Consider the following 576,716-nt stretch of genomic DNA (forward strand, 5'->3'; position numbering starts at 1 on the left):
GGGTCAGGCAGAAGAGACACCGAGTCCTCCCCTGCACCTGCACCTGAGTCTCCCCGAGCTCCCAGGAGGCCACTTGCCTGCTGAGCCCACCCCAGCCCCTCTTGATCTCTGCCTCTGTCCACAGGTCCGCCTCTACCTCCCAGGCCCCCACCCACGCCACCTCTCAGAGGGGTTAAAGGGTGGGTCTGTGTCACTGTGTTATTGCTCTTCTACATATGATTATGGCCACAGTGTCACAGGACCCATTAAAACCTCTGTCCTCACAGTCCAAGCCACTGCCCTGCCCTCACGAGGCAGTGACACTGTCCCCAGGATTCTGAACGGCGCCATATCCCAGGGGTGTGGTGACTCCTACAGCAGTCCAGCCGGAACCCAAACCCACTGGGGAGACAGGCACAGAAACGGCCCACAATCCCACATGCTTCCCTGACTCGGCAGCGGTCACCACCACAAGGCTCTTGTCCAAGTCCATCAGTCCATGAAACAAAACCGAGCCACCCAAATCTCAGCCAGACCTCCCACCGAGGGGCACCCCTGCTCGGCCTCCCAGACCAGGAGGGCACTAGGCCACCATATGCTGGCATCCGTCCAGCAGCTCAGGATGTTCCCTCCCTCGGGACACGTGGGGACCGCAGCTGGAAGGCACAGCGACCCCACCATGCCAGGAATCTGTGAGCCTCCCTGGGTGAGCAGGGGCAGCATGAATGTGGGGCTGGCCCCGTAAGCTGGCACTACACCTGCCACGCGGCCATTGGGCCACATGAACACACCACCCTTTCCCCACACAACTGTGTGCCCCAGGCCGCTCACACACCCAATACCCAACCCCACCCCACATCCCACACCCCTGTGGGCCCCACACCACCACCACACGAACCCAACACACTCACACCACCCCGTAACTGACCACATCCTACATCCACATCTCCCACATCCCACACCACCTCGTACCCCACACCAAAGACTGCTGAGGTCTATAAATAACCAGATCTGCTGGAAGTGTTTACCTGACTCAGTGAGACCACACTCTAAGGGGGCATTTCTAGGGTTTCTAGACATCTTAAGTGTAAGGAGCTGGAAGACCGGGATGGTTTTATGAATTCAATGAGAGCAGCATTTTGGGAGACACACTGATCCCAGGAATAAGATCTTCAGACATCAGAGCCCAGAACAGGTTCAGGTGGACTCTGTTCCATTCAAAGGTGGGTTCACAATGAGGATCATGTCATGCGGGGGGTTATTCCTCGTTGGGAGGAGCTCTGTCCGCAGAGTTTGGGGACATGGCAGGGGACACATATCCTCACACAGGATTAGGACTTGGGATCCCAGCATCCCACTGAGCATGGTCCCTGTGTCACGGATCTTCTTCTCTCAGGTTAAGACAAGTCTTGACTATGAAATATTTAGCCTCAGGAACATACAAATAAGTGGACGAGTACTAGGTTAAATATGGACGTGTCTGTGCCCTGAGAGATCACTCAGCACCCACCCCCGCCCAACAGAGGCCCCGAGAGCACAGCCCCTCACCATGGACCAGAGCTGGGGAATCCTCCTCTTGGTGGCTGTGGATACAGGTAAGGGGCTTCCCAGTTCCTGGGGTGAGGAGGAGACCAGGAACAGTGAAGGGGGATTCTATCCACTCGCGTCTCCTCTCCTCAGGTGTCCACTCCCAGGTGCAGCTGGTGTAGTCTGGGGCTGAGGTGAGGAAGCCTGGGGCATCAGTCAAAGTCTCCTGCAAGGCATCTGGATACACCTTCACTGACTACTTCACACACCGGGTGCAACACGCCCCTGGACAAGGGCATGACTGGATGGTACGGATCAACCCAAACAGTGGTGGCACAGACTATACACAGAAGCTCCAGGGCAGAGTCACCATGACCAGCAACATGTCCACGAGCACAGCCTACATGGAGCTGAGCAGTTCAAGGTCTGAGGACACAGCCGTGTATTACTGTGGGAGAGACGCAGTGTGATAACCCACATCCTGAGTGTGTCAGAAACCCTGAGGGAGAGGGCAGCTGTGCTGGGCTGAGGAGGTGACAGGGACAGTTAGGTTCAAGGCTTTCTTAGGAAACAGGGCTAAGACATTGAGGAAATGACCAACAGAATCATGTGTACATGTACTTTATGGGGGATTCTCCACTCAATAATCACCCTGTGAACAAAATGTAGTGGGTGAGGAGAATCTCCGTGAATATTGCAGATGGCAGCATTCCCCTGCAGGTTTTTGTATGAAGCTAAATATTTAAATGACTGGGGTGACTACCAAAGATTAGAACTGACCCATCAGGTGAGAAGTCTAGGTGTACCTCCACAGGAAAGTGCTAAAACCCCATCCAGGTGCTTCTGCCATGTTGCACCCCTTCCCCTGGGTGAGAGTTCCTGTTGCTCCACATCCTCTCCAGCATTTGGTGCTGTCAGTGTTTTAGATTCCCACCATCCTAATAGGTGGGTAGTGGTATCTCGTTGTTTTAATTTGCAATTCCCTAGTGACATATGATGTTGAGCATCTTTTCATCGGCTTATTTTCCATCTGTGTAACTTCTTTGATGAAGTTCAGGCATTTGGTCCATTTTTAATTGAGTGGTCTGTTTTCTTCTGATCAGTTGTAAGTATCCTTGTGTATTCACGGTACAAGTCTGCACCAAATATGCTATTTGAGAATGTATCTTTCTGTCTCTGGCTTGCCTTTAGATTCCTATAATTCTGCCTTCCACAGAACAAGCATTTCTGATTCTGATGCATTCTATTTATCAATTTTTTTCAGAGAACATATTTTTGGTCTCATTTGTAAAATCTTGTCCACAAATCCAAGGACATCCAGAAGCTCTCCCAAGTCCCTATGTGAGGCCACCGTTAAGGGCTGGGGCTTCAGCTCCATCCTGAAGGGGGAATTGCATCAGCTACTTCGAATTCTTCTCTGTGGGAGATTGGTCTCCTCCCCTCATGTGTTTCTTTGCTTCATTTTTTAGTATCAGTATGGATACTTTTGTACCCTTTGGGGGCATTTTGTGGTTGGATCCTAGATGCTTTTGAAATTCCCCTGTGATTTGTTTTCTGAACAATTCTTTATTCCCTCAACGACATGATGTTCCAGCCTCATGTTTCATATTCCTTTCCAAGCCCTAGAACTAGCCATTTCTCTAGGTAATTCTGTTTTCTTTTGTTGTGGAATGGTATTAGAAACCAATAGTTTGGTGCTGGTGTGCCCTTTGCTACGGGGGTGTCATTGCATACTTGCCAACAATTGGCAGGGTCAGGTCTGCAGATTTTAGCTATGCTAATGGGCCAGCAGTAGCAGGTTGGGGTGAGGGGAGCTATTGGGGGAGGAGTCTGGCTTTGCTGTGATCCTGATGCTCTTGGAGATGTTGACTCTGCATGTGCCCATCCCTCACTAGAGACAGACCCTCGCTCTCCTGAGAGTCCACTGTTACGTGGCCCTTCACGGAAGGGGAGTGGTCGCACACAGAAGCACAGGCCTTAGTACAAAGATGGGGCTCCAGACCCCCATGTAGAAAATCTGCTCTTTCCCACACACACTAAAGCGAGCCTGAGGACCCGATCCCCAGGGGCCCTGCTGACGCTCACAGGACAAGCTGAATCCTTGTCAGGGGAGATCCCTCTGCCTGTGGCACCTCACAGAGCAGGCGCCCAGACCTGCAGAACTGGCACAGGGCTGGTGTGCAAGGTGAGTGTCTCACACAGACTGTCCTTGTCCCCAGGTGTCCTTCCTGGCTGAGCTGGAGGAGCTCACCCACCATCCTCTGCTGTTCTCAGCCAGCGTCCAGAGAAAGGGCTGGAGGTCAGGGGGCATTGGGGCTGCCCATCTGATCCTGCCAGACGAAAAATCATTCATGTCACTTGTTGAAGGTGGTAAGGCAGACTTTATTCCAAGGGGTCATCATGATAGGTGTAGTGCCCACTGCAATAGGGGTGTTGATTGGGCTCAAACACGAAAGCAGGAGTGGCCAGTGGGATTAACAGCCAAGAGGCAGGTGCGGGCAGTGGATGGAAACTACTAAGAGGAATCATCAGAGCTGGGGCATCCTGGTTTAACACATGTAACGGGATTCTGGCTGAAGGCTGGCCAGGAGGTCAGACATCACTGGGGTGGAGGGGGATGGGGAACCCAATCAGATATGAGGGTGGTCAGATGAGGGTGATCAGGTGAGAGTGATCAGATATGAGGGGGATCAGATATTGTGGGTCATCAGATATGGACGGTGAACAGATGAGGGTGGTAAGGTATTGAGGGTGATCAGATAAAGGTGGTCAGAGGAGGGTGATCAGATGAGGGTGGCCAAGGGTCACTATGTCCATGTCTGTCCTCAGCCCTGTCCCTGGCTCATGCTCCAGATGGTGTTCTCCGTGCCCCAGGAAGCAGCATTCTGAAGCCTGTGCATGGCCATTAATACTGGACAAGAGACACTGAGAGGTAAATGCCCCATGAGTCCAGACAAGACCCTTCCTGCAGGGCAGGGGTTGGACGGCAGGGGTCGCTCAAGACTACCCAGCACAGGGTTCCAGCCTCAGGAACAGGTGCCGAGGGGCTGGGGCTTTCCTCTCAGGTCTGGGTTTCTGTTTTTTAAAAAACAAACAAAAAACATATTTAGGCAAGCATTTTTGAAGTGTCTTAAAATATCTGATTCTATTGGGAGAATTTACTAAACACAATAAGAAAAGGAAAACCACATTAAAAAGGAGGTTTCCAGGACTTCTACATATATATATTTTTTTTTTTTTCTGGTGAGGAAGATTGACTCTGAGCTAACGTCTGTGCCCATCTTCCTCTATTTTGTATGCAGGACGCTGCAACACATGGCTTGATGAGCAATGTGTAGGTCCGCACCCAACCTTTGAAACCCAGGGCACCGAAGCGGAGATGTGAACTTAACCACTATGCCACAGGGCCAGCCCCTAGATATCTTAATAGTGACAATCTGAATGACAAAGATGGTGTTTTTAGTTCAAGGTTTGCAAAATTTTGTCAGATACTCTGATCCCAAGAATAAGACATTCAGATATCAAAGTCCAGAACAGGTTCAGGTGGGTTCACAGAGAGAAGCATGTCCTGTGGGGGCTTGTTCCTTAGGGTCTGCACACAGTTCTGGACACGGCAGGAGACACACATATTAAAACAAAGATTAAGACTAGGACCCTCCTCATCTTGTTGAACATGGTCGCTGTATCATCTGTCTGCTCATTCTCAGATTGGGCCACAAATTCAGCTATGAAGTATGCTGCTTCATGAATATGCAAATGATCAGGGTCTATTGAGGTACATATAGATATGTCTGTTTCCTGAGAGCATCACCCAACAACCGCCCCATCCCCTACAGAAGCACGGAGAGCACAGCCCCTCACCATGGACTGGAGCTGGAAAACACTCTTCCGGGTGGCAGTGGCTACAAGTTAGCGGCTCCCCAGTCCCTGGGTTGAGCAGGGAACCAGGAGCAGTGAAGGAGGGTTCCACACACACATGTCTGCTCTCCACAGGTGTCCACTCCCAGGTGCAGCTGGTGCAGTCTGGGGCTGAGGTGAGGAAGCCTGGAAGGCATCATAGAAGGTCTCCTGCAAGGCATCTGGATACACCTTCACTAGCTACTATATGAAGAGAGTGCGACAGGCCCCTGGACAAGGGCTTGAGTAATGGGATGGATCTACCCAAGCAGGGGTGACACAAGCTATGCACAGACGTTCCAGGGCAGAGTCGCCATGACCAGCGACACGTCCACGAGCACAGCCTACATGGAGCTGAGACGTCTGAGATCTGAGGACACAGCCGTGCATTCCTGCATGAGACACAGTGTGATGACCCACATCCTGAGTGTGTCAGAACCCTGAGGGAGAGGGCAGCTGTGCTGGCTGAGGAGATGCAGGGATGATGATTCTCCTGACTCCTCAGAGCAAAGAGTCAGGAATCTGAGACAGAGGATGATGTTCTCACGTGGACACTACTCTTTTCCACAAAGGTTTTAAGATCCCAAGTGCTTTTTGAGCAAGATTCGGGGAGGACATTTTGCCAAAAGACCCTTGTCATTTATTTAAGTTTTCCAGTGGGGATAAAGTGTTTCTTTGTTCTTTGGAAGTGCCTGTTGTGGGGTCATCTGGGAATATTTGGTTGCTGTCAGATTTGGGATTCCTGGACTGTAGAGCTCTCCCTAAAATTTCTCTTTCACAGTATTTTTGAAACCTGGAATTATGCTTGGGGAAAGTAAGGATATAAAAGTCAAGGATGGATTCTGTTCCCAGTCTCTGGCCCAGCATCACACACATGACATTCTGGTAGGACAATCGTGATCACATGGTGACAAAGTCATGGGTGGACAGGTTTGCCAGGTTGAAGCACAGTCTACATCAGCACCTCATTCTTTCAGTCCTCTCCTTCAGTGGGGATTTCCTAGAAAGGTGCGTCCACACAGACCACAACCCTGAGAGAGTTCCTGTCCCTGGGAAGTGCTGATCGTCCCCACACAACAGGGAGCAGCATGTGGGGATCCTTGGTAACATGAGACTCACATCCCAGCCTGTGTGACTTTCCTATGATCACTGTGTCAAATTACCACAAAATTGAGGCTTAAATAAATCAACACACATTTCTTCTCTCACAGTCTGGAGTCAGAGCCTGAAATCAGTTTCCCTGTTCTGATATCAAGGAAGGGGCAGGGCTATACTTCCTCCAGAGACTATGGGGAGTGCTATTGTCTGGGTATGTGTGTCCCCCCAAAATGCATCTGTTGAATCCTAACCTCCAAATATGATGATTTTAGTAGATGGGATCACTGTGAGGTGCTTAGTTCATGAGAGTGGAGGCCTCATGAGTGGGATTGGTGCCTTTCTAATGACACCCCAGAGAGCTCACTTGTCCCTTCCACCACGCCAGGACACGGCAAGAAGTTGCCAACTACAAACTGGCAAGAGGACCCTCCCCAGAAGCTGAACATGCTGACAATTTGATCTTGGACATCCCAGCCTCCAAAACTGTGACAAATGAATGCTTGTTGTTTATAGGCTCCCTGGGCTGTGGTATTTTGCTATAAGAGCCCAAAAGGATTCAGACAGGGAGGGTCTGGGATTTTTTGCCTCTCCCAGCTTCTAGAGCTGCGTTCTTTGCATCCCCTGACTCATGGACCGTTCCTCCATCTTCACAGCCTGTAGTAAATTACCTTACATCAGTGGTCGCACTGTTTACTTCTTATTCTGTAGTCTTATCTCTCTCTGCCTGCCTCTAACATAAACAGTTGTAACTACATTTCCAAATAATTCAGGAAAGTATTTGGATCTGAGGGTCTCTAAATTAATCAAGCTCGGCAAAGATGCTTTTGCCATAAAAAAGTCTATCCACAGATTCAAAGAATAACTCACACTGCCACAGTCCACCCTCAGCCCTCAAAGAATTACATACAACCCACAGGTCAATTATATTAACACGGTGGATATGTCCCAAAATGTCAATCCTTAAAGCATTAAATCAAGTCCAAAATCTATCCAAGAACCATCATCTCAAAAGTCTTAAATTTAATCATCTAAATCAGATGTGGGTGAGAATTTGACTACAATCCATCCTGGGGTAAATCCTCCCATCTGCCCACCTGTGATACCAGAAAACAACTTATCTTCTTCTAAAACACAACTGTAGGGCGGGCACGTGATAACAGTTATGGACAATCCATTCCAAAAGAGATAAAATGGGAGTTAGAAGGAATCTCCTGCTTGAATCAGCTCTGAAATCCGTGCAGGCAAACTCCCTGAGGTTGCAGTTCTGAGGAGCATCTTCTGTGGCTCAGTCTTCAACCCTGGGCCAGATGTTCTAACCTTGGAGCTGCCCTTCCTCCTCCTTGAAAGGTGCCACGGGGTGAAGCTGAGCCCTTCATCAGCCTGTGATCTGTCAGTGGAGTTTTGAGAACCCAACAACTTTCCTTCATTTTCTGTCTCTGTCTACAAAGAATAAGTCCTTCTGACGCTTGCTAAGATGGTGAGGAAGACTTTATTCAAGACACTTGCAATAGGGGGTTTGCAGTAGGAGAGAGAAACAGGTCGCCCCTCTGAATGAAGCAAAGGCAGCTGGGGATTTACAGCAAGGAGCTGAGTGAGGGGGTCAGTCGATGGGATATAACTGAGAGGAGACATCCTTTGAACAGAAGGCATACAGTGCTTACACTGAAAGTGTCCACCATTGTATGCTGGATGAAGCAGAGGGGCAAAAAACAGTTTCTATTTCTCTCAAGCGGACTTTGGAAACACAAGGTGCACTCAGGTCGAGCAGTAGGTGCTCAGATGACCAAGCATCTCTCAAGACCACCAGGGGCGTTGGGGGAGAAAGATGGTGGTGTAAGCAGACTCTGAACTCACCTCCTCCTGCAGACACAGCCAATTTACAACTACCCGTGGAAAAATTACCCCTAAGACAGAATTGAAAACTGGATAAGAGGAATTCCTTCAACAAACGACAATCCTAATTGGGATAGAAGAGGCAGAAACTCTCCTCTCTCCCTCTGGAGAGAAAAAATGCCGCCTTCACAAGCCGCAGCGCCTCACTACCACCGGGAGCAGCCCACAGGTATGCAGCCCTCCCTGGAGGAGCGGGGCCCTGAGCCGGGAGCGCCCCCACTGTGGGCATTTTGTGGACCCAGCACAATCGAGATGAGTGGTATAATATCTGACTTTGCCTGCTACTAAAACTTTGGGGTGTACTCCCAGAAAAGCTGGTTCACAAAGAAATTCAAACCAGCTCTTAAAGGGCCCACATGCAAACTCACTCGTTTCAGAAAGCAACCCAAAATCACCAGAAAGAAAGGTGCACAGTGCATTGGTGAAAAGAGACTCACCTGATAGGCTCTGAGTGCATTGCTGTGAGACGTTAGACTTCTCCAGGGACTGGGACTTTGGCAGCAGCCATTGTTGTGGACTGGTGTGGGCATGCTGACACAGACGCCATTGGAGTTCTCCCTGGGGCCTGCTAGCCCAGGGTCTGCCCCACCCACTAGAGCACTGATTTAATCCAGCTCAGCCAGGGCAGGCAGCCCACCCTAGAGACTGGCCCCACCCAACAACAAGCCCTCGGGCAACTTGTGGGCCCTCATAGATTGGTGACTAGATTCTCTGCAGCCTGGCAACTGAGCCCACTTCAGTGGGGCAGGGCAAGCACAAGGAGTGGGTGGAGAGTGTAGGGCAATGGTGGAGTGTGTGGGGCTGCCGCCGTGGGGAGACTGGGTACACTTCAGGAGGTCAGGGCCTGCACACAGGGCAGGACTGTGTGGACTGTGTGTATAGACCTGTGGGCATCGGGGCTTGTCAGCTGCAGAAGACTTGTGCTTCTCAAAGACCCACATAGGGGGTTTGCCCCACCTCCCAAAGCCTGAAACAATTGGGTGTTCCCATGCCAGAGGCCAGCCCCACCCAGCTGCAATCCTCAGAGAACTGACAAGAGACATAAAAGCTGGAGGCTTATTGCAATTGTAAGCCCCTGAGCCTAACAACCTGCCTCCCTGGGGGTCCACTCACTTAAAAGAAATACTGAAACAAAAATGTGGTATTAGAACTTGCAGCCAACTGTGCTGGGGCTCCCCAGACATGATAAAGAGACTGAAGGGCCAACAACAACTACAAGCAGCTGAGCATTACAACATCTGACCAGGAGCATAACTCAGCCTCCCTGGATGCCTACAGGGAGAGCAAACACGCCACAACAGAAGGACACACGTAGCCCACATAGGGGTCACCCCTGCAACATTGAGAACTGAGGGAAGCACACTGGAGGCCTCCTAAAGCATCACTTATATAAGGTCACCTATCCAAGAGCAGGAGACGTAGCTGACCTACCTAATACACAGACACAAGCACAAGGAAGGAGGCAAAATGAGGAGGCAAGGAATACATTCCAAGTAAGGGAACAAGACAAAACCCTAGAAAAGGAACTAAGTGAAACAGAAATGAGCAACCTACACAACAGAGAGTTCAAACAAAGAGTGTTAAGGATGCTCACTTATCGGGGGGAAGAATAGATGAACTCAGTGAGAATGTCAACAAAGAAATGGAAGATATAAAAAAGAACCAATCAGAAATGAAGAATACAATACTGGAAAAGAAAAATTCACTAGAGGGACTCAAAAGCAGAGTAGAGGATACAGAAGAACGGATCTGCGAGCTGGACGAAAGACTAGAAGAAATTACCCAAGCTGAACAGGTAAACGAAAAAAGAATTAAAAAGAGTGAGTGAAGACAGTCTAAGGGACCACTGGGACAACATCAAGCACCCTAACAACCATGTTATAGGTGTCCTGGAAGGAGAAGAGCAAGAAAAATGGGCAGAGAAGCTATTTCAAGAAATAATAGATGAAATCTTCCCTAACCTAAGGATGGAAACAGACATCCAGGTACAGGAAGCCCAGAGAGCACCAAACAAGATAAACCCAAAGAGGCCCACACCAAGACACATCATAATCAAAATGTCCAGAATTAAAGATGAAGAGAGAATCCTAAATGCCGCAAGAGAAAGACAATTTACATACAAAGAAAACCCCATAAGGCTATCAGCTGACTTCTCAGCAGAAACCTTACAGGCTAAAAGAGAGTGGCACGATATATTTAAAGTGCTAAATGGAAAAAACTTACAGCCAAGAATACTCTACCCAGCAAGGTTATCATTCAGAATGGAAGGAGAGATCAAAAGTTTCTCAGACAAGCAAAAATTAAAGGAGTTTGTCACCAAGAAACCAGTGCTACAAGAAATGTTAAAGGGACTGATTTAAGGATAAAAGAGAAGACCACAAATAGGAAAAATTATCTATTTCCATGCTAAGAGGCTAATGGATACAAATGCACAAAAAAGAGGTTATATATGCTATCAAAAACATAACATGAGGGAGGAGGGGAGTTAAAGAGTAGAGCTTTCAGACAGAGGTCAAGCTAAAGAGACCATCAATTCTGTATAGAAGGAGAAAGGAACAGAGAAGGACTACTAAAACACTAAGAAAAAAAAAAGTTAATGGCAGTAAGTACATACTTATCAATAGCTACTTTAAATGTCAATGGACTAAATGCTCCAATTAAAAGGCATAGGGTGGCTGATTGGATAAAACAACAAGACCCATATATATATTGCATACAAGAGACACACTTCAGACCTACAGACATTCACAAACTAAAAGTGAAGGGATGGAAAATGATACTCCACGCAAACGGCAATGAAAAGGAAGCTGGGGTAGCAATACTCATATTAGACAAAATACACTTTAAAACAAAAACCGTAAAAAGAGACAAAGAAGGGAATTACATAATGATGAAGGGAACAGTCCAACAAGAGGATATAACACTTGTAAATATCTACACACCCAGTGTAGGAGCACCTAAATATGTGAATCAATTATTAACAGACATAAAAAGAGAAATAGTAACACAATAATAGTAGGGGACTTTAACAGTCCACTTACACCAACGGATAGATCATCCAAACAAAAGATCAATAAGTAAACATTGGCCTTAAATGACACACTAGAACAGATGGAACTAGTAGATATATACAGAGCATTCCATCCAAAAACTGAAGAATACACGTTCTTTTCAAATGCACGTGGAACATTCTCCCGGATTGATCACATATTAGCCATAAAACAAGTCTCCATAAATTTAAGAAGATTGAAAAAATACCAAGCATCTTTTCTGACCACAACTGTATGAAACTAGAAATCAACTATAGGAAGAAAATCAGAAAAGCCACAAATACGTGGAGATTAAGCAAAATGCTACTGAACAACGATTGGGTCAATGAAGAAATCACAGGAGAAATAAAAAATACTTGGAGACAAATGAAAATGAAAATACAACATGCCAGAATTTATGGCACACAGCAAAAGCAGTTCTAAGAGGTAAGTTTATAGCAATACAGGCCTATCTCAACAAACAAGTAAAATCTAAAGCAAAAAATCTAACAATACACCTAAAGAAACTGGAAAAAGAAGAACAAACAAAGCCCAAAATCAGTAGAAGAGAAGTAATAAAAATCAGAGCAGAAATAAATGAAATAGAGACTAAAAAAACAATAGAAAAAATTAATAAAACCAAGAGCTGGTTCTTTGAAAAGATAAACAAAATTGACAAACCTTTAGCTAGACTCAGTAAGAAAAAAGGGAGAAGGTTGAAATAGGTAAAATCAGAAATGAAAGAGGAGAAATTACATCAGACACCTCAGAAATACAAAAGATTATAAGAGAATACTATGAAAAGCTATATGCCAACAAATTCAACAATCGGGAAGAAACGGATAAATTCTCAGAATCATACAACCTTCCAAAACTGGATCAAGAAGAAATAGATAATTTGAATAGACAAATCACCATTAAGGAGATCGAAACAGTAATAAAAAACCTCCCCAAAAATGAAAGTCCAGGACCAGACAGCTTCCCTGGTGAATTCTACCAAACATTCAAAGAAGACTTAACACCTATCCTTCTCAAACTCTTCCAAAAATTTGAGGAGGGGGGGAAGCTCGGTAACTCATTCTACGAAGCCGACACTACCCTGACACCAAAACCAGACAAGGACAATACAAAAAACGAAAATTACAGGCCAATATCACTGATGAACATCGATGCAAAAATCCTCAACAAAATACTAGCAAATCGCATACAACAATACATTAAAAAGATTATACGCAATGATCAAGTGGGATTTATTCCAGCTATGCAGGGATGGTTCAACATTCGCAAATCAATCAACGTCATACACCACATTAATAAAATGAAGAATAAAAATCACATGATCATCTCAATAGATGCAGAGAAAGCATTTGACAAGATACAGCATCCATTTATGATAAAAACTCTGAATAAAATGGGTGTAGAAGGAAAGTACCTCAACATAATAAAGGCCATATATGACAAACCCACAGCTAATATCATCCTCAATGGCGAAAAACTGAAAGCTATCCCTCTAAGAACAGGAACCAGACAAGGATGCCCACTCTCACCACTCCTATTTAATATAGTACTGGAAGTCCTAACCAGAGCAATCAGGCAAGAAAAAGAAATAAAAGGGATCCAAATTGGAAAGGAAGAAGTGAAACTCTCACTATTTGCAGATGACATGATTTTGACATGATTTTATATATAGAAAACCCTAATGAATCCACCAAAAAACTTTTAGAAGTAATAAACGAATACGGTAAAGTTGCAGGATACAAAATCAACATTCAAAAATCACTTGCTTTTCTATACACTAACAACGAAGCAGCAGAAAGAGAAATTAGGAATACAATCCCATTTACAATTGCAACAAAAAGAATAAAATACCTAGGAATAAACTTAACCAAAGAGGTGAAAGATCTGTACACTGAACACTATAAAACATTGCTGAAAGAAATTGAATAAGCCACAAAGAAATGGAAAGATATTCTGTGCTCTTGGATTGGAACAATTAACATAGTTAAGATGTCCATACTTCCTAAGCAATCTATAGATTCAAGGCAATCCCTATCTAAGTTCCAACAACATTTTTCACAGAAATAGAACAAAGAATCCTAAAACTTATATGGAACAACAAAAGTCCCCGAATAGCTAAAGGAATCCTGAGAAAAAAGAACAAAGCTGGAGGTATCACACTCCCTGATTTCAAAATATACTACAAGGCTATAGTAACCAAAACAGCATGGTACTGGAAAAAAAAAACAGACACACAGATCAGTGGAATAGAATCGAAGGCCCAGAAATAAACCCACACATCTATGGGCAGCTAATCTTCGACAAAAGAGCCAAGAATATACAATGGAGAAAAGAAAGTCTCTTCAAAAAATAGTGTTGGTAAAACTGGATAGCCGCATGCAAAAAAAATGAAAGTAGACCCTTACCTTACACCATACACAAAAATTAACTCATAGTGGATTAAAGACTTGAAAGTAAGACCTGAAAATATGAAAATTCTAGAAGAAAACATAGGCAGTAAGTTCTTTGACATCAGTCTTAGCAACATATTTTCAAGCACCATGTCTGACCGGGCAAGAGAAACAATAGAAAAAATAAATAAATGGGACTACATCAAACTAAAAAGCTTCTGCACAGCAAAGGAAACCACCAACAAAACGAAAATACAGCCTAACAATTGGGAGAAGATATTTGCAAACTATACATCTGACAAAGGGGTAATCTCCAAAATATATAAAGAACTGATGCATCTCAACAACAAAAAAACTACCAACCCAATTAAAAAATGGGCAAAAGACCTGAACAGACATTTCTCCACACAAGAGATACAGATGGCCAACAGAAACATGAAAAGATGTTCAACATCATTAACTATCAGGGAAATGCAAATCAAAACTACAATGAGATATCACCTCTCGCCCATCAGAATGGCTATAATTAACAAGACAGGAAACAACATATGTTGGAGAGGATGTGGAGAGAAGGGAACTCTCATACACTGCTAGTGGGAGTGCAAACTGGTGCAGCCACTATGGAAAACAGTATGAAGATTCCTCAAAAAATTAAGTATAGAACTACCATATGATCCAGCTATTCCACTGCTGGGTATTTATCCAAAGAACTTGAAAACACCAATGCGTAAAGATACGTGCACCCCTGTGTTCATTGCAGCCTTATTCACAATAGCCAAGACTTGGAAGCAACCTAAGTGCCCATGAAGGGACAAACAGATAAAGAAGATGTGGTATTTATACACAATGGAATACTCAGCCATAAGAAACGATGATCCAGCCATTTGTGACAACATGGATGGACATTGAGGGTATTGTGCAAAGTGAAATAAGTCAGAGGGAGAAGGTCAAGTACCGTATGATCTCCCTCATTAAGTAGTAGATAATAACAAACAAACACATAGAGACAGAGATTGGATTGGTGGTTACCAGAGGGGAAGGGGGGAGGGAGGAGGGTGAAAGGGATAATTCAGCAGATGTCAGTGGTGAGGGTTTGTAATTGGTATTTGGGTGGTGAACATGATGTAATCTATGCAGAAATATAAGTATAATGATATACACCTGAAATTTATACAATGTTATAAACCGATGTTACTACAATAAACAAAAAATAAAAAAAAAAAAACGTCCACCAGGGGGTGCACAGGACTACCAGGGGGCGCTCTGCACCACCAGGGGATGATGAGGAACTACTGAGCTCATGTCCTCACAGAGGAGGTGGGTTAAGGGCTGGTCTCCTGTCAAGGGTTTTTATCTCCATGCCCTATAAAGCTCTTCCTGACATGCAGACAGTACCTACAGCTTCCTAAAAGCTGTGGAAACACAGACATGTCCTCTCTTTTTGGAATAAACTCTCATATGTAATAACCAAAGTTCCCAAAGACTGGAAACTAGATTAATATTAACTTCTAAAATCATGGCAATAACTTTATTTAGATGTACATTGATCTCCATTTCAAAGATGAGCAAATTAACCTTACGTCAGAGCTTTGCACTGATATCTAGTACTCTGAATTTAACGTATTTGAATAATTATTTTTTTACATTTTCTTTAAAGTTTCCCCTTGATGTCTATGTAGAGAGATTCTTTGTAAATGGCCCTCATGGTTGTTGAAAGTCCTCAGTCTCTCTATCAGCTTTATGTTTCTCACTCAAGCCTTCTCAGTATCTCCAAGTTTCAGTGACAGGAAAGCATTGTCTCAACACTTCAGTCCTTTTGGTCTTCTTGAAGGTCAGGGAGTCATAGCACACTGAGAGGAGAAGGCAACAATGTCAACATTTACACGGGATTCACTCTTACAGGGTCTGCAGCCTGTGGGCCCTTCTCCAGGTGCATCTTTGTCTCAAGACCCTCATGCTCATCCACCCCACGAAGAGGAGAACATCCCTCCTCACTCCACCCAGCTGCTCACATAGCTCAGCATCTGCAGGCTCAGGAAAGGGACACACTGGGATCTGGGACTGAAGGAGATGGAGGTGAGGTCAGGAGTCTTCTCTTAGCATCTCATGATGAAGATGCAGTGGGATAGTTCCACAGGAGTTGACGTGGTGTGGAGATGCTATAGGGCAAGATTAGACAGATCATGCAGTTGTGCTGAACTGACATCTGCTTTAAAATAAATTAGGGGTCTATTTTCGAATAGTGAATGGTTTGATCTTCTTATGGATGGTCAGTTGGTAGGTGACTCAGAGGTGATATGAGAGGTAATTTTAGTTTGTGGATCCTATGTCTATGCCATATGGTCATTATCATTAAATGCAATGTGGCGGACAACATACACTTGCATTTTTCCATTGCTGTGTTCACACACGAATATATTTAGTTATCATTCACTCAATGATGTATTCAGATTTGCACTTGTCCATACGTCAAAATTGAGCAGATCCAAAGATACTCTAGTGGGCTTACAAAGAGTTAAACATATTCTTCCTTCCCCCTTGTAAAATCACAGCCCCATCCTAGTTATACACTCCATTGTCCCAGCCAGGAAGGTGGCTCTTTCCTTCCATGCTCATCTCTTACATGAGGCCCTAAATGAGCTAGGATGCACCACAAGTTCCTCAAGTGGGTCACTGGGCATGATGCCAGTTAGAGGGGAGGTGGGTGGGGCTGTTCCTAATATACTCCTTGACAGCAGGTCCATAAAATACCCATAGATTTAGATAATGCCTGCACACTGTGGTACTGTGAAGTTTAATACACGTCAATTATTCATCACTAAAGTTATTACATGTAAAAATATGGATCATTGCTTGGAAAAACTTATAGGCAGATGGATAACAATGTGAAATTTCGGGAACTTCTGAAAATACATCTCAGTTGCTTCAGGAAACATTCTTAGGTACATAGTAGAATGCATAAAATTCACACATGTTCTCATTAAAGGGAGGATGTTCTCCAAACATCACTAAGCCTGCTGAACTCTGTCCTGGAGAATGTTCGGGGGCAGTCGGGTCCAGTATTGAGGGGCACAGGCCCAGATCATGGGGCTAATTCACACCAGGTATGTGCCCTTGGACACATCACACTCTGGGACTCTGCCTTTTCTGTTGGTGTCCTGCCCCAGACCGTCATATATAGTCTGAGGATATGCAAATAGGGCCCTCCCTCTGCTGATGAAAAACAGCCCAGCCCCGACCCTGCAACACTGGGAGAGGAGACCAGCCCCGGGATACACAGGTGCTCCCATTCGGTGATCAGGACTGAATACAGACGACTCACCATGGAGTTTGGGCTGAACTTGGTTTTCCTTGTCGCTATTTTAAGAGGTAATTTATGGAGAACAGGAGACCTTGACGATGTGAGAGGATGAGAGTGAGAAAAACAGTGGATGTGTGAGAGTTTCCTGACCAGGATGTCTTTCACTTTGCAGGTGTGCAGTGTGAGGAGCGGTCACTGCAGCCTGGTCAGTCGGGGACAGTCGGTTGTGCTTGCGCTAGTGTCTTCAGAAGCTGTGGCATCTTTGGTAGCAATGGCATGTACTGGAACGGCAAGTTGCTTAAGCAGTACTCAGCCACTACTTGCAGCTGGGGTAGCACAAAGTATGCTGACTGCATGAAGGGCTGATTCACCATCTCCAGAGACAACTCCAGGAATGCATTACATCCGCAAACGAACAGTCTGAGAGTTGAGGACACAGCCATGTATTACTGTGTGAAAGACACAGTGAGGGGAAGTCAGCATGAGCCCAGACACAAACCTTCCTGCAGGGAGACAGGAGGGGCTGGGCTGCATGGGGCACCCAGGACCACCAGGGGGCACTCAGGACCACCAGGAGGCGCTCAGCACTCACTGAGCTCAAGAACCAGCCACAGAGGCAGGTGCAGGGACAGGCCTGGAAAGGATTTCCTTTCCAAGTGTGTTTCCTCTTCACAATAATAAATAAAATAACTAATCTCCAGGGTTACTGCTTCCCCAGCTGCCTCTAACACCATTCCTTGGCTCCAAGCATAAAAGACCAGGGTTTTTCACATAGGTGGTGACAAACAGGGGCAGGAGGCCACAGTGTTCATAACAAGCGAACCAAACTGTGGCATCACACCAGTTCTCAGTGTTCCTGCAGTGCATTAAGGAAATCTATCCATTTGTTAATCTTTTCTTTTATTCATTCTTAGTGCCTCCTTCCCACACGTATTGTTGAGTTCCCCCTGACCCCATCCCTATGTGGGCACTGTGAGGGAAAGTGAACAAGTGGTCTAGGCTCTCACAGTTCCCTCTGGAGGAGTTTCCAGAGCCCCGGTGAAGCCTGACATGAGGAGGACACAGCCACACTTGGCTGGGAAGGAGGTGGAGAGGAGCACGATGGAGCACTCTTACTAGGAACTCACTGGTCAGCAGGGAAGTGGAGACCTCCTTTTGGTCACCAGCTCTCAGTGGTTCCTGTGGGGTTCAAGGTCCCCCAGAGACCTCCAGAGAATTTGGAGTTGCCCGTTGCTTCTCATCTCTCCATCAACCTGGTTTCATCATGTGTTAGAGAGACTGTAGAACTGAGCTCAGGGTAGAGATGAGGATGGGTTACATAGATAGCTCACCATGAAATGTGTTTAACCTTAGGATGTTGAGATCTGTTCCCTTTCCTGCTTTGATACCTTATAGCACTAGTAATAGGGGTTATTCATTCGGGAAAACATGGCTTGTCCCTAGAGAGTGAAGAGCAGTGAGTCAATATCACCATCTCCAAATGACATACAAAGATGAGCCTCCAACAATGTAATTAAACAATGATTTGCCCTCCTCCAGGGCACGTACAACAAGTCAGCTACCTTACTGTAAATTAAGACCCTTCACCAAAGCAGTGAAGGGAGGCCCAGGTAAGAATGGGAGACTGGAGGAGAAAGGGGAGCAAATTCTTCCATAAAGTGTACGAAGGACCCAAAGACAGACATTTCTGCCCTTCCATCTCAGGAGATCCACCACAGCCTCTAAAGTGTGACTGAAGGTCATTCCCATCTTCCTTTTGCCTGACCTTTGTTCCTAGAAGTCAGGATAAGAAAGTTCCAAACATACTTCTAGAGGGAATAATATTCTGGAGGGCTTGTCACTGGAGGCTGTTTGGACAAGGCTTTAGATCAGGTCTTGTTACTACACACCCATCAATCGCTGTTGAGGCAAAATGGTGTGGAGGAGGAGTAGTGCAGAAAAGAGTGCCAGTCCTCCGTGCGCAGTACCATGGGTTTTACTACCTGCACACAGCTCCTTGAGGAGAACCCAGGTCAACACTCAGAATAGCACAGAGCCCCCAAAACCCTTTTTGTCCCATCCAGACTCTACTGCAAACAAGTGGCATCTGGATGTCAAATCCATAGGTTAGTTCTGCCCATATTTGACTTTGTGTAACTGAGATCACAAAGATGGGATGCTCGTTTGTATCCACACTAAGTTGGTGCGGTTCACATGAACAGTTACGTGCACCGAAAACATTCTACTGTGAGACGACATGCAGGGGTGTCCAGCTTTTGCCTAATACGAAAGGCTGCTAGGAGCAAAATTGTTCGCATCTGTTAGTGAACACATGTAAGTAATTCTGTTGCGTAAATATATTTCAAAAATAGAGTTATTTGGGGGCCGGCCCAGTGGAGCAAGCAGTTAAGTTCACGTGCTCTGCTGCAGCTGCCCGGGGTCCGCTGGTTTGGATCCCGGGCACACACCAACGCACCACTTCTCAAGCCATGCTTTGGCGGCATCCCATGTAAAATGGACGAATATGCGCATGGATGTTAGCCCAGGGCTTGTCTTCCTCAGCAAAAAGAGGAGGATTGGCAGATGTTAGCTCAGGGCCGATCTTCCTCAAAAAAAAAAAATGGAGTTATTTGCAAATTTTTAAGTCTGCAGGTATTTAACTGTGTTTGACCTACAAAAGGGCAATTTCAATTTTCTACCTCATTCCTAGGAGTGGAACTGCTAGTCACGGAGTACCATTCCTTTCAGCATCAGTGGCTATTGCCAAACAAATTCTCCAAATGTTCACATCAAATTTACTCTCACACCAAAAGTATATGCAAATTCTAACCGCCCTACATCCTCACCAATACCGGATATTGCTCTTTTTGGTTTTTTGGTCTATTTCATTTGGCATGTCGTAGTCATTTGATGGATAAACATATATTGAAGAACTTTCTCCGTCTTATTGTTTGTAAATTCATTTTCATAATGGTGTCATTTGATGAACAGAAGTTTTTAATTTTAAAATCCAATATATCCAACTTTTCCTTTATTTGTATTGTGTTTTAGATCCTGTTTTTAAAAAAATCTCTACCTATTGCATGAAAATTAAAATGTTCTTGGCTCTAAAGCTCTAATTTTTTAGTTTTCACATTTAAGTCTAGAATCCACCTGGAGCTGATTTTTTTTAGTATGATTAGCAGGAGAGACCCAGTTTATATTTCCCCATTCAAACATCCAAATGACCCAGAGCTAACCCCTAAAACGGCAAACTTTCCTTGTGCACTGTGGGAACCATGGTGACAATGCAGCCACTGACCACTGCATCAGCCCAGGCCTCATTCCAGCTTGTCTGTCCAGTACCGTGGGTTCACTCATCTCCCTTTGCACCAAGTACAGGCTGTCCTAATTACTGCAAGTCTGTAATCTCTCCAGATATAAAGTAGGCCAAATCCTACAAATTTGTTTAACATAATCAGACAGCCTTGGCTATTTTTTGGCTACTTTTACTTTCACAAACAGTTGGCATCTAGTTGTAAACCTCAAAAACAACATCAGAGGTTCTGAAGCTTTGATTGGGTTAGAATTGCAACTATAGGTCAATTTGTGGAAATCAAGCTCTTTACAACATTTAGTCTCAAAATACGTTAAGATCTAAGAGAAAAAAAAAATACCATCTTCCAAAAATTCTTTCAGAGAATAGAGAACACTTCCTTACTAGTTGTATGTAAATGTATAATTGTAAAACAAAACCTGTCAATGATATTACAAGAAATAAAATGACAGGCTGTTGTCTCCCATGAACCAAGAGGCAAAAATCCTAAATGACAACTTAGTGAGTTAAATACGACAATATATACAATGCACACTGTGTCTTGACTAGATGATGGATTGGGGAATATGCCAGGAAAAGAAGGTTAGAAGATGGGGGGGGGAGTACGACATGATAAATGCGTTAAATGTTTACTGTAAAATGTCGAATCGAGTGACATCAACACATGGCAACATATGGCATTCCACCTTTTCATCCTCCTTTTTAATCAATGAATGAATCAAAGGAAACTGAGCTCAAAGTTTCGAATATTGTGATGTAACTGATAAAGAATTAAAAATAGCCTTTATGGAGAAACTCAGGTACTTATAAGAAAACTCAGAAAGTAAATTCAATGAAATCAGGAATAAAATGTATGAACAGATGAGTTCTTTACCAAAGAGACTTAAATTACACAAAGAACCAAACAGAAATTCTAGAGCTGATGAGTTCAATGAATGAGATGAAGAATACAACAGAGAGCATCTCTAGCAGAGTAGACCAGATTGGAGAAAGAATAAACGACTTGGAGGATAGGAATTCCGAAATAACACAGTTAGGAGAAAAGGAGGATCAAAGATTTAAAGAGAGCAAAGAGATCCTACATGAGCTATGGGATTCCAACAAAAAGACAAATATCAGAACAGTCCGAATTCCAGAAGAAGAAGAGCGGAAGAAGGGGGCAGAGGGTTTATTTAAAGAAGTAATAGCTGAGAACTTCTCAAACCTGAGGAAAGACTTGGATGTACAAGTACACAAAGTTAATAGATCCCCCTATAACCTCAATGAAAGAGACCTTCTCCAAGACACACTAAAATGAAACGACAAGAGTGAATGACAAAGAAAGAATCTTAAAGGCAGCTGGGGGAAAAAAAGAGAGCAACCTACACAGAAACCTCCATGAGGCTGTCAGCATATTTCTTAGCACAAACTCTACTGACCAGAAAAGAGTGGAATGACAAATTCAAAGTGTTGAAAGATAAAACTGGCAGCCAAGAAAACTTTATCCTGCCAAGTTGTCTTTCAGATATGAAGGAGAAATAAAGGCTTTTCCAGACAAACCAAATCTTAGGGAGTTCACCACTGCTAGACCAGCCTTGTAAGAAAAGCTGAAAGGAGCTCTTCAAGCTGAAATGAAAAAACATTAATCAGGGACATAAAAACATATGTAAATACACAGCATTCTGGTAAAGGTGAAAAATAGTCAGAATTAGAAAAATGTAACTTCATATCAGGAGAGTGTGTTAGCCACTCAACACGGTATAAAGGTAAAAGGAAAAGAGTAGTAAAAATAAGCACAGCTACGACAAATTGTTCACAAATACACACCATAAAAAGAGGTAAGTTATGACATCAACAATATAAACAAGTGGGGACTTTATACGCAATCAAAGACAAGTTGCTATCAGCCTAAAATGGACTGTTTTATCTATAAGGTGTTTTATGTAAGCCCCATGGCAACCACAAAGCCAAAACCTGGAGCAAAGCCACAAAAGATAGAAAAGGGGAAGCAGAGCAGACAAGCTGGGAAAATCACCAATGTACAAGGTAAGGGTAGGCGGACACAGAGGGAAAAAAGCAGTAAGGTACAAGACGGCCAAAAGCAGTAACAAACTGGCAGTAGGAAGTCCTTATGTATCAATAACCAGCTAAATGTAAGTGGATCGAATCCTCCACACTTAAGGCACAGAGCAACTGGATGGTTAAAAAAACAAGATCCAACTGTATGCTGTCTACAAGAGACCCACTGCAGATTTATGGACACACATATACACTCAGAGTGAAGTCATGGAAAAAGGTATTCCACACAAGCGGAATCCAAAAGAAAACAGGAGTAGCTATACTTATATCAGACAAAATAGACTTGAATACAAAAATGGTAATAAGAGAAAAAGAAGGATTAATTCATCAAGAAGATATAACTATTGTAAATCTATACACACCCAACATCAGAGCACCTAAATATATTAAGCAAGTACTAACAGATCTGAAGGGAGAAATACACAACAATGCAATAGTAGGAGAGGACTTCATTACCCCACTTTCAGCAATGGGTAGGTCAGCCATCAGAAAATCAACAAGGAAATATTGGACTTGAACCATATATTAGACCAAATGGACCTAACAAACATTTATAGAACATTCCATCCAACAGTAGCAGAATACACATTCTTCTCAAGTGCACATGGAACATTCTCCAGGATAGATCATATGTGAGGTAACAAAACTTGTCAACAAATTTAAGAAGATTAAAATTATACCAAATGTCTTTTTCTAACCACAGTGGTATGAAACTAGAAATAAACATCTGAGGAAAGCTCGAAAATCCACAAATACATGGAAACCTAACAACATACCCCGGAACAACCAATGGGTCAAAGAAGAAATCAAAATGGAAATCAAAGAATATCTCGAAAAAAATGACAATGGAAACACAAGATATCACAAACTAATGGGACACTGCAAAAGCAATTCTGAGAGAGATGTTGACAGTGATAAATGAATATGTTAAGAAATTAGAAAGATTGCAGATAAACAGCCTAAGTTGACACCTCAAGGAACTAGAAAAAGAAGAATAAATTAAGCCCAAAGTTAGCAGAAGGAAGGAAATAAAAATTAGAGTAGAAATAAATGAACTAGAGACCACAAACAAACATAGAAAAGATGAATAAAACTAATATCTGGTTTTTCAAAAAAAATAAAATGGAACAGCTTTAGTAGGAATAACTAAGAAAAAAAAGGGAAAAGACTCCAATAAAATCAGAAATGAAAGAGTAGAAATAATAACTGACACCACGGAAATACATAGGATCATAAGAGACATTAAGAACAAATATGCACCAAGAAATCATATAATCCAAAAGAAACAGATCAATTTCTAGAGACATAAGACCTACCAAGACTGAACCAGCAACAAATAGAAAGTCTGAATAGACCAAGAAAGAGTAAAGAGACTTAATGAGTAACCAAAGTCTCTCAAAACAGAACACCCCAGGACCAGATGGCGTCACTGGAAAATTTCACCAACCATTTAAAAAAGAATTCATGTCAGGGCCAGCCTGGTGGCATAGTGGTTAAGTTCCCACACTCCGCTTCAGGAGCCCGGGGTTCATGGGTTCGGATCCCGGGCACGGATGTACACATGTTTATCAAGCCATGCTGCAGTAGCATCCCACATACAAAATAGAGGAAGTTGGGCACAGGTCTAGCCCAGGGCCAATCTTCCTCATAAAAGAAAAAAAAAGAATTAATGTCAATCCTTCTCAAAAAGTTCCAAAAGTTGAAGAGAAGGGAATGAAGCCAGCAGTACCCTGATACCAATGCAAGCTAAGGACACTACAAGAAAAGAAAACTACAGGTCAATATCCCTGATGAACATTGATGCAGAAATCCTCAACAAAATATTAGCAAATTGAATTCAAGAACTCATTAAAGTGTTATACAACCTGACCAAGTGGGATTTATCCTTGGGTGCAAGGATGGTTCAACATACACAAATCAATAAATGTGACACAGCACATTAATAGAATGAAAGATGAAAATCATATGAGCATCTCAATAGATGCAGAGAAAGCATTTGACAAAATGTAACATTCTTTCCTGGCAAAAACCCTCGATAGATTGGGTCTAGAAGGAACACACCTCAATATAATAAAGGCCAGGTATGACCAACCCACAACTAACATTATACTCAACAGTTAAAAATTGAGAGATTTTCCTCTAATATCAGGAACAAGATAAGGATGCCTAACTCACCACTGCTCTTCAACATAGTGCTGGAGGTCCTACTGAGAGGAATTAGGCAAGAAAAAGAAACAAAATGTATCCAAATCAGAATGGAATAAGTAAAACAGTCTCTATTTGCAGATAGTATGATCTTATATATTGAAAATCCCAAAGACTCAACCATAAATCGGTTGGATTTAATCAATGAATTTAGTAAAGTTGCAGAAAGTAAAATTAATACACAGAAATCAGTTGCATTTCTATAGACTAACAATGAAACATATTAAAAAGAAATAAAGAAAACTATCCCATTCACAATGGCATCAAAAATAATAAAATATCTAGGAATAAATTTCAGAAAGGAAGTGAAAGATCTGTACACTGAAAACTTCAAGATTTTGTTGAAAGAAATCAAAGAAGACACAAACAAATGGAGGGACATTCTCATGATCATGGATTGGAAGAGATAATATTATCCAAATTTCAGTGCTACTCAAAGCCAGCTATGGATTCAACGCAATCTCTATCAAAATTCCAATAGCATTTTTCACAGAAATAAAAGAACAATCCGAAAATTTTATGGAACCACAAAAGTCCCTGAATAAGCAAAGAAATTATGAGAAAGAAGAACAAAACCAGGCGAATCACACATTCTGATTTCAAACTATGCTACAAAGTTATAGTAATCGAAACAGTTTGGTACTGGCATACAAATTGACACATAGACCAATGGAATAGAATAGAGAGCCCAGAATTAAACCCACACGTAAACAGTCAACTAATATTTGATAAGGGAGCCAAGAACATTCAATGAAGATAGAATAGACTGTTCAACAAACGGTGTTGGGAGAACTGGATAAAGACATGCAAAGCAATGAAATTGGACCTCTATCTTATACAACTCACAAAAATTAACTAGAGATGGATTAAAGACTTACACATAAGACCTGATACCATAAAACTCATAGAAGACAACATAGGGAAGAAGCTCCTTGACATTGGTCTTGGCGATGATCTTTTGGATATAACACAAAAAGCACAAACAAAAGAAAAAATTAACAAGTGGGACTACATCAAACTTAAAAGCTTCCTCACTGCAACAGAAATAATCAATAATATGAAAAGTCAATCTATGGAATGGGAGAAAATATTTGCAAACCATGTATTGGATAAAGGGTTAATATCCAAAATTTATAAAGAAGTCACACAACTCAATGACAACAAAAATCCGATTAAAAATGGACAGAGAAATTGAATAGATATTTTTCCAAAGAAGACATACAAATGGCCAACAGATACATGAGAAGATGCTTACCATTACTAACCATGAGGGAAATGCAAATCAAAACCACAATGAGGTATCACCCCACGCTTGTAAGAATGGCTAGCATCAAGAAGAAAAGAGATAACTAGTGTTGGGCAAGATGTGGAGAAAAGGGAACCCTTGTGCACTGTGTGGGGGATTTTAATTTGATGTGGCCACTATGGAGAACACTATGGAGGTTCCTCAAAAAATTAAAAATAGAAATACCATATGATAAAGCAACCTCACTTCTGAGTATATATCCGAAGGAAACGAAAATAGATTTTTGAAGAGATATATGCACCCCTATGTTCATTGCAGCATTATTCACAATAGCCAAGACATGAAAACAACCTAAATGCCCATCAACATATGAATGGATATAGAAGATGTGCTGTGTATATACATAGAATACCACTCAGCCATGAGAAAGAAAGAAATCCTGCCATTTACGACAACATGGATTGATCATGAGGGCATTATGCTAAACGAGATAAGTCAGAAATAGAAAAACAAATAGTGTAAAATATCACTCATATGTGTAATCTAAAAAAATAGAACTTGAAAAACACAGAGTGGAATGGTAGTTTCCAGGCCCTGCAGTTGGAAGAATGGGAGAGATGTTGTTTAAGGGTAAATACTTGCAGCTAGTAGATGAATAAGTCCTGGACATCTAACACACAGCACACTGATTATAGACAACAAAACTGTATATAAACCATAAACTTGCTAAGAGACTAGATGTTAATTGTTTCCATCACTAGAAGAAACGATAATTATGTGACACCATAGAGATGTTAGCTAACACTACAGTGACAATCGTAGTGAAATATAAATGTATCAATTAAAAAGTTACGTCAAATTGATATGTAGGCATTCTATATCTTAAAGATGACAAGTAACAAGAATATTTAGCTATATTTATCTTGAAAATATCTAATTTAATATTACTTGGATTTCACCTGAATAAAAAACCAATTAGGGCCAGCCCCGTGGCTTAGCGGTTAAATGCACGTGCTCCACTACTGGCGGGTTCGGATCCCGGGCGCGTACCGAGGCACCACTTCTCCGGCCATGCTGAGGCCGCATACCACATACAGCAACTAGAAGGATGTGCAACTATGACGTACAACTATCTCCTGGGGCTTTGGGGGGGTAAAAAAAAGGAAGAGGATTGGCAATAGACGTTAGCTCAGAGCCGATCTTCCTCAGCAAAAAGAGGAGGATTAGCATGGATGTTAGCTCAGGGCTGATCTTCCTCACACACACACAAAAAAAAAACAATTAGTATAATACAACACATTAATAGGATAAAGAAGAAAAAAAATATTACCAGTTCAGTAAATTCAGGGGAAAAAAAGTTTGATCAAGTCGAGTACCACTTTCATGATACCTATCAGATAAATAAATTTGGAAGTTAAATTCCTGTATCTCATAAAGATATGTAAAAATATTATAGCTATCATCATATTAACGTTGGAATATTGAAAGCTGTCCTATAGGCTTAACTGTGTACTGGGGGAACTCGTCTGCCCAGTAGACAAGAAATCAAGAGGCCAGAAAGCTTGGAAAGTAAAAATTAAAAATCTCTTTATTCGCCAATAATATGATTTGCTTGTAGAAAATCCGGAAGGAATCTTTTCTAAAACACTACTAGAACTAATAAATAAACTTAGGAAAGCTTCTTATTGAAATTCAATATGCAAGTATCGTCTCTCTATCTACTAGCAACAAAAATTAGAAAATAAAATTTTAAAAAAACAATTCCAGTTACAATAGCATTAAAAACATAAAATACCAAGAATATCTAACAAAGGTTGAGAAAGACTTCTATACTGAAAACTCTAAAACGTTGTTTAGAGAGATTTGGGAAGACCTGAATAAATGGAGAAATATGTCTTGGACGTGGGTTGGAAGAATCTATATTTTTAAGGTGACAATTTTCTTCAAATTGTTCTATAGAGTCAATGCAGTCAAAATCACAATCCCTACAGAATTTTTACTTTATAGAAATTCAAAAGCGAATTCTAAAACTTACAGGAAAATGAATATATTGAAAAATATACCCGACAATCCTGCACTGCAGCGTTAGAATACTAATACAGACAGATTCCAGAACTTACTGTAGACATATACTATGTAAGAGAGTGTGGTCTTGGCAAAGTGGTAGACATCGAGATCATGGGACAGGAATTGATGGGCTGGAAATTGAACCACACGGATACATCGTGGTCAGTAGGTTTCCTGACATGGGTGCGACAAATTTAAACGACCTGATATGTAAGATCCTGATAAAGATGAGTGACAGCTGACATAACAACAGATTGCACTGAGGGAGTTTTGAAAACACTGCAAAAGGTCTCCAGAGGAGGATGCAACCAGTGGGGCAGGTGCCACCTGCAGCAAACACCTGCAGTCTCTGGAGGTCTCCCCAGGTTTGTTTGTTCAAACATGCTTCACACGGATTTTTAATGAAGCAATAACTACTGAGATTTCAGCCAAGGACACATCTCTCGACAGTCTTTGGAATCTCTCTGCTACTGAATCATACACTTAAATTAGGTGATCATAATCAAAACTGGAGGAAAACTGCCAATAATCTCAAATTCAGAAACCTCAGACTCTAAATAGAAACTAAGGCTGAGGAACATGTCTTCTGGTCTTTTTTTCCCCAAGATAGTATTTTTCCAAGGTGGACATTTTCCCAGGATATGTAAATATGTGTGTTCCAAGGTTGCAATGTACGTTTAGGAATCATAAACAGGTATTTTAAATGCTTTACGATGTCCGTCATATAAAAGTTGCCACGTGTCTGCTAGCTGAGAGCTGCCACTTGGAGTCATGCCACCCCTTTAGGAATATGAGGACATGCTGGTTCCACACAGTGGAACCACACAGTGGCAGCAAAGGGTCCCTGATGTGCAGCAGGTCTAGATTCGCACACAGGTGGGGAACATCAAGTGGCTTTCACGGGACGCACTGTTCTTCACTGGAAGTCATTCCATAGAGAAGATCCCATCATTTTTGTCCCAGTGAAAAAGCATAGTTTATCTTGCAGATCAGGATTGCCCACTGACAAAGGGTGAATGATGCTGTCCGTCACCCTCTCTCCTTGGGTGTTTATATGTCTTTATGTCAATAAGCCTCAACTCGTACACTGTACAACTAAACTGAATTTAACATCTCTCTGAAATTTATTTTCAAATAATATTTTAAATTTGTGGTTTTAATCATGTGAAGGAACTGTCACGACATTTATGAATTTTTATTTTCAAAGCATCTGAGGCCTTTACTTTGAAGTCGGTGGTTCCTCAGAGCCTGGCTGTTGGCCGAGAGGGCCAGGTGGGTGGAGGGTGGATTCAGCCGAGGTCAGGAGAGCAAAGCAATTTGAGTCGGGTCAGAGGATCATAGCTCCTCCATCCGGGTTTATAAACGACCCAGGCTGGCTTAAGGAGACGATTGCCAGACACCCTTCTCACTGTCGTGCCCTGTCTGGGCTCATGGACTACAAGAGAGCCCACCATGGGGGTCTATTCATTCTGCTTGGTGAAGTGAGCGATGGATGCTATCAGATTGTGTAGCAATTCTCATTCGATTGCCCGCCATCTCTGCCACCATGACAACACTGAACCAGGACACCCAGATCCAGCTGGCCTCATCCAAGGAGAGACCCTCTGGGGACACAGCACTGGCCAGACCTTCCATGTCCCTCACTCACTTCCCCTCACCTCCAAGCATCTCTCTTCCCTGGGTGTCCTCCAGGTCACCTGCCTCCATCCCTGGTCTGGCTCTGCCTCCTTGTTTGCAAAGGGGAAGCTGCCCGGAGGTCACCACTAGAGGCAGCTGGAGGTCGTGTGAGCAAGAAGGAGTCCGAGGACAGACAGAAAACACATGTCTGAAAAGAGTTTCCTGCACAAACACGGGGAAGAAATTAATGAACCATTATTAATCGGTGTCCCCACTTCTAGGCCAGGATCTGTGGCATCTTAGAAAGAGGAGAAATAGTAAGAAAGTACACTAGCTGACGTGAAACCACGGAAGAATACGATGCAGATTCCTTAGATGGGAGTTGGGGAGTGAAAGAGTAGCAAAGTAAATAAAACGTCAATGGCATTATTAAAATGTCCCTGGGAAGCAGGAAGGATGCCATGGAAAGTCAATCAGAAGTTAGTAATAATAGGGATGGTACAGTTTGGCTTTCACCAGTTTTGAGGCTGTGTCCTTTGGTGAGTATGTATTTAGGATGATTATGTCTTCCTCCTTGATGGATCCTTCTCTCATTGAGTCATTTGCCTCTTTGTCCCTAGTAATCTTCGCTGCTCTGAAGTCTGCTTTATCAGACATTAATGAGCCACTCGTGACTTTTAATTAATGTTTGAGTGGTCTGCCCTTCCCACCTTGCATCCTCCATCTCCCTGTCACCGAATCGGAAGTGACTTTCTCATAAGCCAGATACAGTCGGGCTGCTTTGTATCTGCTCTGCCAGTCTCTGCCTTAGTTGCCGTATCTGGCCATCATTTAAGGGGATTGTCGATATGTTACTCCTTAAGCCTCGTGACTGAGTTTTCGGTTTGTTTCCTCTGGGTTCGCATTTCCTCCTTTTCTCTCTTCTTGCCTTCCTGGAGGTGCGTGAACATATTTTGGGAATGCTTCTCGATTTACTTGTCTTAGAGTATTTACAGTGTTTCTGAGTGTGTCTTTGGTAGAGTTTTCGCAGTGGCTGTCATCGGCATGACAACAGTCTGCTGACTCAGCCACTTCACAGCACGAGGAAGCCTCACCTCCACGCGGTCTCTTTATCTTCCTCACTTTTAATAAGGTCTTAAGTATTGGTTGGTGCTGTAATTTTTCTTTCAACATCAAATATGACTTATAAAACTCTTGAGGAAAAGAAGAGTCTATTGTGTGCACTTCTGCTCTTTCCACTGTTCCTTCCTCCTTCCTGATGTCCCAAGATCCCTTCCTGTATAATGTCCCCACTATTTGAAGAACGTCCTTCAGCCCGTCTTTACCAGTACCTCTGCTAGCAATCAATTCGTTCCATTTTTGTTCATCTGAGAACGTGTTCCTTACCCTTTCACTCCTGCAGGATAGTCTCTCACTTGATACAGAATTCACAATTGATCGTCTTTCTTTTCAGCACTTGAAAAATACTGGGAAGCATCCTTCTGGCTTTCCTGGTCTTAGATGAGCCACACGGACATTGAATTGATGTCCCTCTCTAGGTAATGCTTCCTTTCTCTCTTATTCCTTTCGATATTTTTTTCTCTGTCTTTGGATTTAAAAGGTTTGATTGTGATGTCTTGCTGTGGATTTCCTTGAGTTTACGCTTCTTTGCTTTCACTCACCTTCTTGGATTTGGAAGTTTGTGTCTTTCACCAAATTTGTTGGGTTTTTGGTCCTTATTTCTCCAAATACCCCTCCCGCCATCTCTCCACTCCTCCTGGGGCTCCGGCGATGCCGATGCTGGATCTTCTGTCATTGTCTCACAGCTCCTGAGGCTGCTGGTTCTTTAAGTCTATTTTCTCTCTGTTGCTGAGAAACACCAGCGCCTCTTCGGCTCAACAACAAGAACACTAATGACGATGTGATGGCACGTGGGGTGCACTGTGTGACAGGTTCCAAATGTTCACTCAAAAAGAGAAGTCATTTTCTTTCCAATTATCTATATCACATTTTGAAAAACTGGTGGGATTTTGTGTTACAAAGATATCTCAGTAAGTCTTGCAAACGGTTTGCCTGCTCTCTCTCTGAGTATTCTGAATATGTTCCCATGCTTTTCCCTTTATGCTCCATCCACGTGAACGTTGCACAGACAGATTTCCCAAAAGCAGACCACTCTGGATTCCTGTGCATAAGGACTTGGAAAAAAGTTGACGGCTCCTCAAGACTTTGTTGTGGATCTATCTTGCCTGAGGTTCTGTGAGCCAGGGCGTTGCTGTCCCTCACTCCTTTCTGATTTAACAGCCATGCAAGAGAATAGCTTTAAATAAAACAAACACCACATCCAGGTTAGCCAGATGGCTGGGCAGTGTGGTGTGAGGGCTCCTTGAAAGTGTGAATCTTGGGGGCAGGGCTGGTGTCATCCTTACAGCTAAGGTGATGAGATGAGCAGCTGAGAACACCCACACATTCCCTGCTACCCCTGGCTGATGAGAGAGAGATCATCAGGAGCCACTGCAAGAGAATCACCCCCTGAGCCTCCATCCTGAAGCCTGAGCACACTGGGGCTCGATGGCCTTCATCTCAGTGTCAGGGACGCACCGTGGGGACTGTCCTTTCTGCACATCCATAAAGATCGGGTTCGTCCCATTTTTTGTAACTTTTTTTTTTTTGCTGGGAAAGATTCACCCTGGGCTAACATCTGTTGCCAATCTTCCCTTTTTTTTCTTCCCTCAACCCCTGAAAGTCTCAGTACATATTCGTGTATAGTTGTAAGTCCTTCTGATACCAGCCCTGATATCAGTTCCCCTACATTAAACCCAGAATATATGGGGTTAAAACCAAAAGCACTCATCCTCTTTCCTGCTTCTCTAAATTACATTCACATGTAAATATCAGTTTTTTGAATTTTCTGTCACTGAACTTCACAAGGCAAATAGAAGTTACAAATCAGTAAAGCCCAGGTGGCCTCAAGCTGGGCTCACACTGAGGTTTGAGCTAAGCACCAGTTCTGGAGGTTTGTTCCAGGGAAACTCGTGTCCAGAAAATGTCAAGAAGCTAAAGTTTCTCAGACCTCAACTCCTTGGCTTCCTGGCACCAGAATCCACCCTCCACCACGGTGACAGTTGAAGGACACCCATCTGCGATTCCCTTATCTTGCCATCCTCCTCCCTGCCAGCAGCCTCTCAAGGCCAAACGCAGGCAGGTGGGAAAGCATCCACCAGCAAGGCCACAGCCCCCCCTCCCTGCAAGCAGCTACATTCCTCGCAACCTTTAAAACCTCTTGCCTCCCATCTTTTGGGGAGACGAGAAAAACTTGAGACCTCTCCTCTCCCAGCTGACTTCACCCAAAATAAAAACCCTTTCCTTGTCATAAGCCTGGCATTCCAGTTTTATTTGGCACCTCTTATGTGGCGGGTAAAGAACCCAAGTATGTATCCAGTAACACCTCTAGTTCTTCTATGTGAGCCACCGCCACAGCATGGCTACTGACAGATGGACAGTGTGGTTTTACTATCGGGAACACAACACAGGCCGCCAAAGTGGAACTTTAACCACTAGGCCATCAGGGCTGGCTAGGGTTTCTCCCATTTTTAGTAGCTGTAATTGAAGAGCATTGGGTGATTGCCCTTGCTAGGTGGGCTCAGGGAAATGACATGGGATGGCCGTGAATGACCCCCCTGGGAACAGTGGGGCTGTGCTGGGTCAGGAGCCTCCCAGCAAGGATGTCCTGGGACTCCTAGCCTCTCAGAAGCAAGAGGGTGTACAGAAGTGTTTTGGGAGGTTTGGTGGATTCGATCAGAGGCATCAAAAGTAACTTTCCAACCCAGACGAATGGACTGAATGTACATTTTATTATATAGGGAAGAGTAAAGGCGAAAGCCTGCAAACAGATCCAAATAGGTCAAATAAAAGGAGGAAACAACAGTAGGTCATACCATTGCTCACAGACAGCAGGACAAAGTGTTTCCTCTGTCCAGTATGGCACCGTCCAGACCCAGGACTCCTGGACCAGGGCAGACCCAAAGTTCCATCGTAAACACTCTGAACCTGAACACACCGTGAACCCCTGCCCGGGATTTCATAAGCCTCTGCCCACTGTCCACGCCCTGTCAGCCAGACACAAGCCCTACTCCATCGCCTCCCAGAGCATGCCCTAAACATCCACCTACCGTGTCGCCTACATATAACAACCTGCCTTCGGGGAAACCTGGCTCTGCCGCCAGCACCGGGTGATCTCATGCTGATTCCTCCACTGCCTATGCCCCAGGATCTCTGTGTGCACAGTGAAATAATAATAATAACGATGACGATGATGATAATGATGGCCACCTGTGGATCAGCAGTGAGGACCAGATGAAATGATACACCTCAGAGTGTGGTTTCCAGCCTGCACCGAGCACTCAGTCCACGCCAGCTGTTCTTGTGCAATTATCGCCACCACATTCCTCCACCCTGAACACCCCTCATGTGCTGCACATGAATGGTCTGCCCCCACCCACAGCTCCGGTTGGAGGATGTGTGCCCACCCCCCAAAGGCGTGGAGCCTTGTGGAGACAAAGCCCAGCCAAGAAATTCACACCAGCACCCCCATCCCTCTAGGCACCAGGAGCAGAATGCAGCACGACATCTTCAAGCTAGAGGTGACATCCCCACCTGTCCCATTCTTGCAGCCCCCCACAAGGCAGTGTTCCCAGGCAAAGACCCTATGGCGGTCTACTGGCAGCACGCCCGTCCACCTCTCTTTGCAGCTCTCTTGCAGTGACTCCGCTTCCTTCCCGGGGCTCTTCGTCCATCCGGCCACGGCTCCTGTGTGGTGGCCCTGATGCCAAGTGCCCTGGACACACTGACTCATTTGTTCACAGCAGGGCTCGTGCTGTGAGGACAGAGCAGTTGTGGGATGTGATTGTTAGCACAAAACAGTGACAACATGTGTGATGTCACCCTGGGAACTTTTCTTTCTAGCACGAAAACAACCAAACTGACTCAAGAAGAAGTCGAAGTCACAACTGGAAGGATCTTCAGGAAAGTGTTAAGATCATCGAGTAATTTACCTGCTCAGACAACTCGGGCCCAAGGGGCTTCAAGGGTGAGTTTTCAGATTCTCACAACACTGATCATCGCCGTGTGAGCTGCTCCAGGACTTGAAGGAGCATTAAATGAATTGCGCTGCAAAGCCTCCGAAAGAGACCCATGGGCTAATTTACATATCAGCAAAGAGCCAAAGTCATAAATGAAATCTAGGAGGCCAAATTCTGTGCAATTCACGGAATGAAGCTTAAATGAGGAATGAAGGACTATTTATAGCTCATCCAGCAGCCAGCAAATGATGGCCTGTTGTTATCTCAATGGGAAGGACGAGACTCCCTCCATTAACCAAAGTCCCAATCCAATCAGATCACCCTGAGCCTCCATGGGTGTCACGGCCTCTCTCTCCACACCCGAGGTGACCCTGAAAAGTCCAGATGACAGCTCTCTGCCCGGCAGCCCCCGCCCCGTCTGTGCAGAGCAGTCATCATCTCACGCTCCAGACAGCGGGCAGAACCCTCACCCGTACCCATGTCTGTGTCTGCAGGGGCGTTCTTCACCACAGTGGTAGGGACCTCCCCACCCAGAGCTCGCAGCAGCGGTGGTGACGGATGCAGCATGTCTTCCATGTCCCAGTACCATCCTCAAGCCACAGGAGAAAGCTGGAGACACTATGCCCACAAAGGAGATCCTTACTAAAGGGTCAGCCTTCTGGGCTATGCTACTCGTCACTTGTCCGCCCTGTGGTCCCCAAGATGCAGTGTAGCAACACAGGAGCCCATATGTATGCCGGGTCCGTGTCCTCCTCACACCCAGGACCTGGCTCCCACATGGACAGCGAGCGGGACACCAGGCTCTCTCAGGCCCCGACATGATGACCCCACTCCCGTGCCCCTCACAGCACAACTAATACACTCACAGAACTCCGTCCTTCCGGAGTACCCATGTGGAGTGGAGGACCATGGCTCACTGACACCCCCGTCTGTCAGTGGTTCCCATGGGACCACAGGCCTGTGGCCACCTGAGGCCTGATGGGTGATGGCACCACTTGTCTCCATCCTCACTGAATCCTTCGCTCACCAGCACATCACCCATGAGCAGCCCCCTTGCTATACAGCCTGGGAACCACCTGCTTGTCCCACAGAAAGGCAGAGCCAGGAATTTCTGAAAAAAGATTCTGGGAACACGTCCAGCTCAAGGCTGGGACACCCAGCTCCCTCGTTCCCTGCAGCAGCTCCTCTCAGCACAATGGGCACAGATGCAAGCCCCACGTGGTCGCAGAGCCTCAGGACAGGGGAGGGCGTGGTTGCTGACACCTGCCTAGAGGGGTCTCCTGGTGCTCCCAGCAGGACACCCGCAGGCTGAGTCCACCCACAGTCTCCCTGGGGCTCTGCTTCCGTCCATAGGTCAGCCTTTCCATCCCAGGTCTCCGCCCACCGGCCACGTGCAGGGGTTTGGGGTGGGTCTGTGTCACTGTGGTTTTACTCTTCCACACGTGACTATGACCACTGCGTCACAGCACCCATCAAACACCCCGTCCCTGCAGCCCAGGCTACAGCCCTGCCCTCACCAGGCAGTGACGCCGTCCCAGGGATTCTGGGCGGCCATATCTCAGGGTGTGGTGACCCACAGCAGTGCAGCCAGAACCCAAACGAACTGGGGACACAGGACAGGGATGACCCACAAACCCTACAATTCCCCAACACGGCAGCTGTCACCACCGCCAGGCTCCTGTCCAAGTCCAGTGGAGAGTGAAACCAACAAGCAAGAACCGCCCAAATCTCATCCAAACACCCCTATGAGTGGCATCCCTGTTGGACCTCTCAGACCAGGAGGGTCCCAGGCCACCGTGCACAGGCATCTATCCAGCAGCTCGGGAAGCTCCCTCCCTCAGAATTGGTGCAGGCCGCAGCTGGAAGGCACAGAGACCCCACTCTGCCAGGACTCTATGAGCATCCCTGGCTGGGCAGGGGCAGCACGAAGGCGGGGCTGGCCTCACGAGCTGGCACTACACCTGCCCTGGGGCCATTGGGCCACCTAGACACACCAATCGTTCCCCACATCACTGTGCGCCCCATACCACCCTCACCACGTGAACCCAATACACTCACACCACCCCGTGCCTGACCACACCCTACAACCCACACCACCCCATACCCTACATCCCACACCACCTCATACCCCACAGCACCCAACCTTCTCAACACCTGACAGCCCACAACCTCCACACTCACAGCACATCATACCCCATGCAATCCCACACCAAAAGACCCAGTACACTACAGCACCCCGCCACCCATACATCCTGTGCCCCATGCAGTGCCCCACGCGAATAGGGGCTCTGCTCTCTGGGTACCAGGAAGGTGGGATGGGCTCCACTTCAGGGGATGCTGATTGAATTTCATTGTGGAAACATTCCTTCCAGGAGAAGGGGTGGAACCATGTGCCCACATCCCTGGGACTCACCGGGCTGGACCGTCTAATGGAGAGTCCAGCAGTCCTGTCGGCCTTGGCAGAACCCGACCTCCCCGGTGGGTCGACTTAGTACCCTCACTGCACACTGGGACCTGAGGAGCTTCCAGGGATGGACACCCTCCCCCAGGCCAGTCCTTGTCGGACCCGGACACAGACCCGAGCCTTCGTGAGACCACTAGCATGAGATGGGGCCGCCCTCTGGGGCAGCTGCCTCTGCCCAGCTCAGCCTGGACCCTAAAAGGACTTGGGGTGCCCCCCAAGCCCTGGGGCCCCTCCCATGGAGGCTTGCATCTCCCGACTCCTTCGGTGGGAGGGTCAACGACACCATTCTTGGGGAGAGAAGGGCTGAGGGTGGCAGCCTGACCACCCCACCTGCTCACGATTGTGAAGGAGACAGATGCACTGGGCACCTGCGTGGACGGGCCCCTCTGGACACATGGGCTAGAAGGCTCCGGCAGAGTGGGGACCCTTCTGCCACACACAGGGCTTTTTGTCAAGATCCTTCCTACTGTGTTACTATAGTAGCTACTATGGTTACTACCACAGTGAAAGACACAGCAGCAAAAGCCTGCTGGGGTCCGTGAGGCCTCAAGGCCAGGAGTGGCTGCTCCCCGGGCTCAGAACCCAGAACCTCAGCCTCCAGGGCCGCTCCCAACCACTCAGCCCATGGGCTCATGTCCAGGCACAGCCTTCACCCCCATGGGGGCTTCAAAGAAGACTTTGGTGACCACACTGACCCACAGCCACACGCACAGAGCCCAGCAAGCTGGCAGAAAGCACCATGGCTCTCAACACCACTGGACAAAGGAATCAGGAAGGACAGAGACTGTGCCAGGCACCCTCAGAGGTCAAGCTCCCAACAGAACCCCAGAGGCCCTCGGGGAGGCTGACAGTAACAGACACTGGAGCTGGGCCTGTACTCAGCTGCAGAGAAGCTCGCATGGTGTGTGGTGGCAGGCAGGGTTCCCAGGGGGCAGGAGCACCTCAAGTCTGCTACTAATCCTGAGGCAGGTGGGTCCCGTTCCCGGCCTGGCCCAAGAGGGCTCCAGGGACCTCTGCCCCAGGCGTCGGTCAAGGGGTGTCACACTGAGGTCTTGGCCAGGAGGCACACCATGCTAGATATCTGCCACAGTGAGTCTCTCCAGGGAGAGCCCCCCAGAGGAGCCGGCCCAGCCTCCTTCTTCCCAACCCCGCACTGAGGACGTGGCCTCTAACTAGGCACCTGCCCCGGAGAACATAGTGGAGGCTGCACCAGCCTCAGAGACCCCAGTGCTGGGATGTGTCCCTCACACTACACCTACATGGCACACCCACACTTGAGCTGTCATCTGTCCCGGTGAAAACTTTTCACCAAAGAGCTTGAGGGTAAGCCCTGCCTGCCTTTGGCCCTGGGAAGCCTCAGCAAACCCCACTGAGGTCCTGACCACAACCCCATCCTGCTGCAACACCCCCTCCCAGAATCCCGGAACCCTGAAGGCTGGAACCAGCGGCCTCTCGTGACAGCCGTGCTGTGCCCATGCTTGCGCACCGAGATCCCAGAGTACAGGCCAGGGGAGTCCATGCAGACCCCTGCACCAAGAGGCAACCGCACTCCAAGCCTGCATCCCCAGGAAGACGCCAGACCCTTTTAAACCTGGACCGAGAAAGCCCAGCACTGCCAGGAGAATCTGCCAATGTTTCAGCCAACAACTGACACAGCCTGGTCTGGTCCTCAGAGCCTCTCCTGGGATCCTGCCGCTCCACTTTGAGGTACGTGTGTCCCCACCACCCAGAAGCATCTCCATCCAGGACTGAGACCCACTCCTCGGAGACGGAATCATCAGGAAACATGGGACTCGGACCCCAGTTTCTGTGAGGACAAGAGCCGACTCTTCATTTCAGCCAGTGGACACTCAGGCCTCGTTGGGTCTACATGGACTAACCTTCCTGATCCCTCACAGGAGCCCCGCTACCCTCTCCTGGCCCCTCACTCTCCCTCTGACGTGCCCTTGTCTTCTGTGCAAACCCGGATGCAGCTCACCCTGTCCCTGGCATCAGTAGTGACTAAAAGAACCTGTTTCCACCATTTAACTCATGTTGAAAGCCCCTGAAGGTCACTGAGTGAATGCCTTACCTGGACAGCAAGGTCTCAGTGAACTCAGAGCTCAAGCTGTTAGGATCCCAGGTGGCAGAGGCCATCTCCAAACCCCTCATGTGTCATCCCTCCCTCAGGCCAAGACCTGACCCCACAGCTGGCTCAAAGCCTGCAGGCCGGGCCCTAGACTCGCTCAAGTATCCACCTCCCTGGGCCTCTGGAGGGGGGACCCAGCCCTCCCGCTCACACTCCGATGGCATCCGGCCATTCAGGGGCCCTGGAATCCTGCCCGAAGGGACAAATGCAGCTGTCTGGCCAGCAGACCTCACTGCAGCCACTCAGGTAATTCCCTTGTCCCTCAGGAGGTCAGCACCGGGGACAGCAGGCAGCCAAGGTTCCAGTTCCCAGACGGAAGGCTGAGGCCATCTGAGCACACCAGGTGCCCACAGCAGGAGGTGCCCTGGGAGTTCAGGGGAACATGAGAGTATCCGAGCAGGAAGTCCACGCTCACCTGGAACAGTGGAATGAAAGTGTCCAAGACGGTGGATCTCAGAGTCACCCAGACCAAGGAAACTCCTGTGTCGTGTGGATGGGGGCCCCGCCGAGGCAGGTGCAGAGGGAAGAGGTGGGGAGTCTCCACGTGCACACTGCTGGGAGCCGGCCTCTAATGATGCAGTCAGCCTTTCCCAGGCCCAGTCCGCCGGAAACCTCACAAGTTACAACACGAGACCCACCGGCAAATTCCAGCAGAGATGAGATCAGTGGCGGGTAGGCAGGCCCTCACTGGCCACGCCAAGGACAGTTTCTGAAAGGGGCCCAGAGAGCAGAACAGAAACAGCTAGAACCCCCTAACCAGTCAAAGTGGACACCACACAGGCCACAGGAGACCCAGGGCTGCCTGTACTGGAGAGCCGGGTGTTCCTCATTCACCACCAAGCCCCATCTACACCAGGGCTGTGCCCCTGGGATTTACCAGCCAGGAAACAAAGGAGGCCCTGTGCAGAGCCGACCCTGGACCCGTGGAGTCTCGTGGGCGTTCGTTCCCCCATTTACCCCGAGTTTCAGAACAGAAACCTTGGAAACAGGCTGTCCCAGCAGAGCCCACCCAGAGCCTGCCTCCTGGGTGGGAGGCTCCTGCTGGCACCAAGGTGACCCATTCACAGTCTGGGGACAATTTATCAACTCAGAGGCCGTCAGAGTGGGGTTGGGCTCCAAAATGGGAACAGATGCCAGCCGGACATGGCCGTGGAGCCTCAGGAAAGGGCTGGGCATGGTTGCCATCACCCTGCCAGGAGGGGTCTCCCAGTGCTCCCAGCAGGACACCTGCATGCTGAGCCCACCCACAGCCTCCCTGGGGCTCTGCTTCCACCTGCAGGTCAGCCTCTACATCCACACCTGGCTCCTGACCAGAAATCTCTCCCCGGGGTCAGAGGGCAGCTCACTGATTATAACAGAAAAGGAGACTCCAGAGAAGCAAAGGGGGACCTCCCGCGGCCCCATAGAGGAGGTGGGACAGCAGGCAGGGGGTAAGGGACTTGGCACAGGGAATCTGGGAGGGACACCTAAGACCATTCGGGGGCCTGAGATTTCTGTGCCGGGGGCCCCGGGGCGTGAGGAGAGCGGTCCCCGCTGTGCTTTGTCTCCTCAAATCGTCACCAAGTGCAGACAATACACTGGCAATGAGTTTTTAAAAATCCAACATAAATCTACTTTAAAAACTTGCTGCCTGTAGGTGCTGGCAAGGGCACCAGGCCCTGGAACGAGGGCTGCCGACCATTGCAAGGCTGGCTCCCCATGGCTCCACAGCACTGCCCGCCACCTCCCACCTGGTACCGCCACCCAGGGAACGTGGGCCAGGGTTCCAGGGGATGCACCACATGCTAAGACTAAAGAGCAAAGACAGCACGTCCGTGAGCAGGGACAAGAGGTAGAGGGGAGACAGACCTCCATGGAAGACTCACTCCCCAAGCCTGAAGACCCTCGAGGACCAGAGCCAGCAGGGCCGGGGTCCCAACAAAGGGCCAGCCCTCCAGCTCCAGGATCTCAGGAGGAACTTGAGAAAAATAAATGCCAATCCTGGGCTGGGCATCCCTGACAGGAACCAACACACTCTGGAAGCTCCACGTGGTTTTGAGGGGGGACTAGCTATGGACCAGCATCTCTGATCCAGAAGGAAAATGCCCCTGAGCAAAGCAGAGCTGGAGGGCCTGACGACAGTCAGTCACCCACCTTCACCATGGAGTCGAGGCCCAGAGGCCACTCAGGGGCCTAAAGAGGCTCAGACTCGGCCGTCCTCCAGGCCTGGAGCTGGGAGGGCTCAGAAGGGCCGGGTATGCTCTGGAGGCAGGGCCCTCTGCTGCCACAGCAAACGTCCCCCTCACGGAGCTCTGGGTGCTCCAGTAGGGACCCCTAGGCAGGTGAAGCAGAGGGGATGTGGGGTCAGGCAGGAGTGACACTGGGGCCTCCCTACACCTGGGCCTTCCCTACACCTGCACCTCCTCCCCTGCACCTTCTTCAGGCCCTGCTGGAGCTGGATAGGCCTGAAGCTGCATCCAGGGATGAGCAGGCCTCACGAGGAATCACTGAGGTCTCCTGTCACCATGGCACTCAATTCCAGGGAGGATTTAGACAGGACAGAGCCACAGGGGGATGGTAAGGGGAGGTGGCCGGTGAGCCTGTGCTTAGCAGGAGGCAGAGCCACAGACCCGTGTCCAGGTGGGGCAAAGCCTGGTGCCGTTCCTTCAGTGGCCCTCACAGGACCTGGAGCACAACTTGGGAGCAGAGCCCCAGGTCAGCAACAGCAAGAATAATGGCTCCTGCCTGCTGCCACCTCTGGCCTCCTGGGTGGGAGGCACCTGCTGGCCCCACGGTGACCCAGCCACAGTCTGGGGACAATTTATGAACCCAGAGGCCATCACAGCGGTGTTGACTCTGAAATGGGTCCTGACTCCAGCCCAATGTGGCCATGGAGCCTCAGGACAGGGATGGGCCTGGTTGCTCTCTACTTGCCAGGAGGGTTCTCCCATGCTCCCAGTGGGACACCTGCATGCTGACACCGCCCCACAGTCTCCCTGGGGCTCTGTCTTCATCCACAGGTCACCTTCTACATCCAGGTTCTCATCAACCCGCCCCTCGCAGGGGTTAGGGGGTGGGTCTGTGTCACTGTGGTATTACCGTGATAGTTACTGATGTTATTATGCCCACAGCCTCACAGCGCACATCAAAAACCCCATCTCTCCAGCCAGAGCCTTGGCCCTGCCTTCCCAAGGCAGTGACACTGTCCCCAGGATTGCGAACGGGGCCACATGCCAGGGGTGTGATGACTCCCACAGCAGCGCAGCCAGAACCGAAACCCACAGGGGCCACAGGACAAGGATGGCCCACAGCCCCATCGCTTCCCCGACATGGTGGCAGTCACCACCACCAGGCTCCTGTCCAAGTCCATTGGACCATGAAACCAACGGGCTGAAGCCGCCAAATTCTCAGCCCAACTGCCCTCCAAGAACACCTCTCAGACCAGGAGGGCCCCAGGCCACTGTCTGCTGGTATTAGACCACAGCTTGGGAAGTCCCCTCTTTGGGACACACGGGGAACACGACTGGAAGGCATAGAGAGCCCACTCTGCCAGGACCCTGTGACTTCCCCTGACTGGGCAGGGACGACAGGAAGGTGGGGCTGGCCCCGTGAGCTGGTACTACACCTGCCCTGTGCCCAGGGGCCAAAATGGCCATACCATCCTGGAACGAACCCCACTGTGTGCCCCACACCACCCACAACACATGAACCCAACACACTCACACCACCCCATACCGAACCACACCCCACACCACACTACCCATTCCCCATGCCCTGCCCCAATGGGCTGGGGCCCTGCTGTCTGGGTACCAGGAAAGTGGGTGGGGCTCCCCTTCACCAGCAGCTGATTGAATTTGACTTTGGAAATATTCCTTCCAGCAGCAGGGGTGGACACACGTGCTCATTTCCCCGGGACTGGTCTGCCTGGACTGTCCACACTACAGCCCACAAGCCCTCTCAGCCTCCTTGGGGGGCCCACCAAGGACCCTCAAGCACGCTCGGACACAAGACGCTTCCAGGAATGGACACCCTCCCTCCAGCCAGTCCTCCGCCAGATCCAGACACAGACCCAGATCCTGTGAGAGACCACCAACAGTGGACGGGACCACCCTCTGGAGCAGTCCGCCCCCAGCTCTACATGGAACCTTAAAGGACCTGGGGTGCCTCACATGTCCCTTTGGCCTGCTCTCATGGAGGCTTGCTTCTGCCCACCCCTTCAGTGCAGAGCCAAGGGCCTCGGACAGGGAGGGGGCCGTCCTTCCACACACAGGGCTTTTTCTCAAGGTCCTTCCTACTGTGTTACGAGGATGACTATGGTGACTACCGCAGTGAGAGACCCGATAGCAAAACCCTGCTGTGATCCACGGGGCCTCGAGGCTGGGGCAGCTCCCAAGGCTCCAAACCCAGATCCTCACCCTCCAAGGCCACCCCCAATGACTCAGCCCATGGGTTTGTGTCCAGTCACAGCACTCACCCGGGGCTGGGGCTTTCAAGGGCTCTCAGACGACCACACTGACGCCACAGTTGCACGCCCAGAGCCTGGCAAGCTCGCAGAAACCACTCTGGCTGTCAACACCACAAACAAAGGAATCAGGAAGGACAGAGGGTGCACAGGAAAAGCGTCAGAGGTCAGCTCCTCACAGGACCCCAGAGTCCCTCAGGGAGGCTGATAGGAGCGGGCGCTGGAGCTGGCCTGTGCTCAGAAGCACAGGAGCTCGCCAGATAACACAGGCTGGGCACAGTTCCCGGGGGTTGGAGGTGTCCCTCACACTACAACCACACAGCACACGCACACGTGAGTTGTCACCCGTCCTGGTGACAAGTTTTCCCCAAAGGGCTTGAGGGTCAGCCCGTCCTGCCCTCGGCCCTGGGAACACTCAGCAAATCCCTCCAAGGGCCCCCCTACAGTCGACCCTCCTGCCACGCCCCCTCCCAGACCCCTGGACCACTGAAGGATGGAACCCAAGGCCTCTTTTGACAGCTGTGCTGTGCCCGTGTCTGTACACTGAGATCCCAGAGCCCAGGGACTGGGGACTCCACCCAGATCCCTGCACCAAGAGACGACCAACACCCAGCACGGCTGCTAGTAGCCCAAGCCTGCATCCCCAGGAAGAACCCAGCCCCCGTAAAAGGCCAGCCTGAGAAAGCCTGATGCTGAGGGAAAATTTGCCATTGGTTCCAGACAACACCTGACAGCCAGCCCTGTCCTCGGAGCACTTCCTGAGATCCTGCCTCAGCCCTTTGATGTGCAGGTGTCCCCACAACCCAGGAGCGTCTCCATTGATGACTGAGACTCGCTCCCCGGAAATGGAATCACCGGGAAGGAAGGGCCTGGGCCTCCAGTATCTGTGAGGACGGGAGCCGACCCCACATTCCGTCTAGCGGACACAGAGTCCTCATAGGGTCTACATGGACCAGTCGTCCTGATCCGCCACGGGAGCCATACTGTCCCCTCCTTGCCCTCACTCTCCCTCTGACACACTCGTGTCCACTGTGCAAACCCGGATGCAGCTCACCCTGTCCCTGCAGGACAGTAGTGACTGAAAGAACCTGTTTCTACCATTTAACTCATGTGGAAGGCCCCTGACGGTCACTGAGTAAATGCCTGACCCGGACAGCAAGGGCCCAGTGAACCCAGAGCCCAGGCTATTAGGATCCTAGGTGTCAGAGGCCATCCCTGAGCCCCTCACAGGCCAAGCACTGTCCCCACAGCTGGGTCCAAGGCTGCAGGCTGAGCACCACACTCACCTGGGCATCCGCCTTTTGGGCCTGGGAAGGTGGCCTCAGCCTGCCTGCTCACCCCTCGTATACACAGGATAAATGGCGACCTCTGGAATCGTGTCTGAAGGGGCAGATGGAGCTGTTTGGCCACCAGACCATACAGCAGCCGCTCTGGGGAACCCCTCGCCACTCGGGAGGGCAGCGCTGTGGACAATGGGCAGCCCCGGCTCTAACTCCTAGGCTGAAGGCTGAGGCCATCTGAACAAAGGAGGTGCCCTCAGCAGGAGATGCCCTGGGGGTATGGGGCGAGGAAGAGAGTCTCTGGGGAGGAAGTGAATGCTCACCCAGAGCCGAGGAATCAAAGTGTCCAAGACGTTTGATCTCAGCGATAACCAGGCCAGGGAAACACCTGTGCCAAGTGGGTAGGAGCCCCTCAAGACAAGCAGGGAGGGAAGAGATGGGAAGTCTCCCCAGCCCACCGCTGGGAGCCGGCCTCTCAGGATGCAGGCATCCATGCCCAGGCCCGAGTAGACAGGAACCTCGCGGGTTGGAATATCAGCTCCATCAGGAAATTCCATGGGATATGAGTCTGGAGTGGACATGGCAGACCACCGCTGGCCATGCCAGGAACGGTTTCTGAGAGGGACCAAGAGAGCAGAACAGAGACAGCCAGAATCCCTGAGCCAGGAAAACCGGCCGACACAGGGGCCCGGGTGCATCTAGGGCCATCTGCACAAGAGAGTGGGTGTTCCTCATCCACCACCACGACCCCTCCTACACCAGGGCTGTGCCCCCTGGGGACTCACGAGACAGTGAATGCAGGAGGCCCAGTGCAGAGCCACCTCTGGACACACACAGGCTCCACGAGGTCATTCCCCACTATCCCCGAGTTTCAGAGAAGAAAGCACTGGAAACGCAGTGTCTCCTGCCAGAGCTGGCTGGTGCCAGCGGTGGTGGAGAGGGCACAGGTTCAGACAGGAAAATTTTGTGGGGGCGTATGTCACCGTGAGAGTACTGTTATAGTAGTTACTGCTACTCCCACAGTGACACAGCCCCCGTCCAAAAGCTCCACCCAACACAGGCTCCCGGGGCCACCGTGTCCATCCCCAAGCAAAACACACCTGGCTCCTGACCAGAAATCTCTCCCCCGGGGTCAGAGGGCAGCTCACTGAAAATAACAGAAAAGGAAACTCCAGAGAAGCAAGGAGGACCTCCCGCTGCCCCATAGAGGAGGTGGGACAGCAGGCAGGGGGTAAGGGACTTTGCGCAGGGAATCCGGGAGGGACACCTAAGACCATGTCGGGCCCTGAGATCTCTGGGGGGTCCAGGGGGCACAGGGCATGAGGAGAGCAGAGAGAAGGAGAGCGGCCTCCCTTGTGCTTTGTCTCCTCATATTGCTACCAAGTGCAGACACATGTTTGTAAACAGATTTTTTAAAATCTGATGGAAATGTATCCTTAAAACTTACGCCCTGACGGTGCTGGGAAGGGCACCAGGTCCTGGACCTGCGGCTTCCCACTACTACGAGGCCGGCCCCCAGCTCCATACCACTATACCCCATCTCCCAACTGCTACCCAGGGCATGTGGGCCGGGGTCCCAGGATCAGGGCCACCACTGAGAGTAAAGAGTAAAGACGCAGCATGGCCCTAGGTAGGGACATCAGGTGAGGAGGAAGCAGAATCCCAGGAAAGACTCACTCCCCAGGCCTGAAGACCCTCGGGGACTCGGGCTGGCAGACACGGGTCCCAGAAAAGGGCCAGATACTCCTGGCTCTCCTGGGGAACTTGAGAAAAGCAAACGCCAACGTTGACCCAAGGAACCCCTTGAAGGTGCCAGCACTCTCTAGAAGGTCATTCTGAGTGGGGACTAGATATGGACCAGAGTCCCTGCCCCAGATGGAAAAGACCCCTGAACAAACCAGAGCTGACGGGCCTAACGATGGTCAGTCACCACATTCACCATGAAGTCGAGGCCCAGAGGCCACTCAGGGGTCTAAAGAGCCTCAGACTCGGCCGTGCTCCAGGCCTGGAGCTGCGAGGGCTCAGGAGGGCCGTGTGTGCTCAGGAGGCAGGGCCCTGTGCTGCCCCAGCAAACGGCCCCCTCACAGGGATCTGGGTGCTCCAGCAGGGACCACCCTCCAGGCCAGCGGGGCAGAGGGGATGTGGGGTCTGGCATGAGAGAGCCTGGGGCCTCCTGTAACCTGGGCATCCCCACACCAGCGCCCCCCTTGCACCTGCTTCAGGCCCTGCTGGACCAGACAGGCCTGAAGCTGCATCCAGCGAAGAGCAGGCCTCCTGGAGAATCACTGATGTCTCCCGTCACCACAGCCGTGAATTCCCCAAAGGCTTTAGACCAGGCAGAGGCACAGATGGACAGTAAAGGAGATGGCCAGGGAGCAGGACACACAGGCCCGTGTCCAGGTGGAGCTAAGGCTCCTGCTGTTCCCTCAGTGGCCCTCACAGGATGTGGGGCAGATTTTGGAGCCAGAGTCCCAGGGTGAGCAGTAGCAAGAATAATGGCTCCTGCTTGCAGCCACCTCTGGCCTCCTGGGATCTGCCTCCGTCCTCAGGTCAGCCCCTCCACCTCCTTTTCCCACCCACCCCGCCCCTCGGAGGGTTTGAGGGTGGGTCTGTGTCCCTGTGGTATGACTATTCTGGTTCTACTTATTACAACCACAGCATCACAGCGCCAATCAAATACCCCACCTCTGCACCCCAGCCTCGGCCCTGTCCTGGCGAGACAGTGACGAAGCCGCCAGGATTCTGAACAGGGCCACATCCCAGGGTTGTGGTGACACCGATGGCGGTGCTGCCAGATCCCAAACCTGCTGGGGCCACAGGACAGGGATGGCCCACAACCCCCGCCCCTTCCCCAACATGGCGGCCGTCGCCACCACCAGGCTCCTGTCCAAGTCCACTGGACCGAGAAACCAACAAGCAAAAGCCGCCCAAATCTCAGTCACACCTCCCTCCGAGAGGCACCCCTGCTGGACCTCTCAGACCAGGCTAGTCCCAGATGACTGTCCACTGGCATCTGTCCAGCTTCTCGGGAAGGTCCCTCCCTTGGGACTGGTAGGGGCCACTGCTGGAAGGCATACAGACCCCACTCTGCCAGAACCTTCTGAGCCCCCTTGCTGGGCAAGGACAACACAAAGAAGGGGCTACCATCATGAACTGGCACTACATTACCCTGTGGACATCTGCCCACACTATGGCACCCCACAACATTGTGTGCCCAACGCCACCCACACCACACGAACGCAACACCACACACCACCTCGTATGCCACAGCCTCCACATCCCACACTACCTCATACCATAAACAAGCCCACACCTAATTACCCAGTATCCCACAGCACCCCACATCCTACACCACCAGTTCCCCATGCATTGCCCCAAACAAACTGGGGTTCTGACCTCTGTGTACCAGAATGGTGGGAGGGCTTCCGCTTCAGGGGCTGCTGATTGAATTTGATTGTAGAACCGTTCCTTCCAGGAGAAGGGATGGACCCATGTGCCCACGTCCCTGAAACTCACCTGGCTGGACCGTCCACTCGCGAGCCCAGCAGCCCTGTCGGCCTGGCCTGAACCTGACCTCCCCAGGGGGCCCACTGAGGACTCTCGCCTCACACTCGGACATGAGGAGCTTCCAGGAATGGACACCCTCCCCCAGGCCAGTACTCGGCCAGATCGAGACACAGACCCCGAGCATGTGTGAGACCACCAGCAAGAGATGGGGCCGCCCTCTGTGGCAGCTTCATCTGCCCAGCTCAGCCTGGACCCTAAAAGGACTTGACATGCCCCACAAGCCCTAGAGAACCTGCCATAGAGGCTTGCTTCTGCCCACCCCTCCAATGAGGGGGTCGCCTAACCCTACATGGGGGAACAGAGATGAGGGCGGCAGCCTGATCACCCCACCTGCTCACGATCGTGGAGGAGACAGATGCACTGGGCACCTGCACAGATGGGCCCCTCGGGACTCCTGGGCCAGGAGGCACCTGCAGGGTGGGGCCCTTCCTGTCACATGCAGGGCTTTTTGTCAAGGTCCTTCCTACTGTGTTACTATAGTAGCTACTATGGTTACTACCACAGTGACAGACACAGCAGCAAAAACCTGCTGGGGTCCGTGGGGCCTCAAGGCCAGGACCGGCTGCTCCCCAGGCTCAGAACCCAGAGCCTCAGCCTCCAGGGCCACTCCCAATCACTCTGCCCATGGGCTCATGTCCAGGCACAGCCTTCACCCCCATGGGGGCTTCAAAGAAATCTGTGGTGACCACACTGACCCACAGCCACACGCACAGAGCCTGGCAAACTGGAAGAAAGCACCGTGGCTCTCAACACCACTGGACAAAGGAATCAGGAATGACAGAGCCTGTGCCAGGCACCCTCAGAGGTCAAGCTCCCAACAGGACCCCAGAGGCCCTAAGGGAGGCTGACAGGAGTGGACACTGGAGATGGGTCTGTGCTCAGCTGTTTAGCAGCATGCCCGATGGGGGGGGGGTGGGCTGGGTTCACAGGGGGTGGGAGCACCTCAAGTCTGCTACCAATCCTGGGGCAGGTGCGTCCCAGACCTGCCTGGCCTGAGAGGGATCCAGGGGCGTCTCCCTGAGGATGAGGGTTATGCAGCCTCTCAGTTGAGGGGTGTGTTGCTGAGGTCATGGCCAGGAGGCACACCGTGCTAGGTATGGGCAACAGAGAGTGGCCTCCAGGGAAAGCCCCTCGGAGCAGCTGGCCCACCCACAATCCTGCTCAACCCCACACTGAGGACCCGGCCTGTAACCAGGCCCCGGCCCCGGATAACGCAGCGGTGACTGCACCAGCCTCAGAGACCCCGGGGCCGGGACATGTCCGTCACACTACAAATACACGGCACACCCAAGAGTGAGCTGTCATCCATCCTGATGACAGCGTTTCCCCTAAGTGCTTGAGGGTCTGCCCTGCCTGCCCTCAGCCCTAGGAGCCCCTCAGCAAACCCCTCTGAGGTCCCTCCACAGCCTGATCCTCCTGCAATGCCCACTCCCAGAGCCCTGGAACCCTGAAGCCTGGAACCCGAGGCCTCTCGTGACAGCCGTGCTGTGCCCGTGAGTGGGCACTGAGATCCCAGAACCCAGGCCAGGGGACTCCGTCCAGACCACTGCACCAAGAGACGACTCCTCCCTAGCATGGCTCCTAGCACTCCAAGACTCCATCACCAGGATGACCCCAGCCCCTATGAATCCCAGCCTGAGAAAGCCCAGCACTTCCAGGAATCTGCCATTGTTCCAGCCAACATCTGACACAGCCTAGCCCCAACCTTGGAGCATTTCCTAAGATCCCACCTCTTCCCTTTGAGGTACATGTGTCCCCACAACCCAGGAGCATCTCCATCCAGGACGGAGACCTGCTCCTCGGAGACGGAATCACCCAGGAGGAGGGGCCTCGGCCCATAATCTCTGTGAGGACAGGAGCCGACTCTTCATTCCAGCGAGAAGACACAGCAGCATTGTGGGGTCTACATGGACCACCCTTCCTGATTCCTCTCAGGAGCCCCTCTCCCCACTCCCTGCCCCTCACTCTCCCTCTGACACGCCCGTGTGCTCTGTGCAAACCCAGATGCAGCTCACCCTGTCCCTGCCGTCAGTACTGACTGAAAGAACCTGTTTCCACCATATAACTCACATGGAAGGCCCCTGAGCGTCACTGAGTGAATGCCTGACCTGAAGGGCAAGGGCCCAGTGACCTCGGAGCCCATGCCGTTAGGATCCCAGGTGTCAGAGGCCATCTCCAAGCCCGACACAGGACGGCCCCCCTCAGGCCAAGACCTAATCCCACAGCCGGCTCGAGAGCTGCAGGCTGAGTCCAGGACTCACCTGAGCATCCACCTCCCTGGGCCTCTTGGAGACACCCAGGCTTCCTGATTGCACCCCAAATGCGCCAGCTCGTCTGCAGCCCTGGAATCCTGTCCGAAGGGGCAGACAGTGAGGCATCCGACCAGTAGACCTCACTGCAGCCACTCTGGGAACCCACCTGATCTTCAGGTGGGCAGCTCTGCGGACAACGGGCAGCCCAGACTCTGACTCCTAGGCGGAAGGCTGAGGCCCTGTGAGCACAGGAGGTGTCTTGGGGGTCGGGAGGCTGCAAGAGTCTCTGGGGAGGAAGTCCATGTTCACCCAAAGCCGGGGAATGAAAGTGTCCTGAAAGGTTGATCTCAGGGACACCCAGATCAGGGAGACACCTGTGCAGTGCACGTACGGGCCTCTCAGAGGCAGGCGCAGAGGGAAGAGGTGGGAAGTCTCCTGGTGCCCACCACTGGGAGCCGGCAGCTCAGGATGCAGTCGTCTGTGCCCAGGTGCCTGACGATGGAAAACCTCACAGGTTGGAACACCAGCCCCATCATTAAATTCCAGCAGAGATGAGACCAGGGTGGGGGAGGCAGACCCTTGCTGGCCACGCCAGGGTCAGTTTCTGAGAGGGGCGCAGAGTGCAGAACAGAAACTGCTAGAAGCCCCCGAGTTGTGGAAACCTGCTGCCAACCAGACTTGGTGGACACCAGGGCCATCTACGGTGGAGAACCTTGTCTTCCTCGTCCACCTCCAAGACCCTCCTACACCAGGACCGTGCCCCCGGGGCTCACCAGCCAGTGAACACAGGAGGCCCTGTGCAGAGCCACCTCAGGACCCACAAAGACTTGGAGGGGGTCATTGCCCACTCATCCCGAGTTTCAGAGCAAAAACCACTGGAAACGCACGCTGTCCCCGCAGACCTCTCCCGAGCCTGCAACGGTGGAGACAGAACAGGGCCAGGCAGGAGGATTGTGTGGGGGCCTGTGTCACCGTGACAGTATTGTAGTGGTGACTGCTATGCCCAGAGTGACACAGCACCCGTCTAAAAGCTCCACCAGACGCAGGCTCCTGGGGCAACTGTGTCCGTCCCAGAGCATAACACCCCAGGGTCCTGACCAGAAATCTCTCCCAAGAGATCAGAGGGGAGCTCACTGATAATAACAGAAAAGGAGACTCCAGAGAAGCAAAGGAGGACCTCCCGCCGCCCCATAGAGGAGGTGGGACAGCAGGCAGGTGGTAAGAGAGTTCGAGCAGTGAACCCAGGAGGGACACCTAAGACCGTGAAGGGGCCTGAGATCTCTGGGGCGGGGCCTGGGGCAAGTAGGAGAGCGGCCTCCCCTGTGCTTTGTCTCCTCTAATTGTCACCAAGTGCAGACACACGTTAGTAAAGAGATTTTTTTAAATCTGGTGGAAATGTATCCTTAAAACATATCCTCTGATGGCGCTGGGAAGGGCACCAGGTCCTGGACCTGTGGATTCCACCTACTGTGGGGCTGGACCAGGCTTCACACAGCCACTGCCACCCGCAACCAAGTGGGGCTGGGCCAGATCGGCTCTGCCACCGCCATTGGCCACCACAACCAAGTGGACAAGGGTCAGCATTCCAGGAGCAGCCCTGCCAGCTGAGACTGATGCCGGCCCTGACATCACTTCCTCTACATTAAACCCAGCATATATGAGGATAAAACCCAGAGCAGCCCTCTCTTCTCCCTGCTCCTCTAAGGTGCATTCATATGTAAACATCGGTCTCTCTAACCTTGGTATCCTTGAAGATTATTACAGGGAAAGTAATATCAAGAAGCTGAATGCTCCCAGCACCCACCTCCCCAGCTACAGGCACCAGCATCCACGGCCCATCACAGACGCACAGCACAAAGGACGTCTACCTGTAGTTCCCGCATCTCGCCGTCCCCCTCCCTGCAAGCAGCCTCCCAAGGCCAAACACAGGCTGAAGGGAAGGTGCCAACCAGCAAGGCCACAGGCTCCCCCTCCCCACAAGCAGCCACCTTCCTGAAAATCTGTAAGAACGTTTATCCCTCATCTGTGGAAGAGACTAATTCGATGCCTTACTCTCCTCTCCCGACTGACGTTATCTGAAATAAAATGATTCCTTGCCACAAGCCTGGCGTTCCAGTTTTTATTTTGGTCTCTCTTGTGTGGTGGGTAAAAACCTATGTTTGTGGCCAGTAAAAAGACAGAAAATCAAATGTGCAGCCTTGCCATGGGATGGACACCGAGGTACGGAGGAGGCAGAATTCTGGAGAAGATCTCTCCCCCGGCCAGAAGACCCTTGGGGACAGGGGCCGGCAGGGTGGGGGTCCCAGCAAAGGGCCAGGATCTCTGTGGAAACTTGAGAAAAACAGATGCCTACACTGACCCGGGCATCCCTGACAGATGCCGGCTCTCTCTAGAAGTTCCAGGTGGTTCTGAGTGGGGACTAGCAATGGACCAGCATCTCTGCTCTAGAAGGAAAAGGCCCCTGAGCAAACCAGAGCTGGCGGGCCTGACGATGGTCAGTAATACACATTCACTGTGGAGTTGAGGCCCAGAGGCCAGTCAGGGGCCTAAAGAGGGTAGGCTCGGCCGTGCTCTGGGCCTGTAGCTACGAGGACTCAGGAGGGCCGAGAGTGCTCAGGAGGCAGGGCCTTGTGCTGCCTCAGCTAAGGTCCCCCTAACAGGGCTCTGGATCCTACAGCAGGGAGCCCCAGGGAGGCGGAGTAGAGTGGATGTGGGATCTGGCAGGAGAGACACCTGGGCCTCCCCATACCTGGGCCTCCCCACACCTGCACCTCCTCCCCTGCACCTGCTTCAGGCCCTGCTGGAGCTGGATAGGCCTGAACCTGCATCCAGGGAAGAGTGGCCTCCTGGAGAATCTCTGAGATCTCCCGTCACCACGGCTGTGAATTCTCCAAATGCTTTAGACAAGACAGAGGTACAGACAGACACTAAAGGGGATCGCCAGGGAGGCCATGCTTGACCTGAGGCAGAATCAGAGGCCTGTGTCTAGGTAGAGCCAAGGCTGCTGCCATTCCCTCAGTGGCCCTCACAGGACACGGAGTACAATTTGGAGCTGGAGCCCCAGGTCAGCAGCAGCAAGAATAATGACTCCTGCCTGCTGCCACCTCTGGCCTCCTGGGCACTGCCCCGTCCACAGATCAGTCTCTCCATCCCCGATTGCCACCTACCCCGCACCTCAGAGGGGGTAGGCAGTGGGACTTTGTCACTGTGGGATAACTGTTATGGTTCTGGTTACTATGGCCACAGTGTTAAAGCGCCCATCAAAAACCCCATCCCTACAGCCGGAGCTTCCGCCCTGCGTTCTGAGGCAGTGACACCATCTCCAGGATTGCAATGGGGCCACATCCCCAGGGTGTGGTGACTCCCACAGCAGTGCAGCCGGAACCAAATCCGCTTGGGCGACAGGACAGGGACGGCCCACAAATCCCCCACTTCCCTGACCCGGCGGCAGTGGCCATGGCCTGGCTCCTGTCCAAGTCCATCAGACCGTGAAACCAATGAGCAAAAGCGACCCAAGTCTCAGCCTGACCTCACTCCGAGGGGCACCCCTGCTGGATCTCTCAGACCAGGAGGGTCCCAGGCCACCGTCCACTGGCATCCGGCCCATTGCTCGGGAAGCTCCCCGCCTCAGGACTGGTGGGGGTCACGGCGGGAAGGCACAGAGACCTCACTGTGCCATGACTCTGTGAGCCCCGCTGGCTGGGCAGGGACAACACAAAGAAGGGGCTGGCCTCACAAGCTGGCACTACACTGCCCTGTGGACATTGGGCCACCTGGACACACCACTGTAACCCACGGCATTGTGCACCCCACACCACCTACACCACGGGAACCCAACACCACACACTACCCCTTGCCCCACATCCCCCACGTCCCACACTAACTCATACCACAAGTAACTCCACACCTAAGGACCCAGTACCCCATAGCACCCCACATCCCACACCACCAGTTCCCCATGTGCTGCCTCAAGCGAATTGGGGTTCTGCCCTCTGTGTATCAGAAACGTGGGAGGGCTTCCGCTTCATGGGCTGCTGATTGAATTTAATTTTGGAAACATTCGTTCCAGGAGAAGGGGTGGACCCATGTGCCCACGTCCCTGGGACTCACCTGGCTGGACCGTCCACCCCAGAGCCCAGCAGCCCTGTGGACCTGGGATGAACCCGACGTCCCCAGGGGGCCCACTGAGGACCCTCACCGCACACTCTGACATGAGGAGCTTCCAGGGATGGACAACCTCCCCCAGGCCAGTCCTCAGCCGGATCCGGACTAGGACCCCAAGCCTGTGTGACAACACCAGCAGGAGATGGGGCCAGCTTCTGGCGCAGCTGCCTCTGCCCAGCTCTGCCTGGACCCTAAAAGGACTTGGGGTGCCCATCAATCCCTGAGGTTCCTCCCATGGAGGCTTGTTTCTGACCACCCCTTCAGTGAGGGGGTCACCCACTCCCTTCTTGGGGAGACCGGGGCTGAGGGTGGCAGCCTGACTACTTCACCTGCTCACAATCCTGGAGGAGAGAGATGCACCGGGCACCTGTGCAGATGGGCCCCTCTGGACACGTGGGCCAGGAGGCTCCTGCAGGGTGGGACCCCTCCTGCCACACACAGGGCTTTTTGTCAAAGACCTTCCTACTGTGTTACTATGATAGCTACTCTGATTACTACCACAGTGACACACCCCTCAGCAAAAACCTGCTGGGGTCTGTGAGGCCTCAAATCCAGGATGCAGTGCTCCCCAGGCTCAGAACCCAGACCCTGAGCCTCCAGGGCCGCCCCCAACCACTCAGCCCATTGGCTTATGTCCAGGCACAGCCTTCACCCTCATGGGGGCTTCAAAGAACTCTGCGGTGACCACACTGACCCACAGCCACACACACAGAGCCCCGCAAGCTTGCAGAAAGCACCATGGCTCTCAACACCACTGGACAAAGGAGTCAGGAAGGACAGAGCCTATGCCAGGCAAACCCTCAGAGGTCAAGCTCCCAACAGGACCCCAGAGGCCCTTGGGGACGCTGACAGGAGCGGACGCTGGAGATGGGCCTGTGCTCAGCTACAGAGAAGCTCTCAAGATGGGTGGCAGAAGGCAGGGTACACGGGTGGCGGGCCCACCTCAAGTCTGCTACCAATCCTGAGGAAGGTGGGTCCCGTTCCTGGCCTGGCCTGAGAGGGCTCCAGGGGCCTCTCCCTGAGTAGCAGGTTTGTGCAGGTTTTCTTTTGCTGGGTGTCTCGCTGAGGTCATTGCCAGGAGGTGCACATTGCTAGGTATCCACAACAGAGAGTGGCCTCCAGGGAAAATCCCTCAGAGGAGCCAGCCCACCAATACCTCCCGCCCCATCCCACACTGCGAACCCAGACTCTAAGCAGGCGCTGGCCCCAGAGAATGCAGTGGTAGCTGCACCAGCCTCAGAGACTCCAGGGCTGACGTCTGTCCATCACACTACAACTACATGGCACACCCACACTTGAGCTGTCATCCCTCCTGGTGATAACTTTTTCTCAAAGGGCTTGAGGTTCAGCCTTGCCTGCCCTTGGCCCTGGGAGCCCCGCAGCAAACCCCTCCAAGGTCACGACCACAGCAGGATCCTCCTGCAATGCCCCCTCCCAGAGTTCCAGAACCCTGAAGGCTAGAACCCCAAGCCTCCCATGACAGCCGTGCTGTGCCTGTGGGTGCATACCGAGATCACAGAGCCCAGGCCAGGGGAGTCCATCGAGACCCCTGCACCAAGAGATGACCGCACCCCAAGCCTGCACCCCCAGGAAGACCCCAGACCCCTGAAAGGCTGGCCTGAGAAAGCCCAGCGCTGCCAGGAGAATCTGCTATGGGCTACCACTAACACCCGACACAGCCCGACCGCATCCTCTGAGCGTTTCCTGAGATCCGGCCTCTTCCCTTTGAGGTGCCTGTGTTCCCACATCCCAGGAACGTCTCCATCCAGGACGGAGACCTGCTCCTCGGAGATGGAATCACCAGGAAGGTTGAGCCTTGGCCTCCAGTCTCTGTGAGGACCAGAGCCGACCCCACATTCCAGCCAGAGGACACAGAGGCCTCGGAGGGTCTACACGGACTGCACGTCCTGATCCGCCATGGGAACCATACTGTCCCCTCCCTGCCCCTCACTCTCCATCTGACACGCCCCTGTGCTCTGTACAAACCCGGATGCAGCTCACCATGTCCCTGCTGTAGGTAGTGACTGAAAGAAACTGTGTCCACCATTTAATGCACGAGGAAGGCCCCTGATGGTCAGTGAGTGAACGCCTGACCTGGACCGCAGGCTCTTGCCCCTCAGGAGGTCAGCATCGCGGACAGTGGGCAGCCAAGGTTCCAGCTCCCAGGCAGAAGGCTGAGGCCATCTGAACACACCTGATGCCCTCGGCAGGAGGTGCTCTGGCGGTGTGGGGGACAATGAGAGCCCCTGGGGAGGAAGTCCCCTCTCACCCCGAACTAGGGAACGAAAGTGTCCAGGAAGGTTGAGCTCAGAGACACCCAGACCAAGGAAACTCCTGTGCCATATGGGTGGGGGTCCCGCTGGGGCAGGTGCAGAGGGAAGAGGTGGGGTGTCTCCTCGTGCACACTGCTGGGATCCGGCCTCTAATGATGCAGTCAGCCTTTCCCAGGCCCAGTCCGCTGGAAACATTACAAGTTACAACATCAGACCCACCAGCAAATTCCAGCAGAGATGAGATCAGAGCGGGTAGGCGGGCCCTCACTGGCCACACCAAGGACAGTTTCTGAGAGGGGCCCAGGGAGCAGAAGAGAAACAGCTAGAACCCCCTAACCAGGCAAAGTGGACAGCACACGGGCCACAGGAGACCCAGAGCTGCCTGTGCTGGAGAGCCAGGTCTTCCTCATAAACCACCAAGCCCGGTCTACACCAGGGCTGTGCCCCCAAGATTCACCAGCCAGGAAACACAGGAGGCCCTGTGCAGAGCCGCCCCTGGACCCATGGAGGCACGGGGGTGTTCGTCCCCCTATCACCCCGAGTTTCGGAGCAGAAGCCCTGGAAACAGGCTGTCCCAGCAGAACCCACCCCGAGTCTGCAAGGATGGAGATGGCACAGAGCTGGGCAAGAGGATTTTGTGGGGGCCTGTGTCACCGTGACAGTGCTGCCCTTTGGGTTCCTGCTACACCCACAGTGACACAGTCCCCGTCCAAAAGCCCCGCCAGACACACCCGCCCAGAGCCACCGTGTCCGTCCCCGAGTAAAACATACCTGGCCCCTGACCAGGAAATCTCTCCCCCTGGGTCAGAGGGCAGCTCACTGATTATAAAAGAAAGGGAGACTCCATAGAAGCAAAGGGGGACTGTCCGCCGGCCCCCCAGAGGAGGTGGGACAGCAGGCAGGGGTTAAAGGGACTTTGCACAGGGAATCCAGGAGGGACACCTATGAGCACAAAGGAGCCTGAGATGTCTGGGAAGTGTTTGGGGGTGCGGGGAGTGTGAGGAGAGTGGAGGGAAGGAGAGCGGCCTCCCCTGTGCTTTGTCTCCTCTAACTGTCACCAAGTGCAGACATTACATTTATAATAACATTTTTTTTATATCTACTCTAAATGTATCTTTAAAACTTTCCCCCTGGTGATACTGGAAAGGGCACCAGGTCCTGGACCTGTGGCTATGGCCCCATGTGGGGCTGGTCCCCAGGCTCCACACAACCACCACTTGGGGGACATGGGCCAGGTTCCCAGGAGCAGCACCCGCTGAGACTGTAGACCAAAGACACAGCCTGGCCCTGGGCAGGGACACGAGGTGCGGAGGAAGCAGAATTCCAGGGAAGACACGCTCCCCAGGCCTGAAGACCGTATGGGACATAGGCCAGCAGGGCGTTGTCTCAGCAAAGGGCCAGCCCTCCAGCTCCGGGATCTCCTGGAAGACTTAAGAATACAAACATCAAGCCCAACCCCAGGCATCCCTGACAGCTGCCAGCACTCTCTGGATGCTCCAGGTGGCTCTGATGGGGGACTAGATAGGGACAAGCGTCCCCGCTCCAGAGGGAAAATGCCCCTTAACAAATGAGAGCTGGCAGACCTGACGTTGGTCAGTCACCCACATTCACCATGGAATCGAGGCCCAGAGGCAACAGAGGGCCCTAAAGAGCCTCAGGCTCAGCCATGCTCCAGGCTCAGGAGGGACGTGTGCTCAGGGAGGCAGGGCCCTATGCAGGCCCAACAAACGATCCCCCTCACAGAGCTCAGGTGCTCCAGCATGGACTCCCATGCACCTGCACCTCCTCCCTTGCACCTGCACCTCCTCCCCTGCACCTGTTTCAGGCTCTGCTAGAACCCAATAGGCCTGAAGCCGCATCCAAGGATGAGCAGGCCTCCTGGGCAATCACTGAGGTCTCCCTTCACCACAGCTGTGAATTCCAGGCAGCCTTTAGACAGAACAGGGCCACCCGGGGACGGGGAGGGAAGGTGGCCAGTGAGGCTGTACTCACTGACGCAGAGCCAGAGACCCATGCCCAAGTGGAACAAAGGCTGGTGCTGTTTCCTCAGTGGCCCTCAAGAGAAAATAGAGCACAATTTGGATGCAGAGCCCCAGGTCAGCAGAAGCAAGAATAATGGCTCCTGCCTGCTGCCGCCTCTGGCCTCCTCGGTGGGACTCACCTGCTGGCCCCAAGGTGACCTATCCACAATCTGGGGATAATTCATCAACACAGAGGCCATCACAGTGGGGTTAACTCCAAAATGGGCACAGACAACAGCCCAACGTGGCCGTGGATCCTCAGGACAGGGAAGAGCATGGTTGCCGTCCACCTGCCAGGAGGGTCTCCCGGGGGTCCCAGCAGGACACCCCCATGCTGAGCCTGCCCCACAGCCTCTCTGGGGCTCTGGCTCCATCCACAGGTCAGCCTCTACACCCCAGGTTCCCACACATCCTGCCCTTTGGAGGGCTTAGGGGCTGGGTCTGTGTCACTGTGGGATTACTATGATGGTTCTAGATACTATGACCACAGTGTCACAGCACCCATCAAAAACCTCGTCCCTGCAGCCCGAGCTTCGGTCCTGCCTTTCAGCAGTTACTCCATCCCCAGGATTCTGAACGGGGCCCTATCCCAGAGGTGTGGTGAATCCCATAGCAGTGCAGCCAGAATCGAAACTCGCTGGGGCCACAGGAGAGGGACGGCCCATAACCCCCCTGCTTCCCCCACACGGCAGCTGTCACCACCGCCTGGCTGCTGTCCAAGTCCGTCAGACCATGAAACCAACGAGCCAAAGTCACCCAAATCTCAGCCAGACCTCCCTCCAAGGGGCACCCCTACTGGACCTCTCAGACCAGGAGGGTCACATGGTCACCGTCCACTGGCATCTGGCCTGCAGCTCAGGAAGCACCCTCCCTCAGGATACATGGGGACCAGGGCTAGAAAGCACAGAGACCCCACTCTGTCAGGCCCCTGTGAGTCTCCCTAGCTGGGCAGGGACAGCACAAACGTGGGGCAGACACTACTCCCACCCTGTGGCCATTGGCTACCTGGACACACCACCCGTTTCCCCATGCCGCTGTGTTCCCCACATCACCCCACACCACCCAAACCCCGCACCACCCCATACCCCACGCCCCCTCGCCGTACAGCACCTCGCACAGCACACCCCACGGCACCCTGCACCGACACACGGTGCAGTCACACATTCCCACACTCCTCACCACCCCACATCCCACAACGCCCTGGACACTATACCACCCTGCACCCACCTGTAGAATCCCACACCCTACACCCCACAGCACTCCACACCCACGCCACCTAGTACCCCAACCACCCAATCCCCATGCGCTGCCTGAACTGGTTTGGGCAAACTGGCTCTGCCGCCAGCACCGGGTGATCTCATGCTGATTCCTCCACTGCCTGTGCCCCAGGCTCTCTGTGTGCACAGTGGAATAATAAAAATAACAATGACGATGATGATGGTGATGGCCCCCCGTGGATCAGCAGTGAGGACCATAAGAAATGATACACCTCAGAGTGTGGTTTCCAGCCCGCACCAAGCACTCAGTCCACGCCAGCTGTTCTTGTGCAATTATCACCACCACATTCCTCCACCCTGAACACCCCTGTCTGCTGCACATGAATGGTCTGCCCCCACCCACAGCTCCAGGTGGAGGATGTGGGCCCGCCCCCCTAAGGCGTGGAGCCTTGTGGAGACAAAGCTCAGCCAAGAAATTCACACCAGCACCCTCGTCCCTCTAGGCGCCAGGAGCAGAATGCAGCACGACATCTTCAAGCTAGAGTTGATGTCCCCTCTGCTCCCATTCTTGCAGCCCCTCACAAGGCAGTGTTCCCGGGGAAAGGCCCCACGGCGGTCCGATGGCATCACACCCGTCCCCCTCTCTTTGCACCTCTCCTGCAGTGACTCCGCTTCCTTCCTGGGGCTCTTTGTCCATCCGGGCACGGCTCCCGCGTGGCGCCCCTGATGCCGAATGATCTGGACACGCTGACTCATTTGTTCACAGCAGGGCTCGTGCTGCGAGGACAGAGCAGTTACAGGATGGGATTGTTAGCACAAAACACAGACGACACGCGTGATGTCACCCCAGCTTTCCTTTCTAGCACGAAAGCAAGCAAACTGACTCAAGAAGAAATAGAAATCACAACTGGAAGGATCCACAACAAAGCGTTAAGATTTTGGAGTAATTTACCTACTCAGACAACTCGGGCCCGAGGGGCCTCAAGGGTGAGTTTTCAGACTCTCACGACACTGATCCTTGCCATGTGAGCTGCTCCAGGACTCGAAGGAACATTAAACGAATTGCGCTGCAAAGCCTCCGAAAGAGACCCATGGGCTAATTTACATATCAGCAAAGAGCCAAAGTCATAAATGAAATCTAGGAGGCCAAATTCTGTGCAAGTCACGGAATGAAGCTTAAACGAGGAATGAGGGACTATTTATAGCTCATCCAGCAGCCAGCAAATGATGGCCTGTGGTTATCTCAATGGGAAGGACGAGACTCCCTCCATTAACCAAAGTCCCAATCCAGTCAGACCACCCTGAGCCCCCAGGGGTGTCACGGCCTCTGTCTCCACACCCGAGGTGACCCTGCAAATTCCAGAGAACAGCTCTCTGCCGGGCAGCCCCGCCCTGTCTGTGCAGAGAAGTCATCATCTCATGCTCAAAACAGCAGGCAGAACCCTCACCTATGCTCATGTCTGCATCTGCAGGGGCGTTCTTCACCACAGTGGTAGGGACCTCCCCACCCAGAGCTCGCAGCGGCGGTGGTGACGGATGCAGCATGTCTTCCATGTCCCAGTACCACCCTCAAGCCACAGGAGAAAGCTGGAGACACTATGCCCCAAAAGGACATCCTTACTAAAGGGTCAGCCTGCTGGGCTAGGCTACTGGACAGTTGTCCACCCTGCGGCCTCCAAGGTGCAGTGCAGCGACACAGGAGCCCACATGTACGCTGGGCCCACGTCCTCCTCACACCCAGGGCCTGGCTCCCACGTGGACAGCAAGCAGGACACCAGGCTCTCTCAGGCCCCGACGTGATGACCCCACTCCCGTGCCCCTCACAGCACAACTAATACACTCACAGAACTCCGTCCTTCCGGAGTACCCATGTGGAGTGGAGGACCATGGCTCACTGACACCCCCGTCTGTCAGTGGTTCCCATGGGACCACAGGCCTGTGGTCACCTGAGGCCTGATGCATGATGGCACCACTTGTCTCCATTCTTGCTGAATCCTTCGCTCACCAGCACATGACCCATGAGCGGCCACCTTGCCTTACAGCCTGAGAACCACCTGCTTGTCCCACAGAAAGGCAGAGGCAGGAATTTCCAAAAGAAGAGCATTGGAACACATCCAGCTCAAAGCTGGGACACCCAGCGCCCACGTTCACCGCAGCAGCTCCGCTCAGCACAATGGGCACAGACGCAAGCCCCACGTGGTCGCAGAGCCTCAGGACAGGGGAGGGCGTGGTTGCTGACACCTGCCTAGAGGGGTCTCCTGGTGCTCCCAGCAGGACACCTGCAGGCTGAGTCCACCCCACAGTCTCCCTGGGGCTCTGATTCTGTCCATAAGTCAGCCTCTCCATGCAAAGTCTCCACTCACCCGCCCCTTGGAGGGGTTTGGGGTCACTGTAATATTACGCTTCCACATATGATTATGACCACAGGGTCACAGCACCCATCAAACACCCTGTCCCTGCACCCCGAGCTACAGCCCTGCCCTCACCAGACAGTGACCTCGTCCCAGGAATTCTGAACGGGTACACATGCCGAGGTGTGGTGACCCACCGCAGTGCAGCCAGAACCAAACCCTTTGGGGACACAGGACAGGGATGACCCACAAACCCTACAATTCCCAAACACGGCAGCAGTCGCCACTGCCAGGCTCCTGTCCATGTCCTGTGGAGAGTGAAACCAATGAGCCAGAACCACCCAAATCTCAGCCCGACACCCCTCTGAGTGGCACCCCTGTTGGACCTCTCAGACAAGAAAGATCCCAGGCCACCGACCACTGGCATCTATCCAACAGCTTGGGAAGCTACCTCCCTCAGGACTGGCGGGGGCCACAGTTGGAAGGCATAGAGACCCGACTCTGCCAGGACTCTGTGAGCCCCCTGGCTGGGCAGGGGCAGCACGAAGGTGGGGCTGGCCTCACGAGCTGGCACTAAACCGGCCCTGTGGCCATTGGGCCACCTGGACACACCAACAGTTCCCACGTCACTGTGCGCCCCATACCACCCTCACCACACGAACCCAACACACTCACACCATCCCATGCGCGACCACACCCTACAACACACAGCACCCCATATCCCACATCCCACACCACCTCTTACCCCACAATAGCCACACCTCTCAAAACCTCACAGCCCACATCCTCTACACTCACAACACATCGTACCCCACGCAATCCCACACCTAAAGACTCAGCACCCCACAGCACCCCACCACCCATACCACCGGTGCCTCATGCAGTGCACCAAGCGAATTGGGGCTCCGCACTCTGGGTACCAGGAAGGTGGGAGGGGCTCCGTTTCAGGGGCTACTGCTTGAATTTGATTGTGGAAACATTCCTTCCAGGAAAAGGGGTGGACCCATGTGCCCATGTCTCTGCGACTCCCCTGTCTGGACCATCCACCACAGAGCCCAGCAGCCCTGTCAGCCTGATCTGAACCCGACCTCTCCAGGGGGCAGACTGAGGACCCTCACTGCACACTGGGACCTGAGGAGCTTCCAGGGATGGACACCCTCCCCCAGGCCAGTCCTTGTCAGAACCGGACACAGACCCCGAGCCTGTGTGAGACCACCAGCACGAGATGGGGCCGCCCTCTGGGGCATCTGCCTCTGCACAGCTCTCCCTGGACCCTAAAGGACTTGGGGTGCCCCCCAAGCCCTGGGGCCCTTCCCATTGAGGCTTGCTTCTGCCCACCCCTTCAGTGAGGGGGTGACCCACTCCCTTCTTGCAGAGACCCGGGCTGAGGGTGGCAGCCTGACCACTCCAACTGCTCACGATCATGGAGGAGACAGATGCACTGGGCACCTGGGCAGATGGGCCCCTTGTGACCCGTGGGCCAGGAGGCTCCCGCAGGATGGGGCCCTTCCTGTTACACGCAGGGCTTTTTGTCAAGGTCCTTCCTGCTGTGTGACTATAGTAGCTACTCTGGTTACTACCACAGTGACAGACACATCAGCAAAAACCTGCTGGGGTCCGTGGGGCCTCAAGGCCAGGAGTGGCCGCTCCCCAGGCTCAGAACCCGGAGCCTCAGCCTCCAGGGCGTCTCCCAACCACTCAGCCCATGGGCTAATGTCCAGACACAGCCTTGACCCCCATGGGGGCTTCAAAGCACTCATCGGAGACCACACTGACCCACAGCCACACGCACAGAGCCCGGCAAGCTGGCAGAAAGCACCATGGCTCTCAACACCACTGGACAAAGGATTCAGGAAGGACAGAGCCTGTGCCAGGCAAACCCTCAGAGATCAAGCTCCCAACAGGACCCCAGAGGCCCTCGAGGAGGCTGACAGGAGCCGACGTTGGAGCTGCGCATGTGCTGCCCCGATAGCAGGGGAGTTGGCAGGGTTCACAGGCAGCGCAAGCACCTCAAGTCTGCTACCGATCCTGGGGCAGGTGGGTCCTCTTCCTGGCCTGGCCTGAGAGGGCTACAGGGGCCTCTCCATGAGAAGCAGGGCTGCACAGGTTCTCAGTTGAGTGGTGTCTCGCTGAGTTCATTGCCAGGAGGCACACCGTGCAAGGTATCCTCCACAGAGAGTGGGCTCCAGGGAAAGCCCCTCCGAGAAGCTGGCCCACCCATACCTCCTGCCCAAACCCACACTGAGGACCCAGCCTCTAACCAGGTGCTGGCCCCAGAGAACACAGTGGCAGCTGCACCAGCCTCTGAGACCCCAGGGCTGCGACACGTCAGTCACACTACAACTTCACGGCACTCCCTCACTTGAGCTGTCACCCGTCCTGGTGAAGACTTTTCCCCAAAGTGCTTGAGGGTCAGCCCTGCCTGCCCTTGGCCCTGGGGACCCCTCAGCAAACCCCTCCAAGGTCACGACCACAGCCCAGTCCTCCTGCAACACCCCCTCCCAGAGTCCCGGAACCCTGAAGGCTGGAACCCGAGGCCTCTCATGACAATTGTGCTATGCCCATGCGTGTGCACCGAGATCCCAGAGCCCAGGCCAGTGGAGTCCATCCAGAGCAGTGCACCAAGAGACAACTACCCCCGTAGCCTACACCACCAGGAAGACCCAAGTCCCCCTAACTGGCCGGCCTAAGGATGCCCAGTGCTGCCGTGAGTCTGCAGTGGGTTGCAGCCCACACCTGAAACAGGCCGGCCCCGTCCTCGGAGCTTTTCCTGAAATCCCGCCTCTGTACTTTGAGGTGCCTGCGTCCCCACAGTCCAGGAGCGTCTCCATCCAGGATTCAGACCCACTCCTCGGAGACGGAATCACCCGCAAGGATGGGCCTCGGCCCATACTCTCTGTGAGGACAGGAGCCAACTCTTCATTCCAGTAAGCAGACAGAGCAGCATCATGAGGACTACATGGACCACCCTTCCTGATCCCCCACGGGAGCCCTGCTCCCCACTCCCTGCCCTTACTCTCCCTCTGACACGCCCATGTCCTCTGCCCAAGCCCGGAGGCAGCTTACCCTGTCCCTGCCGTCAGTACTGACTGAAAGAACCTGTTTCCACCATTTAACTCACGTGGAAGGCCCCTGACGGTCACTGAGTGAATGCCTGACCTGAATGGCAAGGGCCCAGGGAACTCGGAGCCCACGCCATTAGGATCCCAGGTGGCAGAGGCCATCTCCAAGCCCGTCACAGGATGGCCCCCCTCAGGCCAAGACCTAAGCCCACAGCTGGCTCGATAACTACAGGCTGAGTCCAGGGCTCACCTGGGCATCCACCTCCCTGGGCCTCTTGGAGTCACGCAGGCGGTCTGATCGCCACCCAAATGCACCATCTCGTCTGCAGCCCTGGAATCCCGTCTGAAGGGGCAGACAGTGAGGCATCAGACCAGCAGGCCTGACTGCAGCCACTCTGGGAACCCACCTGACCTTCAGGAGAGCAGCTCTGCGGACAATGGGCAGCCCAGGCTCTGACTCACAGGCGGAAGGCTGAGGCCCTGTGGGCACAGGAGGTGCCCTGGGGATTGGGAGGCTGCAAGAGTCTCTGGGGAGGGAGTACATGTTCACCCAAAGCTGGGGAATGAAAGTGTCCCGGAAGCTGGATCTCAGGGACATCCAGATCAGGGAGACACCTGTGTGGTGCGGGTACAGGCCTGCCCGAGGCAGGCGCAGAGGGAAGAGGTGGGGAGTCTCCTCATGCCCACAGCTGGGAGCCGGCCTCTCAGGATGAAGTCGTCCGTGCCCAGGTGCCTGACGATGGAAAACCACATGGGTCAGAACACTGGCCCCATCATTAAATTCCAGCAGAGATGAGACCAGGGTGGGGGAGGCAGACCCTCGCTGGCCACACCAGGGACAGTTTCTGAGAGGGGCGCAGAGTGCAGAACAGAAACAGCTAGAACCCCCGAGCTGTTGAAACCTGCTGCCACCAGACTCGGTGGACACCAGGGCCTTCTATGGTGGAGAACCGTGTCTTCCTCGTCCACCTCCAAGACCCTCCTACACCAGGGCTGTGCCCCCAGGGCTCAGGATCCAGAGAACACAGAAAGCCCTGTGCAGAGCCACCTGTGGTCCCACAAAGGTTCGTGTGGTGTCATCCGCCACTCACTCCGAGTTTCAGAGCAAAAACCACCGGAAGCGCACACTGTTCCCGCAGAGCCCTCCTGAGCCTGCAAGGGTGGAGAGGGAACAGGCCGGGGGGAAGGATTTTGTGGGGGCGTGTCACCGTGACAGTAATTCCTGCTCCGCTCACAGTGACACGGCCCCCGTCCAAAAGCTCCACACGACATAGGCTCCCCAGGCCACCATGTCCGTCCCTGAGCAAAACACACAGGTCCTGACCAGAAGTCACCCCCAGGGTCAGAGGGCATCTCACTGATTATAATAGAAAAAGAGACTCCAAGAGAAGCTAAGGGGGACCTCCCGCCGGGCCCATAGAGGAGGTGCGACAGCAGGCAGGGGGTAAGAGACATTGCATAGGGAATCTAGGCGGGACACCTAAGACCATACAGGGGCCTGAGATTGCTGGGGCGGAGCCAGGGGGGCATGAGGAAGCGGAGAAAAGGAGAGCAGCCTCCGCTGTGCTTTGTCTCCTCAAATTGTCACCAAGTGCACACACACGTTTGTAAAGAGATTTTTTAAAATCTGATGGAAATATATCCTTAAAACTTACCACCTGATGGTGTTGGGAAGGGCACCAGGTCCTGGACATGTGGCTTCCCCCACTGTGGGGCTGGACCAGGCTCCACACAGCCACTGCCAACCACAACCCTGAGGGGCTGGGCCAGATCGGCTCTGCCACCGTCATCGGCCACCACAACCAAGGGGACGTGGGAAAGCATCCCAGAAGCAGCGCTGCCCAGTAAGACTGATGCCGGACCTGACATCACTTCCCCTACATTAAACCCAGCATATATGAGAATAAAACCAGGAGCACCCCTCCCCTCTCCCTGCTTCTCTAATGTGCATTCATATGTAAACATTGGTCTCTCTAAGCTTTGTATCCTTGAAGTTTGTCACAGGGAAACGCATATCCAGAGAATATCAAGAAGCTGAATCCTCCCAGCACCCAGCTCCCCAGCTACTGGCACCAGCATCCACGGCTCATCACAGACTCACAGGGCAAAGGACGTCCACCTGCGGTTCCCGCATCTCGCAGTCCCCCTCCCTGCAAGCAGCCTCCCAAGGCCAAACACAGGCTGAAGGGACAGTGCCAACCAGCAAGGCCACAGGCTCCCCCTCCCCACAAGCAGTCACATACCTGAATACCTTTAAAACACTTACCCCCCATCTTTGGAAAAGAGGAATTTGAGGTCTTACTCTCCTCTCCCGACTGATGTTACCCAAAATACAACGTTTCCTTACCATAAGTCTGGCGTTCCATTTTTTGTTTTGGTCTCTGTCTTGTGTGGCAGGTAAAGAACCTATGTTAGTGGCCAGTAAAAAGACTAAAGAGCAAATGCACAGCCTTGCCATGGGATGGACACTGAGGTACGGAGGAGGCAGAATTCTGGAGAAAATTCGCTCCCCAGGCCTGAAGTCCCTTGGGGACAGGGGCCAGCTGGGTCAGGGTCACAGCAAAGGGCCAGCCCTCTGGCTCCTTGATCTCCTTGGGAACTTGAAAAAACAATGCCAACACTGACAAAGGCATCCCCAACATGTGCCAGCTCTCTCTAGAAGCATCCGGTGGTTCTGAAAGAGGACAAGATGTGGACCAGCATCCCTGCTCCACAGAGATGAGGCCCCCAACAAACCAGAGCTGGCAGTCCTGATGATGGTCAGTCACCCACACTCATCATGGAGTTGAGGCCCAGAGGCCACTCAGGGGCCTAAAGAGGCTCAGACTCGGCCGTGCTCCAGGCCTGGAGCTGCGAGGGATCCGGAGGACCGTTGTGTGCTTGGGAGGCAGCGCCTTGTGCTGCCCCAGCAAACGCCCACCTCACGGAGCTCTGGGTGCTCCAGCAGGGACCCCCAGCCAGGTGGAGCAGAGGGGATGCAGGTTAAGGCAGGAGAGACACCGGGGCCTCCCCACACCTGCACCTCCTCCCCTGCACCTGCTTCAGGCCCTGATGGACCAGACGGGACTGAAGCTGCATCCAGGGAAGAGCAGGCCTCCTGGAGAATCACTGAGGTCTCCCATCACCACAGCCCTGAATCCTCCAAAGGCTTTAGACAAGAGAGAGGCACAGACGGACAGTAAAGGAGATGGCCCAGGAGGCCATGCTTGGCCCGAGGCAGAGCCAGAGGCCTGTGTCCAGGTGGAGCCAAGGATGCTGCCGTTCCCTCAGTGGCCCTCACAGGACCTGGAGCACAATTTGGAGCCGGAGCCCCAGGGTCGTGGGCAAGAAGAATAATGACTCCTGCCTGATGCCACCTCTGGCCTCCTGGCTTCTGCCTCCGTCCACAGGTCAGCCTCGCCATCCCCAATTCGTAGCCACCCTGCCCCTCAGAGAGGTTAGGGGGTGGGTCTGTGACACTGTGGGATAACTATTATGGTTACTATGGCCACAGTGTCACAGCGCCCATCAAAAACCCCGTCCCTACAGCCGGAGTTTCAGCCCTGCCTTCTGAGGCGGTGACACCGTCCCCAGGATTCTGAACAGGGCCACATCCCAGGGGTGTGGTGACTCTCACAGCAGCACAGCCAGAACCCAAACCCACTGGGGCGACAAGACACGCACGGCCCACAACCCCCCACTGTTTCCCGCACACGGAAATGTCACCACCACCAGACTGCTGTCCAAGTCCATCAGACCGTGAAACCAATGAGCAGGAGCCGCTCAAAATTCAGTCAGACCTCCCTCCGAGGTGCACTCCTGCTGGACTTCCCAGACCAGAAGGGTCACAAGGTCACCATCCACAGGCATCTGGCCAGCAGCTCAGGAAGTTGTCTCCTTTGGGACAGGTGGGGGTCAGGGCTGGAAGGCACAGAGACCCCACTATGCCAGGACCCTGTAGCACCCCAGCATGTGCAGCGATAACACAAATATGGGGGCAGCAGTACACCCACCTGGTGGCCATAGGTCACACCACCCATGCCCCACGCCACTGTGTACCCCATACCACACAACCCCCAAGCCACCCCATACCCGACGTCCTGCATACAGTACAGCACCCCATACTGCACAAACCCCACATCCCATTAATCCCATACATCACATCATCAGACACCCCACTCCCCAAATCCACCACATTCCAAAGCACCCTGGACCATACACCACCCTAGACCCTACGAATCCCACACACTACACCGCAGAGCACTCCAAACCCGTGCCCCCTAGTACTCCACAACACTCGTCCCCATGCCCTGCCACCAGTGGGTTGGGGCCCTGCTACCTGCGTACCAGGAAGGTGGGCGGGGCACCCCTTCGGGCACAGCGGATTGAATTTGATTTTGGAAACGTTCCTTCCAGGAGGAGGGGTAGACCAATGTGCCCATGTCCCTGAACTCACCTGGCTGGACCATACACCCCAGAGCCCAGCAGCCCTGTTGGCCTGGCCTGAACCCGACCTCCCCGGGGAGCCCACTGAAGACCCTCGCCGCACACTGGGACATGAGAAGCTTCCAGGGATGGACACCTTCTCCGAGGCCAGACCTCAGCTGGATCCAGACACAGACCCCGAGCCTGTGTGAGACTATCAAGAAAAGATGGTGCCGCCCTCTGGGGAAGCCACCTCTGCGCAGCTCTGCCTGGACCCTAAAAGGACTTGGGGTGCCCCTCAAGTCCTGGGGCCCCTCCCATGGAGGGTTGCTTCTGCCCACACCTTCAGTGGGGCGGTCACCTACAGCCTTCTTGGGGAGACAGGGGCTGAGGGTGGCAGCCTGACCACCCGACCTGCTCACGATCGTGGAGGAGACAGTTGCACGGGGCACCTGTGTGGACAGGCCCCTCTCGACACGTGGGCCATCAGGCTCCTGTGGGGTAGGGCACCTCCTGCCACACACAGGGCTTTTTGTCAAGCTCCTTCCTACTGTGTGACTATAGTAGCTACTCTAGTTACTACCACAGTGACAGACACAGCAGCAAAATCCTGCTGGGGTCCGTGGGGCCTCAAGGCCAGGAGTGGCTGCTGCCCAGGATCAGAACCCAGAGCCTCAGCCTCCAGGGCTGCTCCCAACCACTCAGCCCATGGGCTCATGTCCAGGCACAGCCTTCCCCCTCTCTGGGGGCTGCAAAGAACTCTGTGGTGACCACACTGACCCACAGCCACATGCACAGAGCCCGACAAGATGGCAGAAAGCACCGTGGCTCTCAACACCACTGGACAAAGGAATCAGGAAGGACAGAGCCTGTGCCGGGCAAACCCTCAGAGGTCGAGCTCCCAACAGGACCCACAGAGGCCCTCAGGGAGGCTGACATTAACGCACGCTGGAGCTGGGCCTCTACTCAGCTGCAATGAAGCTTGCCTGGTGTGTGGTGGCAGGCAGGGTTCCCAGGGGGCAGGAGCACCTCAAGTCTGCTACTGATCCTGAGGCAGGTGGGTCCCGTTCCTAGCCTGGCCCAAGAGGGCTCCAGGGGCCTCTCCCCCAGGAGTCGGTCAAGGGGTGTCTCACTGAGGTCATGGCCAGGAGACACACCATGCTAGATATCTACCACAGTGAGTCGCTCCAGGGAGAGCCCCTCAGAGGAGCTGGCCCACTTTCCTCCATCCCAAGTCCACACTGAGCACGCGGCCTCTAACCAGGCGCCTGCCCCGAGAACATAGTGGAGGCTGCACCAGCCTCAGAGACCCCAGTGCTGGGATGTGTCCCTCACACTACAACTACACGGCACACCCACACTTGAGCTGTCATCTGTCCTGGTGACAACTTTTCCCCAAAGGGCTTGCGGGTCAGCCCGGACTGCCTTCGGCCCTGGGAACACTCAGCAAACCCCTCTGAGGTCCCGCCCACAACCCCATCCTGCTGCAACACCCCCTCCCAGAGTCCCAGAACCCTAAAGGCTGGAACCCGAGGCCTCTCATGACAGCCGTGCTGTGCCCATGCGTGAGCACTGAGATCGCAGAGCACAGGTCCGGGGAGTCCATCCAGATCCCTGCACCAAGAGACAACCACACTCCAAGCCTGCATCCCCAGGAAGACCACTGACACCTTTAAACCCGGACTGAGAAGGCCCAGCGCTGCCAGGAGAATCTGCCAGTGTTTCAGCCGACAACTGACACAGCCTGGTCTGGTCCTCAGAGTGTTTCCTGGGATCCCGCCTCTCCACTTTGAGGTGCGTGTGTCCCCACCACCCAGAAGCGTCTCCATCCAGGACTGAGATCCACTCCTCGGAGACGGAATCACCAGGAAACATGGGCCTCGGCCACTAGTTTCTGTGACGACAAGAGCCGAGTCATCATTCCAGCCAGTGGACACACAGGCCTCGTGGGGTCTACATGGACTAATTAATCATCCTGATCCCTCTCGGGAGCCCTGCTCCCCGTTCCCGGCCCCTCACTCACCCTCTGACATGCCCCTGCCCTCTGTGAAAACCCGGATGCATCTCACCCTGTCCCTGCCGTCAGTGGTGACTGAAAGGACCTGTTGCCACCATTACCTCATGTTGAAGGCCCCTGATGGTCGCTGAGTGAATGTATGACCTGGATGGCAAGGTTCCAGTGAACTTGGAGCTCAGGTTATTAGGCTCCCAGGAGGCAGAGGCCATCCCCAAGCCCCTCATGGGTCATCCCTCCCTCAGGTCAAGACCTGACCCCACAGCTGGCTCAAAGCCTGCAGGCCGGGCCCTAGACTCACTCGAGCATCCACCTCCTTCGTCCTGGGTAGGGGGGACCCAGCCCTCCTGCTCACACTCCGATGGCATCCGGCCAGTCAGGAGCCCTGGAATCCTGCCACAAGGGGCAGATGCAGCTGTCTGGCCAGCAAAGCTCACCGCAGCCGCTCAGGTAATCCCCTTGTCCCTTGGGAGGTCAGCACCGGGGACAGCAGGCAGCCAAGGTTCCAGTTCCCAGGCAGAAGGCTGAGACCATCTGAGCACACTAGGTGCCCGCGGCAGGAGGTGCCCTGGGGGTGCGAGGGACCATGAGAGTCTCCAAGGAGGAAGTCCACGCTCATCTGGAACCGTGGAATGAAAGTGTCCAAGACGGTGGATCTCAGAGTCACCCAGACCAAGGAAACTCCTATGCCATGTGGGTAGGGGCCCCGCCGAGGCAGGTGCAGAGGGAAGAGGTGGGGTGTCTCCTCGTGCACACTGCTGGCAGCCGGCCTCTAATGATGCAGTCAGCCTTTCCCAGGCCCGTTCCGCTGGAAACCTCACAAGTTACAACGCCAGACCCACGGGCAAATTCCAGCAGAGATGAGATCAGGGGCGGGTAGGCAGGTCCTCACTGGTCACGCCAAGGACAGTTTCTGAGAAGGGCCTAGACAGCAGAGGAGAAACAGCTATAACCCCCTAACCAGGCAAAGTGGACAGCACACGGGCCACAGGAGACCCAGAGCTGCCTGCGATGGAGAGCCGGGTGTTCCTCATTCACCACCAAGCCCCCTCTACACCAGGGCCGTGCCCCCAAGATTCGCCGGCCAGGAATCACAGGAGGCCCTGTGCAGAGCTGCCCCTGGACCCATGGAGGCTCGGGGGTGTTCGTCCCCCACTCACCCAGAGTTTCATGCAGAAGCCCTGGAAACAGGCTGTCCCAGCAGAGCCCCACCCGAGCCTGCAAGTGTGGAGATGGCACAGAGCGGGGCAAGAGGATTTTGTGCAGGTGTGTGTCACCGTGACAGTACTGCAGTTTGGGTTCCTGCTACACCCACAGTGACACAGTCCCCGTCCAATAGCCCCGCCAAACACACCCGCCCAGAGCCACCGTGTCCGTCCCCAAGTAAAACACACACGGCTCCTAACCAGGAAATCTCTCCCCCGTGGTCAGAGGACAGCTCACTCATTATAACAGAAAAGGAGACTCCAGAGAAGCAAAGGGGGACCGTCTCCTGGCCCCACAGAGGTGGTGGGACAGCAGGCAGTGGTTAAAGGGACTTTGCACAGGGAATCCAGGAGGCACACCTAAGAGCACAAGGGGGACTGATATCTCTGGGGAAGGCAGGGGTTGCAGGGGTGTGAGGAGATCAGAGGGAAGGAGAGCAGCCACCCCTGTGATTTGTCTCCTCTAATTGCCGCCAAATGCAGACATTACATTTGTAATGACATTATTTTTTATAAATGATCTAAATGTATCTTTAGAACTTTTCCCTGGCTGTGCTGGGAAGGGCACCAGGTCCTGGACCTGCAGCTTTGGCCACATGCGGGGCTGGCCCCAGTGCTCCACACAGCCATTAGCACCACCCAGGCGACATGGGCCTGGGTCCCAGGAGCAGCACCTGCTGAGACTGTACAGCAAAGCCACAGCCTGGCCCTGGGCAGGGACACGAGGTGCGGCGGAGGGGGAATTCCAGGGAAGACTCGCTCCCCATAGGGTCCTGAAGACCCTATGGGACGTAGGCCAGCATGGCGGTGTCCCAGCAAAGTGCCAGCCCACAGCTCCAGGATCTCCTGGGGGACTTAAGAATACAAACATCAAGCCCAGCTCGGGCATCCCTGACAGCTGCCAGCACGCTCTGGAGGCTCCAGGTGGCTCTGAAAGGGGACTAGATAGGGCCAGTGTCCCTTCGCCAGAGGGAAAATGCCTCTGAACAAACAAGAGCTGGCAGGCCGAACGATGGAGAGTCACCCACATTCACCATGATGTTGCGGCCCAGAGGCCATGGAGGGCCCTAAAAAGGCTCAGACTTGGCCGTGCTCCAGGCTCAGGAGGGACATGTGCTCAGGGAGGCAAGGCCCTGTGCTGCCCCAACAAAAAGGCCATATAGGGCTCTGTGTGCTCTAGCAGGGACTGCTACGCAGGCGGAGCTGAGAGAGTGGGGTCGGGCAGGAGAGACACTGGGGCATCCCGTGCATCCGGGCCTCCCCTGCACCTGCACCTCCTCCCCTCCACCTGCACCTCCTCCCCTGCACCTGCACCTCCTCCCCTCCACCTGCACCTCTTCACCTGTACCTGCACCTCCTCCCCTCCACCTGTACCTCCTCCCCTGCACCTGTACCTCCTGCCCTGCACCTGCACCTCGTCCACTGCACCTGCTTCACTCCCTGCGAGAACCTGATAGGCCTGACACTGCACCCAGGGAAAAGCAGGCCTCCTGGAGAATCACTGAGGTCTCCCATCACCGCGGATGTGAATTCCAGGCAGCAGTTAGACAGGACATAGCCACAGGGGGATGGCGAGGGGAGATGGCCAGTGAGGCTGTGCTTGGCCAGAGGCAGAGCCAGAGGCCCGAGTGCAAGTGGAGCAAAGGCTGGTGTGGGTCCTTCAGTGGCCCTCATGGGACCAGGAGCACAATTTGTACCCAGAATCCAGGGTCAGCTATAGCAAGAATAATGACTCCTGCCTGCTGCCACCTCTGGCCTCCTGGGTAAGAGACACCTGTTGGCCCCAGGTGACCCATCCACAGTCTGGGAACAATTTGTCATTCCAGAGGCCGTCAGAGTGGGGTTGGGCCCCAAAATTGGTACAGATGCCAGCCCGACATGGCCGTGGAGCCACAGGAAAGCGCTGGGCATGTTTGCCATCACCCAGTCAGGTGGAATCTCCCCGTGCCCCTAGTAGGACACCTGCATGCTGGGCCCACCCACGGCCTCCCTGGGGCTCTGCTACCACCCACAGGTCAGCCTCTACATCCCAGGTTCCCACACACCCCACCCCTTGAAGGGGTTTGGAGGTGGGTCTGTGTCACTGTGGTATGACTAGGATGGGTATACCTGGTACAACCACAGCCTCACAGTGCCCATCAAAAACCCCAACCCCTGCCCTCGTGAGGCACTGATGCCATCCCTAGGATTCTGAACGGGGCCAACTCCCAGGGGTGTGGTGACTCCCACAGCAGTGTCACCGGAACCCAAAACCTCTGGGGCCACAGGACAGGGATGGCCCACAACCCTCCACGCTTTCTGGACATGGCAGCAGTCACCACCGCCCAGCCACTGTCCCAGTCCATCAGATCCTGAAACCGAAGAGCCAAAGCCGCCCAAGTCTCAGCCAGTCCAACCTCGGAGAGGCACTGCTGCTGGCTCTTCCAGACCAGGAGGGGCCCAAGGCCACCGTCTGCTGACGTCCAGCCAGCAGCTCAGGAAGCTTCCACCCCCAGGACAGACAGGGAGCAGGGTTGGAAGGCACAGAGATCCCACTCTGTGAGGACCCTGTGAGCACCCTGGCTTGCCAGGGACAACACAAAGGTGGTTTTGGCACCTGTGTAATGGTAATACCTCCACTCTGTCGCAATCGGGCTACCTGGCCACACCAACATTACCCCTCTCCACTGTGCTCCCCATGCCATCCACACCTCACAGCACCCCACACTTCACATCACCCTGCACCCTACATGTGCCACTGAACCCGACACCACCTACCACACATTACCCGTGTGCAGCCCCAAGTGGGTTGGGCCCTGCCCTGTGGGAACCAGGAAGGTTGGCTGGGCTCCCCTTCTGGGGCAGCTGATTGAATTTGATTTTGGAAATGTTTCTTTCAGGTGGAGGGGTGGACCCATGTCACCACGTCCCTGGGACTCACCTAGCTGGACCGTCCACACCAGAGCCCAGCGGCCCAGTCAGCCTGGTCCTAGCCCCACATCCATGGGGGGCCCACTGAGGACCCTCACTGCACACACAGACACAAGGAGCTTCCAGGAATGGACAGCCTCCCCCAGGCCACTCCTCGGCCCGATCCGGGCACAGACCCCGACACAGGTAAGACCACCCACAGGAGACAGGGCAGCCCTCTGAGGCAGCCCCTCACTGGACCCTAAAAGGACTTGGTGTGCCCCCCATGGCCCCCGTGCCCGCTCCCACAGAGGCTTACAGCTGCCCACTCCTTCAATGGGGTCACCCACGCCCTTACTCGGGAGACAGGTGCTGTGGGTGGCAGCCAGGCCACCCTACCTGCTCACTATCATGGAAGAGACAGAGGCACTGGGCACCTGTGTGGACAGACCCCGCTGGTTGCCTGGGCCTGGGGCCTCTGGCAGGGAGGTGTCCCGCCTGCCAGGAGCAGGGCTTTTTGCGAATGACCTTCCTACTGTGTGACTGTGGTTAATCTGATTACAACCACAGGAACAGAACCAGCAGCAAAAGCCTGCTGGGATCCTCGGGGCCTCAAGGCCAGGAGGGGCTGCTACCAACCACTAAGCCCACGGGCTCATGTCCAGGCACAGACATCACCCATGGCTAGGGGCTTCAAGAGCTCTGAGGTAACCACACTGACCCCACAGCCACATGGCCAGAGCCTGGCAAGCTGGCAAGAGCCGCCCTGGCTCTCAACACCACCAGCCAAAGGAATCAGGAAGGACAGAGCTCACACCAGGCAAACAGTCAGAGGTCAAGCTCCCAACAGGACCCCTAGAGTTGTCCGGGGAGGCTGATAGGAGTGGACACTGGAGCTGGGACTGTGCTCGAATGCATAGGAGCTCATTGGATAACACAGGCTGTGCAGGGTCACAGGATATGGGAGGACCTCCCAGTCGGCTGCCAATCGCAGGGCAGGTGGGTCCCATTGCTGGTCTGGCCTGAGTGGGCTCCAGGGGCCTCTCCGCAAGGAGCGGGGTTGTACAGGCTCTCGGTAAAGCAGTGTCTCACTGAGGTCACTGCCGACAGTCACACTGTGCTAGATATCCACCCACAGTGAGGCCATACAGGGAAAGCCCCTTGAAGGAACCGGCCCACCCACACCTCCTGCCCAACCCCACACTGAGGACCCGGCCTGCCACCACGCGCCCGCCCCAGAGAATGCAGTGGCCGCTGCGCCAGCGTCAGAGTCCCCAGGGCTGGGACGTACCCCTCACGCTGCTACTGCACGGCACACCCACACTTGAGTGTCACCCGTCCTGGTGATGACTTTTCCCCAAGGGGCTTGAGGGTCAGCCCTGCCTGGCATCGGCCCTGGGAGCCCCTCAGCAAAACCCCCCGAGGTCCCGCCCACAGCTCAGTCCTCCTGCCACGCCCCCTCCCAGAGCGCCGGACACCTGAAGGCTGCAACCCAAGGCCTCTCGTGAAAGCTGTGCAGTGACCGGTGTGCACCAAGGTCCAGAGCCCTGGCTGTGGGACTCCTTCCAGGCCCCTGCACCAATAGACAACCACACCCCAGCATGGCTCTGCAGCCCAAGCTTGCATCCCCAGGAAGACCCCGTCCAGGAAGACCCTCTGTGAGGACAGGAGCCAAGTCTTCATTCCGGCCAGTGGACACAGCAGCCTCTGAGTGTCTACATGGACCACCCTTCCTAATCCCTCACCGGAGTCCCCCTCCCCCCTCCCTGCCCCTCACTCTTCCTCTGAGAAGCCCCTTTCCTCTGTGCAAACCCGGATGGAGCTCACCCTGTCCCTGCCATCAGTAGTGACTGAAAGAATCTGTCTCCACCATTTAACTCATATGGAAGGCCCCTGACGGTCAATGAGTGAATGCCTGACCTGGACGGCAAGGACCCAGTGAACTCAGAGCCCAGGTTATTAGGATCCTAGGTGGCAGAGGCCATCCCTGAGCCCCTCATAGGCCAAGCACTGTCCCCACAGCTGGGTCGAAGGCTGCAGGCCAAGCAACACACTCACCTGGGCATCCAACTCTTTGGGCCTCAGAAGGTGGCCCCAGCCCGCCTGTTCACTCCCTGCATACACAGGACAAATGGGGACCTCTGGAATCCTGTCCGAAGGGGTAGATGGAGCTGTTTGGCTAGCAGACCACACTGCAGCCATACTGGGGAGCCGCTTACCCTCGGGAGGACAGCGCTATGGATGATGGGCAGCCCCGGCTCTAACTCCTAGGCTGAAGGCTGAGACCATCTGAGCAAAGGAGGTGCCCTCGGCAGGAGGTGCCTTGGGGTACAGGGCGACCACAAGAGTCTCTGGGGAGGAAGTCCATGCTCACCCAGAGCCGAGGAATGAAAGCTTCCAAGGCGGTTGATCTCAGCAAGACCCAGACCAGGGAAACACCTGTGCCATGTGAGTAGGGGCCCCCCGAGACAGGCAGAGAGCAGCACAGAAACAGCCATAAACGCCTGAGCCAGGAAAACCGGCTGACACAGGGGCCCAGGTGCGTCTAGGGCCGTCTACACAGGAGAGCGGGTGTTCCTCGTCCAGACCAACACCCCTCCTACACCAGGACTGTGCCGCCTGGAGACTCACGAGCCTGTGAACTCAGGGGGCCCTGGGCAGAGCCGCCTCTAGACCCACAGAGGCTCCACCTGCTCATCCTCTACTCACCCCAAGTTTCAGAGCAGAAACCACTGGAATCGCAGGCTGTCTGCCCAGAGCCAGCCCTGAGCCAACAGGAGTGGACAGGGCACAGTGCCAGGAAGGAGGATTTTGTGGGGGCGTGCGTCACCCTGACAGTACTGTAGAGGTGGTTGCTGCTACGCCCACAGTGACACAGCCCCCGTCCAAAAGCTCCAACCAGCACAGGCCCCAGGGCCACCATGTCCGTCCCTGAGCAAACACACCCTGCTCCTGACCAGAAATCTCTGCCCCGGGGTCAGAGGGCAGCTTACTGATTCTAAAGAAAAGGAGACTCCAGAGAAGCAAAGTCGGACCTTCCACGGGCCCCACAGAGGAGGTGGGACAGCAGGCAGGGGGTCTGGGACTTTGCACAGGGAATCCAAGAGGGACACCTAAGACCATATGAGGGCCTGAGTTCTCTGAGGGTGGGGCCTGGAAGGCATGAGGAGAGTGGCCTCCCCTGTGCTTTGTCTCCTCAAATTGTCACCAAGTCCAGACACGGGTTTGTAAAGAGATTTTTAAAAATCTGATGTGAATAGATCTTTAAAATTTATGCCTGGTAGCGCTGGGAAGGGCACCAAGCCCCGGACCTGTGACTTCTGCCCCAGCGGCACTGGGCCCAGGCTCCACAACGCTACCCACCACCTCCCACCCGCCACCCAGGGAACTTGGCCCAGGGTCCCAGGGTCAGGGCCGCCTGCTGAGACTGTAGAGCAAAGACACAGCCTGGCCCTGGGCAGGGACACAAGCTACAGAGGAGGAAGAATCCTTGGGAAAGACTCGCCCCCAGGACTGAAGACCCTTGGGGACACGGACCAGCAGACAGGGGTCCCTGCAAATGGCCAGCCCTCCAGCTCCAAGATCTCCTGTGGAACTTGAGAAAAAGAAATGCCAACACTCACCCAGGCATCCCTCATGGATGCCGGCACTCTCCGGAAGCTCTGGGTGGTTCTGAGGGGGACTAGATATGGAGCATGCTCCCTGCTCCAGAGGGAAGAGGCCCTTGAGCAAATCAGAGCTGACGGGCCTGATGATGGTCAGTCACCCACATTCACCATGGAGTCGAGGCCCAGAGGCCACTCAGGGCCCTAAAGGGGCTCAGACTCGGCCATGCTCCTGGCCTGGAGCTGCTAGGTCTCAGGAGAGCTGTGTGCGCTCTGAAGGCAGGGCCCTGTGCTGCCCCAGCAAACATCCACCTCAGAGGGCTCCGGGTGCTCCAGCAGGGACCTTCAGGCAGGCAGAGCAGAGGGGATGTGGGGTCGGGCAGGAGAGACACAGGGACCTCCCCTGCACCTGCACCTCCTGCCCTGCACCTGCATCTCCACAAGCTCCCAGCAGGACACGCACATGATCTGCTTGCCCACAGCCCACCTGGTGCTCTGCCTCTGTCCACAGGTCTGCCTCTACCTCCCAGGTCCCCACCTGTGTTGCCTGTCGGAGGGGTTAGGGGGTGGGTCTGTGTCACTGTGGTATTACTCTTCTAAATATGATTATAGCCACAGTGTCACAGCGCCCAAGAAAAACCCCGCCCCCGCAGCCCAAGTCACAGCCCGGCCCTCCGGAGGTAGTGACGCCGTCCCCAAGATTCTGACCAGGGTCCTATCCCAGGGGTGTAGTTACTCCCACAGCAGGGCAGCCGGAACTCAAACCCACTGGGGAGACAGGCACAGACATGGCCCAAAACCCCCCACGCTTCCCCAAGTCAGCAGCAGTCACCACCACCAGGCTCCTGTCCAAGTCCATCAGACCATGAAACCAACGAGACAAAGCCGCCCAAATCTCAGCCAGATGCCCTCCGAGGGGCACCCCTGCGGGACCTCCCAGACCAGGAGGGCCCTAGGCCACCATCTGCTGGCATCTGTCCAGCAACTTGCGAAGTTCCTTCCCTCAGGACCCTTGGGGGACATGGCTGGAAGGCACAGCAACCACAATCTACCCGGACTCTGTGAGCCTCTCTGGCTGGGCAGGGGCAGCGCGAAGGTGGGGCTGGCCCCATTAGCAGGCACTACACCTGCCCTATGGCCATTGGGCCACTTGGACACACCACCCGTTCCCCATGCCACTCAGTTCCCCAGGCTGCTCACACACCCTATACCCAACACCACCCCACATCCTACACCACTGTGTGCCCCAAACCACCCACCACATACACCAAGCACACTCACACCACCTCGTACCTAACTACACTCTACACCCCACACCACCCCATACCTCACATCCCCCACGTTCCACACTACCTCATACCCCACACATCACACACCACCTGTTCTCCATGCACTGCCCCAAGCGAATTGGGGCTCTGTGCACTGGGTACCAGGAAGGTGGGAGGGGATCCGCTTCTGGGGCTGCTGATTGAATTTTATTTTGGAAATGTTCTTTCCAGGAGAAGTGGTGGACCCATGTGCCCATGTCCCTGGGAAGCACCTGGCTGGACCGTCCACCCAAGAGCCCAGCAGCCCTGTCAGCCTGGGATGAACCTGATCTCCCAGGGGGCCCACTGAGGACCCTCCCTGCACACTCAGACATGAGGAGCTTCCATGGATGGACACCCTCCCACAAGCCAGTCATCGGTTGGATCCAGACGCGGACCCTGAGCCTGTGTGAAACCACCAGCACGAGATGGGGCTGCCCTCTGTGGCAGCTGCCTCTGCCCAGCTCTGCCTGGACCCTAAAAGGACTTTGGATGTGCCCAAGCCCTGGGGCCCCTCCCATGGAGGCTTGCTTCGGCCCACCACTTCAGTGAGGGAGTCACCTACACCCTTCTTGGTGCAACAGGGGCTGAGGGTGGCAGCCTGACCACCCCACATGCACACGGTCATGGTGGAGACAGATGCACCGGGCACCTGGGCGGACAGGACCCTCTGGACATGTGGGCTAGGAGGCTCCCACAGGGTGGGGCCCGTCCTGCCACACGCAGGGCTTTTTGTCAAGCTGCTTTCTACTGTGTTACTATGGTAGTTATGGCTACTACCACAGTGACAGACCCAGCAGCAAAAACCTGCTGGGGTCCGTGAGGCCTCAAGGCCAGGAGTGGCTGCTCCCCAGGCTCAGAACCCAGACCCTCAGCCTCCAGAGCCTCTACCAACCACTCGGCCCATGGGCTCATGTCCAGGCACAGCCTTCACCCCATGGAGCCTGCAAAGAAATCTGTGGTGACCACACTGACCCAACAGCCTCTCGCCTGAAGCCTGACAAGTTGGCAGAAAACACTCTGGCTGTCAACACCACCAGCCAGAGGAATCAGGAAGGGTAGAGCCTGCCCCTGGCAAAGCATCAGAGGTCAAGCTTCAAACAGGACCCCAGAGGCCCTCAGGAAGGCTGATAGGAGCGGGCGCTGGAGATGTGCCTGTGCTCCCCTGCAAAGGAGCTCACAGGATAACACAGGCTGGGCAAGGTTCCCGGGGGGTGGGAGCACCTCAAATCTGCCTCCGATCTCGGGCAGGTGGGAGCCGTTCCTGGCCTGACTCCAGAGGGCTCTAGGGGCCTCTCCCCCAGGAGCGGGGTTGGGCAGGCTCTCGGTCAAGGGGTGCCTCAGTGAGGTCATTGCCAGGAGGCCCACCATGCTAGATAGCCGCCACAGTGAGTGGCCTCCAGCGAAAGACCCTCGGAGGAGCCTGCCCACCCACACCTCCTGCCAAACCCCACACTCAGGACCCGCCCTCTAACCAGGCATCAGCCCCCAGAAAACCCAGTGGCGGCGGACCAGCCTCAGAGACCCCAGGGCTGGAATGTGTCCATCACACTACGTCTACATGGCATACCCAGTCTTAAGCCGTCACCAATCGTGGTGACAACTTTTCCCGAAAGGGCTTGAGCATCAGCGCTGCCTGCCCTCGGTCTTGAGAGCCCCTCAGTAAACCCCTACAAGGGCCCACCCACAGCTCAGTCTTCCAGCAACACGCCCTTCCAGAGTCCCAGACCTCTGAAGGCTAGAAACCGAGGCCTCTCGTGACAGCCGTGCTGTGCCCGTGCGTGTGCATCGGGATCCCAGACCCAGGCTCCAGGGACTCCATCCACACCCCTGCACCAAGAGATGACTGCCCCCGACATGGCTTCCAGCAGCCCAAGGCTGCAACCCCAGGAAGACCCCAGCCCCCTAAATCCTGGGCTGAAAAAGCCCAGTGCTGCCAAGAGAATCTGCCATTATTCCCAGCTGACTCTTGACACCCTGGCCCCGTCCTCAGAGCGTTACCTGAGAATCCCGCCTCTGCCCTTTGAGGTGAGTGTGTCCGCACAGCCCAGGAACATCTTCATCCACGACTGAGACCTGCTGCTCGGAGACTGAATCACCAGGAAGTATGGGCCTTGACCCCCAGTCTCTGTGAGGACAGGAGCCGACTCTCCATTCCGGCCAACGGACACAGTAGCCTCGTGGGGTCTACATGGACCACCCTTCCTGATACCCCAAGGGAGCCCCACTTCCCCTTACCTGCCCCTCACTCTCCCTCTGACATGCCCCTGTCCTCTGTGCAAACCCAGATGCAGCTCAATCTCTCCCTGCCGTCAGTAGTGACTGAAAGAATCTGTTTCTACCATTTAACTCACGTGGAAGGCCCCTGACGGTCAGTGAGTGAATGACTGACCTGGACGGCAAGGGCCCAGTGAACTCAGAGTCCACGCTATTAGGATCCCAGGTGGCAGAAGCCATCCCAGAGCCCCTCACAGGCTGCCCCCACCTCAGGCCAAGACCTGATCCCACAGCCAGCTCAAAGGCTGCAGGCTGAGTCCAGGACTCACCCAGGCATCCAAATCCCTGGGCCTCTTTGGGAGACCGAGGTCACGTGATCGCCCCCCAAAGGCACCAGCTAGTCCAGAACCCGGGAATCCTGTCCAATGGGACAGACAGAGCCATCCGACCAGCATATCACACTGCAGCTAATCTGGGAACCCACGTGCCCCTCAGGAGGGCATCTCTGTGGACAATGGGCAGCCCAGGCTCTGACTCACAGGCGGAAGGCTGAGGCCTTCTGAGCACAGGAGGTGTCCTGGGGGTTGGGAGCCTGCAAGAGTCTCTGGGGAGGAATTCCTTGTTCACCCAGAGCCAGGGAATGAAAGTGTCCCAGAGGTTGATCTCAGGGACACCCAGATCAGGGAGACACCTGTGTGGTATGGGTACGGGCCTCCCTGAGGCAGGCGCGGAGAGAAGAGGTGGGGAGTCTCCTCGTGCCCACCGCTGGGAGCCGGCCTCTCAGGATGAAGTCGGCCGTGCCCGCGTGCTGGACGATGGAAAACCACGTGGGTCAGAACACTGGCCCCATCATTAAATTCCAGCAGAGATGAGACCGGGGTGGGCGAGGCAGACCCTGGCTGGCCACGCCAGGGACAGTTTCTTAGAGGGGCACAGAGAGCAGAACAGAAACAGCTGGAACCCCTGAGCTGTGGAAACCAGCTGCCAACTGGACTCGGTGGACACCAGGGCCGTCTATGGTGGAGAACCGTGTCTTTCACATCCACCTCCAAGAACCTCCTACACCAGGGCCGTGCCCCCAGGGCTCGCCAGCCAGCAATGCAGGGACCCTGTGCAGAGCCACCTCTGGACTCACAAAGGCTCAGGAAGTAGGGGTCATCCCCCACTCATCCCAAGTTTCAGAGCAAAAACCACTGGAAACGCACGCTGTCCCCTCAGAGCCCTCGAAAGCCTGCCACGGTGGAGACAGAACAGGGCTGGGCAGGAGGATTGTGTGGGGGCCTGTGTCACCGTGACAGTACTGTAGTGGTGACTGCTATGCCCACAGTGACAGAGACCCCATCTAAAAGCTCCACCCAACACAGGCTCCCGGGGCCACCGTGTACATCTGGAAGCAAAACACACCCGGCTCCTCACCAAAATCTCTCCCTCGGAGTCTGAGGGCAGCTCACTGATTATAATAGAAAAAGAGACTCCAGAGAAGCAAAGGGGGACCTCCCGCCGGCCCCCTAGATGAGGTGGGAGAGCAGGAAGGGGGTAAGGGACATTGCAAAGGGAATCCAGGAGGGACACCTAAGACCCTGAGATCTTGGGAGGTGGGCCCTGAGGGGCATGAGGAGAGTGGTCTGCCCTGTGCCTTGTCTCCTCAAAATGTTACCATGTGCATACATGCATTTGTAAAGTAATTTTTTAAAATCTGATGGAAATGTATCCTTAAAACTTACCACCTGACGTTGCTGGGAAGGGCATCAGGTCCTGGACCTGCGGCTTACACCTACGGTGGGGCTGGACCAGGCTCCACACAGCCACTGCCACCCGCAACCCTGCAGGGCTGGGCCACATCGGCTCTGCCACCGCCATCGGCCACCACAACCAAGGGGACAAGGGTCAGCGTCCCAGGAGCAGTGCTGCCCACTGAGACTGATGCCGGCCCTGATATCAGTTCCCCTAGATTAAATCCAGCATATATGAGGATAAAACCCAGAGCAGCCCTCTCCTCTCCCTGCTTCTCTAAGGTGCATTCATATGTAAACATCGGTCTCTCTAACCTTTGTATCCTTGAAGTTTGTTACAGGGAAAGTAATATCCAGAATATCAAGAAGGTGAATCCTCCCAGCACCCAGCTCCCCAGCTACTGGCACCAGCATCCACGGCCCATCACAGACGCACAGGACAAAGGACGTCCACTTGCGGTTCCCTCATCTCGCCGTCCCCCTCCCTGCAAGCAGCCTCCCAAGGCAAAACACAGGCTGAAGGGACGGTGCCAACCAGCAAGGCCACAGGCTCCCCTCCCCACAAGCAGCCACGTTCCTGAAAACCTGTAAAAATGCGCACCCCACATCTTTGGAGGAGACAAATTCGAGGGCTTACTCCCCTGTCCTGACTGACGTTACCCGAAACAAAACAATTCCTTGCCACAAGCCTGGTGTTCCAGTTTTTATTTTGGTCTCTGTCTTGTGTCGCGGGTAAAGAACATATGTTAGTGGCCAGTAAAAAGACTGAAGGGCAAACATACAGCCTTGCCATGGGATGGACACCGAGGTACAGAGGAGGCAGAATTCTGGAGAATATTTGAACCAGGCCTGAAGACCCTGGGGGACAGGGGCCTGAAGGGGGTGGTGCCAGCACAGGGCCAGTCCTCGGGCTCCAGGAACTCCTTGGGAACTTGAGAAAAACAGACGCCAACACTGACCCTGGCATCCCCAACATGCCAGCTCTCTCTAGAAGCTCCGGTGGTTCTGAGGGGGACTAGATATGGACCAGCATCCATGCTCCAGAGGGAAAATGCTCCTGACCAAACCAGAGCTGGCGGGCCTCATGATGGTCAGTCATACACATTCACCATGGAATCGATGCCCAGAGGCCACTGAGGACCCTAAGGAGGCTCAGACTCGGCCGTGCTCCAGGCCTGGAGGTGCAAGGGCTCAGGAGGGACGTGTGTGCTCAGGAGTCAGGGCCCTGTGCTGTCCCAGTAAATGTCCCCCTTGGAGCTGCAGTACCAGGGTCAGCAGCAGCAAGAATAATGACTCCTGCCTGCTGCCCCCTCTGGCCTCCTGGGCTCTGCCTCCGTCCACAGGTCAGCCCCTCCATCCCCAATTCCCACCCACCCCGCCCCTCGGAGGGGTTAGGCGATGGGTCTGTGTCACTGTGGGATAACTGTTATGGTTCCAGTTACTATGGCCTAGGTGTCACAGCACACATCAAAAACCCTGTCCCTACAGCCAGAGCTTCCGCCCTGCCTTCTGAGTCAGTGACCTCATCCCCAGCATTGCGAACGGGGCCACATCCTAGGGGTGTGGTGACTCCCACAGCAGTGCAGCCGGAACCCAAACCCTTGGGGGCGACTGGACAGGGAAAGCCCACAAACCCCCTGTTTCCCCGACATGGCGGCGGTTACCCCGCCTGGCTCCTGTCCAAGTCCATCGGACCATGAAACCAATGAGTGAAAGCCGCCCAAGTCTCAGCCAGACCTCACTCTGAGGTGCAACCCTGCTGGACCTCCCCAACCAGGAGAGTCACAAGGCCACCGTCACTGGCACCTGGCCAGCAGCTCAGGAAGTTCCCTCCCTTGGGATACATAGAGTTCAGGGCGGGAAGGCACAGCGACCCCACTGTACCAGGACCCTGCAGCACACCTTGCTGGGCAGCGATAACACAAACATGGGGCAGGCAGTACTCCCACCCGGTGGCCATTGGCTACACCACACGTTCCCCATGCCACTGTGTACCCCCACACCACCCAGCAAACCCTGAGGGCCCACACACAGTCGGTCCTCCTGCAACGCCCCCTGCCAGAGCCTCAGACCCCTGAAGGCTGGAACCCAAGGCATCTCGGGACAGCCGTGCTGTGCCCGTGCATGCACACCGAGATCCCAGAGCCCAGGACCAGGGGACTCCGTCCAGACCCCTGCACCAGGAGACGACCATCCTGCAGCACGGCTTCTGGCAGCCTAAGCCTGCATCCCCAGGAAGACCCCAGCCCCCCTAAACGGCTGGCCTGAGAAAGCAGGATGCTAAGGGAGAATCTGCCATTGCTTCCAGCCAATACCTGACAGCCTGGCCCCATCCTCAAAGCGTTTCCTGAGTTCCCACCTCTGCCTTTTAAGGTGTGTGTGTGCCTACAACCCATGAGCGTCTCTATCCAGGGCTGAGACCCACTCCTTGGAGACAGAATCACAAGGAAGGATGGTCCTCGGCCCCTAGTCTCTGTGAGGACAGGAGCCGACTCTTCACTCCAGCCAGCGGACACAGCAGACTCATGGGATCTACACAGATCAGCCTTCCTGATCCCTCACGGGAGCCCCGCTGCCCCCTCCCTGCCCCTCACTCTCCCTCTGACATGCCCGTGTGCTCTGTGCAAACCCAAATGCAGCTCACCCTGTCCCTGCCGTCAGTGGTGATTTGTTTCTACCGGTTAACTCACGTTGAAGGCCCCTGACGGTCACTGAGTGAACACCTGACCTGGTCGGCAAGGGCACAGTGAACTTGGAGCCCACGCTATTAGGAGCCCATGTGGCAGAGGCCATCCCCGAGCCCCTCACAGGCCATCCTTCCCTCAGCCCAAGTGCAGTCCCCACAGCCGGCGCAAAGGCTGCAGGCCGAGCACCACACTCACCTGGGCATCCACCTCTTTGGGCCTGGGAAGGGCGGCCCCAGCCCACCTGCTCTCCCCCGAAGACACAGGACAAATGGGGACCTCTGGAATCCTGTCCAAAGTAGCAGATGGAACTGTTTGGCCAGCAGAAAACACTGCAGAGACTCTGAGAATCCCATCGCCCCTCAGGAGGGCAGCGCAGCAGACGATGGGCAGCCCGGGCTCTAGCTCCTAGGCAGAAGGCTGAGGCCATCTGAGCAAAGGAGGTGCCCTCAGCAGAAGGTGCCCTGGGGGTGTAGGGGGATCACGAGAGTCTCTGGGGAGGAAATCCATGCCCACTCAGAGCCAGGGAATGAAAGTGTCCAAGATGGTTGATCTCAGCGACACCCAGTCCAGGGACACACCTGTGCCCTGTGGGTAGGGGCCCCCTGAGACAGGCAGGGAGGGAAGAGGTGGGGAGTCTCCCCAGCCCACCGCTGGGAGCCGGCCCCTCAGGATACAGGCGTCCATGACCAGGCCCCAGTAGACAGGAACCTCATGAGTTGGAACACCAGCCCCATCAGCAAATTCCGTGAGAGATGAGACGGGAGTGGAGAAGGCAGACCCTCGCTGGCCATGACAGGGACAGTTTCTGAGAGGGACCAAGAGAGAAGAATAGAAACAGCAAGAACCCTTGAGCCAGGAAAACCGGCTGCCACAAGGGCCAGGATGCACCTAGGGCTGTCTGCACAGGAGAGTGGGTGTTCCTCATCCACCACCAACCCCACTCCTTCACCAGGGCTGTGCCCCCTGGGGACTCACGAGACAGTGAACGCAGGTGGCCCAGCGCAGAGACGCCTCTTGACCCACAGAGGCTCCACAGGGTCATCCCCCACTCACCCCGAGTTTCAGAGCAGAAACCTCGGGAAACACAGGGTGTCCCCTCAGAGCCAGCTGGAGCCAACAGGGGTGGAGAGGGCACAGCGTCTGGCAGGAGGATTTTGTAGGAGCGTGTGTCACCATGACACTACTGTTATAGTAGTTACTGCTACTCCCACAGTGACACAGCCCCCGTTCACAAGCTCCACCAAACACAGTCTCCAGGGGCCACTGTGTCCATTGCCAAACAAAACACAGCCGGGTTCTGACCAGAAATCTCTACTCTGGGGTCAGAGGGCCGCTCACTGATTATAATAGAAAAGGAGACTCCAGAGAAGCAAAGGGGGACCTCCCGCTGCCCCGTAGAGGAGGTGGGACAGCAGGCAGGGGGTAAGCGACTTTGCAGAGGGACCCAGGAGGGACACCTAAGACCATGAGGGGCCTGAGATCTCTGGGGGCCCCCGGGGCGCACAGGGCATGAGGAGAGCAGAGGGAAGAAGAGTGGGCTCCCTAGTGCTCTGTCTCCTCAAATTGCCACCAAGTGCAGGCGCATGTTTGTAAACAGATTTTTAAAAATCTGATGTACATGTATCTTTAAAATTTATCGCCTGGCAGTGCTGGGAAGGGCACCAGGTCCTGGACCTGTGGCTTCCGCCCATGTGGGGCTGGCCCCAGCTCTCCACCACTATACCCCATCTCCCACCTGCCACACAGGGGATGTGGGCCGGGGTCCCAGGATCAGGGCCACCCCTGAGAGTAAAGAGAAAAGACACAGCATGGCCCTAGGTAGGGGCACCAGGTGCGGAGCAAGCCGAATCCCGGGAAAGACTTGCTCCCCAGGCCTGAAGACCCTCAGGGACACGGGCTGGCAGACAGAGGTCCCAGCAAAGGGCCAGATACCCCCGGCTCTCCTGGGCAACTTGAGAGAAGCAAACGCCAACACGGACCCAGGGAATTCCTGGAAGTTGCCAGCACTCTCTAGAAGGTTGTTCTGAGTGGCGACTAGATATGGACCAGAGTCCCTGCTCCAGAGAGAAGGGGCCACTGAACAAACACGAGCCTGGGGGCCTGATGATGGTCAGTCACCCCACATTCACCACGAAGTCAAGTCCTAGAGGCCCCTCAGGGGCCTAAAGAGGCTCAGACCCGGCCGTGCTCCAGGCCTGGAGCTGTGAGGGCTCAGGAGGGAGGTTTGTGCTCAGGAGGCAGGGCCCTGTGCTGCAGCAAACGCCCCCCTCACAGGGCTCTGGGAGCTCCAGCAGGGAACACCCCTCCAGGCAAGCGGAGAAGAGGGGATATGGGGTCAGGCAGGAAAGACACCTGGGCCTCCCCACACCTGCACCTCCTCCTCTGCACCTGCTTCAGGCCCTGCTGGACCAGACAGGCCTGAAGCTGCATCCAGGGAAGAGCAGGCCTCCTGGAGAATCACTGAGGTCTCCCGTCACCAAAGCCATGAATTCCCCAAAGGCTTTAGACCAGGCGGAGTCACAGACGGACAGTAAAGGAGATGGCCAGGGAGGAGATGGCTTGACCCAAGGCAGAGCCAGAGGCCTGTGTCCAGGTGGAGCTAAGGCTGTTGCCGTTCCCTCAGTGGCCCTCACAGGACCTGGAGCACAATTTGGAGCCGGAGTCCCAGGGTCAGGGCAGCAAGAATAATGACCCCTGCCTGCTGCCACCTCTGGCCTCCTGGCCTCTGCCTTCGTCCACAGGTCAGCCCCTCCATCCCCGGTTAGCACCCACCCCACCCCTCGGAGGGGTTTAGGGGTTGGTCTGTTTCACTGTGAGATTACTATTCTGGTTCTAGTTATTATGGCCACAGTGACACAGCACCCATCAAAAACCCCGTCCCCCAGCCGGAGCCTCAGCCCTGTCCTCCCAAGGCAGTGACGATGCCCCCAGGACTCTGAACGGGGCCTGGGTGTGGTGACTCCCACAGCTGTGCAGCCAGAACCCAAACCCTCTGGGACGACTGGACAGGGACGGCCCACAACCCCCCACGCTTCCCCAGCTCGGAGGCCACCACCAGGCTCCTGTCCAAGTCCATCAGACCGTGAACCCATCGAGCAAAAGCCACCCCAATCTCAGTCACACCTCCCTCTGAGGGGCACCCCTGCTGGACCTCTCAGACCAGGATGGTCCCAGACCACCGTCCACTGGCATCTGTCCAGCAGCTTGGGAAGCTCCCTCCTTTGGGACTGGTGGGGGCCACGGCTGGACGGCACACAGACCCCACTCTGCCAGAACCCTCTGTGCCTCCCTGGCTGGGCAGGGACAACACAAAGAAGGGGCTACCCTCACGAGCTGGCACTACATTGCCCTGTGGACATTGGGCCACCTGGCCACACCATGGCATCCCACACCACTGTGTACCCCACACCACCCACACCACACAAACCCAACACCCCACACCACCCCGTACCCACATCCCCCACATGCTACACTACCTCATACCATAAACAAACCCACACCTAACGACCCAGTACCCCACAGCACCCCACATCCCACACCACCTGTTCCCCATGCGCTGCCCGAGGGAATTGGGGCTCTGCCCTCTGAGTACCAGAAAGGTGGGAGGGCTTCAGCTTCAGGGGAGGAAGATTGAATTTCATTTTGGAAACATTCCTTCCAGGAGCAGGTGTGGACACATGTGCCCATGTCCCTGGGACTCTTGTGGTTAGACCGTCCACCCAAGTGCCCAGCAGCCCTATCGGCCTGGATGAACCCGTCGTCCGCAGGGGTCCACTGAGGACACTCACTGCACACTCAGACACGAGGCACTTCCAGGAATGGACACTCTCCCCCAGGCCAGTCCTTGGCCAGATCCGGACACGGACCCAGAGCCTGTGTGAGACCACCAGCTGAAGATGGGGCCGCCCTCTGGTGCAGCTGCCTCTGACCAACTCTGCCTGGTCACTAAAAGGACTTTGGGTGCCCCCAAGCCCTGGGACCCCTCCCATGGAGGCTTGCTTCTGACCACCCCTTCAGTGGGGGGTCGCCCACGCCCTTCTTGGGAAAACAGGGGCTGAGAGTGGCAGCCTGACCACCCCTCTGCTCACGATCATGGATGAAACAGTAGCACTGGGCACGTGTGCGGACGGGCCCCTCTGGACATGTGGGCCAGGAGGCTCCCAAAGGGTGGGGCCCCTCCTTCCACACGCAGGGCTTTTTGTCAAGCTCCTTCCTACTGTGTTACTACGGTAGCTACTCTGATTAATACCACAGTGACAGACACAGCAGCAAAAACCTGCTGGGGTCCGTGGGGCCTCAAGGCCAGGATGCAGTGCTCCCCAGGCTCAGAACCCAGACCCTGAGCCTCCAGGGCCGCTCCCAACAACTCAGTCATGGGCTCGTGTCCAGGCACAGCCTTCACGCCATCGGGGCTACAAAGAACTCTGCCGTGACCACACTGACCCACAGCCACCAACACAGAGCCCGGCAGAAAGCACCGTGGCTCTCAACACCACTGGACAAAGGAATCAGGAAGGACAGAGCTTGTGCCTGGCAAGTCCTCAGACGTCAAGCTCCCAAAAGGAAACCAGAGGCCCTCAGGGAGGCTGACAGGAGTGGACACTGGAGGTGGGCCTGTGCTTAGCTGTATAGGAGCTCGACCGATGAGGCGGGGAGTCAGGGTTCACGTGGTGGGGGGGTGCACCTCAAGGCTGCTACTGATCCTGGGGTAGGTGGGTCCTGTTCCTGGCCCGGCCTGAGAGGGCTCTAGGGGCGTCTCCCTGAGGAGTGGGGTTATGCAGCCTCTCGGTTGAGGGGTGTCTCGCTGAGGTCATGGCCAGGAGGCGTACCGTGCTAGGTATCCGCCATAGAGAGTGGCCTCCAGGGAAAGCCCGTTCAGAGCAGCCGGCCCACCCACACCTCCTGCCTAACCCCACACTGAGGACCGGGCCTCTAACCAGGCACCAGCCCCGGAGAATGCAGTGGCGGTTGCACCAGCCTCAGAGTCCCCAGGGCTGGGACATGTCCACCACACTACAACTACATGGCACACCCACGGTTGAGCTGTCATCCGTCTTGGTGACAACTTTTCCCCCAAGGGCTTGAGGGTCAGCCCTGCTTGCCCTCAGCCCTGGGAGCCCCTCAGTAAAACCCTTCAAGTTCCCGCCCACGGCCCAATCCTTTTGCAATGCCCCCTCCCAGATTCCCGGAACCCTGAAGGCTGGAACCCGAGGCCTCTCGTGACAGTTGTGCTGTGCCGGTGCGTGTGCACCAAGATCACAGAGCACAGGCCAGGGGAGTCCATCCAGACCCCTGCACCAAGAGACTATCGCACCCAAGCCTGCATCCCCAGGAAGACCCCAGGCCCTCTAAAAGGCCAGCCTGAGAAATCCCAGGGCTGCCTGGAGAATCTGCCTTGGGTTACAGCCAACACCTGACACCCTGGCCCCGTCCTCAGAGCCTTTCCTGAGATCCTGCCTCTTCCCTTGGAGGTCCCTGTGTCCCCACAACCCAGGAACGTCTCCATCCTGGACTGAGACCAGCACCTTGGAGACAGAATCACCAGGAAGGATGAGCCTCGGCCCCGAGTCTCTGTGACGACAGGAGCCGACTCTTCATTCCGGCCAGTGGACACAGCGGCCTCGTGGGGTCTAAAAGGACCACCCTTCCTGATCCCTCACGGGAGCCCCGCTCCCCCCTCCCTGCCCCTCAGTCTCCCTCTGACACGCCGGTGTCCTCTGTGCAAACCCGGATGCAGCTCCCTGTCCCTGCCATCAGTACTGACTTCCACCATTTAACTCACGTGAGAGGACCCTTACAGTCACTGAGTGAACGCCTGACCTAGATGGCAAGGGACCAGTGAACTCGGATCGCCCGCTATGAGGATCCCAGGCGGCAGAGGCCATCCCTGCTCCCCTACAGCTCATGCCTCCCTCAGGCCAAGCGCAGTCTCCACAGCCGGCTCAAAGGCTGCAGGCCGGGCACCACACTCAGCGGGGCATCCACCTCTTTGGGTCTGGGGAGGGAGGCCCTGGCCTGCCTGCTCAACTCCCAAAGACACTGGACAAATGGGGAGCTCTGGAATCCTCTTCAAGCAGAAAACACGGCTGTCTGGCCAGCAGACCTCACTGCAGCCGCTCTGGGATCTCCTTTCCTCTTGAGGGGAAAGCACTGCGGACAGGGCTCCATCTCCCAGGACAAAGGCTGAGGTCTTCCGAGCACAGGAGGTGCCCTGTGCGTGCAGACGCGTCAAGAGTCTCTGGGGAGGTCACCTGGAACTGGGGAATGAAAGTGTTCAGGATTCTTGATCTAGAGACACCCTGACCAGGGAGACACCTGGGCCATGGGAGGTGGGCCCACTGAGGCAGCCGCGGAGGGAAGGGGAGTCTCCTCGTGCCCACTGCTGGGAGCCAGCCTCTCACGATGAAGTCCTCTAGAAGCCTCACCAGTTAGAACACCAGACCCACCTGCAAATTCCAGCAGAGATGAGATCTGAGGTAGGGGAGGAGGACCCTCAATGGCCATGCCAGGGACAGTTTCTGAGAGGAGAGCAGAAGGAAGGACTGAAACAGCGAGACACCGGAGCTGGGAAAACTGGACACTGGGCAGGCCGCGGTGGAGACCAGGGCCGCCTGCGCTGGAGAGCCGGGTGTTCCTCATCCACCACTAAGGCCCTCCTACACCAGGGCCGTGCCCCCAGGGGCTTGCCAGCCAGTGAACGCAGGAGGGCCTGTGCAGAGCCGCCTCTGGACCCACAGAAGCTCCACCACCGGCTCACCCCCACTCACTCGGAGTTTCAGAGCAGAAACCACTGGAAACACAGGCTCTCTGCCCAGAGCCAGCCCCGAGCTGGCAGGAGTGGAGAGGACACAGGGCCAGGCAGGAGGATCTGTGGGGGCGTGTGTCACTGTGAGAATACTGTGATAGTACTTACTGCTACTCCCACGGTGACACAGCCCCATCTAAAAGCTCCACAAGACACAGGATCCCGGGGCCACCGTGTCCCTCCCTGAGAAAAACACACATGGCTCCTGACCAGAAATCTCTCCCCCGGGGTCAGAGGGCACCTCACTGATTATAACAGAAAAGGAGACTCCAGAGAAGCAAAGGGGGACCTCCCGCTGCCCCGTAGAGGAGGTGGGACAGCAGGCAGGGGGTAAGGGACTTTGTACAGGGAATCCGGGAGGGACACCTAAGACCATGAGGGGACCTGTGATCTCTGGGGGCGGGGAGGGGGGGTGGCGGATGCAGGGAGACTGGCCTCCCCTGTGCTTTGTCTCCTCAAATTGTCACCAAGTCCAGACACGGGTTTGTAAAGAGATTTTTAAAAATCTGATGTAAATGGATCTTTAAACCTTATGCCTGGCAGTGCTGGGAAGGGCACCAGGTCCCGGACCTGCGGCTTCTGCCCCTGTGGCACTGGGCCCAGGCTCCACACCGCTACCCGCCACCTCCCACCTGCCACCCAGGGAACGTGGCCCAGGGTCCCAGGGTCAGGGCCGCCTGCTGAGACTGTAGAGCAAAGACACAGCCTGGCCCTGGGCAGGGACACAAACTACAGAGGAGGCAGAATTCTGGGGAAGACTCGCTCTCCAGCCCTGAAGACCCTCAGGGACTTGGGCCGGCAGGGCAGGGCTCCCCGAAAAGGGCCAGCCCTCGAGCTCCAGGATTTCCTGGGGAACTTGAAAAAAAGAAATGCCAATACTAACTCCGGCATGCCTCATGGAAGCCGGCATTCTCTGAAAGCTCCGGGTGGTTCTGAGGGGGACTAGATATGGACCAGCATCCCTGCTCCAGAGGGAAGAGGCCCCTGCACAAACCAGAGCTGGAGGGCATGACGATGGTCAGTCACCCACATTCACCATGGAGTCGAGGCCCAGAGGCCACTCAGGGGCCTAAAGAGCCTCAGACTTGGCCGTGCTCCAGACCTGGAGCTGCAAGGGCTCAGGAGGGCCATGTGTTCTCGGGAGGTGGGCCCTGTGCTGTCCCAGCAAACGCCCCCCTCACAGGGCTCTGGGTGCTCCAGCAGGGTCCCCCAGGCAGGAGGAGCAGAGGGGATGTGGGGTCCGGCAGGAGAGACACCGGGGCCTCCCCTGCACCTGCACCTCCTCCCCTGCTCCTGCGTCTCCCCGTGCTCCCAGCAGGACACCTGAATGATGATCCTGCCCCACAGCCGCTCTGGAGCTCTGCCTCTGTCCACAGGTCTGCCTCTACCTCCCAGGTTGCCACCCACGCCACGTCTTGGAGGGGTTAGTGTGTGGGTCTGTGTCACTGTGGTATTACTCTTCTACCTATGATTACAGCCACAGCGTCACAGCACCCATCAAAAACTCCATCCCCGCAGCCCAAGCCACTGCCATGCCCTCAGGAGGCACTGATGCTGTCCCCAGAATTCTGAACAGGACCACATCACAGAGGTGTAGTGACTCCCACAGCAGTGCATCTGGAACCCAAATGCACTGTGGAGACAGGCACAGGCACGGCACACAACGCACCATGCTTCCCCGACTCAGCAGCGGTCACCAACACCAGCCCCTGTCCAAGTCCATCTGACGGTGAAACCAATGAGCTGAGCTGCAAAAATCTCAGCCAGACCTCGCTCCGAGGGGCAGCCCTGCTGGACCTCCCAGGCAAGGAGGGCACTAGGCCACCATCCGCTGGCATCTGTCCAGCAGCTCAGGAAATTCCCTCCCTCAGGACACATGGGGGTCGTGGCTGGAAGGCACAGCGACCTCACTGTGCCAGGACTCTGTGAGCCTCCCTGGCTGAGCAGGGGCAGCACAAAGGTGGGGCTGGCCACATGAGCTGGCACTACACCTGCCATGCGGCCATTGGGCCACCTGGACACACCACCCGTTCCCCACACCACTGTGTGCCCCAGGCCACTCATACACCATATATCCAACCCCACCCCACATCCCACACCACTCTTTGCCCCACACCACCCACCACACGAACCCAACACACTCATACCACCCGGTACCTGAACACACCCAACACCCTACATCACCCCATACCCCACATCCACCACATCCCATACCACCACGTATCCCACACCAGAGAGCTGAAGACTGTATAAATAAGGAGATATGCTGGAAACATTTACCTAACTCCATAAGTCAGTCAGACTACACTCAAAGTGGGTATTTCTAGGGTTTCTAGATATCTTAAGTGTAAGAAGTTGGAAGACCAGGATGGTTTTACGAATTCAATGAGAGCAGCATTTTGGGAGACACACTGATCCCAGGAACATCTTCAAACATCAGAGCCCAGAACAGGTTCAGGTGGACTCTGTTCCATTCAAAGGTGGGTTCACAATGAGGATCATGTCGTGTGGGGGGTTATTCCTCAGTAGGAGGAGCTCTGTCCGCACAGACTTTGGGGACATGGCAGGGGACACATATCCTCACACAAGGATTAGGACTTGGGCTCCCAGCATCCCACTGAGCATGGTCCCTGTGTCACAGATCTTCTTCTCTCAGGTTAAGACAAGTCTTGACTATGAAATATTTAGCCTCAGGATCATGCAAATAAGTGGATGAGTACTAGGTTAAATATGGACGTGTCTGTGCCCGGAGAGCATCACTCTGCACTCACCCCTGCCTCTACAGAGGCCCCAAGAGCACAGCCCCTCACCGTGGACCAGAGATGGGGAATCCTCCTCTTGGTGGCTGTGGCTACAGGTAAGGGGATCGCCAGTCCCTGGGGTGAGGAGGAGACCAGGGCCAGTGAAGGGGGATTCCATCTACTCGTGTCTCCTCTCCACAGGTGACCACTCCCAATCCAGTTGGTGCATTCTGGGGCTGAGGTGAGGAAGCCTGGGGCATCAGTCAAGGTCTCCTGCAAGGCTTCTGGATACACCTTCACTGAGTACTTCATGCACCGGGTGCAAAAGGCCCCTGGACAAGGGCTTGACTGGATTGGACGGATCCACCGAAACAGTGGTGGCACAGACTATGCACAGAAGCTCCAGGGCAGAGTCACCATGACCAGTGACACGTCCAGGAGCACAGCCTACATGGAACTGAGCAACCTGAGATCTGAGGACACAGCCGTGCATTCCTGCGTGAGACACAGTGTGATAATCCACATCCTGAGTGTGTCAGAACCCTGAGGGAGAGGGCAGCTGTGCTGGCTGAGGAGATGCAGGGATGATGATTCTCCTGACTACTCAGACCAAAGAGTCAGGAATCTGAGACAGAGGATGATGTTCTCATGGGGACACTAGTCTTTTCCACAAAGGTTTTAAGATCCCAAGTGCTCTTTTAGCAAGATCCAGGGAGAGGATTTTGCCAAAAGACCCTTGTTGTTTATTTATGTTTTCCACTGGGGATAAAGAGTTTCTTTGTTCTTTGGAAATGCCTGTTGTGGGGTCATCTGGGAATGTTTGGTTGCTGTCAGATTTGGGATTCTTGGACTATAGGGGTCTCCCTAAAATTCTCTTTCACACTACTTTTGAAACCTGGGATTGTGCTTGGGGAAATAAGGATATAAAAGTTAAGGATGGATTCTGTTCCCAGTCTCTGGCCCAGCATCACACACATGACATTCTGGTAGGACAATCATGATCACATGGTGACAAAGTCTTGGGTGGACAGCTGTGCCAGGTTGAAGCACAATCTACGTCAGCATCTCATTCTTTCAGTCCTCTCCTTCAGTGCTGAGTCCCTGGAGAGGTGTGTCCACACAGACCACAGCCCTGAGAGAGTTCCTGTCCCTGGGCAGTGCTGATGGTCACCACACAACAGGGAGCAGCATGTGGGGACCCTTGATAACGTGAGACTCACATCCCAGCCTGTGTGACTTTCCTATGATCACTGTGTCAAAATTACCACAAAATTGAGGTTTAAATAAATCAACACACATTTCTTCTCTCACAGTCTGGAGTCAGACCCTGAAATCAGTTTCAGGCCTCATGAGTGGGATTGGTGCCTTTCTAATGACACCCCAGAGAGCCCACTTGTCCCTTCCACCACGTCAGGACATGGCAAGAAGTTGCCAACTACGAACTGGGAAGAGGACCCTCCCCAGAAGCAGAACATGCTGACAATTTGATCTTGGACGTCCCAGTCTCCAGAACTGTGACAAATGAATGCTTGTTGTTTATAAACTACCTGGTCTGTGCTATTTTGCTATAAAACCCCAAAAGGATTCAGACAGGGAGGGTCTGGGATTTTTTGCCTCTCCCAGCTTCTAGAGCTGTGTTCCTTGTATCCCCTGGCTCGTGGCCCCTTCCTCCATCTTCACAGCCTGGAGTAAATTACCTTACATCAGTGGCACACTGTTTACTTCTTATTCTGTAGTCTTATATCCGTCTGCCTGCCTCTAACATAAACAACTGTCACTACATTTCCAAATAACTCAGGGAGGTATTTGGATCTGAGGGTCTCTAAATTAATCAAGTTCGGTGAAGATGCTTTTGCCATAAAAAAGTCTATCCACAGATTCAAAGAATAACTCACACTGCTACAGTCCACCCTCAGCCCTCAAAGAAGTACATCCAACCCCCAAGTCAATTATATTAACACTTTGGATATGTCCCAAAATGTCAATCCTTAAAGCATTAAATCAAGTCCAAAATCTATCCAAGAACCATCATCTCAAAAGTCCTAAATTTAACCATCTACATCAGATATGGGGGAGAAATTGACTACAATCCATCCTGGCGTAAATCCTCCATCTGCCCACCTGCAATACCAGAAAACAAGTTATCTTCTTCTAAGACACAACTGCAGGCAGGCACATGAAAACAGTTATGGACATTTCCATTCCAAAAGAGATAAAATGGGAGATAGAAGGAATCACCGGTGTGAATCAACTTTGAAATCCGTGCAGGCAAACGACATGAGGTTTCAAGGTCTGAGGAGAATCTTCTGTGGCTCAGTCTTCAACTTCTGGGCCTGTTGTTCTGACCGTAGATCTTCCCTTCCTTTTTCTTGAATGGTGGAACAGGTTGGAAGCTGAGCCCTTTATCAGCCTGTGATCTGTCAGTGGAGTTTTGAGAATCCAAACACTTTCTTTCATTTTCTGTCTCTGCTTACAAAGAATAAGTCCTTCTGACACTTGCTAAGATGGTGAGGAAGACTTTATTCAAGACACTTGCAGTAGGGGGTTTGCAGTAGGAGAGAGAAACAGGTCTCTCCTCTGAACGCAGCAAAGGTAGCTGGGGATTTACAGCATGGAGCAGAGTGAGGGGGTCATTCGATGGGAAATATCTGAGAGGAGACATCCTTTGAACAGAAGGCATACAGTGCTTATGCTGGAAGTGTCCACCATTGTATGCTGGATAAAGCGGAGGGGCAAAAAACAGTGTCTATTTCTCTCCAGGGGACTTTGGAAACACAAGGTGCACTCAGGTCTAGCAGTAGGTGCTCAGATGACCAAGGGCCTCTCAAGACCACCAGGCAGTGCAAAGGACCACCAGGGGGCGCTCTGCACCACCAGGGGGTGCTCGGGAGCTACTGAGCTCATGTCCTCACAGAGTGGGTGGGTTAAGGGCGGGTCTCCGGTCAAGGGTTTTTATCTCCAGGCTCTGTAAACCTCTTCCTGACATGCAGACAGTAACTACAGCTTCCTGAAAGCTGTGGAAACACAGCCGCGTCCTCTCTTTTTAGAATAAACTCTCATATGTAATAACCAAAGTCCCCAAAGACACGAAAATTTGATAATATTAACTTATAAAATCATGGCAATAACTATATGAATTTAGATGTACATTGATCTCCATTTCAAAGATGATCAAATTAAACTTACATAAGAGCTTTGTACTGATATCAGGTACTCTGAATTTAATGTATTTGAATAATTATTTTATTACTTTTTCTTTAAAGTTTCCCCTTGATGTCTATGTAGAGACATCATGTATAAACGGCCCTTGTGGTTGTTGAAAGCCCACAGTCTCTCCATCAGCTCCATGTCTCTCTCTCAAGGCTTCTCAGTATCTCCAAGTTCCAGTGACAGGAAAGAATGGTCTCAACACTTCAGTCCTGTTGGTCTTCTTGAAGGTCAGGGAGCCAGAGCACACTCAGGGGCGAGGGCACCAATGTCAACGTTTACACGGGATCCACTCTTACAGGGTCTGCAGCCTGTGGGCCCTTTTCCAGGTGCATCTTTGTCTCCAGACCCTCATGCTCATCCACCCCATGAAGGGGAGAGCATCCCCCCTCACTCCACCCAGCTGCTCAGGTAGCTCAGCATCTGCAGGCTCAGGAGAGGGACACACTGGGGTCTGGGACTGAGGAGATGGAGGTGAGGTCAGGTGTCTCCTCCTCAGCATCTCGTGATGAGGATGCAGTGGAATGTTTCCACAGGGGGTGACATGGTGTGGAGATGCTGTAGGGCAAGTACAGACAGACCATTTAGTTGTGCTGAACTGACATATGTTTTAAAACAAATTAGGGGTCTATTTTCGAATACTGAATGGTTTGATCTTCTTATGGATGGTCAGTTGGTAGGTGACAGAGAGGTGAAATAAGAGGTGATTTTAGTTTTTGGATCCTGTGTCCATGGCATATGGTCATTTCATTAAATATAATGTGGCGGACAAGATAGACTTGCACTTTCCCTTTGCTGTGTTCACACACGAATATATTTAGTTATCATTCACTCAGTGATGTATTCAGATTTGCACTTGTCCATAGGTCATCAAAATTGAGCAGATCCAAAGATACTCTAGTGGGCTTACAAAGAGTTAAACCTATTCTTCCTTCCCCCTTGTAAAATCACAGCCCCATCCTAGTTATACACTCCATTGTCCCAGCCAGGGAGGTGGTTCTTTGCATCCCTGCTCCTCTCTTACATGAGACCCTAAATGAGCTGGGCTGCACCACAAGTTCCTCAAGCGAGTCACTGGGCATGAGGCCAGTTAGAGGGGAAGTGGGTGGGGCTGTTCCTACTGTGCTCCTTGCTCCAGGTCCATAAAATACCCACAGATTTAGATAATGCCTGCACACTGTGGTGAAGTTTACTACACGTCAAGTATTCATCACTAAAGTTATTGCATGTAAAAATATGGATCATTGCTTGGAAAAATTTATAGGCAGATGGATAATAAAGTGAAATTTCAGGAACTTCTGAAAATACATCTGAGTTGCTTCACTATAAATTCTTAGGTACATAGTAGAATGCATAAAATTCACACATATTCTCCTTACAGGGAGGGTGTTCTCCAAACATCACTAGGCCTGCTGAACTCTGTCCTGGAGATGGTTCAGGAGGCACTCGGGTCCACTATTGAGGAGCACAGGCCCAGATAATGGGGCCAATTCTCACCAAGTATGTGCCCTTGGACACATCACACTCAGGGACTCTGCCCTTTATGTTGGTGTCCAGCCCCAGACCGTCAAATATAGTCAGAGGATATGCAAATAGGGCCCTCCCTCTGCTGATGAAAACCAGCCCAGCCCCGACCCTGCAGCACTGGGAGAGGAGACCAGCCCTGGGATTCACAGGTGTTCCCATTCGGTGATCAGGACTGAAGACAAACGACTCACCATGGAGTTTGAGCTGATCTGGGTTTTCCTTGTTGCTATTTTAAGAGGTAATTTATGGAGAACAAGAGACCTTGACGATGTGTGAGGATATGAGTGAGAAAAACAGTAGATGTGTGAGAGTTTCCTGAACAGGATGTCTTTCTCTTTGCAGGTGTGCAGGGTGAGAAGCTCACACTGCAGCCTGGTATGTCTACGAGACTCTGCTGTAAATCCGCTGCCATCTTCAGGAGCGCTGGCATGCTCTGGGACTCCCAGAATCCAGGGAATGTGCTGAAGTGGGTGTCACCCACTACCTGCAACTGTGGTAGCGTAAAGTGTGCTTACTGCCTGAAGGGCCGAATCACCATCTCCAGAGACAACTCCCAGAATACATTGCATCTGCAAATGAACAGTGTGAGAGTTGAGGACACAGCCGTGTATTGCTGTGCGAACGACACAGTGAGGGGAAGTCAGCATGAGCCCAGACACAAACCTCCCTGCAGGGAGACAGGAGGGGCTGGGCTGCAGGGGGCAGTCTGGACACCAGGGGGTGCTCAGGACCACCAGGGGACACTCAGGACCATCAGGGGGCCCAGGACACCAGGAGGCACTCAGGACCCCCTGAGCTCAAGAACCAGTCACAGAGGCATGTGCAGGGATAGGCCAGGAAAGGATTTCCTTCCCAAATTGTTTCCTCTTCACAATAAAAAATAAAATAACTATTCTCCAAGAATACTGCTTCCCCAGGTGCCTCTAACACACCATTCCTTGGTTCCAAGCATAAAAGACCAGGGTTTTTCACATAGGTGGTGACAAACATGGGCAGGAGGCCACAGTGTTCATAACAAGCAAACCAAACTGTAGCATCACCCCAGTTAATGTTCCTGCGGTGCATTAAGGAACTCTACTCATTTGTTATCCTTTTCCTTTATTCATTCTCAGTGCCACATTCCCACACTTATTGTTGAGTTCCCTCTGACCCCAGCCCTGTGTGGGCACCAGGAGTGAAAGTGGACAAGTGGTCTGGGCTCTCAAAGTTCCCTCTGGAGTAGTTTCCAGAGCCCCGGTGAAGCCTGACATGAGGAGGACACAGCCACGCTTGGCTGGGCAGGAGGTGGAGAGGAGCACGATGGAGTCCTCTTACTAGGAACTCACTGGTCAGCAGGGAAATGGAGACCTCCTTTTGGTCACCAGCTCTCAGTGGTTCCTGTGGGGCTCAAGGTCATCCAGAGACCTACAGAGAGTTTAGATGAGCCCCTTGCTTCTAATCTCTCCATCAACCTGGCTTCATCACCTGATAGACAGACTGTAGAACTGAGCTCAGGATAGAGATGACGATGGGTTGCATAGATAGTTCACCATGAAAATTGTTTAACCTTAGGATATTGAGATCTGTTCTCTTTCCTGGTTTGATGCCTTATAGCACTAGTAATAGGGATTATTCATTCGGGAAAACATGGCTTGTCCCTAGAAGAATGAAGAGCAGTGAGTCAATATCCACATCTCCAAATGATATACCAAGATGAGCCTCCAACAATGTAATTAGACAATGATTTGCCCTCCTCCAGGGCACGTACAACAAGACAATCTACCTTACTGTAAATTAAGACCCTTCACCAAAGCAGTGAAGGGAAGCCCAGCTCAGAACGGGAGACTGGAGGAGAAAGGGGAGCAAATTCTTCCATAAAGTGTACGAAGGACCCAAAGACAGACATTTCTGCCCTTCGATCTCAGGAGATCCACCAAGCCTCTAAAGTGTGACTGAAGGTCGTTCCCATCTTCCTTTTGCCTGACCTTTGTTCCTAGAAGTCAGGATAAGAAAGTTCCAAACATACTTCTAGAGGGAATAATAAAATTTAAAAAAACAATTCCATTTACAATAGCATTAAAAACATAAAAAACCAAGAATATATAACAAAGGTTGAGAAAGACTTCTATAGTGAAAACTCTAAAACATTGTTTAGAGAGATTTGTGAAGGCCTGAATAAATAGAGAAATGTGTCTTGGACGTGGGTTGGAAGATTCTATATTTTTAACGTGACAATTTTCTTCTAATTGTTCTATAGAGTCAATGCAGTCAAAATCACAATCCCTACAGAATTTTTACTTTATACAAATTCAAAAGCGAATTCTAAAACTTACAGGAAAATGAATATATTGAAAAATATACCTGACAATCCTGCACTGCAGCATTAGAATACTAATACAGACAGATTCCACAACTTACTGTAGACATATAGTATGTAAGAGAGTGTGGTCTTGGCAAAGTGGTAGACATCGAGATCATGGGACAGAAATTGATGGGCTGGAAATGGAAACACACTGATACTTCGTGGGCAGTAAGTTTCCTGAAATGGGTGCGATGAATTTAAATGACCTGATATGTAAGATCCTTATAAAGATGACTGACAGCTGACATAACAACAGATTGCACTGAGAGAGTTTTGAAAACACTGCCAAAGGGCTCCAGAAGAGGATGCAACCAGTGGGGCAGGTGCCATCTGCAGCAAACACCTGCAGTCTTGTGAGGTCTCCCCAGAATTGTTTGTTCAAACATATTTCACATGGATTTTTAATGAAGCAATAGATACTGCGATATCAAACAAGGACACATCTCTTGGCAGTCTTTGGAATTTCTCTGCTACTAAATCATCCACTTAAATTAGCTGATCATCATCAAAATTGGAGGAAAACTGCCAATAATCTCAAATTCAGAAACTTCACACTCTAAATAGAAACTAAGGCTGAGGAATATGTCTTCTGGTCTTTTTTTCCGCAAGATAGTATTTTTCCAAGATGGACATTTTCCCAGGATATGTAAATATGTGTGTTCCAAGGATGCAATGAGCGTTTAGTAATCATAAACAAGTATTGTAAATGCTTTACGATGTCTGTCATATAAAAGCTGCCACGTGTCTACTAGCTGAGAGCTGTCACCCAGAGTCATGCTGCCCCTTTTAGAATACGAGGACATGCTGGTTCCTTTCAGACCTCACAGTGACAGCAAAGGGGCCCTGATGTGCAGAACGTCTGGATTCGCACACAGGTGGGGAACAGCAAGTGGCTTTCCGTAGAGAAGATCCCATCACTTCTATCCCCGTGGAAATGCACAGTTTATCTCACAGATCGTGATTGCCCACTGATGAAGGGTGAATGATGCTCTCTGACTACGTCTCCCCTTTGGGGTTTACATGTCTTTATGTCAATAAGCCTGAACTCATAACACTGTACAACTAAACTGAATGTAACATCTCTCTGAAACTTATTTTCAAAAAATATTTTAAATTTGTGGTTTTAATCATGTGAAGGAACTGTCACGATGTTTATGAATTTTTATTTTCAAAGTGTCTGAGGCCTTTACTTTGAAGTCAGTGGTTCCTAAGAGCCTGTGCTGTAGGCCGTGAGGGCCAGGTGGGCGAGCGGTGGATTCTGCAGAGGTCAGGAGAGCAAAGCACTTTGAATCAGGTCTGAGAGGATCATAGCTCATCTACCCGGGTTTATAAATGACCTAGGCTGGCTTAAGGAGACAATTGCCAGGCGCCCGTCTCATTGTCCCGCCACGTCTGGGCCCATGGCCTACAGGAGAGCCCACCATGGGGGGGTCTATTCATTCTGCTCAGTGAAGTAAGTGACGGATGCTATCAGATTGTGTATAGTTAAAATGGTTTCATTTTTTATTATTAGAATTTAAAAATTTCCTACAAAAAGCGAATCAATTTTATGAATAGAAATAAAAGTATTTGTTCCAAATATATTTCCCTCACGCAGATCATTTTGAGCCACTGCCTCCAGTATCACCCTTCCTCTCTCTGTCACATCACTGTCATGAGCATCCAGGCTGCTTTTGCAAGTCCCTTGTCAGGCAAGTGCACTCCAGGTTCGTTCCACACAGCGCTCTCCAGTCCCACACACACCATCTGCTAGAATTCATCCCCAGGTGCTGTGCACATTTTTGCCCTTCTCATTCGATTACCCGCCATCTCTGCCACCACGACAACACTGAACCAGGACACCCAGCTCCAGCTGGCCTCATCCAAGGAAAGACCCTCTGGGGACACACCGCTGGCCAGGCCTTCCTTCTCCCTCACTCGTTTCACCTCGCCTCAGGGCATCTCTCTTCCGTGGGTGTCCTCCGAGTCACCTGCCTCTGTCCCTGGTCTGGATCTTCCTCCTTGTTTGCAAAGGGGAAGCTGACCGGAGGTCACCACTAGAGGCAGCTGGAGGTCCTGTGAGCAAGAAGGAGCCTGAGGACAGACAGAAAACACATGTCTGAAAAGGGTTTCCTGCACAAACACGGGGAAGAAATTAATGAACCATTAATAATCGGTGTCCAGACTTCTAGGCCAGGATATGTGGCATCTTAGAAAGAGGAGAAATAGTAAGAAAGTACACTAGCTGACGTGACACCACAGAAGAATACGATGCAGATTCCTTAGATGGGAGTTGGGGAGTGAAAGAGTAGCAAAGTAAATACAACGTCAATGGCATTATTAAAATGTCCCTGGGAAGCAGGAAGGATGCCATGGACAGTCAATCAGAAGTTAGTAATAATAGGGGTGGTACAGTTCTGCTTTCACCTATTTTGAGGCTCTGTCCTTCGGTCAGTACGCATTTAGGATGACTATGTCTTCCTCGTCGATGGATCCTTCCCAAGTTGACTCATGTCCCTCTTTGTCCCTAGCAATTTTCACTGCTCTTAAGTCTGCTTTATCAGACATTAATGAGCCACTCGTGACCTTTAATTAATGTTTGCATGGTCTGTCCTTCCCACCTTGCATCCTCCATCTCCCTGTCACCGAATCGGAAGTGAGTTTCTCATAAGCCAGATACGGTCGGGCTGCTCTGTATCCGCTCTGCCGGTCACTGCCTTAGTTACCGTATCTGGCCGTCATTTAAGGGGATTGTCGATATGTTAGCCCTTAAGCCTCGTGATATGCGGTTTTGGTTTGTTTTCTCTGGTTTGCATTCCTCCTTTTCTCTCTTCTTGCCTTCCTGGAGGTGTGTGAACATATTTTGGGACTGCATCTTGATTTACTCGTCTTAGAGTATTTACAGTGTTTCTGAGTGTATCTTTGGTAGAGTTTTCCCAGTGGCTGCCATCGGCATGCCAACAGTCTGCTGACTCAGCCACTTCACAGTATGAGGAAGCCTCACCTCCACGTGGTCTCTTTATCTTCCTCACTTTTAATAATGTCTTAGTTATCAGATGTTGCTGTAATTTTTCTTTCAACATCAAATATGACATAAAACTCTTGAGGAAAAGAAGAGTCTTTTGTGTGCACTTCTGCTCTTTCCACTGTTCCTTCCTCCTTCCTGATGTCCCAAGAACCTTTCATCCATGATGTCCCCACTGTTTGAAGAACGTCCTTCAGCCGGTCTTTACCAGTACCTCTGCTAGCAATCAATTCTTTCCATTTTTGGTCATCTGAGAACGTGTTCCTTACCCTTTCATTCCTGCAGGATAGTCTCTCACTGGATACAGAATTCACAATTGATTGTCTTTCTTTTCAGCACTTGAAAAATACTGGGCAGCATCCTTGTGGTTTCCCTGGGCTTGGATGAGCCACACAGACATTGAATTGATGTCCCTCTCTAGGTGATGTTTCCTTTCTCTCTTGCTCCTTTCAAGATTTTTTTCTCTGTCTTTGGATTCCGAAGGTTTGATTGTGATGTCTTGTTGTGGATATCCTTGAGTTTACGCTTCTTTGTTTTCACTCACCTTCTTGGATTTGGAAGTTTGTGTCTTTCACCAAATTTGTTGGGTTTTCGGTCATTATTTCTCCAAATACCCCTCCCGCCATCTCTCCTCTCCTCCTGGGGCTCCGGCGATGCCGACGCTGGATCTTCTGTCATTGTCTCACAGCTCCTGAGGCTGCTGGTTCTTTAAGTCTATTTTCTCTCTGTTGCTGAGAAACACCTGCACCTCTTCGACTTAACGACAAGAACACTAGTGACAATGTGATGGCACGTGGGGTGCACTGTGTGACAGCTTCCAAATGTTCACTCAACAAGAGAAGTCATTTTCTTTGCAATTATCTATATCACATTTTGAAAAACTGGTCGGATTTTGTGTTACAAAGACATCTCAGCAAGTCTTGCAAACCATTTGCCTGCTCTCTCGCTGAGTATTCTGAATATGTTCCCATGCGTTTCCCTTTATGCTCCATCCACGTGAATGTCGCACAGACAGATTTCCTAAAAGCAGACCACTCTGGAATTCCTGTGCATAAGGACTTGGAAAAAAGTTGACGGCTCCTCAAGACTTTTTTGTGGATCTATCTTGCCTGAGGTTCTGTGAGCCAGGGCGTTGCTGTCCCTCACTCGTTTCTGATTTAACAGCCATGCAAGAGAACAGCTTTAAACAAAACAAACACCACATCCAGTTTAGCCAGATAGCTGGGCTGTGGGGTGTGAGGGCACCTTGAAAGTGTGAATCCTGGGTGCTAGGCTGAGGTCATCCTTACGGATAAGGTGATAGCCGAGCTGCTGAGAACGCCCACGTATTCCCTGCTCCCCTGGGGTTGATGAGAGAGAGAGACCACTGGGAGCCACTGCCAGAGAATTGCCCCCTGAGCCTCCTTAATGAAGCATAAGCACCCTGGGGCTCGATGGCCTTCATCTCAGTGTCAGGGATGGCACTGTGGGGGGCTGTCCTTCCTGCACCTCCATAATGATGAGGTTGATCTCATTTTCTTTTACTTTTTTTTTTTTTTGCTAATAAAGATTCACCCTGGGATAACATCTGTTGCCAATCTTCCTGTTTTTTTCTCACCCCCCCACCCCCGAAAGTCCCAGTACATAGTCGTGTATAGCTGTAACTCCTTCTGATACCAGCCCTGATATCAGTTCCCCTACATTAAGCCCAGAAAATATGGGGTTAAAACCAAAACCACTCATCCTCTTTCCTGCTTCTCTAAATTGCATTCATATGTAATTATCAGTTTTGAATTTTCTGTCACTGAACTTCACAAGGCAAATAGAAGTTACAAATTAGTAAAGCCCAGGTGGCCTCAAGCTGGGCTCACACTGAAGTTTGAGCTAATCACCAATTCTTGAGGTTTGTTACAGGGAAACTCGTGTCCAGAAAATGTCAAGAAGCTAAACCTTCTCAGACCGCAACTCCTTGGCTTCCTGGCACCAGAATCCACCCTCCACCATGGTGACAGTTGTAGGACAACCATCTGCAATTCCCTTACCTTGCCATCGTCCTCCCTGTCAGCAGCCTCACAAGGCCAAACGCAGGCTGGTGGGAAAGCATCGTCCAGCAAGGCCACAGCCCCCTCTCCCTGCAAGCAGCTACATTCCTCTCAATATTTAAAACCTTTTCCTTTGCATCTTTTCGGAGATGAGAAAAATTTGAGACCACTCACATCCTGGCTGACCTCACCCAAAATAAAAACTCTTTTCTTGCCATAAGCCTGGCATTCCAGTTTTATTTGGCCCCTCTTATGTGGCGGCCAAAGAGCCGGGTTATGTATCCAGTAACGCTTCTAGACCTTCTATGTGAGCCACCAACACAGCACGGCTACTGACAGATGGACAGTGTGGTTTCACAATCGGGAACAAACCCAGGCTGCCGAAGTGGAGCTCACTGATCTGTAACCACTAGGCCATCAGAGCTGGCTAGGGCTTCTCCCATTTTTAGTAGCTGGAATTGAAGAGCATTGGGTGATTGTGCCTTGCCTGGTGGGCTCACGGAAGTGACACACGATGGCCACGAATGACACCCCTGGGCACAGTGGGGCCATGCTGCATCAGGAGCCTTCCAGCGAGGATGCCCTGGGACTCCCGGCCTCCCAGAAGCAAGAAGTGTTTTGAGAGGTTCAGTGGATTCGACCAGAGGCGTAAAAAGAAACTTTCCAACCCAGACAAGTGGACTGAATGTACATTTTATTTTATAGGGAAGGGTAAAGGTGAAAGCCTGCAAACAGATCAGAATAGGTCAAATAAAAGGAGGAAACAACATTAGGTCAATCAAAAAGGGAAACGTCAGATCCACCGAACAGAACAGATTCATATAGGTCAAATAACAAGAGGGAAAAACATCAGGTCGATCGAAAAAGGAAACGTCAGACTGACCGAAGGGAAATTACATCAGATCGACCAAAAAGAGAAACGTCAGGTCGACCAAGAGAAAAACATCGGATCAGGTAATTACAACATCCACGCCCTTACACCGTGGAGAGTCCCTTGAGATAACACGGCTAGGTGGGACTGCAGATCGACAGAGGTCCTGGGCAAGGCGTGCCCCCCACAGGTGAGACTCTCACCCAAGCAGAATTTTGAGTTGCTTTTATGCATGTTTCTGCTTAGAGACCATCTCTATGGGAACTTTTGGTATTTTTCCTTCGTGCTGTTATCGCATGAGTACGTGCGCTATAACTCCCGGTACTTATCTCAGACCGACACAGTTGGCTGGTCTGGGCCTGTCCTGGACATCCCAGGAGTTTTCTAATCTAAACAATTGCAGCTAGTATTGTAGGGGAAGGGCCAGTTCCCACCACAAGCAGCTGCTCTGCATTCTTTTAGTGTGGCTGGTTTCCCAGGGTCGCCAAGCGGACAAACATGGCAATACTTATGTTAAGTCAAGAAGATAACCTCAGAGCCCACAGACACAGCGACCTGGTCATTTTGGATGCACGGTGCACCCTTGGGCCTGGGATGCTGCAGACCATCGGGGAGCCCACACCTTGCTTACTGTGTACTGGAGCAACACTCACACTCGTGAGCACACCCACTCGCTCACTCACACACAATCGCTCACACCACTTGCCTCTGTCCTCCCTGAATCCTGCCCTCACCAGCACATCACCCACAAACGGCCACCTTGCTTTACAGCCTGTGAAACCCCCAGCTGGTCCCACAGAAAGGCAGAGGCAGAAATTTCTGAAAGAAGAGTCTGGGAACACTTCCAGCTCAAAGCCGGGACACCCAGCACCCTCATTCCACGCAGCCACTCCGCTCAGCACAATGGGCACAGACGCAAGCCTGATGTGATCGCAGAGCCTCAGGACGGGCCGCACGTGGGTGCCGCCATCTGCCTGGAGGGGTCTCCCTGTGCTCCCAGCAGGACCCCCGCAGGCTGAGTCCACCCCACAGCCTCCCTGGGGCTCTGCCTCCATCCACAGGTCAGGCTCTCCATCCCAGGTCTCCGCCCACCCGCCCCTTGGAGGGGTTTGTGGTGGCCCTGTGTCACTGTGGTAGTACTCTTCCACACGTGACTATGACCACAGCGTCACTGCACCCGTCAAACACCCCGTCCCTACAGCCCAGGCTACAGCCCTGCCCTCACCAGGCAGTGACGCCGTCCCAGGGATTCTGAACGGGGCCACATCCCAGGGTGCGGTGACTCCCACAGCAGCACAGCCGGAACCAAACCCTCTGGGGACACAGGACAGGGACGGCCCACATCACCCCACACATTCCCCGCAATGCAGCTGTCACAACCACCAGTCTCCTGTCCAAGTCCATCAGACCATGAAACCAACGAGCCAAAGCCGCCCAAACCTCAGCCAGATCCCCCTCCAATGGGCACCCCTGCTGGCCCTCCCAGACCAGGAGGGCCCCAAGGCCACCATCCACTGTCATCCGGCCAGCAGCTCCGGAAGTTCCTTCCCTCAGGACACGTGGGGGCCAGGGCTGGAAGGCACAGAGAACCTACTCTGCCAGGATTCTGTGAGCCCCCCTGGCTGGGCAGCGGCAGCACAAAGGTGGGGCTGGCCTCACGAGCTGGCACTACACCTGCCCTGTGGCCATTGGGCCACCTGGACACACCAACTGTGCCCCCCATACCACGCTCACCACAGGAAACCAACACACTCACACCAACCTGTGCCCGACTACACCCTACAACCCACAACCCCCCGCACCCAACATCCCACACCACCTCATACCCCACACCACCCATACCTCTCAATACCTCACAGCCCACATCCTCCACACTCACAGCACCTCGTACCCCATGCAACCCCACACCTAAGGACACGGCACCCCACCACCCATATCACCTGTGCCCCATTTGTGCCCCAAGCAAATTGGGGCCCTCTGCTCTAGGTACCAGGAGGGTGGGAGGGGTTCCGCTTCAGGGGCTGCTGATTGAATTTGATTTTGGAAACGTTCCTTCCAGGAGAAGGGGTAGACCCATGTGTCCACGTCCCTGGGACTCACCTGGCTGCACCGTCCACCACAAAGCCCAGCTGCCCAGTCGTCCTGGCCTGAATCCAACTTCCTGGCGGGGCCCACTGAGGACCCTCACTGTACACTCGGACACGAGGAGCTTCCAGATATGGACACCCTCTCCCAGTGCAGTCCTCAGCAGGATCCGGACATGGACCCCAAACATGTGTGAGACCACCAGCAGGAGATGGGGCTGCCCTCTGGGGCAGCTGCCTCTGCCCAGCTCTGCCTAAACCCTAAAAGGACTTGGGGTTCCCCAAAGCCCTGGGCCCCCTCCCATGGAGGCTTGCTTCTGCCAACCACTTCAGCGGAGGGGTCAGCCACACCCTTCTTGGGGAGACAGGGGCCGAGGTTGGCAGCCTGACCACCCCACCTGCTCACAATCATGGAGGAGACAGATGCAGTGGACAGCTGTGCGGACGGGACCCACAGATCAGCTGGGCCAGGAAGCTCCGGCAGGGGGGCCCCTCCTGCCACATGCAGGGCTTTTTGCCAAGCTCCTTCCTGCTGTGTTACTGTGGTAGCTATAGCTACAGCTACAGCTACGGCTACTACCACAGTGACAGACCCAGCTGCAAAAACCTGCTGGGGTCCGCGGGGCCTCAAGTGCAGGATGCAGTGCTCCCCAGGATCGGAACCCAGACCCTGAGCCTCCAGCGCCACTCCCAACCTCTCAGTCATGGGCTCGTGTCCAGGCACAGCCTTCACCCCATGGGGGCTACAAAGAGCTCTGTGGTGCCCACACTGTCCCCACAGACACACGCCTGAAGGCATGCCAGTTGGAAGAAACCGCCCTGTGCTTAACACCACCAGCCAAAGGAATCCGGAAGGACAGAGCTTGTGCCTGGGAAACCCTCAGAGGTCAAGCTCCTGACAGGATGCCCCGAGGCCCCCGGGGAGGCTGACAGGAGCAGGTGCTGGAGCTGGGCCTGTGCTCAGCTGCAGAGAAGCTCACCCAATAGGTGGGAGGGAAGTGTTCCCTGGGGGTGGGAGCACCTAACAGTCTCCTGCCGACCCTGAGACAGGTAGGTCCCATTCCTGGCCTGACTCAAAAGGGCTCCAGGGGCCTCTCCGCCAGGAAGTGGATTGCTCAGGCTCTTGGTCAAGGGATGTCTCGCTAAGGTCATGGCCAGGATGAACACAGTGCTAGATATCAGCCTACAGTGAGTGGCCTTCAGGGAAAGCCCCTGGGAGGAGCCTACATACCCACACCTCTTGCCAAGCATGCGTTGAGGACCCGTCCTCCAGCCAAGCACCAGCCCCAGAGAACCGAGTGGCGGCTGCAACAGCCTCAGAGACCCCAGTGCTGGGACATGTCCCTCGCACTACAACGGCATGGCACATGCACACTTGAGTGTAATCTGTCCTGGTGACGGCTTTTCCCCAAAGGGCTTGAGGGTCAGCTCTGCCTGCCCTCAGCCCTGGGAACCCTCAGCAAACCCCTCAGAGGGCCAACTCATAGCTCAGTCCTCCTGCAACGCCCCCTCCCAGTGTCCCAGACCACTGAAGGATGGAACCTGAGGCCTCTCGTGACAGCCGTGTTCTGCCCGTGCGTGCACACCAGGATCCCAGGGCACAGGCCGGGGGACTCCGTCCAGACACCTGCACCAAGAGACGACTGCACCACAGCGCGGTTTCTGGCAGCCCAAGGCTGCATACCCAGGAAGATATCACCCCCCTAAACAGCCAGCCAAGAGAGCTCAGTGCTGCTGGGAGAAAGTGCCATTGGTTCCAGCAGACACCTGACACCACAGCCGGACCCTCTGAGCATTTCCTGAGACCCCGCCTCTTCCCTTTGATGTGCAGGTGTCCCCAAAACCCAGGAGCATCTCAATCCAGGACTGAGACCCGCTCCTCGAATACGAAACCAACAGGAAGGACGGGCTTCGGCCCCCAGTCTCTGTGAGGACAGGAGCCAACTCCACATTCTAGCCAGCGGACACAGAGGCCTCGTGTGGTCTACACAGACCACCCTTCCTGATCCCTCTTGGGAGCCCCGCTCCCCCCTTCCTGCCCCTCATTCTCCCTCTGACACGCCCCTGTCCTCTGTGCAAAACCGGATGCAGCTCACCCTGTCCCTGACGTGACTTAAACAACCTGTTTCCACCATTTAACTCACACTGAAGGCCCCTTTTGGTCACTGAGTGAACTCCTGATCTAGAAGGCAAGGGCCCAGGGAACCTGGAGCTCATGCTATTAGGATCCCAGGTGGCAGAGGCCATCTCAAGCCCTTCATAGCCTGCCCCACCTCAGACCAAGCCCTGATCTCCCTGCCGGCTCAAGAGCTGAAGGTTGAGTACAGGACTCACCTGGCATCCACCTCCCCGTGCATCTTGGGGAGACCCAGGTTGACTGATTGCCCCCCAAAGGCAGCAGCTCCTCCGGAACCCTGTAATCCTGTCCGAAGGGGCAGACAGAGTCATCGGACCAGCAGATCTCACTGCAGCCACTCTGGGAACCCACCTGACCCTCAGGAGGTCAGCTCTGTGGACATTGAGCCCAGCCTCTGACTCCCAAGAGGAAGGCTGAGGCCCTGTGAGCAGCGGAGGTGCCCTGGGGGTTGGGAGGCTGCAAGAGTCTCTGGGGAGGAAGTCCATGTTCATCCAGAGCCAGGGAATGAAAGTGCCCCGGAAGCTTGATCTCAGGGACACCCAGACCAGGGAAACACCCGTGCGGTGCGGGTACAGGTCTCCCCAAATTAGTCACAGAGGGCAGAGGTGGGGAGTCTCATTGTGCCCACCACTGGGATCCGGCCTCTCAGGAGGCAGTCAGCCATGCCCAGGTGCCTGTCAATGGAAAACCTTGTGGGTCAGAACACCAGCCCCATCATTAAATTCCAGCAGAAATGAGATGGGCGTGGGAGAGGCAGACTCTCGCTGGCCACGCCAGGGTCAGTTTCTGAGAGGGTCGCAGCGAGCAGAACAGAAACAGCCAAACCCCCGAGCTGTGGAAACCTGTTGCCGACTGGACTCGGTGGACATCAGGGGTGTCTATGGTGGAGGACCATGTCTTCCTCATCCACCTCAAGACCCTCCTACACCAGGACCGTGCCGCGGGGTCTCCCCAGCCAGCGAACGCAGGATGTCCTCTGCAGAGCTACCTCTGGACCCACAAAGGCTCAGGTGGGGTCATCTGCCAGTCACCCTGAGTTTCAGAGCAAAAGCCACTGGAAATGCACGCTGTCCCCGCAGAGCCCTCTCGAGCCTGCAAGGGTGGAGAGGGGACAGGGCAGGGCGGGAGGATTTTGTGGTGGCCTGTTTCACCGTGACTCTACTGTGATAGTATTTCATGCTCCGCTCACAGTGACATAGCCCTCGTCCAAAATCTCCTCCCAACACAGGCTCCCAGGGCCCCCGTGTCTGTCCAAAGCAAAACACACCTGGATCCTGACCAAAATCTGTCCCCCAGAGTCAAGGGCAGCTCACTGATTATAATAGAAAAGGAGACTCCAGAGAAGCAAAGGGGGACCATCCACAGGCCCCAGAGAGGAGGTGGGGCAGCAGGCAGGGGCAAGGGACATTGCACAGGGAACCCAGGAGGGATACCTAAGCCCATGAGGAGGCCTGAGATTTCTGGGGTGGAGCCCAGGGAATGTGAGGAGAGTGGAGAAAAGGAGAGGAGCCTCCCCTGTACTTTGTCTCCTCAAATTGTCACCATATGCTGACATACGTTTATAAAGAGATTTTTTTAAATCTGATAGAAATGTATCCTTAAAACTTACCACCTGGTGGTGCTGGGAAGGGCACCAGGTCCTGGACCTGTGGCTTACACCCACTGAGGGGATGGACCAGGCTCCACACAGCCACTGCCACCCGCAACCCTGCAGGGCTGGGCCAGATCGGCTCTGCCACCGCCATCGGCCACCACAACCCAGGCGACATGGGTCAGCGTCCCAGGAGCAGCGCTGCCCGCTGAGAGTGATGCCGGCCCTGATATCAGTTCCGCCACATTAAACCCAGCATATATGCGGATAAAACCCAGAGCACCCCTCTCCTCTCCCTGCTCCTCTAAGGTGCATTCATATGTAAACATTGGTCTCTCTAACCTTTGTATTCTTGAAGTTTGTTACAGGGAAACTCATATCCAGAGAATATCAAGAAGCTGAATCCTCCCAGCACCCAGCTCCCCAGCTACTGGAACCAGCATCCACGGCCCATCACAGACGCACAGGACAAAGGACGTCCACCTGCGGTTCCCGCATCTCGCCGTCCCCCTCCCTGCAAGCAGCCTCCCAAGGCCAAACACAGGCTGAAGGGAAGGTGCCAACCAGCAAGGCCATAGGCTCCCCTCCCTACAAGCAGCCACGTTCCTGAAAACCTGTAAAAACGCATACCCCACATTTTTGGAGGAGATGACCAAGGGCTTACTCTCCTCTCCCGACTGACGTTACCCGAAATGAAACATTTCCATCCACAAGCTTGGCGTTCCAGTTTCTATTTTGGTCTCTCTCTTGTGTGGTGGGCAAAGAACCTATGTGTGTGGCCAGTAAAAAAACTAAAGAGCAAACGCACAGCCTCGCCATGGGATGGACACCGAGGTACGGAGGAGGCAGAATTCTGGAGGGTATTTGCTCCCCAGGCCTGAAGACCCTTGGGGACAGGGGTCAGCATGGTGGGAGTCCCAGCAAAGGGCCAGCTCTCTGGCTCCAGCATCTCCTCGAGAACTTGAGAAAAACAGACGCCAACACTGACACGGGCTTCCCCAACAGATGGCGAATCTCTCTAGAAGCTCCGGGCGGTTCTGAGGGGTGACTAGATATGGACGAGTGTCCCTGCTCCAGAGGGAAAATGCCCCTGAAAAACCAGAGCTGGCGGGCCTCATGATGGTCAGTCACCCACATTCACCATGGAGTTGAGGCCCAGAGGGCACAGAGGAGCCTAAGGAGGCTCAGACTTAGCTGTGCTCCAGCCCTAGAGCTGCAAGGGATCAGGAGGGCCACGTGTGCTCAGGAAGCAGGGCCCTGTGCTGCCGCAGTAAACATCCCCCTCAGAGGGCTCTGGGTGCTCCAGCAGGGAACACCCATCAAGGCAAGTGGAGGAGAGGGTACGTGGGGTTGGGCAGGAGACACACCAGGGCATCCTCAAACCTCAGCATCCGTATACCTGGGCCTCCCCTGCACCTGCACCTCCTCCCCTGCACCTGCAGCTCCTCCCTGAACATGCTTCAGGACCAGCTGGACCAGATAAGCCGGAAGCTGCATCCAGGGAAGAGCAGGCCTCCTGGAGAATCACTGAGGTCTCCCGTCACCTGGTCCGTGAATTCCCCAACGGCTTTAGACAAGACAGAGGCACAGACGGACAGTAAAGGAGATGCCAGGGAGGGGGAGACACAGGCCCGTGTCTGGGTGGAGCTAAGGCTGGTGCCGTTCCCTCAGTGGCCCTCACAGGACCTGGGGCAGAGTTTGGACCCGGAGAGCCAGGGTCAGCAGCAGCAAGAAAATGACTCCTGCCTGCTGCCCCCTCTGGCCTCCTGGGTTCTGCCTCCAACCACAGGTCAGCCCCTCCACCCCTGGTTCCCACCCACCCAGCCCCACAGAGGGGTTTGGTGTTGGGTCTGTGTCACTGTGGTATGACTATTCTACATATGATTATGACCACAGCGTCATAGCACCCACCAAATACCCTGTTCCTGCTGCCTGAGCTTACGCCCGTCCTTCCGAGGCGGTGACTTCATCCCAGGATTCTGAGCAGGGCCACATCCCATGGGAGTGGTGACTCCCACAGTGGTGCAGCTGGAACCGAAACCCGCTGGGGCCACAGGACAGGGACGGCCCACAATCTCCCCGCTTCCCCAACACGGCGGCCGTCGCCACCACCAGGCTGCTGTCCAAGTCTGTCGGACCGTGAAACCAATGAGCAGGAACCGCCCAGATCTCAGCCAAACCGCCCTCCAAGGGGCACTCCTGCTGGACCTCCTGGGTCAGGATGGGCACAAGGTCACCGTCCACTGGCATCTGGCCAGCAGCTCAGGAGTTCCCACCCTTGGGACAGTGGGGGTCAGGGCTGGAAGGAAGATTGACCCCACTCTGCCAGGACCCTGCAGCCGGCCTGGCTGGGCAGCAATAACACGAATGTGGGGCAGGTACTACTCTCAGCCTGTGGCCATTGGCCACATTAGCTGTTTCCCACGCCACTGCTTACCCCACACCACACAACCCCCACACCACCCCATACCCCACTTCCCCCATACAGTACAGCACCCCATACTGCACAAACCCCACATCCCATTAACCACATATATAACATCACCAGACACCCCATTCCCCGTATCCACCACATCCCACAGCACCCTGGACCATACACCACCCCACACCCTACAAATCCCACGTGCTACATCCCAGAGCACTCCAAATCCACGCCACCTAATACCCCACACAACCAGCCCCCATGCCCTGCCGCCAGTGGTTTGGGGCCCTACTTCCTGTGGACCAGGAAGGTGGGCAAGGCACCCCATCACGGCAGCAGATTGAATTTGATTTTGGAAACGTTCCCTCCAGGAAGAGGGGTAGACACATGTGCCCACGTGCCTGGGACTCACCTGGCTGGACCGTCCACCCCAGATCCCAGCAGCCCTGTTGGAATGGCCTAAAACCGACCTCCCCAGGGAGCCTACTGAGGACCCTCGCTGAACACTCAGACATGAGAAGCTTCCAGGGATGGACACACGCCCCCACGCCCATCCTCGGCCAGGTCTGGACACTGACCCCGAGCCTGTGTGAGACCACCAGCACGAGATGGGGCTGCCCTCTGGGGCATCTGCCTCTGCCCAGCTCTGCTTCGACCATAAAAGGACTGGGGGTGCCCCCCAAGCCCTGGGGCCGCTCCCATGGAGGCTTGCTTCTGCCCACCCCTTCAGTGGGGGGTCACCTACACCCTTCATGGGGAAACAGTGGCTGAGGGTGGCAGCCAGACCACCCAACTTGCTCACAATCATGGAGGAGACAGATGCACTGGGCACATGTGAGGATGGGCCCCTCTGGTCACGTGGAGCAGGAGGCTCCTGCAGTCTGGGGCCCCTCCTGCTCCATGCAGGACTGTTTGTCAAGGACCTTCCTACTATGTTAATATAGAGACTACAGCTACGGCTGATACCACAGTGACAGACCCGGCAGCAAAAACCTGCTAGGATCCGTGGGGCCTCAAGTCTAGGTTGGGCCGTTCCCAGGCTCAGAACCTAGACCCTCAGCCTCCAGGGCCACTACCAACCACTCAGCCCATGGGCTCATGTCCAGGCACAGCCTTCACCCCCATGGGGGCTTCAAAGAACTCTGCGTTGAGCACGCTGACCGCACAGCCACACACATAGAGCCTGGCAAGCTGGCAGAAACCGCCCTGCACTCAACACCACCAGCCAAAGGAATCAGGTGGGACAGCGCCTGTCCCGGGCAAACCCTCAGAGGTCAAGCTCTCAACAGGACCCACAGAGGCCCTCGGGGAGGCTGACAGGAGCAGATGCTCGAGCTGGGCCTGTGCTCAGCTGCATAGGAGCTCGCCCAAAGGTTGGGGGAAAGGGTTCCTGGGGTGTGGGAGCACCTCACCATCTGTTGCCGATCCTGCGTAAGCTGGGTTGCATTCCTGGCCTGGCCCCAGAGGGCTCCAGGGCCCTCTCCTCCTGGAGCGGGGTTGTGCAGCCTCTCGGTTGAGGTGTGTCTCACCGAGGGCATTGCCAGGAGGCGCACAATGCTGGATATCCACCACAGTGAGTCTCTCCAGGGAAAGCCCCTCGGAGGTTCCAGCCCACCCACAACTCCTGCCCAACCATGCACAGAGGACCTTGCCTCTAACCAGGTGCCTGCCCCTGAGAACGCAGTGGCGGCTGCACCACCCTCAGAGACCCCAGTGCTGGAACGTGTCCCTCACGACACAACTACACAGCACATCCACACTTGAGTGTCATCTGTCCTGGGGACAACTTTTCCCCAAAGGGCTTGAAGGTTAGCCCTACCTGGCCTCGGCACTGGGAGCCCCTCAGCAATCCCCTCGGAGCTCCAGCCCACAGCTAGGTCCTCCTGCAACGCCCCCTCCGAGAGCCCTGGACCCCTTAAGGCTAGAACCTGAGGCCTTTCACGACAGCCGTGCTGTGCCCGTGTGTGTGCACGGACATCCCAGAGCCCAGGCACAGGGGACGCCATCCAGACCCCTGCACCAAGAGATGACTGTAGCCCAGCATGGCTGCTAGCAGCCAAGCCTGCATCCCCTGGAAGACCCCAGCCCCCATAAATCCTGGCCTGAGAAAGCCCAGCGCTGCTGGGAGACTCGGCCATTGTTTCAGCCGATCCTGACACAGCCCAGACCCATCCTCGGAGCATTTCCTGAGATCTTGTCTCTGCCCTTTGAGGTAAGTGTGTCCCCACAACACAGGAGTATCTCCATCCAGGACTGAGACCTGCACTTCGGAGACGGAATCATCAGCAAGGATGGTACTTGGCCCCCAGTCTCTGTGAGGAAAGGAGCCAAATGTTCATTCCAGCCAGCGGACACAGCAGCCTTGTGTGGTCTACACGGACCAGACTTCCTGATCTCCCATGGGAGCCCTGCTCCCCCTCCCTATCCTTCACTCTCCATCTGACACGCCAGTGTCCTCTTTGAAAACTCCGATGCAGGTCACTCTGTCCCTGTCATCAATGGTGACTGAAAGAACATGTTTCCACCTCTTAACTCACGTGGAAGGCCCCTGACGGTCACTGAGTGAATGCCTGACCTGGATGGCAAGGGCCCAGTGAACCAAGAGCCCATGCTATGAGGATCCCAGGTAGCAGAGGGCATCCCCATGCCCCTGATAGGTCACCCCTCCCTCAGGCCAAGACCTGACCCCACAGCCTGCTCAAGAGCTACAGGCCTGGCCCTGGACTCTCTGGAGCATCCACCTCCCTGGGCCTGGGGAGGTCGTCCCATCCTTCCCACTCACCTCCAATGGCATCGGGCCGGTCAAGGGCCCTGGAATCCTGCCCGAAGGGGCAGATGTAGCTGTCTGGCCAGCAGACCTCACTGCAGCCGCTCAAATAACCCTCTTGCCCCTCAGGAGGTCAGCACCGGGGACAGCAGGCAGCCAAGGTTCCAGCTCCCAGGCAGAAGGCTGGGATCATCTGAGCACACCAGGTGCCCACAGCAGGAGGTGCCCTGGGGTGCAGGGGATCAGGATAGCCACTGGAGAGGAAGTCCATGCTCACCCTGAACTGGGGAATGAAAGTGTACTGGAGGTTGGCCTCATAGATACCCAGACCAAGGAAACACCTGTGCCGTGTGGGTGGGAGCAATGCAGAGAAAGTTGCAGAGGGAAGAGGTGGGGAGTCTCCTCGTGCACACTGCTGGGAACCGGCATCTGATGATGTAGTCAGCCTTTCCCAGGCACAGTCCATTGGAAACCTCACAAGTTACAACGCCAGACCCACCGACAAATTCCAGCAGAGATGAGATCAGGGGCAGGTAGGCAGGCCCTCACTGGCCACGCCAAGGACAGTTTCTGAGAGGGGCACAGAGAGCAGAACAGAAACAGCTAGAACCCCCTAGCCAGGCAAAGTGGACAGCACACGGGCCACAGGAGACCCAGGGCTGCCTGAGCTGGAGAGCCGGGTGTTCCTCATTCACCACCAAGCCCCGTCTACACCAGGGCCCTGCCCCCGAGATTCGCCAGCCAGGAAACACAGGAGGCCCTGTGCAGAGCCGCCCCTGGACCCATGGAGGCTCGGGAGCGTTCGTCCCTCACGCACACCGAGTTTCAGAGCATAAACCCTCGAAACAGGCTGTCCCAGCAGAGCCACCCTGAGCCTGCAAGGGTGAAGATGGCACAGAGCTGGGCAAGAGGATTTTGTGGGGGCCTGTGTCACCGTGACAGTGCTGCAGTTTGAGTTCCTGCTACACCCACAGCAACACAGCCCCCGTCCAAAAGCCCCGCCAAACACACCCGCTCGGCACCACCATGTCCGTCCCTGAGTAAAACACACCTGGCTCCTGACCAGAAAATCTCTCCCCCGGGGTCAGAGGGCAGCTCACTGATTATAAAAGAAAAGGAGACTCCAGAGAAGCAATGCGGGACCATCCGACAGCCCCACAGAGGAGGTAGGACAGCAGGCAAGGGTTAAAGGGACTTTGCACAGGGAATCAAGGAGGGACGCCTAAGAGCATAAGGGAGCCTGAGATCTCTGTGGAGCATCGGGGGGTGCGGGCGGTGTCAGGAGAGCGGAGGGAAGGAGAGCAGCCTCCCCTGTGCTTTGTCTCCTCTAACTGTCACCAAGTGCAGACACCACATTTATAATGACATTTTTTTTATAGCTGACATAAATGTGTCTTTAAAACTTTCCCCCTGGTGGTACTGGAAGGGGAACGAGGTCCTGGACCTGCGGCTTCAGCCCCATGCGGGGCTGGTCCCCAGGCTCCACACCACCGCCACTGGGGGGACATGGGCCAGGGTCCCAGGAGCATCACCCGCTGAGACTGTAGAGCAAAGACACAGCCTGGCCCTGGGAAGGGACACGAGGTGAGGAGGAGGCAGAATTCCAGGGAAGACTCGCTCCCCAGGCCTGAAGACCCTATGGGACATAGGCCAGCAGGGCAGTGTCCCAGCAAAGGGCCAGCACACAGCTCCGGGATCTCCGGGGGGACTTAAGAATACAAATATCAAGCACAGCCCCAGGCATCCCTGACAGCTGCTGGCACTCTCTGGAGGCTCCAGGTGGCTCTGACGGGGGACTAGATAGGGAACAGCGTCCCTGCTCCAGACAGAAAACGCCTTTGAACAAACAAGAGCTCGCGGGCCCAACGATGGAGAGTCACCCACATTCACCATGGAGTCAAGGCCCAGAGGCCAGAGAGGGCTGTAAAGAGGCTCAGACTCAGCCGAGCTCCAGGCTCAGGAGAGCCATGTGTGCTCAAGGAGGCAGGGTCCTGTGCTGGCCCAACAAACGTCCCCCTTACAGGGCTCTGGGTGCTCCAGCAGGGACCCCCATGCAAGCAGAGCCAAGGGAATGTGGGGTCGGGCAGGAGAGACATTTGGGCATCCCGTGCATCTGGGCTTCACCTGCACCTGCACCTCCTCCCCTCCACCTGCACCTCCTCCACTGCACCTGCACCTCCTCCCCTCCACCTGCACCTCCTCCACTGCACCTGCACCTCCTCCCCTCCACCTGCACCTACTCCACTGCAGGTACACCTCCTTCCCTCCACCTGTACCTCCTCCACTGCACTTGTACCTCCTCCCATCCACCTGCACCTTGCCCCTGCACCTGTACCTCCACCACTGCACCTGCTTCAGGCCCTATTAGAACTCAATAGGCCTGAAACTGCATGCAGGGAAAAGCAGGCCTCCCAGAGAATCACTGAGGTCTCCTGTCACCACAGCTGTGAATTCCAGGCAGGCATTAGACGGGACAGAGCTACAGTGGGACGGCGAGTGACGATAGCCAGTGAGGCTGTGCTTGGCATGAGGGAAAGACAGAGGCCCATGTCCAGGCGGGGCAAAGGCTGGTGCGAGACCTTCAGTGGCCCTCACGGGAACAGGAGCACCATTTGTACCCAGAATCCAGGGTCAGCTGCAACAAGAATAATGACTTCTGCCTGCTACCACCTCTGGCCTCCTGGGTGGGAGGCACCTGCTGGCCCCAAGATGACCCATCCATAGTCTGGGGACAATTTATCAACCCAGAGGCCATCACAGTGGAGTTGGGCTCCAAAATGGGCACAGATGCCAGCCCGACGTGGCCGTGGAGCCTCAAGACAGGGCTGGGCGTGGTTGCCGCCCCCTGCCAGGAGGCGTCTCCCCGTGATCCCAGCAGGGTACCCGCATGCTGAGCCCACCCACAGCCTCCCTGTGGCTCTGCTTCCAGCCACAGGTCAGCCTCAACATCCTAGGTTCCCACACACCCAGACCCTCGGAGGGGTTTGGAGGTGGATCCATGTCACTGTAGCATTACTATCATGGGTATACATGATACAACCCCAGCCTCACAGCGCCCATCAAAAACCCTAACCCCTGCCCTTGTGAGGCACTGATGCCATTCCCACATTGTGAACGGGGCCACATCCCAGGGGTGTGGTGACTCCCACAGCAGTGCCACAGGATCCCAAACTCTCTGGGGCCACAGGACAGGGGCAGCCTACAATCCCCCATGCTTTCCGGACACAGCAGTGGTCGCCTTGCCTCGCCACTGTCCCAATCCATTGGATCGTGAAACCAACAAGCCATAGCCGCCCAAATGTCAGCCAGACCACCCTCTGAGGGACACCCCTGCTGGCACTCCCAGGCCACGGGGAGCGGAAACCCTGCATCTGCTGGTGTCCAGCCAGCAGCTGGGGAAGCTCCCTCCCTGAGGACACATGGGGAGCAGGGTTGGAAGGCACAGAGATCCCACTCTCCAAGGTCACTGTGAGCCACTTGGCTGGGCAGGGACAACACAGAGGTAGGTTTGTCCCAGTGTGCTGGTAGTACCTCCACCCTGTCACCATTGGGCCACCTGGCCACACCACCCTTACCCCTCTCCACTGTGCACCCCACGCCATCCACACCTCACAGCACCCCACATTCCACATCACCCTGCACCCTACATCCCCCACTGAACCCAACACCTCCTACCACCCATTCCCCACGTGCGGCCCCAAATGGGTTGGGGCCCTGCCCTGTGGGTACCAGGAAGGTTGGCGGGGCTCCCCTTCTGGGGTAGCTGATTGAATTGGACTTTGGAAATGTTTCTTCAAGGTGCAGGGGTGGACCCATGTGCCCACGTCCCTGGCACTCACCTGGCTGGACAGTCCACACCAGAGCCCACGGCCCAGTCAGCCTGGTCGTAGCCCAACCTCCCTAGGGGGCCCACTGAGGAACCTCACTGCACACACAGACACAAGGAGCTTCCAGGAATGGACACCCTCCCCCTGGCCAGTCCTTGGCCAGATCTGGGCACAGACCCCAAGACAGGTAAGACCACCCATGGGAGACAAGGCAACCCTCTGGGGTGGCCCCTCAGCCCAGCTCTGCCTGGATCCTAAAAGGACTGTGCCCCCTATAGCCCCAGAGCCCACTCCCACAGAGGCTTGCAGCTGCCCACTCCTTCAATGGGGGTCACCCATGCCCTTCCTGGGGAGACAGGTGCTCTGGGTGGCAGCCAGGCCACCCTACCTGCTCACTATCGTGGAAGAGACAGATGCACTGGGCACCTGTGTGGACAGACCCCGCTGGACACCTGTGCCAGGGGCCTCCAGCATGGAGTGGGACCTCCTGCCATGAGCAGGATTTTTTGCCAACGACCTTCCTACTCCGTGGCTATAGCTATTCTGATTACTACCACAGTGATAGAGCCCGCAGCAAAAGCCTGCTGGGATCCTCGGGGCCTCAAGGCCAGGAGGGGCTGCTACCAACCACTAAGCCCACGGGCTCATGTCCAGGCACAGACCTCACCCATGGCTAAGGGCTTCAAGTGCTCTGAGGTGATCACACTGGCCCCATAGCCACATGGCCAGAGCCTGGTAAGCTGGCAGGAGCCACCCTGGCTCTCAACACCACCAGCCAAAGGAATCAGGAAGGACAGAGCCCACACCAGGCAAACAGTCAGAGGTCGAGCTCCCAACAGGACCCCTAGCGGTGTCCAGGGAGGCTGTCAGGAGTGGACACTAGAGCTGGGCCTGTGCTTGGCTACATAGGAGCTCGCCGGATAACACAGGCTGGGCAGGGTCACAGGGGGTGTGAGCACCTCCCAGTCTGCTGCCGATCCCAGGGCAGGTGGGTCCCATTCACGGTCTGGCCTTAGAGGGCTCCAGGGGCCTCTCCCCAAGGAGTGGGCTTGTACAGGCTCCCAGTAAAGGGGTGTCTCACTGAGGTCACTGCTGACAGTCGCACTGTGCTAGATATCCGCCCACAGTGAGTCTCTCCAGGGAAAGCCCCTCAGAGGAGCCGGCCCACCCACACCTCCTGCATAACCCTGCACTGAGGACCCGGCCTCTAACCAGGTGCCCGCCCCAGAGAATGCAGTGGCAGCTGCACCAGCCTCAGAGACCCCAGGGCTGGGACATATCCCTCATGCTACAAATACAAGGCACACCCACACTTGAGTGTCATATGTCCTGGTGACAACTTTTCCGCAAAGGACTTGAGGGTCAGCCCCGCATGCCCTTCGCCCTGGGAGCCCCTCAGCAAACTCTTCTGAGGTCCCGCCCAGAGCTCAGTCGTCCTGCAATGCCCCCTCCCACGGTCCCAGAACCCTGAAGGCTGGAACCCCAGGCCTCTCATGACAGCCGTGCTGTGCCTGTGTGTGCCCACCCAGATCCCAGAGCCCAGGCCAGGGGAGTCCGTCCAGACCCCTCTACCAAGAGACGACCGCACCCCAGCACGGCTTCTGCAGCCCAGCCTGCAACCCCAGGAAGGGCCCACCCCCCGAAAAGCCCAGCCTGAGAAAGCCCAGCGCTGCCCTGAGCATCTGCTGTTGTTCCAGCCAACACCTGAGACCCCGGCCCCGTCCTCGGAGCATTTCCTGAGATCCCGCCTCTGTCATTTTAGGTGTGTGTGTCCCCAAAACCCAGGAGTGTCTCCATCCTTGACGGAGACCCGCTCCTAGGAGACAGAGTCACAGGGAAGGATGGTCCTTGGCCCCCAGTTTCTGTGAGGACAGGGGCCGACTCTTCATTCTAGATAGCAGAAAGGGCAGCCTGGTGGAGTCTACATGGACCACCCTTCCTGATCCCTCCCTGCTCCGCTCCCCGCTCCCTGCCCCTCACTCTCCCTCTGACACACCCGTGTCCTCTGTGCAAACTCAGATGCAGCTCACCCTGTCCCTGCCATCAGTAGTGACTGAGAGAACCTGTTTCCACCATTTAACTCACGTGGAAGGCCCCTGACGGTCACCGAGTGAACGCCTGACCTGGACGGCAAGGTCCCAGTGAACTCGGATCCCAGGCTATTAGGATCCCAGGTGGCAGAGGCCATCCCCGAGCCCCTCACAAGCCACCCCCTTCAGGCCAAGCGCAGTCCCCACAGCCAGCTAGAAGACTGCAGGCAGACCACCATGCTCACCTGGGCATCCACCTCTGTGGGCCTGGGGAGGGCGGCCCCCACCCCGCTCATCCCCTGAAGACACAGGACAAATGGGGACCCCTGGAAACCTGTCCAAAGCAGCAGACACAGTTGTCTGGCCAGCAGACCTCACTGAGGCCGCTCTGGGAACCCCCTTTCCCCTTTGGAGGAAAGTGCTTGGGATAGGGCTCCAGCTCCCATGACAAATGCTGAGGCCATCTGAGCACAGGAGGTGCCCTGGGCTTGCAGAGGTCGCAAGAGTCTCTGGGGAGGAAATCCACGCTCATCCAGAGCCGGGGAATGAAAGTGTCCAGAATGGTTGCTCTCAGAGAGAGCCAGACCAGGGAGACACCTGGGCCGTGCACTGGGGGCCCCGCTGAGACAGGCGCGGAGGGAAGAGGTGGGGAGTCTCCTCGTGCCCACCGCTGGGAGCCGGCCTCTCAGGATGAAGTCCTCTGGAAACCTCACCAGTTAGAACACCAGCCCACTGGCAAATTCCAGCAGAGATGAAATCAGGGGCGGGGCAGTAGGACTCTCACTGGCCACACCAGGGACAGTTTCTGAGAAGGGCCCAGAGGGCAGAACTGAAACAGAGAGACCCCTGAGCCAGGGAAACTGGCCACCGGGCAGGCAGTGGTGGACACCAGGGCCGCCGGCGCTGGAGAGCCGGGAATTCCTCGTCCACCACCAACCCCCCTCCAATACCAGGGCCATGATTCCCTGTGCTCGCCATCCAGTGAACGCAGGGGGCCCTGTGCAGAGCTGCCTCTGGACCCACACAAGCTCTACCGGGTCATGCCCCACTCACCCGGGGTTTCAGAGCAGAAACCACTGGAAACGCAGGCTGTCTGCCCAGAGGCAGCCCTGAGCCTGCAGGAGTGGAGAGGGCACAGGGCCAGGCAGGAGGATTTTGTGGGGGCGTGGGTCACTGTGACAGTCCCGTAGAGGTGGTTACTGCTACTCCCACAGTGACACAGCCCCCATCCAAAAGCAACACCCAGCAAAGGCCCCAGGGCCACTGTGTCCAGCCCCGAGCAAAACACACGGGGCTCCTGACCAGAAATCTCTCCCCCAGGGTCATAGGGCAGCTCACTGATTATAACAGAAAAGGAGACTCCAGAGAAGCAAAGGAGGACCTCCTGCCACCCCATAGAGCAGGTGGGACAGCAGGCAGGGGGTAAGGGACGTTGCACAGGGAATCCAGGAGGGATACCTAAGACAACGAGGGGACCTGTGATCTCTGGGGGGCGGGAGGGCCGGGGGGCATGAGGAGAGCGGCCTCCCCTGTGCTTTGTCTCCTCAAATTGTCACCAAGTGCAGACACACGTTTTTAAAGAGATTTTTAAAAATCTGATGTAAATGGATCTTTAAACCTTATGCCTGGTGGTGCTGGAAAGGGCATCAAGTCGCGGACCTGCGGCTTCTGCCCCAGTGGCACTGGGACCGGGCTCCACACCACTACCCGCCACCTCCCACCCGCCACCTAGGGAATGAGGCCCAGGGTCCCAGGGGCAGGGCTGCCTGCTGAGTCTGTAGAGCAAAGACACAGCCTGGTCCTGGGCAGGGACACAAGCTACAGAGGAGGCAGAATTCTGGGGAAGACTCGTTCTTCAGCCCTGAAGACCCTCAGGGACATGGGCCAGCATGGCAGGGGTCCCTGCAAAGGGCCAGCCCTTGAGCTCCAGGATCTCCCGGGGAACTTGAGAAAAACAAACGCCAACACTGACCCGGGCATCCCTCATGGACGCCGGCACTCTCCAGAAGCTCCAGGTGGTTCTGAGGGGGCCTAGATATGGACCAGCATTCCTGCTCCAGAGGGAAGAGGCCCCTGAACCATGACTGACGATGGTCAGTCACCCACATTCACCATGGAGTTGAGGCCCAGAGGCCCCTCAGGGGCCTAAAGGGCTCAGACTCAGCTGTGCTCCAGGCCTGGAGCTGTGAGGGCTCAGGAGGGCCGTGTGTGCTCGGGAGGCAGGGTCTTGTGCTGCCCCAGCAAACATTCCCCTCACAGGGCTCTGGGTGCTCCAGAAGGGACCCCCAGGCGGGCGGAGCAGAGGAGATGTGGGTTCACGCAGGACAGACACCGGGGCCTCCTTACACCTGGGCCTCCCCTGCACCCTGCACCTCCTCCCCTGCACCTGCTGGACCAGACAGGACTGAAGCTGCATCCAGGGAAGAGCAGGCCTCCTGGAGAATGACTGAGGTCTCCCATCTCCACGGCCGTGAATTCCACACAGACTTTAGACGACACACAGCTCACTAGGTGACGCAAGGGGAGATGGCCAGTGTGGTTGTGCTCGGCCCAAGGCACATCCAGAGGCATCTGTCCAAAGGCTGGTGGGGTTCCTACTCACCCCGCCCCTCGGAGGGGCTAGGGGGTGGGTATGTGTCACTGTGGTATGATTGTAGCGGATTTTGATGCGCTTATTATGCCCAGAGCTCAGAGCACCCATCAAACACCCCGTCCCCACAGCTCAAGCCTCAGCCCTGCCCTTACGAGGCAGTGAAGCTGTCCCCCGGGTTCTAAACAGGGCCACGTCCTGGGGAGGTGGGGGGTCAGACTCCCACAGCAGTGCAGCCGGAACCCAAGCCGCTGGGGCCTCAGGACAAGGACGGCCCACACCCCGCACTTCCCTAGCTCGGTGGCAGTTGCCAACAGGCTCCTGTCCAAGTCCATCAGACCGTGAAACCAGCGAGCCAGAACTGCCCAAATCTCAGCCAGACCACCCTCTGAGGGGCACTCCTGCTGGCCCACCCAGAGCTGGAAGGCCCCAAGGCCACCGTCCACTGGCATCCAGCCAGCGGCTCTGGGAGCTCCCTCCCTCGGGACAGGTGCGGCGATGGCTCGAAGGCACAAGAGACCCCACTCTACGAGGACCTGTGAGCCCCCCCAGATGGGCAGGGACAACACGAAGGTGGGGTTGGCCCCTGTGAGCCAGTACTACACCTGCCCTGTGGCCATTGGGCCTGCTGGCCACACCCCAGTTCCCCACGCCACTGTGTGACCCATGCTGCTCACACACCCTACACCCCACCCCACCCCCACATCCCACACCACTGTGCACCCCACAAACCCCATACCTCACATCACCACACACCGCACATCCCCCACACTCCACAGCACCTTGGACCCTAGACCAACCCACACTAGACCAAATCCCACACCCCACACACCCCACAGCTCTCCATACTCTACACACCCGGTACCCCACACCGGGCCACACCCCACACCACCCGTTCCCCACGCGCTGCCCCAAGCAGGTTGCGGGCCAGCCCTCTGGGTACCAAGAAGGTGGGAGAGGCTCCCCTTCAGGGGCAGCTCATTGATTTTGACTTTGGAAATGTTTCCTCCAGGAGGAGGGGTGGACCCAGGGCCCACGTCCCTGGGACTAACCTGGCTGGACCGTCCACTGCAGATTCCCCCCAGCCATCTTGGCCTGGTCCAAACCCGACCTCCAGGGGGGCCCACCAAGGACCCTCACTGCAGACTCTGACACAAGGAGCTTCCAGGAATAAAGCCCAAGCCAGTCCTCAGCCTGATCCAGACACAGACCCTGAGCTTGTATGAGACCACCGCAGGAGACGGGGATGACCTCTACAGCAGCCCCTCAGCCCAGCTCTGCCTGGATCATAAAAGGACGTGGGGTGCCCGCATCACCCCAAGTACAGGCCCAGCTCCCGCCCCAGTGCCTGATACCCTGAAAGTTGCTTCTGCCGACACCTTCAGTGGAGGACCAGTGGCCTCTAGCGTGTGGGGCACTGCTGCCACGCACAGGGCTTCTTGTCAAGGACCTTCCTGCTGTGTAAATATGACTCCAGCGACTACAACAGTGACTGATCCAGCAGCAAAAACCTGCTGGGATTCCCGGGGCCTCAAGGCCGGGACAGGAGGCTCCCAAGGCTCAGAACCCAGACCCTCAGCCTCCAGGGCCACTCCCACCCACTCAGCGCATGGGCTTTTGTCCAGGCACAGACTACACCTGCACCTGGAGGCTTCCAAGGGCTCAGAGGTGACCACACTGACCCCACAGCCGCATGCCCAGAGCCCCGCAAGCTGGCAGGAATGGCCCTGCTCTCCACACCACCGGCCAAAGGAATCAGGAAGGACAGAGTATGTGCCGGGCAGATGTCAGAGGTCAAGCTCTCAACAGGACCTCCAGAGGTGCCCAGGGAGGCTGATAGGAGCAAACGCTGGGGCTGGGCCTGTGCTCAGCTACACAGGAGCTCACCGGATAATATAGGCTAGGCAGGGTTCATAGGGGTGGGAGCACCTCCCAGTCTGCTGCCGAACCCAGGGAAGGTGGGTCTCCTTCCTGGTCTAACTCAAGAGGACTCCCGGGGCCTCTCCCCCGGGAGCGGGTTGTGCAGGCCCCCTCAGTCAAGGGGTGTCTCACTGAGCTCATGGCCAGGAGGCGCACTATGCTAGTGCGCACTATCCGCCACAGTGAGTCTCTCCAGGGAAAGCCCCTCAGAGGAGCCAGCCCACCCATACCTCCTGCCCAAACCCACACTGAGGACCTGGCCTCTAACCAGGGGCCCACCCCTGAGAATGCAGTGGCGGCTGCACCGGTGTCAGAGTCCGCAGTTCTGGGACACGTCCTTCACACTACAACTACACAGCACACCCACACTTGAGTTGTCATCTGTCTTGGTGACAACTTTTCCCCAAAGAGCTTGAGGTTCAGCCCTGCCTGCCTTCGGACCTGGGAGCCCCTCAATAAACCCCTCCAAGGTCCCGCAGACAGCTGGGTCCTCCTGCAAAGACCACTCAAAGAGCCCTGGACCCCTCAAGGCTGGAACCAGAGGCCATTCGTGACAGCCGTGCTGTGCCCATTCCTGCATGCACACTGAGATGCCAGAGCCCAGGCACCGGACTCTGTCCAGACCTCAGCACCAAGAGACGATCGCCCCCCACCATGGCTGCTGGCAGCCCAAGCCTGCATGCCAAGGGAGACTCGAACCCCCGTAAAAGGCTGGGCTGATAAATCCCAGTGCTGCCAGGAGAATCTGCCATTGGTTGTAGCAGACAGCTGACACAGCCCGGCCCCGTCCTTGGAGCATTTCCTGAGACCCCGCCTCTGCCCTTTGAGGTGCATGTGTCCCCACAACCCAGGAGCATCTCCATCCAGGACTGAGACCTGCTCCTCGGAGACAGAATCACCAGCAAGGATGGGCCTCAGGCCCCCAGTCTCTGTGAGGACAGGAGCTGACTCTTCAAACCGGCCAGCAGACACAGCGGCCTCGTGCGGTCTACACAGACTACCCTTCGTGATCCCCCACAGGAGCCCCACTCCCCCCTCCCTCCCCCTCACTCTCCCTCTGACACGCCCCTGTGCTCTATGCAAAACCAAATGCCGCTCACCCTGTCCCTGCCAACAGCAATGACTGAAAGACCTGTGTTCCTCGTCCAACACCAACCCCCTCCTACACCAGGACTGTGCCCCCGAGGGTCGCCAGCCAGTGAACGCAGGAGGCCCTGTGCAGAGCTGCCCCTGGACTTACAGTGGCTCCACCGGCTCATCCCCCACTCACCCTGAGGTTCAGAGCAGACACCACTGGAAACGCAGGCTGTCTGCCCCAAGCCAGCCCTGAGCCAGCAGGAGTAGAGAGGGCACAGGGCCAGGCAGATGGATTTTGTGGGAACGTGTGTTACCGTGACAGTACTGTAGTGGTAGTTACTGCTACGACCACAGTGACCCAGCCCCATCCAAAACCTCCACCCAGCACAGGCTCCCGTGGCCACTGTGTCCATCCTTGAGCAAAACACACGGGGCTCCTGATCAGAAATCTCTCCCCCTAGGTCAGAGGGCAGCTCACTGATTATAAAGAAAAGGAGACCCCAGAGAAGCAAAGGGGGACCTCCTGCCGGCCCCATAGAGGAGGTGGGACAGCAGGCAGGGGGCCTCGGACTTTGCACAGGGAATCCTGAAGAGACACCTAAGACCATACGAGGGTCTGAGTTCTCTGAGCAGGGGGGCCCGGAGGGCATGAGGAGAGCGGCCTCCCCTGTGCTTTGTCTCCTCAAATTGTCACCAAGTGCAGACACACGTTTGTAAACAGGTTTTTAAAAATATGATGTTCATGTATCTTTAAAACTTATCACCTGGCGGTGCTGGGAAGGGCACCAGGTCCTGGACCTGTGGCTTCTGCCCACTGTGGGGCTGGCCCCGGCTCTACACCACTATATGCCACCTCCCACCTGCCACCCAGAGGACGTGGGCCAGGGTCCCAGGAGCAGGGCCACCACTGAGAGTAAAGAGAAAAGACACACCACGGCCCTAGGTAGGGACAACAGGTACAGAGGAAGCAGAATCCCGAGAAAGACTCGCTCCCCAGGCCTGAGGACCCTCGGAGACATGGGCCGGCAGACAGGGATCCCAGCAAAAAGCCAGATACTCCCGGCTCTCCTGGGGAACTAGAGAAAAGCAAACATCAACATTGACACAGGGAACCCCTGGAAGGTGCCAGCACTCTCTAGAAAGTCATTCTGATTGGGGACTAGATATGGACCAGAGTCCCTGCCCAAGATGGAAAAGACCCTTGAACAAACCAGAGCTGGCAGGGCTGGTGATGGTCAGTCACACACATTCACCATGGAGTCGAGGCCCAGAGGCCACTCAGGGGCCTAAAGAGCCTCAGACTCAGCCGTGCTTGACCCAAGCCAGAGGCAGAGGCCTGTGACCAGGTGGAGCCAAGGCTGCTGCAGTTCCCTCAGTGGCCCTCACAGGACCTGGAGCACAATTTGGAGCCAGAGTCCAAGGATCAGCAGCAGCAAGAATAATGGCTCCCGCCTGCTGCCACCTCTGGCCTCCTGGGCTCTGCTTCCGTCCACAGGTCATCCCCTCCATCCCTAATTCCCACCCACCCCACCCCTCAGAGGGGTTTGGGGTTGGGTCTGTGTCACTGTGGGATAACTATTCTAGTTCTGGTTATTATGGACACAGTGTCACAGCACCCATCAAAAACTCCATCCCTTCAACCCAACCTTCTGCCCTGCCTTCTGAGGCAATGACACCGTCCCCAGGATTCTGAACAGGGCCACATCCCCTGGGTGTGGTGACTCCCACAGCAGTGAAGCCACAACCCTAACCCTCTGGGGAGACAGGCACAGGGACAGCCCACAACCTCCCAGGCTTCCCCGACTCGGCGGTGGTGGCCACCACCAGGCTTCTGTCCAAGTCCATCAGACCGTGAAACCAACGAGCCGGAACCACCCAAATCTCATCCTGACCCCCCTCTGAGGGGCACCCCTGCTGGACCTCCCAGACCAGGAGGGTCACACAGCCACTGTCTGCTGGCATCTGGCCAACAGCTCGGGAAGCTGCCTCCCACAGGATACTTGGGGACCAGGGCTGGAAGGCAATAAGACCCCACTCTACGAGGACCTGTGAGCCCCTCTGGCTGGGCAGGGACAACACAAAGGTGGGGCTGGCCCCTGTGAGCTGGCACTGCCCCCTCCCTGTGGTCATTGGGCTACTAGACCACACCACCGGTATTCCACACCACCATGAGCCCCACAACACCCACATCCCACACCACGGCACACCTTGCAGGACCCCACACCCACACCGCCCAGTACCCCACAGCACTGCACACTCCACACCACCTGTCACACATGCACAACCCCAGGCAGGTTGGGGCCCTGCCCTCTGGGTACCAGGAAGGTGGGCGGGGCTCCCCTTCAGGGGCAGCTGATTCAATTTGAATTTTGAAAACATCCTTCCAGGAGGATGGGGGGGACCCATGTGCTCACATCCCTGGACTGGTCTGGCTGGACCGTCCACCCTAGAGCCCAGGGGCCCTCTCAGCCTGTCCCAAACCCGACCTCCCCAGGGGCCCACCGAGGACCCTCACTATACACTCAGACACAAGGAGCTGCCAGGAATGGACACCCTCCCGCATAGCAGTCCTCGCCTGGATCTGGATGCAGACCCTGATCCTAGGTGAGACTGCCTGCACGAGATGGGGCCGCCCTCTGGGGCAGCCCCGTACCCTAGCTCTGCCTGGAGCGTAAAATGATTCGGGATGCCCCCATGGCCCCTAGGCCCCCTCCCATGGAGGCTTGCTTCTTCCCAGCCCTACAGCGGGGGCAAGGGGCCTCGGCCAGGGAGGGGCCCCTCCTGCCACACACTGGGCTTTTTGTCAAGGACCTTACTATTGCATTACTATGATGACTACAACGATGACCACAGTGACAGATGTGGTGGCAAAAACCTGCAGGGATCCTTGGGGCCTCAAGGCAGGAGGGTCTGCTCCCCAGGCTCAGAACCCAGACCCTCGGCCTCCAGGGCCTCTCCCAATAACTCAGCCGATAGACTTGTGTCCAGGCACAGCCTTCACCCTCTTGGGGGCCTCAAAGGCTCTGAGGTGACCACATTGACCTCACAGCCACACACCCAGAGCCTGGCAAGCTGGCAGAGACCGCCCTGGCTCTCAACACCACCAGACAAAGGAATCAGGAGGGACAGAGTCTGCACCGGGCAAAGCATCAGAGGTCAGCTCCTAACAGGACATCAGAGGCCCTCGGGAGGCTGACAGGAGCGGACGCTGGGGCTGGGCCTGTGCTCGGAAGCATAGGAGCTCGCCCGATGAGAAAGGCTGGGCAGGGTGCACAGGGGGCGGGAGCACTTCAAGTCTGCCGCCGATCCTGGGGCAGGTGGGTCTGGTTACTATCCTGGCCCGAGAGGGCTCCAGGGGCCTCTCCCCCAGGACGGGGTTGTGCAGGGTCTCGGTCACAGGGTATCTCTCTGAGGTCATGGCCAGGAGGCGCACCATGCTAGATATCCGCCACAGTGAGTCTCTCCAGGGAAAGCCACTCAGAGGAGCCAGACCACTCACACCTCCTGCCCACCCTACACTCAGGACCTGGCCTCTAACAAGGCGCCCGCCCCCAAGAACACAGTAGCGAGTCCCCCAGCCTCAGAGACACCAGAGCTGGGACGTGTCCCTCACACTACAACTACATGGCACACCCACACTGGAGTGTCATCCGTCCTGGTGACAACTATTCCCCAAAGAGCTTGAGGGTCAGCCCTGCCTGCCCTCAGCCCTGCGAGCCCCTCAGTAAACTCCTCCGAGTTCCCGCACACAGCTCAATCCTCCTGCAACGGCCCCTCCCAGAGTCCCAGAACCCTGAAGGCTAGAACCCGAGGCCTCTCGTGACAGCCATGCTGTACCCATGCGTGCCCACCGAGATCCCAGAGCCCAGGCACGGGAGACTCCGTCCAGACCCCTGTACCAAGAGATGACCACCCCGCAGCATGGCTTCAGTAGCCCAAGCCTGCATCCCCAGGAAGACCCCAGCCCCTCTAAATCCCAGCCTGAGAAAGCCCAGCACTGCCTGGAGAATCTGCCATTGGTTCCAGCCAACACCTGACACAGCCCAGCCCCATCCTTGGAGCGTTTCCTGTGAATCTGCCTCTGCCGGTTAAGGTGTATGTGTCCCTACAACCCAGGAGTGTCTCCATTCAGGACTGAGACCTGCTCCTCAGAAATGGAATCACCAGGAAGGATGGTCCTCGGCCCCCAGTCTCTGTGAGGACAGGAGCTGACTCTTCATTGCCAGCCAGTGGACACAGCAGCCTCGTGGGGTTTACACAGACCACCCTTCCTAATCCCACACGGGAGCCCCGCTCCCCACTCCCTGCCCCTCACTCTCCCTCTGACACTCCCCTGTCCTCTGTGCAAACCCGGATGCAGCTCATCCTGTCCCTGCCATCAGTAGTGACTGAAAGAACCTGTTTCCACCATTTAAATCACATAGAAGGCCCCTGACGGCCACTGAGTGAACGCCTGACCTGGACAGCGAGGTCCCAGTGAACTAGGATCCCAGGCTATTAGGATCCCAGGTGGCAGAGGCCAACCCCGAGCCCCTCACCAGCCACCCCCTTCAGGCCAAGCACAGTCCCCACAGCCAGCTAGAAGACTGCAGGCAGACCACCACGCTCAACTGGGCATCCACCTCTTTGGGCCTGGGGAGGGCGGCCCCCGCCCACCTGCTCATCCCTCGAAGACACAGGACAAATGAGGAGCTCTGGAAACCTGTTCAAAGAGGCAGACACAGCCATCTGGCCAGTAGACCTCACTGCAGCTGCTATGGGAACCCCCTTGCCCCTCGGGAGGGCAGCACTGAGGACAGCAGGGAGCCCGGGCTCCAGCTCCCAGGACAAAGGCTGAGGTCCTCTGAGCACAGGAGGTGCCCTCGGCAGGAGGTGCCTTCGGGTGGTTGGGAAACGCACGAGAGTTTCTGGGGAGGAAGTCCATGCTCACCCAGAGCCAGGGAAAGAAAGAGGTTAGGAGTCTTCTCGTGCCCACCGCTGGGAGCCAGCCTCTCAGGGTGAAGTCCTCTGGAAACCTCAACAGTTAAAACACCAGACGCACTGGCAAATTCCAGAGGAGAGGTGATCGGGGGCGGGGGAAGAGGACCCTCGCTGGTCATGCCAGGGACAGTTTCTGAGAGGGGCAGATGGAAGAACTGAAACAGAGAGACCCCCAAGCCGGGGAAACAAGCCACCACAAGGGCAGCGGTGCACAGCAGGGCCGCCTGCACTGGTGAGCCGGGTGTTCCTCGTCCACCACAAATGCCCTCCTACACCAGGGCCATGACCCTGGGGCTCGCCAGCCAGAAAACACAGGAGGCCCTGTGTAGAGCCACCTCTGGGCCAGTGGAGGCTCGGGCAGGTCACCCCCGACTCACCCCGAGTGTCACAGCAGAAACCACTGAAAATGCAGGCTGTCCCCATGGCTGGCTCAAAGGCTGCAGGTTGGGCCCAGAACTCACCTGGGCATCCAACTCATGGTTTCTGTGGGGGGGCCCCAGACAAACTGCTCTCCCCCAGGAGGCACGGGGCTGGTCAGGAGCCCTCACTGCAGCCGGTCTGGGACCCCCCTTACCCCTCGGGAGGGCAGCGCTGAAGACAATGGGCAGCCTGGCTCTGACTCCCAGGATGAAGACTGAGGCCATCTTAGCACAGGAGGTGTCCTCGGCAGGAGGTGCCATGGTGGTGGCGGGGGACCATGAGAGTCTCTGGGGAGGAAGTCCACGTTCACACAGAGCTGGAGCCGGGGAATGAAAGTGTCCAGGAAGGTTGATCTCAGAGACACCCAGACCAGGGAAACACCTGTGCAGTGGGGTGGGGGCCCCGCCGAGGCAGCCGCTGAGGGAAGAGATGGGGAGTCTCCTCACGCCCACCGCTGGGAGATGGCCTCGCAGGATGAAGTCTGTCGTGCCCAAGCCAGGTCCACCTGAAACCTCAGAAGTTAGAATACCAGACCCATCGGCAAATTCCAGCAGAGACGAGACCAGGTGTGGTGGAGGCAGGCTCTTGCTGGCCACGCCAGGGACAGTTTCTGAGAGGGGCCCAGAGGGAAGAACCAAAATAGCCCGAACCCACAATCCAGGGAAACTAGCCACGATGTGGGCCAAGGTGCATCCAGGGCTGCCTGCGCTGGAGAGCTGCGTGTTCCTCATCTACCACAAACCCCGCTCCTATACCAGGACCGAGCCCCCGGGGCTTGCCAGCCAGTGAACTCAGAGGCCCTCTGGACCATGGAGGCTCAACCGGGTCATCCCCCAATCACACCGAGTTTCAGAGCAGAAACCACTGGAAACACATGCTGTCCCCACAGAGTCCTCCTAAGCCAGCAGGGGTAGAGAAGGCACAGGGCCTGGAGGGAGGATATTGTGGGGGTGTGTGTCACCGTGACAGTACTATGATAGTAGTTCCTGATACTCCCACAGTGACACAGCCCGGTCCAAAAGCTCCACCCAACACAGGCTCCCCAGGGCCACCGTGTATGGCCCCGAGCAAAACACACCAGACTCCTGACCAGAAATGACCCGCGGAGTCAGAAGGCAGCTCACTGATTATGATAGAAAAGGACACTCCAGAGAAGCAAAGGGGGACCTCCCGCTGCCCCATAGAGGAGGTGGGACAGCAGGCAGGGGGTAAGGGACGTCGCACAGGGAATCCAGGAGGGACACCTAAGACCATGAGGGGGCCTGAGATCTGTGGGGAGTGCCCGGGGGGCCTGAGGGGGGCGTGAGGAGAGCGGTGGGATGGAGAGCGGCCTCCTTGTCCTTTCTCTCCTCAAATTGTCGCCAAGTCAGACACCTGTTGGTAATGAGAAGTTTTTTATTTCTGATGTAAATGTATCTTTAAAACTTAACTCCTGGCGGTGCCGGGAAGGTTACCAGGTCCTGGACCTGCGGCTTCGGCCCCATGTGGGGCTGGACCAGGCTACATACAGCCACCACCACCACCCAGGCGACACGGGCTAGGGTCCCAGCAGCAACACCCGTTGAGACTGTAGAGCTAAGACAGCCTGGCCCTGGGCAGGGACACCAGGTATGGAGGAGGCAGAATTTTGAAGAAGACTCGTTCCCCAGGCCTGAAGACCCTCGGGTAAATGGGCCTGCAGGGCAGTGTCCTAGCAAAGGGCCAGCCCTCTGGCTCCAGGATCTCCTAGGGATCTACTGCAGCCCTGGGCACCCCCCACAGAAGTCAACACTGAGCCCGGCATCTCCCACAGATTCCTGCACTCTCGAGAAGCTCCGGGTGGTTCTGAGGGGGAATAGATAGGTACCAGCTATTCTCTTCTAGAAGGAAGAGGTCCCTAAATAAACCAGAGCTGGCGGGCCTGACAATGGTCAGTCACCCACATTCACCAGGGAGTCGAGGCCCAGAGGCCACGGAGGGGCCTAAAGAGGCTCAGACTCGGCCGTGCTCCAGGCCTGGAGCCGCGAGGGTTCAGGAGGGACGTGTGTGCTCGGGAGGCAGGGCGCTGTGCAGCCCCAGCAAACGTCCCCCTCAAGGGCTCTGGATCCTGCAGCAGGGACCCCCAGGAACGTAGAGCCGAGGGGATGTGGTTTTGCGCAGGAGAGACACATGTGCCTCCCCACACCTGGGCCTCACTACACCTAGGCCTCCTCCCCTGCACCTGCACCTCCTCCCCTGCACCTGCACCTCCTCCCCTGCACCTGCTTCAGGCCCTGCTGGACCAGAAGGGCTGAAGCTGCATCCAGGGAAGAGCAGGCCTCCTGGAGAATCACTGAGGTCTCCCATCTCCACGGCCGTGAATTCCCCAAAGGCTTTAGACTAGACAGAGGCACAAGTGAACAGTAAAGGAGATGGCCAGGGAGGCCATGCTTGACCCGAGGCAGAGCCAGAGGCCTGTGACCAGCTGGAGCTAAGGCTGCTGCCGTTCCCTCAGTGGCCCTCACAGGACCTGCGGCAGAATTTAGAGCCAGAGTCCCATAGACAGTGGCAACAAGAATAATGACTCCTGCCTGCTGCCACCTCTGGCCTCCTGGCCTCTGCCTCCGTCCACAGGTCAGTTCCTCCATCCCCGATTCCCACCCAACCCACCCCTCGGAGGGGTTTGGGGTTGGGTCTGTGTCACTGTGGGATTACTATGATGGTTCTATTTACTATGGCCACAGCGTCACAGCGCCCATCAAAAACCCCGTCCCTGCAGCCCGAGCTTCCGCCCTGCCTTCCGAGGCAGTGATTCCGTCTCCAGAATGCTGAATGAGGCCACGTCCCAGGGGTGTGGTGACTGCCACAGCAGTGCAGCCGGAACCCAAACCCTCTGGGAGCACAGGACAGGGGCAGCCCACAGCCCCCCGTGCTTCCCCAACTTGGTGGCGGTCGCCACCAGGCTCCTGTCCTAGTCCATCAGATCGTGAAACCAACGAGCCAGAACCACCCAAATTTCAGCCCAACCTCCCTCCGAGGGGCACCCCTGCTGGCCCACCCAGACCAGGAGGGTCACAAGGCCACCGTCTACTGGCATCTTGCCAGCAGCTCAGGAAGCACCCTGCCTAGGGACACATAGGGGTCAGGGTTGGGAGGCACAGAGACCCCACTCTGCAAGGACCTGTGAGCCCCCCTGGCTGGGCAGGGACAACACGGAGGTGGGGCTGGCCCCTGTGAGCTGGCACTGCCCCCACCCTGTGGCCAATGGGCCACCAGGCCACACCACCTGTCCCCCACATCCCTGTGTGCCCCACACCACCCACACTCAACAGCACTGAGTCCTCACACTAGCCCACACCCCACACCACGGCACACTCCACACCACCTGTTCCCCATGCCCAGCACCAAGCGAGTTGGGGCCCTGCCATCGGGTATCAGGACAGTCAGAGGGGCTCCCCTTTACAGGCAGTTGATTAAATTTGAATTTAGAAATGTTCCCTCTAGGTGGAGGGGTGGACCCATGTGCCCATATCTCGGGGACTGGTCTGACTGGACCGTCCACCCCAGAGCCCAGTGGCCCTCTCTGCCTGGCCCAAACCAACATCCCCGAGAATCCTCACTCCACACTCGGACATGAGGAGCTTCCAAGAATGGACACCCTCCCCCAGACCAGTCCCTGGCCGGATCCAGACATGGACTGTGATCCTGGGTGAGACCACCAGCAGGACACTGGGCGGTCTTCTGGGGCAGCCCCTCAGCCCAGCTCTGCCTGGACCCTAAACAGACGTGGGCTGCCCCCCACGGCCCAAAGTACAGGCCCAGCTCCAGCCCCAGTGTCCGATCCCCCAGAGGTTGCTTCTGCCCACCACTTCAGTTGGGGGCCAGGAGCCTCCAGTATGGAGGGACTCCCTGCACCCCGCGGGGCTTTTTGTCAAGGACCATCCTACTGTGTGACTATGATGAATACGGCTACACCCACAGTGACAGATCCCGCAGCAAAAACCTGCGGGGGCCACGGGGTTCACGACCAGGAGGGGCTGGTCCGAACCACTCAGCCCATGGGCTCATGTCTGGGGGGCTTCAAAGGGCTCTGAGGTGACCATGCTGAACCCACAGCCACATGCCTAGAGACTGGCAAGCTCGTGGAAACCACCCTGCTCTCACACCACCCACCAAAGGAGGGAGCGGAGGAATCAGGGAGGAGAGAGTCTGCGCCGGCCAAACCATCAGAGGTCAAGCTCCCAGGAGGACCCCAGAGGTGCCCAGGGAGACTGACAGGAGTGGACACTGGAGCTGGGCCTGTGCTCAGCTGAATAGGAACTCGCCCCATGGCAGAGGTGGATGAGTATTCACACGGAGCGGGAGCACCTAAAATCTGCTACTGATCCGGGGCAGATGGGTGCCGTTCATGGCCTAGCCCAGAAGGCTCCAGGGGCCTCTTCCTCAGGAGCCGGGTTGTGCAGGCTCTCAGTAAGGGGTGTCTCACTGAGGTCACTGCCAGGAGGCGCACCATGCTAGATATCCACCACAGCGAGTCTCTCCAGGGAAAGCCCCTCGGAGGAGCCGGCCCACCCACACCGCCTGTCCAACCTGCACTGAGGACCCGGCATCTATCCTGGCGCCCAACCCAAGAACCCAATGGCGGCTCCACCAGCCTCAGAGACCCCAGGGCTGGGACGTGTCCCTCACACTACATTACACGGCACACCCACACCTGAGAGCCATCTGTCCTCATGACAACTGTTCCCCAAAGGGCTTGAGGGTCAGCCCTGCCTGCCCTCGGCCCTGGGAACCCTCAGCAAACCCCTCCGAGGTCCCGCCCACAACCCAGTCCTCCAGCAATGCCCCCTCCCAGAGTCCTGGACCCCTGAAGCCTGGAACCCGAGGCCTCTCATGGCAGCCGTGCTGTGCCCATGTGTGCCCACCGAGATCTCAGAGCCCATGCCCAGGGGACTCCATTCAGACCGCTGCACTAAGAGACGACTGCCCCCCAGCACAGCTACTAGCAGCCCAAGCCTGCACCCCCAGCACGACCCCAGCCTCCCTAAAATGTCGGGCTGAGAAAGCCCACAACTGCTGGGAGAATCTGCCATTGTTCCAGCCAACACCTGACAGAGCCCGGCCCTGTCCTCAGAGCATTTCCTGAGATCCTGCCTCTTCCCTTTTAGGTGCGTGTGTCCCCACAACACAGGAGCGTCTCCATCCAAGACTGAGACCCGCTCCTCAGAGACAGAATCACCAGGAAGGATGGGCCTCAGCCCCCAGTCTCTGTGAGGACAAGAGCCGACTCTTCCTTCCGGCCAGTGGACACAGCGGCCTCATGGGGTCTACATGGACCACGCTCCTGATCCCTCATGGGAGCCCCGCTCCCCCCCCCACCCCTCACTCTCCCTCTGACTCACCCCTGTGCTCTGTGCAAACCCAGATGCAGCTCACCCTGTCCCTGCCGTCAGTAGTGACTGAAAGCACCTGTTTCCACCCTTTCACTCACGTGTAATGCCCCTGACGGTCACTGAGTCAATGCCTGACCTGGATGGCAAGGGCCTGGTGAACTCAGAGCCCACACCATTAGGCTCCCAGGCGGCAGAAGCCATCCCCAAGCCCCTCACAGGTCATCCCTCCCTCAGGCCAAGCACAATACCCACAGCTGGCTTGAAGGCTGCAGGCCGGGCCCTGGACTCACCCAGGCATCCACCTCCCTGGGCTTGCCAGGGTGGACCCAGCCCTTCTGCTCACCCCCTGAAGCCACCGGGCACATCGGGACCTCTGGAATCCTGTCCAAGGGGCAGACAGAGCCATCTGGAAATGAAAGTTTCCAGGAAGGTTGATCTCAGAGACACCCAGACCAGGGAGACACCTGTGCCGTACAGGTGGGATCCCCTCCAAGGCAGGCATGGAGGGCAGAGGTGGGGTGTCTCCTTGTGCACACCACTGGGAGCTGGCCTCTCAGGATGAAGTTGGCCAGACCCAGGTGCCTCTTGAATAAAACCTGGTGGGTTGGAACACCGGCCCCATCAACAAAGTCCAGCAGAGAAGAAATCAGGGGTGGAGGAGGCAGACCCTCACTGGCCACGCCAGGGACAGTTTCTGATAGGGGCCCAAAGAGTAGAACAGAAACAGCCAGAACGCCCAAGCTAAGGAAACCCACTACCAACCAGCCTCGGTGGACACCAGGGCCGTCAGCGCTGGAGAGCTGGATGTTCCTGGTCCGCCTCTAACCACTCCTACACCAGGGCCCTGCCCCCGGGGCTTGCCAGCCAGTGAATGCAGGAGGCCCTATGCAGAGCCACCTCTGGACCGTGGAGGCTCCAGCGGGTCATCCTCCACTCACCCCAAGTGTCCGAGCAGAAACCACTGGAAATGCACCCTGTCCATGCAGATCTGGCACAAGCCAGCAGGGGTGGAGTGGGCACAGGGCCAGGCAGCAGGATTTTGTGGGGGCGTGTGTCACTGTGACAATACTGTTGTAGTAGTTCCTGCTACCCCCACAGTGACACAGCCCCCGTCCAAAAGCTCCACCCAACACAGTCTCCTGGGGCCGCCATGTCCGTCCCCGGAGCAAAACACACCCGGATCCTGACCAGAAATCTCTCCCCTGGGGTCAGAGGGCAGCTCACTGATTATAACAGAAAAGGAGACTCCAGAGAAGCAAAGGGGGACCACCTGCCACCCCATAGAGGAGGTGGGACAGCCAGCAGGGGGTAAGGGAAAGGGACTTTGCACAGGGAATCCAGGGACACATAAGACCACAAAGGACCCTGAGATCTCCAAGGGGCGCGGGGGATGTGAGGAGAACAGAGGGAGGAGAGCAGCCTCCCCTGTGCTTGGTCTCCTCCAATTGTCACCACGTGCAGACCCGCTTTTGTAATGAGATTTTTTTTAAATCTGATGTAATTGTATCTTTCAAACTTACTGCCTGGCGTGCTGGGAAGGGCACTCTGTCCTCGACTTGAGGCTTCCATCCCCTGCAGGGCTAGGCCAGGATGGACACAGCCACTGCCACCCGAGAGAGGTGGACAGGGATACCAGGTGCAGTGCCACTCGCTGAAACTAAAGGGCAAAGACACAGCATGGCTGTGGGCAGGGACACTGAGGTATGGAAGAGGCAGAATTCCAGGGAAGACTCACTCCCCAGGCCTGAAGACACTCAGGGACATAGGCCAGCAGGACAGGGGTCTCAGCAAGTTCTCTGGCTCAGGATCTCCTGGAGAACTCAAGGAAAACTAACATCTACCCCAGCTCTGGAGATGCCCAACAGGTGCCAGCACTCTCTGGAAGCTCCAGGTGATTCTGAGGACTAGATATGGACCAGCATCCCTGCTCCAGAGGGAAGAGGCCCCTGAACAAACCAGAGCTGGCGGGCCTGATGAAGGTCAGTCACCCACATTCACCATGGAGTCGAGGCCCAGAGACCATGGGAGGGGCCTAGAGATGCTCAGACTCGGCCGTGCTCTAGGCCTGGAGCTGCAAGGGCTCAGGAGGGGTGTGTGTGCTCAAGAGGCGGGGTCCTGTGCTGCCCCAGGATATGTCACCCTCACAGGGGCTCTCGGTGCTCCAACAGTGACCCCCAGGCAAGTGGAGCAGAGGGGATGTGGAGTTGGGCAACATAGACTTCTGGGCCTCCTCAAATCTGGTCCTCCCCTAACCCGGGCCTCCCCTGCATCGGCACATCCTCCCCTCCACCTGCACCTCCTCCCCTGCACCTGCTTCAGGCTCTGCTGGACCAGACAGGCCTGAAGCTGCATCCAGGGAAGAGCAGGCCTCCTGGAGAATCACTGAGGTCTCCCGTCACCACAGCCATGAATTCCAGGCAGGCTTTAGACAGGACAGAGCCACAGGGGGACGACGAGGGGAGGTGGCCAGTGAGGCTGTGCTCAGATGGAGGCATAGCCAGAGTCCCATGTCCAGGTGGGGCAAAGGCTGGTGCCGTTCCTTCAGTGCCCCTCACAGGGCCAGGGGCACAATTTGGATGCAGAGCCCCAGATCAGCAGCAGCAAGAATAATGGCTCCTGCCTGCTGCTACCTCTGGCCTCCTGGGTGGGAGGCACCTACTGGCCCCACAGTGACCCATCCACAGTCTGGGGACAATTTATCAACCCAGAGACCGTCACAGTGGGGTTGGGTTTCAAAATGGGCACAGACCCAGCCCATACAGCCATAGAACCTCAGGACAGAGCTTGGCATGGTTGCCATCCCCCTCCCAGGAGGGGTCTCCCTGTGCTCCCAGCAGGACACCCATGCTGAGCCCACCCCACAGCCTCCCTGGGGCTCTGCCTCCGTCCACAGGTCAGCCTCTAAATCCCAGGTTCCCACACACCCCACCCCTCAGAGGGGTTAGGGGATGGGTCTGTGTCACTGTGGTATGACTATTCTGGATATGCTTATTACAACCACCACATCGCAGCACATGTCAAAAACCCCATCCCCGCAGCCCGAGCCAGGGCCCTGCCCTCGCAAAGCAGTGACCTCGTCCCCAGGATTTTGAATGGAGCCACATCCCGTAGGTATGTTGTCAACACAAATAATCCATAACCAATCTGTAAATCAAAATTGGGGTGAGTTTATTATGACCAGATCTGAGGACCATATAGCCCAGGAGAGTCCTTTCACAAAGGAATGGAGCACTCCAAAGCAGTGGGGTGTGCACAGTGCTCATATACCATCCAAGAGTATGTATCACATATGACAGGAATGTCCCTTTTACAGAAGTCACGAGATTGCTTTGCTGGCACAGCATTTCCACAATTCTGTGAACACAGCAGGTCAGAGATCTCGAGGTGGATGGTCACAAGGTGAGCAGAGCAGGTCAGCAATCAATCCCTAGCCTAGGGAGAGATGCTTATCCTTAAGGAAATGCCAATGTGAGGGAAGTTACATCCTTGTCTTTAAGGGCATCACTCTTGTCTTGGGGACATAGTAAATGTTTAAAGGAGATGTACAACGCATGCTCAATGGCCACATCAGGCCCTTTTGGAAAAACAAGGTCTGGCTGAATTAGTTTTACACCAAATTGCTTCCTCATATACTGCAATATACCCCATTTCTTGCCATTTATTTATCAATGGTGACTCCCACAGCAGTGCAGCTGGGACCCAAACCTGCTGCTGCAACATGGCAGAGAGGGCCCACAACCCCCACACTTCCCCGACACAGTGGCGGTTACCACCGCCAAGCCCCTGTCCAAGTCCATCAGATCGTGAAACCAACGAGCTGAAGCCACCCAAATCTCAGCCAGACCGCCCTCCCAGGGGCACCCCAGCTGGCTGTCCCAGACCAGAAACGTCCCAAGGCCACCGTACACTGGCATCTGGCCAGCAGCTCAGGAAGTTCCCTCCCTTGGGACACATGGGGGCTACAGCTGGAAAGCACAGAGCCCCCACTCCATAAGGACCTGTGAGACCCCTGGCTGGACAGAGACAACACGAAGGTGGGGCTGGCCCTGTGAGCTGTCACTGCCCCCGCCCTGTGGCCATTGGGCCACTTTGCCTCATTACCCCGACCCCATACCACTGTGCAATCCACACCACCCACAGCACCCAGTAACCCTCCCCACCCCATACTCTATAATACCCCAGACTCACACCACCCCGTACCCCACACAACCACACAGCCAACCACCCCGTACCTAGCATCACGCCACACCCCACACCACCCGTTCCCCGTGAGCTGCCCCAAGCCGGTTGGAGTCCTGCTCACTGGTCACCAGGAAGGTGGGCGGGGCTCCCCTTCGGGGGTGACTGGTTGAAGTTGATTTTGGAAACATTCCTTCCAGGAGGAGGGGTGGACCCAAATGTCGATATCCCTGGGACTGACCTGGCTGGACTGTCCACCCCAGAGCCCAGAGGCCATCTCGGCCTGCCCAAAACTCGACCTCCAGGGGGACCCTCTGAGGATGCTCACTGAACACTCAGACACGAGGAGCTTCCAGGAATGGACACCCAAACCCCAGGCCAGTCCTCATCCAGACCCAGGCACAGACCACTGTGTGAGACCGCCAGCAGGAGACGGGGCCTCCCTCTGAGGCAGCTGCCTCAGCCCAGCTCTGTCTGGACCCTAAAAGGACTTGGGGTGCCCCCCATGGCCCCTGGGCACACTCCCATGGAGGCTTGCTTATGCCCACCCCTTCACTGGAGGGTCACACACACTCTTCCTAAGGAGACCAGGGCTTGTGGGGCTAAGGGTGGTGGCCAGACCACTACACCTGCTCACAATCGTGGAGAAGACAGACCCACAGAACACCTGAGCTGATGGGCCTCGCTGGCACCTGAGCCAGGGGCCTCAGGAGGGAGGGGCCCCTCCTGCCACCCGCAGGGCTTTTTGTAGAGGACCTTCCTGCTGTGTAAATATGCATATGACTCTGACCACAGTGACTGACCCTGCAACAAAAACCTGCTGAGATTCGCGGGGCCTCAAAGCAGGAGGGGCTGCTGGCAAGGCTCAGAACCCAGACCCTCGGCCTCCAGGGCTGCTTGCAATCACTCATCCCATGGGCTCATGTCCAGGCACAGCCCTCACCACTGGCTGGGGGCTTCCAAGGGCTCTGAGGTGACCACACTGAGCCCACAGTCACAAGCAGAGAACACAGCAAGCCAGCAGAAACGGCCCCGGCTCGCAGCACAACTGGCCAAAGTAATCAGGAAAGCCAGAGCCTGAGCTAGGCAAAGCGTCAGAGTTCAACGTCCCAACAGACCCTCAGAGACGCTCGGGGAGGCTGACAGGAGCGGATGCTGGAGCTGCGCCTGTGCTCGGCTGCATAGGAGCTCACAGGATAACACAGGCTGGACAGGGTTCTTGGCGGTGGGAGCACCTGAAGTCTGCTGCCGATCCCGGGGCAGGTGGGTCCCGTTCCAGGCCTCTCCCCCAGGAATGGGGTTGTGCAGCCTCTCGGGCAAGGGGTGTCTCACTGAGGTCACTGCTAGGAGGCACACAGGCCTAGTTACGCATCCACAGTGAGTCTCTCCAGGGAAAGCCCCTCGGAGGAGCCGGCCCACCCACACCTCCTGCCCAACCCCGCACTGAGGACCCGGCCTCTAACGAGGCACCCACCCCCGAGAACCCAGTGGCGGCTGCACCAGCCTCAGAGACCCGAGTGCTGGGACGTGTCCCTCATGCTACAACTACATGGCACCCACACTTGAGTGTCATCTGTCCTGGTGACAACTTTTCCCCAAAGGGCTGGAGGGTCAGCCTTGCCTGCCCTCGGCCCTGGGAGCCCATCAGCAAACCCCTCAGAGGTCCCACACACAGCTCAGTCCTCCTGCAACGCCCCCTCCCAGAGCCTCGGACCACTGAAGGCTGGAACCCCAGGCCTCTCATGACAGCCGTGCTGTGCCTGTGCGTGCCCACCGAGATCCCAGAGCCCAGGCATGGGGGATTCCATCCAGACCCCTGCACCAAGAGACGACCGCACCCCGACACGGCTGCTGGCAGCCCAAGCCTGCATCCCCAGGACAACCCCAGCACCCCTAAAATGCCAGCCTGAGAAAGCCCTGTGCTGCCGGGAGAAGCTGCCCTTGTTCCAGCTGACACCTGACACAGCCCAACCAAGGCCTCAGAGCATTTCCTGGGATCCCACCTCTTCCCTTTGAGGTGTATGTGTCCCCACAACCCAGGGTTGTCTCCATCCAGGACTGAGACCTGCTCCTCGGAGACGGAATCACCAAGAAGGAGGGTCCTTGGCCCCCAGTCTCTGCGAGGACAGGAGCCGACTCTACATTCTAGCCAGCAGACACAGCGGCCTCGTGGGGTCTACATGGACCACCCTTCCTGATCCATCTCCGGAGCCCCGCTCCCCCCTCCCTGCCCCTCACTCTCACTCTGACACACCCGTGTCCTCTGTGCAAACCTGGATGCAGCTCACCCTGTCCCTGCCGTCAGTAGTGACTGAAAGAAACTGTTTCCACCATTTAACTCACGTTGAAGGCCCCTGACGGTCACTGAGTGAACACCTGACCTGGACGGCAAGGGCCCAGTGAACACGGAGCCCAGGCTATTAGGATCCCAGGTGGCAGAGGCCATCCCCGAGCCCTCACAGGCCACCCCCTCAGGCCAAGATCAGTACCCACAGCCGGCTAGAAGACGGCATGCCAGGCCCTGAACTCCCCAGAGCTTCCATCTACCTGTGCTTATGGGGGTGGCCTCAGCCCATATCCTTCCCCCCCAAAGGCACCTCGGGAGCCCTGGAATCCCATCTGAAGGAGAAGACACAGCATCTGGCCCACAGACCTCACTGCAGCCGCTCTGGGAAGCCCCTTGTCCCTTGGGAGGGCAGCGCTGTGAATGGCGGGCAGCCAACTTTCCAGCACCCAGGTTGAATGCTGTGGCCATCTGAGCACAGGAGATGCTCCCGGCAGGAGGTGCCCTGGGGTTGGGGTGAGGCTAGAGGAGATTCTCTGGGAAGGAAGTCCATGCTCTCTGGGAGCATGGAATGAAAGTGCCCAGGAAGGTTGATCTCAGGGACACCCAGACCAGGGAGACACCTGTACCACGCAAGTAGGGACCCGCCCAAGACTGGCGCAGAGGGAAGAGGTGGGGAGTCTCCCCTGCCCACCGCTGGGAGCCGGCCTCTCAGGATGAAGTTGGTCATGCCCAGGCCCCTGTCACCGGGAAACCTCACGGGTTGGAACACTAGCCCCATCATCAAATTCCAGCATAGATGAGACCGGGGTGGGGGAAGCAGACCCTCGCTGGCCATGCCAGGGACAGTTTCTGAGAGGAGTCCAGAGGGAAGAACGGAAATAGCCAGAACCCCCGAGCTGGGAAAACTAGCCACCACGTGGTCCAGGGTGCATCTAGGGCCGTCTGCACCAGAGAGCCGGGTATTCCTTGTCCACCACCCACCGCCCTACACCAGGGCCGTGCCCCTGGGGCTCGCCAGCCAGTTAACACAGGAGGCCCTGTGCAGAGCCACATCTGGACCCGTGGAGGCTCGGCAGGTCATCCCTCACTCACCCCAAGTGTCAGAGCAGAAACCACTGGAAACAGGCTGTCACCACAGAGTCCTCCTAAGCCAGCAGTGGTGGAGAGGGCACAGGGTCAGGAAGGAGGATTTTGTGGGGGCCTGTGTCACTGTGACAGTACCATAGTTCCGGTACTTGCTACTCCCACAGTGACACAGTCCCGTCCAAATCTCCACCCAACACAGACTCCCGGGGCCACCGTGTCCAGCCCTGAGCAAAACACACCCAGCTCCTGACCAGAAATCTCTCCCCCAGGGTCAGAGGGCAGCTCACTGATTATAAGAGAAAAGGAGCCTCCAGAGAAGCAAAGGGGGATCTCCTGCCGGCCCCATAGAGGAGGTGGGACAGCAGGCAGGGGGTAAGGAACTTAGCACCGGGAGTCCAGGAGGGACATCTAAGACCATGAGGGGGCCTGAGATCTCTGGGGGAGTCCTGGGGACACAGGGCATGAGAGCAGAGAGAAGGAAGCAGCCTCCCCTGTGCTTTGTCTCCTCAAATTGTCACCACTTGCACAAACATGTTTGCAATGATATTTTTAAAAAATATGATATAATTGTATCTTTAAAATTTACTGCTTGGTGGTGCTGGGAAGGGCACAAGGTCCTGGACCTGATGCTGCCACGTGCTGTGAGTTGGGGCCGGGGCTCAACACAGCCACCCAGGGAATGTGGGCCAGGGTGCCACGGGCAGGGCCGCCCACTTAGACTGTGCAAAGACACAGCACGGTCCTAGGCAGGGACACCAAGTGCAGAGGAAGCAGAATCCTGGGAAAGACTCGCTCCCCAGGCCTGAAAACCCTCCGAGACATGGGCAGGCAGGCAGGGTCCCAGCAAAGAGCCAGCCCTCTGGCTCCGGGATCTCCTGGGAACTTGAGAAAAACAAACACCAACACTGACCTGGGCATCCCCCACAGATGCCGGCACTCTGGAAGCTCCAGGTGGTTCTCACAGGAAACTCAATATGGATCAGCATCCCTGCTCCAGAGGGAGGATGCCCCTGAACAAACCAGAGCTGGCGGGCCCAACGATGGACAGTCACCCACATTCACAATGGAGTTGAGAACCAGAGGCCACAGAGGAGCCTAAAGAGCCTCAGACTCAGCCGTTCTCCAGGCTCAGGAGGGACGTGTGTGCTCAGGAAGGCAGGGCCCTGTGCTGGCCCAACAAACGTCCCCCTCACAGGGCTCTGGGTGCTCTAGCAGGGACCCCCACGCAGGCGGAGCCGAGGGGATGTGGGGTCAGGCAGGAGAGACACTTGGGCCATGGGAAGCGGATAGCCCTGAAGCTGAATCCAGGGAAAAGCAGGCCTCCTGGAGAATCACTGAGGTCTCACGTCACCATGGCACTGAATTCCAGGCAGGCGTTAGAGAGAACAGAGCCACAGGGGGACAGCGAGGGGAGATGGCCAGGGAGGCCATGCTCGGCCTGAGGCAGAGCCAGAGGCCCGTGTCCAAGTGGGGAAAAGCCTGGTGCCATTCACTCAGTGGCCCTCACAGGACCAGGAGCACAATTTGGAGGCAGAGTGCCAGGTCAGCAGCAGCAAGAATAATGGCTTCTGCCTGCTGCCACCTCTGGCCTCCTGGGTGGGAGTCACCTACAGGCTCCACGGTGACCCATCCACTGTCTGGGGACAATTTATCAACCCAGAGGCCATCACAGTGGGTTTGTGCTCCAAAATGGGCGCAGACACCAACCCAACGTGGCCGTGGAGCCTAAGGACAGGGTTGGGCCTGGTTGCCGTTCACCTGCCAGGAGAGGACTCCCCAGGCTCCCAGCAGCACACTAGCATGCTGACCCAGCCCCACAGCCTCCCTGGAGCTCTGGCTCCATCCACAGGTCTGTCTCTACCTCCCAGGTTCCCACACACCCCGCCCCTTGGAGGGGTTAGAGGTTGGGTCTGTGTCACTGTGGTATGACTGTACTGGGTCGTTGTGTTATTATGCCCACAGCGTCACAGCACCCATCAAAAACCCTGTCCCACAGCCCAAGCAACAGCCCTGTCCTTGTGAGGCAGTGACACCATCCCCAGGATTCTGAACAGGGCCACATCCCAGAGGTGTGGTGACACACAGCGGTGCAGCCAGAACCCAAACCCTCTGGAGCGACAGGCACAGGCACAGCCCACAACCCCCCATGCGTCCCCGACTCGGCGGCGGTCAACGCCACCAGGCCCCTGTCCAAGTCCATGGACCATGAAACCAATGAGCCCAAGACGCCCAAATCTCAGCCTGACCTACCTCCGAGGGGAATCCCTGCTGGACCACTCAGAACAGGAGGGTCACAATGCCACCGTCTGCTGGCATCTGGCCAGCATCTCAAGAAGCTCTCTCCCTCAAGACACATGGGGAACACGGCTGGAAGGGACAGAGAGCCCACTCTACCAGGACCCTGTGAGCCCCACTGGCTGGGCAGGGACAACACGAAGGTGGGGCTGGCCCCCATGAGCTGGCACTGCCCCCGTCCTGTGCCATTGGGCCACCTGGACACACCACCTGTACCCCACATCACTGTGCGCCCCACACCGCCCACACCCCACATACCCCACATCCCACACCACCCGTTCCCCATGTGCTGCCCCAAGCAGGTTGGGGCCCTGCCCTCTGGGTACCAGGTAGGTGAGTGGGGCTCCCCTTCAGGGGCAACTGATTGAATTTGATTTTGGAAACCAGGAGGAGGAGCGGACCCACTGGCCACGTCCCTGACACCCGCCTGGTGGGACCATCCACCCCAGAACCCAGTGGCCCTCTCAGTCGGACCCAAACCCAACTTCCCAGGGGGCCCACGGAAGACCCTCACTACACACGCGGACACAAGGTGCTTCCAGGAAGGGACACTCTCCCCCAGGCGAGTCCTCAACTGGATCCAGACACGGACCTCAAGCCTGAGTGAGACCACCAGCGGGTGACGGGGCCCCTCTCTGTGGCAGCCCCTCAGCCTAGCTCTGCCTGGGCCATAAAAGGACTGGGGATGCCCCACATGGCCCCTGGGACCACTCCCATGGAGGCTTGCTTATGCCCACCCCTTCAGTGGGAGGTCACCTGTGCCCTTCCTGGGGAGACAGGGGTGGGGTGGTGGCCTGACCACTCCAACTGCTCACGATCGTGGAGGAGACAGATGCACTGGACACTTGTGGGATGAGCCCCCCAGACGCCTCAGCCAGGGGCCTCCAGCAGAGAAGGGGCCATCCTGCCACACGCAGGGCTTTTTGTCAAGGACCTTCCTACTGTGTAACTACAGGTACTACAACCACAGTGACAGACCCGGCAGCAAAAGCCTGCTGGGGTCCGTGAGGCCTCAAGGCAGGAGGGACTGCTCCCCAGGCTCAGAACCCAGACCCTCAGCCTCCAGGGCCACTCCCAACCCATAGGCTCGTGTCCAGGCACAGCATTCACCTGGGGCTGGAGCTTCAAAGGGCTGAGGTGACCACACTGACCCCACAGTCACATGCCCAGAACCTGGCAAGCTGGCAGAAACCTCCGTGGCTCTCAACACCACCGGCCAAAGGAATTAGGAAGGACAAAGGCCGCACTGGGCAAACGTCAGAGGTGAAGCTCCCGACAGGACCCCAGAGGCCCTCGGGGAGGATGACAGGAGCGGACGCTGGAGCTGGGCCTGTGCTCAACTGAATAGGAGCTCGCCCGATGAGCGAGGGGGGCAGAGTCCATGGGGGTGGTGGGATCACCTCCCAGTCTGCTGCCGATCCCAGGCCGGGTGGGTCCCCTTCCCGGCCTGGCCCGAGCAGGCTCCTGGTCAAGGGGTGTCTCGCTGAGGTCATTGCCAGGACGTGCATCAAGCTAGATATCCGCCCACAGTGACTTTCTCTCCAGGGAAAGCCCCTCGGAGGAGCCAGCCCACATACACCTCCTTCCCAACCCAGCATCGTGGGTGCCCACCTGCCCCACCGAGGCCCTGCCAGGGCACTCTGAGCTGGGCTGACCTCCATACCTGCCAGGTTCCTGGCAGAGGATGCTGTTCAGGGCCTCATCCCTGCCCTCAGCCATGGGGCTGCCCCCTCCTCTGGCCCTCTGCTTCTCATCTTGGGGTCCCTGGCCCATATGCTCTACCCCTGCCCTCGTCCAGGCTATGGTTCCCAGGGGCTGAGTTCCCAGCCTGAGGCCTCCAGTTTGCCCCACCGGGGGAAACTTCCTAGGAGGGCGGCTGCAGGACCCAGAAGGCAGGGATTTTGACTGGAGGTGTGTCAGCATGTCCACTGCCTGACTTACAGAACTGGCAGCAAAGCTGGAGCCCAAACCTTCCAGAGGGGCGGCCGGGGTCAGGCCACAGCACCGGCTCTGGAAAGCCCAGCCTACCACCCCCGGCTGGAGTGAGAAAGAGCAGGGGCATTGGGAAATGTCCCTCCCCCAGGCCTCCCTCCGGGAGCCCTGCTCCTCTGATCCAGACAGAAATGCTTCCCAAACCCCTCCCAGTCAGTTGTGGTCCCCAGAGATCCCTCAGGGCAGCCCAGCCTGGCTGTAGCCAGTAGAGGGTCCCTCGGGGGCTGCCCACCCCATCCAATACCCCTCAGACCCCGCCCTCATGGCATCAGAGCACAGACTAGACACTCACTCTGGCCCCTGGCCCTGTCCAAGGCTCCTGCCTGCCCACCTCAGTCTCCCGCAGACAGCCGGGTTCTCACTGGCCAGCTCACGGCCTCTGATGCTGCCATCCACCTGGGGCAGCAGTCCTGAGCTCCGCCAGCACAGCAGACCTGTCCCACAGTGCCACCAACCCCCGCTCCTGCATTCATAGCCTCCCCGCTGGGCATCCAGCATGCCCAACCTCCTCCCAGCTGCACCGCATCCCAGCATTCACGGACGAGGAGTGCACAGACACGGAGTCCACCTGGGGTCAATCCCAGGCACCCTGAGCACCTCCTCTCCCCTCCCAGCCCACCCCAGGGGACTGCAGACTGTGGCCCCCTCTGAATCTCCAAGGCCAGCCTCCAATGCGCCCCCAGCAACTGGGCAGGTGTCCAGGTCCCAGGGCAGCTCCCTGTCTCCTCTGCAGCCCTGATGGCCCCTGGTGCATCCTGCCGGCCGGCTGATGCTCCCTGTCCTGAGGAGGTGCCTCTTGTTGGCCCCACCTCCAGGTGCCAGGCCCAGGCCATCGTCAGGGGCATCAGGCAGTGGTCTAGATGATTCCACAGCTGATGCCGCCCAGAGCAGCACCCAGGCCCACATGGCAGCCCCCAGCACCACCGCACCCTTGGGCCCTCTGACCCCAGGCCTGGCAGCTCACACATTCAAGTCTGGGGCCCTCGAGTTCACTGGCCTCAGGCCTCTGCCCTGAAGGGATGGGCCCCCTAGAGCTGGGGGTCTGTGCTCCAGAGGGGACCCCAGGACCAGCTGGCTTTAAGTGACCATACTGAAATCACAGGCTGTTGGGGACAGGCAGTGTCCAGCACGGCCAGAGGGGCAGTGCTGGGGCCAAGGTCAGAGGAAACAAGGAGGACACAGGCCTGGGCACCCACAGGCAAAGGCTGAGGGGCCAGAAGTGTGGAGCCAGTGCCTGACCGGGGCGGGAGCCCAGGCCCAGCGGCCACCCTGCATCCCCAGGGACAGGAGGAACAGAAGCCCCCGGACCAGGCTCCTCATCCTCCTGTCAGCCCTCCCCATAGGGGCTCCATCAGCACCCCCTCCACAGTGGGGAAACTGAGGCATGGAGCAGCCAGCCCAGCCAGTGAAGGAAGGGGTTTGGGAGCCCTGGTGGACAGCCCAGAGCCCTGAGCTTACCTGAGTACCCACCTGCCCAGGCCACAGGGACTTCTCAGGGAGACACCCAACTCCTCACTGTGAACACACAGGTGAGCCCCACCCCGCCAGGGCAAGCCCCTCAATTAAGCCTCACTGAGGCAGGCTGGAGGGGCCATGGCCCTGGCTGGACAGGGAGGGCAGCTGTGGGCCCCGCCCTCCCCTGGGCTCTGGGGACAGGACATATTGTCCGGGTCTCTGTCACAGTGGGAACTGGGGTAGTAGCTACCACAGTGACACGGCCCGTGCTCAAAACCCGATGCCCTCACTCACTCATGCCATCCTGCCAACCGCCTAGGAGGCTGGGAGCCCCGGCAGGCAGCCCAAAGCCCTGAGCTTACCCCAGTACCCACCCACCCAGGCCACAGGGACCACTCAGGAAGACACTTGACTCCTCGCTGCAAACCCACAGGTGAGCCCCACCCCACCAGGACAGGCCCCTCGATTAAGCCTCACTGAGTGGGCAGCTGTGGGCCGTGTTCTCCCCGGGGCTCTGGGGACAGGACATATTGTCCGGGCCTCTGTCACCGTGGGCACTGGAGTAGTAGTTCCCACAGTGACACGGCCCGTGCTCAAAACGTACCGCCCCCACTCACTAATGCCATCCTGCCGACCATCTAGGAGGCTGGGACCTCACAGAAGGCTCCTGTCCAGAGCACCAGGCAGACCCAGGGACACTGCCAGCTGAGAGGCTGCCCAGCTCCTCGCTGACGTCCAGGAAAGAGTGTGCACAGCACTGACTGGGCCTCCAACACTCCGGCAGTCCACCCCTCCTGCCCAGAGCCGGCCCTCTCCTCACGCCTGCCCCAGGAGGGCAGCCCACCGCCTGTCCAGAGGCCGGGAAGACAGGCCTGGGGGCGCAGATGTGGAGCACAGTCAGCTGGCTGGTCCTCTCCAGAGCCCCACCTCGAGCCCCTGTCCCCAGGGCCCCCAGTCCAGCTCCTCCTCCTCTTTTCCTCCACGCAGATATGGACCCGCCAGGATTCCTGAGCTGGGGGTGGTGGGGACAGCGGGGACGCTGCACAGAGGATTTGGTATGGGGCTGTGTCGCGGTGAGAAACTACGGTGCTGGTTACCACTGTGGCTGGCAGCCAAGCAAATACCAGCCGGCACCTCACAGGGAGCCTGAGACGGGGTAGGGGCGGCTCAGGCCCCAAACCTGCTCTAGAGCCCAGACAACCCCCAAAGAGCTCTATGAACCCAACCCACCTCCCCGCCAACCCCACGGTGCTGTCCTGTCTCCCATGTCCCAGCCCCCTGGCCCAGTACGCGGCCCGCAGCAGAGCGGGTGTAGATGTTGTTGCTGGGGCCGCTGCATGGGGAGGGGAGGGGGAGTTCCACTGAGGGGGCCCCCGACCCGCGGAAGAACAGCAGAGATTCCGCATGGGACCCTCTCACGGTGGAACAACCCCCACCGTGGCTCAGACCAAACCAGAGGCCCCTCTGCCCTAAAGGACCCCCCTCCTGCAGCCCACAACCGGCCAAGCAGGACACGGCTGAGCAGGACGCCAGGCCACCAGACCTGGGCTGAGACTGCGGCTCAGAGTTGGGATGCCTGTGCCCCACGCCTGGGAAGCAGGACCCTCTCTGGCTGCAAGTGGCCTGGGGACAGCTGGCCTTGCCTCAGAGCCCACCCACCCATGGGGCTTGTCCGGACACTGGACCCCACTGAAAGGGCCCACAAAAGCCACACACTGGGGGCCTCCAGAGCTCAGAAGAAGAGTCCAGCGTGGAGGGACCCCGCCCCTCCTTCAGAGCCAGACAAGACCAAGGGGGCGCTGAGCCCCGCCAGGCCAGGAGGTTTCTGACCCTGGGTGTGTCACTGTGCTACTACGGTAGCAGCTGGTACCACAGTGACACTGTCTAAGTCAGAAACCCTGCCCCAAGTTGGCCCACCAGCAGGGGATCCTGCATTCCAGATGTGAGGTGCAGCCCCGGCCCTCCAGCCAGCAGACACCCCCACGCCCTCGCCCTGCATTCTCGGGGGAACAGCAACAGCCTGAGGAGGGGTCCTGGGTCCAGGAGACGGGCTGCTCAAGACGCAGCCAAGCGGGACCCCCATACCACCCAGGGTCCTTGATGGGATGTGTGCAGCCTGAAAGGGTGTGAGTGTTACTCAAACTGGAACTCACAGTGCCTCAGGCCACTCATCCCACCTGCCACGAAGGCCAAGCTGCTGATCCAGTGCCCCCGGCAGGAGACCCCGCCCAGCAGCCCACCCCTCACCGCGTAGGCCCCGAGGCCAGGACAGGACTGGAAGATTTTGAGCAGCCCCGTGTCATTGTGGGTCCAGCTGGAACCACCACTGTGAGAGAGGCTGTGGCTGAAACTGTCCCCATGGCCTCCAGGGGCCCAGCCCTGGCTGGAGGTCAGAGAGCAGAGCCCAGTTCCAAGCCAGGCACTGTCCTCAGATCATCCCGGAACCACCTCCCCACAGTGTCCCCATCCTGTGGTCACCTGCACCCGCCTGCCCATCGCTAGGGCCTGTCTCCAGGAGGGTCAGGAGCCCCCATGCTGGGGGGTCGCTCAGGGCGGCACTCACCGGGGCCCTTCCTCCTGACAGGCCAGCACCGGTCACAGGTGGGGCAGTGGGCCTGAAGCACAGCCGAGCCCCCCAGGCGGCCTGTTCTCCCGCAGCGTTCAGGGCACTGCAGGGTGCCCCATCCTGACCGCCCTGCACACAGGAAGCAGATAAGCTCCGGCCAGATCAGGGCCTCCAAACTCGCAGAGCCCCCTTCCTGCCTCCCTTCCTGCCCAGCCCACCCCTGCCCTCCCTCTCCTCCAGCCCCCCCCATTGCACACAGAACTGGAGGTTTTCAAGTCCTTTAAAGCTGGGACCACTCTGTGTGGATTTCTCTGCCATTTGTTTTTTCCAGGCAAAGATGTATTTCTTCACTCACTCCCAAGGCCACAGTGCTTCATTCATTCACTCCCTCACTCACTCATTCATCATCCCAGAGCACCTGAGCAGCCCTGGGTGTGACCACAGCACTCATAGGCTGTCACCCTCCCTCCTCCCACCCCGCCCCATCCTCAGAAGGTTGTTGCTCTCCTCCTCTCTGTTCTGTCACAATCAGGGACACTCGTGGTCATGGCCTCTCTCACAAGACCGTCCTTCTCTCCCCCCAGCCACCGCTCCCAGGCCAAACCTGGACCCTCAGCACCCACCGCTCTGCCTCCAGAGTTTGCAGCATCAGACCTGGGCCCACCCTCTCCTCTCTTTCCAGCTCACTCCCTACAGCACCCATGACCCTGGACCCTGCACCTTTACCCTCCATCCCCCTCACATCCTCGCTTCTCTCCCTGCATCTCCCTCCACTCCCTCTCCCCTCCGTACAGCCGGTCCTTGTATCTCCTTGCCCAATAAGGTCCACCCAACTCTCCACACCCAGGCTAGGCCGCGCAGGGCATCATGACGGCCAATGCCTCTGGCGCCATTTTGAATTGGTGGCCACACAATGCAGTGGGCTGTGGACGGCCCAACTCCACTCTTACAGCTCCTACTCCATCACTGGGGCAGACTATGCTAGTGCCCACACCATATACACTTTCCCATCATCCTTTCCAACATAGCCCAGACTCTTTTGCAGCTATAGGTGGCCACATGACCCATGTCCAGCCAGTAAGACATAAGTGGGGTCAGTGGGTGGGGCTTCCAGAGTGTGGTTTGCTGTTAGCTGTCTGACCATCCTGGGATGCAGATGCAATGTCTGGAGACGAGCAGCCCCTTTGCCCACCTACTAAGGACAGCAGACCGAAAATATAGAGAGAAACTTGGTTACTGGTGGTGTTTTGCGAGTCCTCTGTTGTCACATGAGAGGAATAACCTCTATTTGGCTAAACGGTGTAGTACTGTTTCCATTACACCCACCCTGATTGAATCCCACTGGGGAGCTTCCCAGCCCCCATGATTGCACTTCACATCCTGCCCAATCCCCCAGTCTCTGGTGGCTCCCTGCCTGCCACTCGGCTGAGATCCTCTTCTAATTTGACCAAAATGATAGAAAAGGATTCTCCATCCTCCTATCACCATGTCCACCAACTTGCTTACATGTGTGGGTCCTTGGGGAAGCCACCCTTGCAGGCAACCAACAAGGACACAGCCAGGCCACACAAAAGGTGATGTGATAAGTGTGAAAAACGGACATACGTGGAGCCATTTAAAATATAGCCGGGCAGCCATTCCAGAGGAACCGACTTGCTCGTCTTGTTCCTTGAAACTTTGGATGGCGCCAAACCGACAACTGTTTTACAAGAACTTGTTTAAGTCAGCAGGAGAACAGCCATCTTGATCACAAGACTGACGACTGTGGACTTTCTGAAGACAGAATCAGTGACCAGCCATGTGGAGCCAAGGAGGCTGAGCTGGCCAGCACCACTGAACTCCTCCTAAAAACACCTCACCTCGTCTTCTTCCTTTCTCCCGTAAAAACCCTGAGCTCCTCTCCTGTCACTGGGACACTATTGGGTTTCTACCGAGTCTGTGCTCCCCAAATGGCAACTCTTTGATCCCAAATAAATGCTTTGCCTTTTGAACTGGTCTCTGATTTGTATAGGTTGACGTAGTGTAAGAGATAGTATGTGATACACACATGCCTATTGTTACTGTAACATGAAAACAAGAATGGGTGTTTATTTGAACTTATAGATCATGTAGTATTATTTTCCTTTTTGTTACATGAATGTTATTACTTAGTCAAAACAATAGCACTAGTGGCAATTAGTAGTAATTAATAGCAGGACTAATTAATCAAGTGGTATGTGCAAAAATACGTTACAGTGTTTTTGTAATGTCTCTTCCGTCCCCTGACATAGCAATTTATTGTAACTCCTTTTTAACTCTCTACAGCTTTATTTACATTTTGTAGGCTATAGTATTGTATGTTCTCAAGATACATAAATGCAAGACTTTGTAAAAGGAGAATGTAAACACAATAGAGCTATTTCGGCAGATGTCACCAAATTAACAAAAACAACGAGGACACGTCTCTCTGCCCCATGAGGCAGTAGATATTTTTACTCTCTCTGTTTCCTTTTTCCAATAATATTTCTGAGCTGCTGGCAGCCTGGAGGACATCCTTCCTCTCTCCTCTGCAGGGATAATGCCTGTAGGGGAGGAAGAACAGTTCCTCTACCCTCTAGGTCCTTCTGGCTAGCCTAAGAATTACATTGACATGAGACAGAATAACAGGAAAAAGTCAAACTAGGTTTAGCAACATGTATAAATGGGAGAAACCCCCAAAAAAACCGAGTAACTCACCAAAATGACCAAAGCCACCACATTAAATACCATCTTCAGCTAAAGACAGAGGAGGATGTTGAGGGTAGTGGTTTGGGACTTCAAAGGGGAAGAAGGCAATTCACATGGAGAGGGAAAAGCAAATGTGTGATAAACAAGTGTTTGCCGGGCCGTCTATAGACAATGTGACCCAAGAGACAGAACTTCGATAAGAGTGGGCTTAGCAAGGACCCTCCTAGTCTACCGATACCCAGAGCTATCTATGGTGATGACCTGGCCTGGAACAGGCCTTCTATCTTAAATTCTTTTAGGTAGTTAGGGGGAAAGTCAAAGTTTCTTTCAGAGCCTTTTGTTCTTAAAAATAATTAAGCTGAGGCTGGCACCATGGCCTAGTGGTTAAGTTCAGCATGCTCCGCTTCGGCAGCCTGGGTTTGAGGGTTCAGATCCCAGGCATGGGCATACACCACTTGTCAGCCACACTGTGGTGAGGCCCCACATACAAAATAGAGGAGGACTGGCACAGATGTTAGCTCAGGGTGAATCTTCGTCAGCAAAAATAATTTTTTAAATAAAAATAATAATCAAATCAAACAGACATTTTGGGGTAACAAATTCTGATCCCCCACAGGCCTCAGGCCTCAGAATAAGTGGTTTTAAAGAACAGAGGTCATTTGAATCTGTGAAATCAAAGCTGGATTCCAAATTAGCTGTAGTTCTGGTAAATGATTCTGGCCTGTCCAAGCCCACAAGCTGCAGACAAATGCCCTGGCTCCTTCCGGCACATTCCTGGCCTCTGAGGCATCTGTTCTCTGGCCCTCTGCCCTGGCCATCCCTCTGTCCCCTCTGCTCCCTCTCCCGTCCCCACTGCTGACTGGACCCCAGGATGGCACTTGCCCTCTTCCGCCGCATGTGACCCTGCACAATCTCATCCAGTCCTCCAGCTCAAACACCAGTTTACACGCTGCTGAGGCCCACAGAGAATGCTCTGGCCCAGAACCCAGATGGACAGGACAGCCACACACCCACCTGTGCACTGACAGCTCCCAATGTAGGGCAGCAGGGCCAGAGCTCGCCTTTCCCACCCCCGGGGGCTGTGCACCCCCTCTACTCATCCCACTAAGTTCACCATGCTTACAGCTGCTCAGGCCACACACTTCTATGCTGTCCTTGAAACCCCTCTGCTCTCACCCCCCATGCCCAATCTGTCCAAACCCCGCAGGCTCCACCTGGAAGCCCTACACAGTCTGACAGCACTGCACATCCACAGTACACGGCCCAGTCGGGCCCCTGCCTGCCTGCGTGCCCCGCCCCCACAGCAGCACAGCAGGTCTTCCAAAACCCCACCTTGGACCCTCGCTGTGTCCCTGCTGGCAACCCTCCTACAGCCCCACCTTTCTCAGAGAAAATCCCACAGTCCCTCCCAAGGCCCGTGCGTGTCCCGCGCATACTCCCCAGGCCACGTGGCGCTCACCTCCAGGCCTTGGCAGGGCTCCTTCCCTACCTCCACAGATTCGAGGTTACTGTGGGGTCGCAGGGCTCAACATCTCAGGGGCTGCACTCAGCAAGGGTGTGTGCCTCCCCCACACCAGAGCCCCTGGTTGGCCCCCTGCTCATGGTGATAGCAGCCAGAATGCCATCTAAGGGGACAGGGGACCTTCGCTTCAGTCACAGCACTGACCAGTCACAGGGAGAGGCAGCCAGAAATCCAGGAAAAAATTATCAGAGCAGTCGATAACAACTTCAGAATAAGCAAAATGATCATCTAAGCAAGAAGATCAGATCATTTATAAGAGGAAACAATCTAGCCTGATTTCTCAAAAAAAAAAAAAAAAAAAGTTTACCAATGCCTATAAAACCTTGTTGGAAAGAAAATATGATCCAAGAATTTTATGTCCAAGAAAGCTGGCATTCAAATATATTTTCCACATGAACGAACTTGGGGGCTTGTCCCCTTGAGTTCTTCTTACCAAGTAAATTTATATTTATATAATGTATTAATATTTAATTATGATAAAATAAAATTTATCTTCAATAGTCTATATTATACATATTGATATTGAATATATATGTATAGGAATATTTAATATATGTGTATATATATTCAATATTTAATATGCATAATAAAGACTATTGTATAAAGTTTGTCTTTATTCAAATAAATAATTTTATTTTCAAAAGTCTAATTAGGGGCAGCCCGGTGGTGTAGCGGTTAATTTCGTGCACTCTGCTTCAGCGGCAAGGGGTGCGCCAGTTCGGGTCCTGGGCGCAGACCTACTCACCGCTCATCAAGCCATGCTGAGACAGCATCCCACACAGAAGAGCTACAACTATACAACTACGATACACAACTATGTGCTGGGGTTTTGGGGAGGATAAAAGAAAAAAAGAGGAAGAGGGGCAACAGATGTTAGCACAGGGCCAATCTTCCCCAAAAAACAAAGTCTAATTATACACATTGAAGATGTGCATATACGAATATGTATATACACGTACATATTCAACATCAACATGTATAATAATGACTATTGAAAATAAAATTATTTATTTCAATAAAGACAAACTTTATCCAACTCAGATGAAAATGGAAAGAGTCTGACGCAAAAGTCATGACTACTTAGAGCAGAACTTGGCGCCTGCACCGTGGGAGAGAGAGCCGCTGCAGCACAGGCCCTCGACGCCCGCAAAGCACGAGGCCTCACCAGGTGACTGTCGGGGTGAGGAGGCATGCTGTCATCTGCAGAGCAAACACTAACGCGGATGCAGAGGGAGCATGGCTGAGTCGCCAACAGAGGAGCGCCAGTGAAACACTAAAAAAACTATTTAATTAACCCAAAGCAGGACTAAAGGATGAATAGAGGAGCGAATGTTGGAGAGTTTGATAAAGGACTGTGGGCAATGGAAGGACAGAGCTCAGGGGACCCAGCCAGGCCGTCCCGGGACCATGCTGTCTGAGCCTCAAGGGGCAGCAGGAGTCCTGGGCGGGATTCTCTGGAAACAAGACAAAGATGAGCTCCAGAAGGCTCCTTGTGGGCGCTCCCTGGGCAACACTCCAGAGGGAGTGAGGGCAGCAGGTTGGACCAGGACTGCGGGAGCTGGAACCACCCTGCAGAGCTGGCCCTGGCCTCAGGGTCCTCACACGCCCAGTCATTGGATGCAGACTGTCCCCAGGGATGAGCAGCCCGTACAGGTCCCTCCGGGGTGCAGAGCAGGCCAGAGAAGGTGAGGAGGTGGACTGGGTGTGGTAGGAACTTCTGGTGTGTATATCTGATCCTCCTCCTCCAGGCACACCTCCCTACACAGCAGTTTCCCCTTATCTTCCCACAATTTGGGCAAAAGCAACGTGAAGAATGTTTTTTAATGGAAACTTCCACTTTTAATGAAACTAGGAAAACAGATATAAGCCACAATATCCAAAATATAAATAAAGGTGCCAAAAGGAGTGGAGTGGACATCTGGTAGAGGCCACGGGAGGAAGAGAGATGACGTGGAAGCAGTGGTGAGGATTCCCAGTGGCAGCAAAAACAGGCTAGTGAAAATGAGAACATTTCCTTAGAGTTAAAACGTTTCACCTTATGTGCGACACCAGCACAGGAAGTGGAATGAAGCCCTTCTGTGTTCAGTGTGGTTCAAAGGGGCAGACTGCGCCAGGCCAGGAGAAGAATCCCACCAACATGCCACTGCTGCTGGGCGTGGTTTGTCATCGTGGAGGCAGAGAAGGAGAAAGCCTAAGGCTACGAAGTTCCCAGGTGGCCCCTCCTCTCACTCAGAGGAAAAGCCTACAAACAGCAGGTCCAGAGAAGTTGAATTCACGAAGCAACCTGTAATAAAGTTGAACAGAAATGGTACTGATTTTTTTTAAAAAGGCAGCAAAATGTACCAATAGATGAAGAATATTCACCAAAAAAATACTGCCAAAGGATAAGATGAAAATTTCAGCCAAATAGCCCTTCATGAATAAAAAAATTTAACAAAGCTATTGAATTTATGAAGGAAAATCACAACTTCTGAAGACAAGTGCTTAGAGAAGAGAGGGGAAGTTAACAAGAGGAGATGGAGTACAGTCTGGCCAAAGTAACAAAAGAAATCTTTTTAAAAATGAACCTTTGTGAAGATAAGTTGAATGAGCACAAAGAAAAATAGACCCACAGACAGGAGCATGAGGACAGAAGTGAATGGGAAGAACGTAGAGCAGAGAGTAAAATTGAGGCCTTAAGGAGACATGACGGACGTGGGAGACGGGCAAGGAGACAGGACACACACTCAGAGTCCCTGGAGAGAATGGGGGCCAGGACATCTGCTAGCACACGTCTCAGGAGTCGCCATTGTGGTCATTCTTCTCTGGCTCATGGCGTTCCCTGTCAATACGTTATCTTATTTCAGGCATGTTATCTTATTTCAGGATGGAGTTTTTGAATTCCATTTTAAAATATTTTTTCCATTCTGTTACTTTTGGTAGTTAGTTTTGGAAAGAATTAATTTTGGCAGCATTCAAAAATGTCAAATCACTGATAAGGGGGAAAACAGGCCGGTCTTAGATTTCTTACCAGCCACATTTGGCACCAGTGAATGCTGAACGGCACCTACAGGCTCCTTGAGGGAAAAGAGATGGGAATCTAGGAGTTTATATACAGCTATCTGTCTTTCAAGACTAAAGGCCACTGAAGACATGGAAACAACCCAAGTGCCCATGAATGGATGAATACGTAAAGAAGATGTGGTGTACACAATGGAATACTATTCAGCCGTGAGAAAGAAGGACATCCAGCCATATGAGACAACATGGATGGATCATGAGGGCATTGTGCTAAGTGAGATAAGTCAGATAGGGAAAGACAAATACCGTATATGTGGAATCTAAAAAAGCTGAGCTCGTAAAAACAGAGAGTGGAGTGGTGGTTACATGGGCCTGGGGGTAGCGGAGACATTGCTAAAGGAAACAAACCTACAACTAGCAGATAAATAAGTTCTGGAGCTCTCATGCACAGCATAGTGATTATAGTCAACAATACTGTGCTACAAACTTCAAAGCTGCTAAGAGACTATGTCTTAATTATTCCCACCGCAAAAAAGAAATGATAATTACGTGACGTGATGGAGGTGTTAGCTAACACAACAATGACCATCATGTTGCAATCTATAAATGCATCAAATCAACATGTGTGCACCTTATACTTCCACAATGTCACATGTCAACTATCTCTCCATCTAAGAAATAAAGTACTTCCTTAAAAAAAAAAAAAAAGAATAAAGCTTACTGAAAAGCAGTTTTGAACATCCAAGAATCCAGGAAATAGATTTCCATAACCCCATATGGCGAAACTACCAGTGGGAAAACATCAACCACCAAAAGATGCTTGGAGAAGCCAGGGCCAAAGAATCAACAGTAAATACTCCGTGTAGTTAGCTGTGAGACTGAGACCGAGACTGGAGCCTGAGCAGGAGGAGAACGGCGTCTGTCCTGACAAAGCACAGACTTTGGAACCAGCAGAAACTGGTCCAGGGGAACCCAACACGGGTGGTAGACTGTGAACTGTGGCCTCACTCGTAAGAGCTGGCATCAAAGGACATCCACTGAGTTGAACCAAGGAATAGAAGCAAAAGCAGAGTGGACGTGCAAAGAAGTACCAGAAAATAACATGACCGACTAGGGTCATGTGATGGGAGGGACGGAAGGAAGAGGAGACCACCGATGTGCGGAGAACTGGTGCCTGTTGTCGAAGGAAGCTCAGCCCAGAGGACGTTTTGGAAAGTTACCACTAGAAGGATAACCACCACACACACAACAGCAGAGAAAAGGCAACTTGAAATGGAAACTCCCTTTGGAAGTTTAAAAATAGAAAACATAACATTGGGCCAGCCCAGTGGCTTGGCGATTAAGTGCGTGCGCTCCGCTGCTGGCGGCCCGGGTTCAGATCCCGGGCGCGCACCGACGCACTGCTTCTCTGGCCATGCTGAGGCCACGTCCCACATGCAGCAACTGGAAGGATGTGCAGCTATGACACACAACTGTCTACTGGGGCTTTGGGGGAAAAAAATAAAATTAAATTAAAAAAAAAGAAAACATAACATAAAATGGTAACACAGGATGTAGACCAGACACACCTGTCCAGTCAACAAATGGGAGCGATCTCAACAGGCCTATCAAAGGGAGAGACTTTCAAATCGGGTCACAACACAAAACCCAACTCTCACAGCACCTGAGTATTACACACACAAGGAGAGAAGTTGGAAAACTTGAGTAAATTTGTGCCGCCTTTTACAGATGAAGGGACTTGAAGCTCGGAGCATTTATGTGACTTCTCCATGGTGATAGCACAGTAAGGTGGAGCAGGACCTACCTGTGGCCCTACGGACACCGAAGCCCCTGCTCCAAGGTAGGTCGATCTGCCCACTGCAAGACCACAGGGAGCTGGCCTGGCTCAGTGCAGACGCAGCACCATCAGTGGAGAAGCAGCTCGGCACGCTTGGGACAATTGTGATGGGTCAGTGACCATGCTGGTCACACGTCTGGATGGGAAGGCCAGCACATCTTCAAGACTCCAGAATGGAATTCACATTCCAGAAGCTGAGGGAGCCGTATTTCCCGATTCTGTCCCATCCGAGACTCAGTCCACAGACACCACGTTCTCTAACACAGTTGGGTGCTCAGCCTCAGCCAATGGTCACTGGGAGCCTTCCCAGAACTCTGAGGCCACGAGGCTCCTCCCCTTCCCTCTCACCACAGGCTGGAAGTTTGCGAGGGTGGAAATCTGTGGGAACATGAGGAAGGAGTAGCAGGCAAGGAAGAACCTCAAATGCTAAGTCCAGACCCACAGGAGAACAGCTGGAAACCGCCTCAAAAATGCCAATGATGACAAGGAGCATGAGTGCAGCCCTCTTCCTGCCTTGGTATGTGGGGGTGAGTCCCCATCTCCCTTGGCCCCTCCTAGGGCTGTGGGTCCCCCTCTGGGTACTGTTGGCTGATCATTGGGCTTGGCCCAATTTACTCCAACCTTCGGGCAAAGAAGGGAAGAAGGGGCTCGTCATCTCTGAGACCTTGTCGAATGTCCAGGTCAGTGCACAGAAGGGACAGGCAGAGGGGTGCTGCCCTCTGGACCTGAACCCAGGGCTCCTTCTCCCAAAACTGAATATCCCTCAGGGTTGCGCCATCCCGTCCCTGTGCAGCCAGTCTGTGCCGTGCAGAGAGAGGTAAAAATGAGGTGTTCGTAGAACAGCAAGTCCTCACAGATAGGGGAGGCCCGGGATGGACACGAGGCATCATTCTGGACAAGCAGATGTAGAAGAAGCTGGGGCCTCCCTTCCTGTATAAAAAGCCAGAGTGGCGATGAGAATGCCTTTGCTCCTATCCCTCCTTCCTGCTTCAGGTGCCCATGAGCCCCTTAACGCCTCCGGCCACAGCAGCCCCTCTCCAGTCTCCAAGGAAAAGACATTCACAGAGACACCACATCCCCCCACCAGACCCTCAGCAGCTGAGCAAGTTCCCATCTCGTCTCCTCATTCCATGAGAAGACACAGCTCATCCTGGCACTGATCAGGCCTTCTGCCACTTGTAACTGACGGTGTTCCCTCCGCAGAGAATGATGACCTTCCCGGCCAGTCCCCTTCTCTCGGGCACGTAGGGGAGCTTATGAGATCTCTCAGGACTTTGTCAACCCCCCTGCCTCTCCAGCCACAGGGACGGGTGGGGTACGTGCGAGGAGGCCCCAGAATCTTGCTCTTTCTTTGACTATCGCCTTTTGAAATTTACAGCATGAGTTTGTGGGGCCCCCCTCATTTTTTTCTTTTTTGTTTGTAAGTTGTTAACTTTTTTTCTAGTTTGTATTCTTTTTGGCTCATGTCACCGAGTATTAAAGGAGGGAAATTCTGTTTCTTTCCACTTATTTCTTTGTATTTCCCTGGGTAACTTCTCATACCTGTTGATTGATTGGCTGCCACAGCCACGTGCCCTGGAGTCGCTTCTGACCCTTGAAATGAAGTGGCAAGACCTTTTCTCTGTGTTTTTGCCCACAAGGACCTTTGTTCTGGAGAAAAGCACTCAGAGACCACCCCCCGATGGCAGAGGCCACCAGAAGTCGGATGTTCTGTGAACGTGAGGGATGCTTGCATTGCTCTCCAAAGCGCACCTGCACTCCGGCCACCTGGTCTACCACATCCTGCAAAACCCCACCTGAGTGCAACTAGCTCACCACAGTGCCGTGGGCCTGGAAGGCTGGGGAAAGCCCTGGGCCCACCAGCAGTGTCCTGTCCTTCAGCGAGGCCCGTCCATCACTGCTTCCATTCACCCCAGCAGAGGCCAGGCGTCGTCTCTGATTTTTCCATCTGCTCGACATCATGATCCAGAAGATCAATGAGCAGGGCCAATGCTGCTCCCACGATCTTCCATCATCACTGACCCGACGGCCTTACCCTCTGGCTTGGACATCAAGGCCACCGAGCCAGCCGAGAGCCACTCCTGGATCACTGGCTGTTTTCAGAAGCAATTGCACTGACGTATCCTGACTAACAAGGGAGCTAGTGACCAGGGCACCCTCTCCACCTGCCCTCAGGGGTTCAGCCCTTAGCTTGGCCCCAAGTCCTGCTCAGGGCAGCCGAGCCAGGAGACACCTTCCCAGTTGCCTGTCTGGAGTAGAGTAGGGCCCCTCATGAAACCAGAGGTGTGGGCAGAGGCTGGAAAACCAACTCAGCATGGCCAGTGGGCCCAGCTCTGGCCACCCCATTACACCAATCCAAGTGCCATGCCTGGCACACATGGTGCCCACGCCTATAATACCCATACCCTCCCCCTGGCCTGTGCTTGTGGGGTGGGGATGGGGTGGGCTCCCAGACCTGGCCAAGGGATGCTGCAGGAGCCCAGCCCAGGCATCAGCACAGCCAGCCTCATAGTGGGCAGGCTCTGTGCCCACCACAGCTGCCTTGACCTGAGCCCTGCACAGCATTGCCAGGAAGAGACAGGGAGACAAGGCCAGAACTTTCTCTGGAAGGTTAGGAGAGCTCTGCAAAGGCCAGGGCCTGTCACATGTGGACCCACTAGGACACTCTGGTCAGCAGGAGCTAGACCGGGTCCTCCCCAGGCCAGACGATGCATGCAGCCTGGCTGGTCCTCTGCCCAAGGTGAAGAGGCGGGATGGGGACTGGAGCCTGGAGGGAAGGGGCTAAGCAGGGCCTGGTGGACACCTTCCCTCCCCCCCGTCAGGAACTAGACACGCTGGAGAGCCAGAGCAGGTGTTTCCTGAAGGGTCTGAGGCAGCGCCCCCCATTCGGTCCCTGGAAGGAAGACTGGAGGCCCCAGATCTGAGACTGCAGCAGGAAGAGCCTCCAGAAAGGGGCTCAGGGCCTGAGGACGGCCTGCCCATGAGCTGTGAGCACCCCTACAAGTCCTGGAGGGCAGGTCCCCAGCCCACAGGGAGAGGGCATGCCGGACCCTCCCCCATCACCCTCCGGAGGGGGCTCTGGAGGCCCAGGCAGGGGGCGGGGAGAGGCTAGGAGGACATAACCCACCTTGGACCTGCTCCCTACAGGGCCAGCCAGTTCACCTCCTCACAGCGTGGGAACACCCATCAGTCTCTCTTCACCCCCTCCCTGGCTGGCCTCCTCCTCTTCTGCCCTCCACCGCAGGTGCCTTGGGGCCACGCGTCCCATCTGCCTGTGCCCAGTGTGGCCCCTGACGGCTCCACCCCATGGTCTTCTGTCAGCACCCTAGACCCAGAGACTGTCCCCACGCTGGCGACTGTCCGGTCGGTCTGGAGAGGCCCCAGTGCCCCCAGGTCACCGTGGGGTCTCCCAGGCACCTCGAATTGGCCTGCCAGAAGCTGACATTGCCAAGTGCGCCCCTCGCTGTGCCTGTGCCTCCACACTGGCATCTCCCCATCTCTCCAAGACCCAGGGCCAAGACCTGGAACCCCACCTTTTGTCCTGAATCCTGGGAGAACTGCCTCAGAAACACCACCACTCCCCCTGCCCTCTGCCCACCTCCCTCGTGGAGGCCCTATGACCCCGCTCATCTCCCCCTGGCCACCCCAACCCTCTCTCAGCACCCAGGCTCCCTCCCCCGAGGCCCCCAGCCCAGCCCAAATCCATCCTCCTTGCTGTATCAGATGGATCTTTCTAAACTGAAACTCTCAACAAGCCCCCCCACATCCTTCAGCCTCTTTGCCGGGCACACAGGCCACATTTAAATCCAGCTACATCAAACCACCTGCCCTTCCCCTCCAGACACATGGCCCAGCCTCTGGGGCTCAGCCCTGGCTGTTCCCCTGCCTGGAATTACACACACACACACAAGCACAAGCACAAACACACACACACGACTTCTCAACATGCTGCTCACTCACCCCTCCCCCAGCTGGCCTTCAGGGTGTCATCACTCCATCCCGGGTGCCAGCTGTGTCCATGCCCCTCTGTCTCCCCCAGCAGTGGGCTGTGCTTGAGTGCACCTGCCATGCTCACACCTGGCTCTCAGAGCCTGTGCCGTCTCCATCTCCCCTAGGCCCCGCACCTGGTACACCTGTGGGCCCCAGTGCCGAGCCCCAGGTCTGACAGGTGGTGGGTGCAGACTCCCCTCCCCCTCCCTCAGAGCCCCCCAGGGTTGGGGGAGAACAGCCTGTGCAGTTCTGGGGGGACCCTCTCCCTTAGACCACCTTGCCCCTCCCCCTGCACCCACCCTCTGGCCAGGGCATCAGCAGCTGAGATCCCTTCCTGAGGACCCAAGAAGCCTGGGGGGCAGGGCAGGGACCTGGCTGCTGTGAGCACACAGTGCCCAGGACTCGCCCCTCAGGAGCCAGGTCCCTTGGAGAAGAGTGAACAGATGGAATTAACAAGGGGCTGCTGCAGGTCAGCCATAAACCTGGTGGGGTCCACGGACCCGCCAAGCACGGTGCACTGCCCTCACCCACCTGCCACCGCTGCTGGCCTTTCTCCAGCTGAGAGCATGAGTGGTACACAGGAGACGAGACAGCCTGGAGGCACAGCCTTGGCTCTGCTCTTATTTCAGAAAGAAAAAGAACAAGGGTTGGGTGATGGGGGGCTCCTGGGCCTCCCTCAGCTGCCAGCTCAGCCCCCTGCCCCTGCTCTACCTTACCCACCCACCAGCCTTCGGGTTTTTGGCTAAGCTGGGAACCACAGTGCTAACTGGGACCACAGTGGCTGACAACTTTACAAAAACCTCGGGGCCAGAGGGACCCACGGCAGCTGGGCCCAGGCCTTCCAGGGCCCACGCCCTCCAGGGTCCATGCCCTCCAGGGCCCACTGTCAGATACACGAGGGAATCGGGCAGGGAGCCCAAAAAAGCTGGAAGAGAAGCAGCTCTTGGGCCATCTCGGAAGGTGAGGGGACTTTCCAGGTGGACACAAGTGGAGACGTGGAGCTGAGTCACAGAGGCCCTGGGGGAGGGGTGGCGTGTCAGCAGCCTGGGCATGCAGCGCAGCGAGGGGCATCGGAAGGTTGAGCAGGGAAACGTGACCTCATGGGACCAAAGCAAGCCAGGTGTCAGGAAGGACGCCCCAGCCCAGACCTGGGCACTGAAGGCAGGAGGGAGCTTGCAGCGGCACGGAGTGGGCAGTCTCTTCAAGCAGAGAACAGACTTTCCAGCCCCTGGGGACCCTGGGGCTCCCGGGGACCCTGGCTGCAGGGGTTTCTGTGGCCCCCCGCACGGGGCCGGCTCACTGTGCCTATGCTTACTTAGAGCACTGGGGCCGGGGCACCCTGGTCACCGTCTCCTCAGGTGAGTCCCCATCAGCCGCTCTGGTGTGCATCGGACCAGGTCCCCGGGCCTGAGGCCGGTCTGTGTGGGCTGAGTCTCTTGGCCTGGGACGAAACTGGGGCCCTGGAGGCCAGGCAGGGACCCTGCTGAGTTCTGGCCCAGTGAGGGACTGGCCCTCAGGGCTGACAGACCCCTGGGTGGTGAGCAGCCGAGAGCTGGGAAGGAGAAGTTGTGGGCAGAGCTGTGTGGCTGGGCCAGGAGGTTTGTGTGCCAGGGGCCGGGCAGACGCTCCAGTGCACTTATGAGTATTTCGATCACTGGGGCCAGGGCACCCTGGTCACCGTCTCCTCAGGTGAGAGGGCTTTCTCTCTGCCCTCTGTCCTGGGGCTGGGGAAGATATTTCTGGAGATTCCTTGGTCTGTGTGGGGCCCTGGGTCTGTTCAGAGGCTGTTTTGTTCTCTGTTCTGGACACGGCCTTTCTGCAGGGATAGGGGTCTCTGTCTGTGACTTTCAGGCCAAGTGGGCTCCTGGGCTGGGACACAGACACCTAAGGAGATGCGGCTTCTGTCACAGCCAGGCAGCTGGGCGGGGGACTAGGGTTTTTGTACACCCCCTAACGGGGCCTGTGGCAATGTGATGGTTTTGCTCACTGTGACAAGTGCCACATGACCATCTTCTGCTCAGGTGAGTCCCCACAATCCCTCTCCTCTCTCTCCCTCTGACGGATATTTGCTGCATTTTGGGGGAATATGAGGATGTCTGGGTCTAGGTCTAGAAGGACTGGGGGGCCCAGGAAGGGGATGAGAAGGGGCCACAGCTCTCACGGAGGAGGAGAGGCTTCTCTGGGTGTCTCGGCCACCTTGGCCTCTGGGGTCTCATGATCCTCTCGGCCCTCACTGGGCGCGATTTGAGGTGGTCCCAAAGCCTCAGCCGGGCGCCATTTCTTGCCCGGGGTCCCGGCACAGTTGTCACAATGTGACAATAGGTTGGATAACTGGGGCAAGGGCATCCTGGTCACCGTCTCCTCAGGTGAGTCCTCCACCCCTCCCCACTCTGACTATACTTGGGGAGATCTGGGTGTCGGGGTCTTGATGTCGGAGACCCCGAGGCATTTTGGAAGTCAGGAAAGGGAGCAGGGAAGAGGGTCCCCCTATATGGGGGCTGGAGAGTGACCTCCCCCTGCCCCAAGGACGCCTCTGTGTGGGGGACAAGGTGGCCTTTTGGCCCCTCTGGCCATTTAATGTGAGCCTTATTGGGGGCCGCCGTGGCTGGTGCGTAATTGGGCTTCATCGGCTCTGAGGTGCCCGGTCTCAGGGCAGTGGCCGTCGGGGTGATTGGACTGCAGAGTTCCACTTAGGGGCTGTGGGTTCACAGTCAGACGGCCCAGGCCGGAATGCGGGTACTCCAGACAGTCGGGGGGGAGTGGCTGGAGGAGGGTTCCGGGACCCTCCAGAGAACAGTGACTTGGATGGTCAGCTTCCATTGGTGCCTGGAGACAGAGCAGGTCTCCGGTGGCCTTGGGGTGATGCCAAGCCGAGTCCTAGGGTTTTTGTGGGGTAAGGATGGAGATTCCACCATTGTGATTACTACTATTACTATATAGACAACTGGGGCCAGGGCACCCTGGTCACCGTCTCCTCAGGTGAGTCCCCACAACCCCTCTCCTCTCTCTCTCTCTGAGGGATTTTTGCTGCATTTTGGGGGAAAATGAGGATGTCTGGGTCTAGGCCTAGATGGACTAGGGACAGACTGGGGGGCCCAGGAAGGGGATGAGAAGGGGCCACAGCTCTCATGGATGAGGAGGGGCTTCTCTGGGGGTCTCAGCCACCTTGGCCTCTGGGGTCCTATGGTCCTCTCGGCCCTCACTGGGCTTTGGTCCCAAAGCCTTAGCCGGGCACCAGTTCTTGCCTGGGTTCCCGGCACAGTTGTCACAATGTGACAATAGCTTTGCTAACTGGGGCAAGGGCACCCTGGTCACCGTCTCCTCAGGTGAGTCCTCCACCCCTCCCCACTCTGACTATACTTGGGGAGATCTGGGTGTCGGGGTCTTGATGTCGGAGACCCCGAGGCATTTTGGAAGTCAGGAAAGGGAGCAGGGAAGAGGGTCCCCCTATATGGGGGCTGGAGAGTGACCTCCCCCTGCCCCAAGGACGCCTCTGTGTGGGGGACAAGGTGGCCTTTTGGCCCCTCTGGCCATTTAATGTGAGCCTTATTGGGGGCCGCCGTGGCTGGTGCGTAATTGGGCTTCATCGGCTCTGAGGTGCCCGGTCTCAGGGCAGTGGCCGTCGGGGTGATTGGACTGCGGAGTTCACTTAGGGGCTGTGGGTTCACAGTCAGATGGCCCAGGCTGGAATGCGGGTACTTCAGACAGTCGGGGGGGAGCTGCTGGAGGAAGGTTCCGGGACCCTCCAGAGAACAGTGACTTGGATGGTCAGCTTCCATTGGCGCCTGGAGACAGAGCAGGTCTCCGGGCAGCCTCGGGGCGATGCCAGGCCGAGTCCCAGGGTTTTTGTGGGGTAAGGATGGAGATTCCACCATTGTGATTACTATGGTATAAGCTACTTGGGCCAGGGAACCCTAGTCACCGTCTCCGCAGGTAAGAACGGCCATTCCACGGCCTTATTTTCTGCTTCTGTCTGTGGGGTTTTCTGGGCATCCATGGCTGGTCCTTGGGACGTGTCCCCCAGGGGTCTGGGCAGGCTGGCCAGTGGGGGACGGGGACCAGGTACCTTAGGGATTGCAGAACCTGTGCATTTTCTGATGCCTTTCGAAAATTGGAATAATGCCGGCATGTCAGACAGAGTGACTGAGCCCCTGACGGAGGGGCTGCGGGCTTGAAGGGCCACACTCAGGTGAGATGCCAGGCAGGACCCCGTGGCTGCAGGACAGTTTGGGCTGTGGCGGGAGATGCTCGGGTGTTAGAGTCATGGTGGTGGTGGAGGACTGTGCCTTGGTAACTGTCTGTAGAGCCGCAGAATGCCGTACGTAGAGGGCAGGGAAATATTTTCTTCAGAATTATGAGTTATGTTTCGTGCTAGATTGTATTTAAAATTTTTTATTGGTTAGAAAGAGAACTGTCTGGGTGAGCAGGGACTTGGAGTCCTGGTCTTGGTGAGAGTGGGGTCCCCGGCCCCCTGAAAGGGCGGACATGGGGAGGCTCCGGGAAGACAGCTTCCAAGAGAAGATGATTTGTTCCTCTTAAGAGGCGTGCTTACTAAACATGGAAAGACAGGATATCTTAGACGTGGCTCCTGAGAAAAAAGGTTAAGAAAACTGTGACTTTAAACTGTGAGAGATTTTCAAGTGTATTTAATTTTTTAATCTTATCATTCAATTAACAACTATAATTATGTCTTTCTGGAGTTGATAGTGGTGCAAGTTTGGTCAAGAAAGGTAGTGCGGTGCTGTCGGCCCCCCAGTTCGGGGATGAGTTTTGATGATAATAAATCAAGCTTATTTTTTTTTAATTAATTGAGCGATGCTTGCAGTGGATGTTGCTGAGTTAGGCGATGTGGCCGCGTGCAGGGCTCGGACATCTGCAGCAGGTGGCAGGAAGCAGGTCGCCTCGAGAATCTATTTTAGGAAGCAAGAAAACACGATTGGCAAATTTATAGTTCACGGTTATGAAGAAGTGGTTTTCGCACGGTTTCGCCCCACAGATCTGAAAGCGTTCCACTGAGCAAAACAACACCTGGGTGATTTGCATTTCTAAAATAAGGCAAAGACCCTGACAGAAACTAGAAGTTTCCTTTTTTTAACTGTTTGAAGTTAATTTTTCAATCTTAGCTTACCAACTTCTAATTTGTTCAAACTTAGCTTATCAACTTTTCATTTATTTTCATTTTCAAAGTAAGATGTTTAAGAAATTAAACAGTCTTGGGGCAGTTTATCGACGCAATCATATAACTTTTTTTAGTTATTTCTTCAAATGGTAATTAACTGAAACCATTTTCCAATGCCCCGAAGCATTGATTTTAGGATGACTGCGTTCACAACTTCTGAGTTAGTTGATTTTCTCCTCGTGATTGAGAACTACTTTGATAGTCTGATAAAGTTGCCTTGTTTCAGTATTTTTCAAGACCACTTTTCAAGTATTCATCTTAGGACAAATTTTAGGTGAAATGTGTGTAATTGTCTTGAATTATTTCGGTTGAATTTTTAACTGACATTATTATGAACTTGAATTATTTCAGTTATTAACTGAAAAATTAAATTATTTCAGTTATGTTTGTTGGTGGATTAAGAGGAAATCCAGTAAGGTACCGAATCAGAGGGGAACTCAGGGACATTTTAGGAGGACAGTTTCTGTTCTGAGGCGTCGGCCTAGCTTCTTAGTTGAAAGAGCTCAGTGGAGGGTCTGCGAGGGGTCCTGCCAGGCCCACGATGGCTGAGGGTCCCTGGGACCACCTGGAGCCGGAAATGCGTGGCCGTGGTTGGCCGCCGGGCCAGCCGGCTAGTCGTGAATCAGCCATTTTTAATGGATTTGGAGGAATTCTTCCATGCCAAAGACCCCATGGGAGTCTCCAGCGACCAGGCACCGAGACGGTAAGAGAGCGGCGGCCACAGCTGCCGTATTTGCTGCTCCGTTACCTTTCTCTTTGATGTCTTTGATTCTACTTGAAGGGCACTTATTCTTTAATGATTGCCCAGTGAAGACAGAGGTTTACTGGTGTGAATCCCGTGAGTGGCCGTTAGCCGGGTCACTCACATTTAACTGTCCCTAAAGAATGCTTCAGGGAAAACTGCCAAGAGCCACTGTGTTATTTCTTAGCTATTGATTATCTGACTTGTGCTGCTTTCACATAGACAAAGCACCACTTATGTTACCTTTATTGAGGCTGTAAATGCAGCTCTGGATTTTAGATCACTGTTGTGCATGAGACAGTAGCCCACGGCTTCTAAAGAGCTTTATGGTAAACAGCAGACTTGTAAGTGGTAAATTCAGATAAAATGCATTTCCTGGTCATTTTTAGTGATGATTCTTATCTAGAGGGAATTTAAAGTCAAGGGCTTCCTTTAGACTCAGGAGGGAGGAATTCGGGTGAAGGGCATGTGCCCAGGAATGTGAAGGCGCAGAGAGGGGAAATCCCCGATGCCCTTCTCGGCGCGGAAGCAAGGCTGCCAATTCGAGAGCAAAGAGGGACTTTCGTCCTGATGATGACAAATGTCCCTCAGTCCTCGCAACATGTTTTAATGAATTTAGAGTTGCCAGGAACAATTTCACCCAGGTAGCTGAAGGATGGCAGTGATCAATACCTCTTGGGAGCCAAAAGCCGGCTGAGACTGGGGCCGGGGAGCGAGGAATTGGGGTATCCAGAGGAGAAAGATGAAAGGGGATGCCTGAGGGTGGAGACAGGCCTGAGAGGCACTGGGAAGGCACCTGAAAGCCTAGTACCACTGGGCTTTCAGGACTGTGTAGGGCTGCACTGGGCTCGCCATAGCAGTAGTGAGCTGAGCCGGACTAAAACGGATTGAACTGGGCTTTTGGAGCTGAGCTGGGCTAAGCTAGCTGGGCTGAGCGGGGCTGAGCGGGGCCTGAACTGAGATGGGCTGAGCGGGGCCTGAACTGAGATGGGCTGAGCGGAGCTGAACTGAGTTGAGCTCGGGTGAGCTAGGCAGAGCTGAGCTGAGCTGGGATGAGCTGAGCCGAGCTGAGCTAGCTGGGCTGAGCTAAGCTGATCTGAACTGAGCTGACCCAGGCAAAACCAGGCTAAGCTAAGCCGAGCTAGGTAGAGCTGAGCTGAGCTAAGCGAGGATGAGCTGGGGTGAGCTGAGCTGAACCAAGCTGAGCTGGGCTGGGCTGAGCTGGGCTGAGCTAAACTGAGCCGGGGTGAGCTGGGCTAAGCCAGGCTGAGCTGGGCTGAGCTAGGATGAGCTGAGCTGAGCTGAGCAGGCTAAACTGGGCTGAGCTGGGGTGAGCTGGGCTGAGTTGAGCTGAGCTAAGCTGAGCAGGCTAAACCAGGCTGAGCTGGGCTGAGCTAGGCTGAGCCAGGCTGAGCTAAGCTGGGCTGAGCAGGCTAAAGAGGGCTGAGCTGGGGTGAGCTGGAGTGAGCTGGGTTGAACCAGGCTGAGCTGGGCTGAGCTAGGCTGAGCGGAGCTGAGCTAGGCCGAACCGGGCTGAGCTGGGGTGAGCTGGAGTGAGCTGGGTTGAACCAGGCTGAGCTGGGCTGAGCTGGGCTGATCCAGACTGAGCCGACCTAGGCTGAGCTGGGCTGAGCCGGGCTGAGCTGAGCTGGACTGAGCTAAGCTGAACCAGGCTGAACCGGGCTGAGCTGAGGTGAGCTGGAGTGAGCTGAGCTGAGCTAGGCTGAACCAGGCTGAGCTGGGCTGAGCTGGACTGAGCTGGGCTGAGCTAGGATGAACCAGGCTGAACCAGGCTGAGCCGGGGTGAGCCGGGCTGAGCCGGCCTGAGCTGAGCTGAGCTAGGCTGAACCAGGGTGAGCTGGGGTGAGCTGGAGTGAGCTGGGTTGAACCAGGCTGAGCTGGGCTGAGCTGGGCTGAGCTGGGCTGATCCAGACTGAGCCGACCTAGGCTGAGCTGGGCTGAGCCAGGCTGAGCTGAGCTGGACTGAGCTAAGCTGAACCATGCTGAACCAGGCTGAGCTGAGGTGAGCTGGAGTGAGCTGAGCTGAGCTAGGCTGAACCAGGCTGAGCTGGGCTGAGCTGGGCTGAGCTGAGCTGAGCTAGGCTGAACCAGGCTGAGCTGGGGTGAGCTGGGCTGAGCTGAGCTGAGCTAGGCTGAACTGGCCTGAGCTGGGGTGAGCTGGAGTGAGCTGAGTTGAACCAGGCTGAGCTGGGCTGAGCTGAGCTGATCCAGACTGAGCCGACCTAGGCTGGGCTGGGCTGAGCCGGGCTGAGCTGAGCTGGGCTGAGCTTAGCTGAACCAGGCTGAACCGGGCTGAGCTGAGGTGAGCTGGAGTGAGCTGAGCTGAGCTAGGCTGAACCAGGCTGAGCTGGGCTGAGCTAGGCTGAACCAGGCTGAACCAGGCTGAGCCAGGGTGAGCTGGGCTGAGCCGGGCTGAGCCGGGCTGAGCTGAGCTAAGCTAGGCTGAACCAGGCTGAGCTGGGGTGAGCTGGAGTGAGCTGGGTTGAACCAGGCTGAGCTGGGCTGAGCTGGGCTGATCCAGACTGAGCCGACCTAGGCTGAGCTGGGCTGAACCGGGCTGAGCTGAGCTGGACTGAGCTAAGCTGAACCAGGCTGAACCGGGCTGAGCTGAGGTGAGCTGGAGTGAGCTGAGCTGAGCTAGGCTGAACCAGGCTGAGCTGGGCTGAGCTGGGCTGAGCTGAGCTGAGCTGAGCTAGGCTGAACTGGGCTGAGCTGGGCTGAGCTGGGCTGAGCTGAGCTGAGCTAGGCTGAATGGGCCGGAGCTTGGGTGAGCTAGAGTGAGCTGGGTTGAACCAGGCTGAGCTGGGCTGAGCCGGGCTGAGCTGAACCAGGCTGAACCGGGCTGATCTGAGGTGAGCTGGAGTGAGCTGAGCTGAGCTAGGCTGAACCGGGTTGAGCTGGGGTGAGCTGGAGTGAGCTGTGTTGAACCAGGCTGAGCTGGGCTGAGCTGAGCTGAGCTAGGCTGAACCGGGCTGAGCTGGGGTGAGCTGGAGTGAGCTGGGTGGAACCAGGCTGAGCTGGACTGAGCTGGGCTGATCCGGACTGAGCTGACCTAGGCTGAGCTGGGCTGAGCTGGGCTGAGCTGAGCTGGACTGAGCTAAGCTGAACCATGCTGTACCAGGCTGAGCCAAGGTGAGCTGGAGTGAGCTGGGCTGAGCTGGGCTGAGCTGAGCTGAGCTAGGCTGAACCGGCTTGAGCTGGGGTGAACTGGGCTGAGCTGAGCTGAGCTAGGCTGAACCGGGCTGAGCTGTGGTGAGCTGGAGTGAGCTGCGTTGAACCAGGCTGAGCTGGGCTGAGCTGGGCTGATCCAGACTGAGCCGACCTAGGCTGGGCTGGGCTGAGCCAGGCTGAGTTGCGCTGGGCTGAGCTAAGCTAAACCAGGCTGAACCGGGCTGAGCTGAGGTGAGCTGGAGTGAGCTGAGCTAGGCTGAACCGGGCTGAGCTAGGGTGAGCTGGAGTGAGCTGAGCTGAGCTGAGCTGAACCGGGCTGAGCTGGGGTGAGCAGGGGTGACCCGGGCTAACCTGAGCTGAGCTGAGCTGAGCTAGGCTGACCTGGGGTGAACAGGGCTGAGCTAGGCTGAACCAGGCTGAGCTGGGGTGAGCTGAGCTGAGCTAGGCTGAGCTCAGCTGAGCTGGGCTGAGCCAGGCTGGGCTGGGGTGTGCTGAGCTGAGGTAGGCTGAGCTGAGCTGAGCTGAGCTGGGCTGAACCAGGCTGGGCTGGGGTGAGCTGAGCTGAGCTAGGCTGAGCTGAGCTGAGCTGAGCTGGGCTGAACCAGGCTGGGCTGGGGTGAGCTGAGCTGAGCTAGGCTGAGCTGAGCTGAGCTGGGCTGAACCAGGCTGGGCTGGGGTGAGATGAGCTGAGCTAGGCTAAGCTGAGCTGAGCTGGGCTGAATCAGGCTGAGCTGAGGTGAACTGGGGTGAGCTGGGCTGAGCTGAGCTAGGCTGACTTGGGCTGAACTGGGCTGAGCTGGGCTGAGCTGGGCTGAACTGGGCTGAGATAGGCTCAACTGGGCTGAGCTAGGCTGAACCGGGCTGAGCTGGGCTGAGCTGGGCTGAGCTGGGCTGAGCTGAGCTGACCTGGTTGAGCTGAGCTGGGCTGAGCTAAACTGAATGGGGATAAACTGGGCTGTGCTGTGCTGAGCTGGGCTAAGCTGGACTGAACACGGCTGAACGGGGCTGAGCTGGGCTGAACGGTGATAAACTGAGCTGTGCTGCGCTGAGCTGGGCTGAGCTGGACTGACCAGGGCTGAACATGGCTGAGCTGGGCTGAATGGGGATAAACTGGGCTGGGCTGAGCTGAGCTGGGCTAACTGGGCTGGGCTGTGATGAGCTAAGATAAGTTGGGCTGAACTGGGCTTGGTGGGTTGAACTGTGTTAACCAGCCTAGGCTGAACTGGGTCCAGCAGAAATGGACTAGCTGAGCTGACTTAACTGGAATGAGTTTGAAGAGATGCTCTGTGCTCGATGACCTTGGCTGGGCCACGTGGGTCTCGTTGTGCTGAGCTGGCCGTGCAGGACTATCCTCGCCAACACTGTGCTGACCTCAGTGACCTGGTTGTGCTAAGGACAGGTCAGGCTGTGTCTGCATCAGTCCCACCATCGCATACACATCCTTCTTCCAACCCCAGACACAAAGTGCTGGGCTCTAGGGTGGCTGGTGGTGGGCAGTGAGGGTTGGACTGGCAGGGGGCTCCTCTCTACCCTGGACGTCTGCCTCACCGGTGGCTCACTGTGCTTGGGGCTGAGCATGCCAGCCGCAGCTCCAGTGCCTCAGAAGGAAGAGAGAGCTGGCCAGGGTCTGAGCCATCCTGAGTGCAGAGATGGCAGTGCTGCGGGAGGGGGGCCAGACCCACCTGCTCCAACAGGGAGCACCCCTCGTCCTCCCACAAGCTCAGAGCTGGGCTCCTGCTGCAGGGGGTGGGGGGCGATGGCGGCCTCCCCACACCCCCAGCAGCCCGTACGAGGACCCTGGGCCTCGCCTCAGCCATGCACCTCCCGTTGGCCACATCTGGCCAGGCCTAGAGGCCTGCAGTGGGCTCAGCCCTGGAGGGGCAGCAGTGGTGCTCTGGCAGTAGAGAGCCCACAGAGTCGGTCAGACCCCCAGCTGGCAGAACATGGGAAGACACCTTCTCACCCACCCCCTTCTCTTTTGTCCTCTCTTGGGTCTTCAGAGAGTCAGTCCTCCCCAAATCTCTTCCCCCTGGTCTCCTGTGGGAGCTCCCCGCACGATGAGAGCCTGGTGGCCATGGGCTGCCTGGCCCGGGACTTCCTGCCCAAGTCCATCAGCTTTTCCTGGACCTACAAGAACAACACCGAGGTCAGAGCCCAGGATATCAAGACCTTCCCCACGGTCCTGAGAGAGGGCAAGTACGTGGCCACTTCCCAGGTGCTCCTGCCCTCTGCGGATGTCCTCCAGATGTCTGAGGCACTCCTGGTGTGCAGTGTCAAACACCCCAACGGCGACAAGAAGGTGGAAGTGCTAGCCGGAGGTAAGAGCTGGCCTCCTCCCTGGGGCTGGACGGGGGGCGTGGCGGAGGGGCTGGGCCAGACTGACGCCTTGTCCCCTGTCTCCAGAGCTCTCTGTAGAGCCCCCAAACGTGAGCATCTTCCTCCCTCCTCGCGACGCCTTCTCCAAAACCACCAAGCGCACATCCCAGCTCATCTGCCAGGCCACAGACTTCAGCCCCAAGCAGATCTCCGTGTCCTGGCTGCATGAGGGAAAGCTGCTGGAGTCTGGCTTCACCACGGACCCGGTGCAGGCCCAGCCCAAAGAGTCTGGGCCCACCACCTTCAGTGTCATCAGCAGGCTGACCATCACCGAGAGCGACTGGCTCAGCCAGAGCGTGTTCACTTGCCATGTGGAACACAAAGCGAAGTCTGTCGAGAAGAACGTGTCCTCAGTGTGTGGCATCAGTGAGTGGTCCTGCCCCCGAGTGTAGCCCCTCCAGAGTGAGGACCCCACACACACAAGTGTCCACTCAGGTCTGCAGATGCCGCCCAGACATGGCCAGCTGCTCCCTGAGCCTTGGCTTCCCGGAGCGGCCAAGGGCAGGGAGGGGCCCGTGCAGGGCAGAGAGGGGCCACCTGTCAGATGGGGGCCCAGTGTCCTCCTCCAGCAGGACCCCAGGGCTCAGGAGTGCTCAGCATAGTCGGCCCTCCTTCTTTGGGCTCTTTGGGAAAAAAACACACCTTCACCTGATTTCACATCCAACCAGTCACTCAAACTCACTCTCTCTCACTCCAGATCCATCCACCCCTATCAGAATCTTCGCCATCCCCCCCTCCTTTGTCGGCATCTTCCTCACCAAGTCAGCCAAGCTGTCCTGCCAGGTCACAAACCTGGCCACCTATGACAGCCTCAGCATCTCCTGGACCCACCGGAATGGTGAAGTTCTGAAAACCCATACCAACATCTCTGAGAGGCACCCCAATGACACCTTCAGTGCCCTGGGCGAGGCCACCGTCTGCCTGGAGGACTGGGAGTCAGGGGACGACTTCACATGCACAGTGACCCACACGGATCTGCCCTCTCCACTGAAGCAGACCATCTCCAGGCTCAAGAGTAAGCTCACTACACCTTCCCTCTGCCCCCAGGACTCTCTCACGGCATCCCGGGGTGTGGAGACACCACGGGCAGGGCCAGGGGGCACCCCTCTACTCCTCCATTGTTGGGACACGAATCCCGCTAGCCCCCAACCTGAGCTCACCACTATCTCTCCTCCCACAGAGGTCAACAAGCAACAGCCCTCCGTGTATGTGCTGCCACCAGCCCGGGAAGAGCTGAGCCTTCGGGAGTGGGCCTCGGTCACCTGCCTGGTGAAGGGCTTCTCGCCCCCAGATGTGTTTGTGCAGTGGATGCATAGAGGGGAGCCCTTGTCCTCTGACAAGTATGTGACCAGCCCCCCAACGCCCGAGCCCCAGACCCCGGGCTTGTACTTCGTCCACAGCGTCCTGACTGTGAGAGAGGAGGACTGGAGTGCTGGGGAGGCGTACACCTGCGTCGTGGGCCACGAGGCCCTGCCCCACGTGGTGACCGAGAAGACCGTGGACAAGTCCACTGGTAAACCCACCCTGTACAACGTGTCCCTGGTCTTGTCTGACACAGCCAGCACCTGCTACTGACCAGGCTGCCCTGCACAGGGGCACCCGGAGCCTCGGGGAGCTGGCGCTGTGTGTGTGCATGCGTGCAAACCAACCGTGTCGATGGGGTGAGGGGTTGCATTTTTAAAAACTAGAAATAAAAAGATCCATTCAAAAGATGCTGGTCCTGAGTGAGCAATGCTCCCGCCTGCCAGCACCATGGCTGTGCTGCCCACCCCCCACAGACCACCCTCCACAACAGCCCTACGTCACCCACCCACCTCCCTCCAGCCTCTGGAAACCCCTGAGCTCTTTGCAGACTGAGCCCATGTTAACCCTTCTCTAGCTGCTTCCACAGCCACACAGGCACGGAGTGTGCAACACACACATGCACACACACAGACACTTGCACAGACACATACACACAGAGATACAGGTGCAAGTAGACAGACACACATGCACACGGGCACATGCATACACAGAGACACACACATGCACAGACATGGACACATGTGCACACAGAGACACAGATGCACGTGGACACAGACACACATGCACATGGACATGCACACATGCCCACAGAGACATACATGCACGTGGACACATGCACACATGCACACGGACACAGATACACATATGCACATGGACATATGGACACATGCACACACACAGACACTTGCACAGACATGCACGCACAGAGACACGCACACGCACATGGACACAGGGACACACATGCATGTGGACACGTGCGTGCTCAGACATGGACACACATGCACATGGGCATACAGACACACACCCACATGGACATACACATGGACACATGCACACTCACACACATGAACAATACATACACATGCACACTCATACACACATGCACACACAGCTCACATATGCACATGAACACATGCATACACATGGACACACACGTGGGCAAGACAGGAGCACACACAGACACACAATGATGGACGCACAGACATATGGACACAGGCATATACACACGCACACGCACACAGACATGGGGGCACATGTGCGCACACAGACACATGTCCTCACATGGATGCCAACGCTTGTGCAGCTGTGGTCACTCCGCCTCTCAGCACACATCCCCGCCCTCTCCGGCAGTCGCTCTCTCTCTGCACCGTGCTGGCTGCAGGGCTTCCTGCCCAAGGCTCTGCTTGTCCTTCTGCCTCAGCTTGGAGATGCATCCGTGGGCCGGCCCACCCGGACTCTGACCAGGGCCACCACCCCCAGGTCCGGCACAAAGGTCTCAGAGGGCCACACTGGACCTGGCCAGCTACGGCTCCTCAGGGAAACCCTGGCCTGTGTCCAGGAGGGGTGTCCACCCCTGTCCAGGCTCTTGGTGAAGGCAGCAGGCCCCGGGCCTCCACTTGTGAACAGACAGAGTCGGGGCATCTCCTGATGGAGCAGGCAGTGCCCGATATCAGCCCCGGAGGCAGCTAGGCCATCCCTGGAGGCTCCTCCTTGCTGTCGGAGGCTGTAGGGAGCCCGATCTGAGCAAGGTCTGTCCCTGCAAATACCCAGCCCTGGAAATGGTGGGAAATGAGACTGCCCTAGAGCAGGGAGCCCAGCGGCAGGGAGGGGAGCAGGGGCCAGCGTGGGGCCCTCACTCCCAATAGACGGCACTGTTCCCCTCAGGCTGCCACCTGCTCCCTCCCCAGCTCTTGGCCCCTGGGGGCCCTGAGCTCCACTTGCCCCCAAGGGCCTATCTGTGTGGAGCTGCAGACCCCACCACATGTCTTCAGCCTGTCCATCCCAACACCACCCTTCCTGGGGCCTCAGGCATCTGTCTGACCCCTCAGTCCCAGAACCAGGAGTCCTAGTGGGGCAGACAAGCCAGCCAGGGGCCCACACGGCTCCTCACATGTGCCATTCTCTCTAAGAAGGGAGAGAGCAAGAGTCCCACTGAGGAAGCTAGGAGGGGCCCCCCAGGCCCAGACATCTGCCTGCCTCCCACTGCCACCCCTCACTGGCCAGGGGGCCACGCACCCCAAACCACAGATGTCAGGAGACCACTCCCCGCCTCTCAGCCCCAGGGGCCCTGGCTGTGCCACCGCCTACTCAGGAGAGTCCAGGACACACTGGGGTCCCCACCTCCGATCCCAGCCCAGGCCGCAACCCCACTGCTATGTGTCTGTGTGCTGCTTCTCCACGCTCGCTGCCGCCCCAAGGCCCTAGGACAAGGTGCTCAGGGTCACTGCGCTGCTCAGCCTTGGCCACACCCTGCCTCCCCCAGCCCAAGCCCACCCCTGGCCCCTCTTCAGGCTGTCAGGGGCCCAGCTCGCGTCTGGCTGAGACCCTCTTGACCAAGCCCAGGAGCCCCTTGGGCTCCACAAGGTGGTTGCTCAGGAGACAGCAGGGCGGAGAAGGCCATGCACGTGCCCTGGACACCGCTCTTCACACCCCATCCCCTCGCTTCCGCTGCCCCTACCGCTCCCGGCCCGACTCGTGGGCAGCACAGCCAAGGGGCCACAGGCGGGCTTGGATGACAGGCGGCCCCAGGGGTGGGCTTTGTGGGTAGGCAGCTGGAGCCTGACCCCTCTGTGCTGTGTCCCTGCAGAGGGGGAGGTGAGTGCCGAGGAGGAGGGCTTCGAGAACCTGTCGGCCATGGCCTCCACCTTCATCGTCCTGTTCCTCCTGAGCCTCTTCTACAGCACCACCGTCACCCTGTTCAAGGTAGACTGGTGGGCGGGGGCAGGAAGGGAGAGGGAGGGAGGACAGTGACCCTGGGGCTGCGCGTGACCCACCTTCATTCCCAATGGCGGGAAAGCAACTCACGCTGTCTCTGTGGCCCGCAGGTGAAATGACCCACCAAAGAAGAGCATGGGAGACCAGAGACGAACCCAAAAGGGCTGCCGCCTTCGGGCCTGGGGTCCCCAGCCTGTGTGGCCTGTCGACTTGTCCTTAAATCTCCCCATGTTGCCCTCCAGCTTCCAGCTCTAAGAAACGGGCTTCTCTCAACAGGCCAGAGGCCAGGGCCGTGTGTGGAGCTGCAGCCGTGGGCTCTGCCCAAAGTTATTGCTTCGCAATGTACGCACTTGTCACCTCGAATAAATGTATATATTGGTTCTTGGGAAACTGCTTGCTTGTGAAGGGTTTTTTCCCAAACTGCACTTCTTGAGTGTTGCATGAGCATCTCAAGAGGTGATTCTAGTTCCAAAGGACACGGGGTAAAGGGAGGCCCATCTCCACACAGGCCTGCTGGGTGATGTGCCCAGAAAGGGGCCCCACACGCACGACCCAGCTCTCGGGACTTGTCCAGCCTGATGAAGGCCAACAGCCGAGCTGGAGAGAATTCCAGGCCTGGTCTCCCAAACACAACCTGAACTGGGAACCAGGCTAGGGCCTCCGGGGCCCCTGTGTGCCGTCAGCAGGATCCTCTGCCAGCGAGTACTGGAGGGCCCGTAGTCACCTTGTTGCCATTCCTAGCGAGCCCGGCCACATCGAGGTCTTGTCCCAACCTGCATAGCCTGCATGCCGGTGGGGTTCAGGGGGAGCTCTGGGTGGCTGTGCCCGCTATGATGGCAGCCTGCAGGAGCCCAGGGACCTCACCCCTCAGCCTGGGGCCGGACAGTGACGGGAGTGTGGAAGTGGGAGCAGAACTTTCGGGTGAACCGGTTAGGAGTGTGCATGATGGGAGAGGCGGAAGCTGGGGGGGAAAGGCTCCGTCCGTCTGTCCATCCATCCCTCGTACCAAAAGAAGGGCAGGCAGCAGCCAGGCCCAGGAGCAATGGCAAGGAGTGAGACTGGGGAAGCGGGAGCCCAGCCGTGGGGCTGGGAATTAGCACTCGGAGACGGGAGCTGTGCAAAGCGGAAGTGGGGCCACATGTCCAGGGCTCACTTGACCATGGCGTGGGCAGCCAGTGGTGGCCCACAGACCATGGAGAAGTCCAGGTCAGCTGTGGCAGCAAAGGTCTGGGTGAAGGTGGCAGTAGGAGATGGCAGAGAGAGTCCAGTAGACCCCAAAGACCCCAGAAGGAGAAATCTAAGATGGCGCCCAGTGAAGGCGGGTCCTGGGAGCCAGGATCCCAGGAGGAGGCAATTTCAGGGTACTGCAGAACAGTCTGGAGTTCGCAGGGCAGGCTGTCGTGGGGGTGTCGTGGGTCTGAGCACCGGCCTGGCCCTGAAGGGGTGAATGTCCAAGAGAGATTTGGAAGTAGACTTGTGTCCCAGGGGATATCGTCCCCTAGCCTGGGATCTGAGTAGGCTGCTTCAGGCTCCAGCTCCATTTTGTTGAAATGGATCCTGTGGCACGCTCAGCTTCACAGGCTGGGGGAGACCTTACGGGGGTCCCATGCAGCATAAACCATGTCCAGCAGGGTGGGGGACTCTCATGCAGGCCGTGGGGCTGACAGCTCAGGACAGCATCTTTGTTATTGTCCTGGGGTTGTCCCATCAAAGAACCACAGACAGGCAGCTTCAACAACAAACTTATTGTCTCACAGTTCCGGAGGCTGGAAGTCAGGCCAAGGTGTCGGCAGGGCTGGTTCCTTCTGAGGCTGTGAGGGAGAACATGTTCCATGCTTCTTTCTGAGCTTCTGGGGGTTGCCAGCAGCCTTTGGCTTTCCTTGGCTTGTAGAAGCATCACCCTGATCTCTGCCTCTGTTTTCACGTGGCGGTTCCCTGTGTGTGTGTCTGTCTCCACATTCCCCTTTGTATCAGTCATGTTGGATTTGAGGCCCAACCTAATCCACTATGACCTCATCTTGACTCACTAATTACATCCTCAATTATCCTATTTCCAAATAAAGTCACAGTCTGTGGTTCTGGGGGTTAAGACTTCAACATATAAATTGGGAGGAAACAATTCAAGCCATAACAGTCCACCCTCTTGTCCCTAAAAATTCATGTCCTTCTCACATGCAAAATACCCCATCCCAACTCCCCCAAAAGTCTTAACCCACGCCAGCATCAACTCAAAGTCCAAAATCTCGTGTAAATTCACCTAAGTCGGGTACAGGTGAGACTTGAATAGAACTGATTCTGGGACAAAATCTTCTCCAACTGTCCACTTGTAAAACCAGACAAGTTATCTGCCTCCAAAACATGATGGTGGGACAGACACAGAGTAGACATTCCCATTCTAAGAGGGAAAAGTTGGAAGGCAGAAAGGGGTCATGGGTTCCAAGCAACGCCAAAGCCAGCAGGGCAAACCCCATTCCATTTTAAGGTTCGAGAAGAATCCTCTTTTGCTTGATGCTCTGTCCTTGGGGCCTGGCATGGCAGCCCCACACTCCGAGACCACCAGGGTGGCAGCCACATCCCTGAGGCCCAAGTCCTCTGAGCCCGTGGTGGCAGTGGCCGCCCCACTGGCCTCTGCATCCGGGGCTCCGCCCTCAAAGTCAGTCTTCCTCCACTCCACTCCATGTGCCCCTTTCAGTCCAGGCAGGCGTGTTCCTGTTCGTGTAAAATTCTCAAAAACCCTCTCGTCCTCCCATGCAATCCACGGAGGTCCAAGCCAACAGGCAAGACGATCCTCCAGATCTTGCTGGATAAGCACATTGCTATTCCTGGCCCCTGATGACGTGGTTGACTGCATCTGTGGTCACACAACTAGTCCCTTTAGCCAAAGGGGGTCCAGCACCCCCACAGCCCTGTTATCTCGATAGACTGAGAATTTTTCAGATCTTCAGGTTCTGCTTCCTCTTTGCTTGCAGCATAATTCCTCCTTCAATTTCTCGCTCTCCTCCCTAGTCGGCTACAAGCAGCAAGGAGAAGCGAGGCCGCACCTTCAACACTTGGCTCACAAGTCTCACTTTGCACAAAACATTAGGACACAATTCAGCCAAGTCTGAAGCCGCTCTGTAACAAGCATCACCTCACCTCCAGGTTCCAATGACATGTTCTTCATTTCCTGTCTGAGCCCTCACCGGACCTGCCTCTAACGTTCATATTTCTACCAACAGTCGTCAAGACAATTTGGCTTTTTCTAACATGCATCTCAAAACGCTTCCAGCCTCTACCCATCGCCCAGTTCTAAAATCACCTCCACATTTCTAGGTATTCGTTACATCACACCCCCTCATGGTACCAAGATCTGTATTAGTTTCCTATGAGCAGCTGTAACAAAGTCCCACAGCCTGGGCAGCTTAAACAGCAGAGATGTCTTGTCTTAGTTCTGGAGGCCAGAAGCCCGAGGTCAGGATGTTGCAGGGCTGGTTCCCTCTGAGGTCATGAGGGGTGACCCGGCCCAGGCCTCCCCAGCCCCAGCTTCTGGTGGTTGCTGGCAATCTTGGCATTCCTTGGCTCGTAGAAGCATCTCTCCAATCTCCGCCTCCATCTTCACATGGCTCTCCCTGTGCATCTCTGTGTCCAAATCCCTCTTTTAGAAGGACACAGTCTTCTGCAATTTGGAGCCCACCCTACTCCAGTATGACATCATCTTAACTTACTAATTACATCCACTATGACCCTATCTCCAAATAAGGTCACTTCTGAGGTACTGGGGGTTAGGACTTCATCGTATGAGTTTGGAGGGACACTATTCAACCCATAACACCACCCATTCCCAGCATCTTTCCAACAGTGCCCTGGAGGGGGGCCTGGCAGGGCTGACGCCCAGAGCGGTGCTGAGCTCATGGCCCCAGGGGTGACAGAGAAGGAGTAGGGACATGTCTGTGCAGATGGGGGCTTCTGAGCTGGGCAAAGACAGCCCCCTAGGATCTGGAGGAGAGATAGCACTGCTGAGAAAACTTGAGAAAAGATAGGGGCAAGGTCTCCAGATGCTCAGGAGAGTGGGGAGGTGGGTTCTGCCCCTGGGGGACCAGCAGAGAGGGGGCCAGGCTGAAGAGCAGGCATGCCTGGCCCTGTCCGGGCAGTGGCAGGCAGTACAGTGGCTGGAGAGAAATGGGAGGAGCTGAGGGTCCAGGAGGAAAGGTGCCTGTGAGACTGAGATGGAGAAGTGTGGTAGGGGACCCGGGCAGGGACCCCATGTCCACTCGGCTGCCTTGGGCCACTCTGGTCCCCAGGGAGAGGAAGAGGAGTCTGGGAGACAGCCCATTAGGGGGCCACCCACTCTGGGACCTGCCACCCCCGGGACCCAGCGTCCAGGGGCCAGACCCAGAGCACTGCAGGGTGCAACCTGTTCAACACTGACTGATGGAGCGATTCAGCACACCCCGAGACCCAGCCGAAGGCCTCCTGTGAGGACAGCATGCTCACAGGCTGGCCCTGAGCAGCAGAGCCACTGGGAGGAGGCATCTGGAAAAGGAGGGTCCAATCCCACCCACTCCTCAGGGAACCACACAAAAGTCTAACCATGTGGTTCCTCCACCAGCAAATGGGGCCCATGTCTCCTCTGTGGGGCAGCTGAGAGCCGGGGCTGGAGGCCTGGATATGGGGGGGGCACACAGCCCCAGGCCCACCACTACAAGCATCCCCTGAACTGGGGTGCTCCGTCCTCGCCTCAGGGGTTCTGGGCAATACTGGCCCCAGTGCTGACTCAGCCACAGACCCTGCAGTGGGACACCAGTTAGTCAATTCATGGGACAGGCCTGGCACCAGCGGGCACCAGCCACTCGGCCCAGCCCCCCTGGTCCTGCCACACTCACTCCAGGCCTCACTCCCGCTCCCCCTCCCCCTGTACCCTCAGGAGCCCCTAGCCTCACAGCCTATGCTGTGTCTGTCTTCCAGGCAACTCCCAACCTCTGAAGGTGTTCCCCATACTCCCAGGATGCAAAGCCCTAAAGGAAAATGAACCTGTGGTCCTGGCCTGCTTGGTAATAGGGTACTCCCCAGAGCCGGTGCAGATCACCTGGCCCTCAAAGATGCAGGATCAGACCACATGGACCTTCCAGTTCTTGAAGCAAGAACAAAGCTACAACAAGGTCTCCTTCCTGAAGACCCACTGGAAGCCTGGCCAGCACAGCTGCAGCGTCCACAACAAGGCCACCAAGACTGACATGAAGAAGACCTTCCAGGAGCCAGGTGGGTGGCCCCAAGACCACCGAGGTAGGCCCTCCCCATCTCCCCGGCACCTTCTACCGAGGGCCTGGCCCCATGGACCGAAGCAGGGACCTGGACCACAGGGCACCCACCAAGCCCCTCAGAGTGCCTCCCCGCCCCTCGGTCCCGCCATCTCTCAGCTGCTCCATCAATCCAACATTCACAGCCTTTCCTTACAGAACCTCTCCCCAGGGTGCAAGGCAGCAGCGGGCTCAGAAGAGGCAGCGGCTGACAGTGGGGCCTCAGTGCTGCCCCACCCACTCCGTGCTGCCCTGTCCCCCCCATGATGCCCCTCCCCCCTACAGTGTCCGGTCCCCACTCCTGCTTGCCCCCGGAGTCTCTCCACCTCCATCCACAGGGCTTCCTGACCCACAGCTGCCCACTGTTCCTCTGATTTCAGCATCTTGGGCAGCTCAGAAGCCCTCAACTTTACCTGTACCACGAGAGGACTCCACCAACGCCCCCACCACTCTCAGGAACCCAGGTGAGGAGCCCCCATCCCAGCATACCCCACCTGCCCGCCCTTCCCTCAGGCTGCCTCCTTCAGGCAGCCTTCCACGACTTCATGTGTGAGTCTTCAAGTCACACCCTGTGTAAGGAAGGGCAGGGCACTGAAGTGACATCTACCTAGCACCAACACCATGCCGGGCCCTGTGAACAAGGGACCTGCCCTGGTCACACCACAAGGAGCACAGTGGCAAGGCAGGGTCCATGGTCCAGCACCAGGGCTCACCTGACCCAGGGCACATGAGACGTGAGCTCATCACGGGGTGTCATACGAGCACACATTACTGGAGCAGCCAGGAGTGCAGGACTGAGCCCTGCAACGTTATAGAAACATAGGGTACCCCCTGAAGGGCCGGGGAGCCATGATGGCCAGACCCAGAGGCTCACCGCGACGGGAGCCCTTTGTGAGCTGCCCTCACCTCTGTCTCCACCTGGCTGCGGCCCCTCCCAGTGATGGGAGCCTGGCTGGGCCAGCCCAGGGTCATGTCCCCTCTGTCTGCTGCCTCGGGAAGAGGGTTCTCATCCCCCTGAGAGGGCAGCAGCCATGTTAGCAGACACAGCTAGTGGAGGCGTGCTGGACAACACTGCACCAGCCCCAGCGGTGCTGGTGGAGCTCAAACAAGAGGCCAGCAGCCGTGGCCTGGTATGACAACCTTGCAAGGGGCCCCATCCAGGTTGTTGGTCAAGAGGCCCACACCCCAGGCCAGAATCTGCTCCCACTGTGCACGTCCAGAAAGGCGGCACTCCCTGTCTCCAAACACTCCCAGCCTCCAGGCTCCACATAGGCTGGAAATGCACAGGGCACGGGCGAATCTAGAGAGAGGTCAGTCCTCTGGTGAGGATGTGGAATGGGACCAGCGCTGAAAGCAGGGGTATGCACAGGTCGCTCCCCATCCTGAGGGCATCCGCACTTGGCCCCGACCACGACACCTGCCGCCAAATCCCATGGCCACCAGCCTTGCCGGCTGGTGGAGGCTTCGCCTGGGCGGAGCTCCAAGATGACACTGCAGCCAGGCTGGGCCTCCTGCTCTGGGGCTGCACGGACCTCCAGCGCAAGATGACCCTCCATGGGGCACGTCTGAGGTGTGCTGACCCCAGGAGCCGAGCCCTCCAAACAGGCCTGCGCCACTCCACCCGGGAGGGGCCCCTGACCCCGATGCTGCACAGCTCTCACCGGCCTGCAGGCCAGACGCAGTCTGGAGCCTGTTTTCTATGACCCAGGAATGCTTTTTCCAGTTTTAGACAGACAGAGAAGGAGGAAGAGGAAGAAGAAACGGAAACCCTATGGCTGCAAAGCCTAAAATATCTACTATCTGGCCCTTTATAGAACAAGTTTGCTGACCCCTTGCCTGTTGCAAATCCGTGGCCCAATACCTCAGGCCACTCATGCCCTGAACTACAGAAGTGATGGTCCTTGAGCACTTAGCACAGACCACCCCACTCCCGACCACCACGTGCACAGTCAGAGTCCTGCCATAACCCGAGGACACAATCACGGAGCACTGCCCAAGGGACCACAGTGGTGTGGGCGGGGCTCAGGACCCCCAGAGGGTGGCAGAGGCTGAAGGGTAGGGGGCGGCCACAGCCCCGACCAGCTGTGGAGCCAGGAGGAGACCCTGCCTCACCCCTACCTCCCTCCGCAGTGCCCTCCACCTGCAACACCCAACCAGAAGCCCAGAAGCCGGGAAGCCCAGTGGAAGCTGCCATCAAAGGTCTGTCCCTTGGGGCACAGAGTGAGAGGAGAAGGGAGGAGAACAGCTCAGGGGGCACTGGGGAAAGCTTGGTCTCCAACGAGTCTCTAGCTGGCGACAGGAGGCCACCCGTGCACAGCACTTCTAAGCAGCAAAGGCCAGGTCTGCTCCGGGGAGAAAGGGCAGGCCTGGGGGCCAGGCTGCAACAGAGAACACAGCAGCACTGCCCACAGTACCACCCATGAGCTGGATGCTATGGGCATGGCTTTCCCAACCCTATGATGCACCCCCCGCCCCTGGCACAGGGGGGGCTTCTCATCCTGCCCATCTCTCCCTCTCCCCTCACAGAGTGTCAGAACCACACCAACCCTCCCAGTGTCTTCCTGCTGCCCCCTCCCCTGAGGGGCCTGTGGCTCCAGGGCGAGGCCGCCTTCACCTGCCTGGCAGTAGGGGATGACCTGCAGGAGGCCCACTTGTCCTGGGAGGTGGCTGGGGTGCCCCCCAGCAGGGGCGTGGAGGACGGGCTGCTGGAGCAGCTCGCCAATGGCTCCCAGAGCCGGAGCAGCCGCCTGGCCCTGCCCAGGTCCTCGTGGGCTGCAGGGAACTCCATCAGCTGCAGTCTGAGCCACCCCGACCTGAAGTCCAGCATGGCGGCAGTGCTGCTGAGAGAACACGGTGAGGCCGGCTCCCGGAGGTGGGGGGGAGACAGGGTGGCCTCGGCCCCTCACAGCCTGTCCCCCAGCCCAGCGGCTCGCCTGGCTACTGCCTTCGAGGAGACATCAAGGGGGCAGAGACCTCAGCCTCCAGCAGCCAGAGCATGACCCAGCTTCTCCCCGCAGCCGCGTCGGCACCCAGCAGCCTCATCATCCATGCCCTGACCACACCGGGCCTGCACGCCCCTGCCTCCTGGCTCCAGTGCAAGGTGTCCGGCTTCTCACCCCCGGACATCCTCCTCACCTGGCTGGAGGGCCAGCGCGAGGTGGACCCTTCCTGGTTTGCCACCGCACGCCCCATGGCCCAGCCTGGAAAGACCACGTTCCAGACCTGGAGCGTCCTGCGTGTCCCGACCACCCCGGACCCTCGAACGGCCACCTACACGTGTGTGGTCGGGCACGAGGCCTCCCGGAAACTGCTCAGCAGCGCCTGGAGCCTGGACACTGGCGGTGAGTCACACGCAGGCACAGGGGTTTTGGTCCCAGCTGCCCCTAGACAGAGCTGGGATGGAGGGACAGCCCTCCGGAGGAGCTGGGCAGCTGGCACTGTGGCAGAGGGTCTGTGCCACCCAGCTGGGTGGACCCCCAGCCTGCTCAGCGTCTGGAGCACTGGGCTTTCAATGACCCATGCCTGTCCCCCTCGACCCACAACCTCATGTCCTCACACCATATGTTGGCCCAGGAGGCCGTGGGGGAGGATGCCGCCCCTGCCAGGCCCTGAAGAGCAGCTATTTCCCACCAAGATGTGCCCGCTCTTGCTGGGTGCAGAGCAGGGGCCTCCCCTGGGGTGGACGTGGGGGTGGTCACCCACGACTGCTGCCATCCCAGGGATGTCTGAGCCTCCCCAGGCCCCAAGACGTCCACCCGTCCAACAGCACAGTCAGCACCTTGGAGGCCAGACACGCACAGAAGTGGAGGCCTGACTGCTCGCTGCCTGGGCAGGGGGACAGAGACCACCGGGGCGGGGGCTCCCAGTGGGGGTCCAGGGCTCACCCTCCCCTCTAAGACCTATGGCCAGGCCCCTCTTGCTTCCTCGTAGGGGAGCAGCACCCAGACCAGTGCCCCCTCCTTGCCCAGCACAGCCATGATGGGATGGTGGTGGACACGCTGGGCCAGGCAGACAGCAAGACCCTGTCCTGCCCCCATTCGGGCATGGGGTGGCAGCAGGAGGTGCAGTCCAGTATGAGCCGGGGACCCCCAGGCTGCCCTTTGGAGCTGGCAGAGGGAGATGCCCAGTGGGGCCCAAGTCAGCAAGGGGCAGGGCAGGGGCAAAGGCTGTGCCAGTCTCTACTGGGCCAGGGCTGCTGGCTTGGAGACCTTGCCGACCCCCACCATGGGCTTCCCTCGGGAGTGGAAGAGACGTCCAGACAACAGCGCTGACCCCGCTGCCTCGCACAGAAGGGTCAGCAGTGATGGCATCCTGGTAGGCAGCAGCCCCACTGGCCCCACAGGGCTCCCGCCGGAGAGGCAGCCACTCCTCAGCCCCCCGGCCCGCCCGCCTCTGCCTCAGCAGGTCTCTCCTAAAGACCCAGCCCCAGCCCCTGGCTGCCCACCTGGGGCCGGAACCCCTTATCCACAGCCCGTTTTCATAGCATTGCCCCCTCCCCATCCAGCCGCCATCAGTACCAGGCCAACTGTCATGGCTCATACTTCTGGGCCTGTCCATTCTCTGGTCATTGAAGTGGCCTCCTGACCCTGTCTGTCTTTCCTCCCCTGGGGGCAGTGGGAAGGACACTCCCTCGAGAGCTTCTTGAGGGTCAGGTCCCCGCTGACCCTCCTCCCCGCCTCCTCCCCCCACCCAGTGGACAGGCCACCCCCAGGCACAGACCGGGTGGTCTGATGTCACAGGTGAGGCTGGACCGGACCCCTGGCCAGACCCAGCTAAGGCTGGAGGCTGATCTGCCAGCATGCACAGAGCCCCAAGTTCCGGACTACGGGGTGTGCACCCCTGGGACACCCGAGCACTGGCATGTGCCCGGCACGTGGAGAGACCAGGGGAGCCCAGTGGTCGGGGCGCAGGCTGGAGTGTGGCTGCCTGGGTCCACACGCTTGCCCTGCACTGGGCTGTGGCGCCTGCACTTGCACCCGCCGTCGCTGTGCGTGGAGTGAGTCTGGGCAGGGAGGTGCTCAGCCAGGCCTCTCCCGGAGCCCATGCATATGAGCGTGTGTGAAGTGGGGCAGGGGTGTGCAGCAGGTGCACGAACGAGCAGGTCGGCCGCACCTCCCCAGAACCCAGCACTGCCCTCGCCCTGTGCCCGAAGCTGTGTGGTAGCCACGGCTTTCAGGAGGTGGGTCCTGTCCCTGGCGTGGACTTAAGGCTTCCAGAGCCTTGGTGCAAATCTACCATGCCTCCCGGCACAGGCCAGAGGTTTGTCCACCTGCCAGAACCGTGCACTCTGGAGACGGGCAGGTGGCACAGGCTGCAGGAGGCCTGGCCTGGCCCCCAGGGCCCCCCTGGGAGTGAGTGGGGAGAAAGCACTCCTCCAGGAGGCCACGCCCCTCACCACCACCCCCTCCCCAGGGCTGAGCCATGGGGACGTGCTCAGGAAGCCAACTGGGGCTTCCCTGCCTGAACACCCCCTCCTGCCAGGTGGAGGGCACCTGGACCTGCTCCCTGGTTTAGGTCCCCCTGGAGTGAGCCCATCCTCCACCACCTCCCCGCTAGCTGGATCACAGCCTTTCTCTTCCCCAGCCGCTGTCCTCAGCAGTTGTGGCTTTGCCTCCTCCAGGGTCCTGGCTGCGTTCCTCAAAGGACCCACAGGTTCCCCGCCTTCTGCCTCTATGGGCCTTTCCCTCCCTCTCACACCACTCTTCCCAAAGAAGGTAATGCTTGCAACATGCTCAGCACAGGCCTGGCAGGTGGGCTGCCCGCAGCAGCTGGCATGCCCCTGTGCATGTCGTTACTATCACAACACCTGGAAGGCTGCCCACACTGGCCCCCTTCCCTCCTGGCCGGGTCCTTCTCTTCGACCCCAGCTCTGCCTCCTCCCCACCACTCCCCACCCCATGCTGCCCATCTCACAAGAGGGTTACGTCTGCCTGGTCCCACAAACAGGAGCCAGGGGACCTCACCCCTCCTGTCACCCTCACGGCCAGTAACCTCCCACTCCTGAATACCTGGAAGCTTCCTGCTTCTTCCTCTGACCCACCCCTCTCCTTCCTCCAGTGGTCACAATGGCCTTGCTGCCAGTTTTGTCCCCTCCAGCACATCCTTCCTCAGTGGCCAAGGGAATCTTGTAAACGCCCATAGGGGTTCTGCTTGCAGTTAGGAGGTAGACGGTAGTGAAAGACCGCCACGCATGGGTAACAGAAGGACAACACCAAATAAACTTTTAAAATCGTGTTTATTTAAAGCCACTGGAGAGCTGAGGACTCGGAGAAGTCCAGCTGCCCTAAAGTCCTAGGTGAGAAGAGACTGTTGGCCGCTTTGTCCCCACCCTGGGCACAGGGGGACAGAGGCATGGGCACCCACGAGGAGAGGGACGTAAGGGGATCGGTCAAGATTTCCGTGTCTGCGCAGGCGGCACGAGGGAGGGGAGCACGGATGAGCCCCACACAAGTCCCCTCCTCCCACCGAGTCCCCCCACACAGGACTCCCCCGGGCAAGCAGCAGCAGGAAGAGAGCTGGACAGCAGTGGAAGACCGCCAGCCGTGCATGACGCCGCCATCCAGAAGCCCCACTGGAGGGAGGGACCTGACCCCACCCAAATATTTAGAGCCTGAAGCCAACTGTCCTGCCACCCAGCCCAGCTCAACTCCTGCTTAGAACGACAAGATCAGCCCCTCACCCTCCCTGCCCGGCAGAGGAAAGGGTGTGCCCACTCTGCGGAAAATGCATGTACATCCTACTTCAAGCTCTCCTGTTTGTTTGTTCACCATGTCCAGCATGCAATAAAAAATTGTGAGATACGCAAAGAAGCGAAAACTTTCATCCATAATTGAGATTAAAAATAGCAAATAGAATTCGACCCACACGTGATCCTGATGTTGGAATTAAGAACAATCCCCATCATGTCTCCCCCAGCTGAAATTCTGTTCATGGCTTCCTTTTGCCCTAAGGAAGCATTCCAGGTCCTGTCGCAGGGTTCCCGGTTGTGCCTGATGGACTGCCCACTGACCTGTCCTGCCAGGCTCAAGTGAGGATGCAAACAAGGCACAACTCCTCTCGGCTGAGGATCTTCTCAAGGCTGCTCCTGCTGCCCAGGGACTTCCCATCTCCTCCTCCAGCCGACTCTGTCATTCACATCTCCACAGACTCTCCCGTGTGTCTGAGAAGACATCTTTGACCCCCAGGGCCGGGTCACCAGGAGCCGGTACACCTAACGGATGGAGCGCTGGCCGGAGCACTGTCCAGGCAGAACCGTCATCCTGCTTAGCGGTCAGACCTACCCCCGGACAGTTCACCACCGCATTCCAAACCTCTAGAACAGGCTGTCTCAAATTCTCTGTGGCAAAGGACTGTTGCTTTTTTTTTTCATTTCCAGTTCATCATGGACCAATACCTTTGTAGAATACAGTGGAATTTGATTGTTAGAAAAATGAAATGGATAGAAAAAAGATGTACCGATTCTTTATTATTAGATTCAGCAGACAGCTGTACACGTTTCCAGTGCTCCCACGGTGTCCGCTCTTTCTTCCTGTGCCCCGTGACCGGTGGTTCCTGGGCTGGCACCCTCCACAGGCCCGTGTCAGTAGCTCTGGTCAGGCGCACTTAGAGCCTCAGTGAATGCTTGCCAAATGAACGACTGGGAAACTCTGCGACGCGTGACAGGTCCCAGAACCTGAAGACGTCCTACCTGCCCACAGGCTTTCCCCAGAAGTGTGTTTCCTGGGCCTGGACACTCACGGGTCCTGCCCATCTTGCCTTGGTGCCCCCACTCCAACCTCCAGCAGGAAAGACTTTTCTGATATACAAATTTGGTCATGACACGCCCTTGCTTAAAGCCCTTCCATGGCCCCCTATTGCTCTTAGGATAAAATCGCCAGCAGGGCCTGGACCCACCCCAGCTTTGGCCTCCTTCCTCACCACACACCCTGAGCTCTCCACTCCAGCCACACTGCGCCCTACTCCGCCCTCCTGCGGTCAGGCTCTCTCCCAAGACAGGGCATTCGTGCCTGCTGTTCCTTCTTCTTAGAATGCTTTTCCCTCCTCTTTTTGCCTGGTTGGCACCATCTCATCTTTCACACCTCATCACAGCAGCCACTTCTGAGAGAGGCCGCCACTGACCAGCCTGCCTGGGCCAGTCCCTGTGTGTCTCCATCTGCTTAAATGCCCCCACCTCCCTTGCACCTTGTCGGGCTGATGTGTTGACTTACAAGCAGGGGTGTTTGGTTCTCATCTGTCTGCCCCACTCATGCTGTGACCTGTCGGCTCTGCTGAGCCCCAGCGCCTGGCGCAGGCCTGGCCGGGAGAAGGCAGTTTGCAGATGCCTGTCGGGCAACTGTGAGACGGTGGACCCTTGACGGGGACAGATGAGAGTTGCCTGGCCTTCAGCTGTGCTGTGCATGGGGGGCAGGGCTGGCTCTTCTCACCCAGCCCCCGTCCTCCCCAGGTCTGGCCACAACCCCTCAGAGCAAGGATGAGAACAGCGATGACTATGCAGACCTGGAGGACACCGGCAGCCTGTGGCTTACATTCATGGCCCTCTTCATTGTCACCCTGCTGTACAGTGGCTTTGTCACCCTCATCAAGGTGAGGGATGGGGCAGCCAGCGCCCCTGTGTCCAGGGCTGGGAGGACAAGACGCCCCTCTAGGGACACTGGAGTCAGTCCAGGGATTGTGAGGGGAGCTGGGAGGAGTGTGCAGGGCCGTCGGTGGTCCGTGGACGACAGCCTGAGGGAGCCGCCTGGGGCCTCTCCACCCTTAGATGTAGGACTGCAACCCTGCCCTCCACCCACAGCCCTCCTGGAGAACAGGCGCTTCACACCCGTTCACAGGAGATGGGGAGAGTCGGGTCCCTGGCTCAGCTAGGCAGATGGGACCCGCACATGGGAGCCTGGCCCTGTTCTCCAAGAGCAGAAGTGAGGCCCCACCCCCGGCCATGTCATGTTCTCCTGGGGCCCTGGTCCTCGCTCCCCCTCTGCTGACCCCTCTGGCTACAAGCCCCTTCCTGACCCCTGGGCTCTTGCTGTAGGTGAAGTAGCCCCCGGAGAGTGGACATCTTGCACCGCAGAGAAGGGAAGCTCGTCCTCTGTGCCGTCCATCGCTGCCAGAGGGCAGACTGCCCCCAGACTCCACCCTGTGTGAGGAGGCACTCCAGCCCCATCTCTGCCCAGCCCCCAGCTCATCTCCGTCCACTGCAGAGCCTAGCATCCTGCCGGGAGAGAAGGTGCCAAGCGGCAGGGAAGCAGGTCTCTCCCCAGCCTGGGCCCGCACTTCCCCCAGAGCCAGTGGTCCTGACTGCAGCCCCCTGGCCTTCCTGCCCCACTGACCAGCCCCATAAACATGCTTTGGCTCATTTCACCTGCCTCCTGTCTCTCTGTCCCAGCCATCTGGATCTGCCTCGGGTCAGAGGACCCAGGGGGCTGAGGGAGAATGTCCCAGAGAGCTCACACACACAAGGTGGGGATTCTGGCGGTGGCCGGGCAGGCACCAGGGAGCTGCCACAGTGAGAAAAGCTGACTGAGCCTTTCTGCACTGAAGAGAACGGACTGAGAGGCCCTCCTCCCCACAGCAGACACACACAAGTACACTCACGCATGCAAGCACACGTGTGCACACAGGCATATATGCACATGCATACACAGCTCACTTGTGCACACACATGTGTGCACACACATGCAAGCATGCACATGTACGTGCAACGCACATATGCAGCCGCACCCCTGCAACCACAGAGTACACACACATGCATGCAAACACATGCAAGTGCACCGGCATGTGCAAACATGCACATGGGTACGCATGTGCTGGGCTGCAGGACTCACACAAAGTGCACACAAACAAGTAAGTGCACAGACATGTAAGTGCACATGTGCTCATGCATCCAGACACACACACACATTAGAAGATGGCCTTCAAGGGTGGGGATTGGAACATCTCTGCACACAGAGCTCCTGTATGTGTCTGGTTTCACCTCTTACTGTCTGCACAACCTGGGAAAGACCCTAAACTTTCCTGTGTGTTCATTCCCTCCTTTGGGGGAAAGCGCACCCCTCACATGGAGTGGGGTGGGGAGTAAATGAGGTGATGATGCCTGAAGGGGCTCAGAGAAGACCTGGCACTGTCAGTGCTCGGTGACTATCAGCCTCCTGCTGTGGCTCAGGGTCCCCCAGCAGCAGGCCAGAGTCTGGACTCGGACCTGGTCAGCTGCACAGTCTCCTCACTCCGCCAGGTGAAGAGATGGTCACGCAGTGGGGAGGCGAGCGTGGCGGACATCTGTCATGGGGGGTCCTCCCCACCACCGCCCCTCCCCACCTGGGACCAGGGGCAGGAGTGAGGCGAGTCACCCCTAAGGCCATCCATCCCCTGGCCAGTCCAGCCCCACCCCACCCTAGCCTCCTGACCCTCCACACCCACCACTCCTTCCTCTGAGCAGAACCACTGCCTGGGCTGTCCCATCCTGTAGCCTCTTCCAAGACTCTCAGGGCCCTCCTTCACCCCCTTCAGGTGTTTGCATGAAGCCAACCCCGACTGCCCTAAATGAAATCGCAACACACCCCCTGCCCTGTGCCCCTCCCCTGCTGAGTTCTCTTCTCTGCCCCTTCTGGCACATTCTGACTCATTCATTATATTGGTTGGTTATTTCTTTCTTCTCACCTAGAAAGGTAGCTCCCAGAGCACAGGGTTCCTGTAGTTCCCCACGTTCCAGCACATAGGGTGAGCCCCGCTTGTGGTGGGTGCTCTGGTGAACGGGTAGCAGCCATGCCTCCAACACAGACTCTAAGTCACAGCATCCCGTCTGCCTCCCCAGCATTTTCACCCCAACATGTCACAGACCTACCAAGTTTAGTCTTCCCAAAGTAATTTCCCTTCTGAAATCTACCTCTCACCCACTCTCTGCCGTCTCAGTAAATGACCAGCTGCCAAGGGGCCCCAGAAAGACACCTCAAAGTCATCACAACCCAACAGCCCTCAATCCCCCCTCCACAGCATGTCCGTCCTCCCACTCACGCCTTGTCACCACTGACCACAGCACAATCCACACCACGTCTCCTCCCACCTGGAGTTCCCGCCAACCTCCAAGACCGCCCCCTCCCCAACCCGCAGCCAGTGTGGTCTTTTGAAAACCTAAATCTGTCCTGGCAACCCTGGCTCAAACCCTCTGATGGGTTCCCGTTACACCAAAAATGAAATCAAATCTCTCACGCTTAACCCTCTGACCGGCTGGGTCTGGAGCCCCAGACCCACCGACACGGCCCTCCACGTGGTCACCCAGATTCCTCTCACTTTTCCAGTGTGTCACTGCCTGTCTGTCCCCTTGGTTCTGCCTGCTTCCCAGTCTGGACTTGAAGCCCATGAGAGCAGAGTGTTCACACCACATCCACCACTGAAGGAAAGAATGCATGGATGAATGAATGAATGAATGGTCTGGCTGGGGGAATGAGAGGTCTCAGAACCTCAAAGGAGGGTGCACACTTGGCCTTCTGACCTAAGCCATGTCCTCCAGCCCGGCATCACAGGAGAAGCCCCCCAGGTGATCACAGTGGATCACAGCTATCCCCGAGGAAGCAGCTCCTGGTTTTTCCCTCTGCCCTTGAATTTGTACCATGAAGCCCCATCCAAAGGCCCTGGGAGCCTGGGAGGGATGTTGGGCACCAAAGCCTGTGACCTGCACTTTCTCTGAGCATGATGGGTGCCTGATTGGGCCCAGGGCATCTGTATTTGAGCTTCTTTTTGTCCAGGAAACATGTTCATAAAATGCCCTAAAACATATGATGTGAAGTGCATCGTCATGGACTAACATGTGCCTGCACACCTTCCAGTGTCAAAGCTCCGTGTACCGCCTTTGCCTAACACGCCAGGAAATCCAGCACCTCATGGCCTCGTCGGGTCCGCTTCGTGCCCTTTCACCCATTTCTTCAACAGAAAAGTCCAGAGGCTGCCTGCCGACATGACTTCCTCTTTCTTCTTACACAAACATCAGTTGATGTCTGTCCAACTACAGAAATCTCTCTGCCGGAGGCGTGTGACAGCCCAGAGGGCCCCTGGCTTGGCCGTTTCCCTTCCCGGAGCTGTTTTTCAGCTTCCCCTGCAGCCACAGGTCTTAACTCAGCCCGGTGACACACGGCCAAGGACTGTTTCCCCTGCACGGTCTGCAGCTCACCTGTGTCACTGCAGCCTTGCCTGCCTGCATGCCACCCTATCAGGGCAGAAACATCTGTTTCCCGCAGGGTAATAAACAGGACACACACGCCATCTCACTCCTAAATCAAGACTTGACAAGCCTGGTCCCGTAGTGTGGGTTTCACCAGCCAGCCACCGACATGGGGCCCAACTGGCCCCTCTCAAGCCAGGGCAGAAACCAGGTTGTGTTCCCCAGCCAAGGCCCCGAGGTTCATTGCTGACCCACGGCTAGGCTTGTATTTGCTGAGTTTATTCTGGAGGACATAGTGGCCAGGACAGGACCACAACAGAGCACTGGAACTTTCTGGGACACCAGAAAAGCAAAGAGATAGGCTGCCTGCTGTCACTGTCAGGGCCAGCACTGATGCCAATCACTAATCAGACCAGAGGGAATTATGGAAAACAGTTTACATTCTCTTGGGGTGAATAGGTGCTTTCTCAGAATGAACCACATCCAGGAACTTTAAAAAATAAGATTGACAGATTCGTCTGCAGAAAAAAAATTTAGAAACCTATAAGAATAAAGTCACTATAAACAAAGTAAAATGCTACAAGAAACAGTGGCCAAAACATCTAATGTCAAAAAGAGTCTGTATTGTCAAGGTTCTTCAGAGAACAGAAGATAAATGAGAGGGAGGGAGAGGGGGAGGGACAGGGAGACGATAGATGATAGATAGATAGACGATAAAAAGAAGATAAACAATAAAGAGATGACAGAGATAGATGTATGCGTGTGTGTGTTTATGTATATACATATAGAGAGAGAGATTTATTTTAAGGAATTGGATTACATGACTGTGAGTCCAAAATCTGTAGGACAGGGGTCGGGGAGATGCATTCCAGGCAGAAAGAACAGAAGGCAAAAAGGTGTTGGGGCAGAAATGTGCTTCTTTGCAAGTTCAAGGAGCAGCTGAAAGACCAGTGCGGTCACAAGAGCAAGTAGGAATGTGGGAAGGGGAGGTCAGGCATACAGAGTGGGGGCCTAACCTCATGGAGCCACATCAGCCCCTGAATGAGTTTGAGCTTTATCCGGAGGTGATGGGAAGCCCCCGGGGCATCTGGGCAGGGGTTGTGTGAAAGTGAGCTGTGCTGCAGCCAGAGTGGAAGCAGAGGGCCTGGGGTCTGTGCAGAAGTCCCAGTGGGAGAGAAAGCAGAGGTGGACAGGTCGGGCAGTGGCAGCAGAGAGAAGTGTGCAGATCATGCAGGTTCCTGGAAGGTAGAGCTGATGGGTTTGCAGAGGATGGAATCGCACCCACATGACCTACTGAGTCACAGCATGAATGGAGTTGCCCTTCACCAAGCTCAGGGAGTCAAGAATTCTCCTTTCAGTATGGTGAGTTGAGCTGCCAATTAGATGTCCAAGAAGTGATACTGGGATGGGATGCTGCAGTTAGACATATGACGGTGGTGTCAGGAGGAAGTCAGAGATGGGTAGTCAAATCAGAACCCTCAGCACATGCTTGGTGTTTATTCTCGCAGAACTGGCTGGGATTACCAATGAGGGAGTGTGGAAAGAAGAGAAGACCAAGGCAGGGAATGCCAGAGGTCAAGGGGAAGGGAGGATTCGGCCGCCGAGACCAGAAAGCAGGAGTTAGAGAGGGACGAGGCAAAGAGGAAGGTGTCGTGACAGATCCAATAAAAGAAAGTGTCCCAGGTGTGTCCAATGCTCCTGGTAGGCTGGTCATCAGGCTGAAGAATGACCCCTGGGTCTGGCAAAGCAGAGGTCATGGTGACTTCCCAAGAGCAGACTCAATGGCAAGGGGGAGGGTCTAGACCTGACCAGAGTGGGCTCAAGGAGGACTAGGGAAGGGTATGCAGACAAACATGAGTGAAGGCGCAGCAGACCCGAGAGCAGAATCCACAAGCATGTCCAGCAGCACTCACAGGATTCTGTCTCCAAAATCAAGAAGCATATACTGCAGTCAAACATATGGCAAACTCGTAAAAATCAACCACCTGCTGGGCCATAGATCACGACTCAATCAATTTCAAAATACTTAAGTCCTACCTACCAAGCTCTCTGACTGCATTGCAAATAAGATAGAAGTCTACAACAAAAACATAAGTGAACTCCCATACACATCTCATGGGTCAAATCAGAAGAGAAATCTGTGGCTTAAATGTTTGGAAAGGAGAAAACACTGAGTTAATGCAAAGCCCAAATTTAAAAGTTGGAAAAAGGACAACAAAATAAACCCAAAGAAAGAAGGAAGGAGATAATAATCATATGAGCAGAAAAAAATCAATGAAGTATACGAAAAGAAGCAATAGAGAGGCACAGTAAATCCAAAATTATTTCTTTAAAAGGACAAATCTCTGAAGAGACTGGTCAAGAAAAAAAGAGAGATTGCAACAGATGATAGATAGGTATGTAGAAAGATAGACAGATTAGATAGATAGATAGATAGATAGATAGATAGATAGATAGACAGATGATAGATAGATGATAGGTAGGTAGGTAGGTAGGTAGGTAGATAGAGAGAGAGAGAGATGATAGGTAGAGAAATGAAATAAGAAGAGGGAGATAATTACTTATTGTTGAAAAGTTAATAAGAGGAAATAATAAATAAATGTAGGCCAGTAATATTTAGATAAACTGAAAAAATCCTAGAAAAGTATCTTATCAACAATGACTCAAAAAGAGAAAAGCCTCAATAGTACCATGTTTATCAAATACATTGAAGCAATAGGTTAAAATGTTTTGAATGAAAATACCAAGGCCAAGTTTCATCAAGTTTTCAAGAAACATATCATTCACATTTTATACAAACTCTTTCAAAAAGTGAAGAAGTGGGAATAATGCCCACTTCATTCTACAAAGCCACTATAACCTTGTTCAGGACCTAGACAAGGAGAGCATGGGAAACAAAGAGTATGGGACAACCTCACTCATGAAATAGATACAAATATTCCAGAGAAATATTAGCAAATAATTTTGTAGCTTGTAAAAAAGCAGATAATTCTCCATGTCCAAGTTAGGTTTACCCAAAATATAAGGATAGTTTAACATTGGAAAATCTATAAGTGTCATTTAAAGCATTAACATATTAAAGGAGAGAAATCTTAAGATCATCTGAAGGTGCAGAGAAAAATGAAAGAATTTGACACTCTTTTATGTCATAAAACTTTTTTCAAACTAAAAATACAAGTGAATTTTTTTGACTTGATAAAGTTGATCTATCAAAAACTTAACATTTTTTCTTAATGGGAAGGTGTTGGACGCAACATTGCACTGGAGTTACTGGTGTGTACAGTAAGACCCCAAAAATATTAAAGCATAAGTTTCCTAAGTAGGAAAAAATCCAGAGGAATATACAAAAATTACTATTATTAAAAGTAATAGGAATGTGGCTGCAATATCAATATACAGAAATCAGGTTTGTTGCTATAGACCAGCAGCAACCAGAAAATATCTGTTTTGTTTTGTTTTTTCCCCCAAAGCCCCAGTAGATAGTTGTATGTCATAGCTGCACATCCTTCCAGTTGCTGTACGTGGGATGCAGCCTCAGCATGGCAGGAGAAGCGGTGTGTCAGTGCACGCCCGGGATCCGAACCCGGGCAGCCAGCAGCGGAGCGCGTGCACCCAACCGCTAAGCCACAGGGCCGGCCCGAAAATATCTGTTTTGTAAAGATGCCAGATGTGTCCTTCTGTCACAGGTGTACAAGTAACATGGACCAACGCTCATCCTGAGGAGTACTATAAAATCTGGAAGAAACATTTAAAAAATCTTCTTGAAGGTAATGGAGAGTTAACAAAGTGGTGATTGATTACAGGACCAAGATCCCAAAGGATACAGAAATTCAGAGACTTAAGCCTGGCATTTGCAGCCGCTTTTTCACCATTCTGGAATAATCAGCTGAGAAGTTGATCAGCAATTTTGACAATCTTATGGGAATAGGGAGAAAAAACTTGGAGGCCAGGACCCACCCAGAGAAAGGCCCTGGTAAAGTCCCTGCACTTTGGACTAGAAACCCCCAGACTTCCACTGCAGGAGTAAAGATGAGGTAAGCCACCCCTCACATGGACGGAAGCCCATGTGCAGGTCATCTGGGCCCCCAGAAGAGCTCAATCTCTGCCATTGGGATGCTGACTGCATGTGACAAATGCCACCAGAAACCTGCCAGAGGCACAGGAAAGTTATAACATCGCATTAGGTTCAAATGCTAAACCCCATACTTTTGAATACAATATCTGACACCCACTCACACAGAACCAGACACACAAGGAGACAAAATCCCATGAGGAAGAACTGAGAGAAACAGAAGGCCAGTGGGGGCCCCAGAGTCCAGCTCTTGGAATTATCAGTACAAACTTTAAAAATAACTGTGCTGCTATGCTCCAGGAGATAAAAGACAAACTGAAAACCTCACCAGAAATGAAAAACTATAAAATACAACACAGCAGATTCTCTTATCTGGAATTCTAGAACTGAAGTGTACAATTACAGAAGTTAAGGACTCAATAGACAGGTTAGGAGCAGAGTTAACACAGCGGAAGAATTAGTGAACCAGAAGCTGGATCAGAAGAAAATATCTAGAATGAAGAAAAGAGAAAAAAAAAAAAAGCATGAGGCTTAAAGAAGAGAGGTAAAACACAACAGAAGCAAGAGAACGCAGTCCTGTCTTCAAAGTGCTGAAAGAAATAATTGATAAGCCAGAGAAACTACGCTTCAAAAATAAAGAGGGCTCTTCTTTTTACTTTCTTCGTGGTATTAATTTCCTAGGGCTGCTGTAAAAAAAAAACCATGAACTAGATGGCTTAAAACCATTTTCTCACAGTTCTGGGAGCTAGAAGTCTGAAATCAAGGTGTCAGCAGGACCGTGCTCCCTCCCAAGGTTCTAAGTGAGGATCCTTCCTTGGCTCCTCTATCTTCTGGTGGTTGCCAACAATACTTGCCATCCCTTGGCTTGTCTCCAATCTCTGCCTCCATCTCCACGTGGTGTTCTCCCTATGTCTCTGTGTCTCAATTTCCCTCTTCTTATAAGGATACTAGTCATATTGGATTTAGGGCCCACCCACTCAAGTATGGCCTCATTGTAACTTGATTTCATCTGCAAAGACCCTATTTCCAAATATGGTCACATACACAGGTTCCAGGTGGACGTGAATTTTGAAGGGACACTATTCAACCCAGTATACTTTCCTTTCCTGAGGAATTTGGACCTGAAGCTGTTAGGCAGGTAGATCAAGTTGGACGCTGCATGGTGGGTGGTGGAGAGAAGCAGAGTCTCCGAGTAGGATGCACAGGCAGTCAGAGCTTAGAGCACCCACCACGGTGGGGATAGGGGTGGGTGGCCTGATGTGGGGAGTAAGATTGGAAACAGGAGGAGAGTTCAGGGTGTGGACTAGAATGACTAGAATCTCAGAACCTGAGATGAGAGAGGAAACAGCCATGTGGGTAGGGAATGGTGGCAGAGGAGGGAGGCTGGCTGCATACAAGGGGATTGATCAAATAGGTAAATATATTGAGAAGTAAGGACAAGATAGAAGGGAGTTGCAAATACCAAAAGGGAGAAAACTAGATTGGAGCCTGCGATTTGGGATTGGATCGGATGCATCAGTTTGGGTTCATGGTTTTCAACATATAGAGACATATATATAAATACATAATAGATTAAGTAATGATCAAAAACTTCCCAAATTTGGTGAAATACATGAATCTGCATATCCAAGAAGCTCAATGAAATCCAATAGGACAAATTCAAATATAAAGCAAATATAAATGGACTAAATGCTCTAGTTAAATGGCACAGGTTTCAGTGGGATATATATATACATATTATATACACATGTATATATGCATATATATAATATATATTATACATGCATATATATAATGTTTTTTATATTTTATATAAAATATTAAGCTGATTAAGCTAACTCAATGATGTTTACCAAAGAGAAATATAAAACATGAGGCCACAGAGTTGTAAGTAAAGGATAATAAAACACACACTATGCAAATATTAAGTGAAGGAAAGCTGGTGTGGCTACATTAATCTCAGACAAAATACGCTTTAAGGCAAAAAGCATTACTGGAGTTAAATAGGGAGAATGCAATTCTAAATGTATAGGCACCTAAAACATAGCTTTAAAAAATATACAACAAAAAATTGACAGAAATACAGGAAGAATTATATAAATTCACAACTACAGTGGAAGATGTTAACATTTACTTCTCAGCTACTTGTAGAACAATCAGACAAAATATTAGTAAAGATGTACTTAATTTGAACCATATGCAATAAATTTGACCTGTTGTGCATATGCAGACCTTGGAAAGAGCAGCTACAGAAGACACGCTCATTCTGAGTCTTGTGAAACATTCACACATTGTACTATATTGTGGCCATAAAGAAAGATTGACTACAGTTCCAAAGACAAAAACTGTTTAGTTATGGTGTATGACAATGGTGCAATTAAGCCATAATTGATTTTCATCATCTCCTTTTTGTGTTTCCCTCAACCTTGGCCAGCACTCCTGCTGGACTGTGCTCTATGCCGGGCAGGATGGCCAAGACCTCCATTTTCTGCGTGATCTCAGACCCCACCCAAGTGTACTCATTCCAGGTTTTGGGGTCCCATTCCTTCACTATTAAGCCCTTTCCTTAGTGGAAGTGGTCTCTGGTCTTTTGAATTCAACCTTTGTAACTCTAGTGCTCTTACAATCAGGTCCTGGGCACAATTTTCAGTCCCCCATTCACCCTATGGATCCAGGAGATGGGGCCTCCTTAAATGCTATAATAGAGGATTTCTGGTTTTCACATTATTCCCTGAGTTGATAGGAAAGGAAGGGCTGACCTGAGCCTGTCACTTTATTTTTTTATTGCTTCAGTTTCACTTAACACCAGCAAAGCTATTCCGCTGTTCCATCATTACCATGGTATTCACTAGCCTTACAATAACCACTCCCATGTCTCTCAAAGGCTAGAGATCCTGCAAAAAATGCACCCCCCCTTTCTACCCATGTCCCATTATGATCATTCAGGAGGGGTTTATTTACAAGGGGACTATTTACTGTGTAGGTGGGACATAAGAGAACCACAAGAGATAGTGCTGTGAGCCAGGTCAGGTAACTGGGGGAACTGTTACTACCCCAAGCCCAAATCTTGAGATGTTTTAGACAAGACTCAAACCATAAAATAAATTATTGATAAATTTAACTATATTAAAGTTAAGAAATGCTGTCCATCAAAAGATACCTTAAAGAAAATGAAAGAACAAGTTATAAACTGGGAAAATATATTTGCAACATCTATAACTAACAAAGAAATGTTATCAATAATATGTAAGCAATTGCTACAAATCATGACAAAAAAGGACAAACATCCCAAGAGAAACAATGGCCAAAAGACACAAATAGACATTCCAGAGAAGAGAAATACCTCAATCCGATAATCATGTAAAATGATGTCAGCTTGATTAACAATCTGAAAAAAATCAAATGAAGAGCAGAATAAGATATCATCTTACCGAAATGATATTGGCAAAAATTAAGAAGTCTGACCATACCAAGTGTTAGGATGTGGATCCTCAGAGTCTTTCATGTGTTGCTGCTAGAAAGTCAAATTGAAAAAGTCACTTTGGAAGAGAGTTCATCAAGTGTTGTATATTTCCACACTCTATCACCAAGCAATTTCACTCCTAGGTATATGCTGGAGAGGATCCCTTGTATGTATACACCGAAAATACATATAATGTATCAGTTGGATCAGTTAGGGTTCTATCAGGAGTGAAGGACCACTATGAGTGATATGCAATAAAGGATGTTAGGTATTAGACTTTGCACAACTGTGGGAAAAGCTGGGAAAGTAAAGATCTGAAAGACGCCACTGTAGAATCAGAGAAGTGTCATTGACCAGAAACCCTGAAGGGGAGTCACTAATGAGGTCTATGGAGGGCTCTTGCCTCTACATCTGGTGGAGAGTCTAAAGGTGCTACAGTTCATCAGGACATGCAGTTGGGAATAAAAGCTGGATAAAAAGCAGGGGAAATAGAGGATTGTAGAAAGATGATCTGTCTCCTCACCTAGACAACAATTGCACTAGCAGAATCTGTCAGATATAACCATCTGGAACTTCAGAGTCTACCGATGGCCTGCAACTTTCAGGGGAAGCCTTGGGTAGTAAATTGTGGTTAATTTTGTTCAATTTCAGTGCTTAGCATAGTGGCAGCTACCCAGCCCCTAGCCCCAGCCCCATGGCAGGCAGCTGTGCACATGTTCCTGGACCAACTTGCACACAGCTTGCAGGAGTCAGGTTGGGCAAAATTATCCTCTAAATATCAGGTATCTGTGCTCTGATCACTGGTTACTACTTCTGATCACAGAAATTCAGCCAAAGAGCAGGGCAGCCATTGTTGTGTCACCTCCCTCCACTGTTGCAAGCCGTGTCACCCCTGACTGAAGTAACTTCCAGGAGATTTAACAGGCTAGCATCCTCTTTCCCCTCTCTCTTTATTTTTCTCTTTTCCCTCTTGTGGGGAATCAGACATCAAAGACTAAGACATTTAAAAACAACTGCATACACAGAGAAAATTAGAAAGTGACTGTGCATGAACAGGGAAAAGGCACAGGCTCAGAAAAGACCTGACAAGCCCTTAGGTTTACACCTCAGGCTGACCCTTGTCACAGAGACAGTCTATAATAATAATAAATAAATAAAAACAAATCAAAAAACCCTGGGGGCAGGGGAAGAATCTGATTTCCAGAATTACCAAATTATTAGATTCAAATGTCCAGTTTTCAACAAAATCACAAGGCATACAAAGAAATAGGAAAGCATGGGCCACTTAAGGGAAAAAAATAAATCAACAGAACCATTTCTGAAAAAGACCTGATGGCAGATCTGCTAGAGAAAGACTTTAAAACAGTCATCTTAAAAATGCTCAAAGAACTAAAGGAAGATGTGAAGAAAATGATGTAAAAACCAAGTGGAAATATCAATGAACAGGTAGAAAACATAAAAAGAAACAAACCAAAATAAATTCTGGACATAAAAGTTACAATTACTGAAATGAAAAAATTCACTAGAAAGATTCAAAGCAGATTTGAACAATGATTCTCTGAGAAAAAATAATCAGTGAACTAGAACATAGAACAGTGGAAATTGTCAAGTCTGAGGGGCAGAAATAAAAAAGAATGAAGAAAAGTGAATAGAGCCTAAGGGAACTATGGGACACCATCAAGCAGACAAACATACACATTGTGGGAGTCTCAGAAGAAGCAGAGAGAAAGGAGCAGAGAGAAAATTTGAAGAAATAAGGGCTGAAAACTCCTGAAATTTGACGAAAGATATGTATATAAAATCCAAGAAGCTCAATGAACTCCAAGTAAGATGAACTCAAACTCAGAAATAGACAGTTCTACAATAGTAGTTGGAGACTTTAATACCCTACTCTCAATAATGGATAGAATAACCAGACATAAGTAAGGAAATAGAGGACTTAACACAAGAGACTCACACTGAGACACACTCAATCAAATTTTGAAAACTGAAGATAAACAGAGAATCTTGAAAGCAGCAAGAGAGAAGTGACTCATCACATACACGGGGTTTTCAATAAGATCAGAAGCAGATTTCTTATCAAAAACTTTGGAGCCAGAAGGCAGTCAGCTGATATATTCAAAAGTGCTCAAAGAAAAAAACAGTCAATCAAGAATCCTATATCTGGCAAAACTGTCCTTCAAAAGTGAGGGAGAAATTAAGACATTCTCGGATATACAAAAACTGAGGGAGTTTGGGACCACTAGACCTGCTGGGCAAGAAATGCTCAAGGGAGTCTTGCAGGGTGAAGTGAAAAGATACAAGAAGGAACTCAAAGCCATACAGAGAAATAAAGATCTTAATAAAGATAAATACATAGGAAATTATAAAAGTTAGTATTTTGTAACTTTGGTTTGTAACTCCACATGTTATTTTCTACAGGATTTAAGATACTAATATATCTTTTAATTAGTCTAAAAGCTAGTATTATTGCAACTTTGGTTTGTAACTCCACATGTTGTTTTCTACGTGATTTAAGAGGCTAATGACACCTAAACTAACACAATGTTACATGTCAATTATATCTCAATAAAACAGGAAAAGATAGACTAATACATTTAAAAGAATTATTAGATTATGTTTTGGGGTGACACAATGTATAAAGATGTAATTTTGTGACATCAACAACTGATAGAGGTGAGAGAGTTTTTGCATGTTATTAAAGTTAAGCTGGTATAAATTCAAATTAGAGTGTTATGACTTTAGGATGTTAAATGTAATCCCCCTGGTAACCACAAAGAAAATAGCTATAGAACATGCACAAAAGTAAATGAGAAAGGAAGTTAAATATTTAACTACAGAAAACAAACACAAAGGAAGACAGTAATGCAGAAAATGAGGGGGGAAAAAACAGTAAGGCATAAAGGAAGCAAACAGCAATGTGACAGAAGTAAGTCCCTCCTTACCAGTAACTATTTTAAATGCAAATGAATTAAACCATCCAATCAAAGGACAGAGATTGACAGAATGTATAAAAACACATGACCGAACTATATGTTTGTTTTTTAACCAGTGACTCACTTCAGAACAAAAGACACAAATATATTAAAAGTGAAAGTATGAGAAAAGATATTCTATGCAAATAATAACCAAAAGAGAAGAGGGGTAGCTATACTTATATCAGATAAAATAAACTTTAAATCAAAAAAAGCTTACAAGAGACAAAGAAGGGTTTTATATATTAATAAAAGATTCAATAGAGCAAGAAGATACAATTATAGACATTTACACACCTAATGACAGATAATCAAAATATATGAAGGAAAAACTCAGAAATAGACAGTTCTACAATAGTAGTTGGAGACTTTAATACCCTACTCTCAATAATGGATAGAATAACCAGACAGAAGTAAGGAAATAGAGGACTTAACACAATAAACCAACTAGGTGTAACAGATATATACATCACACTCTACCCAACAACAGCATACACATTCTTCTCAAGTGCATATCGACATTTTCTTGGATAGACCATATATTAGGCCACAAATTAAATTTCAATAGATTTTAAAAGTATATTTAATACAAAGTATCTTCTCTGACCACAATAGGATGGAGTTAGAAATCAATAACAAGAATAGAGCTGAAAAATACATAAATTTTTGGAATTTAAACAACACACTTCTAAACAATCAATGGATCAAAGAAGAAATCACAAGGGAAGTAAGAAAATATTTACAGATGAATGAAAGTGAAAACACAACACACCAAAACTTATGGCATGCAGCCAAAGCAGTGCTAAGGGAGAAATTTATAGCCATAAATGCTTATATTAAAAAACAAGAAAGATCTGACATCAACAACCTAACTTTATGACTTAAGTAACTAGAAAAAGAAGAACAACTAAACCTAAAATTAGCAGAAGGAAGAAAATAATAAAGATTAGAGTAGAGATAAACAAAATAGAAAATAGACAACGGAGAAAGTCAGCAATACCAGAAGTTGGCTCTTTGAAAAGATCAAAAAATACAACAAATCTTTAGCTGGATATACTAAGAAAAAAGGAGAGAAGACTCAAATTACTAAAATCAGAAATGAAAGTGGGGACATTAATACCAATTCTACAGAAATGAAAAGGATTATAAGAGACTACTGTGAACAGCAAAACATCAACATATTGGATAATCTAGATGAAATAGCAAATTCCCAGAAATACAAAACCTACCAAGACTAAATCATGAAGAAATAGAAAATCTAGGTGAGAGCTACAACTAGTAAGGAGATTGAATCAGCAATCAAAAATATCCTGACAAATAATATCCCTGGTCCTAATGGTTTCACTGGTGAACTCTATCAAACATTTAAAGAAGAACTAATAGCAATCCTCAAACTTTTCTGAAATATTGAAGAGGAGGAGGCACTTCCTAACTCATTCTATGAGCCAGCATCACCCTGATACCAAAGTCAGAAAAGATACTACGAGAAAAGAAAATTACAGATCAATATCCCTTACGAACATTGATGCGAAAATCCTCAACAAAATACTAACAAACTGAATTCGCAGCATATTAAAAGAATTATACACCATGACCAAGTGGGATTTATTCCTGGAATGCAAGGATGTTTCCACCTACAAATATTGATCAATGTAATAGGCCAGATTAACATAATGAAGGGAAAAAACCCATGATTATCTCAATTGATGCAGAAAAAGCATTTGAAAAAAATCCAACAGTTTTATGATTTTAAAAAACTCAACAAACCAGGAAAAGAAGGAAACTACCTCAACATAACAAAAGTTGTATGTGAAAAACCCACAGCAAACATCACACTCAATGGTGAAAGACTGAAAGCTTGTCTTCTAAGATCAGGAAGAAGGCTAGAATGCCCACTCTCACTACTTCTATTCAACGTATTACCAGAAGATCCAGCCAGAGCAATTAGGCAAGAAAGAGAAATAAAAGGCAGCCAAATTGGAAAGGAAGAAGTAAGATTATCCCTGTTTGCAGATGATATGATCTTATATGTAGAAAACCCTAAAGATTCCTCCAAAAAAAGTTAGAACTAATACATTAATTTATAAAAGTAGCACTATACAAAGGCAACACAGGGAAATCAGTTGCATTTCTACACACTAACAATGAACAATCTGAAAAGGAAATTACAAAAACAATTCCATTTACAATAGCATCAAATAGAATAAGATACTTAGAAATTGAATTAACCAAAGAGATGGAAGACTCGTACAATGAAAACTATAAAACACTGATAAAGAAATTAAAAAGGACATAAATAAATGGAAACACATCCCATATTCATGGATTGGAGGACTTAATATTATTAAAGTGTCAATACTCCTCTGAGCAATCTACGTATTCACTGCAATCCCTATCAAAATCCCAATGACATTTTTTGCAGAAATAGAAAAACCCATCCTAACATTTATATGGAATCTCAGTGGACCCCAAATAGCTAAAACTGTCTTGAAAAAGAAAAACAAAGCTGGAGAACTCACACTTTCTGATTTCAAACCTTACTGCAAAGCTACAGTAATCAAAGCAATGTGATACTGGCATAAAGAACAGACATATAGACCAATAGAAGAGAATATAGAGCCCAGAAATAAACCCTCACATATATGGCCAGATGGTTTTTAACAAGGGTGCCAAGAGTATTCAATGGGGAAAGGACAATCTTTTCAACAAATGGTGATAGGAAAACTGGATATCCACATGTAAAAGAATGAAGCTGAACTCTTTTCTAATACTATATACAAAAACTACCTGAAAATGGATCAAAGACTTAAATGTAAGACCTAAAACTACAAAACTCAGAAGAAAACATAGGGCAAAAGCTTCACATTAGAATTAGCAGTGATTTCTTGGGTGTGAGACCAAAAGCACAGGCAACAAAAGAAAAAAGAATTGGACTTCATGAAAATTTAAAACTGTTGTGCATCAAAGGGTACTATCAACAGAGTAAAAAGACACCCAGCAGAATGGGAGAAAAATATTTGCAAATTCCTGATAAGGAGTTGATATCCAGAATATATAGAGAACTCCTATAGCTCAACAACAACAAAAAATCAACCTGATGCAAAAAATAGACAAAGGATTTGAATAGACATTCCTCCAAAGAACATATACAAATGGCCAATTAGAACATGGAAAGATGCTTAACGTCACTAATCATTGGGAAAATGTAAATCAAAACTACAATGAGATACCATCTCACACACATTAGGTTGGCACTATCAAAAAATAACAAATGTTGGCGAGGTTGTGGAGAAATTGCAACCCTTTTGCATTGTTGGTGGGAATGTAAAATGAAATAGCCATTGTGGAAGACAGTATGGAATTTCCTCAAAAATTTAAAACTAGAATTACCATATGATCCAGAAATTGCACTTCTGGGTATATACCCAAAAGAATTGAAAGCAGAGTCTTTAAGAGATACTTGTACACCCATGTTCACAGCAACATTACTCACAATAGCTAAAATGTGGAAGTAATCTAAGTGTCCATTGATGGATGAATGGATAAGCAAAATGTGGTATGTACGTACAATGGAATATTATTCCACCTTAAAAAGAAAGGAAATTCTGACATATATTACAACATGGACAAACTTTGAAGACGTTATGCTAAGCGAAATGAGCTGGTCACAAAAAGATAGATACCGTACAATTCCACTTATATGAGGTACTTAGAGTAGTCTAATTCACAGAGACAGAAAGCAGAACAGTGGGTAGGGTGGAGCAGGAATGGGAGATTAATGTTTAGTGGGTATAGAGTTTCAGTTTTACAAGATTAAAAGAGTTATGGAGATGGATGGTGGTGATGGTTGCCCAATATTATGAATATATTTAATGCTACTGAACTGTACACTTAAAAATGTTTAAGATGGTAAATTTTATGTGTATCTTACCATAATAAAAAAAAATACTTTTTTTTTTTTTTTGAGGAAGATCAGCCCTGAGCTAACATCCATGCTAATCCTCCTCTTTTTTTGCTGAGGAAGACCGGCTCTGAGCTAACATCTATTGCCAATCCTCCTCCTGTTTCCCCCCGCCCCAAAGCCCCAGTAGGTAGTTGTATGTCATAGTTGCACGTCCTTCTAGTTCCTGTATGTAGGAAGCGGGCTCAGCACGGCCGGAGAAGCGGTGCCTCGGTGCGCACCCGGGATCCGAACCCGGGCCGCCAGTAGCGAAGCGCGCACACTTAACTGCTAAGCCACGGGGCCGGCCCAAAAAATACTTTTTAAACAGGGGAAAGCAAGAGAAAATCATAACCCATAAAGAAAACTGAAACTCTTCAGGAAAATCTGCAACCTGTGTCTCTTTCACCTGTAGAAGAAACTAGTGACCTTCAGGAAGGAGCTGCACACCTACCTGGCCAGGACTTAGATGACCTGAAGGAAGCATGGTGGGAGCTAGAAGAACAGCTACTCCGTGCTAACAAAGTGAATTTGCAGGCCAATGACAATACCCATGAGCTTTTGCAGCACCTGGGGCTCTGCACCAGCCTTCCAAACATAAGGACTGCTCCTTCATTTTTGCTTTCCAAAAATTGTATAAATTTCTCTTATGACCAATCTTAATCTGCAGCCACACAGGGAAGGGAATTCTGAGAAATTTAGTTAGAACTTAGCTAAGTTGACATAGACAAAAACCACCACAATCCACTCCTTGTCAATCAAACGTGCCTCTCTGGGCCATTTTTAGCTTCCAAATAAAAAACAATAGCAAAACTGTCTTCCACCTAATATAGTGCATTATCCCACACACAACTTAAAACCTGCCAACCCTCCTCACAAAAGAGGAGACAAACACCAGTATATCACTTAAATATCCTTGGGTGATGTTCATTTCTCTTCTTGGTGAACAATGCTCGACCTCAGATATCCTGCAACTTAAACACTGAGATACAGTAAATCACCACTAATGCATCTTATGTTTGATGGTAAGGGAATGGGAGGGTAAACAAAAGAAAATGGTTAATATGTACACAAATTTCATATCAAAATAAGGGCCCATTTTAGAATTCCACCTACCATACTTGGCATCAATCCAGTCTTCTCTGTAGGGCGCTCATGGTTGATGCATGCATGACTCCAAGACCTTGTGCCAGGGACTCGGGTTACAAAACTGGACATAGTCCATGACCTTAAGATGCGTGAGGTCATGGGGTGGTAGTCCAGAATGCTTCCTTAATCTAGAAATTCTTTTATAGAAGGCTATATTTAACTGTCCATGGTGCTGCCTTTTCCACATCAAGCAACGACTGTGCCATATTTGTACCCAAGGCCTCGAAGCTGTTGTCCATGGTGTTGCCCTGGTCTAACAAGCTGTTTAAGCTGCTGTCCGCGGTTCTGCTTCTGCTTTCCTGTGCAGCATAATGATTTTTTTTAAATAAACAGATTTTGTTATTTTAGAGTAATTTTAGGTTTAAAGATAAATTGAGCAGAAAGTATAGAGAGTTTCCATATACTCCAGTACCCTCCCATATGCTCACAGTTTCACCTATTATTAATATCTTGCATCAGTGTGGTACATTTGTTACAACTTTAAAACATTATTATTAACTAAACTCCATAGTTAACATCATGGTTCATGACTTATATTGTACAGTTCTATGAGTTTTGATAAATGTATAATCTCATTTGTACCCAGAGGTGTCATGCTGTCCATGGCTTTGGTCAGAATACCATGTAAGCTGCTCTTCATGTATCCACCATTACAGTGTCATACAGAATAATTTCACTGCCCTGAAGATCCCCTGTACTTCACCTATTTTTTCCTTACCCTCCCCTTCAAACTCCTGGCAACCACTGATCTTTTTACTGTCCCTACAGATGTGCCTATCTGAATATCATATAGTTGGAATCACACAGTATGTAGCGTTCTCAAATTGGCTTCTTTCACTTAGCAATATGTATTTAAGATTCCTCCATTTCTTTTTTTGTGGCTTGATAGCTTGTTTCTCTTTTTTTTTTTTTTTGATGAATTTTTTGACAGATTTATTGAGATATAATTGATATATTTGAAAACTACACATATTTATTGTAAACAATGAGTCTGGACATATGCGTAAACCTGTCAAATCATCACCACAATCAAAGTAATAGCATATCCATTACCTCTAAAAGTTTCCTTGTGCCTTTGGGTTTTTGTGTTTTGGAGGATGTGTGTGTGTGTCTGTGTCTGTGTGTGTGTGTTAAGAACATCAGCAAAACACAAAGGAAGATAGTAAAAAAGAAAAAGAGGAAGAAAATAACTGCAAGACAGACATAAAACTATTAACAAAATGACAATAGTAGGCCCTTCCCTCTCAATAATTACTTTAAACATAAATGAATTAAATTATCCAGCCAAAAGATATAGAGTGGCTGAATGGATAAAACAAACAAACAAACAAAAACAAGATCCAACTATGCACTGTCTATAAGAGACTCACTTTAGATTTAATGACACATTGGCTAAAAGTGAATGGGATGTAAAAATATATCCCATGAAAATGGTAAACAAAAGAGCAAGGATGGGTACACTTAGACAAAATAGACTTTAAGTCAAAAATAGTCACTAGAGACAAAGAAGGACATTATATAATTATGAACGGATCAATTCCTCAGGAAGAGACAGCTTATTTCTTTTTATTGCCAAATACTATTCCATTGTCTGAATACACCAGCATCTATTTATCCACTCACCTACTGAGGGGAATCTTGGTTTCTTCCAAGTTTGTGCAATTACGAAAAAGCTGCTATAAACATCTGTGTGTAGGTTTTTGGGTGGCCACAAGTTTTCAACTCATTTGGATAAATATCTAGGAGTGCAATTGCTAAATTATATAATAAGATTATGCTTATATTTTTAAGAAACCACCAAACTGTCTTCCAAACTGGCTGCACCATTTTGCATTCCCACCAGCAACAGATGGGAGCTCCTGTTGCCCTGCATCCTCAATGGAACCTGGAATTGTCAGGTTTTTGTTCTTTGTTTCTGGATTTTCACCATTCTGATAAATGTGAAGTGGTATCTCATTGTTGTTTTAATTTGCAGTTCCCTGATGACACACGATGTGGAGCATCTTTTCGTCTGCTTATTGGCCATCTGCCAATAAGTGTCTGTTCATATCTTTTGCCCATTTTTCAATCAGGTTGTTTGTTTCCTTATTGTTGAATTTTAACAGTTCTCTGCATATTTTGGATACAAGTCCTTTATTAAATACTTGTTTTGCAAATATTTTCTCCAAGTCTATGGTCTATCTTTCATTTTGTTAACAGTGTCTTTCACAGAGCAGACATTTTTCATTTTAATAAAGTTCAGCTAATGAATTTTTCTGTTTCATGAATTGTTCTTTTGGTGTTGTATCTAAAAACTCATTGTCAAAACCAAGGTCACTTTGATTTTCCCCTGTGCTATTTTCTAGAAGTTTCATAGTTTTGTGTTTTCTATTTAGGCCAGTGATCCACTTTGAGTTAAGTTTTGTGACAGGTGTAAGGTTTATGCCTAGATTCTTTGCATGTGGGAGTCCAGATGTTTCACCATCATTTATTGAAAAGACTACACTTTCTCCATTTAATTGTCTTTGCTCCACTCTAGCTACGGGGGTCGGGGGGAGAAGCGACCTCTTACCTCAGCTCCTTTGGTGCTTGTAGAATGTTCTGTCACTGAGGGGGATGTGAAATCAGATGGCCTAAATCATCATCTGGAGAAAAATTATTTCTAACTTAGAATTCTGCACCAAAACTGATGATAAAATGTGAGGGTAGAATGAAGACATTCTCAGACGTGCAAGATCTCAAAAAATTTCCTCCCAGGCGTCCTTTCTTAACAAGGTAAAGCAGACTGCCATTGGACTCAAACTACAACATCAGCTCTCTCCTGAATCTCCAGGCTGTGGGCCCACCCTGCCAATCTTGGGTCTGCCAACCTTCATAATCGTGTGAGCCAATTCCTTATAATAAATCTCTTTCTAGATATAGATGATATAGATATAGATACAGATAGAGATACAGATAGAGATGCATCCTATTGATTCTGTTTCTCTAGAGAACCCAGACTAATACACCCTGAGACCCAATGGAATATTCTTCCAACCCAAAGGAATAAACTGATTCCAGAGAGGATGGGGGGCGGGTCCAATGCATTTAGCAGCATTCCTGAAGAGAGGTCAGAATTATACTGGAAAGGTAGCTCAAGAGCCAAGCACCAAAGCTTAATTAAATCTAATGGACATGTTTCAACACGTACAACATGAAAATGCTAAGTTATAAGCAATGGTTCTGTTCACTGGGCAGAATTTTTCTTTCTAAACAGCAATAAAGGAAGAGCGCAGCGTGGAAGGAACAGCACCCTGTATTCGAAGGACAGCGAATGTCATGTACCTGCTCAAAAAATGCAGTAGTTCCTCCAGCCAATGGGTATGTGGGCTCACGCTTGCTCACTGGGCGCCAACCACGTAAGCTTCTCATCAAGAATGTGTCCTTCTTGTGGTTCTGCCACAGAAGTGCAGAAGTGCACAGTGATGGCAGTATGATCCCTTCTCCCCCTTCAGAGACAAAAACATCAACTTTTGCTAAGAAAGAATATATTGCACTATCTGAAGTCGTTACTCTTTGCTTGACAAAGGCAAGGCTGTTAGGGTGAGTTCCGCCATCAAGATGAGTGTGACAAAGTTCAACAAAGCAGGGGTGGGGGGCAGGGAATGTATTTCAGGCACTCGTCATCATAGGTCACACTTACGCACTTCTTCGCTGGGTCCTGACTGCCGCTGCCTGATTGGTCTCAGTAACGAGAGGTTTATAGACCTGATTTCCACTGGTGCCTGTATTCTCCTCATGACTACTGATTTTTCATGAGCCGTGGTATGTATCACTGTTTTTACCACTACTGTTGTATCTTGGTGAAGGACCTTTGCATCACTGAGCCACTGTTCTAACAACAGTTCCAATTAAAAAGCCATTTAACAGACTCGATCTTGTTAGCTGAGCAGGGGCCAAGACAAAGTGATGGCCTTGAAGCAGGTGGGCATGACATGGCTCTCACAGTCGGCAGGAGAGGGATCACCCACTCTGTCCTCAGGCAGAAGTCACCAGACAACAGACTTCAGTGTACCAAGAAGTCTGTGAGTTCCCAGGAGCAGTTTAACCCAAATTCCCTCCCAGGACCTCATCCTTTCATTGCTCCAATAACTCCTCTGGAACCCCTCCCACCCTGCACACCTTCCTTGGGACGAGCTGTGGGCTCCCCATGCCAATCTGCCTCCAATTTCTATGATAACTGCATTATCGGGGGAGTTACCTGCATTTCGAGGGAACCAAGGGTGCAAGAACAAGGTAGCATCACTTCGCCAGTGTTAGGCCAGCTCCATCAGTGGCTTATCTCACTGGGGGAGCAAGATAAACACAAACATCCTGAGTTTCCTCCTTTTGTAAGTGCAGTCTCCCCTACATTTGCCAACAACTCGATTCATGCTGCCACTGACCTCAGCGCCTCTAGCTGCTCCAGCACACAAAGCCCACGACCTTGTGCTGCCACCACCCACTCACCAAGCAGCCTGCTTGGGTGTGTGTAAGTCCCAGCCCAAGGTGGACTCTGCCACAGGTGCCGCCCCCCATCGCCCCCACCCGGGAGGATGGGTACAGTGGGAGTCAGGAGTCCATCCCAACTCTGGCTCCATTGTGCCCCATATGACACAGTTAGAGGGGCAGGCCTACTTTGGTCCTGATGGAGCCCCGATCATAAAACTCTACTCGGATGTGGATGGGGGGTGCTTTCTTGTTCTAAAGACACAGCCTCACAGAGCTGGGAAGTTGGGGAGCAGGATCTGCAGGACCCCCAGCAGCCGCCCTCCCACAGGCCTCCTGGTTATGCTTTGTGGATCGATGCCTCCAATGAGACTGGTTGAGAAGGATGTATGGAGGGACTGCCTTCTGACACAGGTACAGGCTGAGCGTCGGGACCCCAGGACACTGCGGGCCTCCAGACATGCCACCCCAAAACATGCCGCATTGGGGTAAGAAGTATTTTGAGCTGCCAGGAAGAGCACGTTGATTCCTGACTGCTAGAGACAATGGTGGACCCTTACCAGCAGTGACAGCAGGAGAGGATTCACATGGCAAACCTCGCTAACTCTCCTTCCTCCGCTCATCCCCACGTATTGACAGTCTCACAGTCTGTACTCCAGAGGTTCAAGTCCTTCTCCTTTGTCTTGTCATTTCTCTAAAAACTTATTGTCCCTTTGTTAGGATACTAAATTAGCACAACTGCGCACCATCCCCCATCACTCACCGCAGAGTGCGCCTGTGTGTAGGGGCAATGCAAACGTTCAGAAACTTCCATGTGTTTTTTTGTTGTTAATCTATGTTTTGTTGGTCTAATTTACAGGGCCCCCCTCAATGAACCTAATACGGTAGCAGCGAAACATCCTGCCCCCGACAAGAGCAAGCCCTCTCCCGACTGAGAAGGAGGAGGGAAGCGGGCAGGGCTGAGACCTGTTGGGGGGAGGCCAGGTCCAGGCCCCTTGAGAGGAATGGGCCGTATGCTGGGGGAGGTGGCAAGCCCCGGGCAGCCCTCAGCCCTGCACGGAGACAGCCAGGGAGCGTCTCCGTCTCGGCACCACCTCCCTCTGGTCTCCTGCAGGCTGGTCAGCTGGCCGGTGCTCCTGACAAGCAGACCACCTGCAGCCAGGGAGCCGGGAGGCCAGAGTCTGCCCGACGGCGGGGTGGTGGAGAAGGTGCAGGATGTCAGCACAGCCAGGGGGCCTGGGGACCCACAGCCTGAGGACGAGTCCCGTGGACCCACCTGGACAGAGGCTGAGGGCCAGGGCTGTCAGAGCCAATTCCAGAGCGATCATCTGAGCAGACCGCACCGGGCCTCCCCTTCTGGAAGACAACCCACTCCAGCTATGGGGGTGGACACTGGGGACAGGTCACCACTTACCTGAGCTCCTTCAGTGTTTGTGGAATATTCTCTCACCGCGGATGCCATGGAGTCAGATGCAGATGATTCCTGTATTGCTTACAGGTGGACTTGGGGGTGACGTATGACAAGACTCCCAGGGTACTGCTCACCTCCACACCTCCAGGGATGACTCTGGTGAACATGAAAGGACGTGGCCAAGGCTCACACAGGGAAGCCCCCGTGGGGCAGGTCCCTGAGACGACGGTGCAGACTGGAGACCAGAGGATTCCCTCTACCTGTCTCAACCACACCTGCTCAGCCTAAAAGGCTGGACCTGGCAAAGGCTGTTCTGAGATTCAAGGACGGCAGGCGAGGCCGAGAAACAGGGTCAGGATGCAGCACGTCGCTTTGCACCTGTTTCTGGAAAGGGAGCCTGTGGCTCAGGAGGGGGACGTGAATGCCCAGCACACCAGGGGTCACAGCAGAAAGCTGCAAAGATCTCAATTACACAGGAGGGGCCTTAATTTTTGTACATATTTATCAGCACAAGATAAGCCTGTGTTTCCATTCTTACTCAAAATGCCCTCAACTCCCTCTCAGCCAGGACAGGGTCTGGTTCCTGGATGCTGATGAGGACCATGGCCCCAGCCTACCTTGTCCCACTGGCTACAGACTGGGTATGTCACCTGGGGGTCACTTTAAAAGTAATGAACCGCTGCCCACCCCACACCCCCACACGTGCACACAGTGTCTGCGGGGGTCTCTCCAGGAGGGGCCGGGACGAACTGGAGGTTTATGCTGCCAGCTGATCCTCACAGACTCACATTCAGAAAATACTGCTTAGGGATTGTGGTGAGACACTGAACACACAAACGGACAGCAGCCAGACTGCACATGAACACAGAGCCCTGACCGCAACCTGTAGCTGCAGCCCAGGACACCTCACTGTAGTCCCTGTGGGGACTGGCGGGGCAGCGGCCTGCTCTCTGCACTCAGACCTGCAAGGAGTCAGACCTCTATCTCCAGACACAGCCCAGGGAGTGAACAACCACCCCGTACGGTCGCCCTGAACCTCTGGGCCTTGATCAGTAACTGACGCTTCCCTAACGTCTGTCGCCACTTCCAGTTTAGGACTGATGGGAGAAAACCAAATGTGCTCCCCAAGCAATCACGGGACACCTCGTTTCCCCAGGCCCCCATCAGGTGCCCCTGAGTCCCTCCTTTTCCTGTAAAGAAGCCTCCTATGCATAGAAAACATTTTAACATTTCAACATATAAATTATGGGATATGTATTACATGTACACGTTATAAACCTGTACATGGATATACTATATGCACATAGTAACAATTAACACATGTGCATGTAACAACACTACAAAGGCTCCCATGCTCCCTCCTGCCCCGACCCCCTGGCCGCAGCAGCTCCGAATAATCAGCCTTTGCTTTTCCCATTTGCATGGTCTTCATTTCCACAGTGTTTCCAGAGACGTGAGGACTTGTGAAAAGAGCTCACAATGACGGTCACAAACAGCCACAAATACATCTTGGGACCTGGACACAATAGGAACAAAGAGGAAGCTGGCAAGAGTCCAGTATAAGGCAGAGCGGGGCATGGCCAGGGAGGTGTGTTGTCTGTGGAAATGAGCGGAGAAGGGATGGCTGAGGGCCCCCAGGACCACCCAGGGCAGTGAGGTGAGCAGGGAGCCCCTCCCAGCTACTGCAGCCCTGGCCCTGGGGAGACAGACCGTGATGGTGCCCCAGCAGTGCCTCCTTGTCCTCAGGGACCCGTCACACAGCTGGGCCTGCAGACAACACAGACGGGTACCCCGAGCCATGCCACAAAGAGAATCAGGGATTTTCCTTGAGATTTCAAGAGAGTGGCCTTCCAGGGGTCCTTGGGGTGGTGCCAGATGGCTTTGAGCAGCCTCTTGCAGCAGAGAACATCATGTGTTTCCCCAGGACCCCAACCTGGGTGACTTGGGAAGTCAGTGATGGTTCCTCCTAACCACACTCCCCTAGCTTCCCTCAGGATTTTATATGGTTTGGTCTGTGTGGCATCAGTCCCGCCTGAAATGCCTGCAGGGGTTTTGTTTCCTAGATCCAACCCGGACTTGCACAGCAATAGGTGAAAAGATCTTCTGGCAAGCAGACCTCAAAGGTGGAACTGGCATTGCTGACCTGCCCTGCTGGTTATGGGGGCAGCAGCGATCGAGCAACGGTGGGAATGAGACGCTGGTGGTCCAAGGCGCATGGTGGTCCATCCGGCTCTTAGGTGGCCTCTGCAGCTGCCTGGAATGAGGTGCTGAATGGAGACAAGGCTGGGGCCAGGTGCTGTCAAGACAGGTCAGGTTAGGTGAGGGTGGGAATGAGCATTGCCAGGTCTTGGATGGGCTGTCCTCTTCCCACCACTCTGGAGGGCCTGCAGCAATGCACGAGCCTTGGCTCTCACATCACAGTTCAGGACCAGGCCATGGGAAGGGCTTCTATGAACGTCTTCAAAGCATCTCTTTTCTCTCGTAATCATAGGGCGAATATTCCTGAAATCCAGACCCACAGTCGGACAGGATGGTTTGCAAAATTTCAGCACAAGGTAAGTTAACAGCCTTACTGACTTTCTCATGTGAAAGGGTTAGTCTGAAAGAATGGGACCTTCAGAGCCAGATGGGGACAGGTGCATGGATTCTGATAAAGCTCAGTGGCTTGAAGGCCCAAATCACCTGGTCACACCCTCTCCAGCCACAGTGGCCCGGCCCCACAGGGATCCGGGGACAGCTCAGCCTAGTGCCTGAGAATCCCGTCATGATCCCAAGAGTGACTGATTTTCCTCAACACCAGCCCCACCACCATAACCATGGCAGACAGCATGGGGACCAGGAGGGGCACCAAGTACCCCAAGTCAATGCGCAACGTGACGACTTGTCTTGTAAGATCCCTGGGCATAGAGTGGAGAGTGGGCTCTACGTGCCTAACACCCACTAGCGAGGACACTGTCAGGGGTTTTGCCAAACTCATCAACATTGATGATGAAGAAATGAAAAACATAAGAAAAGTTAACATATTGAGGAATATGAGGAAGCCATTTGGTTTAAAACCAGTTCAGCCCAACCTTGTTTTTCCAGAAAGGCCTGACGTGACCTGTGGAGCGTGCATCGTACATCTGCCCCTGTAAACATTTACAGTGACCCACAGCCAAGAATGATGCCCTTAAAGATAGGGATGTATGCCTCACCCCCGTATCAGCATCTCTTTGTACAGAAGTATTTCCTCCCAGAAACTAAGGATTTGTTACTGACCTACTGGGCTCATCTCGTGACCACTGAACTGCTGTACTAGCAAAACATCCTGTGACTGTAGTATAAGGGTGTTCCTGTCTTATGTGATGCATGTCCTTGTTCCAAGACAATATATACCCACACTGTACACCCTGCTTCTTCGGAGTGCTGCCCTCCTTGGTGAAGGTCATTCTCCCAGGCTCTATAGACCTGAGATTGGCTCGTTAACTCACCCAATTTGATTTATAGGTTGATTATTGATTATTTGTGTTGACAGTTCTTGGCGTGCTGGCAGAATTTCAGAAAAACTGACAAGTGACCAAATGGAATCTACACTGAACCGGTGTTCTGAACCAACATAGGCCCATTGACTCCCCCACTCTGGTTTCGCTGTCACAACACAGACCTCCTTATTTTCAATCGATTGTCCAGAGTTTTATACGAGCTGTTGCAATCCTTAAGACGAGGTGCCTTAAGGGGTACTGGTACATATTCTAGGAAAGAGGAACCTAAGGGACATGTCCTGGTAAAGAGGAACCTAGATGGAAGGTCCTAGGTAAGAGGAATCCAGGAGGAATTTCCTAGGCCAGGCGACTAGAAAGAGAACTTTGCAGTGAATTTGGAAATCAGATCTTTTTAATTTGACTTTAAATTGGAAAGAATTGTCTGTATAAAGTCTCAACAAAATGTTTGATGGAGAAATGCAAGTCTGAACTTGTTCAGCTCTGAGGAGAAGGGACACCAGCTCCTTCCAGCCGAACTGTGTTCTCAGGTGACTGAGAACCTGGTGGAAGTGCCAGAGGATAAATCCTCGTGACGTGTAGTGGTCCCACGAGAAACTCCACTGTGATCATTCACGTGAATTAATTAAAGGCTCCTCCGGGTACCTGCACATAATGATTGCTTGACCAGCACTCCGAGTCCCCACAGCAGGTTGAGACTGCTGGTGGGAGAAACCAAGGGACGTAAGAGGGTGTTCACACATTTTCCGGGAGGGACACTCACAAAAAGCACATTTGTGACCCGCTACACTGCCCCTAGAAATTGTTCTGACTTTGTAGTAAAATGAAACTACGAGAAAAGTAGGAAGCCACGCTTCTTAAAGATGACCCATTCTTGAGCGGGCAGCCTCCCATTGAAATTCCGCCTGGCTTCATATTGACACGTGCAAGTGCTTCACAAAATGGGGAAAACTGCAAACAGCTGGCAAGATCATTTAAAATTACAGCGGCCACTTTGGGGCTCCTTTGAGCTACTGAACTTCTTTTTCGTACTAGGTTTGAAAGCGAAGGATCAGAGAAATCTTTAATTTTAAAAGAGTCAAGTGTGCCACCTTCCAGTACAATTGCACAAAAATTAAATATTCTGGAAGTTGAAGGTATTTACAAACAACTGAAAATCCTACTAAGTTTGTTTTGTGTCCTAGCTTGATAATCATCTGGTAGGGAGCCCCAAATTACAGTCAAACAAAAATGCAGTTGCACCCCATTTTGCAGTCAGACATGGTCAGACAGAAAGGCAACTTGCACTCTATTTGAGGCTAAGAGTCCCACCAACTGCCAGCAGCCTCAGGGAAATTACATTGGCCATTAGAAGGAACGTTGCAACTAAATAACATCATTTAAAAAGTGCACTTAAGCATAGCGGTTGAGTTTGCACACTCTGCTTCAGTGGCCTGGGGTTCACAGGTTCAGATCCTGGGTACAAACAGACTTGTCAAGCCATACTGTGGCAGCGTCCCATACAAAATAGAGGAAGATGGGCACAGATGTTAGCCCAGGGCAAATCTTCCTCAGCAAAAAGAGGAGGATTGGCAACACATGTTAGCTCAGGGCTAATATTCCTCACAAAAAAAAAAAAAAAAACCTGCACTTAAAAGCAAAATCTTCAAAATTCCAAAATAACCTTCCTGAAAGTTTTGTTCCAAAAAGCTAATAAAAAATTAAGTTATAAGAGGGACCTAAAAGAAAAGTCTATTAGGTCATGGCTTTACAGACACCCCCATAATGTACCTTTAAAGTAAGGCCCAATATGAGCCCCTCCCAGAGATAACAATACTCTGAGAGATATTCTGGGAAACTGATACATTAAGGGTTAATTAATTTGTTCAGTGCTGCCAGGTAGACTTACCGTTTGTCCCAGCTGAAACCTGATAAGATGTGTAAAAAGATTTAGCAACTTATGGTCAGAAATTTGGCCAAACTGGAAGCTGATATTCAGAGCCGGGTAGGAATTATTTTTTACAGGCATTCTTCATTAAGGTAAAATAAAACTAAGTGCCCAGAGGAAAAGAAGCAAATAGGGATGATGCGCTTGGACAGGTGGATCACCCTATAATGTCATTTGAGTTACACCCCAAATTCTGAGGAATTAAGAGCAACCGTCCTGAACTTACAAATCTTTCCAAAACTGGAAATGCAGCTTTAGAGGCAGTTCAGATTCCACCCACTTCCTTTATCTCAAAAAGCTTGTAAACTCTCCAACAACTGTCATGTAGTCCATCATCAATTACTAAGACAGAAGGTGGAAGAAAAGAAAAAGAAGAGAAAAACGGCTATGGAAGCACTCTTGTCTGATAGCTGGCATCTTAACTGTCTTCTCCACAAATATTAGTAGAAAAAACTTAAAACAAAATTTGGCTTTAACTATTCTTTCATAGTTAGTCAGCTTTGTATTACTTTACCTGACTCATAGCAATCATTTTAAAACAATAGCTGTGGAGTCTCTGTGCATGTGTTGTCTAGATAGACGTTATATATGTGTGACAGTTTTACCTCCAGACGGTATAATTTCTAAAGGAGCTCTAGTTGATTAGCTTAAACTAAGTGTTTATATACACGTAATGGAAACTAACACAAATGTCTTTCATGTAACAAGATTTAAAACAATCTTTGGGAAATGAAGGCTTATTTAAATTTGTCAGTTTTATTTAAATAAACATATTCCCAGAGTTATCAGCATTAGGTATGATACAGACACATTATCAACTTACAAAACTTGTCAACAAAAAATACCTTAGGATAATAGTTGATTTGTTTAATGTCTTTTGAAGTTTTGTGGCCAATCTATATATAATTATTGGCAACAGTAAACCAAATAGATTGGAAGCAGATAAATGCATTCAGGTGAAATTTATACAATAATTATATGTTATGGTGTAGGTACTTAAAATAATTTCAAGGGCCAGCCCAGTGGCATAGTGATTAAGTTCGCATACTCCATGTCGGTGGCCCAGGGTTCACAAGATCAAATCCCAGATGCAGACCAACACACCTCTAATCAAGCCATGCTGTGGCGACATTCCACATGCAAAATAGAGCAATAAAGGCACAGATGTTAGCTCAGAGCCAATCTTCCTCACCAAAAAATAAAAAATAAAATAAATTCAAAACGTTTTGGTAACGTGAAACCTAGAGTTTTGCTAAACTAAATGATAAAATTTATTGAATATCTAGGTCATTTCCAAATATTATAAAGTGTTAGATATTAATTACAAAACATAGATTTATCTACCTTTGGATTCTTATTTCAGAGAAACTAGAAAAACACTTGGCATTTTTCATAAACATGTTTGTGCCATGCTGAGAAATTTTCTATGAGAAAGCTCATGTTTCTAGACAGTATTTGTGGGTCTGCCAATACACAGGAGGCCAATATAAAAAATTAAGGAAAGCAAGATGTATGTTTTAAGTAAAGAAGGTATAAGAAATGGAGATATTTTTGTCTCTTTTGTTAGGAAAGATAAATGTGTCCTGAAGTTCTAGGAAAGAGGAAAGAAGACATGGGACAAATTCTGGATGTAAAAACAAAGTTATAGAAGGTTTGTGGAAAAGGAACCCTGAGGAAACAGTTTTGTGTATGGTCAAGTTCATTAAGATTAAAATGAATTTGTTAAGTGAATAAGTTTTAATATCAAAAGTAAGCTGGTACAAAAATTAGAATTTGGTTTTATCTCTCTTAAAAGGATAATTTTATTGGACTTTTAGACTCCTCTTGATAAAGAGATTATGAAAGGTTTTCAGTTGCTTTTGAGCTGTGTACCAGAAGGGTAAGGATTTTATGTCTTATCAAAATAAATTTCCTTTATTGTTTCTATCAGGTCTTTAATCACAGGAGCTAAGGTTTTTCTTACAGCTGTTTAATTGTCTATATTTGCCTGAAAATCCTTATTTGTCACCATGGTTAAATGGATAACTAAGCATTGTTTCACAATGACCTATGATGCTATTTGACCAAGTATTTTAAAACCATTTGCTATTTTTCACGAGCTTTCCCAAAGTTCAAATCCTAAATAAGGTCTTTCTTTTGACCTGAAAGTAACTTTGAGAATTTCTGGTGGGTCCCTGAGACTTCTCAAAGAACTGATTATCTCTGCCTATAAGGAGGGAGAAACCAAACTAATTAGACTCATTTGGTATGTTAAATTATATGGGATGCATTGTCAAATAAGTCATGCAAAGCTTCCTTTATGAATATCTTTGCATGTATATAACTTATTAATATAAGTGTTTTAGAAATTACACGAAATTTATGAAAAAAAAAGATTTCTACTATATCCTGGTATAATGTTATCACTTCTAATTCTAGTCTTTATCTTAACCCTGCTACCTTGCATCCAGCATCACAGGAGGAAAATGACCATGAGTGCGTTTTATTATCTAATTTGGTTTACAGATGGGTCTTTTTAGAAGATAAGCAGGAATATTACCAGGCTGGACATCCTGTGCAGCCTTGAGAATGACCACAACTTTCTATTAACTCTGTTATCCCAATAAAGGATTTCCTTCTACAGCCTCAAGAAATCACAGAAGAAGAGAAACAAGTATGACAACGAAAAGAGATAATTTTTGACGCTACTACACAGATATGGTTCAGACCTGATAAAAAACCCTTAGTGCCTATTGGAGCACAGTTGCCTCTGCTCCGGCATATACATCAATTAGCCATTGGGCACAAGAAAAGATGATTTCATGGGGAAAACAATACTTTTGGAAACTTTCTCTCACAGTGGCTCATAATGTCTGTGCTTTTTGTGCTCTATGCACAAAGCATCATACAGGGAAACCACTTCATGGGTCACAAAGCCACTTTCTCCTTCCTAAACAACCCTCTGAGGTATGAAAGTTGGACTTTGTTCAGATGCCACCATCTCCAGGACATAAATATCTTTAAATTATCTGTGTGTTCTCACATTGTGTTGAGGTTTTTCCTTTCAGAAGAGCAATGGCTTTTGAAGAAGGTAAATTATTATTGGAAAGGATAGTTCCTGTTTGGGGAATTCATACTGAGTTACACAGTGACTGAGGAACTCATTTGACTAGACAAATAATTAAATCTACTTATGACATTTGGCCAAAAAATGCAACATTTTAACTAATGGCTCAATCAAAACTCCATTGGCAAAGCTTTCAGAAACATTTAATCACTCATGGCCAAAAGATCTTCCACTAGTGCTCCCAGTCTTAGATCTAAACCTTTTGGTAAACATTGGCTGTCTCCTCTTGAAACAATAACAGGATGACCTATGCAATTAGGTGAGTGAATGTTTGAACCAGTTTTGCTCAAGGTAGATATCTTGCGTTATTGTCAAGGTCTCATCCAGACACTTAAAAGAAATGAAATGTTGGTAGCTGATTTATTTCACAGCAGGAGATGAAGCTCCTGGGAGATGAAGAACTTAAAGATCATGGGCTATAACCTGGAGATTTTCTTTATTGGAAAAGACACCAGATAAAAGACCCTTTGCAGCCCAGTTGGAAAGGAACATACCAGGCACTGTTAACTAATTCATACACTGCAGAGTTAAAAGGCCTACACTCGTGGATTCACATTTCTCATTATAACAAAACGGCTTCTCCAGGACCAGCCCAGTGGTGTAGTGGTTGTGTTCACATGCTCTGCTGTGGCAGCCCAAGGTTCTCGAGTTTGGATCCTGGGTGCTGACCTATGCACTGCTTCTCAAACCATGCCGTGGCAGGCATCCCACATATAAAGTAGAGGAAGATGGGCATGGATGTTAGCCCAGGGCCAACCTTTCTCAGCAAAAAGAGGAGGACTGGCAACAGATGTTAGCTCAGGGCTAATCTTCCTCAAAAAAGGCTGTGGCTAACGGCATTTTGCAAAGTGGCCACAGCAACATTTCCAGGACTACACATGCCTCCATCAGCTGGCCCTGCCCCAGGCAGAGGCAGGGTTCACTTCCCTCCCCAGACACCAGGGGCCTGTGAGACCACCTCCATGGGGACAGGAGGGGGCTGCAGAGGGGACACTGCTAGATACCTGAGTTCAGGACCTAAGGAGACAGAGCTTCTCCTGGGAGTCAAGCCCAGGCACTGAGCAACAGTCCAGTTATATGACAGAACAGGGCTGGGGAATCCGCACAGAGAGGCTCATGGAAACAGAGGTGGCCATGGGCACCCACGCAGCCCAGGTACAGGACTCCAGGCACAGCCTTCCAGCCCCTTGCTGATGTGAGTGGAGCAGAGAGGAGCGCCCCCAGCCCACAGTGCCCGGTACCGCCTGTAGGCCACCAACACCCCAACAAATTCAGCAGGGTAGCTGTGCAAGCCTCTCCCTGTGTGGGGGCCCACTGCACACCCATTAGCCACCAGACCAAGATTTGGGACCTGGATGTGAGTGCTGCTCTGAGAAACCCCCAACTGTGGCAAGTGGCTTGAGGACTTGATGGTGGGAAGGTGAAGGGACCCTGAGGACATGGTTGGAGGACGTGGGCGGCTCTGGGGACACCTGAGGTCAAAAGGTGCTGCAAACACCAGTAGGTGGGAGGGCCAACTTCCCTCCTACGTCTGAGGGCACCTCCTAGAAGGTTCGCTTCCTACTTCCTTGGACTCTGCTCCCAGCCCACCTGAAGGGGCCACAGCACAAGCCTCTGACCAACGACCACTTGGAAGAAGCCAGGCCCGACACCCCCCAGTCACCTTCCCAGCCCCTGGCAATTCTGGGGTGGCGTCCACGGTGCCTCCCAGGGATCCCCGATCCAAGGCCTAACGTGGAAGATACAGGGCAGCCCAGGGCTGCACACGGGGCCTGGGGTGAGCCGCGGCACTCCAAGACACGAGACACTGAGGATCCATGTGCCCCCCATACACATGGTCAGCTGGGTCTCGGCTCACAGATCGGAGGACAGGGACTGCACACTGTCTCTCAGATGGAGGAGCACTTTCAGGGCCCCGGTGACACTGTGAACTCTGTGCTTGCACCTCAGACTTCCGTCTGTCCCCCGGAGGAGAGCTGTGGCTGGGAGAATAGCTTCCCTCTGACCCTGGGTGTTGCACCATCCTTCTGTCAGAGATCCGGCCCTGGATGGAGCCTGAGAGGGAAGGAGGGAAGAGGAAGGGACCCAGAGGAAGAAAGCTTCCTCCTCAGGGGGCTGTCCTGGTGGGTGGTCAGGACAAGGCCCTGGGCTGGGCTGCAGGCTGTGAGCAGGACAATTTGTGTCCACACTGCACGCTGATCACGGCAGGGAGAGGTGCCCACTGGGGTTGGGGGAACCAGATGGCTCAGGTAAGAGGCCCAGGTACCTCGAACTTTGGCGGGTCAAGCGGGCATAATCCGTGTGGGAGGCAGAAAGCAAAGAACAGCACCTGAGGCCAGGCTTCTGGCACTCTCCCCGGGGTCCCAGGTACCCACCTCGCTCCACTCCCACACACCCACATGAGGCAGCCCCCGCAACGTCTGGACTCCCCCCAGGCCATCTGAGACACAAACCACCAAGAAGAAAAGGGAACTTCAGGAAGCAAGTGGTGCCCCCAGGTTTCAGTCCTGTTCTTAGTCTTTGTAGGGTCGTTGAGAGGGCATTCACACCTCCAGGAATTGACTAGGAATTCCTAGGAAGCGGGGCAGTGGGCACGGAGCACAGGGCCGGCAGAAGACAAATGCCAGGGGCCACAGCACAGAGGGGGCAGGGGTTCCTCAGAGACCAAGGCTGGACTGAGGTGGAGCCATACTCATGGCTCCCACCCTCGGTGAGTGGGGTCCCCAAGGAGGAGGGGGAGGGAGTGGGGACAGTGGAACCAGCTGCAGAAGCTGAGGGGAGACCAGGTCCTCAGGGATATCACAGAGGGGCTCGAGCAGCTGAGACAGCACGGGAGAAGGCAGGCTGCCCACAGGTCACAGCGCGGATCCAGAGCCAGCACCAAGGAGCCGTGGGCAGGGGCATGTCCGTGCCAACAGAGCTGGATGCACTGGAGGCCGAAGGAGGTCAACCTTGAGGAATGTTATGGGCTGGGAGACCAGAAATCTGATGGCTTGCTTGGCCGTCAGTGCTGAGTGCAGTGTTGGGCTGGATCTGATCTTCTGCAGGACAAAAGCCAAGATGGATAGATAGGCTTCATCCCAGGACACAGGGAGGGTGCTGGCTCAGTGAAGGGGAGGAAGAGGATCCCCAGGTGGCCTAAGGATACTGTCCCCACCAATGGAGACAGCTGAAGCCCCAGGGCAGTGTCAGAGGAGGTGGCCTTGGGTCCTGGGCTATGGCCAAGGTCAAGGGCAGCTGGTGACCTGGGAGCATAGCAGGGGGCAGCGTGGGCTCCTGTGTGCTCAGACTGCACAGGGTTGAGCAGGAGCTCAGTAGGCTACAGGAGTGGCGTCGGGAGCTGGGCAGTGAGGGTCAGGAGCAGGATCTGGGGCTCCAGCGGCGGCGAGCTGGTGGGCACAGGGCAGCTGACCCAGCAACTGGAGGGAGCAAGGTCCAGAGGGGCTTCCAGATGGGGCTTCCAAGGGTGGTGAGGGGCAAGGAGAGGGTGAGGCCTGGCTGGGGGAAGGAGCTTCTCCAGGAGGGGACAATGTCAGGGGTCTGCCAGGGAAAAGCTGACCAGAGAGAGGGTGGGAACCTGCTAGCTCCAGGAGACAAAGCCCAGCACTGGGAAATGAATGAGTCCAGGAGCATAGGGGAACCTGGGCTGAGGGTGCTGGGACAGGCAGGAGGGGCAGAGGCAGCCCTGGGGAGACCCAGCACTCCTGGGCTGATCTCAGGGACCTGTGGGAGAGTGGATCACAGAGCAGGGGCAGTAGGGAGCTGCTGCAGACTAGGTGCTCCAGGGACGAAGGGCAGAGAAGCTACAGGAGACAAGGGGCAGGTAGGAAGGCACAAGGGGGCAGAACCTGCCCCAGGAGCTCCAGAGGGGCAGGCAGAGTGGCTATAGGAGAGAAGGGGCCTGGGAGGACTGGTGGGGCAGGGGGCTACCCAGGAGCTCCGGGGGAGCAGTTGGAGCTTAGCGGGTGAGCTGCAAGGGCATGAGGAGCAGGGGCTGCCCAGGAGCTCCAGGGGAACAAACAGAGCCTAGCAGGTGAGCAGGGGCAGGTGGGAGGGCAGGAGGGGCAGGGAGCTGTCCAAGAGCTCTGGAGGAGCAGGTGAGCATGGAGCTGGGAGGGCACGAGGGACAGGGGGCTGCCCAGGAGCTCCGGGGGGGCAGGCAGAGCTTAGCTGGTGAGCAGGCAGCTGGGAGGGCATGAGGGAGAGGGGGCTGCCCAGGAGCTCCAGGATAGCAGGCTGAGCTTGGCAGGTGAGCAGGGCAGGTGGGAGGGCAGGAGGGGCAGGGGGCTGCCCAGGAGCTCAGGGGACAAGAATCACTGGGCCTTAGATAAACGGCGCCCAGGACAGGTGGAGCTGAGCAGGTACAGGGAGCAGGGACAGCTGGGACTCAGGGGGCTCAGGTGTCCTCCCTGTGCAGGGAGGAGAGTGAGCTGGTGGAGGGACGGGGTGGGATGGTTAGTTGGGAGGGATGGGGACCCTGGGATTTAGGTCTCTGGGGCTGAACGGTCACAAGGGCACCCATGAGAGGACCAGATGGGATGTAGTTTTGGGTCCCAGGGCACCGGCCCTGTTCTGGGGGCTTGTGGGGAAGTGGGACAGTAGGGGTAGACATGTGGAAGCAGTGTGGGGTGGCACAGGACATTCGACCCAGCGAGGGAAGAGAGAGGGGCCCATTTCGGGCCTGACCCTGGGCTGCCAGCCTGGGGAGAGCCCGGGCAGGGCCCTGGGGCTGAGCAGACAGGTGTCAGGGACACAGGGGACAAGCCTGGCCGGGGTGTGTGGGTAGAGGGTGCACCCCGGCCCACACTGGGGCCTGGGAATGCTGGCACCAAGGGGAGAGGAGGGCCGAGGGCCGTGCACGGCTCCCACCCATGGCGAGGGGCAGGCTGGCTCTGGAAGGACCCTGGCCAGAGGAGGGCTCTGGAGTGAGGAAGGAGCTGGACAGGCCCAAGAGCAGGGATGGCGGAGGGCGGGCGGCTCTGTGAGGGAGGGGCCAGAGGTGAGCTCAGGAAGCCATGCCAGGAGGAACTGAGGAGGGATGGGTGGGCCCAGAGGCAGATTTAGGAGCCCGGGCTGGGGGACCACAGGGACAGAGGGCAGGGGGAGAAGGAAATTCCCAGGGACAAGGTCCAGGACAGGGATGTGGTCCAAGGAAGGAGAGGGTCCGGGACTGGGAGAGGGTCCAAGGGAGTGATGAGTCCAGGGCAGGGACGGGGTCTGAACAGGTTGGGTACATGGGTCCCTGGTGACTTGGCAGAGTTGACTCAGAAGACACTGGGCCTGGGGAGCAGAGACAGACCATGACAAAATCTCTGGGCTTAAGGGCCTAGAGCAGACATGGGCAGTGCAGGGCCAAGGCCCACCACACCCGAAGAGATGCTCACTCGCCCCAGGCAGGGCCAGGGTGGGCCACCCCCCAAGCAGAGGGTTTGGGGGACCAGCAGAAGCCAGCCAGGAGCCGGGATCTCCAGTCAGGGCTCAGACAGAGGGCTTGGTCAGGCGGGACACCCACAGGAGGCTTAATCAGGGATAGGGGGCAGAGGCCCGGGAGGTCTCTAATCCAAGTGGTCATCCAGCGCGGACATGGTGACTGGTCCAGAGCCCGTGGCCTGAAACGGCACCAGCCCTGCGGGACACGGAGCCACGTGGGGCATCTAGTCTGCAGACTCTCTGGAAGCACGTGGGCAGTGGGCTCAGCAGTGCCCAAGGCCTGGGCACCTGACGCCCTGCCAGGACCCTCTCAGAGTGAGGTCCTGATGGTCACACGGCCTCCTCTCTTGCAGCCTCACCCACAGCCCCATCAATCTTCCCTCTGGCCCCCGGCTGTGGGACCACATCTGACTCCACAGTGGCCTGGGGCTGCCTGGTCTCTGGCTACTTCCCAGAGCCGGTGACCGTGTCCTGGAACTCAGGCGCCCTGACCAGCGGCGTGCACACCTTCCAGTCCGTCCTGCGGTCCTCGGGGCTCTACTCCCTCAGCAGCATTGTGACCTCGCCTGCCAGCAGCTGGCCGAGCCAGACCTTCATCTGCAACGTAGCCCACCCGGCCAGCAGCACCAAGGTGGGCAAGAAAGTCTGTAAGAGGAGGGGCTGCACGGGGGGCGTTCTCTGACAGACTGGCCCAGGGTCAGCCCTCCTGCCTGGACCCCAGGGCAGCAGTGGAGGCCTCCCAAGCTCAGGAAGGGGCCCTCTGTGCGGCTCCGCCGTGCCTGGGGCGGGGCAGGCTGGACACCCCTAACCCAGCCCCTGGGCCCACAGAGGTGGGCGCTGGACTCTGATCTGGCAAAACCTGGCTCTGATCTAAGCCCACCCCAAAGCCATCTTCCACCAGCCCCGGTAACCCCCAGTCTTCTCTCTCTGCAGAGCCAAGAACGCCCAGCTTCCCTCCGGTGCCCAACTGCCCCACGTGTTCCGACTCCCCAACCGGGCCTCGTCCTCCACCCCCAGGAGTTGGCAGAGCAGAGGCATGGCCTGTGGGCGGATGAGTACCCAAGAGGCAGTCCACCCAGGTGCTGACCAACCCCCCGTGTCTCCTACCCTAGGTCATGGTTTCCAGGGAGGCCCTTCAGTCTTCATCTTCCCACTGAAACCCAAGGACACCCTCATGATCTCCCGAACACCCGAGGTCACCTGCGTGCTGGTGGAAGTGAGCCAGGACAACCCCTATGTCCAGTTCACCTGGTATGTGGATGGCACAGAGGTGCGCACAGCCAGGACGAAGCCAGGGGAGGTGCAGTTTAATGGCACCTACTGCATGGTCAGCGCCCTGCACGTCCAGCACCAGGACTGGCTGAGTGGAAGGGAGTTCAGGTGTAAGGTCAACAACAGAGCCCTCCTGTTCCCTGTTGAGAGGACTATCTCCAGGGCCAAAGGTGGGAGCAGGACAGATGGGTGCAGGGAGGGTGCCGGGGGGTGCCCGGGGAGTGACCAGCTCTACTGACCCCTGTCCCCACAGGGCAGGCCCGGGAGCCACAGGTGTACACCCTGCCCCCACACCCGGACGAGCTGTCCAGGAACAGGGTCAGCATGACCTGCCTGGTCAAGGACTTCTACCCACCTGACATCAATGTTGAGTGGCAGAGCAATGGGCTGACGGAGCCGGAGGGCAAGTACAGCACAACCCCAGCCCAGCTGGACAGCAACGGGTCCTATTTCGTGTACAGCAAGTTCTCAGTGGAGACGATCAGGTGGCTCCAGGGAGACGTAGTCACGTGTGCGGTGATGCACGAGGCTCTCCACAATCACTATAGGCAGAGATCCACCTCCCAGTCTCCGGGTAAATGAGCCACATGCCCAGCACCCCAGCGAGCCCTCCCTCCAGCCCCTCGGGATCTCAGGGTCCCACAAAGACACCTGAGCCCCTACCCCTGTGTACATACCTCCCGGGCCCCCTGGCATGAAATAAAGCACCCAGCATGGTCCTGGGACCCTGCAACACTGTCACGGTTCTTTCTGAGGCATACTTCAGGTGTATGGCCAGGCACGTGGGCAACAGGGATCCGGGCTCCAAGGCCACAATTGTCACCATTATGGGAGAGAGTTGGTCCCAGTTGGGCCACACCCGAAGCTCTGGGCTGTGGAGGCCACCCAGGACGCCTAGAGGTGCTGCCTGAGGAGGGAAGGGGGCTGCAACAGAGGTGGCAGCTCCTCTGGGCCCCCCTCCAGCAGCAGCTGCTTGGGGCTGGGGTGTGGCCAGAGAACAGGAGAAGCCCTTCCAGAGCCCTTCAGGGAAATGGGCTCACAGCCTGTCTCTCCTCGGTAGGAGCCCAAGCTGTGGGATAGTGGCTGGTCCTTGTCCCCAGGGTTCCCTGTCCACTGGGTCACTCCAGAGCTCTGCCTGCTGGCTCTGGCCCACACGGGATGCTTTCCGGGCCCCTGGTGATGGGACAGGCCCTGCTTTGCCCTCAGGCACTCCGAGAGCAGGCCACCACCCTCCCTCAGTCAAAGTGGCAATGTCTGGCCTTGTGCTGCGGGGGCCAGGCCTGTCCACTCATGGGGACACTCATCCCTGGTCCCCAAAGGAACAGAGGCAGCTGGCCCTGAGTGCTCAGAGAAGGGATGGTCCCTGATGCCCACGTGTACACTGAGCCCAGCCACACTGAACACAAGCCCCTCTCACTGAGCAGTGCCAGCACACACCACCTCCTCACACACACACGTGAGCACGCACACACACACACACACACACACACACACGCTCACACAAGGGCAAGCTGCACATTCCCAACAGAGCATGGAGCCCAGTCTCCTGAACCCTCACCGTGGACACCAGAGGGTCCCCACAGTCTCCAACACGCTGGGGGCTGCTCAGGCCTCATTCTCACACTGACCACAATGACCAGCTCAGATAACTGGCCCTCCTCTTCCCCGGGGCACATACACCCCCACCCTGACACACAGAAATCCCGCACACTCAGCTTGTCCCCAGCACTCGACCACTCATTCTCTGGGGACACACCCCAACCATGTCTCGGCCCTTCCCTGGGGCAGGGGCCCCACTGTGGATAGGCTTTGCTGTCCCTCCACCCTCTGGGCCTGGTCCCTGGGAGAAAGGAGGCGGCTCCTGAGCCTGTGTCCTGCAGGGGTCAGGGCACCTTCTTCCCAGAAGGCCCCAGCACTGGGCAGAGCAGAGGAGAGGGCTGTCCCCCACTGGCCAGGCTGAGATCTGGGTCTGGGGTGTGAGCCGAGTCCTGAGGTCCCAGTTGGAGGAATGGGGGAGCTGAGACCAGGGCCCAGAGACTGACCTCAGGGCCCTGCTGGCCCTTCCCAGTCGGGGGCTTCCACCTGCCCCGCCCACCCTGCCCCAGAGGGAATCACCCCCCGCATCACCGATGACACTGTGCCAGGCCCCCTTGGGCAGGCCCAGCACTGACCACCCCCTCCCTGTCCAGAGGTGGTCCTGGACGAGAGCTGTGTCGAGACCCAGGACGGGGAGCTGGACGGGCTGTGGACCACCATCTCCATCTTCATCACGCTCTTCCTGCTCAGCGTGTGCTACAGTGCCACTGTCACCCTCTTCAAGGTGGGCCAGGCCATCCCCACATCGTCCCCTCTCTGTCACCATGATGTCCCCACACTGTATCCCCACTGTCCCCTCGTTGTCCCCTCGCCTCCCCTCACTGTCCTTTTGCGGTCCTCACACAGTCACCTCATTTCCCATTACTGTCTCCTCACCGCTCCCTCTCCATCCAATCACTGCCCTCACCCTGTCCCCTCACTCTCTCCATTTATCCCCTCGCTGTCACCTCACTGTCCCCAACATGTCCCCATGTTGTCCTCACCTGGACCCCCCAAGGTCAGGCGGCCCCAGATACAGGGAGGGCAGGCCCTGGCAGGAGGCTGGTGTTGGGGTCCAGGCCATGCTCACACCCTCGCCCACCCACAGGTGAAGTGGATCTTCTCCTCGGTGGTGGAGCTGAAGGAGACGATGGTCCCCGACTACAGGAACACGATCGGGCAGGGGGCCTAGGGCCACTCCTCCTGGCAGGCATCCCAGACCGCCCCAGACCCCAGACAGGATTCGAGTCCTTTGGTTCATTACGCTCAGGCTTCCTCCTAGACCTACTCCGCTGCCCTCTGACCTCGCCAGACTCCGAAATCATGGCCCCTTAGGCCTGCACCCCGCCCTCTGGCCTCACAGTCATCACAGACTGCATCCTGCCCCCTCACCTCATTTGGAGAAGCAAGCGGACAACAGTTGTAACCCCAAACTGAGCTGAAGGACGCCCACCGGCCCCTCCACAGCAGCCGCCAAGAAACAGTTGGGCCATGTGGACGCTGAGTCATCAGGGCCGAGTGTCCCTCACCAGGACTATCCCAGGGTCGCCGTGTGTGGTCACCCTGGAGGAGTTGCAGAGCCGACTTGCCCGTGTCCGTCTCGGCAGGGACAGGCCTTCATGCAAACCGCATCCATGCCGGGGTCCAGGACACAGGGGTCCTGAGCGGAGATGTGTGGTTTCAGATCCTTGAGTGGGAACATCTGCTGCCAAAGCCAGGAGGCCATGGGGCCATTGTCCACCAACAGGGAAGCTTCTAGACATGCCCCCTAATGGTCACTCGGATCACCGTCAATGGAGGAGACCTCTCGGAGGGAAGCCTGGGCCCACGGCCGCTGCCGGAGCCCTGGCGGGTGGGGACGGCACCAAGAGGGGAAGGAGTGATCGCCAAGCCAGATGGCTTCCTGGAGAGGGACCTAGTGACCAGTTCCCCAAGGGGGGGGGGACTCAGCCATCGTGGACAGAGGTGGAGGGGTGATGGGAAAGCAAGGCCGCAGGTACAACCATGCAATCCTGCAGCCTAAGGGCCTGAGTCATGGTCCACAGGAAGTACAGCTTGCTCCATGGCCCAGGCATGAGAGACGAGACCTCTAAGCAGACAGCCCATGGCCTTGGGGAGCAGAACCCTGACCTTACCACCCCCAGAACTGATTCTCCCCTCACATCTCTGAGTGAATGGCAAGTCGGCATCTCTAGATGGAAGGACAGGGATGCTCACAGGAAGGAGAGGAGGACACCCCCCCGACTACCGGGGGACAATACGCAGAGACATTGCTCAAAGGAAAGGCCACAGATGTAGCTTCTGTAGCTTTTTCCCTTCTTTTTAAATTTCTGGAGCCTGTTGATATTCTTTATCATTTCTTTCTTTAAAACAACAATAAAACATCCTTGAAAATTCCATACCTCACTATGTTGACAGGACACGTGAAATCCCCAGCCTCGCAAACTCCAGTATCAGGGGCTCCTTCCACACACTCACAGCTCCAGAATCTTCCAGCCCTTCCTACCCTCCTGCTCTCAGCTCTCCTCCAGCCCCTGGGGTTCCATGGGGGAGGAAGGCGGCCCAGAAACGGGGCTATGAGGAGGGGCGAGAGGGGTGACGGGGCCTGGTGGGGAGCAGGGCCAGCCTGGGCTCCGCGGGCAGGAGGAGCTTCCAGCACTGGCCATGGCCAGAAGGAAGACCCCCGTGCTGGGTGTGTATGAGTCAGCACGGCTGCTGCAATGACCAGCCTGGGCGGCCTGAACAACAGACATTTGTTCTCTCACACGTCTGGAGGCTGCACGGTCCAGAGCAGGTGTCAGCAGAGTGGGGTTCTGCTGAGACCTCTCTCCTGGCTCTGTAGACGGCCTCTTCTCCCTGTGTCCTCGCCCCAGCCTACCTTGGCCAGTGTCTGTCCTGATCCCTCTTCTCATAAGAGAGCAGTCACACTGGATTAGGGCCCAGACTACTGACCCCATTTTAACTTATTACCACTTGAAAGACTCTATCTCCAGAGACAGCCACATTATGAAGTCCTGGGGGTCAGGGATTCAATTTTGAATTTGGGGGACACAATTCCGCCCAAAAGAGGATAGTTAGGTCCAGAAACACACACACATAGTGTCCTGTCCCCACGAATTCAGGAATCTATTACCTTGGACACACACGCTGCCTCCTACCCTGAGTCTTTGTCCATGCTGTTCCCTTCTCCTAGTGTTCCTTCCCTCTACACACCTTGCAAGTCCTACACAGCCTTCTCTTAGCTCTGAGCTCCACACCTCCTCCTCTGTCAGTCTTCCCTAATGCACTCAGCAGAATGCACCCACCCTCCCCTGGCCTGTGTCTGTGCCAGCCTCTCACTTTCAGTATACACCTGCGTCTGTCTCCCCAGACGTGAAGTACATGATCCCACAAACAGTGACATAAGGACACTGAGATAAGTGCTGTGAGGGGAAAGTGTGGGGCTGTGAGGCCACACAACAGAAGGGGCTGAGGGAAGTTGTCCCAGGGGAGCGCCCAGACCCAGAGCCCTGGAGGAAGGGGGTGGCTGGCCTCCCTTGGGTCTGCTCCTCAACACCTGGTCTCCTGCCCCCGCCCCGGTCACAGAACTTCCTCAACCCAGGATAAGTGGGGCCATGGGGAGAAGACATTTGCGACATGTTAAAGTACAGGTTTTAACATGGTGATCACGACTCTCATACAGACAGATAATGAACTCATGTCAAAGACTTTGTTTAACTCATCAATTAAGGGGTTGTAATCAGTTCAAAGTAGAATTCAAAGTCCCTCATTGATATAGTGGAATCAAGAATGCTAAAAAGAATTTATCATCAGATGCAGTTTTGAATGCACCTGGCTTTCTCCAAGGAGACAGGGAAGAATCAACCATCCTTCCAGTGAAGAGAATTCCCATCACCTTCGATTCTCTACAAGTTACTGAGCTGTGAAAGGGCTCAAAGACAATGGAGAGTGTGGAGCCTCCACTGAAATGGGTAACCTGGAGAGGGGTGCAAGACAGTGCCATGCTTCCCACTGAAGACTGAAGAAGTCATCTTTGGTCCCTTTAGAGTCTTTCACAATATTTCCTAAACATACAACTGACAACATGGCCTGAATATACAGAGAACTCCTGCAAATCAATAAGAAAAATAAAACAGTTCAGTAGAGAAATGGGCAAGAGAATTCAACAGATGTCTCACAAAAGAAGTCCAAAAAGCCATTAAACATAGGAAAAGGATGCTGAACCACATTACTTACAAGAGAAATGAAAATGAAAAATCACATGAGAGAAATCAGTTCCAGTTCCCATAGTGGGGGAGCAGCTTATACCAGATGAACCCCTGCAGACAGCATCGTAAGCTCTGTAAAAACTGCTCAAAACAACAATGGTTTGAAGGCGCTGGAGAATGGCCAAAGCAAGCAGACACTGGAGAAGTTCAGCCCTCAAAAGGTCCGTCTGCAGGTGTCCCCCAGGCCATGCCACAGGTGCAAGGGGAACACAGCAGATACGGCACCATCCCGGCCAGAGGGCTCAGGTCATGGGATTCAGGGCTGCATATCAAGAGCATCTGGAAATGAAGAGATTTCCATAAGAGGAGAGACACCGAAGGAGAACCCCAAACTCTGCATGGAATTTCTACTCAGTCCTAGGCTGATCCCTCAACTGTGCGTGTGTAGGGGAAACTCCAAAGGGCCCAGTGAGAAACACTGGCTGGGAGGTTGAAAGACCTGTGGAGATTTCAGCTCCGGCCAACCACATGGCAGATGGATGTGGAGTCTGAGTCCGGTCAAGCTAACTGCCCCTGACGTGAAAGCCAATACTTTTCCAGGAAGAGGACCTAACATGGAAGCAGGGAAACGTCCTCCCCCCTACAGGAGCAAGCCCTCTCCTGACCGAGAAAGAGGAGAGGAGAAGGCAGGGCTGAGACCTGGGATGGAGGCCAGGTCCAGGCCCCTTGAGAGGAGCGGGCTGTCAGCTGAGGGGGCGGAAAGCCCCGTCAGACCTTGGCCCTGCACAGAGACAGCCCAGCGGTGTCTCTGCCGTGGCACCACCTCCTTCTGGTATTCTGCAGGCTGGCCTGTCCTCCTGACAAGCGGACCACCCACAGCCCGGCAGCCAGGAGGTCAGAGTCTGCCCGATGGCGGGATGCTGGGGCAGCTGCAGGACGTCAGAACAGCCAAGGGGGCCCGGGGCACCCAGACCCTGAGGGACAAGTCCCAAGGATCCACCTGGACAGAGGCTGAGGGCCAGGCCTGTCAGAGCCGATTCCAGAGCAATCATCTGAGCAGACTACACCGAGCCTCCCCTTCTGGAAGACAACCCACTCCAGCTATCAGGGGTGGACACCAGGGGCGGGTCACCCCTTACCTGAGCTCCTTCAGTGTTTCTAGAATGTTCTCTGACTATGGGCATGGTTTATTCAGATACAGATGATTCTTGTGGCTGGGGGACTTGAGGGTGAAGTGTGATGGGACCCCCAGGGTACTGCTCACCCCTACCCCTCCAGGGATGACTCTGGTCTACATGCAAGGTACTGGAATGCCCGGGTCAAGGCTCTCGCAGTGAAGCACCAGGTGGGGCACATCCCCAAGATGACTGTGCAGGCTGGTGACCAGATGATTCCCTCTACCTGTGTCCACCACACCCGCTCAGCCCAAAAGGCAGACTTGCCAGAGGCTGTTCTGAGATCTAAGGATGGCGGGCGAGGCTGAGAAACGGGGTCAGGGTGCATCACGTCGTTTTGCACCTGTTGCTGGAAAGGGGGCCTGTGGCTCAGAAGGGGGACGTGCATGCCCAGCACACCCGGGGTCACAGCAGAAAGCTGCAGAGATCTCAATTACACAGGAGGGGCCTTAATGTTTGTACATATTTATCAGCACAAGATAAGCCTTTGCTTCCATTCTTACTCAAAATCCCCTCAACTCCCTCTGAGCCAGGACAGGGTCCAGTTTCTGGGTGCTGATGAGGACCATGGCCACAGCCTACCTTGTCCCACTGACCGCAGACTGGGTGTGGCACCTGGGGGTCACTTTAAAAGTATGGACCCGCTGCCCACCCCATGCCCCGACACAAGCACACAGTGTCTGTAGGGGTCTCTCCAGGTGGGGCCAGGAGCCACTGGAGATTAATGCTGCCAGCTGATCCTCACAGATTCACATGCAGAAGACACTGGCTTAGGGATTGTGGTGAGACACTGAACACACAAACGGACAGCAGCCAGACCACACATGAACACAGAGCCCTGACCACAACCTGCAGTCACAGCCCAGGATGCTGACCTCTCACTGCAGGGACAGCTGCAGCAGCAGCCTGCTCTCTGCACTCAGACCTGCAAGGAGTCAGACCTCTATCTCCAGACACAGCCCAGGGAGTGAACAACCATCCCATACGGTCGGCCTGAACCTCCGGGCCTTGATCAGTAACTGACGGCTTCCCTAATGTTTGTCCCCACTTGCAGCTTAGGACTGATGGGAGAAAGCCAAATGTGCTCATCAAGCAATCACGGGACACCCCGTTTCCCCAGGCCCCCATCAGGTGCCCCCAGTCCCTCCTTTTCCTGTAAAGAAGCTTTCTATGAATAGAAAATATTTTAACATTTCAACATATATATTATGTGATATGTATTACATGTATACCTTATAGACTAAAGACGCATATATGGATATATTATATGCACATAGTAACAATGAACACATGTGCATGTAACAACACTACAAAGGCTCCCACGCTCCCTCCTGCACCGACTGCCTGGCTGCAGCACCTCCGACTATAGTCAGCCTTTGATTTTCCCGTTTGCGTGGTCTTCATTCCCACATGTTTATGGAGACGTGAGGACTTGTGACAAGAGCTCACAATCACGGTCACAAACAGTCACACATATGTATTGGGACCTGGACACAATAGGGACAAAGGGGAAGCTGGCGAGCGTCCAGTGCAATGAGAAGCAGGGCAAGGGCATGGAGGAGCGTCACCCTCCCAAATGAGCAGAGAAGGGGTGGCCGAGGGCCCCCAGCACCCCCCAGAGCAGCGAGGTTAGCAGGGAGCACCCTCCCAGCTACTGCAGCCCCAGCCCTGGGGAGCCAGACGTTGATGGAGGCCCTGCCCACGTGTCCTCGTCCTCATGGACCCGTCACACTGCTGAGCCTGCACACACCCCACACAGGCACAGCGAAACACACCACAAGGAGAATTGGGGCATTTCCTTGAGATTTCGAGAGAGTGGCCTGCCAGGGCTCCTTGGTGAGGTGCAGGCGGGTTTGAGCAGCCTCCTGCAGCAGCAAACGTCATGAGATACCCGGGACCCCAGCCTGGGCTACTGGGGAAGCTAGCAATTGTTCCTCCTGACCACGCTCCCCCAGCTCCCCTCACGATTTTATAAGGTTTTGTCTCCTGGGTGGCATCTGTTCCTCCTGAAATCCCTGTAAGTGTTTTGTTTCCTAGATCCAACCTGGACTTGCCTACAGCAATAGGTGAAAAGTACTTCTGGCAAGCAGACCTCAAAGGTGGAACTGGAATGGCTTAGGTGCCCAGGTGGTTACGGGGGCAGCAGCGATGGAGCCATGGAGGGAATGAGACATCAGTAGTCCGAGGTTCACAGTGGCCCATCCGGCTCTTAATTGGCCTCTGCAACCACCTTGAATGAGGTGCTGAATGAAGGCAAGGCTGGGGCAAGGCAATATCGAGACAGGTTACGTGAGCTGAGGCTAGGAATGAGCATTGCCAGGTTGTGGGTTGGGCTGGTCTCTTCCTGCTGCTCTGGAGGTCCTGCAGCAACAGATGACCCCTGGGCTCTGAAATCCTAGTTCTGGACAAGGCCAAAGGAAGGGCTTCTATGAACGCCTTCAAAGCATGACTTTGCTCTTATAACAACAGGGCAAATGTTTCTGAAAGCCACACCCCAGAGTCCAATAGGATGGTTTGCAAAATTTCAGCATGAGGTATATTTGCAGCCTCACCAACTTCCTCATGTAAAAGGGTTTGTCTGAAAGAATGGGACCTTCAGAGCCAGATGGGGACATATGTGTGGATTCTGAGAAAGCCCAGTGGCATGAACACTCAAATCACATGGTCACGCTCTCTCCAGCCACAGCAGCCTGCCCCACAGAGGTCCAGGGACAGCTCAGCCTGGTTCCAGACATTCATGTTGTGATCTCAAGAGTGACTTATCTTCCTGGACACCAGCCCCACCACCATAACGAGGGCCGACAGCATGGGGACCGGGAGGGGCACCAAGTACTGCAAGTCAATGTACAACATGACTACTTGTCTTGCCATATTCCTGGGCATAGAGCGGGGAGTGGTCTCTATGGGCCAACACACACTAGCCAGGACACTCTCAGGGGTTTTGCCAAACTCATCAGCATTGGTGATGATGAAGAACTGAAAAGAATAAGAAACATTAACATATTAAGGTCTACGAGGAAGCTTAATTGGTTTAAAACCAATTCAGCCTGATCCTGTTTTTCGAGAAAGGCCTGATGTGACCTTTGGAGCATGCGTCATACATCTGCTGTAAACATTTACAGTGACTCATAGTCAAGAATGATGCCCCTAAAGATAGAGATGTATGCCTCACTCCCATATCAGCAGCTCTTTGCAGAAAAACATTTCTTCCCAGAAACTAAGGACTCATTACTGACCTACTGTGCTCATCTCGTGATCACTGAACCGCTGTACTAGCAAAACATATTGTCACTGTAATATAAGCGTTATATAATTAATTCACCCCATTTGACTTAGAGATTGATTATTGATTGTTTGTCTCTGCAGTTCTTGGTGTAGTTGGCAGAATTTCAGAAAAACAGAGTGGACGCCAGCTGGAATCTACATTGAATACCCCACCCCGGCTTCACAGCATTCTTCAGCAACCCCAGTAAGGTTGCTGGAAATCTGGACGACCTTATTGTGAGTCAATGGTCCAGAGTTTTATATGATCTGTTTCAAGCCATAAGACTAGGTGTCTTAAAGGGGGTGCTGGTACATTTCCTAGGTAAGAAAAACCTAGCATGAATGTCCTAGGAAACAGTAACCTAGAGGGGATGTCTTAAGCAAGAGGAAACTAAAGGGAATGTCCCAGGTCAGGGAACCCTGAGGGGAGCTTTGGAGTGAATGGGGCAAGCTGACCTTTTTAATTTGGCTTTAAATTGGAAAGAATTGTGTCTATAAAGCCTGAACAAGTTGTTTGATAGAGAAACGCGAGTCTGAACTTGTTCAGCTCTGAAGAGAAGGGACACCAGCTCCTTCCAGCAGAAAGGCATTCTCAGGTGACTGAGAACCTGGTGGAAGTGTCAGAACATAAATCCTCGTGATGTGAAGTGGTCCCATAGGAAACTCCATTCTGATCATGCATGACAATTAATTAAATGTTCATCCGGAAATGCACACATAAGGATCTGTTGTTCAACTTCTGACTGCCAGTGGCAGTTTGAGACTGCTGGTAGAAGAAACCGAGGCACGTAAGAGGTTGTTCACGCCTTTTTGGGAGGGACACTCACAAACAGCTCATTTCTGATCCATTACTGTGTCCCTATAAATTGCTTAGACGTTACAGTAAAACAGAACTAAAATTAAAATGGAAGTGGCACATCCTAGAGCCGACCAATTCCCAAACAGGCAGCCGCCCATTGGAACGCCAGTGGATTCATGCTGACACTTGCAGGAGCTTAAAAAAATGGCGAAAGTGTAAATGGCTGGCAAGATAACCAGGATAATAAAATTACAGTGGCCACTTTGGGGACCCCTCAAGATTCCAAAACATCCTTTGCACATTAAGTTTAACAGCCGTGGAACAGAGAAATCTTTAATCTCGAAAGAGTCAAGTGTGCCACCATCAGCACAATTGCTCAAAAAATAAAGTTCCACAATTATAAATATTTACAAAAAAACAGGAAACCTTACTAAGCTTGTTTTGTGTCCTGAGGGCTTGGCTTGATAATCATCAAGTTGGGGACCCCAAATTGTGTCGGGACAAAAACGCAGTTGCACCCCATTTTGTGGCCAGAGATGGTCAGACAGAAATGTGGGTTGCACTCCATTTGCTGCTTAGGGTCCCACCACACTGCCACCAGCCTCAGGGGAATTACATTGGCCATTAGAAGGAATGTTCTAATGGTAGAAGGAATGTTCTGGTTACATAAGATAATTTTTAAATGACACTTAAAAGCAAAGATTTCAAAATTCCAAAATAACCTTCATGAAAGTTTTGTGGCAAAAAACTAATAAAAAATTAGGTTATAAGGGATACCTAAATAAAAAACCTATTAGGTCATGGCTTTACAGATACCCCATAACTTACCTTTGAAGGAGGGCCCAATATGAGCCTTTCCTAGAGTTAACAAGAAACTGAGGATTTCCTGGGAATCTGCTATGTTAATGATTAATGGAGTTGTTCAATCCCACCAAGTATAGTTACTGTTGGTCCCAGCTTAAACCTGATAAAATATGTGAAAACGTTTAGCAACTTATCATCAGAAATTTGGCAAAACTAGAAACTGATATTCAGAGCCTGATAGGAATTGTTTTATACAGGCATTGGACCCTAGGTTAAAATAAAACTAAGCACCCAGAGGGAATGAAGCAAATAGGGATGATGTGCTTGGACAGGTAGATCACCCTATAACATCATTTATACTACACTCCAAATTCTGAGGACTTAGAGCAACCGTCCTGAACTTACAAATCTTTCAAAACTGGAAACGCAGCTCTGGAGCCAGTTCAGATTCCACCCATTTCCTTTCTCTCAAAAGGCTTGTAAACCTCACCAGGAACTGCTATCTAGTCCATCACCAGTGCTTAAGACTGAAGGGGAGAAAAAGAAAAAGAAGAGACAAATGGCTATGGAAGCGCTCTTGCCCAACATCTAGCATCTTAACTATCTTCTCCACAATATATTACTAGAAAAATCTTCAAACAAAATTTGGATTCATTACCCTCTCATAACTGGTGAACTTTGCCTTACTGTACATGACTCATAGCAGTGATTTTAAAACAAGAGCTGTGGAGTCTCTGTGTACGTGTGTCCACGTATATCTGATATATGTGTGATAGTTTTACCTCCAGAACATATAACTTCTAAAAGAGCTCTATTTAATGAGCTTAAAGTAAGTGCTTACATACATGTAATGGTAACTAACCCAAATGCCTTTCAAGTTAATGTGATTAAAACAATCTTTGGTAAATGAAGGCTTGTTTAAGTTTGTTGGTTCGATTGAAATAAACATGTTTCCTGAGTTATCAACATTAGATATGATACAGACATGTTTTCCCTGTTACAAAATTTGTAAGCAAAAAAAATACCTTAGAATAACAACAGACTTTGCCTAATGTCTCATGAGGTTTTGGAGGCAATCTAAATACAACAATTGGGAAGAGGCAAACTAAATAGATGTGGAAAAGATAAGACTTTTGAAGTGAACCTTCTAACAATAATTCTGTGTTATGGTATATGTACTGAAAATGACTTCAAATCATTTTGGTAAACTGAAACCTTAGAATTATGCTAACCTAAATGATAAAATTTATTGAGTACCTACATTATTTCCACATAAGATAAGCTGTTAGATATTAATTACTAAACATAGATTCATCTATCTTTGGATTCTTATTTCAGAGAAACTAGAAAAATACTTGGATTTATTCATAAACATGTTTGTGCCACACTGAGAAATTTTCCATGAGAAAGCACATGTTTCTAGACAGTATTTGTCAGTCTTCCAATACACAGGAAGCCAATATAAAAAATTAAGGAAAGCAAGATGTATGTTTTCAGCACATAAGTTATAAGGAATGGAGATATTCTTGTTTCTTTGGTTAAGAAAGATAAATTTGTCCTAAAGTACTAAAAGAGGAAAGTAGGCAGGGGAGAAATTCTGAATGCAAAAACAAAGTTATAGAAGGATTGTGAAAAAGGAACCCTGAGAAAAGAGTTTTGTGCAAGGTAAAGTTGGCTAAGATTACAATGAATTTAATTAAGTGAATAAGTTTTAATATCAAAAGTAAGCTGGCACAAAACTTAGAATTTGGTCTTCTTTATCATAAAAGGATAATTTACTTGGACTTTTAGTCTGTGCTTGATAAAGAGATTATGAAAAGTTACTCTTTACAATTGAGTAGTCTACTAAAAGGGTAAGGATTTTATATCTTATCAAAATAAATTTCTGTGTTGATTCTATCAGGTCTGTAGCCACAAGAGCTAAGGCTTTTCTTAATGTTATTGAACTTTCTGTATTTGCCTGAATATGCTTAATTATCACCAAGGGTTAAATGGATAACTAAGCATTGTTTCACACTGAACTATGATCCTATTTGACCAAGAGTTTTAAAAACATTTGATATTTTTGACAAGCTCCCTCAACATTAAAATCCTAAATAAAGTCCTCTTTGACCTGAAAATAACATCAAGAATTTCCATCGGGCCCCTGGGACTTCTCAAAGACCTTGTTTCTCTTCCTATAAAGAGAGAGGTACTCTACTAATTAGGTTTGTTTGGTATGTTAAATTACATGGGAAGTATTCTCAAATAACTGATGCTAGGCCTCATTTATTCATATCCTTGCTTGCATACATTTTATTTATATTTTTTTATAATTTTTATTTATTTATTTTTCCCCCAAAGCCCCAGTAGATACTTGTATGTCATAGTTGCACATCCTCCTAGTTGCTGTATGTGGGATGCAGCCTCAGCACAGCTGGAGAAGCAGTGCGTCGTGCGCACCCGGGATCCGAACCCGGGCCGCCAGCAGCAGAGCACGCACACTTAACCACTAAGTCACGGGGCCAGCCTCCATGTTATTTACATAAGTGTTTTAGAAATTATTTGAAATTTTAGAAAAAGTTCCTACTGTTTCCTGGAATAATGTTACTGTCTAGTGATTGTCTTAACTGTTCTGGCTTGCTTCCAGCACCACAGGAGGAAAACAACCACGACTACATTTTATTATTTCATTTAGTTTACAAATAACTCTTACTTAGAGGATGAGCAGGGAAATTACCAGGCTGGATATCCTCTCCAGCCTCAAGAATGCCCACAACTTTCTATTAACTCTGCTAAACCAGTAAATGATTTCCTTCCACAGCCTCAAGAAATCACCATGGAGAGAAACAAATATGGTAACGAAAAGAGGGAATTTTGACACCACCACGCGGATGTGGTTCAGGCCTGACAAAAAACCAATAGTGCCTATCGGTAGATTGCTCCAAGATATATATCAATTAGCCACTGGGCACTAGAAAAGATGATTTTATGGGGAAAACAATACTTTTGGAAACTTTCTCCCACAGTGGCTCATAAGGCCTATGCTTGTTGTGTTATATGCACAAAAAAGGATCCAGGAAAACCACTTCATGGGTCACAAAGCCACTTTCCCCTTCTTAAGGGGATATATGGCTATTGGACTTTGTTCAGATGTCACCATCTCAAGGATATAAATATCTTATTAGTGGTCTCAGTGTTCTCAGAGTGGGTTGAGGCTTTTCCTTGCAGAGGAACAATGGTTTTAGCAGTAGGTAAATTATTACTGGAGAGGATAAATCACTTTTGAGGAATTCCTACCAAATTACACAGTGATTAGGGAACTCATTTCAGTGGGTCAAACAAATAATTAAATCTATTTTCACATTTGGTCAAATAATGCTACATTTTAACTAATGGCACAATCAAAACTCAATGGGCAACGCTTTCAGGAGGATTTAATCTCTCCTGGTCAAAATCTCTTCCACTAGTGCTCCACGATCTTACCATCAACACCCTTTGGTAAACATCAGCTGTCTCCTTTTGAAACAATAAAAGGATGACCTATCCAATTAGATCAGGGAATGTATGAACCAACTTTCTCAAGGTAGATATCTTGCATTATTGTCAAGGTCTCATTCAGACACTTAAAAGAAATGAAAGGTTGGTAGCTGATTCCTTTCACAGTGGGAGATGAAGCTCCCAGGAGACGAAGGCCTTAAAGATCGTGGACTACAACTTGGAGATTTTCTTTATTGGAAAAGACACCAGATGAAAGACTCTTTGCAGCCCAATTGGAAAGGAACATACCAGGCACTCTTAACCAATTCATGCACTGCAAAATTAAAAAGTGTAGACCGATGGATTTATATTTCTCATTTTCAAAAAAGGGTTTCTCCACCTTAGTGGGTTTGAGCTCCTATTTGAGCCAGTGACTTCAACTGACCAACACAAGTACCTCCGCACCAGGATGAGAAGATGGATCTGTTGTAGACAGCTGTCCCAAGTCTCTGGCCCAGGTTTGTATTCCCAACCTTATATTCTCCTCATTTAAACCCTTGCAACTGTTACCTACCCCTATAATTTACTTTCTTTCCCTTGAACTCTATAAGATCGATTATAACATAACGACAAAAGCTTTTAATTGACCACAAAAATGCCATGCAAGATTTTCCTAATACTATGTTTGTTTTTCAACCCATATCTGAATGGGCCTCTGATGGCAATGTCCTATTACAATGGACACATTCCTTTGCTACACACAAAAACCAGTCCACCTGTTGGCTGTGTGGCCATCTTCCCCTTTCTAGTACATCTGGGTTACCATGGTGAGTTTCTCTTTTTCAAGTTACTGATTGGAAAGATTTAAAGCAATTTATAATGATAGAAAGATCTAGTTCCAGTGTTCCCACTTTGTCCGACATTACCAATTATGATCCTAAAACATGGCCCATAGGCCATACTAAAAATGAATACAAGGCATGGCTACTCTTTTTCCATTACTCAGACCACCAAATTGTCCCAACAATCTACAAATAAACAAAAGACACCAGATATTACAGTGAGATATGGGTGGTTTGACACACACATGGGATGGATATCCCTCGAGTCATGTCAGAATACTATCATCCTTAAAGAAAGTGATTGCTTTGGAACAGACTGGTCTCCAAGAGCAGGCACTCATTGGATGGCTCCTAATGGAACTCCATGGTTATGAGGAACAAATTTCTGGTTTTTGCTACTGCCCCCATGGCTAAGACACTGCACCCTGGTCTTTGCTTAGAAGCAGGGAAAGATATACACTGAGTTAACATCCGTTGTCAATCTCCCTCTCCTTAAGACAGGATGGACTCACTCAGTATTGCACTGGTATGACCACCTACTGGCTATATTCGTTGCTTCCTTGGAACTAGAAGAAGTCATATCACATAGAAGCTCTGACTAAATTTGCTCGACAAGCCCTTAATGACAGTCAGGCAGGAATACCCTATGAAATATTGAAATGTCTTTAGTCAGAAAGGCTGTCCTTCAAAGTAGAATAGCCTTAGATGTTCTATCTGCATTCCAAGGCGGTACATGTTGAATGATTCAAAGTGAATGCTGTACTTTGATACCTGATGAATCTTCCAATGTGTCATCTCTGCTGAAGCACAAGAAAAAGTAGTGAATGCTTTAAACACTCCTACACCAAGTCTTGATTTTTTTGGTTGATACCTTTGATGTATTTGTCCCGTTTTGCAATCCAGATTGCAATTCCTGTTTCCCTTACTCCTTGAAATTCTTGTATTAATCGTGATATCAAACTGATCACTGTTTCCTTTACTCAGAGTTGTAAGACTGGCATGCAGGCTACAGTAATGATTGTTCAGAGACTTTGAGTGGTCAATCGATCTTGCAACCATAGACGAATTTCCTGCTCTGATAAAGAGTATGACTAAAAATTAATTTTTAAATTAATCATTTCAAGTATTGAATTATCATCATTGTTAATGTACATGTTCTATAAATAATCATGTAAAAGCAGATGTACAATGTTTGTGTGACAATCTAAAATTATGGAAAAATTACATAATGCATGAAATGCTTCCCCTGTTAATATATAGCTCTATGCTCATCCACTATATCCAAATATTTCCCCCCAAGATGGATGATTTAGGCTGACCCATGAGACAGAAACCTAATGCAAAGGAGAGATGTACCCAGGGTAGGCAGCAACCCCCCTGGTACCGAGGGACGATATTTTGATCATCAATGCTTTCTACTAAAGATTATCGATCCAAACTCAGAAAATATATGAATAAATGAACAGAAATAATAAAAGTTAATATATTAACGTATATAAAGAAGCCACTAATTCAGTGTGACCTTGATTTTCTAGAAAGGTCTAACGTGGCCTGTTGAACATTCATTGTATGCCTGCTGTAAGCAGTACAGTGTCCCAAAGGTGAGAATAATGCCCTTAAAGATATAGCCCTGTATGAGCATTTCTTTATAAATAAGCATTTCTTCCCAGAAACTGAGGATTCGTTACTGACCTACTGTGCTCATCAGGTGACCACTGACCTGCCGTGTTAGCAAAGAATCTTGTGACTGTCATGAAAGAGATATTCATTTCTTTGTTTTTTTTGTGGTAACAATGGTTTATAACATTATATAAATTTCAGGTGTGCATCATTATACTTCTATTTCTGTATAGATTATATCGTGTTGACCACTCAAAGACTAATTACAATCCATCAGCACACACACATGCCTAATCATCCCATCTGCACTCCTCCCTCCCCACTTCCCCTCTGGTAACCACCAATCCAATCTCTGTCTCTATGTGTTTGTTTGTTGTTGTTTTCATATTCTGCTCATGAGTGAGATCACACAGTGTTTGAATTTCTCCCTCTGGCTTATTTCGCTTAACATAATACCCTCAAGGTCCATCCATGTTGTCACAAATGGCTGCATTTCCTCATTTCTTACGGCTGAGTAGTATTCCATTGTGTATATATACCACATCTTCTTTATCCATTCGTCCCTTCATGGGCACTTAGGTTGCTTCCAAGTCTTGGTCATTGTGAATACAGCTGCAATGAACACAGGGGTGAAAGTATCTTTACGCATTGGTAATTTCACTTTCTTTGGATAAATACCAGGCAGTGGGAGAGCTGGATCATATGGTAGTTTTATTTTTAATTTTTTGAGGGGTCTCCATACCATTTTCCATAGTGGCTACACCAATTTTCACTCCCACCAGCAGTGTATGAGAGTTCCCTTCTCCCCACATCCTCTCCAACACTTGCTGTTTCCTGTCCTGTTAATTATAGCCATTCAGATGGGTATGAGGTGACATCTCATTGTAGTTTGGACTTGCATTTCCCTGATAATTAACGATGTTGAACATCTTCTCACATGCCTGTGGGCCATCTGTATACCTTCTTTGGAGAAATGTCTGTTCGGGTCGTTTGCCCACTTTTTTCTTAGGTTGTTAGTTTTTTTGTTGTTGAGATGTGTGAGTTCCTTATACATTTTGGAGATTAACACCTTATCAGATATATGGTTTGCAAATATCCTCTCCCAATTGTTAGGTTGTCTTTTCATTTTGTTAATGGTTTCCTTTGCTGTGCAGAAGCTTTTTAGTTGGATGTAGTCCCATTTGTTTATGTTTTTTATTGTTTCCCTTGCCGAGTCAGACATCGTATTTGAAAATATGTTGCTAAGACCAATGTTCAAGAGCGTACTGCCCCTGTCTTCTTCTAGAAGTTTCATGGATTTAGGTATTAGATTCAAGCCTTTAATCCATTTTGAGTTAATTTTTGTGTATGGTGTAAGATAATGGTCTATTTTCATTTCTTTGTGTGTGGCTGTCCATTTTTCCCAACACCAGTTACTGAAGAGACTGTCCTTTCTCCATTGTATGTTATTGGCTCCCTTGTCGAAAACTAGCTGTCCATAGATGTGTGAGTTTCTTGCTGGCCTTAAATTCTGTACCATTGATTTGTGTGTTTGTTTTTGTGCCAGTAGCATGCTTTTTGATTACTATGGCTTTCTAGTATAATTTGAAATCAGGGAGTATGATACCTCCAGTTTTGTTCTTTTTTCTCAGGATTGCTTTTGCTATTCAGGATGTTTTGTTCTTCCACATAAATTTTAGGATTCTTGGTTCTATTGCTGTGAACAATATTGTTGGAACTTTGATAGGGATTGCATTGTGTCTCTAGATTGCTTTAGGAAGTATGGACATTTTAACTGTGTTAATTCTTCCAATCCAAGAGCATGGAATATCTTTCCATTTCTTGTGTCTTCAATCTCTTTCAATAACGTTTTATAGTTTTCAGTATACAGATCTTTCACCTTTTTGGTTAACTTTACTCCTAGGTATTTTATTCTTTTGGTTGCAGTTGTAAATGGGACTGTATTCTTAATTTCTCTTTCTGCTACTTTGTTGTTAGTGTATAGAAATGAAACTGATTTTTGTATGATGATTTTGTATCCTGCAACTTTAGCCTATTCATTTATTATTTCTAAAATTTTTTGGGCGGATTCTTTAGTGACAGTTTCACTTCTTCCTTTCCAATTTGGATCCCTTTTATTTCTTTTTCTTGCCTGATTGCTCTAGCTAGGACGTCCAAACCATGTTAAATAGGAGTGGTGAAAGTGGGCATTCTTGTCTGGTTCCTGTTCTTAGACAGAGAGCTTTCAGTTTCTCACCATTGAGGATGATATTAGCTGTGGGTTTGTCATAGATAGCGTTTATTATGTTGAGGTACTATCCTTCTATACCCATTTTATTCAGATTTTTTTCTTATGTATATGCTGTATCTTGTCAAATGCTTTCTCTGCATCTATTGAGATGATCACGTGATTTTTATTCTTCACTGTGTTAATGTGGTGTGTTATGTTGATTGATTGAACCATCCCTGTATCTCTGGAATAAATCCCACTTCATCCTGCTGTATGATCTTTTTAATGTATTGTGGTATTCGATTTGCTAGCATCTTGTTGAGGATTTTTACAGTGATGTTCATCAATGATATTGGCCTGGAATTTTCTTTTTTTGTGTTGTCCTTGTCTCATTATGGTATCAGGATAATGTTGGCTTCATAGAATGAATGAAGAAGCTTCCCATCCTCCTCAATTTTTTGGAAGAGTGAGAAAGATACGTATTAAGTCTTCTTTGAATGTGTGGTAGAACTCACCAAGGAAGCCATCTGGGCTACGAGTTTTATTTTTTGGGAGGTTTTTGATTACTGTTTCAATCTCCTTACTGGTGCTTGGTCTATTTAAATCCTCTATTTGTTCTTCATTCAGTTTTGGAAGGTTGTATGATTCTAAGAATTTATGCATTTCTTCTAGATTATCCAATTTGTTGGCGTATAGCTTTTTGTAGTATTCTCTTATACTCTTTTGTATTTCTGAGGTGTCTATTGTAATTTCTCTTCTTTCATATCTGATTTTACCTATTTGAGTCTCTCTTTTTTTCTTGGTGAGTCTAGCTAAAGAGGTGTCAATTTTGTTTATCTTTTCAAAGAACAATCTCTTGGTTTCGTTGATTCTTTCTGTTGTTTTTTTAGTCTCTACGGAATTTATTTCTGTTCTGATTTTTATTATTTCCCTTCTTCTATTGGATTTGGGTTTTGTTTGCTCTTCTTGTTCCAGTTCCTTTAGGTGCACTGTTAGATTGTTTCTTTGAGATTTTTCTTGTTTGTTGAGATAGGCCTGCATTGCTATAAACTTCCCTCTTAGAACCTCTTTTGCTGTATCCCATAAATTCTGGCATGTCTTGTTTTCATTCTCATTTGTCTCCAGGTATTTTTTGATTTCTCCTTCAATTTCTTCATTGACCCAATCGTTGTTCAGTAATATTTTGTTTAGTCTCCACATATTTGTGGCTTTTCTGATTTTCTTCATATACTTTATTTCTAGTTTCATACCGTTGTGGTCAGAAAGGAAGCTTGGTAGTATTTCAATCTTCTTAAATTTATGGAGACTTGTTTTGTGGCCTAATATGTGATCAATCCAGGAAAATGTTTCAGGTGCATTTGAAAAGAGTATGTATTCCTTGGTTTTAGGATGGACTGTTCTGTATATATCTACTAAGTATGTCTGGTCTCTTGTGTCATTTAAGGCCAGTGTTTCCTTATTGACCTTCTGTTTCGATGATTTATCCATTAGTGTAAGTGGAGTGTTAAAGTCCCTTACTATTATTGCGCTACTGTGTATTTCTCCTTTTATGTTTGTTAATAATTGCTTTACGTATTTAGCTGCTCCTACTTTGGGTGCATAGATATTTAGGAGTGTTATATCCTCTTGTTGGAGTCTTCCCTTGATCATCATCTAGTGCCCTTCCTTGTCTCTTGTGACAGTTTTTGTTTTAAAGTCCATTTTGTATGATATGAGTATTGCTACCCCAACTTTCTTTTCATTGTCATATGCATGGAGTATCTTTTTCCATCCCTTCACTTTCACTTTGTGAGTGTCTTGGGTCTGCAGTGTGTCTTTTGTATGCAGCGTATATACAGGTTTTGTTTTTTTATCCAATAGCCACTCTATGCCTTTTGATTGGACCCTGTAGTCCATTGACATTCAAAGTATCTATTCATAAGTATGTACTTACTGCCGTTTTGTTACTTTTTTCTGGGTGTTTTGGTAGTTCTTCTCTCTTCCTTTCTTCTTCTCTTGCTCTCTTCCTATGTTGTTTGATGACTTTCGTTATTATTTGTTTGGGTTCCTTTCTCTTAGTTTTTGTGTATTTGTTATGGGTTTCTGGTTTGTGATTACCATGCGGTTCATATATAATAACCTATGTGTATAACAATCTTCATTAAGTTGATGCTCTGATCTCTTTAGTTTGACCTCTTTCTAAAAGGTCTACTCTTTTACTCCCCTCCTCCCACATTTTATGTTCCTGATATCATATCTAACATCTTCTTTGTGTGTTTGTATACATTACCCTCTTATCATGAAAATAGACAATTTTTTCCTGTTTGTGGTCTTCTCTGTCTCCCTTAAGTAAGTCTCTTGAGCATTTCTTGTAGGACTGGTTTCTGGATAATAAACTCCTTTGATTTTGCTTGTCTGGGAAACTCTTTGTCTCTCCTTCTGTTCTGAGTGATAACCTTGCTGGGTAGAGTATTCTTGGCTGTTGGATTTTTCCTTTTAGCATTTTAAATATGTTGTGCCACACTCTTCTAGCCTATGAGGTTTCTGCTGAGAAGTTCGCTGATAGCCTTATGGGATTTCCTTTGTATGTAACTTGTTGCCTATCTCTTGTGGCTTTTAGGATTCTCTCTTTATCTTTAATTCAGGATGTTTTAATTATGATGTGTCTTGGTGTGGAACTTTTTTGGTTTACATTTTTTGGTGCTTTCAGTGCTTCCTGTACCTGGATGTCTGTTTCCTTCCTTAGGTTAGGGAAGTTTTCAACTATTATTTCTTCAAATAGGTTCTCTGCCCCTTTGTCTCTCTCTTCTCCTTCTGGGACACCTATAACATGCGTGTTAGTGCACTTGATGGTGTCCCAGAGGTCCCTTACACTGTCCTCACTCTTTTTAATTCATTTTTCCCTCATCTGTTCAGCTTGGGTGATTTCTTCTAGTCTTTCATCCAGATCACTGATCCGTTCTTCTGTATCCTCTACTCTGCTTTTTAGTGCCTCCAGTGAATTTTTCCTTCCCAGTATTGTATTCTTCATTTCTGATCATTTCTTTTTTATATCTTCCATGTCTTGTTGACGTTCTCACTGAGTTCATCCGTTCTTCTCCCAAGGTCAGTGAGCACCATTATGACTCTTTTTTGAACTCTCTGTCAGGTAGATTGATCATTTCTGTTTCATTTTCTTCTTTTTTGGGGGTTTTGTCCTTTTCCCTTACTTGGAACATATTCCTTTGCCTCCTCATTTTGCCTCTTTCTCTGTGCTTGTATCTATATTAGGTAGGTCAGCTGCATCTCCTGATCTTGGAGAGGTGACCTTATGTAAGTGATGTCCTATGAGGCCCAGCCATATGCTTCCCTCTTATCACCAGTTCCAACTGTTCCAGGAGTGTCCCTGTGTGGGCTACATGTGTCCTTCTGTCGTGGCATGTTTGCTCTTGCTGTAGGTGCCCAGGGAGGCTGAGCTGTCCCCCTGGCCAGCTGGTTGTAATGCTCAGCTGCGTGTGGTTGTTGTGGAGCCTCCAGTCTCTGTATTGGTGTGAGGAGCCCCAGCACAGTTGGCTACAAGGTCTAATAGCACTTTCCTGTTGCAATTTTTCTGTTAAGTGAGTAGTCCCCCAGCATGGCTGGTTGTTAGGCTCAGGGCCTTACAATTGCTATAGGCCTCTGGTGTATAAGGCTCTTGTCAGCTCTGTGAGGATTGCAGCTGGGTGTGGCTGGCCACAGGCACAGGAGCACCCAATTGTTTCAGGCTTTGGAAGGTGGGGCAGAACCCCTATGTGGCTGTTTCAGAAGCACAAGTCTTCTGCATCTGACAAGCCCCACCACCCACAAGGCCACACACACAGTCAACACAGTCCTGCCCCATTTGCACGCCTTGAGCCCCTGAAATGGACCCAGTAGCCCCAAGGCCCCATATGCTCCACAAATGTCCCACACACTCTTCCCACTCCTCACGCATGCCCTGCCCCACAGAGGTGGACCCATTCACCAGGCTTTGGAGAATCCAGGCACACAAGTTGCCAGAGGGCTTGTTGTTGGGTGGGGCCAGTCCCTAGGGTGGGCTGCTTTCCTTTTCTGAAATGGATTATATTGGTGCTCTAGTGAGTTGGACAGAGCCTGGGCTAGGAGGCCACAGGGAGAACTCCAATGGCGTCTGCCAGCATCTGTGTCAGTATGCCCACAACAGGTCACAACAATGGCCACTGCCAATGTCCCAGTCCCCAGAGGGGTCTCACCTCTCACCGAGATGCACCCAGAGCCTATCAGATCTCTTTTCACCAAAGGACTGTGCACCTTTCTTTCTGGTGATTGTAGGTTGCATTCTGAAACAGGTGAATTTGTTCATAGGCTCTTTAAGAGCTGACTTAATTTCTTTATGTCCAAGCTTTTCTGGGGATACTCCCCATTGTTGTCAGTAGCCAGCAAAGTGATATATTATGACACTCTTCATGGTTGTGCTGGGTCCAAAAAATGCTTGTAGCAGCAACGCTCCCTGGCTCAGTCACCCACTCCTCCAGGGAACTCTGCGTACCTTTGGATTGCTCCCGGCCAGCCATGAAGCATTGTGGCCTGTGAAGGTGGTGTTTTTTCTCTGCAGAAGGGAATTTCTGCCTCTTCCACGTCAGTCAGTATTGTCGTTTCTTGCAGGTGTTCCTCTTATCCAGTTTGCAGTTCTCTCCCAAGGGTAATCTTTCCAAGATTAGTTGTATAGTGGGCTGTGTCCATGAGAGGAGGTGAGTTCAGAGTCCGCCTACAGCGCCACCGTGAAGGGTCCCCTGGGGTATTCCTTTCTTATCTGATGTATGTCCTTGTTCCAAGACGATATGTACCCACACTGTACACCCTGCTTCTTCGGAGTGCTGCCCTCCTTGGTGAAGGTCGTTCTCCTGGGCTAGGGAGTCCTCAGATTGCTCACGTAATGAACTCTCTCCAGTTTTAATTTAGAGATTGATTATGGATTATTTGCGTCAGCACTTCACTGGCCAGAAAGTGTGTAGGTGAACGTTTTTCTTAGGCAATGGCAGTAATGCTCACAGCTTGCAGAGCTGGTGACCAATTTCCTACATCGTGAATTCGAGGGTGGCCTGCCTTAAGTGGGAGAGATGGCAACTGTGTGGACACTGTGGAGAGGATGTTGGACAAGACGAGCCGGGACTGTGCTGTGGATTTATCATGATTTCCTCTTGGGAGTGACCAGAGGGCTCTCCCTTCACCAAGGCTGTGGCCAGTGGCATTTTACAAAGTGGCCACAGCAACATTAGCAGGACCACGGGCTCCTCCATCAGCTGGCCCTGCCCCATGCAGAGGTGGGGTTCACTTCCCTCCCTGGAACCCAGGGACTGTGAGACCACCTCCAGGGAGACAGGGTCATGAGGGGTTGCGGCTGGTCTCTGACGGCAGGACCTAAGGAGACAGGGCTTCTCCTGGGAGTCTGTCCCGGGCACGGAGCAGCTGTCCACTTATGCGAAGGGACAGTGCTGGGGAGTCCCTGCAGAGAGGCCCTTGGAGACAGAGAAGACCACGGGGGCCCGCCCAGCCCAGGTGACAGACGCCAAGTGGAGACTTCCAGCCCCTTGCTGGTGTGAGTGGAGCCGAGAGGAGTGCCCACCACCCACAGAGCCCTGCACTGCCTGCAGCCTACCAACTCACCAACAAAATCAGCGGGGTAGCTGTGCAAGCCTCTCCCTGTGTGGCGGCCCACTGCACACTCATGAGCCACCGGACCAGGGTTTGGGACCTGGACGTGGGTGCTGCTCTGAGAAACCCCCAACTGTGGCAAGTGGTGTGAGGAGTTGACCGCATGAGAGGCGGAGGGACCCGGAGGAGACTGTTGGAGGACGTGGGGTGGCTCTGGGGGCACTCGAGGCCTAAGGATGCTGCAAGACCAGTGGGTGGTAGGGCTGGTTCTTCTGCTGTGTCTGAGGGCACCTCCTAGAAAGTTCACTTTCTACAGCCTTGGACTCTGCTCCTGGCCCACCTAAAGGGGCCACAACACAAGCCCCCGACCACTGACCACTCGGAAGAAGGCAGGCCTGACACCCCCCAGTCACCTGCCTGGCCCCTGGCAATTGTGGGCTGGAGGCTACGGTGCCTCCCAGGGATCCCCGATCCAAGCCCTATTATGGAAGATACGGGGAAGTCCCAGGGTACACCGGGGGCCTGGGGTGAGCCGTGGCACTCCAGGACACGATACACTGAGGGTCCACATGCCCCAAACACACATGGTTAGCAGGGTCTCGGCTCACACACAGGAGGACAGAGATTGCACACTGTCTCTTAGATGGAGGAACAGTTTAAGGTTACAGTGACCACCGTGAACTCTGTCCTTGCACATCAGACTTCTGTCTGTCCCCTGAAGGACAGCTGTGGCCAGAAGAATAGCTTTCCTCTGACCCTGGGTGTTGCACCACCCTTCTGTCAGCGATCTGGCCCCTGATGGAACCCGAGAGGGAAGGAGGGAAGAGGCAGGGACCCAGAGGAAGACAGCTTTCTACTCAGGAGTCTGTCTTGGTGAGTGGACACGACCAGGCCATGGGCTGGGCTGCAGGCTGTGAGCAGGGCAGCCTTGTCCACACTGCATGCTGACCTAGGCAGGGAGACATGCCCTCTGGGGTAAGGGGACGAGAGGGATCTGGTGAGAGTGCCGGGTACCCCGCTCTGTGGTGGATCAAGCAGCCATAATCCGTGTGGGAGGCAGAGAGCAAAGAACAGCACATGAGGCCAGGCTTCCGGCACTCTCCCCTGGGTCCCAGGCACCCACATCACCCCACTGCCAAACACCCACGTGAGGCAGCCCCCGCAACATCTGGACTCCCCCCAGGCCCTCTGGGACATAAACCACCAAGAAGAAAAGGGAACTTCAGGAAGCAAGCGGTGCCCTCTGGTGTCAGTCCTGTTCTTAGTCTTTGCAGGGCTGTCGGGAGGGCGTTCACACCTCCGGGAACCGGCATGAACTCCAAGGAGCAGGGCAGTGGACATGGAGCGCAGGGCTGCGAGGAGCCACATGTGTCTGGAGCCAGAGCACAGAGGGGGTGGGGAGTCCTCGGAGACCCAGGCTGGACTGAGGGGGAGCCGAGCACATGACCCCACACTCGGTGAGTGGGGTCCCATGGAGGAGGGGATGGGAGTGGAGTGGGGCAGAGAAACCAGCCACAGGACCTGAGGGGAAACCAGGGCCTCAAGGATGTCACGGAGGGACTCAAGCAATGAGCCAGCACAGGGGAAGGCAGGCTGCCCACAGATCACAGCACCAACCCAGAGCCCGCACCAGGGAGCCATGGGCAGGGGCATGTCCCCGCCCACAGAGCTGGATGCACTGGACCGAAGGAGGTCAACCTTGAGGAATGTGATGGGCTGAGAGGCCAGAAGCCTGAAGGCTGCCACTGGCCAGTTGTGCTGAGGGTTGGGCCAGGCAGAAGCTGAGCTGCTGCAGGACAGACGCCAGGATGGACAATTGGGTTGGAGCACAGGACACAGGGAGGGGTCTGGATCAGGACAGGTGAGGAAGAGGACCCCCATGTGGCCTAAGGATCCTGTCCAGGCAAATGGACACAGCTCGAGCCCCAAGGCAGGGTCAGAGGTGGTGGCCTTGTGTTCTGGGTTATGGCCAAGGTCAAGGGCAGCCAGTGAGCCGGGAGCAGAGCAGGGCGGCAGCGTGGGCTCCCGTGTGTTCAGAACTCAGACAGCACAGGGCTGAGCAGGAGCTCAGTGGGCTGTGGGAGGGGCGTTGGAAGCCGGGCAGTGAGGGACAGGAGCTGGAGCTGGGGCACCAGGGGCTGCCAGCAGGTGGGCACAGGGCAGCTGACCCAGCAAATGGAGGGAGCAATGTCAAGAGGGGGCTTCCAGAAAGGGCTTCCGAGTGTGGTGAGGGGCGAGAACAGGGTGAGGCCCTACTGGGGGCAGGAGGTCCTCCAGGAGGGGACCCACGGCAGGGGCTCTACCAGGGGAGAGCTGGTCAGAGAGAGGGTGGGCTCCTGCTGGCTCCAGGAGACAAAGCCGAGCACTGGGAAACGAATGAGTCCACGAAGAGGGCAAACCTGGGCTGAGGGCACTGGGACAGGCAGGAAGGGCAGAGGCAGCCCTGGGGAGACCCAGCAGTGCTGTGCTGAGCTCAGGGACCTGTGGGAGAGTGGATCGTGGGGGCAGGAGGGGCAGGGAGCTGCTGCGCACTAGGTCCTCCAGGGACAAAGGGCAGAGAAGCTACAGGGGACAAGGGGCAAGTAGGAGGGCACAAGGGGGCAGAATCTGACCCAGGAGCTACAGAGGGGCAGGCAGAGAGGCTATAGGAAAGCAAGGGGTCAGAGGGCAGGAGGGGCAGGGGGATTCCCAGGAGCTCCGGGGGAGCAGGTAGAGCTTAGCAGGTTAGCAGGGTTCTGGGAGCGCAGGAGTGGCTGGGGCCTGCCCAGGAGCTCTGTGGAGGCAGACAGAGCTTAGCAGGAGAGGAAAGAGCTGAGAGGGCCGGAGAGACAGGGGGCTGCCCAGGAGCTCCAGGGCAGCAGGCAGAGCTTGGCAGGTGAGCGAGGGCAGGTGGGAGGGCAGGAGGGACAGGGCGCTGCTCAGGAGCTCAGGGGACAAGAATCACTGGGCCTTACATAAACGGCACCCAGGACAGACGGAGCTGAGCAGGTACAGGGAGCAGGGACAGCTGGGGCTCAGGAGCTCAGGTGTCCTCCCTGTGCAGGAGGAGAGTGAGCTAGTGGAGGGACCGGGTGGGATGGTGAGTTGGGAGGGAGGGAAACCAAGGGATGAAGGTCTCTAGGAATGAAGGGGCAGAAGGGCACCGATGAGAGGACCAGATGGGATGTAGTTCTTGTGTTCCAGGGCACTAGCCCTATTCGGGAGACTTGTGGGGACATGGGACAGTAGGGGTAGACAAGCGGAAGCTGTGCGAGGTGGCACAGAACATTGGACCTGCGGAGGGAAGAGCAAGGGGCCCATTTGGGGCCTGACCCTTGGATGCCAGTCTGGGGAGAGGTCGGCAGGGCCCTGCGACTGAATAGACAGGAGTCATGGTCGCAGGGGACAGGACTGGCCCGGGTGTGTGGGTAGGGGGTACAGCCCAGCCCACACTGGGGCCTGGGGACACTGACACCGAGGGAAAAGGAGGGCCGAAGGCAGTGCTCAGCTCCCACTTGTGGCAAGGGGCAGGCTGGCTCTGGAAGGACGCAGGCTGGAGGAGGGCTCTGGAGTGAGCAAGGAACTGGACAGGCCCAAGAGCAGGGATGGTGGAGGTCAGGGGTGCAGGGTAGAGGGGCCAGAGATGAGCTCAGGAAGCCATGCCAGGAGGACCTGAGGAGGGATGGTGTGTCCAGAGGCAGTTTTAGGAGCCTGGGTTCTGGGGCCACAGGGACAGAAGGGATGAGGAGAAGGAAACTCCCAGGGACGGGGTCCGGGACAGGGATGGGGTCCAGGGAAGGGAGAGGATACACGCTAGGAGAGGATCCAGGGGAGAGATGGGTCCAGGTCAGGGACGGGATCCATGCAGCTTGGGTACATGGGTCTGTTGTGCCTTGGCAGAGTTTCCTCAGAAGACGAGAGGCCTGGGGAGCAGAGACAGGCCATGACAAGATCTCTCAGAGGCAGAGGACCCGGGAGCTGACATGGGCAGTGCGGGGCACAGACCCACCACACCTGAAGAGATGCCCACCCGCCCCGCACAGGGTTGGGCTCGATTGATATGGCAGAGAGCTTGGGGGACCAGCAGAAGCCAGCCAGGAGCAGGGGTCTCCAGTCAGGGCTCAGACAGAGGGCATGGTCAGGCGGGGCACCCACAGGAGGCTTAAGGAGAGGCTGCATGGAGGGCATTCCCTGGGAGACAGGCCCAGGGTCAGCCCTCCTGCCTGGACCGCAGGGTGGAAGGGGGGGCCTCCCAAGCTCAGGTAGGGGTCCTCTGGGAATTTTCGCCAGGCCCAGGGTGGGGAGAGGTAGACAACCTTAAGCCAGCCCCGGGACTCCAGAGGTGGACACTGGAATCAGACCCACCAAACCTGGCCCTGACCTCAGCTCACCCGAAGGCCATCTCCCTGCAGCCCCGGTAACCCCCAGTCTGCTTTCTCTGCAGAGTGCGCCCGATGCCCTGACTGCCCGAAGTGTCACACATGCCCAGGTGAGTCATCCGAGCCTCGTCCTGAACCCCCGTGAGGTGTCACAGAAGGAAGAGGAGGGCTGAAGCCAGTGCACGGCTCCCACTCCTGCCGACTGGCAGGCTGGCTCGGGAAAGACCACGGCCAGGGGAGGGCTCTGGAGTGAGCAAAGAGCTGGACAGGCTCAAGAGCTGGGATTGCAGAGGGCAGGGGTCTCTGGGAGGGAGGGAGGGAGGAAGCCATGCCAGGAGGATCTGAGGAGGGACAGTCAGCCCAGAGGCAGATTTAGGAGCCTGGGCTGGGGGTCCACAGAGACAAGGGGAGAGGGAGATGGAAACTCCCACAGACGGGGTCAAGGACAGGGATGGGGTTCACGGAAGGAAGAGGGTCCGGGGCTGGGTGAGGGACCAGAGGAGAAATTTGGTCCAGGGCAGGGACGGGGTCCACGCAGCTTGGGTACATGGGTCTGTGGTGACTTGGCCACCAGCTCTTCTCAGAGTTGACTCAGAAGAGACGGGGCCTGGCGAACAGAGACAGGCCATGACAAGGTCTCTCAGAGGCTGAGCACCCAGGAGCAGACACGGGCAGTGCAGGCACAGAACCACCACAGCAGAAGAGATGCCCACTCGCCCAGGCAGGGCCAGGCTTGGTTGATATGGCAGAGGGCTTGGGGGACCAGCAGAAGTGGGCCAGGAGCAGGGGTCTCCAGTCAGGGCTCAGACAGAGGGCATGGTCAGGAAGGGCACCCACAGGAGGCTTAAGGAGAGGCTGCCTGGAGGGTGTTCCCTTGGAGACAGGCCCAGGGTCAGCCCTCCTGCCTGGACCCCAGGGTGTCAGGGGAGGCATCCCAACCTCAGGCAGGGGTCCTCTGGGTGTTTCCACGATGCCCAGGGTGGGGGCAGGCTGGACACCCCTAAAACAGCCCCTGGGAGCACAGAGGTGGGCACTGGAGTCAGACCTGCCAAACCTGGCCCTGACCTCAGCTCACCTGAAGGCCATCTCCCTGCAGCCCTGGTAACCCCCATTCTGCTTTCTCTGCAGTGTGCAAGAAATGCCCTGACTGCCCGAGGTGTCCCACATGCCCAGGTGAGTCATCGGAGCCTCGCCCTGAACCCCCATGAGGTGGCACAGAGGAAGAGGAGGGCTGAAGGCAGTGCTCGGCTCCCACTCCTGCCGACTGGCAGGCTGGCTTGGGAAAGTCCATAGCCAGGGGAGGGCTCTAGAGTGAGCAAGGAGCTAGACAAGCCCAAGAACAGGGATGGCAGAGGGCAGGGGGCTCTGGGAGGGAGGGACCAGAGGTGAGCCAAGGAAGCCATGCCAGAAGGATCTGAGGAGGGACAGTCAGCCCAGAGGCAGATTTAGGAGACTAGGCTGGGGGGCAACAGGGACGAGGCGGGGGATGGAAACTCCCAGGGATGGGGTCAAGGACAGGGATGGGGTCCAGGGAAGGAAGAGGGTCTGGGGCTGGGTGAGGGTCCAGAGGAGAGATTTGGTCCAGGGCAGGGACGGGGTCCGCGCAGCTCGAGTACATGGTTCCGTGGTGACTTGGCAGAGTTGACTTAAAAGAGACGGGGCCTGGCGAGCACAGACAGGCCATGACAAGGTCTCTCAGAGGCTGAGGACCCGGGAGCATACACAGGCAGTGGGGGTCACAGACCCACCACAGCCGAAGAGATGCCCACTCGCCCCAGGCAGGGCTAGGCTTGGCCGATATGGCAGAGGGCTTGGGGGCCCAGCAGAAGCCGGCCAGAAGCAGGGGTCTCCAGTCAGGGCTCAGACAGAGGGCATGGTCAGGAAGGGCACCCACAGGAGGCTTAAGGAGAGGCTGCCTGGAGGGCGTTCCCTGGGAGACAGTCCCATGATCAGCCCGCCTGCCTGGACCCTACGGAGTCAGGGGAGGCTTCCCAAGCTCAGGGAAGGGTCCTCTGGGCGTTTCCGCGATGCCCAGGGTGGGGGCAGGCTGGACATCCCTAACCCAGCCCCTGGGAGCACAGAGGTAGGCGCTGGACTCAGACCTGCCAAACCTGGCCCTGACCTCAGCTCATCCGAAGGCCATCTCCCTGCAGCCCTGGTAACCCCCAGTCTGCTTTCTCTGCAGTGTGCCAGAAATGCCCTGACTGCCCGAAGTGTCCCACATGCCCAGGTGAGTCATCCGAGCCTCGCCCTGAACCCCTGTGACATGGCACAGAAGGAAGAGGAGGTCCGAAAGCAGTGCACGGCTCCCACTCCTGCCGAGGGGCAGGCTGGCTCGGGAAGAATCATGGCTGGGGAAGGGCTCTGGAGTGAGGAAGGAGTTGGACAGGCCCATGAGCAGGGATGGTGCAGGGCAGAGGCGCTTGGTAGAAGGGGCCAGAGGTGAGCTCAGGAAGCCATGCCAGGAGGACCTGAGGAGGGACGGTCGACCCAGAGGCAGATTTAGGAGCCTTGGCTGGGGGGCCACAGGGACAGAGGGGAGGAGGAGATGGAAACTACCAGGGACGGGGACCAGGACAGGGATGGGGTCCAGGGAACGGCGAGGGTCTGGAGCTAGGAGAGAACCCAGGGGAGAAATTGGGTCCAGTACAGGGACAGGGTCCACGCAGCTTGGGTACATGGGTCCGTGGTGGCTTGGCAATGTTGACTCAGAGGACACGGGACCTGGTGAGCAGAGACAGGCCATGACAAGGTCTCTTAGAGGCTGAGAATCCAGGAGCAGACACGGGCAGTGCAGGCACAGAACCACCACAGCTGAAGAGATGACCACTCGCCCTGGGGAGGGTCAGTCTTGGTCGATATGGCAGAGGGCTTGGGGGACCAGCAGATGTCGGCCAGGAGCAGGGGTCTCCAGTCAGGGCTCAGACAGAGGGCATGGTCAGGAAGGGCACCCACAGGAGGCTTAAGGGGAGGCTGTCTGGAGGGTGTTCCCTGGGAGACAGGCCCAGGGTCAGCCCTCCTGCCTGGACCCCAGGGCGGCAGGGGAGACCTCCCAAGCTCAGGTAGGGGTCCTCTGGGCGTTTCCACCATGACCAGCTGGGAGCTGGCTGGACACCCCAACCCAACCCCTGGGCCCACAAAGGTGGGCGCTGACTCCGACCTGCCAAACCTGGCCCTGACCTCAGCTCACTCAACGGCCATCTCCCTCCAGCCCCATTAACTCCCAGTCTGCTTTCTTTACAGTGCCCAAGCCATGCCCTGTCTGCCCTCCGCGTCCAACATGCCCAGGTGAGTTAGCTGAGCCGAGCCCTCCACCCCCGGGTGGTGACCCAAGCCAAGGCATGGTCCGTGGGGGGCGAGTGCCCAAGAGATGGCCCCCCAGGTGCTGACCCCCCTTGTCTCCCCCACAGGTCCTGAACTCCTGATAGGGCCTTCGGTCTTCATCTTCTCTCCTAAACCCAAGGACACCCTCACAATCTCCCGAACCCCCGAGGTCACCTGCATGGTGGTGGACGTGAGCCCAGAACATCCCAATGTCCAGTTCACCTGGTACGTGGACAATGAAGAGGTGAACACGGCCACGACGAAGCCGAAAGAGGAACAGCTCAACAGCACCTACCGCGTGGTCAGCGTCCTCCCCATCCAGCACCAGGACTGGCTGAAGGGAAAGGTGTTCAAGTGTAAGGTCAACAACGGAGCCCTCCCGGCCCCCATTGAGAAGACCATCTCTAAGGCCAAAGGTGAGAGCAGGACAGACGGGTGTGGGGAGGGTCCCAGGGGGGAACCCCAGGGAGTGACCATCTATACTGACCCCTGTCCCAACAGGGCAGGCCCGGGAGCCACAGGTGTACGTCCTCCCCCCAAGCCATGCTGAGCTGTCCAGAGAAAGGGTCATCGTGACCTGCCTGGTCAAAGACTTCTACCCACCTGATATCAACGTGGAGTGGCAGAGCAATGGGCAGCCAGAGCCGGCGGAGAAGTACAGCACCACCCCGCCCCAGAGGGAGGCCGATGGGTCTTACTTCCTGTACAGCAAGCTCTCAGTGGAGACGAACAGGTGGCAGCAGGGAGACATGTTCACATGTGGGGTGATGCACGAGGCTCTCCACAATCACTACATGCAGATATCCACCACCAAGGCTACGGGTAAATGAGCCACACACCCGCTGCTCCTGAGAGCCCTCCCTCCCTCCCTACAGGCTCTCAGGGTCCCATGAGGAGCCCGCATCACTCTGTACATAAGTCCCGGGCGCCCTGGCATGAAATAAAGCACCCAGCATGGCCCTGGGACCCTGTGATGCTGTCATGGTTCTTTAAAAGGCAGAGCACTGGAACACTGCAGGAAGTGGGGTAGCCGAGCTCTGAGACCACAGTTGTCACCATTGGGGGAGAGAGATGGTCCCACTGAGGCGGGAGCCAGAGCTCTGGGCTGTGCAGGCCACCCAGGACGGCTGAAGGGGCTGCCCGAGTAGGGGAGGGTGCTTCGCAAGCGACGGCAGCTCCTCTGGGCCTCCCTCCAGCAGCAGATGCTCGGGGCTAGAGTGTGGCCAGGGAACAGGAGAGGCCCCTCCAGAGTCCCTCAGGGAAATGTATGCACAGGCTGTCCCTCCTCTGTAGGGGCCCAAGCTGTGGGACAGTGGCCCTTCCTTGTCCCCGGAGGTTTCCAGTCCACTGGGTCACTTGAGAGGTCACCTGGTGGCGCTGGGCCATGAGGGACACTTCCCTGGCCCGTGGTGTAGACACAGGCCATCCTTTGCTCTCGGGCACTCCAAGATCAGGCCACCGCCCTCCCTCAGACCAGGTGGCTCTGCCCTGCCTGGTCCTGTCTGGGGCCAGGCCTGTCCACTGGTGGGGACACTCACTCCCAGGCCCCAAAGGGGCAGAGGCAGGTGGCCCTGAGAGCCCGGGGAAGGGATGGTCCCTGATGTCCACGTGAACACTGAGCCCAGACCCAGTGAAAACAAGCCCTTCTCACCGAGCACTGCCAGCCCACATACACGCACGTGTGCACACGCACACACTCAGGCCTTACACACTGGGGCTCACACAAGGGCAACCTGCACATGCCCAACAGAGCAAGTAGCCCAGTCTCCTGACCCCTCACCGTGGACACCAGAGGGTCCCCACAGCCTCCAACACCCCGGGGGCTGCTCAGGCCTCCTCCTCACACTGACCACACTGACCAGCTCTGACAACTGGCCCTCCTCATCCCAGGGGCACATACACCCCCACCCTGACACACAGAAATCCCCCCACACCCAGCTTGTCCCCAGCACTCGACCACTCATGCTCTGGGGACACACCCCAACCCCATCTCTGCCCTTCCCTGGGGCAGGGGCCCTGCTGTGGACAGGCTCTGCTGACCCTCCGCCCTCTGGGCCTGGTCCCCGGGAGAGACGAGGTGGGGCCTGAGCCTCTGTCCTGCAGGGCTTGGGACGCCTTCTCCCCAGAGGGCCCCAGTGCAGTGCAGAGCAGAGGAGAGGGCTGGTCCCCCACTGGCCAGGCTGAGATCTGGGTCAGGGGTGTCATTCGTGTTCTGGGGTCCCAGCTGGAGGAACAGGGGAGCTGACGCCAGTGCACAGAGACCGACCTCAGGGCCCGGCAGGTCCACCCCAGCCAGGGGCTTCCACCTGCCCTACCAACCCTGTCCCAGAGAGAATCACCCCCCACATCACCGCCAACCCTTTGCCAGGCCCACTCGGGCAGGCACAGCACTGACCACCCCCTCCTTGTCCAGAGGTAGTCCTGGACGAGAGTTGTGCAGAGACCCAGGACGGGGAGCTGGACGAGCTGTGGACCACCATCTCCATCATCACGCTCTTCCTGCTCAGTGTGTGCTACAGCGCCACCGTCACCCTCTTCAAGGTGGGCCAGGCCACCCCACATCGTCCCATAGCTGTCAACATGAGGTCCCCACACTCTCCTCACCATGTCCCTCCCTGTCCCCACCATGTTTCCACACTCTCCCACACTGTCCCCTTGTTGCCCCTTCACTGTCCCCTCCTGTCCCCACACCATCCCCTCACTGTCCCTTCACTGTCCCCTGGCTGTCACATCACAGTCCTCTCACTGTCCTCATACTGTACCCACACTGTCCCATTGCTGTCCTCTAACTGTCTCCACACTGTCCCATCACCATCCCCAGTGTCCCCTTGCTGTCCACTGTCTCATCGCTGTTCCCACACTGTCTCCTTGCTGTCCCCTCACTGTCCAGTTGCTGTCACCTCAGTGTCCTATCATTATCAAATCACTGTCCCCTCACTATCCCTTTTCAGTCCCCTCGCTGGCCCTTCCTGTACCCTCACTGTTCCCTTCCTGTTCCTTCTCTGTCCCTTCATTGTGCAACTCGGTCCCATCTTCTCTCTCTTGTCAGTGTCCCCTCTGTCCCCTCACTGTCCCCAGCACGTCCCCATGTCATCCCCACCTGGACCTTCACTGTCAGGTGGCCCCGGGTGCAGGGAGGGCAGACCTGGCGGGAGGCTGGTGTTGGGGTCCAGGCCATGCTCACCCCTTACCCGCCCGCTGCAGGTGAAGTGGATCTTCTCCTCGGTGGTGGAGCTGAAGCCGACCATCGTTCCCGACTACAGGAACATGATCGGGCAGGGGGCCTAGGGCCACTGCTCCTGGGCGGGCTTCCCAGACCACCCCGGACCCCAGACAGGATTCGAGTCCTTTGCTTCATAATGCTCAGCCTGCCGCCCAGACCTGCTCTGCTGCCCCCGGACCTCGCCGCCCCCGTCAGCCTGCACCCCACCCTCTGGCCTCGCGGTCAGCACAGGCTGCATCCTGCCCCCTGACTTCATTTGGAGAACTGAGTGCACGGCAGTTGTAACCCTGAGCTGAGCTGATGGACACTCACCGGCCCCTCCAGAGCAGCCACCAAGAAACGCCAGGGTCATGTGGACGCTGAGTCATCAGAGCTGAGCGTCCCTCACCACGACTGTCCTGGGGTCCGCGTGTGCCGTCACGCTGGAGGAGGTGGAGGGCCGAAGTGCCCATGTCCGTCTGGACAGGGACGGGCATTCATGCAAACCACATCCACGCCAGAGTCCAGGACACCGGGTTCCCAGGAGGAGACGCGTGGTTTCAGATCCTTGAGTGGGAACATCTGCCACCAACTCCAGTAGGATATGGGGCCTTCCGCCACCAACAGAGAAGTTTACAGACATGCCCCTAAGGGTCACTCAGTCACCGCCTCCCAAGGAGAGCACTCAGAGGAAGGCCTGGACCATGGCCACTGCAGGAGCTTGGGTGGTGGGGGCGACACCACCAGGGGAGGGGTGAATGTCTCGCCAGACGGGCCTCCTGTCCGGCCAGAGGGGCCTACTGTCTAGGTCACCGAGCAACGAGAAGTGGCCTTGGTGGACAGAGGTGAAGGAGTGCCAGGAGAGCAGCGCCACAGGCACAGCCACCCCGACCTGATGCCAGCAGGGCCTGAGTCACGGTCCACAGGAACTCCGGTTGCTCCATGGCCCAGGGGTGAGAGAGGAGACCCCTCAATAGAGAGCCTGTGGCCTTGGGGAACTGACCAGGTGGACCAACCTCCAACCTCTAGCCTCACTGGCCCCAGAACAGATTCGCCCCTCACATCTCTGAGCAAATGGCAAGTCAGCATCTCTAAATGAGAAAGACACCGATGCTGACAGGAAGGAGAGGCGGACCCCCACCGTGACTCTGTGGGACAATGCGCAGAGAGATTGCTCAAAGAAAGGACACGTTGTAGTTGGGGTAGCTTTTTCCCTTCTTTTTAAATTTCTGAGGCCCATTGACTTTCTTTATTCTTACTTCGTTTAAAACAACAATAAAACCTCCTTAAAAATTCCACACCTCACTCTGTTGACACACCTCGTGAAATCCAGAGCCTGGGCGAGTCGAGCATCAGGGGCTCCCTCCACACCCTCCCAGCTGCAGAAACATCCAATGCTCCCTCCTCTCCCGCCCTCAGTTCTCCTCCAGCCCCTGGGGTTCTGTGGGGGAGGAAGGTGGCCCAGAAACAGGGCAATGACGAGAGGCAAGGTGGCTGACGGGGGTTGGTGGGGAGCAGGGCCAGCCTGGCAGCCGGGATCAGGAGGAGCTTCCAGCACTGTTCATGGCCAGAAGCAAGACCCCCATGCTGGGTGTGTATGAGTCAGCATGGCTGCTGCAACGACCAGCCTGGGCGGCCTGAACAACAGACATTTGTTCTCTCACACGTCTGGAGGCTGCACGTCCCAGAGCAGGTGTCAGCAGAATGGGGTTCTGCTGAGGACTTTCTCCTGGCTGTGTAGACGCCCTCTTTTCCCCGTGTCCTCGCCCGGCCTCCCTCTGCGAGTGTGTGTGTCCTGATCCCTCGTCTTATAGGACAACAGTCACACTGGATTAGGGCCCAGCCTACTGACCACATTTTAACTTATTACCTCTTGAAAGACCCTATCTCCAGATACAGCCATATTCTGAAATCCCAGGAGTCAGTGATTCAATTTTGATTTTGGGGGACACAATTCAGCCCAAACAAGGAGTTAGGTCCGGGAATACACACACAGTACCCTGTCCCCATGCACTCAGGTATTGATGACCTCAGTCCTTCACCCTGCCTCCTGACCTGAGTGCCTGCTCATGCTGGTCCCTTCTCCTAGTGTTCCTTCCCTCTACACACCCAGCAAATCCTACACAGCCTTCTCTTAGCTCTGAGTGCCACACCTCTTCCTCTGTCAGTCTTCCCTAATGCACCCAGCAGAATGCACCAACCCTCCCCAGGCCTGAGTCTCTGCCAGCCTCTCCCACTCAGTAGCCACCTGTGTCCGTCTCCCCAGACGTGAAGTACATGAGCCCACAAGCAGTGATGTAAGGACACGGAGATAAGTGCTGTGAGGGGAAAGTGTGGGGCTGTGAGGCCACACAACAGAAGGGACTGAGGGAAGCTGTCCCGGCGGACCACCCTGAACCAGAGCCCTGGAGGAACGGCGTGGTCGGCCTCCCTCAGGTATGCTAGTTAACATCTGCTCTCCAGCACCCCCTGCCCCGGTCACAGAACTTCCTCGACTCAGGATAAGTGGGGCCATGGGGAGAAGACATTTGCAACATGTTAAAGGACAGGTTTTAACATGGTGATCACGACTCTCATATAGACAGATAATGAACACATTTCAAAGACTTTGTGTAACTCATCAATTAAGGGGTTGTAACCAGGGCAAAGTAGAATTCAAAGTCCCTCATTGATATAGTGGAATCAAGATTTCCACAAAGAGTTTATAAACAGACGCACGTTCTAATGCACCTGGCTTTCTCCACGGGAGCCAGGGAAGAATCAAGCATCCTTCCGGAGAAGAGAATTCCCATCGCCTTCGATTCTGTACAAGTTACAGAGTTGTAAAAGAGCTCAAAGACAATGGAGAGTGTGGAGCCGCCTCTGAGTTGGGTAACATGGAGGGGGGTGCTAGACAGTGCCGTGCTTCCCACTCAAGACAGAAGTCATCGTCTCTGGTCCATTTCAAAGTCTTTCACAAAATTTCCTACAAACATACAACTGACAACATATCCAGAATAACAGAGAACTTCTGAAAATCACTTGGAAAAATTACACAATTCAGTAGAGAAATAGGCAAGAGAATTGAACAGACACCTCACGAGAGATATCCAAAGAGCTATTAAACGTAGGAAAAGGATGCTGAACAGCACTCGTTACAAGGGAAATGAAAATGAAAAACCACATGAGAGAATGTGAAACTGAGGACAAAGGAGTTCAAGTTCCCTGGATGAGGATGAACCTGGGCCTGTACCCACAAGGATAACGTGGGAAACAAAGTAACCAAAGTTTCTGAGCTTGCCTTCAGAACAGCAGGAGGAGGACGGCTGATAAGGGAGGAACTTGCTGACAGCCCTCCCCCTGACTCAGCATCTCGCAAGAGCATTGAGAAGCTAAAATGACCGATTGTTAGCTTCACACGTCATAAGAAATATGAAAGACAGTCACCCCTGCCCCAAAGTCTCTTAGAACTTCACCCCCAAGTCTGCATGCTGCCCTCCCAGTCTTATTCTCACAATGTGCTTTGGGAAAATGCTTAGAACTGCATGTAGTCAGATTAATGTGTAACCAGGAGAAAGAATAACTTGTTAGCAGAAAATTTGTGTCCTCTACCCAAACCGTTCCCTCTGTCCCAGATGAAGAAGTACCTGAGGTTTTCTCAGAGTCCTCAGGAACGTGGCATGCAGCAGGTCCACTGTGGAGAGGCATCAACGTTCCGCCATCACCCATTACCTGCCATTTCTGACCCCGCCCCAACCCACTTCCCTTACATGAGTCATTTCCAAATCAGCTCCCTTTAAGAGGGGTTCTCTCAGGACAGTAGTCCACCATCCTCCCATGTGCCAGCTTATCGTTTATGAAAGCCCTGTCACTACCACCACCTGCTTGGCCATTTATCTCACTGAGACCAGATCAAGCCAGTGCTCGGTATCAAAGGCAGTTCCGATTCCCAGACTAGGGGAGCAGCTTGAACCAGAAGAACCCTTGCAGACAGCATCATAAACTCCGGAAACCGGCTCAAAACAACAATGCTTTGAAGGCACTGGAGAATGGCCAAAGCAAGCAGAGACTGGAGAAGTTCAGCCCTCGAAAGGTCAGTCTACATGTGTCCCCCAGGCCACGCCACAGGTGCAAGGGGAACACAGCAGACACGGCACCACCCCGGCCTGAGGGCTCAGGTCCTGGGATTCAGGGCTGCATTTCAAGAGAAGCTGGAAATGAAGGGGAGATGTCTATAAGAGGAGGGACACCGAAGGGGAACCAAAATCTGCATAGAGTCTCTACTCAGTCCTGGGCTGATCCCTCAACTGTGTGTCTGTAGGGGACACTCCAAAAGGCCAAGGGAAAAGCATTGGCTGGGAGGATGAAAGACTTTCGGAGATTTCAGCTCTGGCCAACCACGGGGCAGATGGACGTGCAGTCAAGCTAACTGCCTCTGACGTGAAAGCCAATACTTTTCCAGGAAGAAGACCTAACATGGAAGCAGGGAAACATCCTCCCCCTACAGGAGCAAGCCCTCCCCCGACCGAGAAAGAGGAGAGGAGGGGGCAGGGCTGAGATCTGGGAGGAAGGCCAGGTCCAGGCCCCTTGAGAGGAGCAGGCCATCTGCTGAGGGGGCAGAAAGCCCCAGGCGGGCCTGGGTCCTGCAGGGAGACAGCCTGGTCGTGTCTCAGACTCGGCGCAACCTCCTCCGGTCTCCTTCAGTCTGGCCGACCAGCCAGTCCTCCTGACAAGCAGACCACCGGAGCCAGGGTGCCAGGAGCTCAGAGTCTGCCCGATGGCGGGATGCTGCCGCAGGTGCAGGACGTGGAACAGCCAGCAGGCATGTGGCACCCACAGCCTGAGGGCCGAGTCCCCAGGACCCACCTGGACAGGCTGAGGTCCAGGGTTGTCGGGGCCGAATCCAGAGCAATCATCTGAGCAGACCACACTGGGCCTCCCCTCCTGGAAGACAACCCACTCCAGCTATAAGGGTTGGACACAGGGAGAGGTCACCCCTTACCTGAGCTCCTTTGGTGTTTCCAGGAAGTTCTCTCACTGTGGGCGTGGTAGAGTTAGATGCAGACAATTCCTCTGTTGCTTCCAGGAGGACTTGAGGGTGAAGTGTGGTGGGACCCCAAGGCTACTGCTCACCCCCACACCTCCAGGGATGACTCTGGTCTAACTGGAAGGTACTGGAAGGCCTGGGTAAGGATCTCCCAGCGAAGCCCCTGTCCCTAAGACGACTGTGCAGATTGCAAACCAGAGGATTCCCTCTACTTGTGTTGACCACATCCACTCAGCCCAAGAGGCCTGACCTGGCAGAGGCTGATTTGAGATCCAAGGATGGCGGGCGAGGCCGAGAAACTGGGTCAGGACGCAGAAGTCGCTTTGCACCTGTTTCTGGAATGAGAGCCTATGGCTCAGGACGGGGACATGCATGCCCAGCACACCCGGGGTCACAGCAAAAAGCTACAGAGATCTCAATGGCACAAGAGGGGCCTTAATATTTGTACATATTTATTAGCACAACATAAGCAAGGCTCGGGCCAGGCACTGTCGAGACAGGTTAGGGTAGGTGAGGCTGGGAATGAGCATTGCCAGGTTGTGGGCCGGGCTCGCCTCTTCCTGCTGCTCTGGAGGGCCTGCCACAATGGATGACCCCTCGGCTCTGACATCCTAGTTCAGGACAAGGCCAAAGGAAGGGCTTCTGTGAAAACCCTCAAAGCATATTTTTGGTCTTATAACAACAGGGCAAATGTTTCTGAAAGCCACACTCACAGTCCAATAGGATGGTTTGCAAAATTTCAGCACAATGTATCTTCACAGCTAAACTGACTTTCTCATGTCAAAGTGTTTATCTGAAAGAACGGGACCTTCACAGCCAGAAGGGGATATGTGTGTGGATTCTGATAGAGCCCAGTGGCTTGAGCACTCAAATCGCATGGTCACACCCACTCCGGCCACAGTTTCCTGGCCCCACAGGAATCTGGGGGTGGCTCAGCCTGCTTCCTGAGAATCTTGTCATGGGCCCAAGAGTGACTAATCTTCCTCGACACCAGCCGCACCACCAAAACCAGGGCAGACAACATGAGGACCAGGAGGGGTACCAAGAACCCCAGGTCAATGTGCAACATGAAAACTTGTCTTGCCAGATCCCTGGGCACAGACGGGGGAGTGGGCTATATGCACCTAACACCCACTAGCCAGACACTGTCAGGGGTTTTGCCAAACTCATCAACATTGGTGATTATGAAGAAATGAAAAGAATAAGAAATGTTAATATATTGAGGTATGTGAGGAAGCCATTTGGTTTAAAACCAATTCGGCCTGATCATGTTTTTCCAGAAAGGCCTGACGTGACCTGAGCAGCATGCATTGTACATCTGCCATAAACATTTACAGTGACTCATAGCCTAGAATTATGCCCCCAAAGAGAGGGATGTATGCCTCACCCCCATATCAGCATCTCTTTGTAGATAAGCATTTCTTCCCAGAAACAAAGGATTCATAGCTGACCTACTGTCTTGACGTGAGTACAGCCGTGTTTGGCCATTCCATTAACCTACAGCCACCAGCACACAAAGAAATATAAAGCTGCTTTCTGTGTGGTGGGAACGGGCCTTTTTCCCGGGAACTGGCCTTTCTCCCACGGAGATAGTTGCAATTTGTAAGAATTTCAAGGCCCTTTGGGTGTCGCAGCCCGGGGCACACTGGCCATCTGTGCCAGGCTGGGACAATAACCAGGGAAAATAAAGCTCGTACACAACTGCCGGGCTCGGACGACATTCAGGAGGCTCAGTGCACGTATGCCACTGATGACCATTTGTGCATGGGAACACTGAATGCTTACTCTATAAACTCTGTAACTGCTTATATAAACTGCTGGAAACCGAGGCCTGGTGAGAGTTCCACCTGTGGAAGGGACGCCTTGCCCAGGACGTGTGATTCCCGACGAGCCGTGTCCATTGAAATGACTCTCCCGGCAGTGGGGTGTGGATATTGTGAGTAACCGATCTGATGTGTTCTCTGTTTGGTCAACCTGGTGTTTCTCTTTCTGGTTGATTTGTGTCATTTCCCTTCAGTCGAGGTGGGTGTTTTCCCTTTCCAATTGATCTGATGTTTTTCCCTCTTATTACATGACTTATTCAAATCTGTTTACAGACTATCGCCTTTACTCTCCTCTATATAATAAAATAAAACTTCCGTCCACTTGTGTGGAGTGGAAAGTTTCTTTTACGTCTCCGATCAAATCCCTGAACCTCTCATAACCCCTGCTGTCCTCATCTCGTGACCACTGAACTGCTGTACTAGCAAAACATCCTGGGACTGAGGTCAAAGGGATATTCCCATCATAGCTGATGTATCTCCCCTGTTCCAGGATCGTACATGACCACGCTGTAAACCCTGCTTCTTTGGAATGTTTCTGTCCTTGGTGAAGGTCATTGTCCCAGGCTATGTAGTCCTCAGATTGGCTCATGTAATGCATTCACCCCCATTTGACTTAGAGATTGATTGTTGATTGTTTGTGTCTGCAGTTCTTGGCGTAGTCAGCAGAATTTCAGAAAAACTGAGTGGACACCAACTGGAGTCTACATTGAATCCCCCACCCTGGCTTCACCGCATTCTTCAGCTATCCCAGTGAGTTCGCCTGAAATCTAGGCCACCTTATTTAAGTCAATGCTCCAGAGTTTTATATGATCTGTTTCAAGCTTTAAGACTACATGTCTTAAAGGGGCTGCTGATCTGTTTCCTAGGTAAGAGAAACCTAGCAGCAATGTCCTAGGAAACAAGAACCTAGAGGGCACGTCTTAAGCAAGAGGAAACTAAAGGGAATGTTCCAGGCCAGAGGACCCTCAGGGGAGATGTAGAGTGAATGGGGCAAGCTGACCTTTTTAATTTGGCTTTAAATTGGAAAGAATTGTGTCTATAAAGCCTGAACAAATTGTTTGATAGAGAAATGTGAGTCTGAACTTGTTCAGCTCTGAAGAGAAGGGATACCAGCTCCTTCCAGCACAAAGGCGATCTCAGGTGACTGAGAACCTGGTGGAAGTGTCAGAGGATAAATCCTCATGACGTGTAGTGGTCCCATGGGAAACTGCACTGTGATCGTTCACGTGAATTAATTAAAGGCTTGTCTGGAGGCTGCATATAAGGTTAGCTCGTTAAATGGACAACTAAATATTGTTTCACACTGAAATATGATCCTATTTGACCAAGAGTTTTAAAGACATTTGATATTTTTGACAAGCTTTACCAAAATTAAAATCCTAAATAAAGACTTTCTTCTGACCTGAAAATAACTTCAAGAATTTGCAATGGGCTCCTGGGACTTCTCAAAGACCTTGTTTCTATTCCTATAAAGAGGGAGGTACTAATCTAATTAGGCTTGTTTGGTATGTTAAATTACATGGGAAGTATTCTCAAATAACTGATGCTAGGCCTCCATGATTCATAACCTTTCAGGCATACATTTTATTTATATAAGAGTTTTAGATATTACATGATATTTTAAAAATAATTCCTACTATTTCCTGGCATAATGTTAATCATCTTGTAACTCTAGTCATTATCTTAACCCTGCTGCCTTGCTTCCATCACCACAGCAGGAAAACAACAATGACTACATTTTATTATCTCATTTGGTATACAGATAAGTCTTACTTAGAGGATGAGCAGGGAGGTTACCAGGCTGGATATCCTGTCCAGCCTCAAGAATACACACAACTTTCTATTAACTCTGCTAACCCTGTAGAAGATTTCTTTCCACAGCCTCAAGAAATCACCACAGACAGAAACAAATATGGTAAGGAAAAGAGGGAATTTTGACACCACCACGCAGATGTGGGTCAGGCCTGATAAAAAACCAATAGTGCCTAGCGGAGGACTGCTCCTGGATATATATCAATTAGCCACTGGGCATTTTAAAATATGATTTTCTGGGGAAAACAATACTTTTGGAAACTTTCTCCCACAGTGGCTCATAAAGCCTATGCTTGTTGTGCTATATGCACAAAAAAGGATCCAGGCAAACCACTTCATGGTTTGCAAAGCTACTTTCCCTTTCTTAAGGGGAGATATGGCTATTGGACTTTGTTCAGATGCCACCATCTCAAGGATATAAATATCTTATTAGTGGTCTCAGTGTTCTCACAGTGGGTTGAGGCTTTTCCTTGCAGAGGAACAATGGCTTTAGCAGTAGGTTAATTATTATTGGAAAGGATAAATCACTTTTGAGGAATTCCTACCAAATTACACAGTGATTGGGGAACTCACTTCACTGGGTCAAACAAATAATTAAATCTATTTTCACATTTGGTCAAATAATGCTACATTTTAACTAATGGCACAATCAAAGCTCAATGGGCAAAGCTTTCAGGAGGATCTAATCTCTCCTGGCCAAAATCTTTTCCACTAGTGCTCCACAATCTTACCATCAACACCCTTTGGTAAACATCAGCTGTGTCCTTTTGAAACAATAACAGGATGACCTATCCAATTAGATCAGGGAATGTATGAACCAACTTTCTCAAGGTAGATATCTTGCATTATTGTGAAGGTCTCATTCAGACACTTAAAAGAAATGAAAGGTTGGTAGCTTATTCCTTTCACAACGGGAGATGAAGCTCCCAGGAGATGAAGACCTTAAAGATCATGGGCTACAACTTGGAGATTTTCTTTATTGGAAAAGACACCAGAGGAAAGACTCTTTGCAGCCCAGTTGGAAAGGAACATACCAGGCACTCTTAACCAATTCATGCACTGCAAAATTAAAAAGTGTAGACTCATGGATTCATATTTCTCATTTTCAAAAAAGTGGTTTCTCCACCTGAGTGGGTTTCAGCTCCGATTTCAGCCACCGACTTCAGCTGAACAACACAAGTTCCTCCTCACCAGGATGAGAAGATGGATCTGTTGTAGACAGCTGTCCCAAGTCTGGCCCAGACCTGTATTCCCAACCTTATATCTGTCCTCATTTAAACCATTGCCACTGTTACCTACCCCTATACTTTACTTTCTTCCCCTTGAACCCTATAACATAGATGATAACATCATGACAAAAGCTTTTATTGACCACAAAAATGCCATGCAAGATTTTCCTGATGCTGTGTCTGTTTTTCAATCCACATCTGAATGGGCCTCTGATGACAATGTCCTATTACAATGGACACATTCCTTTGCTACACACAAAAATCAGTCCAGTTGTTGGCTATGTGCCCATCTTTTCCTTTCTGGTACGTCTGGGTTACCTTGGTGGGTTTCTCTTTCTCAAGGTACGGATTGGAAAGATTTAAAGCAATTTATAATGATGGAAAGATCTCGTTCCAGTGTTCCCACTTCATCTGACATTACTAATTATGATCCAAAGCATGGCCAATAGCCAGTACTAAAAACGATAACAGGGCATTGCTGGTCTTTTTCCATTACTCAGACCACCCAATTGTCCCAACAATCTACAAATAAACAAAAGAAACCAGATATTACAGTGAGATATGGGTGGTTGACACACACATGGGATGGATATCCCTCGAGTTATGTCAGAATACTATCATCCTTAAAGAAAGTGATTGCTTTGGAACAGACTGGTCTCCAAGACCAGGCATTGATTGGGTGGCTCCTAATGGAACTCCATGGTTATGAGGAACAAACCTCTGGTCTTGGCTACTGCCCGCATGGCTAGGACACTGCACCCTGGGCTTTGCTTAGAAGCAGGGAAAGATACACACTGAGTTAACATCTGTTGTCAATCTCCCTCTCCTTAAGACAGGATGGACTCAGTATTCCACTGGTATGACCACCTACTGGCTATATTCGTTGCTTCCTTGGGGCTAGAAGTCATATCACATAGAGGCTCTGACTAAATTTATTCAACAAGCCCTTAATGACAGTCAGGCAGGAAAAGCATTATGAAATATTGAAATGTCTTTAGTGGGAACAGCTGTGCTTCAAAGTAGAATGGCCTTAGATATTCTATCTGCATCCCTAGATGGTACATGTTCCATCATTCAAACTGAATGCTGTGTTTTGATACCTGCTGAATCTTCCACTGTGTCATCTGTGCTGAAGCGCATGAAAAAGAGGGCAAATGCTTTAAACAATCATACACCCAGTCTTGATTTCTTTGGTTGGCTCCTTTGATGTATTGGTCCCCTTTTGCAATCCGGATTGCAATTCCTGTTTCCGTTACTCCTTGAAATTCTTGTATTCATCGTGATATCAAACTGATCACAGTTTCCTTTACTCAGAGTTGTAAGACTGGCATGCAGGCCAAAGTAATGATTGTTCAGAGACTCAGGTCGATTGACCTTGCAACCCTAGACGAATTTCCTGCTCTGACAAAGAGTATGACTAAAAAATCATTTTTAAGCTAATCATTTCAACTATTGAATTATCATGATTGTTACTGTACCTGTTCTATAAAGAATCATGTAAAAGCACATGTACAATGTTTGTGTGACAATCTAAAATTATGGAAAAATTACATAATGTATGAAAGCTTCTCCTATTAATATATAGCTCTGTGCTCATCCACTATATCCAAATATTTCCCCCCAAGCTGTATGACTTGGCAAATCAATGAGACAGAAACTTAGTACCGAGGGACAGATGTAGGCAGGGTAGGCAGCAACACCCCTGGTACCGAGGGACAGTATTTTGATCATCAATGCTTTCTATCAAAAGATAATCAATCAAAAGGGGGAATATATACGAATAAATGAAAAGAAATAAGAAAAGTTAATATATTAACATATATGAAGAAACCCTTTTGTTTAAAACAATTTCAGTGTGACCTTGATTTTCAAGAAAGGTCTGACGTGGCCTGTCAAGCATGCATTGTATGCCTGCTATAAGCAGCACAGTGTCCCAAAGGTGAGAATAACGCCCTTAAAGATACAGCCCCGTATCAGCATTTCTTTATAAATAAGCGTTTCTGCCCAGAAACTGAGGATTCATTACTGACCTACTGTAATCATCGGGTGACCACTGACCTGCTGTGTTATCAAAGAATATTGCGACTGTCATAAAACAGATATTCCTCTCTTTGTTTATTGTTGTTGTTGTTGTTGTTGTTGTAACAATGGTTTATCACATTATATAAATTTCAGGTGTATATCATTATACATCTATTTCTCCATAGATTACATCAGATTCACCACCCGAAGATTAATTACATCCACCAACACACACATGTGCCTAGTCATCCCTTTCTCCCTCCTCCCTCCCCACCTCCCCTCTGGTAACCACCAATCCAATCTCTGTCTCTATGTGTTTGTTTGTTGTTGTTTTCATATTCTGCTCATGAGGGAGATCACACAGTGTTTGAGTTTCTCCCTCTGACTTATTTCGCTTAACATAATACCTCAAGGTCCGTCCATGTTGTCATAAATGGCTGCATTTCATCGTTTCTTACGGCTGAGTAGTATTCCATTGTGTATATATACCACATCTTCTTTATCCATTCGTCCCTTCATGGGCACTTGAGTTGCTTCCAAGTCTTGGCTATTGTGAATACTGCTGTAATGAACACAGGGGTGCATGTATCTTTACGCATTTGTAATTTCACGTTCTTTGGATAAATACCAGGTAGTGGGATAGCTGGATCCTATGGTAGTTCTATTTTTAATTTTTTGAGGGATCTCCATACTGTTTTCCATAGTGGCTGCACGAGTTTTCACTCCCACCAGCAGTGTTGAGAGTTCCCTTCTCCCCACATCCTCTCCAACACTTGCTGTTTCCTGTCCTGTTAATTATAGCCATTCAGATGGGCGTGATGTGATTTCTCATTGTAGTTTGTACTTGCATTTCCCTGATAATTAAAGATGTTAATCATCTTTTCACATGCTTGTTGCCCATCGGTATACGTTCTTTGGAGAAATGTCTGTTCAGGTCATTTGCCCACTTTTTACTTGGGTTGTTAGTTTTTGTTGTTCTTGAGATCTGAATTCTTTATACATTTTGGAGATTAACACCTTATCAGATATATGGTTTGCAAATATCTTCTCCCAATTGTTAGGTTGTCTTTTCATTTTGTTGATGGTTTCCTTTGCTGTGCAGAAGCTTTTTAGTTGTACGTAGTCCCATTTGTTTATTTTTTCTATTGTTCCCAGGCCCAGTGAGACACTGTATTTAAAAATATGTTGCTAAGACCGATGTTCAAGAGCGTGCTACCCATGTTTTCTTCTAGAAGTTTCATGGTTTCAGGCCTTACATTCAAGTCTTTAATCCATTTTGAGTTCGTTTTTGTGCATGGTGTAAGATAATGGTCTACTTTCATATTTTTTCATGTGGCTGTCCGGTTTTCCCAACACCATTTGCTGAAGAGACTTTCCTTTCTCCATTGTATGTTCTCGGCATCCTTGTCAAAAACTAGCTGTCCATAGATGTGTGAGTTTCTTTCTGGCCTTCGATTCTGTTCCATTGATCTGTGTGTCTGTTTTTACTCCAGTACCATGCTGTTTTGGTACTATGGCTTTCTAGTATATTTTGAAATCAGAGTGTAATACCTCCAGTTTTGTTCTTTCTTCTCAGGATGACTTTCGCTATTCAGGGCGTTTTGTTCTTCCACATAAATTTTAGGATTCTTTGTTCTATTGCTGTGAACAATGTTGTTGGAACTTTGATAGGGATTGCATTGTGTCTCTAGATTGCTTTAGGAAGTATGGACATTTTAACTGTGTTAATTCTTCCAATCCAAGAGCATGGAATATCTTTCCATTTCTTTGTTTCTTCAATTTCTTTCAACACTGTTTTATAGTTTTCAGTGTACAGATCTTTCACCTCTTTAGTTAACTTTACTTCTAGGTATTTTATTCTTTTGGCTGCAGTTGTAAATGGGATTGTATTCTTAATTTCTCTTTCTGCTACTTTGTTGTTAGTGTATAGAAATGAAACTGATTTTGTATGTTGATTTTCTGCACCTAGCCTATTCATTTATTATTTCTAGTTTTCTGGGTGGATTCTTTTGTAACAGTTTCACTTTTTCCTTTCCAATTTAGATGCCTTTAGTTTCTTTTTCTTTCCTGATTGCTCTGGCGAGGACTTTCAAACTATGAGAGATGACAACTGTGTGGGCACCATGGAGAGGAAGTCGGACAAGACGAGCCTGGTGTGTGCTGTGGATTTATCATGATTTCCTCTTGGGAGCGACCAGAGGGGTCTCCCTTCACCAAGGCTGTGGCCAGTGGCATGTTGCAAAGTGGCCACAGCAACATTTCCAGGACCACGGGCTCCTCCATCAGCTGGCCCTGCCCCATGCAGAGGCGGGGTTCACTTCCCTCCCTGGAACCCAGGGCCTGTGAGACCACCTCCAAGGAGACAGTGTCATGAGGGGCTGCAGCTGGATCTCTGACAGCAGGACCTAAGGAGACAGGGCTTCTCCTGGGAGTCAGTCCCGGGCACGGAGCAGCTGTCCACTTATGTGAAGGGACAGTGCTGGGGAGTCCCTGCAGAGAGGCCCTTGGAGACAGAGAAGACCACGGGGGCCCGCCTAGCCCAGGTGACAGACGCCAAGTGGAGCCTTCCAGCCCCTCGCTGGTGTGAGTGGAGCCGAGAGGAGTGCCCACCACCCACAGAGCCCTGCACTGCCTGCAGCCTACCAACTCACCAACAAAATCAGCGGGGTAGCTGTGCAAGCCTCTCCCTGTGTGGCGGCCCACTGCACACTCATGAGCCACCGGACCAGGGTTTGGGACCTGGATGTGGGTGCTGCTCTGAGAAACCCCCAACTGTGGCAAGTGGCGTGAGGACTTGACCGTAAGAGAGGCAGAGGGACCCAGAGGAGACTGTTGGAGGACGTAGGGGAGCTCTGGGGGCACTCGAGGCCTAAGGATGCTGCAAGACCAGTGGGTGGTAGGGCTGGTTCCTCTCCTGTGTTTGAGGGCACCTCCTAGAAGGTTCACTTTCTACAGCCTTGGAGTCTGCTCCCGGCCCACCTGAAGGGGCCACAACACAAGCCCCTGACCACTGACCACTTGGAAGGACCCACCCGAAACTTCCCAGTCACCTTCCAGGCCCCTGGCAATCCTGGCCTGGAGGCCACGGTGCCTCCCAGGGATCCCTGATCCAAGGCCTAACGTGGAAGATATGGGGAAGCCCAGGGCTGCACCTGGGGCCTGGGGTGAGCCGTGGCACTCCAGGACACGAGACAGTGAGGGCCCACATGCCCCAAATACAATCAGTCGGCTGGGTCTCGGCTCACACATGGAAGGAAAGGGATTGCACACTGTCTCTCCGATGGAGGAACAGTTTTGGGCGACTGTGACCACCGTGATCTCTGTCCTAGCACATCAGACTTCTGTTTGTCCCCTGAATGACAGCTGTGCCTGGAAGAATAGCTTCCCTCTGATCCTGGGTGATGCACCACCATTCCGACAGAGATCCAGCCATGGTTGGAGCCCAAGAGGGAAGGAGGGAAGAGGCAGGGATCCAGAGGAAGACAGCTTTCTACTCAGGAGTCTGTCCTGGAGGGTGTACACGACCAGGCCATGTGCTGGGCTGCAGGCTGTGAGCAGGACAGCTTGTGTCCACACTGCACGCTGACCCAGGCAGGGAGACGTGTCCTCTGGGGTAAGGGGATGAGAGGGATCTGGTGAGTGGCCCGGTTACCCCGCTCTGTGGTGGATCAGGCAGCCATAATCCGTGTGGGAGGCAGAGAGCAAAGAACAGCACATGAGGCCAGGCTTCCGGCACTCTCCCCTGGGTCCCAGGCACCCACCTCACCCCACTGCCAAACACCCATGTGAGGTAGCCCCCACAACGTCTGGACTCCCCCCAGGCCCTCTGGGACTTAAACCACCCAGAAGAAAAGGGAACTTCAGGAAGCAAGCGGTGCCCTCTGGTTTCAGTCCCGTTCTTAGTCGTTGCAGGGCTTTTGGGAGGGCGTTCACACCTCCAGGAACCGGCATGAACTCCGAGGAGCAGGGCAGTGGACATGGAGCGCGGGGCTGCGAGGAGACACATGTGTCTGGAGCCAGAGCACAGAGGGGGTGGGGAGTCCTTGGAGACCCAGGCTGGACTGAGGGGGAGCCGTACTCATGACCCCACGATCGGTGAGTGGGGTCCCATGGAGGAGGTGACAGGAGTGGAGTGGGGACAGCAAAACCAGCCACAGGGGCTTAGGAGAAACCAGGCCCTCAAGGATGTCACTGAGGAACTCAAGCAATGAGCCAGCACAGGGGAAGGCAGGCTGCCCACAGGTCACAGCGCCAACCCACAGCCCGCACCAGGGAGCCATGGGCAGAGGCATGTCCCCGACAACAGAGCTGGATGCAGTTGACTCCAAAGGAGGTCAACCTTGAGGAATGTGATGGGCTAGGAGGCCAGAAGCCTGAAGGCTGCCACGGGCCTGCTGTGCTGGGGGTAGGGCAAGGCAGGATCTGAGCTACTGCAGGACAGACGACGGGATGGACAGTTGGGTTTGACCACAGAACACAGGGAGGGTTCTGGATCAGGACAGGTGAGGAAGAGGAACCCCGGTGGCCTAAGGATCCTGTCAAGGCAAATGGACACAGCTCAAGCCCCAATGCAGGGTCAGAGGAGGTGGCCTTGTGTCCCGGGCTACAGCCAAGGGCAATGGCAGTCGGAGATCTGGGAGCAGAGCAGGGCGCAGCGTGGGCTCCTGTGTGCTCAGAACTCAGACAGCACAGGCGGAGCAGGAACTGAGTGGGGTATGAGAGGGGCGTCAGAAGCCAGTCCGTGAGGGTCGGGAGCAGGAGCCGGGGGTCCAGGGGCTGAGAGCTGGTGGGCAGAAGGCAGCTGACCCAGCACCTGGAGGGAGCATGGTCCAGAGGGGGCTTCCAGAAAGGACATCTGAGGGTGGTGAGGGGCGAGGAGAGGGTGATTCCCAGATGGGGCCAGGAGCTCCTCCAGGAGGGGACCACGGCCTGGGATCTGCCAGGGGAGAGCTGGCCAGAGAGAGGGTGGGCACCTGGTCGCTCCAGAACACAAAGCCCAGTGCTGGGAAACGAATGAGTACAGCAAGAGGGCGAACCTGGGCTGAGGGCGTTGGGACAGGCAGGAGCAGCAGAGGCGGCCCTGGGGAGACCCAGCAGTGCTGTGCTGAGCTCAGGGACCTGTAGCAGAGTGGATCGTGGGGCAGGAGGCGTAGGGCACTGCTGAGGACCTGGTGCTCCGAGGACAAAGGGCAGAGAAGCTCCAGGGGACAAGGGGCAAGTAGGAGGGCACAAGGGGCCAGATCCTGACCCACGAGCTACAGAGGGGCAGGCAGAGTGGCTATAGGATAACAGGGTGCCCAGAGTGCAGGAGGGGCAGGGGGCTTCCCAGGAGCTCTGGGGAGCAGGCAGAGCTTAGCAGGTTAGCAGGGGGCGGGGAGGTCAGGAGGGGCAGGGTGTTGTCCCGCAGCTCTGGGGGGGTCAGGCAGAGTTTAGCCAGTGAGGAGGGAGCTGAGATAACAGGCCAGACAGGGGGATCCCCAGGAGCTTTGGGGTGAGGCAGAGCTTAGCAGGCGAGGAGAGAGCTGAGAAATCCGTAGAGACGGGGCACTGCCCAGGAGCTCAGGGACAAGCATCACTGGGCCTTACATAAGCAGTGCCCAGGACAGGCGGAGCTGAGCAGGTACAGGGAGCAGGGACAGCTGGGGCTCAGGAGCTCAGGTGTCCTCCCTGTGCCTGGAGGAGAGGGAGCTGGTGGAGGGACCGGGTGGGATGGTGAGCTGGGAGGGAGGGGGACCCTGGGATGAAGGTCTCTGGGGATGAAGGGGCAGAAGAGAACACATGAGAGGACCAGATGGGATGTAGTTCTTGGGTACCAGAGCACTAGCCCTATTCCAGGGACTTGTGGGGACGTGGGAGAGTCGGGGTGGACATGCGGAAGCTGCGCTGGGTGGCACGGAACAATAGACCTGGCGGAGGGAAGAACAAGGGGCGAATTTGCTGTCTGGCTCTGGGCTGCCAGCCTGGGGAGAGGTTGGCAGGGCCCTTGGGCTGAGCAGACTGGAGTCACGGTTGCAGGGGACAGGGCTGGCCTGGGTGTGTGTGTAGAGGGTACAGCCCAGCCCACACTGGGGTGTGGGGATGCTGGTACCTAGGGGAAAGGAGGGCCGAGGGCAGTGCATGGCTCCCACCCATGCCGAGAGGCAGGCTGGCTTAGGAAGGACCATGGCTGGAGGAGGACTCTGGAGTGAGGAAGGAGCTAGACAAGCCCAAGAGCAGGGATAGTGAGGGCAGGGGCGCTGTGTGGAGGGGTGGGAGATGAGCTCAGGAAGCCATGCCAGGAGGACCTGAGGAGGGACGGTCGGCCCAGAGGCTAATTTAGGAGCCTGAGCTGGGGGGCCACAGGGACAGAGGGGAGGAGGAGATGGAAACTCGCAGGGACGGGGTCCAGGACAGGGATGGGGTCCAGGAAAGGGAGAAGGTCCGGGGCTAGGAGAGGGTCCAGGGGAGAAATTGGGTCCAGGGCAAGGTTCACGCAGCTTGGGTACATGGGTCTGTGGTGCCTTGGCAGAGTTTCCTCAGAAGACGAGAGGTCTGGGGCGCAGAGACAGGCCATGACAAGGTCTCTCAGAGGCAGAGGACCCAGGAGCTGACATGGGCAGTGCAGGGCACAGACTCAGCACACCCGAAGTGATGCTCACCCGCCCCGCACAGGGTTGGGCTCGGTCGATATGGCAGAGGGCTTGGGGGACCCGCAGAAGCCGGCCAGGAACAGGAGTCTCCAGTCAAGGCTCAGACAGAGGGCATGGTCAGGAAGGGCACCCACAGGAGGCTTCAGGAGGGGCTGCATGGACTGCATTCCCTGGGAGACAGGCCCAGGGTCAGCCCTCCTGCCTGGACCTCAGGGGATCCGGAGAGTACTCACAAGCTCAGGGAGTTGTTCTGGGCGTTTGCATCATGCCCAGGGTGGGGCCAGGCTGGAGACCCATAACCCAGCCCCTGTGCCCACAGAAGTGGGCGCTGGACTCCGACCCGCCAAACCAAGCCCTGACCTCAGCTCACCGGAAGGCCATCTCCCTCCAGCCCCGGTAACCCGCGGTCTGCTTCCTCTACAGAGTGCGCCCGATGCCCTGACTGCCCGAGGTGTCCCACGTGCCGAGGTGAGTCATCGCGGCCTTGCCCTCAACCCCCGGGAAGTGGCACCAAGGGAAGAGGAGCAGCGTGGGTCGTGCTCTGCTCCTTCTCCTGCCAAGGGGCAAGCTGGCTCAAGAAGGACCCTGGCTGAAGGACGGCTCTGGAGTGAGCAACGAGCTGGACAGGCCCAAGAGCAGGGATGGTGGAGGGCAGGGGCGCTGGGTTGAGGGGCCGGAGTTCAACTCAGGAAGCCATGCCAGGAGGACCTGAGGAGGGACGGGTGGGCCCAGAGGCAGATTTAGGAGCCTGGGCTGGGGAGCCACAGGGACAGAGGGGAGAGGGACAAGGAAACTCCCAGGGACAGGGACCACTATAGGGATGGGGTCCAGGAAAGGGAGAAGGTCCAGGGCTAGGAGAGGGTCCAGGGGAGAGATTGGGTCCAGGGCAGGGACGGGGTCCACGCAGCTTGGGTACATGCGTCCATGGTGCCTTGGCAGAGCTTCCTCAGAAGACGAGAGGTCTGGGGCACAGAGACAGGCCATGACAAGGTCTCTCAGAGGCAGAGGACTCAGGCGCTGACATGGGCAGTGCAGGGCACAGACTCAGCACACCCGAAGTGATGCTCACCCGCCCCGCACAGGGTTGGGCTCGGTCGATATGGCAGAGGGCTTGGGGGACCAGCAGAAGCCGGCCAGGAGCAGGAGTCTCCAGTCAAGGCTCAGACAGAGGGCATGGTCAGGAAGGGCACCCACAGGAGGCTTCAGGAGGGGCTGCATGGACTGCGTTCCCTGGGAGACAGGCCCAGGGTCAGCCCTCCTGCCTGGACCTCAGGGGATCCGGAGAGTACTCACAAGCTCAGGGAGTTGTTCTGGGCGTTTGCATCATGCCCAGGGTGGGGCCAGGCTGGAGACCCATAACCCAGCCCCTGTGCCCACAGAAGTGGGCGCTGGACTCCGACCCACTAAACCAAGCCCTGACCTCAGCTCACCGGAAGGCCATCTCCCTCCAGCCCCGGTAACCCGCAGTCTGCTTCCTCTACAGAGTGCGCCCGATGCCCTGACTGCCCGAGGTGTCCCACGTGCCAAGGTGAGTCATCGCAGCCTTGCCCTCAACCCCCGGGAAGTGGCACCAAGGGAAGAGGAGCAGCGCGGGTCATGCTCTGCTCCTTCTCCTGCCAAGGGGCAAGCTGGCTCAAGAAGGACCCTGGCTGAAGGACGGCTCTGGAGTGAGCAAGGAGCTGGACAGGCCCAAGAGCAGGGATGGTGGAGGGCAGGGGCGCTGGGTTGAGGGGCCGGAGTTCAACTCAGGAAGCCATGCCAGGAGGACCTGAGGAGGGACGGTTGGGCCCAGAGGCAGATTTAGGAGCCTGGGCTGGGGAGCCACAAGGACTGAGGGGAGAGGGAGAAGGAAACTCCCAGAGACGGGGACCACTATAGGGATGGGGTCCAGGAAAGGGAGAAGGTCCAGGGCTAGGAGAGGGTCCAGGGGAGAGATTGGGTCCAGGGCAGGGACGGGGTCCACGCAGCTTGGGTACATGCGTCCATGGTGCCTTGGCAGAGTTGACTCAGAAAAGACTGGGCCTGGCAAGCAGAGACAGCCCATGACAAGGTCTCTTAGAAGCTGAGGACCTGGGAGCATACACAGGCAGTGTGGGTCACAGACCCAACACACCCGAAGAGATGCCCACTCGCCCCAGGCTGGGCCAGGCTTCGTGGATATGGCAGAGGGCTTGGGGGACCAGCAGAAGCCGGCCACAAGCAGGGGTCTCCAGTCAGGGCTCAGACAGAGGGCATGGTCAGGCGGGGCACCCACAGGAGGCTTAAGGAGAGGCTGCCTGGAGGGCGTTCCCTGGGAGACAGGCCCAAGGTCAGCCCTCCTGCCTGAACCCCAGGGCGTCCGGGGAGGCCTCCCAAGCTCAGGGAGTGGTCCTCCGGGCATTTCCATCATGCCCAAGGTGGGGGCAGGCTGGAGACTCCTAACACAGCCCCTATGCGCACAGAAGTGGGCGCTGGACTCAGACGTGCCAAACCTGGTCCTGACCGCAGCGCACTCGAAGGCTGTCTCCCTCCAGCCCTGGTAACCCCCATTCTGCTTTCTCTGCAGTGTGCAGGTCATGCCCTGACTGCCCGAGGTGTCCCACATGCCCAGGTGAGTCATCTGAGCCTCGCCCTCCACCCCCGGGAAGTGGCACCCAGGGTAGGGGAGCAGCGAGGGCCATGCTCTGCTCCAGCTTCTGCTGAGGGGCATGATGGCTCGAGGAGGGGCATGATGGCTCGAGAAGGACCATGGCCGGAGGAGGGTTCTGGAATGCGAAAGGAGCTGGACAGGCCCAAGAGCAGGGATGGTGCAGGGCAGGGGCTCTGGGTGGAGGGGCCAGAGTTCAACTCAGGAAGCCATGCCAGGAGGACCTGAGGAGGGTCAGTCGGCCCAGAGGCAGATTTAGGAGCCGGGTCTGGGAGCCACCGGGACAGAGGAGAGGAGGAGAAGGAAACTCCCAGGGACGGAGTCAAGGACAGGGATGTGGACCAGGGCAGGGACGGGGTCCATGCAGCTTGGGTACATGGGTCCGTGGCGCCTTGGCAGAGTTGACTCAGAAGAGACGGGGCCTGGCGAGCAGAGACAGGCCATGACAAGGTCTCTTAGAGGCTGAGGACCCGTGAGCAGACACAGGCAGTGGGGGTCACAGACTCACCACACCCGAAGAGATGCCCACTCGCCCCAGGCGGGGCCAGGCTTGGTCGATATGGCAGAGGGCTTGGGGGACCAGCAGAAGCCGGCCAGGAGCAGGGGTCTCCAGTCAGGGCTCAGACAGAGGGCATGGTCAGGAAGGGCACCCACAGGAGGCTTAAGGGGAAGCTGCCTGGAGGGTGTTCCCTGGGAGACAGGCCCATGATCAGCCCTCCTGCCTGGACCCCAGGGCGTCAGGGACGCCTCCCAAGCTCTGGGAGGCGTCCTCTGGGGGTTTCCGCCATGCCCAGGGCGGTTCCAGGCTAGACATCCCTAACCCAGCCCCTGGGCCCACAGAGGTGGGCGCTGGACTCAGACGTGCCAAACCTGGCCCTGACTTGAGCTCACCCAAAGGCCATCTCCCTCCAGCCCCAGTAACCCCCAGTCTGCTTTCTCTGCAGTGTGCAGGTCATGCCCTGACTGCCCGAGGTGTCCCACATGCCCAGGTGAGTCATCCGAGCCTTGACCTCCACCCCCGGGAGGTGGCACCAAGGAGAGAGGAGCGCCAAGGACAGTGCTCGGCTCCCACTCCTGCTGAGAGGCAGTCTTCATCGGGAAGGACCTTGGCCAGAGGAGGGCTCTGGAGTGAGCCATGTGCTGGAAAGCCTCAAGAGCAGGGATGGTGCATTGCAGGCGGCTGGGTGGAATGGGCCGTAGGTGAGCTCATGAAGCCATGCAAGGAGGACCTGAGTAGGGTTGCTCGGCCCAGAGGCAGATTTAGGAGACTGGGCTGGGGGGCCTCAGGGACAGAGGAGAGGAGGAGAAGGAAACCCCCAGGGATGGGGTCCAAAGCACAGACGGGGTCCAGGGAAGGGAAATGGTCCTGGTCTGGGAGAGGGTTCACGCGAGAGATTCAGTCCAGGGCAGCGACGGGGTCCAAGCAGCTTGGGTACATGTGTCCGTTGTGCCTTCACATGTTGACTCAGAAGACACGGAGCCTAGTGAGGAGAGACAGGCAATGACAAAGTCTCTCAGAGGCTATGGACCCGGGAGCAGACACGGACAGTGCGGGGTACAGATCCACCAAAGCCGAAGATATGCCCACTCGCCCAGGCAGGGCCAGGATTGGTCGATATGGCAGAGGGCTTGGGGGACCAGCAGAAGCCAGACATGAGCAGGGGTCTCCAGTCAGGGCTCAGACAGAGGGTCTGGTCAGGAAGGGCACCCACAGGAGGCTTAAGGAGGGGCTGCATGGAGGGCATTCCCTGGGAGACAGGCCCAGGGTCAGCCCTCCTGCCTCCATGGACCCCAGGGCGTCAGGGGAGGCCTCTCAAGGTCAGGGAGGGGTCCTCTGGGCATTTCGGTCCTGCCCAGGGTGGGGGCAGGCTGGACACCCCTAACCCAGCCCCTGGGCCCACCGAGGCGGGCACTGTACTCAGACCTGCCAAACCTGGCCCTGACCTCAGCTCACCCGAAGGCCATCACCCTCCAGCCCCAGTAACCCCCAGTCTGCTTTCTTTGCAGTGCCCAAGCCCTGCCCTGTCTGTCCCCCGCATCCCACATGCCCAGGTGAGTCACCCGAGCCTCGCCCTCCACCCCCGGGTGGTGGCCCCAGCCCAGCTGTGGCCCAAGGGGGGCGAGTGCCCAAGAGAAGTCCCACCTAGGTGCTGACCCCCCCATGTCTCCATCACAGCTCCTGAATTCCTGATAGGGCCTTCGGTCTTCATCTTCTCTCCTAAACCCAAGGACACTCTCACAATGTCCCGAACACCCGAGGTCACCTGCGTGGTGGTGGACGTGAGCCAGGACAACCCCGATGTCCAGTTCACCTGGTACGTGGACAATGAAGAGGTGAACACGGCCATGACGAAGCCGAAAGAGGAACAGCTCAACAGCACCTACCGCGTGGTCAGTGTCCTCCCCGTCCAGCACCAGGACTGGCTGAAGGGAAAGGAGTTCAAGTGTAAGGTCAACAGCAGAGCCCTCCCGGCCCCCATTGAGAAGACCATCTCTAAGGCCAAAGGTGAGAGCAGGACAGACGGGTGTGGGGAGGGTCCCAGGGGGGAACCCAGGGAGTGACCATCTATACTGATGCCTGTCCCTACAGGGCAGGCCCGGGAGCCACAGGTGTACGTCCTGTCCCCAAGCCATGCTGAGCTGTCCAGAGAAAGGGTCATCGTGACCTGCCTGGTCAAAGACTTCTACCCACCTGATATCAACGTGGAGTGGCAGAGCAACGGGCAGCCAGAGCCAGCGGAGAAGTACAGCACCACCCCGCCCCAGCAGGAGGGCGATGGGTCTTACTTCCTGTACAGCAAGCTCTCGGTAGAGACGAACAGGTGGAATCAGGGAGTGAGGTTCACGTGTGAGGTGATGCACGAGGCTCTCCAAAATCGCTACACGCAGAAATCCACCAACAAGTGTCCCGGTAACTGAGCCACACGCCCATCGCTCCTAAGAGCCCCCCCTCCCTCCCTACAGGCTATCAGATCCCATGAGGAGCCTTCATCACTCTGTACATAAGTCCCCAGCACCCTGGCATGAAATAAAGCACCCAGCATGGCCCTGGGACCCTGTGACGCTGTCATGGTTCTTTCCAAGGCAGAGAACTGGCGCACTGCAGGAGGTGGGGTGCCGAGCTCTGAGATGACAGTTGTCACCATTAGGGGAGAGAGACGGTCCCACTGAGGCAGGACCCAGAGCTCGGGGCTGTGCAGGCCACCCAGGATGGCTGGAGGGGTTGCCCAAGGAGGGTAGGGGGCATCGCCAGAGGTGGCAGCTACTCTGGGCCCCGCTCCAGCAGCAGCTGCTCGGGGCAGGAGTGTGGCCAGAGAACAGGCGAAGCCCCTCTGGAGCCCCTCAGGGAAATGCGTGCACAGGCTGTCCTTCCTCTGTAGGAGCGAAAGCTGTGAGACAGCGGCCTGTCCTTGTCCCCCAGGATCCCAGTCCACTGGGTCACTTGAGAGGTCCACCTGTAGGCTCTGGTCCATGAGGGACACTACATTGACCCGAGGTGTGGACACAGGCCCTCATTGCTCTCGGGCAATCTGAGATCAGGCCACAGCTCTCCCTCAGGTCAGGTGGCTCTGCTCTGTCTGGTCCTGTCCACTGGTGAGGACACTCACTACCGGGCCCCAAAGGGGCAGAGGCAGGTGGCCCTGAGAGCCCAGGGAAGGGATCGTCCCTGACGTCCACATGAACACTGAGCCCAGACCCACTGAAAACAAGCCCCTCTCACCAAGCACTGCCAGCCCACATACACGCACGTGTGCACATGTACACACGCACACACTCAGGCCTTACACACTGGGGCTCACACAAGGGCAACCTGCACATTCCCAACAGAGCAAGGAGCCCAGTCTCCTGACCCCTCACCGTGGACACCAGAGGGTCCCCACAGCCTCCAACACCCCGGGGGCTGCTCAGGCCTCATCCTCACACTGACCACACTGACCAGCTCTGACAATTGGCCCTCCTCTTCCCCAGGGCACATACACCCCCACCCTGACACATAGAAATCCCCCCACACCCCACTTGTCCCTAGCACTCGACCACTCATGCTCTGGGGACACACCCCAACCCCATCTCTGCCCTTCCCTGGGGCAGGGGCCCTGCTGTGGACAGGCTCTGCTGACCCTCCGCCCTCTGGGCCTGGTCCCCGGGAGAGACGAGGTGGGGCCTGAGCCTCTGTCCTGCAGGGGTTGGGACGCCTTCTCCCCAGAGGGCCCCAACAGAGGGCAGATCAGAGGAGAGGGCTGGTCCCCACTGGCCAGGCTGAGATCAGGGTCAGGGGTGTCATTCTTGTCCTGGGATCCCAGCTGGAGGAATGAGGGAGCTGAGGCCAGTGCCCAGAGACTGACCTGACGGCCCGGATGGTCCACCCCAGCCAGGAGCTTCCACCTGCCCTGCCCACCCTGCCCCAGAGGGAACCACCCCCCGAGGCCCCGACAACACTGTGCCAGGTCCCCTCGGGCAGGCACAGCACTGACCATGCCCTCCCTGTCCAGAGGTGGTCCTGGACGAGAGCTGTGCTGAGACCCAGGACGGGGAGCTGGACGAGCTGTGGACCACCATCTCCATCATCACACTCTTCCTGCTCAGCGTGTGCTACAGTGCCACCGTCACCCTCTTCAAGGTGGGCCAGGCCACCCCACATCGTCCCATAGCTGTCACCATGATGTCCCCACACTCTCCTCACCATGTCCCTCACTGTCCCCACCATGTTTCCACACGCTCCCACACTGTCCCCTTGTTGCCCCTTCACTGTCCCCTCCTGTCCCCACACCATCCCCTCACTGTCCCCTTACCGTCCCCTGGCTGTCCACTCACTGTCCTCTCACTGTCCTCATACTGTACCCACACTGCCCCATTGCTGTCCTCTAAATGTCTCCACACTGTCCCATCACCATCCCCAGTGTCCCCTTGCTGTCCACTGTCTCATCGATGTGCCCTGTCTCCTTGCTGTCCCCTCACTGTCCCCTTGCAGTCCCCTTGCTGTCCCCTCCTGTACCCTTACTATACCTTCTCTGTCCCTTTATTGTCCAACTCGGTCCCATCTTGTCTCTCTTCTCAGTGTCCTCTCTGTCCCCTCACTGTCCCCAGCATGTCCCAATGTCGTCCCCACCTGGACCCCCACTGTCAGGTGGCCCCAGGTGCAGGGAGGGCAGACCTGGCGGAAGGCTGGTGTAGGGATCCAGGCCATGCTCACCCCTCACCCGCCCGCTGCAGGTGAAGTGGATCTTCTCCTCAGTGGTGGAGCTGAAGCCGACCATCGTCCCCGACTACAGTAACACGATCGGGCAGGGGGCCTAGGGCCACTCCTCCTTGGCAGGTGTCCCAGACCGCCCCGGACCCCAGACAGGAATCGAGTCCTTCACTTTATAATGCTCAGCCTGCCGCCCAGACCTGCTCTGCTGCCCCCTGACCTCGCTGCCCCCGTCAGCCTGCACCCCACCCTCTGGCCTCGCGGTCAGCACAGGCTGCATCCTGCCCCCTGACTTCATTTGGAGAACCGAGTGCATGGCAGTTGTAACTCTGAGACGAGCTGCTGGACACCCACCGGCCCCTCCAGAGCAGCCAGCAAGAAACGCCAGGGTCATGTGGATGCTGAGTCATCAGAGCCGAGCGTCCCTCACCAGGACTGTCCCAGGGTCCGCGTGTGCAGTCACGCTGGAGGAGGTGGAGGGCCGACATGTCCGCGTCCGTCTGGACAGGGACAGGCCTTCATGCAAACCACGTCCATTCCAGAGTCCAGCACAAACGGTTCCCGACGGGAGACGTGTGGTTTCAGACCTTGAGTGGGAACATCTGCCGCCAAATCCAGTAGGATATGGGGCCTTCCGCCACCAACAGAGAAGTTTACATACATGCCCCTAATGGTCACTCAGTCACCGCCTCCCAAGGAGAGCACTCAGTGGAAGGCCTGGGCCATGGCCACTGCAGGAGCCCGGGGGGTGGGGGTGGCACCACCAGGGGAGGGGTGATTGTCCGGCCAGACAGGCCTCCTGAAGAGGGGCCTGGTGTCCAGGTCACCGAGCAACGAGAAGTGGCCTTGGTGGACAGAGGTGAAGGAGTGCCAGGAGAGCAGCGCCACAGGCACAGCCACCCCGACCTGATGCCAGCAGGGCTGAGTCACGGTCTACTGGAGCTCTGGTTGCTCCATGCTCCAGGGGTGAGGGAGGAGACCCCTCAAGAGAGAGCCTGTGGCCTGGGGGAGCCAACAAGATGGACCAACCTCCAACCTACGGCCTCACTGGCCCCAGAACACATTCCCCCCTCACGTCTCTGAGCGAATGGCAAGTCGGCATCTCTAAATGGGAAAGACACCGATGCTCACAGGAAGGAGAGGCAGACCCCCACACTGACTACTGTGGGACAATGCACAGAGAGATTGCTCAAAGAAAGGACACATTGTAGGTGGGGTAGCTTTTTCCCTTCTTTTGAAATTTCTGAGGCCCATTGACTTTCTTTATTCTTACTTTGTTTAAAACAACAATAAAACATCCTTAAAAATTCCACACCTCACTGTGTTGACACACCTTGTGAAATCCAGAGCCTGGGCGAGTCGAGCATCAGGGGCTCCCTCCACACCCTCCCAGCAGCAGAACCTTCCAAGCCTCCCTCCCCCCCGCCCTCAGCTCTCATCCAGCCCCTGGGGTTCCGTGGGGGAGGAAGGCAGCCCAGAAACAGGGCACTGATGAGAGGCAAGGTGGCTGACGGGGCCTGGTGGGGAGCAGGGCCAGCCTGGGGTCCGGGGGCAGGAGGAGCTTCCTGCACTGGCCCTGACCAGAAGCAAGACCCCCATGCTGGGTGTGTATGAGTCATCATGGCTGCTGCAACGACCAGCCTGGGCGGCCTGAACAACAGACATTTGTTCTGTCACACTTCTGGAGGCTGCACGTCCTAGAGCAGGTGTCAGCCGAGTGGGGTTCCCGGGAACTGGCCCTTCTCCCACAGAGATAGTTGCATTTTGTAAGAATTTCAAGGTCCTTTGGGCATCGCAGCCCGGGGCACACTGGCCATCTGTGCCAGGCTGGGATGATAACCAGGGAAAACAAAGCTCGTACACAACTTCCGGGCTGCGACGATAGCCAGAGGGTCAGTGCGTGTACGCCACTGATAACCATTTGTGCATGGGAACACTGAATGCTTGCTCTGTAAACTCTGTAGCTGCTTATATAAACTGCTGGAAACAGAGGCCTGGTGAGAGTTTCACCTGTGGAAGGGATACCTTGCCCAGGACATGTGATTCCCGCCCAGCCCTGTTGATTGAAAGGACTCTCCCGGCAGTGGGGCGTGGATGTTGTGAGTAACCTATCTGATGTGTTCTCTGTTTGGTCAACCTGGTGTTTCTCTTTCTGGTTGATTTGTGTCATTTCCCTTCAGTCGATGTGGGTGTTTTCCCTTTCCAATCAATCTGATGTGTTTCCCTCTTATTACTTGACCTATTCGAATCTGCTGCTATCTCTGTCAATGTTGATGTTTTCCCTTTCCTGTCGAGCTGATGTTTTTCCCTCTTAATATTTGACATCTTCGAATCTGTTTGCAGACTATTGCCTTTACTCTCCTCTATATAATAAAATATACCTTCCGTCCACTTGTTTGGAGAGGAAGGTTTCTTTTACGTCTCCGATGAAATCCCTGAACATCTCATAACCCCTGCCGTCCTCATCTTGTGACCACTGAACTGCTGTACTAGCAAAACATCCTGGGACTGTAGTAAAAGGGATATTCCCATTATAGGTGATGTATCTCCCTTGTTCCAGGATCGTACATAACCACGCTGTGAACCCCGCTTCTTCGGAATGTTTCCATGCTTGGTGAAGGTCATTTTCCCCGGATATGTAGTCCTCAGATTGGCTCATATAATTAATTCACCCCCATTTGACTTAGAGATTGATTGCTGATTGTTTGTGTCTGCATATCTTGGCATAGTCGGCAGAATTTCAGAAAAACTGAGTGAACACCAGCTGGAATCTACATTGAATCCCCCAATCTGGCTTCGCTGCATTCTTCAGCTACCCCAGTGAGTTCGCCTGAAATCTGCACCACCTTATTTTAAGTCAATGCTCCAGAGTTTTATATGATCTGTTTCAACCTTTAAGACTACATGTTAAAGGGTACATTTCCTAGGTAAGAGAAACCTAGCAGGAATGTCCTGGGAAACAAGAACCTAGAGGGAATGTCTTAAGCAAGGGGAAATTAGAGGGAATGTCCCAGGCCGGGGGACACTGAGGGGAGCTTTGCAGTGAATGGGGCAAGCTGACCTCTTTAATTTGTCTTTAAATTGGAAAGAATTGTGTCTATAAAGCCTGAACAAATCGTTTGATAGAGAAATGTGAGTCTGAACTTGTTCAGCTCTGAAGAGAAGGGATACCAGCTCCTTCCAGCAGAAAGGCGTTCTCAGATGACTGAGAATCTGGTGGAAGTGTCAGAGGATAAATCCTCATGACGTGTAGTGGTCCCATGGGAAACTGCACTGTGATCGTTCACGTGAATTAATTAAAGGCTCATCTGGAGCCTGCATATAAGGTTAGCTCATTAAATGGACAACTAAATATTGTTTCACACTGAAATATGATCCTATTTGACCAAGAGTTTTAAAGACATTTGATATTTTTGACAAGCTTTACCAAAATTAAAATCCTAAATAAAGACTTTCTTCTGAGATGAAAATAACTTCAAGAATTTGCAATGGGCTCCTGGGTCTTCTCGAAGACCTGTTTCTCTTCCTATAAAGAGAGAGGTACTAAACTAATTAGGCTTGTTTGGTATGTTAAATTACATGGGAAGTATTCTCAAATAACTGATGCTAGGGCTCCTTTATTCATGACATTGCATGTATACATTTTATTTATATAAGTGTTTTAGAAATTATATGGAATTTAAGAAAAAGTTCCTACACTTTCCTGGCATAATGTTATCGTCTTGTAATTCTACTCATTATCTTAACCCTGCTACCTTGCTTCCAGTACCACAAGAGGAAAACAACCATGACTACATTTTATTATCTCATTTGGTTTACAGATAAGTGTTACTTAGAGGAAGAGCAGGGACATTACCAAGCTGGATATCCTGTCCAGCCTCAAGAATGCTAACAACTTTCTATTAACTCTGCTAATCCTGTAAAAGATTTCTTTCCACAGATCAAGAAATCACCACAGAGAGAAACAAATATGGTAACGATAAGAGGGAATTTTGACACCACCACGCAGCTGTGGTTCAGGCCTGATAAAAAACGTATGTTGCCTATCAGAGGACTGCTCCAGGATATATATCAATTAGCCACTGGGCACTTGAAAAGATGATTTTCTGGGAAAACAATACTTTTGGAAACTTTCTCCCACAGTGGCTCATAAAGCCGATGCTTGTTGTGCTATATGCACAAAAAAGGATCCAGGCAAACCACTTCATGGGTCACAAAGCCACTTTTCCCTTCTTAAGGGAAGATATGGCTATTGGACTTTGTTCAGATGCCACCATCTCAAGGATATAAATATCTTATTAGTGGTCTCAGTGTTCTCACAGTGGGTTGAGGCTTTTCCTTGCAGAGGAACAATGGCTTTAGCAGTAGGTAAATTATTATTGGAAAGGATAAATCACTTTTGAGGAATTTATACCAAATTACACAGTGATTGGGGAACTCATTTCACTGGGTCAAACAAATAATTAAATCTATTTTCACATTTGGTCAAATAATGCTACATTTTAACTAATGGCACAATCAAAACTCAATGGGCAACGCTTTCAGGAGGATTTAATCTCTCCTGGTCAAAATCTCTTCCACTAGTGCTCCACGATCTTACCATCAACACCCTTTGGTAAACATAAGCTGTCTCCTTTTGAATCAATAACAGGATGACATACCCAATTAGATCAAGGAATGTATGAACCAACTTCCTCAAGGTAGATATCTTGCATTATTGTCAAGGTCTCATTCAGACACTTAAAAGAAATGAAAGGTTGGTAGCTGATTCCTTGCACAGTGGGAGATGAAGCTCCCAGGAGACGAAGACCTTAAAGATCATCGACTACAACCGGGAGATTTTCTTTATTGGAAAAGACACCAGAGGAAAGACTCTTTGCAGCCCAGGTGGAAAGGAACATACCAGGCACTCTTAACCAATTCATGCACTGCAAAATTAAAAAACGTAGACTCATGGATTCATATTTCTTGTTTTCAAAAAAGGGCTTCTCCGCCTGAGTTGGTTTCAGCTCCTATTTCAGCCACTGGCTTCAGCTGACCCACACAAGTACCTCCACACCAGGATGAGAAGATGGATCTGTTGTAGACAGCTGTCCCAAGTCTGGCCCAGTCCTGTATACCCAACGTTATACCTGTTCTAATATAAACCCTTGCCACTTTTACCTACCCCTACACTTTACTTTCTTTCCCGTGAACCCTATAAGATTGATTACAACATAACGACAAAAGCTTTTAATTGACCACAAAAATGTCCAGGTAAGATTTCCCTGATAGTATGGTTGTTTTATCAATCCACATCTGAATGGGCCTCTGATGGCAATGTCCTTTTACAATGGACACATTCCTTTGCTACACACAAAAATCAGTCCAATTGTTGGCTGTGTGGCCATCTTCCCCTTTCTAGTACATCTGGGTTACCTTGGGGTGTTTCTCTTTTTCAAGGTATGGAATGGAAAGATTTGAAGCAATTTATAATGATGGAAAGACCTAGTTCCAGTGTTCCCACTTTGTCTGACATTACTAATTATGATCCTAACGCATGGCCAATAGCCCATACTAAAAACGATAACAGGGCATGGCTACTCTTTTTCCATTACTCAGACCACCCAATTGTCCCAACAATTTGCAAATAAACAAAGAAACCAGATATTACAGTGAGACATGGGTGGTTTGACACACACATGGGATGGATATCCCTCGAGTTATGTCAGAATACTATCATCCTTAAAGAAAGTGATGGCTTTGGAACAGACTGGTCTCCTAGACCAGGCACTCATTGGGTGGCTCCTAATGGAACTCCATGGTTATAAAGAACAAACCTCTGGTCTTGGCTACTGCCCCCATGGCTAGGACACTGCACCCTGGGCTTTGCTTAGAAGCAGGGAAAGATACACACTGAGTTAACATCTGTTATCAATCTCCCTCTCCTTAAGACAGGATGGACTCACTCAGTATTCCACTGTTATGACCACCTACTGGCTATATTTGGTGCTTCCTTGGGGCTAGAAGAAATCATATCACATAGAGTCTCTGAACAAATTTGCTCAACAAGCCCTTAATGACAGTCAGGCAGGAATAGCATTATGAAATACTGAAATGTCTTTAGTGACAAAGGCTGTCCTTCAAAGTAGAAGGGCCTTAGATATTCCATCTGCATCCCAAGGTGCTACATGTTCCATCATTCAAACTGAATGCTGTGTTTTGATACCAGGTGAATCCTCCAATGTGTCATCTCTGCTGAAGCGCATGAAAAAGTAGGTGAATGCTTTAAACAATCCTACACCCAGTCTTGATTTCTTTGGTTGGCTCCTTTGATGTATTGGTCCCCTTTTGCGATCCAGATTGAAATTCCTGTTTCCATTACTCCTTGAATTTCTTGTCTTATTCGTGATATCAAACTGATCACTGTTTCCTTTACTCAGAGTTGTAAGACTGGCATGCAGGCTACAGTAATGATTGTTCAGAGACTAGAGGTGGTCGATCTATCTTGCAACCCTAGACGAATTTCCTGCTCTGATAAAGAGTATGACTAAAAAATCATTTTTAAACTAATCATTTCAAGTTTTCAATTATCGTGATTGTTAATATACCTGTTCTATAAAGAATCATGTAAAAGCACATGTACAATGTTTGTGTGACAATCTAAAATTATGGAAAAATTACATAATGCATGAAATGCTTCCCCTGTTAATATATAGCTCTATGCTCATCCACTATATCCAAATATTTACCCCCAAGTTGTATGACTTGGCTAATCAATGAGATAGAAACTTAGTAGTGAGGGACAGATGTACCCAGGGTAGGCAGCAACACCCCTGGCACTGAGGGATAATATTTTGATCATCAATGCTTTCTATCAAAGGATTATCAATCAAAAGGGGGGAAATATATGAATAAATGAAAAGAAATAGGAAAAGTTAATATATTAACGTATATGAAGAAGCCATTTTGTTTAAAACTATTTCAGTGTGACCTTGATTTTCTACAATGGTCTAACGTGGCCTGTGGAGCATGCTTTGTATGCCTGCTGTAAGCAGCACAGTGTCCCAAAGGTGAGAATAATGTGCTTAGAGATATAGCCTTGTATCAGCATTTCTTTGTAAATAAGCATTTCTTCCCAGAAACTGAGGATTCGTCACTGACCTACTGTGCTCATTGGGTGACCACTGACCTGATGTGTTATCAAAGAACCTTGTGACTGTCGTAAAAGAGATATTCCTTTCTTTTATTTTTCGGGGTAAAAGTGGTTTATGACATTATATAAATTTCAGGTGTACATCATTATACTTGTCTATTTCTGCATAGATTACAACATGTTCACCACCCAAAGACTGATTACAATCGATCACCACACATACGTGCCTAGTCATTTCTTTTGCCCTCCTCCCTCCCCACCTCCCCTCTGGTAACCACCAATCCAATCTCTGTCTCTATGTGTTTGTGTGTTGTTGTTTTCATATTCTGCTCATGAGGGAGATCACACAGTGTTTGAGTTTCTCCCTCTGACTCATTTCACTTAACATTATATCCTCAACATCCATCCATGTTGTCACAAATGGCTGCATTTCACCGTTTCTCATGGCTGAGTAGTATTCCATCGTGTATATATACCACATCTTCTTTATCCATTCGTCCCTTCATGGGCACTTAGGTTGCTTCCAAGTCTTGGGTATTGTTAATACTGCTGCAGTGAACACAGGGGTGCATGTATCTTTACGCATTTGTAATTTCACATTCTTTGGATAAATACCAGGCAGTGGGATATCTGGATCGTATGGTAGTTTTATTTTTAATTTTTTGAGGGGTCTCCATACTATTTTCCATAGTGGCTGCACGAGTTTTCACTCCCACCAGCAGTGTTGAGAGTTCCCTTCTCCCCACATCCTCTCCAACACTTGCTGTTTCCTGTCCTGTTAATTATAGCCATTCAGATGGGCGTCACGTGATTTCTCATTGTAGTTTGGACTTGCATTTCCCTGATAATTAACGATGTTGAACATCTTTTCACGTGCCTGTTGGCCATCTGTATATGTTCATTGGAGAAATGTCTGTTCAGGTCTTTTGCCCACTTTTTACTTGGGTTGTTAGTTTTTGTTGTTGTTGAGATCTGAGTTCTTTATACATTTTGGAGATTGACCCCTTACAGATATATGGTTTGCAAATATCTTCTCCCAATTGTTAGGTTGTCTTTTCATTTTGTTGATGGTTTCCTTTGCTGTGCAGAAGCTTTTTAGTTGGACGTAGTCCCATTAGTTTATTTTTTCTATTGTTTCCCAGGCCCAGTGAGACACTGTATTTAAAAATATGTGGCTAAGACCGATGTTCAAGAGCGTACTACCCATGTTTTCTTTTAGAAGTTTCATGGGTTCAGGCCTTACATTCAAGCCTTTAATCCATTTTGAGTTGGTTTTTGTGTATGGTATAAGATAATGGTCTACTTTCATTTTTTTTCATGTGGCTGTCCACTTTTCCCAACACCATTTATTGAAGATACTTTCCTTTCTCCATTGTATGTTCTCGGCTCCCTTGTCAAAAACTAGCTGTCCATAGATGTGTGAGTTTCTTTCTGGCCTTCGATTCTGTTCCATTGACCTGTGTGTCTGTTTTTGTGCCGGTACCATGCTGTTTTTGATTACTATGGCTTTCTAGTATATTTTGAAATCAGGGAGTATGATACCTCCAGTTTTGTTCTTTTTTTTCAGGATTGCTTTCGCTATTCAGGGTGTTTTGTTCTTCCATATAAATTTTAGGATTCTTGGTTCTATTGCTGTGAACAATGTTGTTGGAACTTTGATAGGGATTGCATTGTGTCTCTAGATTGCTTTAGGAAGTATGGACATTTTAACTGTGTTAATTCTTCCAATCCAAGAGCATGGAATATCTTTCCATTCCTTTGTATCTTCAATCTCTTTCAACACTCTTTTATAGTTTTCAGTGTACAGATCTTTCAGCACTTTGGTTAACTTTACTCCTAGGTATTTCATTGTTTTGGCTGCAGTTGTAAATGGGATTGTATTCTTAATTTCTCTTTCTGCTACTTCATTGTTAATGTATACTAATGAAACTCATTTTTGTATATTGATTTTGCATCCTGCAACTTTAGCTTATTTGTTTATTATTTCTTAAGTTTTTTGGGTGGATTCTTTAGTGACAGTTTCACTTCTTCCTTTCCAATTTGGATCCTTTTTGTTTCTTTCTCTTGCCTGATTGCTCTGGCTAGGACTTTCAAACTATGTTAAATAGGAGTGGTGAAAGTGGGCATTCCTGTCTAGTTCCTGTTCTTAGAAGGACAGCTTTCAGTTTTTCACCATCGAGGATGATATTAGCTGTGGGTTTGTCATAGATGGCCTTTAGTATGTTGAAGTACTTTCATTCTGTACCCATTTTATTCAGAGTTTTTATCATAAATCGATGCTGAATCTTGCCAAATGCTTTCTCTGCATCTATTGAGATGCTCATGTGATTTTTATTCTTCATTTTATTAATGTAGTGTACCATGTTGATTGGTTTGCAGATGTGGAACCATCCCTGTATCACTGCAATAAATCCCACTTCATCCTGCTGTATGATCTTTGTAATGTATTGTGGTATTCGATTTGCTAGCATCTTGTTGAGGATTTTTGCATTGATGTTCATCAATGATATTGGCCTGGAATTTTCTTTTTTTTGTGTTGTCCTTGTCTGGTTTTTGTATGAGGGTAATGTTGGCTTCATTGAATGAGTTAGGAAGCTCCCCCTCCTCCTCAATTTTTGGAAGAGTTTGAGAAAGATAGGTATTAAATCTTCTTTGAATGTGTGGTAGAACTCACCAAGAAAGCCATCTGGTCCTCGACTGTTATTTTGGGGGACTTTTTTGATTACTGTTTTGACCCCCTTACTGGTGATTGGTCTCTTCAAATCCTCTATTTCTTCTTGATTCGGTCTTGGAAGGTTGTATGATTCTAAGAATTTATTCATTTCTTCTAGATTATCCAATTTGTTGGTGTATAGCTTTCCGTAGTATTCTCTTGCAGTCGTTGGTTTTTCTGAGGTGTCCATTGTAATTTCTCTTCTTCCATTTCTGATTTTATTTATTTGAGCCTTCTCTCTTTTTTCTTTGTGAGTCTACTAAAGAGGTGTCAATTTTGTTTATCTTTTCAAAGAACCTCTCTTAGTTTCGTTGATTCTGTCTGTTGTTTTTTTAGTCTCTATTTCTTTAATTTCTGCTCTGATTTTTATTATTTCCCTCCTTCTACGAAATTTGGGTTTTGTTTGTTCTTCTTGTTCCAGTTCCTTTAGGTGCACTGTTAGATTGTTTCTTTGAGATTTTTCTTGTTTGTTGAGATAGGCCTGCATTGCTATAAACTTCCCTCTTAGAACCAAGTTTGTTGTATCCCATAAATTCTGGCAGGTCTTATTTTCATTCTCATTTGTCTCCAGGTGTTTTTTGATTTCTCCTTTGATTTATTCATTGACCCAATCATTGTTCAGTGGCATTTTGTTTAATCTGCACATATTTGTGGCTTTTTTGATGTTCTTCCTATAGTTGATTTCTAGTTTCACACCGTCGTGGTCAGAAAAGATGCTTGGTAGTATTTCAATCTTCTTAAATTTATGGAGACTTGTTTTGTGGCCTAATATGTAATCAATCCAGGAGAACGTTTCAGGTACATTTGAAAAGCATGTGTATTCCTTGGTTTTTGGATGGACTGTTCTGTATATATCTACTAAGTTTGTCTGGTCTCTTGTGTCATTTAAGGCCAGTGTTTCCTCATTGACCTTCTGTTTGGATGATCTATCCATTGGTGTAAGTGGAGTGTTAAAGTCGCCTACTATTATTGTGTTACTGTCTATTTCTCCTTTTATGTCTGTTAATAATTGCTTTATATATTTAGCTGCTCCTACGTTGGGTGCATAGATATTTACGAGTGTTAAATCCTCTTGTTGGATTGTTCCTTTGATCATTATGTAGTGCTCTTCTCTGTCTCTTGTGACAGTTTTGTTTTAAAGTCTATTTTGTCTGATATGAGTTGTGCTACTCCAGCTTTCTTTTCATTGCCATTTGCATGGAGTATCTTTTTCCATACCTTCACTTTCAGTTTGTGAGTGTCTTTAGGTCTGAAGTGTGTCTCTTGTATGCAGCATATATACGGGTCTTGTGTTTTTACCCAATAGACACTCTATGCCTTTTGATTGGACCATTTAGTCCATTGACATTTAAAGTAGCTATTCATAAGTATGTTACTGCCATTTTGTTTCTTATTTCTGGGAGTTTTAGTAGTTCTTCTCTCTTCCTTTCTTCTTCTCTTGCTCTCTTCCTTTGTGGTTTGATGACTTTGTTTATTGTTTGTTTGGGTTCCTTTCTCTTAGATTTTGTGTACTTATTATGGGTTTCTGGTTTGTGATTACCATGAGGTTTATTTATAATAACCCATGTATATAGCAATCTATGTTAAGTTGATGCTCTGATTCTTTAGTTTGGCCTCTTTCTAACAGTTCTACTCTTTTACTCCCCTCCTCCCACATTTTATGTTTCTGATATCATATCTAACCTCTTCTTTGTGTGTTTGTATCCATTACCCCCTTCTCATGGAAACAGATAACTTTTTCCTATTTGTGGTGTTCTCTGTCTCCCCTAAGTGTGTCTCTTTAGCATTTCTTGTAGGACTGGTTTCTTGGTGATGAACTCCTTTAGATTTTGCTTGACTTGGAAACTCTTTGTCTCCCCTTCCATTCTGAATGATAACCTTGCTGGGGAAAGTATTCTTGGCTGTTGTTTTTTTCCTTTTAGCACTTTAAATATGTTGTGCCAGTCTCTTCTAGCCTGTAAGGTGTCTGCTGAGAAGTCAACTGATAGCCTTATGGGGTTTCCTCTGTATGTAATTTGTTGCCTATCTCTTGCGGCTTTTAGGATTCTCTCCTTATCTTTAACTCAGGATGTTTTAATTATGATGTGTCTTGGTGTGGGACTCTTTCAGTTTATATTTTTTGGTTCTGTCTGTGCTTCCTGTACCTGGATGTCTGTTTCCTTCCTTAGGTTGGGGAATTTTTCAGCTGTTATTTCTTCAAATAGGTTCTCTGCCCCTTTGTCTCTCTCTTCTCCTTCTGGTACACCAATAACATCGATGTTACTGTATTTGATGCTGTCCCAGAGGTCCCTTACACTGTCCTCACTCTTTTTAATTCATTTTTTTTATCTGTTCAGCTTGGGTGATTTCTTCTAATCTTTCATCCAGCTCACTGATCCAATCTTCTGTAACCTCTACACTGCTTTTTAGTGCCACTAGTGAATTTTTCATTTCCAGTATTGTATTCTTCATTTCTGATTTGTTCTTTTTTATATCTTTCATGTCTTTGTTGACGTACTCACTGAGTTCATCCATTCTTCTCCCAAGATCAGTGAGCATCCTTATGACTCTTTTTTGAACTCTCTGTCAGGTAAATTGATCCTTTCTGTTTCATTTAGTTGTTTTTTGGGGGTTTTGTCCTGTTTCCTTACTTGTATCATGCACTTTGCCTTCTCATTTTGCCTCTTTCTCTGTGCTTGTATCTATATTAGGTAGGTCAGCTACATCTGCCGATCTTGGAGAGGTGACCTTATGTAAGTGATGCCCTATGACGCGCAGCCATGTGCTTCCCTCTCATCACCAGTTCCAACTGTTCCAGGAGTGCCCCTATGTGGGCTACATGTGTGCTTCTTTCATGGCAGGGTTGTTCTTGCTGTAGGTGCCCAGGGAATCTGAGCTGTCCCCCTGGCCAGCTGGTTGTAATGCTCAGCTGCATGTGGTTGCTGTGGACCCTCCAGTCTCTGTCTTGGTGTGAGGAGCCCCAGCACAGTGGGCTACAAGGTCTAATAGCACTTTCCTGTTGCAATTTTTCTCTTAAGTGACTAGGCCCGCAGCATGGCTGGTTGTTAGGCTCAGGGCCTTACCATTGCTATAGGCCTCTGGCCTATAAGGCTCTTGTCAGCTCTGTGAGGATTGCAGCTGGGTGGGGTTGGCCACAGGCGCAGCAGCACCCAATTGTTTCAGGCTTTGGAAGGTGGGGCCGAACCCCTATGTGGCTGTTTCAGAAGCACAGGTCTTCTGCAGCTGACAAGCCCCACCACCCACAAGGCCACATACACAGTCAACACGGTCCTGCCCCATTTGCACGCCTTGAGCCCCTGAAATGGACCCAGTAGCCCCAAGGCCCCATATGCTCCACAAATTCCCCACACACTCTTCCCACTCCTCACGCATGCCCTGCCGCACAGAGGTGGACCCACTAGCCAGGCTTCGGAGAATCCAGGCACGAAAGTTACCCATTGGCACTTTGTTGGGTGGGACCGGTCCCTAGGGTAGACTGCTTTTCTTGGCTGAGCTGGATTACGTTGGTGCTCTAGTGGGTGGGACAGAGCCAGGGCTAGCAGGCCACAGAGAGAACTCCAATGGCGTCTGCCAGCATCTGTGTCAGTATGCCCACAACAGGTCACGACAATGGCCGCCACCAATGTCCCTGTCCCCAGAGGGGTCTCACCTCTCACCAAGATGCACCCAGAGCCTATCAGGTGAATCTATTTTCGATAAAGGACTGTGCACTTTTCTTTCTGGTGATTTTAGGTTACATTCTGAAACAGGTGAATTTGTCCATAGGCTCTTTAAGAGCTGGCTTAATTTCTTTATGTTCCAGCTTTTCTGGGGATACTCCCCATTGTTGTCAGTAGCCAGCAAAGCAGATATTATGACACTCATCTTGGTTGTGCTGGGTCCAAAAAATGCTTATATCAGTAACGCTCCCTGGCTCAGTCGCCCACTCCTCCAGGGAACTCTGTTTCTTTGGATTGCTCCCGGCCAGCCATGAAGCACTGTGGCTTGTGAAGGTGACATTTTTCCACTCCAGAAGGGAATTTCTGCCTCTTCCACCTCAGTCAGGATTGTCGTATCTTGCAGGTGCTCCTCTTATCCAGTTTGCAGTTGTCTCTCAGGGGTAATTTTTCCCAGATTAGTTGTATAGTGGGCTGTGGCTGTGGGAGGAGGTGAGTTCTGAGTCTGCCTACAGCGCCATCTTGTAGGGTCCCCTGGGGTATTCCTATCTTATCTGATGTATGGTCTTGTTCCAAGATGTTACACAGCCACGCTGTACACCTTGGTTCTTCAGAGTGCTTCCCTCCTTAGTGAAGCTCATTCTGCTGGACTAGGTAGTCCTCAGATTGCTCATGTAAGGAACTCTCTCTAGTTTTATTTTATCGATTGATTACGGATTATTTGAATGAGCATTTAACAACCAGAAAGTGTGTAGGTGAATGTTTTTCTTAGGCAATGGCAGTAATGCTCACAGCTTGCAGAGCTGGTGACCAATTTCCTACGCCATGAATTCGAGGGTAAACTGCGTTAAGCGGGAGAAATGGCAACTGTGTGGACGCTGTGAGAGGATGTTGGGCCAGCCAAGCCGGGAGTGTGCTGTGGATTTACCATGATTTACTCTTGGGAGCGACCAGAGGGCACTCCCTTCACCAAGGCTGTGGCCAGTGGCATTTTACAAAGTGGCCACAGCAACATTAGCAGGACCACGGGCTCCTCCATCAGCTGGCCCTGCCCCATGCAGAGGTGGGGTTCACTTTCCTCCCTGGAACCCAGGGACTGTGAGACCACCTCCAAGGAGACAGGGTCACGAGGGGCTGCGGCTGGATCTCTGACAGCAGGACCTAAGGAGACAGGGCTTCTCCTGGGAGTCAGTCCCGGGCACGGAGCAGCTGTCCACTTATGTGAAGGGACAGTGCTGGGGAGTCCCTGCAGAGAGGCCCTTGGAGACAGAGAAGACCACGGGGGCCCGCCTAGCCCAGGTGACAGACGCCAAGTGGAGCCTTCCAGCCCCTCGCTGGTGTGAGTGGAGCCGAGAGGAGTGCCCACCACCCACAGAGCCCTGCACTGCCTGCAGCCCGCCAACTCACCAACAAAATCAGCGGGGTAGCTGTGCAAGCCTCTCCCTGTGTGGCGGCCCACTGCACACTCATGAGCCACCGGACCAGGGTTTGGGACCTGGATGTGGGTGCTGCTCTGAGAAACCCCCAACTGTGGCAAGTGGTGTGAGGAGTTCACCGCATGAGAGGCGGAGGGAGCCGGAGGAGACTGTTGGAGGACGTGGGGTGGCTCTGGGGACACTCGAGGCCTAAGGATGCTGCAAGACCAGTGGGTGGTAGGGCTGGCTCCCCTCCTTTGTCTGAGGGCACCTCCTAGAAGGTTCACTTTCTACAGCCCTGGAGTCTGCTCCCAGCCCACCTGAAGGGGCCACAACACAAGCCCCTGACCACCAACCACTTGGAAGAAGCCAGGCCTGACACCCCCAGTCACCTTCCTGGCCCTTGGCAATTCTGGGCTGGAGGCCACGGTGCCTCCCAGGGATCCCCTATCCAAGGCTAACATGGAAGATATGGGGAAGCCCAGGGCTGCACCTGGGGCCTTGGGTGAGCCGTGGCACTCCAGGACACGAGACACTGAGGGCCCACGTGCCCCAAACACAATCGGTCGGCTGGGTTCGGCTCACACACAGGAGGACAGGTATTGCACGTTGTCTATCAGATGGAGGAACAGTTTTGGGTGACTGTGCCCACTGTGAACTCTGTTCTAGCACATAAGACTTCTGCCTGTCACCCGGAGGACAGCTGTGGCTGGGAGAATAGCTTCCCTCTGACCCTGGGTGATACACCAACATTTTGTCAGAGATAGGCCATGGTTGGAGCCCAAGAGGGAAGGAGGGAAGAGGCAGGGACCCAGAGGAAGACAGCTTTCTACTCGGGAAGCTGTCCTGGAGCGTGGACATGACCAGGCCCTGGGATGGCCTGCAGTCTGTGAGCAGGACAGCCTGTGTCCACACTTCACGCTGACCCAGACAGGGAGACGTGCCCTCTGGGGTAAGGGGACGAGAGGGCTCTGGTGAGAGGCCTGGGTACCCCGCTCTGTGGTGGATCAAGCAGCCATAATCCGTGTGGGAGGCAGAGAGCAAAGAACAGCACATGAGGCCAGGCTTCCGGCACTCTCCCCTGGGTCCCAGGCACCCACCTCACCCCACTGCCAAACACCCATGTGAGGTAGCCCCCACAACGTCTGGACTCCCCCCAGGCCCTCTGGGACACAAACCACCCAGAAGAAAAGGGAACTTCAGGAGCTAGCGGTGCCCTCTGGTTTCAGTCCCGTTCTTACTCTTTGCAGGGCTTTTGGGAGGGAGTTCACACCTCCCGCCCCGGGAACCGGTATGAACTCCGAGGAGCAGGGCAGTGGACATGGAGCGCGGGGCTGCGAGGAGCCACATGTGCCTGGAGCCAAAGCACAGAGAGGGCAGGGAGTCCTCGGAGACCCAGGCTGGACTGAGGGGGAGCCGTACTCATGACCCCACGCTCGGTGAGTGGGGTCCCACGGAGGAGGCAACGGGAGTGGAGTGGGGGCAGTTACATCAGCCACAGGAGCTGAGGGGAAACAAGGCCCTCAACGATGTCACGGAGGGACTCAAGCAATGAGCCAGCACAGGGGAATGCAGGCTGCCCACAGGTCACAGCGCCAACCCAGAGCCCGCACCAGGGAGCCATGGGCAGGGGCATGTCCCTGCCAACAGAGCTGGATGCAGTAGACGCCAAAGGAGGTCAACCTTGAGGAATGTGGTGGGCTGGGAGGCCAGAAGCCTGAAGCCTGCCACTGGCCATCTGTGCTGCTGGTAGGGCGGGGCAGGATCTGAGCTGCTGTAGGACAGATGCCAGGATGGACAGATGGATTTGACCATAGAACACAGGGAGGGGCCTGGAACAGGGGAGTTGAGGTAGAGGACCCCTAGGTGGCCTAAGGATCCTGACCAGGCAAATGGACACACCTCGAGCCCCAGGACAGGGTCAGAGGAGGTGGCCTTGTGTCCTGGGCTATGGCCAAGGTCAAGGGCAGCCGGACACCTGGGAGCAGAGCAGGGGGCAGCGTGGGCTCCCGTGTGCTCAGAACTCAGACAGCACAGGGCTGAGCAGGAGCTGAGTGGGGTATGGGAGTGGCATCGGGAGCCAGGCAGTGAGGGTCAGGAGCAGGAGCCGGGGATCCAGGGCCTGCAAGCTGGTGGGCACAGGGCAGCTGACCTGGAGGGAGCAAGGTCCAGAGGTGGCTTCCAGAAAGGATTTCCAAGGGGGGTGAGCAGCGAGGAGAAGGTGAGGCCCGGCTGTGGCCATGAGCTACTCCAGGAGGGGACCATGGCAGGGGCTCTACCAGGGTAGAGCTGGTCAGAAAGAGGGTGGGCACCTGGTGGCTCCAGGACATAAAGCCCAGCCTTGGGAAATGAATGAGTCCAGGAAGAGGCTGAACCTGGGCTTAGGACGCTGGGACAGGTTGGAGGGGCAGAGGCAGCCCTGGGGAAACCCAGTAGTCCTGTGCTGAGCTCAGGGACCTGTAGGAGAGTGGATCGTGGGGCAGGAGGGGTAGGGAGCTGCTGTGGACCTGATGCTCCAGGGACAAAGGGCAGAGAAGCTACAGGGGACAAGGAGACAGCAGGAGGGCACAAGGGGGCAGAACCTGACCCAGGAGCTACCGAGAGGCAGGCAGAGTGGCTATAGGAAAGCAGGGAACTCAGAGGGCAGGAGGGGCAAGGGGCTGCCCAGGAGCTCTGGGGGAGCAGGTAGAGCTTAGCAGGTTAGCAGGGGACGGGGAGGTCAGGAGGGGCAGGGTGTTATCCCAGAGCTCAGAGGGACAGACACAGTTTAGTGGGTGAGGAGGGAGCTGTGATGGAAGGCCAGACAGGGGGCTCCCCAGGAGCTCTGGGGGTGAGGAAGAGCTTAGCAGGCGAGGAGAGAGCTGAGACAGCTATAGAAGCAGGGGGCTGCCTAAGAGCTCCAGGGGAGCAGGCAGAGCTTGGCAGGTGAGCAAGAGCAGGTGGGAGGGCAGGAGGAGCAGGGCGCTGCTCAGGAGCTCAGGGGACAAGAATCACTGGGCCTTAGATAAACAGCGCCCAGGACAGTCGAAGCTGAGCAGGTACAGGGAGCAGGGACAGCTGGGGCTCAGGGAGCTCAGGTGTCCTCCCTGTGCAGGGAGGAGAGTGAGCTGGTGGAGGGATTGGGTGGAATGGTGAGTTGGGTGGAAGGAGGACCCTGGGCTTTAGGTCTCTGGGGATGAAGGGGCAGAAGGGAACCAATGAGAGGACCAGATAGGATGTAGTTCTTGGGTACCAGGGCAATAACCCTGTTCCAGGGACTTGTGGGGATGTGGGAGAGTCGGGGTAGACATGCGGAAGCCGTGCAGGGTGGCACGGAACAATGGACCTGGCAGAGGGAAGAACAAGGGGCTGAATTGCAGTCTGACCCTGGACTGCTAGCCTGGGGAGAGGTTGGCAGGGCCCTTGGGCTGAGCAGACAGGAGTCACGGTTGCAGGTGACAGGCCTGGCCGGGGTGTGTGGGTAGAGGGTACAGCCCAGCCCACACTGGGGACGGGGGATGCTGGAACTGAGGGCAGAGGAGGCCCAACAGGCAGGCATGGCTCCCACATATTCCCACGGGCAGGCTGGCTCAGGAAGGACCAGCCAGAGGAGGGCTCTGGAGTAAGAAAGGAGCGAGAGAGGACCAAGAGCAGGGACGGCACAGGGCGGGGGCGCTGGGTGGAGGGGCCAGAGGTCAGCTCAGAAAGCCAAGCCAGGAGGACCTGAGGAGGGAAGGTCAGCCCAGAGGAGCATTTAGGAGCCTGGGCTGGGGGGCCACAGGGACAGAGGGGAGGAGGAGAAGGAGATTCCCAGGGATGGGGTCAGGGACAGGGATGGGGTCCAGGGAAGGGAGAGGGCCCAGGGCTGGGAAAGGGTCCACGCAGCTTGGGTACACGGGTCCGTGGTGACTTGGCAGAGTGGCCTCAGAAGACAGGAGGTCTGGGGAGCAGAGACAGGCCATGACAAGGTCTCTTAGAGGCTGAGCACCCAGGAGCAGACACAGGCAGTGTGGGCACAGACCCACCACCCGAAGAGATGCCCACTCACCCCAGGCAGGGCCAGGCTTGGTCGATATGGCAGAGGGCTTGGGGGACCAGCAGAAGCCCGCCAGGAGCAGGGGTCTCCAGTCAGGGCTCAGACAGAGGGCATGGTCAGGAAGGGCACCCACAGGAGGCTTAAGGAGAGGCTGCCTGGAGGGCGTTCCCTGGGAGACAGGCCAGGGGTCAGCCCTCCTGCCTGAACCCCAGGGGGTCCGGAGGGGACTCCCAAGCTCAGGGAGTGGTCCTCTGAGCGTTTGCATCATGCCCAGGGTGGGGCCAGACTGGAGACCCCTAACCCAGGCCCTGGGCCCACAGAGGCGGGTGCTGGACTCAGACCTGCCAAACCTGGCCCTGACCTGAGCCCACCCGAAGGCCATCTCCCTCCAGCCCCGGTAACCCTCAGTCTGCTTTCTCTGCAGAGTGCACCCGATGCCCTGACTGCCCGAAGTGTCCCACATGCCCAGGTGAGTGATCCGAGCCTTGCCCTCAACCCCCGGGAGGTGGCACCAAGGGGAGAGGAGCGCCGAGGACAGTGCTTGGCTCTCACTCCTGCTGAGGGGCAGTCTTCTTCGGGAAGGACGTTGGCCAGAGGAGGGCTCTGGAGTGAGCCAGGTGCTGGAAAGAGCAGGGATGGTGCATTGCAGGGGGGCTGGGTGGAAGGGGCCATAGGTGAGCTCATGAAGCCATGCCGGGTGGACCTAAGGAGGGTCAGTCGGCCCAGAGGTGGATTTAGGATACTGGGCTGGGGGGCCACAGGGACAGAGGGGAGGAGGAGAAGGAAACTCCCAGGGATTGGGTCCAAAGCACAGACAGGGTCCAGGGAAGGGAAAGGGTCTGGGGCTGGGACAGGGTCCAGGGGAGACATTCAGTCCAGGGCAGGGATGGGGTGCAAGCAGCTTGGGTACATGGGTCCGTAGTGACTTTGCAGAGTTGACTCAGAAGACACGTGGCCTGGTGAGGAGACACAGGCTAAGACAAAATCTCTTAGAGGCTATGGACCCCGGAGCAGACACGGGCAGTGCAAGGCACAGACCCACCACACCCAAAAAGATGCCCACTCGCCCCAGGCAGGGCCAGGCTTGGTCGCTATGGCAGAGGGCTTGGGGGACCAGCAGAAGCCGGCCAGGAGCAGGGGTCTCCAGTCAGGGCTCAGACAGAGGGCATGGTCAGGAAGGGCACCCACAGGAGGCTTAAGGAGGGGCTGCATGGAGGGCGTTCCCTGGGAGACAGGCCCAGGGTCAGCCCTCCTGCCTGGACCCCAGGGTTGCAGGGGAGACCTCCCAAGCTCAGGGAGGGGTCCTCTGGGCGTTTCCACCACGTCCAGGGTGGGCACAGGCTGGACACCCCTAAAACAGCGTCTGGGCCCACACAGGTGGGCGCTGGACTCAGACCTGCCAACATGCCCCTGACCTCAGCTCACCAGAAGGCCATCACCCTCCAGCCCCGGTAACCCCCAATCTGCTTTCTCTGCAGAGCCCCCGCCCTGTCCTGTCTGCCCACCGCATCCCACATGCCCAGGTGAGTCATCCGAGCCTTGCCCTCCACCACCAGGTGTTGGCGGCAGCCCAGCTGTGGCCCTTGGGGGGCGAGTGCCCAAGAGAAGACCCACCTAGGTGCTGACCCCCCCATCTCTCCACCACAGCTCCTGAACACCTGGTAGGGCTGTCAGTCTTCATCTTCTCTCCTAAACCCAAGGACACTCTCACAAACTCCCAAACTCCCGAGGTCACCTGCGTGGTGGTGGACGTGAGCCCAGAACCACCCGATGTCCAGTTCACCTGGTACGTGGACAATAAAGAGGTGAACACGGCCACAACGATGCCGAATACGGAACGGCTCAATAGCACCTACCGCGTGGTCAGTGTCCTCCCCATCCAGCACCAGGACTGGCTGAGTGGAAAGGAGTTCAAGTGTAAGGTCAACAGCAGAGCCCTCCCGGCCCCCATTGAGAAGATCATCTCCAAGGCCAAAGGTGAGAGCAGGACAGACGGGTGTGGGGAGGGTACCAGGGCGGAACCCCAGGGAGTGACCATCTATACTGACCCCTGTCCCAACAGGGCATCCCCGGGAGCCACAGGTGTATGTCCTCCCCCCAAGCCATGCTGAGCTGTCCAGAGAAAGGGTCATCGTGACCTGCTTGGTCAAAGACTTCTACCCACCTGACATCAACGTTGAGTGGCAGAGCAACGGGCAGCCAGAGCCGGAGGAGAAGTACAGCACCACCCCGCCCCAGCGGGAGGGCGATGGGTCTTATTTCCTGTACAGCAAGCTCTCAGTGGAGACGAACAGGTGGCAGCAGGGAGACGTGTTCATATGTGGGGTGATGCACGAGGCTCTCGACAAACAGTACACGCAGATATCCACCGCCAAGGCTACGGGTAAATGAGCCACACGCCCGCCGCTCCTGACAGCCCTCCCTCCCTCCCTCCCTACAGGCTCTCAGGGTAACATGAGGAGCCTTCATCATTCTGTACATAAGTCCCGGGAACCCTGGGATGAAATAAAGCACCCAGCATTGCCCTGGGACCCTGTGACACTCTCATGGTTCTTTCCAAGGCAGAGCACTGATGCATTGCACGCGTAGGGGTAGCCAAGCTCTGAGACCACAGTTGTCACCATTAGGTGAGAGAGACGGTCCCACTGAGGCAGGACCCAGAGCTCTGGGCTGTGTAGGCCGCCCAGGACGGCTGAAGGGGCTGCCCGAGGAGGGGAGGGGGCTTCGCGAGCGGCGGCAGCTCCTCTGGGCCACCCTCCAGCAGCAGCTGCTCCGGGCTGGAGTGTGGCCGGGGAACAGGAGAAGCCCCTCCAGAGACCCTCAGGGAATTGGGTGCACAGGCTGTCCCTCCTCTGTAGGAGCCCAAGCTGTGGGGCAGTGGCCTGTCCTTGTCCCCCTGCGTTCCCTGTCCACTGGGTCACTTGAGAGGTCCACTTGGTGGCTCTGGTCCATGAGGGACACTACCTTGGCCCGTTGTGTGGACACAGGCCCTACTTTTCTATCGGGCACTCTGAGATCAGGCCACCGCCCTCCCTCAGGCCAGGTGGCTCTGCCCTGCCTGGTCCTTTCTTGGGCAAGGCCTGTCCACTGGTGGGGACACTCACTCCAGGGCACCAAAGGGGCAGAGGCAGGTGGCCCTGAGAGCCCAGGGAAGGGACAGTCCCTGACGCCCAGATGAACACTGAGCCCAGACCCACTGAAAACAAGCCCCTCTCACCGAGCACTGCCAGCCCACATTCACGCACCTGTGCACACGCACACATGCACACACTCAGGCCTTACACACTGGGGCTCACACAAGGGCAACCTGCACATTCCCAACAGAGCACGGAACCCAGTCTTCTGACCCCTCACCTTGGACACCAGAGGGTCCCCACAGCCTCCAACACCCTGGGGGCCGCTCAGGCCTCGTCCTCACAATGACCACACTGACCAGCTCTGACAACCCGTCCCCCTCCTCCCCAGGGCACATACACCCCCACCCTGACACACAGAAATCCCCCACACCCAGCTTGTCCTCAGCACTCAACCACTCATGCTCTGGGGACACACCCAACCCCATCTCGGCCCTTCCCTGGGGCAGCAGCCCTGCTGTGGACAGGCCCTGCTGACCCTCCGCCCTCTGGGCCTGCTCCCCGGGAAAGATGAGGCAGGGCCGGAGCCTCTGTCCAGCAGGGGTCGGGATGCCTTCTCCCCAGAGGGCCCCAGCAAAGTGCAGAGCAGAGGAGAGGGCTGTCACCACTGGCCAGGCTGAGATCTGTACCAGGATTGTCACTCGCGTCCTGGGATCCCAGCTGGAGGAACGGGGGAACTGATACCAGTGCACAGAGACGGACCTGCCAGCCGCCTGGTCCACCCCAGCCAGGGGCTTCCACCTGCCCTGCCCACCCTGCCCCAGAGGGAACCACCCCCCGAGGCCCCAACAACCCTGCACCGGGCCCCCTCGGGCAGGCACAGCACCGACCATGCCCTCCCTGTCCAGAGATAGTCCTGGACGAGAGCTGTGCTGAGACCCAGGACGGGGAGCTGGACGAGCTGTGGACCACCATCTCCATCATCACACTCTTCCTGCTCAGTGTGTGCTACAGTGCCACCGTCACCCTCTTCAAGGTGGGCCAGGCCACCCCACATCGTCCCATAGCTGTCAACATGAGGTCCCCACACTCTCCTCACCATGTCCCTCCCTGTCCCCACCATGTTTCCACACTCTCCCACACTGTCCCCTTGTTGCTGCTTCACTGCCGCCTCCTGTCCCCTCACTATCCCCTCATTGTCCCCTCACTGTCCCCTCACTGTCCTCATATTGTACCCACACTGTCCCATTGCTGTCCTCTAACTTCTCCACACTGTCCCATCACCATCCCCAGTGTCCCCTTGCTGTCCACTGTCTCATCGCTGTGCCCACGTTGTCTCCTTGCTGTCCCCTCACTGTCCACTTGCTGTCACCTCAGTGTCCTATCATTATCATATCACTGTCCCCTCACTGTCCCCTTGCAGTCCCCTCGCTGTCCCCTCCTGTACCCTCACTGTTCCCTTCCTGTCCCTTCTCTATCCCTTCATTGTGCAACTCTGTCCCATCTTCTCTCTCTTCTCAGTGTCCCCTCTGTCCCCAGCATGTCCCCATGTCGTCCCCACCTGGACCCACACTGTCAGGTGGCCCCGGGTGCAGGGAGGGAAGACCTGGCAGGAGGCTGGTGTTGGGGTCCAGGCCATGCTCACCCCCTCACATGCCCACTGCAGGTGAAGTGGATCTTCTCCTCGCTGGTGGAGCTGAAGCCGACCATCGTCCCCGACTACAGGAACGTGATTGGGAAGGGGGCCTAGGGCCACTCCTCCTGGGCGGGCTTCCCAGACCGCCCCAGACCCCAGACAGGATTCGCGTCCTTCACTTCATGATGCTCCACCTGCCACCTAGACCTCCTCTGCTGCCCTCTGACTTCGCCGCACCCTTCAGCCTGCACCCCACCCTCTGGCCTTGCAGTCACCACAGGCTGCATCCTGCCCCCTGACTGCGTTTGGAGAAGTGAGTGTACGGCAGTTGTAACCCTGAGCTGAGCTGATGGACACTCACCGGCCCCTCCAGAGCAGCCACCAAGAAACGCCAGGGTCATGTGGACGCTGAGTCATCAGAGCCGAGCGTCACTCATCAAGACTGTCCTGGGGTCTGCGTGTGCGGTCACCCCAGAGGAGATGGAGGGCCAAAGTGTCTGTGTCCGTCTGGACAGGGGCGTACCTTCATGTAAACGGCTTCCATGCCGGGGTCCAGGACAAATGGTTCCCGAGTGGAGACTTGTGGTTTCAGATCCTTGAGTGGGAACTTCTGCCACCAATGCCAGGGGGATCCAAGGCCATCCTCCACCAACAGAGAAGTTTACAGACATGACCCTAACGGTCACTCAGTCACCGCCTCCCAAGGAGAGCACTCAGAGGAGGCCCTGGGCCATGGCCGCTACAGGAGCCCAGGGGTGGCGGCGACACCACCAGGGGAGGGGTGAGTGTCCGGTCAGACAGGCCTCCTGTAGAGGGGCCTAGTGAGCAGGTCCTCGAGCAACGAGAAGTGGCCATGGTGGACAGAGGTGAAGGAGGGCCAGGAGAGCAGCGCCAAGGCACAGCCACCCCGACCTGATGCCAGCAGGGCCTGAGTCACGTCCACAGGATCTCCGGTTGCTTCATGGCTCAGGGCTGAGAGAAGAGACCCCTGAATAGAGAGCCTGTGGCCTTGGGGAGCCAACCAGGTGGACCAACCTCCAACCTCCGGCCTCACTGGCCCCAGAACAGATTCCCCCATCATGTCTCTGAGCAAATGGCAAGTCGGCATCTCTAGATGGGAAAGACACGGATGCTCACAGGAAGGAGAGGTGGACCCCTGCACTGACAACTAGGGGACAATGCTCAGAGAGATTGCTCAAAGACAGGACACGTTGTAGTTGGGGTAGCTTTTTCCCTTCTTTTTAAATTTCTGAGGCCCACTGACTTTCTTTATTCTTACTTTGTTTAAAACAACAATAAAACATCCTTAAAGTTTCACACCTCACTGTGTTGACACACCTCGTGAAATCCAGAGCCTGGGCGAGTCGAGCATCAGGGGCTCCCTCCACACCCTCCCAGCTGCAGAACCTTCCAACCCTCCCTCCTCTCCCGCCCTCAGTTCTCCTCCAGCCCCTGGGGTTCCTTGGGGTAGGAAGGCGGCCCAGAAACAGGGCAATGACAAGAGGCAAGGTGGCTGATGGGGCCTGGTGGGGAGCAGGGCCAGCCTGAGGCCCGGGGTCAGGAGGAGCTTCCAGCACAGCCTGTGGCCAGAAGCAAGAGCCCCGTGCTGGGCGTGTATGAGTCAGCATGGCTGCTGCAACCACCAGCCTGGGCGGCCTGAACAACAGACATTTGTTCTCTCACACGTCTGGAGGCTGCATGTCCTGGAACGGGTGTCAGCAGAGTGGGGTTCTGCTGAGGCCTCTCTCCTGGCTGTGTAGATGCCCTCTTCTCCCCGTGTCCTCGCCCTGGCCTCCCTCTGCGAGTGCCTGTGTCCTGATCCCTCTTCTTATAGGACAGCAGTCACACTGGATTAAGGCCCAGCCTACTGACCACATTTTAACTTATTACCTCTTGAAAGACCCTATCTCCAGATACAGCCACATTCTGAAATCCCAGGAGTCAGTGATTCAATTTTGATTTGGGGGGACTCAATTCAGCCCAAACAAAGAGTTAGGTCCAGGAACACACACACACAGTACCATGTCCCCACACACTCAGGTATTGATGACCTCGGTCCTTCACGCTGCCTCCTGACCCGAGTGTCTGCTCATGCTGGTCCCTTCTCCTAGTGTTCCTTCCCTCTACACACCCAGGAAATCCTACACAGCCTTCTCTTAGCTCTGAGCGCCACACCTCCTCCTCTGTCAGTCTTACCTAATGTACGTAGCAGAATGCACCCACCCTCCCCCGGCCTCTGTCTGTGCCGGCCTCTCCCACTCAGTAGCCACCTGCGTCCGTCTCCCCAAATGTGAAGTACATGACCCCGCAAACAGTGACGTAAAGACACTGTGATAAGTGCTGTGAGGGGAAAGTGTGGGGCTGTGAGGCCACACAAAAGAAGGGACTGAGGGAAGCTGTCCGGGGGAGCGCCCACCCAGAGCCCTGGAAGAACGGAGTGGCCGGCCTCCCTCAGGTCCGTGCCTCAACATCTGGTGTCCTGGCCCCTCCCAGGTCACAGAACTTCCTCGACCCAAGATAAGTGGGGCCCTGGGGAGAAGACATTTGCAACATGTTAAAGGACAGGTTTTAACATGGTGATCACAACTCTCATATACACAGATAATGAACACATTTCAAAGACTCTGTGTAACTCATCAATTAAGGGGTTGTAACTAGTGCAAAGTAGAATTCAATGTCCCTCGTTGATATAGCGGAATCAAGAATGCTAAAAAGAGTTGATAAACAGACGCACTTTCTAATGCACTCTGCTTTCTCTACAGGAGCCAAGAAAAATCAACCATCCTTCTGGAGAAGAGAATTCCCATCGCCTTCGATTCTGTACAAGTTACAGAGGTCTAAAAGAGCTCAAAGACAATGGAGAGTGTGGAGTCACCGCTGAATCATGAAACAAGGAGGGGGGTGCTAGACAGTGTCGTGCTTCCCACCCAAGACAGAAGAAGTCATCTTTGGTCCATTTCAAAGTCTTTCACAAAATTTCCTACAAACATACAACTCACAACATGGCCTGAATATACAGAGAACTCCTGAAAATCAATTACAAAAATCACATTATTCAGTAGAGAAATAGGAAAGAGAATTGACAGATGCCTCACAAGAGATATCCAAAGAGCCATCAAACCTAGGAAAAGGATGCTGAACCACACTCGTTACAAGGGAAATGAAAATGAAAAACCACAGGAGAGAATGTGAAACCGAGGACAAAGGAGTTCAAGTTCCCTGGATTAGGATGAACCTGTGCCTGTACCCACAAGGTTATTGTGGGAAACAAAGTAACCAAAATTTCTGAGCTTGCCTTCAGAACAGCAGGAGGAGGACGGCTGATAAAGGAGGAGGAACTTGCTGACAGCCCTCCGCCTGACTCACCATCTCGCAGGAGCATTGAGAAGCTAAAATGACCGATTCTAAGCTTCACACGTCATAAGAAATATGAAAGACAGTCACCCCTGCCCCAAAGTCTCTTAGAACTTCACCCCCAAGTCTGCATGCTGCCCTCCCAGTCTTATTCTCACAATGTGCTTTGGGAAAATGCTTAGAACTGCATGTAGTCAGATTATTGTGTAACCAGGAGAAAGAATAACTTGTTAGCAGAAAATTTGTGTCCTCTACCCAAACCGTTCCCTCTGTCCCAGATGAAGAAGTACCTGAGGTTTTCTCAGAGTCCTCAGGAACGTGGCATGCAGCAGGTCCACTGTGGAGAGGCATCAACGTTCCGCCATCACCCATTACCTGCCATTTCTGACCCCGCCCCAACCTACTTCCCTTACATGAGTCATTTCCAAATCAGCTCCCTTTAAGAGGGGTTCTCTCAGGACAGTAGTCCACCATCCTCCCATGTGCCAGCTTATCGCTTATCAAAGCCCTTTCTCTATTACCACCTGCTTGGCGCTTATCTCGCAGACAGCAGATCGAGACCTTGCTCAGTATCAAAGGCAGTTCTGATTCCCAGACTGGGGGAGCGGCTTGAACCAGAAGAACCCTTGCAGACAGCATCATAAACAGCAGAAACCCGCTGAAAACAACAATGCTTTGAAGGCACTGGAGAATGGCCAAAGCAAGCAGACACTGGAGAAGTTCAGCCCTCGAAAGGTCAGTCTACATGTGCCCCCCAGGCCATGCCACAGGTGCAAGGGGAACACAGCAGACACAGCACCATCCTGGCCAGAGGGCTCAGGTCCTGGGATTCAGGGCTGCATTTCAAGAGAAGCTGGAAATGAAGAGTAGATGTCCATAAGAGGAGGGACACCGAAGGGGAACCAAAATCTGCATAGAGTCTCTACTCAGTCCTGGGTTGATCCCTCAACTGTGCGTGTGTAGGGGAAACTCCAAAAGACCAAGGGAAAAGCATTGGCTGGGAGGATGAAAGATATTCAGAGATTTCAGCTCCAGCAAACCACGGGGCAGATGGACGTGCAGTCAAGCTAACTGCCTCTGACATGAAAGCCAATACTTTTCCAGGAAGAAGACCTAACATGGAAGCAGGGAAACATCCTCCCCCCTACAGGAGCAAGCCCTCCCCCGACTGAGAAAGAGGAGAGGAGGGGGCAGGGCTGAGATCTGGGAGGAAGGCCAGGTCCAGGCCCCTTGAGAGGAGCGCGCCATCTGCTGAGGGGGCAGAAAGCCCCAGGCGGGCCTGGGTCCTGCAGGGAGACAGCCTGGTGGTGTCTCAGTCTCAGCACCACCTCCCTCAGGTTTCCTGCAGGCTGGCCATCCAGCCGGTCCTCCTGACAAGCAGACCACCCACAGCCAGTGAGCCAGGAGGTCAGAATCTGCCCGATGGCGGGGTGCTGGGGCAGATGCAGGATGTCGGAACAGCCAGTGGGCACGGGGCACCCACAGCCTGACGGAAGAGTCCCGAGGACCCACCTGGACAGAGGCTGAGGGCCAGGCTTGTCGGAGCCGAATCCAGAGCAATCATCTGAGCAGACCACACCGGGCCTCCCCTTCTGGAGCACAACCCGCTCCAGCTATAAGGGATGGAGACCAGGGACAGGTCACCCCTTACCTGAGTTCCTTCAGTGTTTCCAGAAAGTTCTCTCACTGTGGGCATGGTAGAGTCAGATGCAGACAATTCCTGTGTTACTTCCACGGGAACTTGAGGGTGAAGTATGACAGGAGCCCCAGGCTACTGCTCACCCCCACACCTCCAGGGATGACTCTGGTCTACATGGAAGGTACTGGAAGGCCTGGGCCAAGGCTCTAGCAGTGAAGTCCCCGTGGGGCACATCCCTGAGATAACTGTGCAGAATGGAGACCAGAGGATTCCCTCTACCTGTGTCGACCACACCTGCTCAGCCCAAGAGGCCTGACCTGGCAGAGGCTGTTTTGAGATCCAAGGATGGCAGGCGAGGCCGGGAAACTAGGTCAGGACGCAGAAGTCACTTTGCACCTGTTTCTGGAAAGAGAGCCTATGGCTCAGGAGGGAGACATGCATGCCCAGCACACCCAGGGTCACAGCAGAAAGCTGCAGAGATCTCAATTGCACAAGAGGGTCCTAATGTTTGTACGTATTTATTAGCACAAGACAAGCCTGTGTTTCCGTTCTTACTAAAAATCCCCTCAACTCCCTCTCGGCCAGGACAGGGTCCCGTTTCTGGGTGCTGATGAGGACGGTGGCCACAGCCAAGGTCGTCCCACTGGCCCCAGCCTGGGTGTGGCACCTGGGGGTCACTTTAAAAGTATGGAACTGCTGCCCCCTCCACACCCCACACGTGCACACAGTGTCTGCAGGGATCTCTCCAGGAGGGGCCAGGACCCACTGGAGACTTATGCTGCCAGCTGATCCTCACAGATTCACATGCAGAAGACGCTGGCTTAGGGATTGTGGTGAGACACTGAACACACAAATGGACAGCAGCCAGAACACACGTGAACACGGAGCCCTGACCACAACCTGCAGCCACAGCCCAGGATGCCAACCCCTCACTGCGGGGACAGCCACAGCAGTGGCCTGCTCTCTGCACTCTGACCTGCAGGGAGTCAGACCTCTAACTCCAGACCAGCCCAGGGAGTGAACAACCTCCCATATGGTCGCCCTGAACCTCCGGGCCTTGATCAGTAACTGACGGCTTCCCTAATGTTTGTCCCCACTTCCAGCTTAGGACTGACAGGAGAAAGCCAAATGCGCTCCTCAAGCAATCATGGGACACGCCATTTCCCCAGGCCCCCATCAGGTGCCTCCGAGTCCCTCCTTTTCCTGTAAAGAAGCTTTCTATGCATAGAAAACATTTTAACATTTCAACATATAAATTATGTGATATGTATTACATGTACAGGTTATAGATGCGTATATGGATATATTATATGCACATAGTAACAATGAACACATGTACATGTTACACCAATACAAAGGCTCCCACGCTCCCTCCTGCCCTGACTCCCTGGCTGCAGCACCTCCGACTATACTCAGCCTTTGATTTTCCCGTTTGCGTGGTCTTCATTCCCACATGTTTATGGAGACGTGAGGACTTGTGACAAGAGCTCACAATCACGGTCACAAACAGTCACACATAGGTATTGGGACCTAGACACAATAGGGACAAAGGGGAAGCTGGCGAGCATCCAGTGCAATGAGAAGCAGGGCAAGGGCGGGGAGGTGGGTCACCCTCCCAAATGAGCAGAGAAGGGGTGGCCGAGGGCCCCCAGGAACCCCCAGAGCAGCGAGGTGAGCAGGGAGCGCCCTCCCAGCTACTGCAGCCCCAGCCCTGGGGAGCCGGACGTTGACAGAGGCCCTGCCCACATGTCCTCGTCCTCATGGACCCGTCACACAGCTGAGCCTGCACACACCCCACACAGGCACACTGAACCACGCCACAAAGAGAACTGGGGCATTTCCTTAAGATTTCGAGAGAATGGCCTGCCAGGAGTCCTTGGCGAGGTGCAGGCGGGTTTGAGCAGCCTCCTCCAGCAGTCAACGTCACGTGATACCCGGGACCACAACCTGGGCGACTGGGGAATCCAGCAATGTTTCCTCCGGACCACACTCCCCCAGCTCCCCTCACGATTTTAAATGGTTTGGTCTCCTGGGTGGCATCAGTCCCACCTGAAATGCCCACAGGGGTTTTGTTTCCAGGATCCAACCAGGACTTCCACAGCAATAGGTGAAAAGTACTTCCGGCAAGCAGACCTTAAAGGTGGAACTGCATCCCTTACCCCCCCTGCTGGTTATGGGGGCAGCAGCGATCGTCTCACAACAGGAATGAGATGCAGGTGGTCCGAGGCACACGGTAGGCATGTTGCTCTTAGGTGGCCTCTGCAGCTGCCTGGGATGAGGTGCAGAATGGAAGCAAGGCTCAGGCCAGGCACTGTCAAGACAGATTAGGTTAGGTGAGGCTGGAATGAGCATTGCCGGGTTGTGGGCCCGGCTGGCCTCTTTCTGCTGCTCTGGAGGGCCTGCCACAATGGATGACCCCTCAGCTCTGACATCCTAGTTCAGGACAAGGCCAGAGGAAGGGCTTCTGTGAACACCCTCAAAGCATATTTCTGGTTTTCTAACAACAGGGCAAATGTTTCTGAAAGCCACACCCAGAGTCCAATAGGATGGATTGCAAAATTTTAGCACGATGTATCTTCACAGCTTAGCCGACTTTTTCATGTGAAAGGGTTTATCTGAAAGAATGGGACACTCAGAGCAAGATGGGGACATGTGTGTGGATTCTGAGGAAGCCCAGTGGCTTGAGCACTCAAATCACATGGTCACGCCCTCTCCAGCCATGGTGGCCCTGCCCCACAGGGATCTGGGGACGGCTCAGCCTGCTTCCTGAGAATCTTGTCATGCACCCAAGAGTGACTGACCTTCCTTGACACCAGCGCCGCCACCATAACCAGGGCAGACAGCATGAGGACCAGGAGGGGTACCAAGAACCCCAGGTCAATGTGCAACATGAAAACTTGTCTTGCCAGATCCCTGGGCACAGACGAGGGAGTGGGCTATATGCACCTAACACCCACTAGCCAGACACTGTCAGGGGTTTTGCCAAACTCATCAACATTGGTGATTATGAAGAAATGAAAAGAATAAGAAATGTTAATATATTGAGGTATGTGAGGAAGCCATTTGGTTTAAAACCAATTCGGCCTGATCATGTTTTTCCAGAAAGGCCTGACGTGACCTGAGCAGCATGCATTGTACATCTGCCGTAAACATTTACAGTGACTCATAGCCTAGAATGATGCCCCTAAAGAGAGGGATGTATGCCTCACCCCCATATCAGCATCTCTTTGTAGATAAGCATTTCTTCCCAGAAACAAAGGATTCATAGCTGACCTACTGTCTTGACGTGAGTACAGCCGTGTTTGGCCATTCCATTAACCTACAGCCACCAGCACACAAAGAAAAATAAAGCTGCTTTCTGTGTGGTGGGAACTGGCCTTTTTCCCGGGAACTGGCCCTTCTCCCACGGAGAGAGTTGCAATTTGTAAGAATTTCAAGGCCCTTTGGGTGTCGCAGCCCGGGGCAGACTGGCCATCTGTGCCAGGCTGGGACAATAACCAGGGAAAACAAAGCTTGTACACAACTGCCGGGCTGGGACGATGTTCAGGAGGCTCAGGGCACGTACGCCACTGATGACCATTTGTGCATGGGAACACTGAATGCTTGCTCTGTAAACTCTGTAGCTGCTTATATAAACTGCTGGAAACAGAGGCCTGGTGCGAGTTCCACCTGTGGAAGGGATGCCTTGCCCAGGACGTGTGATTCCCGACCAGCCATGTCGATTGAAAGGACTCTCCCGGCAGTGGGGCGTGGATGTTGTGAGTAACCTATCTGATGTGTTCTCTGTTCGGTCAACCTGGTGTTTCTCTTTCTGGTTGTTTTGTGTCATTTCCCTTCAGTCGATGTGGGTGTTTTCCCTTTCCAATCAATCTGATATTTTTCCCTATTATTACTTGACCTATTCGAATCTGCTGCTATCTCAGTCAAGGTTGATGTTTTCCCTTTCCAGTCGAGCTGAGGTTTTTCCCTCTTAATATTTGACCTATTCGGATCTGATGGTGGACGATCAGCTTTACTCTCCTCCATATAATAAAATACATCTTCAGTCCATTTGTTGGAGTGGAAAGTTTCTTTTACATCTCCAATTGAATCCCCGACCCTCTCATATTTGGTGCTGTGAGCAGGATTCGATTAAGGAGATGGCTTTCCTTTCAAACAAAAGGTAACTGAAGCCAAGGTGGAAGAAGTTCCAGGATGGGAGGACCCTCCCTCTTGCACTCTGGCTGGAGAGAGGGCTTGGAGGTCAGGATTATGTGAATCTTGGGATGTTTGTCTGCGAGATGTGAATCACTGTATGTGACAAAGCTTTGCAGATGGTCAGAAAAAAAGAGATGATGTTTCTTTTCTGGCAAGGCAAGGTTGATGTTTGTTGACTGCTTATCATCAGTCTCTACAAGATAGGGATAAAATACAAAGGGAGATGGTACTCTTGGAAAAAGAAGTTTCAGATTTGCAGTTCCGGCTGATGTCACCCATAATAGGAACTCTTTCCTTGCTGTGAGTCTGGCGTTCTAGTTTTATTTGGCCCCTTATATGTGATAAATAGAGAGCTTGAATACGTATCCAATAATAATTTGGCGAGCCAGCCATGAGGCTCTTTGCCCATGGCTCCGAAGCACTGGGCCGGGTGGGATGTCCTGGGAAACTATCCAGCAGCTGCCTAGGTGATTTGCCCTAGTGATTGCTCCCAGTGCTTTCCATCTGACCCAGCACCACTCACCCTGGGCACATTTTCTCATGATAGGGAAACAGGCTCTAGAATTACTTGTTTGTTTGTTTGTTTTTGCTTACACCAAGAACTCCCTTCCCCTCCATCTGGGGTCCTGTCTCTTTAAGAGGCAGGGCTATCCCTACTGGAGTGGGAATAGTTGTAGGACTTTTACCCTGAATCTGTTAGATGCATCTCTCTGTTCTGTTTGGGATCCCATTTGGCTGTCAGTTCTGTATGTTTGTAATTTTGAAGGTGGGGGGAATTCCATCTGTCTCCAAGAAAAGCCCTCTGGGCCACCTCTTGGCTAAATGGGCTGACTTCAGCTCGGAGCCCATGTCCAAGAAGAAGATAGTTGGGCCAGCCCCGTGGCTTAGCGGTTAAGTGCTCGTGCTCCGCTGCCGGCGGCCTGGGTTCGGATCCCGGGCGAGCACCGACGCACTGCTTCTCCGGCCATGCTGAGGCCGCGTCCCACATACAGCAACTAGAATGGATGTGCAACTACGACATACAACTATCTACTGGGGCTTTGGGGGAAAAATAAATAAATAAAATCTTTAAAAAAAAAAAAAAAAGAAGAAGAAGATAGTTTTTTATTATAACTCCACATGGCCACAATATTCCATAGACTCCAGAGAAAAAGTGGCCAAAATGGGGCAATTTCAGTTTACCAAAACTGATGTATTTGCTTATGCAATTGGAAAATCCAGCTAAAAAGCTAAACAACTAGTGGGAAGCTTATTTTAATCTTTTGAGGTTACTAAATAAATTCAGGAATACTGTACCGCCTCTTTAAAAGAAAGTAATTAGATGTGCCAGCAGCGGAAGCTGGGTCTGCTGCTCCTCTCCCCTCTCTTGCTGAGCTTCCCGCTTCAGCTCCCCCGGAATTTCTGATCTGAAATTAAGCAAGTGAAAATAAGTAACCTTTTGAAGTGATTTAAAACTGTAATGGCTGTTCTGGAGAACCTCCGTTTCAGATGAGTCCACCTTAAGGGTCACCCTTAACAGAGAGGATTCAAAACCTCTCGCAGTGAGATGTAATCTTTAATACACAGAAACTTCTAAAAGACAAAGTTATTTCAAAAACAGCTTCCAAAATCTTTTTGGTAACTTGAAGCCTTACAGTTTTGCTAAATTAAGTCAATAAATGTTTATTGAGTCTCTGGGTCGTTTCCACATAAGATAAAACATTAAAAATTGGTTACTAAGCATAGATTTGTCTGCCTTTGGTTTCTTACCTCAGAGAAACTGACAGATGCTTGCGTTTATTGCTAAACATGTTCTGTGCGTGCTGAGGAATTTTCTATGAGATGGTACATATTTCTGGAAAGTCTGTATACAAGACAAGCAAAATGTATGTTGTCCGTAAAAAAAGGTACAGAGAATAGAGATATTTTTTTTGTTTTATTAAGAAAGATAAATTTGTCCTCAAGTACTAAGAAAAAAAAAGAAAAGAAGGCATGGGACAAATTCTAAAGGCAAAAAGTAAGTGACAGAATGTTTGTGGAAGTAAAACCCTGAGGAGTTTTGTGCATGGTCAAGTTGGCTAAAGTAAGCTGGTGGAAAATGAGGATTTGGCTTTCTCTCTTATAAAGGTAATTTTCTTGAACTTTTGGTCTGCTCTTTATATAGAGGTTAAAAGGTGTTCCTTTGAGTAGGTCTATATAAAAAACAGAACATCTATGTTTTGTTAAAATAATTTCCTATGTTCAAAAGGACTGAGGTCTCTCTATTAGGGTTTTTGTTTTTGTTTCTGACTGTTTTAACTCTGCCTTTGACTGTTTCTGTTGTCAACTTGATTAAATGAATAACTAGGCGTTGTTTCCTATTTGACCAAGTGTTTTAAAATCTTTTGATATTTTTGATAAACTTCTGCCAAAATTAAAGTCTTTTTTTAACTTAAAAAGAAATTATAAAAAGACATATGATTATGATGCCAAAACACAGTTGTTACTGTGTTTCATGTTGATGCTCAGGGTTCTTTAATTTCTACAGAACAAAAGCATAATTCTCATGCTGATCAGCTGGTGCAGATTCGTGCAGCGCACAACCCAGGCTTAGCACGATGGGTCCACGAAAAGAGTGGACACTTGGGAGAACAAAATTCATACAGGTGGGCACAACAAAGGGGAATCCTTGCCACCCATAAAGATATTGCCACTGCAGTACCACAATGTCAATTTTGCCAACAGTTAAATAAACAGGGAGTTTCAAAGTCATATTCAAAAGGGATTATTTCCCGCCCATACCTGGCAAATAGATTTTATTGGACCATTGCCAAATTCTTATGGATCTATTTATGCCTGCACGGCTGTTGATACATATTCTGGTTATTTATTAGCTATGCCGGCTAAAGCAGCCACTCAACAGAGTGCCATAAAATTCTATGAAACACCAAGGCAGATTCAGAGTGACAACTGTTCCCACCTTACAGGTAAGTTGATTCAGACTTATACAAAGAAAAATCATATAGAATGGATTTATCATATACCTTATTACCCCCATGCTGCAGGCCTCATAGAACAAATGCATGGATTGCTTAAACAATTGAGAAAACTCAGTCATGGCTCATCAAGTCAAATAACAGGCCGTTGGACCCTGATGAGACTCCTCTGTCAAGGTTATTACCAGCAAAGATTACAGAAGTGGCAGCCACTACCCATGAGCTTATGACCCTAACCTATTGGCCATTGACTCAATCTGCTAAACCGCCTTTTCGTGCCCCGGCCAAAGCAGATGGATCGGACTTATCCACTGTTTATTCTATTCAATTGCCCCCTAAGAAGCAATCTATAGTCCCTACTGGGATAGGGGTACAATTTCCCAAAAACACTTTCAGTTTATTAAAGGGACTCTCTCGACTAGCAGCAAAGGGTATTGACGTACTGGGAGGATTTACTGATCCAGATTACCAAGGAGAAATAAAATTTATATTATATAATGGTGGTGACACAGTGTTAACTATAAAGTCTGGGAAATGAGTGGGACAATTATTGGTACTTCCCCTCCTGACTCCCAAGTGCGTCACAAGGACAACTGAATTAACTAAAAGAAAAATACAAGAATTTGGGTCTACAGATGGATGGAAACCTGAAACAAAAGTGCGGGTGACACATCCACCCAGTGCAACTCCCCGTGCCCCAGAAGTAGTGGCCCAAGGGCCCACTGCAACTCTCACAGTCATGTATCCAGGAAACGAGCAATTATATCATGTTCCTAAAAATTCTGTTTCTTTACATGAATGGATATTCCTGCTATGCTCGCTATGCCATGCTGCAACTCCATGTCTGCTGGAGATCTACACACCAACTAATGTCTCCGTAGGACAACCTTTGACCCTGCACTGCTGGACCAACTGCTCTACCAGCGGGACCTGTAACCTGGACTATAAATGGCCGAGAAATTTGATCTCAGAAACATCAAGCAACTTCTCAATATAAGATAATTGCTCTATTACCCTGCCTTCTGCTACCCTCCCTGAGCGGGGCTGATCTGGACTTCTACAGGCTAATTTGTTAGGCCTAGATGTTACCTTATCTAATGTTATCTTTGATGGTGTACATGATTTGCAAGATCAAGTTAATAATACTTCATAATCTAAGGGATTGTTTGATTGGTTACCTTGGGGTTTAGGTCTTTTATTGGGAGACAGTTTTATAATTGTTGTAGTCATTGGATTTTGGGTTCGTGGGTGGGCCTTCTGTACTTGTGTACGAAGTTCATTGTCTGTGCGTACAGTGTCTTATGGTTAATGGAATTGGCCATGGCCAAAAATGTCTTGACATGTGTACAGCCATGTTTGGCCGTTCCATTAACATACAGCCACCAGCACACAAAGAAATATAATGCTGCTTTCTGTGTGGTGGGAACTGGCCTTTCTCCCAAGGAGATAGTTGCAATTTGCAACATTTCAAGGTCCATTGGGCATCACAGCCGGGGCCAACTGTCCATCTGTGTCAGGCTAGGACGATAACCAGGGAAAACAAAGCACGTACACAACCGCCGGGCTGGGATGATATCCAGGAGGCTAAGTGCACGTATGACACTGATAACAATTTAGGCATGGGAACACTGAGTGCTTGCTCTGTAAACTCTGTAACTGCTTATATAAACTGCTGGAAACCAAGGTCTGATGAGAGTTCCACCTATGCGATGGATGCATTGACAAGGACATGTGATTCCCGCCCAGCCATGTCGATTGAAAGGACTCTCCCGACAGTGGGGCGTGGATGTTGTGAGTAACCTATCTGATGTGTTCTCTTTTTGGTCAAGCTGGTGTTTCTCTTTCCGGTTGATTTGTATTATTTCCCTTCAGTCGATGTGGGTGTTTTCCCTTTCCAATCGATCTGATGGGTTTCCCTCTTATTATATGACCTATTCGAATCTGCTGCTATAGCAGTCAATGTGGGTGTTTTCCCTTTCCAGTCGAGCTGGTGTTTTTCCCTCTTAATATTTGACCTATTTGGATCTGTTTGCAGACTATCACCTTTACTTTCCTCTATATAATAAAGTATGCCTTCAGTCCACTTGTTTGGAGTGGAAAGTTTCTTTTACATCTCCAATTGAATCCCTGAACCTCTCATAACCCCTGCTGTCCTCATCTCATGACCACTGAACTGCTGTACTAGCAAAACATCCTGGGACTGTAGTAAAAGGGATATTCCCATCATAGGTGACGTATGTCCCTTGTTCCAGGATCGTACATAAGCACGCTATACACCCGCTTGTTCGGAATGTTTCCGTCCTTGGTGAAGGTAATTCTCCCAGGATATGTAGTCCTCAGATTGGCTCATGTAATGAATTCACCCCCATTTGACTTAGATATTGATTGTTGATTGTTTGTGTCTGCAGTGCTTGGCATAGTCAGCAAAATTTCAGAAAAACTGAGTGGACACCAGCTGGAATCTACATTGAATCCCCCCCCCACCCCGGCTTCACTGCATTCTTCAGCTACCCCAGTGAGTTCGCCCGAAATCTGCACCACCTTATTTTAAGTCAATGCTCCAGAGTTTTATGTGATCTGTTTCAAGCTTTAAGACTAGGTGTCTTAAAGGGGGTTCTGGTACATTTCCTAGGTAAGACAAACCTAGCAGAATGTCCTAGGAAACAAGAACCTAGAGGGAATGTCTTAAGCAAGGGGAAATTAGAGGGAATGTCCCAGGCCAGGGGACCCTGAGGGGAGCTTCAGAGTGAATGGGGCAAGCTGACCTTTTTAATTTGTCTTTAAATTTGAAAGAATTGTGTCTATAAAGCCTGAACAAATTGTTTGATAGAGAAATGTGAGTCTGAAATTGTTCAGCTCTGAAGAGAAGGGACACCAGCTCCTTCCAGCCGAACTGTGTTCTCAGGTGACTGAGAAGCTGGTGGAAGTGCCAGAGGATAAATCCTCGTGACGTGTAGTGGTACCAGGGGAAATTCCACTGTGATGATTCACGTGAATTAACTAAAGGCTCATCTGGGGACCTGCACATAAGGTTAGCTCATTCAATGCTCTGAGCGACTACAGCAGTTTGAGACTGCGGGAAGAAGAAACCGAGGAAGCTAAGAGGGTTTTCACACCATTTTTGGGAGAGACGCTCACAAACAGCTCATTTCTGACCCACTACATTGTCCCAAGAAATTGCACAGACTTTACAGTAAAACAGAACTAAAAGTAAAATGGAAGTGGCACATCTGAGAGCTGACAAATTCCCAAACAGGCAGCTTCCCCTTGGAACTCTGATGACTTCATGCTGACACTTGTAGGACAAGTGTCAAAATGGGGACAAGTGTCAAAGTGTAAAAAAATAGGGACAAGTGTAATTGGCTGGAAAGATAACCAGGATAATAAAATTACGGTGGCTGCTTTGGGGTTCCTTTGAGCTTCTAAAACATATCTTTTGCATACTAAGTTTAAGAGGCATGGAACAGAGAAATCTTTAATATCTAAAGAGTCAAGTGTGGGCCGTAGTGGTGGCAGCGGCGGTGGCAGCCAGGGAGGTTCACAATAAAGGTGCTAAGAAAGAGAATGTAAGACAGGAAAATAATTAAATATTTTTATGGAGAAATTAAAGTCAAGATGGTGGCGTAGGCAAACTCTGAACTCACCTCCTCCCGCGGACACGGCCAATTTACAACTACTCGTGGAGAAATTACCCCTGAGACAGAACTGAAAACTGGATAAGAGGAACTCCTGCAACAACGGACAATCCTAACTGAGTTAGAAGAGGCAGAAACTCCTTTCTGGAGAGGACAAACGCCAACTTCACAAAGCGCAGCACCTCACGGCCACCCGGGAGCAGCCCACAGGTACGCAGCCCTCTCTGGAGGAGCGGGGCCCTGAGCCGGGGAGCGCCCCGGCTGTGGGCATTTTGTGGACCCAGCACAATGGAGACAAGTGGCATAATATCTGATTCGGCCTGCTACTAAAACGTTGGGTCATACCCCCAAAAAAGCTGGTTCAAAAGAAAGTAAAACTGGCTCTTAAAAGGCCCACACACAAACTCACCTGTTTCAGAAAGCATCCTAAAATCACCAGAAAGAAAGGTGCACAGTGCTGTGGTGAAAAGAGACTCACCTAATAGGCTCTGAGTGCATCTCAGTGAGAGATGAGACCTCTCCAGGGACTGGGACATTGGCGGCAGCCATTGTTGTGGTCTTGTGTGGGCGTGCTGACACAGATGCCATTGGAGTTCTCCCTGAGGCCTGCTAGCCCAGGTCTGCCCCACCCACTAGAGCACTGATTTAATCCAGCTCAGCCAGGGCAGGCAGCCCACCCTAGAGACTGGCCCCACCCAACAACAAGACATCAGGGAACCTGTGGGCCTGCATAGATTGGTGACTGGCTTCTCTGCAGCCTGACAACGGAGCCAACAGTGGGGCAGGGCATGCACAAGGAGCGGGTGGAGAGTGTGGGGCAGTGGTGGAGTGTGTGGAGCTCCCACCCTGGAGAGACTGGGTCCACTTCGGGAGGTCGGGGCAGGCACATGGGGCAGGACTGTGTTAACTGTGTGTGTGGACCTGCGGGTGGCAGGGCTTGTCAGCTACAGAAGACTTGTGCTTCTCAAAGACCCACATAGGGGGTTTGCCCCACCTTCCAAAGCCTGAAACAATTGGGTGCTCCCATGCCTGAGGCCAGCCCCACCCAGCTGCAATCCTCAGAGAGCTGACAAGAGACCTAAAGGCTGGAGGCTTATAGCAGTTGTAAGGCCCTGAGCCTAACAACCTGCCACGCTGGAGGCCTACTCACTTAAAAGAAATACTGCAACACAAATGTGGTATTAGAACGTGCAGCCAACTGTGCTGGGGCTCCCCACACCTGATAAAGAGACTGAAGGGCCCACAACAACTACAAGCAGCTGAGCATTACAACAGCTGGCCAGGAGCATAACTCAGCCTCCCTGGGTGCCTATAGGGAGAGCAAACAGGCCACAACAGAAGGACACACGTAGCCCACATAGGGGTCACCCCTGGAACATTGAGAACTGAGGGAAGCACACTGCAGGCCTCCTAAGGCATCACTTACATAAGGTCACCTACCCAAGGGCAGGAGACATAGCTGACCTACCTAATATGTAGACACAAGCATAGGGAAAGAGGCACCATGAGGAGGCAAAGGAATAGATTCCAAGTAAGGGAACAGAACAAAACCTGAGAAAAGGAACTAAGTGAAACAGAAATGAGCAACCTACCCGACAGAGAGTTCAAACTAGGAGTGTGAAGGATGCTCACTGATCTGGGGAGAAGAAAAGATGAACTTAGTGAGAATGTCAACAAAGAAATGGAAGATATAAAAAAGAACCAATCAGAAATGAAGAATACAATACTGGAAAAGAAAAATTCACTAGAGGGACTCAAAAGCAGAGTAGAGGACACAGAAGAACAAATCTGCGAGCTGGATGAAAGACTAGAAGAAATTACCCAAGCTGAACACGTAAAAGAGAAAAGAATTTAAAAGAGCGAGGACAGTCTAAGGGACCTCTGGGACAACATCAAGCACACTAACATCCATGTTATAGGTGTCCCAGAAGGAGAAGAGCAAGACAAAGGGGCAGAGAATCTATTTCAAGAAATAATAGATGAAAACTTCCCTAACCTAAGGAAGGAAACAGACACCTAGGTGCAGGAAGCACAGAGAGCCCCAAACAAGATAAACCCAAAGAGGCCCACACCAAGACACATCATAATCAAAATGTCCAGAATTAAGATAAAGAGAGAATCCTAAAAGCTGCAAGAGAACGTCAAGTTACATACAAAGGAAACCCCATAAGGCTATCAGCTGACTTCTCAGCAGACCTTACAGGCTAGAAGAGAGTGGCATGATATATTTAAAGTGCTAAAAGGAAAAAACTTACAGCCAAGAATACTCTACCCAGCAAGGATATCATTCAAAATAGAAGGAGAGATCAAAAATTTCCCAGACAAGCAAAAATTAAAGGAGTTTGTCACCAAGAAACCAGTGCTACAAGAAATGTTAAAGGGACTGATTTAAGGGGAAAAGAGAAGACCACAAATAGGAAAAATTATCTAGTTCCATGATAAGAGGGTAATGGATACAAATGCACAAAAAAGAGGTTAGATATTGTTTCAATAACATAAAAGGAGGGAGGAGGGGAGTTAAAGAGTAGAGCTTTCAGACAGAGGTCAAATTAAAGAGACCATCAATTCTGTATAGAAGAACAAAGGGACAGAGAGGGACTACTAAAACACTGAGGAAAAGAAAGTTAAAAAATGGCAGTAAGTACATACTTATCAATAGCTACTTTAAATGTCAATGGACTAAATGCTCCAATTAAAAGGCATAGGGTGGCTGACTGGATAAAAAAACAAGACCCATATATATGCTGCATACAAGAGACACACTTCAGACCTAAAGACACTCACAAACTGAAAGTGAAGGGATGGAAAAAGATACTCCACGCAAATGGCAATGAAAAGAAAGCTGGGGTAGCAGTACTCATATCAGACAAAATAGACTTTAAAACAAAAACTGTAAAAAGAGACAAAGAAGGGCATTACATAATGATCAAGGGAGCAATCCAACAAGAGGATATAACACATATGAATATCTACGCACCCAATGTAGGTGCACCTAAATATATAAAGCAATTATTAACTGATATAAAAACAGAAATAGACAGTAACACAATAATAGTAGGGGACTTTAACACTCCACTTACACCAAAGGATAGATCATCCAAACAGAAGATCAATAAGAAAACATTGGCCTTAAATGACACACTAGAACAGATAGACCTAGTAGATATATACAGAGCATTCCATCGAAAAACTGAAGAATACACGTTCTTTTCAAATGCACATGGAACATTCTCCAGGAATGATCACATATTAGGCCACAAAACAAGTCTCCATAAATTTAAGAAGATTCATATAATACCAAGCATCTTTCCTGACCACAAAGGTATGAAACTAGAAATCAACTATAGGAAAATCAGAAAAGCCACAAATACGTGGAGATTAAACAAAATGCTACTGAACAACGACTGGGTCAACGAGGAAATCAAAGAAGAAATCAAAAAATACCTGGAGACAAATGAAAATGAAAATACGACATGCCGGAATTTATGGCATACAGCAAAAGCGGTTCTAAGAGGGAAGTTTATAGCAACACAGGCCTATCTCAACCAACAAGAAATATCTCAAATAAAAAATCTAACAATGCACCTAAGGAACTGGAAAAAGAAAAACAAACACAGCCCAAAATCAGTGGAAGAAGGGAAATAATAAAAATCAGAGCAGAAATAAATGAAATAGAGACTAAAAATAATAGAAAAAATTAATAAAACCAAGAGCTGGTTCTTTGAAAAGATAAACAAAATTGACAAACCTTTAGCTAGACTCACCAAGAAAAAAAGAGAGAAGGCACAAATAAGTAAAATAAGAAATGAAAGAGGAGAAATTACAACAGACACCTCAGAAATACAAAAGATTATAAGAGAATACTATGAAAAGCTATATGCCAACAAATTCGACAATCTGGAAGAAATGGATGAATTCTTAGAATCATACAACCTTCCAAAACTGGATCAAGAAGATGTAGAGAATTTGAATAGACCAATCACCAGTAAGGACATCAAAACAGTAATCAAAAACCTCCCCAAAAATAAAAGTCCAGGACCAGATGCCTTCCCTGGTGAATTCTACCAAACGTTCAAAGAAGACTTAATACCTATCATTCTCAAACTCTTCCAAAAAATTGAGGAGGGGGGGAAGCTTCCTAACTCATTCTACGATGCCAACATTACCCTGATACCAAAACCAGACAAAGACAACACAAAAAAGAAAAATTACATGCCAATATCATTGATGAACATCAATGCAAAAATCCTCAACAAAATACTAGCAAATCGCATACAACAATACGTTAAAAAGATTATACACCATGATCAAGTGGGATTTATTCCAGGGATGCAGGGATGGTTTAACATTCGCAAATCAATCAACGTGATACACCACATTAATAAAATGAAGAATAAAAATCACATGATCATCTCAATAGATGCAGAGAAAGCATTTGACTAGATACAGCACCCATTTATGATAAAAACTCTGAATAAAATGGGTATAGAAGGAAAGTACCTCAACATAATAAAGACCATATATGAGAAACCCACAGCTAATATCATCCTCAATGGCGAAAAACTGAAAGCTATCCCTCTAAGAACAGGAACCAGACAAGGATGCCCACTCTCACCACTCCTATTTAACATAATACTGGAAATCCTAACCAGAGCAATCAGGCAAGAAAAAGAAATAAAAGGGGATCCAAATTGGAAAGGAAGAAGTGAAACTCTCACTATTTGCAGATGACATGATTTTATATATAGAAAACCCTAATGAATCCACCAAAAAACTTTTAGAAGTAATAAACGAATACGGTAAAGTTGCAGGATACAAAATCAACATTCAAAAATCACTTGCTTTTCTATACAATAACAACGAAGTAGCAGAAAGAGAAACTAGGAATACAATCCCATTTACAATTGCAACAAAAAGAATAAAATACCTAGGAATAAACTTAACCAAAGAGGTGAAAGAGCTGTACATGGAAAACTATAAAACTATAAAACATTGCTGAAAGAAATTGAAGAAGACACAAAGAAATGGAAAGATATTCCGTGCACTTGGATTGGAAGAATTGACATAGTTAACATGTCCATACTTCCTAAAGCAATCTATAGATTCAATGTAATCCCTATCAAAGTTCCAATAACATTTTTCACAGAAATAGAACAAAGAATCCTAAAATTTATATGGAACAACAAAAGACCCCGAATAGCTGAAGGAATCCTGAGAAAAAAGAACAAAGCTGGAGGTATCACACTCCCTGATTTCAAAATATACTACAAAGCTATAGTAACCAAAACAGCCTGGTACTGGCCCAAAAACAGACACACAGATCAATGGAATAGAATCGAAAGCCCAGAAATAAACCCACACATCTATGGAGAGCTAATCTTTGACAAAGGAGCCAAGAACATACAATGGAGAAAAGAAAGTCTCTTCAGCAAATGGTGTTGGGAAAACTGGATAGCCACATGCAGAAAAGTGAAAATAGACCCTTACCTTACACCATACACAAAAATTAACTCCAAATGGATCAAAGACTTGAAGGTAAGACCTGAAACTATGAATCTTCTAGAAGAAAATATAGGCAGTATGCTCTTCGACATTGGTCTTAGCAATATATTTTCAAGCACCATGTCTAACTGGGCAAGAAAAACAATACAAAAAATTAACAAATGGGACTACATCAAACTAAAAATCTTCTGCACAGCAAAGGAAACCATCAACAAAACGAAAGACAACCTAACAATTGGGAGAAGATATTTGCAAACCATACATCTGATAAGGGCTTAGCCTCCAAAATATATAAAGAACCCATGCATCTCAACAACAAAAAAACTACCAACCCAATTAAAAAATGGGCAAAAGACCTGAACAGACATTTATCCAAAGAAGATATACAGAGAGCCAACAGACACATGAAAAGATGTTCAAAATCATTAAGTATCAGGGAAATGCAAATCAAAACTACAATGAGATATCACCTCACGCCCGTCAGAATGGCTATAATTAACAAGACAGGAAACAACATGTGTTGGAGAGGATGTGGAGAGAAGGGAACTCTCATACACTGCTGGTGGGAGTGCAAACTGGTGCAGTCACTATGGAAAACAGTATGGATATTCCTCAAAAAATCAAGGATAGAACTACCATATGATCCAGCTATTCCACTGCTGGGTATTTATCCAAAGAACTTGAAAACATAAATGCATAAAGATACATGCACCCCTGTGTTCATTGCAGCGTTATTCACAATAGCCTAGACTTGGAAGCAACCTAAGTGCCCATCAAGGGACGAATGGATAAAGATGTGCTATATATACACAATGGAATACTACTCAGCCATAAGAAATGATGAAACCCAGCCATTTGTGACAACACGGATGGACATTGACGGTATTACGCAAAGTGAAATAAGTTGGAGGGAGAAGGTCAAATACAGTATGATTTCCTTCATTAAGTAGTAGATGACAACAACAATAAACAAACACATAGAGACAGAGATTGGATTGGTGGTTACCAGAGGGGACGGGGAGAGGGAGGAGTGTGAAAGGGATAATTCGGCACATGTGTGTGGTGATGGGTTGTAATTGGTATTTGAGTGGTGAACTTGATGTAATCTATGCAGAAATAGAAGTATAATGATGTACACCTGAAATTTATACAATGTTATAAACCAATGTTACTGCAATAAACAAAAAGAAAATGGAAAATTATAAACTAACAAGAAATAAAATGGAATTCTGACCCCAAAAAAAAACAAATAAATATTTTTTTTCTAATTGCAAAAATAAATAAAGAGTCAAGTGTGCCACCATCAGCACAATTGCTCAAAAAATAAAGTTCCGCAATTATAGATATTCACAAGAAACAGGAAATCTTACTAAGCTTGTTTTGTGTCCTGAGGGCATGGCTTGATAATTGTCAAGTTGGGAGCCCAAAATTATGTCCAGACAACAATGCAGTTGCACCCCATTTTGTGGCCAGAGATGGTCAGACAGAAATGTGGGTTGCCCTCCATTTGCTGCTTAGGGTCCCACCAAACTGCCACCAGCCTCAGGGGAATTACATTGGCCATTAGAAGGAATGTTCCAATCACATAAGATAATTTTTTAATGACACTTAAAAGCAAAGATTTAAAATTCCAAAATAACCTTCTTGAATGTTTTGTTGCAAAAAACTAATAACAAATTAAGTTATAAGGGGTACCTAAATAAAAAGCCTATTAGGTCATGGCTTTACAGACACCCCATAACCTACCTTTCAAGGAGGGCCCAATATGATCCTCCCCTAGAGTTAACAAGAAACTGAGGATTTCCTGAGAATCTGCTATGTTAATGATTAATGGGGTTGTTCAATCCCACCATGTATAGTTACTGCTTGTCCCAGCTGAAGCCTGATGAGATATGTGAAAAGATTTATCAACTTATCATCAGAAATTTGGCCAAACTAGAAACTGATATTCAGAGCCTGATAGGAATTGTTTTTATATAGGCCTTCTTCCCTATGTTAAAATATAACTAAGCACCCAGAGGGAATGAAGCAAATAAGGATGATGTGCTTTGACAGGTAGACCACCCAATAATGTCATGTAAGTTACAACCCAAATTCTGAGATATTAAGAGCATCTGTCCTGAACTTACCTATTTTTACAAAACTGGAAATGCAGCTCTAGAGGCCGTTCAGATTCTACCAATCTCCTTTCTCTCAAAAAGATTATAAACCTCACCAGGAACTGTTGTCTAGACCATCACCAATGCCTAAGACTGAAGGGGGAAAAAAAAGAAAAAGAAGAGACAAATGGCTATGGAAGCGCTCTTGCCCAACATCTAGCATCTTAACTATCTTCTCCACAATATATTACTAGAAAAATCTTCAAACAAAATTTGGATTCATTACCCTCTCATAACTGGTGAACTTTGCCTTACTGTACATGACTCATAGCAGTGATTTTAAAACAAGAGCTGTGGAGTCTCTGTGTACGTGTGTCCACGTATATCTGATATATGTGTGATAGTTTTACCTCCAGAACATATAACTTCTAAAAGAGCTCTATTTAATGAGCTTAAAGTAAGTGCTTACATACATGTAATGGTAACTAACCCAAATGCCTTTCAAGTTAATGTGATTAAAACAATCTTTGGTAAATGAAGGCTTGTTTAAGTTTGTTGGTTCGATTGAAATAAACACGTTTCCAGAGTTATCAACATTAGATATGATACAGACATGTTTTCCCTGTTACAAAATTTATAAGCAAATATAACACCGTAGAATAAAAACTGACATGGCCTAATGTCTCATGAAGTTTTGGAGGCAATCTAAACATAACTATTGGGAAGAGGTAAACTACATAGATGTGGAAAAGATAAGACATTTGAAGTGAACCTTCTAATAATAATTTTGTGTTATGGTATATGTACTTAAAATGACTTCAACACACTTTGGTAAACTGAAACCTTAGAATTATGCTAACCGAAATGATAAAATTTACTGAGTATCTAGACTATTTCCATATAAGATAAGCTGTTAGACATTAATTACTAAACATAGATTCATTTACCTTTGGATTCTTATTTCAGAGAAACTAGAAAAATACTTGGGTTCACTCATAAACATGTTTCCGCCACACTGAGAAATTTTCCATGAGAAAGCACATGTTTCTAGACAATATATTTCAGTCTGCCACTACACAGGATGCCAATATAAAAAATTAAGGAAAGCAAGATGTATGTTTTCAGTACAGAAAGTATAAGAAAAGGAGACATTCTTGTTTCTTTGTTTAAGAAAGATAAATTTGTCCTAAATTACTAAAAGAGGAAAGGAGGCATGGGACAAATTCTGAAGGTAAAAACAAAGTTATAGAAGGTTTGTGAAAAAGGAACCCTGAGAAAAGAGTTTTGTGCAAGTTAAAGTTGGCTAAGATTACAATGAATTTAATTAAGTGAATAAGTTTCCGTATCAAAAGTAAGCTGGAACAAAATGTAGAATTTGGTCTTCTTTATCATAAAAGAATAATTTACTTGGACTGTAATGTGTGCACGATAAAGAGTTGACAAGAAGTTTTTCTTTACAATTGAGTAGTCTACTAGAAGGGTAAGGATTTTATATCTTATCAAAATAAATATCCTGTATTCATTCTATCAGGTCTGTAGCAACAAGAGCTATGGCTTTTCTTAGTGTTATTTAACTTTCTGTATTCGCCTGAATATCCTTAATTATCACCATGGCTAAATGGATAACTAAGCATTGTTTCACACTGAACTATGATCTTATGTGAGCAAGAGTTTTAAAACCATTTGATATTTTTGACAAGCTTCCCCCAAATTAAAATCCTGAACAAAGACTTTCTTCTGACCTGAAAATAAATTAAAGAATTTCCAATGGGCCCCTGGGACTTCTCAAAGACGTTGTTTCTCTTCCTATAGAGAGAGGTACTAAACTAATTAGGCTTGTTTGGTATGTTAAATTACGTGAGAAGTATTCTCAAATAACTGATGCTAGGGCTCCTTTATTCATATCATTACATGTATGCATTTTATTTATATAAGTGTTTTAGAAATTATATGAAATTTCAGAAATAATTCCTACACTTTCCTGATATAATGTTATCGTCTTGTAATTCTAGTCATTATCTTAATCCTGCTACCTTGCTTCCAGTACCACAAGAGGAAAACAACCACGACTACATTTTATTATCTCATTTGGTTTACAGTCAAGTCTTACTTAGAGGATGAGCAGGGATATTACCAGGCTGGATATCCTGTCCAGCCTCAAGAATGTTCACAACTTTCTATTAACTCTGCTAACCCAGTAAAAGATTTCCTTCCACAGCCTCAAGAAATCACCATGGAGAGAAACAAATATGGTAACGAAAAGAAGGAATTTTGACACCACCACGCAGACGTGGTTCAGGCCTGATAAAAAACCAATAGTGCCTATCAGAAGACTGCTCCAGGATATATATCAATTAGCCACTGGGCACTTGAAAAGATGATTTTCTGGGGAAAACAATACTTTTGGAAACTTTCTCCCACAGTGGCTCATAAGGCCTATGCTTGTTGTGCTATATGCACAAAAAAGGATCCAGGCAAACCACTTCATGGGTCACAAAGCCACTTTTCCCTTCTTAAGGGAAGATATGGCTATTGGACTTTGTTCAGATGCCACCATCTCAAGGATATAAATATCTTATTAGTGGTCTCAGTGTTCTCAGAGTGGGTTGAGGCTTTTCCTTGCAGAGGAACAATGGCGTTAGCAGTAGGTAAATTATTACTGGAAACGATAAATCACTTTTGAGGAATTCCTACCAAATTACACAGTGATTGGGGAACTCATTTCACTGGGTCAAACAAATAATTAAATCTATTTTCACATTTGGTCAAATAATGCAACATTTTAACTAATGGCACAATCAAAACTCAACGGGAAAAGCTTTCAGGAGGATTTAATCTCTCCTGGCCAAAATCTCTTCCACTAGTGCTCCACAATCTTACCATCAACACACTTTGGTAAACATCAGCTGTCTCCTTTTGAAACAATAACAGGATGACCTATCCAATTAGATGAGGGAATGTATGAATCAACTTTCTCAAGGTAGATATCTTGCATTATTGTCAAGGTCTCATTCAGACACTTAAAAGAAATGAAAGGTTGGTAGCTGATTCCTTTCACAGCAGGAGATGAAGCTGCCATGAGATGAAGACCTTAATGATCATGAGCTATAACTTGGGGATTTCTTTATTGGAAATACACCAGAGGAAAGACTCTTTGCAGCCCAGGTGGAAAGGAACATACCAGGCACTCAAGCAATTCATGCACTGCAAAATTAAAAAGTGTAGACCCATGGATTCATATTTCTCATTTTCAAAAAAGGGCTTCTCCACCTGAGTGGGTTTCAGCTCCTATTTCAGCCACCGGCTTCAGCTGACCAACACAAGTACCTCCTCACCAGGATGAGAAGATGGATCTGTTGTAGACAGCTGTCCCAAGTCTCTGGCCCAGGCCTGTATTCCCAACCTTATATCTGTCCTCATTTAAACCCTTGAAACTGTTACCTACCCCTATACTTTACTTTCTTCCCCTTGAACTCTATAAGATCGATTACAACATAATGACAAAAGCTTTAGTTGACGACAAAAATGCCGTGTAAGATTTCCCTGATAGTATGGTTGTTTTTTCAATCCACATCTGAATGGGCCTCTGATGGCAATGTCCTATTACAATGGACACATTCCTTTGCTACACACAAAAATCAGTCCAATTGTTGGCTGTGTGGCCATCTTCCCCTTTCTAGTACGTCTGGGTTACCTTGGTGGGTTTCTCTTTCTCAAGGTACGGATTGGAAAGCTTTAAAGCAATTTATAATGATGGAAAGATCTCGTTCCAGTGTTCCCACTTTGTCCGACATTACTAATTATGATCCTAAAACATGGCCAATAGCCCATAGTAAAAATGATAACAAGGCATGGCTACTCTTTTTCCATTACTCAGACCACCCAATTGTCCCAACAATTTGCAAATAAACAAACGAAACCAGATATTACAGTGAGATATGGGTGGTTTGACACACACATGGGATGGATATCCCTCGAGTCATGTCAGAATACTATCATCCTTAAAGAAAGTGAATGCTTTGGAACAGACTGGTCTCCAAGAGCAGGCACTCATTGGATGGCTCCTAATGGAACTCCATGGTTATGAGGAACAAATTTCTGGTCTTCGCTACTGACCCCATGGCTAAGACACTGCACCCTGGTCTTTGCTTAGAAGCAGGGAAAGATATACACTGAGTTAACATCCGTTGTCAATCTCCCTCTCCTTAAGACAGGATGGACTCACTCAGTATTCCACTGGTATGACCACCTACTGGCTATATTCGTTGCTTCCTTGGAACTAGAAGAAGTCATATCACATAGAAGCTCTGACTAAATTTGCTCGACAAGCCCTTAATGACAGTCAGGCAGGAATACCCTATGAAATATTGAAATGTCTTTAGTCAGAAAGGCTGTCCTTCAAAGTAGAATAGCCTTAGATGTTCTATCTGCATTCCAAGGTGGTACATGTTCAATCATTCAAACTGGTTGATGTGTTTTTTTACCTGATGAATCTTCCAATGTGTCATCTCTGCTGAAGCACATGAAAAGTAGTTGAATGCTTTAAACAATCCTACACAGAGTCTTGATTTCTTTGGTTGGCTCCTTTGAGGTATTGGTCACATTTTACAACCCGGATTGCAATTCCTGTTTCTGTTACTCCTTGAAATTCTTGTATTAATCTTGATATCAAACTGATCACTGTTTCCTTTACTCAGAGTTGTAAGACTGGCATGCAGGCTACAGTAATGATTGTTCAGAGACCTCAGGTGGTCGATCGATCTTGCAACCCTAGATGAATTTCCTGCTCTGATCAAGACTATGACTAAAAAATTATTTTTAAACTAGTCATTCCAAGTATTGAATTATCATTGTTAATGTACCTGTTCTATAAAGAATCATGTAAAAGCACATCTACAATGTTTGTGTGACAATCTAAAATTATTGAAAAGTTACATAATCTATGAAATGCTTCCCCTGTTAATATATACCTCTATGCTCATCCACTATACCCAAATATTTCCCCCCAAGATGGATGACTGGGCTGATCAATGAGACACCTAGCATCGAGGGACATGAGGCACCCAGAGTAGGCAGCAACCACCCTGGCACTGAGGGACAATATTTTGATCATCAATCCTTTCTATCAAAAGATTATCAATCAAAAGGGGCAAAATATATGAATAAATGAAAATAAATAAGAAAAGTTTATATATTAACGTATATGAAGACGCTATTTGGTTTACAACTAATTCAGTGTGACCTTGATTTTCTAGAAAGGTCTAACGTGGCCTTTTGAACATGCATTATATATCTGCTGATATATATATGTGAGTTTCTTTCTGGACTTCGATTCTGTTCCATTGATCTGTGTGTCTGTTTTTGTGCCAGTACCATGCTGTTTTGATTACTATGGCTTTCTAGTATATTTTTAACTCAGGGAGTGTGATACCTCCAGTTTTGTTCTTTTTTCTCAGGATTGCTTTCGTTATTCAGGGTGTTTTGTTCTTCCATATAAATTTTAGGATTCTTTGTTCCATTGCTGTGAACAATGTTGTTGGAACTTTGATAGGGATTGCATTGTGTCTCTAGATTGCTTTAGGAAGTATGGACACTTTAACTATGTTAATTCTTCCAATCCAAGAGCATGGAATATCTTTCCTTTTCTTTGGGTCTTCAATTTCTTTCAATACTGTTTTATAGTTTTTGATGTACACATCTTTCACGTCTTTGGTTAACTTACTCCTATGTATTTTATTCTTTTGGTTGCAGTTGTAAATGGGATTATCTTCTTAATTTCTCTTACTGCTACTTAGTTGTTAGTGTACAGAAATGAAACTGATTTTTGTATATTGATTTTGTACCCTGCAACTTGAGCCTATTCATTTACTATTTCTAAAGTTTTTTGGGTGGATGCTTTAGTGACAGTTTCACTTCTTCCTTTCCAATTTGGATCCCTTTAGTTTCCTTTTCTTGCCTGATTGCTCTGGCTAGGACGTCCAAACTATTTTAAATAGGAACCATTCTTGTCTGTTTCCTGTTTTTAGATGGAGAGCTTTCAGTTTCTCACCATTGAGGATGATATTAGTTGTGTGTTTGCCATAGATGGCCTTTATTATGTTGAGGTACTTTCCTTCTATATCCACTTTATTCAGAGTTATTAAAATAAATTGATGCTGTAGCTTGTCAAATGCTTTCTCTGCATCTATTGAGATGATCATGTGATTTTTAGTCTTCATTGTGTTAATGTGGTGTATCACGTTGATTGATTTGCAGATGTGGAACCATCCCTGCATCCCTGGAATAAATCCCACTTGATCCTGTTGTATGATCTTTTTAATGTATTGTTGTATTCGATTTGATAGTATTTTGTTGAGGATTTTTGCATTGATGTCCATCAGTGATATTGGCCTGGAATTTTCTTTTTTTGTGTTGTCCTTGTCTGGTTTTGGTATCAGGGTAATGTTGGCTTCACTGAATAAGTTAGGAAGCTTCCCCTCCTCTTCAATTTTTTGGAAGAGTTTGAGAGAGATAGGTATTAAGTCTTCTTTGAATGTTTGGTAGCATTCACCAAGGAAGCCATCTGCTCCTGGACTTTTATTTTTTGGGAGGTTTTTGATTACTGTTTTGATCTCCTTACTAGTGATTGGTCTATTCAAATCCCCTATGTTTTCTTGATTTGGTTTTGGAAGGTTGTATGATTCTAAGAATTTATCCATTTCTTCTAGATTATCCAATTTGTTGGCGTATAGCTTTTCGTAGTATTCTCTTATAGTCTTTTGTCTTTCTGAGGTGTCCATTGTAATTTCTCTTCTTTCATTTCTGATCTTACTTCTTTGAGCCTTCTCTCTTTTTTTCTTGATGTGTCTAGCTAAATGTGTGTCAATTTTGTTTATCTTTTCAAGGAACCATCTCTTGGTTTCATTGATTTTTTTCCATTGTTTTTTTAGTCTCTATTTCATTTCTGCTCCGATTTTTATAATTTCCCTCCTTCTGCTAAATTTGGATTTTCTTTGTTCTTCTTTTTCCTTTAGGAAAAGGAAGTTCCTTTAGTTCCTTTAGGTTCACTCGTAGATTGTTTCTTTGAGATTTTCCTTGTTTGTTGAGATAGGCCTGTATTGCTCTAAACTTCCCTCTTAGAACCACTTTTGCTGTATCCCATAAATTCTAGCATGTCATATTTTCATTTTCATTTGTCTCCAGGTATTTTTCTATTTCTCCTTCGATTTCTTCATTGACCCAATCATTGTTCAGTAGTGTTTTGTTTAATCTCCACATATTTATGGCTTTTCTGACTTTCTTTTATTTTGTAGTTGATTTCTAGTTTCATGCCATTGTCTTCAGAAAAGATGCTTGGTAATATTTCAATCTTCTTAAATTTATGGAGGCTTGTTTTGTGGCCTAATATGTGATCAATCCAGAAGAATGTTTCATGTGCATTTGAAAAGAATGTGTATTCTTGAGTTTTTCGATGGAATGTTCTGTATGTATCTAAGTGTGTCTTGTCTATTGTGTTGTATAAGGCTGGTGTTTCCTCACTGATTTTGAGTTTGTGTGATCTATCCACTGGTGTAAGTGGAGTGTTCAAGTCCCCTACTATTATTGTGTTACTGTCTATTTCTCCTTTTATGTCTGTTAATAATAGCTTTACATATTTAGCTGATCCTGCATTGGATGCATAGATATTTACAAGTGTTATATCCTCTTGTCGGATTGTTCCCTTCATCATTATGTAGTGCCTTTCTTTGTCTCTTGTGACAGTTTTTGTTTTAAGGTCTATTTTGTCTGATATGAGTATTTCTACCCCAGCTTTCTTTCCATTGCCATTTGCATGGAGTATCTTTTTCCATATCTTCACTTTCAGTTTGTGAGTGTCTTTAGGTCTGAAGTGTGTCTCTTGTATGCACCATATATATGGGTCTTGGTTTTTTATCCAATAGCCACTCTATGCCTTTTGATTGGACCATGTAGTCCATTGACATTTAAAGTAGCTATTCATAAGTATGTACTTACTGTCATTTTGTTACTTTTTTCTGGGTGTTTTAGTAGTTATTCTCTCTTCCTTTCTTATTCTCTGCTCTCTTCCTCTGTGGTTTGGTGACTTTCTTTATTATTACATTTGAGTTCCTCTCTCTTAGTTTTTTGTGTATTTATTATAGGTTTCAGGTTTATGATTACCATGAGCTTCATATACAATGAATATAGCAATCCATGTTAAGTTGATAATCGGATCTCTTTAGTCGACCTCTTTCTAACAGCTCTACTCTTTTACTCCCCTCCTCCCACATTTTATGTTTCTGATATCATATCTAACTTCTTTGTGTGTTTGTATCCTTTACCCTCTTATCATGGAAATACATAATTTTTTCCTATTTTTGGTCTTCTCTGTCTCCCTTAAGTAAGTCTCTTGAGCATTTCTTGTAGGACTTGTTTCTTGATGATAAACTCCTTTAATATTTGCTTGTCTCGGAAACTCTTTATCTCTCCTTCTGTTCTGAGTGATAACCTTGCTGGGTAGAGTATTCTTGGCTGTTGGTTTTTTCCTTTTAGCATTTTAAATATCTTGAACCACTCTCTTCTAGCCTGTATGGTGTATGGTGAGAAGTCAGCTGATAGCCTTAGGGGGTTTCCTTTGTATGTAACTTGTTTCCTATCTCTTGTGGCTTTTAGGATTCTCTCTTTATCTTTAATTCTGGACATTTTAATTATGATGTGTCTTGGTGTTGGCCTCTTTGGGGTTTATCTTGTTTGGTGCTCTCTGTGCTTCTTGTACCTGGATGTTTGTTTCCTTCCTTAGGTTAGGGAATTTTTCAGCTATTATTTCTTCAAATAGGTTCTCTGCCCCTTTGTCTCTCTCTTTTCCTTCTGGGACACCTATAACATGGATGATGTTGTCCCAGAGGTCCCTTACACTGTCCTCACTCTTTTTAATTCATTTTTCTTTTATCTGTTCAGTTTGGGTGATTTCTTCTAGTCTTTCATCCAGATCGCTGATCCGTTCTTCTGTATCCTCTACTCTGCTTTTTAGTGCCTCTAGTGAATTTTTCCTTTCCAGTATTGTATTCTTCATTTCTGATCATTTCTTTTTTATATCTTCCATGTCTTTGTTGACGTTCTCACTGAGTTCATCCATTCTTCTCCCAAGATCAGTGAGCATCCTTATGACTCTTTTTTGAACTCTCTGTCAGGTAGATTGATCATTTCTGTTTCGTTTTCTTCCTTTTTTGGGGTTTTGTCCTTTTCCCTTAGTGGAATGTATTCCTGTGCCTCCTCATTTTGCCTCTTTCTCTGTGCTTGTATCTATATTAGGTAGGTCAGCTACATCTCCTGATTTTGGAGAGGTGACCTTATGCAAGTGATGTCCTATGAGGCCCAGCCATATGCTTCCCTCTCATCACCAGTTCCAACTGTTCCAGGAGTGTCCCCGTGTGGGCTACATGTGTCCTTCTGTCGTGGCATGTTTGCTCTTGCTGTAGGTGCCCAGGGAGGCTGAGCTGTCCCCCTGGCCAGCTGGTTGTTATGCTCAGCTGCTTGTGGTTGTTGTGGACCCTCCAGTCTCTGTATTGGGTGTGGGGAGCCCCAGCACAGTTGGCTGCAAGGTCTAATAGCACATTCTTTTTGGAGTTTCTCTGTTAAATGAGTAGGCCCCAAGTATGGCTGGTTGTTAGGCTCAGGGTCTTACCATTGCTATAGGCCTCTGGCCTATAAGGCTCTTGTCAGCTCTGTGAGGATTGCAGCTGGGTGTGGCTGGCCACAGGCACAGGAGCACCCAATTGTTTCAGGCTTTGGAAGGTGGGGCCGAACCCCTATGTGGCTGTTTGAGAAGCAGAAGTCTTCTTCAGCTGACAATCCGCACCTCCCACAAGGTCACATACACAGTCAACACAGTCCTGCCCCATTCGCACGCCTCAACCCCCTGAAGCGGACCCAGTTGCACCACGGCCAAGTCCCCACATGCTCCACAAATTCCCCACACACACCTCCTGCTCCTGGTGCATTCCTTGCCCCTCAGAGGTGGACAAACTCACCAGGCTTCAAAGAATCTAGGCAAAAAAGTTGCCCGAGGTCCTGTTGTTGAGTCAGGACAGACCCTAGGGTGGGCTGCTTTTCTTGGCTGAGCTGGATTACGTTGGTGCTCTAGTAGGTGGGACAGAGCCTGGGCTAGCATGCCACAGGGAGATCTCCAATGGCATCTACCAGCAGCTGTGTCAGTATGCCCACAACAGGTCACAACAACAGCCACTGCCAACTTCCCAGTCCCTGGAGAGGTCTCACCTCTCATCAAGATGCTCCCAGAGACTATCAGGTCTCTTTTCACCAAAGGACTGTGCGCCTTTCTTTCCGGTGATTTTAGGTTGCATTCTGAAACAGGTGAATTTGTTCATAGGCCCTTTAAGAGCCGGCTTAATTTCTTTATGTTCCAGCTTTTCTGGGGATACTCCCCATTGTTGTCAGTAGCCAGCAAAGCAGATATTATGACACTCATCTTGGTTGTGCTGGGTCCAAATAATGCTTATATCAGCAACGCTCCCTGGCTCAGTCGCCCACTCCTCCAGGGAACTCTGCGTACTTTTGGATTGCTTCCGGCTGGCCATGAAGCATTGCAGCTTGTGAAGGTGGTGTTTTTTCTCTGCAGAAGGGAATTTCTGCCTCTTCCACCTCAGTCAGTATTGTCGTTTCTTGCAGGAGTTCCTCTTATCCAGTTTGCACATCTCTCTCAGGGGTACTTTTTCCAAGATTAGTTGTATAGTGGCCTGTGGCTGTGGGAGGAGGTAAGTTCAGAGTCCACCTACAGAGCCATCGTGAAGGGACCCCTGGAGTATTCCTGTCTTATGTGATGTATGTTCTTGTTCCAAGACGATATGTACCCACACTGTACACCCTGCTTCTTCAGAGTGCTGCCCCCTTGGTGAAGGTCGTTCTCCTGGGCTAGGGAGTCCTCAGATTGCTCACGTAATGAACTCTCTCCAGTTTTAATTTAGAGATTGATTATGGATTATTTGCGTCAGCACTTCACTGACCAGAAAGTGTGTAGGTGAACGTTTTTCTTAGGCAATGGCAGTAATGCTCACAGCTTGCAGAGCTGGTGACCAATTTCCTACATCGTGAATTCGAGGGTGGCCTGCCTTAAGTGGGAGAGATGGCAACTGTGTGGACACTGTGGAGAGGAAGTCGGACAAGACGAGCCTGGAGTGTGCTGTGGATTTATCATGATTTCCTCTTGGGAGCGACCAGAGGGCTCTCCCTTCACCAAGGCTGTGGCCAGTGGCATTTTGAAAAGTGCTCACAGCAACATTTCCAGGAGGACAGGCTCCTCCATCAGCTGGCCCTGCCCCATGCAGAGGTGGGGTTCACTTCCCTCCCTGGAACCCAGGGCCTGTGAGACCACCTCCAAGGAGACAGGGTCACGAGGGTCTGTGGCTGGTCTCTGACGGCAGGACCTAAGGAGACAGGGCTTCTCCTGGGAGTCAGTCCCGGGCACGGAGCAGCAGTCCACTTATGTGAAGGGACAGTGCTGGGGAGTCCCTGCGGAGAGGCCCTTGGAGATAGAGAAGACCAAGTGTGCCCGCCCAGCCCAGGCGACAGACTCCAATTGGAGCCTTCCTGCCCCTCGCTGGTGTGAGTGGAGCAGAGAGTAGCGTCCCCCTCCCACAGAGCCCTGCACTGCCTGCAGCCTGCCAACACCCCAACAAAATCAGCAGGGTAGCTGTGCAAGCCTCTCCCTGTGTGGCGGCCCACTGCACACTCATGAGCCACCGGACCAGGGTTTGGGACCTGGACGTGGGTGCTGCTCTGAGAAACTCCAAACTGTTTAAAGTGTGTGAGGAGTTGATGGCAGTGGAGGCAGAAAGGCACAGAGAGGAATTTTGGAGGTTGTGGGCAGCTCTGGGGACACCCAAGGCCAAAGTATGCTGCAAACACCAGTGGGTTGGAGGGCCGGCTCCCCTCCTACGTCTGAGATCACCTCCTAGAAGGTTCACTTTCTACAGCCTTGGGCTCTGCAACTGGCCCACCTGAAGGGGCCACAACACAAGCTCCTGACCACCGATCACTTGGAAAAAGCCAGGCCCGACACCCCCTAGGTCACCTTCTTGGCCCCTGGCAATTCTGGGGTGGAAGCCACGGTGCCTCCCAGGGATCCCGGACCCAAGACATAATTTGGAAGATATGGGGCAGCACAGGGGTGCACACAGGGCCTGCGGTGAGCCGCGGCACTCCAACACAGGAGACACTGAGGGTCCCCGTACCTCTCCCTGACACATCATCAGCTGGGTCATGGCTCACATACAGGAGGACAGGGACTGAACTCTGTATCTCAGATGGAGGAGCACGTTCAGGCCCTAGTGACCACTGTGAACTCTGTCCTTGCCTATCACACGTTGGTCGGTCCCTCGGAGGACAGCTGTGGCCCGGTGGAATAGTTTCCCTCTGACCCCGGTGTCGCACCATCCTTCTGTCAGAGATTCAGCCCCGGATGGAGCCAGAGAGGGAAGGAGGGAAGAGGCAGGGACCCTGAGGAAGACGGCTTTCTACTTGGGAGTCCGTCCTGGTGGTTGGACACGACAAGCGCAGGCTGTGAACAGGACAGCCCGTGTCCACACTGCATGCTGACTCAGGCAGGGAGAGGTGCCCTCCAGGATGGGGGGACCAGAGGGCTCAGGTGAGAGGCCCGGGTACCCTGCTCTGTGGTGGGTCAAGAGCCATAATCTGTGTGGGAGGCAGAGAGCAAAGAACAGCACATGAGGCCAGGCTTCCGGCACTCTCCCCTGGGTCCCAGGCACCCACCTCACCCCACTCCCACACACCCACGTGAGGCAGCCCCCACAATGTCTGGACTCCCCCCAGGCCCTCTGGGACACAAACCACCTAGAAGAAAAGGGAACTTCAGGAAGCAAGCAGTGACCTCTGGTTTCAGTCCCGTTCTTAGTCTTTGCAGGGCTGTCGGGAGGCGTTCACACCTCCGGGAACCGGCTATGAACTCCGAGGAGCCGGGCAGTGGACATGGAGTACGAGCCACGAAGAGCCACATGTGCCTGGGGCCAGAGCACATAGGAGGGGGGCGCTCCTCGGAGACCGAGGCTGGGCTGAGGCAGAGCCATACTCATGACGCCCACCCTTGGTGAGTGGGGTCCCCACGGACGAGGGGGAGGGAGTGGAGTGGGGACAGTGGAACCAGCCACAGGAGCGGAGGGGAGACCAGGACCTCAGGGATGTCACAGAGGGTCTCGAGCAGCTGAGCCAGCACAGGGGAAGGCAGGCTCCCCACTGACTACAGCGCGGACCCAGAGCCCGCACCAGGGAGCCATGGGCAGGTGCATGCCCACGCCAACAGAGCTGGACACACTGGAGGCCGAAGGAGGTCAATCTTGAGGGATGTGATGGGCTGGGAGGCCAGAAACCTGAGGGCTGGCTTGGCCAGCTGTGCTGAGCGCAGGGCTGGGCTGGATCTGAGCTTCTGCGGGACCGACCCAGGATGGATAGATAGGGGGCTGCCTCAGAGAAGGGGAAGGAGAGGACCCCACGTGGCCTAGGGGTCCCGTCCAGGCCAATGGAGCTGACTCAAGCCCCAAGGCAGGGTCAGAGATGGCGGCCATGGGTCCTGGGCTATGGCCAGGGCCAAGGCCAGCAGGTGAGCCGGGAGCAGAGCAGGAGGAGCCAGCGTGGGCTCCCGTGTGCTCGGAACTCAGACAGCACAGGGCTGAGCAGGAGCTCAGTGGGCTACGGGAGGGGCGTCGGGAGCCATGCAGTGAGGGTCAGGAGCAGGAGCCAGGGCTCCGGGTGCTGCGTGCTGGTGGGTACAGAGCAGCTGACCCGGCACCTGGAGGGAGCAAGGTCCAGAGGGGGGCTTCCAGAAAGGGCTTCCAAGGGTGGTGAAGGGCGAGGAGAGGATGAGGCCCAGCTGGGGGCAAGAGCTCCTCCAGGAGGGGACCAGGACAGATCTCTGCCAGGGTAGAGCTGAACAGAGAGAGGGTGGGCACCTGGTGGCTCCAAGAGGCAAAGCCCAGCCCTGGGAAACAAATGAGTTCAGGAGCACAGGAGAACCTGGGCTGAGGGCGCCAGGACAGGCAGGAGGGGCAGAGGCAGCCCTGGGGAGACCCAATGGGCCTGTGCTGAGCTCAGGGACCTGTGGGGGAGGGGATCATAGGGCAGCAGTGGTAGGGAGCTGCTGTGGACTAGGTGCTCCAGGGACAAAGGGCAGAGACGCTACAGGGGACAAGGGGCAGGTAGGAAGGCCCAAGGAAGAGAACCTGCCCCAGGAGATCCAGAGGGGCAGGCAGAGTGGCTATAGGAGAGCAGGGGGCTGGGAGGGCAGGAGGGGTAGGGCGCTGCCCAGGAGCTCCAGGGGAGCAGGCAGAGCTTAGCAGGTGAGCAGGGGTAGGTGGGAGGGCATGAGGGACAGGGGGCTTCCCAGGAGCTCCAGGGGAGCAGGCAGAACTTAGCAGGTGAGCATGGGCATGGGAGGGCTGGAGGAGCAGGGGCTGCCCAGGAGCTCCAGGATAGCAGGCAGAGCTTAGCAGGTGAGCAGGGGCAGGTGGAAGGGCAGGAGGGGCAGGGGGCTGCCCAGGAGCTCAGGGGACAAGAATCAGTGGGCCTTAGATAAATGGCGCCCAGGACAGGCGGAGCTGAGCAGGTACAGGGAGCAGGGACAGCTGGGGCTCAGGGGGCTCAGGTGTCCTCCCTGTGCAGGGAGGAGAGTGAGCTGGTGGAGGGACTGGGTGGGATGGTGAGTTGGGAGGCAGGGGGACCTAGTATGAAGGTTTCTGGGGATGAAGGGGCAGAAGGGCCGCCATGAGAGGACCAGATGCGAGCAACTTTGGGTCCCAGGGCACCAGACCTGTTCTGGCAGCTTGTGGGGATGTGGGACAGGAGAGCCAGTCATGCAGAAGCAGTGTGGGGTGGCACAAGGCAGTGGACCCAGAGGACAGAATGGTGAGGGGCCCATTTGGGACCTGATCCTTGGCTGCCAGCCTGGGAAGAGGTCGGGCAGGGTCTTGGGGCTGAGCACACAGGAGTCAGGGTCACAGGGGACAGACCTGGCCGGGGTGTATGGGTAGAGGGTGCACCCTGGCCCACACTGGGGCCTGGGGATGCTGGCACCGAGGGGAGAGGAGGTCCGAGGGCAGTGCACGGCTCCCACCTGAGCTGAGGAGCAGGCTGGCTCGGGAAGGACCACGGCTGGAGGGAGGCTCTGGAGTGAGCAAGGAGCTGGACAGGCCCAAGAGCAGGGATGGTGGAGGGCAGGAGTGCTGGGTGGAGGGACCGGAGGTGAGCTCAGGAAGCCATGCCAGGAGGACCTGAGGAGGGACAGTGGGCCCAGAGGCAGATTTAGGAGCCTGGGCTGGGGGGCCACTTGGACGGGAGGGGAGGGGAGAAGGAGACTCCCAGGGACGGGGTCCAGGACAGGGATGGGGTCCAGGGAAGAGAGAGGGTCCGGGGCTTGGAGAGGGTCCAGGGGAGTGATGAGTCCAGGGCAGGGACGGGGTCCACACAGGTTGGGTACATGGGTCCGTGGTGCCTTGGCAGAATTGACTCAGAAGACACTGGGCCTGGTGAGCAGAGACAGACCATGACAAGGTCTCTGGGCTAAAGGGCCAGGAGCAGACACGGGCAGTGCAGGGCACAGATCCACCACACCCGAAGAGATGCCCACTCTCCCAGGCAGGGCCAGGTTGGTTGATATGGCAGAGGGCTTGGGGGACCAGCAGAAGCCAGCCAGGAGCAGGGGTCTCCAGTCAGGGCTCAGACAGAGGGCACGGTCAGGCAGGGCATCCACAGGAGGCTTAAGCAGGGACAGGGGGCAGATGCCCGGAGGGGTCTCCAATCCAGGTGGTCATACAGCGCTGACCTGGCGACCAGTCCAGAGTCTGTGGCTGCAGAGGCACCAGCCCTGGGGCACAGGGAGCCACGTGGGGCATCTAGTCTGCAGATTTTCTGGAAGCACGCGAGTGCTGGGCTCATTGGTGCCCCAGGCCTGGGCACCTGACACTCTGCCAGGACCCTCTGAGGGTGAGGCCCTGGTGGTCACACGACCTCCTCTCTTGCAGCCTCCACCACGGCCCCAAAGGTCTTCCCTCTGGCCACCAGCTGTGGGACCACATCTGACTCCAAAGCGGCCCTGGGCTGCCTGGTCTCTGGCTACTTCCCAGAGCCGGTGACTGTGTCCTGGAACTCAGGCGCCCTGACCAGTGACGTGCACACCTTCCCATCCGTCCTGCAGTCCTCGGGGCTCTACTCCCTCAGCAGCATGGTGACCGTGCCTGCCAGCAGCTTGGAGAGCCAGACCTACACCTGCAATGTAGCCCACCCGGCCAGCCGCACCAAGGTGGACAAGAGAGTCGGTGAGAGGAGAGGCCACACAGGGGGCATTCCCTGGGAGACAGGCCAGAGTCAGCCCTCCTGCCTGGACTCAGGGCGGCAGGGGAGGCCTCCCAAGCTCAGGGAGGGGTCCTCTGGGCGTTTCTGCTATGCCCAGAGTGGGGGCAGGCTTGAAACCCCTAACCGAGCCCTGGGCCCACAGAGGTGGGTGCTGGACTCAGACTTGCCAAAACCTGGCCCTGAACTCAGCTCACCCCATGGTCGTCTCCCACCAGCCCCAGTAACCCCCATTCTGCTCTCTCGGCAGAGCCAAGAACACCCAAGCCAGATGATCAGCCCAGACCACCCAAGACGGATGGTCAGCCCAGACCACCCAAGCCAGCTGATCAGCCCAGACCACCCAAGCCAGATGATCAGCCCCAAACACCAAACAGGCATGAAGACCAGAAGTCCTGCCCCAAGTGTCCCAAATGCCCAGGTGAGTCAGAAGAGCCTTGCCCTCCACCCCCAGGAGGTGCTCCGAGACCAGGCGTGGCCCATGGTGGGGCCGAGTGCCCAAGGGAAGGGTCGCCCAGGTGCTGACTCCACCCCATGTCTCCCCCTCAAGCTCCTGAAATCCCAGGAGGGCCGTCGGTCTTCATCTTCCCCCCAAAACCCAAGGACACCCTCACGACCTCCCAGACGCCCGAGGTCACCTGCGTGGTGGTAGACGTGAGCCAGGACAGCCCTGATGTCCAGTTCAGCTGGTATGTGGAAAATAAAGAGGTGAACACGGCCACGACAAAGCCAAAGGAAGAGCAGTTCAACAGCACCTACCGTGTGGTCAGCATCCTCCCTGTCCACCACCAGGACTGGCTGAGTGGAAAGGAGTTCAAGTGTAAGGTCAACAACAGAGCCCTCCCGGCCCCCATTGAGAGGACCATCTCCAAGGCCAAAGGTGAGAGCAGGACGGATGGGTGCAGGGAGGGTCCCGAGGGGCCACCGAGGGAGTGACGGTCTGTACTAACCCCTGTCCCCACAGGGCAGGCCCGCGAGCCACAGGTGTACGTCCTGCCCCCACACCAGGACGAACTGTCCAAGAACAGGGTCAGCGTGACCTGCCTGGTCAAAGACTTCTACCCACCTGACATTGTCGTCGAGTGGCAGAGCAACGGAAGGCCAGAGCTGGCAGAGAAGTACAGCACCACCTCGCCCCAGCAGGACAGCAACGGGTCCTACTTCCTGTACAGCAAGCTCTCAGTGGAGACGAATAGGTGGAATCAGGGAGCGAGGTTCGCGTGTGAGGTGATGCATGAGGCTCTCCACAATCACTACACTCAGATATCCATCACCAAGTCTCTGGGTAAATGAGCCACACGCCCGGCACCCCAGCTAGCTCTTGGTCCCTCCCTACAGGCTCTCAGGATCCCACGAGGACACTGAGCCCCTACCCCTGTGTACACACCTCCCGGGCCCCCTGGCATGAAATAAAGCACCCAGCATGGCCCTGGGACCCTGCAACGCTGTCATGGTTCTTTCCAAAGCAGAGCGCTGGCGTGCTGCGGGCAGCAGAGCAGCCGAGCTCTGAGACCACAGTTGTCACCATTAGGGGAGAGAGACGGTCCCACTCAGGCAGGACCCAGAGCTCTGGGCTGTGCAGTCCACCCAGGATGGCTGGAGGGGCTGCCCGAGGAGGAGAGGGGACTTCACCAGGATCGGCAGCTCCTCTGGGTCCCCCTCCAGCAGCAGCTGCTCGGGGCTGGAGTGTGGCCAGGGAACAGGAGAAGCCCCTCCGGAGTCCCTCAGGGAAATGCGTGCACAGGTTGTCCATCATCTGTAGGGGCCCAAGCTGTGGGACAGTGGCCCGTCCTTGTACCTTGGGGTTCCCTGTCCACTGGGTCACTTGAGAGCTCTGCCTGGTGGCTCTGGTCCATGAGGGACACTTCCCTGGCCCGTGGTGTGGGGACAAGCCCTCCTTTTGCCCTCGGGCACTCCGAGATCAGCACACCGCCCTCCCTCAGGCAAAGTGGCTCTGCCCTGCCTTCTCCTGTCTGGGGCCAGGCCTGTCCACTCATGGAGACTCACACACCCAGGCCCCAAAGGGGCAGAGACAGGTGGCCCTGAGATCCTAGGGAAGGGATTGTCCCTGACGTCCACATCAACACCAAGCCCAGACCCGCTGAAAACAAGCCCCACTCACCAAGCAGTGCCAGCCCACACACACACACACACACACGTGTGCACACACATGCACACACACAGGCCTTACACACTGTGGCTAACACAAGGGCGGCCTGCAGATGCCCAACAGAGCATGGAGCCCAGTCTCCTGAACCCTCACCGTGGACACCAGAGGGTCCCCACAGTCTCCAACACCCCGGGGGCTGCTCAGGCCTCATCCTCACACTGACCACAATGACCAGCTCTGACAATTGGCCCTCCTCTTCCCCGGGGCTCATACACCCCCACCCTGACACACAGAAATCCCCCAACACCCAGCTTGTGCCCAGCACTCGACCACTCATGCTGTGGGGACACACCCCAACCATGTCTCGGCCCTTTCCTGGGACAGGGTCCCCACTGTGGACAGGTTCTGCTGACCCTCTGCCCACTGGGCCTGGTCCCCGGGAGAGAGGAGGTGGGGCCTGAGCCTCTGTCCTGCAGGGGTTGGGGCAACTTCTCCCCAGAGGGCCCCAGTGCAGGGCAGAGCAGAGGAGAGCACTGTCCCCCCCTGGCCAGGCTGAGAGCTGGGTCAGCGGTGTCATTCGTGTCCTGGGATCCCAGCTGGAGGAACAGGGGAGCTGAGGCCAGTGCCCAGAGACTGACCTGAGGGCCCTGCTGGCCCAGCCCAGCCAGGGGCTCCTGCCTGCCCTACCAACCCTGTCCCAGAGGGAATCACCCCCCGAAGCCCCGCCAACCCTGTGCCAGGCCCCCTCGGGCAGGCACAGCACTCACCACCCACTCCCTGTCCAGAGGTGGTCCTGGACGAGAGCTGTGCTGAGACCCAGGACGGGGAGCTGGACGGGCTGTGGACCACCATCTCCATCTTCATCACACTCTTCCTGCTCAGCGTGTGCTACAGTGCCACCGTCACCCTCTTCAAGGTGGGCCAGGCCACCCCATGTGGTGCCCTCATTGTCACCATGATGTCCCCACACTGTCTTTACCATGTCCCCTCACTGTCCCTACCATATTTCCGCACTGTCCCCTTGTTGTCTCTTCACTGTCCCCTCCTGTCCCCACACTATCCCCTCGCTGTCCCCTTGCTGTCCCCTCACTGTCCTCATACTGTACCCACACTGTCCCATTGCTGCCCTCTAACTATCTCCACACTGTCCCATCACCATCCCCAGTGTCCCCTCACTGTCCACTGTCTCATTACTGTCCCATCACTGTCTCCTCACTGTCCCTTCACTATCCCTTCAATGTCCACTCACTGTCCCATTGCTGTGCCCACACTGTCTCCTTACTGTCCCCTCACTGTCCACTTGCTGTCACCTCAGTGTCCCATCATTATCAAATGACTGTCCCCTCACTGTCCCCTTGCAGTCCCCTCGCTGTCCCCTCTTGTACCCTTACTATCCCTTCTCTGTCCCCTTATGGTCCAACTCTGTCCAATCTTCTTTCTCTTCTCAGTGTCCTGTCTGTCCCCTCACTATCCCCAGCATGTCCCCATGTCGTCCCCACATGGACCCCCCACTGTCAGGTGGCCCCAGGTACAGGGAGGGCAGACCTGGCAGGAGGCTGGTGTTGGGGTCCAGGCCATGCTCACCCCCTCGCCCGCCCGCTGCAGGTGAAGTGGATCTTCTCCTCGGTGGTGGAGCTGAAGCGGACCATCGTCCCCGACTACAGGAACATGATCGGGCAGGGGGCCTAGGGCCACTCCTCCCGGACGGTCATCCCAGACTGCCCCGGACCCCAGACAGGATTCAAGTCATTCAGTTGATAATGCTCAGCCTGCCGCCGGACCTGCTCTGCTGCCCTCTGACCTCACCACCCCCTGCGGCCTGCACCTCACCCTCTGGCCTCACAGTCATCACAGGCTGCATCCTGCCCCCTGACTCCATTTGCAGAACCGAGTGGACGGCAGTTGTAACCCTGAGCTGAGCTTATGGACGCCCACTGGCCCCTCCAGAGCAGCCACCAAGAAATGCCGGGGCCAAGTGGATGCTGAGGCATCAGGGCAGAGCGTCCCTCACAAGGACTCTCCCCAGGGTCCACGTGTGCGGTCACTCTGGAGGATGTGGAGGTCTGATGTGCCCGTGTCCATCTGGACAGGGACGGGCCTTCATGCAAACTGCGTCCATGCCGGGGTCGAGGACACAGGGTTCCTGAGGGGAGAGACATGGTTTTAGATCCTTGAGTGGGAACATCTGCAGGCAAGTCCCAAAGGACACAGGGCCATTGTACACCAACAGGGAAGATTCTAGACATGCCCCTAATGGTCACTCAGTCACCGCCTCCCAAGGAGAGCACTCAGAGGAGGGCCTGGGCCATGGCCGCTGCAGGAGCCCGGGTGGGTGGGGACGACACCACCAGGGGAGGGGTGAGTGTCCGGTCAGACAGGCCTCCTGAAGAGGGGCCTGGTGACCAGGTCCCTGAGCAACGAGAAGTGGCCTTGGTGGACAGAGGTGAAGGAGTGCCAGGAGAGCAGCGCCAAGGCACAGCCACCCCGACCCGATGCCAGCAGGGCCTGTGTCACGTCCACAGGAACTCCGGTTGCTCCATGGCCCAGGGGTGAGAGAGGAGACCCCTCAATAGAGAGCCTGTGGCCTTGGGGAGCCAACCAGCTGGACCAACCTCCAACCTCTGGTCTCACTGGCCCCAGAACAGATTCCCCCCTCACATCTCTGAGCGAATGGCAAGTCGGCATCTCTAGATGGGAAAGACACGGATGCTCACAGGAAAGAGAGGCGGACCCCCACACTGACTACTGTGGGACAATGCACAGAGAGATTGCTCAAAGAAGTACAGATTGTAGTTGTGGTAGCTTTTTCCTTCCTTTTAAATTTCTGAGGCCCATTGATTTTCTTTATTCTTACTTTGTTTAAAACAACAATAAAACATCCTTAAATATTCTACACCTCACAGTGTTGACACCTCGTGAAATCCACACCCTGGCCAAGTCGCGCATCAGGGGCTCCCTCCACACCCTCACAGCTCCAGAACCTTCCAACTCTCCCTCTCCTCCTGCCCTCAGTTCTCCTCCAGTAACTGGGGTTCCGAGGGGGAGGAAGACAGCACAGAATTGGGGCAATGAAGAAGGGGGAGAGGGCTGACAGGGCCTGGTGGGGAGCAGGGCCAGCCTGGATGCCAGGGGCAGGAGGAGCTTCCAGCACTGGCCATGGCCAGAAGCAAGACCCCCGTGCTGGGTGTGTATGAGTCAGCATGGCTGCTGCAACGCCCAGCCTGGGCGGCCCGAACAACAGACATCTGTTCTCTCACACGTCTGGAGGCTGCATGTCCCAGAGCAGGTGTCAGCAGAGTGGGCTTCTGCTGAGGCCTCTCTCCTGGCTGTGTAGACAGCCTCTTCTCCCCGTGTCCTTGCCCCAGCCTCCCTCTGCGAGCATCTGTTCCCTGACCCCTCTTCTTATAGGACAGCAGTCACACGGGATTAGGGCCCAGCCTACTGACCCCATTTTAACTTATTACCTCTTGAAAGATCCCGTCTCCAATAAGGTCATATTCAGAAGTCCTGGGGGTCAGGGATTCAATTTTGAATTTGGGGGACATGATTCAGCCCAAAACAGAGGAGTTAGTCGCAGGAACACACGCAGTACCCTATCCCCACGCACTCAGGTATCAATTACCTTGGTCCCTCACACTGCCTCCCTTCCCGAGTCTTTGCCTATGCTGTTCCCTTCTCCTAGTGTTCCCTCCCTCTACACACCCAGCAAATCCTACACAGCCTTCTCTTAGCCTTGAGTGCCACACCTCCTCCTCTGTCAGTCTTCCCTAATGCACCCAGCAGAATGCACCCACCCTCCCCCAGTCTGTGTCTGTGCCGGCCTCTCACAGTCAGTATCTGCCTGCATCCGTCTCCCCAGACGTGAAGTACATGATCCTGCAAACAGTGACATAAGGACACTGTGATAAGTGCTGTGAGGGGAAAGTGTGGGGCTGTGAGGCCACACAACAGAAGGGGCTGAGGGAAGCTGTCCCGGGGGAGCTCCCTGAACGAGAGCCCTGGAGGAACCGGGTGGCCGGCCTCCCTCAGGTATGCTAGTCAACATCTGGTCTTTTGCCCCCGCCTAGGTCACAGAACTTCCTTGGCCCAGGATAAGTGGGGCCATGAGGAGAAGACATTTGCGACATGTTAGAGGACAGGTTTTAACGTGGTGATCACGACTCTCATATACACAGATAATGAACACGTTTCAAAGACTATGTAACTAATCAATTAAGGGGTTAGAACCAGTGCAAAGTAGAATTCAAAGTCACTCATATATAGTGGAACCAAGAAAGCTAAAAAGAGTTTATCAACAGATGCACTTTCTAATGCATCCAGCTTTCTCCACGGGAGGCAAGGAAGAATCAACCATCATTCTGGAGAAGAGAAATTCCCATTGCCTTCGATTCTGTACAAGTTACAGAGGTCTAAAAGAGCTCAAAGACAATGGAGAGTGTGGAGCCTCCGCTGAATCAGGAAACACGGAGGTGAGTGCTAGATAGTGCCATGCTTCCCACTCAAGACAGAAGAAGTCGTCTTTGGTCCATTTCAAAGTCTTTCACAAAATTTCCTACAAACATACAACTGACAACTTGTCCAGAATATACAGAGAACTTCTGAAAATCAATTACAAAAATCACATAATTCAGTACACAAATAGGCAAGAGAATTGACAGACGCCTCACAAGAGATATCCAAAGAGCCATTAAACCTAGGAAAAGGATGCTGAACCACACTCGTTACAAGGGAAATGAAAATGAAAAACCACGTGAGAGAATGTGAAATTGAGGACAAAGGAGTTCAAGTTTCCCTGGATTAGGATGAACCTGTGCCTGTACCCACAAGGTTAACGTGGGAAACAAAGTAACCAAAGTTTCTGAGCTTGCCTTCAGAACAGCAGGAGGAGGACGGCTGATAAAGGAGGAGTAACTTGCTGACAGCCCTCCGCCTGACTAAGCAGCTCACAGTCGCATTGAGAAGCTAAAATGACCGATTGTAAGCTTCACACGTCATAAGAAATATGAAAGATGGTCACCCCAGTGAAAAGGACACTTAGAACTGCACCCCCGAGGCCACATGCTCCCCTCCCAGTCTTATTCTCACAATGCCATTTGGTAAAACGCTTAGAACTGCGTGTAGGCAGATTATTGTGTAACCAGGAGAAAGAATAACTTGTTAGCAGAAAATTTGTGTCCTCTACCCAAACCGTTCCCTCTGTCCCAGATGAAGAAGTACCTGAGGTTTTCTGAGTCCTCAGGAGCGTGGCATGCAGCAGGTCCACCGTGGAGAGGCATCAACATTCCGCCATCACCCATTACCTGACATTTCTGACCCCGCCCCAACCCGTTTCCCTTACATGAGTCATTTCCAAAACAGTTCCCTTTAAGACGGGTTTTCTCAGGACAGTAGTCCACCATCCTCCCATGTGCCAGCTTATCACTTATCAAAGCCCTTTCTCTACTACCACCTGCTTGGCCATTTATCTCGCTGAGAGCAGATCAAGCCCGTGCTCGGTATCAAAGGCAGTTCTGATTCCCAGAGTGGGGGAGCAGCTTATACCAGACGAATCCTTGCAGACAGCATCATAAACTCCAGAAACCTGCTCAAAACAACAATGCTTTGAAGGCACTGGAGAATGGCCAAAGCAAGCAGAGACTGGAGAAGATCAGCCCTCGAAAGGTCCGTCTGCAGGTGCCCCCCAGGCGAAGCCACAGCTGCAAGTGGAACACAGCAGACATAACACCATCCTGGCCAGAGGGCTCAGGTCCTGAGATTCAGGGCTGCATTTCAAGAGCAGCTGGAAATGAAGGGGAGATGTCCATAAGAGGAGGGACACCAAAGGGGAACCCCAAAATCTGCATGGAATCTCTACTCAATTCTGGGCTGATGCCTCAATTGTGCATGTATAGGGGAAACTCCAAAAGGCCCAGCAAAAAACATCAGCTGGGAAGTTGAAAGACCTGCAGAGATTTCAGCTCAAGCCAACCACACGGCAGATGGACGTGCAGTCGAGCTAGATGCCTCTGACGTGAAAACCAATACTTTCCACGAAGAGGGCCTAACATGGAAGCAGGGAAACATCCTCCCCCCTACAAGAGCAAGCCCTCCCCTGACCGAGAAGGGGGAGAGGAACGAGCAGGGGTGAGACCTGCAAGGAGAGGCCAGGTCCAGGCCCCTTGAGAGGAGTGTTCCATCTGCTGAGGGGGTGGAAAGCCCCGGGCAGCCCTCGGCCCCCCAAAGAGACAGCCCAGTGGTGTCTCGGTCTCGATGCCGCCTCACTCTGGACTCCTGCACGCTGGCCACTTGGCCAGTCCTCCTGACAAGCAGACTACCCCCAGCCAGGGAGCCAGGAGCTCAGAGTCTGCCCGATGGCGGGGTCCTGGGGCAGGTGCAGGACGTCGGTACAGCCAGGGGACCTGGGCACCCGCAGCGTCAGGGACGAGTCCCGAAGACCTACCTGGACAGAGGCTGAGGGCCAGGCTTGCTGGAGTTGAATGCAGAGAAATCATCTGAGCAGACCACAGTGGGCCTCCCCTTCTGGAATACAACCCAGTCCAGCTATGGGGGTGGACACCAGGGACAGGTCACCCCTTACCCAAGTTCCAGCAGTGTTTCCAGAAAGTTCTCTCACTGTGGGCGTGGTAGAGTTAGATGCAGACAATTCCTGTGTTGCTTCCAGGAGGACTTGAGGGTGAAGTGTGACAGGACCCCCAGGCTACTGTTCCAGGGATGTCTCTGGTCTACATGGAAGGTACTGGAAGGCCTGGGCCAAGGCTCTCGCAGGGAAGCCCCCATGGGACACATGCCCGAGACAATTGTGCAGGTTGGAGACCAGAGGATTCCCTTCACCTGTGTCGACCACACCCGCTCAGCCCAAAAGGCCGAACCCACAGAGGCTGTTCTGAGATCCAAGGACGGTGGGCGAGGCCGAGAAACTGGGTCAGGACACAGCACGGTGCTTTGCACCTGTTGAGGGAAAGAGAGCATGTGGCTCAGTAGGGGGACGTGCATGCCCAGCACACCAGGGGTCACAGCAGAAAGCTGCAAAGATCTCAGTTGCACAAGAGGGTTCTTAATGTTTGTACATATTTATTAGCACAAGACAAGCCTGTGTTTCCATTCTTACTCAAAATACCCTCAACTCCCTCTCAGCCAGGACAGGGTCCAGTTTCTGGGTGCTGATGAGGACGGTGGCCACAGCCAAGGTTGTCCCACTGACCCCAGCCTGGGTGTGGCACCTGGGGGTCACTTTAAAAGTATGGACCCGCTGCCCACCCCATGTCCCGACACAAGCACACAGTGTCTGTAGGGGTCTCTCCAGGAGGGGCTGGGACCTGCTGGAGATTTAAGCTGCCAGCTGATCATCACGGATTCACATGGAGAAGACGCTGGCTTAGGGATTGTGGTGAGATACTGAACACACAAACGGACAGCGGCCAGACCACACACAAACACAAAGCCATGACTGCAACCTGCAGCCACAGCCCAGGACGCCGACCCCTCACTGTGGGGACAGCCGTGGCAGCGGCCTGCTCTCTGAGCTCAGACCTGCAGGGAGTCCGACCTCTATCTCCAGAGACATCCCAGGGAGTGAACAACCACCCGTATGGTAGCCCCAAACCTCCAGGCCTGGATCAGTAACTGACGGCTTCCCTAATGTTTGTCCCCACTTCCAGCTTAGGACTGACGGGAGAAAGCCAAATGTGCTCCCCAAGCAATCACAGGACACCCCGCTTTCCAAAACCCCCATCAGGTGCCCCCGAGTCCCTTCTTTTCCTGTAAAGAAGCTTTCTACACATAGAAAACATTTTACCATTTCAATATATATATATTATGTGATATGTATTACATGTACACGTTATAGACATGTATACAGGTATATTATATGCACATAGTAACAGTGAACACATGTACATGTAACAACACTACAAAGGCTCCCACGCTCCCTCCTGCCCCGACTCCCTGGGTGCAGCAGCTCCGAATACTCAGCCTTTGATTTTCCCGTTTGCGTGGTCTTCATTCCCACAGTGTTTACGGAGACATGAGGACTTGTGACAAGAGTTCACGATCTTGGTCAGAAACAGTCACACATATGTATTGGGACCTGGACACAATAGGGACAAAGGGGAAGCTGGCGAGCGTCCAGTGTAAGGCGGAGCGGGGCATGGCTGGGGAGGTGTGTCCTCTGCGGAAAGGAGCAGAGAAGGGGTGGCCAAGGGCCCCCAGTACCCCCCAGAGCAGCGAGGTGAGCAGGGAGCGCCCTCCCAGCTACTGCAGCCCCAGCACTGGGGAGGCGGACGTTGACGAGGCCCTGCCCACGTGTCCTTGTTCTCATGGACCTGTCACACAGCTGAGCCTGCACGCACCCAACACAGGCACCCCGATACACGCCACAAAGAGAATTGGGGCGTTTCCTTGAGATTTCGAGAGAGTGGGCTGCCAGGGGTCCTTGGCGAGGTGCAGGCAGGTTTGAGCAGCCTCCTGCAGCAGCGAACATCATGTGATACCCGGGACCCCAACCTGGGTGACTGGGGAAGCCAGCGATGGTTCCTCCTGACCACGCTGCCCCAGCTCCCCTCACAATTTTACATGGTTTGGTCTCCTGGGTGGCATCAGTCCCACCTGAAATGCCTGCAGGGGTTTTGTTTCCAGGATCCAACCAGGACTTGCACAGCAATAGGTGAAAAGTACTTCCGGCAAGCAGACCTCAAAGGTGGAACTGCATCCCTTACCCGCCCTGCTGGTTTTGGGGCAGCAGCGATCGTCTCACAACAGGAATGAGATGCAGGTGATCTGAGGTCCACGGTAGCCATCTGACTCTTAAGTGGTCTCTGCAGCTGCCTGGGGTGAGATGTTGAAGAGAGGCAAGGCTGGGGGCCAGACACTGTCAAGACAGGTAAGGTGAGGCTGGCAATGAGCATTGCCAGGTTGTGGGTCAGGCTGGCCTCTTCCTGCTGCCCTGGAGGGCCTGCAGCAATGGATGAGCTTCGCCAATGACATCCCAGTTCAGGACAAGGCCATGGGAAGGGCTTCTATGACCGGCTTCAAAGCATATTTTTGCTCTTCTAACAATAGGGCAAATGTTTCCGAAAGCCACACCCAGAGTCCAATAGGATGGTTTGCAAAATTTCGGCATGAGGTATATTCCCAGCTTAACTGACTTTCTCATGTAAAATGGTTTGTCTGAAAGAATGGGACCTTCAGAGCCAGATGGGGACATTTGCATGGATTCTGACGAAGCCCAGTGCCTTGAAATTCCAAGTCACATGGTCACATACTCTCCAGCCACAGCGCCCCGTCCCCACAGGGATCTGGGGACAGTTTGTCCTGGTGCCTAAGAATCCTGTCTTGATCCCAAGAGTGACTGAACTCCGTCGACACCAGCCCCACCACCATAACCCCTGCAGACAGCATGGGGACCAGGAGGGGTACCAAGCACCCCAGGTCAATGCACAATGTGATGACTTGTCTTGCCAGATCCTGGGCATAGACGGGGGAGTGGGCTCTATGGGCCTAACACCTACTAGCCAGGACACTGTCAGGGGTTTTGCCAAACTCATCAACATTGGTGATGATGAAGAAATGAAAAACATAAGAAAATTTAATATATTGAGGTATGTGAGGAGCCATTTGGTTTAAAACCAATTCAGCCTGATCATGTTTTTCCTGAAAGGCCTGACGTGGCCTGTGGAGCATGCATTGTATGTCTGCCCCCGTAAACATTTACAGTGACGCAAAGCTGAGAATTATGCCACTAAATATAGGGATGTATTCCTCACCCCCATATCAGCATCTCTTAATAGAGAGGCATTTCTTCCCAGAAACTAAGGATTCATTACTGACTTACAGGGCTCGTCTCATGACAACTGGCCTAATTTGCTAATGAAGAATCCTGTGACGGTAGTAAAAGGGACATTCCCGTCATAGGTGATGCATGTCTCTTGTTCCAGGATCGTACATAGCCATACTGCACCCCGCTTCTTCAGAATGCTTCCACCCTTCGTGAAAGTCATTCTCCCAGGCTATGTAGTCCTCAGATAGGCTTATATAATTAATTCACCCCATTTGACTTATTGATTGATTATTGATTGTTTGTGCCTGCAGTTCTTGGCATAATTGGCAGAATTTCAGAAAAACCGAGTCAACACCAGCTGGAATCTACATTGAATTCCCCACCCTGGCTTCACTGCATTCCTCAGTGACGCTTGTGATTTTGCCTGAAATCTGGACCACCTTATTTTAAGTCAATGCTCCAGAGTTTTATATGATCTGTTTCAAGCCTTAAGACTAGGTGTCTTAAAGTGGGCGCTGGTCCATTTTCTAGGTAAGAGAAACCTAGCAGGAATGTCCTAGGAAACAGGAATCTAGAGGGAATGTCTTAAGCAAGAGGAAACTGGAGGGAATGTCCCAGGCCAGGAGACCCAGAGGGGAGATTCGGAGTGAATGGGGCAAGCTGACTTTTTTAATTTGGCTTTAAATTGGAAAGAATTGTGTCTATAAAGCCTTAGCAAACTGTTTGACACAGAAATGTGAGTCTGAACTTGTTCAGCTCTGAAGAGAAGGGACATTAGCTCCTTCCAGCTGAAAGGCGTTCTCAGGTGACTGAGAACCTGGTGGAAGTGTCAGAGCATAAATCCTCATGATGTGTAGTGTCCCACAGGAAACTCCACTGTGACCATTCACATTGATTAATTAAAGGCTCGTCTGGGGACCTGCACATAAGGTTAGCTTGTTCAACGCTCTGAGCGCCCACAACAGTTTGAGACTGCCGGAAGAAGAAACCGAAGCACATAGGAGAGTGTTCACACCTTTTTAGGGAGGGACACTCCCAAACAACTCATTTCTGACCCACTACATTGTCCCCAGTTGCTCAGACTTTACAGTAAAATGGAACTAAAATTAAAATGGAAGTGGCACATCCTAGAGTCGACCAATTCCCAAACAGGCAGCCTCGCCTTGGAACTCTGATGGCTTCAGGCTAACACTAGTAGGAGCTTAAAAAAATGGGGACAAGTGTAAATGGCTGGAAAGATAACCAGGATAATAAAAGTACAGTGGCCACTTTGGAGCTCCTCTGTGTTTCCAAAACATATCTTTTGCACACTAAGTTTAAGTGTCATGGAACAGAGAAATCTTCAATCTCTAAAGAGTCAATTGTGCCACCATCAGCACAATTGCACAAAAAGTAAAGTTCCATCATTATAAATATTTACAAAAAACAAGAAACCTTACTAAGCTTGTTGTGTCCTGAGGGCTTGGCTTGATAATCATCAAGTTGGGGACCCCAAATTGTGGTAAGACAAAAATGCAGTTGCACCCCAATTTGTGGCCAGAGATGGTCAGACAGAAATGTGGGTTGCACTCCATTTGCTGCTTAGGGTCCCACCAAACTGTCACCAGCCTCAGGGGAATTACATTGGGTATTAGAAGGTACGTTCCAATCACATAAGATAATTTTTTAATGACACTTAAAAGCAAAGATTTAAAAATTCCAAAATAACCTTCTTGAAAGTTTTGTTGCAAAAACTAATGAAAAGTTAAGTTATAAAGGGTACCCAAATAAAAAGTCTATTAGGTCATGGCTTTACAGACACCCCATAACCTACCTTTGAAGGAGGGCCCAATATGAGCCTCCCCTAGAGTTACCAAGACAAGCTAAAATTATTGAAAAATTACATAATGTATGAAATGCTTCCCCTGTCAATATATACCTCTACGCTCATCCACCACATCTGAATATTTCCCCCCAAGATGGATGACTGGGATAATCAATGAGACACAAACCTAGCACCGAGGGACATGATGTAGCCAGTGTAGGCAGCAACCATCCTGGCACCGAGGGACAATATTTTGATCATTAATGCTTTCTATCAAAAGATTATCCATCAAAAGGGGCAAAATATACGAATAAATAGAAAGAAATAAGAAAAGTTAATATATGAACGTATACAAAGAAGCCATTTGGTTTAAAACTAATTCAATGTGACCTTGATTTTCTAGAAACGTCTAACGTGGCCTGTTGAGCAGGCGTTGTACATCTGCTGTAAGCAGTACAGTGTCCCAAAGGTGAGAATAGTGCCCTTAATGATATACTGCCATATCAGTCTTTCTTTATAAATAAGCATTTCTTCCCAGAAACTGAGGATTCGTTACTGACCTACTGTGCTCATCGGGTGACCACTGACCTCCTGTGTTAGCAAAGAATCTTGTGACTGTCATAAAATAGATATTCCTTTCTTTGTTTTTTTTTTTTTATGGTAACATTGGTTTATGACATTATACAAATTTCAAGTGTACATCATTATACTTCTATTTCTGCATAGATTACATAATGTTCACCACCTAAAGACTAATTACAATCCATCACCACACACACGTTCCTAGTCATCCCTTTTGCCCTCCTCCCTCCCCACTTCCCCTCTGGTAACCACCAATCCAATCTCTGTCTCTATGTGTTTCTTTGTTGTTTTTATCTTCTACTTATGATTGAGATCACACAGTGTTTGAGTGTCTCCCTCTGACTTGTTTTGCTTAACATAATACCCTCAAGGTTCATCCTAGTTGTCACAAATGGCTGGATTTCATCATCACTTATGGCTGAGTAATATTCCATTGTGTGTATATACCACATCTTCTTTATCCATTCCTCCTTTCATGGGCACTTAGGTTGCTTCCAAGTCTTGGCTATTGTGAATACTGCTGCAATGAACACCGGGGTGCAGTTATCTTTATGCATTGGTGTTTTCATGTTCTTTTGATAAATACCCAGCAGTGGGATAGCTGGATCATATGGTACTTCTATTTTTAATTTTTTGAGGGATCTCCATATTGTTTTCCACAGTGGCTGCACCAGTTTGCACTCCCACCAGCAGTGTATGAGAGTTCCCTTCTCCCCACATCCTCTCCAACACTTGCTGTTTCCTGTCTTGTTAATCATAGCCATTCTGACGGGCGTCAGGTGATATCTCATTGTAGTTTGGACTTGCATTTCCCTGGTAATTAGCGATGTTGAACATCTTTTCACATGTCTGTTGGCCATCTGTATATCTTCTTTGGAGAAATGTCTGTTCAGGTCTTTTGCCCATTTTTTAGTTGGGTTGTTAGTTTTTGTTGTTGTTGAGATGTAGAGTTCTTTAGACATTTTGGAGATTAACCACTTCTCAGATATATGGTTTGCAAATATCTTCTCCCAATTGTTAGGTTGTCTTTTTGTTTTGTTGATGGTTTCCTTTGCTGTGCAGAAGCTTTTTAGTTTGATGTAGTCCCATTTGTTTATTTTTTCTATTGTTTCCATTACTTGGTCAGACACCGCACTTGAAAATATGTTGCTAAGACCGATGTTCAAGAGTATACTGCCCATGTTTTCTTCCAGAAATTTCATGGTTTCAGGTCTTACGTTCAAGCCTTTAATCCATTTTGAGTTAATTTTTGTGTATGGTGTAAGATAATGGTCTACTTTCATTTTTTTGCTTGTTGCTCTCCAGTTTTCCTGATACCATTTATTGACAAGACTTTCCTTTCTCCGTTGTATGTTCTTGGCTCCCTTGGCAAAAACTAGCTGTCCATAGATATGTGAGTTTCTTTCTGTCCTTTGATTCTGTTCCATTGATCTGTTTGTCTGTTTTTGTGCCAGTACCATGCTGTTTTTTATTACTATGGCTTTCTAGTATATTTTGAAACCAGAGTGTGATACCTCCAGTTGTGTTCTTTTTTCTCAGGATTGCTTTCGCTATTCAGAGTGTTTTGTTCTTCCATATAAATTTTAGGATTCTTTGTCCCTATTGCTGTGAACAATGTTGTTGGAACTTTGATAGGGATTGCAATGGGTCTCTAGATTGCTTTAGGAAGTATGGACATTTTAACTGTGTTAATTCTTCCAATCCAAGAGCATGGAATATCTTTCCATTTCTTGTGTCTTCAATTTCTTTCAACAACGTTTTATAGTTTTCAGTGTACAGATCTTTCACTTCTTTGGTTAACTTTACTCCTAGGTATGTTATTCTTTTGGTTGCAGTTGAAAATGGGATTGTATTCTTAACTTCTCTTTCTGCTACTTCGTTGTTAGTATATAGAAATGCAACTGATTTTTGCATGATGATTTTGTATCCTGCAACTTTACCCTGTTCATTCATTATTTGTAAAATTTTTTGGATGGATTCTTTAGTGACAGTTTCACTTCCTCCTTTCCAATTTTGATCCCTTTTATTTCTTTTTCTTGCGTGATTGCTCTGGTTAGGACTTTCAAACTATGTTAATTAGGAGTGGTGAAAGTGGGCATTCTTGTCTGTTTCCTGTTTTTAGTTGGAGAGCTTTCAGTTTTTCACCACTGAGGATGATATTAGCTGTGTGTTTGCCATAGATGGCCTTTATTATGTTGAGGTATTTTCCTTCTATATCCACTTTATTCAGAGTTTTTAAAATAAATTGATGTTGTATCTTGTCAAATGCTTTCTCTGCATCTATTGAGATGATCATGTGATTTTTATTCTTCATTGTGTTAATGTGGTGTATCACGTTGATTGATTTGCAGATGTGGAACCATCCCTGCATCCCTGGAATAAATCCCACTTGATCCTGCTGTGTGATCCTTTTAATGTATTGTTGTATTCGATTAGCTAGTATTTTGTTGAGGATTTTTGCATTGATGTTCATCAGTGATATTGGCCTGGAACTTTCTTTTTTTGTGTTGTCCTTGTCTCCTTTTGATATCAGGGTAATGTTGGCTTCACTGAATGAGTTAGGAAGCTTCCCCTCCTCTTCAATTTTTTGGAAGAGTTTGAGAGAGATAGGTATTAAGTCTTCTTTGAATGTTTGGTAGCATTCACCAAGGAAGCCATCTGCTCCCGGACTTTTATTTTTTGGGAGGTTTTTGATTACTGTTTTGATCTCCTTACTGGTGATTGGTCTATTCAAATCCTCTATGTTCTCTTGATTTGGTTTTGGAAGGTTGTATTATGCTAAGAATTTATCCATTTCTTCTAGGTTATCCCATTTGTTGGTGTATAGCTTTTCGTAGTATTCTCTTGTAGTCTTTTGTCTTTCTGAGGTGTCCATTGTAATTTCTTTTCTTTCATTTCTGATTTTACTTCTTTGAGCCTTCTCTCTTTTTTTCACAGTGAGTCTAGCTAAAGGTGTGCCAATTTTGGTTATCTTTTCAAAGAACAATCTCTTGGTTTCACTGAATTTTTCTTTTTTTTTTCTTCAGTCTCTATTTCATTTATTTTTGCTCTGATTTTTATTATTTCTCTCATTTACTGATTTCGGTTTTCTTTGTTCTTCTTTTTCCAGTTCCCTTAGCTGTACTGTTAGATTGTTTCCTTGAGATTTTTCTGGTTTGTTGAGATAGGCTTGCATTGTTATACTCTCCCCTCTTAGAACCATTTTTGCTGTATCCGCTAAATTCTGGCATGTCATAATTTCATTTTCATTTGTCTCCAGGTATTTTTTGATTTCTCCTTCGATTTCTTCATTGACCCAATCGCTGTTCAGTAGCTTTTTGTTAATCTCCACATATTTGTGGCTTTTCTGATTTTCTTCCTATAGTTGATTTCTAGTTCCATACCATTGTGGTCAGAAAGCGGTAGTATTTTGTTAGTATAGGTAGCTTGGTAGTACTTGAGTCTTCTTAAATTTATGGAGACTTGTTTTGTGGCCTAATATGTGATGAATTCTGGAGAATATTTCATGTGTATTTGAAAAGAATGTGTATTTTTCGGTTTTTGGATGGAATGTTCTGTATGTATCTACTAAATGTGTCTGGTCTATTGTGTCATTTAAGGCTGGTGTTTCCTTATTGATCTTCTGTTTGGATGATCTATCCATAGGTGTAAGTGGAGTGTTCATGTCCCTTACTATTATTGTGTTACTGTCTATTTCTCCTTTTATGTCTGTTGATAATTGCTTTATATATTTAGCTGCTCCTACATTGGCTGCATAGATATTTACTATGTTATATCCTCTTGTTGGATTTTTCCTTTGATCGTTATGTAGTACCTTTCCTTGTCTCTTGTGACAGTTTTTGTTTTAAAGTCTATTTTCTCTGATATGAGTATTGCTACCTCAGCCTTCTTTCCATTGCCATTTGCATGGAGTATCTTTTTCCGTCCCTTCACTTTCAGTTTGTAAGTGTCTTTAGGTTTGAAGTGTGTCTCTTGTATGCAGCATATATATGGGTCTTGTTTTTTTATTCAATAGCCACTCTATGCCTTTTGATGGGACCATGTAGTCCATTGACATTTAAAGTAGCTATTCATAAGTATGTACCTACTGCCATTTTCTTACTTTTTTCTGGATGTTTTAGTAGTTCTTCTCTCTTCCTTTCTTCTTCTCTTACTCTCTTCCTTTATGGTTTGATGACTTTCTTTATTATTGTGTTTGGTTCCTTTCTCTTAGTATTTTGTGTATTTATTATAGGTTTCCAGTTTGTGATTACCATGAGGTTCGTATATAATAACATACATATAGAGAAATCTATGTTAAGTTGATGATCTGATACCTTTAGTTTGGCCTCTTTCTAAAAGTTCTTCTCTTTTACTACCCTCCTCCCACATTTTATGTTTCTGATATCATATCTAACCTCTTCTTTGTGTGTTTTTATCCATTACCCTCTTATCATGGAAATACATCATTTTTTCCTATTTATGGTCTTCTCTTTCCCACTTAAATAAGTCTCTTTAGCATTTCTTGTAGGACTGGTTTCTTGATGATAAACTCCTTTAGTTTTTGCTTCTCTGGGAAACTCTTTATCTCTCCTTCTGTTCTGAGTGATAACCTTGCTGGGTAGAGTATTCTTGGCTGTTGGTTTTTTCCTTTTAGCACTTTAAATATCTTGCACCACTCTCTTCTAGCCTTTGGTTTCTGCTCAGAAGTCAGCTGATAGCCTTAGGGGGTTTCCTTTGTATGTAACTTGTTGCCTTTCTCTTGCAGCTTTTCGGATTCTCTCTTTATCTTTAATTCTGGACCTTTTAATTATGATGTGTCTTGGTGTGGGCCTCTTTGAGTTCATTTTTTTTTTTTTGGTTCTGTCTGTGCTTCCTGTATCTGGATGTCTGTTTCCTTCCTTAGGCTAGGGAAGTTTTCAGCTATAATTTCTTCAAATAGGTTCTCTGCCCCTTTGTCTCTCTCTTCTCCTTCTGGGACACCTATAACATGGATGTTAGTGCATTTGATGTTGTCCCAGAGGTCCCTTACACTGTCCTCACTCTTTTTTATTCATTTTTCCCTCATCTGTTCAGCTTGGGTGATTTCCTCTAGTCTTTCATCCAGATCACTGATCCGTTCTTCTGTATCCTTGCTCTGCTTTTTAGCGCCTCTAGTGAATTTTTCCTTTCCAGTATTGTATTCTCCATTTCTGATCATTTCTTTTTTATATCTTCCATGTCTTGTTGACGTTCTCACTGAGTTCATCCGTTCTTCTCCCAAGGTCAGTGAGCACCAATATGACTCTTTTTTGAACTCTCTGTCAGGTAGATTGATCATTTCTGTTTCATTTTCTTCCTTTTCTGGGGTTTTGTCCTGTTCCCTTACTTGGAACGTATTCCTTTGCCTCCTCATTTTGCCTCTTTCTCTGTGCTTGTATCTATATTAGGTAGGTCAGCTGCATCTCCTGATCTTGAAGAAGTGACCTTATGTAAGTGATGTCCTATGAGGCCCAGCCATATGCTTCCCTCTTATCACCAGTTCCAACTGTTCCAGGAGTGTCCCCGTGTGGGCTACATGTGTCCTTCTGTCGTGGCATGTTTGCTCTTGCTGTAGGTGCCCAGGGAGGCTGAGCTGTCCCCCTGGCCAGCTGGTTGTTATGCTCAGCTGCGTGCGGTTGTTGTGGACCCTCCAGTCTCTGTATTGGGTGTGGGGAGCCCCAGCACAGTTGGCTACAAGGACTAATAGCACTTTCCTGTTGCAGTTTTTCTGTAAAGTGAGTAGTCCCCCAGCATGGCTGGTTTTTAGGCTCAGGGCCTTACAATTGCTATAGGCCTCTGGCCTATAAGGCTCTTGTCAGCACTGTGAGGATTGCAGCTGGGTGTGGCTGGCCACAGGCACAGGAGCACCCAATTGTTTCAGGCTTTGGAAGGTGGGGCCGAACCCCTATGTGGCTGTTTGAGAAGCACAAGTCTTCTGCAACTGACAAGCCCCACCACCCACAAGGCCACACACACAGTCAACACAGTCCTGCCCCATTCGGACGCTTCAACCCCCTGAAGTGTACCCAGTTGCACCACGGCCGAGGCCCCACATGCTCCGCAAATGCTCCACACACTCTTCCCGCTCCTCATGCATGCCCTGCCCCTCAGAGGTGGACCAACTCACCAGGCTTCAGAGTATCCAGGCACACAAGTTGCCCGAGGGTTTGTTGTTGGGTGTGGCCAGTACCTAGGGTGGCTGCCTGCCCCAGCTGAGCTGGATTAAATTGGTGTTCTAGTAGGTGGGACAGAGCCTGGGCTAGCAGGCCACAGGGAGAACTCCAATGGCGTCTACCAGCATCTGTGTCAGTATGCCCACAACAGGTCACAACAACAGCCACTGCCAACGTCCCAGTCCCTGGAGAGGTCTCATCTCTCACAGAGATGCACCCAGAGCCTATCAGGTGTGTCTGTATTCACGAAATGATTGTGATCCTTTCTTTCGGGGGATTTTATGTTGAATTCCAAAACAAGTGAATTTGTTCATAGGCCCTTGAAGAGCCTGCTTAATTTCTTTATGTTCCAGCTTTTCTGGAGATATTCCCCGTTGTTGTTAGTAGCCGCAAAGCAGATATTATGACACTCATCTTGATTGTGCTGGGTCCAAAAATTGCTTATATCAGCAACGCTCCCTGGCTCAGTCGCCCACTCCACCAGGGAACTCTGCATACCTTTGGATTGCTCCCGGCTCGCCATGAAGCATTGTGGCTTGTGAAGGTGGTGTTTTTTCTCTGCAGAAGGGAACTTCTGCCTCTTCCACCTCAGTCAGGATTGTCGTTTCTTGCAGGAGTTCCTCTTATCCAGTTTGCAGTTGTCTCCCAGGGGTAATCTATCCAAGATTAGTTGTATAGTGGCCTGTGGCTGTGGGAGGAGGTGAGTTCAGAGTCCACCTACAGCGCCACTGTGAAGGGTCCCCTGGGGTATTCCTGTCTTATCTGATGCATGTCCTTCTTCCAAGATGATATGTACCCACACTGTACACCCTGCTTCTTCGGAGTGCTGCCCTCCTTGGTGAAGGTCATTCTCCTGGGCTAGGGAGTCCTCAGATTGGCTCATGTAATGAACTCTCTCCAGCCTTAATTTTAAGATTCATTATGGATTATTTGCGTCAGCATATTGCTGACCAGAAATTATGTAGAGGAATATGCTTCTTAGGCAGTGGCAGTGACATGCAGAGCTTGCAGAGCTAGTGACCAGTTTCCTGCATCTTCAACTCGAGGGTGCCTGCCTTAAGTGGGAAAGATGTCAGGGCTGTGTGGACACTGTGGAGAGGAAGCTGGGCCAGAGGAGCCGGGAGTGTGCTGTGGATTTATCATGATTTCCTCCTGGGAAGGACCAGAGGGCTCTCCCTTCACCAAGGCTGTGGCCAGTGGCATTTCACAAAGTGGCCACAGCAACATTTCCAGGACCACGGGCTCCTCCATCTGCTGGCCCTGCCCCCATGCACGCATGAGGTTCACTTACTTCCCTAGATCCCAGGGCCTGAGTGACCACCTCCAAGGAGACAGGGTCACAGAGGGGCTGCGGCTGAGTCTCGGACAGCATGCCCTAAGGAGACAGGGCTTCTCCTGGGAGTCAGGCCAAGGCACTAAGCAGCAGTCCACTTATGTGAAGGGGAAGTGCTGCAGAGTCCCTGCAGAGAGGCCCTTGGAGACAAAGAAGACCACGGGTGCCCGCCCAACCCAGGCAGCAGACTCCAAGTGAAGCCTTCCATCCCCTCGTTGATAAGAGTGGAGCAGAAAGGAGTACCCACCACCCACAGAGCCCTGCACTGCCTGCAGCCTGCAAACTCACCACCGAAATCAGTGGAGTAGCTCTGGAAGCCTCTCCCTGTGTGGTGGCCCACTGCACACCCATGAACCACTTGACCAGGATTTGGGACCTAGAAATGGGTGCTGCTCAGAGAAACTCCAAACTGTGGAAAGTGGCCTGACGACTTGATGGCAACGGAGGCAGAGGGACCAAGAGGGGAATTTTGGAGGATGTGGTGCAGCTCTGGGGACACCCAAGGCCAAAGTATGCTGCAAACACCAGTGGATGCGAGGGCTGGCTCCGCTCCTACATCTGAGATCACCTCCTGGAAGGTTCGCTTTCTACAGTGTTGGACCCTACTTCCAGCCCACCTGAAGGGGCCACAGACAAGCCCCTGTCCACCAACTACTTGGAAGGAGCCACACCAGGCACCCCACCAGTCACCTTCCTAGCTGTTGTGGGGTGGATGCCATGTTGTGCCCCAGGGATCCCTAATCCAAGGCCTAATGTGGAAGATACAGTAGGGCCCAGGAGTGCACACAGAGCCAGGGGTGAGCCACGGCACTTGAAGACACGAGACACTGAGGGTCCACGTCTCCCATACACACACACTCAGCTGGGTCTCGGCTCACACATAGGAGGACAAGGACTGAATGCTGTATCTCAGATGGAGGAAGAGTTTTGGGTCCGAGTGACCACTGTGAACTCTGTCCATGCACATCAGACTTCTGTCTGTCCCCCAGAGGACAGCTATGGCCAGGAGAATAGCTTCCCTCTGACACTGGGTGTTGCACCATCCTTCTGTCAGAGATCTGGCCCCGGATGGAGCCCGAGAGGGAAGGAGGGAAGAGCCAGGGACCCAGAGGAAGACGGCTTTCTACTCTGGGAACCGTCCTGGTGGGTGGACAGGATGAGGCCCTGGGCTGTGCTGTGGGGTGTGAGCAGAACAGCCTGTGTCCACACTGCATGCTGACCCAGGCAGGGAGACATGCCCTCCAGGATGGGGGGACCAGAGGGCTCAGGTGAGAGGCCCGGGTACCCTGCTCTGTGGTGGATCAAGAGCCATAATCCGTGTGGGAGGCAGAGAGCAAAGAACAGCACATGAGGCCAGGCTTCCGGCACTCTCCCCTGGGTCCCAGGCACCCACCTCACCCCACTCCCACACACCCATGTGAGGCAGCCCCCGCAACGTCTGGACTCCCCCCAGGCCCTCTGGGACACAAACCACCTAGAAGAAAAGGGAACTTCAGGAAGCAAGCAGTGACCTCTGGTTTCAGTCCCGTTCTTAGTCTTTGCAGGGCTGTCGGGAGGCGTTCACACCTCCGGGAACCGGCTATGAACTCCAAGGAGCCAGGCAGTGGACATGGAGCACGAGCCACGAAGAACCACATGTGCCTGGGGCCAGAGCACATAGGAGGCGGGGGCTCCTTGGAGACCCAGGCTGGGCTGAGGCAGAGCCATACTCAGGACCCCCATCCTCGGTGAGTAGGGTCCCACGGAGGAGGGGGAGGGAGTGGAGTGGGGACAGTGGAACCAGCCACAGGAGCGGAGGGGAGACCAGGACCTCAGGGATGTCACAGAGGGGCTCGAGCAGCTGAGCCAGCACAGGGGAAGGCAGGCTGCCCGCAGATTACAGCGCGGACCCAGAGCCCACACCAGGGAGCCATGGGCAGGCACATGCCCAAGCCAACAGAGCTGGACACACTGGAGGCCGAAGGAGGTCAATCTTGAGGAATGTGATGGGCTGGGAGGCCAGAAACCTGAGGGCTGGATTGGCCAGCTGTGCTGAGCGCAGGGCTGGGCTGGATCTGAGCTTCTGCAAGACAGAAGCCAGGATGGATAGCTAGGTTTGATCCCAGGCACAGGTAGGGGGCTGCCTCAGAGAAAGGGAAGAAGAGGACCCCACGTGGCCTAAGGGTCCCGTCCAGGCCAATGGAGCTGATTCAAGCCCCAGGGCAGGGTCAGAGGTGGCGGCCATGGGTCCTGGGCTATGGCCAGAGCTGAGGGCAGCAGGTGAGCCAGGAGCAGAGCAGGAGGAGCCAGCGTGTGCTCCTGTGTGCTCAGAACTCAGACAGCACAGGGCTGAGCAAGAGCTCAGTGGGCTATGGGAGCGGCGTCAGGAGCTAGTCAGTGAGGGTCAGGAGCAGGAGGCAGGGCTCCAGGGGCTGCGAGCTAGTGGGCACAGGGCAGCTGACCCAGCAACTAGAAGGAGCAAAGTCCCAAGGGGCTTCCAGAAAGGGCTTCTGAGGGTGGCAAGGGCCGAGGAGAGGGTGAGGCCCAGCTGGGGGCAGGAGCTCCTCCAGGAGGGGACCAGGGTAGGGGCTCTGCCAGGGGAGAGCTGACCAGAGAGAGGGTGGGCACCTAGTGACTCCAAGAGGCAAAGCCCAGTGCTGGGAAATGAATGAGTCCAGGAAGAGAGTGAACCTGGGCTGAGGGTGCTGGGACAGGCGGGAGGGGCAGAGGCAGCCCTGGGGAGACCCAGCACTCCTGGGCTGAGCTCACGGATGTGTGGGAGAGTCGATCACAGGGCAGGAGGGGCAGGGAGCTGCTGCAGACTAGGTGCTCCAGGGACGAAGGGCAGAGAAGCTACAGGGGACAACGGGCAGGTAGGAAGGCATAAGAGGGCAGAACCTGCCCCAGGAGCTCCAGAGGGGTGGCAGAGTGGCTATAGGAGAGCAGGGGACTGGGAGGGCTGGTGGGGCAGGGGGCTGTCCAGGAGCTCCAGGGGAGCAGGTGGAGCTTAGCGGGTGAGCAGGGGCAGGTGAGAGGGCAGGAGGGGCAGGGAGCTGTCCAGGAGCTCTGGGGGAGCAGACAGAGCTTAGCAAGTGAGCAGGGACTGTGTGGTCGGAGGTACAGGGGGCTGCCCAGGAGCTGTGGAGGAGCAGGCAGAGCCTAGCAGGTGAGCAGGGAGCTGGGAGGGCAGGAGAGGCAGGGGGCTGCCCAGGAGCCCTTGAGGAGCAGGCAGAGCTTAGCAGGTTAGCAGGGGGAGGAGAGGTCAGGAGGGGCAGGGTGTTGTCCAGGAGCTCTGGGGAGGCAGACAGAATTTAGCGGACGAGGAAGGAGCTGAGAAGGCAGGCCAGACAGGGGGCTGCCCAGGAGCTCTGGAGGTCAGGCAGAGCTTAGCAGGTTAGCAGGGAGCTGGGAAGGCCGGCGAGACAGGGGGCTGCCCAGGAGCTGTGGAGGAGCAGGTAGAGCTTAGCAGGCGAGCGGGGGGCGGGGAGGGCAGGAGGGACACGTGGCTGCCCAGGAGCTCCGGGGGGGCAGGCAGAGCTTAGCTGGTGAGCAGGCAGCTGGGAGGGCATGAGGGAGAGGGGGCTGCCCAGGAGCTCCAGGATAGCAGGCAGAGCTTGGCCGGTGAGCAGGGGCAGGTGGGAGGGCAGGAGGGACAGGGCGCTGCCCAGGAGCTCAGGGGACAAGAATCAGTGGGCCTTAGATAAACGGCGCCCAGGACAGGCAGAGCTGAGCAGGTACCGGGAGCAGGGACAGCTGGGGCTCAGGGGGCTCAGGTGTCCTCCCTGTGCAGGGAGGAGAGTGAGCTGGTGGAGGGACTGTGTGGGATGGTTAGTTGGGAGGGAGGGGGACCCTGGGATAAAGGTCTCTGGGGCTGAACGGTCACAAGGGCACCCCTAAGGGGATCAGATGTGATGTTATTCTTGGGTTCCAGGGCACCAACCCTGTTCTGGGGGCTTGTGGGGACAGGGGAGAGTAGGGGTAGACATGCAGAAGCAGTGTGGGGTGGCACAGGACATTGAACCTGGCGAGGGAAGAGCGAGGAGCCCATTTAGGGCCTGATCCTTGGCTGCCAGCCTGGGAAGAGGTTGGCAGGGCCCTGAGGCTGAGCACACAGGAGTCACGGTCACAGGGGACAGGCCTGGCCCGAGTGTGTGGGTAGAGGGTGCACCCTGGCCCGCACTGGGGCCTGGAGATGGTGGTACCGAGGGGAGAGGAGGGCTGAGGGCAGTGCACGGCTCCCACCTGAGCTGAGGAGCAGGCTGGCTCGGGAAGGACCACGGCTGGAGGGAGGCTCTGGAGTGAGCAAGGAGCTGGACAGGCCCAAGAGCAGGGATGGTGGCGGGTGGGGGGTTCTGGGAGGGAGGGGCCAGAGGTGAGCTCAGGAAGCCATGCCAGGAGGACCTGAGGAGGGACGGTGGGCCCAGAGGCAGATTTAGGAGCCTGGGCTGGGGGGCCACTTGGACGGGAGGGGAGGAGGAGAAGGAGACTCCCAGGGACGGGGTCCAGGACAGGGATGGGGTCCAAGGAAGGGAGAGGGTCCAGGGCTGGGTGAGGGTCCAGGGAAGAGATGGGTCCAGGGCAGGGACGGGGTCCACACAGGTTGGGTACATGGGTCCGTGGTGACTTGGCAGAGCTGACTCAGAAGAGACGGGGCCTGGTGAGCAGAGACAGGCCATGACAAGGTCTCTTAGAGGCTGATGACCCGGGAGCAGACACAGGCAGTGGGGGGCACAGACCCACCACACCCGAAGAGATGCCCATTCACCCCGGGCAGGGCCAGGCTTGGTCGATATGGCAGAGGGCTTGGGGGACCAGCAGAAGCCAGACAGGAGCAGGAGTCTCCAGTCAGGGCTAGACAGAGGGCATGGTCAGGAAGGGCACCCACAGGAGGCTTAAGGAGGGACGGGGGCAGAGGCCCGGGGGGGTCTCTAATCCAGCTGGTCACCCAGCACTGACCTAGTGACCGATCCAGAGTCTGTGGCTACAGAGGCACCAGCCCTGGGGCACAGGGAGCCACCTGGGGCATCTAGTCTGCAGGATCTCTGGAAGCGCATGGCACTGGGCTCAGCGTTGCCCCAGGCCTGGGCACCTGACGCTCTGCCATGACCCTCTGAGGGTGAGGCCCTTGTGGTCACACAGCCTCCTCTCTTGCAGCCTCAACCACAGCCCCAAAGGTCTTCCCTCTGGCCCCCGGCTGTGGGACAACATCTGACTCCACGGTGGCCCTGGGCTGCCTGGTCTCTGGCTACTTCCCAGAGCCGGTGACTGTGTCCTGGAACTCAGGCGCCCTGACCAGCGGCGTGCACACCTTCCCATCCATCCTGCAGTCCTCGGGGCTCTACTCCCTCAGCAGCATGGTGACGGTTCCTGCCAGCAGCTGGCCGAGCAAGACCTACACCTGCAACGTAGCCCACCAGGCCAGCAGCACCAAGGTGGACAAGAAAGTCGGTGAGAGGAGGGGCTGCACGGGGGGCGTTCCCTGCGAGACAGGCCCAGGGTCAGCCCTCCTGCCTGGACCCCAGGGCAGCAGGGGAGGCCTCCCAAGCTCGGAGAGGGGTCCTCTGTGGGTTTCAGCCATGCCCAGGGTGGGGGCAGGCTGGACACCCCTAAAACAGCGCCTGGGCCCACACAGGTGAGCGCTGGGCCCAGACCTGCCAAAACCTGGCCCTGACCTCAGTTCACCCGAAGGCCATCTCCCTCCAGCCCCGGTAACCCCTAGTCTGCTCTTTCTGCAGAGCCCAGACCAAATGGAAAGCCTGACTGCCCTGAGTGTCCCAAATGCCCAGGTGAGTCAGCCCAGACTCGCCCTCCACCCCCGGGAGGAGGCCCGAGGACAGGTGTGGCCCAAGGGGGTAAAGTCCCCAAGAGGAGGCCAGTCCAGGTGCTGACCACTCCCCCATGTCTCCCCCGTAGCTCCTGAACTCCCCGGAGGGCCTTCGGTCTTCATCTTCCCCCCAAAACCCAAAGACACCCTCACGATCTCCGAAACGCCCGAGGTCACGTGCGTGGTGGTGGACGTGAGCCAGGACAACCCCGATGTCCAGTTCACCTGGTACGTGGACAATGAAGAGGTAAACACGGCCAAGTCAAAGCCGAAGGAGGAGCAGTTCAACAGCACCTACCGCGTGGTCAGCGTCCTCCCCGTCCAGCACCAGGACTGGCTCAAGGGAAGGGAGTTCAAGTGTAAGGTCAACAACGGAGCCCTCCCGGCCCCCATTGAGAAGACCATCTCCAAGGCCAAAGGTAGAAGCAGGACAGATGGGGAGGGGGAGGGTCCTGGGGGTAACCCCAGGGAGTAACCACCTGTACTGACCCCTGTTCCCACAGGGCAGGCCAAGGAGCCACAGGTGTATGTCCTGCCCCCAAGCCATGTTGAGCTATCCAGAAACAAGGTCAGCGTGACCTGCCTGGTCAAAGACTTCTACCCACCTGACATCAACATCGAGTGGCAGAGCAACGGGCGGCCAGAGTTGCCGGAGAAGTACAGCACCACCCCGCCCCAGCTGGACGGTGACGGGTCCTACTTCCTGTACAGCAAGCTCTCGGTGGAGACGAACAGGTGGAATCAGGGAGTGAGGTTCGCGTGTGAGGTGATGCACGAGGCTCTCCACAATCACTACACCCAGATATCCATCACCAAGTCTCCGGGTAAATGAGCCACACGCCCGGCGCACCTGAGAGCCCTCCCTCCCTCCCTACAGGCTCTCAGGGTCCCATGAGGAGCCCTCACCCCTCTGTACATAAGCCCCAGGCACCAGCATGAAATAAAGCACCCAGCATGGCCCTGGGACCCTGCAACGCTGTCATGGTTCTTTCTGAGGCAGAGCTCAGGTGCACTGCAGGCGGCACGGCAGCCAAGCTCTGAGAACACAGTTGTCACCATTAGGGGAGAGAGATGGTCCCACTGAGGCAGAACCCAGAGCTCTGGGCTGCGCAGGCCACCCAGGATGGCTGGAGGGGCTGCCCGAGGAGGGGAAGGGGTTTCACCAGAGGTGGCAGCTCCTCGGGACCTCCCTCCAGCAGCAGCTGCTCAGGGCTGGAGTGTGGCCAGGGAACAGGAGAAGCCCCTCGGAGCCCCTCAGGGAAATGCGTGCACAGGCTGTCCCTCCTCTGTAGGAGCCAAAGCTGTGGGACAGTGGCCCGTCCTTGTCCCCCGGGGTTCCCTGTCCACTGGGACACTTGAGAGGTCCGCCTGGTGGCTCTGGCCCTCACGGGACACTTCCCTGGCCCATGGTGTGGGGACAGGCTCTCCTTTGCCCTCGGGCACACTGATATCAGGCCACCACCCTCCCTCAGGTGAGGTGGAGCTTCTGGCCTTGTCCTGCCTGGGGCCAAGACTTTCCACTTGTGGGGACACTCACTCCCAGGCCCCAAAGGGGCAGAGGCAGGTGGCCCTGAGTTCCCAGGGCAGGGACCATCCAGGACTCCCATGTGGACACTGAGCCCACACCCACTGAAAACAAGTCCTCTCACTGAGCAGCGCCAGCCAACACACCACCTCCACGCACACGCACATGAGCACACGCACACACCCTCACACATGCAGGCCTTACACATGGCGGCTCACAAAAGGGCAGCCTGCACATTCCCAACAGAGCCTGGAGCCCAGTCTCCTGACCCCTCACCATAAACATCAGAGGGTCTGCACAGCCTCCAACGCCCCGTGGGCTGCTCAGGCCTCGTCCTCACACTGACCACACTGACCAGCTCTGACAATCAGCCCTCCTCTTCCCCGGGGCTCATACACCCCCACCCTGACACACAGAAATCCCCCCACACCCAGCTTGTGCCCAGCACTCCCACCACTCATGCACTGGGGACACATCAAACCCTATCTTGGCCCTTCCCTGGGGCAGGGTCCCCACTGTGGACAGGCTCTGCTGACCCTCCGCCCTCTGGGCCTGGTCCCCGGGAGAGACGAGGTGGGGCCTGAGCCTCCTTGGGTCAGGGAACCTTCTCCCCAGAGGGCCCCAAGCACAGGGCAGCACAGGAGACAGGGCTGTCACCCACTAGCCAGGCTGAGAGCTGGGTCAGGGGGATCAGCCGAGTCCTGGGGTCCCAGTTGGAGGAATGGGGGAGATGAGACCAGTGCCCAGAGACTGACCTGAGGGCCCTGCTGGCCCAGCTCAGTCGGGGGCTTCCACCTACCCCGCCCACCCTGCCCCAGTGGGAATCACCCCCCACATCACCACCGACGCTGTGCCAGGCCCCCTCGGGCAGGCACAGCACTGACCACCCCCTCCCTGTCCAGAGATGGTCCTGGACCAGAGCTGTGCTGAGACCCAGGACGGGGATCTGGACGGGCTGTGGACCACCATCTCCATCTTCATCACACTCTTCCTGCTCAGTGTGTGCTACAGCGCCACCGTCACCCTCTTCAAGGTGGGCCAGGCCCTCCCCACATCATCCCCTCATTGTCACCATGATGTCCCCACACTCTCCTCACCATGTCACCTCACTGTCTCCACTATGTTTCCACACTTTCCCACACTGTCCCCTTGTTGCTCCTTCACTGTCCCCTCAGTGTCCCTTCACTGTCCCCTTACTGTCCTCATACTGTACCCACACTGTCCCATTGCTGTCCTCTAACTGTCTCCACACTGTCCCATCACCATCCCCAGTGTCCCCTTGCTGTCCACTGTCTCATTACTGTCCTATCACTGTCTCCTCACTGTCCCTTCACTGTCCCTTCAATGTCCACTCATTGTCCCATTGCTGTGCCCACACTATCTCTTTGCTGTCCCCTCACTGTCCACTTGCTGTCACCTCAGTGTCCTATCATTATCAATCACTGTCCCCTCACTCTCCCCTCGCTGTCCCCTCGTGTACCCTCGCTGTCGCCATCCTGTTCCCCTCCTGTGCCCTTACTGTCCCTTCTCTGTCCCTTGATTGCCCAACTCTGTCCCATCTACCCTATCTTCTCAGTGTCCTGTCTGTCCCCTCACTATCCCCAGCATGTCCCCATGTCGTCCCCACATGGAACCCCCACTGTCAGACGGCCCAGAGTGCAGGGAGGTCAGACCCCAGCGGGAGGCTGGTGTTGGGGTCCAGGCCATGCTCACCCCCTCACCCGCCCGCTGCAGGTGAAGTGGATCTTCTCCTCGGTGGTGGAGCTGAAGCGGACCATTGTCCCCGACTACAGGAACATGATCGGGCAGGGGGCCTAGGGCCACTCTTCCTGGGCGGGCATCCTGGGCTGGTCCAGACTTTGGACAGGATCTGGTCCATCTGTTCTTGCTGCTCAGCCTGCCACCCAGACCTGCTCCTCTGCCTTCTGACCTCGCCAGACTTGGACCTCACTGCCCCCTTTGGCCTGCAGTGTGCCTTCTGACCTCACAGCCACCACAGGCTGTATCCTGACCCCTGACCCCCGTTGGAGAACCAAGTGGATGGCAGATGTAACCCTGAGCTGGGCTGATGGACACCCACCAGTCCCTCTGCAGCAGCCACCAAGAAACACCAGGGCCATGTGGACGCTGAGTCATCAGGGCCAAGCATCCCTCACCAGGACGTCCTCGGGGTCCGCATGTGCAGTCACCCTGGAGGAGGTAGAGGGCCGACATGCCCATGTTCATCTAGGCATGGACGGGTCTTCACGCAAACTGCATCCATGCCAGGGTCGAGGACGCAGGCTTCCAGAGAGGAGACGCATGGTTTCAGATCCTTGAGTAGGAACATCTGCTGCCAAGGCCACGAGGACACAGGGCCATCATCCACCAACAGGGAAGCTTCTAGACATGCCCCTAACCGTCACTCGGATCGTCTCCACCCAGGGAGACTGCTCAGAGGGGGGCCTGGGCTATGGCTGCTGCAGGAGCCAGGGTGTGTGGGGGCAGCACCACAAGTCAAGGGGTGATCATCCAGCCCAATGGGCCTCCCGGAGAGGGCCTGCTGACCAGGTCCCCAAGCAGACAGGATGTGGCCTTGGTGGACAGAGGTGGAGGGGTGCCAGAGGAGCAGGGCCCCAGGTACAGTCACCCCAACCTACTGCCGACAGGGCCTGAGTCACGGTCCACAGGAACTCTGGTAGCTCCATGGCCCAGGGGTGAGAGAGATCAACAAGGAGAGAATCCATGGCCTTGGGGAACTGGCCAGGGAGACCAAGCTTAGAACCCCGGCCTGGCCAGCCCCAGAACCGATTCCCCCCTCACGTCTCTGAGCGAATGGCAAGTTGCCATCTCTAGACGGTAAGGACAGGGATGTGCACAGGAAGGAGAGGCGGACACCCCACCAACTACAGGGGGACAACGTGCAGAGATATTGTTGAAAGGAGAGGACACGGTCGTAGCTTGGTTAGCTTTTTCCCTTCTTTTTAACTTTCTGAAACCCGTTATTCTTTACTGTTTCTTTTATTTTAAACAACAATAAAACGTCCTTAAAAATTCCACACCTCACTATGTTGATGAACCTGGTGAAATCCACAACCTAGCCTAGTCGCGCATCAGGGGCTCCCTCCACACCCTCACAGCTCCAGAACCTTACAGCTCATCCTCCCCTCCTGCCCTCAGCTCTCCTCCAGCCCCTGGGGTTCCATGAGTGAGGAAGGCGGCCCAGAAACGGGGCAATGACGAGGGGCGAGGTGGCTGACAGGGCCTGGTGGGGAGCAGGGCCAGCCTGGGGCCCAGGGGCAGGAGGAGCTTCCAGCACTGGCCGCTGCCAGAAGCAAGACCCCTGGGCTGGGTGTGTATGAGTCAGCACAGCTGCTGCAACGACCAGCCTGGGCGGCCTGAACAATAGACATTTGTTCTTTCACACGTCTGGAGGCTGCACTTTCCAGAGCAGGTGTCAGCAGAGTGGGGTTCTGCTGAGGCCTCTCTGCTGGCTGTGTAGATGGCCTCTTCTCGTGATGTCCTCACACAGTCCTCCCTCTGCGAGTGTCTGTGCCCTGATCCCTTTTCTTATAGCACACCAGTCACACTAGATTAGGGCCCAGCCTACTGACCTCATTTTAACTTATTACCTCTTGAAAGACCGTATCTCCAAATATGGCCACAATCTAAGTGCCTGGGGATCACCACTTCAAGAAGTGAATCCGTGGGACAAAATTTAACCCAAAACAGGGGAGTTAGGTACAGGAACACACACACACAATGCCCTGTCCCCGTGCACAATGCCAATACCCCGTGTCAGGGTGTTGACACCCTGAGTACCTCACGCTGCCCCTACCCCCAACCTTTGCCCATGTTGTTCCCTTCTCTTAGTGTTCCTTCCCTCTACACACTCAGCACATCCAACACATCCTTCTCTTAGCTCAGAGCTCCATGCCTCCTCCTCTGTCAGTCTCCCTAATGCACCCAGCAGAATGTACCCACCCTCCCCCGGCCTATGTCTGTGCTAGCCTCTCCCACCCAGTAGCCACCTGCGTCCATCTCCCCAGACGTGAAGTACATGATCCTGCAAACAGTGACGTAAGGACACTGTGATAAGTGCTGTGAGGGGAAAGTGTAGGGCTGTGAGGCCACACAACAGAAGGGGCTGAGGGAAGCTGTCCTGGGGGAGCGCCCTGACCCAGAGCCCTGGAGGAACCAGGTGGCCAGCCTCCCTCAGGTCTCCTCCTCAACACCTGGTCTCCTGACCCCGCCCCAGTCACAGAACTTCCTCAACCCAGGATAAGTGGAGCCATGGAGAGGAGACATTTAAGACATGTTAAAGGACAGGGTTTAGCATGGCGATCACGACTCTCATATAGACAGATGATGAACACATTTCAAAGACTTTATTAAACTCATCGATTAAGGGGTTATAACCAGTTCAAACTAGAATTGAAAGTCCCTCACTGATATAGTGGAATCAAGAATGCTAAAAAGAGTTTGTCAACAAATGCATATTTGAATGTACCTGGCTTTCTCCACGGGAGACAGGAAAGAATTAACCATCCTTTCAGAGAAGAGAATTCCCATGGCCTTCAGATCCTCTACAACTTACAGAGTTGTAAAAGAGCTCAAAGACAATGGAGAGTGCGGAGCCCACACTGAGTCGGGTAACCTGGAAGGGGGTATAAGACAGTGCCATGCTTCCCACTGAAGACAGAACAAGTCGTCTTTGGTCCATTTAGTGTCTTTCACAATATTTCCTAAACAAACAACTGACAACATGTCCAGAATATGCAGAGAACTCCTCCAAGTCGATTAGAAACATCACATAATATAGTAGAGAAATAGGCAAGAGAATTGAACAGACGCCTCACAAGAGATATCCAAAGAGCCATTAAAACTAGGAAAAGGATGCTGAACCACACTCATTACAATGGAAATGAAAATGGAAAGCCACAGGAGAGAACGTGAGACCGAGGACAAAGGAGTTCAAGTTTCCCTGGATTAGGATGAACCTGGGCCTGTACCCACAAGGTTAAGATGGGAAACAAAGTAACCAAAGTTTCTGAGCTTGCCTTGCAGAACAGCAGGAGGAGGACGGCTGATAAGGGAGGAACTTGCTGACAGCCCTCCCCCTGACTCAGCATCTCGCAGGAGCATTGAGAAGCTAAAATGACCGATTCTAAGCTCACACGTCATAATAAATATGAAAGACAGTCACCCCTGTGCAAAGGACTCTTGGAACTTCCCCCCCAAGGCCACATGCTCCCCTCCCCATCTTATTCTCACAATGCACTTTGGGAAAACGTTTAGAACTACATGTAGGCCAACTAGTCTGTAACCAGGAGAAAGAATAACTTGTTTCCAGAAAATTTGTGTCCTCTACCCAAACTGTTCCTTCTGTCCCAGATAAAGAAGTACCATAGGTTTTCTTAGATCCCTCGGGAATGTTGCATGCAGCAGGTCTGCTATGGAGAGGCATCAACAGTCTGCGCTCATCCATTACCTGACATTTCTGACCCCACCCCAGCCCTATTTCCCTTACATGAGTCATTTCCAAATCAGTTCCCTTTAAGATGGGTTTTTCTCAGGACCATACTCCACCATCTTCCCATATGCTAGCTTATCGCTTTTCAAAGTTCTTTCTCTAACACCACATTCTTGGCTTTCTATCTTTCGGCAAGCAGATCGAGCCCTTGCTTGGTTTCAAAGGTAGGTCCGATTCCCATAGTGGGAGAGCAGCTTGTACCAGATGAACACTTGCAGCAGCAATCATAAACTCCATAAAACTGCTCAAAACAACAATAGTTTGAACGTACTGGAGAATGGCCAAAGCAAGCAGACACTGGAGAAGATCAGCCCTCAAAATGTCCATCTGCAGGTGCCTCCCAGGCCACGCCACAGGTGCAAGGGGAACACAGCAGACACGGCACCACCCCGGCCCGAGGGCTCAGGTCCTGGGATTCAGGGCTGCATTTCAAGAGCATCTGGAAATGAAGGGGAGATGTCCATAAGAGGAGGGACATCAGAGAGGAACCCCAAAATCTGCATGGAATCTCTATTTAGTCCTGGGCTGATCCCTCAACTGTGCGTGTGTAGGGGAAACTCCAAAGGGGCCATCGAGAAACACTGACTGGGAGGTTGAAAGACTTCTGAAGATTTTAGCTGGGGTGAACCACGTGGCAGATGGACGTGCAGTCAAGCTAACTGCCTCTGACATTAAAACCAATACTTTTCTAGGAAGAGAACCTAACATGGAAGCAGGGAAACGTCCTCCTCCCAACAGGAGCAAGCCCTCCCCCGACTTAGAAGGAGGAGAGGAGGAGCAGGGCTTACACCTGCGAGGAAGGCCAGGTCCAGGCCTCTTGAGAGGAGCGGGCCGTCTGCTGAGGGGGGCAGCACGTTCCAGGCGGCCCTCAACCAGCATGGAGACAGCCAGGCGGTGTCTCAGCCTCCGCACCATCTCTTTCTGGACTCCTGCGGGCTGGCCGGTCCTTCTGACAAGCAGACCACCCACAGCCAGGGAGCCAGCAGGTCAGATTCTGCCCGATGGTGGGGTGCTGGGGCAGGTGCAGGACGTCGGCACAGCCAGGGGACCCGGGGCACCCAGAGCCAGAGGGATGAGTCCCAAGGATCCGCCTGGACAGAGGCTGAGGGCCAGGACTGTCAGAGCCAATTCCAGAGCAATCATCTGAGCAGACCACACCGGGCCTCCCCTTCTGGAAGACAACCCACTCCAGCTATCAGGGGTGGACACCAGGGACAGGTCACCCCTTATCTGAGCTCCCTCAGTGTTTCTAGAATGTTCTCTCACCCTAGGCATTGTGGAGTCAGAAGGAGACGATTCCTGTGTTGCTTCCAGGTGGACGTGAGGGTGAAGCGTGATGGACCCCCAGGCTACTACTCACCCCCACACCTCCAGGGATGACTGGTGAACATGGAAGGTACTGGAAGGCCTGGGCCAAGGCTCTCCCAAGGAAGCCCCCGTGGGGCAGGTCCCAGAGACAACTGTGCAGGCTGGAGACCAGAGGATTCCCTCTACCTGTGTCGACCACACCCGTTCAGCCCAAAAGGCCCGACCTGGCAGAGGCTGTTCTGAGATCCAAGGACTGTGGGCCAGGCTGAGAAACTGGGTCAGAACGCAGCATGTCGCTTTGTACCTGTTGAGGAAAGAGAGCCAGTGGCTCAGTAGGGGGATGTGCATGCCCAGCACACCAGGGCCACAACAGAAAGCTGGGAAGATCTCAATTACACAGGAAGGGCCGTAATTTTTGTACGTATTTATTAGCACAAGATAAGTCTTTGTTTCCCTTCTTACTCAAAATCCCCTCAACTCCCTCTCAGCCACGACAGGGTCCAGTTTCTGGGTGCTGATGAGGACCATGGCCACAGCCGGGGTTATCCCCCTGGCCGCATACTGGGTGTGTCGCCTGGGGGTCACTTTAAATGTATGCACTCGCTGCCCACCCCACACTCCCACACGTACACACAGTGTCTGCAGGGGTCTCTCCAGGAGGGGCTGGGACCCGCTGGAGATTTATGCTGCCAGCTGATCCACACAGATTCACATTCAGAAGACACTGTCTTAGGGATTGTGGTGAGAAACTGAACACACAAACAGCAGCCAGACCACACATGAACACAGAACCCAGACCACAACCGGCAGCGGCAGCCCAGGATGCTGACCCCTCACTGCAGGGACAGCCAGGGCAGCGGCCTGCTCTCTGAGCTCAGACCTGCAGGGAGTCAGACCTCTATCTCCAGCGACAGCCCAGGGAGTGAACAACCACCCCGTATGGTCACGCCAAACCTCCAGGCCTGGATCAGTAACTGACGGCTTCCCTAATGTTTGTGCCCACTTCCAGCTTAGGACTGACGGGAGAAAGCCAAATGCGCTCCCCAAGCAATCACGGGACACTCCGCTTCCCCAGACCCCATCTGATGCCCCCGAGTCCCCCTTTTTCCTATAAAGAAGCTTTCAATACATAGAAAGCATGTTAACATTTCAATCTACATATTATGTAATATATACTACATGTACACATTATAGACACATGTATGGATATAATAGATATGCAAATAGTAACAATTAACAGAAGTAAATGTAACAACACTACGAAGGCTCCCACGCTCCCTCCTGCCCCAACTCCCTGGCTCCAGCAGCTCCGAATACTGAGCCTTTGCCTTTCCCGTTTGTGTGGTCTTCATTTCCAGTGTTTTAGGAGAGTTGAGGTCTTTGACAATAGCCCACAACCATGATCACAAATAGACCCAAATATGTCTTGGGACCTGGACACAACAGGGACAAAGGAGAAGGTCACAAGAGTCCAGTATAAGGTGGAGCGGGGCATGGGCAAGAACGTGGGTTGCCCAGGGAAATGAGTGGAGAAGTGGTGGCCGAGGGCCCCCAGGACCACCCAGGGCAGAGAGGTGAGCAGGGAACGCCCTCCCAGCTACTGCAGCCCTGGCCCTGGCGAGGCGGCCGTTGACAGTGGCCCTGCCCACATGCCCTCATCCTCATGGACCCGTCACACAGCTGGGCCTGCACACACCCCACACAGGCATGCTGAGCCATGCCACAAAGAGAATTGGGGCGTTTCCTTGAGATTTCGAGAGAGTGGCCTGCCAGGGGTCCTTGGCGAGGTGCAGGCGGGTTTGAGCAGCCTCCTGCAGCAGCAAACATCATGTGCTTCCCCAGGACCCCAAGTTGGGCGACTGGGGAAGCCAGCGATGGTTCCTCTTGACCACACTCCCCCAGCTCTCCTCGTGATTTTATATGGTTTCGTCTCCTGGGTGGCATCAGTCCCGCCTGAAATGCCTGCAGGAGTTTTGTTTCCTAGATCCAACCAGGACTTGCACAGCAGTAGGTGAAAAGAACTTCCACAAGCAGGCCTCAACAGTGGAACTGGCATCCCATACCTGCCCTGCTGGTTATGGGGGCAGAAGTGACCATGTCATGGTAGGAATGAGATGCTGGTGGTCTGAGGCACTTGGCGGCCAATCAGGCTCATAGGTGGTCTCTGCAACTGCCTAGGATGAGGTTCTGAATGCAGGCAAGTCTGGGGCCAGGCGCTATCAAAACAGGTTAGGTTAGGTGAGAGTAGGAATGAGCATCACCAGGTCAAGGGACAGGCTGTCCCCTTCCCGCTGCTCTGGAGGGCCTGCATCAATGGATGAGCCTAGCCTCTGACATCCCAGTTCAGGACCAGGCCATGGGAAGGGCTTCTATCAATGCCTTCAAGGCATCTCTTTTCTCTCGTTACCACAGGGCCAACGTTGCTGAAAGCCAGACCCTAAGTCCAGTATGACATTTCGCAAAATTTCAGCACGAGATATATTCACAGCCTCGATGACTTCCTCATGTGGAAGGGTTTGTCTGGAAAGAATGGTATCCTCAGAGCCCAGATGGGGACAGGTGCGTGGATTCTGATAAAGCCCAGTGGCTTGAACACTCAAATCGCATGGTCATGCCCTCTCCAACCACAGAGGCCTGCCCCCAACAGGGATCCAGGGACAGCTCGGCCTGTTGCCTGAGAATCCTGTCATGATTCCAAGAGCGACTGATCTTCCTCAACACCAGCCCCACCACCATAACCAAGGCAGACAGCGTGGGGACTAGGAGGGGCACTAAGCACCCCAGGTCAATGCACAACGTCACGACTTGTCTCTCCAGATCCCTGGGCACAGAGGGGGGAGTGGGCTCCATGGCTGTAACACCCACTAGCCAGGACACTTCAGGGGTTTTGCCAAACTCACCAACATTGGTGATAATGAAGAAATGAAAAAAGCAAGAAAAGTTAACATATTGAGGAGTGTGAGGCAGCCATTTGGTTTAAAACCTATCGGCCTGACCTTGTTTTTCCAGAAAGGCCTGACGTGACCTGAGGAGCATGTGTTGTACATCTGCTGTAAACATTTACAGAGACCCACAGCCGAGAATGACACCCTTAAAGATATCTTCCCCATATCAGCATTTCTTCAAGGAAACTAAGGATTCATTACTGACCTACTGGGCTCATCTCACAACAACTGACCTACTGTCCTAACGAAGGATCTTGTGACTGTAGTGAAAGGGATATTCCTGTCATATGTGATGTATGTTCCTTGTTCCAAGATGGTATATGAACATCATGTACACCTTGCTTCTTCAGAGTGCTTCCTTCCTTGGGGAAGTTCACTTTCTTGGGGTATAGTCCTCAAAACTGGCTCATATAACAAACTCACCTCGATTTCATTTATAAATTGATTATGGCATTTCTTGATATGACATTTCTTGACGTATTTGGCAGGATTTCAGAGAGACTCACATGAGATCACATGAAATCTACATTGAACAGGATTGTGGGGCCAACAGGGGCCCATTCTATTGCCCCCCACCCCAGGTGTACTGCATTCTTTGGGTGAACCCAGTGAGTTCTCCTGAAACCTGGACCTCCTTATTTTAAGTCAGTGGTCCAGAATATTATATGACCGTTTCAAGCCTTAAGACTAGGTGACTTACGGAGGGTACTGGTACGTTTCCTAGGTAAGAGAAACCTAGGTAGAATGTCCTAATCAGGGGTGCCTAGGCATAACTTTGGAATGAATGGGGCAGGCTGATTTATTTTAATTTGGCTTTAAATTGGAAAGAATTGTGTCTATAAAGTATCAACAAATTGTTTGATAGAGAAATGAGAGTCTGAACTTGTTCAGCTCTGAAGACAAGGGACACCAGCTCCTTCCAGCCAAAAGGTGTTCTCAGGTGACTGAGAACCTAGTGGAAGTGCCAGAGGATAAATCCTTGTAACCTGTTGTGGTCCCACGGGAAACTCCATTGTGATCATTCACGTTAATTAATTAAAGGTTTGTCCGGGGATGCACTCATAAGGATATGTCGTCCAATGCTCTGAGCGCCCCCAGCAGTTTGAGACTGCCGGCGGAAGGAACCAAGTCATGTAAGAGGGTGTTCAAGAAATTTTCAGGGAGTGACACTCACAAACAGCTCATTTCTGACCCACTACACTGTCCCTAGAAATTTGTTCAGAGTTTATAGTAAAATGAAACAAAAATTTAAATGGAAGTCGGGCTTCCAAGAGCCAACCAATTCCCAAACAGGCAGCCTCCCCTTGGAACTCCGATGGCTTCATGCTGACACTAGTAGGAGCTTAACAAAATGGGGATAACTGTCATGGATGGAAAGATAACTGTGATAATTTAAAACTATAGTGGCCACTTTGGGGTTCTTTGAGCTTCTAAAACTTGTCTTTTTTGCACTAGGTATAAGAGCCATGGAACAGAGAAATCTTTAATCTTTGAAGAGCCAGCCTTGTCACCTTCTGGCACAATTGCTCAAAAATTAAGGTTCTAGAAGCCATAAATACTTACAAAGAACAGCAAACTCTTACTAACCTTGTTTTGGTCTTGAGAGCTAGGCCTGATAATTGTCAAGTTGGGGGACCCAAATTATGGTTGGAGAAAAATGCAGTTGTACTCCATTTTGTGGTCAGAGATGGTCAGACAGAAATGTGGTTCAGCAAATGGGTTGCACTCCATTAGTTGCTTAGGGTCCCACCAAACTGCCACCAGCTTCAGGGGAATTACATTGGCCATTAGAAGGAACATTCCTTCCAATATAAACTTCGTGTAAGTTTTGTCCCAAAAGGCTAATTAAAAAATTAAGTTACAAGAGGGACCTAAAAGAAAAGTCTATTAGGTCATGGCTTTACAGACACCCCCATAATGTACATTTAAAGCAAGGGAGTGAGCCCCTTCCAGAGCTACCAAGACTCTGAGAGATTTCCTGGGAAACTGCTATATTAAAGATTAATGGAGTTGTTCAATACTGCCAAGTATACTTACTGTTTGTCCCAGCTGAAATCTGGTAAGATATTTGAAAGGATTTAGCAACTTATTGTCAGAAATTTGACCAAACTAGAAACTGATATTCAGAGACTGATAAGAATTTTTTTAATACAAGCCTTCATCCCTAAGTTAAAATAAAACTAAGCACCCAGAGAGAATGAAGCAAATAGGGATGATGCACTTGGACAGGTAGATCACCCTATAATGACAATTATGTTACAACCCAAATTTGGAGGAATTAAGAGCAACTGTCCTGAACTTACAAATCTTGGCAAAACTGGAAATGCAGCTCCAGAGGCAGTTCAGATTCCACCCGTGTTCTTTATCTCAAAAAGCTTGTAAACCTCGCCAGGAACTGTTATCTAGTCCATCACCAGTGCCTCAGACTGAAGGGGAAAAAAAGGAAAAAGAAGAGAAAATCAGCTATAGAAGTGCTCTTGCCCAACGTCTAATATCTTAAGTATCTTCTCCACAAATATTAGTAGAAAAAGCCTAAAACAAAATTTGAAATCAATTATTCTTTGATAAGAAGTGAGTTTTGTATTACTGATCCATGGCAGTAATTTTAAAACAATAGCTGTGGAGTCTCTGTGTATGTGTGTCTATATAGACATTATGTATGTGTGATAGTTTTACCTCCAGATGGTATAATTTCTAAATAAGCTCCAAGCTTCCACCTTGCTTCCAGCACCACAGGAGGAAAACAACCATGACTACATTTAATTATCTCATTTGGTTTACAGATGGGTCTTACTTAGAGGATGAGCAGGGACATTACTGGGCTGGACATCCTGTCTAGCCACAAGAATGCCTGCTACTTTCTATTAACTCTGCTAACCCAGTAAGGAAATTTCCTTCTACACCTTCAAGAAATCATGGAAGAAGAGAAACAAATATGGCAATGAAAAGAGGGAATTTTTGACACCACTGCGTAGCTGTGGTTCAGACCTGATAAAAATACCCAAAATACCTATTGGAGCACAATTGCCACTGCTTCGCCATATACATTAATTAGTCATTGGGCACATGAAAAGATTATTTCATGGGGAAAACAATACTTTTGGAAACTTTCTCCCACAGTGGCTCATAAAGCCTATGATCGTTGTGGAATATGTACAAAGTATAACATAGGGAAACCACTTCATGGGTCACACAGCCGCTTTCCCATTCCTAAGGGCCCCTCTGAGGTATGGCAATTGGACTTTGTTGAGATGCCACCATCTCAAAGATGTAAATACTTGGTAACGATCTGTGTTTTCTCACATTGGGTTGAGATTTTTCCTTTGAGAAGCACAATGGCTTTTGCTGTAGAAAAATTATTATTGGAAAGGATAGTTCTTGTTTCAGGAATTCCTACAGAGTTACACAGGGACAGGGCACTTGTTTCACCAGACAAACAATTGAATCTATTTGTGACATTTGGTCAAATAATGCAACATTTTAACTAATGGCACAATCAAAACTCAATGGGCAAAGCTTTCAGAAACATTTAATCTCTCATGGCTTAAAGCTCTTCCACTAGTGCTCCTCAGTCTTAGATCTACACCCTTTGGTAAACATCAGCTGCCTCCTTCTGAAACAATAACAAAATGACTTATACAATTAGATGAGGGAATGTGTGAACCTACTTTGCTCAAGGGAGATATCTTGCATTATTGTCAAGGTCTCATTCAGACACTTAAAAGAAATGAAAGGTTGGTAGCTGATTTCTTTCACAACAGGAGATGAAGCTCCCAGGAGACAAAGACCTTAAGGATCATGGGCTACAACCCAGAGATTTTCTTTATTGGAAAAGACACCAGATGAAAGACTCTTTACAGCGCAGTTGGAAAGGACCATACCAGCTACTCTTAACAAGTTAATGTGCTGCAAAAGTAAAACCCATAGACTCACGGATTCACATTTCTCATTTTTAAGAAGGCCTTCTCCACCTGAGTCTTTTTCAGCTCCTATATTGGACACCAACTTCAACTGACCAAGAAAAATACCTCCCACTAGGGTGAGAAGACAGATCTGTAGTAGACAGCTGTCCCGAGACTCCAGACCAGGCCTGTATTGCTAACCTTGTATCACCTCGTTTAGATCTTTCTAATGTTAGACCTTATATAATTGCAACACTAATCAATTTCTAGATTGCCTTACCTTTTTACGTTTTGACCACAATACGTTACTTTCTCCCACAACCCTATAAGATAGTTTCGAATCTAATTACAAAAACTTTTAATTAACCCAAGAAGTGCCATTTAAGGTTTTCCTGATACCATGTTTGTTGTTTCAATGCACATCTGAATGGGCCTCTGATGGCAATGTCCTCTTACAATGGACACATTCCTTTGTTACACACAAAAATCTCAGTCCAACTGTTGGATACGTGGCCAACTTCCCCTTTATAGTACATCTGGATATCCTTCATGGGTTTCTCTCTTTCATGGTGTTATTGGAAAGCTTTAAAGCAATTTGTTATATTGGAAAGATCCAATTCCAGTGTTCACAGCTTGCCCAACACTACTAATTATGACCCTGAAACATAGCCAGTAGTTCATACTATTAATGATACAGGACATGGCCACTCATTTCCTGTTACTCAGACCATCCGATTATCCCTACAATTTACAAATAAACAAAAGAAAACAGATAGTACAGTGAGGACTATGGGCGGTTTTACACAAATATGGGATGTATATCCCCTGAGTCAGTTCAGAATACTATCATACTTAAAGAAAGTGATTGGTTTGGAACACACTGGTCTCAAAAGACAGGCATTTATTGGGTGACTCCTAATGGAACTCAAAGCTTATTTGAAACAAACCTGTGGTCTTGGCTACCGCCTGGATGGCTAGGACACTGCACTCTGGGCTTCGCTTAGATGCAGGGAAGGATCTGCCCTGGTCTAAAATCTGCTCTCAATCTTCCTCTCAGTAAGGCCAAGTGGGCTCACTCAGTGTTCCACTAGTATGACCACGTAGCCACCATATTTATTGCTTCTTTGGGGCTAGAAGATGTCATATCACATAGAGGCTCTGACTAAATTTACTCAACAACCCTTAACCATAGTCAGGCAGGAAAAGCCTTATTAAATACCGAAAGGTCTTTAATGATAAAGACTGTGCTTCAAATTAGAATGACCTTAGATATTCTACGTGCATCCCAAGGTGGTACATGTGCAGTCATTCAAACTGAATGGTGTGTTTTTATACCTGATGGATCAGACCATGTGTCATCTCTGCTGAAGCACATGAAAAAACAGGTGAATTCCCTAAGTGATCCCACACCCAGTCTTGATTTGTTTGGTTGGCTCCCTTCAGGTATTGGTTCCCTTTTGCGATCTGGATTGCAATTCTTGTATCTGTTACTCCTTGGAATTCTTGTATTAATCATAGCATTCAAACTAATTGTTGTTTCCTTTACTCAGTCTTGTAAGGTTGGCATACAGGCTAGAGTAATGATTGCTCAGAGACATAAGATGGTCGATCATGTTACAACCCTGATGAATTTCCTTTTCTGATAAATACTATGCCTAAGAACTCGTTTTTAAATTAATCATTTCAAATATTGAATTATCATCCTTGTTACTGTACCTGTTCCATAATTGTACACAATGTAGCCTAAGGACTCATGTAAAAGCACCCATACAATGTTTGTGTGACAATCTAAAGTCAACTGAAAATGTGTATAACCTTTGAATTGCTTCCTCTGTTAATATACGTCTACTCTTGTTCACCTATTTGCCCCCAAAGTAGAAACTGGGCAGATAAATAAGATAAAAACCTAACACCGAGGGACATAATGGACCCAGGGCAGGCAGCAACCACTCTGGCCACCGAGGGGTAATATTTTGATCATCAATGCTACCTATCAAAAGATTAGCAATAAAAAGGGGAAAAATGATAAATAAATGAAAAGGAATAAGAAAAGTTGATATATTGTGGTTTATAAGGAAGGTATTTGGTTTCAAACTAATTCAGCCTGACCTCGGTTTCCAGAAAGACCTGACGTGGGCTGTTGAGCATGAATTCTACATATACTGTAAACATTTACAGTCACCCAAAGCTGAGAATAATGCCCTCAAAGATAGGGATGTATGCCTCACCCCCATATCAGCATCTCTTCTTACATAAACATTTCTCCCCAGAAACTGAGGATTCACTACTGACCTTCTGTGCTCACCCCGAGACCACTGACCTGATGTGCAATAAGCACCTTGCGACTGTAGTAGAAGAGACATTCCTGTTATATTTGATGCCTGTTCCTTGTTCCAAGATGGTGTATAAGCACGCTGTGCACCCTAAATAGTCAGAGTGCTTCATTCTTTGGTGACAGTTGTTCTTCCTGGCTATCTAGTTCTGTGATTGGTTCATATAATAAATTCACCCCAGTTTTAACTTATAGATTGATTATGGATTATTTGCGTCAACATTTCGCTGACCGCAAACTACAGTTAAGTGTGATTCTTAGTCAACGGTAGCGATGATCACAGCTTGCAGAGCTGGTGACCAGTGGCCCACGTCATGAATCGAGGGTGGCCTGCCTTAAGTGGGAGAGATGGCAGAAACCTGCGAGATCGGTGGAGAGGAAGCTGGGCTGGAGGAGCCGGGAGTGTGCGGTGGATTTATCAAGAATTCCTCCTGGGAGGGACCAGAGGGCTCTCCCTTCACCAAGGCTGTGGCCAATGGCATTGTGCAAAGTGGCCACAGCAAGATTTCTAGGACTACAGGATCCTTCATCACCTGGCCATGCCCCATGCAGAGGGAGGGTTCATTTCCCTCCCTGGAACCCAGGGCCTATGTGACGCCCTCCATGGGGACAGGGCCCCAGAGGGGCTGTGGCTGGATCTCTGAGAGTGAGATAGAGCTTCTCCTGGGAGTCAGGCCCAGGCACTGAGCAGCAGTCCACTTACGCAAAAGAGTAGGGCTGGGGAATCCCCACAGAGAGCCTCATGAAGACAGAGCAGGAACACAGCAGCCCAGGCACTGGAATCCAGGCGGAGCCTTCCAGAACCTCACTAATGTGGGTGGAGCAGAGAGGAGTGCCCCCCTCCCACAGAGCCTTGCACCACCTGCAGGCTGCCAACACCCCAACAAAGTCAGCGGGCCAATTGTGCAAGCCTCTTGCTGTGCAGTGGCCCACTGCACACCCATGAGCCACCAGACTAGGATTTGGGACCTGGATGTGGGTACTTCTCTGAGAAAACCCCCAACTGTGGCAAGTGGTGTGAGGACTTGATGACAGGGGAGGTGGAGGGACCCAGAAGAGACTGTTGGAGTGGGGTGGCTCTGGGGACACCCAAGGTCAAAGAGTGCTGCAAACAACAGTGGGTTGGAGGGCCGGCTCCCCTCCTGTGTCTGAGATCACCTCCTAGAAGGTTCGCTTTCTACGGCCTTGGACTCTGCTCCCAGCCCACCTGAAGGGGCCAAAACACAAGCCTCTGTCCACTGACCACTTGGAAGAAGCCAGGCCTGATGCCCCCCAGTCACCTTTCGGGCCCCTGGCACTTCTGGGGTGCCTGCCAAGGTGCCTCCCAGGGATCCCCGACCCAAGACCTAACGTGGAAGATGCGAGGCAGCCCAGAGATGTACACAGAGCCTGGGGTGAGCCACGGCACTCCAAGACACAATACACTGAGGGTCCGTGTCCCCGCACAAACGGGATGGCTGAGTCTTGGCTCACACACAGGAGGACAGGGACTGCACGCTGTCTTTTAGATGGAGGAGCACGTTCGGGCCCCAGTGACACCGTGAACTCTGTGCTTGCACCTCAGACTTCGGTCTGTCCCCCGCAAGACAGCTGTGACCGGGAGAATAGCTTCCCTCTGACTCTGGGTGTTGCATCATCCTTCTGTCAGAGATCCAGCAGCTGATAGAGCCCGAGAGGGAAGAAAGGAAGAGGCAGGGACCCAGAGGAAGACAGCTTTCTACTCGGGAGGCCATCCTGGTGGGTGGACAGGACGAGACGCTGGTCTGGGCTGTGGGCTGTGAGCAGGACAGCCTGTGTCCACACGGCGCGTTGACCCAGACAGAGAGAGGTGCCCACTAGGGCTCAGGAGACCAGATGGCCCCAGAGAGGCCTGGGTACCCCGGACTGTGGTGGGGCCAAGAGGCATAATCCCTGTGGCTTAGAGCAAAGAGCAACACAAGAGGCCAGATTTCCGGCACTCTCCCCTGGGTCCCAGGCACCCACCTCACCCCACTGTCACACACCCAGGTGAGGCAGCCTCGGACATGTCTGGACTCCCCCCAGGCCCTCTGGGACACAAACCACCCAGAAGAAAAGAGAACTTCAGGAAGCAAGCTGTGCCCGCTGGTTTCAGTCCCGTTCTTAGTCTTTGCGGGGCTCTCGGGAGGCGTTCACACCTCTGGGAACCGGCTATGAACTCCAAGGAGCCAGGCAGTGGGCACAGAGCGCAAGGCAGCAAGTAGCCACATGTGCCTAGGGCCAGAACAGATAGGGTGCTAGGGCTCCTTAGAGACCCAGGCTGGGCTGCGGAGGAGCTGACTCGAAGTCCCCCACCCTCGGTGAGTGGGGTCCCCACAGAGGAGGAGGAGGGAGTGGAGTGGGGACAGTGGAAACAGCTACAGAAGCTGAGGAGAGACCAAAACCTCAGGGATGTCACAGAGGGGCTCGAGCAGCTGAGCCAGCATGGAGGAAGGCAGGCTGCCCACAGGCCAGAGCGCCAACCCAGAGCCAGCACCAGGGAGCCATGGGCAGGGGCCCACACAAACAGAGCTGGATATGTTGAGAGCAAAGGATGTCAACTTTGAGGAACGTGATGGGCTGGGAGTCCTGAAGCCTGAGGGCTGGACTTGGCCAGCTGTGCTGAGGGAAGGGTCAGGCAGAAGCTGAGCTGCTGCAGGACGGATGCCCAGATGGACAGACGGGTTTGAGCACAGGACACATGGAGGCGACTGGCTCAGCACAGGTGAGGAAGAGGAACCCCAGGTGGCCTAAGGGTCCTGTCCAGGCCATTGGAGACAGCTCGGGCCCCAGGGCAGGGTCAGAGATGCGGCAATAGGTCCTGGGCTACGACCATGGCAAAGGGCGGCAGGTGAGCCAGGAACAGAGCAGAAGGGGCCAGCGTGGTCTCCCATGTGATCAGAACTCAGAGAGCACAGGGCTGAGCAGGAGCTCAGTGGGCTATAGGAGGGGCGTTGGGAGCCAGGCAGTGAGGGTCAGGAGCGGGAGTTGGGGCTCCAGGGGCTGCAAGCTGGTGGTCACAGGGCAGCTGACCCAGCAATTGGACAGAGTAAGGTCCAGAGGGGCTCCCAGATGGGGATTCCAAGGGTGTTGTGGGGCGAGGAGAGGGTGAGGCCCAGCTGGGGCCATGAGCTCCTTCGGGAGGGGCCTAGGGCAGGCGTTATGCCAAGGAAGAGCTGGCCAGAGATGGAGTGGTCACCTGGTGGCTACAGGAGGCAAAGCCCAGTGCTGGAAAAAGAATGAGTCCAGGAACAAGGGCAACCCTGGGCTGAGGGCTCTGCAACAGGCAGTAGGGGACAGAGGCAGCACTGGGGAGACCCAGAAGTCCTTGGCTGAGCTCAGGGAACTGTGGGAGGGGGGATGTAGGGCAGGAGGCATACAGAGCTGCTGTGGACCAGTGGCTCCAGGGATGAGAGGCAGAGCGGCTACAGGTGAGCAGGGGAGGTGGGAGGGCCCAAGGGGCAGACCCTGCCCCAGGAGCTCCTGAGGGGCAGTCAAAGCAGCTATAGGTGAGCTGGGGCTGGTGGAAAGGCAGGAGGGCCAGGGGGCTGCCCTGGAAGTCCAGGGTGGGCAAGCAGAGCTTCACAGGTGAGCAGAGGTAGGTGGGAGGGTAGGACAGGGCAGGGGCTGCTCAGAAGCTCTGGCAGAGCAGGCAGAGCTTGGCAGGTGAGCAGAGACAGGTGGGAGGGCTGGAGGGACACGGGCTGCTCAGAAGCTCCAGGGGAGCAGACAGAGCTTGGCTGGGGGGCAGGAGGATGGGAGGGCACAGCGGGGCAGAGGACTGCCCAGGAACTTAGGGGACGAAGGGCAGTGGACCTGAGCTAGACAGAGACCTCAGCTGGTGGGAGCTGAACAGCTACAGGGAGCAGGGACAGCTAGGGCTCAGGGGTCTCAGGTGTCCTCCCTTTGCAGAAGGAGAGTGTCAACCAGTTGAGTTGCCAGCTGGATGGTGAGTTGGGATGGAGGGGGACCCTGGGTTGGAAGGTTTCTGGGGCTGAAGGGGCAGGGAGGCAGCCCTGAGGGGACCCGATGGGATGCAGTCCCTGGGTCCAGGGGCACTAGCCCTCTTCCAGCAAGCTTGTGGGGATATGGGACAGGAGAACCAGACATGCGGAAGCAGTGTGGGGTGGCACAAGTCAGTGGACCTGGAGGACAGAAGGGTGAGGGGCCCATTGGGGACCTGATCCTTGGCTGCCAGCCTGGGGAGAGTCCATGCAGGGCCCTGGGGCTGAGCTCCCAGGGTCCGTGCAGAACCCTGAGGAGTCAGGGTCACAGGGGACAGGCCTCGCCCGGGTGTGTGGGTAGAGGGTGCACCCCGACCTGCACTGGGGCCTGTGGATGCTGGCACCGAGGGGAGAGGAGGACCAAGGGCAGTGCTCAGCTCCCACCCAAGCTGAGGGGCAGGCTGGCTAGGGAAGGACCACGGCTGGAGGAGGACTCTGGAGTGAGCAAGGAGCTGGACAGGACCAAGAGCAGGGATGGCGGAGGGCGGGGGGCTCTGGGAGGGAGGGGCCGGAGGTGAGCTCAGGATGCCATGCCAGGAGGACCTGAGGATGGACGGTGAGCCCAGAGGCAGATTTAGGAGTCTGGGCTGGGGGGCCACAGGGACGGGAGGGGAGCGGGAAAAGGAGACTCCCAGAGACGGGCTCCAGGGAAGGGAGAGGGTCTGGGGAAGAGATTGGGTCCAGGGCAGGGACAGCGCACAGGGCAGGGACAGGGTCAGGGCAGGGTCGGGGAGGAGGGCCCGTGGCATCTTGGCTGCAGAGCTGACTCAGAAGACACGGAGCCTGGCAAGCAGAGACAGGCCATGGTAAGGGCTGAGGAGCAGACACAGGCAATGTGGGTCAGAGACCCACCTCACTCAAAGAGATACCAGCTCACCCAGGGCAGGGCCAAGTTTGGTCAATAAGACAAAGGGCTTGGGGGGCCAGCAGAAACCGACCAGAAGTAGGCGTCTCTGATCAGGGTTCCAACCAAGGGCTCGGTCAGGCTGGCCACCCGTTGAAGGCCTGATGGGGGACGAGGGGACAGGGGCCCCAGGGGGCTCTAATCTGGTGGTCATCCAGTGCTGACTGGGCTGACCCGTCCAGAGCCTGTGGCTGCAGAGGCACCTGGTCCTGGGGGACGGGGAACCACCAGGGCCTCTACTCTGCAGACTTTCTGGAAGCACATGGGCACTGGGCTCAGCGCTGCTCCAGGACCCTCACAGGGTGAGGCCCTGGTGGTCACACGGCCTCCTCTCTTGCAGCCTCTACCACGGCTCCAAAGGTCTTCCCTCTGGCTCCCTGCAGTGGGAAGACATCTGAGTCCACGGTGGCCCTGGGCTGCCTGGTCTCCAGCTACTTCCCAGAGCCGGTGACCGTGTCCTGGAACTCGGGCGCCCTGACCAGCGGCGTGCACACCTTCCCATCCATCCTGCAGTCCTCGGGGCTCTACTCCCTCAGCAGCATGGTGACCGTACCTGCCAGCAGCTTGGAGGGCCAGACCTACACCTGCAATGTAGCCCACCCGGCCAGCAGCACCAAGGTGGACAAGAGAGTCGGTGAGAGGAGGGGCCACATGGAGGGTGTTCCCTACGAGACAGGCCCGGGGTCAGCCCTCCTGCCTGGACCCCAGGGCAGTAGGGGAGGCCTCCTAAGCTCAGGGAGGGGTCCTCTGGGCATTTCCGCCATGCCCAGGGTGGGGGCAGGCTGAACACCCCTAACCCAGCCCCTGGGCCTGCAGAGGTGGGCGCTGGTCTCAGATCTGCCAAAACCTAGCCCTGACCGAAGCCCACCCAAAGGCCGTCTCCCTCCAGCCCCACTAACCCCAGTCTGCTCTCTCTGCAGTCATAAAAGACCCGAATTCCTGCAGCAAGCCTCCCGAATGCCCAGGTGAGTCAGCCGGGCCTGACCCCCCACCCCCGAGAGGTGGTAGAGCACAGGCAGGGCCCGTGGAGGGATGTACACCCGAGAAGAGGCTCGTCCAGGTGCTGACCACTCCCCCATGTCTCCCACCCCAGTTCCAGGAGGGCCTAGGGTCTTCATCTTCCCTCCAAAACCCAAGGACACACTCATGATCTCTCGAACTCCCGAGGTCACCTGCGTGGTGGTGGATGTGAGCCCGGAAAACCCTAATGTCCAGTTCAACTGGTATGTGGATGGCAAAGAGGTGCACACGGCCAAGACAAAGCCAAAGGAGGATCAGTTCAATGGCACCCAGCGGGTGGTCAGCGTCCTCCCCATACAGCACCAGGACTGGCTTAGTGGAAAGGAGTTCAAGTGTAAGGTCAACAACGAAGCCCTCCCAGCCCCCATTGAGAGGATCATCATGAAGGACAAAGGTGAGAGTAGGACAGACGGCTGAGGGGAGGGTCCCGAGGGGCCCTCAAGGGAGTGACCATCTGTACTGATCACCTGGACCCACAGGGCCGGCCCGGGAGCCACAGGTGTACGTCCTGCCCCCACACCAGGATGAGCTGGCCAAGGGCACAGTCAGCGTGACCTGCCTGGTCAAAGACTTCTACCCACCTGACATCGACGTCGAGTGGCAGAGCAACAGGCAGACAGAGCCAGAGGGCAAGTACAGCACCACCCCGCCACAGCTGGATGGCGATGGGTCCTACTTCCTGTACAGCAAGCTCTCGGTGGAGACAAACAGGTGGAAGCAGGGAGTCAAGTTCACGTGTGGGGTGATGCATGAGGCTCTCCACAATCACTACACGGAGAAAATCATCTCCCAGTCTCCGGGTAAATGAGCCACATGCCTGACACTCCTGAGAGCCCTCCCTGCCTCCCTGCGGGCTCTCAGGGTCCCACGAGGACACTGAGCCCCCACCACCGTGTACATACCTCCAGGGCCCCCTGGCATGAAATAAAGCACCCAGCATGGCCCTGGGACCCTGCGACGCTGTCATGGTTCTTTCCGAGGCAGAGCTAAAGTGCTCGCCCAGGCCTGAAGGGGACAGGGCAGCCGAGTTCTGAGACCACAATTGTCACCATTAGGGGAGAGACATGGTCCCACTCAGCCTGGACCCAGAGCTCTGGGCTGTGCAGGATGCCCAGGACGGTTGGAGGGGCTGCCCGAGGAGGGAAGGGGGCTTTGCCATTGGCGGCAGCTCCTCTGGGCCTCCCTCAGCTAGCAGCTGCTTGGGGCTGGAGTGTGGCCACGGAACACTCAGGGAAATGCGTGCACAGGCTGTCCCTCCTCTGTAGGATCCCAAGCTCTGGGACAGTGGCCTGTCCTTGTCCCCCGGGGTTCCCTGTCCACTGGATCACTTGAGAGGCGCACCTGGTGGCTCTGGCCTCACAGGACACTTCCCTGGCCCCTGGTGTGGGGACAGGCTCTCCTTTGCCCTCGGGCACTCCAGGATCAGGCCACCACCCTCTCACAGGTGAGGTGGCTCTGCCAGACCTAGTCCTGCCTGGGGCCAGGCCTGTCCATTCATGGGGACACTCACTCCTGGACCCCAAAGGCGCAGAGGCAGGTGGACCTGAGTTCCCAGAGAAGGGATGGTCCCTGAAGCCCCAGTGGACACTGAGCCCAAACCCACTGAAAACAAGCCCCTGTGAACGAGCAGTGCCAGCCCATACGTCACCTCCACATACACACGCACACATTCAGGCCTTACACACTGGGGATCACACAAGGGCAGCCTGCACATGCCCAACAGAGCATAGATCCCAGTCTCCTGAACCCTCATCGTGGACACCAGAGGGTCCCCACAGCCTCCAACACCCCGGGGGCTGCTCAGGCCTCATCCTCACACTGGCCACACTGACCAGCTCTGACAACTGGCCCTCCGCGTCCCCAGGGCACATACACCCCCACCCTGACACACAGAAATTCCCCCACACCCAGCTTATGCCCAGCACTCCTACCACTCATGTTCTGGGGACACACCCAGGGGCTCCACTGTGGACAGGCTCTGCTGACCTTCCGCTCTCAGGGCCTAGTCCCCGGGAGAGACGAGGTGGGGCCTGAGCCTCTGTCCTGCAGACTTCGGGGTGCCTTCTCCCCAGAGGGCCCCAGTGCAGGGCAGAGCAGAGGAGAGGGCTGGTCCCCACTGGCCAGGCTGAGATCTGGATCAGGGGTGTCAGTCGTGTCTTGGGGGCCCAGTTGGAGGAACAGGTAAGCTGAGGCAAGTGCCCAGAGACTGTCCTCAGGGCCCTGCTGGCCCAGCCCAACTGGGGCTCCCACCTGCCCCGCCCACCCTGTCCCAGAGGGAATCACCCACCAAAGCCCCACCAACCCTGCACCAGGCCCCCTCGGGCAGGCACAGCACTGACCACCCCCTCCCTGTCCAGAGATGGTCCTGGATGAGAGCTGCGCCGAGACCCAGGACGGGGAGCTGGACGGGCTGTGGACCACCATCTCCATCTTCATCACACTCTTCCTGCTCAGCGTGTGCTACAGCGCCACCGTCACCCTCTTCAAGGTGGGCCAGGCCCTCCGCACGTCATCCCCTTGCTGTCACCATACTGTCCCCACACTGTACCCCTACTGTCCCGTCGTTGTCCCCTCGCCTCCCCTCCCTGTCCTCTTGCAGTCCTCACACTGTCTCCTCACACAGTCGCCTCATTTCCCATTACTGTCTCCTCACTGCTCTCTCTCCGTCCAATCACTGCCCTCACCCCTCACTGTCCCCTCACTCTCTCCATTTATCCCCTCGCTGTCACCTCACTGTCCCCACCATGTGCCCATGTCGTCCTCACCTGGACCCCCCGAGGCCAGATGGCCCCGGGTATAGGGAGGGCAGACCTGGCAGGAGGCTGGTGTTGGGGTCCAGGCCATGCTCACCCCCCTCGCCCGCCCGCTGCAGGTGAAGTGGATCTTCTCCTCAGTGGTGGAGCTGAAGCCGACCATCGTCCCCGACTACAGGAACATGATCGGGCAGGGGGCCTAGGGCCACTCCTCTTGAGCGGACATGCAGGGCCACCCCAGACCCCAGACAGGAGCCAGGTCCTTCAGTTCATTACTCTCAGCCTGCGGCTCAGACCTGCTCCATTGCCCTCTGACCTTGCCAGACTGTGACCCCACGGCTCCCTTTGGCCTGCACCCCACCCTTGGCCTCAAAGTCACCACAGACTGTCTCCTGCCCCCTGACCTCATTTGGAGAACCAAGTGGACAGCAGTTCTAACACCAAACTGAGCTGAAGGACGCCCACTGTCCCCTCTGAGCAACCACCAAGAAACACTGGGGCCATGTGGACACTGAGTCATCAGGGCCGAACATCCCTCACCAGGACTGTCCTGGGGTCGGCATGTGCCGTCACCCTGGAGGAGGTGGAGGGCCGATGAGCCCGTGTCCGTCTGGACAGGGACGGGTCTTCATGCAAACTGCATCCATGTCTGGGTTGAGGACGCAGGCTTCCAGAGAGGAGACACGTGGTTTCAGATCCTTGAGTGGGAACATCTGCTGTCAAGGCCAGGAGGACACGGGGCCATCCTACACCAACAGGGAAGCTTCTAGGCATGCCCCTAACTGTCACACGGATCATCTCCACCTGGGGAGACAGCTCAAAGGAGAGCCTGGGCCACGGCCACTGCAGGATCCCCAGGGGGTGGGGGTGGCACCACCTGGGGACGGGTGGGCATCTGGCCAGTTGGGCCTCCTGGAGAGGCGCCGGCTGACCAGGTCCCCAAGCAGACGGGATATGGCCTTGGTGGACAGAGGTGGAGGGGTGCCAGGAGAACAGGGCGGCAGGCACAGTCACCCAATACTACAGCTGGTGGGGCCTGAGTCACAGTCCACAGGAAGTACAGCTGCTCCATGAGGCAGAGGTGAGAGAAGAGACCCCCGAGGAGAGAGCCCATGGCCTTGGGGAGCCGACCAAGTGGACCAATTTCAGACCCCTGGCCTCACAACCCCTGGACCGAATCACCCCTCAGGTACTGAAGGATCTCCTAGTAGCTGTCTCTAGATCGGAAGGACAGGGATGCGCACGGCAAGGAGAGGCGGACTCCTGTCCCGAATACAGGGGGACAATGCACAGAGAGATTGTTCAAAGGAAATGCCACAGACATGGCTTGGGTAGAATTTTCCTTCTTTTTAACTTTCTGGAGCCCATTGATTTTCTTTACCGTTTCTTTACTTAAAACAAAAAAAAATCATTAAAAATTTTACTCCTCACTATGTTGACGCGCCTCGGGAACCCAGAGCCTGGCCTAGTCATGCATCAGGGACACCCTCCACACTCTCACAGCTCCATAACCTTGCAGCCCTCCCTCCCCTCCAGCCCTCTGGTCTCCTCCACCCCTGGGGTTCCGTGTGGGAGGAAGGCGGCCCAGAAACAGGGCAATTATGAGGGGCGAGGTGGCTGACAGTGCCTGGTGGGGAGCAGGGCCAGCCTGGGGGCTGGGAGCAGGAGGAGCTTCCAGCACTGGCTGTGGCCAGAAGCAAGACCCCCATGCTGGGTGTGTATGAGTCAGCATGGCTGCTGCAACGCCCAGGCTGGGCGGCCTGAACAACAGACATTTGTTCTGTCACACGTCTGGAGGCTGCACGTCCCAGAGCAGGTGTCAGCAGAGTGGGGTTCTGCTGAGGCCTCTCTCCTGGCTGTGTAGACGGCCTCTTCTCCCCGTGTCCTCGCCCTGACATCCCTCTGTTAGTGTCTGTGCCCTGACCCCTCTTCTTATAGGACAGCAGTCACACTGGATTAGGGCCCAGCCTACTGACCCCATTTTAACTTATTACCTCCTGAAAGATCCCTTCTCCGGAGACAGCCACATTCTGAAGTCCTAGGGGTCGGCGATACAATATATGAATTTGAGGAACACAATTCACCCCCAAACAGGGGAATTAGGACCAGAAACACACAAACGCAGTGCCCTTTCACCACACACTCAGGTATCCAACATGAGTACTTAACGCTGCCTCGCAACCCAAGTGTCTGCGCAGGCTGGTCCCTTCTCCTAGTGTTCCTTCCGTCTACACACCTGGCAAATTCTACACACCCATCTTTTAGCTCTGAGCACCACACCTCCTCCTCTGTCAGTCTTCCCTAATGCACCCAGCAGAATGCACCCACCCTCCCCCGGCCTGTGTCTGTGCTGGTCTCTCCCAGTCCGTAGCCACCTGCGTCCATCTCCCCAGACGTGAAGTACATGATCCTGCAAACAGTGACTTAAGGATGCTGTGATAAGTGCTGTGAGCAGAAAGCGTGGGGCTGTAAGGCCACACAACAGAAGAGGTTGAGGGAAGCTGTCCCAGGGGAGCGCCCTGACCCAGAGCCCTGGAGGAACCGGGTGGCCAGAATCCCTCGGGTCTGCTCCTCAACACTTGGTCTCCCGTCCTCTCCTCGACCCAGAATAAGTGGGGCCATGGGGAGAACACATTTGCGACACGTTAGAGGACAGGTTTTAACATGGTGATCACGACTCTCATATAGACAGATAATGAACACATTTCAAAGACTTTAACAACTACAATTAAGGGATTATAACCAGGTCAAAGTAGAATTAAAAGTCTCTCACTGATATAGTGGAATCAAGAATGCTAAAAAGAGTTTAACAACAGATGTATTTTCTTTTTTTTTTTTTTTTTTTTTTAAAGATTTTATTTATTCAGTTTTTTCCCCCCAAAGCCCCAGTAGATAGTTGTATGTCATAGGTTCACATCCTTCTAGTTGCTGTACGTGGGACTCGGCCTCACGTTGGACAGAGAAGTGGTGCCTCGGGGCGCTCCCAGGATCCGAACCGGGGCCGCCAGCATCAGAGCGCGTGCACTTAACCGCTAAGCCACAGAGCCGGCCCCAACAGATGCATTTTCGAATGCACCTGGCTTTCTCCACAGGAGCCAGGGAAGAATCAACCATCCTTCTGGAGGAGAGAATTCCCATCGCCTTCAATTCTCTACGACTTACCGAGCTGTGAAAGAGCTCAAAGACAATGGAGACTGTGGAGCCCCCCTGAATTAGGTAACCCGGAAGGGGGTGCAAGATACTGCCTTGCTTCCCACTGAAGACAGAAGAAGTCATCTTTGGTCCATTTCAAAGTCTTTCACAATATTTCCTACAAACATGTACAACTGACAATATGTCCAGAATAACAGAGAACTCCTGAAAATCAATTAGAAAAATCACATAATTCAGTAGAGAAATAGGCAAGAGAATTGAACAGACACCTCACAAGAGATATCAAAAGAGCCATTAAACGTAGGCAAAGGATGTTGAACCACACTCGTTGCTTGGGGAATGAAAATGAAAAACCACAGGAGAGAACGTGAGACTGAGGACAAAGGAGTTCAAGTTTCCCTGGATTAGGAAGAACCTGGGCCTGTACCCACAAGGTTATTGTGGGAAACAAAGTAACCAAAGTTTCTGAGCTTGCCTTCAGAACAGCAGGAGGAGGACGGCTGATAAAGGAGGAGGAACTTGCTGACAGCCCTCCGCCTGACTCACCATCTCGCAGGAGCATTGAGAAGCTAAAATGACCGATTCTAAGCTTCACACGTCATAAGAAATATGCAAGACTGTCACCGCTGGACGAGGGACTCTTAGAACTTCACCCCCAAGGCCACATGCTGCCCTCCCCATCTCTGTGTGTCACAGTGTGCTTTGGAAAAATGCTCAGAACTGCATGAAAGCAAACTAGTCTGTAACCAGGAGAAAGAATATCTTGTTTGCAGAAAATTTGTGTCCTCTACCCAAACCGTTCCTTCTGTCCCAGAAGAAGAAGTACCTGAGGTTTTCTCAGAGTCCTCAGGAACGTGGCATGCAGCAGGTCCACTGTGGAGAGGCATCAACGGTCTGCGGTCATCCATTACCTGACATTTCTGAGCCCGCCCCAACCCATTTCCCTTACATGAGTCGTTTCCAAATCAGTTCCCTTTAAGACGGGTTTTCTCAGGACAGTAGTACACCATCTTCCCATGTGCTAGCTTATCGTTTATCAAAGCCCTGTCACTACCACCACCTGCTTGGCCACTTATGTCACAGACAGCAGATCGAGACCTTGCTCAGTATCAAAGGCAGTTCTGATTCCCAGACTGGGGGAGCAGCTTGAACCAGAAGAACCCTTGCAGACAGCATCATAAACAGCGGAAACCCACTGAAAACAACAATGCTTTGAAGGCACTGGAGAATGGCCAAAGCAAGCAGACACTGGAGAAGATCAGCCCTCCAAAGGTCCATCTACAGGTGCCCCCCAGGCTGTGCCACAGGTGCAAGGGGAACACAGCAGACACGGCACCACCCCGGCCCGAGGGCTCAGGTCCTGGGATTCAGGGCTGCATTTCAAGAGCAGCTGGAAATGATGAGGAGATGTCCATAAGAGGAGGGACACCGAAGGAGAACTCCAAAATCTGCATAGAGTCTCTACTCAGTCCTGGGCTGATCCCTCAACTGTGCGTGTGTAGGGGAAACTCCAAAAGGCCAAGGGAAAAACATTGGCTGGGAGGATGAAAGACTTTCGGAGATTTCAGCTCCGGCCAACCACAGGGCAGATGGACGTGCAGTCAAGCTAACTGCCTCTGACATGAAAGCCAATACTTTTCTAGGAAGAGGACCTAACATGAAAGCAGGGAAACAATTATAAGGAATGTTCAAATTAGATAAGATCATTTAACAAGTCCACTTAAAAGCAAAGATTTCAAAATTACAAAATAACCTTCTTGAAAATTTTGATCCAAAAGGCTAATAAAAAATTAAGTTATAAAAGGGACCAAAAGAAAAGTCTATTAGGTCACGGCTTTACAGACACCTTAGTAATATACGTATGAAATAAAGCACAATATGAGCCCATCCCAGAGCTAACAAGACTCTGAGAAATTTTCTGAGAAACTGCTACATTAAAGATCAATGGAGTTGGGCCGGCCCCGTGGCTTGGCGGTTGAGTGTGCGCGCTCCACTACTGGCGGCCCGGGTTCGGATCCCGGGCGTGCACCGACTCACCGCTTCTCTGGCCATGCTGGGGCCGCGTCCCACATGCAGCGACTGGAGGGATGTGCAGCTATGACATACAGCTGTCTACTGGGGCTCTGAGGGAAAAATAAATAAATAAAATTTTAAAAAAAAAGTTAATGGAGTTGTTCGATACTGCCAAGTATACTGACTGTTTATCCCAGCTGAAACCTGATAAGATATTTGAAAGGATTTAGCAACTTATTGTCAGAAATTTCACCAAACTAGGAACTGATATTCAGAGCCTGATAGGAATTGTTTTTAATACCAGGCCTTCGTCCCTAAGTTAAAATAAAACTAAGCACCCAGAGGGAATGAAGCAAATAGGGATGATGCAGTTGGACAGGTTGATCACCCTATAATGACAATTATGTTACAACCCAAATTCCGAGGAATTAAGAGCAACTGTCCTGAACTTACAAATCTTGGCAAAACTGGAAATGCAGCTCTGGAGGCAGTTCAGATTCCATCCATTTCCTTTATCTCAAAAAGCTTGTAAACCTCACCGGGAACTGTTATCTAGTCCATCACCAGTGCCTAAGACTGAAGGGGAAAAAAAGGAAAAAGAAGAGAAAATCAGCTATAGAAGTGCTCTTGCCCAACATATAATATCTTAAGTATCTTCTCCACAAATATTAGTAGAAAAAGCCTAAAACAAAATTTGAAATCAATTATTCTTTGATAAGAAGTGAGTTTTGTATTACTGATCCATGCAGTAATTTTTAAACAATAGCTATGGAGTCTCTGTGTATGTGTGTCTATATAGACGTTATGTATGTGTGATAGTTTTACCTCCAGACGGTATAATTTCTAAATGAGCTCTAGTTGATTAGCTTAAAGGAAGTGCTTGTGTACATGTAATAGAAACTAACTCAAACGTCTTTTCAACTTAATGTGATTGAAACCATCTTTGGTAAATGAAGGCTTATTTAATTTTGTAGATTTGAATGCTACAAACATTTTTCCAGAGTTATCAGTATTAGGTTTGATACAGATATATTATGCTTCCTGCAAAATTTGTCAGCAACAAAATACGTAGAATAACAGCTGATTTTGCCCATTGTCTCGTGATGTTTTGGAGGCAATCTAACTACAATTGTTGGGAATAAGTAAACTAAATAGATGTGAAAAAGATAAAAGTGTTTAGGTGAATTTTTAACAATAGTTAGGTGTTATGGTATATATACTTAAAATAACTTCAAAACATTTGGTAACTTAATACCTTAGAGTTTTGCTAAACTAAATGATAAAATTTATTGAGTATCTAGGTCATTTCCACATAAGATAAAATGTCAGACATTAATTACTGAACATAGATTCATCTACTTTTGGGGTCTTATTTCAGAGAAACTAGAAAAATACTCGGGTTTATTCATAAACATGTTTGTGCCATGCTGAGAAATTTTCTATGAGTAAGCACATGTACATAGATAGTATTTGTGGGTGTGCCAACACACAGGAGACCAATATAAAAGATTAAGGAAAGCAGGATGTACCTTTTCAGTAAAGACGGTATAAGGAATGGAGACGTTTTTGTTCCTTTTGTTAGGAAAGATAAATTTCTCCTAAAGTACTAGGAAGGAGGAGAGAAAGCATGGGACAAATTCTGAACGTAAAAACAAAGTTATAGAAGGTTTGTGGAAAAGCATCCCTGAGGAAAGAGTTTTGTTCAAGGTAAAGTTGGCTAAGATTACAATGAATTTAATTAAGTGAATAAGTTTTAATATCAAAAGTAAGCTGGTACAAAAATTAGAATTTGGTTGTCTTTTTCATAAAAGAATAATTTTCTTGGACTTTTAGTCTGCTCTTGATAAAGAGATTATGAAAGGATTTTCTTTGCTTTTCATAGTCCACGAGAAGGGTAAGGATTTTACGTCTCTCAAAATAAATTTCCTGTGTGTTTCTTTTTTTTTTTTAATTCATTCATTTATATTTTTTTTTGTTTTTTTGTTGTTGCTGTTTATTGCCGTAACATTGGTTTATAAAATTGTATAAATTTCAGGTGTACATCATTATACTTCTATTTCTGCATAGATTACATCATGTTCACCACTCAAATACCAATTACAACCCATCACCACACACATGTGCCGAATTATCCCTTTCGCCATCCTCCCTCCTCCCTTCCCCTCTGGTAACCACCAATCCAATCTCTGTCTCTATGTGTTTGTTTACTGTTGTTATTATCTACTACTTAATGAAGGAAATCATACGGAATTTGACCTTCTCCCTCCAACTTATTTCACTTTGCATAATACCCTCAATGTCCATCCGTGTTGTCACAAATGGCTGGATTTCATCGTTTCTTATGGCTGAGTAGTATTCCATTGTGTATATATACCACATCTTCTTTATCCATTCGTCCCTTGATGGGCACTTAGGTTGCTTCCAAGTCTTGGCTATTGTGAATAACGCTGCAATGAACACAGGGGTGCATGTATCTTTATGCATTGGTGTTTTCAAGTTCTTTGGATAAATACCCAGCAGTGGAATAGCTGGATCATATGGTAGTTCTATCCTTGATTTTTTGAGGAATATCCATACTGTTTTCCATAGTGGCTGCACCAGTTTGCACTCCCACCAGCAGTGTATGAGAGTTCCCTTCTCTCCACATCCTCTCCAACACATGTTGTTTCCTGTCTCGTTAATTATAGCCATTCTGACGGCCATGAGGTGATATCTCATTGTAGTTTTGATTTGCATTTCCCTGATAGTTAATGATTTTGAACATCTTTTCATGTGTCTGTTGACCATTTGTATATCTTCTTTGGAGAAATGCCTGTTCAGGTCTTTTGTCCATTTTTTAATTGGGTTGGTAGTTTTTTTGTTGTTGAGATGCATGAGTTCTTTATATATTTTGGAGGTTAAGCCCTTTTCAGATGTATGGTTTGCAAATATCTTCTCCCAATTGTTAGGTTGTCTTTTCATTTTGTTGATGGTTTCCTTTGCTGTGCAGAAGCTTTTTAGTTTGATGTAGTTCCATTTGTTTATTTTTTCTATTGTTTCTCTTGCCCAGTCAGACATGGTGCTCGAAAATATGTTGCTAAGACTGATGTCGAAGAGCGTACTGCCTATGTTTTCGTCTAGAAGTTTCATAGTTTCAGGACTTACATTCAAGTCTTTAATCCATTTGGAGTTAATTTTTGTGTATGGTGTAAGGTAAGGGTCTACTTTCACTTTTTTGCATGTGGCTATCCAGCTTTCCCAGCACCATTTGTTGAAGAGACTTTCTTTTCTCCATTGTATGTTCTTGGCTCTTTTGTCAAAGATTAGCTGTCCAGAGAGTGTGGGTTTATTTCTGGGCTTTTGATTCTATTCCATTGATCTGTGTGTCTGTTTTTGTGCCAGTACCATGCTGTTTTGGTTACTATAGGTTTGTAGTATGTTTTGAAATCAGGGAGTGTGATACCTCCAACTTTGTTCTTTTTTCTCAGGATTCCTTTAGCTATTCGGGGTCTTTTGTTGTTCCATATAAATTTTAGGATTCTTTGTTCTATTTCTGTGAAAAATGCTGTTGGAACTTTCATAGGGATTGCACTGAATCTATAGATTGCTTTAGGAAGTATGGACATCTTAACTATGTTAATTCTTCCAATCCAAGAGCACGGAATATCTTTCCATTTCTTTGTGTCTTCTTCAATCTCTTTCAGCAATGTTTTATAGTTTTCCATGTACAGCTCTTTCACCTCTTTGGTTAAGTTTATTCCTAGGTATTTTATTCATTTTGTTGCAATTGTAAATGGGATGGTATTCTTAATTTCACTTTCTGCTACTTCGTTGTTAGTGTATAGAAATGCAACTGATTTTCCTGTATGTTTCTAACAGGTCTTTCATCACAGCAGCTAAGGTTTTTCTTAAACCTATTTAATTTTCTGTATTGGCCTGAAAATCTTGAATTGTCACCATGGTTAAATGGATACATGAGCATTGTTTCAAAGTGGCCTATGATTCTATTTGACCAAGCATTTTAAAACCTTTTGATATTTTTGACAGGCTTCCCCAAAATTCAAAACCTAAATAAAGTCTTTCTCTTGACCTGAAAGTAACATTAAGAATATCCAGTGGGATCCTGGGGCTTCTCAAAGAATTTGTTCTCTCTTCATCTAAAGAGGGAAGTACTAAATTAATTAGGCATATTCGGTATGTTATATTAGATAGGAAGCATTGTCAAACAAGTCGTGCTAAATCTCCTTTATGAATATTCTTGCATGCATATTGCTATTAATACAAGTGTTTTAGAAATGATAAGTAACTTTTGAAAAAAATTTCTGCTATGCCCTGGTATAATGTTATCCGATATTCCAGTCATTATCTTAACCCTGCTGCCTTGCTTCCAGCACCACAGGAGGAAAACATGCATGACTACATTTTATTATCTCATTTGGTATACAGATGGGTTTTACTTAGAGGATTAGCAGGGCCATTATTGCACTGGACATCCTGTCTAGCATCAAGAATACCTGCTACTTTCTATTAACTCTGCTAATCCAGTAAGAAATTTCCTTCTACAACTTCAAGAAATCATAGAAGAGAAACAAATATGGCAATGAAGAGAGGGAATTTTTGATACCACCACGCAGCTGTGGTTCAGGCCTGATAAAAAACCAATAATGCCTATTGGAGCACCATTGCCACTGCTCCAGCATATACATTAATTAATCACTGGGCACATGAAAAGATGATTTCATGGGGAAAACAATACTTTTGGAAACTTTCTCCCACAGTGGCTCATAAAAACTATGCTCTTTGTGCAATATGTACAAAGTATAACACAGGGAAACTACTTCATGGGTCACACAGCTGCTTTCTCATTCCTAAGGGACCCTCTGAGGTATGACAATTGGACTTTGTTCAGAGGCCACCATCTCAAGGATGTAAATATCTTACTGATGATCTGTGTGTTCTCACGTTGGGTTGAGGTTTTTCCTTTTAGAAGCACAACGGCTTTTGCAGTAGATAAATTATTATTGAAAAGGATAGTTGCTGTTTTGGGAATTCCTAGAGAGTTACACAGTGACAGGGCACTCATTTCACCAGGCAAATAATTGAATCTATTTGTGACATTTGGCCAAATAATGCAACATTTTAACTAATGGCACAATCAAAACTCAATGGGCAAAGCTTTTAGAAGCACTTAATCTCTCATGGCCAAAAGCTCTTCCACTAGTGCTCCACAATCTTACCATCAACACCCTTTGGTAAACATCAACTGTCTCCTTTTAAAGTAATAAGAAGATGACTTATACAATTAGATGAGGGAATGTGTGAACCAACTTTGCTCAAGGCAGATATCTTGCATTATTTTCAAGGTCTCATTCAGACACTTAAAAGAAATGAAAGGTTGGTAGCTGATTCCTTTCACAGCTGGAGATGAAGCTCCCAGTACACGAAGATCTTAAGGATCATGGGCTATGACCTGGTGATTTTCTTTATTGGAAAAGACAGCACATGAAAGACTCTTTGCAGCCCAGTTGGAACGGATCACACCAGGAACTCTTAACCAATTCATGCACTGCAAAATTAAAAACCGTAGACTCATGGATTCACATTTCTCATTTTTTAAAAAGGGCTTCTCCACCTGAGTCGGTTTCATCAACTATATTCAACACTGACTTCAACTGACCCATACACGTAACTCCACACCAGGATGACAAGAGAGATCTGTTGTAGTCAGCTGACCCAAGACTCTGGACCAGGCCTATATTCCCAACCTTGTATCTCTTCATTTAGATCTTTCTGTTCATATTTTGTGTGTGTGTGTGTGTGTGTGTGTGAGGAGATCAGCCCTGTGCTAACATCTGCCAATCCTTCTCTTTTGTTTGCACTGGGCTAACATCCGTGCCCATCTTCCTCCACTTTATATGGGACACCGCCACAGCACGGCTTGCCAAGCAGTGCATTGGTGCGTGCCCGGGATCCGAACCGGCGAACCCTGGGCTGCCGCAGCAGAGCACATGCACTTAACCACTTGTGCCACCCAGCCAGCCCCTCATTTAGATATTTCTAATGTTAGACCCTATATAATCTCAACACTAATCAATTTCTAGATTGCCTTACCTTTTTACCTACCACAATACTTTACTTTCCCCCACAACCCTATAAGATAGTTTCAAATCTAATTACAAAAACTTTTAATTAACCCAAGAAGTGCCATTTAAGGTTTTCCTGATACCATGCTTGTTGTTTCAATCCACATCTGAATGGGCCTCTGATGGCAATGTCTTTTTACAATGGACATATTCCTTTGTTACATACAAAAAAATATCAGTTCAATTGTTGGATCCGTGATCAACTTCCCCTTTATAGTACATCTGGGCCTCCCTGGTGGGTTTCTCCCTTTCAAAGTATGGATTGGAAAGCTTTAAAGCAATTTATTATAACCCAAAGACCCAATTCCAGTGTTCACAGCTTGCCCAACACTACTAATTATGACCCTGAAACATAGCCAGTAGTTCATACTATTAATGATACAGAATGATACAGGACACGGCCACTCATTTCCTGTTACTCAGATCATCCGATTATCCCTACAATTTACAAATAAACAAAAGAAAACAGATAGTACAGTGAGAACTATGGGTGGTTTTACACAAATATGGGATGCATAGCCCCTGAGTCAGTTCAGAATACTATCATACTTAAAGAAAGTGATTTGAGACACACTGGTCTCAAAAGACAGGCATTTATTGGGTGACTCCTAATGGAACTCAAAGCTTATTTGGAACAAACCTGTGGTCTTGGCTACCACCTGGATGGCTAGGACACTGCACTCTGGGCTTCGCTTAGATGCAGGGAAGGATCTGCCCTGGTCTAAAATCTGCTCTCAATCTTCCTCTCAGTAAGGCCAATTGGGCTCACTCAGTGTTCCACTAGTACGACCACCTAGCCACCATATTTGTTGCTTCTTTGGGGCTAGAAGATGTCATATCACATAGAGGCTCTGACTAAATTTGCTCAACAACCCTTAACCATAGTCAGGCAGGAAAAGCCTTATTAAATACTGAAAGGTCTTTAATGATAAAGACTGTACTTCAAGTTAGAGTGACCTTAGATATTCTATTTGCATCCCAAGGTGGTACATGTGCAGTCACTCAAACTGAATGCTGTGTTTTTATACCTGATGGATCATCCCATGTGTCATCTCTGCTGATGCACATGAAAAAGCAAGTGAATGCCCTAGGTGATCCTACACCCAGTCTTGATTTGTTTGGTTGGCTCCCTTCAGGTATTGGTTCCCTTTTGCAATCCAGATTGCAATTCCTGTATCTGTTACTCCTTGGAATTCTTGTATTAATCATAGTATTCAAACAATTGTTGTCTCCTTTACTCGGTGTTGTAAGTTTAGCATGCAGGCTAGAGTAATGATTGCTCAGGTCGATCACGTTACAACCCTGATGAATTTCCTTTTCTGATAAAGACTATGCCTGAGAACTCGTTTTTAAATTAATCATTTCAAGTATTGAATTATCATCCTTGTTACTGTACCTGTTCCATAATCGTACGCAATGTAGCATATGGACTCATGTAAAAGCACCCGTACAATGTTTGGGTGACAATCTAAAATTAATTGAAAATGTGTATAACCTTTGAAATGCTTTCTCTGTTAGTATATGTCTGTGCTTGTTCAACTATTTCCCCCCGGTGTGTAAACTGGGCAAATAAATAAGATAAAAACCTAGCACTGAGGGACAAGATGGACCCAGGGCAGGCAGCAACCACCCTGGCCACCGAGGGATAATATTTTGATCATCAGTGCTCAAAAGATTATCAATTAAAAGGGGGAAAATGATGAATAAATGAAAAGGAATAAGAGAAGTTGATATATTGTTATTTATAAGAAAGCCATTTGGTTTCAAACTAATTCAGCCCGACCTAGTTTTCCAGAAAGGTCTGACATGACGTCTTGAGCATGAATTGTACTTCTGCTGTAAACCTTTACAGTACCCAAAGACAAGAATGATGCCCTTAAAGAGAAAGATGTATGCCTTACCCCCATATCAGCATCTCTTTACAGATAAGCATTTCTTCCCTGAAACTAAGGATGCATCACTGACCTTCTGTGCTCAGCCTGTGACCACTGACCTGATGTGCAATAAAGCACCCGTGACTGTAGTAAAAGAGACATTCCTGTTATATTTGAGGCCTGTTCCTTGTTCCAAGACGGTATATAACCACGCTGCACACCCAACATCCTCAGAGTGCTTCGTTCTTTGGTGAAGGTGGAGCTCCCAGGCTATATAGTCCTCTGATTGGCTCATATAACAAACTCACCCCAGTTTTAATTTGTAGATTGATTATGGATTATTTGAACCAACAGTGTGCTGACCACAAACTACATAGATGAGTACTTCTTAGGCAAACATAGCAATGATCACAGCTTGCAGAGCTGGTGACCAATTGCCCACATCATGAATCGAGAGTGGTCTGCCGTAAACAGGAGAGATGGCAGAGCTCGTGGGCAGAGTGGAGAGGAAGCTGGGCTGGAGGAGCCAGGAGTGTGCAGTGGATTTATCATGAATTCCTCCTGGGAGGGACCAGAGGGCACTCCCTTCACCAAGGCTGTGGCCAATGGCAATTTGCAAAGTGGTCACAACAACATTTCCAGGACTACGGTCTCCTCCATGACATGGCTGTGCCCCATGAAGAGTCAGGGTTCACTTCCCTCCCTGGAAGCCAGTGCCTACATGACCCCCTCCATGGGGACGGGGCCCCAGAGGGGCTGTGGCTGGATCTCTGAGAGCGAGAAAGAGCTTCTCCTGGGAGTCAGACCTCGCTACTGAGCAGCAGTCCACTTATGCAAAAGGACAGTGCTGGGGAATCCCCACAGAGAGCCTCATGAAGACAGAGGGGGAACACGAGGGCACCAAGCCCAGTCACCAGACCCCAGGCAGAGCCTTCCAGCCCCTCACTAATGTGAGTGGAGCAGAGAGGAGTGCCCCCCACCCACAGAGCCTTGCACCGCCTGCCGGCCGCCAACACCACAACAAAATCAGCACACTAGCTGTGCAAGCTTCTCGCTGTATGTCAGCCCACTGCACACCCATGAGCCACCGGACTAGGATTTGGGACCTGGACATGGGCGCTGCTCTGAGAAAACCCCCAACTGTCGCAAGTGGTGTGAGAACTTGATGACAGGGGAGGCGGAGGGACCAGGAGGAGACTGTTGGAGGATGTGGGGCATCTCTGGGGACACCCAAGGCCAAAGGATGCTGTAAACACCAGTGGGTGGGAGGGCCAACTCCCCTCTTATGTCTGAGGGCACCTCCTAGAAGGTTCACTTTTTACAGCCTTGGACTCTTCAACTGGACCACCTGAAGGGGCCACAACACAAGCTCCTGACCACTGACCACTAGGAAGAAGCCAGGCCTGACATCCCACGTTCACCTTCCTGGCCCCTGGCAATTCTGGGGTGCGGGTCACGGTGCTTCCCAGGGATCCCCGACCCATGGCCTAACATGGAAGACACAGGGCACCCCAGCGATGCACACGGAGCCTGGGGTGAGCCGCCGCACTCCAAGACATGAGACACTGGACAGCTGCACAGGACGGCTGGGTCTCAGCTCACAAATGGGAGGACAGGGACTGCACACTGTCTCTCAGATGGAGGAGCACGTTCAGGCCCCAGTGACAACCGTGAACTCTGTCCTTGCACATCACACTTAGGTCTGTCCCCTGCAGGACAGCTCTGGCCGGGAGAATAGCTTCCGTCTAACCCTCAGTGTTGCACCCCCTTTGGTCAGAGATCCATCCCCGGATGGAGCCAGAGAGGGAAGGAGAGAAGAAGCAGGGACCCAGAGGAAGACAGCTTCTACTCGGGGGGCCATCCTGGTGGGTGCACAGGAGGAGGCCCTGGGCTGGGTTGCGGGCTGTGAGCAGGACAGCCTGTGTCCACACTGCATGCTGACCCAGGCAGGGAGACGTGCCCTCTGGGGTAGGGGAACGAGAGGGCTCTGGTGAGAGGCTCAGGTATGCGGGACTGTGGTGGGGCCAGGAGGCGTAATCCCTGTGGAAGCAGAGAGCAAAGAGCAGCACATAATGCCAGGCTTCCGGCACTCTCCCTTGGGTCCCGGGCACCCACCCCACCCCGCTGCCACACACCCACATGAGGCAGCCTCGGCCATGTCTGGACTCCCCCCAGGCCCTCTGAGACACAAACCACGGAGAAGAAAAGGGAACTTCAGGAAGCAAGAGGTACCCCCTGGTTTCAGTCCCGTTCTTAGTCTTTGTAGGGCTGTCGGGAGGCAGTTCACACCTCCGGGAACCGGCTATGAACTCCAAGGAGCCGGGCAGTGGGCACACAGCACGGGGCCATGAGGAGCCACATGTCCGTGGGGCCAGAGCACAGAGGGGGCTGGGGTTCCTCTGAGACCCAGGCTGGGCTGAAGGGCAGCCAACTTGACATCTCCCACCCTCGGTGAGTGGGGTCCCCATGGAGGAGGGGGAAGGAATGAAGTGGGGAAAGTGGAACCAGCATCAGGAGCCGAGGGGAGACCAAGCCCTCAGGGATGTCACACAAGGGCTCGAGCAGCTGAGCTTCCAGGGGGGATGGCAGGCTGCCCACAGGCCACAGCACTAACCCAGAGCCAGCACCAGGGAGCCATGGGCGGGGGCCCAAGCCAACAGAGCTGGATGCACCAGAGAGCGAAGATCAACATTGAGGAACGTGATGGGCTGAGAGGCCAGAAGCCTGAGGGTGAGACTTGACCAGCTGTACTGAGGGCAGAATGGGTCAGGAGCTGAGCTGCTGCAGGACGGATGGCAGGATGGACAGACGGGTTTGAGCACAGGACACAGGGAGGGGCCTGGATCGGGACAGTGAGGAAGAGGACCCCCAGGTGGCCTAAGGGTCCTGTCCAGGCCAATGGATACAGCTCGTGCCCCAGAGCAGGGTCAGAGGAGGTGGCCTTGGGTCCTGGGCTACAGCCAATGCCAAGGGCAGCAGGTGAGCCGGGAGCAGAGCAGGGGAGCAGCATGGGCTCCCGTGTGCTCAGAACTCAGACAGTACAGGGCTGAGCAGGAGCTCAGTGGGCTACGGGAGGGGCGTCGAGAGCCAGGCAGTGAGGGTCAGGAGCAGGAGCCGGGGCTCCAGGGGCTGCGAGCTGGTGGGCACAGGGCAGCTGACCCGGCAACTGGAGGAAGCAAGGTCCAGAGGGGCTTCCTGATGGGGCTTCCGAGGCTGGTGATGGGCGAGGAGAGGGTGAAGCCCAGCTGGGGCCAGGAGCTCCTCCAGGAGGGGACCAGGGCAGGGAGTCTGCCAGGAGTGAGCTGGCCAGAGAGAGGGTGGGCACCTGGTGGGTTCCGGAGGAAAAGCCCAGGGCTGAGAAAAGAATGAGTTCAGGAAGAGGGCGAACTAGGGAGAGGGGATCAGAGTACAGGAGGGGTAGGGAGCTGCTGTGGACCAGTGGCTCCAGGGACGATGGGCAGAGCAGCTACAGGTGAGCAGGGGAGGTGGGAGGGCCCAAGGGGCAGACCCTGCCCCAGGAGCTCCTGAGGGGCAGTCAAAGCAGCTATAGGTGAGCTGGGGCTGGTGGAAAGGCAGGAGGGCCAGGGGGCTGCCCTGGAAGTCCAGGGCAGGCAAGCAGTGCTTCGCAGGTGAGCAGAGGTAGGCGGGAGGGTAGGATGGGGCAGGGGCTGCTCAGAAGCTCTGGCAGAGCAGGCAGAGCTTGGCAGGTGAGCAGAGACAGGTGGGAGAGCTGGAGGGACACGGGCTGCTCAGAAGCTCCGGGGGAGCAGACAGAGCTTGGCTGGGGGGCAGGAGGATGGGAGGGCACAACGGGGCAGAGGACTGCCCAGGAGCTTAGGGGACGAAGGGCAGCAGACCTGAGCTAGACAGAGACCTCAGCTGGTGGGAGCTGAGCAGCTACAGGGAGCAGGGACAGCTAGGGCTCAGGGGTCTCAGGTGTCCTCCCTTTGCAGAAGGAGAGTGTCAACCAGTTGAGTTGCCAGCTAGATGGTGAGTTGGGATGGAGGGGGACCCTGGGATGGAAGGTCTCTGGGGCTGAAGGGGCAGGGGGGCAGCTCTGAGGAGACCCGATGGGTTGTAGTCCCTGGGTCCAGGGGCACTAGCCCTCTTCCAATGAGCTTGTGGGGATATGGGACAGGAGAACCAGGCATGCGGAAGCTGTGTGGGGTGGCACAAGGCAGTGGACCTGGAGGACAGAAGGGTGAGGGGCCCATTGGGGACCTGATCCTTGGCTGCCAGGCTGGGGAGAGTACGTGCAGGGCCCTGGGGCTGAGCAGACAGGAGTCAGGGTCACAGGGGACAGGCCTCGCCTGGGTGTGTGGGTAGGGGGTACACCCCGACCTGCGCTGGGGCCTGGGGATGCTGGCACCGAGGGGAAAGGAGGGCCGTGGGCCATGCACAGCTCCCACCTGTGTCGAGGGGCGGGCTGGCTCGGGAAGGACCACGGCTGGAGGAGGGCTCTGGAGTGAACAAGGAGCTGGACAGGCCCAAGAGCAGGGATGGTGCAGGGCAGTGGTGCTGCGTGGAGGGGCCGGAGGTGAACTCAGAAAGCCACGCCAGGAGGACCTGAGGAGGGACGGTCATCCCAGAGGCAGTTTTAGGAGCCTGGGTTGGGGAGCCTCAGGGACAGAGGGGATGGAGAGAAGGAGACTCCCAGGGATGGGGTCCAGGACAGGGACAGGGTCCAGGGCAGGGACAGACTACAGGTCAGGGACGGGGTCCAGGGCAAGGATGGGGTATGGGGCAGTTAAAGGGTCCGGGCAGGGTCGGGGAGTGGGCCCATGGTGTCTTGCCTGCAGAGCTGACTCAGAAGACACGGATCCTGCCCAACAGAGACAGGCCAACGCAAGGGTTATGGGCTGAGGGGTCAGGAGCAGACGTGGGCAATGCGGGTCAGAGACCCACCTCACCCAAAGAGACAGGAGCTCACCCAGGGCAGGGCCAAGCTTGATCAATAATACAAAGGTCTTGGAAGGCCAGCAGAAACCAGCCAGGCACAGGGCTCTCTGATCAGGGTTCCAACGAAGGGCTGGGACAGGCTGAACACCCATTGGAGGCCTGAGTGGGGACGAGGGGAAAGGGGCCCCAGGGGGCTCTAATCCAGTGGTCATCCAGTGCTGACTGAGCTGACCCATCCAGAGCCTGTGGCTGCAGAGGCACCTCGTCCTGGGGGACGGGGAGCCATCAGGGCATCTAGTCTGCAGACTTTCTGGAAGCACATGGGCACTGGGCTCAGCACTACTCCAGGATTCTTGCGAGGTGAGGACCTGGTGGTCACACAGCCCCCTCTCTTGTAGCCTCCACCACGGCCCCAAAGGTCTTCCCACTGGCCCCCTGCTGTGGGGACACATCTGAATCCACGGTGGCCCTGGGCTGCCTGGTCTCCAGCTACATCCCAGAGCCAGTGACCGTGTCCTGGAACTCAGGCGCCCTGACCAGCGGCGTGCACACCTTCCCGTCCGTCCTGCAGTCTTCGGGGCTCTACTCCCTCAGCAGCGTGGTGACCGTGCCTGCCAGCAGCTTGGAGAGCCAAACCTACACCTGCAACGTAGCCCACCCAGCCAGCAGCACCAAGGTGGATAAGAGAATCGGTGAGAGGAGGGGCCACATGGAAGGCGTTACCTGAAAGACAGGCCAGGGGTAGCCCTCCTGCCTGGACCCCAGAGCAGCAAGGGAGGCCTCCCTAGCTCAGGGATGGGGTCATCAGGGTGTTTCCACCGTGCCCATGGTAGGGGCAGGCTGGACACCCCTAACCCAGCCCCTGGGCCCACAGAGGTGGGTGCTAGACTCAGACTTGCCAAAACCTGGCCCTGCTCTAAGCCCACCCAAAGGCCTTCTCTCTCCAACCCTGGTAACCCCCAGTCTGCTCTCTCTGCAGTCGTAAAAGACCTGAAGCCCTGCTGCAATTGTTTACCATGCCAAGGTGAGTCAGCTGGGCATCTCCCTCCACACCCAGGAGGTGGCAGAGCACAGGTGTGGCCTGTGGGGGGGTGAGTGCCCAAGAGGAGGCGCACCCAGGTGCTGACCACTCCCCCATGTCTACCCCCATATCCAGTAGGGCCGAGGGTCTTCATCATCCCCCCGAAACCCAAGGACATCCTCATGATGTCCCACAAGCCCAAGGTCACCTGCCTGGTGGTGGACGTGAGCCAGGAAAACCCCAATGTCCAGTTAAACTGGTACGTGGATGGCACGGAGCAGAGCACGGCCACAACGACGCCAAACGAGAATCAGCCAAATGGCACCCAGCGGGTGGTCAGCGTCCTCCCCATCCAGCACCAGGACTGGCTGAGTGGAAAGACGTTCAAGTGTAAGGTCAGCAACGATGCCCTCCCGGCCCCCATTGAGAAAACCATCTCCAAGGACAGAGGTGAGAGCAGGACAGATGGGTGCAGGGAGGGTCCTGTGGGGCCCCCGAGGGAGTGACCATCTGTACTGACCCCTTCCCCACAGGGCCGGCCCGGGAGCCGCAGGTGTACGTGCTGGCCCCACACCAGGAGGAGCTGGCCAAGGGCACGGTCAGCGTGACCTGCCTGGTCAAAGACTTCTACCCACGTGACATCGTCATCGAGTGGAAGAGCAATGGGGAGTCAGAGCCGGAGGGCAAGTACCACACCACCCCACACCAGCTGGAAGGCGATGGGTCCTACTTCCTGTACAGCAAGCTCTCGGTGGAGACAAACAGGTGGAAGCAGGGAGTCAAGTTCACGTGCGTGGTGATGCACGAGGCTCTCCACAATCACTCCACGGAGAAATCCACCTCCCAGTCTCCTGGTAAATGAGCCGCGTGCCCGGCACTCCAGCAAGCCCTCCCTCCCCGCGGATGCTCAGGGTCCCACGAGGACACTAAGCGCCCACCCCTGTGTACATACCTCCAGGGCCCCCTGGCATGAAATAAAGCACCCAGCATGGCCCTGGGACCCTGCAACAATGTCATGGTTCTTTACGAGGCAGAGCTCAGGTGGTCGCCCAGGCCTGGGGGCAGCAGGGCAGCCGAGCTCTGAGACCACAGTTGTCACCATTAGGGGAGAGGGACGGTCCCACTCGGGCAAGACTCAGAGCTGCGGGCTGTGCAGGCCACCCAGGATGGCTGGAGAGGCTGCCCAGGGAGGAGAGGGGGCTATGCCAGAGGAGGCAGCTCCTCTGGGCCTCCCTCCAGCAGCAGCTGCTCGGGGCTGGAGTGTGGCCAGGGAACAGGACAAGCCCCTCCAGTGTCCCTCAGGGAAATGCGTGCACAGGCTGTCCCTCCTCTGTAGGAGCACAAGCTGTGGGACAGTGGCCCATCCTTGTCCCCCCGGATTCCCTGTCCACTGGGTCACTCCAAGCTCTGCCTGGTGGCTCTGACTCTAGCTGGAGAATTGCTGGGTCCATGGTGTGGGGACAGGCCCTCCTTTGCCCTCGGGCACTCTGAGAACAGACCCCGACCCTCTCACAGGGGAGGGTCCAGTCCTGTCCACTCATGGGGACACTCACTCCCGTGCCCCAAAGGGGCAGAGGTAGGTGGTCCTGAGTGCCCAGGGGAGGGACCGACCCTGACCCACACGTAGACACTGATCCCTGACCTACTGAAAACAAGCCCATCTCACTGAGTAGTGCCAGCCCACACACACACACGTGTGAGCACACACACACACACGCACACACGCAGGCCTTACACACTGGGGCTCACACAAGGGCAGCCTGCACATGCCCAGCAGAGCATGGAGCACAGTCTCCTGAACCCACACCGTGGACACCAGAGGGTCCCCACAGCCTCCAACACCCCGGGGGCTGCTCAGGCCTCATCCTCACACTGACCACAATGACCAGCTCTGACAACTGGCCCTCCTCTTCCCCGGGGCACATACACCCCCACCCTGACACACAGAAATCCCTCCACATCCAAGTGTCCCCAACACTCCCACCACTCATGTGCTGGGGACACACCCAACCCTCTCTCGGCCCTTCCCTGGGACAGGGTCCCCACTGTGGACAGGCTCTGCTGACCCTCCACCCTCCAGGCCTGGTCCCCGGGAAAGAGGAAGTGGGACCTCAGCCGCTCTCCTGCGTGGGTCAGGGCACCTTCTCCCCAGAGGACCCCAGTGCAGGGCAGAGCAGAGGACAGGGCTGTCCCCCACTGGCCAGGCTGAGATCTGGATCAGGGGTGTGAGCCAATGCCTGGGGTCCCAGCTGGAGGAACAAGCAGGCTGAGGCCAGTACCCAGAGACTGACCTCAGGGCCCTCCTGGCCCAGCCCAACTTGGGTTCCCACCTGCCCCGCCCACCCTGTCCCAGAAGGAGCCACCCACCGAAGCCCCACTGACCCTGCGCCAGGCCCCCTCGGGCAGGAACAGCACTGACCATGCCCTCTCTGTCTAGAGATGGTCCTGGATGAGAGCTGTGTCGAGACCCAGGACGGGGAGCTGGACGGGCTGTGGACCACCATCTCCATCTTCATCACACTCTTCCTGCTCAGCGTGTGCTACAGCGCCACCGTCACCCTCTTCAAGGTGGGCCAGGCCCTCCCCACGTCATCCCCTCGCTGTGACCATGATGTTCCCACACTGTACCCCCACTGTCCCTTCGTTGTCCCTGCCCCTCCCCTCACTGTCCTCTTGCGGTCCTCACACTGTCTCCTCACACAGTCGCCTCATTTCCCATTACTGTCTCCTCACTGCTCCGTCTCCATCCAATCACTGCCCTCACCCTGTCCCCTCACTGTCCCCTTGCTGTCTCCATTTATCCCCTCTCTGTCACCTCACTGTCCCCACCACGTCCTCATGTCACCCCCATCTGGACCCCCACTGTCAGGTGGCCCCACATGCAGGGAAGGCAGGCTCTAGTGGGAGGCTGGTGTTGGGGTCCAGGCCATGCTCACCCCCTCGCCTGCCCGCTGCAGGTGAAGTGGATCTTCTCCTCGGTGGTGGAGCTGAAGCCGACGATGGTCCCCGACTACAGGAACATGATCGGGCAGGGGGCCTAGGGCCACATATCCTAAGCTGACATCCAGGGCCGCCACAGACCCCAGACAGGATCAGTGTTCTTCGGTTCATTACACTCAGCCTGCTGCCCAGACCTGCTCCACTGCCCTCTGACTTCACCACACTCTGACCTCATGGCTCCTTTGGCCTGCACCCCACCCTCTGGCCTCGCAGTCACCACAGGCTGTATCCAGCCCCCTGACCTCATTTGGAGAACCGAGCAGACATCAGTTATAACCCCAAACTGAGCTGATGGACGCCAATTGGCCCCTCCAAGGAACCACCAAGAAACACTGAGGCCATGTGGAAGCTGAATCATCAGGGCCAAGTGTCCCTCACCAGGACCTTCCCAGGGTCGGCATGTGCGGTCCCCCTGGAGGAGGTGGAGGGCCAAAGTGCCGTGTCCATGTGGGCAGGGACGGGTCTTCATGCAAACTGCATCCATGCCTGGGTCAAGGACACTGGCTTCCAGAGAGGAGGCGTGTGGTTTCAGATCCTTGAGCGGAAACATCTACTGCCAAGGCCAGGAGGACACAGGGCCATCGTCCAACAACAAGGAAGCTTCTAGACATGCCCCTAACCGTCACTCGGATTGTCTCCATGCAGGGAGATCCCTCAGAGGAGGGCTGGGGACATGGCCACTGCGGGATCCCTGGGGAGTGGGGGTGGCACCACCTGGGGAGGCGTGGGCATCCGGCCAGGCGGGCCTCCTGGAGAGGTGCCTGCTGACCAGGTCCCCAAGCAGACTGGATATGGCCTTGGTGGACAGAGGTGGAGGGGAGCCAGGAGAGCAGGGCGGCAGGCACAGCCACCCAGTCCTACAGCTGGCGGGGCCTGAGTCACAGTCCACAGGAAGTACAGCTGCTCCATGGGGCAGAGGTGAGAGAAGAGACCCCCGAGGAGAGAGCCCATGGCCTTGGGGAGCTGACCAAGTGGACCAATTTCAGACCCCCGGCCTCACAACCCTTGGGCCGAATCACCCCTCAGGTACTGAAGGAACCCCTAGTCGCCCTCTCTAGATGGGAAGGACACGGATGCACACGGGAAGGAGAGGTGGACCCCTGTCCCGAATACAGGGGGACAATGCCCAGAGAGATTGTTCAAAGGAAAGGCCACAGACATGACTTGGGTAGCTTTTTTCCTTCTTTTTAACTTTCTGGAGCCCATTGATTTTCTTTACCATTTCTTTTCTTAAAACAACAATAAAACATCCTTAAAAATTCCAACGTCACTATGTTGACACACCTCATGAAATCCAGAGCCTGGGCGATTCACACATCAGGGACACCCTCCACACCCATAGCTCCAGAACCTTACAGCCCTCCATCCCCTCCCATCTTCAGCTCTCCTCTAGCCCCTGGAGTTCCGTGGGTGAGGAAGGAGGCCCAGAAACGGGGCTATGTGGAGGGGCGAGGGGGGCTCACGGGGCCTGGTGGGGAGCAGGGCCAGCCTGGGGCCCGGGGACAGGAGGAGCTTCCAGCACTGGCCGCAACCAGAAGCAAGACCCCCGTGCTGGGTGTGTATGAGTCAGCGTGGCTGCTGCAACGACCAGCCTGGGTGGCCTGAACAACAGACATTTGTTCTCTCACACATCTGGAGGCTGCACGTCCCAGAGCAGGTGTCAGCAGAGTGGGGTTCTGCTGAGGCATCTCTCCTGGCTGTGCAGATGGCCTCCTCTCCCTGTGTCCTCGCCCCGGCCTCCCTCTACGAGTGTCTGTGTCCTGACTCCTCTTCTTATAGGACAGCAGTCACACTGGATTAGGGCCCAGCCTACTGAACCCATTTTAACTTTTTACCTCTTGAAAAACCCTATCTCCAAATACGGCCACGATCTCAGTTCCTGGGGATCACCACTTCAAGATTTGAATCTGTGGGACAAAATTCAACCCAAAACAGGGGAGTTAGGTCCAGGAACACACAAACACAATGCCCTGTCCCCGTGCACTCAGATATTGACGCCCTGAGTACCTCACTCTGCCCCTACCCTGGACCTTTGCCCATGTTGTTCCCTTCTCCTAGTGTTCCTTCCCTCTACACACCTCGCAAATCCTACACAGCCTTCTCTTAGCTCTCAGCTCCATGCCTCCTCCTCTGTCAGTCTTCCCTAATGCACCCAGCAGAATGCACCCACCCTCCCCCAGCCTGAGTCTCTGCCAGCCTCTCCCACTCAGTAGCCACCTGCATCCGTCACCCCGGATGTGAAGTACATGAGCCCACAAATAGTGACGTAAGGACACTGTGATAAGTGCTGTGAGGGTAAAGTGTAGGGCTGTGAGGCCACACAACAAAACGGACTGGGGGAAGCTGTCCAGGGGGAGTGGCCCTGACCCAGAGCCCTGGAGGAACAGGGTGACCGGCATCCCTCAGGTCTGCTCCTCAACACCTGGTCTCCTACCCGCTCCTGGTCACAGAACTTCCTTGACCCAGGATAAGTGGAGCCATGGGGAGGAGACATTTGCGTCATGTTGAAGGACAGGTTTTAACATGGTGATCATGACTCTCATATAGACAGATAATGAACAGATTTCAAAGACTATTTAACTCATCAATTAAGGGGTTATAAGCAGTTTAAAATAGAGTTCAAAGTCCCTCACTGATATAGTGGAATCAAGAATGCTAAAAAGCGTCTGTCAACAGATGCATTTTTGAATGCACCTGGCTTTCTCCATGGGAGGCAGGGAAGAATCAACCATCCTTCCAGATAAGAGACGTCCCATTGCCTTCGATTCTCTACAACTTACAGAGTTGTAAAAGAGCTCAAAGACAATAGAGAGTGTGGAGCCCCCGCTAAGTCGGGTAACCTGGAGGGGGGTGCTAGACAGTGCCATGCTTCCCACTGAAGACTGAAGAAGACATCTTTGGTGCATTTAGAGTCTTTCACAATATTTCCTACAAACAGACAACTGGCAACATGGCCTGAATATACAGAGAGCTCCTGCAAGTCAATCAGAAAAATCACATAATTCAGTAGAGAGATAGGCAAAAGGATTCAACAGACCTCTTAAGAGATATCCAAAGAGCCAACAAACGTAGGAAAATGTTGCTGAACCACACTCGTTACAAGGGAAATGAAAATGAAAAACCACATGAGAGAACATGAAACCGAGGACAAAGGAGTTCAAGTTTCCTTGGATTAGGATGAACCTCGGCCTGTGCCCACAAAGTTAACGTGGGAAACAAAGTAACCAAAGTTTCTGAGCTTGCCTTGCAGAACAGCAGGAGGATGGCTGATAAGGGAGGAACTTGCCAACGGCCCTCCACCTAACTAAGCATCTTGCAGGTAATTGAGAAGCTAAAATGACCGAATCCAAGCTTCACACATCATAAGAAATATGAAAGACAGTCGCCCCTGCGCAAAGGACTCTTTGAACTTCAGCCCCCAAGGCCACATGCTCTGCCTCCCCATTTCTGTGTGTCACAAGGTGCCTTGGGAAAATGCTTAGAACTGCATGTAGGCAAACTAATCTGTAACCAGGAGAAAGAATAACTTGTTAGCAGAAAATTTGTGTCCTCTACCCAAACCGTTCCTTCTGTCCCAGATGAAGAAGTACCTGAGGTTTTCTCAGAGTCCTCAGGAATGTTGCAGTCAACGAGTCAGCTAAGGAGAGACATCTACGGTCTGCCATTCAATCACGTCACACTCCTGAGCCCCTTCCCAGCCCCTTTTCCCTCACATAAGTCATTGGCAAATCAGTTCCCTTTAAGATGGGATTTTTCAGGACAGTAGTCCACCATCTTCCCATGTGCTAGCTTATCGCTTATCAAAGTTCTTTCTCTACCACCACCTGCTTGGCCATTTATCTTGCAGCAAGCAGATCGAGCCCTTGCTTGGTTTCAAAGGTAGTTCCGATTCCCATCATGGGGGAGCAGCTTGTATCAGATGAACCCTTGCAGACAGCATCATAAACTCTGGAAAAACTATTCAAAACCACGATGGTTTGAAGGTGCTAGAGAATGGCCAAAGCAAGCAGACACTGGAGAAGATCAGCCCTCGAAGGGTCCGTCTGCAGGTGCACCCCAGGCCACGCCACAGGTGCAAGGGGAACACAGCAGACACAGCACCAGCCTGGCCAGAGGGCTCAGGTCATGGGATTCACGGCTGTATTTCAAGAGCAGCTGGAAATGAAGGGGAGATGTCCAGAAGAGGAGGGACAACGAAGGGAAACCCCAAAATCTGCATGGAAACTCTACTCAGTCCTGGGCTGATCCCTCAACTGTGTGTGTGTAGGGGAAACTCCAAAGGGCACAGCAAGAAACATCGGCTGGGAGGGTGAAAGACCTGTGGAGATTTCAGCTCAGGCCAACCACATGGCAGATGGACATGGAGTCTGAGTCCAGTCAAGCTAACTGCCTCTGATATGAAAACCAATACTTTTCCAGGAAGAGGGCCTAACATGGAAGCAGGGAAACGTTGTCCCCACTACAAGAGCAAGCCCTGCCCCGACCAAGAAGGAGGGGGGGGGCAGGTTGAGACCTGCAAGGGAGGCCATGTCCAGGTCCCTTGAGAGGAGTGGTGAAGCAGCAGACCCCGGTTGCCCTCGGCCCTACACGGAGACAGCCCAGTGGTGTCTCGGCCTTGGCACCACCTCCCTCTGGTCTCCTGCAGGCTGGCCACCCGGATGCTTCTCCTGACAAGCAGACCACCTGTGGCCAGGGAGCCAGGAGGTCAAAGGCTGCCCAATGGCAGGGTGGTGGGGCAAGTGCAGGACGTCGCCACAGCCAGGGGCCCGGGACACCCAGAGCCAGAGGGACAAGTCCCAAGGCCACACCTGGACAAAGGCTGAGAGCCAGGCCAGTCGGAGCCATTTCAAGGCGATCATCTGAGCAGACCACACCAGGCCTCCCCTTCTGGAAGACAACCCATTCCAGCTATCGGGGGTGGACACTGGGGACAGGTCACCCTTTACCTGAGCTCCTTCAGTGTTTCTAGGAAGTTGTCTCACTGTGGGCATGGTGGAGTCAGATGGAGTCAGGTGTGTTGCTTCCAGGGGGACTTGAGGGTGAAATGTAACGGGACCCCCAGGGTACTGCTCACCCCCACACCTCCAGGGATGACTCTGGTGAACATGAAAGGTACCTGAAGGCTTGGGCCAAGGCTCTCGCACTGAAGCCCCCATGGGGCAGGTCCCCGAGATGACCGTGCAGGCTGGAGACCAGCAGATTCCCTCTACCTGTCTCAACCACACCCGCTCAGCCCAAAAGGCCGGACCTGGCAGAAGCTGTTCTGAGATCCAAGGATGGCGGGCCAGGCCGAGAAATTGAGTCAGGACACAGCACGTCGCTTTGCACCTGTTGCTGGAAAGAGAGCCTGTGGCTCAGGAGTGGGGCGTGCATGCCCAGCACACCCGGGGTCACAGCAGAAAGTTAGGAAGATCTCAATTACACGGGAGGGGTCTTATGTTTGTAGATATTTTTTAGCACAAGATAAGCCTTTGTTTCCGTTCTTCCTCAAAATCCCCTCAACTCCCTCTCGGCCAAGACAGGGTCTATTTTCTGGATGCTGATGAGGACCGTGGCCACAGCCGGGGTTATCCCACTGGCCCAGACTGTGTGCAGCACCTGTAGGTCACTTTAAAAGTATGGACCCGCTGCCCACGCCACACCCCCAACACGTGCGCACAGTGTCTGCAGTGGTCTCTCCAGGAGGGGCCAGGACCCACTGGAGATTTATGCTGCCAGCTGATCCTCAAGGATTCACATTCAGAAGACTCTGGCTTAGGGATTGTGGTGAGACACTGAACACACGAACGGACAGTAGCCAGACCACACACGAACACAGAGCCCTGACTGCAACCTGCAGCTGCAGCCCAGGACGCCGACCCCTCACTGCGGGGACCACCAGGGCAGTGGTTGGCTCTCTGCACTGAGACCTGCAGAGAGTCAGACCTCTATCTCCAGAGACAGCCCAGGGAGTGAACAACCACCCCGTATGGTCGCCCCGAACCTCAGGTCCTTGATCAGTAACCGATGGCTTCCCTAATGTTTGTCCCCACTTCTAGCTTAGGACTGACAGGAGAAAGCCAAATGCACTCCCCAAGCAATCATGGGACATCTCATTTCCCCAGGCCCCATTAAGTGACCCCGAGTACCCCCTTTTCCTGTAAAGAAGCTTTCTACACATAGAAAACACTTTAGCATATCAACATACACATTATGTAATATGTATTACATGTATACATTATAGACACATGTATGAATATAATATGTATGCACATAGTAACAATTAACATAAGTAAATGTAACAACACTACAAAGGCTCCCACGCTCCCGCCTGCCCCGACTGCCTGGTTGCAGCAGCTCCAAATACTCAGCCTTTGCCTTTCCCATTTGCGTGGTCTTCATTTCCAGTGTTTTAGGAGAGTTGAGGTCTTTGACAATAGCTTACAACCATGATCACAAATAGAGCCAAATACGTCTTGGGACCTGGACACAACAGGGACAAAAGAGAAGCTCACGAGAGTCCGGTATAAGGCAGAGCAGGCCATGGACGAGGATGTGGGTCGCCCGGGGAAATGAGCAGAGAACGGGTAGCCGAAGGCCCCCAGGACATCCCAGGACACAGAAGTGAGCAGGGAGCGCCCTCCCAGTGACGGCAGAGCCCAGGCTGGGAGCCGGACGTTGATGGAGGCCCTGCCCACGTGTCCTCGTCCTCATGGACCCGTCACGCAGCAGGGCCTGCATACACCCCACACAGGTACCCAAAACCATGCCACAAAGAGAATTAGGGCATTTCCTTGAGATTTCGAGAGAGTGGCCTGCCAGGGGTCCTTGGCGAGGTGCAGGTGGGTTTGAGCAGCAGCAAACGTCATGTGATACCCGGGACCCCAACCTGGGCGCCTGGGGAAGCCAGCGATGGTTCCTCCTGACCACACTCCCCCAGCTCCCCTCACGATTTTATATGGTTTGGTCTGTGTGGCATCAGTCCCACCTGAAATGCCTGCAGGGGTTTTGTTTCCTAGATCCAGCCCAGACTTGCACAGCAATAGGTGAAAAGATCTTCCAGCAAGCAGACCTCAAAGGTGGAACTGGCATGGCTTACCCGCCCGGCTGGTTTTGGGGGCAGCAGTGATGGAGCCACGGCGGGAATGAGACGCTGGTGGTCTGAGGCACACGACGGCCAATCCGGCACTTAGGTGGCCTCTGCAGCTGCCTGGGATGAGGCGCTGAATGCAGGCAAGGCTGAGGGCCAGGCGCTGTCGAGACAGGTTAGCTTAGGTGAGGGTAGGAATGAGCATTGCCAGGCGATGGGCTGGGCTTTCCCTGTCCTGCTGCTCTGGAGGACCTGCAGCAGCGGATGAGCCTCGCCTCTGACATCACAGTTCAGGACCAGGCGCTGGGAAGGGCTTCTATGAACGCCTCCAAAGTATCTCTTTTCTCTCATAATCACAGGGCAAATGTTCCTGAGAGCCAGACCCCAAGTCCAGTACGACAGTTCGCAAAATTTCAACATGACGTAAATTCACAGCCTCGATGACTTTCTCATGTGAAAGGGTTTGTCTGAAAGAATGGGACATTCAGAGCCAGATGGGGACATGTGTGAGGATTCTGATTAAGCTCAGTGGCTTAAAAGCCCAAATCAAATGGTCACCTCAACTCCGGCCACAGCAGACCACCCTCACAGCAATCCAGGGACAGCTCGGCCTGGTGCCTGAGAATCCTATCATGATCCCAAGAGTGACTGATCTTCCTTGACACCAGCCCTACCACCATAACCAGGGCAGACAGCATGGAGATCAGGGTGGATACCAAGCACCCAGGTCAATGTGCAACGTGACTACTTGTCTTGCCAGATCCCTGGGCATAGAGGGGGGAGTGGTCTTTATGGGCCTATTACTCACTAGTCAGACACTGTCAGTGGTTGTGCCAAACTCATCAACATTGGTGATGATGAAGAAATGAAAAAAATAAGAAAAGTTAACATATTGAGGAATATGAGGAAGCCATTTGGTTTAAAACCAATTCAGCCTGACCTTGTTTTTCCAGAAAAGTCTGACACGGCCTGTTGAGCATGCATCGTACATCTGCTGTAAACATTTACAGTGACCCAAAGCCGAGAATGATGCCCTTAAAAATGGGGATGTATGCCTCAGTCCCATATCAGCATCTCTTTATAGAAAAGCATTTCTTGGGGCCGCCCCAGTGGCATAAGCAGTTAAATGCACGCGCTCCACTGCGGCGGCCCAGGCTTCACCGGTTCAGATCCCGAGCACGCACCGAAGCACTGCTTGGCAAGCCATGCTGTGGTGGCGTCCCATGTAAAGTGGAGGAAGATGGGCATGGATGTTAGCCCAGGGCCAGTCTTCCTCAGCAAAAAAAAAGAGGAGGATTGGCAGATGTTAGCTCAGGGCTTATGTCCTCACAAAAAGGAAAAAGAAAGAAAGAAAGAAAAAGAAAAGCATTTCTTCCCAGAAACTAAGGATTCATTACTCTCCTACAGGACTCATCTCGTCACGACTGACCTACTGTGCTAATGAAGGATCCTGTGACTGTAGTAAGAGGGATACTCCTGTCATATTTGATGTATGTTCCTTGTTCCAAGATGGTATATGACCATCATGTACACCCCACTTCTTCCAAGTGCTTCCTTCCTTGGGGAAGGTTACTCTCCTGGGTTACAGTCCTCAAAGCTGGCTCAGATGGGCCAGCCCTGTGGCGTAGCAGTTAACTGTGTGTGCTCCACTGCTGGCAACCTGGGTTCAGATCCCGGGCGCACACAGATGCACAACTTATCAGGCCATGCTGTGGTGGCATCCCATATAAAGTGGAGGAAAATAGGCACAGATGTTATCCCAGGGCCAGTCTTCCTATGCAAAAAGAGTAGGATTGGCATGGATGTTAGCACAGGGCTGATATTCCTCACAAAAAAAAAGAAAAAGAAAGAAAAGAAAACTGGCTTAGGTAACAATCTCACCCCAATTTCATTTATAGATTGATTATGGATTATTTCCATTGACATTTCTTGGCATATTTGGCAGGATTTCAGAGAAACTCACATGAGACCACATGAAATCTACATCAAACAGGCATGCGGTACCAACAGGGGCCCATTCTATTGCCCACTACCCGAGGTTTACTGCATTCTTTGGGTGGCCCCAGTGAGTTCTCCTGAAACCTGGACCTCCTTATTTTAAGTCAATGGTCCAGAATATTAAATGACTGTTTCAAGCCTTAAGACTACATGTCTTGTGGAGGGTACCGGTACTTTTCCTAGGTAAGAGGACCCTAGGGGGAATGTCCTAATCTGGGGTGCCTAGGCTTAAATTTGGAATAATGGGGAAGGCTGATTTATTGTAATTTGGCTTTAAATTGGAAAGAATTGTGTCTATAAAGCCTGAACAAAGTGGTTGATAGAGAAATGAGAGTCCGAATTTGTTCAGGTTTGAAGAAAAGGGACACCAACTCCTTCCAGCCAAAAGGTGTTCTCAGGTGACTGAGAACCTAGTGGAAGTGTCAGAGGATAAATCCTTGTGACGGGAAGTGGTCCCATAGGAAACTCCATTGTGATCATTCATGTTAATTAATTAAAGGTTCGTCTGGGGGTGCACGCATAAAGATCTGTGTCCAATGCTCTGAGCACCCACAGCAGTTTGAGACCGCTGGCAGAAGAAACCATGGCACGTAAGAGGGTGTTCACACCATTTAGGGAGGGACACTCACAAACAGCTCATTTCTGACCCACTACAGTGTCCCCAGAAATTACTCAGACTTTACAGTAAAACAGAACTAAAATTAAGTGGCACTTCTAAGAGCCGACCAATTCCCAAACAGGCAGCCTCCCCTTGGAACTCCGATGGCTTCATGATGACACTAGTAGGAGCTTAACAAAATGGGGATAACTGTCAATGGATGGCAAGATAACTGGGATAATTTAAAACTACAGTGGCCACTTTGGGGCTCCTTTGAGCTTCTAAAACTTGTCTTTTTTGCACTAGGTATAAGAGCCATGGAACAGAGAAATCTTTAATCTTTGAAGAGCCAGGCTTGTCACCTTCTGGCACAATTGCTCAAAAATTAAGGTTCTAGAAGCCATAAATATTTACAAAGAACAGCAAACTCTTACTAACCTTGTTTTGGTCTTGAGGTCTTGCCTTGATAGTCGTCAAGTTGGGGGGCCCAAATTATGGTTGGAGAAAAATGCAGTTGTACCCCATTTTGTGGTCAGAGATCGTCAGACAGAAATGCTGTTCAGCAAACGGGTTGCACTCCGTTTGCTGCTTAGGGTCCCACCAAACTGCCACCAGCTTCAGGGGAATTACATTGGCCACTAGCAGGAAAGTTCCAATTAGATAAGATCATTTAAAAATTCCACTTGAAAGCAAAGACTTCAAAATTCCAAAATAAACTTCTTGAAAGTTTTGTTCCAAAAGGCTAATAAAAAATTAAGTTATAAGAGGGACCTAAAAGAAAAGTCTATTAGATCATAGTGTTACAGACACCACCGTAATGTACGTTTAAAGTAAGGGGGTGAGTCCCTGCAGAGCGAACAAGACTGAGAGACTTTCTAGGAAACTGCTACATTAAAGATTAATGGAGTTGTTCAATACTTCCAAGTATACTTCCTGTTTGTCCCAGAGAAACCTGAAAAGATATTTGAAAAGATTTAGCAAACTATTGTCAGAAATTTGACCAAGCTAGAAACTGATATCCAGAGACTGATAGTAATTTTTTTAATACAGGCCTTCGTCCCTAAGTTAAAATAAAACTAAGCACTCAGAGGGAATGAAGCAAATAGGGATGATGTGCTTGGACAGGTAGATCACCCTATAATGACATTTAAGTTACAACCCAAATTCTGAGGACTTAGAGCAACTGTCCTGAACTTACAAGTCTTTGCAAAACTGGAAATGCAGCTCCGGAGGAAGTTCAGATTCCACCCATTTCCTTTATCTCAGAAAGCTTGTAAACCTCACCAGGAACTCTTATCTAGTCCATCACCAGTGCCTAAGACTGAAGGGGAAAGAAGAGAAAAATAGCTATAGAAGTGCTCTTGCCCAACATCCAGCATCTTAAGTATCTTCTCCACAAATATTAGTGGAAAAAGCTTAAAACAAAATTTAGATTCAATTATTCTTTGATAAGAAGTGAGTTTTGTATTACTGTAGCTGATTCATGGCAGTAATTTAAACAGTAATTTAAAACAATAGCTGTAGAGTCTCTGTGTATGTATGTCTATATACATGTTATACACATGTGACAGTTTTACCCCTGAACAGTATAATTTCTAAATGAGCTCCAGTTGATTAGCTTAAAGGAAGTGCTTGTATACATGTAATGGAAACTAACCCAAATGTCTTTTCAACTTAATATGATATAAAACAAGCTTTGGTAAATGGAGGTTTATTTAACTTTGTTGATTTGAATGAAAGAACCATGTTTCCAGAGTTATCAGTATTAGGTATGATACAGACAACTTATCCTTCCTACAAAATTTGTCAGCAAAAGAACACTTAGGTTCTTTTAATAGCTGATTTTCCATAATGTCTCATGAAGTTTTGGAAGGAATCTAACTAGAATTGTTGGGAACAAGTTAACTAAATAGGTATGAAAAAGATAAAAGTGTTTAGGTGAATTTTTAACAATAGTTAGGTGTTATGGTATATGTACTTAAAATAACTTCAAAACTTTTCGGTAAATTGAAACCTTAGAGTTTTTGCTAAACTAAATGAAAAATTTATTGAGTATCTAGGGCATTTCCACATAAGATAAAATGTCAGACATTAATTACTGAACATAGATTCATCTACTTTTGGGGTCTTATTTCAGAGAAACTAGAAAAATACTCGGGTTTATTCATAAACATGTTTGTGCCATGCTGAGAAATTTTCTATGAGTAAGCACATGTACATAGATAGTATTTGTGGGTCTGCCAATACACAGGAGGCCAATATAAAAGATTAAGGAAAGCAAGATGTACCTTTTCAGTAAAGACGGTATAAGGAATGGAGATGTTTTTGTTCCTTTTGTTAGGAAAGATAAATTTCTCCTAAAGTACTAGGAAGGAGGAGAGAAGGCATGGGACAAATTCTGAACGTAAAAACAAAGTTATAGAAGATTTGTGGAAAAGGATCCCTGAGGAAAGAGTTTTGTGCAAGGTAAAATAGGCTAAGATTACAATGAATTTAATTAAGTGAATAAGTTTTAATATCAAAAGTAAGCTGGTACAAAAATTAGATTTTGGTTGTCTTTTTCATAAAAGAATAATTTTCTTGGACTTTTAGTCTGCTCTTGATAAAGAGATTATGAAAGGCTTTTCTTTGCTTTTGCGTAGTCTACCAGAAGGGTAAGGATTTTATGTCTTTCAAAATAAATTTCCTGTATGTTTCTAACAGGTCTTTCATCACAGCAGCTAAGGTTTTTCTTAAACCTATTTAATTTTCTGTATTGGCCTGATAATCTTTAATTGTCACTATGGTAAAATGGGTAAATGAGTATTGTTTCAAAGTGGCCTATGATTCTATTTGACCAAGCATTTTAAAACCTTTTGATATTTTTGACAAGCTTCCCCAAAATTCAAATCCTAAATCAACTCTTTCTTTCGACCTGAAAGTAGCATTAAGAATTTCCAGTGGGATCCTGGGGCTCCTCAAAGAATTTCTTCTCTCTTCCTCTAAAGAGGGAAGTACTAAACTAATTAGGCATGTTTGGTATGTCATATTAGGTAGGAAGCATTGTCAAATAAGTCATGCTAAGTCTCCTTTATGAACATCCTTTCAAACGTATTGCTATTAATACAAGTGTTTTAGAAATTATATGTAATTTTTGGAAAAATTTTCTAGTGCATCCTGGTATAATGTTACCATCTTGTTATTCTAGTCATTATCTTAACTCTGCCGCCTTGCTTCTAGCACTAGAGGAGGAAAACAACCATGACTACATTTTATTATCTCATTTGGTTTACAGATGGGTTTTACTTAGAGGATGAGCAGGGACATTACTGGGCTGGACATCCTGTCTAGCCACAAGAATGCCTGCTACTTTCTGTTAATGGCTAGGACACTGCACCCTGGGCTTCACTTCGATGCAGGGAAGGATCTGCCCTGGTCTAAAATCTGCTCTCAATCTTCCTCTCAGTAAGGCCAATTGGGCTCACTCAGTGTTCCACTAGTACGACCACCTAGCCACCATATTTGTTGCTTCTTTGGGGCTAGAAGATGTCATATCACATAGAGGCTCTGACTAAATTTACTCAACAACCCTTAACCATAGTCAGGCAGGAAAAGCCTTATTAAATACTGAAAGGTCTTTAATGATAAAGGCTGTGCTTCAAATTAGAATGACCTTAGATATTCTATTTGCATCCCAAGGTGGTGCATGTGCAGTCATTCAAACTGAATGCTGTGTTTTTATACCTGATGGATCTTCCCATGTGTCATCTCTGCTGATGCACATGAAAAAGCAAGTGAATGCCCTAAGTGATCCTACACCCAGTCTTGATTTGTTTGGTTGGCTCCCTTCAGGTATTGGTTCCCTTTTGCAATCCAGATTGCAATTCTTGTATCTGTTACTCCTTGGAATTCTTGTATTAATCATAGTATTCAAACAATTGTTGTCTCCTTTACTCGGTGTTGTAAGTTTAGCATGCAGGCTAGAGTAATGATTGCTCAGGTCGATCAAGTTACAACCCTGGTGAATTTCCTTTTCTGATAAATACTATGCCTAAGAACTCATTTTTAAATTAATCATTTCAAGTATTGAATAATCATCCTTGTTACTATACCTGTTCCATAATTGTACACAATGTAGCATAAGGACTCATGTAAAAGCACCCATACAATGTTTGAGTGACAATCTAAAATTAAGTGAAAATGTATATAACCTTTGAAATGCTTCCTCTGTTAGTATACATCTATGCTTGTTCAACTATTTCCCCCCAGTGTGGAAACTGGGCAGATAAATAAGATAAAAACCTAGCACCAAGGGACATGATGGACCCAGGGCAGGCAGCAACCACCCTTGCCACCGAGGAGTAATATTTTGATCATCAATACTACCTATCAAAAGATTAGCAATCAAAAGGGGAAAATGATGAATAAATGAAAAGGAATAAGAAAAGTTGATATATCGTCATTTATAAGGAAGCCATTTGGTTTCAAACTAATTCAGCTTGACCTTGTTTTGCAGATAGGTCTGACATGACCTGTTGAGCATGCACTGTACATGTGCTGTAAACGTTTACAATTACCCAAAGCCGAGAATGATGCCCTTAAATAGAGGGATGTAGGAGAGGCCAGGTGGCGTAGAGGTTAAGTGCTCTCACTCTGCTGCCACGGCCCAGGTTTCATATCCCAGGCGCACACTGATGCACTGCTTGTCAAGCCATGCTGTGGCGGCGTCCCATATAAAGTGGAGGAAGATGGGCACGGATGTTAGCCCAGGGCCAGTCTTCCTCAGCAAAAAGAGGAGGATTGGCGACAGATGTTAGCTCAGGGCTTACCTTCCTCACACACAAAAAAAAAGGATAGGGATGTATGCCTCACCCCCCATATCAGCATCTCTTTATAGATAAGTATTTCTTCCCAGAAACTAAGGATTCACTACTGACCTTCTGTGCTCATCCTGTGACCACCGACCTGATGTGCAATAAAGCACCTTGTGACTGTAGTAAAAAGAGACATTCCTGTTATACTCGATGGTTGTTCCTTGTTCCAAGACGGTAACTAACCATGCTGTACACCCTACATCCTCAGAGTGCCTCGTTCCTTGGTGAAGGTGGCTCCCCCTGGTTATACAGTCCTCTGATTGGCTCATATAATAAACTCACCCCAGTTTTAATCTATAGATTTATTATGGATTATTTGCGTCAACATTTCACTGACCACAAACTACATAGATGAATGTGATTCTTAGGCAACTGTAGCAATGATCACAGCTTGCAGAGCTGGTGACCAATTGCCCATGTCATGAATCGAGGGTGGCCTACCTTAAGTGGGAGAGATGGCAGAGCTCGTGGGCGAAGTGGAGAGGAAGCCGTGCTGGAGGAGCGAGGAGTGTGTGGTGGATTTATCATGAATTCCTCCTGAGAGGGACCAGAGGGCATTCCCTTCACCAAGGCTGTGGCCAATGGCATTTTGCAAAGTGGTCACAGCAACATTTCCAGGACCACGGGCTCCTCCATGACGTGGCCATGCCCCATGCAGAGGGAGGGTTCACTTCCCTCCCCAGATCCCAGGGCCTACGTGACCCCCTCCATGGGGACAGGGCCCCACTGGGGCTGCGGCTGGATCTCTGAGAGCAAGACAGATCTTCTCCTGGGAGTCAGGCCCAGGCACTGAGCAGCAGTCCACTTATGCAAAAGGGCAGTGCTGGGGAATCCCCACAGAGAGCCTCACGAAGACAGAAGGGGAACACGGGAGCACCCAGCCCCGTCACCGGACCCCAGGGGGAGCCTTCTAGCTTCTCACTAATGTGAGTGGAGCAGAGAGGAGTGCCCCCCACCCACAGAGCCTGGCACCACCTGCAAGCTGCCAACACCCCAACAAACTCAGCGGGCTAGCTGTGCAGCCTTCTTGCCGTGTGGCGGCCCACTGCACACCCAGGAGCCACCGGACCAGGATTTGGGACCTGGAAGTGGGTGCTATTCTGAGAAAACCCCCAATTGTAGCAAGTGGCATGAAGATTTGATGGCAGGGGAGGCAGAGGGATCTGGAAGAGACTGTTGGAGGATGTGGGGTGGCTCTGGGGACACCTGAAGCCAAAGAGCGCTGCAAACACCAGTGGGTGGGAGGGCCAGCTCTCCTTATATGTCTGAAGGCACCTCCTAGAAGGTTCGCTTTCTACAGCCTTGTACTCTGCTCCCAGCCCACGGGAAGGGACCAGAGCACAAGCCCGTGTCCACCGACCACTTGGAAGAAGCCAGGTCCAACACCCTCCAGTCACCCCCCCACCCCCTGGCAATTCTGGGGTGGAAGCCACGGTGCCTCCCAGGGATCCCCAATCCAAAGCCTAACGTGGAAGATACAGGGCAGCCCAGGGGTGGACACAGGGCCTGGAGTGAGCCCGCGGCACTCCAAGACACGAGACACTGAGCGTCCGTGTCCCCTCCTACACAGGACGGCTGGGTCTCGGCTCCCACACGGGAGGACAGGGACTGCACACTGTCTCTCAGATGGAGGAGCACGTTCGGGCCCCAGGGACCACCGTGAACTCTGTCCTTGCACCTCAGAGTTCTGTCCATCCCCCGGAGGACAGCTGTGGCTGGGAGAATAGCTTCCCTCTGACCCCGGGTGTTGCACCATCCTTCTGTTAGAGATCTGGGCCCTGGATGGAGCCAGAGAGGGAAAGAGGGAAGAAGCAGGGACTCAGAGGAATACAACTTTCTACTTGGGAGGCCATCCTGGTGGGTGGAGAGGACGGGGCCCTGGGCTGGGCTGCGGGTTGTGAGCAGGACAGCCTGTGTCCACACTGCACGCTGACCCAGGCAGGGAGACGTGCCCTCTGGTGTAGGGGAATGAGAGGGCTCTGGTGAGAGGCTCAGGTACGCGGGACTGTGGTGGGGCCAGGAGGCATAATCCCTGTGGAAGCAGAGAGCAAAGAGCAGCACATAATGCCGGGCTTCCGGGACTCTCCCCTGGGTCACAGGCACCAACCTCATTCCACTCCCACACACCCACGTGAGGCAGCCTCGGCCATGTCTGGACTCCCCCAGGCCTTTTCAGATACAAACCACCTAGAAGAAAAGGGAACTTCAGGAAGCAAGAGGTACCCCCTGGTTTCAGTCCCGTTCTTAGTCTTTGCAGGGCTGTCGAGAGGCATTCACACCTCGGAGGACCCGGCTATGAACTCCGAGGAGCCGGGCAGTGGGGACAGAGCACAGGGCCGTGAGGAGCCACGTGTGCCTGAAGCCAGAGCACAGAGGGGGCAGGGATGCCTCGGAGACCCCGGCTGGGCTGAGGGGCAGCCAACCCAGCAATCCCCACCCTCGGTGAGTGGGGTCCCCACAGAGGAGGGGGAGGGAGTGGAGTGGGGACAGTGGAAACGTTCACAGGAGCTGAGGGGAGTCAGGTCCTCAGGGATGTCACAGAGGGGCTCGAGAAGCTGAGCCAGCACGGGGGAAGACAGGCTGCCCACAGGCCACAGCACTGACCCAGAGCCAGCACCAGGAAGCTACGGGCAGAGGCATGTGCATGCCAACAGAGCTGAACACACTGGAGGCTGATGGACATTGACAGGGTGGCAGGACCCAGGGGTTTAGAGGAACATGATGGGCTGAGAGGCCAGAAGCCTGGAGGCTGCCACTGGCCCACTGTGCTGAGGGCAGGGCCGGGCAGGAGCTGAACTGCTGCAGGACGGACACCAAGATGGACAGACAGGTTTGAGTATAGGACACAGGGAGAGGACTGGCTCAGCACAGGTGAGGAAGAGGACTCCCAGGTGACCTAAGGATCCTGTCCAGGCCAATGGACACAGCTCAAGCCCCCGGGCAGGGTGAGAGGTGGTGGCCGTGGGGTCCTGGGCTATGGCCATGGCTGAGGGCAGCAGGTGAGCCAGGAGCAGAGCAGGGGGGCAGCGTGGGCTCCCGTGTGCTCAGAACTCAGACAGCACAGGGCTGAGCAGGAGCTCAGTGGGCTATAGGAGGGGCGTTGGGGGTCGGGCAGTGAGGGTCAGGAGCAGGAGGCAGGGCTCCAGGGGCTGCGAGCTGGTGGGCACAGGGCAGCTGACCCGGCAACTGGAGGGATAAAGGTCCAGAGGGGGCTTCCAGATGGGGCTTCCAAGGGTGGTGAGGGGCAAGAAGAGTGTGAGGCCCAGCTAGGGGCAGGAGGTCCTCCAGGAGGGGACCACAGCAGAATGGGGGTCTTCTAGGGAAGAGCTGGCCAGAGAGAGGGTGGGCACCTGGTGGCTCCAGGAGGCAAAACCCGAGCTGGGAAAGGAATGAGACAAGGAGCAATGGCAAACCTGGGCGGAGGGCTCTGGAACAAGCAGGAGGGGCAGGGGCAGAGGCAGCCCTGGGGAGACCCAGTGCCCTGGGCTAAGCTAAGGGCTCTGGTAGCAAGGGGATCATAGGGCAGAATGGGCAGGGGGCTAAAATGGACCAGACACTCGAGGGACAAAGGGCAGAGCAGCTACAGGTGAGCAGGCTAGGTGGGAGGCCCCAAAGGGCAGAACCTGCTCCAGGAGCTCCAGAGGGGCAGGCGGAGCAACTATCGGTGAGCTGGGCAAGTGAGAGGGTATGATGGGGCAGGGGGCTGCCTAGGTGCTCCAGGGATCACGCACAGCTTGGCAGGTGACCAGAGACAGGTCGGAGAGTAAGATGGGGCAGGGCCTCCCCAGGAGCTCCGGGAGTTAAGCAGAGCTTGGCAGGTGAGCAGAGACAGATGGGAGGGTAAGACGGGGCAGGGGCTCCCCAGGAGCTCCAGGGGGGCAAGCAGAGCTGGGCAGGTGAGCTGAGGCAGGTGGGAGGGTAAGGCGGGGCAGGGGCTGCTCAGAAGCTCCGTGGGAGCAGGCAGAGCTTGCCAGGGTGGGCAGGAGGATGGAAGGGCACAAGGGGGCAGAGAACTGCCCATGAACTTAGGGGACGAAGGTCATTGGACCTGAGCTAAACAGAGACCTCAGCTGGTGGGGGCTGAGCAGCTACAGGGAGCAGGGGCAGCTGGGGCTCAAGGGGCTCAGGTGTCCTCCCTGTGCAGGAGGAGAGTCTGAGCTGGTTGAGTTGCCAGGTGGATGGTGAGTTGGGATGGAGGGGGACCCTGGGATCGAGGTCTCTGGGGCTGAAGGGGCAGGGGGCTAGCCCTGAGGGGACCCAATGGGATGCAGCCCTTGGGTCCAGGAACACCAGCCCTGTTCCAAAAGCTTGTGGGGATGTGGGATGGGGAGCCAGGCATGCGGAAGCAGTGTGGGGTGGCACAAGGCAGTGGACCCAGAGGACTGCCCAGAGGGTGAGAGGCCCATTTGGGACCTGATCCTTGGCTGCTAGCCTGGGGAGAGTCCAGGCAGGGCCCTGGGGCTGAGCAGACAGGAGTCAAGGTCAGAGGGGACAGGCCTCGCCTGGGTGTGTGGGTAGGGGGTGCACCCCGACCCGCACTGGGGCCTGGGGATGCTGGCACCAAGGGGAGAGGAGGGCCGAGGGCCATGCATGGCTCCCATCTGTGCCGAGGGGCAGGCTGGCTCGGGAAGGATCATGGCTGGAGGAGGGCTCTGGAGTGAGCAAGGAGCTGGACAGGCCCAAGAGCAGGGATGGTGCAGGGCGGGGGTGCTGGGCGGAGGGGCCGGAGGTGAGCTCAGGAAGCCATGCCAGGAGGACCTGAGGAGGGACGGTGAGCCCAGAGACAGATTTAGGAGCCTGGGCTAGGGGGCCACAGGGACGGGGGGAGGAGGAGAAGGAAACACCCAGGGATGGAGTCCAGGACAGGGATGGGGTCCAGGGAAGGGAGAAGGTCTGGGGCTGGGAGAGGGTCCAAGGGAGAGATTCAGTCCAGGGCAGGGATGGGGTCCGTGCAGCTTGGGTACATGGGTCCATGGTGCCTTGGCAGTGTTGACTCACAAGACACGGGGCCTGGCAAGCGGAGACAGGCCATGACAAGTTCTCTTAGAGGCTGAGGACCCGGGAGCAGACACTGGCAGTGTGGGGCACCGACCCACCACACCCAAAGAGATGCCCACTCGGCCCGGGCAGGGCCAGGCTTGGTCGATATGGCAGAGGGCTTCGGGGACCAGCAGAAACTGGCCAGGAGCAGGAGTCTCTGATCAGGGTTCCGACCAAGGGTTGGTCAGGCTGGCCACCCATTGGATGCCTAGGCTGGGACAAGGGGACAGGGGCCCCCGGGAGCTCTAATCTGGTGGTCATCCAGTGCTGACTGGGCTGACCAGTCCCGAGCCGGTGGCTGCAGTGGCACCTGGTCCTGGGGGACAGGAAACCATCAGGGCATCTAGTCAGTAGACATTCTGGAAGCACATGGGCACTGGGCTCAGCGCTGCTCCAGGACCCTTGCAAGGTGAGGCCCTGGTGGTCACACGGCCTCCTCTCTTGCAGCCTCCACCACGGCCCCATCAGTCTTCCCACTGGCCCCCTGCTGTGGGAAGATATCTGAATCCACGGTAGCCCTGGGCTGCCTGGTCTCCAGCTACATCCCAGAGCCGGTGACCGTGTCCTGGAACTCGGGCTCCGTGACCAGTGGCGTGTACACCTTCCCGTCCATCCTGCAGTCCTCGGGGCTCTACTCCCTCAGCAGCATGGTGACCGTGCTTGCCAGCAGCTTGAAGAGCCAGATCTACACCTGCAACATAGACCACCCGGCCAGCAGCACCAAGGTGGACAAGAGAGTCGGTGAGAGGAGGGCCTGCATGGAGGGCATTCCCTACGAGACAGGCACGGGGTCAGCCCTCCTGCCTGGACGCCAGGGAGGCAGGGGAGGCCTCCCAAGCTCAGGGAGGGGTCCTCTGGCGTTTCCGCCATGCCCAGGGTGGGGGCAGGCTGGATACCCCTAACCCAGCCCCTGGGATCACAGAGGTGGGTGCTAGACTCAGACCTGGCAAACACGGCCCTGACTTCAGCTCACCCAAAGGCGGTCTCCCTCCAGCCCCGGTAACCCCTAGTCTGCTCTCTCTGCAGTCATAAAAGAACCAAAGTGCTGCCCTATTTTTCCCGAATGCCCAGGTGAGTCAGTCGATCCTCGCCCTCCACCCCTGGGCAGTGCACGGAGCACAGGCATGGGCGGTGGAGGGATGAGTACCCAAGAGGAGGCCCACCCAGGTGCTGAACATCCCCCTGTGTCTCCCGCCCCATGTCCAGGATGGCCTTCAGTCTTCATCTTTCCCCCGAAACCCAAGGACATCCTCATGATCTCCCGGACACCCGAGGTCACCTGCGTGGTGGTGGACGTGAGCCCGAAAAACCCCGATGTCCAGGTCACTTGGTATGTTCACGGCACGGAGGTGAGCACAGCCAAGACAAAGTCAAAGGAGGAGCAGTCCAATGGCACCTACCGCGTGGTCAGCGTCCTCCCCATCCAGCACCAGGACTGGCTGAGTGGAAAGGAGTTCAAGTGTAGGGTCAACATTGAAGCCCATTCAGGTCCCAAAGAGAGGACCATCTCCAAGGCCAAAGGTGAGAGCAGGACGGACGGGTGTGGGGAGGGTCCCCAGGGGTGGCACAGGGAGTGGCCAACTGTACTGATCACTGTTCCCACAGGGCCAGCCCGGGAGCCGCAGGTGTACGTGTTGAACCCACACCAGGAGGAGCTGGCCAAGAGCACGGTCAGCGTCACCTGCCTGGTCAAAGACTTCTACCCATCTGAGGTCAACCTCGAGTGGCAGAGCAACGGGGAGTCAGAGCCGGAGGGCAAGTACAGAACCACCCCACCCCAGCTGGACAGTGACGGATCCTACTTCCTGTACAGCAAGCTCTCGGTGGAGACGAGCAGGTGGAAGCAGGGAGTCAAGTTCACGTGTGCGGTGATGCACGAGGCTCTCCACAATCACTACACGGAGAAATTCACCTCCCAGTCTCCGGGTAAATGAGCCACATACCTGGCACCCCTGAAAGCCCTTCCTCCGTCTCCTCGGGCTCTCAGGGTCCAGCAAGGGCACCTGAGCCCCCACTCCTGTGTACATACTTCCCAGGCCCGCTGGCATGAAATAAAGCACCCAGCATGGCCCTGGGACCCTGTGACAATGTCATGGTTCTTTCTGAGGCAGAGCTCAGGTGCACTGGGGAGCGGGGGCCAGCCAAGCTCTGAGACCACAGTGTCACCATTAGGGGAGAGAGTGGGTCCCACTCAGGCAGGACCCAGAGCTCTGGGCTGTGCAGGCCGCCCAGGATGGCTGGAGGGGCTGCCTGAGGAGGGGAGGGGGCTTCGCCAGAGGCAGCAGCTTCTCTGGGCCCCCCTCCAGCAGCAGCTGCTCGGGGCTGGAGTGTGGCCAGGGAAAAGGAGAAGCCCCTCCGGAGCCCCTCAGGGAAATGTATGCACAGGCTGTCCCTCCTCTGTAGGAGCCCAAGCTGTGACCTGTCCTTGTCCCCTGAGTTCCCTGTCCACTGGGTCACCCCGACTCCACCTGATGGCTCTGATTCTCGCAGGACAATTGCCTAGCCCGTGGTGTGGACACAGGCCCCGCTTCGCCCTCAGGCACTCTGAGATCAGGCCACCGGCCTCCCTCAGGCCAGGTGGCTCTGCCTGGCCTTGCCCTGTCTGGGGCCAGGCCTGCCTACTCGTGGGGACACTCACTCCCAGACCCCAAAGGAGCAGAGGCAGGTGGCCCTGAGAGCCCAGAGAAGGGACAGTCCCTGACGCCCATGTGGACACTGAGCCCAGACCCACTGAAAACAAGCCCCTCTCACCGAGCAGTGCCAGCCACCACACCACCTCCACACACACGCACGTGAGCACACACACACACAGCAGGCCTTACACACTGGAGTTCACACAAGGGCAACCTGCACATGCCCAACGGAGCATGGAGCCTGGTCTCGTGAAGACTCACTGTGGACACCTGATGGGCCCCACAGCCTCCAACACCCCGGGGGCTGCTCAGGCCTCATCCTCACACTGACCACTCTGACCAGTTCTGACAACTGGCCCTCCTCTTCCCCGGGGCACATACACCCCCACCCTGACACACAGAAATCCCCCCACACCCCGCTTATCCCCAGCACTCCCACCACTCATGCACTGGGGACACACCCAACCCTGTCTCACTGTGGACAGGCTCTGCTGACCCTCCGCCCTCTGGTCCTGGTCCCCAGGAGAGAGGAGGTGGGGCCTGAGCCTCTGTCCTGCAGACGTTGGGGCACCTTCTACCCAGAGGGCCCCAGCGCAGGGCAGAGCAGAGGAGAGGGCTGTTCCCCACCGGCCAGGCTGAGAGCTGGGTCAGGGGTGTCAGCTGAGTTCGGGGTACCAGTTGGAGGAACGGGGGAGCTGAGGCCAGAGACTGACCTCAGGGCCCTGCTCGCCCAGCCCAGCTGGGGCTCCCACCTGCCCCACCCACCCTGCCACACAGGGAACCATGCCCCGAGGCCCCGCCAACCCTGTGCCAGGCCCCCTCGGGCAGGCCCAGCACTGACCACCCCCTCCCTGTCCAGAGGTGGTCCTGGACGAGAGCTGTGTCGAGACACAGGACGGGGAGCTGGACGGGCTGTGGACCACCATCTCCATCTTCATCACACTATTCCTGCTCAGCGTGTGCTACAGCGCCACCGTCACCCTCTTCAAGGTGGGCCAGGCCCTCCCCACGTCATCCCCTCATTGTCACCATGCTGTCCCCACACTGTCCTCACCATGTCCCCTCACTGTCCCCACCATGTTTTCAAACTGTCTATCACTGTTCACACACCATCCCTTCACTGTCCACACACTGTCCGCCACCGTCCCCTCGTTGTCCCCTCACTTCCCCTCCCTGTCCTCTTGCGGTCCTCATACTGTCTCCTCACACAGTCGCCTCATTTCCCATTACTGTCTCCTCACTGCTCCCTCTCCGTCCAATCACTGCCCTCACCCTGTCCCCTCACTGTCTCCATTTATCCCCTCTCTGTCACCTCACTGTCCCGGCCATGTCCCCATGTCATCCCCTCCTGGACCCCCCAAGGTTAGATAGCCCTGGGTGCAGGGAGGGCAGGCGCTGGCAGGAGGCTGGTGTTGGGGTCCAGGCCATGCTCACCCCCTCGCCCGCCCGCTGCAGGTGAAGTGGATCTTCTCCTCGGTGGTGGAGCTGAAGGAGACGATGGTCCCCGACTACAGGAACACGATCGGGCAGGGGGCCTAGGGCCACTCCTCCAGTGTGAGCATCCCGGGCTGGTCCAGACCCCAGACAGGATCTGGGTCCTTCGGTTCATTACGCTCAGCCTGCCGCCCAGACCTGCTCTGCTGCCTCCCGACCTCGCCACACGCTGACCTCACTGCCCCATTCGGCCCGCAGCGTGCCTTCTGGCTTCATGGTCACTGCACTCTGCCTCCTGCCCCCGACTCCTGTTTGGAGAACCAAGTGGACGGCAGCTATAAGCCTGAGTTGAGCTGATGGACGCCAATTGGCCCCTCCCCAGCAGCCACCAAGAAACACTTGGGCCTGAGGAATCAGGGCCGAACATCGCTCACCAGCACCTCCCTGGGGTCCGCGTATGTGGTCCCCCTGGAGGAAGTGGAGCACCGATGTGCCACGTCCGTCTGGACAGGGACGAGTCTTCACACAAACTGCATCCATGCCAGGGTCAAGGACGCAGGCTTCCAGGAAGGAGACACGTGGTTTCAGATCCTTGAGTGGGAACATCTGCTGCCAAGGCCAGGAGGACACGAGGCCATTGTATACCAACAGGGAAGCGTCTGGACATGCCCCTAACCGTCACTCGGGTTGTCTCCACCCAGGGAGACCACTCAGAGGAGGGCCTGGGCTGTGGCCACTGTGGGATCCCCGGTGGATATGGGCGGCACCACCTGGGAGGGGTGGACATCCGGCCAGGCGGGCCTCCTGGAGAGGGGCCTGCTGACCAGGTCCCCAAGTGGATGGGATGTGGCCTTGGTGGACAGAGGTGGAGGGGCGGCAAGAGATCAGGGCAGCAGGCACAGCCACCCAATCCTGCAGCCGGCGGGGCCTGAGTCACGGTCCACAGGAAGTACAGCTGCTCCATGGGGCAGAGGTGAGAGAAGAGACCTCCGAGGAGAGAGCCCATGGCCTTGGGGAGCCGACCAAGTGGACCAATTTCAGACCCCTGGCCTCACAACCCCTGGACCAAATCACCCCTCAGGTACTGAAGGAACCCCTAGTCGCCCTCTCTAGATGCGAAGGACAGGGATGCGCACGGGAAGGAGAGGCGGACCCCTGTCCCAACTACTGGGGGAAAAATCGCAGAAAGGTTGCTCAAAGAAAAGGCCATAGTTGTAGCTTGCGTAGCTTTCTTCCTTCTTTTTAACTTTCTGGAGCCCACTGATTTTCTTTACCATTTCTTTTCTTAAAACAACAATAAAACACCCTTAAAAATTCCACAGCTCACTATGTTGACATGCCTTGTGAAATCCGGAGCCTGTCTGAATCGACCACCAGGGGCTCCCTCCACACCCTCCCAGCTGCAGAACCTTCCAGCCCTTCCTCTCCTCCCGCCCTCAGCTCTCCTCCAGCACCTGGAGCTGCGTGGGGGAGGAAGACGGCCCAGAAATGGGGCTATGAGGAGGGGCGAGGGGGCTGACGGGGCCTGGTGGGGAGCAGGGCCAGCCTGGGGACTGGGGAAAGGAGGAGCTTCCAGCACTGGTCATGGCCAGAAGCAAGACCCCCGTGCTGGGTGTGTATGAGTCAGCATGGCTGCTGCAATGACCAGCCTGGGCGGCCTGAACAACAGACATTTGTTCTCTCACACATCTGGAGGCTGCATGTCCCAGAGAAAGTGTCAGCAGAGTGGGGTTCTGCTGAGACCTCTCTCCTGGCTATGTAGACGGCCTCTTCTCCCCGTGTCCTCGCCCCAGCCTCCCTCTGCGAGTGTCTGTGCCCTGACCCCTCTTCCTATAGGACACCAGTCACACTGGATTAGGGCCCAGCCTACTGACTCCATTTTAACTTATTACCTGAAAGATCCCTTCTCCAGAGACAGCCACATTCTGAAGTCCTGGGGGTGATGGGTTCAAGATATGAATTTCGGGAACACAATTCACCCAGAAAAGGGGGAGTTAGGTCTAGGAACACATACACACAGTGCTCTGTCCCCGTGTACTCAGATATCTATTACCTTGGTCCCTCACGTTCCTCCTGCCCCAAGTTTTTGTCTTTGCTGTTCCCTTCTCCTAGTGTCCCTTGCCTCTACACACCTCGCAAATCCTACACAGCCTTCTCTTAGCTCTGAACTCCACGCCTCCTCCTCTGTCAGTCTTCCCTAATGCACTCAGCAGAAGGCACCCACCCTCCCCCAGCCTGGGTCTGTGCGGGCCCCTCCCGCTCAGTAGCCACCTGCATCCGTCTCCCCAGAAGTGAAGTACATGATCCCGCAAACAGTGATGTAAGGAAGCTGTGATAAGTGCTGTGAGGGGAAACTGTGGGGCTGTGAGGCCACACAACAGAAGAGGCTAAGGGAAGCTATCCGGGGGAGCACCCAGACCCAGAGCCCTGGAGAAACAGGGTGGCCGGCCTCCCTTGGGTCTGCTCCTCAACATCTGGTCTCGGGCACCCCCTGCCCTGGTCACAGAACTTCCTCAACCCAGGATAATTGGAGCCATGGGGAGAAGACATTTGCAACATGTTAGAGGACAGGTTTTAACATGGTGATCACGACTCTCATATAGACAGATAATGAACAGATTTCAAAGACTATTTAACTCATTAATTAAGGGGTTACAAGTAGTTTAAAGTAGAGTTCAAAGTCCCTCACTGATATAGTGGAATCAAGAATGCTAAAAAGAGTTTATCAGCAGATGCATTTTAGAATGCACCTGGCTTTCTCCACGGGAGGCAGGGAAGAATCAACCATCCTTCCGGAGAAGAGAATTCCCATCGCCTTTGATTCTCTACAACTTACTGAGCTGTGAAAGAGCTCAAAGACAATGGAGAGTGTGGAGCCCCCTCTGAGTCGTTTAACCTGGAGGGGGGTGCTAGACAGTGCCGTGCTTCCCACTGCAGACAGAAGTCATCTTTGGTGCATTTAGAGTCTTTCACAATATTTCCTACAAACAGACAACTGACAACAAGTCCAGAATATACAGAGAACTCCTGCAAGTCAATTAGAAACATCACATAATTCAGTAGTGAAATAGGCCACAGAATTAACAGACGCCTCACAAGAGATATCCAAAGAGCCATTAAACGTAAGGAAAACCACACTAGTTACATGGAAATGAAAATGAAAACCACGTGAGGGAATGTGAAACCGAGGACAAAGGAGTTCAAGTTTCTCTGGATGAGGATGAACCTGGGCCTGTACCCACAAGGTTAACATGGGAAACAAAGTAACCAAAGTTTCTGAGCTTGCCTTGCAGAACAGCAGGAGGATGGCTGATAAGGGAGGAACTTGCCAACGGCCCTCCACCTAACTAAGCATCTTGCAGGTAATTGAGAAGCTAAAATGACAGAATCTAAGCTTCACACATCATAAGAAATATGAAAGACAGTCGCCCCTGCGCAAAGGACTCTTTGAACTTCACCCCGAAGGCCACATGCTCCCCTCCCAGTCTTATTCTCACAAAGTGCTTTAGAAAAACGCTTAGAACTGCATGTAGGCGGACTGATCTGTAACCAGGAGAAAGACTAACTTGTTAGCAGAAAATTTGTGTCCTCTACCCAAACCATTCCTTCTGTCCCAGATGAAGAAGTACCTGAGGTTTTCTCAGAGTCCCCAGGAGCGTGGCATGCAGCAGGTCCACTGTGGAGAGGCATCAACTTCCTCGGTCACCAACTACCTAACATTTCTGACCCTGCCCCAGCCCCATTTGCCTTATATGAGTGATTTCCAAATCAGTTCCCTTTAAGATAGGTTTTCTCAGGACAGTAGTCCACCATCCTCCCATGTGCCAGCTATCACTTATCAAAGCCCTTTCTCTACCACCACCTGCATGGCCATTTATCTTATGGCGAGCAGATCGAACCCTTGCTCCATATCAAAGGTAGTTCTGATTCCCATCGTGGGCGAGCAGCTTGTATCAGACGAACCCTTGAGACAGCATCATAAACCCTGGAAAAACTGTTCAAAACAACAATGCTTTGAAGGCACTGGAGAATGGCCAAAGCAAGCAGACACTGGAGAAGATCAGCCCTCGAAATGTCCGTCTGCAGGTGCCCCCCAGGCCACACCGCAGGTGCAAGGGGAACACAGCAGACACGCCACCATCCCGGCAAGAGGGCTCAAGTCATGGGATTCAGGGCTGCATTTCAAGAGCAGCTGGAAATGAAGGGGAGATGTCCAGAAGAGGAGGGACACCAGAGAGGAACCCCAAAATCAGCATGGAATTTCTGCTCAGTCCTGGGCTGATCCTTCAACTGTGGGGTGGGGGGGGCTCCAAAGGGCCCAGCGAGAAACATCGGCTGGGAGGCTGAAAGACCTGTGGAGATTTCAGCTCAGGCCAACCACACGGCAGATGGATGTGGAGTCTGAGTCCAGTCAAGCTAACTGCCTCTGACGTGAAAACCAATACTTTTCTAGGAAGAGTGCCTAACATGGGAGCAGGGAAACGTCCTCCCCCCGACCAGAGCAAGCCCTGCCCCGACCGAGAAAGAGGAGAGGAGGAATAGGCTGAGACCTGCGAGGGGAGGCCTGGTTCAGGCCCCTTGAGAGGAGCGGGCCGTCTGCTGGGAGGGGCAGCAAGCCCCGGGTGGCCCCGGCCCTGAACGGAGACATCCAGGTGATGTCCCTCTCTCGTCTGTCCCTCCCTCTGGTCTCCTACAGCCTGGCCAGTCCTCTTGACAAGCAGACCACCTGCAGCCAGGAAGCCGGGAGGCCAGAGTCTGCCCGACGGTGGGGTGGTGGAGAAGGTGCAGGACGTCAGCACAGCCAGGGGGCCCGGGGCACCCACAGCCTGAGAGACGAGTCCCAAGGACGCACCTGGACAGAGGCTGAGGGCCAGGTCTGTCGGAGCCGATCCCAGAGCAATGCTCTGAGCAGACCACACAGGGACTCCCGTTCTGGAAGACAACCCACTCCAGCTATCGGGGGTGGACACCAGGGACAGGTCACCCTTTCCCTAGGCTCCTTCAGTGAATCCCCAATATTGTCTCACTGTGGGCACAGTGGAGTCAGATGGAGACGATTCCTGTGTTGCTTCCAGGTGGACTTGCGGGTGAAGTGTGATGGACCCCCAGGGTACTACTCACCCCCACACCTCCAAGGATGACTCTGGTGAACATGGAAGGTACTGGAAGGCCTGGGCCAAGGCTCTCGCAGGGAAGCCCCCATGGGACACATGCCTGAGACAATTGTGCAGGTTGGAGACCAGAGGATTCCCTTCACCTGTGTCGACCACACCCGCTCAGCCCAAAAGGCCCAACCTGGCAGAGGCTGTTCTGAGATCCAAGGGTGGCGGTGAGCCCGAGGAACTGGGTCAGGACACAGAACGTCGCTTTGCACCTGTTTCTGGAAAGACAGCCTGGGGGCTCAGGAGGGGGACGTGCATGCCCAGCACACCCGGGGTCACAGCAGAAAGCTGCAAAGATCTCAATTACACAGGAGGGGCCTTAATTTTGGTATGTATTTATTAGCCCAAGATAAGCCTGTGTTTCCATTCTTACTCAAAATCCCCTCAAGTCCCTCTCGGCCAGGACAGGGTCTGGTTTTTGGGTGCCGATGAGGACTATGGCCACAGCCTACCTTGTCCCACTGACCACAGACTGGGTGCATCGCCTGGGGGTCACTTTAAAAGTATGGAGCCTGCTGCCCACCTCACACCCCTACACGTGCACAAAGTGTCTGCAGGGGTCTCTCCAGGAGGGGCCGGGACCCACCGGAGATTTATGCTGCCGGCTCATCATCACAGATTCACATGCAGAAGATGCTGCTTAGGGATTGTGGTGAGACACTGAACACACAAACGGACAGCGGCCAGACCGCACACGAACACAGAGCCCTGACCACAACCTGCAGCCACAGCCCAGCACGCCAACCCCTCACTGTGGGGACCGCCACTGCAGCAGCCTGCTCTCTGTGCTCAGACCTGCAGGGAGTCAGACCTCTAACTCCAGACCAGCCCAGGGAGTGAACAACCACCCGTATGGTCGCCCTGAACCTCCAGGCCTTGATCAGTAACTGACAGCTTCCCTAATGTTTGTCCCACTTCCAGCATAGGACTGAAGGGAGAAAGTCAAATGCACTCCCCAAGCAATCACGGAATACCCTGCTTCCCCAGACCCCCATCAGGTGTCCCCGAGTCCCCCCTTTCCTGTAAAGAAGCTTTCTATACATAGAAAACATTTTAAGATCTCAACATATATACTATGTCATATGTATTACATGTACACGTTATAGACCCATATACGGATATATTATATGCACATAGTAACAATTAACACGTGTACATGTAAAACACTACAAAGGCTCCCACGCTCCCTTCTGCCCTGACTCCCTGGCAGAAGCAGCTCCAAATTCTCAGCCTCTGCTTTTCCCGTTTGTATGGTCTTCATTCCCACAGAGTTTACAGAGACGTGAGGACTTGTGACAAGAGCTCACAATCACGGTCACAAACAGTCACACATACATCTTGGGACCTGGACACAATAGGGACAAAGAGGAAGCTGGCAAGCATCCAACATAAGGTGAAGTATGGCAAGGGTGTGGAGGTGGGTCACCCTCACAAACGAGCAGAGAAGGGGTGGCCAAGGGCCCCCAGTACACCCCAGAGCAGCAAGGTGAGCAGGCAGCGCCCTCCCAGCTACTGTAGCCCCAGCCCTGGGGAGCCGACATTGACGGAGGCCCTGCCCACATGTCCTCGTCCTCATGGCCCCGTCACACAGCTGAGCCTGCACGCACCCCACACAGGCACATCGAACCACGCCACAAGGAGAATTGGGGCGTTTCCTTAAGATTTCGAGAGGGTGGCCTGCCAGGGGTCCTTGGTGAGGTGCAGGCGGGTTTGAGCAGCCTCCTGTAGCAATGAACATCCTGTGATACCCGGGACCCCAACCTGGGCGCCTGGGGAAGCCAGCGATTGTTCCTCCTGACCGCGCTCCCCCAGCTCCCCTCACGATTTTGTATGGTGTGGTCTGTGTGGCATCAGTCCCGCCTGAAACGCCTGCAGGGGTTTTGTTTCCTAGATCCAGCCCAGACTTGCACAACAATAGGTGAAAAGATCTTCCGGCAAGCAGACCTCAAAGGTGGAACTGGCATCGCTTACCTGCCCGGCTGGTTATGGGGGCAGCAGCAATGGAGCCACGGCGGGAATGAGACGCTGGTGGTTCGAGGCGCATGGTGGCCCAACCGGCTCTTAGGTGGTCTCTGCACCTGGCTGGAATGAGGTGCTGAACAGAGGCAAGGCTGGGAGCCAGGCGCTGTCAAGACAGATTAGGTGAGGCTAGGAATGAGCAATGCTGGGCCATGGCCTGGGGTGTCCTCTTCCCGCTGTTCTGGAGGGCCTGCAGCAATGGATGAGCCTCGACTCTGACACTCCAGTTCAGGACCACGCCAGGGGAAAGGCTTCTCTGAATGGCTTTAAAGCCTCTCTTTTCTCTCATAACCCCAGAGAGAATATTCCTGAAAGCGAGACCCAGAGTCCAATAGGATGGTTTGCAAGATTTCAGCCTGAGGTATATTCATAGCCTCACTGACTTTCTCACGTAAAATGGTTTGTCTGAATGAATGAGACATTCAGAGCCAGATGGGGACATGTGCATGGATTCTCTTAAAGCCCAGTGGCATGAACACCCACATCACATGGTCACACCCTCTCCAGCCACAGTGGCCTGCCTCCACAGAGGTTCAGGGACAGCTCAGCCTGGTGCCTGAGAATCCTGTCATGATCCCAAGAGTGACTGATCTTCCTCGACACCAGCCCCACCACCATAACCCCCGCAGACAGCATGGGGACCAGGAGGGGTACCAAGCACCCCAGGTCAATGCACAATGTGATGACTTGCCTTGCCTTGCCAGATCCTGGGCATAGACGGGGTAGTGGGCTCTATGAGCCAACATCCACTAGCCAGGACACTGTCAGAGGTTGTGCCAAACTCATCAACATTGGTGATGATGAAGAAATGAAAAACATAAGAAAACTTAACATGTTGAGGTATATGAGGAAGCCATTGGGTTTAAAACTAATTCAGCATGACCTTGTTTTTCCAGACAGGCCTGACATGGCCTGTTGAGCATGCATCGTACATTGGCTGTAAACATTTACAGTGACCCATAGCCAAGAATAATGCCCTTAAAGATAGGGATATCTGCCTCACCCCCTTATCAGCATCTCTTTGTAGAGAAGCATTTCTTCCCTGACCTACGGGGCTCATCTCATGACGACTGAACTACTATGCTAACGAAGGATCCTGTGACTGTAGTAAAAGGGATATTCCCGTCATAGGTGATGTATGTCCCTTGTTCCAGGATCGCACATAGCGATGCTGTACACCCCGCTTCTTCAGAATGCTTCTATCCTTGGTGAAGGTCATTCTCCCAGGCCATATAGTCCTCACATTGGCTTATATAATTAATTCACCACATTTGACTTAGAGATTGATTATTGATTGTTTGTGTCTGCAGTTCTTGGAATAGTTGGCAGAATTTCAGAAAAACCAGGTGGACCCCAGCCGGAATCTACATTGAATCCCTCACCCTGGGGGGTGCATTCTTCATTGCATTCTTCAGTGACCCTGCTGAGTTTGCCTGAAATATGGACCACCTTATTTTAAGTCAGTGCTCCAGAGTTTTATATGATCTCTTTCAAGCCTTAACACTAGTTGTCTTAAAGCTGGCCCACTTCCTAGGTAAGAGAAACCTAGCGGGAATGTCCTAGGAAACAGGAACCTAGAGGGCAGGTTTTAAGCAAGAAGAAACTAGGGTGAATGCCCCAGGCCAGGGGACCCTGAGGGGAGCTGTGGAGTGAATAGGGCAAGCTGACCTTTTCAATTTTGCTTTAAATTGGAAAGAAATGTGTCTATAAAGCCTGAACAAATTGGTTGATAGAGAAATGAGAGTCTGAAATCGTTCAGGTTTGAAGAGAAGGGACACCAACTCCTTCCAGCCAAAAGGCGTTCTCAGGTGACTGAGAAACTAATGGAAGTGTCAGAGGATAAATCCTTGTGACGGGAAGTGGTCCCATAGGAAACTCCATTGTGATCATTCACATTAATTAATTAAAGGTTCGTCTGGGGGTGCACGCAAAAAGATCTGTGTCCAATGCTCTGAGCACCCACAGCAGTTTGAGACCGCTGGCAGAAGAAACCGAGGCACGTAAGAGGGTGTTCACACCATTTAGGGAGGGACACTCACAAACAGCTCATTTCTGACCCACTACAGTGTCCCCAGAAATTACTCAGACTTTACAGTAAAACGGAACTAAAATTAAGTGGCACTTCTAAGAGCCGACCAATTCCCAAACAGGAAGCCTCCCCTTGGAACTCCGATGGCTTCATGATGACACTAGTAGGAGCTTAACAAAATGGGGATAACTGTCAATGGATGGCAAGATAACTGGGATAATTTAAAACTACAGTGGCCACTTTGGGGCTCCTTTGAGCTTCTAAAACTTGTCTTTTTTGCACTAGGTATAAGAGCCATGGAACAGAGAAGTCTTTAATCTTTGAAGAGCCAGGCTTGTCACCTTCTGGCACAATTGCTCAAAAATTAAGGTTCTAGAAGCCATAAATATTTACAAAGAACAGCAAACTCTTACTAACCTTGTTTTGGTCTTCAGGTCTTGCCTTGATAGTCGTCAAGTTGGGGGGCCCAAATTATGGTCGGAGAAAAATGCAGTTGTACCCTATTTTGTGGTCAGAGATTGTCAGACAGAAATGCTGTTCAGCAAATGGGTTACACTCCATATGCTGCTTAGAGTCCCACCAAACTGCCACCAGCTTCAGGGGAATTACATTGGCCGTTAGCAGGAAGGTTCCAATTAGATAAGATCATTTAAAAATTCCACTTGAAAGCAAAGACTTCAAAATTCCAAAATAAACTTCTAGAAAGTTTTGTTCCAAAAGCCTAATAAAAAAATTAAGTTATAACAGGGACCTAAAAGAAAAATCTATTAGGTTGTGGCTTTACAGACACCCCCATAATGTACGTTTAAAGTAAGGGAGTGAGGAGGAGAAGTCAAGATGGCGGCATAAGCAGACTCTGAACTCACCTCCTCCTGCAGACACAGCCAATTTACAACTACTCGTGGAAAAATTAGCCCTGAGAGAGAACTGAAAACTGGATACGAGGACCTCCTGCAACAAAGGACAATCCTAATTGAGGTGGAAGAGGCAGAAACTCCCTTCTGGAGAGAAAAAACGCCACCTTCACAAGCTGCAGCACCTCACAGCCGCCCGGGAGCAGCCCAAAGGTACACAGCCCTCCCTGGAGGAGAGGGGCCCTGAGCCAGGGAGTGTGCCCACTGTAGGCATTTTGTGGACCCAGCACAATCGAGACGAGTGGCAGAATATCTGACTTTGCCTGTTACTAAAACATTGGGGAGCACCCCCAGAAAAGCTGGTTCACAAAGAAAGTAAAACCGGCTCTTAAAGGGCCCACGCACAAATTCACCGGTTTCTGAATGCAACCTAAAATCACCAGAAAGAGAGGTGCACAGTGCTTTGGTGAAAAGAGACTCACCTGATAGGCTTTGAGCACATCTCAGTGACAGGTGAGACCTCTCCAGGGACTGGGACATTGGTGGCGGCCTTTGTTGTGGTCTGGTGTGGACGTGTTGACACAGATGCTGGTAGATGCCATTGAATTTCTCCCTGGGGCCTGCTATCCAGGGACTGCCCCACCCACTAGAGCACTGATTTAATCCAGCTCAGCCAGGGCAGGCAGCCCACCATAGGGACTGGCCCCACCCAACAAGACCTCAGGCAACCTGTGGGCCTGCATAGATTGGTGATTGGATTCTCTGCAGCCTGGCGACTGGGCCCACTTCAGTGGGGCAGAGCGTGCACAAGTAGCGAGTGGAAAGTGTGGGGCGGTGGTGGAGTGTGTGGGGCTCCTGCCATGGAGAGACTGGGTCCACTTCAGGAGGTCAGAGCATGCGCACAGGCAGGACTGTTTTGACTATGTAGGGGAACCTGAGGGTGGCAGGGCTTGTCAGCTGCAGAAGACTTGTGCTTCTCAAAGACCCACATGGGGGTTTGCCCCACCTTCCAAAGTCTGATACAATTGGGTGTTCTCGTGCCTGAGGCCAGCCCCACCCAGCTGCAATCCTCAGAGAACTGACAAGAGACCAAAGACTGGAGGCTTATAGTAATTTTAAGCCTCTGAGCCTAACAACCTGCCACGCTGGGGGCCTACCAACTTAAAAGAAATACTGCAATACAAATGTGATATTAGAACTTTCAGCCAACTGTGCTGGGGCTCTCCACACCTGATAAAGAGACTGAAGGGACCACAACAACTACAAGCAGCTGAACATTACAACAGCTTGCCAGGAGCATAACTCGGCCTCCCTGGGCGCATACAGGGAGAGCAAACAGGCCACAACAGAAGGACGCACATGGCCCACATAGGGGTCACTCTTGGAACATTGAGAACTGAGGGAAGCACACTGTAGGCCTCCTAAGGCATCACTTATATAAGATCACCTATCCAAGAGCAGGAGACGTAGCTGACCTACCTAATACATAGACACAAGCACAGGGAAAGAGGCAAAATGAGGAGGAAATGGAATATGTTCCAAGTAAGGGAACAGAACAAAACCCCAGAAAAGGAACTAAGTGAAACATAAACGAGCAACCTACCCGACAAAGAGTTCAAACAAAGAGTGTTAAGGATGCTCACTGATCTGGGAGAAGAATGGATGAACTCAGTGAGAATGTCAACAAAAACATGGAAGATATAAAAAAGAACCAATCAGAAAAGAAGAATACGATACTGGAAATGAAAAATTCACTAGAGGGGCTCAAAAGCAGGGTAGAGGACATAGAAGAACAGATCAGTGAGCTGGATGAAAGACTAGAAGAAATCACCCAAGCTGAACAGGTAAATGAAAAAAGAATTAAAAAGAGCGAGGACAGTCTAAGGGACCTCTGGGACAACATCAAGCACACTAACATCCGTGTTATAGGTGTCCCAGAAGGAGAAGAGAGAGACAAAGGGGTAGAGAATCTATTTGAAGAAATAATAGATGAAAATTTCCCTAACCTAAGGAAGGAAACAAACATCCAGGTACAGGAACACAGAGAGCACCAAACAAGATAAACCCAAAGAGGCCCACACCAAGACACATCGTAATTAAAATGTCCAAAATTAAAGATAAAGAGAGAATCCTAAAAGCTGCAAGAGAAAGACAAGTTACATACAAAGGAAACCCCATAAGGCTATCAGCTGACCTCTCAGCAGAAACTTTACAAGCTAGAAGAGAGTGTCATGATATATTTAAAGTGCTAAAAGGAAAAAATTTACAGCCAAGAATACTCTACCTGGCAAGGTTATCATTCAAAGTGGAAGGAGAGATAAAAGTTTCCCAGAAAGCAAAAATTAAAGGAATTTGTCACCAAGAAACCAGTACTACAAGAAATTCTAAAGGGACTTATGTAAGGGGAAAAGAGAAGACCACAAATAGAAAAAAATTACCTATTTCCATGATAAGTGGGTAATGGATACAAATGCACAAAAAAGAGGTTAGATATGATATCCAAAACATAAAATGTAGGAGGAGGGGACTTAAAGAGTAGAGTTTTCAGGCAGAGGTCTAACTAAAGACACCATAAATTCTGTATATGAACCCCATGGTAATCACAAACCAGAACCTATAATAAATACTCAAAAAACTAAGAGAAAGGAACTCAAACATAATGCTAAAGAAAGCCATCAAACTACAATGGAAGAGAGCAAGAGAAGAAGAAAGGAACAGAGAAGGACTACTAAAACACTGAGAAAAGAAAAGTTAAAAAATGGCAGTAAGTACATACTTGTCAATAGCTACTTTAAACGTCAATGGACTAAATGCTCCAATTAAAAGGCATAGGGTGGCTGTTAGATAAAAGAACAAGACCCATATATATGCTGCATACAAGAGACACACTTCAGACCTAAAGACACTCACAAACTGAAAATGAAGGGATGGAAAAAGATACTCCACACAAATGGCAATGAAAAGAAAGCTGGGGTAGCAATACTCATATGAGACACAATAGACTTTAAAACAAAAACTGTAAAAAGAGACAAAGAAGGGCGTTACATAGTGATCAAGGGAACAATCCAACAAGAGGATATAACACTTGTAAATATCTATGCACTCAACATAGGTGCACCTAAATATATAAAGCAATTATTAGCAGACATAAAAGGAGAAATAGACAGTAACACAACAGTAGTAGAGGACTTTAACACTCCACTTACACCAATGGATAGATCATCCAAACAGAAGATCAATAAGGAAACATTGGCCTTAAATGACACACTAGAACAGATGGATCTAGTAGATATATACAGAACATTAAATCCAAAAACCAAAGAATACACGTTCTTTTCAAATGCACATGGAACGTTCTCCAGGATTGATCACATATTGGGCCACAAATCAAGTCTACATAAATTTAAGAATATTGAAATGATACCAAGCATATTTTCTGACCACAATGGTATGAAACTAGAAATCAACTACAGGAAGAAATTCAGAACAGCCACAAATACTTGGAGATTAAACAAAATGCTACTGAACAATGATTGGGTCAACAAAGAAATCAAAGGAGAAATCAAAAACTACCTGGAGACAAATAAAAATGAAAATACAACATGAGAGTATTAATGGGATACAGCAAAAGCAGTTCTAAGAGGGAAGTTTATAGTAATACAGGCCTATCTCAGCAACCAAGAAAAATCTCAAATAAACAATCTAACAATGCACCTAAAGGAACTGGAAAAAGAAGAACAAACACAGCCCAAAATCAGTAGAAGAAGGGAAATAATAAAAAGCAGAGCAGAAATAAATGAAATAGAGACTAAAAAAAATAGAAAAAAATTAATAAAACCAAGAGATGGTTCTTTGAAAAGATAAATAAAATTGACAAACCTTTAGCTAGACTCACCAAGAAAAAAAGAGAGAAGGCTCAAATAAGTAAAATCAGAAATGAAAGAGGAGAAATTAGAATGGTCACCTCAGAAATACAAAAGATTGTAAGAGAATACTATGAAAAGCTATATGCCAACAAATTCGACAATCTAGAAGAAATGGATAAATTCTTAGAATCATACAACCTTCCAAAACTGGATCAAGAAGAAATAGAGAATTTGAATAGACCAATCAGCAGTAAGGAGATCGAAACAGTAATCAAAAACTCCCCAAAAATAAAAGTCCAGGACCAGATAGCTTCCCTGGTGAATTCTACCAAACATTCAAAGAAGAGTTAATACCTATCCTTCTCAAACTCTTCCAAAAAATTGAGGAGACGGGAAGCTCCCTAACTCATTCTACGAAGCTGACATTACCTTGATACCAAAACTAGACAAGGACAACACAAAAAAAGAAAATTGCAGGCCAATATCACTGATGAACATTGATGCAAAAATCCTCAACAAAATATTAGCAAATCGCATACAACAATACATTAAAAAGATTATACACCATGATCAAGTGGGATTTATTCCAGGGATGCAGGGATGGTTCAACATTTGCAAATCAATCAACGTGATACACTACATTAATAAAATGAAGAATAAAAATCACATGATCATCTCAATAGATGCAGAGAAATCATTTGACAAGATACAGCATCCATTTATGATAAAAACTCTGAATAAAATGGGTATAGAAGGAAAGTACCTCAACATACTAAAGGCCAAATATGAGAAACCCACAGCTAATATCATCCTCAATGGTGAAAAACTGAAAGCTATCCCTCTAAGAACAGGAACCAGACAAGGATGCCCACTCTCACCACTCCTATTTAACATAGTATTGAAAGTCCTAGCCAGAGCAATCAGGGAAGAAAAAGAAATAAAAGGGATCCAAATTGGAAAGGAAGAAGTGAAACTGTCACTATTTGCAGATGACATGATTTTATATATAGAAAACCCTAAGGAATCCACCAAAAAACTATTAGAAGTAACAAACGAATACGGTAAAGTTGCAGGATACAAAATCAACATACAAAAATCAGCTACATTTCTATACACTAACAACGAAGGAGCAGAAAGAGAAATGAAGAATACAATCCCATTTACAATTGCAAAAAAAGAATAAAATACCCATGAATAAATTTAACCAAAGAGGTGAAAGTTCTGTACACCAAAAACTATAAAACATTGCTGAAAGAAATTGAAGAAGACACAAAGAAATGGAAAGATATTCAGTGTTCTTGGATTGAAAGAATTAACATAGTTATGATGTCCATACTTCCTAAAGAAATCTGTAGATTCAATGCAAACCCTATCAAAGTTCCAACAGCATTTTTCACAGAAATAGAACAAAGAATCCTAAAATTTATATGGAACAACAAAAGACCCCAAATAGCTAAAGGAATCCTGAGAAAAAAGAACAAAGCTGGAGGTATCACACTCCCTGATTTCAAAATATACTACAAAGCTATAGTAACCAAAACAGCATGGTACTGGCACAAAAACAGACACACAGATCAATGGAATAGAATCGAAAGCCCAGAAATAAACCCACACATCTATGGAGAGCTAATTTTGACAAAGGAGCCAAGAACATACAATGGAGAAAAGAAAGTCTCTTCAACAAATGGTGTTGGGAAAACTGGATAGCCATGTGCAAAAAAATGAAAGTAGACCCTTGCCTTACACCATACACAAAAATTAACTCAAAATGCATTAAAGACTTGAATGTAAGACCTGAAACTATGAAACTTCTAGAAGAAAACATAGGCAGTATGCTCTTCGACATCGGTCTTAGCTACATATTTTCAAGCACCATGACTGACCGGGCAAGAGAAACAATAGAAAAAATAAACAAATGGGACTACATCAAACTAAAAAGCTTCTGCACAGCAAAGGAAACCATCAACAAAACGAAAAGACAACCTAACAATTGGGAGAAGATATTTGCAAACCATACATCTGATAAGGGCTTAATCTCCAAAATATATAAAGAACTTATGCATCTCAACAACAAAACAACTAACCACCCAATTAAAAAATGGGCAAAAGACCTGAACAGACATTTCTCCAAAGAAGATATACAGGTGGCCAACAGGCACATGAAAAGATCTTCAACATCATTAACTATCAGGGAAATGCAAATCAAAACTACAATGAGATATCACCTCACGGCCGTCAGAATGGCTATAATTAACGAGACAGGAAACAAGTGTTGGAGAGGATGTAGAGAGAAGGGCACTCTCATACACTGCTGGTGGGAGTGCAAACTGGTGCAGCCACTATGGAAAACAGTCTGGAGGTTCCTCAAAAAGTTAAGGATAGAACTACCATATGATCCAGCTATTCCACTGCTGGATCCAAAGAACTTGAATACACTAATGCGTAAAGATACATGCACCCCTATGATCACTGCAGCGTTATGCACAATAGCCAAGACTTGGAAGCAACCTAAGTGCCCATCAAGGAACCAATGGCTGAAGAAGATATGGTATATATACACAATGGAATACTACTCAGCCATAAGAAAATATGAAATCCAGTCATTTGTGACAACATGGATGAACATTGAGGGTATTATGCAAAGTGAAATAAGTCAGAGGGAGAAGGTCAAATACTGTATGATCTCATTCATTAAGTAATAGATAATAACAGCAAAAAACAAACACATAGAGACAGAGATTGGATTGGTGGTTACCAGAGGGGAAGCGGGGAGGGAGGAGGGCGAAAGGGATAATTAGGAACATGTGTGTGGTGATGGATTGTAATTACTATTTGGGTGGTGAACATGAGAACATGATGTAATCTATGCAGAAATAGAAGTATAATGATGTACACCTGAAATTTATACAATGTTATAAACCAATGTTACTGCAATAAACAAAAAATTAAATAAAATTTATGTATCTGGGCCTGTAAAGTAAGAGAGTGAGCCCCTCCCAGAACTACAAAGACTCTGAGAGATTTCCTGGTAAACTGCTACATTAAAGATTCATGGAGTTTTTCAATACTGCCAAGTATACTTACTGTTTGTCCCAGCTGAAATCTGGTAAGATACTTGAAAGGATTTAGCAACTTATTGTCAGAAATTTGACCAAACTAGAAACAGATATCCACAGACTGATAGAAATTTTGTTTTTGTTTTTGTTATTTTTTTTAATTTTGTTTATTGCAGTAACATTGGTTTATAACATTGTATAAATTTCAGGTGTACATCATTATACTTCTAATTCTGCATAGATTACATCATGTTCACCACTCAAATACCAATTACAACCCATCACCACACACATGTGCCAAATTATCCCTTTCACACTCCTCCCTCTCCCCGTCCCCTCTGGTAACCACCAATCCAATCTCTGTCTCTATGTGTCTCTATGTTTGTTTATTGTTGTTGTCATCTACTACTTAATGAAGGAAATCATACCGTATTTGACCTTCTCCCTCCAACATATTTCACTTTGCGTAATACCCTCAATGTCCATCCGTGTTGTCACAAATGGCTGGATTTCATCGTTTCTTATGGCTGAGTAGTATTCCATTGTGTATATATACCACATCTTCTTTATCCATTCGTCCCTTGATGGGCACTTAGGTTGCTTCCAAGTATTGGCTATTGTGAATAACGCTGCAATGAACACAGGGGTGCATGTACCTTTACATATAGGTGTTTTCAAGTTGTTTGGCTAAATACCCAGCAGTGGAATAGCTGGATCATATGGTAGTTCTATCCCTGATTTTTTGAGGAATATCCATATTGTTTTCCATAGTGTCTGCACCAGTTTGCACTCCCACCAGCAGTGTATGAGAGTTCCCTTCTCTCCACATCCTCTCCAACACATGTTGTTTCCTGTCTCGTTAATTATAGCCATTCTGACGGCCGTGAGGTGATATCTCATTGTAGTTTTGATTTGCATTTCCCTGATAGTTAATGATGTTGAAGATCTTTTCATGTGCCTGTTGGCCATCTGTATATCTTCTTTGGAGAAATGTCTGTTCAGGTCTTTTGCCCATTTTTTAATTGGGTGGTTAGTTGTTTTGTTGTTGAGATGCATAAGTTCTTTATATATTTTGGAGATTAAGCCCTTATCAGATGTATGGTTTGCAAATATCTTCTCCCAATTGTTAGGTTGTCTTTTCGTTTTGTTGATGGTTTCCTTTGCTGTGCAGAAGCTTTTTAGTTTGATGTAGTCCCATTTGTTTATTTTTTCTATTGTTTCTCTTGCCCGGTCAGTCATGGTGCTTGAAAATATGTAGCTAAGACCGATGTCGAAGAGCATACTGCCTATGTTTTCTTCTAGAAGTTTCATAGTTTCAGGTCTTACATTCAAGTCTTTAATGCATTTTGAGTTAATTTTTGTGTATGGTGTAAGGCAAGGGTCTACTTTCATTTTTTTGCACATGGCTATCCAGTTTTCCCAACACCATTTGTTGAAGAGACTTTCTTTTCTCCATTGTATGTTCTTGGCTCCTTTGTCAAAATTAGCTCTCCATAGATGTGTGGGTTTATTTCTGGGCTTTCGATTCTATTCCATTGATCTGTGTGTCTGTTTTTGTGCCAGTACCATGCTGTTTTGGTTACTATAGCTTTGTAGTATATTTTGAAATCAGGGAGTGTGATACCTCCAGCTTTGTTCTTTTTTCTCAGGATTCCTTTAGCTATTTGGGGTCTTTTGTTGTTCCATATAAATTTTAGGATTCTTTGTTCTATTTCTGTGAAAAATGCTGTTGGAACTTTGATAGGGATTGCATTGAATCTATAGATTGCTTTAGGAAGTATGGACATCATAACTATGTTAATTCTTCCAATCCAAGAGCACAGAATGTCCTTCCATTTCTTTGTGTCTTCTTCAATTTCTTTCAGCAATGTTTTATAGTTTTCCGTGTACAGCTCTTTCACCCCTTTGGTTAAGTTTATTCCTAGATATTTTATTCTTTTTGTTGCAATTGTAAACAGGATTGTATTCTTAATTTCTCTTTCTGCTACTTCGTTGTTAGTGTATAGAAATGCAACTGATTTTTGTATGTTGATTTTGTATCCTGCAACTTTACCATATTCGTTCATTACTTCTAAAAGTTTTCTGGTGGATTCTTTAGGGTTTTCTATATATAAAATCATGTCATCTGCAAATAGTGACAGTTTCACTTCTTCCTTTCCAATTTGGATCCCTTTTATTTCTTTCTCTTGCCTGATTGCTCTGGCTAGGACTTCCAGTACTATGTTAAATAGGAGTGGTGAGAGTGGGCATCCTTGTCTGGTTCCTGTTCTTAGAGGGATAGCTTTCAGTTTTTCACCATTGAGGATGATATTGGCTGTGGGTTTGTCATATATGGACTTTAGTATGTTGAGGTACTTTCCTTTTATACCCATTTTATTTAGAGTTTTTTTCATAAATGTATGCTGTATCTTGTCAAATGCTTTCTCTGCATCTATTGAGATGATCATGTGATTTTTATTCTTCATTTTATTAATGTGGTGTATCACATTGATTGATTTGCAAATGTTAAACCATCCCTGCATCCCTGGAATAAATCCCACTTGATCATGGCGTATAATCTTTTTAACATATTGTTGTATGCGATTTGCTAGTACTGTGTTGAGGATTTTTGCATCAATGTTCATCAGTGATATTGGCCTGCAATTTTCTTTTTTTGTGTTGTCCTTGTCTGGTTTTGGTATCATGGTAATGTTGGCTTCATAGAATGAATTAGGAAGCTTTGCCTCCTCTTCAATTTTTTGGAAGAATTTGAGAAGGATAGGTATTAAGTCTTCTTTGAATGTGTGGTAGAATTCACTAACCAAGCCATCTGATCATGGACTTTTATTTTTGGGGAGGTTTTTGGTTACCATTTCAATCTCCTCAGTGGTGATTCGTATATTCAAATCCTCTATTTCTTCTTGATCCAGTTTTGGAAGGTTGTATGATTCTAAGAATTTATCCATTACTTCTAGATTATTCCATCCTTTGGCATATAGCTTTTCATAGTATGCACTCATTTTGTATTTCTGAGGTGTCCGTTGAAATTTCTCCTCTTTCATTTCTGATTTTACTTATTTGAGCCTTCTCTCTTTTTTTCTTGGTGAGTCTAGCTAAAGGTGTGTCAATTTTATCTTTTCAAAGAACTATCTCTTGGTTTAATTTATTTTTTCTACTTTTTTTTAGTCTCTATTTCATTTATTTCTGCTCCAATTTTTATTATTTCCCTCCTCCTACTGAATTTGGATTCTGTTTGTTCTTCTTTTTCCAGTTCCTTTAGGTGCACTGTTAGATTGTTTCTTTGAGATTTTTCTTGGTTGTTGAGACAGGCCTGTATTGCTATAAACTTCCCTCTTAGAACCACTTTTGCTGTATCCCATAAATTCTGCCATGTCGTAATTCATTTTCATTTGTCTCCAGATATTTTTTTATTGCTCCTTTGATTTCTTCATTGAGCCAATCATTGTTCAGTAGCATTTTGTTTAATCTCCACATATATGTGGCTTTTCTGATTTTCTTCCTATAGTTGATTTATGGTTTCATACCATTGTGGTCAGAAAAGATGCTTGATATTATTTCAATCTTCTTATATTTATGGAGGCTTGTTTTGTGGCCTAAAATGCGATCAATCCTAGAGAATGTTCCATGTGTATTTCAAACGAATGTGTATTCTTTGGTTTTTGGATGGAATGTTCTGTAAACATCTACTAAATCCATCTGATTTAGTGTGTCCTTTAAGGCCAGTGTTTCCTCATTGACCTTCTGTTTGGATGATCTATCCATTGGTGTAAGTGGAGTGCTAAAGTCGCCTACTATTATTGTGTTACTGTCTATTTCTCCTTTTACGTCTGTTAATAATTGCTTTATATATTTAGCTGCTCCTACGTTGGCTGCATAGATATTTATGAGTGTTATAACCTCTTGTTGGATTGTTCCTTTGATCGTTATGTAGTGTCCTTCTTTTTCTCTTGTGACAGTTTTTGTTTTAAAGTCTATTTTGTCTGATATGAGTTGTGCTACCCGAGCTTTCTTTTCATTGCCATTTGCATGGAGCATCTTTTTCCATCCCTTCACTTTCAGTTTGTAAGTGTCTTTAGGTCTGAACTGTGTCTCTTGTATGCAACATATATATGGGTCTTGTTTTTTTATTCAATAGCCACTCTATGCCTTTTGATTGGACCATGTAGTCCATTGACATTTAAAGTAGCTATTCATAAGTATCTTCCTACTGCCATTTTGTTACTTTTTTCTGGGTGTTTTAGTAGTTCTTCTCTCCTCCTTTCTTCTTCTCTTGCTCTCTTCCTTTGTGGTTTGATGATTTTCTTTATTATTGTGTTTGGGTTCCTTTCTCTTTGTTCTTTGTGTATTTATTATAGGTTTCTGGTTTGTGATTAACATGAGTTCATATATAATAATCCACGTATACAGCAATCCATATTAAGTTGATGATCTCTTTAGTTTGACCTCATTCTAAAAGCTCTACACTTTTACTCCTCTCCATCTACATTTTATGTTTCTGATAGCATATCTAACGAATTTTGGGGCGTTTGTATCCATTATCCTCTTATCATGGATATGGGTGATTTTTTCCTGGTTGTGGTTTTCTCTTTCCCCCTTAAATAAGTCCCTTTAGCATTTCTTGAAGGACTGGTTTCTTGGTGACAAACTCCTTTAATTTTTGCTTGTCTGGGAAACTCTTTACCTCTCCTTCCATTCTGAATAATAACCTTGCCAGGTAGAGTATTCTTGGCTGTAGGTTTTTTCCTTTTATCACTTTTAATATATTGTACCACTTTCTTATAGCCTGTACACTTTCTACTGAAAAGTCAGCTGATAGCCTTATGGGTTTCCTTTGTAAGTAACTTGTTGCCTTTCTCTTGAAGCTTTTAGGATCGTCTTTTTATCTTTAATTTTGGACGTTTTAATTACGATGTGTCTTGGTGTGGGCCGCTTTGGGTTTATATTTTTTGGTGCTCTCTGTACTTCCTGTACCTGGATGTCTGTTTCCTTCCTTAGGTTAGGGAAGTTTTCATCTATTATTTCTTCAAATGGATTCTCTGCCCCTTTGTCTCTCTCTTCTCCTTCTGGGACACCTGTAACATGCATGTTAGTGCACTTGATGTTGTCCCAGATGTCCCTTAGACTGTCCTCACTCTTTTTAATTCATTTTTCTTTTATCTGTTCAGCTTGGATGATTTCCTCTAGTCTTTCATCCAGCTCACTGATCTGTTCTTCTGTACCCTCTGCTTTGTTTTTTAGTCCCTCTAGTGAAATTTTCCTTCCCAGTATTGTATTCTTCTTTTCTGATTGGTTCTTTTTTATATCTTCCATGTCTTTGTTGATGTTCTCACTGAGTTCATCCTTTCTTTTCCCAAGATCAGTGAGCATCCTTATGACTCTTTGTTTGAACTCTCTGTTGGGTAGATTGTTCATTTCTGTTTCATTTAGTTCTTTTTCTGGGGTTTTGTCCTGTTCCCTTACTTGGAATGTATTCCTTTGCCTCCTCATCTTGTCTCTTTCTCTGCGCTTGTATCCATGTATTAGGTACATCAGCTATATCTCCTGATCTTGGAGAGGTGACCTTATGTAAGTGATGCCCTATGAGGCCCAGCCATGTGCTTCCTCTGATCACCAGTTCCAACTGTTCCAGGAGTGTCCCTGTGTGGGCTACATGTGTCCTTCTGTCGTGGCATGGTTGTTCTTGCTATAGGTGCCCAGGGAGGCTGAGCTGTCCCCCTGGCTGGCTGGTTGTACTGCTCAGCTGCGTGTGGTTGTTGTGGACCCTCCAGTCTCTTTATTGGGTGTGGGGAGCCCCAGCACAGTTGGCTGCAGGGTCTAATAGTACATTCTTGTTGCCCTTTTTCTGTTAAGTGAGTAGGCCCCTGGCATGGCTGGTTGTTAGGCTCAGGGGCTTACAATTGCTATAGGCCTCTGGCCTATAAGGCTCTTGTCAGCTCTGTGAGGATTGCAGCTGGGTGGGGCTGGTCACAGGCATAGGAGCACCCAGTTGTTTCAGGCTTGGAAGGTGGGGCTGATCTCCTATGTGGCTGTTTGAGAAGCACAAGTTTTCTGCAGCTGACAAGCCCCACTGCCAACAAGGCCACACACACAATCAACACTGCCCTGCCCCGTGCACGTGCCCCAAACCCCTGAAGTGGACCCAGTCGCCTATGGCCAAGGCCTCACACGCTCCACCAATGCCACACACACTCCACCCACTCCTCACACATGCTGTGCACCACAGAAGTGGACCCACTTGCCAGGCTTCAGAGAACCCAGGCACAGAAGTTGCCTGAGGGCTTGTTGTTGGGTGGGGCCAGTCCCTAGGGTGGGCTGCTTTCCTTGGCTGAGCTGGATTAAATGAGTGTTCTAGTGGGTGGAGCAGACCCTGGGCTAACAGGCCACAGGAGAACTCCAATGGTGTCTGCCAGCATGTGTCAGTATGCCCACAACAGGTCACAGCAATGGTCACCGCCAATGTCTCAGTCCCTGGAGAGATGTCACCTCTCACCCAGATGCACTCAGATCCTATCAGATCAGTCTGTTTTCACCAAAGTACTGTGCACCTTTCTTTCTGGTGATTTTGGGTTGCTTTCTGAAACAGGTGTATTTGTGCATGGGCCCTTTAAGAGCCAGCTTAAATTTCTTTATGTCCCACCTTTTCTAGGGATATTCCCCCATTGTTGTTAGTAGCCAGCAAATCCAGATATTATGACACTCATCTTGGTTGTGCTGGGTCCACAATTGCTTATAGCAGCAACGCTCCCTGGCTCAGTCCCCAACTCCTCCAGGGAACTCTGCGTACCTTTGGATTGCTCCCTGCCAGCCATGAAGCATTGCAGCTTGTGAAGGTGGCATTTTTCCTCTCCAAAAGGGAATGTCTGCCTCTTCCACCTCAGTCAGGATTGTCGTTTGTTGCAGGAGTTCCTCTTATCCAGTTTGCAGTTCTCTCTCAGGAATAATTTTTCCAAGATTACTTGTATAGTGGGCTGTATCCATGGGAGGATGTAAGTTCAGAGTCCGCCTACACCGCCATCTTGTAGGATCCCCTGGGGTATTCCTGTCTTATCATATATGATGCATGATCATATATGATGTCTTATCACATATATGATGTATGCTCCTTGTTCCAAGATGACCTACAACCACGCTGTACACCCTGCTTCTTTGGAGTGCTTCCCTCCTTAGTGAAGGTCATTCTCTTGGGTTAGGTAGTGCTCAGATTGGCTCATATAATAAATTCACTCCAGTTTTAATTTATAGATTGATTATGGATTATTAGTGTCAGCATTTCGCTGACCAGAAGTTATGTAGATGAATGTGCTTCTTAGGCAACAGCAGTAATGCTCAGCGCTTGCAGAGCTGGTGACTAATTGCCCCTGTTGTGAACTCGAGAGTGGACTGCCTTAAGTGGGAGGGATGGCAGAACCCCAAGGGCATGGTGGAGACGAAGCCAGGCTGGACGAGCCGGGAGTGTGCGGTGGATTTATCATGAATTCCTCCTGGGAGGGACCAGAGGGCACTCCCTTCACTGAGGCTGTAGCCAATGGCATTTTGCAAAGTGGCTACAGCAACATTTCCAGGACCACAGTCTCCTCCATTACCTCCATTGCCCCAGGCAATGGTGGGGTTCACTTACCTCCCCTGACCCTGGAGTCCCGTGTGACCACCTCCATGGGGACAGGGCTACAGAGGGACTCGCAGCTGGATCCCTGAGAGCAGGACCTAAAGACACAGGGCTTCTCCTGGGAGTCAGTCCCGGGCACTGAGCAGCAGTCCACTTACGTGAAGGGGCAGTGCTGGGGAATCCCTGCAGAGAGGCCCATGGACACAGAGGGGACCATGGGCACCCACACAGTCCAGGCACTGGACTCCAGGCATAGACTTCCCACCCCTCATTGAGGTGAGTAGAGCAGAGAGGAGCGACCCCTGCCCACAGAGCTCTGCGCTGCCCACAGGCCACCAACTCACCAACCAAATCAGCAGGGTAGCTGTGGAAGCTTCTCACTGTGCAGCAGTCCAGTGCACACCCATGAACCACCAGACCAAGATTTGGGACCTGGACATGGGTGCTGCTCTGAGAAACTCCAAACTGTGGAAAGTGGTGTGAGGACGTGACCGGAGGGATGGCAGACAGTTCCGAGGGGACTGTTGGAGGACGTGGAGCTGCTCAGGGCCACCCGAGGCCGAAGGGAGCTGCAAACACCAGTGGGTGGGAGGCCCGGCTCCCCTCCTACGTCTGAGGGCACCTCCTAGAAGGTTCACTTTCTACAGCCTTGGACTCTGCTCCCAGCCCACCTGAAGGGCCACAGCACAAGCCCCTGTCCACCGACAACTTGGAAGAAGCCAGGCCCGACACCCCCCAGTCACCCTCCTGGCCCCTGGCAATTCTGGGGTGTGGGCCACGGTGCCTCCCAGGGTTCCCCGACCTACGGCCTAACATGGAAGGTACAGAGCAGCCCAGTGGTGTATCCAGGGCGTGGGGTGAGCCATGGGACTCCAAGACACGAGACACTGAGGGTCACTGAGGCTGGGTCTAGGCTCACAGGGGAAGTCGAGGGCCTTCACGCTGTCTCTCAGACAGAGAAGCACTTTCAGGCCCCAGTGACCACTGTGAACTCTGTCCATGCACATCAGACTTCTGTCCGTCCCCCAGAGGACAACTGTGGAGGGGAGAATAGCTTACTTCCAACCCTGGGTGTTGCACCATCCTTCAGTCAGAGGTCCAGGACCCGGATGGAGCCAGAGAGGGAAGGAGGGAAGAGGCAGGGACCCAGAGGAAGACAGCTTTCTACTCGGGAGGCCGTCCTGGAGGGTGGACAGGCCGAGGCCCTGGGCTGGGCTGTGGGCTGTGAGCAGGACAGCCTGTGTCCACACTGAATGCTGACCCAGGCACAGAGAGGTGCCCACTGGGTGGGGCAAGCAGGCATAATCCGTGTGGGAGGCAGAGAGTGAAGAGCAGCTCGTGAGGCTGGGCTTCCGGGACTCTCCCCTGGGTCTTGGGCACCCACCACACCCCACTCCCACGCACCCACGTGAGGCAGCTTCGGCCACGTGTGAACTCCCCCCAGGTCCTCTGGGACACAAAACACCCAGAAGAAAAGGGAACTTCAGGAAGCAAGCGGTGCCCCCTGGTTTCAGTCCCGTTCTTAGTCTTTGCAGGGCTGTCGGGAGGGAGTTCACACCTCCGAGGACCCAGCTATGAACTCTGAGGAGCGGGGCAGGGAGCATACAGCACAGGGCCACAAGAAGCCACATGAGCCAGGGGCCAGAGCAGGGACGTAGCAGAGGTTCTTCGGAGACCCAGGCTGGGCTGCAGGGCAGCCGCCTCCTTGACCCCCACCCTCGGTGAGTGGGGTCCGCACGGAGGAGAGGGATGGAGTGGAGTGGGGGCAGTGGAACCAGCCACAGGAGCTGAGGGGAGACCAAGCCCTCAAGGACATCACAAAGGGGCTTGAGTAGCTGAGCCAGCACGGGGGAAGGCAGGCTGCTCACAGGCCAGAGCTTCGAGCCCGAGCACTCTCCAAGGAGCCATGGGCAGGGCCATGGCCACGCCAACAGACCTGGCCCACTGGAGGCTGATGGAGATTGACTTCGAGGAACGTGATGGGCTGGGAGGCCAGAAGCCTGAGGGCTGCGCTTGGCCAGCTGTGTTGAGGGCAGGGTTGGGCAGGAGCTGAGCTTCTGCAGGATGGACTCCAGGATGGACAGATGGATTTAAGTGCAGGACACAGGAGGCAGCTGGCCCAACACAGGGGAGTAATGGGACCCCCAGGTGGCCTGTCCAGGCCATGCAGCTGACTCGAGCTCCAGGGCAGAGTCAGAAGTGGTGGCCGTGGAGTCCTGGGCTACGGCCAGGGCCAAGGGCAGCAGGTGAGCCGGGAGCAGAGCAAGAGGGGCCAGCGTGGGCTCCCGTGTGCTCAGAACTCAGACGGCACAGGGCTGAGCAGGAGCTCAGTGGGCTATGGGAGGGGCGTCGGGAGCCGGGCAGTGAGGGTCGGGAGCAGGAGCCAGGGCTCTGGGGGCTGCGAGCTGGTGGGCACAGGGCAGCTGACCCGGCAACTGGAGGGAGTGAGGTCCAGAGGGGCTTCCTGATGGGGCTTCCTGATGGGGCTTCCGAGGCTGGTGATGGGCGAGGAGAGGGTGAGGCCTGGCTGGGGCCAGGAGCTTCTCTGGGAGAGGACTAGGACAGGATGGGCTTCTGCCAAGGGAGAGCTGGCTAGAGAGCGGTGGGCACCTGGTGGCCTCAGGAGGCAAAGCCCAGCAGTGGGAAATGAATGAGACCAGGAGTGAGGGCAAACCTGGGCTGAGGGCTCTGGGGCAGGCAGAAGGGCAGAGGCAGCCCTGGGGAGACCCAATGGGCCTGTGCTGAGCTCAGGGACCTGTGGGGGAGGGGATTGTAGCGAAGGAGGGGCAGGGGATGCTGTGGACCGGGAGCTCCAGCAACAAGGAGCAGAGCAGCTACCAGTGATCTGGGACAGGTGGGAGGGTACAAGGTGGCAGGAGCCTGCCCCAGGAGCCTGAGGGGTGCAGGCAGAGCTTAGCAGGTGAGCCAGGAGGGCAGGAGGGGCAGGGGACTGCCCAGGAGCTCAGAGGACGAGGAGCAGAAGGCCTGAGCTAAACAGAGCCCTGGACAGGTGGAGCTGAGCAGGTACAGGGAGTAGGGACAGCTGGGGGCCCAGAGGGGCTCAGGTGTCCTCCCTGTGCGGGAAGGAAAGTGTGAGCTGGTTGAGGGGCCGGGTGATGGTGAGTTGGGATGGAGGGGGACCCTGGGATGGAAGGTCTCTGGAGCTGAAGGGGCAAAGGGGCAGCCCTGAGGGGACCCGATGGGATGCAGTCCTTGGGCCCAGGGGAACTAGCCCTGTTCCAGGGAGCTTATGGGGATGTGGGACAGGAGAGCCAGGCATGAGGAAGCAGTGTGGGGTGGCACAAGGCAGTGGACCTGGAGGACGGAAGGGTGAGGGGCCCATTTGGGACCTGATCCTTGGCTGCTAGCCTGGGGAGAGTCTAGGCAGGGTCCTGGGGCTGAGCACACAGGAGTCAGGGACACAGGGGACATGCCTGGCCAGGGTGTGTGGGTAGAGGGTACACCCCAGCCTGCACTGGGGCCTGGGGATGCTGGCACTGAGGGAAGAGGAGGCCAAGGGCAGTGCACGGCTCTCGTCCGTGCCAAGGGGCAGGCTGGCTTGGGAAGGACCACGGCTGGAGGAGGGCTCTGGAGAGAGCAAGGAGCAGGGATGGCAGAGGACAGGGGCGCTGGGTGGGAGGGGCCTGAGGTGAGCACAGGGAGCCATGCCAGGAGGACCTGAGGAGGGACGGTGGGCCCAGAGGCAGATTTAGGAGCGTGGGATGGGGAGCCACAGGGATGGGAGGGGAGGAGGAGAAGGAGACTCCGAGGGACGGGGTCCAAGGCAGGGACCGGGTCCAGGGAAGGAGAGGGTCTAGGGCAGGGTAGGCTCCAGGGCAGGGACAAGGTCCAAGACACCAACAGCGTTTAGGACAGGGATGACATCTGGGCAGGGGCAGGGGCAGGGCAGAGTTGGGGACGAGGGCCCGGGCTGCTTTGGCTGCAGAGCTGACTCAGAATCACAAGGTCTGGTGAGCAGAGACAGGCCATGACAAGACCTCTGGGCTGAGGGGCTGGGAGCAGACATAGGCAGTGACAGGCAGAGGCCCACCGCACCCGAAGAGGTGCCCGTGTGACCCGGGCAGGGCCAGACTGGGACACAGGAGAGTGGGTTGGGGAACCAGCAGAAGCCTGCCAGGAGCCAACCCAGTCAGGGCTTGGACAGAGGCCTCTGTCATGTGGCCCACCAGCAGGAGGCCTGATCAGGAACAAGGGGACATAGGCCTCAGGGGGCTCTAATCCAGGTGGTCATCCAGTGCTGATCAGGTGACCAGTCCAGAGCCTTTGGCTGCAGAGGCACCAGCCCCAGGAGACAGAGAGCCATCAGGCATCTGGTCAGCAGACATTCTGGAAGCACATGGGCACTGGGCTCAGCGCTACTCCAGGACCCTCATAGCATGAGGCCCTGGTGGTCACACAGCCTCCTCTCTTGCAGCCTCCACCACGGCCCCAAAGGTCTTCCCACTGGCCCCCTGCTGTGGGGACACATCTGGCCCCATGGTGGCCCTGGGCTGCCTGGTCTCCAGCTACATCCCAGAGCCAGTGACCGTGTCCTGGAACTCGGGCTCCCTGACCAGTGGCGTGCACACCTTCCCGCCCGTCCTGAGGTCCTCGGGGCTCTACACCCTCAGCAGTATCGTGACCGTGCCTGCCAGCAGCTTGGAGAGCCAGACCTACACCTGCAACGTAGCCCACCCGGCCAGTAGCACCAATGTGGACAAGAGAGTCGGTGAGAGGAGGGGCTGCATGAAGGGCGTTCCCTACGAGACAGGCCCGGGGTCAGCCCTCCTGCCTGGACCCCAGGGCGGCAGGGGAGGCCTCCCTAGCTCAGGGAGGGGTCCTGTGGGCGTTTCCGCCATGCCCAGGGTGGGGCAGGCTGGACACCCATAACCCAGCCCTGGGGCACACAGAAGTGGGGGCTGGACTCAGACCTGCCAAACCTGGCCCTGACCTCAGCTCACCCAAAGGCCGTTTCCTGCCAGCCTCAGTAACCCCCAGTCTGCTCTCTCTCCAGGCATAAAAGACTCGAAGTGTTGCCCCAAGTGTCCCGAATGCCCAGGTGAGTCAGCCAGGCCTCGCCTTCCACCCCAGGAGGTGGCCCGAGCCCAGGCGTGGGCCTTGGGGGTAGAAGGCCCAAGAGGAGGCCCGCCCAGGTGCTGACCACTCCCCCATGTCTCCTTCCCCAGTTCTAGCAGGGCCTTCAGTCTTCATCTTCCCCCCGAAACCCAAGGACACTCTCACGGTCTCCCGAACGCCCGAGGTCACCTGCGTGGTGGTGGATGTGAGCCCAGACAACCCCCATATCCAGTTCACGTGGTATGTGGATGGCACGGAGGTGAGCACGGCCAAAATGAAGCCAAAGGAAGAGCAGTTCAACAGCACCTGCCGCGTGGTGAGTGTTCTCCCCGTCCAGCAGCAGGACTGGCTGAGTGGAAAGGAGTTCAAGTGTAAGGTCAACAATGAAGACCTCCCGGCCCCCATTGAGAGGACCATCTCCAAGGCCAAAGGTGGGACCAGAGCAGATGGGTGGAGGGAGGGTCTCGGGGGCCCTCTCGGGGAGCGACCAACTGTACGGACCCCTGTCTCCACAGGGCAGGCCCGGGAGCCACAGGTGTACATCCTGCCGCCACACCCCGATGAGATGGCCAAGGACACGGTCAGCGTCACCTGCCTGGTCAAAGACTTCTACCCATCTGACATCGACGTCGAGTGGCAGAGCAACAAGCAGACAGAGCCAGAGGGCAAGTACAGCACCACCCCGCCCCAGCTGGACAGTGATGGGTCCTACTTCCTGTACAGCAAGCTCTCGGTGCAGAAGGACAGGTGGAAGCAGGGAGTCAAGTTCACATGTGCAGTGATGCACGAGGCTCTCCACAATCACTCCACGGAGATATCCACCTCCCAGTCTCCGGGTAAATGAGCCACAAGCCCGGCACCCCGGCGAGCTCTAGGTCCCTCCCTGCAGGCTGTCAGGGGACCAAGAGGAGACCTGAGCCCCCACCCCTGTGTACACACCTCCCGGGCCCCCTGGCATGAAATAAAGCACCCAGCATGGCCCCAAGATCCTGCAACGCTGTCGTGGTCCTTTCTGAGGCAGAGCTCAGGTGCACTGCAGGCGGCAGGGCACCCGAGCTCTGAGACCACAGCTGTCACCATTAGGGGAGAAAGACGGTCCCGCTCAGGCTGGACCCAGAGCTCTGGGCCATGCTGGCCACCCAGGACAGCTGGAGGGGCTGCCCGAGGCAGGGAGGCCTTCGCCAGGAGCAGCAGCTCCTCTGGGCCCCCCTCCAGCAGCAGCTGCTCAGGGCTGGAGTGTGGCCAGGGAACAGGAGAAGCCCCTCCGGAGACCCTCAGGGAAATGTGTGCACAGTCTGTCCCTCCTCTGTAGGGGCCCAAGCTGTGGGACAGTGGCCCGTCCTTGTCCCCCAGGGTTCCCTGTCCACTGGGTCACTTGAGAGATCCACCTGGTAGTTCTGACACTCACTGGAGACTTGCCTGGCCCCTAGTGTGGGGACAGGCCCTTCTTTGCCCTCGGGCACTCCGAGATCAGGCCACCACCCTCCTCTGGCAAGGTGGTTCTGCCAGGCTTTTTCCTCCCTGGGGCTAGGCCTGTCCACCTGTGGGGACACTCAACCTCGGGCTTCAAAGGAGCAGAGGCAGGTGGCCATGAGAGCCCAGGGAAGGGATGGTCCCTGATGTCCACGTGGACACTGAGCCCAGACCCACTGAAAACAAGCCCCTGTCACTGAGCAGTGCCAGCCCACACACATCTCCACACACACACATGTGCACATGCACACACATGCACACACGCAGGCCTTACACACTGGGGCTTATGTAAGGGCAGCCTGCACATTCCCAACAGAGCTTGGAGCCTGGTCTCCTGAACTCTCACCGTGGACACCAGATGGTCCCCACAGCCTCCAACACCCCAGGGGCTGCTCAGGCCTCCTCCTCACACTGACCTCAATGACCAGCTCTGACAACCGGACCTCCTCTTCCCCAGGGCACATACACCCCCACCCTGACACACAGACACAGAAGTCCCCGCACACCCAGCTTGTCCCCAGCACTCCCACTGCTCATGCTCTGGGGACACACCCAACCCTGTCTCTTCCCTTACCTCGGGCTGGGGTCCCACTGTGGACAGGCTCTGCTGACCCTCCGCCCTCTGGACCTAGTCCCTGGGTTGGAGCAGGCGGGGCCTAGGCCGCCATCCTGCAGGGGTCAGGGCGAGTTCTCCCCAGAGAGCCCCAGTGCAGGGCAGACCAGATGAGAGGGCTGGCCCCCACTGGTCAGGCTGAGATCTGGGTCAAAGCTGTCAGTCGATTTCTGGGGTCCCAGCTGGCAGAATATGGGAGCTGAGGGTGGTGCCCAAAGACTGACCTCAGGGCCCTGCTGGCCACCTGGGGGCTTCCACCTTCCCCGCCCAACCTGTCCCAGAGGGAACCACCCCCCGAAGCCCCGCCAACCCTGCAACAGGCCCCCTTGGGCAGGCACAGCACTGACCACCCCCTCCCTGCCCAGAGGTGGTCCTGGACGAGAGCTGTGTCGAGACCCAGGTCGGGGAGCTGGACGGGCTGTGGACCACCATCTCCATCTTCATCACGCTCTTCCTGCTCAGCGTGTGCTACAGCGCCACCGTCACCCTCTTCAAGGTGGGCCAGGCCCACGTTGGCCCCTCACTGTCACCATGCTGTCCCTGCACTCTCCTCACCATGTCCCTCACTGTCCCCACCATGTTTTCAAACTATCACTGTTCGCACACCACCCCTTCACTCTCACCACACTGTCCTTCACTGTCACCATACTGTCCCCTCATAGTCCACTTACTGTCCCCACACTATCCCCTCACTGTCCAGCAGATTGTCCCAAAACTGTCTCTCTACTGTCCTTCACTTTCACCTCGGGTTCTCCTTGCTGTCCCAACATTGTCCCCTATCTTCACTGTTCTCTCACTGTCCCCTCACTGTCCCATCACTATACCGACACTGTCCCCTCACTATACCTACACTGTCCCCTCATTGTCCCCTCACTATACCAACACTGTCCCCTCACTATACCTACACTGTCCCATCACTATCCCTACACTGTCCTCTCGCTGTCCCATCACTATCCCAACACTGTCCCCTCACTGTCCCATCACTATCCCTACACTGTCCCCTCACTGTCCCTAACTGTCCTCTCACTATCCCTAACTGTCCCCTCACTGTCCCCTCACTATACCTACACTGTCCCCTCACTATCCTATTACTGTACCTACACTGTCCCCTCACTGTCCCATCATGATCCCTACACTGTCCCCTCACTGTCCCATCACTATCCCTACACTGTCTCTTCACTGTCCCATCACTATACCTACACTATCCCCTCACTGTCCCATCACTGTCCCTATACTGTCTCTTCACTATCCCATCACTATCCCTACATTGTCTCCTCACTGTCCCATGATTGTCCCTCAATGTCTCTTCATTGTCCCCTCACTATTCCCTCACTCTTCCTTCACTGTCTTCACAATGTCACATCACTGTCCCCTCTCAGTCCCTTCTCTATATCTACACTGTCCCCTCTCTGTCCTCTATTATCCCCAACATGTCCCCATGTCGTCCCCACCTGGACCCCCTGCTATCAGTCGTCCCCTGGGGCAGGGAGGGCATGCCCTGGCAGGAGGCTGGTGTTGGGGTCCAGGCAATGCTCACCCGCTTACCTTCCTGGTACAGGTGAAGTGGATCTTCTCCTCAGTGGTGGAGCTGAAGAAGACGATGGTTCCCAAATACAGGAATGTGAACAGGCAGGGGCCCTAGGGCCACTCCTCTTGGGCAGGCATCCATGGCCACCCAAGATCCCAGACAAGGTCTGGGTCCGTACATTCATGCTGCTCAGCCTGCTGCCCAAACCTGCTCTTCTGCCTTCTGATCTGCCCAAAGTCTGACCTACCCTCTGACCTCACGATCCCCTTCAACCTGGACCTTGCCCTCTGGCCTCATGGCCACCATGGGCTGCATCTTGTCCCCTGACCTCCTTTTGGAGAACCAAGTGGACAGCAGTTGTAACCCTGAGCTGAGCTGATGGATGAACACTAACTGGCCCCTCCAAGCAACCACCAAGAAACACTGGGGCCATGTGAACACTGAGTCATCAAGGCCAACCGTCCCTCACCAGGACTGCCCCAGGGTCAGATTGTGTGGTCACCCTTGAGGAGATGAAGTACTGACGCTCCTGTGTCTGTCTGGATAGGGACCGGCCTTTGTGAAAACTGCATCCATGCTGGGCTCCAGGAGGCAGGGTTACCAAGAGGAGACGTGTGGTTTCAGATCCTTGAGTGGGAACATCTGCCACCATGGCCAGGAGGCCCCGGGACCATCATCCTCCAACAAGGAAGCTTCCAGGTCACCTCCACCAGAGGAGAACACTTAGGAGGGCCTGGGCCCACGGCAGCTGCTGGAGCCAGGGAAGGTGGGTGTGGCACCAGGGAAGGGCACCACCGGAAAAAGGGTGAGTGTCCAGCCAGACGGGCATCCTGGGTGAGGGGGTAACCTGGTCCCAAGTGGGTGTGTCACAGCCTTCATGGACAGAAGTAGAGAGCCTCCAGGAGAACAGAGCAGCAGGCACAGCAACACTGTTCTTGCAACTGATTAGGCCTGAGTCACAGTCGACAGGAACTCCAGGTTGTTCCAAGGGGCAGAGGTGAGAGGTAAGACTACCAAGGAGAGAGCCCATAACTTTGGTGAGCTTGGCCAAAGGGACTGAGCTTAGACCCTCGGCCTCACCAGCCCCAGAACCGATTCCTGCCTCACGTCTCTGAGGGATGCCAAGTCAGCGTTTCTAGGTGGGAAGGGCACGGATGTGCATGTGAAGGAGAAGCAGACCGCCACCCTGACTACCAGGGGACAACGTGCAGAGAGATTGTTCAAAGGAAAGGACACAGTTGTAGCTTGGGTAACTTTTTTCCTTCTTTTTAAATTTCTGAAGCCCATTGATTTTCTTTACCATTTCTTTTATTAAAACAACAATAAAACATCCTTTAAAATTCCACATCTCACTATGTTGATGTGCCTCGTGAAGTCCACAGCCTGGCCGAGTCGCGCATCAGGGGCTCCCTCCACACTCTCCCAGCTCCAGAACCTTCCAGCCCTCCACCGGTCCTGCCATCTGCTCTCCTCCAGCCCCTGGGGTTCCATGGTTCAGGAAGGCAGCCCAGAAACAGGGCAATGAGGAGGCACGAGGGGGCAGCATGGGGCCTGGTGGGGAACAGGGCCAGCCTGCGGGGGCAGGAGGAGATTCCGGCAATGGCCATGGCCAGAAGCAAGACCCCCATACTGGATGTGTATTATTCAGCACGGACTGCTATAGCAACCAGCCTGGGTGCCCTGAGCAATTTATTGTTCTCTCAAACATCTGGAGGCTGCACGTCCCAGAGCAGGTATCAGCAGAGTGTGGTTCTGCTGAGGCCTCTCTCCTGGCTGTGTAGATGGCCTCTTCTCCCCAAGTCCTCACCCTGGCCTCCCTCTGCGAGTGTCTGTGTCCTGATCTCTCTTCTTATAGGACACCAGTCACACTGGATTAGGGCCCAGCTTACTGACCCCATTTTAACTTGACCCCAACTTACCTCTTGAAAGACCTTATCTCCAGATACAGTGATATTCTGAAGTCCTAAGGGTCATGGATTCAAGATTTGAATTTGGGGAACACAGTTCAGCCCAAAACAGGAGAGTGAGGTCCAGGAACACACAAACACAGTGCCCTGTCGCCACAAACTCAGGTATCCAACCTGAGTACTTATAGTGCCTCCTACCCCGAACCTTTGCCCTTACTGTTCCCTTCTCCTAATGTTCCTTCCCTCTACAAACCTTGCAAATCCTAGACATCTTTCTCTTAGCACTGAGCTCCATGCCTCCTCCACTGTCAGTCTTCCCTAATGCACCCAGCAGAATGCACCTCACCCTCCCCTGGGCCTGTGTCTGTGCCGGCCTCTCCCACTCAGTATACATCTACATCCATCTCCCCAGACGTGAAGTACATGATCCTGCAAACAGTGAAGTAAGGACACTGTGATAAGTGCTGTGAGGGGAAAGTGTGGGGCTGTAAGGCCACACAACAGAAGGGATGGAGGGAAGCTGTCCTGGGAGAGTGCCCTAACCCAGAGCCCTGGAGGAAGGGGATGGCCGGCCTCCCTCGGGTCCGCTCCTCAACATCTGGTCTCTGGCACACCCTGCCCCAGTCACAGATCTTCCTGGATACAGGATAAGTGGGGCCATGAAGTAGAAGACATTTGCGACATGTTAAAGGACAGGTTTTAAAGCATGGTATGATCACAACTCTCATATAGATAGATAATGAACACATTTCAAACACTTTGTTTAACTCATCAATTAAGGGGTTATAACCAGTTCAAACTAGAATTCAAAGTACCTCGTTGATATAGTGGAATCAAGAATGCTAAAAAGTGTTTATAGATAGATGCATATTCAAATGCATCTGGCTTTTTCCATGGTAGGCAGGGAAGAATCAACCATCCTTCCAAAGAAGAGCATTCCCATTGCCTTCAATTCTCTACAACTTACCAAGTTGTAAAAGAGCTCAAAGACAATGGAAAGTGTGGAAGCCCCGCTGAATCAGAAAACCTAACAGGGGTGCAAGACAGTGCATTGCTTCCCCTAGAAGACAGAAGAAGTCATCTTTGGTCCATTTCAAAGTCTTTCACAATATTTTCTACAAACACACATCTGACAACATGTCCAGAATATACAGATAAATCCTGCAAATCAATTAGAACAATTGCACAATTCAGTAGAGAAATAGGCAAGAAAATTGAACAGACATCTCACAAAAGATATCCAAATAGCCTTAAAGATAGGAAAGGTTGTTGAACCTCACTAGTTACAAGGGAAACGAAAATGAAAAATCACATTACATTAAAATAAAACTGAGCACCCTGAGGAAACAAAGCAAATAGGGATGATGCGCTTGGACAGGTAGATCACCCTATAACGTCATTTGAGTTACATCGCAAATTCTGAGGAATTAAGAGCAACCGTCCTGAACTTACAAATCTTTGCAACACTGGAAATGCAGCTCTAGAGGCAGTTCAGATTCCACCCATTTCCTTTATCTCAAAAAGCTTTTAAACCTCACCAGGAACTGTTATCCAGTCCATCATCAATTTCTTAGACTGAGGGGAAAAAGAAGAGACAAATGGCCATGGAAGCACTCTTGCCCAACATCTGGCATCTTAACTGTCTTCTCCACAAATATTAGTAGACAAAAATTAAAACAAAATTTGAATTCATTACTCTCATAACTGGTGAACATTTCCTTGCTGTACACAACTCATAGCAGTAATTTTAAAACAAGAGCTGTGGAGTCTCTGTGTGTGTGTCCATGTATATCTGATATATGTGTGATAGTTTTACCTCCAGATGATATAACTTCTAAAAGAGCTCTATTTAATTAGCTTAAAGTAAGTGCTTATATACATGTAATGGAAACTAACCCAAACATCTTTCAAGTTAATGTGATACAAAACAATCTTTGGTAAATGAAGACTCACTTAATGTTGTTGTTTTGATTGAAATAAACATGTTTCCAGAGATATCAGCATTACATATGATACAGACATGTTATCCCTGTTACAATACTTGTAAGCAAATAAATACCTTAGAATAATAGCTGATTTTGCCTAATGTCTCATGAAGTTTTGGAGGCAATCTAAATATAAATATTGGGAACAAGAAAATAAATGGAAGTGAAAAAGGTAGGAGTTTTAAAGTGAAAATTTTAACAATAATTATGTGTTATGGTATATGTACTTAAAATAACCAAAACCTTTCGGTAACTTGAAACCTTAGAATTTTGCTAAACTAAATGATAAAATTTATTGAGTATCTAGGTCATTTCCACATAAGACAAAATGTTAGACATTAATTACTAAACACAGACTTATCTACTTTTGGATTTTTATTTCAGAGAAACTAGAAAAATACTTGGGTTTATTCATAAACATGTTTGTGCCATGCTGAGATATTTTCTATGAGAAAGCACATGTTTCTAGACAGTGTTTTTGGGTCTGCCAATAAACAAGATGCCAATATAAAAAATTAAGGAAAGCAAGATGTATGTTTACAGTAAAGAAGGTATAAGGAATAAAGATATTTTTGTTCCTTTTGTTAGGAAAGACAAATTTGTCCTAAAGTACTAGGAAGAAGGAGAGAAGGCATGGGACAAATTCTGAAAGTAAAAACAGAGTTATGGAATATTTATGGAAAAGGAACCCTGAGGAAAGAGCATTGTGCATGGGTAACTTGGCTAAGATTAAAATGAATTTATTTAAGTGAATAAGTTTTAATATCAAGAGTAAGCTGGTACAAAAATTATAATTTGGTTTTATTTATCATAAAAACATAATTTTCTTGGACTTTTAGTCTGCTCTTGATAAAGAGATTATGAAAGGTTTTTCTTTATTTTTGAGTAGTCTACCAGAACGGTAAGGATTTTATGTCTTATCAAAATAAATGTCCTGTATTGTTTCTATCAGGTCTTTAGTCACAATAGCTAAGATTTTTTTACAGCTATTTAATTTTCTGTATTGTTGGAAAATCCTTAATTGTCACCACACTTAAATGGATAACTAGGTGTTGTCTCACAGTGACCTATGATTCTATTGGACCAAGTGTTTTTTTTTTTTTAAAGATTTTATTTATTCATTTTTTCCCCCCAAAGCCCCAGTAGATAGTTGTATGTCATAGGTTCACATCCTTCTAGTTGCTGTACGTGGGACTTGGCCTCGCGTTGGATGGAGAAGTGGTGCCTCGGGGCGCGCCCGGGATCCGAACCCGGGCCGCCAGCATCAGAACGCGCGCACTTAACCGCTAAGCCACGGAGCCGGCCCTGGACCAAGTGTTTTAAAACCTCTTGATATTTTTGACAAGTTTCCCCAAAATTCAAATCTTAAATGATGTGTTTCTTTTGACCTGAAAGTAACTTTAAGAATTTCCAGTGGGCCCAGGGATTTCTCAAAGACCTTGTTTCACTTCCTGTAAAGAGGGAAATATAAAATTAATTAGGCTTGTTTTGTATGTTAAATTACATGGGAAGTCTTCTCAAATAAGTGATGCTATGCCTCCTTTATGAATATCCTTGTATGCATACATGTTATTTATACAAGTGTTCCAGAAATTACATGAAATTTTAGAGAAAATTTGTACTATGTCCTGATATAATGTTATCATCTTGTAATTCTAGTCTTTGTCTTAACCCTGCTATCTTGCTTCCAGCACCACAGGAGGAAAACAACCACGACTACATTTCATTATCTCTTTTGGTTTACAGATGGGTCTTACTTAGAGGATGAGCAGAGACATTACCAGGCTGGATATCCTGTCCAGCCTCAAGAATGCCCACTACTATCTATTAATTCTGCTAACCCAGTAAAAGATTTCCTTCCACAGCCCTAAGAAATCACCATGGAGAGAAACAAATATGACAATGAAAAGAGGGAATTTTTGACACCACCACACAGATGTGGTTCAGGCTCGATAAAAAACTGATAGTGCCTACTGGAGCACTGCTCCAGGATATATATCAATTAGCCATTGGGCACTTGAAAAGATGATTTTGTGGGGTAAACTATACTTTTGGAAACTTTCTCCCACAGTGGTTCATAAAGCCTATGCTTGTTGTGCTATATGCACAAAGAATAATCCAGGGAAACCATTTCATGGGTCACAAAGCCACTTTCCCCTGCTTGAGGGACTTTCTGAGGTATGGCTATTGGACCTTGTTCAGATGCCACAATCTCAAGGATATAAATATCTTAGTAATGGTCTATGTGTTCTCACATTGGGTTGAGGCTTTTCATTGCAGAATAACAGTACCTTTAGCAGCAGGTATATTATTATTGGAAACTATAATTCATGTTTGAGGAATTCCTACCAAGTTACACAGTGATCAGAGAATTCATTTCAGTGGGTCAAGCAAATAATTAAATCTATTTTGACATTTGGTCAAATAACACATTTTAACTAATAGCACAATCAAAACTCAATGGGAAAAGCTTTCAGAAGAACTTAATCTCTTATGGCCAAAAGCTCTTCCACTAGTGCTCCTCAATCTTTGATGCCCTTTGGTAAACATTGGCTGTCTCCTTTTCAAACAATAACAGGATGACCTATGCAATTAGATGAGGGAAGGTATGAACCAACTTTGCTCAAGGGAGATATCTTGCATTATTGTCAAGGTCTCATTCAGACACTTAAAAGAAATGAAAGGTTGGTATCTGACTCCTTTCACAGCAGGAGATGAAGCTCCCAGGAGGTGAAGACCTTGAGGATCATGGCTATGACCTGGTGATGTTCTTTATTGGAAAAGACATCAGATGAAAGACTTTTTGAAGCCCAGTTGGAAAGGAACATACCAGGTACTTTTAACCAATTCATGCACTGCAAAATTAAAAGGTGAAGACTCGTAGATTCACATTTCTCATTTTAATAATAGGGCTTCCCCACCTGAGTGGGTTTCAGCTCCGATTTTGAACACCAACTTCAACTGACCAAAACAAATACCTCCCACCAGGATGAGAAGACAGATCTGTTTTAGACAGCTGTCCCAAGTGTCCAGACCAGGCCTGTATTCCCAATCTTATATCTCCCCTCATTTAAACCCTTCCAACTGTTACCTACCCCTATACTTTACTTTCTTCCCGTCCAACTCTATAAGATCGATTATAACAATGACAAAACCTTTTAATTGACCACAGAAATGCCATTTAAGGTTTTCCTGACACTGTGTTTGTTTTTTCAATCCACATTTGAACGGGCCTCTGATGGCAATGGCTTTTTACAATGGACTCATTTCTCTGCTACACACAAAAATCAGTCCAATTGTTGGATGTGTAGTCATCTTCCCCTTTCTAGTATGTCTGGGTTACCTTGGTGGATTTCTCTTTTTCAAGGTACGGATTGGAAAGCTTTAAAGCAACTTATTATGATGGAAAGACCTAGTTCCAGTTTTGCACTTCATCTGACATTACTAATTATGATCCTGAAACATGGCCAATAGCCCATACTATAAATGATACAGGGCACAGCTACTCTTTTTCCGTTACTCAGACCATCCAATTGTCCCCATAATTTGAAAATAAACAAAAGAAATCAGATATTACAGTGAGATATGGGAGGTTTGACACACATATGGGGTGGATATCCCCCAAGTCATGTCAGAATACATCATACTTAAAGAAAGTGATTGGTTTGGAACAGACTGGTCTCAAAGACCAGGCACTCATTGAGTGGCTCCTAAAGGAACTCAATGGTTATGAGGAACAAACCTCTGGTCTTGGCTACTGCCCACAAAGCTGTGACACAGCACCCTGGGCTTCGCTTGGAGGTAGGGAAAGATTCATACTGAGCTAACATCTGTTGTCAATCTTCCTCTACTTAAGGCTGGATGGACTCACTCAGTATTCCACTGGTATGACCACCTACTGGCTATATTCGTTGCTTCCTTGGGGCTAGAAGAAGTCACATCACATAGAGGCTCTGACTGAATTTATTCAACAAGCCCTTGATGACAATCAGGCAGGAATAGCCTTATTAAATACTGAAATGTCTTTAGTGAGAATGACTGTCCTTCAAATTAGAATGGCCTTAGATATTCTAACTGCATCCCAAGGTGGCGTATGTTCAATCACTCAAATTAAACGCTGTTTTTATACCTGATGGATCTTCCACTGTGTCATCACTGCTGAAGCACATGCTAAAGTAGGTAAATGCCCTAAGTGATCCTACACCCAGTCTTGATTTCTTTGGTTTGCCTCTTTCAGATATTGGTGCCCTTTTGTGATCCGGATTGCAATTCCTGTTTCTGTTACTCCTTGAAATTTTTGCATTAATCGTGATATCAAACTGCTCACTGTCTCCTTTACCAGTGTTGTAAGACTGGCATGCAGGCTACAGTACTGATTGTTCAGTGACTTGAGGTGGTCGATCAGTTTTGCACCCTGGACGAATTTTCTGTTCTGATAAAGACTATGACTAAAAAATCATTTTTAAAATAATCACTTCAAGTATTGAATTATCATGATTATTACTGTACCTGTTCTATAAGGAATCATGTAAAAGCACATGTACAATATTTGTGTGACACTCTAAAATCATTGAAAAATTACATAATGTATGAAATGCTTCCCCGTTAATATATAGCCCTTGCTAGTCCACTACATACAAATATATCCTCCTAACATGGATGACTGGGCTAATCAGTGAGACCACAAGCCTAGCACAGAGGGACATGGTGTACCCAGGGCAGGCAGCAACCACCCTGGCACCAAGGGACAATATTTTGATCATCAATGCTACCTATCAAAAGATTATCAATCAAAGGGGGGAAAATACTGAGTAAATGGAAAGCAACATGAAAAGCTAATATACTGAGGTATATGAGGAAGCCATTTGGTTTAAAACTAATTCGGCCTGACTTTGATGTTCTGGAAAGGCCTGATGTGGCCTGTCGACCACACATTCTACGTCTGCTGTAAACATTACCGTGACCCAAAGCTGAGAATGATGCCCTTAAAGATATCCCCTCAGGCCGGCCCCGTGGCTTGGTGGTTAAGTGCACATGCTCCACTACTGGCGGCCCGGGTTCTGATCCCGGGTGCACACCGACGCACCGCTTCTCCGGCCATGCTGAGGCCGCGTCCCACATACAGCAGCTAGAAGGACGTGCAACTATGATGCACAACTATCTACTGGGGGGCTTTGGGGGCAAAAAAAATGGAGGAGGTTTGGCAATGGGTGTTAGCTCAGAGCCTGTCTTCCTCGGCAAAAAAAAAAAAAGAGGAGGATTGGCATGGATGTTAGCTCAGGGCTGATCTTCCTCACAAAAAATAAGTAAATAAATAAATAAATAAATAAATAAAGATATCCCCTCATATCAGCATTTCTTCCCAGAAACTAAGGATTCTTTACTGAACTACTGTGCAGCCCTTGTGACCTCTGTACTGACACACAAAGCACATTGTGACATAAAGCACATTGTGACTGTAGTAAAATACATATTCCTGTTATATTTGGTGCGTGTTCCTTGTTCCAAGCCTGTATATAACCACACCGTACACCCTACTTCCTCAGAGTGCTTCCTTACTTGGTGAAGGTCGTTCTCCAAGGCTATGTGGTCCTTTGATTGGCTCATATAATAAACTCACCCTAGTTTTAATTTATACATTTATTATGGATTGTGTCAACATTTCGCTGACCACAAACTACATAGATGAGTATGATTCTCAGGCAACCGTAGCGATGATCACACCTTGCAGAGCTGGTGACCAGTTGCCCGCGTCATGAATCAAGGGTGGCCTGCCATAAGTGGGAGAGATGGCAGAGCTCGTGGGCAGAGTGGAGAGGTAGCTGGGCTGGAGGAGCCAGGAGGGTGTGGCGGATTTATATGAATTCCTCCTGGGAGGGGCCAGAGGGCACTCTCTCCACCAAGGATGTGGCCGATGGCATTTTGAAAAGTGGCCACAGCTACATTTCCAGGACCACGAGCTCAACCATCACCTGGCCCTGTCCCATAAAGCGGTAGGGTTTGCTTCCCTCCCTGGAACCCAGGGCCTGTGGGACTGCCTCCATGGGGACAGGGTCACAGCACAAGCCCCTGAGCACCAACAAATTGGAAGGAGCCATGCCTGGCCTCCCCTGGTCACCTTCCTGTCAACCTGGCAATTTGGGGGTGGGGTCCATGGTGTCCCCCAGGGATCCCTGATCCAAGGCCTAACATGGAAGATACGAGACACGCTGGCGTGAACAGGGAGCCTGGGGGGGCCATGCCCACTCCAAGACACCAGAAACTGAAGGTCTGTGTACCCCCCAAACAGGATGGCTGGTCTTGGCCCAAACACGGGAGCCAAGGGACTGCATGCTGTCTCTCAGACAGAGGAGCACTTTCGGGCCCCAACGACCACCATGAACTCTGTCCTTGCACCTCAGACTTCGGTCTGTCACCCGGAGGACAGCTGTGGCGCAGAGAATAGCTTCCCTCTGACCACAGGTGTTACACCACCCTTCTGTCAGAGATCTGGCCCCAGATGGAGCCAGAGAGGGAAGGAGGGAAGAGGCAGGGACCCAGAGGAAGACAGCTTTCTACTCGGGAGGCCGTCCTGGTGGGTGGATAGGACGAGGCCCTGGGCTGGGCTGGAGGCTGTGAGCAGGACAGCCTGTGTCCACACTGCCCGCTGACCCAGGCAGGGAGAGGTGCCCACTGGAGCTGGGGGGAACCAGACAGCTCAGGTGTGAGGCCCGGGTACCCCGAACTTTGGTGGTTCAAGCTGGCATAATCCGCGTGGGAGGCAGAGAGTGAAGTGCAGCACGTGAGGCCAGGCTTCCGGCACTCTCCCCTGGGTCCCGGGCACCCACCTCACCCCACCCCCATCACCCACGTGAGGCAGCTTCTGCCACCTATGAACTATCCCCCAGGCCCTCTGAGACACAAACCACCAGAAAAAAGGGAACTTCAGGAAGCAAGTGGTGCCCTCCGGTTTCAGTCCTGTTCTTAGTCTTTGCAAGGTCGTCGAGAGGGCATTCACACCTCCGAGGACCCGGCTATGAACTCCAAGGAGCAGGGCAGTGGGCACAGAGCGCCAGGCCGTGAGGAGCCACATGTGCCTGGGTCCAGAGCACAGAGGGGGCTGGGGTTCTTCAGAGACCCAGGCTGGGCTGTGGGGCAGCCGACTTGATGTCCCGCACCCTCGGTGAGTGGGGTCCCCATGGAGGAGGGCGAGGGAGTGGAGTGAAGACAGTGGAACCAGCCACAGGAGCTGAGGGGAGACCAGGACCTCAGGGATGTCACAGAGGGGCTCGAGCAGCTGAGCCAGCACAGGGGAAGGCAGGCTGCCCGCAGGTGACAGCACTGACCCAGACCCAGCACCAGGGAGCCATGGACAGGGGCATGCCCATGCCAACAGAGCTGGACACATTGGAGGCTGATGGACATTGACAGGGTGGTAGTCCCCTGGGTTTTCGAGGAACATGGTGGGTTGGGAGGCTAGAAGCCTGAAGGCTGCCAGTGGCCAGCTCTGCTGAGGGCAGGGCTGGGCAGGAGCTGAGCTGCTGCAGGACAGATGCCAGGATGAACAGATGGGTTTGAGCACAGGACACAGGGTGGGGCCTGGCTCAGCACAGGTGAGGAATAGGACCCCCATGTGGCCTAAGGATCCTGTCCAGGCCAATGGAGACAGCTCAAGCCCCAGAGCAGGGTCAGAGGAGGTGGCCGTGGGGTCCTGGGCTACGGCCATGGCTGAGGGCAGCAGGTAAGCTGGGAGCAGAGCAAGGGGGCAGCGTGGGCTCCCGTGTGCTCAGAACTCAGCACAAGGCTGAACAGGAGCTCAGTGGGCTACGGGAGGGGTGTCGGGAGCCGGGCAGTGAGGGGCAGGGGCAGGGGCTGGGGCTCCAGGGGCTGCGAGCTGGTGGGCACAGGACAGCTGACCCAGCAACTAGAGGGACAAAGGTCCAGAGGGGGCTTCCAGATGGGGATTCCGAGATCGCTGAGGGGCGAGGAGAGGGTGAGGTCTGGCTGGGGGCAGGAGCTCCTCTGGGAGGGGACCAGGACAGGGGATCTGCCAAGGGAGAGCTGGCCAGAGAGAGGGTAGGCACCTGGTGGGTCCAAGAGGCAAAGACCAGCACTGGGAAACAAATGAGTCCAGGAGTGAGGGCGAACCTGGGCTGAGGGTTCCTGGACAGGCAGGAGGGGCAGAGGCGGCCCTGGGGAGACCCAGCAGTCCTGGGCTGAGCTGAGGAACCTGTGGGGGAGGGGATTGTAGGGCAGGAGAGGTAGGGAGCTGCTGTGGACTAGGAGCTCCAGGGATGAGGGGCAGAGCAGCTAGAGGTAAGCATGGCAGTTGGGAGGCCCCAAGGGAGAGAACCTGCCCCAGGAGCTCCAGGGGAGCAGGCAGAGCTTAGCAGGTGAGCATGGGCAGGCAGGAGGTCAGGAGGGGCAGGGGGCTTCCTAGGAGCTCTGGGGGAGCAGGCAGAGCTTGGCAGGTGAGCAAGAGCAGGTGGGAAGGTAGGACAGGGCAGAGGACGGCCCAGGAGCACAGTGAACGAGGAGCAGATGGCCTGAGCTAAACAGCCCTGGACAGGCGGAGCTGAGCAGGTACAGGGAGCAGGGACGGCTGGGGCTCAGGGGGCTCAGGTGTCCTCTCTGTGCAGGAGGAGAGTGTGAGCTGGTGGAGGGACCAGGTGATGGTGAGTTAGGATGGAGGGGGGACCCTGGGATGGAAGGTCTCTGGGGCTTAAGGGGCACAAGGGCACCCCTGAGACGACCAGATGGAATGCAGTTCTTGCGTCCTGGGAAACTAACCCTGTTCCAGGGTCTTGTGGGGACATGGGACAGGAGAGGCAGACATGCGGAAGCAGTGTGGGGTGGCACAAGGCAGTGGACCCGGAGGACAGAAGGGTGAGGGGCCCATTTAGGACCTGACCCTTGGCTGCCAGCCTGAGGAGAGTCCAGGCAGGGCCCTGAGGCTGAGCACACAGGAGTCAGGGTCACAGGGGACAGGCCTGTCCAGGGTGTGTGGGCAGAGGGTACAGCCCAGCCCGCACTGGGGCCTGGGGATGCTGGCACCGAGGGGAGAGGAGGGCCGAGGGAAGTTCACGGCTCCCACCCGTGCCGAGGGGCAGGCTGGCTCGGGAAGGACCATGGCTGGAGGAGGGCTCTGGAATGAGGAAGGAGCTGGACAGGCCCAAGAGCAGGGATGGTGCAAGGGAGGGGTGCTGGGAGGGAGGGACCGGAGGTGAGCTCAGGAAGCCATGCCAGGAGGACCTGAGGAGGGACGGTGGGCCCACAGGCAGATTTAGGATCCTGGGCTGGGGGGCCACAGGGACAGAGGGAAGAGGGAGAAGGAGACTCCCAGGGACGGGGTCCAGGGCAGGGGAGGGGTCCCAGGCAGGAAGAGGGTCCAGGACCGTGAGGTGGTCCAGGGCAGTCACGGGGTCCAGGGCGGTGATGGGATCTGGGGCAAGAATGGGGTTCAGGGGCAGAGATAGGGTTCAGAGCAGCGTGGGATTCAGGGCAGGGATGGGGTTCAGGGCAGGGATGAGGTCCAGGCAGGAGACGAGGCCCTGGGCCGGGATGGGGTCCAAGGCAGGCACCAGGTTCAGGGCAGTGATGGGGTCCAGGGCAGGGACGGAGTTCAGGGCAGGGATGGGGGTCAGGGCAGGGTCGGGGAGGAGGGCCAGTGGCATCTTGGTGGCAGAGCTGACTCAGAAGACACGAGGCCTGGGGAACAGAGACGGGTCATGATGAATGCTCTGTGCTGAGGGGCCAGGAGCAGACACGGGCAGTGTGAGGCAGGGCCCACCGCACCCGAAGAGGTGCCCACTGGCCCCAGGGCAGGGCGAAGCTAGAGGAACAGGACAGAGGGTTGGGGGACCTTCAGAAGCCAGCCTGGAGCAGAAGCTTCCGGTCAGAGCTCAGACTGAGGGCTTGGTCAGGGGGGCCACCTGCAGGAGGCCTCAGCAGGGATGAGGGGACAAAGGACCTAGCCTGGGGGCTCTAATCCAGGTGGTCATCCAGTGCTGACCCGGTGACCGGTCCAGAGCCCGTGGCTGCAGAGGCACCAGCCCTGGAGGAGAGGGACCCATACGAGGCATCTAGTCTGTAGACTCTCTGGAAGCACGTGGGTGCTGGGCTCAGCAGTGCCCCAGGCCTGGGCATCTGACACTCTGCCAGGATCCTCGCAGGGTGAGGCCCTGGTGGTCACACAGCCTCCTCTCTTGCAGCTTCCACCACAGCCCCATCAGTCTTCCCGCTGGCCCCCGGCTGTCAGACCACATCTGGCCCCACAGTGGCCCTGGCCTGCTTGGTCTCTGGCTACTTCCCAGAACCAGTGACCGTGTCCTGGAACTCAGGCGCCCTGACCAGCGGCGTGCACACCTTCCCGTCCGTCCTGCGGTCCTCGGGGCTCTACTCCCTCAGCAGCACGGTGACCGTGCCTGCCAGCAGCTGGCCGAGCCAGACCTTCATCTGCAACGTAGCCCACCCAGCCAGCAGCACCAAGGTGGACAAGAGAGTCGGTGAGAGGAGGGGCTGCACGGGGGGCATTCCCCGAGAGACAGGCCTGGGGTCAGCCCTCCTGCCTGGACTCAGGGCGGCAGGGGAGGCCTCCCAAGCTCAGGGAGGGGTCCTCTGGTCATTTCTGCCATGCCCAGGGTAGGGCAGGCTGGACATCCCTAACACAGGCCCTGGGACCTCAGAGGTGGGCGCTGGACTCAGATTCGCCAAACTTGGCCCTGACCTAAGCCCACCCCAAGGCGGTCTCTCCAGCCCCAGTAACCCCCAGTCTGCTCTCTCTGCAGAGCCCCCACCTCCCAAGCCAGATGATCAGCCCAGACCACCCAAGCCAGAAGATCAGCCCACTCCACCCAAGCAGGATGATCAGCCAGACTGCCCCAAGTGTCCCAAATGCACAGGTGAGTCAGCCGCACTTCACCCTCCACCCCCAGGAGGAGGCCCAAGCACAGATGTGGCCCATGGGGGGACAAGTCCCCAAAAGGAGGCCCACCCAGGTGCTGACCACTCCCCCATGTCTCCCCCACCAGCTCCTGAACTCCCGGGTGGGCCTTCGGTCTTCATCTTCCCCCCGAAAATCCAGGACACCCTCACGATCTCCCGGACGCCCGAGGTCACCTGCGTGGTGGTAGACGTGATCCAGGACAACCCCGATGTCCAGTTCACCTGGTACGTGGATGGCACAGAGGTGAGCAGGGCCACGACGAAGCCGAAGGAGGAGCAGTTCAACAGCACCTACCGCGTGGTCAGCGTCCTCCCCATCCAGCACCAGGACTGGCTGAAGGGAAAGGAGTTCAAGTGTAAGGTCAACAACAGAGCCCTCCCAGCCCCCATTGAGAGGACCATCTCCAAGGCCAAAGGTGGGAGCAGGACAGACGGGTGTGGGGACAGTCCTGGGGGGACCCCGAGGGAGTGACCAGCTGTACTGACCCCATCCCCACAGGGCAGGCCCGGAAGCCGCAGGTGTACGTGCTGCCCCCACACCGGGAGGAGCTGGCTGAGAGCACGGTCAGCGTCACCTGCCTGGTCAAAGACTTCTACCCACCTGACATCGACGTCGAGTGGCAGAGCAACAAGCAGACAGAGCCGGAGGACAAGTACAGCACCACCCCACCCCAGCAGGAGGGCGAGGGGTCCTACTTCCTGTACAGCAAGCTCTCGGTGGAGACAAACAGGTGGAAGCAGGGAGACGTGTTCACGTGTGGGGTGATGCACGAGGCTCTCCACAAACAGTACACGCAGAAATCCACCTCCCAGTCTCCGGGTAAATGAGCACTCCTGAGAGCCCTCCCTCCCTCCTTGAGGGCTCTGGGTCCCACAAAGACAACTGAGCCCCCACCTCTGTATACATACCTCCAGGGCCCCCTGGCATGAAATAAAGCACCCAGCATGGCCCTGGGACCCTGCAACAACGTCATGGTTCTTTCTGAGGCAGAGCTCAAGTGCTCCCCCAGGCCTGCTGGGGACAGGGTAGCCAAGCTCTGAGACGACAGTTGTCACCATTAGGGGAGAGACATGGTCCTGCTCAGGCAGGACCAGAGCTCTGGGCTGTGCAGGCCGCCCAGGACGGCTGGAGGGGCTGCCCGAGGAGGGGAGGGGGCTTCACCAGAGGCAGCAGCTCTTCTGGGCCCCCCCTCCAGCAGCAGCTGCTCAGGGCTGGAGTGTGGCCAGGGAACAGGAGAAGCCCCTCTGGAGCCCCTGAGGGAAATGTGTGCACAGGCTGTCCCTCCTCTGTAGGATCCCAAGCTGTGGGACAGTGGCCTGTCCTTGTCTCCCGGGGTTCCCTGTCCACTGGGTCACTTGAGAGGTCTGCTTGGTGGCTCTGGCCCACAGGGGATGCTTGCCTCACCTGGGATGTGGGGACAGACCCTGCTTTGCCCTCGAGCACTCCGAGATCAGGCCACCACCTTCCATCCGGCAAGATGGTTCTGTCCAGCCTAGTCCTGTGTGGGGCCAGACCTGTCCACTAATGGGGACACTCACCCCTGGTCCTCAAAGGGGCAGAGGCAGGTGGACATGACAGCCTTGGTAAGGAACGGTCCCTGACGTCCACATGGACATTGAGCCCTGACCCACCGAAAACAAGCCCTTCTCACCAAGCAGTGCCAGCCCCCACACACCACCTCCACACACATACACATGTGAGCACACACACACACAGTCCTTACACACTGGGGCTCACACAAGGGCAGCCTGCGCATGACCAGCAGAGCATGGAGCACAGTCTCCTGACCCCTCACCATGGACACCAGAGGGTCCCCACAGCCTCCAACACCCCGGGGGCTGCTCAGGCCTCATCCTGACACTGACCACACTAACCAGCTCTGACAACTGGCCCTCCTCTTCCCCAGGGCATATACACCCCCACCCTGACACACAGAAATCCCCCCACACCCAGCTTGTGCCCAGCACTCGACCACTCATGCTCTGGGGACACACCCCAACCCCATCTCTGCCCTTCCCTGGGGCAGGGGCCCTGCTGTGGACAGGCTCTGCTGACCCTCTGCCCTCTGGGCCTGGTCCCCGGGATAGACGAGGTGGGGCCTGAGCCTCTGTCCTGCAGGGGTTGGGACGCCTTCTCCCCAGAGGGCCCCAGCACAGGGCAGAGCAGAGGAGAGGGCTGGTCCCCCACTGGCCAGGCTGAGATCTGGGTCAAGGGTGACCGGACGAGTCCTGGGGTCCCAGCTGGAGGAACGGGCGAGCTGAGGCCAGTGCCCAGAGACTGACCTCAGGGCCCTGCTCGCCCAGCCCAGCTGGGGGCTCCCGCCTGCCCCACACACCCTGCCACAGAGTGAACCACCCCCTGAGGCCCCGCCAACCCTGTGCCAGGCCCCCTCGGGCAGGCCCAGCACTGACCACCCCTCCCTGTCCAGAGGTGGTCCTGGACGAGAGCTGTGTCGAGACCCAGGACGGGGAGCTGGACGGGCTGTGGACCACCATCTCCATCTTCATCATGCTCTTCCTGCTCAGCGTGTGCTACAGCGCCACCGTCACCCTCTTCAAGGTGGGCCAGGCCCTCCCCACGTTGTCCCCTCGCTGTCACCATGCTGCCCCCACACTGTCCCGTTATTATCCCCACACTGTCCCTTCACCATCCCCAGCATGTCCCCATGTTGTCCCCACCTGGACTCCCCACTTTCAGGCGGCCCCGGGTACAGGGAGGGCAGGCCCCGGCGGGAGGCTGGTGTTGGGGTCCAGGCCATGCTCACCCCCTCGCCCGCCCACTGCAGGTGAAGTGGATCTTCTCCTCGGTGGTGGAACTGAAGGAGACGATGGTCCCCAACTATGGGAACATGATCGGGCAGGGGGCCTAGGGCCACTCCTCCTGGGTGGGAGTCCCAGGCTGGTCCAGACCCCAGACAGGATCCGGGTCCTTCGGTTCATTATGCTCAGCCTGCCACCCAGACCTGCTCCACTGCCTTCTGTCCTCGCCACACGCTGACCTCACAGCCCCTTTGGCCTGCACCCCACTCTCTGGCCTCACAGTCACCACAGGCTGTATCCTACCCCCTCACCTCATTTGGAAAACCGAGTGGACAGCAGATGTAACCCTGAGCTGACCTGACGGATGCTCACCAGCCCCTCCACAGCAGTCACCAAGAAACTCCAGGGGCGGTATAGTTGCTGAGTCATCAGGGCCGAGCATCCCTCACCAGGACTGCCCCGAGGTCCACTTGTATGGTCACCCTGGAGGAGGTTGAGGGCCGATATGCCCGTGTCCGTCTGGACAGGGACAGGCCTTCGTGCAAACTGAGTCCACGCCAGGGTCCAAGACACACGGTCTCCAAGAGGAGACACGTGGTTTCAGATCCTTGAGTAGGAACGTCTGTCGCCAAGGCCAGGAGGCCCCGGGACCATCGTCCACCAATAGGGAAGCTTCTGGATGTGTCTCTAACTGTCACTTAGAGCACCTCCACCCAAGGAGACCACTTGGAGGAGGGCCTGGGCCCATGGCCGTTGAAGAAGCCCTGGCGGGTGGTGGCGGCAGGACCCGGGGACGGGGGGGTGGACCCAGCTGGGCGGGCCTCCTGGAGAGGGGAGGGAGTCACGTCCACAGGAGCTCCGGATGCTCCACGGCCCAGGAGTGAGAGAGGAGACCCCTGAATAGAGAGCCTGTGGCCTTGGGGAGCTGACCGAGTGGACCAAGCTCCAACCTCCAGCCTCACAGCCCCCGGAACCGATTGTCCCCTCATGTCTCTGAGCGAACGGCAAGTCAGCATCTCTAGATGGGAAGGACACGGATGCTCACAGGAAGGAGAGACGGACCCCCGCACTGACTACGGTGGGGCAATGCGCAGAGAGATTGCTCAAAGAAAGGACACAGTTGTAGCTTGGATATCTTTTTCCTTCTTTTTAAATTTCTGAGGCCCATTGATTTTCTTTATTGTTACTTTTTTAAAACGACAATAAAACATCCTTAAAAATTCCACACCTCACTACGTTCACGTGCCTCATAAAATCCACAGCCTGGCAGAGTCGTGCATCAGGGGCTCCCTCCGTACCCTCACAGCTCCAGAACCTTAATGCCCTCCTTCCTCTCCTGCCCTTGGCCCTCCTCCAGCCCCTGGGGTTCCATGGGTGAGGAAGGTGGCCCAGAAATGGGGCTATGAGGAGGGGCGAGGTGGCTGATGGGGCCTGGTGGGGAGCAGGGCCAGCCTAGGGGCTGGGGGCAGGAGGAGCTTCCAGCACTGGCCGCTGCCAGAAGCAAGATCTCCGTGTTGGGTGTGTATGAGTCAGCACGGCTGCTGCAACAACCAGCCTGGGCGACCTGAACAACAGACATTTGTTCTCTCACACGTCTGGAGGCTGCATGTCCCGGAACAGGTGTCAGCAGAGTGGGGTTCTGCTGAGGCCTCTCTCCTGGCTGTGTAGACGGCCTCTTCTCCCCATGTCCTCGCCTCAGCCTCCCTCTGCGAGTGTCTGTGTCCTGATCCCTCTTCTTATAGGACACCAGTCACTCTGGATTAGGGCCCAGACTACTGACCCCATTTTAACTTATTACCACTTGAAAGACCCTCTCTCCAGATATAGCCACATTCTGAAGTCCCAGGGGTCAGGGCTTCAATCTTGAATTGGCGGGACAAAATTCAGCCCAACACAAGGAGTTGGGTCCAGGAACACACACACACAGTACCCTGTCCCCACGCACTCAACTATCAATTACCTTGGTCCTTCAGGCTGCCTCCTACCCTGAGCCTTTGCCCATGCTGCTCCCTTCTCCTAGTGTTCCTTCCCTCTACACACTCGGCAAATCCTACACAGCCTTCTCTTAGCTTAGAGTTCCACGCCTCCTCTGTCAGTCTTCCCTAATGCACCCAGCAGAATGCACCCACCCTACCCTGGGCCTGTGTCTGTGCCAGTCTCTCCCACTCAGTATCCATCTGCGTCCCTCTCCCCAGGAGCCACGCAGTCCTGCAGAGCAGGCTGGTCCCTCCCCCAGGCGTCCAGCTGTATTTGTCAGACTCCTGCTCTCCAGACCTGGGGACCCAGCCCAGGACCTGGCCTAAACGTGGGCTGGGGACTGGGTCGATGGTGGAGGTTGGTCACTGCATCAGCGTGGCTTGGGGTTGGTGACCCCACCTTGCCTTCCCTGGGCTCTTTTCACAGATGAGGGGCCAATGGCATCAGGCGACACAAAAACAGACCTAGGAGGGCACAGAGCACAGGCCCAGTAGACACGCCAGCTCTCAGGCAGCTGGCTCTCGGCTCCTTGAGCGCATCATCATCCAGGAGTCAGTCGGTTACTGTCCCCCTGCTCGCTGCCCCACTCCTCCATGGCAAGCTGCCCCGTGGGACAAGGATGCTCACCGCCCCATTTACCTCCGCCTCAGGCAAAGGCTTGCACAGGAGCACTCATCACGTGGACCACCATTGCTCTGTTCCTCCGCCCTGAGAGTGGCACGTTTCAGAAAACACGTGCTCCTTCGGCCTTGAACCCAGAGCAGAGAAGGCCCAGCCAAACTGCGGCAGACACGGCAGTGAGAGAGAAATAAGCACACGAGGCTGCAGCCCCCTCATCTGGGGTGTTTGTTATCCTCCAGGAATTGAGAGACCAGGGCAAAGGCAGACATGAAGCACATGATCCCGCAAACAGTGACGCAAGGACACTGTGATAAGTGCTGTGAGGGGAAAGTGTGTGGCTGTGAGGACACCCTCGCAGAGCTGGCTGATACAGTCATCATCAAATGTTCCTACTTGGGGTAAACTCGAGAACAAGCATCCAATGTAACAACCACACTGGATGTGCACATTGTGTTTTGACTTGACAGAGTTTTCAGAGACTGTTAAGGTTCTCAAGAGAAACAGAACTGTTAGGAGACGGATGAAGATAGACAGGTGATGCTGATGAAGATAGCAAACAGGCAAAGAAACGCAGACATAGCCATAGCTACAGCTGCACCTAGATACACATACAGACACAGACGTAGACGATAGGGAGGGTTCTTTCAAGGAACTGGTTCACGTGCTTCTAGGGGGGTTGGCTGGCAAGTCGGAAATCTGTAGGGCAGGCCAGCAAGCGAAACCTCAGGCAGGAGCTGAGGCTGCAGTCTTGAGGCAGAATTTCTTCTCCTCCAGGAAACTTTGGTTTTTGTTCTCAAGGGCTTCAACTGATTGGATGAGGCCCACCCACATTAAGGAGGGTAATCTCCTTTACTTACAGCCCACTAGCATAGATGCTAACCACATCTACAAAATACCTTCACAACAACACCTAGACTAGCATCTGATGGACCAGCCCAGACGGGGGGCAAGTGAGATTGAGCATCACAGGGACCTCCTCTCACTTTGTGTTTACAACACCCTGAGAGGCTGAGGTCACTGTCGCAATCTTACCATTGAAGAAACCGAAGGCTTAGAGAGGCTATGGGAATCTACGTGGGAGGGGGCGGTAGTGTCAGGGCTTGTACCCATGTCTTCTGAGCCCAAAGCTCATGTTCTTCCCACTGCCTCTGAGAGACCCCAGGACACGTTCCTGATCTGATTCCTGCCCTCAGGGACAAGCCACCTGAGGCGGTCCCTCAATAAGGGAGATTTTGGAGACAACAGAACCCTGAAGGATCTGTGAAGATGACGTGCACTCCTCTACTGGACACCTATTGACCACAGGGCCCTCGGCCATCGTCGCCACACATGGAGCTCCCACGCTGAGGAGACAGATGTGATCTCTTACCTCCAGGAATTGAGAGACCAGGGCAAAGGCAGACATGAAGCACATGATCCCACAAACAGTGACGCAAGGACACTGTGATAAGCGCTGTGAGGGGAAAGTGTGTGGCTATGAGGACACACAAGAGAAGTGGCTGAGGGAAGCTGTCCCGGGGAGTGCCCTGACCCAGAGCCCTGGAGGAAGGGGGTGGCCAGCCTCTCTCAGGGCTGCTCCTCAACACCTGGTCTCCCGCCCCACCACGGTCACAGAACTTCCTTGACCCAGGATAAGTGGGGCCATGGGGAGAAGACATTTGCGACATGTTAGAGGACAGGTTTTAACATGGTGATCACGACTCTCATATAGACAGATAATGAACACATTACAAAGATTTCATTTAACTCATCAATTAAGGGGTTATAACCAGTTCAAAATAGAGTTCAAAGTCCCTCACTGATATAGTGGAATCCAGAAAGCTAAAAAGAGTTTATCAACAGATGCATTTTCGAATGCACCTGGCTTTCTCCACAGAAGGCAGGGAAGAATCAACCATCCTTCCGGAGGACAGAATTCCTATGGCCTTCGATTCTCTACAACTTACAGAGTTGTAAGAGAGCTCAAAGGCAATGGAGAGTGCGGAGCCCTCGCTGAGTCTGGTAACCTAGAGGTGGGGTGCAAGACAGTGCCATGCTTCCCACTGAAGACTGAAGAAGTCGTCTTTGGTCCAATAGATGTCTCACAAAAGATATTCAAATAGCCTTAAACATAGTAAAAGGATGCTGAATCACACTAGTTACAAGGGAAATGAAAATGAAAAACCACATGAGAGAAAGCAGTTCTGATTTTTATGGGGGGGAGTAGCTTGTACCAGATGAAACCCTGCAGACAGCATCATAAGGTCTGGAAAAACTGCTCAAAACAGCAATAGTTTGAAGGCACTGGAGAATGGCCAGAGCAAGCAGACACTGGAGAAGATCAACCCTCAAAAGGTCTGTCTGCGGGTGCCTCCCAGGCCATGCCACAGGTGCAAGGGGAACACAGCAGACATGGCACCATCCCAGCCAGAGGGCTCAGGTCATGGGATTCAGGGCTGCATTTCAAGAGCAGCTGGAAATGGAGGGGAGATGTCCATAAGAGGAGGGACATCGGAGAGGAACCCCACAATGTACATGGAATCACTACTCAATCCTGGGCTGATCTCTCAACTGTGTGTGTGTAGGGGAAACTCCAAAGGACCCAGCGAGAAACACTGGCTGGGAGGTTGAAAGACCTGTGGAGATTTCAGCTCAGGCCAACCACACGGCAGATGGATGTGGAGTCTGAGTCCAGTCAAGCTAACTGCCTCTGACATGAAAACCAATACTTTTCTAGGAAGAGGGCCTAACATGGAAGCAGGGAAACGTCCTCCCCGCGACCAGAGCAAGCCCTCTCCTGACCATGAAGGAGGCGAGGAGGGGCAGGCTGACACCTGCGAGGGGAGGCCCAGTTCAGGCCCCTTGAGAGGAGCGAGCCGTCTGCTGGGAGGGGCAGCAAGCCCCGGGAGGTGTCTCTCGCTCTCATCTCTCCCTCCCTCTGGTCTCCTACAGCCTGGCCAGTCCTCTTGACAAGCAGACCACCTGCAGCCAGGAAGCCGGGAGGCCAGAGTCTGCCCGACGGCGGGGTGGTGGAGAAGGTGCAGGACGTCGGCACAGCCAGGGGGCCCGGGGCACCCACAGACTGAGAGACGAGTCCCAAGGATGCACCTGGGAGGGGCTGAAGGAGCCGATCCCAGAGCGATCATCTGAGCAGACCACACCAGGTCTCCCCTTCTGGAAGACAACACACTCCAGCTATCGTGGGTGGACACCAGGGACAGGTCATCCTTTACCTGAGTTCCTTCACTGTTTCTAGAATATTCTCGCACCGTGGGCACAGTGGAGTCAGAAGGAGACGATTCCTGTGTTGTTTCCAGGTGGACTTGCGGGTGAAGTGTGGTGGACCCCCAGGGTACTACTCACCCCCACACCTCCAGGGATGACTCTGGTGAACATGGAAGGTACTGGAAGGCCTGGGCCGAGGCTCTCACAGGGAAGCCCCTGTGGGGCAGGTCCCCAAGACAACTGTGCAGGCTGGAGACCAGAGGATTCCCTCTACCTGTGTCGACCACACCCACTCAGCCCAAAAGGCCTGAATTGGCAGAGGCTGTTCTGAGATCCAAGGACGGCAGGCGAGGCCGAGAAACTGGGTCAGGACACAGCACGTTGCTTTGCACCTGTTTCTGGAAAGAGAGCCTGGGGGCTCAGGAGGGGGACGTGCATGCCCAGCACACCCGGGGTCACAGCAGAAAGCTAAAAAGATCTCAATTACACAGGAGGGGCCTTAAGGTTTGTACATATTTAATAGCACAAGATAAGCCCGTGTTTCTGTTGTTACTCAAAATCCCCTCAACTCCCTCTCAGGCAGAACAGGGCCTGGTTTCAGGGTGCTCATGAGGACCGTGGCCACAGCCAGGGTTATCCCACTGGCCCCAGACTGGGTGTGTTGCCCGGGGTCACTTTCAAAGTATGGAGCCTGCTGCCCACCCCACACCCCAACACGTGCACACAGTGTCTGTAGGGGTCTCTCCAGGAGGGGCCGGGACCCACTGGAGATTTATGCTGCCGGCTGATCATCACGGATTCACATGCAGAAGATGCTGGTTTAGGGATTGTGCTGAGAGACTGAACACACAGACAGCAGCCAGACAGAACATGAACACAGAGCCCGGACCACAATCTGCAGCCACAGCCCAGGACGCCAACCCCTCACTGCAGGGACACCCAGGGCAGCGGCCTGCTCTCTGCACTCAGACCTGCAGGGAGTCAGACCTCTATCTCCAGAGACAGCCCAGGGAGTGAACAACCATCCCATATGGTCACCCCAAACCTCCGGGCCTTGATCTGTAACTGACGGCTTCCCTAATGTTTGTCCCCACTTCGGGCTTAAGACTGACGGGAGAAAGCCAAATGTGCTTCCCAAGCAATCACAGGACACCCCGTTTCCCCAGGCCCCCAACAGGTGCCCCCGAGTTCCCCCTGTTCCTATAAAGAAGCTTTCTATGCATAGAAAATATTTTAACATATGAACATCTAGATTATGTGATTTGTATTACATGTACACGTTATAGACCTGTATATGGATATATTATATGCACATAGTAACAATTATCACATGTGCATGTAACAACACTACAAAGGCTCCCACGCTCCCTCCTGCACCGACTGCCTGGCTGCAGCACCTCCGACTATACTCAGCCTTTGATTTTCCCGTTTGCGTGGTCTTCATTCCCACACGTTTATGGAGACGTGAGGACTTGTGACAAGAGCTCACAATCACGGTCACAAACAGTCACACACATGTATTGGGACCTGGACACAATAGGGACAAAGGGGAAGCTGGCGAGCGTCCAGCGTAAGGCAGAGCGGGGCATGGGTGGGGAGGTGTGTCGTCTGCGGAAAGGAGCAGAGAAGGGGTGGCCAAGGGCCCCCAGGACCCCCCAGAGCAGCAAGGTGAGCAAGGAGCGCCCTCCCACCTACTGCAGCCCCAGGCCTGGGGAGCCGGATGTTGACGGAGGCCCTGCCCACGTGTCCTCAGCCTCATGGACCCGTCACACAGCTGAGCCTGCACACACCCCACACAGGCACACTGAACCACGCCACAAAGAGAATTGGGGCGTTTCCTTGAGCTTTCGAGTGAGTGGCCTGCCAGGGGTCCTTGGCGAGGTGCAGGCGGGTTTGAGCAGCCTCCTGCAGCAGCAAACGTCATGTGATACCCAGGACCCCAACCTGGGCGCCTGGGGAAGCCAGCGATTGTTCCTCCTGACCACGCTCCCCCAGCTTCCCTCACGATTTTATATGGTTTGGTCTGTGTGGCATCAGTCCCACCTGAAATGCCTGCAGGGGTTTTGTTTCCAGGATCCAACCAGGACTTGCACAGCAATAGGTGAAAAGTACTTCCGGCAAGCAGACCTCAAAGGTGGAACTGGCATCGCTTACCTGCCCTGCTGGTTATGAGGGCAGCAGCGATGGAGCCATAGCGGGAATGACACACTGGTGGCCTGAGGTGCACGGTGGCCCATCCAGCTCTTAGGTGGTCTCTGCACCTGCCAGGAATGAGGTGCTGAATGGAGGCAAGGCTGGGAGCCAGGCGCTGTCAAGACAGGTGAGGTGAGGCTAGGAATGAGCAATGCTGGGCCATGGCCTGGGGTGTCCTCTTCCCGCTGCTCTGGAGGTCCTGCAGCAATGGATGAGCCTCTGACATCCCAGTTCAGGACCACGCCATGGGAAAGTGTTCTATAAATGCCTTCAAAGCATCTCTTTTCTCTCGTAACCACAGGGCAAATGGTCCTGAAAGCCAGACTCCGGGTCCAGTACGACAGTTCGCAAAATTTCAGCACAAAGTAAATTCACAGCCTCACCTACTTTCTCATGTGAAAGGGTTTGTCTGGAAAGAATGGGACCTTCAGAGCCAAAGGGGGACAGGTGTGTGGATTCTGATAAAGCCCAGTGGCTTGAACATCCACATCGCATGGTCACGCCCTCTCCAGCTACAGTGGCCCACCATCCACCGAGGTCCAGGGACAGCTCGGCCTGGTGCCTAAGAATCCTGTCATGATCCCAAGAGTGACTGATCTTCCTCGACACCAGCCCCACCACCATAACCCCCGCAGACAGCATGGGAACCAGGAGGGGCACCAAGCACCCCAGGTCAATGCACAATGTGACGACTTGTCTTGCTAGATCCCTGGGCTTAGAGGGGGCAGTGGGCTCTATGCACCTAACACCCACTAGCCAAGACACTGTCAGGAGTTTTGCCAAACTCATCAGCATTGGTGATGATGAAGAAATGAAAAACATAAGAAAAGTTAACATATTGAGGAATATGAGGAAGCCATTTGGTTTAAAACCAATTCGGCCTGACCTTGTTCTTCCAGAAAGGCCTAACGTGGCCTGTGGAGCATGCATTGTACATCTGCTGTAAGCATTTACCTGTCCCAAAGGTGAGGATGATGCTCTTAAAGATATCCTCCCCATATCAGCATTTCTCCCCAGAAAATTAGGATTCATGACTGGCCTATGTGCTCATCTGGTGTCCGCTGACCGGCTGTGCTATGAAGGCATTTTGTAACTGTTGTAAAAGAGACATTCCTGTCATATATGATGTATGTTCCTTGTTCCAAGACAGTATATAACCACGCTGTACACCCACCTTCTTTGGAGGAGCTCCTTCCTTGTTAAAGGTCGTTCTCCCAGGCTATATCGTCTTCTGATTGGCTCAGATAATAAACTCACTCAAGTTTTAATTTATAGATTGATTATGGATTATTTGTGTCAGCATTTCACTGACCAGAAACTACGTAGATGAATGTGCTTCTTAGGCAACCATAGTGACATTCACAGCTTATAGAGCCGGTGACCAATTGCTCGTGTTATGACTCGCGGGTGGCCTGCCTTACATGGGAGAGATGGCAGAACTGTGTGGGCACAGTGGAGAGGAAGCCGGGCCGGAGGAGCCGGGAGTGTGCTGTGGATTTATCATGAACTCCTCCTGGGAGCGACCAGAGGGCACTCCCTTCATCAAGGTTGTGGCCGGTGACATTTGGCAAAGTGGCCACAGCAACATTTCCAGGACCATGGGATCTTCCATCACCTGGCCCTGCCGCATGCTGAGGCAGGGTTCACTTCCCTCCCTGGAACCCAGGGCCTGTGAGACCCCCTCCATGGGGATGGGGCTGCAGAGGGGCTGCTGCTGGATCCCTGAGAGCAGGAGCTAAGGAGACAGGGCTTCTCCTGGGAATCAGGCCCAGGCACTGAGCAGCAATCCAGTTATGTGAAGGGACAGTGCTGGGGAGTCCCTGCAGAGAGGCCCTTGGAGACAGAGAAGACCACGGGGGCCCGCCCAGCCCAGGTGACAGACGCCAAGTGGAGCCTTCCAGCCCCTTGCTGGTGTAAGTGGAGCAGAGAGGAGTGCCCCTCACCCACAGAGCCTGGCACCACCTGCAGGCCACCAACACCCCAACAAACTCAGCAGGCTAGCTGTGCAAGCTTCTCCCTGTGTGGCGGCCCACTGCACACCCATGAGCCACCAGACCAGGGTTTGGGACTTGGACGTGGCTGCTGCTCTGAGAAAACCCCCAATTGTGGCAAGTGGTGGGAGAACTTGAGAGCGGGAAGGTGAAGGGACCCGGGGGAGACTGTTGGAGGACGTGGGGTGGCTCTGGGGACACCGAGGCCAAAGGATGAGGCAAAGACCAGGTGGTAGGAGGGCCTGCTCCCCTCCTATGTCTGAGGGCACCTCCTAGAAGGTTTCCTTCCTACTTCCTTGGACTCTGCTCCCAGCCCACCTGAAGGGGCCACAGCACAAGCCCCTGTCCACCGACCACTTGGAAGGAGCCAGGCCGGACAGCCCCCAGTCACCTTCTTGGCCCCCGGCAATTCTGGAGTGGAAGCCACAGTGCCTCCCAGGGATCCCCAATCCAAAGCCCAACGTGGAAGATACAGGGCAGCCCAGGGGTGGACACAGGGCCTGGAGTGAGCCGCGGCACTCCAAGACACGAGACACTGAGCGTCCGTGTCCCCTCCTACACAGGACGGCTGGATCTCGGCCCACACACGGGAGGACAGGGACTGCACGTTGTCTCTCAGATGGAGGAGCACGTTCGGGCCCCAGTGACCACCGTGAACTCTGTCCTTGCACATCACACTTCTGTCCATCCCCCGGAGGACAGCTGTGGCTGGGAGAATAGCTTCCCTCTGACCCTGGGTGTTACACCATCCTTCTGTCAGAGATCTGAGCCCTGGATGGAGCCAGAGAGGGAAGGAGGGAAGAAGCAGGGACCCAGAGGAAGACAGCTTTCTACTTGGGAGGCCATCCTGGTGGGTGGACAGGACGAGGCCCTGGGCTAGGTTGCGGGCTGTGAGCAGGACAGCCTGTGTCCACACTGCACGCTGACCCGGGCAAGAAGAGGTGCCCACTGGGGATTGGGGGACCAGAGGCCTCAGGTGAGAGGCCCATCAGGTGGGTCAAGTGGGCATAATCCCTGTGGGAGGCAGAGTGCAAAGAGAAGCACAAGAGGCTGGGCTTCCGGCACTCTCCCCTGGGTCCCTGGCACCCGCCACACCCCACTCCCACGCACCCACGTGAGGCAGCCTCGGCCACGTATCAACTCCTCCCAGGCCCTCTGAGACACAAACCACCCAGAAGAAAAAGGAACTTCAGGAAGCAAGAGGTACCCCCTGGTTTCAACCCCATTTTTAGTCTTTGCGGGGCTATCGGGAGGGAGTTCACACCTCCGAGGACCAGGCTATGAACTCCGAGGAGCCGGGTAGTGGGCACAGAACACGGCGCCACAAGGAGCCACACGTGCCTGGGGCCAGAGCACAGAGGGGGCGGGGGCTCGTCAGAGATCCAGACTGGACTGCGGGGGATCCGTACTCATGGCCTGCACCCTTGGTGAGTGGGGTCCCCACGGAGGAGGGGGAGGGAGTGAACTGGGGACAGTGGAACCAGCCGCAGGAGCTGAGGGGAGACCAGACCCTCAGGGACGTCACAGAGGGTCTCGAGCAGCTCAGCCAGCAAGGGGGATGGCAGGCTGCCCACAGGCCACAGCGCCAACCCAGACCCAGCACCAGGGAGCCATGGGCGGGGGCATGCCCATGCCAACAGAGCTGGATCTACCAGAGACAGACGGAGTTTGGCTGGGCTGAAGTACCCAGGGACTTCGAGGAACGTGATGGGCTGGGAGGCCAGCAGCCTGAGGGTTGGACTTGGCCAGCTGTGCTGAGGGCAGGGCCTGGCAGGAGCTGAGCTGCTGCAGGACAGAAGCCAGGATGGACAGATGGGTTTGAGCACAGGACACAGGGAGGGGCCTGGATCAGGACAGGTGAGGAAGAGGACCCCCAGGTGGCCTAAGGATCCTCCTGTCCAGTCCAATGGACACAGCTCGAGCCCCAGGGCAGGGTCAGTGGTGGTGGTCATGGGTCCTGGGCTCCGACCAAGGCCAAGGGCAGCAGGTGAGCCAGGAGCAGAGCAAGGGGGCAGCGTGGGCTCCCGTGTGCTCAGAACTCAGACAGCACAGGGCTGAGCAGGAGCTCAGTGGGCTGTGGGAGGGGCGTCGGGAGCCAGGCAATGAGGGTCAAGAGCAGGAGCCGGGGCTCCAGGGGCTGCGAGCTGGTGGGCACAGGGCAGCTGACCTGGCAGCTGCAGGGAGCAAGGTCCAGAGGGGACTTCCAGACAGGTCTTCCGAGGGTGTTGCAGGGCGAGGAGAGGATGAGGCCCAGCTGGGGCCAGGAGCTCATCTGGGAAGGGATTAGGCCATGGGAGGGCCTCTGAAAGGGGAGAGCTGACCAGAGAGAGTGTGGGCACCTGATGGCTCCAGGAGAGAAAGCCCAACGCTGGGAAATGAATGAGACCAAGAAGAGTGCAACCCTGGGCTGAGGGCTCCGGGACAGGCAGGAGGGGCAGAGGCAGCCCTGGGGAGACCCAGCAGTCCTGGGCTGAGCTCAGGGACCTGTGGGAGGGGGGATCGTAGGGCAGGGAGGGGTAGGGAGCTGCTGTGGATCAGGAGCTCCAGGGATGAGGGGCAGAGCAGCTACAGATGAGCAGGGCAGGTAGGAGGACCCGCGGAGCAGGCAGAGCAGCTATAGGTGAGCCGGGGTAGGTGGAGGGCAGGAAGGGCAGGGGGCTGCCCTGGAACTCCAAGGGGGCTGGCAGAGCTTGGGAGGTAAGCAGCGACAGGTGGAGGGCAAGAGGGGCAGGGGGCTGCCTAGAAGCTCAGGGAAGAGGGTCAGTCAGCCTTAGATAAATGGTGCCCAGGACAGGCGGAGCTGAGCAGGTACAGGGATCAGGGCCAGCTGGGGTTCAGGGGCCTCAGGTGTCCTCCCTGTGCAGGGAGGAGAGTGTGAGCTGGTTGAGGGGCCAGGTGATGGTGAGTTCTGATGGAGGGGTACACTGGGATCGAAGTTCCCTGAGGCTGAAGTGGCAGGGGGGCACCCCTGGTGGGACGAGACGTGGTGCAGTTCTTGGGTCCAGGAGCACCAGCTCTGTACCAAGGCCCTGTGGAGGCGTAGGTAGGAGAGCTAGACACACAGAAGCAGTGCAGGGTGGCACAGGGCAGTGGACCTGGTGGAGGGAAAAGACAGCGTTCATTTGGGGCCTGACCCTGGGCTGCCAGCCTGGGGAAAGGTCGGGCAGGGCCCTGGGGCTGAGCAGACAGGAGTCAGGGACACAGGGGATAGGCCTGGCCCAGATGTGTGGGTAGAGGGTGCACCCCGATCCACACTGGGGCCTGGGGATGCTGGCACCGAGGGGAGAGGAGGGCCCAGGGCCACGCACGGCTCCCACCCAACATGAGGGGCAGGCTGGGCTGGGGAAGGACTCTGGCTGGAGGAGGGCTCTGGAGTGAGGAAGGAGCTGGACAGGCCCAAGAGCAGGGATGGCGGAGGGCAGGGGGCTCTGGGAGAGAGGGGCCGGAGGTGAGCTCAGGAAGCCATGCCAAGAGGACCTGAGGAGGGACGGTGGGCCCAGAGGCAGATTTAGGAGCCTGGGCTGGGAGGCCTCAGGGACAGAGGGGAGGAGGAGAAGGAAACTCCCAGGGACGGGGTCCAGGACAGGGATGGGGTCCAGGGCAGAGACGGCATCCAGGGCAGGGACAGGGTGAGGGCAAGGACAGGGTCCAGGGCAAGGACAGGGTCCAGGGCAGGGACAGGGTTCAGGGCAAGGACAGGGTCCAGGGCAGGGACAGGGTTCAGGGCAAGGACAGGATCCAGGGCAGGGACAGGGTCCAGGGCAGGGACAGGGTTCAGGGCAGGGAAAGGGTCCAGGGCAAGGACGGGGTCCAGGGCAGGGACAGGGTCCAGGGCAGGGGCTGGGTCCAGGGCAGGGACGGGGTCCAGGGCAGGGGCTGGGTCCAGGGCAGGAACGGGGTCCAGGGCAGGGACAGGGTTCAGGGCAGGGATGGGATCCAGGGCAGAGGCCGGGTTCAGGGCAGGGACAGGGTGAGGGCAGGGCCGGGGAGGAGGGCCCGTGGTGTCTTGGCTGCAGAGCTGACTCAGAAGACACAGGGTCTGGCAAGGAGAGACAAGTCACGACGAAGGCTCTGTGCTGAGGGGCCAGGAGGAGACACAGGTGGCGTGGGCAGAGGCCAACAGCACCCGAGAGGTGCCTGCTTGCCCAGGGCACGGCCAGGCTAGGGCAACAGGACATTGGATTGTGGGATCAGCAGAAGCCGGCCAGTAGCAGTGGTCTCGGGTCAGGTCTCGGACAGAGGGTTCAATCAGGCTGGCCACCCGTTGAAGGCCAGAGTGGGGACAAGGGGGCAGGGGCCCTGAAGGTGGTCATCCAGTGTTGATGCAGAGGCACCAGCCCTGGGGGATGGGGAGCCACGTGGGGCATCTAGTCTGCAGACTCCCTGGAAGCACATTGGCGCTGGGGTCAGTGATGTCCCAGGCCTGGGCACCTGACACTCTGCCCAGGCTCTCGCAGGGTGAGGCCCTGGTGGTCTCACGGCCTCCTCTCTTGCAGCCTCCACCAAGGCCCCATCACTCTTCCCACTGGCCCCATGCTGTGGGGACACATCTGGCCCCACGGTGGCCCTGGGCTGCCTGGTCTCCAGCTACATCCCAGAGCCAGTGACCGTGTCCTGGAACTCGGGCTCCCTGACCAGTGGCGTGCACACCTTCCCGCCCGTCCTGAGGTCCTCGGGGCTCTACACCCTCAGCAGCATCGTGACCGTGCCTGCCAGCAGCTTGGAGAGCCAGACCTACACCTGCAACGTAGCCCACCCGGCCAGCAGCACCAAGGTGGACAAGAGAGTCGGTGAGAGGAGGGGCTGCATGGAGGGTGTTCCCTGCGAGACAGGCCAGGGGTCAGCCCTCCTGCCTGGACCCCAGGGCAGCAAGGGAGGCCTCCCTAGCTCAGAGAGGGGTCCTCTGGGTGTTTCCGCCATGCTCAGGGTGGGGGCAGGCTGGACACCCCTAACCCAGCCCCTGGGCCCACAGAGGTGGGAGCTGGTCTCAGATCTGCCAAAACCTAGCCCTGACCTAAGCCCACACCAAGGCCATTGGTAACCCACAGTCTGCTCTCTCTGCAGTCGTAAGAGACCCGAAGTCCTGCAGCAAGTCTCCCGAATGCCCAGGTGAGTCAGCCGGGCCTGGCCCTCCACTCCCGGGAGGTGGCAGAGCACAGGCAGGGCCCGTGGGGGGATGAGCACCCAAGAAGAGGCTCGCCCAGGTGCTGACCACTCCCCCATGTCTCCCACCCCTGTTCTAGGAGGGCCTTTGGTCTTCATCTTCCCCCCAAAACCCAAAGACACCCTCATGATCTCCCGAAGGCCTGAGGTCACCTGCATGGTGGTAGACGTGAGCCATGAAGACCCTGATGTCCAGTTCACCTGGTACATGGACGCCACAGAGGTGAGCACGGCTGCAACGAAGATGAAGGAGGAGCAGTTCAACAGCACCTACCGCGTGGTCAGCGTCCTCCCCGTCCAGCACCAGGACTGGCTAAGTGGAAAGGCGTTCAAGTGTAAGGTCAACAACAGAGCCCTCCCGGCCCCCATTGAGAGGACCATCTCCAAGGCCAAAGGTGAGAGCAGGACAGACGGGTGTGGGGAGGGTCCCCAGGGGCCGTGCAGGGAGTGACGATCTGTACCAATCCCTGTCCCCACAGGGCAGGCCCGGGAGCCACAGGTGTACATCCTGCCCCCACACCGGGACGAGCTGTCCAGGAACACGGTCAGCGTGACCTGCCTGGTCAAAGACTTCTACCCACCTGACATCGTTGTTGAGTGGCAGAGCGATGAGCATCCAGAGCCGGAGGGCAAGTACAGCACCACCTCAGCCCAGCGGGACAGCGACGGGTCCTACTTCCTGTACAGCAAGCTCTCAGTGGAGACGGACAGGTGGAAGCAGGGAGAAATGTTCACATGTGCGGTGATGCACGAGGCTCTCCACAATCACTATAGGCAGAGATCCATCTCCCAGTCTCCGGGTAAATAAGCCACATGCACGGCATATCGGCGAGCCCTCCCTCCATCCCCGAAGGCTCTCAGGGTCCCACGAGGACAACTGAGCCCCCACCCCTGTGTACACACCTCCCGGGCCCTCTGGCATGAAATAAAGCACCCAGCATGGCCCTGGGACCCTGCAACACTGTCATGGTTCTTTCCGAGGCAGAGCTCTGGTGTATGGCCAGGCCTGCTGGGGACAAGGCCGCCGAGCTCTGAGACCACAGTTGTCACCATTAGGGCAAAGAGTGGGTCCCACTGAAGCCAGACTCAGAGCCCTGGGCTGTGCAGGCCACACAGGATTGCTGGAGGGGCTGCCTGAGGAGGGGAGGGGACATCGCCAGAGGCGGCAGCTCCTCTGGGTCCCCCTCCAGCAGCAGATGCTCGGGGCTGGAGTGTGGCCAGGGAACAGGAGAAGCCCCTCCGGAGCCCCTCAGGGAAATGTGTGCACAGGCTGTCCCTCCTCTGTAGGGGCCCAAGCTGTGGGACAGTGGCCCGTCCTTGTCCTCCGGGGTTCCCTGTCCACTGGGTCACTTGAGAGGTCCACCCAGTTGCTCTGACCCATATGGGAGACTTGCCTGGCCCCTGGTAGGGCGACAGGCCCTGCTTTCCCCTCAGGCACTCTGAGATCAGGCCACCACCGTCCCCCAGGTGATATGGCTCTGCCCGGCTTTGTCCTGCCGGGCCTGGCCTGTCCACTTGTGGGGACACTCACCCACGGATCCAAAGGTGTCACTGAGCGCCCAAGGAAAGGACCATCCATGACACCCACGTGGACAATGAGCCCACACCCACTGAAAACAAGCCCCTCTCACTGAGCTGTGCCAGCACACACACCACCTCCACACACATGCACGTTTGCACACGCACACACACACACAGCAGACCTTACACACTGGGGCTCCCACAAGGGCATCCTGCACATTCCCAACAAAGCACGGAGCCCAGTCTCCTGACCCCTCACCGTGGACACCAGAGGGTCCCCACAGCCTCCAACACCCCGGGGGCTGCTCAGGCCTCATCCTGACACTGACCACACTAACCAGCTCTGACAACTGGCCCTCCTCATCCCAGGGGTACATACACCCCCACCCTGACACGCAGAAATCCCCCCACACCCAGCTTGTGCCCAGCACTCCCACCACTCTGCACTGGGGACACACCCAACCCTGTCTCAGCCCCCCTCCCTGGGACAGGGTCCCCACTGTGGACAGGCTCTGCTGACCCTCCGCCCTCTGGGCCTGGTCCCCGGGAGAGACGAGGTGGGGCCTGAGCCTCTGTCCTGCAGACGTTGGGGCACCTTCTCCCCAGAGGGCCCCAACAGAGGGCAGAGCAGAGGAGAGGGCTGTCCCCCACTGGCCAGGCTGAGATCTGGGTCAAGGGTGACTAGACGAGTCCTGGGGTCCCAGCTAGAGCAACAGGGGAGCTGAGGTTGGTGCCCAGAGATAGTCCTCAGGGCCTTGCTGGCCCAGCCCAGCTGGGGGCTCCCACCTGCCCCATCCACCCTGCCCCAGAGGGAATCACCCCCCGAGGCCCTGCCAACCCTGCACCAGGCCCCCATGGGCAGGCACAGCACTGACCACCCCCTCCCTGTCCAGAGATGGTCCTGGACCAGAGCTGTGTCGAGACCCAAGAGGGGGAGCTGGACGGGCTGTGGACCACCATCTCCATCTTCATCACACTCTTCCTGCTCAGTGTGGGCTACAGCGCCACCGTCACCCTCTTCAAGGTGGGCCAGGCCCTCCCCACGTCGTCCCCTACTCTCACCATGCTGTCAGCACACTGTCTTCACCATGTCCCTCAATGTCCCCTTGCTATCCCCTCATCTCCCCACCATGTTTTCAGTGTTCCCACACCGTCCCCTTGCTGCCCATCACTGTCCCCTCACTTTCTCCACACTGTACCTACATTAACCCATCCCTGTCCCCAACAGACCACGGGCTGTCCTAACACTTTCACCACACTGTCCCGACTGTCCCCTCACTGTCGTCTCACTCCCCTTGCTATCCTGTCACTGTCCCCACCATGTCCCTTCCTTGTCCCCTTGCAGTCTCTACCATGTCCTCTTGCTGTCCCCTCTCTGTCCCCTCACTGCCCGCTCACTGTTCCATCACTGTCCCTATGCTATGCCCTGTCAGTCCACTGACTGTCACCAGCAGCATGTCCCCACGTCGTCCCCAGCTGGACCCCCCACTGTCAGGCAGCCCCGGGTGCAGGGAGGGCAGGCCCTGGCAGGAGGCTGGCGTTGGGGTCCAGGCCATGCTCACCCCTCGCCCGCCCACTGCAGGTGAAGTGGATCTTCTCCTCGGTGGTGGAGCTGAAGCGGACCATCATCCCCGACTACACGAACATGATCAGGCAAGGGCCCTAGGGCCACTCCTCCTGGGTGGGTGTGCAGGGCTGTCCCAGACTTTGCACAGGATCCTAGTCCATCTGTACATGATGTTCAACATGCCCCTCAGACCTGCTCCTCTGCTTTCTGACCTCCCCCGACTCTGAACTACCGCACTCTGACCTCATGGCCCCTTTGACCTGCACTTCACACTCTGGCCTCACAGCCACCACACGCTGCATCCTGCCCCCTGAACCCCATTTGGAGAACCAAACGGACAGCAGTTGTAACCCTGAGCTGAGCTGATGGACGCCCACCAGCCGCTCCACAGCAGCCACCAAGAAACACCAGGGCTATGTGGATGCTAAGTCATCAGGGCCGAGCGTCCCTCACCAGGACTCCCCCAGGGTCGGCATGTACGGTCACCCTGGAGGAGGTGGAGGGCCGATGTGCCCATGTCCATCTGGGCAGGGATGGGCCTTCAAGCAAACTGCATCCACGCCGGGATTCAGGACACAGGGTTCCCAAGAGGAGACGCGTGGTTTCAGATCCTCGAGTGGAAACATCTGCTGCCAAGGCCAGGAGGACACGGGGCCGTCGTCCATCAACAGGGAAGCTTCCAGATGTGACCCTAACAGTCACTCAGCACGCCTCCACCCAGGGAGAGCACTCGGAGGAGGGCCTGGGCCCACGGCCACAGCAGGAGCCCTGGTAGGTGGGGGCGGCAGCACATGGCGAGGGGATGAGCATGCAGGCAGATGGCCTCCTGGAGCAGGGCCTGAGCCACGTTCCGCAGGAACTCCAGGTTGCTCCACGGCCCGGGGGTGGGATACGAGACCACCAAGGAGAGAGCCCATGGCCTTGGGGAGCCGCCCAGGTGGACCAAGGTCAGACCCCTGAACTCACCAGCCCGGGATTCGATTCCCCCCTCACGTCTCTGAGTGAATGGCAAGTCTGCGTCTCTAGATGGGAAGGACACAGATGCACAAGGGAAGGAGAGGCGGACCCCCGCACTGACTACGGGAGGACAATGCCCAGATAGATTGCTCAAAGGAAAGGCCACAGTTGTAGCTTCGGTAGATTTTTCCTTCATTATACATTTCTGAGGCCCATTGATTTTCTTTATTCTTACTTTGTTTAAAACAACAATAAAACATCCTTAAAAATTCCACACCTCACTGTGTTGATGTACCTCGTGAAATCTACAACCTGGCCAAGTCGCGCATCAGGGACACCCTCCACACCCTCCCAGCTGCAGAACCTTCCAGCCCATCCTCCCCTCCTGCCCTCAGCTCTCCTCCAGCCCCTGGGGTTCTGTGGGTGAGGAAGGCAGCCCAGAAATGGGGCTATGAGGAGGGGCGAGGGGGCTGACGGGGCGTGGTGGAGAGCAGGGCCAGCCTGGGGCCAGGGGCAAGAGGAGCTTCCAGCACTGGCCGTGGCCAAAAGCAAGACCCCCATGCTGTGTGTGTATGAGTCAGCATGGCTGCTGCAATGACCAGCCTGGGCGGCCTGAACAACAGACATTTGTTCTCTCACACGTCTGGAGGCTGCACCTCCCAGAGCAGGTGTCAGCAGAGTGGGGTTCTGCTGAGGCCTCTCTCCTAGCTGTGTAGACGGCCTCTTCTCCCCGTGTCCTCGCCCCGGCCTCCCTCTGAGAGTGTCTGTGCCCTGATCCCTCTTCTTATAGGACAGGCAGTCACACTGGATTAGGGCCCAGCCTACTGACCCCATTTTAACTTACTACACATTGAAAGACTCTATCTCCAGATATAGCCATATTCAGAAGTCCTGGGGGTCACGGCTTCAAGATTTGATATTGGGGAACACAATTCATCCCAAAACAGGGAAATTAGGTCCAGGAACACACACACGCAGTACCCTGACCCCACCCACTCAGGTATCAAATACCTCGGTCCCTCACACTGCCTCCTGACCCGAGTGTCTGCTCACGCTGTTCCCTTCCCCTAGTGTTCGCTCCCTCTACACACCCAGCAAATCCTACACAGCCTTCTCTTAGCTCTGAGCTCCACACCTCCTCCTCTGTCAGTCTTCCCTAATGCACCCACGAGAATGCACCCCACCCTCCCCTGGCCTGTGTCTATGCCAGCCTCTCCCAGTCAGTATCCACCTGCGTCCATCACCCCAGACGTGAAGTACATGAGCCTGCAAACAGTGACGTAAGGACACTGTGATAAGTGCTGTGAGGGAAAACTGTGGCGCTGTGAGGCCACACAACAGAAGGGACGGAGGGAAGCTGTCCCAGGGGAGCGCCCTGAACCAGAGCCCTGGAGGAACGGAGTGGCCAGCCTCCCTCGGGTCTGCTCCTCAATACCTGGTCTCCTGCCCCCTCCCGGTCACAGAACTTCCTTGACCCAGGATAACTGGGGCCATGGGGAGAAGACATTTGCGACATGTTGAAGGACAGGTTTTAACATGGTGATCACGACTCTCATATAGACAGATAATGAACACATTTCAAAGACTATTTAACTCATTAATTAAGGGGTTATAAGTAGTTTAAAGTAGAGTTCAAAGTCCCTCACTGATATAGTGGAATCAAGAATGCTAAAAAGAGTTTATCAACAGATGCATTTTTGAATGCACCTGGCTTTCTCCACAGGAGGCAGGGAAGAATCAACCATCCTTCCAGAATAGAGAATTCCCATCGCCTTTGATTCTCTACAACTTACAGAGCTGTAAAAGAGCTCAAAGGCAATGGAGAGTGCAGAGACCCTGCTGAGTCGAGTAACCTGGAGCAGGGTGCCAGACAGTGCCATGCTTCCCACTGAAGACCGAAGAAGTCGTCTTTGGTCCACTTAGAGTCTTTCACAATATTTCCTAAACATACAACTGACAACATGTCCAGAACATAGAGAGAACTCCTGCAAATCAATTAGAAAAATTGCATAATTCAGTAGAGAAATAGGCAAGAGAATTGAACAGACACCTCACAAAAGATATCCAAAGAGCCATTAAACATAGGAAAAGGATGCTGAACCACACTCGTTACAAGGGGAATGAAAATGAAAAATCACATGAGAGAAAGCAGTTCCAATTCCCATAGTGGGGGAGCAGCTTGTACCAGATGAACCCCTGCAGACAGCATCACACACTCCGGAAACCTACTCAAAACAACAATGGCTGAAGGCGCTGGAGAATTGCCAAAGCTAAGCAGACACTGGAGGAGATTAGCCCTCGGAAGGTCCATCTGCAGGTGCCCCCCAGGCCATGCCACAGGTGCAAGGGGAACACAGCAGACACGGCACCATCCTGGCCAGAGGGCTCAGGTCATGGGATTCATGGCTGCATTTCAAGAGCCTCTGGAAATGAAGGGGCGATGTCCATAAGAGGAGGGAGACTGAAGGGGAACCCCAAAATCTGCATGGAATCCCTGCTCAGTCCTGGGCTGATCCCTCAACTGTGCGTGTGTAGTGGAAACTCCAAAGGGCCCATCAAGAAACACTGGCTGGGAGGTTGAAAGACCTGCAGAGATTTCAGCTCAGACCAACCACATGGCAGATGGACGTGGAGTCTGAATCCAGTCAAGCTAACTGCCTCTGACATGAAAACCAATACTTTTCCAGGAAGAGGGCCTAACATGGAAGCAGGGAAACGTCCTGCCCCCTACAGGAGCAAGCCCTGCCCCGACCGAGAAAGAAGAGAGGACAAGCAGGCTGAGACCTGCGAGGAAGGCCAAGTCCAGGCCCCTTGAGAGGAGCAGACCATCTGTAGAGGGGGGCGGAAAGCCCCGGGCGGCCCTCAGCCCTGCACGGAGACAGCCAGGCCATGCCTTGGCCTTGGCACCACCTCGCTCTGGTCTCCTGCAGGCTGGCCAGGCGGCCGGTCCTCCTGACAAGCAGACCACCCACAGCCAGGGAGCCAGGAGGTCAGAGGCTGCCTGACAGTGGAGTGATGGGGCAGGTACAGGACACTGGCACAGCCAGGGGGCCCGGGGCACCCAGACTCTGAGGGACGAGTCCCGAAGACCCACCTGGACAGAAACTGAGGGCCCAGTCTGTTGGAGCTGATTCCGGGGCAAACGTCTGAGCAGACCTCACCAGGCCTCCCCTTCTGGAAGACAAACCACTCCAGCTATCGGGGGTGGACACCAGGGACAGGTCACCCCTTACCTGAGCTCCTTCAGTGTTTCTAGATGGTTCTCTTACTGTAGGCATGGTGGAGTCAGATGTAGATGATTCCTGTGTTGTTTTCCGGGGGGCCTGGGGGGGAAGTGTGATGGACCCCCAGAGTACCGCTCACTCCCACACCTCCAGGGAACACAGTGGTGAACATGGAAGGTACTGGAAGGCCTGGGCCAAGGCTCTCGCAGTGAAGCCCCTGTCCCCAAGACGACTGTGCAGGCTGGAGACCAGAGGATTCCCTCTACCTGTGTCGACCACACCCGCTCAGCGCAAAAGGACCGACCTGGCAGAGGCTGTTCTGAGATCCAAGAACAGCGGGCGAGGCCGAGAAACTGGGTCAGGACTCAGAAGTCGCTTTGCACCTGTTTCTGGAAAGAGAGCGTGTGGCTCAGGAGGGGGACGTGCATGCCCAGCACACCTGGGGTCACAGCAGAAAGCTGCAGAGATCTCAATTACCCAGGAGGGGCCTTAACGTTTACACATATTTATTAGCACAAGATAAGCCTTTGTTTCGTTCTTGCTCAAAACCCCCTCAACTCCCTCTCGGCCAGGACAGGGTCCGGTTTCTGAAGAGGACCGGTGCTGAAGAGGACCGTGGTCAAGCCCGGGTTACAGCACTGGCAGCAGACTGTGTGTCGCCTGGGGGTCACTTTCAAAGTATGGACCCGCTGCCCACCCCACGCCCCCACACGTGTGCACAGTGTCTACAGGGGTCTCTCCAGGAGGGGCCAGGACCCACTGGAGATTTATGCTGCCAGCTGATCCTCATGGATTCACATTCAGAAGATGCTGCTTAGGGATTGTGGTGAGACACTGAACACACAAACGGACAGCGGCCAGACCACCCATGAACACAGAGCCCTGACCACAGCCTGCAGTAGCAGCCCTGCATGCCCACCCCTCACTGCGGGGACAGCCGGGGCAGCAGCCGGCTCTCTGCACTCAGACCTGCAGGGAGTCAGACCTCCATCTTCAGACACAGCCCAGGGAGTGAACAACCACCCCGTACAGTCGGCCTGAACCTCCGGGCCTTGATCAGTAACTGACGGCTTCCCTAATGTTTGTCCCCACTTCCAGCTTAGGACTGACAGGAGAAAGCCAAATGTGCTCCCCAAGCAATCAGGGGACACTCTGCTTCCCCAGACCCCCTCGAGTACCCCATTTCATATAAAGAAGATTTCTACGCATAGAAAACATTTTAACATGAACGTGTATATTACATGATATGTACTTACATGTACACGTTATAGACACATATACAGATATATTATATACACATAGTAACAACTAACACATGTACATGTAACAACACTACAAAGGCTCCCACGCTCCCTCCTGCCCCGACTGCCTGGCTGTAGCAGCTCCGACTATACTCAGCCTCTGCTTTTCCCGTTTGCATGGTCTTCGTTCCCATAGAGTTTACAGAGACGTGAGGACTTGTGACAAGAGCTCACAATCACGGTCACAAACAGTGACAAATACATCTTGGGACCTGGACACAATAGGGACAAAGGGGAAGCTGGCGAGCGTCCAGTGTAAGGCAGAGCGGGGCACGGGTGACCCGCGGAAACAAGCAGAGAAGGAGTGACACAGGGTTGCCACGACCCCCCAGAACAGGGAGATGAGCAGAGAGCGCCCTCCAGCTACTGCAGCCCGAGCCCTGGGGAGACAGCCGTTGACGGAGGCCCTGCCCGCACCTCCTAACCCTCATGGACCCGTCACACAGCTGAGCCTGCATACACCCCACACAGGCACCCCGATACACGCCACAAAGAGAATCAGGGCGTTTCTTGAGATTTCGAGTGAGTGGCCTGCCAGGGGTCCTTGGTGAGGTGCAGGTGGGTTTGAGCAGCCTCCTGCAGCAGCAAACGTCATGTGCTTCCCCGGGACCCCCACCTGGGCGACTCGGGAAGCCAGCAATGGTTCCTCCTGACCACGCTCCCCCAGCTCCCCTCACGATTTTATATGGTTTGGTTTCCTGGGTGGCCTCAGTCCCGCCCGAAATTCCTGCCAGGGTTTTGTTTCCTAGATCTAACCAGGACTTGCACAGCAATAGGTGAAAAGTACTTCCGGCAAGCAGACCTCAAATGTCGAACTGGCATCGCTTACCTGCCCTGCTGGTTATGAGGGCAGCAGCGATCGTGTTACAACAGGAATGAGACGCAGGTGGTCCGAGACGCACGGTGGCCCATCGGGCTCTTAGGTGGTCTCTGCACCTGCTTGGAATGAGGTGCTGAATGGAGGCAAGGCTGGGGGCCAGGCACTGTCAAGACAGGTGAGTTGAGGCTGTGAATGAGCATTGCCAGGCCATGGCCCGGGGTGTCCTCTTCCCGCTGCTCTGGAGGTCCTGCAGCAATGGATGAGCCTCGCCTCTGACATCCCAGTTCAGGACCATGCCATGGGAAGGGCTTCTATGAATGCCTTCAAAGTATTTCTTTTCTCTCGTAACCTCAGGGCAAATGGTCCTGAAAGCCAGACTCCGGGTCCAGTATGACAGTTTGCAAAATTTCGGTACAAAGTAAATTCACAGCCTCACCCACTTTCTCATGTGAAAGGGTTTGTCTCAAAGAATAGGACCTTCAGAGCCAGAAGGGGACATGTGCGTGGAATCTGATAAAGCCCAGTGGCTTGAACGCCCAAATGGCATGGTCACGTCCTCTTCAGCCACAGTGGCGCACCCCCAGAGAGGTCCAGGGACAGCTCGGCCTGGTTCCTGAGAATCCTATCATGATCCCAAGAGTGACTGAACTTCCTCGACACCAGCCCCACCACCATAACCCCCGCAGACAGCATGGGAACCAGAAGGGGCACCAAGCACCCCAGGTTAATGCACAACGTGACGACTTGTCTTGCCAGATCCTGGGCATAGACGGGCGCAGTGGGCTCTATGGGCCTAACACCCACTAGTGAGGACACACTCAGGGGTTTGTCAAACTCATCAACATTGGTGATGATGAAGAAATGAAAAACATAAGAAAAGTTAACATATTGAGGAATATGAGGAAGCCATTTGGTTTAAAACCAGTTCAGCCCAACCTTGTTTTTCCAGACAGGCCTGACGTGGCCTGTGGAGCATGCATTGTACATCTGCTGTAAACATTTACAGTGACCCACAGCCAAGAATGATGCCCTTAAAGATATCCTCCCCATATCAGCATTTCTTCCCAGACACTAAGGATTCATTACTACCTACTGGGCTCATCTTATGACAACTGACCTACTGTGCTAATGAAGGATCCTGTGACTGTAGTAAAAGGGATATTCTTGTCATGTGTGATGTATGTTCCTTTTTCCAAGATGGTATATGACCATCATGTATACCTTGCTTCTTTGGAGTATACCTCGCTTCTTTGGAGTGCTTCCTTCCTTGGGGAAGGTCACTCTCCCGGGTTATAGTCCTCAAAACTGGCTCATATAACAAACTCACCTCAATTTCATTTATAGATTGATTATGGATTATTTGCATTGACATTTCTTGGCATATTTGGCAGGATTTCAGAGAAACTCACATGAGACCACATGAAATCTACATTGAACTGGCATGCGGTACCAACAGGGACCCATTCTATGGCTCCCCACCCCGGGTTTACTGCATTCTTTGGGTGAACCCAGTGAATTTTCCTGAAACCTGGACCCCCTTATTTTAAGTCAATGGTCCAGAATATTATATGAGTGTTTCAAGCCTTAAGACTGGGTGTCTTATGGGGGGTACTGGTACATTTCCTAGATAAGAGAACTCTAGTGGGAATGTCCTAATCTGATGTGCCTAGGCATAACTTTGGAATGAATGGGGCAGGATGATTTATTTCAATTCGTCTTTAAATTGTAAAGTATTGTGTCTATAAAGTCTCAACAAGTTGTTTGATAGAGAAATGAGAATCTGAACTTGTTCAGCTCCGAAGAGAAGCGACACCAGCTCTTTCCAGATGAAAGGCGTTCTCAGGTGACTGAGAACCTAGTGGAAGTGCCAGAGAATAAATCCTCATGACATGTAGTGGTCCCATAGGAAACTCCACTGTGATCATTCGTGTTCATTAATTAAAGATTCATCCGATGATGTGCACATAAAGATCTGTCATCCAATGCTCTGAGGCCCACAGCAGTTTGAGACTGCTAGCGGAAGGAACCGAGGCGTGTAAGAGGATGTTCAAGAACTTTCTAGGGAATGACACTCACAAACAGCTCATTTCTGACCCACTACACTGTCCCTAGAAATTGTTCAGAGTTTACAGTAAAATGAAACTAAAATTAAAAAGGAAGTCAGGCTTCCAAGAGCCAACCAATTCCCAAACAGGCAGCCTCCTCTTGGAACTCCGATGACTTCATGCTGACACTTGTAAGAGCTTAAAGAAATGGTGATAACTGTCAATGGATGGCAAGATAACCGAGATAATTTAAAATTACAGTGGCCTCTTTGGGGCTCCTTTGAGCTTCTAAAACCTGTCTTTTTAGCACTAGGTCTAAGAGCCATGGAACAGAGAAATCTTTAATCCTTACAGAGTCAACATTGTCACCTTCCAGGACAATTGCTCAAAAATTAAGGTTGTAGAAGCTGTAAATATTTACAAAGAACAGCAAAATCTTACTAATTTTGTTTTGTGTCCTGAGGGCTTGGCTTGATTATCATCAAGTTGGGGGCCCCAAATTATGGTCAGACAAAATGCAGTTGCAACCCATTTTGCGGTCAGAGATGGTCAGACAGAAATGCTAGTTGCACTCCATTTGCTGCTTAGTCTTCCACCAAACTGCCACCAGCCTCAGGGGAATTACATTGGCCATTAGAAGGAACATTCCAAGTAGCTAAGATCATTTAAAAAGTCCACTTAAAAGCAAAGACTTCAAAATGCCAAAATAACCTTCTTGAAAGTTTCATTCCAAAAAGCTAATAAAGAATTAAGTTATAAGAGTGACTTAAAAAAAAAGTCTATTAGGGCATGGCTTTATAGATAACCCCCATCACGTACCTTCGAAGGAAGGCTCAATTTGAGCCCTTCCTGGAGTTAACAAGACACTGAGAGATTTTCTGGAAAACTGCTACATTAAAGATTAATGTAGTTGTTCAATACTGCCAAGTATACTTACTGTTTGTCCTGGCTGAAACCTGATAATATATTTGAAATGATTTAGCAACTTGTCGTCAGAAATTTGGCCAAACTGGAAGCTGATAATCAGAGCCTGATAGGAATTATTTTTTACAGGCATTCTTCCCTAAATTAAAATAAAACTAAGCGCCCAGAGGGAAAGAAGCAATTAGGGATGATGCACTTGGACAGGTGGATCACCCTATAACGTCATTTGAGTTACACCCCAAATTCTGAGGAATTAAGAGCAAGCATCCTAAACTTACAAATCTTTGCAAAACCGGAAATGCAGCTCTAGAGGCAGTTCAGATTCCACCCACTTCCTTTATCTCAAAAAGCTTGTAAACCTCACTGTTAGGAACTGTTATCTAGCCCATCACCAGTGCCTGAGACTGAAAGGGAAAGAAGAGAAAAATAGCTATAGAAGTGCTCTTGCCCAATATCCAGCATCTTAAGTGTCTTCTCCTGATATATTTCTAGAACAAGCTTAAAACAAAATTTGGATTCAACTATTCTTTCATAACTACTGATCTTTGTATTACTGTACCTAATTCATAGCAGTAATTTTAAAGCAATTGCTGTGGACTCTCTGTGTATATGTGACTATATATATGTTGTATATGTGCAATAGTTTTACCTCCAGAGGGTATAATTTCTAAAAGAGCTCAAGTTTATTAGCTTAAAGTAAACACTTGTATAAATGTAATGGAAACTAACCCAAACATCTTTCAAGTTAGCGTGGTATAAAACAGTCTTTGGTAAATGAAGGCTTATTTAAGTTTGTTGGTTTGAATGAAACAAACATGTTTCCAGAGTTATTAGCATTAGGTATGATACAGACATGTTATCCTTCTTACAAAATTTGTCAGCAAAAAAACATTTAGAATAATAGCTGATTTTGCCTAATGTCTCATGACATTTTGGAGGCAATCTAAGTATAATTATTGGGAACAAGCAAACTAAACAGATGTGAAAAAGATAAAAGTGTTTGGGTGAAGGTTTTAACAATAGTTCTGTGTTAAATGTACTTAAAATAACTTCAAAACGTTGTGGTAACTTAAAACCTTAGAGTTTTGCTAAACTAAATGATAAAATTTATTGAGTATCTAGGTCATTTCCACATAATATAAAATGTTAGACATTAATTACTAGATGTAGATTTATCTACCTTTTGATTCTTATTTCAGAGAAAGTAGAAAAATAATTGGGTTTATTCATAAACATGTTTTGTGCCATGCTGATAAATTTTCCACAAGAAAGCACAGGTTTCTAGACAGTGTTTGTGGGTCTGCCAATACACAGGAGGCCAATATAAAAAATTAAGAAAAGCAAGATGTATGTTTTCATAAAGAAGGTACAAGGAATGGAGATATTTTTGTTTGTTTTGTTAGGAAAGACAAATTTGTAGGAAAGTACTAGCAAGGAGGAATGATGGCATGGGACAAATTCTGAATGTAGAAACAAAGTTACAGCAGGTTTGTAAAAAAGGAACCCAGAGTAAAGAGTTTTGTGCAAGGTCACGTTGGCAAAGATTAAAATGAGTTTAATTAAGTGAATAAGTTTTAATAGCAAAAGTAAGCTGGTGCAAAAATTAGAATTTGGTTTTCTTTCTCTTAAAAGGATAATTTTCTTGGAGTTTTAGTCTGCTCTTGATAAAGAGATTATGAAAGGTTTTACTTTACTTTTGAGTAGTGTAACAGAAAGGTAAGGATTTTATGTCTTCTCAAAATAAATTTCCTGTATTTTTTCTATCAGGTCTTTAATCACAGGAGCTAAGGTTTTCTTAAAGCTACTCAATTTTCTGTATTTTCCTGAAAATCTTTAATTGTCACAGTGGTTAAATGGATAACTAAATATTGTTTCACAATGATCTATAATCCTATTTGACCAAGTGTTTTAAACTTTTTGATATTTTTGACAAGCTTCCTCAAAATTCAAATCCTAAATGAAGTCTTTCTTTTGACCTGAAAGGAACTTTGAGAATTTTCAGCAGACCCCTGGGACTTCTCAGAGAAGTTCTCTTTTCCTGTAAAGAGGAAGGTACTAAACTAATTAGGCTTGTTTGGTGTCTTAAATTACATGGGAAGCATTGTCAAATAGGTTCTGCTCCTCACCTCTGTCACAAATGTCCTTGTGTGCATATTGTTATTAATATAAGAGTTTTACAAATTATATGAAATTTTTGAAACCAATTTCTAATATGTCCTGGTTTAATGTTATCACTTGTAATTCTAGTCATTATCTTAACCCTACTACCTTGTTTCCAGCACCATGGGAGGAAAACAACAGTAATTGCACTTTATTATCTACTTTGGTTTACTGAGGTGTCTTACTTAGAAGATGAGCAGGGACATTATCAGACTGGATATCCTGTCCAGCCTCTAAAGTGACCAGTATTTCTATTAACTCTGGTAACCCAGTAAAAGATTTTCTTCTAAAGCCTCAAGAAATCACCGGAAGAAGAGAAACAAATATGGCAACGAAAAGAAGGAATTTTTGACATCACCACACAGGTGTGGTTCTTGCCTGATAAAAAGTCCATTGTGCCCATTGCAGCACAATTGCCACTGCTCCAGCATATGCATCAATTAGCCGTTGGGCACCTGAAAAGATAATTCATCTGGAAAACAATAGTTTTGGAAACTTTCTCCCACAGTGGCTCATAAAACCTATGCTCGTTGTGCATATGCACAAAGTATAATCCAGGGAAACCACTTCATCCATCACAAAGCCACATTTCCCTTCCTAAAAGACCCTTCGAGGAATGGCAATTGGACTTTGTTCAGATGCCACCATCTCAAGGATGTAAATATCTTAGTAATGATCTATGTGTTCTCATGTTGGGTTGAGGCTTTTCCTTGCAGAAGTACAGCAGCTTTAGCAGTAGGTAAATTATTATGGAAAGGATAATTCATGATTGATGAATTCCTACTCAGTTACACAGTGACCAGGAAACTCATTTCACCAAAGAAATAATTAAATCTATTTGTAACATCATTTTGTAACATAGCAACCATTACTCTAGCCTGCACTTTAGCCTGCATCTACTGTAGTCTTGCAACACTGAGTAAAGAAAACAATAATTAGTTTATATATTATGATGAATTCAAGAATTCCAAGGAGTAACAGATAAAGGAATTGCAATCCAGATTGAAAAAGCGAACCAGTACCTGAAGGGAGCCAACCAAAAAAGTCTAGACTGGGTATAGGATTGCTTAAGGCATTCATCTGCTTTTTCATGTGCTTTAGCAGAGATGACACATTGGAAGATTCATCAGGTATAAAAACACAGCATTCAGTTCGAATGACTGAACATTTACCACCTTGGGATGCAGTTAGAATATGCAAGGCCATTCTAATCTGAAGGACAGCCTTTCTCACTACAGACGTTTCAGTATTTCATAAGTCGATTCCTGCCTGACTACCATTGAGGGCTTGTTGAGTAAATTTAGTCACAGCTTCTATGTGATATGACTTCTTCTAGTCCCAAGGAAGCAACAAATATAGCAGCTAGGTGGTCATACCAGTGGAATACTGAATGAATCTATCTGACCTTAATGAGAGGAACATTGAAAACAGATATTAGCTCAGGGCAAATCCTTCCCTGCCTCCAAGGGAAGCCCAGGGTGCAGTGTCCTAGCCATCGGGGCAGTAGCCAAGACCAGAGGTTTGTTCCACACAACCATTGAGTCCCATTAGGAGCCACTCAAATAATGTCTGGCCCTAAGACCAGTCTCTTTCAAACCAATCACTTTCTTTAAGTATGAGCGTATTCTGACATGACTCAGGGGATATACATCTTATTTTTGTGTGAAACCTCCCATAGTTCTCACTGTAATATCTGGTTTCTTTTGTTTGTTTGAAAATTATTGGGATAATCAGATGGTCTGAGTAAGTGGCCGTGTCCTGTATCGTTAATAGTATGAACCACTGGCTATGTTTCAGGATCATAATTAGTAGTGTTGGGCAAACTGCAAACACTGGAACTACATCTTTCCATCATAATAAATTGCTTTAAAGCTTTCCAATCTGTACCTTGAAAGGGAGAAACCCACCAAGGTGACCCAGATTTACTAGAAAGGGGATGTGGGCCACATATACAACAATTGGACTGATTTTTTTGTGCAACAAAGTAATATGTCCATTGTAAGGAGACATTGCCATCAGAGGCCCATTCAGATGTGCACTGAAAAAACAAGCATGGTATCAGGAAAACCTTAAATGACATTTTTGTGGTTGATTCAAAGGTTTTGTAATTAAGTTCTTATCTATCTTATAGAATTGAGGGGGAAGTAAAGTATTGTGGTAGATAAAAATGTAAGGCAATCTAGAAATTGAATATTGTAGCAATTATACAGCATTTAAGCATTACAAAGGTCTCAACGAGGAAATATAAAGTTGAGAATACAGGCCTGGTCCAAAGTCTTGGGTCAGCTGTCTACAACAGATCCATCTTCTCTTCCTTGTGTGGACATATTTGTCTTGGTCAGTTGAAGTCAGGTGTCAGAAATAGGAGCTGAAACACACTCAGCTGGAGAAGCCCTTTTTCAAAAATGAGAAATGTGAATCCATGAGACCACACTTTTTAATTTTGCAGCACATTAATTGGTTAAGAGTACCTGGTATGGTCCTTTCCAACTGGGGTGTAAAGAGTCTTTTGTCTGGTGTCCTTTCCAATAAAGAAAACCTCCAGGTTATAGCCCATGATCCTTAACGTCTTCATCTCCTTGGAGCTTCATCTCCTGCTGTGAAAGGAATCAGCTACCAACCTTTCATTTCTTTTAAGTGTCTGAATGAGACCTTGACAATAATGCAAGATAACTCCCTTGAGCAAAGTTGGTTCACACATTCCCTCATCTAATTGTGTAGGTCATCCTGTTGTTTCAAAAGGAGACGGCCGATGTTTACCAAAGGGTATAGATCTAAGACTGAGGAACACTAGCGGAAGAGTTTTTGGCCATGAGACATTAAACGCTTTTGAAAGCTTTGACAATTGAGTTTTGATTGAGCTGTTAGTTAAAATGTTGCATTATTTGGCCGAATGTCACAAATAGATTTAATTATTTGACTGGTGAAATGAGTTCCTCAGTCACTGTGTAACTCAGCAGGAATTCCCAAAACAGGAACTATCCTTTCCAATAATAATTTATCTACTGCAAAAGCCATTGCACTTCTGCAAGGAAAAACCTCAATGGGATGTGAGAAAATACAGATCGTTGCTAAGACATTTACATCCTTGAGATGGAGGCGTCTGAACAAAGTCCAATTGCCATTCCTCAAAGGGTCCTTTAGGAAGGCTTTGTGATGGATGAAGTGGTTTCCCCGGATTATTCTTTGTGCATATAGCACAACAAGCATCGGCTTTGTGAGCCACTGTGGGAGAAAGTTTCCAAAAGTATCGTTTTCCCCAGAAAATCATCTTTTCAAGTGCCCAGTGGCTAATTGATGTATATGCTGGGGCAGTGGCAATTGTGCTCCAACAGGCACCACAGTTTTCTTATCAGGCCAAAACCAAGTCAGCTCAGTAGTGTCGAAAATTCTGTCTTTTAGTTGCCATATTTGTTTGTCTTCTTCTGTGATTTCTTAAGGCCATAGAAGGAAATCCTTTACTGGATTAAGAGAGTTGATAGAAAGTAGCGGGCATTCTTGAGGCTAGACAGGGTGTCCAGCCCGGTAATGTCCCTGCTCATCCTCTCAGTAAGACCCATCTGTAAACCTAATTAGATAATAAAATGCAGTCATGGTCATTCTCCTCTTGTGGTGCTGGAAGCAAGGTAACAGGGTTAAGATAATGACTAGAATTACAAGTGATAAATATTATACCAGGACATAGTAGAAATTTCTTCCAAAATGTCATGTAATTTCTAACACTTATATAAATAGCAATATACATGGAACAATATTTATAAAGGAGGCTTAGCATCAGTTATTTGACAATGCTTCCCTTGAGAATGATGCCCTTAGAGATATCCCCTCATATCAGCATTTCTTTATAGGTCAGTATTTCCTCCCAGAAAATAAGGATTCATGACTGACCTCTGTGCTCACCTCGTGACCACTGACCTACTGTGCTAGGAAAGCACCTTGTGACTGTATTAAAAGGGATATTCCTGTCACCTCAGATGTGCGTCCCTAGTTCCAAGATGGTATATAACCACACTGTACAAACTGCTGCTTCCAAGTGCTTCCTTCCCTGGGAAAGGTTGTTCTCCCGGGCTATGTAGTCCTCAGATTGGCTCATCTAAAAAACTCACTCCAGTTTTGATTTATAGATTGATTATGGATTATTTGCATCAGCAAATTTCAGCTGACCAGAAATTACATAGATGAATGTGCTTCTTAGACAACCACGGTGATGCTCATAGCTTGCAGAGCTGCTGACCAATTGCCTGCATCATGAACTTGAGTGTTGCCTGCCTTACATGGGAGAGACAGCAGAACCCCGTGAGTATGGTGGAGAGAAAGCTGGGCCAGAGGAGCCAGGAGTATGTGGTGGGTTTATCAAGTATTCACCTGAAAGGGACCAGGGGGAGCTACCCTCACCAAGGCTGTGGCCAATGGCATTTTACAAAGTGGCCACAGCAACATTTCCAGGACCACAGGATCATCCATCACCCAGCCCTGCCCCATGAAGAGGTGGGGTTCACTTCATTCCCCCGATCCAGGGGCCTGTGTGACAGCCTCCATGGGGACAGGGTCACAGAGGGGCCACTGCTCAATCTCTGAGAGCAGGACCTGAGGAGACAGGGATTCTGCTGGGAATCAGGCCCAGGCACTGAGCAGCAGTCCAGTTATGTGAAGGGGCAATGCTGGGGAGTCCCTGTAGAGAGGCCCATGGAGACAGAGAAGACAACAGGCGCCCGCCCAGCCCAGGTGCCAGATTCCCAGCAGAGCCTTCCAGCCCCTTGCTGATGTGAGTGGAACAGAGAGGAGCACCCCCTGCCCACAGAGCCCTGTACCGCCCGCAGGCTGCCAACAAATGAACAAAATCAGTGGCGTCGCAGTGGAAGCCACACACTTTGGGACAGCTCCCTGCACACCCATGAACAACCAGACGAGGATTTGGGACCTGCATGTGGGTGCTGCTCTGAGAACCCCACACTGCAGAAAGTAGCATGAGGACTTGACCACAGGGGAGGCAGAGGGACCTGGAGGAGACTGTTGGAGGACACAGGGCGGCTCCAGGGACACCTGGTACCACAGGATACTGCAAACACCAATAGGTGGGAGGACCTGCTCACCTTCTATGTTTGAGGGCACCTCCCTGAAAGTTCGCTTCCTACAGCCTTGGACTCTGCTCCTGGCCCACCTGAAGGGGCCACAGCACAAGCCCCTGTCCACCAACCACTTGGAAGGAACCAGACCTGGCCCTTCCCAGTCACCTTCCTGGCCCCGGGAAATTCTGGGGTGGGGGCTAGGTTGCCTCCCAGAGGTACCTGATCCAAGACCTAACATGGAAGATACAGGGCAGCACAGGGGTGCACGCGGGGCCAGAGGTGAGCCGCAGCACTCCAAGACACAAGACACTGAGGGTTGGTGTCCCCACACAAACGGGACAGCTGGGTCTCGGCTCACACATGGGAGTCGAGGGACTGCGCACTGTCTCTTAGACAGAGGAGCACTTTCGGGTCCCAGTGACAACCATGAACTCTGTCCTTGCCCGTCAGACTTCGGTCTGTCCTCCAGAGGACAGCTGTGGCCAGGAGAATAGCTTCCCTCTGACCCCGGGTGTTGCACCACCCTTTGATCAGAGATCCATCCCCGGATGAAGCCAGAGAGGGAAGGAGGGAAGAGGCAGGGACCCAGAGGAAGACAGCTTTCTACTCGGGAGGCCGTCCCGGTGAGTGGACAGGATGAAGCCCTCAGCTGGGCTGCAGGCTGTGAGCAGGACAGCCTGTGTCCACACTGCACGCTGACCCAGGCAGGGAGATGTGCCCACTGGAGCTCGGGGGACCAGATGGCTCAGGTGAGAGGCCCGGGTACCCCGGCTGGTGGTGGGTCAAGTGGGCACAATCCCTGTAGGGGGCAGAGAGCAAAGAACACATGACGCTGGGCTTCCGGCACTCTCCACTGGGTCCCGAGCATCCGCCCACCCCACTCCCACACACACATGTTTGGCAGCCTTGGCCATATCTGTACACCCCCAGGCTCTCTAAGACAGAAACTACCCAGAAGAAAAGGGAACTTCAGGAAGCAAGCAGTGCCCCCCAGTTTCAATCCCGTTCTTAGTCTTTGCAGGGCTGTCGGGAGGCGTTCACACCTCCGGGAACCAGCATGAACTCCTAGGAAGCAGGGCAGTGGGCACAGAGCACGGGGCAGCGAGGAGCCACATGTGCCTGGAGCCAGAGCAGGGAGGGAGTTGGGGTTCTTCGGAGACCCAGGCTGGGCTGAGGGGCAGCCGCCTCCACGGCCCCCACCCTCGGTGAGTGGTGTCCCCATGGAGCAGGGGCAGAGGGAGTAGAGTAGGGACAGTGGAACCAGCCACAGGACCTGAGGGGAGATGAGGCCCTCAAAGACATACAGACGAGCTCGAGCAGCTGAGCCAGCACAGGAGAAGGCAGGCTGCCCACAGGCCACAGTGCCAAATAAGCGCAGGCACCAGGGAGCCATGGGCAGGGGCATGCCCACGCCAACAGAGCTGGATGCACCGGAGGCTGAAAGAGATCAACACTGAGGAACACGATGGGCTGGGAGGCCAAAAGCATGAAGGCTGCCATTAGCCAGCCATGCTGAGGGCAGGGCCAGGCAGGAGCTGAGCTGCTGCATGATGGACACCAGGATGGACAGGTGGATTTATGCCCAGGACACTGGGAGGGGGCTGGACCAGGACAAGGGAGGAAGAGGACCCACAGGTGGCCTAAGGGTCCCATCCAGGCCAATGGAGCTGACTTGAGCCCCAGAGCAGGGTCAGAGGTGGCGGCCATGGGGTCCTGGGCTACGGCCAGGGCCGAAGGCAGCAGGTGAGCCGGGAGCAGGCCAGGGGGCAGCGTGGGCTCCCGTGTGCTCAGAACTCAGACAGCAAAGGGCTGAGCAGGAGCTCAGTGGGCTGTGGGAGGGGCGTTGGAAGCCAGGCAGTGAGGGTCAGGAGCAGGAGCTGGCGCTCCGGCGGCTGTGAGCTGGTGGGCACAGGGCAGCTGACCCGGCAGCTGCAGGGAGCAAGGTCCAGAGGGGGCTTCCAGATGGGGCTTCCGAGGGTGGTGAGGGGCAAGGAGAGGGTGAGGCCCAGCTGGGGCCAGGAGCTCCTCCTGGAGGGGACCAGGCCAGGGGAGGGCCTCTGCCAGGGGAGAACTGGCCAGAGAGAGTGTGGGCTCCTGGTGGCTCCAGGAGACGAAGCCGAGCCCTGGGAAACAAATGAGTCCAGGAGCGAGGGCAAACATGGGCTGAGGGCCGTGGGACAGGCAGGAGGGGCAGAGGCAGCCCTGGGCAGACCCAGCAGCGCTGGGCTAAGCCAAGGGCTCTGGTGGGAAGGTGATCATAAGACAGGAGGGGCAGGGGGCTGCTGTGGACCATGGGCTCCAGGGATGAGGGGCAGAGCAGCTACAGGTGAGCAGGGGCAGCTGAAAGGGCCCAAGGGGCAGAGCCTGCCTCAGGAGCTCCAGAGGAGCAGGCAGAGCAGCTATCGGTGAGCTGGGTCAGGTGGGAAAGCAGGAGGGGCAGGCTGCCCTGGAGCTCCAGGAGAGCAGGCAAAGCTTGGCAGGTGAGCAGAGGCAGGTGGGAGGGCACGAGGGGCAGGGAGCTGCCCAGGAGCTCCGGGGGAGCAGGCAGAGCTTAGCAGGTGAGTAGGGTCAGATGGGAGGGTAGGACGGGACAGGGGCTGCTCAGAAGCTCCAGGGGAGCAGGCAGAGTTTGGCAGGTGAGCAGGGTCAGGTGGGAAGGTAGGACGGGGCAGGGGATGGCCCAGGAGCACAGGGGACAAGAAGCAGATGGCCTGAGCTAAACAGCACCCAGGACAGGCGGATCTGAGCAGGTACAGGGAGCAGGGCCAGCTGGGGCTCAGGGGGCTCAGGTGTCCTCTCTGTGCAGGAAGAGAGTGTGAGCTGGTTGAGAGGCCAGGTGATGGTGAGTTAGGATGGAGGGGGACCCTGGGATGGAAGTCCTCTGTGGCTTAAGGGGCACAAGGGCATGGGGGCACCCCTGAGGGGACCAGATGGAATGCAGTTCTTGGATCCAAGGATACCAAGCCAGTTCCAGGGGCTTGTTGGGAAGTGGGACAGGAGAGGTAGACACGCTGAAGCAGTGCGGGGTGGCACAAGGCAGTGGACCCGGAGGACGGAAGGGTGAGGGGCCCATTTGGGACCTGACCCTTGGCTGCCAACCTGGTAAGAGTCCGGGCAGGGCCCTGGGGCTGAGCAGACAAGAGTCAGGGTCACAGGGGACAGACCCGGCCCGGGTGTGTAGGTAGAGGGTGCACCCTGGCCTGCACTGGGGCCTGGGGATGCCAGCACTGAGGGGAAAGGAGGGCCGAGGGCCGTGCACAGCTCCCACCTGTGTCGAGGGGCAGGCTGGGCTGGGGAAGGATCACGGCTGGAGGAGGGCTCTGGAGAGAGCAAGGAGCTGGACAGGCCCAAGAGCAGGGATGGTGGAGGGCGGGGGGGTCTGGGAGGGAGGGGCCAGAGGTGAGCCCAGGAAGCCATGCCAGGAGGACCTGAGGATTTAGGAGACTGAGCTGGGGGGCACAGGGACAGGAGGGGAGGGGGAAAAGGAGATTCCCAGGGACGGGGTCCAGGACAGGGATGGGGTCCAGGGAATGGACAGGGTCCAGGGCAGAGATAGAGTCCAGGGCAGAGACAGGGTCCAGGGAAGGTACAGGGTCCAGGGCAAGGACGGGGTCCAGGGCAGAGACAGAGACTAAGGCAGGGACGGGGTCCATGAAGGGGCAGGGTCTAAGGCAGAGAGAGGGTCCAAGGCAGAGATGGCGTCCATCGCAAAGACAGGGTCCAGGGCAGAGACAGGGTCCAGGGCAAGGACGGGGTCCAGGGCAGAGACAGAGTCTAGGGCAGGGACGGGGTCCAGGGAAGGGACGGGGTCCAGTGAAGGGACAGGGTCCATGGCAGGGACAGGGTCCAGGGCAGAGATGGCATCCAGGGCAGAGACACGGTCCAGGGCAGAGACGGGGTCCAGGGCAGGGATGGGGTCCAGGGCAGGGACAGGGTCCAGGGCAGAGACGGGGCCCAGGGAAGGGATGGGGTCCATGGCAGGCACAGGGTCTTGGGCAGGGACGGGGTCCAGGGCAGAGACGGGGTCTAGGGCAGAGACAGGTACAAGAACACAGACATGGTCCAGGACATGGACAGAGTAAAAGGCAGGGTCAGGGTACAGGGCTAGGATGGGGTACAGGGAAGGGATGGGGTTCAAGGCAGGGACGGGGATGGGCACCCAGGATACCTTGGCTGCTGAGCTGACCCAGAAAACATGGGGCCTGGTGAGGAGAGACAGGCCACAGCAAGGGCTCTGGGCTGATGTGCAGGGAGCAGACACTGGCAGTTGGAGGTAAAGGCCAACCCACCCAAGGAGGGGCCCACTCACCCAGGGCAGGGCCAGGGTGTGGCAACAGGACTGCGGATTGGGGGACCAGCAGAAGCTGGCCAGGAGAGGGAATTCCGGTCAGGACTCAGACAGAGGGCTTGGTCAGGCGGGCCTCCTGCATGAGGCCTGAACAGGGACAAGGGGGCAGGGGTCCCAGGGGCTCTAATCAGGTGGTCATCCAGTGTTGACCAATCCAGAGCCCGTGGCTGCAGAGGCATGAGCCCTGGAGGAGAGGGACCCATACGAGGCATCTAGTCTGCAGACTCTCTGGAAGCACGTGGGCGCTGGGCTCAGTGATGCCCCAGGCCTGGGAACCTGACACCCCACCAGGACCCTCGCAGGGTTAGGCCCTGGTGGTCACACGGCCTCCTCTCTTGCAGCCTCTACTACGGCCCCATCAGTCTTCCCACTGGTCTCCAGCTGTGGGGACACATCTGGCCCCACGGTGGCCCTGGGCTGCCTGGTCTCTGGCTACTTCCCAGAGCCGGTGACCGTGTCCTGGAACTCAGGCGGACTGACCAGAGGCGTGCACACCTTTCCATCCGTCCTGCAGTCCTCGGGGCTCTACACCCTCAGCGTGGTGATCGTGCCTGCCAGCAGCTTGGAGGGCCATGCCTACATCTGCAACGTAGCCCACCCGGCCAGCAGCACCAAGGTGGACAAGACAATCGGTGAGAGGAGGGGCCACATGGAGGGCGTTCCCTGCGAGACAGGCCCAGGGTCAGCCCTCCTGCCTGGACCCCAGGGCAACAGGGGAGGCCTCCCTAGATCAGGGAGCGGTCCTCTGGACGTTTCCCCCATGCCCAGGGTGGGGGCAGGCTGGACAGCCCTAACCCAGCCCCTGGGCCCACAGAGGTGGGCGCTGGTCTCAGATCTGCAAAAACCTGGTTCTGACCTAAGGCCACCCCAAAGCTATCCCCCTCCAGCCCCGGTAACCCCCAGTCTGCTCTCTCGACAGTGTCCGGCCCAATCCCATGGATCGATAGGTCACAGTGTCCCAAATGCACAGGTGAGTAAGCCAGGCCCCACCCTAAACCTCAGGAGGAGGCCTGAGCAGAGGCGTGGCCCAGGGGGGACAAGTCCCCAAGAGAAGGCCTGCCCAGGTACTGATCCCCCATGTCTCCCACCCCAGGTCCTGAACTCCCAGGAGGGCCTTCGGTCTTCATCTTCCCCCCAAAACCCAAGGACGTCCTCACAATCTCCCGAAAGCCCGAGGTCACCTGCGTGGTGGTAGACTTGGGCCATGAAGACCACGATGTCCAGTTCACCTGGTATGTGGATGGCACAGAGGTGAACACAGCTACAACGAAGCCGAAGGAGGAGCAGTTCAACAGCACCTACCGCGTGGTCAGCGTCCTCCCCATCCAACACCAGGACTGGCTGAGTGGAAAGGAGTTCAAGTGTAGGGTCAGCAACGAAGCCCTCCCAGCCCCCATTGAGAGGAACATCTCCAAGGCCAAAGGTGGGAGCAGGACAGACAGGTGTGGGGAGGGTCCCCAGGGAACCCCAAGGGAGTGACCATCTGTACTGACCCCATCCCCACAGGGCAGGCCCGGGAACCACAGGTGTACGTCCTGCCCCCACACCAGGATGAGTTGGCCAAGGACACGGTCAGTGTCACCTGCCTGGTCAAAGACTTCTACCCACCTGAGGTCAACGTCGAGTGGCAGAGCAACGGGGAGTCAGAGCCGGAGGGCAAGTACAGAACCACCCCACCCCAGCTGAACGCTGATGGGTCCTACTTCCTGTACAGCAAGCTCTCGGTGGAGACAAACAGGTGGAAGCAGGGAGTCAAGTTCACGTGTGTGGTGATGCACGAGGCTCTCCACAATCACTACACGGAGAAATCTACCTCCCAGTCTCCGGGTAAATGAGCTACGTGCCCAGCGTTACTGAGAGTCCTCTCTCCCTCCCTGTGGGCTCTCAGGGTCTCACGAGGACACTGAGCCCCCACCCCTGTGTACATACCTCCTGGGCACCCCGGCATGAAATAAAGCACCCAGCATGGCCCTGGGACCCTGCAACGATGTCATGGATCTTTCTGAGGCAGAGCTCAGGTGCACTGGGGAGGTAGGGTGGCCAAGCTCTGAGACGACAGTTGTCACCATTAGGGGAGAGAGACGGTCCCACTCAGGCAGGACCCAGAGCTCCGGGCTGTACAGGCCGCCCAGGATTGCTGGAGGGGCTGCCCGAGGAGGGGAGGGGGCTTCACCAGAGGCGGCAGCTCCACTGGGCCTCCCTCCAGCAGCAGCTGCTCGGGGCTGGAATGTGGCCAGGGAACAGGAGAAACCCCTCTGGAGCCCCTCAGGGAAATGTGTGCACAGGCTGTCCCTCCTCTGTAGGGGCCCAAGCTGTGGGACAGTGGCCCATCCTTGTCTCCCGGGGTTCCCTGTCCACTGGGTCATTCCAGAACTCCACCAGGTGGGTCTGGCACACACGGGATGCTTTCCTGGCCCCTGGTGTGGGAAGAGGGCCTGTTTTGCCCTCGGGCACTCCAGGATCAGGCCACCACCTTCCCTCAGGCAAAGTGGCAATGCCTGGCCTCATCCTGCCAGGGGCCAGGCCTGTCCACACATGGGGACAATCATCCCTGGTCCCCAAAGGAGCAGAGGCAGGTGGCCCTGAGTGCTCAGAGAAGGGACAGTCCCTGATGCCCAGGTGGACACTGAGCCCAGACCCAATGAAAACAAGCCCCTCTCACCAAGCAGTGCCAGCACACACCACCTCCACACACACACATGAGCACACACACACATACGCACACACACAGGCCTTACACACCGGGGCTCACACAAGGGCAGCCTGCACATTCCCAACAGAGCTTGGAGCCTGGTCTCCTGAACTCTCACCGTGGACACCAGATGGTCCACACAGCCTCCAACACCCCAGGGGCTGCTCAGGCCTCATCCTCACACTGACCACACTGACCAGCTCTGACAACCGGCCCTCCTCTTCCCCAGGGCACAACACCCCCACCCTGACACACAGAAATCCCCCCACACCCAGTTTGTCCCCAGCACTCAACCACTCATTCTCTGGGGACACACCCCAACCCCGTTTCGGCCCGTCCCTGGGACACGGGCCCCACTGTGGACAGGCTCTGCTGACCCTCCACCCTCTGGGCCTGGTCCCCAGGAGAGGATGTGGGACCTGAGCCTCTGTCCTGCAGGGGTTGGGACGCCTTCTCCCCAGAGGGCCACAGCACAGGGCAGAGCAGAGGAGAGGGCTGGTCCCCCACTGGCCAGGCTGAGATCTGGGTCAGGGGTGTGAGCCGAGTCCTGGGGTCCCAACTGGAGGAATGGGCAAGCTGAGGCCAGTGCCCAGAGACTGACCTGAAGCCCCTGCTGGCCCAACCCAGCCGGGGGCTTCCACCTGCCCCGCCCACCCTGTCCCAGAGGGAATCACCCCCCACATCACCGCCAACCCTGCGCCAGGCACCCTCGGGCAGGCACAGCACTGACCACCCCCTCCCTGTCCAGAGGTGGTCCTGGACGAGAGCTGTGCTGAGACACAGGTCGGGGAGCTGGACGGGCTGTGGACCACCATCTCCATCTTCATCACGCTCTTCCTGCTCAGCGTGTGCTACAGTGCCACCGTCACCCTCTTCAAGGTGGGCCAGGCCCTCCCCACATCGTCCCCTTGCTGTCACCATGATGTCCTCACACTGTCCGCCACTGCCCCCTCACTGTTGCCACCATGTTTTCACACTGTCCCACACTGTTCCCACACATCTCATCACTGTCACCTCACTGTCACCTCACTGCCCCATTGCCACCCCACACTCTGTGCCCTCACTGTCCCCACCATGTCCCCATGCCATCCCCACCGGGACCCCCCACTGTCAGGTGGCCCCAGGTGCAGGGAGGGTAGGCCCCGGCAGGAGGCTGGTGTTGGGGTCCAGGCCATGCTCACCCCCTCGCCCGCCCGCTGCAGGTGAAGTGGATCTTCTCCTCGGTGGTGGAGCTGAAGCGGACCATCGTCCCCGACTACAGGAACATGATCGGGCAGGGGGCCTAGGGCCACTCCTCCTGGGTGGGCGTCCCGGGCCGCCCCGGACCCCAGACAGGATCCAGGTCCGTCAGTTCATGCTGCTCAGCCTGCCGCCCAGACCTGCTCCTCTGCCCTCTGAACTCGCCAGACTCTGACCTCATGGCCCCTTTGGCCTGCACCCCGCTCTCTGGCTTCCCAGTCACCACAGGCTGTATCCTGCCCCCTGACTTCATTTGGAGAACCAAGCGGACAGCAGCTGCAACCCCAAACTGAGCTGATGGATGCCCACTGGCCCCTCCAAGCAACAACCAAGAAACTCCAGGGCCGTGTGGACGCTGAGTCATCAGGGCCTAGCGTCCCTCACCAGGACTTCCCCGGGGTCAGCGTGTGTGGTCACCCTGGAGGAGGTGGAGGGTCAACATGCCCCTGTCTTTCTGGGCAGGGACGGGTCTTCATGCAAATCGCATCCATGCCGGGGTAGAGGACACAGGTTTCCTGAGAGGAGACGTGAGGTGTCAGATCCTTGAGTGGGAACATCTGCCAGCAGGGCCAGGAGGACACGGGGCCCTCGTCCATCAACAGGGAAGCTTCCAGACCTGCCTGTAACAGTCAATCGGATCGACTCTACCCAAGAAGACCACTCAGAAGAAGGCCTGGGCCCACGACCACTGCAGGTGCCGTGGCAGATGGCGGCGGCAGAACGCAGGGTGGGGGTGAGCGTCCGGCCAGATGGGCCTCCTGGAGAGGGGCCGGAGTCACATTCCACAGGAAATCCAGGTTGCTCCGTGGCCTAGGGGTGAGAGATGAGCCCACCGAGGAAGGAGCCCATGGCCTTGGGGAGCAGACCGGGTGACCAACCTCAGAGACCCAGCCTCACAGCCCTCGGAACTGATTCCCCTCTCACGTCTAGAGCGAATGGCAAGTACCCAATTTAGATGGGAAGGACATGGATGCACACAGGAAGGAGAGGCAGACCCCTGCCCCGACTACCAGGGGACAGACAGCAGAGAGGTTGCTCAAAGGAAAGGCCACAGTTGTAGCTTTGGTATCTTTTTTCCTTCTTTTTAACTTTCTGGAGCCCATTGATTTTCTTTACCATTTCTTTTTTTTAAAACGACAATAAAACATCCTTAAAAATTCCACACCTTAGTATGTAGACACACCTTGTGAAATCCAAAACCTGGCCCAGTCCTGTGTCAGGGGCTCCCTCCACACCCTCACAGCGCCAGAACCGTCCAGCCAGCCGTCCCCTCCCGCCCTCAGCTCTCCTCCAGCCCCTGAGGTTCCGTGGGTGAGGAAGGCAGCCCAGAAACGGGGCAATGACGAGGGGCGAGGTGGCTGACGGGGCCTGGTGGGGAGCAGGGCCAGCCTGGGGGCGGGGGGCAGGAGGAGCTTTCAACACTGGTCATGGCCAGAAGCAAGACCCCAGGGCTGGGTGTGTATGAGTCAGCACGGCTGCTGCAATGACCAGCCTGGGCGGCCTGAACAACAGACATTTGTTCTCTCACATGTCTGGAGGCTGCACGTCCCAGAGCAGGTGTCAGCAGAGTGGGTTTCTGCTGAGGCCTCTCTCCTGGCTGTGTAGATGGCCTCTTCTCCCCGTGTCCTTGCCCCAGCCTCCCTCTGCGAGTGTCTGTGCCCTGACCCCTCTTCTTATAGGGCAGCAGTCACACTGGATTAGGGCCCAGCCTACTCACCCCGTTTTAACTTATTACCTCTTGAAAGACCCTATCTCCAGCTACAGCCATATTCAGAAGTCCTGGGGGTCATGGCTTCAAGAAATGAATTTGGGGAACACAATTCAGCCCAAAACAGGGGAGTTAAGTCCAGGAACACACAAACGCAGTGCCCTGTCACCACACACTCGGATATCTAACCTGGGTACTTACGCTGCCTCCCACCCCAAGTCTTTGCCCTTACTGGTCCCTTCTGCTGGTGTTCCTTCCCTCTACACACCCAGCAAATCCTACACAGCCTTCTCTTAGCTCAGAGCTCCACACCTCCTCCTCTGTCAGTCTCTCCTAATGCACCCAGCAGAATGCACCCACCCTCCCCCGGCCTGTGTCTGTGCCGGCCTCTCCCACTCAGTATCCACCTGCGTCCACCTCCCCAGATGTGAAGTACATGATCCCACAAACAGTGACATAAGGACACTGTGATAAGTGCTGTGAGGGGAAAGTGTGGGGCTGTGAGGCCACACAACAGAAGGGACTGAGGGAAGCTGTCCCAGGGGAGCGCCCTGACCCAGAGCCCTGGAGGAACCAGGTGGCCGGCATCCCTCAAGTCTGCTCCTCAACACCTGGTCTCCTGCCCCCGCCCAGGTCACAGAACTTCCTCAACCCAGGATAAGTGGGGCCATGGGGAGAAGACATTTGCGACATGTTAAAGGACAGGTTTTAAAACACGGTGATCATGACTCTTATATAGACAGATAATGAACACATTTCAAAGACTTCATTTAATTCATTAATTAAGGGGTTGTAACCAGTGCAAAGTAGAATTCAAAGTCCCTCATTGAAATAGTGGAATCAAGAATGCTAAAAAGAGTTTATCAGCAGATGCATTTTCAAATGCACCTGGCTTTTTCCACAGAAGGCAGGGAAGAATCAACCATCCTTCCAGAGGAGAGAATTCCCATGGCCTTCGATTCTCTACAACTTACAGAGTTGTAAAAGAGCTCAAAGACAATGGAGAGTGTGGATCTCCCGCTGAGTTGGGTAACCTGGAAGGGGGTGCAAGACAGTGCCTTGCTTCCCACTGAAGACATAAGAAGTCATCTTTGGTCCAAGAGATGTCTCACAAAAGATATCCAAATAGCCTTAAACATAGGAAAAGGATGCTGAACCACACTAGTTACAAGGGAAATGAAAATGAAAAGCCACATGAGAGAAAGTAGTTCCAATTCTTATGGGGGGGAGCAGCTTGTACCAGACGAATCCCTGCAGACAGCATCATAAGGTCTGGAAAAACTGCTCAAAACAACAATGGTTTTGAGAAACAGCAAACAACAAAACAACATGGAGAATGGCCTTGCAAGCAGACACTGGAGATCATCCCTCAAAAGGTCTGTCTTGGGCCGGCCCAGTGGCTTAGCGGTTAAGTGCGCGCACTCTGCTGCTGGTGGCCCGGGTTCAGATCCCGGGTGCGCACCGACGCACCGCTTCTCCGGCCGTGCTGAGGCCGCGTCCCACATACAGCAACTAGAAGGATGTGCAGCTATAACATACAACTATCTACTGGGGCTTTGGGGGAAAAAATAAATAAATAAATAAATAAAAAACTTTAAAAAAAAAAAACAGGTCTGTCTACAGGTGCCCCCCAGGCCAAGCCAGAGGTGCAAGGGAAACACAGCAGACACGGCACCATCCTGGCCAGAGGGCTCAGGTCATGGGACTCAGGGCTGCATTTCAAGAGCAGCTGGAGATGAAGAGGAGATGTCCATAAGAGGAGGGACACCAAAGGGGAACCCCAAAATGTGCATGGAATCTCTACTCAGTCCTGGGCTGATCCCTCAATTGTGCATGTGTAGGGGAAACTCCAAAGAGCCCAGCAAAAAACACCAGCTTGGAGGCTGAAAACCTGCATAGATTTCAGTTCCGGCCAACCACACAGCAGATGGACGTGGAGTCTGAGTCCAGTCAAGCTAACTGCCTCTGACATGAAAGCCAATACTTTTCTGAGGAAGAATACAAAATCCATAGTCTGTACTACATATCATCCACAACACCCAACACATGTTCAAAAATTACTAAATATGCAAAAGAAGAAGAAAATGTGACCCACTGTCACATACAAAGTATCAATGGAGATCAATCCCAAGATGACACAGACACAGACTCAATTAGCAGACAAGGATATTAAAGAAGCCATTTTAAATATGTTCAAAGACTTAAAGGAAAACATACTCATAATGAGTAACTAAATGGAGAATCTCTACAGAAACATCTAAACTGTTTACAACAACCAAATGAAAATTCCAAAACTGAAAAGTATAATTATGAATTTTTAAATTACTTGATGAGCTTAACAGCAGATTGGAGAAGGCATAAGAAATGTCAGAAAACTATCTATGTATCTATATAGATATATAGATATATAATATGTATTATATATTACATATGTAATATATATCTATATGTAATATAGATATTCTATATATCAATAAAAATTCTTTTGTATCCAATCCAAATAGCGATAAAAATACCAAAAAAAATGAAAAGAGATTCAATGTCCTGTAGGACACTATGAAACATTCAAAAATATGTGAAATTGGTGTCCCAGAAGGGGACAAGAGATAGAATGGGGCAGAAAAAGTCTTTGAAGAAATAAAAACCAAAAGTTTCACAATGTGGTGAAAATACCAATTTACAGATTCGAGACGCTCAGCCAATTCCTAATAGTAAATGCAATATGATGTGCCATGCCTAGGCACGTTGTGTCAAACTGATGAAAAGCAAAGATAAAGAGGATATCTTAAAAGCAGCCAGAGAAATGACACCTACATACCAGGAACAAATTACATCTGGTTTCTCATTGGAAAAAATCATAGCCAAAAAACAATTGAATGGCATCTTTAAAGTTCCCTTCAAGGGGAATATCAACCCATAATTCTACATCCAGAGAAAATACATTTCAAAAATTAAAGTGTAATAGACATTTTCAGATGCACAAAAACTGACAGTGTGTTTTCAAGAGAACTCTCAAAGGAAAAGCTAATGGAGAATCTTCGTGCTGAAAAAAATGACACCAAATGGAAATTCAGGTCTACAGGATAGAAAGGAGAGTAGCAGAGATGGAAATACGCAAGCAAAATAATTATCTTTTGGGGGCTGGCCCAGTGGCATAATGGTTAAGTTCGTGCCCTCTGCTTCGGCGGTCTGGGGTTCGTGGGTTCAGATCCCAGGCACAGACCTACACACTGCTCATCAAGCCACGCTGTGGCAGCCTCCCACATGCAAAATAGAGGAAGATGGGCATAGATGTTAGCTCAGGGACAGTCTTCCTCAAGCAAAAAGAGGAAGATTGGCAATAGATATTAGCTCAGGGCCAATCTTCCTCACCAAAAAAAAAAAACTATTAGAAATAAAAACTGCAGCAAAGTTGCAGGGTACAAAATCAACTTACAGACATCAGTTGCATTTCTATATACCAACAACGAACTAACAGAAAGAGAACTCAAGAAGACAATCCCATTTACAATTGCAACAAAAAGAATAAAATATCTAGGAATAGATTTAACCAAAGAAGAAAAAGACCTATACAATGAAAACTGTAAGACATTATTGAGTGAAATCAATGATGACATAAAGAAATGGAAAAATATTCCATGCACTTGGATTGGAAGAATAAACGTAGTTAAAATGTCCATACTACCTAAAGCAATCTACAGATTCACTGCAATCCCAATCAGAATCCCAAGGACATTCTTCACGGAAATAGAACAAAGAGTACTAAAATTCGTACGGGGCAACAAAAGACCCCAAATAGTTAAAGCAATCCTGAGAAAAAAGAACAAAGCTGGAGGCATCACAATCCCTGACTTCAAAACATACTACAAAGCGATAGTAACTAAAACAGCATGGTACTGGTACAAAAACAGACACAGATCAATGGAACAGAATTGAAAGCCCAGAAATAAAACCTCACATCTATGGGCAGCTAATCTTTGACAAAGGAGCTAAGGACATACAGTGGAGAAAGGAAAGCCTCTTCAATAAATGGTGCTGGGAAAACTAGACAGCCACTTGCAAAAGAATGAAAGTAGACCATCGTTTTTCGCCATAAACAAAAATTAACTCAAAATGGCTCAAAGACCTGAAGGTGAGACCTGAAACTATAACACTCCTGGAGGAAAATATAGGTAGTACACTACTCGTCATCAGCCATAAAGGGATCTTCTCGAATTCCATGTCTACTCAGACAAGGGAAACAAAAGAAAAAATAAATAAGTAGGACTTCATCAGATTAAAGAGCTTCTACAAGGCAAATGAAACCAGGATCACACTGAATAGGAAACCCACCAGCTGGGAAAAAATATTTGCAAACCATATATCCGACAAAGGATTAATCTCCATAATATATAAAGAACTCATGCAACTGAACAACAAAAAACAAACAACCCAATCAAAAAATGGGCAGAGGAAAAGAACAGACACTTCTCCAAAGAAGATATACAAATGGCCAATAGGCACATGAAAAGATGCTCAACACAAGTAATCATCAGGGAAATGCAAATCAAAACCACACTAAGATATCGCCTTATACCCATTAGAATGGCTATAATCACCAACATGAAAAACAACAAATGCTGGAGAGGCTGTGGAGAAATGGGAACCCTAATCCACTGCTGGTGGGAATGCAAACTGGCACAGCCTCTATGGAAAACAGTATGGAGATTCCTCAAAAAATTAAAAATAGAAATACCTTATGATCCAGCTATCCCACTACTGGGTATCTACCCGACGAACCTGAAATCAACAATCCAAAGAGGCTTATGCATCCATATGTTCATCACAGCATTATTCACTATAGCCGAGACATGGAAGCAACCAAAGTGTCCCTCGACTGATGATTGGATAAAGAAGATGCAGTATATATATACCATGGAATACTACTCAGCCATAAAGAAAGACAAAATCGTCCCATTTGCAACAACATGGATGGACCTGGAGGGTATTATGTTAAGTGAAATAAGCCAGAAAGAGAAAGACAAACACTGCATGATTTCACTCATATATGGAAAATAAACGAACACACAGACAGAACTGTTTGGTGGTTACCAGGGGTGGGGGGGTGGAGGGGCGGGCACAAGGGGTGGAGGGATGCATTTATATGGTGACTGACAAACAATATTGTACAACAAAAATTTCACAATAAAAAAAAAGAGAGGGCCGGCTCTGTGGCTTAGCGGTTAAGTGCGCGTGCTCTGATGCTGGCGGCCCGGGTTCGGATCCCGGGAGCGCCCGGAGGCACCACTTCTCCGTCCAACGCGAGGCCGAGTCCCGCGTACAGCAACTAGAAGGATGTGAACCTATGACACACAACTATCTACTGGGGCTTTGGGGGGAAAAAGCTGAATAAATAAAATCTTAAAAAAAAAGAGAGAAAAAAATAGGAACAAACTATTGATACATGCAACAACACTGATGGACATCAGAAGATTTATGCTAAGTAAAAGAAGCCAGACACAAAGTCTACATATTGTATGATTCCCTTTATGTGACATTCTGGAAAAGGCAAAACCATATGAACAGAAATCATATCAGCGGTTACTAGGGGCTGGGGGTGATGGGAAGGGATTGAGTACAAGGGGGGAACAAAAGAAATTGCTCGGGGTGTTGGAAATATTCTATATCTTAATTCTGGTGGTGGTGGTTATATTACAGTATATATTCATCAAAACTCATCGAACTGTACACCTGAAGTTAATTTTACTGTATGTAAATTATACCTCAATAAACCTAACTTTTAAAACATTTTTTTAAATAAAAAAATAATTGGTTGTTTAAAGCAAAAATTATAACTGTATTTTGGGGATTATAACATGTATAGATGCAAAATATATGACGGTAACACAAAGGATGGTTGATAAATGAAACTACTTTTCCAAGGTTCTTTTTTTTTTAAGTTTTTGTAATTTTTATTTTTTATTGTGGCAAAATTATACGTAACATAAAATTTACCATTTTACCCATTCTTTTTTTTATTGAGGTAACATTGGTTTACAACATTATACAAATTTCAGGTGTACATCATTATATTTCTACTTCTTGTGTAGACCACATAGTGTTCAACACCAAAAGTCTAGTTTCTAGCCATCACTGCACACATGTGCCCCTTTACCCCTTTCTCCCTCCCCCTCCTCCCCTTCCTGTCTGGTAACCACCAATCTGTTCTCTGTATCTATGTGTGTGTGTGTGTGTGTGTGTGTGTGTTTATCTTCCACATATGTGTGAAATCATACAATATTTGTCTTTCTCTGTCTGACTTGTTTCACTTAGCATAATACCCTCAAGGACCATCCATGTTTTCACAAATGGCAAGATTTCATCTTATTTTATGGCTGAGTAGTATTCTATTTTACATATATACCTCATCTTTTTTATCCATTCATCTGTTGATGGGCACTTACGTTGTTTCCAATTCTTGGCTATTGTGAATAGTGCAGCAATGAACACAGGGGTACATGTATCTTTTTGAATTAGTGTTTTTGTGTTCTTTGGAGAAATAGCCAGAAGCGGAATGGCTGGATCATATGGTGGTTCTATTTTTAATTTTTTGGGGACTATCCATACTGTTTTCTACAGCGGCTGCACCAGTTTGCAGTCCTACCGGCAGTGTATGAAGGTTCCGTTTTCTCCACATCCTCTCCAACACTTGTTATTTCTTGTCTATTTAATAATAGCTGTTCTGACGGATGTGAGGTGATATCACATTGTAGTTTTGATTTGCATTTCCCTAATAATTAGTGATGTTGAACATCTTTTCATGTACCTGTTGGCCATCTATCTTTCTTCTTTGCAAAAATGTCTATACAGATCCTCTTCCCATTTTTTAATTGGGTTATTAGTTGTTTTGTTGTTGAGTTCTCTGTGTTCTTTATATATTTTGGATATTGGCACCTTATCAGATGTACGGTTTGCAAATATCTTCTCCCACCTGGTAGGTCGTGTTTTCATTTTGTTGATGATTTCCTTTGCTGTGCAGAAGTTTTTACTTTGATGTAGTCCCATTTGTTTATTTTTTCTTTCATTTTTCTTGCCTGAGGGGACATATTCAAAAAGATACTGCTAAGACCAATGTCAAAGAGCATACTATGTTTTCTTCTAGGAGTTTTATAGTTTCAAGTTTTACATTCAAATCTTTAATCCATTATGAGTTAATTTTTGTGTATGGTGTGAGGTAGTGGTCTACTTTCATTCTTTTGCCTGTGGCTGTCCAGTTTTCCCAACACCATTTATTGAAGAGACTTTCCTTTCTCCATCGTAGGTTCTGGTTAAAAATTAGCTGTCCACAGATGTGTGGGCTTATTTCTGGGCTCTCAGTTCTGTTCCCTTGATCTGTGCGTCTGCTTTTCTGACAGTACCATGCTGTTTTGATTACTATAGCTTTGTAGGATATTTTGAAATCAGAGAATGTGATACTTCCAGCTTTGCTCTTTTTTCTCAGGATTGCTTTTGCTATTCAGGGTCCTTTGTTGTTCCATATAAATTTTAGGATTCTTGGTTCTATTTCTGTGAAGGATATCATTGGGGTTCTGATTGGGATTGAATTGAATCTGTAGATTGCTTTAGGTAATATGGACATTTTGTCTATGTTAATTCTTCCAATTAATGAACGTTAAATATTTTTCCATTTCTTTGTGTCTTCTTCAATTTCTTTCAACAATGACTTATAGTTTTCAGTGTATAGGACTTTCACTTCCTTGGTTAAATTTATTCCTAGTTTATTTTATTTTTTCTGTTGCAGTTGTAGATGGGATTGTATTCTTGATGTCTCTTTCTGCTATTTCGTTGTTGGTATATAGAAAAGCAACAGATTTTTGTATGTTGATTTTGTATCCTGCAACTTTACTGTATTTGTTTATTATTTCTGACAGTTTTTTTTGGTGGATTCTTTAGGGTTTTCTGTATATAAAAGCATGTCATCCGCAAATAGTGACAGTTTTACTTCTTCCTTTTCAATTTGAATGCCTTTTATTTCTTTTTATTGCCTAATTGCTCCGGCTAGGACTTCCGGTACTATGTTGAATAAGTGTGGCAAAAATGGGCATCCTTGTCTTGTTCTTAGAGAAATAGCTTTCAATTTTTCACCATTGAGTATGATGTTGGCTATAGGTTTGTTACATATGGCCTTTATTATGTTAAGGTACATTCCTTCTGTACTTATTTTATTGAGAGTTTTTATCATAAATGGATGTTGGATCTTATCAAATGCTTTCTCTGCATCTTATTGAGATGACTGTGTGATTTTTATTCTTTGTTTTGCTAATGTGGTGTATCACATTGATTTGTGGATGTTGAACCATCCTTGCATCCCTGGAATAAATCACACTTGATTGTGGTGTATGATCCTTGTTGTATTTGATTTGCTAATATTTTGTTGAGGATTTTTGCATCTATATTCATCAGTGAAATTTGCCTGTAATTTTCCTTTTTGTGTGTTTTTATGTTTTTTTTTGGTGAGGAAGATCGGCCCTGAGCTAACATCCATTGCCAATCTTCCTCTTTTTGCTTGAGGAAGATTGTCCCTGAGTTAACATCTGTGCCAATCTTCCTCTATTTTGTATATGGGACAGCTTCACAGCATGGTTTGAGGAGCAGTGTGTTGGTCTGTGCCCTCAATATGAACCCGCGAACCCCAGGCCGCCAAAGTGGAGTGTGCAAACTTAACCACTACTCCATCAGGCCAGCCTCAGTAATTTTCCTTTTTTGTGTTGCCCTTGTCTAATTTTGGTATCAGGGTAATGTTGGCCTCACAAGGTGAATTAGGAAATGTCCCTTTCTCTTCAATTATTTAGAAGAGTTTGAGAAGGGTAGGCATTAAATCTTCTTTGAATATTTGGTAGAATTCACTGGGGAAGCTGTCTGGTCCTGGACTTCTGTTTTTTGAGGGGTTTTTGTTTCAAGGTTCTTATAACTTATGTGAAGTAGTGAAATATTAAATCTAAGTTTATTGTAATAAGTTCAGGATTCACATTATATTCACTAACAGCATAACGCAAAGAGGCTTATCTAAAAAGTCAATAGAGAAATTAGAGTGGAATACTAAAAAATACTTTATTAATCCAAAAGAATGTAAGAAAGAAAGAATAAAGCTACAGCGAACACATTTGATGGGTAAACTTTAGAAATGTTTCCGTGAGATCAGGGACAAGGCAAGCGTGTCCACGTCACTGCTGTTATCCTGCTTTGCACGGTGTTTTTCAGATATGTGACCTGACCTATTTGTGGATTGTGAAATCAAATCAGAGAGTTACAACCAGTCTTTTTTTAATAAACAAAGAAAAATAGAAGATAAAGTTTATGCATTGTACATAACAAGGGTAAATATTTTTCATAAAATTTTGTTTCAGTTACATAAATAAATATATATAACATATGTATAGAAGAATAATGTATGTCTATGATATATATAAATAATATATGTACATATATTGGGTCACAACAGTAAAATGTTTTACTTGCAAGGATTGTGGTCAAAACAGTTTGAAAATGCTCATGTAATGTATGCTCATGTAATGGAGGTCCTGGCCAATGCTACGTGACAAGGGCAAAAAACAGAGCTGTTAAGATTGAAAAGGAAGATGTAAAATAGTCATCATTTGCAGATGATATGATCATTTCTAAGGAAAATCTAATAGAATCAGCAGACAAGCTATTAGAACTAACAAGAAAATCAGAAGATTTCCAAATGCAAGACCAGCTTACCCAAAGCAGCCACGTTCCTCTCCGTCCACAAATCCTACCAGGGAAATGTAACAGAAGACAAGGCATAATTCACTACAATATAAGGAATTACTTGAGAAAGAACATCCAAGACTTTTGTGGAAAAAATTCAAAGTCCGCTAAAAGATACCAAAGAAATCTGAATGGCTGGAGAGATACACAGTGGGTCAAGGATGGGATGACTTGTTGGACTGAAGTGTTGTCTGTCTCCCAGACTAAGAAATACAATGTATTCCCAATCAAAATTCCAGCTGGGTTGATTTTGTTTGTTTGTTTATGAGATCCATTTACAGCTTAGACGATTCTGAAAAATAAGAGCAAAGGATGAGGGGTTTCAGGGAGACTCTTCCCCTAAATTACACACACAAAACCAACAGTGAAAAAGGATGGTACTTGTGCACAAACTGACAGATGCAAGCAACAGGAAAGAGCGCAGAAACAGCTGGCCTGTTTATAGGAACTTGGCACACAAGGAGCATGGCACTGTCAGGCGATGGGGTGGGGTGGGGTGGGGACACTGGCTTCTTATGTAGAGACTGCAACCTGGTCTCTACTGCACACCATATGCAGGATGCGTGGTGGAGCCCACTAGGGTTACATGCTGACATCAGAAAGGCCAACTATAAAGCTAAAAGGGCATGTCTGTCCAGCCAGAACTTCAGAATGTGACCTTATTCAGATATAGGATCTTGGCAAATGTAATGAGGTTAAGGATCTTGAGAGGAGATCTACTAGATTTCAGATGGGTCCCAAGTCCAACGACTGATGACCTTGTAGGAAGAGGAGCTGACCACAGGGCAGAAGGCCAGGTGAAGACAGAGACAAAGATTGGAGTGATGGCACCGGGGGCTGGAAGAGGCAAGAAGGGCCGCCTGGGAGCCTTCAGAGGGAGTGCGGCCCAGCTGACGGCTTGGTTTCCCACTTCTGGACTCCAGGATGCGAGTCCATTTCTGTCGTTTAAGCCACCACATCCGCGGTCCTTTGTTACAGCAGCCACAGGACACTTGTACAGTAGCCTCCAAAAGCACAAGCCTTAGGGTAAATAACTTATGGATTTGGCCGCAAGGGAATCAAGAATTTCTGTTAAATAAAGAACAACAAGCAACATTAATAGACAGGGATTAACTGGACAAGGTCATCGCAAGTTTAAAACTAGCAAGAGGCTGATGTCTAGAAACAACTGCCTTGAAAAATTTCCAGGAAATTGCCTAGAAAACACCGTGAGAGCAAAGACTGAAGTCCAAATGGTTCCCGAGTCTCTGAAGAGATACTCAAGCTCATTAGTAACAAGAGTATTTAAATTAGAACAGGAGACCGCACGACGCACCCTTCAGGATGGCAAGCTTTTGAGAGATCCTAAGGATGGCATCCTCGCTGAGAAGGCAGTGCAAGGCTGGAAGCCGGGGCCACACAGGGTGGTGGACAGGTAGGGTCTCCCTGGGTGAGGTGGCCGGCAACAGGAGGGGATGGCGGGAGGCATGGGACAGGGCCAGTCAGCCTCATGTAGGAGTTGACAGGGGTGTGCCACACCTGCCTGGGAGAAGGAAGCCATGTTGGGGGATGGGAGCATCCACAGGCCTGAGTTTGGGGCCACAACCAAGGACAACAAGGGGTCAGCTGGTCTCACAGCACAGGAGAAATCTGGTGCCTACCCTCACCATGGGTGTTGGGGTGCTGAGCCTCCGGCTGAGTCTGAGGGATCGGAAGGTCAACTGCTGCTGCCCACTAGAAGTGTCCCGGCCCGGAAGGGTCTAAGAAACATCTGCAGCCTGGCCTTCCCCCCAAGCAGCCCCTTAGCGAGAGCCGACACTGGTCTCTGGTCACCCCAAGGCCCTAACGTAGCGGCCCGGCCTCAGACGGAGGCTTAAAACTGCCCTGACTCAAAGCCCACCCTTCCCACGCTGCCTGGCTGGGCCCCATCTAACCTGCCAGTCCCCAAGTCCCCCTCTCCTCGAGCACTTGCCAACCACAAGGAATCCTGCTCTAGGCCCACCTAAACCGGGTCCTTCAGGAGCAGCCTGAAGAAGGCTCGCCTGCCCTGTGCAGGCTCCCAGCTCCAGGCTTCACATCTCCTAGCACAGTGGGGCCGGCACTGGGGGCTCCTGTGGACAGCAAGCAACACCACCCCACCCCGACCAGCCACATATAGATGCAGCAGCAGCTCTGTCCTTGCACTCACTGATGCCCAGTCCTCCTCCGTCAGCAGGACTTTTCGAGGGCTAGGGTAGGAGGGCACACCCTCTCCCTGCTTCCCTAAACACACATATGTGCACACACACGCATATATGCATATGGAGAGACACGTGCATACGTACATGGGCACACACCCACACACACACGTGCACAGCTGAGATGCAGCACATTTAGATGCAGAATCTGGCTGAGTCACTGAAGTAAAGGAGCTGCATTGTGGGGCCACAGGAGAGGCAGCTGGACCCTGAGCCAGGCCCTGGCCCTGGCCAGGCAGGGGAGGCTGCAGGCAAGACAGGTGTGAAGACCAGGGCAGGACAGCCAGTAGGTCTCGGGCACTGTGCCTGCTGGGTGGAGGGGGCACCTAGTGGGCAGGAGGGGAGCAGCCAGGCAGCCACATCCCCAGAGAGGAGCGGAACGGCCAGCATAGACGTGCTTAGAGCTGAGCTGACCGTGGGAGCCCAGAGGGAGATGAGAGCCATTCTCCTCCAAGATGGAGGGGCCTCAAGGGCAGCGGAGGCTGGAGACAAGGGCCCATCCCCCACATACCCTCCCTGCCTCGGCACCAGTAGCCCAGCACGTCCCAGGATGTTGGCGGACAGCCGAGGGCTGGCTAGGCACCAAGGGCCCTGCCCCAAATGCCCACAGCCTGGGGAGAATGAGCAGGGGGATGCCATGAGGACCAGGTGGAGCCCCCGCCCCACACACTCACACGAGGGCAGGCCTGGGACCAGGGGTGGCAGAAGGTTTCCCAGTGGGGCTCTGCCAGCCCTGTGGTTTCTCTCAGAATCACGCGTCCTTCCAAGGAACTCGGCATTCCCCCTCCACCTCCACGTGGCATCTGTCCCCAGGGCCAAGGGTGGGGCAGGACACACCAGGACAGTCTGCCCTGGTGGGGGGAGGGGTCAGGCTGGACCTTGGCTTCCTCAGGCCTCACATCCAGGCCCTGCAGGGCCCTGGCTCTGTGCATGGGGTCAGCTCCTGCCCAGCCACCCAACAGCCCTCCTGGGGTCATCCAAATGAGCCCAAACATCCCTCTGAGGGTGCCAGGCCTGACAGAGCCCATCTCTGCACAGCCTCCCTACATGGGGACCTCCGGCCCTGGGTA

General features: G+C 52.4%; 14 gene segments (V, D, J or C); all 14 read left to right on the forward strand.

The window, feature by feature from the left end:
- The first annotated feature begins 130,421 nt into the window (after positions 1–130,421).
- Positions 130,422–400,730, forward strand: LOC101394837 (immunoglobulin heavy constant gamma 4-like). The segment is given in 14 exon segments: positions 130,422–130,496; positions 131,082–131,330; positions 131,549–131,692; positions 135,415–135,524; positions 153,649–153,847; positions 171,841–171,959; positions 172,712–172,767; positions 173,852–173,944; positions 395,500–395,793; positions 396,081–396,131; positions 396,259–396,588; positions 396,673–396,993; positions 398,597–398,727; positions 399,429–400,730. Coding segments are annotated over 14 exon segments (2,256 nt in total).
- LOC101389090 (immunoglobulin heavy constant gamma 1-like) lies at positions 176,526–373,553 on the forward strand. The segment is given in 7 exon segments: positions 176,526–178,468; positions 368,262–368,555; positions 368,840–369,010; positions 369,140–369,469; positions 369,554–369,874; positions 371,485–371,615; positions 372,305–373,553. Coding segments are annotated over 7 exon segments (1,377 nt in total).
- LOC147913788 (immunoglobulin heavy constant delta-like) lies at positions 193,301–202,924 on the forward strand. The segment is given in 7 exon segments: positions 193,301–193,552; positions 193,971–194,054; positions 195,721–195,789; positions 196,117–196,443; positions 196,608–196,931; positions 202,034–202,173; positions 202,616–202,924. Coding segments are annotated over 7 exon segments (1,113 nt in total).
- On the forward strand, positions 240,666–245,175 carry LOC147913789 (immunoglobulin heavy constant gamma 1-like). The segment is given in 8 exon segments: positions 240,666–240,705; positions 241,490–241,783; positions 241,858–241,966; positions 242,070–242,155; positions 242,249–242,578; positions 242,662–242,982; positions 244,598–244,728; positions 245,092–245,175. Coding segments are annotated over 8 exon segments (1,395 nt in total).
- LOC101395346 (immunoglobulin heavy constant gamma 1-like) lies at positions 269,258–280,133 on the forward strand. The segment is given in 9 exon segments: positions 269,258–269,430; positions 272,397–272,441; positions 273,460–273,504; positions 274,517–274,561; positions 275,575–275,619; positions 275,742–276,071; positions 276,157–276,477; positions 278,069–278,196; positions 278,860–280,133. Coding segments are annotated over 9 exon segments (1,161 nt in total).
- LOC106802456 (immunoglobulin heavy constant gamma 1-like) lies at positions 300,109–305,459 on the forward strand. The segment is given in 6 exon segments: positions 300,109–300,184; positions 300,969–301,013; positions 302,201–302,530; positions 302,615–302,935; positions 304,515–304,642; positions 305,236–305,459. Coding segments are annotated over 6 exon segments (984 nt in total).
- Positions 321,390–330,103, forward strand: LOC101395082 (immunoglobulin heavy constant gamma 1-like). The segment is given in 7 exon segments: positions 321,390–321,570; positions 324,571–324,615; positions 325,625–325,669; positions 325,794–326,123; positions 326,209–326,529; positions 328,129–328,256; positions 328,887–330,103. Coding segments are annotated over 7 exon segments (1,071 nt in total).
- Positions 400,731–418,168: 17,438 nt separating the features above from the next.
- Positions 418,169–423,725, forward strand: LOC101394571 (immunoglobulin heavy constant gamma 2-like). The segment is given in 7 exon segments: positions 418,169–418,250; positions 418,939–419,232; positions 419,519–419,563; positions 419,692–420,012; positions 420,098–420,418; positions 421,976–422,106; positions 422,491–423,725. Coding segments are annotated over 7 exon segments (1,278 nt in total).
- A 14,444-nt stretch (positions 423,726–438,169) lies between these two features.
- On the forward strand, positions 438,170–444,494 carry LOC101394316 (immunoglobulin heavy constant gamma 2-like). The segment is given in 8 exon segments: positions 438,170–438,263; positions 439,672–439,782; positions 440,798–441,124; positions 441,412–441,456; positions 441,589–441,903; positions 441,987–442,307; positions 443,891–444,021; positions 444,411–444,494. Coding segments are annotated over 8 exon segments (1,428 nt in total).
- A 19,624-nt stretch (positions 444,495–464,118) lies between these two features.
- Positions 464,119–469,375, forward strand: LOC101394076 (immunoglobulin heavy constant gamma 2-like). The segment is given in 7 exon segments: positions 464,119–464,164; positions 464,459–464,752; positions 465,038–465,082; positions 465,218–465,532; positions 465,617–465,937; positions 467,504–467,634; positions 468,100–469,375. Coding segments are annotated over 7 exon segments (1,236 nt in total).
- Positions 469,376–494,180: 24,805 nt separating this feature from the next.
- Positions 494,181–502,705, forward strand: LOC147913790 (immunoglobulin heavy constant gamma 2-like). The segment is given in 7 exon segments: positions 494,181–494,391; positions 497,106–497,399; positions 497,685–497,729; positions 497,857–498,177; positions 498,262–498,582; positions 500,198–500,328; positions 501,391–502,705. Coding segments are annotated over 6 exon segments (1,134 nt in total).
- A 9,508-nt stretch (positions 502,706–512,213) lies between these two features.
- Positions 512,214–519,129, forward strand: LOC101393567 (immunoglobulin heavy constant gamma 1-like). The segment is given in 7 exon segments: positions 512,214–512,414; positions 515,443–515,736; positions 516,019–516,132; positions 516,262–516,591; positions 516,675–516,995; positions 518,605–518,735; positions 518,962–519,129. Coding segments are annotated over 7 exon segments (1,290 nt in total).
- A 10,937-nt stretch (positions 519,130–530,066) lies between these two features.
- LOC101393321 (immunoglobulin heavy constant gamma 1-like) lies at positions 530,067–538,401 on the forward strand. The segment is given in 7 exon segments: positions 530,067–530,348; positions 533,418–533,711; positions 533,986–534,030; positions 534,165–534,479; positions 534,564–534,884; positions 536,499–536,629; positions 537,188–538,401. Coding segments are annotated over 7 exon segments (1,206 nt in total).
- A 19,902-nt stretch (positions 538,402–558,303) lies between these two features.
- LOC101393068 (immunoglobulin heavy constant gamma 1-like) lies at positions 558,304–563,042 on the forward strand (the record flags this gene model as incomplete). The annotated part of the segment is given in 6 exon segments: positions 558,304–558,652; positions 558,940–558,990; positions 559,114–559,443; positions 559,527–559,847; positions 561,461–561,591; positions 561,915–563,042. Coding segments are annotated over 6 exon segments (1,266 nt in total), but the record flags the coding sequence as incomplete, so codon positions are not given.
- Positions 563,043–576,716: the final 13,674 nt, after the last annotated feature.

This window comes from Ceratotherium simum, chromosome 24 (assembly GCF_057802395.1).
Source record: "Ceratotherium simum simum isolate JZ-2026a chromosome 24, ASM5780239v1, whole genome shotgun sequence".
Lineage (NCBI taxonomy): Eukaryota > Metazoa > Chordata > Mammalia > Perissodactyla > Rhinocerotidae > Ceratotherium > Ceratotherium simum.